This window comes from Mustelus asterias, chromosome 19 (genome assembly GCF_964213995.1).
Source record: "Mustelus asterias chromosome 19, sMusAst1.hap1.1, whole genome shotgun sequence".
Taxonomy (NCBI): Eukaryota; Metazoa; Chordata; class Chondrichthyes; order Carcharhiniformes; family Triakidae; genus Mustelus; species Mustelus asterias.
In genome coordinates, this window is record NC_135819.1 from 60067017 (window position 1) to 60624154 (window position 557138).

General features: G+C 41.9%; 3 protein-coding genes, 1 long non-coding RNA gene, 1 other non-coding gene and 1 pseudogene across 20 annotated transcripts; 3 read left to right on the forward strand and 3 right to left on the reverse strand.

Moving 5' to 3' along the window:
• Positions 1–1481: 1481 nt before the first annotated feature.
• On the reverse strand, positions 1482–109868 carry orc5 (origin recognition complex, subunit 5). Of its 4 annotated transcripts, none has more exons than XM_078234727.1 (15): positions 109755–109868; positions 102710–102858; positions 99410–99502; positions 91665–91868; positions 87072–87146; positions 76252–76363; positions 73742–73872; positions 67215–67263; positions 65131–65221; positions 60248–60300; positions 58490–58602; positions 55425–55472; positions 50169–50279; positions 9190–9302; positions 1482–2079 (listed from the first exon to the last, which is right to left on the reverse strand). In XM_078234727.1, exons 2-15 carry the CDS (start codon positions 102818–102820, stop codon positions 2034–2036), a joined length of 1350 nt encoding a protein of 449 aa, XP_078090853.1. In that variant the 5' UTR covers positions 102821–102858; positions 109755–109868; the 3' UTR covers positions 1482–2033. The 4 variants fall into 4 exon arrangements, with proteins under 4 accessions (XP_078090853.1, XP_078090855.1, XP_078090857.1 ...); XM_078234729.1 differs by having other exon boundaries at positions 109804–109856; XM_078234731.1 differs by having other exon boundaries at positions 109714–109829.
• On the reverse strand, positions 103925–116439 carry LOC144507496 (protein LZIC pseudogene; annotated as a pseudogene).
• An 11679-nt stretch (positions 116440–128118) lies between these two features.
• lhfpl3 (LHFPL tetraspan subfamily member 3) lies at positions 128119–405318 on the forward strand. The gene is made up of 4 exons (XM_078235654.1): positions 128119–128521; positions 338369–338605; positions 403547–403573; positions 405171–405318. The coding sequence occupies exons 1-3, from the start codon at positions 128119–128121 to the stop codon at positions 403561–403563; spliced, it is 657 nt and encodes a 218-aa protein (XP_078091780.1). The 3' UTR covers positions 403564–403573; positions 405171–405318.
• On the forward strand, positions 202293–202492 carry LOC144508158 (U2 spliceosomal RNA). Its single transcript, XR_013500237.1, has one exon. It is a non-coding gene; the product is annotated as a U2 spliceosomal RNA (small nuclear RNA).
• An 18807-nt stretch (positions 405319–424125) lies between the features above and the next one.
• LOC144507989 (uncharacterized) lies at positions 424126–435909 on the reverse strand. Its single transcript, XR_013500186.1, has 3 exons — positions 435792–435909; positions 429420–431312; positions 424126–427156 (listed from the first exon to the last, which is right to left on the reverse strand). It is a non-coding gene; the product is annotated as an uncharacterized LOC144507989 (long non-coding RNA).
• A 41-nt stretch (positions 435910–435950) lies between these two features.
• On the forward strand, positions 435951–551531 carry kmt2e (lysine (K)-specific methyltransferase 2E). Of its 13 annotated transcripts, XR_013500187.1 has the most exons (29): positions 435983–436286; positions 459662–459846; positions 475418–475622; positions 480031–480145; positions 483118–483347; positions 484459–484539; positions 484632–484690; positions 494949–495017; positions 496646–496818; positions 507866–507904; positions 509527–509766; positions 511167–511297; positions 512576–512693; positions 513075–513184; positions 516191–516455; positions 516608–516706; positions 520056–520217; positions 526209–526577; positions 526988–527233; positions 527915–528068; positions 530373–530626; positions 532131–532187; positions 534388–534951; positions 535162–535487; positions 545014–545102; positions 546142–546285; positions 546825–546909; positions 547740–547840; positions 548034–548066. XR_013500187.1 is itself a non-coding variant. In XM_078235655.1 (28 exons), the coding sequence occupies exons 3-28, from the start codon at positions 475546–475548 to the stop codon at positions 549870–549872; spliced, it is 6111 nt and encodes a 2036-aa protein (XP_078091781.1). In that variant the 5' UTR covers positions 435983–436286; positions 459662–459846; positions 475418–475545; the 3' UTR covers positions 549873–551531. The 13 variants fall into 13 exon arrangements, 12 of the variants coding, with proteins under 12 accessions (XP_078091786.1, XP_078091793.1, XP_078091787.1 ...); XM_078235655.1 differs by lacking the exon at positions 546825–546909 and having other exon boundaries at positions 548034–551531; XM_078235657.1 differs by lacking the exon at positions 546825–546909 and having other exon boundaries at positions 496646–496755; positions 548034–551531.
• The last annotated feature ends 5607 nt before the right edge of the window (positions 551532–557138 follow it).

Genomic DNA, 557138 nt, shown 5'->3' on the forward strand with positions numbered 1-557138 from the left:
CCTTACAAACTCTGCCCCATCCACGCCCCTAGCACTAAGTAAGTCTCAGTCAATATAGGGGAAAAGTTAAAATTTTCCACCAAAACAGCCCTGTTACTTTTACACCATGCCAAAATCTGCCTACATATCAGTTCCACTATCTCCCGCTGGCAGTTGGGTAGCCGATAGTAAACCCCTAACATTGTGACTACATTCTTCCTATTCCTGAGCTCTACCCATTTTACCTCAGTGTATGAGCCCTCCGAGGTGTGCTCCCACAGTTTGGCTGTGATATTCTCCTTAACCAGTAGTGCAACTCCCACCCCTTTTACATCCCCCTCTATCCCGCCTGAAACATCTGTATCTTGGAATGTTAAGCTGCCAATCCTGTCCTTCCCTTAACTAATCTCTGTAATGGCAACATCATCATAGTTCCTAGTACTAATCCAAGCTCTAGGTTCATCTGCCTTATCTGTTACATTTCTCACATTGAAACAAATGCACTTTAGGCACCAGATCCTCTTTGATTAGCAACCACACCCTGCCGGCTCTTTCTCTGAATCTTACTGGCCCTACTCTCTGCTTCCCCTTCAGCTAATTCACCTTTGCTTTGGCTCCCACCCCCCTGCCAAACTAGCTTAAATCCTCCCGTGTGACACTAGCAAACCTCCCAGCCAGAATATTTATGCCCTTCCAGTTTAGATGCAACCCGTCCTTCTTGTACAGGTCCCACCTGCCCCAGAAGAGGCCCCAATGGTCCAGATATCTGAAACCCTCCCTCCTACACCAGCTGTTTAGCTACATGTTGAGCTGCCCTATCTTCCTATTCCTAACCTCGCCAGCACATGGCACAGGAAGTAATCCTGAGATTACAACCCTAGAGGTCCTGCTTTTTAACTTTCTACCTAACTCCCCAAACTGCTGCTGCAGGACCTCTTCACTTTTCCTACCTATGTCGTTAGTACCAATATGTACCACGACCTCTGGCTGTTCACCCTCTCCCTTCAGAATGCTTTCTGCCTGTTCAGAGACATCTTGGACCCTAGCACCAGGGAGGCAACATACCATCCTGGAGTCTCTTTCACGTCCACAGAAGCGCCCATCTGCAGCCCTCACCATAGAGTCCCCTATAACTATTGCTCTAGTGCTCTTTATCTCTCCCTACTTAACAGAGCCAGCCATGGTGCTACTGCTTTGGTTGCTGCTGCTGTTATCCCCTGATAGGCCATACCCCCCCCCCCAAATGGCATCTCGTGGGCTTTTTGTATAAACAGACAGCATATACCCAAGCAATTTTCCCACACTGTTGGGTAGATGCCAGTGCTGTAGCTGTACTGGAAAAGCTTGGCCAGGGGTGCACCTAGTTCTGGAGCACAAGCACAGCTGGGAAGTTGTCAGCATGCACAGACATTGCTGTATCTTCAATATGTATTTAAATTACTGAAACACAGGCATGAATTAGTTTTACTATCTCCTAAAGGTGAAAAAACATACTCCTGGATGGATATTTCTCTTCAAATGTTTAATAAGATGAACAACAATAGAACACAATTATTGCATTGTATTTATTTCTATAAACTAAAAATAGAAGATTTTTTTACAAAATGAATAATTACCACAAAATTCCTCGGAGGAGCTATATTACAGCAGTCAACTCAAAAAAAGACCCATCGCAAATAAACGGCTGCCACACCACATTTTGAGAAAAGGATACTTCACAAAGGAAAATAATTGCAAGTAAATACATTTCAGGTAGCGTTTGTGCGAATATAATGTTATAATGTTGGAACAGATTGTGCTGAATTCCTGCTGCTAATAATTAACACTTAGCTCCAAAATACTGAAGAGTCCCTGGTAAATAGTTCATTGTAAAGATCCATTCTGACCAATCATGATATTTTCATCATATCCCATACTGTGCTAACACCTGCTTGGACAAATCCAATGCAGTCAAAATGCCTCTACCACTTATCAACAGAGTAGATAGAGCAGTATGAATTGGTGCAAAAGCATTGATCAAAGTTTGCAGTATCCATATGGTTGTGCATCTGGTCTCACAAGAAATCATACAGGTATCGCACTATGTCAAAATTCACAGTCCTAGAAGGAAGAAAAATGAAACAATAGGTTATTAATCACCGCACTGGGTTTGACCAGTTAATATTGTAATGAATTTAAATCTTACCTACATTAGAAATTAATCTTGTGCATGCTATAAACCTACCTGTTATTACTTGGTCCAGTTACATTGCACCTTCTTTGTAGTCTTAACATTGGATGCATACTACTTGTTGGTCATATATATTATTGGTTTTGTATGAAGTAAAAGGAAGTACTTAGAATTAAATATTTTAACCAGAGCCTAATTTTCATGTCCCTGGTAAACATCCTACACAGAAAGACGCATTGAAATTGGCTACCTGCCAGCATTCAGGTCAAGTGTACAACTGATGCTCTGGTGATGAAGGGGTATCACAATTGAAAATCAGGGGAGTGCCGAGGTTGAATCCAGGGGCAAGAGGCCTAAATTTCCCTGTCTGGCCTGAAGAAGTACGTAGTTTGTACAAAGAATAGGCTGCCTCTGGTATATTCCTTTGCAGGTTCAGCATTTTGATAAACTGTGTTATCCAACTATCAACACATGCCACTCGATATTTCTGTCATTTATGCCTATTGGTGGCCACAAAGATGTGGTCTGTTCAAAACATTTCAGAATTCAGCAAGGCTGTTGCTTGCATCTATATGATCTGTAACACTGCGATGGGTAATTCAGTTTGCCGCATCCAGAACCACTGTCTTGCTAGTCAGCTATAAGGCATGTTCATCCTTGTCCACCTTAGTTAGAAAAATTCTCAAATTGCTGACAGCAGTGTGGTGCACTCTGATCTCTTGTTTTGTGGGTGATGGTCCATTCATAGAAAGTCATTTTACAATGAAACATTTTAATGGCTACAGTTGTGTGTTTTTTTTTATTGACCGTTCATCTGACTGTTCCCTTGCCCACACCCACCCCCCTACCACCACCTGGATTATTTGCAAGACAAAAATAGAAAATGCTGGAGAAACTCAGCAGGTGTGACAGTATCTGTGAAGAAACAATAGAGCCAATGTTTCGAGTCAGGATGTTTCAGATTCCAGCATCCGCAGCCCTTTATCATGTTTGTAAGATACTTCCATATGGAGAAGTCCCATCCACATTGAGAGCAAAGCATAGAACTGTAACAATAATTGTAAATATTATCTGTGAGATAACAGATCTTTGGTTAATTGTAAGAAATGTACTAGTTTGACGCATATACTGACTATCCTGGGAAATAATGTTTTAAAATGTTTCTCCTCTTGAGGTGATGGTAGTGGTTCACTGAAAAATAGAGGTCGAATGAATGAAGAAAAATGTAACCCTTTATTTCAATCACTAAATTACTTTAAAGAACTGTTCAAATGGAAGTTGCTTGCTTAAATATTTCCTCAAGAGTTAATATCTCATCGTTCAGAACCCTCCAAGTACCTTAACTAAAGCAGTTCAATTTGAAATTCAATTACAAGGATAGACAGAACCACATTTATTTTTTCAAGTGATAAAACAAGAAATTTAGCATATCTCTTCATGCCATGACTACCTAATGAGACTTAGCAGTAATATTATTACAGAAAATTTGAACTAAGCTCATAATTGGGTATTATGTAAATGTAATTTGCATTCCATCTGTTTGCAAGACAAGTCCAAGCAAATATTTAGAAGTTCTCTTGAGGCATGATCTGTACCTGGTATCAGCCAACCAGCTTCCTACTTAGTGCTGAAATCTTTCACAAATTGGCATACACTATGCTTCCAAACATCAACAGGCTAGATTTAACGGTCAGTGGTGAACTAATGCCACCTACCGTACATTACACTTTCCCACAGACATTGCATGAAATTTGCACTGGAACTTGTGATGAGAGTCATTTCAGCACAACATCCTCTACAAGAGATTTATGACCTGTGAGAACAGAGCAAGCAACTATCTCCTTAAAGAAATATTTTATTTAGCACCCAGATTCTGAACTAGGAAGTGTAAATTAAAATATTTAATTCAATGTCAAATCCTGCACAGAAAACAAAACAGAGGAAAAAGAACAATGGTATTAAGAGATAAAAAAGAAGAATTTTTAAAAAACCAATTGTTATTTTTTTTAAATCTCTAACAATAATTAAACTCTGAAGGGAAGAGTCACCACAATCATAGTTCATTATTTCAGTACCAGAGAGGTTGCTTAGTAAGAATTAAGACTTCTCATGCCATTAAAAAAATATGTAGACAAGTCCTATCATCATCTACCTATTTAGAATTTATCTATCGCCTGCGTGCAGCAACATCACACTATTCCAGGCATCTCAATGCAGAATTTCTCAGCAAGCTACTACTATAAGGCAGTTTCTAGAGAAACCTGGTAAGTTAAAAAGCAACTTCCGGTATAGTTGTAGAATGTTACTCTCCAATTTATACTTTAGTAGCAATGAGTGCCAATAGTCTAACTGCTATTTTTATTGCAAAATCCAGGTTGAAGTTCCTATTCATACATTGAAATTCTTCCTTAAATTTTGGAAAACTCCCAGAGGATTGGAAAACTACCAACGTAACACAGGGCGGCACAGTAGCACAGCTGCTTCACAGCTCCAGGGACCTGGGTTCGATTCCCGGCTTGGGTAACTGTCTGTGTGGAGTTTGCACATTCTCCTCGTGTCAGCGTGGGTTTCCTCTGGGTGCTCCGGTTTCCTCCCACAGTCCAAAGATGTGCGGGTTAGGTTGATTGGCCATGCTAAAATTGCCCCTTAGTGTCCTGAGATGCGTAGGTTAGAGGGATTAGTGGGTAAAATATGTAGGGATATGGGGGTAGAGCCTGGATGGGATTGTGGTCGGTGCAGACTCGATGGGCCGAATGGCCTCTTTCTGTACTGTAGGGTTTCTATGGTTCTTCTATGGTTATTCAAAAAGGCAGACAAAAAACAGGTAGCTATAGGCCAGCTAATATAACATCTGTCATTGGGAAAATGTTAAGAGTCCATTATAAAGGATATGAAAGCAGAACTTTTAGAAATATATGATATAATCAAGCAGAATCAGCATGGATTCATGGAGAGGAAACCATACCTGACAAATTTATTAGAATTGTTTGAAGTGGTAATGAGCAGGATAGATAAAGGGGAATAGTAGATGTAACATACTTGGATTTCTGAAAAACATTTGATAAGTTACTGCACAAAAGGCTACTTAATAAGATAAGAGTCTATGGTGCAGGAGGTTGTATATTAGCATGCAACAGAGGATTGGCTAACTGATAGAAGATAGAGAGCTGGGATAAGAGAGGCATTTTCAGGATGGCAACCTGTACCTAGTGGAGTGCTACACAGACTATTGCTGGGGCTAGAATTATGTATAATATATATTAATGACTTGGACTAGGGAAGTGAATGTACTATTGCCAAATTTGCGGATGACACAAAAATTGGTGGGAAGGTAAGTGGTAAGGATGACACAAAAAGTATTTATAGGGATATAGACAGGTTAGATGAGGGGCAAAAAAACTTGGCAGATATAATATAATGTAGGAAAATGTGAAGTAATGCACTTTGGTAGGAAAATTAAAGGAGCTAAATATTATTTAAATGGATAAAAACTGCAGAAAACTACAGCAGAAAGGGTTTTGAGGGTCCTCATGCATAAATCACAAAAGTTAGCATGCAAGTTCAGCAGGTAATTAGAGTAGGCAAATGGAATGTTAGCCTTTATTTCAAAGGGAATGGAGTTTAAAATTGGCACTAGTTAGACCACACCTGGAACACCGTGAACAGTTTTGGTCCCCTTATCTAAGGAAAGATATACTGGGATTGGAGGCAGTCCAGAGAAGGTTCATTAGGTTGATTCCAGGTATGGAGGGATTTTCTTATGAGGAGAAGTTAAATAGTTTGGGCCTGTACTTTTTGGAGTTTCAAAGGATGAGAGATGACCTTATTGGGATATATAGGGTAGTCAAGGGCTTGACAGAGTAGAAGCTGAGAGGTTTTTTTCTTCTTGTGGAAGAGTCTAGGACCAACGTAATATCTCAGAGTAAGGGGTTTCTTCTCTCAGAGGGCAGCGAATCTGTGGAATTCTTTATTACAGAAAGCTGTAGAGGCTGGATCATTAAGTATGTTTAAGACTGAAAAATACAAATTTTTAATCAGTAGGGAATCAAGGGTTATGGGGATATGGCAGGAAAGTTGAGGATTATCATATCAGTCATGATCTCATTGAATAGCGGGGCAACCTTGATGAGCCAAATGGCCTACTCCTGCATCGTATGGCCCTGATTTGATTTAATTTATTATTGTCACATGTATTAGCATACAGTGAAAAGTATTGTTTCTTGCGCACTATACAGACAAAACATACCGTTCGTCGAGAAGGAAACGAGAGAGTGCAGAATGTAGTGTTACAGTCATAGCTAGGGTGTAGAGAAAGATCAACTTAATGCAAGGTAGATCCATTCAAAAGTCTGACAGCAGCAGGGAAGAAGCTGTTCTTGAGTCGGTTGGTATGTGACCTCAGACTTTTGTATCTTTTTCCCAAAGGAAAAACGGGCTGTCCAGCTCAAGGACTAAACTCTCATAATCACGTGACTGATCTCAGTTATATGCTAAAGAGTTCTCAGAAATATTATTTCAAATCAGCCACAATAATTAGTTTTCCAATTCCATCAGATATTTTAAGCTGCAGAATTAAAAGGCAAACCAATTGCAGTGAGACCTGAAATCGCTTTAACCAGAGTATTACATTTCTCCTGAATCTTTTAAGCTAAATACAGAATTTCTATTTATTACATAATACTGACCAGATGTGCTATAAATTTTCACTGTATTAAGTTCTGGTGCTATATGAACTTAAATTCTAATTGAGTTCATTTAAGACTTTAACCAGACATTTTGAGAAGTAACTCAGGAAATGCTAAATAACTTTAATTTAAAGATTGCAGGGCAGGACTTCACTAGCAGATGACGGCACATGCTTTCCAGCTCAGCCTTGAGCACAGGTTGACACTTGGTCTCTGCTCTCTCCCCATAACTTCTGCTGCTCTGTGGTCAGTAGGTTCTTTGACAAACTTACTCCGCAACTTGCTCAGTGAAAGCTGCTGCTCATTAACTCTTTCCAAGCTACAACCCACAACTTGATCAATTCTGTTATTGCATTCTGAGTGGCCTAAATGAGGCAAGGCTAATTCCTATTTGGTTTCAGGGATGCATGATCAATTTGTTATTGGCTTCTCGAGGGCGATGGCCATCTATTGATTGCATTTCCCATTGTCCCCGACTGGCCCCCCCAAGGCTTACTTGGTCCTTTACTTGGTCCAATTACTTGTGGGACCATCCTTCTCATTAAAATTTGTTTCTGTTACTTCTTTTAATGATAATGTTTATGATATCTTCATTGCCCATTTGTTCAGGATAGGGCAAACATGCAGTCATACCCTCATGACAGGCACTTTGAGCTCATCATCTCAGACTTTGTATAATTGGTATTAAATCAGACGAATGATTGTTTTTAGAGGTCATTTTGCTGGGTGATGTCTTTCCCTTTGCGATCACTTGGAATGCATTAGTTTACTTTTAAAACAAGGGATTGATAAATTGCTTATAACCTTAAAACTAATAAAGAAGTTTACAAAGTGGGTAGTACTTATAATTTGAATAGGGTATGCATAGAATATAGGTGAGAATGGTTTCAATGTCTGCTTTTATTTGAGTTAGACAGCATGTGATGTCTGGGAATATGGATTCATTGGTCCAGATGTTTAACTGATCTATAGGTACCAGTATGTCCTGCAGAACTTCATTAAAGGTGTTTATCAATGTGTTTTTGTGAGAGAACTGCTTTGCCATAATATGCTTTTGTTGTATATGTCAGTGCTTGGCATAAATCAATTAAAATAAAAAATAGTTTTAGAAAACTTAAAGTTACATAAATTACACAAAGTTTATATAAAATACATTTAAATTAATGCTTGAAACTGATTGGTGTGCTAAATATAACAACACATTCAACTAACACATTAAAATGTTAAAGAACTATGGAGTAACAAAAGCTAATTATAGAACTTAATTCTAAATTTACTAAATCAGAGATAATTACTATGAAAGAAAGTGACTTATTTTAAACAACACAAGTTAAACTGCACTAATTTAATGTACAAGACTGAATGTTTTAACACTAGTTTTTCTTTGCAGAATAGGTCTTTAAATTACAGGATGAAGCTGATAATTCTAATTGCTAGGGAGGTGGCTGGTTTCACATAAGTACTTTTGGGGCGGCACGGTAGCACAGTGGTTAGCACTGCTGCTTCACAGCTCCAGGGACCTGGGTTCGATTCCCGGCTTGGGTCACTGTCTGTGTGGAGTTTGCACATTCTCCTCGTGTCTGCGTGGGTTTCCTCCGGGTGCTCCGGTTTCCTCCCACTGTCCAAAGATGTGCGGGTTAGGTTGATTGGCCATGCTAAAAATTGCCCCTTAGTGTACTGGGATGCGTGGATTAGCGGGTAAAATATGTAGGGATATGGGGGTAGGGCCTGGGTGGGATTGTGGTCGGTGCAGACTCGATGGGCCGAATGGCCTCTTTCTGTGCTGTAGGGTTTCTTCTATGGTTTCTATGAACCTTGATGTCTTGCATCTTAAGGGCTATATGTTTTTCTCCCTTGTCATGTTTGACTATGCTGCTCAGACAATGAAATGAGCTAATGTCCCAGAATTCAGCATAAAATCATATTGGGTTGGCATACAGATTATTTGACTAATGTCCATAACTAAACACAAACTAATTGTAAATAATCAAAGTTAAACTTACTTACACTGTGAATATTGAACACAAATATTAGGCAGATGTATTGTACCAAAATGCCTTGCACCCTCCCTCCCATTATACTCTACATAAACTGAAATATTATCTAAAGCATCTAACAAACATATTTTTAATATTTCATCAGAATACAGCCAGCAGCTTAAAGATTGAGCATCATTTTTAAAGTTTATGAGGCGAGATAAAATCAAATATCTAATGGCAGATAATCATCAAAACTAACATATAGAATATACTCATCATACCTAGAGCCTCCACCGTGCAAAAGGATAACCTGATAATTTCATTCATATACCTCAGTTCAAATGTTTACAATTCAGCAGAAGACATGGTCATGTACCTGGCAATTGCTCTGATGAAATCAAGACTTGCTGTGCATTTATATTTTGGCCCATCCAGTTGATCATCATGACCAACATGGGTTAATAGTTGAAGTGCCACCAGCGAAGTGATCTGAAGATGCAAATAACAATAAGGATAGTTTCAAATAACAATAAGGATAGTTTTTTAACCGCATTCCATATTATTCTATAAATATTAGTTAAGTTGATAAACAAAAAGAAGCTTACAAAAGCTTAGACTATGCAATTAAAATATTTAGCAATTTTTCAGAACAATTAGTTCAACTAACACATTAAAATGTTAAAGAACTATGGAGTAACAAAAGCTAATTATAGAACTTAATTCTAAATTTACTAAATCAGAGATAATTACTATGAAAGAAAGTGACTTATTTTATCATCATGACCAACATGGGTTAATTGTTGAAGTGCCACCAGTTTTTTAACAAAGGATGTTTTTCAGAATGGAGATCTGTACCTAGTGGTTTTCAGTGCTGGGACCTCTGTTGTGAGGTGCGAGTGAGCATGCACCTACAAGCGCGAGTGCACCTGTGAGCATAAGCACGTGTGCACCTGTGAACGAGAGCACGCGAGTGAGAGGGTGCATGAGTGAGATTGTGTGTGAGCAAGGGTGTGTGTGAGTGTGAGTGTGTGTGTGTGTGGGAGTGAGTGTGTGTGCATGAGAGCAATGAGTGAGTGAGTATGCGAGTGAGAGCAAGCGAGTGTGTGCACGAGCAAGTGTGTGAGCATGAATGTGCATGACTGAGAGAATGTGTGAGAGAGAGGGAAAGAGAGAGCCTGGCTCACTCTCACATAACAACATACACTAACTCACACGGGGGCGGGGGGGACAGGATTGGAAACAGGAATTCCTGTGGCAATCTGATTTAGGTTGGCAAGATTTAGTGTTCCGATTTTCCCAGCCGCAAGCCAATGACATTGAACATCAGGATCCCTATTTGAATGTAGTTAAATGTAATTATCAGGCCTTTGTGCCTGATAGCTCCCCCCCCCCTCCTTCAATCTCTGTTGCGTTGGGGGGTGGAAGTTTGTTCTATTTTTACTTTTTTGTATTAGCACACCCTTTTTCTCCGATCTCTGAGCCTGCCTCACCAGCGTGATGTCGTCAGATCTGGCCCAGTGCCTAACAATATGGTAATTCTGGTGGTATCCATGTTGTTTTTCCCACATGCTGTCACTATTTGAAAAATAGAAAATTCTGTCCTGTGGGTGTGGGTGAAGGCGAGTGAATATGTATTCTGAGACTGAGCCAGTAAAACATAAATTGACCCTCACGCTCCATTGGTCATCTTTATTACACATAATTTAAATTATCAATTTAAATTGCTTTATTTTTGCTCAGCAAGGTGTTTATTTTCTTCAGACCACAATATTTTATTGAAATTCATATTTAATGTAGCACCAAATCTTATCTTTCGAAATTTGTTCATTAGCTTGAGTGAGGAAAAAATTGAAATGTGAGCCCCACACAAAAATATTGGGCAAGCCCACCTCAGATGCATTGTTTTCTTCTGCAACGGTTTCCAACTAAAGGTAGTGTACTCATTTCGATCCTAGTCACTGATAACTGCACTGTTGTCCTCTTGGTAATTGCCAAGCATTTAGAGTAATCACACCATCCCAAGCAGCTTGCAAATTTTTATCCTGGAGTCATATTTTGGTATTTCTTTCAGGTTCTGCAGCCATTGTGCTTCATTCAATCTTTAAAAAGGTTGAAAAAGAGGCAGAGACTATTTGCAACCACATTTTGAATAGCAATTTTTGACTCCCATGCAACCATTTACATTTAAGTGGTCAGTTCCTCTTACAAACTTCCCAAGAGCACTCTGTAACCTGTTGTCTCAAGCAACTTCTGTATTACCCCCATTTGGTGATCTCCCAGTGGTCCACAATATGGTCTGGGAGTTCATCCAAGTATTTAATTAAGGCCAATCACTGAAACTCCCAGAAGATTGGCCCACTTCCAAATGAGCAAATGTTATGTTCGCTGATCTGTTTTAGTCCCTTTTTAAAAAAATGTATTTTGCCAAATATACTTTACAATGGAAGTAATCCAAAGACCCATTTGCTAGTTCAAAGTACTGAAAGTTATTTATTCCAACCTTGAGTTCGCTTCTGGGAGGGCAGCAGAAATGCACAGAGCAACTATATTCCCTCTGTTGGCATTCCTGCCTCAGTGAAAGGAAACCTCCATCCATGTTCATGAAAGGAATAGTGGGTCAATGAGGTTACAAACTTGGATCATTAGCTACCACTTCACTCCTCTCCCTGGCCAACTCTGAAGCTGAACCTAACCACTGACAGTCTTGGCGTTGTATACGACCCCCGCACGTGCTTCCTACCACACATCTACTCCATTATTAAAACTGCCTACTTCCAACTCAGTAACATAGCCCAACTCTGCACTTGCTTCAGCTCATCTGCAGCTGAAACCTTTATACCAATGTTGACCTAGCCAGTCTACCATCTTCTACCCTACATAAACATGAATTCTCCAAGACTTTGCTGCCTGTATCCAAATTTCCATCAAGCCTCCTCATTCACTCGTTCCAGTGCTCGGTGTACTAAACCGGGATCTAGTCCAGCAACACAGATTTTAAAAATCTCATTTACCATTTCAAATCCCTCCATGGCCTCACCCCTCCTATCTTTGAAACCATCTCCAGCTTTACTATCCTCCTACATTTTGTATTCATCCAATTCTGGTGTCTGGCGTGTCCCCCAGATTTAATTTCTCCACCATTGACAGCTATGTCTTTAGTTGCCTAGGCATCCCAAGCTCTGGAATTCCCTTCCTGAACCCCTCTACTTCTCTCTCCTCCCTTTGAGATGCTACTGAACATCTACCTTTTATTTGTCTTAATATCTCCTTGCGTGGCTCAAAGACAAATTTTGTTTATGTACCTGTAAAGCATAGATACGTTACTCCATTAAAAGTGCTATATACATGCAAATAGCTATAGTGTGGTTGACGATGTGCGTATGTATGCAAAAACCTCTGTCCTCGTTCGCGGCTGTCTCTGGTGCTGCTGAAAATCACAGAGTTTTGGCTGGAACGCCAAATTCTCCATTATCACTTGCAGACGGGTGGGCACAGACAGGATCACAGAATCCCGCCTATAGACTTTCAAAGGATATAGACAATCTTGTTTACAAATTTGAAGTATGTGGGACTAAAGGGTCAATGGCAGTGGGGACATGAAATCAACTCAGGGACAAAAGCAGAGTCGTAGTGAATGGTTGCTTTAAAGATTTAAAGTAATCATAAATGTGGTTTTCTCTGGGATCAGTATTAGGACCACTGCTCTTTTTAATATATATTAGTGACTTGGGCTTGGATAAACTGAATAATTTGAAAGTTTTCAGATGATGTTAAACTCAAATGTGGTAAATAATGAAGAAGACAGCAAAGACAGTCTGACTGGTAAAATTTGCAGACATATGGCAAATTGAATTTTACATACTGAAATGCCAAGTAATGCATTTTGAGGGAACAATGAGTACAGAAAATATAAGCCAATCAACGCACCCTTAAAAGGGGTGCTGGAACAGATAGCATGGGGCGCATACACACACATTTGTGAAACGGCAGGAGAAGTTGAGAAGACTGTAAAAAGCATGCAAGATTCTTGGCCTCTTTAGTATAGGAATAATGTAAAAAAAGAATAGAACCAAAGCAAAATACTGCACATACTGGAAATACTCAGCAGGTCTGGCAGCACAAGAGGAACAGAGTTAACATTTTAGGTTGTCGACCTTTCAACAGAGCGACTGGACTATTCCCTGCGATAAACTTTTAGGAAAGATGTTAAGGCCTTAGTCAGGGTGTTGAAGGAGATTTACGAAAATGGTAGCAAGTGTGAAGGACTTCAATTATCATAGAAACCCTACAGTACAGAAAAGAGGCCATTCGGCCCATTGAGTCTGCACCGACCACAAACCCACCCAGGTCCTCCCCCCATATCCCTACATATTTACCCACTAATCCCTCTAACATACACATCGCGCGACACTCAGGGCAATTTCTTTTTAGCACGGCCAATCAACCGAACCCGCACATCTTTGGACTGTGGGAGGAAACTGGAGCACCCGGAGGAAACCCACGCAGACACGAGAAGACAGACTCCTCACAGACAGTGTCCCAAGCCGGGAATCGAACCCAGGTCCCTGGAGCTGTGAAGCAGCAGTGCTAACCACTGTGCTACCGTGCAGTTATGTGGAAAGACTAGAGGACTTGGGGCTTATTCTTCCTACAGCAGGGAAGGTTAAGAGGAGATTTGATCAAAGTGTTTAAAATCATGGAATCATTTGATGGAATTTATAAGGAGAAACTGTTTTCAGTGGCAGATGTCCAATAACCAGAGGACACAGATTTAAGATAATTGGCAAGCGGTGGCGACATGTGGAAATGTTTGTTTTAGGAGCAAGTTGCAATGATTTGAAATGCGCTGCCTGAAGGGTGCTTGAAGCAGACCCAATAGTAACTTTGAAAAAGAATTGGAATAAATCTTTAAAGGTAAAACTTTACAAGGCTATGTGAAAGGTTCAGTGGTTGGATAACTCCAAACAATGACCGGCACAGGCCCAACAGACAAAATGGCCCCCTTCTGCACTGTATCATTATGATTTTAAAGACCAAAAGATGAAACAAAAGATCTTAAATGTAAAATGCATCTGTTTACCAGTTAAGACTGCAGGACAGCACGGTAGCACAGTGGTTAGCACTGCTGCCTCACAGTGCCAGGGACCTGGGTTCAATTCCTGCCTCAGGTAACTGTCTGTCTGAAGTTTGCACATTTTCCCCGTGTCTCCGTGGGTTTTCTCCAGGTACGCCGGTTTCCTCCCACACTCCAAAGATGTGCAGGTTCGGCAGATTGTGTGCCGGGGGATTAGCAGTGTAAATACATGGGGTTACGGAGATAGGGCCTGGGTGGGATTGTGGTCAGTGCAGACTCGATGGGCCAAATGGCCTCCTTCTGCACAATAGGGATTCTATGTTGCACCATTTAAAAGTCGCATCCTTATTTATCCATTGCATTTTTCTAGTGTTTATTGAAGTGTATTAATCGGGTTAACTGAACACATTTTCCAGATGGTCCCCATTTGAAAATATAGCAGCGTTAAAAAATTTAAAAATAAATGTTTCAACAGAGATTTTATCACTACCATCCTCAACGGAAGGTAGAGAAACCTTCCTTTACAATACTTAGATCAAGAGCACAAAACATCGAGCACTACAAACACTACGTTCTCATAACTATTTGAAATGCCTGCAATTGAACACCAAGAAAGAAAACTCTTGACAGTTATCAGCAGACCCCAAAGTACAGAGCATTCTTTCAAGTCTACATTCCAACATGTTTCCACAGTAGCAAATTTTAAGAGTTAATTTATTTAAAAAGAAATATGTTAGGATTGCTGTGATGCAATACTCTGACTCACTAAATGACAAGATACAAGATTTGTATAACAGAAGAATAAACTGCAATGTTTTAAGTATGAAATAAAAATAAAAATACAGGGAATAAAAGAAACTTGCATTTATATAGCATCTTTCATGACCACAGGGTGTCCCAAAGCGCATTAACCAATTAATCACTTCTGAAGCGTAGTCAATGTGGTGATGTAGACAAACATGGCAGTTAAATTTGCAGGTAGCAAGGTCGCACAAACAGCAGTGAGATAGTGGCCAGATCATGTTTTCTTATAGTCATTAGTTAAGAGATAAACAGTAGCCACCCCTTTTAGTGCAAGAGAGAAGATATGTTGACTTTCCACCTTGGTGGAATACCTTGGTAAATCTTTGGCTGTCATCCCTTGCCACAAAGCACTAGGGTTTGCCTTGAAGCAAGCTTGCTCCAGGGTAATGAGGAGTTGCGTACATTGGGAAAATGAAAGTGACTCGGGCCCATATTGAGGTCAGGACCAGTGTCATGCAATGTGTCACACCCAGCACCCGGTAAAAGGGGAACATGTGAAAATTGTCTTCTTCATTTCAGAATTCTGTCAGCCACAAATTCTATTGTCAAATGGCAATAGTGTGCCAATTCACAAATGGAAATATTACCAAACATGATGGTGACATTTAATTAAGGAAATTTGTCGCATAGATAGGGTGCTTTGAACATACTGCAATTGCTGCCTTTCTCTCCCTCTGGTTTCGTTGGTCAAATTGAAAGGTCTAAGACACTTGGTTAAGGTTGAACAGTGACATATACTCTCACACATTTATGAAAATTAGGTCATATAATTTTCTTAACTAAAATTCTGCTCTTCCCTTTATGTGGATCTGGTATTTCTGCTCAATCATTATTACTTGAGTTGGGCCTCAACAGCGAGCGTCAATAGGCTATTCTGGCATGGAAAATCACAGCCTAGCCAATGATAGCACTTTCACTGCTGTTCTGGCTGAAATTACTCAGAATAGAACATGGGCCCTTCTTGGGTCCATCAGGGGAAATCCATAAATGTCTCCATAAATCCAGAGTCTCATACCCTTTATATAAGCCTCTAATAATTCGTAAGCTATTTCACTCAAGTCTGATTGTAAAATAATAAAACTGCTTTAATTAAAAAAGGGCTAATGAGGTCTCTAAACATAGAGGTTTATCATGCAACAAACCCACACTGCAGAGATTCTGATGTGTGTTCAAGTGTTGAAACAATTGAAATAACTTTCCAAAAATCATATTCAGAAATCACTATGAATCATCATCTTAACAAAAACAGATATAACCTATCTCAACTAAATCACTGTGCTTAAAATTAGGTGAATGATGATCACAGATAGATCGCAAATTACAAATGGAGACAATTTCACTCATGCGTGCCCAACTGTTGAATTAAGTATTTTTCTTTTAAATCTGCACTTTATATATCATTGCAATCCACTAGCTTCATAGAATCATAGAGTAGAATCACAGAATCTCTACTGTGCAGAAGGAGGCCATTCGGCCCATCGAGCCTGCACTGATAACAATCCCATCCAAGCCCTATCCTCTAGCTAAGGGACAACCAAGCCTGCACACCTTTGGACATGTAAGGTCGCTTTGGCTCCTTTTATAGTTCCTAGCCCTTCTTGGAAAACTTCCAGGTATTTGTGCAGGACTTCACTCAAGCAGCCATTTTCTAACTGGGAATTGTATACCTAATCCAGATGGATTTCTCTCAACCTGTTTTGCTCTATTAGGCTCGGGCCCAGCCCCCCACTATCATTAATGGTAACCGAACCAGTAGCGTTTCGTAAGAGACAGGACCAAAGGTTATACCCACAATTCTCAGGTTTCCCTGTATAAGTTCTCAGTTTTGCCAAAGTCTTGATTAAAGTTAAAGGTTGTAGTCCGGTGTGAATTTTACTGAACACTGATTGTCCAACCGTCGAAACAGCTGCACCTGTATCGATCTCCATTAATACTGAATGTCTATTTAACCATACGGTTATCTTAATTGGACATTTCTATGCAGTTTAATTGTTCCACATCAGATGTAGGTGGACCTTCCAGTGTGTGCACTCTCCTGGACATAGGCCTACATGTTGTTTGCCTAAATTTAGGACTTGAAGGTTTGCTTTGCTGTTCCGACTCCACATACCAGCAACAATTACAATGCCTTGCGGGTGGGATTTTGAAGGGACTGTTGACTGTCCCTTGGCTTTGCTTTGGGGTTGTACTGCAGGCAGACATGGATTTACCTGTATCCGGAGGCTATGTAATCACCTGAACTCAAGTGGTGGTCCCCAAACATGGTTTATATTAATATTTTAGAGGAAACATACAACAGATTTGTGAGCGAAGTAAAATGGAATAAAAAGGGAAGTAGCAACATGGATACAACATTGGGTGGGGAAGAGTGAGTAGTAGTTTGGAAGGTTTGTAGTGGAATTTCCCAAAGGTCAATGTTGGGACCCTTGGTTTTCCTGATATACATTAAATGACTTAGACCTTGGTGTACAGGTTACACTTTCAATATTTGCAGATGATACGGAATTTAAAAGCATTATGAACTGTGAGGAGGATAGTGTAGCACTGCCAAAAGACAGGTGGCAGATGACATATAATGCAGAGAAATGTGAAGTGATTGATTTTGGCAGGAAGAATACGCAGAGACAATATCAAATAAAGGATATAACTTCAAAACGGGGCAGAACAGAGGGGCCTGGATGTATATGTACATATCATTGAAGGTGGCAGAAAAGATTGAGAGCATGGTTAACAAAACATATATTAGTCTTAACTAATAAGAGAAAATGCAAGAGCAAGGAGATCATGTTGAACTTGTATAAGACACTAGGTCAGCCTCAGCTGGGTTGCTGAACACAGTTCTGGACATCGCACCTTAGGAAGGATATGAAGGTATTGGAGAGAGTGCAAAAAAGATTCAGGAAAATGGTTTCAGGGATGAGTAACTCTAGTTATGAAGATAGATTGGAGAAGTTGGGGCTGTCTTCCTGATCTGATAGAGGTATTAAAAGTCATAAAGGATCTGGGCAGAGTAGATAGGGAGAAATCGTTCCCATTCGTGAAATGATTGAGAATGAGGGGGCATAGACTAAAAGTAATTGGCAAAAGAAGCAAAAACGATAAGGAAAAATACTTTTCCATGCAGGAAGTGATTAAGTTCTGAAATGCACTGTCTTAGAGTGCAGTGGAAGCAGATTCAATCAAGGCATTTAAAAGAGAATCTGAAAAGAAAATGTGTGCATGGATATGCGGGAGGGTGAGAGCGCCCGGGAGGGAGGGAAGAGTGCCATGAGGGGGGCGGAGAGGAGGGGCGGGGGGGCGGAGAGGGGGGCGGAGGGACGGGGGAGGGGGGCGGTGGGACGGGGGAGGGGGGCGGAGGGACGGGGGAGGGGGGCGGAGGGACGGGGGAGGGGGGCGGAGGGACGGGGGAGGGGGGCGGAGGGACGGGGGAGGGGGGCGGAGGGACGGGGGAGGGGGGCGGAGGGACGGGGAGGGGGGCAGAGGGACGGGGAGGGGGGCGGAGGGACGGGGAGGGGGGGCGGAGGGACGGGGGAGGGGGGGCGGAGGGACGGGGGCGGAGGGACGGGGGAGGGGGGCGGAGGGACGGGGGAGGGGGGCGGAGGGACGGGGGAGGGGGGCGGAGGGACGGGGGAGGGGGGCGGAGGGACGGGGGAGGGGGGCGGAGGGACGGGGGAGGGGGGCGGAGGGAGGCGGAGGGACGGGGGAGGGGGGCGGAGGGACGGGGGAGGGGGGCGGAGGGACGGGGAGGGGGGCGGAGGAGGAGGGACGGGGAGGGGGTCGGAGGGACGGGGGAGGGGGGCGGAGGGACGGGGGAGGGGGGCGGAGGGACGGGGGAGGGGGGCGGAGGGACGGGGGAGGGGGGCGGAGGGACGGGGGAGGGGGGCGGAGGGACGGGGGAGGGGGGCGGAGGGAGGCGGAGGGACGGGGGAGGGGGGCGGAGGGACGGGGGAGGGGGGCGGAGGGACGGGGAGGGGGGCGGAGGAGGAGGGACGGGGAGGGGGTCGGAGGGACGGGGGAGGGGGGGCGGAGGGACGGGGGAGGGGGCGGAGGGACGGGGGAGCGCGGGAGGGACGGGGGAGCGCGGGAGGGACGGGGGAGCGCGGGAGGGACGGGGGAGCGCGGGAGGGACGGGGGAGCGCGGGAGGGACGGGGGAGCGCGGGAGGGACGGGGGAGCGCGGGAGGGACGGGGGAGCGCGGGAGGGACGGGGGAGCGCGGGAGGGACGGGGGAGCGCGGGAGGGACGGGGGAGCGCGGGAGGGACGGGGGAGCGCGGGAGGGACGGGGGAGCGCGGGAGGGACGGGGGAGCGCGGGAGGGACGGGGGAGCGCGGGAGGGACGGGGGAGCGCGGGAGGGACGGGGGAGCGCGGGAGGGACGGGGGAGCGCGGGAGGGACGGGGGAGCGCGGGAGGGACGGGGGAGCGCGGGAGGGACGGGGGAGCGCGGGAGGGACGGGGGAGCGCGGGAGGGACGGGGGAGCGCGGGAGGGACGGGGGAGCGCGGGAGGGACGGGGGAGCGCGGGAGGGACGGGGGAGCGCGGGAGGGACGGGGGAGCGCGGGAGGGAGGGGGAGCGCGGGAGGGAGGGATGGGTGAGCGCGGGAGGGACGGGGGAGCGCGGGAGGGAGGCGGAGCGCGGGAGGGAGGCGGAGCGCGGGAGGGAGGCGGAGCGCGGGAGGGAGGCGGAGCGCGGGAGGGAGGCGGAGCGCGGGAGGGAGGCGGAGCGCGGGAGGGAGGCGGAGCGCGGGAGGGAGGCGGAGCGCGGGAGGGAGGCAGAGAGAGAGAACACGGGTGGGAGGGAGAGAGAGAGAGAGAGCACTTGATATATGTATGTGCGTGGAGGTAGCTGTGAAACACTCTTGGCCCAGAGCAGAGGGCTATTAGAAACCAAGGGTGTTTCTGTTTTGAAGCTACGAAGCAGGAATGCAGTGTGGTCCAGGCTCGAGATGGAGAGTCAACAATTGTGAGGTATTGAAGGAGAGTTGGCAGGTCACTCATCCAGATACTAGTGAAAGAACTAAAATCCAAAGTGAATTCCCCCAAAACTGTGGCATACTTTGGTTTGGTCTCAAAAGTGAATTTGTGGAGTTTGCACATTCTCCTCGTGTCTGCGTGGGTTTCCTCCGGGTGCTCCGGTTTCCTCCCACAGTCCAAAGATGTGCGGGTTAGGTCGATTGGCCAGGTTAAAAAAATTGCCCCTTAGAATCCTAAAATGCGTAGGTTAGAGGGATTAGCGGGTAAATATGTGGGGGTAGGGCCTGGGTGGGATTGTGGTCGGTGCAGACTCGATGGGCCGAATGGCCTCCTTCTGCACTGTAGGGTTTCTATGATTTCTATGAATTAACTTTCAAGATTGTGTAAACTATAGGGAAACTCTTGGAATGCCAGTAAAAGTTGAAAGGGGTTAAAAGATCAATAATTACTTTTTGTTCAGATTTGAGTCTAAAGTATAAGTATTTACAAATTTAGTGCTTGCAACGATTAAGTCATGTACAGTGAAGTTTTGATTAAAACGCAATCTTGTGGATTAATTCTTCCAGTTAATAATTTCCAGTTTTAATTCCTCTTTAAATATAATGGTCTTTACTGGAAATATAACAATATAAATCCAAAACATTTCTATTGAATTTGGAATTTTGAAAGCAGTATGTATATTCCTAAAATTTAAATCTAAAAACATGAATTAGGAAATGGAATGCATGATTAAGTTGTTTTCTTTTTCTTTGGGCTGTTCATTTTATCACTGAGGTATTAAGTTAAATGGTATTTTCATCATGTTCCTGTATACTTTGAAGACATCCATATGATGGTTAAAGGAAAACTTTTTTTCAGTGTCTTTTTGAAGACTCAGTGCCGTTTACCCAGGGATTATCCACACTCTCCCAATTCTGCATTTGATCATAATTCACAAGCACAACGTGCCTGGCTATTGCACAGTGCCCTGACGATCAGGTTATTAAAGGGCTGCCAAAAAGTTAATAATCAGATTATGCTAAACCTTAAATCTATGACAATCCAGTTGGATGAGGATTGGTAAGTGATGGAGGAAAGTACAAGAGCGGATACTCAAAAATTACAGCAAAGACATTATGCTTAAAGGAAGCCATTTTACCTCTAATTATAATTAAAACGAAAGCCTGTAATGCTGAATCTTGCTGACTGCAGCATGTGACATTTCCAGAAGTGCACACATGCTTTAATAACCATAAATCTCCGTTAAAGATATATACTTTGACCATAATTGAAAATGTGATGTTTCAACAAAATAACTGCACCAACCAGTTAAGCTATCATCCTTCAAGTCATTCCTCTATCTGGCATTTGAATGAGAATACAGGCGCAGTTGGATTCCCTACTTAACACATCCTTTGAAAATACAGAGCTCTCCCTCAATACAATTCCTGTCTTGAGTAACAAATGAAAATAACATTACACTAACAGCAGAGTACAGTATATAATATTCACTAAGGAATAGCACTGGAGTAAAGGGACCACCGTACATGGCATACCTAAATCAGAGAGGGAATTATTTCCTATTTCTGTAACTCAGAACAGAAAACTAAAAACAAATTGTAGTTTTGTCAATAACCCACAACTCAAAAAACATGACACAAAATCTGCTTTCTCTTTAGAAGTCCCAAATGCTTTCTCTGAATAAGCTGTGATTGTTTAGTATTATTGATAGAGTATGAATGATAGGCACTATTAGTGGTACCATTTTAGATGTAAAGTTTCGATAAAAAGATAGTTGAAGCTACAGCAAAATATTTAAATACCAGGTCGCAACCAATTCTCTCAAACTAACCAATTATGGTCTGCTCCTACATGCTGTGGGTAAACTCAAATTGGCATCAATTGTTTCTGAAGATTACAGTAGCATCAATGGTACATAAAGTATTGTTGATTAACTGCTGCTTAACTACAGGAACGAGACAGTAAAAACATGTACTTGAATTTTGGCAACCAAATGAAAATAGTACCATATGAAAAAAATCTGTTGTACAACAATGTAGACTGTGGAAGTATTGAGAACCTGCAAGCAGTTCACAATTTTTTTTAAAAATGCCTTTTCACTGATTGCACTGTACATTAAATTGTACTTAGTTTGATTTTCTTGTAAATTTATTTGATCACACTGTTTCATAGTGTAAATCAAAAGTGGCTGTGAAAAAGGAACAAACTTAAATTTCGATTCCAAATGTTCTCAATAAATCTGGTAAATTTCTGCTTCAACAATTTGTAAGACACTCCACATCTTAGAGAGGTGCATTTTATCAGCCAAATGTTACATAGCATCTACTGCATACACATAAAAATTGACAGCATGGGGCAAAGAAATGCAAATCCTAACCAGCATTTTCAACTCATCATGAGGACTAAAATGTTATAATAAATTTGCCACATTTTAGGTATATTTTATCAAATCGCTGCAGCAAAAGGAATCAGTAGGAGTCTTCGTACAAATGCAAGGAACAATATTTTGTAGCTTCTGCTGTGAAGACGCATACAAATTATGTATCAGAAATAGAGGTTCACCTAGGGATTAATAAAAGTGTGAGGAAATTAAGGTAATTAATAACAGATAAAAGGTACTGGAGAAACTCAAAGGACTAACACCCAACAAATTCCAAGGACCTGATGGCCTACATCCAAGGATACTAGAGATAGCTGCAGAGTTAGTGGATGTGTCGACCATGATTATGAGTGGAGTTTGCACATTCTCCCCGTGTCTGCGTGGGTTTCCGAGTGCTCTGGTTTCTTCACACAGTCCAAAGATGTGTGGGTTAAGTTGATTGGCCATGCTCAATTTCTCCCAAGTGTCAGGGAGATTAACTGGGTAAATACGTGATATTGCGTGAATGGGGCTTGGGTGGAATTGTTCTTGGAGGAGCAATTCCCAACCCTCAAATATGAATGAGTTTGGGGTAGATGCAAAGTAAAATTTTAAAATCTCAAACCTGATTGTTTACCGTTCTAAAGGAAAAAAAGCTCTCCACTGACTGGAGTCGTACCTTATGCAGAGGAAGATAGGTTATATTGTTGGAGTCCAATAGTCTCATCTAGGACATTGCTGCAGGAGTTCCGCAGTACAATATCTTAGGTCCTAAGATGTTATGGCTCCGACAAAGACAGATAACTTTTTAAAGATATTTGAATTCCAGTGACTGACTAAAAAGATCTGTTTTTAACAACAACTTATACTCTAAACCACAGAGAAGATCCCCAATGTGACTTCTAACATGACCAACAATCCCATGCCATGGTTATATTTTACTTCGTCACTTCAGTGGAGACTTTATTATCCTGGAATCAGTCGAAAGCAGTTCTCTACTCCCAATGCCTTACTTTTTTCCTTTCCTAGTCAGGGCACCTCTAATCCTAGCACATCCCTGGTGAGTATTACCCTGGAAATTCTTGCAGTATGACCTGTCCCGAGAAATTCAGGGATATCTTAAGAAACCTGCAACCCAATATTACAGTAGCTTTCGACTGACATTTTCTTCCTAACGGTCACTTCCATGACGTCAATTGCATGGTATCCAAGTAGAAATGCTAATTAGCAATCCTCTAGAGCTCATGGAAGACAGTTGGCAGTATAACCATTTATAAAATCTGATATTCCTAATGCTCCATGAGAGACATGGAAACTAATAGTCTACTCAGTTAACGCAGAAGCTCTTGCCATTTTCTACAGGTGTGAATATCTTGCACCCGCCTCCAAATTAATCAACTTGGGCCTCTCTTTAACATTTAACAACCAAATCACTCAAACTTGTAGATGGGCAGAATCCAGAATCATTTCACCATTTTACCTCAGCAACGGTGCCAAAACATAACAATCTTATAAATGTCGTATTTGTAACAGAGGTCTCAAGTGGAGATGTTCGTTGATGACTGCACAGTGTACAGCAGGATCTGAACAACATTCAGACTTGTGTGATAAGTGCAATTAACATTTGCACCACAAGTGCCAGGGAATGTCCATTTCCAACAAGAGAATCTAAACATCTGTATTTGACATTCAATGGCATTGCCATCGACAAATCCCTCAACATCAACAGTCTGAGGGTTACCACTGACCAGAAACTGAACTGGACCATCCTTATACTGTGGCTACAAAGTAGGTCAGAGACTGGGAATTCTACAGGGAGTAATTCACCTCCTGACTCCCCACAGCCAGTCCACCATCAACAAGTGTGTAAACTTCATTTGGCTGGATGAATGCAGTTCTAACAACACTCAGGAAACTCAACACCATCCAAGTCAAAGCAGCCCTTTGATCGACAATCCCCTCACCACCAACATCACCACCACCACCAACCTCTACCACCAGCACATAGTGGCAGCAGGGTGTGTACCAGCTGCAAGACAAACTGCAACTCACCAATGCTCCTTCAACAACATTTCCCAAACCCGCAACTTCTATCATCTAGAACCAGGGTCGCAGATGCGAACGAATGCCACCATCTGCAACTTCAAGCCACCACTTGCAATTTCCCCTCCAAGTCACGCATCATCCTGATTTGGAACTATATCACTGTCCCTTCACTGTTGCTGGATCAAAATCTTGGAATGCTCTCCCTCATAGAATTGTAGATCCACTGACACCATTTTGACTGTGACAGTTCAAGAAGGTGGCTCACCAATAAGGAAGTAGAAAATTTGAATAGGAAGACAAGTTAGGAAAATAAAACATGGAGATTCAAAGGAGGAAGAAATTGCCAAACTAAGGGATTTAGATCGAGCAGGTGAACAAGGAATCAGATGTATTACTGGGTATATCATGGACTAAGTATCAGAAGGAAAATGGAGGGTGACATTTAAAAAGTATTTAATCTTCAGCAGGGTTGGTATGGATCTCCAAAGTTAGCTGCTCCAACTGCCTTTTGACCATGTGTCTGAAGAGATACGTGCATCTTGCCTCCTTTCTCTCTCTACAATTAAGACCTTCACCATAGCATCTGAAAACCTTGGTGTCTGTTCCCTCATATTCTGTCATTTTTGACCATCCCCCAAGTCAAATTCATTAAGTTTGTGTATCTTCTGCTGTTGCATCCAGCCAATGAATGTGTGGTTAATGCTGGTTGCACACACAAATCATTAAGCACAACCAGCATGAAGTACTTCAATTGACGGGCATCAGCTAATTGTGTATTGTTATCCCCATGCCTGTTTTCAGGGCTCTCCAATTTAATGCTCAGAGAATTTTAAAGTCATGTTAATCATTGGCCCTAGTTATATTACAATTGGAATGTCTCCAATGTATTTGAACTGACACTTAATTCACAGCATCAACTCTTATTTCTGGTGGGATGCTTGCATATTTTGCAACATTAGCGAACATTTTTGATGGCCAACTAGGCAATTACATAAAAATCTACATGCAGCAGATATTTCAGGTCCTTAAAATACTCAAACTGACTATGAAAACAGTTTTTAATAAAACAAATCAATGCTGCTTTGAACATTTTCAGGTCTAAAATCAGATGCAATAAACGGAAACATCTTGTAAATTTATAATTCAGATAGATCTGCTCGTTAAATAAACCAGCTACAGATCTGATTCAGTAGCATATACTCTGAAAGTCTATGAACCATAAGACTTATGCTTGCTGTGGGATCTGCAAATAAGTAGGAAAATCTTGTTTTGTACACTGGTAAAAAGACCATAACTAATGATCAGGAAATGACAGATTTTTCTTGCAGCATCACATTTCTATAACTCTCTTTGTTTGGCATATTTCTTTCAAAGACATCTGAACATCTCAGTACATTTTAAAAAAATATTATCTCTCTTCGAGGACCCCACGCATCCCGAACATATTCCACTTTCTTCCATCAGGAAAAAGATACTGAAGTCTGAGAACACGTACCAACAGACTCAAGAACAGTTTCTTCCCTGCTGCCATCAGACTTTTGAATGGACCTATCATATATTAAGTTAATCTTTCTCAGCACCCTATCTGTAAGTGCAACACTATATTCTGCACCCTCTCCTTTCCTCCTCCCCTATGTACTCAAAGTATGGTATGTTTTGTCTTTATAGCACACAAGAAACAATACTTTTCACTGTATCCCAATACATGTGGCAATAATAAATCAATTCAAAAAAACTCAAATCCATTCTTAAAAAGCACTTGACTATTTGATCCTGTCAAACTGTTGCCTCATTTTTCCTTCCCTTTCTCAACAGCATACTCAAATATACCACTAGCATCCAATTCTCTGCCCATTTGAATCCCTTTGGAGCTTCCACCAGTCGGCGGATTAAAAATCACCTTGATCAAATTTAGCAAGGACTAGGTGGCTGCAAATGTGATGTATTAATCCTCTTGATCTTGCCATGGCTTTCAGTGAAGTTGATCACTATCTTCCTAAGCAGTCTTCTCTATGTTTACTTCTCTACTGTGATTTCATCCATATTTGTCCCATCATAGTTAACACAGTCTTGAATAGTTTCTTCTCAGTTCCAGAATGTTCTAATGCTCCATTACTAGTCCACTTCTTGGATTGATTTATTTGCTATCTCAGGCAAGGAAGAAAGGTTTCATGTGTGCACTGATGGTATCTAACCTCATGAATCCTCCACTGCCTTGATGTCATGGCTGCAGAGTTATGTAACAATAAATGAAGAATTAAACAGGGTTTTCTGCATCTCAACACTTACAACACTAAAGCCATTTTATTTCTTACTGGAAGCTTTGCGCCTTAGGTACCATTTCAAACCCTCTGAATTTCTACGTTCAATCCTAAACTGAGTTTCAAACCAGACACCTGATCCATGACTAAGGTTTTCTTATGCCAAATTTGGTGTCTGAAGTTCACACTACATAAAGTACAGCTTGCATCAGAAATCTAATGAATCCTAAATCCTGCATACCGCCCACTACTGTCACCTCCATTGATTCTCATCCCCAATTTGTAACATGTTGGTCTAATGTAGTCTGGCTATTAATGAAATTATTAGATTTTGATTTAATGTCACATGTACCGAGATACAATAAAAGTATTGTTTTGCATGCTATCCATACAAATCATACCATACATAAGTACATCAGGGTAATAGAACAGAGTGCAGAATGTAGTGTTACAGCTACAGAGAAGGTGCAGAGAAGATCAGTTCAGTATCCGAGAGGTCCGTTCAAAAGTCTGATAACAGCGGGAAAGAAGCTGTCTGTTGGTACGTGTATTCAAACCTTTGTACCTTTTGCCCGACAGAAGAGGATGTAGAAGACAGTGTAAGCTGGGCGGGAAGGGTCTTTGGTTATGTTGGCTGCTTTCCCGAGGCAGCGAGAAGTATAGACGGAGTCAATGGATGGAAGGCTGGTTTGCCTGATGGACTGGGCTGTGTTCATAACTCTCTGTAATTTCTTCCTGCCTTGGGCATCCAGATAGGATGCTTTCTATGGTGCATCTATAAAAGTTGCTAAGAGTCACTGTAGACATGCTGAATTTCCTAAGTCTTCTGAGGAAGTAAAGGCATTGCTGTAATTTCTTGGCACAGTGATTAGCACTGCTGCCTCACAGCGTCAGGGAACCGGGTTCGATTCCTGGTCACTGTCTGTGCGGAGTCTGCACGTTCTCCCCTTGTCTGCGTGGGTTTCCTCCGGGTGCTCCGGTTTCCTCCCACAGTCTGAAGGACGTGCTGGTTAGGTGCATTGGCCATTCTAAATTCTCAGTGTACCCGAACAGGCGTCGGAGTGTGGTGACTAGGGGATTTCCCACAATAACTTCACTGCAGTGCTAATGTAAATCTACTTGTGACACTAATAAATAAACTTAAACTTAGCGTATTACCATTAAAAGGCTCATATTATTTTAAAGGCAGTTCAAGGACAAGATTTATTTGTCAATACAGACTGATCCAAAGCATTTCCTTTGAAGTAAAGCTATTTTTGGAGTGGTGTGTGAGAGGTAAATCTGCCACTTGGCCATGTGAGGTACTTTGGAAGAGCGTGTTCTTCCACAATTGGCTTTCAGACATATCTTACATCTCTTGAAATGCTCTGAATTTTGTTGAGTTCTAGTATACGCAACAAGTTCAACAAAAGAGGAAGTCTCGTGCACAAGACAGCTCATCAGGTTCATCTGAAAATCTACAAGAAAATATCTGACAAATAAAAAACTTTGCTGTGCAGCATGCTGCTACTTTAAATCTTTTACAGTATGCAAAATATTATCCACTAGTAGGAATGCATTAATTTTCATAAAGGCTTGGTTTCTCCTAAACATAGACAAAATCAGCCGAAGCACAAGTGTCCACTTAGGCTACAAGTTTGGAATAAGTCTGAGACAACATCTGCACCTTTGCCCCACAGGACTCTGAAACAGATGGTCTGCTTTTCCACAGATCATTGACCATGCATAGCCAGTGCCCAATTCTGCTGGCATATTAGGGACGAGCTTCAGGTTGATTACCTATTCTTTCAGCCAAATATTGAGAAATGTAATGCACTAAACTCGTCAAAAGATGTGCTCAGGAGAAATTATATATTTATCCTTTCCCTTCTTAACTAGATTTCCAGATGGTTATTTGAAACCTCCAAATGAGAAAGCAAACATATGTTCACTGGGGCTGCCATGGAATAGTGGGTTCTTAGATACCAGATTATATACAAGAGATTTAGGACAGAGAGTTGGAAAAACTTATTTTTAACATAAAAGAGGATTGTGAAACTGTGGAATGCAATGCTGGAATTAGTGATTAAAGCAGAGATCATATCAACTTTAAAATAGTTTGAATAGCTGGTTGAAAAAAAAGGGGGTTAAGAGAACTGGGCAGGCACATTTGGGCGACCGGTGGATAAACATGCAGCAAATGCTTCCATGCTGTAATTTCTATCTACTTAATTTTAAGCTCTGCATCGTTAGATAGCTTACAATGCATTTTTATGTAAGATTATGGCAAAAAGAATAAATGTTGATAAAAATTTAACTTAAAGTTGAGATCCACTTTTAAAGCAATTAGTCTTGTGGAAATTGCATATATCGGGTTTTACTGAATTGCATGTCTGTACCTATGGAAGGATTTAGATTTAGACTAATCATTCCAGATGGTACATTCTTTGTCACCAGAAAGCTGGATCTTTTCCCAGCTAAGAGAATTTATAAATTATAATGTTTTATATTTGGAAGAGTCTTTCATACAAGTTAACAAGCTCATTTTTTGTCGAAAGCAAACCAGAAACAAAAAAGTTTCCTTAAGCCAGGGAACAGTTTCAAGTAAAAATGCACGATGGATTTGATGGTCTTGGATAAAAGACAAATAGTTTTAAAAAGTGTCCAACAGAATAAATGTAAAAATATCAGATCTTTTGGATATTGAGTGACATGCAAGACAATGTCTTGATCATAGCTGGTTTCCAGATTTGACTGCAATCAAATCTACCTTTGAAGTCACACTTGACAATTAGAGAGCTGTAACATAATGGTGCCTCCAAGTCAGAAGAAAGGAAATTGATACAGCTTCAAGGAGGCATTTTGCAAAATTGCTCAAGATCTTGGAATTCATTAAATTTATAACGCTCAAACTATATCTATATATTTTTTTAGTGAGTGCAGCTGAAGTGGAGGAAAAGTAGAAGAAAGAAACTTCTCTTCAGTTGGCCTCCTTTACAATAAAACAATGCCCAAAGAATTTGCAGCGCACCTTCTTGTCAATTCACCTGAATGTAGCTGGTATTTGGAAGCAGCCAACAATAATAACAATCTCAATACACATTAAACTAGTAATCTCTCAACTGATGTTGGCAATGTTTTTTTTAAAAATGGGGAAAGATAGGAAAAAAATAAAAATCTTAGTAATTTAATTTTTCTTCACAACTATTCACAGAATCATACAGTGCAGAAGAGGCTCTTCGGCCCATTGAGTCTGCACCGAGGTATGAAACGCCCTGTCCAGCCCACCTAATCCCACTTGCCAGCACTTGGCCCATAGCCTTGAATGTTATGGCGTACCAAGTACTCATCCAGGTACTTATTAAAGAATGTGAGGCATTCCTGTCTCCACCACCCTCCCAGGCAGCGCAGTCCAGACTGTCACCACCCTCTGAGTAAAAAAGATTTTCCTCTAATCCCCCCTAATCCTCCCACCCCTCACTTTTAACTTGTGTCCCCCTGTAACTGACCCTTCAACTAAGGGGAACAGCTGCTCCCTATCCACCCTGTCCATGCCCCTCATAACCTTGTACACCTCAATCAGGTCACCCCTCAATCTTCTCTGCTCCAGAGAAAACAACCCAAGCCAATCCAACCTCTCTTCATAACTTAAATGCAACTTAAAGGTAACATCCTGGTGAATCTCCTCTGCACCCCCTCCAGTGCGTTCACACCCTTCCTATAATGTGGTGACCAGAACTGCACTCAGTACTCCAGCTGTGGCTTCACCAAAGTTCTATGCAACTCTATCATGACCTCTCTGCTTTTGTAATCTATACCCTGATTGATGAAGGCGAGTGTGCCATATGCCTTTTTCACCACCCTATTAACCTCCATTTCCGCCTTCAGAGATCTATGAACAAACACGCCAAAGTCCCTTTGTTCTTCGGAACTTCCCAGTATACTTTCTTGTCAAATTACCCCTTCCAAAGTGCATCACCTCACAGGGTTAAATTCCATCTGCCACTTATCCACCCATTTGACCATCTCGTCTATATCTTCCTGTAACCCAAGACACTCAACCTTACTGTCAACCACCCGGCCAATCTTTGTGTCATCAGCAAACTTACTGACCCTACCTCCCACAGTCATCTATGTCATTTATACAAATGATGAACAATAGGGGGCCAGCACGATCCCTGCGGTACGCCACTGGTTACTGGCTTCCAGTCACTAAAGCAGCCGTCTGTCACCACCCTCCGTCTCCTACCGCTAAGCCAATTATGAATCCACCTTGTCAGATCACCCTGTATCCCATGTGCATTTGCCTTCTTAATAAGTCTCCCACGTGGGACTTTGTCAAAGGCTTTGCTGAAATCCATGTAAATTACATCAACCGCACTACCCTCATCCACATACTTCATTACATGCTCAAAAAATTCAATCAAATTTGTTAGGCATGACCTCCCTCTGACAAAACCATGCTGATTATCCCTGATCAAACCTTGCCTCTCCAAATGGAGATAGATTTTCTCCTTCAGAATCTTCTCCAGTAGTTACCCAACCACAGATGTGAGACTCACTGGCCTGTAGTTCCCTGGTTTGGCTCTACAACCTTTCTTAAATAGTGGGACCACATTAGCTATTCTCCAGTCCTCTGGCATCTCCCCGATGGCCAGGGAGGAATTAAAAATTTGGGTCAGAGCCCCTGCAATTTCCTCCCTTGCCTCCCACAATTCATCCGGACCTGGAGATTTGTCCACTTTTAAGCCCACCAATTCCTTGTCACTCCCTCTGATAATTTTCTCTAGATCCTCACAGTCTCTCTCCACGAGTTCCATAACTACCTCCTCATTTTCATGGAAGAAGACAGATGTGAAATATTCATTGAATACCCTACCAATGTCCTCTGCCTCCACCCACAGATTTCCCCCTTGGTCCCTATAGGGCCCTACTCTTTTCCTGGTTATCCTCTTCCCATTGATATATTTAAAGAATAGTTTAGGATTTTCCCTACTTTTAACAGCCAGAGCTTTTTCATATTCCTTCTTTGCTCTCCTAATTGATTTCTTAAGCTCCATCCCGCACTCTCTGTACTCCACTAATACCTCCGCAGACTTACGCCTCTATACTTGTTAAAAGCCTCTCTTTTCCTTCTCATTGTATCCTGAATGTCTCTGGTCATCCATGGTTCTCTGAGTTTGTTACACCTTCCTATTACCCTAGAGGGAACATGTGGGGCCTGTACGCTCCCCATTTCACCCCCACTGCTCTTTTGTAGATTTCCCCACAAGTAACTTGTTCCAGTCTACCTTGGCCAGATCCTGCCTAATTTTGTTAATATCTACTCTCCCCTGATCCAAAATCTTTTACTGCAACTTGTCAATTTCTTTGTCCATAACAAATTTGAATTGAACCATGTTGTGGTCGCTATCACCAAAATGCTCCACTGTAAGGAGAGATTGAATAAACTGGGATTTTCTCCCTGGAAAGATGGCGGCTGAGGGACAACCCGATAGAAGTTTATAAAATTGAGAGGTATAGATAGGGTGAACAGTTGGAAGCTTTTTCCCAGGGCAGAAATGACAATTATAAGAGGGCACAATTATAGGGGGGGGGGGGGGGAGGTTCAGTGGAGATGTGTGGGGGAAGCTTTTCTTTTTACACAGGGGTGGTGGGGGCCCGGAATGGATTGTCAAGTGAGGTGGTTGAGGCAGTTGTTAGCCACATTTAAGACTCATCTTGATAGGCATATGAACAAACGGGGAATAGAGGGATATAAGTGGTTGGTCTAGATAGGACAACGTGATCGGCACAGGCTTGAAGGGCCAAAAGGCCTGTTCCAGTGCTGTAATGTTCTTTGTTCTATTGCCACTACTATTCCAGTAGTGCATCTAAAACAATTTCCATCCAGTTTCCAAGAACATAAGAGGGAAGTGGAAATGTGTATCATGCACTATGCCCAATTATCAAATTTTATTTCAATAAATTAGAAGTTAATCAGTATTAGCCATCATAATCTCAATCTGCTAACCTTACTGTCAGACTATGTTCAACATCTCAAAATAAACTATCAAAAAAGGTTCATTTCTACAGATTTTGATCAACAAAATAATTTAACTTCTATATGTAAACTGCATTCTAAACAAGAAATTAATCTTTTTAATCCCTTACTCCAGTGATTATAGTGATATTTCTGCATTAACAATCAACAGTAAGTTGTGTGCAACACTCTGGTGTCAACAGATTTCAAACTTTGTTAGGAACAAAAGGTCTTTATTGATAAAAAGAAACTAACTACAGGACTTGCAGCTCTAGGTTGTTCAGTGCAGTGCTCCAGTCCTTACATGTCTATTACATTGGTCGCTCGATGATTTTGACCGAGAAGCCTCCACCCTCTGGGGTGATCACACACTCTCAGTTTCCATTGGTCCATCAAGTCAGGTGACTCATTTCTGTTGTACTGTCTTAAAGAGACTGATATCACATACACAACAGTAACAGAGCCATATTTTTATCTATTCAACCTAGTTAAACATGGAAGGGAAGAGAGAGCAGGGGGAGAGGTGGAGTGAAGAGGTCAGTTCCCAAATAAATGTTAATGCAAATCTGGGAGTGAATTTTACCATCCTGCCTGCCATGGGAATTGGAGTGGACGAGGAGCGCACCATGGAAGGTCCGTTGACCTCGGGCGGGATTTTCCGGTTTCGGGGCGAGCGAGGCAGGAAAATCCAATCCCAACAGTTCAGATAAAGTAGTAAAACCATTCTTAATAATTGTCTGGAAGATACTTTTATGGATCACATGGGCTCTGGTGGTTTAAAAATGCGGTTCACTAACTCCTTCTCAAGGGTAATTAAAGATGGGCAATTGTCCAACTGACTTTGTTGAACAGGTGCAAGATGCTTGCTACTAGCTGAGGAGATAGACTGCAAGGTGGATAAGCGACTGGCCATGGCACCACTGTGACGGATCCCATTCAAGAGGTACAGCAAAAAGGATAGTGATAGAAGGCAATATAGCCCGGAGTATAGTGTTCTCTGTAACTGAGGCAGGAAGTTCTGAAAGTTGCATTGCCTGCCTGGTGCCAGGATTAAGGACAACTGCTCACGGCTGGAAAGAAATTTGGAATGGGAAGTGTAGGATCCAGTTGTCGTGGTTCATGTGAGAACCAATGACAAAATTAATGAGCTAACAGCGCAAATAGAGACAAAGATATGATTTGGTGGTGATTACTGAGACATGGTGACAAGGAGACCAGGTCTCAGAATGGAATATCCAAGGTAACTCAGTATTTTGGCAGGATATAAAGAAAGGAAAAAGAGGTGGTGTAGCTTTGCTAATGAAGGAAGGGATCAGTCTGCAGTGACAGATAACATAAGCACTGAAGATCAAGATGTGGAATCAGCTTGGGGAGAAATAAGTAGCAGCAAAGGAAGTAAGTCCCTGGTGGGAGTAATCTATAGGTCCCCAAAAGGTTCCACAGTATTTAACATCTGTTTTTGGGAAATTGTCAGAATCCATTATTAAGGTATTAATAACAAGACATTTAGAAAGTCAAAACACAATCCATTAGAGTCAGCATTGTTTTGTGAAGGATTAATCATGTTTGACTAATTTGCTAGAGATGTTCAAAGATGTAACAAGCCAAGTGGAGAATGGTGATATTGCATATCTGGACTTCAGGAAGGCTGCCGCACAGAGGGTTAATACACAAGGGAAGATCACATGGGGTTAGGGGTCATATATTAGCTTGGATAGAAGACTGGCTAATTGACAGAAGGGAGAGAGTCGGGACAAATGGGTCTTTTTCTGGTTGTTAAAATGCAACTGGAGAGGTGCCGCAGGGCTTGGTCCTCAGCCCCAATTATTCATGGATAGTTACAAATAAGGAAAGCAAATGGAATTTTGGCATTTATAGCTAAAGGAATAGAATATAAAATGAAGGAAGTGATTCTGCAACTATAGTGATTGGTGAGACTGCAGTCAGAATGCTGTGTATAGTTTTAGCCTTCCTACAGTTGTACAGAGTTTTGGTGAGTTGGCAACTAGTCTAGTATGTGCAGTTTTGGTCTCTGCATTTAAAAAAATATATACTTGAATTTAAGGCGGTGCAGCGAGTGTTCACTAAATTGGTTCCTAGAATGAGGGGGTTGTCCGAAGAAGAGAGCCTGAGTAAATTGGATTTGTATTCGCTGGAGGTAGAAGAATGAAAGGCAATATCATTGAAACCCACAAAATTCTGAAGAGGCTTGATAGAGGGTAGATGCTGAGAGATTGTTTCTATTGGTCAGGGAATCTAAAACACAGGGGCACCGTCTCAGGATAAACATAAGAACATAAGAAATAAGAGCAGGAGTAGGCCATCTAGCCCCTCGAGCCTGCCCCGCCATTCAATAAGATCATGGCTGATCTGAAGTGAATCAGTTCCACTTACCCGCCTGCTCCCCATAACCCTTAATTTCCCTACCGATCAGAAATCCATCTATCCGTGACTTAAACATATTCAACGAGGTAGCCTCCACCACTTCAGTGGGCAGAGAATTCCAGAGATTCACCACCCTCTGAAAGTTCCTCCTCAACTCTGTCCTAAACTGACCCCCCTTTATTTTGAGGCTGTGCCCTCTAGTTCTGGTTTCCTTTCTAAGTGGAAAGAATCTCTCCACTTCTACCCTATCCAGCCCCTTCATTATCTTATATGCCTCTATAAGATCACCCCTCAGCCTTCTAAACTCCAACGAGTACAAACCTAATCTGCTCAATCTCTCCTCATAATCTACACCCCTCATCTCCGGTATCAACCTGGTGAACCTTCTCTGCACTCCCTCCAAGGCCAATATATCCTTTCGCAAGTAAGGGGACCAAAACTGCACACAGTACTCCAGCTGCGGCCTCACCAATGCCTTGTACAGATGCAGCAAGACTTCTCTGCTTTTATATTCTATCCCACTCGCGATAAATGCCAACATCCCATTTGCCTTCTTGATCACCTGTTGTACTTGCAGACTACGTTTTTGCGACTCATGCACAAGGACCCCCCGGTCCCTTTGCACAGTAGCATGTTGTAATTTTTTTCCATTTAAATAATAATCCAATTTGCTATTATTTCTTCCAAAGTGAATAACCTCACATTTGCCAACGTTATACTCCATCTGCCTGATCCTCGCCCACTCACTCAGCCTATTCAAATCTCTCTGCAGACCTTCCGCTGACTCCACGCAATTCACTTTCCCACTTATCTTCAGGTCGTCAGCAAACTTTGTTACCCTACACTCAGTCCCCTCCTCCAGATCATCTATGTAAATAGTAAACAGTTGAGGCCCCAGTACCGATCCCTGCAGCACGCCACTAGTCACCATCTGCCAACCAGAAAAGCACCCATTTATTCCAACTCTGCTTCCTGTTGGATAGCCAATCCCCAATCCACGCTAACACCCTACCCCCAACTCCGTGTGCCCTAATCGTCTGCAGCAACCTTTTGTGAGGCACCTTATCGAATGCCTTTTGGAAATCCAAAAACACCACATCTACCGGTTCCTCTCCGTCAACCGCACTAGTCACATCTTCATAAAAATCTAGTAAGTTCGTCAAACATGACTTTCCTCTCATGAATCCATGCTGCGTCTGCTTGATCGAACCATTCTTATCCAGATGGCCCACTATTTCTTCTTTAATGATGGATTCCAGCATTTTCCCAACTACAGACATTAAGCTAACCGGTCTGTAGTTACCCGCCTTTTGTCTACTTCCTTTTTTAAATATCGGCTCAACAGTAGCCGTTTTCCAATCAGCCGGCACTACCCCAGAGTCCAGTGAATTTTGATAAATAACCACTCACACATCCGCTATTACCTCTGACATTTCTTTCAGTACCCTGGGATGCATTCCATCCGGGCCCGGGGACTTGTCCACCTTCAGTCCCGTTAGTCTACCAAGCACTGCCTCTCTAGTAACAATAATTGTATTGAGTACCTCTCCTCCTACCAACACTCGATCGTTAATATTCAGTAAACTATGTGTGTCTTCCACCATGAAGACCGACACAAAAAACCTATTTAAAGTCTCAGCCATTTCCTCATTTTCCACTATTATTCATAGATTCATAGAAACCCTACAGTGCAGAAGGAGGCCATTCGGCCCATCGAGTCTGCACCAACCACAATCCCACCTAGGCCCTACCCCCATATATTTATCCGCTAATCTACATAACCTACATATTAAATCCCCCCTCTCGTCCTCCAAGGGTCCAACATTCACTCCAGCCACTCTATTCCTTTTTATATATTTGTAAAAACTTTTACTATTATTTTTTATGTTTAGAGCTAGTTTAGTTTCATAATCTATCTTTCCTTTCTTTATCGCTTTCTTAGTCATTCTTTGTTGTTTTTTAAAGCTTTCCCAATCTTCTAAGTCTCCACTATTTTTGGCCACTCTGTACACATCGGTTTTTAATTTAATACTCTCCTTTATTTCCTTCGTTATCCATGGCTGGCTATCCCTTTTCTTACAGTCCTTCTTTATCACCGGAATATATTTTTGCTGAGTACTGAAAAAGATCTCCTTAAAAATCCTCCATTGTTCCTCAGCTGTTCTACCTACCAGTCTGCTCTCCCAGTCCACCCTAGCCAATTCAGCCCTCATCCTATCGTACTCCCCTATGTTCAAGCAGAGGGCATTGGTTTGGGACCCTACTTTCTCCCCCTCCATCTGCACCAGAAATTCGACCATATTGTGATCACTCGACCCAAGAGGGTCCTTCACAAGAAGATCCTTAATTCTACCTGTCTCGTTACACATTACCAGATCTAAGATAACTCGTTCCCTCGTAGGTTCTGTAACATACTGTTCAAGGAAACTATCCCGACAGCATTCTAAGAACTCTTCCTCCATCCCACCACGTCCAACTTGAGTCAGCCAATCAATATGCAGGTTAAAATCCCCCATGATTATTGCCGTTCCGTTTTTGCACGCATCCATTATTTGTTTGTTTATAGCCCTCCCCACCTCAACATTATTATTTGGGGGCCTATAGACCACGCCTACTAGTGTCTTTCTCCCCCCTACTATTCCTTATCTCCACCCATAATGATTCCACGTTTTGCTCCTTAGAGCCTATGTCATCCCTCACTACTACCCTGATATTATACTTTATTAACAGAGCTACCCCACCACCTTTTCCATCCTGTCTATCCTTTCAAAATGCCTGATACCCCTGGATATTCATTTCTCAGTCCTGGTCACCCTGTAACCACGTTTCTGTAATGGCCACTAGATCATACCCATTTGTGCTGATTTGTGCCATCAACTCATTTACTTTGTTCCGAATGCTTCATGCATTCAGGCAAAGTGTCCTTATTCCAGCTTTCATCTGGACCCAAATTGTTGAAATGTTATTAACCTCCTCCCTCTTACACTGTCTATAACCCTTCTCTGTTTGCGAGCTAACTTCCTCGCTCCCAGTCACCTCGTTTCGATCCCCTCCCCCCAAACTATCTAGTTTAAATTCTCCCCATTAGCCTTAGCCAACCTTCCCGCCAGGACATTGGTCCCCCTGGGATTCAAGTGCCACCCGTTTTTTGTGTACAGGTCACACCTGCCCCTGAAGAGGTCCCAATGGTCGAGGAACCTGAATCCCTGCCCTCTGCACCAGTCCCTCAGCCACACATTCATCCTCCACCTCACTCCATTTCTGTCCTCACCTTCCCGTGGCACAGGCAGCAATCCTGAGATTACTACCCTTGCTTTCCTTCTTCTCAGCTGTCTTCCTAATTCCCTATACTCTCTTTTCATGACCCCCTTCCCCCTTCCTACCCACATCAGCGATAAAGGGCCGCTCATTTCGGACTGACATGGGGAAAAGTTTCTTCCCTCAAATAGTTGTGCATCTTTGGAATTCTCTATCCCAGAGGGGTGTGGATGCTTCTTCATTCTTGATTCTGGTCTCAGGGAATTAAGGCATATGGAGGATGGACGGAAAAATGGAGTTGAAGCCCTAGATCAGCCATGATCGCAGTGAACGGCAGAGCAGGCCTGATGGACTGTGTGAACTACTCCTGCTCTTATTTTTAAAGTTCTTATGGGCAATATATGCTGGTCTAGCCAGTGACACAAACATCGAGTGAATGAATAAATAAAAAACTGTGGAACACTAATTCTTGAACACTATTATTCAGGGTGATGCTTGCATTCTCGAGACTACAGGCGCAATAGTACAGATAATAATTTAGTATGTTACATTGAGTCTGTCATCGCGACCATCAAATTCAGGCAATTGTCTACATTCTCACTGAGCCTTACTGTAGTCTTGGAAGTTAATTCATATTATGCATTTTAATGAGATCCCCTCCCATTCTTCTAAATTCCAGTGAAAACAAGCCCAGTCAACCCATCTCTTCTCATACAACAATCCTGCCATCCCAGGAATCAGTCTGGTAAACCTTTGCTGCACTCCCTCTATGGCAAGTATATAATTTCAGAGCTAAGGAGACCAAAACTGCACACAAATCCACAGGTGTGGTCTCACCAAAGCCTTGTATAGCTATGGTAAGATGTCCTTGCGGCTGTATTCAAGCCCTCTTGCAATTAAAACCAACATACCATTTGCCTTCCTAACTGCTTGCTGTACCTGCATGCTTTCTTTCAGTGATTGGTGTACTAAGGAGGTCCCTTTGTACATCAACATTTCCCAATCTACCACCATTTAAACAATACTCGGCCATTCTGTTTCTCCATCCGAAGTGGATAACTTCACATTTATCCACATTTTACTGCATCTTCCATATATTTGCCCCCTTCACTCATCTTGAAGTTTCTTACCAACCTCCTCACCACTTACATTCCCACCAAGTTTGTGTCATCAGCAAACTTGAAAAATTACTTTTGTTTTCCTCAGGGCAAGGTTTCAATGGGTAAGTTACTTTTTAAAAACAAATTAAGTTGTGATGTGTGTTTATTTTTCTTGTCCCTTCTTTCTTGCTGAGGCACACGTCAACTTCCATTCCAAGTGGTCCCATAGATTTGAGGTAATTAGAAAATTGGCAGTGACAACATTAGAAAAAACATTTTCACACAGCGAGTGAAGATCTGGAATTCATTGCCTGAGAATGTGGTGAAGGCAGTTCAATCAAGGAATTCAAGAGGGAGTCGGATTATTATCAGAAAATAAAGAGTGTGCTGGGCTACAGGGAGTAGGCAGACTATCTGAGAGCCAGTACAGGCGCGACAAACTGAATGGCTGCCCTTCGGTGCTATAACCATCCTGTGATTAACTATTTTAAGCACATTTCTAACCCACTTTTATAGGGATGTTTTTTTACCATCAGATTCTAGCTGACTCCAAAGATTTACACTACTAAAACTGCCTTTCCTATACTACTGAGACTCATAAACCCAGGAAAAGTGAATTCTGTCTCCAGGAGGAAACCAATTTAGAACGACAACATGTTAAAAGCCAGTTCCTGGAAGCTGACACAAAAGTCACAATAAATGGGCTTTAAAGAGCGAGTTACAAAAACAAAACTTGGAGAAGTTGGGTGCCACATTGTGGTGTGAAGGAATATGACATGTCTTGTAACATGAATAAGGACAAATGTGAAAATTCACACTGAATAGAGAATGAATCTGAAAATTCACACTGATGATTATTAATGCTGCAAGCTGAAAGTGAACATACAGCACAAGAAACCAGTACATGTCACGGCATTAAGGCAGTATTGCAGCACAAAGAGCTGGTAGAAGTAGGAAGCAGTGATCAAGGAGATCAGATTTTACATTACTACACAAAGACATCTCCATGAATATTACATTTCAAAATGCAATCTAACTCAAAATATTGACTTAATGTTTACTGAAGAAACTGTGATCTATTGGGACACCGAATTGACTGATCTACATCAGATCATTCACATACAATAGACAAAGCTGATCTTCTGCACAAATTCACCAACAATAAGTAGAAAATCTAGTCGTGTTTATCTTCACATCCTGTAACCAGTAACTACACTACAGCTTCCACAAGGCATTCAACACCCATCACAATGCTTGTGCAGAGAGCGCAAATGTACTGAGGTTGATTGAGGGAAAAACAAGCAACTAGATTGAAGGTCCCACAACACAGCCCCTTGCTTTGGTCCTGCTTCTTCCCTCTCTGACATTGCAGCAAACACAATCCTTACACTTTACCATCCTCTCCCTTTGTCAATCTCAGCTTGTCTCCCTAGCCCACATTCCTGAGTTTATGTTTAATCTGATCTTGCCTTTGTTCCTAACCACAAGATTTATAAACATTCTGCCTTTGAGTGACAGATTGGATCAAATTATAAGGTTTCACTTCCTCTTTTCTAACCTTAATGTTTACAAAGCACTTGAGATGCCCCTCCCTCGGAGTCCAAGGCACCAGGTCAGAGCATTACTGCCAGGGTAAGGCTGGCACTTTCAAGGGGTGGGACCTGAAGAGGCGGGCCTGAGGGGATCTATCTCAGAGAATCTCCCTCGTGTGTGTGTGTGCGCGGGGGCCGGTCACCCTCAGAGTCTGTGTGGCTATGTGGTGATGGTGGGTGATCTGTTCTTTCAGTGGTGGTTGGGGACTGTCTCTCAGCTCTGAGTTTGGGGTGCCCTCTGATCTCTGTAAAACAGGGCATGTTTTGCACCATGCATAAATTTAAATGCTAAAGGTGGGCAAGTCTCACCTGACAGGCGCTGCCAACGCCAGCAGGAATCACTCCGGTTTTCCTACTGGCGGGAGAACTTAAGGGTACAGTCGAGTGAATCCCAGCCATTGTATTTTAAATAAGTAGGTGCTGTCAATTTAATTATCCACATTTAGATACATTTTTAAACCGAAGAGGAGTTAAAAATACACAAATATTACAGGCCAGTGAGCCTCACTCTGTGTTGGGTAAATTGTTGGAAGGTATTTTGAGAGACAGGATCTACAGGCATTTAGAGATGCAAGGACTGATTAGGGACAGTCAGCATGGCTTTGTGAGTGGAAAATCAAGTCTCACAAATTTAATTGAGTTTCTTGAAGGGGTAACCAAGAAGGAAGATGAGGGCAGTGCAGTTGATGTTGTCTACATGGACTTTAGCAAGGCCTTTGATAAGGAACCGCATGGTAGGTTGTTGCATAAAGTTAAATCTCACGGGATCCAGGGTGAGATATCTAAATGGATACAAAATTGGCTTCTTGACAGAAGCCAGAGGGTGGTTGTAGAGAGTTGTTTTTCAAACTGGAGGCCTGTGACCAGCGGTGTGCCTCAGGGATCAGTGCTGGGCCCACTGTTATTTGTCATTTATATTGATGATTTGGATGAGAGTATAGGGGGCATGGTTAGTAAGTTTACAGATGAAATCAAGATTGGTGGCATAGTGGACAGTGAAGAAAGTTATCTCCAATTGCAACGGGATCTTGATCAATTGGGCCAGTGGGCTGACGAATGGCAGATGGAGTTTAATTTAGACAAATGCGAGGTGATGCATTTTGGTAGTTTGAACCAGGACAGGACTTACTCAGTTAATGGTAGGGAGTTGGGGAGAGTTACAGAACAAAGAGATCTAGGGGTACATGTTCATAGCTCCTTGAAAGTGGAGTCACAGGTGGACAGAGTGGTGAAGAAGGCATTCGGCATGCTTGGTTTCATCGGTCAGAGCATTGAATACAGGAGTTGAGAGGTCTCGTTGAAGTTGTACAGGCCACACTTGGAATACTGTGTGCAATTCTGGTCACCCTATTATAGAAAGGATATTATTAAACTAGAAAGAGTGCAGAAAAGATTTACTAGGATGCTACCAGGGCTTGATGGTTTGAGTTATAAGGAGAGGCTGAATAGACTGGGACTTTTTTCTCTGGAGCGTAGGAGGCTGAGGGGTGACCTTATAAAGGTCTATAAAATAATGAGGGGCATAGACAAGGTAGATAGTCAATATCTTTTCCCAAAGGTAGGGGAGTCTAAAACTAGAGGGCATAGGTTTAAGGTGAGAGGGGAGAGATACAAAAGTGTCCAGAGGAGCAGTTTTTTCACACAGAGGGTGGTGAGTGTCTGGAACAAGCTGCCAGAGGTAGTAGTAGAGGCGGGTACAATTTTATCTTTTAAAAAGCATTTAGATAGTTACATGGGTAAGATGGGTATAGAGGGATATGGGCCAAATGCGGGCAATTGGGATTATTTTAGGGGTTTTTAAAAAAAGGGCTGCATGGACAAGTTGGGCCGAAGGACTTGTTTCCATGCTGTAAACCTCTATGACTCTATTCATTGTTAGTGCTTAATATACAAAATATTGTTGTTTCTTACTTTTCATATTACAACATTATTCCAGTAAAGTTTACACAAACAACATAGAACATAGAACAGTACAGCACAGAACAGGCCCTTCGGCCCACGATGTTGTGCCGAGCTTTATCTGAAACCAAGATCAAGCTATCCCACTCCCTATCATCCTGGTGTGCTCCATGTGCCTATCCAATAACCGCTTAAATGTTTCTAAAGTGTCTGACTCCACTATCACTGCAGGCAGTCCATTCCACACCCCAACCACTCTCTGCGTAAAGAACCTACCTCTGATATCCGTCCTGTATCTCCCACCACGAACCCTATAGTTATGCCCCCTTGTAATAGCTCCATCCACCCGAGGAAATAGTCTTTGAACGTTCACTCTATCTATCCCCTTCATCATTTTATACACCTCTATTAAGTCTCCCCTCAGCCTCCTCCGCTCCAGAGAGAACAGCCCTAGCTCCCTCAACCTTTCCTCATATGACCTACCCTCCAAACCAGGCAGCATCCTGGTAAATCTCCTCTGCACTCTTTCCAGCGCTTCCACATCCTTCTTATAGTGTGGTGACCAGAACTGCACACAATATTCCAAATGTGGTCTCACCAAGGTCCTGTACAGTTGCAGCATAACCCCACGGCTCTTAAACTCCAACCCCCTGTTAATAAAAGCTAACACACTATAGGCCTTCTTCACAGCTCTATCCACTTGACTGGCAACCTTTAGAGATCTGTGGATATGGACCCCAAGATCTCTCTGTTCCTCCACAGTCTTCAGAACCCTACCTTTGACCCTGTAATCCACATTTAAATTTGTCCTACCAAAATGAATCACCTCACATTTATCAGGGTTAAACTCCATTTGCCATTTTTCAGCCCAGCTTTGCATCCTATCTATGTCTCTTTGCAGCCTACAACAGCCCTCCACCTCATCCACTACTCCACCAATCTTGGTGTCATCAGCAAATTTACTGATCCACCCTTCAGCCCCATCCTCTAAGTCATTAATAAAAATCACAAAGAGCAGAGGACCAAGCACTGATCCCTGCGGCACACCGCTAGCAACCTGCCTCCAATCCAAAAATTTTCCATCGACCACCACCCTCTGTCTTCGGTCAGACAGCCAGTTACCTATCCAATCGGCCAACTTTCCCTCTATCCCACACCTCCTCACTTTCATCATAAGCCGACCATGGGGGACCTTATCAAACGCCTTACTAAAATCCATGTATATGACATCAACTGCCCTACCTTCATCAACACACTTAGTTACCTCAATAAGACTTTGCTGATGTTTCCATCACAGTAAATTTATTGCAATTTGAACTAGGCTGAACTTATTTTAACCTCTATTCCTTGTTCACATTGTATTTATGTCAAAAGGTTATAAACTTTAAATTTAAAAAAACTGGAATAGCAATAATGGTGCATCATCGTGACTAATGTAAAGTTGCTGGAGTTGGTCAAATGTCACTAATGTGAAACTGTTCACTACCGAAGGAGGAAAAAGAGAATGAAAAGCAAATACAGATGACTAAGATCAACAGAATAAAAATTGGCAGAGACTCTCCCTGGTCTGCATGGCTCAACTATTAAATGGAATGCCACTCTGGACCAAAGGGAGACCTGAGTAGAGAAGGAATTGAAGGAAATCATTGTTCCATGGTTTTCAGGTTTTAAACTATTGATTGCTTCTTTAGGAAAGCACGAGAAAAATATAGAAGAGGAATAAACAAAGCATTTTCAAGTTGGCAGACTGTAAGTGGTGAAATGCCACAAGAATCAGTGCTGGGGCCTCAGCTAATTACAACTTATACAGTGACAAAGACACTGAGAATAACATGTCCACATTTGCTGACAATACAAAACTAGGTGGTAATGTTGGTGATGTGAAAGACACAGAGGCTGCAAAGAGATACATACAGGTTAAGTGAGTAAGTAACAAGGTGGCAGACGGAATATAATAAGTTTATTCACTTTGGTGCTAAGAATAACAAAGCAGTTTTTAAAAAAAAATGTGTAAACTTTTAAATGCCGTTGAAGGAAATTTTGTAATTCTTTTAGGAGTATTTCCAAGACTTGCGTCATAGAATCAGGATGTGGAGATGCCGGCGTTGGGCTGGGGTAAACACAGTAAGAAGTCTCACAACACCAAGTTAAAGTCCAACAGGTTTATTTGGTAGCAAAAGCCACTAGCTTTCGGAGCGCTGCTCCTTCGTCAGGTGAGTGGGAGTTCTGTTCACAAACAGGGCAATATAAAGACACAAACTCAATTTACAAAATAATGGTTGAAATGCGAGTCTTTACAGGTAATCAAGTCTTAAAGGTACAGACAATGTGAGTGGAGAGAGGGTTAAGCACAGGTTAAAGAGATGCGTATTGTCTCCAGACAGGACAGTTAGTGAGATTTTGCAAGCCCAGGCAAGTCGTGGAGCTTCAGTGTGACATGAACCCAAGATCCCGGTTGAGGCCGTCCTCATGTGTGCGGAACTTGACTATCGGTCTCTGCTCAGCGACTCTGCATTGTCGTGTGTCGTGAAGGCCGCCTTGGAGAACGCTTACCCGAAGATCAGAGGCCAAATGCCCATGACCGCTGAAGTGTTCCCCAACAGGAAGAGAACGCTCTTGCCTGGTGATTGTCGAGCGGTGTTCATTCATCCGTTGTTGTAGTGTCTCCCCAATGTACCATGCCTCGGGACATCCTTTCCTGCAGTGTATCAGGTAGACAACGTTGGCCGAGTTGCAAGAGTATGTACCGTGTACCTGGTGGATGGTGTTCTCACGTGAGATGATGGCATCCGTGTCGATGATCCGGCACGTCTTGCAGAGGTAACCTGTGCTTAATGCTCTCTCCACTCACATTGTCTGTACCTTTAAGACTTGATTACTGTAAAGACTCGCATTCCAACCATTATTTTGTAAATTGAGTTTGTGTCTTTATATGCCCTGTTTGTGAACAGAATTCCCACTTACCTGGCGAAGGAGCAGCGCTCCGAAAGCTAGTGGCTTTTGCTACCAAATAAACCTGTTGGCCTTTAACCTGGTGTTGTGAGACTTCATAGAATCAGTGCAGTAAAGGAGTAGGCCATTTGGTCCATCGAGTTCCTGCCAGATGTACTTGTAAGAGGAACAGAAAGTTAAGCATGCAGGTGTAGCAAGCAATTAGCAAGGTAAATGACACATTGGATTTTATTCCAAGGAAATTGGAATACACGAATAAATAAATCTTATTGCAATATATACTGTAATTGTATAGAGCTTTGGTGAGATCACACCTGGAATACTCCATACAGTTTTCATCTCCAGATCTAAAGAAGTAATTGCTTGCCTTGAAGGCAGCACTGTGAAAGTTTGTTTGATTAGTTCCTGGGGTGAGAGGCTGGGTAAATTGGGTCTATAGTCTCTGGAGTTTAGAAATATGAGGTTATCGCATTGAAACATACAAGATTCTGAAAGGGCTTGACAGGATAGACAGAGAGATAGATTTTCCATGGCTAGGGGCTCTTTTTAAAAAAATTAATTCATGGGTTGTGAGCGTTGCTGGCACAGTCAGAATTTATTTACTGCCATCCCTAAACCACAGCCTCAGGCTAAAGGGTAGACCATTTTGGACTGAGATGAGGAGAAATTTCTTCACTCAGAAGATTGTGAATCTTTGGAATTCTCTACCCGAAAGGATTGTAAATGGTCAATTGTTGAGTACATTAAAGAGATTTGTGATCTCTCAGGGATCAAGAAATATGGGTGGCGTGTAGGAAAGTGGAGCTTGAGGCGGGAGATATGATCATTCTGAATGGTGAAGCAGGCTCAAAGTGACCAAATGATCTATTACTACTACTATTACTTACATTCTTCCATCACCAGTGTTTTAAAGTTCTTTACTTGAAGAGCTTCTGTCATCACAGACTTTTCATTTGAGGTCCTGCCAACCTCTCCTGCTCAGTGGGTTTTCAAATGTTAAAATTCTCCTCCTTCACTGTAACTACAAACAGAGGAGCTGGGGAGGGGAGCAGAGATAAGGAAGAAGAGCATCAACACCTCCAACCCAGGCACTTCTGCTGGGCTTTCTGGTGTATAATATATGGCAGGTACCTTTGATGGCAGGTTAACAAGGGAGCTACTAACTGATTTTGGAAAATGTTCTAGGGTCAGCCGTACAGGCTCCCAGTGGCACAATTCCAAAGTAATTGCCTGGATTGCTGGCCCATAAATTTCCTTTCCACATGTCATTTGGAGACGATTGGGTGAGGGGTGGGGGGTGGTAGAGAAGGATTCACTCTCAGAAGGTGGGATTGGTGGAGTGGGGTCAAAATCTCATGAGATTTGAAAAGCGTGGTTCATTCCGGTGTTAATGCGCCTTCTGATTTTCGTTGGCCTTTGCCAGTGATGTAATCAGGTTCAAGGCAATAATGGGTGAGATCCTGATTTTAATAAATTTCCATATAATTTAGTAGTCCCTTGCCAAATTATCCCCCCTCACTGAATATTCATACCTTGTTGACGTGACGTGAGCCAAGTTCTTGACAGGTTTGAAAACGTAAACCTGTCGAGGGGATCCCTCTGGGCGTGCAAAGTATAACTCTCAGGGGAGGGGGACATGGCCAGGCAAGGCCCTGGTAACTCCCCCCACCACCGCCACAGAGGTAACTTCTGGGGCATCCTTTCAAAATGACGTCCTGATCTCTGTGCAGCTTGCTTTGTCGGTTCTAAGAGTCCCCAACCTGCCAGAATGACCTGCAAACTTTAGCTGTTAAAGTGTGACTATTCCGAGAGCAAACAGGCCAGTGGAGCTGGAGAGCTCCCCACTGGTTTTCTCACCAGAAATGACACTTTGACAAATTCTGGTAAGATTACCCCCTTACTTTGCAAATCTTAGCACAATGCTGCCACCCAGTGTTAAATTTATTTAATGCACCAGTATAAAATAGTTATCATCATCAAAAATAACCAACTCTAGTCCCAAATTTTGTCTACTTCCCTATTTCAAACAGCTTAAAGAATTCATGATTTTAAAGAAAAGAAAGTTGCTCGTAAAAACAGCTTATTTTCTATTCTTGAAAGAATGGACCAACAGCCATTTCATTGAGTGTTCGGGAAGTTATCACTCTCAGCTGAGACCTTCCACTCCTGTTGATTGCCCAGGAATGATTTCCAGAGTAAAGGGCTTTGTATTAAGGTAGTTCCACCGCTTGAAGGAAAGCCATTATTCCAGAAAAATATAATTTGTAATGCCAACTATGCTATCTGTTTTTGCCCAAAACCTAAAGTTTCCTAAAGATTCTGGTTTCTGCCAACCTATTTTTCTGGATTGGGATAGCAGTGGTGGTGGTAGTGAGTGCTTTTCGTTAATAGTCGTCATCTCATTCATTGTGGCTCTGCGGTAAGCGAAGATCAGGGTACCCTTCAGAGTGAGGAGTTTGCTGACTTTTCCTGGAATCCTTTTCCAAGGAGCCAGAAATTAACGCGTCTAATCTCTCAAGTTCCATTGCGGCCTTTCCCACCAGTGGTCACAAAGTGTTAAAAACACAAGAGTTTGGAAGAAAAAGTGAAAGGCAAGAGGGAAAGCAATAATGGCAGGGGCGCAAAGAAATATGCACATGGATGCACACAATAAAGGATACTATGAAAAAAGACTTCAATTTTTTTTTAAAAAAGATATATAATTTACAAATAAAGTTAAAACAGGTTAATAGATACCAGAAAACCAAGAGGGGAGACAGGGATGTTTTAATTTTAAATGTTTACAGTAATAAAGCAATTTCTGATGTCCGAAATGTTTTATTACTGTAATATTAGGTATTGTTTTTGTGACAGTACATTGGCTGAGAACATAAAAACTGATGTGGAGATGCCGGCGTTGGACTGGGGTAAACACAGTAAGAAGTTTAACAACACCAGGTTAAAGTCCAACAGGTTTATTTGGTAGCAAAAGCCACAGAAGCTTTCGGAGCTGCAAGCCCCTTCTTCAGGTGAGTGGGAATTCTGTTCACAAACAGAGCATATAAAGACACAAACTCAATTTACATGAATAATGGTTGGAATGCGAATACTTACAACTAATCAAGTCTTTAAGAAACTGTTTCTTAAAGACTTGATTAGTTATAAGTATTCGCATTCCAACCATTATTCATGTAAATTGAGTTTGTGTCTTTATATGCTCTGTTTGTGAACAGAATTCCCACTCACCTGAAGAAGGGGCTTGCAGCTCCGAAAGCTTGTGTGGCTTTTGCTACCAAATAAACCTGTTGGACTTTAACCTGGTGTTGTTAAACTTCTTACAACATAAAAACTGGCAGCCAAGGGGGACCTGGAATTCAGAATTGCTAGCAGTCTAAATGTTAGTGTGGTGCAATTACTTTGAAATCGTGATCCTACTGTGTCTACATCACTGAACATTCATTTCTTCTTTTACCAAAGGACACTGTGCTTGAAAACGTTTTCAATTAAAGTACTCCTCCCTTTATTGAGTACATGTACCCATGGCTTCCAATTAGTCTCTATAAACAAAGTTAATAAAAACATATGCATTCAATGGCAAAAGCTAGCAACTTGTCCATTAAGTTTATTTTATCTTATTTTAAACAATTTAGCAAAAATGTGGACAGGAACTTGGGAGTAATCAGGTGCATAAATTTATCAAAACATCGGGTTTCCTGCCATATGTACAATTAAGGACTACCCTTTTTAATCTTAAATACATTAGTTCACCATTTGCAACTTCTGAAGCATAAAAAGATAATTGGGCCCAAATCTCTGCTCAGATTGCCACGCCGCTCCAAGTTTCCTACCTTCAAATCCGGGCGATTTTTTCCTGCCCCGCCCTTCCAGCTTAGGCTGAGCAAGGGCCATGTGGGGGTAGCATGCTCCTGAGGTCATCTGTCAAAGCTGAGGCTATGTCACTCCCTTTTTACAGCAACTTGCTGCCGTAAATTAGGTAAGTTTAAAGGTCCAGGAAGCATCCAAAGTTAGCAATTTAAATCGTACTTTTGGATGATTCCGATTGCAGGGCAATTGCCCAACTTCCCTGGCAATCCTTACCTGCGGACTTCTGTGGGGGTGGGGCAAAGAATTCCTCAATGCATCTTTGTGGTACCCCCCAGTTGAAACTCCTGGAAGCTTGGAAGTTACAGGAATATGTTTCCATTTGTTATAGTGATGCAAGTGTCTATTATTGATACATTTTGGAACATTGAATCCAGAAGACTGCCTCTATTTGTCATACACCAATTCCATTAATATGCACCAACAACTTCAATGTAAACGAGTACACTATATTGGCATAACCACTCTATAGATCGCATAGCTAATTAAAGTTACGAGAGAAAGAATCTGCAATGTAAGCACTGCTTCAACAGATTCAACAGATATAGAGCATGGAATTGTGCAGACCACAAAAAAGTTTGTCAGATTAAAAACAATAGATGTATTGCAATACTAAGTTTTCACACCATTAGCATTACATACTTTGAAAGTCAGCATTCTCTGTGTTTTAAAGGATTGTGACCAATTCATTTCTGATTCCTGGAGTTGGGCAACCTTTTCATCTCTGAAATAGCAACCTTTTCAAGCTTTTCCCCAATGAACCAGTTAACATTGATATATTCCAAACTCACCTGAGAGAAAATATTTTCAGTGGGAATCACTCTACTGTCGACAATGCTGTAGAAAATTGCCAACAATCTATCCAGTGGGAATGGTTTGGGGCCAAGGAGGTGATTACTGGTCTGTAAAAGACAAGGTTAATTAGACTGATCTGTCTTAGTAATAGTGCATCAAGGGACATTATATGCTGGCAAGCCAATTAAGTGAACAACCACTCGTTTGTGTAATTCATTTTCTTAAACTGTTGTGCATCATGTTTTCAAAAAAATAGCTGCCATTAATTAATGAGAATGATGTTGCAATAATTGAGAACAGTAACTGAAGGTCTGCAGTCAACAGTGACAACACGATATGACAACAAAACATCAATGTTCCTCTACACTGATTTCTTAAAACACCCTAAAAATGTGGCAATGAAAACCCATGCAGGAAAGGAAAGGACAAAGCTCAGAAGATCCCTATTTTCCAGAGACTGGACCCATCTTTCCCATTGTAATTGATCATTTAAATCTTTGGACATCATGTCTATTTACAATACTACACTAATCACCAAATGTTGTAGACCATTTTTATTTTCTCTTCTCAGCTCTGACACATCGCCATAAAGGCTAGCTGTTAAGCTTAGCTTTACACTGTGCATTTTTAGATTTTCATTTATCCCAGACTGTTTTAAAAAAATCTTCCTCAGGACAACTCTCACCAAGTACCTTACCTGCTCCTTGACTAATGTGAAATTCCTAACACTTATGGCTCAATTCTGTCGTGAACTTGGGACAAAATAGAGACCCTGAGAGTGCACTTACCAGCAAAACAACCAGCAGTTATATTCCCAGAGAAAACCTCCAAATAGCTTGTTGCCATTGGCAGTTTCCAATGTTGCTGACCCAATCACAGGGCCGGCAGCTCTGAAGCCTCAACGTTTTCACCAGAAATGGGCGCTGCCGAGGTAGATCAAGTTTGGAGAGGGTGTCACAACATGGGCCCACTCTTATAGAGGCAAGTTTCAAATTTAGAGAGGCAAAGCAGGCATGTCCCTCATATGTGAAGGTGATTCATTCTCAGGCCATTTTATTAATAATTGAGCAAAACATGCATGCAAACTAAATACACACCAATTAAAAATGCATAATAATAAGTTAAGCATGAACAGTTCTCACCAGGTTGGTGCGACACCCCAAATAATTTCCAATAACAAACCTGCACGCTGACAATTTTATCCACCATTTCCTGAATGAAGCAGAAAAACTGGTAACTGAAAATTTTAAGAGTGAATTTTCTTCTACTTGGCGACCAGTTAGCTCTCAACATTTTCAGGTTTTCAGCAGTGTAAACTGAGTAAGAGCTTCCAACGCTCCTAGGTATTTTGCAGAAAGCATACAAAAAACCAGGCTTATTTGGTAATTTTATGACCCATCTGGTCTTACTCCAAGTATATGAACACAAATCATGCTATGCATCTTTTGTCATCACTCACATCATTTATCATAGAATCCATTGTATAAACCTCACATTCTGCAGCGCAAATAATTTCTGCTTAGGAAACAACCAAATATATCACAATGAAGTATGATTTATTAGCAGAGTTAAGGTGACATCTACAAACATAATATTATACCAGAAAACACCCACCACAAGTGCAGCTATCTTTCAAACTCTGAACACGCTAGACTTTGTTTAAACATTTTAGTACCAACAAAGTTAGAAAATACGATACTCAGAAACTGTTGTGCGATGCAAAAGGCGGCCCAATATTTTGATAATCAGGACTTTCAGCTGCTGTAACTTATGGGATCAGCGAATAAACATGCAGTTGGGAGTTATGCTTTGGGCGGGCTGTAAAATACTGGGATGGAGGCATGGAGAGCAGATGGAGAAGAGAGGGGGGAAAAAAACATCTAGAAGAGAAGCAACGATCTGTTGCATAGCGTGTGGATACATACACACACTGCCATTAGCATTTATATCAGAATATATAATGTAGCACCGTCTGTCGGTCCCTCCCCAAGAAAAAGCACAAAGCTACATAATGTATCCAACACTGTGCTAATGCTGGAAGGATACTGGAAGAGAACAAGATCAGGCTCAGCAATGACAGCATATAAAGCTATAATACAGGCAAATCAATGGCTGGTTGCAGATGTTGTAGAACTGTACATCATTAGATAAATGATTTCAGCAGAAAAGTAGTAAAAATAAAACAGAATTCTGATCTATGATGAAGCGGCTGCTTCTTACTGAGAAGCTAGTGATCGTACAAATATAGGGCAGGATTTTTCTCCCTCTCTGCTGCATTTGGTGGTGGCGGGAGGCAGCACACCATTCACTGGCGGCAGGATCTTATGGTCCTGCCTTTGTTAATAGAGTTTCCTACTGAATGTACCCATCGCTGCCGGGAATCCCATGGCAGGTGCTTCAATGGAGGAACCGTAATCCTGTCGGTGTGAACAGCAGTAAGATTTCGGCGATAATGTAACATTTAAAAAAAAACAGATTTTATTGATTTTGCGTGTGAAAGTTTCAGAAGCAACCATGTTAATTTGGTTGATATTGTGCGTATCAGTGAAGAGCAAGTTGTGGATACTGTAAATAGTTGCTCACACTAATAGAGAAGGACAAGATGGAGCTGAGGCACTACAGTTAGAGGTGCAACAATCTTAAGTGTTCCTCCTAAATTTCAAAGACCTGCGCAGGAGTAAAATAGATAGAATGTATGGTCATCACTTGTCTGATTATGGAATAATGAAGGAAATGTGCAATTTATGATTGTAGAAAGAAAAACGAAGATACACATGTAAAGATGCACTGAATAGGAACATTCACCGGCTCTGATGTTGGCTACTCATGCCCGCGGAACAGGAATAGTAACATGGAAACTATCTTACAATGGTTAAGTACTTTTATTATTTGTGATGTTAAGATTTTTAAAATGTTATTCTTTCATGGGATGTGGGCATTGTTGGCAAGGTCAGCATTTGTTGTCCATCTCTAATTGCCCATGAAAAGGTGGTGAGACACCTTCTTGAACAATTGCAGTCCATTCCAGAGGGTTGTGAGACTTAGAACTCTCTGCCTCAGAAGGCTATGGAAGAAGGGTCATTAAATATTTTGAAGGCAGAAGTAGATAGCTTCCCTAACAAGAGTCTAAGGTTATTGAGGATAGATGGGAACGTGGAACTCAAAACACAAGCAGATCAGCCATGATCTTATTGAATGGCGAAGCAGGCTCAAGGGCCCAAATGTATGTCCATCTGGTGCAGGTAACTCCACTGCTGTTAGGGAGGATTTTGATCCTGAGAGGTAATGGCAATATAGTTCTAAGTCAGGATGGTGTGTGGCTTGGAGGGGAACTTGCAAGTGGTGGCACTCCCACATGTCTGCTTGTCCTAGTCCTTCTGGGTGGTAGATGTCACGGGTTTGGAATGTGCTATTGAAGGAGCCTTGATGAGTTGCTGCAGTGCATCTCGTAGGTGGTACACTCTGTTGTCATTGTGTATTGCTGGTGGAGGGAGTGACTATCTAAGGTGGTGGATGGGGTGTCAATCTAGTGGGTTGTTTTGCCCTGTTTGGTGTTAAGTTTCTTCCGTGATGTTAGAGCTGGATTCATCCAGACAAGTGGAGACTATTCCATTACACTTTTGAACTGTACCCTGTACATTGTGGGGAGTCAAGAAACATAGAAGATAGGAGCAGGAGAAGGCCATTTGGCCCTTCGAGCTTGCTCCACCATTCATTAGGTTATGATTGATTGTCCAACTCAATAACCTAATCCTGCTTTTATAGAAACATAGAAGATAGGAGCAGGGTAAGAAGCGAGTTATTCTCTGCAGAATTTCCAGACTCTGACTTGCTCTTGTAGTCATAATATTTATATGGCTGGTCCAGTTCAGTTTATAATTTTTTTCAATGTTTTGGGAACTAAATCCATTATGGAAATCCTTTTAATTTGACAAGCATGGAACACTTCAGTAACCTATACTTAACACTTAAAAGTTGATAATTTAAATCAAATTCCAGCCCCGTTAACCACTCATGCGCAACCTAAAAATTGTGTGGTCAAAAATACAAAGCAACCAAAAAGAAAATTGATTGGTTTGAATTTTGGCTGCATAGAAGAAAAAAATTAACTACAAACATATCAGGACATATGGGGCATTGAAAAATGTTTGATCTAACCAGTCTCAATTGTGCCTGGCTATACAATATTCCAATGCACATTGCAGCAATAGCATTCAAGCAGTTTGCTTGAAGTTCAATAAACTAAAACAGCATAGTTTTCAGGTTTACACTGGAGACACAGATGCACAGATACAAATTCAGCCAAGAAATCACTGAAGTGTTGTGAAACAGAAAATGAAAGAAAAACTTATCAGGTCTGGCAGAATCTGCATAGAGGGAAACAGGGTTAACGTTTTGAGTCTGTGTGACTCTTCTTCAGAACTCTGAGTCTACATGACCCTCTATCAGAGCTGACAGCAAAGAGAATCAGCAGAGATTTATACTATGAGGGTGGTGGTGGTGGTGGTGATGATGGGGGAGGGTGGAATGGGACAACGGGAATGTAAATGAGGATACAGAAGGCTGAGAAGGTGCTAAAAGTAATCAGAATGCATGAATGGTAGAACAGAGGTACAGATTGGTAAAGGACTGCCTGAGGAATGTGACAGTTGCCCTGAAGGGGGGGAGAGGGGGCAAGAAGGAAAGTTGGAATGGAAAGTGGAAAAATGGAAGTGAGAAAGAAGGACGATAAAATGGATAAATGAGATGAATCAAAATGAAATAAAATAAATTCGACCTCAAAAATATCATGATACCCTGAAGGGGACAAGTCACTATGAAATGGGAAGAGAGGAAAACAGCTCCTTACCACAAGCACTGAAAAGAATGGCAATGAAACATTAACCAAAAAGCAAAGTATGGAAGATTCCAACTATCCCTTTAACTCAACTGCCGACAAAATATCCTGTTGGTAAAACTTAACTAAATAAAACTATGCTAAGATCCAACAAATTTTCTTGCAGTGATCATAAAACAACTCTATCAGTATAATAACTAATAAAAGAGAAACATCTCGCAGTTTCATCATGGAAGAACTGATTAGCTTTCCTGAAAATGAAGCATGCTTTCTGAGTAATGTTATGAAATTTGAAATAAACCACATCAGATTATAAATTCCAGCACCTCTAAAACTGGTCATTTGAGTAATGAATGCTGCAGCACAGATATTGATCGAATCCAATTTAAATTCAACACTGAATATCAATAATCACCTTTTCATGTTTCTTCAAAAATGAGGTTTTCTTAATTTTCCCATGATGCTGGAAATGAAGCAAAGGAGAAAGAAAAGTTAAAACATTGTATTGATCTATTTGAAGCAATTATTTATTGTAAATGAATTACTATTCAAGTACAGGCAACCTTGAAATGTGGGTAATTGCAGCAACAAATTTGCTCACCAGGTCCTGCTAATATTAACTGGATAAATTGCCATTCAGTCTGTTGTTTGAAAGATATCTTCCCTGGCGAACATAGGCTGTCAGAAAAAAACTGACTGAGTGCTGGAAGATTATATGCCAAGCTTGGCCCAAAAGACCAGTGTGGTACACTCCTATTTTCACACTTTTATGACATTTAGAATTTTTGGGGGAAAACTCTGCCCATGATGTTGGTTAGGAGTTCAGTATAGTCCAGGAAAGCTTGCATGCTTATTGATATCTACAGTAAAAGGGATGATTTGCTGTTTCTCAAATTACAAATCTATTTTACACACGAACCTATGTTTGTGATTATAACTGCTTTGGAGTAAATTCAAAATAATTAATTCAACAGCTACCCTCAGGCTAAAGAAAATATCCAATTAAAACAAAAGATTTCATTCCTAAGTATTAGTTGCCCACCAATACAAATTTTCTCAAGTAAACTAAATGGTTACCCATACATACTACATCATCCTTCACAAACAAAAATGTACTACTTTGATCTGAAGCACCAATAAAATAATTTGTGTAAGCCAAAATATTAAGGTGTCAGGCTTGGCAATGGAATGATTCTCACCTTTAAGTCAGATTTAGAATCACAGAATCCCTACAGTGCAGAAAGAGGCCACCCAGTCCATCAAACCCACATCACAACAATAATCCCACCCAGATTCTATCCCTCATGTATTTACCCTGCTAATCCCCCTGACACCAAGGTCACTTTAGCACGGCCAATCAACCTAACCTAGACATCTTTGGAGCGAGAGAGGAAACTGGAGGAAAATCATGAAGGCATGGGGAGAATGTGTAAACTCCACAAAGACAGTCACCCGAGGCCGGAATTGAACTCAGGTTCCTGGCACTGTGAGGCAGCTATGCTAACTACTGTCCGTCCTGGTGGGTGCAAATTCCACTCTCTTTCATAAACACAATCTAGGCTGATGAGAGAGATATCTGATACAACAACAGAAAATGCTGGAAAATCTCAGCAGGTCTGACAGCTTCTGTGGGGAGAGAATAGAGCCAACGTTTTTAGTCTACATGACCCTTTATCAGAGCTGAGAGCAAAGAGAATCAGCAGAGATTTATACTATGAAGGTAGTAGTGGTGGTGGTGATGATGGGGGAGAGTAGAATGGGACAACGGGAGGGTAGAATGGGACAACGGGAATGTAAATGAGGATACAGAAGGCTGAGAAGGTGCTAAAAGTAATTAGAATGCGTGAATGGTAGAATAGAGGTACAGATTGGTAAAGGACTGCCTGAGGAATGTGGCAGTTGCCCTGAAGGGGGGAGGGGGCAAGAAGGAAAGTTGGAATGGAAAGTGGAAAAATGGAAGTGAGAAAGAAGGACGATAAAATGGATGTGAGATGAAACAAAATGAAATAAAATAAATGGAAGTTGGGGGTGAAGGTGGAGGGAAGAGTTCATGCTGTGAAGTTGTTGAACTCAATGTTCAGTCAGGAAGGCTGTGAAGTGCCCAATCGGAAGATGAGGTGCTGTTCCTCCAGTTTGCGTTGGGGTTCGCTAGAACATTGAAAAGGCCAAGGACGGACATGTGGGCAAGAGAGCAGGGTGGTGTGTTGAAATGGCAAGCGACAGGAGATTTGGGTCCTGCTTGCAGACGGACAGAAGGTGTTCAGTAAAGTCACCCAGTCTGCATTTGGTCTGTCCGATGTAGAGTAAACCGCATTGGGAGCAGCAAATGAAATAGACCAGATTGAAAGAGGTGCATGTGAAGTACTGCTTCACCTGAAAGGGGTATTTAGGACCTGGGACGATGAGCAGGGAGGAGGTAAAGGGGCAGGTGTTGCACCTTCCACGATTACATGGGAAGGTGCCATGGGCAAGGATATCGGCAGCGCTATTTTGGAAAGTGGCATCATTAGAACAGATGCGGCGGAGGCAAAGGAACTGAGAGAATGGGATGGAATCCTTACAGGATGTGGGTGTGGAGAGCTGTAGTCAATGTGGCTGTGGGAGTCGGTGGGCTTGCATTGGATACTGGTGGACAGTTTATCACCAGAAATTGAGACAGAGAGGTCAAGGAGGTCCACTAAACTGTCCACTAGTATCCATTACAAGCCCATCGATTCCCACAACTGCCTTGACGATAGTTCTTCACACCTCACATCCTGTAAGGACACCACCCCATTCTCTCAGTTCGTTTGCCTCCATCGCATCTGTTCTGATGATACCATTTCCAAAATAGCACTGCCGATATGTCTTCCTTCTTTGTCCATCATGGTTTTCCATGTTATTATTCTGGTTCATTAGATTAGTCACTGGGATAGCAGGATTGTTATATGAGGAGACATTGGAGAGACTGGGTTTGTATTCCCTGGAGTTTCGAAGCATGAAAGGTGACCTAATTGAAACTTGCACATATCCGACAGGGTGTGACTGGGTGGATGGAGATATTTCCTCTGGCTGGTGAGTCTAAAACCAAGGGACATAATCTCAGGATAAGGGCTAGAGCATTTAAGGCTGAGATGAGGAGGAATTTCTTCATTGAATCTTTGGAATGCTCTACACCAGAGACCTGTGGAGACTTAATCATGGAGCATATTCAAAGTGATATGGAGATAGCATGGGAAAGTGGTATTCAGGTAGAAGATCAGTCATGATCTAATTGAATGGTGGAGCAAGCTCGACAGGGTGAATCGACTAGTCCTGTTCTGTTCCTATGTTCTCATGGTCCAATGCTCCATTATACATAGGACTTCTGATGAAAGATCACAGGCCTGAAACAGATGCTGCCAGACCTGCTGACTGTTTCAAACACTTTTTCTCTATTTACTCTATTCCATTCATATCAATTAAGGGTTAAAATTAAGAAAATCAATTGAATTACTGTACCTTCAAGAAAAACCTTTTGTCTGTTCTAGCAGGATTATAGGAGGCGAGGTAAGCAGCAATCAGCAGGAATTTTGAGTAATACGGAAGTTCAACATGTGCGTGGGCAGAAAGTCCTGAGCATTCGAACAAAAAAAAATTAAATGTCTGCAAAGTTATCAAAATTTAGACCATGAGGAAGGAGAATTCTATGGATACAGATTGACTTTGCTGAAGTATATTTGTAATAGTGAATTTCAAGGTGAACTGTTAGGCACAAATCAATTTATTTGGCAGTTGTTTTTTTAATCTAAAATTTCTCTCCATTTTTGGATATTTCATTCCAGGGAAGTACTGGCTTCCCAGACCCTTTTCTCCAGAATCTGGAAATCTCATGTACAATTACTTTGACCACTCTGATAGAACAGTTTGACATTTCATTGATTTGTTGCATTAATTTGAAAGTAAGTTTCAATATGGTAAGGGAATGATGTTAATCAGTAGGCACAAATTTAAAATAAACAGAAACTTCAAATGGAGGCCTTTGAAGCATAGATATTAAGATGATTATTTAGCAGGACCTTTTCCCTCTTAGTTAATGAAAAGCACAATCGAACTGAAATAACAATTCACCAACCCAAATGATCCATACCACAAGTTTACAGGACCTAATGAAGTTAACATGTCACTTCACTATATTACAACTGCAGTGAAGTTGATTTCCATTTCCCCATGCCCAGAAGCTGCATTTGGCTGATTGCCAAACCGTGTTGAAATTTCTGATTTTCACATAAGGTGTTTTCATCATTTAAATTTCCTATCATACTGCTACATCTGAAAACACAATTTTACAATGACAGCAATTAATAATTTCTCTCATTCTTGTTGCTGTTTTATGTTTCAAGCATTCACTCTGCATAGCTCAAAGCTTCTCATTCAATCTGTTTAGCTCCACGTTTGTTGTTTAAGCAACTATGATATGCAGGAAGATGCAAGGTAGCATACAGAGTTTAAGGTGTAAAAATAAGGCTGTCAAGAGATGCTGCAAAATATACAATTGAAAACGAAGGCCAAGCTAAGAAGGCAGACAAGCAGTGGTGAGTCTGTGGCCGTGATTAAACAATGAGTTGACGTTCAGGGTGGAATGGGAGAAAGCAGGCATAACATAGATGGTGGTGAAGGAGTTAGGATGGGCCCTGGGATAACTGTGTGAGGAACAGGGTATGGAACCATAAGTGTATGAACATTTGGTGGAATTCCGTTTTGGTGTTTGATAGCAGCTAGCTTCAGGGCAGTTAAGGGAGCAGGAGGGCCCAAGAAAAAAGCCATTAGGTATAAAGCAATGGGCTGGAACTTCAAGCATACTAGTGAGAAACATTCATGAGCATATAAGTCAATGCACCGAAAATGATTTCAGGTGGGAAGGAATTCTCCACAGTCCAGTCTGTTTCAACTTGTCATTCTTGTTTCCTTGTCTCTTGTAGTTCCTGCCTCTAAGTGTCTGCTCAATCATGACTACATAACTTTGTAATTCTTTTGTCTGTTAGAATCGCATAAGAATATGGCGCAAAGTGGCAACATGCCGAAATGCTAATTATAATGAGGGTGGATCAACAATGCATAGTATCCTGCAATCCCTAAAACTAAAATAGTTAGGATTATAAATTTTAATTTATTTCATTTAATGTTGCAATCCACACTCATCTACAAAAATTCACAATCTGATCAGCAGCAACTAAAGTACAAAGATTCTTCTGGTCAACTAAACCAGGATTGGTTCACCTTTCACATGCCCATCTTCTTCTTCATCTTGCTGCAGCCTCTCCCACTGAGAGCTGAAACATAAGAATGTAATTCGCAAAATAATATTTCTGTGTACAAAATCAATTAAGTTTATAGTTTTATATTCTCTTAAAGAGCATCATATTTTAAAACAAAAGTTTTACTTTAATCTCAAAACAATGAAACAAATAGGCTAACTTTTTCAATGAATGGACTATTCCCCCTTTAAATAAACCATTTTACTCACATAAAGATAACTGGATGAAGTAAATCTTAGACTATTTTGCAGCATTTTTTCAAAACACCACATTCACAAAGTTCAAACAGAACAAAACCTCAAATAAGTGCAAATGGCACAAGTTGATTGGGTTTTACTAATAAGAGTTTGGTGATTAGCACTCTGTATTTGGTACCAAAGTTATCCCAAGTACTTCACTCCAATGTGTTTTCATTGGCTGGCAACAATAAATTAAAACATCTATTTGAATAGAACTTACTGCTCTGAGGAGAATAAATAAGCAGTTTGATTTACACAAATGAAATGCTATTTTTCAGTATTTTATATCAAAGTTTGGCCGAGTGGTTAACAGTGAGGTTGAGTGTCTTGGGCTTCAGGAAGATATAGATGGGATGATCAAATGGGTAGAATAGTGGCAGATAGAATTTAACCCTGAAATGTATGAGGTGATACACTTTGGAAGGAGTAATTTGACAAGGAACAATATTCAATGAACTGCATGGCACTAGGAAGTTCTGAGGAACAAAGGGAGCTTGGCGTGTTTGTTCATAGATCTCTGAAGGCGGAAGGGCATGTTATTGGGGTGGTGAAAAAGGCATATGAGACACTTGCCTTATCAATCAAGGCAAAGCAAGAAGATCATGTTGGAGTTATATAGAACGTTGGTGAGGTCATCGCCAACTGTCTAGAACTGCAGTTCTGGTCACCATATTATAGGAAGATGTGGTTGCACTGGAGGGGTTGTAGAGGAGATTCACCAGGATGCTGTTGGGATGAAACATTTAAGTTAAGAGAGGTTGGATAGCCTGGGTTGTGTGTGTTGGAGCAGGGAAGGCTGAGCTGCGACCTGATCGAGGTGTACAAGATTATGAGGGGCATGGACAGAGTGCATAGGGAGCAGCTTTTCCCCTTAATTGAAGGGTCAGTCACGAGGGGACACAAGTTCAAGGTGAGGGGCAGAAGTTAAGGAAGAATGTGAGGAAAATCTTTTTTTACCCAGAACATGGTGACGGTCTGGAATGCGCTGCCTGGAGGGTGGTAGAGATGGGCTGCCTCACATCCTTTAAAAAGTACCTGTATAACACTCGGCATGTCATAATATTCAAGACCATGGGCCAAGTGTGAGTAAATGGGATTAGGCAGGTAGGTCAGATGTTTCTCAGGCGTCAGTGCAGACCTGAAGGGCCGAAGGGCTTCTTCTGCACTGCGCGGTATTGTGATTTCGTGAAGCAATCCACATAATACAAACATGTTTTTCTCACAAGAACAAACATTGCTCAGATCAATGAGACACCTGAAGTCTTGACAATTCATTTTCAATATAGTCTTAATAACGTGGCCTCCAAACCATAACCATGTTTCATAGTTCAACAAATTGTGAAAATTCAGCCCATTATGGCAAGGCAAATAAGGCCTCTTTACAACTGAACTACCTTTGCGGTTATGGTGTTAAGGTGGGGGATCAGGCCTGGGTAGGCTGCTCTTACAGAGAGTTGGTACAGACTTGATGAGCCACTTCTGCACTGTGGAGACTCCACAAGTAAAGCCATGGTGATTGATCCCTACTATTTACTAAAATTTTACATCATATTTGCTCAGTTAGTTTAACATTTCTAAATATGATTCAGAAGATGTCAAATTCAAGTCACATATCAAGAGTGTCACCTCAATCTAGAGGTGACTCTCCACTAGCACTCGCCAGCTGCATGATCAGAGACACCATCTTTTGGGGTTAGACATTAAACTAAAGGCACCTTTGGCAACTTCCAATGGTCTAGATGGACATAAAGATCACAGAAGCTGTGCACAGGATGTCTCCCATGTCTAAGCCAACATTGTTTATTCAACTAATATTGTGAAAAAACATTTTTTTCCATCTGCGTTACTGCCATAATGGCATTGGGCTGTGTGCAAGGTACTGTCTTATTTGTTTACTTAAGAAGTTTGTTTTGTAATTTGAAATGCTCTGAAATATTATTGAAGACTACATAATCCTATTTAAATGCAAGCCTTCTCTTTATATTGTGAGGAACTAAGATCATACCCTGTACATTTTTCTTAAATATATATTATATATAGATATATATGAGGAGTGGGGGAGGGGGGTGTATTTCCACTCCTGTTTTTAACGGAGTATCCAACAGGAGTCACAAAACAGCTTTTCCGACCTGACACAACACACAGAAGAAAAATCAAAAAATCTTGCCCATGATCATTGCTATTTCTAAAAGGTTTAAAACTGAATAAAGATCTTTATAATGAAGCTGTGTTGGTTTGTGACCTCGAAACAAAGGAAGCCACTTGGCATTTTTAGGAAAACCCACAGCTCACTATCTCTGAGGAGTCATGAGCAACGCTTGTGGACTGTACAACCCAACTTCAAAGAGCTATACAAAGGCCATCTGCATTCAATAACCCGGGCTGGTCAGCAGGAGGTGAATGGTCTGCTAGAACAGGCCCTCAACCTTCCTTTCAATTCCGGATGTTTAGCAATTATTGGAATCCAGAAGATGGATACACATCCTTTGTCAAAGATGGTGGTGAGGTAGAAGTCACGTGACATGGGTTTCAGACTTGGAAAACAAGTAATATTGCTTTACTGAACTGAAAAGCTCAACCTGCTGTTCAACTTCTGACTAGCAGTCGGCACCAAAGGACCCCTACCTTGCCCCATCTATCCTACTTCTGCTGGAAGCTCTGTACAATTGCCTACGAGACTGATTCATCTCTGTGTATCTGTCTCATCTTGTGAACTCCACACCGCCAGAAAAAACAATTCCTTAACATCTGTTTTCAGCCCACTGACCTCCATAAAAGAATACTTTGCTTCTGGACTTTGGAATCCATGTGAAACAATATTTATTTACTCTGTGGTCTTTGTACTATAAATATGTATTTTCTCTATCCATCTCTTTACTATCTGAATGCGAGAAGGATGTTGCAAATCCTTTTGTGCGTGCAAATAAACTAACCCTTTGAATTCATCCCATCTCAAGTTTGTTGTCAGATTATTCATAGAAAATTGGATTACACCAAACAGAGGTGTTGGGAAATAAGCCGCGGCTTATAAAGAGAGAAACAAATAAAAACACCTTTTTGTTTATAGACAGGTAGTGAGAGAAGAAATTAGTGCTGTTTAAATTAACTCTCCCTCCTGTCTGTAGCAACATCTTGTACAACTTGTAAGTTCAGAAAATTTAGCCATGCTTAAATAAGTAAATGATGGTCTCACTGTAAAGAAATACATTTCACATTTATGGGATGCATTTATTGACCATCATTAATTGCTCCTGAGAAGATATTAATGAGTTTCTTGGACCTCTGCAGTCCATGTTAGGTAGGTACCTTCAGGATTTTGACCCAGCAGCAATGAAGAAATAGTAATTCCAATTCGGAATGGTGTGAGACTTGGAAAATAACTTGTAACTGCTGCTTCAGTTAGTCAACATGGCAGGCGTCGCAGATTTGGAAGGTGCTATTGAAAACGCCTTGGCGAGCTGCTGCAGTGCATCTTATGGATGGTATATACAGTAGCTATGTGTGTCAGTGGTGGAGAGTGATTAAGATGGCAGATGGGGCACCAATCATGGAATATATCTTCATATTTCCACAGATAGTTTTTACTGCAACCCATTCCTCAGTCTCATCAAATGTCCACCATAATCTGTGGAAAATAAAAGTAATGGGATTTCTGTCTGAAATTTAAAACAAAAATCTGTTCTTACAGAATATTAGAATAAATGTAAATCGTGAGGGTGGCACAGTGGTTAGCAGTGCTGCCTCACAGTGCCAGGGACCTTGGTTCAATTCCACCCTTCTGGAATTTGCACATTCTCCCACTGGGTTTCCTCGGCGTGCTCCGATTTCCTCCCACAATTCAAAGGTGTGCAGGTTAGGTGGATTGGCCATGCTAAATTACTTCTTAGGGTCCCAAGATGTGTAGGTTAGATGGATGAGCCATAGTTACAGGGTTAGAGCAGGGGAGAGGGCCTGGGTAATATACTCTGCCAGAGAGTCAGTGCAAACCCGATGGGTCAAATGGCCTCTTCTGCACTGTAGGGATTCTATTCTAGCAATACTCCAGAAATGGAACGAGTATTGAATTGGAACATGTTCAGCACCTCACATTCTGTAAAGAAATCAAAATAAGTGTTCAAGGTTTATGGGGTACAATAAGCTGGGGGATTTAACACGTGGGACAAGATCCTTCCTAGGGCTCTCTGCCTGCAATATCTTACAATCCAGAAAGAGCCTACTGGTGTTAAAGCTATTACATTCAGTGCAAACTAATGGCCTCACAGAAGAAAACTTAATTAAGGAAACTAGAACTATATATATGCGTGTGACAACATGAGCCCAGGTCTGTGACTGGGAGACAAATTCTTTTGTACTTTGATGCTACCAGATTAACAGAAGTTGAGTGACCTTTTTAAATCAACATTAGAGTCAGGAGCATTCTGCTCCGAGCAAGGTCTCAGGTATTTCCTGCCTGAGAAAAATAATTAATTAGAACAACGCTGCTTATATATTCAAGAGCCACAACTTTTGACTCTGGCAATATTATGGGATGCTCATGCTCACTTCTCCAATTTTAGATGGCAATATATAATGAAGTGGCTGTATTTTTTATTTATCAGATAATTACCTTGATATTTCTCGTAGATAAACTGTTTGCATTGCTTTTTTCAAGTGTGGTTCAATGTTTTTCCACAGCCGATGAGCATCCTCTTCTTTGGCTTGAAGAAAAACATTATTTGAATTGTTGTACCTGCATTTTCTTTTTGTTCTCTATATCATGCTAATTGTATTCCCCAATGTCAGCAATATTCCAATGACATTCAAGCAAAACAAAAAGTCAAAAGTAAGAAATTTAAACATGCATTTTCATTCCTTCGACGTCCACATACAAATAGATTATACCAAAACTGCAAACAAAGCTCTGTTTAAGCAGAATTTCAAACATGGTAAAAGCAAATTGCTTTTCAGGTTGAAATGTTAAACTGAAGACAACAGAACATGCCATATAGCTGCTTTGCTGTCATGCTGAGATACTACGTACACATGCAATGCTGAAGTATTTACCTGAAAGCCACAAACTTGGTGAAGTAAATTACTTAAGGGCTGCTCTTATAAATACACCAGAAAGCAACTCAACTTAACTTATGTGTCTTATGCTATCCTTTTTCAAAGTTTTTTTAATAGATGAAATCCTGACCTCAAAATCCCACATGAGTAGAGCAGTAAAATAGGCTCTAGATTTAGTACATTTGGTATCCTTGAAGTGATGATGTCAAAAATTTCCATGTCTGGCTTTGTGATTCAAAATCCAGTCTCCGGTAAAAGAGGATTTAAAGATAGAATAAGGGGCATTTTTACAAATAATGAAGTTAGCTCATAGTGAGCAGAACTTGATAATATAACAAAACTCTTTTATATTTATGTGGCGGTCAAATGATGACAATATACAATTAAGCAAATTCAGTGGATGTGGTGTATCTGGATTTCCAGAAGGCATTTGACAAGGTGCCGTACCAAAGATTGCTACATAAGATAAAGGTGCACGGTGTTACGGGTAATGTATTAGCATGGATAGAGGATTGGTTAACTAACAGAAAGCAAAGAGTGGGGGTAAATGGGTGTTTTTCTGGTTGGCGATCAGTGATTAGTGGTGTGCCTCAGGGATCAGTGTTGGGACCGCAATTGTTTACGATTTACATAGATGATTTGGAGTTGGGGACCAAGTGTAATGTGTCAAAATTCGCAGATGACTGGCAGAGCAAAGTGTGCAGAGAATGCTGAAAGTCTGCAAAGGGATATAGATAGTCTAAGTGAGTGGGCAAGGGTCTGGCAGATGGAGTACAATGTTGGTAAATGTGAGGTCATCCATTTTGGTAGGAATAACAGCAAAATGGACTATTATTTGAATGGTAAAAAATTGCAGCATGCTGCTGTGCAGAGGGACCTGGGTGTCCTTGTGCAGGAATCTCAGGGAGTTGGTTTGTAGATGCAGCAGGTAATTAGGAAGGCAAAAGGAATGTTGACCTTCATTGCTAGAGGGATGGAGTTTAAAAACAGCACGGTTATATTGCAGCTGTATAAGATGCCGGTGAGGCCACACCTGGAGTACTGTGTACAGTTTTGGTCTCCTTACTTGAGAAAGGATATACTGGCACTGGAGGGGGTGCAGAGGAGATTCACTAGTTTGATTCCGGAGTTGAGAGGGTTGGCTTATGAGGAGAGACTGAGTAGACTGGGGGTATGCTCATTGGAATTCAGAGAATGAGGGGAGATCTTATAGAAACATATAAGATTATGAAGAGAATAGAGAAGATAGAAGCAGGAAAGTTGTTTCCACTGGCAGGTGAAACTAGAACTCGGGGACACAGCCTCAAAATAAGGGGAAACAGGTTTAGGACTGAGTTGAGGAGGAACCTCCTCACACAAAGGGTTGTGAATTTTTGGAATTCCCTGCCCAGTGAGCAGTTGAGGCTACCTCATTGAATGTTTTTAAGGTCGGGATAGATAAATTTTTGAACAGTAAAGGAATTAAGGGTTATGGTGAGCGGGCAGGTAAGTGGAGCTGAGTCCACGAAAAGATCAGCCATGATCTTATTGAATGGCGGAGCAGGCTCGAGGGGCCAGATGGCCTACTCCTGCTCCTCGTTCTTATGTTCTTATTAATGCAATAATTTAAAAACAGAAATTACATCCCCTTTCTCTAAGGCTTACCATCTCCTCTTTGTACTGGCTCACAAAACTTTGGAAAATTTAGTGCTGCCTGAAAAAGAACAAATGAGCACTTCAGTAAAAGTATTAGTTCAATTCATTGCCACTAATTGTTAAATCAAATCTCATTGCCTGTAAGTGAGCAAAAGTAGACATTTTAGTTTTAAATGAATCACATTCAGACGGTGTTAACTCAGTCTCTCCAATTCACTGTTAAATTAACAATGTCCAAGTGATCGGAGGAGGACTGGTATGAGAAAAGTAAACATTTCGCAACAGTGCAGTAAAGGTTGCTCTAAGTTTTGAGAATGAGACACACTGTTGCGGGAGAGCATTGGAGCCGCACGGTGGCACAGTGGTTAGCACTGCTGCCTCAGTGCCAGGGACCCAGGCTCGATTCCGGCCTTGGGTGCCTGTCCTTGTGGAGTTGGCACATTCTCCCCACGTGTGAGGGTTTCCTCTGGGTGCTCTGGCTTCCTCCCACAGCCCAAAGATGTGCGGGTGAGGTCGATTGGCCATGCTAAATTGCCACTTAAATGTCAGGGGGATTAGCAGGGTAAACACATGGGGTGACAGGAATGGGGCCTGGGTGGGATTGCTGTCGGTGCAGGCTCGATGGGCCGAATGGCCTCCTTCTGCACTGCAGGATTCAATTCACAATGTTCAGGTTCTATTGGCCGAATAACCTCTTTCTGCTGTTGGGATTCTATGGTGCCAAAATGCACAAAAAAATTGATACATTTCTTCTGGGACTGCTTGATGTTAACAATTAGGTGCGTCACTTTTTAAAAATGGATAATATTCCACTCCCCAGCATGAACAATCAATCCTGATAAATTGAAAGCAACCTTAAAATGAATAATTTAATCACACTGGCGGTTCAGTTAAACATACCAATGCTGAAAACATCAAGACAATACATAAATGAATAAGTGATTCACATTTTAAGAGTACTAAAAGATTATATTCAATCTTAAACCAGTCTAAAGGCAGACACTAAGGAGTTTTAAATATAGCCACTAAATATGACCAACTTAGTCCAATTGTGGATGTCATTTTTGGACTACTGCACCTCAGACACTGCCTGCAACTACATTCCACTGAGATAACTTTATAGTTCTGACAAAAGGTAATGGGTCTTTTCTTGTGTTGATCATAGATCATGGAATCCAACAGTGCAGGAGGCGGCTAATCGGCCCATCGAGTCTGCACCGACCACAATCCCACCCAGGCCCTATCCCCATACATTTACCTTAGCTAGTCCCCCTGACACTAAATCCACCTAACCCGCACATCTTTGGACTGTGGGAGGAAACCGGAGCAGCTGGAGGAAACCCACACAGACACGGTGACCCAAGCCAGGATCTGCTCCCTCTTATTTTGAGGCTATGCCCCCTAGTTCTAGTTTCACACAGACAGTGACCCAAGCTGGGAATCGAACCCAGGTCCCTGGTGCTGTGTGGCAGCAGTGCTAACCACTGTGCCACCGTGCCACCCAAATGTTAATGGAATATTGTCAGGAATCAGAACCATTTTCAGGTCCCAACCCTGCATCAGTCTGCCATGTGTGCTTTGCTGACCTTATTGGGAAGCAGCTTCCTCATCAGTCGTCTCGAATTAAGGACAGCTTGCGGGTTACAGAAAGCCTCCAACTTTGGACAGCTAGCAGGTCCAATGGGAGTATGTGTATAATTTCAAAATTAGAGGTCCCAAGCCAGGAGGGTCATCAGACTAAAGGGAAACTGTACTGAGAGATTCATCTGGGCAGCAGGGGCAGCCTTTCATACCTGTCATCATTGAGGCATGGAGACTGTGGCTTCATTGGCCACTGTCCTACATCCAGGAGGCCATGTCCATGGGTCTGCTTGACTCCACACTCAGCAGGAATCTGCTCCAATAACAGTACGATTCTGATGGACACTGCCCACCTCCTGGTTATTGCCTTAATTGATCATGACTTCTCGCTGCTGCTATGTGGGCAGTAATTCCTGATATTCATCTGCCTCCAACCCGACAAGATTACTGAGAGGTGGAATGTGTCAGGGCACCGACCTGATGCCCTTATTACAGGGAAGGCGATGGCTTAGTGGTATTATCGCTAGACTATTAATCTAGAAACTCTACAAATGTGCTGGGGACCCCAGGTTCGAATCCTGCCATGGCAGATGGTGGAATTTGAATTCAATATTAAAATAATCTGGAATTAAGAATCTACTGGTGATCGTGAAACCATTGTCGATTGTCAGAAAAACCCATCTGGTTCACTAATGTCCTTTAGGGAAGGAAATCTGCCATCCTTACCTGGTCTGGGCTACATGTGACTCCAGAGCCACAGCAATGTGGTTGACTCTCAACTGCCCTTGGGCAACTAGGGATGGGCAATAAATGCTGGCAAGCCAGTGACGCCCATGTCCCCCAAATGAATAAAAGAAAAATTCCAATATTGCTCCCAACTGCCTTTAAACTAACCACCTCTGCAGGGGTTTCACTGATGCTGCCTAATTTGCTTTCCAGCATTTTCTATTTTTATTTCAGGTTTAATAAGAACATAAAAACATATGAACTAGGAGCAGGAGTAGGCCATCTGGCCTCTCGAGCCTGCCCAGCCATTCAATAAGATTATGGGTGATCTTTTTGTGGACTCAGCTCCACTTACTCACCTGCTCACCATAACTCTTAATTCCTTTACTGTTCAAACATCTATCCATCTTTGCCTTAAGATCATTCAACGAGGTAGCCTCAACTCCTTCACTGGGCAGGGAGTTCCACAGATTCACAACCCTTTAGGTGAACAAGTTCCTCCTCAACTAAATCTGCTCCCCTTAATTTTGAGGCTATGCCCCCTAGTTTTGGTTTCACACACCAGTGGAAACAACTTCCCTGCCTCTATCTTATCTATTCCCTTCATAATTTTATATGTTTCTATAAGATCCCCCCCTTCATTCTTCTAAATCTCAATGAGTATAGTCCCAGACTACTCAGTCTCTCCTCATAAGCCAACTCCAGAATCAACCTTGTAAATCTCCTCTACCCCCTCCAGTGCCAGTATATCCTTTCTCAACTAAGACCAAAACTTACACAGTACTCCAGGTGTGGCCTCGCCAGCACCTTATACAACTGCAACATAACCTCCCTGTTTTAAACTCTATCCTTCTAACAATGAAGGACAAAATTCCATTTGCCTTCTTAATTACCTGCTGCACCTGCAAACCAACCTTTTGCAATTCACGCACAAGGACACCCAGGTCTCTGCACAGCGTCATGCTGCAATTTTGTACCAGTTAAATAATAGTCCATTTTGCTGTTATTCATACCAAAATGGATGACGTCACATTTACCAACATTGTACTCCATCTGCTAAACACTTGTCCACTCACTTAAACTATCAATATCCCTTTGCACACTTTGTGTCCTCTGCACACTTTGCTCTACCATTTATCTTAGTGTCATCTGCAAACTTTGACACTATATTTGTTACCCAACTCCAAATCATCTATGTAAATTGTAAACAAATGCGGTTCCAACACTGATCCCTGAGACACACCACTAGTCACTGATCGCCAAGCAGAAAAACACCCATTTACCCCCTCTTTGCTTTCTGTTAGTTAACCAATCCTCTATCCATGCTATCCATCCCCGTAACACCGTGCAGCTTTATTTTATGCAGCAGCCTTTTGTGCGGCACCTTGTCGAAAGCCTTCTGGAAATCCAGATACACCACATCCACTGGTTCCCCATTATCTCTCGCACTCATAATGTCCTCAAAGAATTCCAGTAAATTAGTTAAACATGACCTGTCTTTCATGAACCCATGCTGCGTCTTCCCAATGGGATAATTTCTATCCAGATGTCTCGCTATTTCATCCTTGATGATAGATTCAAATGTTTTCCCCACTACAGAAGTTAACCTAACCGGCCTATAGTTACCCGCCTTTGTCTACCTCCTTTTTTAAATAGAGGTGCCACATTTGCTGTTCCAATCTGCCGGAACTGCCCCAGAATCCAGCAAATTTCTTCAGCATTTTGCTTTCGGTTTGAAAAAATATAACGTCACTCCATTAAAACATTACTGCGGTATTCCTGGCACTTCAGGCATTCCTAGCATTTCCAGCAAAATCTACTTGCCATTATTATTGAAAAGATTTAAATGAAAATAAATGTATGTGACCTTGCATGGGATATGATACAAAGATCACTGGAATACAAAACACCTAATCTAAACACTAATGGAACCTCGGGCAATAGATTACATTTACCTGCCTTTGTCATCAAGATGAAATAAACTGTTCTGGCATAACTTTGATTTAGCATTCAGAAGCCTGCCAGACCCTTGTGCCAGTGATGAAGGTGGTAAACACTGTGAGACATAACCCATTAATATCAAACTCCTCTCTGCTTTTAATGCCAGAGTGCTTAATGTTTGCTGACACCATCTTTCGATTTCTGCCACGTTTTATTTCAGAGATGAATAATGCCCTGAATGCTGTAATCTTTGCATATTCCTGTGCTTTCAAATAGATGTCTCCTTTTACATGCATACCTACCTTCTGCATGCCATGAATTTTTTTTTTACAGCTGATGAAGTATCAGCTAAATGATGAGTACAACCAGAGTGATTTAAGTTTCAAATTCTGTAGTTACCCAGATGTTTTTTTAAAAATTCATTTGTAGGACATGGGTGTCACTGGCTGGCCAGCATTTATTGCCCATCCCTAGTTGTCCTTGGAGGGTAGTTGAGAGTCAACCACATTGCAGTGGCTCTGGAGTCACATGTAGACCAGACCAGGTAAGGACGGCAGATTTCCTTCCCTAAAGGACATTAGTGAACCAGATGCGTTTTTCCGACAATCAACAATTGTTTCACGATATTCAGTAGATTCTTAATTCCAGGTATTTTTATTGGATTCAAATTCCACCATCTGTCATGGCGGGATTCGAACCTGGGTCCCCAGAACATTAGCTGAGTTTCTAGATTAACAGCCGAACGATATACCACTGGATATCACCTCCCCACCTCCTTGTTATTGCCTTAATTGATTTTGACTTTGTTAGAATAGGCTTTAATCCGTCTAACATTTCCGAGGTAGCTATCCAGGTAAGTAGTCAGAACTGTCGAAAGTGAGGGTCCGAGAGAACAAGGAAATTGTCCTTCTGAAGCTCAAACTTCACGGGCAATTTCCATGGAGTCTTTGTATTGGAACTTCAGAGGGGCCCCACAACATATGTTGGGAGGTACATTCGGTCCCCGACTATCCAGAGACTGGAAGATCTGGGCTAATTTATGAAGATTTTCTTTGGCATTCCAATGTCAACATTTATCTGCAACAACGAACTGTCATAACATTGAGACCGCCCTTATTCACTTGCACAAGTACAGTACCTCTACTTCAAGCCCACATTTACTTTGCACTACAGTGTTTAGAAAATAATGTCATCTGCAGACCCAAAATTAAGTTTATTTTTACTTCCTGTCATTTCCTGAACTGCTGCCACACAGCAATTCCAGGTCATTCAAGCATCCGGTCCCATGAATTTGCTTTTAATAACCTTTGGCATCCAGTTGTTCCACTTGGTTCCCCACTTTTTGGTCTTATGTCCCATTCACCAGATAGCTGCTTATTTCAAAATCACAGCTCCACTCTTTCCCCTCAGCCTCTTCCCAACTCTATACTTCAACTCCTTGCACCTTACCCTCTGCTTGTGGATGAACACTTGTGGAAAAAAATCATTAGTCCCAGTCCCACAATAATGTCAGTGTTTCAGTCTTTAATACTGTCCCCAATCTGATGTTCTGTCCATAGTCCGAACCCTAGCCTAAATAATCCTCCAACAGAACACAATCCTCTATAACACAGTACTGGCTGCTTGCCCAACCAGAATCATTACTCATACAGGGAGCAAATTATGGAGTTATCTGTAGCAGGAAGAATCCAAACCTCCAGTGACTGGCTGACTATTCCAAGATTCTAATACTAAGCCAGACTTTAGTCAATTACCAAATGCTCACAAGAGCATACCCCCTTCACAGACAACCTCAGCACCATGGCAATGAGGATGTGCAGCACGGTGGCACAGTGGTTAGCACTGCCAGGGACCCCGGTTCAATTCCTGGCTTCAGCACTGTCTGTGTGGAGTTTGCACGTTCTCCCTGTATCTGCGTGGGTTTCCTCCGGGTGCTCTGGTTTCCTCCCACAAGTCTGAAAGACATGCTGGTTAGGTGCATCAGCCATGCTAAATTCTCCCTCATTGTACCCGAACAGGCACTGGACTGTGGCGACGAGGGGATTTTCACAGTTACTTCATTGCAGTGTTAATGTAAGCCTATTTGTGACAATAAATAAACTTAAAAACATTTAAAGAAAACAGAGGGAAAGGTACCACACCCACCAAAAGGTACCACTTACAGCAACACTGTCAGACATTTGACTCTCATAATGCACTTAACATTACATCCAGAAACACAAGGGAGGACGGGGAAGGAGGAGAAAGGGGGAACACAAGCACCTTCACATAACACATTAAAAACTTACTAAATGTCGCAGCTCTTTTAAATCTCGACAGACCGTGTAGAAAACTCCAAGTAGAATGTTAATATAAGAGGCATAAAACTCGGCAGAGAATTCTGGAGGATGATCACTTGAAAGAATTTTTTGGAGGTCGGCTGAAGTTAAAAATAAGTATTTTCAGTAATAATTGTCATTACATATATTAATTTACTTCATGTGTTATTCTCTATAATCCCTCGTTCATAAGGTCAATAGTGGGGATGTTCACTGATCGTTGCACAATGTTCAGCACTCTGTGACTCTTTAGATTCTGATGCAATTTGTGCCCATATGCAGCAAGACCAGACAGCATCCAGGCTTGAGCTGAGAAGTGCCAAGTAACATTCACTTCACACAGGTGCCACACAATGAGCATCTCCAACAAACGAGAATTCAACCATGCTGAATCCCACCCCCCACCGACAGATCAGCATACTGGGAGTTATCATTGACCAGAAACTAAAATGCACCAGCCATATAAACACTGCGGCTACAAGAGCAGATCAGAGACTGGGAATTCTGCAGAGAGTAACTCACCACTTGAGCCCCCAAAACCTGTCCAACATCTTCAAAGCACAAGTCAGGAGTGTGATGGAATACTTGCTTGAATGAGTTCAGTTCAGACAACACTCAAGATGCTCCACACCATCCAGGGTAAAGCAGTCCACTTGATTGAGACATTATTCACAACCTGCAACATCCAATCCCTCCACCACTGAGGTACAGTGGCAGCAGCGTGTACTATCTACAAGGTGCACTGCAGCAACTCACCAAGGCGCCTTCGACAGCACCTTCGAAATACATGACCTCTACCATCTAGAACAGCGGTCTCCAAACTCCAATCCGGAAGTGGCCCGCTGCGAGCAGGATGTGGCCCGCGGGCCGTAGTTTGGAGACCCCTGATCTAGAAGGACAAGCCCAGCAGATGCATGGGAACACCAGGACCTGCAAGTTCACCTCCAAGTCGCATATCATTCTGACTCAGAAGTATATCACCGTTCCTCCAGTATTGCTGGGTTAAAATCTTGGAACTCCCTTTTTAACAGCAGTGTGGGTATAACTACGCCACATTGACTGCAGCGATTCAAGAAAGCAGCTCACTCAAAGGCAATTAAAAATGGGCAATAAAATTACTGGCCTAGCCAGCGATGCCCAAATCCCGTGAAATAATAAAAAGAATATCGGTCATTTACCTAGATCACTGTTCTGCTTGTTATTTTGGACGTGTTACCAAAAGTTTCAGCTGGAGACTGATGGTGTTCTTGTCAAAAGGCACAGGGAGAAACCAAACAATGAGGCCAATAACACATATACAGAAATATGCAGACATCACAAGATGTAAAACAGGCCATATTCACCCTCCCCATGAATGAAGACTTAATCACATTTACCATCTTGCTCCCATTACTTCAAAAAGGTACAACTGCCCAAAAGCATTTGCAGCACATTAAGTTTCTGGTTCTAATGAACCTCTCTATTAGTCTGTAAATGGATGAACTTTGGGAATCATCTGCCACAACCTGCATAATTGGCAATCCCTCATTGCTCAAAAAGGCACTAAAAACCCTTTGAAACCTACAGTTACTGGTCCAAGTTCCATGGTTGTATGCCATTTCTGAAGCACTGTTACATTACTTATTCAAGGTATTTTGAAGACAAGACATCTCATCTGTTTGGAGGGATGCTGGTGTTAAAAATACAACTTCTACCCATTCACTCATCACCTTTTATTGCGTGGACCAAAATAACTGCTGCTATTCAGTTAAGGCTAAGAACAGAAGAAATTCTAAAAAAAACAGCCCGACTCAAAAACGTCCATTTTGGGGAAAAATATCCCCAATATCGAATTTCAATTCATTGAACTGCAGTGATTGAAAACAAACAATTTAACTTTGATTCACACAATAAAGTTTGTAAATATGCATCATGTGCGTGAGCTGTAGCTCAGTTGGTCATGTTCTCAAGCCCATAGCTTTCTGACATTGATGCAGATCCCACTCCAGAGACTTCCGTAGAAAAATCTAGGCTAAGACTCCAGTACCACACCGAGGGAGTACTACACTGTTAGAGGTGCCATCTTTCAGGTGACACCTTAACCCAAAGCTCAATCTGCCTTTTCAGGGGGAAATAAAAGTTCCCATGGTACTATGAAGTGATCCCCAGTGTCCTGGCCAATATTTATCCCTCAGATAAAGGAAATATATTGTGGGTGCTGGAATCTGAAACAAAACAGAAAATGCTGGAGAAACTCAGCAGGTCTGACAGCATCTGTTATATACCTATAATATTATATTTATCCCTCAATCAAAAATCACAAAAAGAACTGATAATCTGGTCATTAACATTGGAGAGTTTGCTATGTACCAACTGCCATGTTTCCAACATACTTCAAAAGTATGCCACTATGCTTTATAAGTGCAAGTCTTTTTTAAAAACGTTTTCTATAGTGTTATTGTATATTACTAATCAAAGAATGAAAACTAGTGTTCTTTTACCTTTACTGTAGTCAGGAAAATGCAAGATCAAAGGCTCAAAGCAGCCTGTATTTGGTCGAAATTTTTCCCAAACAATCTCACTGAGGAAGATAACAGTTGCATTTACTTCAGCCTGTGAGTGAGGCAAAATGAACACTATTAAAATACATTTAGTTAAACATTCTAGTCATTGCACAACTTATTCCTAAACAGGAAGGAACATGGAAGGAGCAGGAAGGAACAGGAAGAAAGCATTTTTATCCCATTTTGTCTCAGTATGTCAGATTTTTAATATTAATTTTATCAACTTGCAATTGTTACAAAAAGGTGTCACAAACTGCTAGTTGCTTGACTATAGGCAATCTGTCGGGCTACAATGATGTAGTCTGACTCTCAGGAAAGAAAACTGTGAGCTAAGGAGACCTTTGCTGATTCTAGATAAGCACGCTACAAGGGCCTGAGGAGTATTTAAACTGATCTGCAGCTTTATCCATATTGCAAGAAGTAATTCCATGGGATACATGTGGTTCCTCATATTTTTGATCGCCAGAGCATCCTAGAAGGGAGAGATGCCCTACTTTAACATGTTCATACCAGTGTCACAATTGAAGTGCTCTTTTTAAAAAGTGTCATCTAAAAGAGCACATTTTGAAGAAAAAAATCATTAGTTTCCTTTGTCATAAAATCATGTGACATACAGTAATTAAACCGAATGGAACAAACAAGTTAAACTCTATTTGAAATGGATATTAACATTACTAGCAGCAACTGGATTGGAAATAGTCTCATCTCATCTAACTTCACACTTATTGTTTCACTATGGAGTTTCTCCTTGACCTACCCAGAATTAATACAGTGCAACAGAAATCCCTAAATAGTATGGGAGTGGTATATATTTAAAGACTCTACCCTAAGCCCCTTCCTTTTAGACATCTTATCCACCTTGTCATCTCTTTGATCTTTCCATGTTGCAGACCTACTGTGGGTGAGACGGCAAACAAACGGTTTACTCTCATCCACCACTATAATGAAGTTTCACAAATTAAATTTGTAAAAAAACTAAAAATTGCAGATGCTGAAAATTGGAAATAATAAGACAGTGCTAGAAACACACAACAGGTCAGCCCGCATATGGAATCTACAGATAACTTCTCTTGCAGACTTTTCAGAACTGGAAGAGATTGCAGATCAATACTTCAAGGAACGAAGAGTGGAGTGGAAAGAGTTACAAAAACAAACTAAATGCAAGGAACAAAATTAGCTGCGAAGTACTAAATTATAAAACGGGAGATACATGAATGGCTGAAATAATGGTTGGAATGCTCCAGCTATTCACGTCCCGCCACCGCCGCCAGAGGACTGAGAATTTTGGTGCTCAGCCAAATCTCCATTCACTGCAGCAGGACAGGAGAATCCCGCTGGTGTGAATGGCCGGAGAATCCCGCCCATTAGCTGTGAGTGATAAAGAGGCACAATAAACGAAATTAAAACCACTTAAAGACACAAAACTTATAAATAGTTGGGACGGGGGGGGGGGGGGGGGGGGGTGATGAGTGCAGGTAGAAATGGAAGTACAGAAAAAATGGTCCAAGAGCCAAGGAATTCTGATTTTTCCTGGCACTTGTAGAAGCATAGCTTTGGTGCAAACTACAAAATATAGATATGCAAACTGCAAATTAACTTTTACTACCCAAATTCTGATATTCACTTAAAGTAATCGCCCAATGGCAACATTGAGCTGGTTTCTGGTCTAAAATCTATACAGTCCAATCCAAGTGACAGTGTGACATATTGGAATCATTTATATCTACTACTTCAAGTGTTTTCTGAGTCAATAGGTAGATGTAACAGGTTTACATCCTGCTATACTGACACATACTAAACACTCTCATTCACTCAGAAATCCAATGTAACTCTATACACACACAACACTTAGATAGTGGTGCTCTGAGCTTCAGGGAAAGCCCGAGCACGCAATTATGTCCAAAACGTAGAAAGCCTCATTCAAATACACTCAACTTGTACCAGCAGGTTAACAATTACATCTTATATTTATATAACACCATTATTGTAGCAAAGCATTTCAGGGTGATTGACAAGAGGGTTATCAAACAAAATTTGACACTTAGCTGCCCAAAGAGATACTGATCTGGTGACTGAACAAAAGCATGGTGAAAGAAGTCAGTTTTAAGGAGCACTTTTAAAGGTGGAGAGCTTTAAGAAGAATTCTACAGCTTTAGACAATGGCAGCTGAAGACGAGATTATGAACGGAGTAGCGAAGAAAATTGTTGATATCCAAGAGGCCAGAACTGGAAATGTGTTGCGATCTTGGAGGGCTGGAGGAGGTTTCAGAGTGAGTCATAGAGGGATTTAAAAACAAGAATGGAAATTTTAAATTTGATTCATATTGGACCAGCAGCTAATACAGGTCATCGAAAGCAGGGGTAATGGATGTACAAACCAGATACAAATTAAGGAGTACACTTTTGGGATATGCTTATGTTTATAGAATTTCACTTACTGAAAATGGATAATTGGCTATCCTGTTAAAAAGACAATCTGTACACAATACTCCAAAGTACATATATTTGCATTTTGAAAAAGAATGCAGCATAATCCAAGTGTGAAGAGTGGAAACAAGTTCCTCTTAAGTAACAATTTTGAAACTCTTCAAATGAAAGTTTTACTGAAAAATTCAAAGATTTATCTTAAATCCATAAAACCATATGGTATTATCCAATACTTTCATGCTGAGGTTCAAGCCACTGCATTCTAAAAAAAATCTTCAGATGTTATGGTAAATTTCTATTTTTTTTAAGTCATATTGTTTTGGGATGGATGGAAAATTCATCCTTTTGGACTATGTAATCTATCAAGTTTTTAAAAAGGCACTGACGGCTCACTATACAGCGTACATAGATTAGTATTCCACTTTCACCATACATACTGGCTGATAACTGCAAACAGAAATAAGAGAGGCCATATATCATAATTGCACAAAGGTACCATCAATGTCCACTGAAATGAAAAATATTCAGCCATTGTTCAAAAGTCATTAAATATTAGATTTAATTGACATAAGTGATAAACACTACTTCTGAATGTTGAGTAATCTTATCAAGATATTTCTCCAGTGATTTGAAGAGCCTAACCATTAGCACAAAGGACAGTTGTGAGGTCCTAAATAACAGAATGTGCGATGCTGCATTTACTCACTTTAATGGAAAACTGACAGCCCGATTACTGGGATCATTGACAACAGTTGGATGTATATGACACTCAGGATCAGGTACCGATTAAGTATAGAATTAAGCAATTTATCAATGCTGAGCTGTACATTTCTTATACACCTGCAGCATAAGTACTAGCCTTTTGTTATCACTCTGAATTTCAAGAGCTGAATTTGAGAAACAAACTTCAAAAGGAAAAAAGTTCCTTTTTTAAAAGGAAAAAACATTGTCAGGATATTTTTATATTTTAATAAAAAGCATTTTAAAACAAAGGACATTGTACTTAGTTATTACAGATATAGGTAGGGCATTACCTTGAATTGTCTGGAATAAATTCACATCTCAATATTGGTGAGCCAAATGCTTGACCATTCACAAAAAATGCTTTCTTCCTACGACTTGTTGCTCCACCTGTGACCTTGGTCCTCTTCACATAATTTAATCATTTTTCTATACTATTAATATACTAGATCACTTCTTGCATGTCTCCTTTTGTGGTTGAAAGTCCAAATTTCCTCAATTTTTTCCTCATAGTCCAGACCTTTGACACAGGAACCAGCCAGGTAATTTTGCAATGCACACCTCCAATGCATAAACGTCTCCCTTGTTTCTCAAACGACAATACCAGACAGTCCATACAGTATGGTCTGATTAGAGCACTGCACAGCTTGATCATGATGTCTTCACATGTATTTCATTGTTTAGATTATTTAATTCAATGCTTTGTTGATAATCTTATGTTCAACTAATACGGAGTAACAAAATCTCAATAAAAATTGAAATTGAGACACACCAATTTCAACATAATCCATGGAGTTCTCATCCACTTTACTGCATGCAGTTTCTCACTTCTCTGCATGAAAATTCACAAGACATTGATCTATTTACATGTTTTATCCAACTTCGTAGAATGATATAGCGCAGGAAAAGGCCATTTGGACCATTGCGCCTGGGGCAGGGGTTTGACAAAACCATCCAATTAGTCCCTCCTGCATATTCCTTCCCCATGGCCCAGTAAACATTTTCCCTTCAATGATTGGCAAAAGAAGCAACAGTAACATGAGGAAAAGTTACTTTCGCAGTGAGTCATTAGGGCCTGGAACGCACTGTCTGAGTGTGTGATGGAGGAAAATTCAATCATAGCTTTCAGAAGAGACTCGGATCATTATCCGAAGAGCAAAAACTAAAATGGCTACGGGGAAAGGCAGGGGAGTGGCACTAGGTGCACAGTTCTTGCAGAGAGCTGGCATAGCCAAATGGCCACCTTCTGTGCTGTAACCATTTATGCTTCCAATAATTTACCCAGTTCTCTTTTGAAAGTTACTAAATCTGTTTCCAGTATCCTTTCAGGCAGTGCAATCTGGCTTTCACAGAAACAATTTCTTCTTACTTACTCCATCAAAACCCTTCATGATTCTGAACACGGTTATCTAATCTCCCCATAACCCCTCTGTTCGAAAGAGAATAACCAAGGTTTCTCTAGTCTCCCCACATTTTGAAGTCTTTCATCCCAAATATAATTCTAGTAAATCTGCTCTACACTATCTCTAAAGTCTTCACATGTTTAATGTTTGGCACACAGAATTGGCCATAATACTCCAGCTGAGGTTTAACAAGTGAATTATAAAGGCTTAGCAGTGAACTTACTTTTGAACTCTTCTGTATTTATAAAGCCAACAATCTTGCATGCCTTTTAAGCATTCTTCTCAACACACCCTTCTAGCTTCAAAAGACATATGTGGGTATACAAGATCTCTGTTCCTGCATCTGCTTTAAAATAATCCCAATTAGGGCATATTGCCTTTTCATTCTTCCTACCAAAATGAACCAGTTCAGACATAGCTACATTATTTGTAACTGCTATGCCCATTTCACCAATCTATGTTCTCCTTAAGTTCATTCCTATCATCCACATTGTTTGCTACATTTCCACACTTCGTGTCAACTGTAAATGCAAGTAATCTCTAAATAATATATTCAGGATCATTGAACACCTGATAACTGACTCCAGTTAGTGCAGAAGATTTAATACAAAGTATAATACCAAGATACCAGGATGCCCATTTCTCTCATCCTTTTGATTTTTTAAATTCAGTTGTGGGACATGGGCATCACTGGCTGGCCAACATTTATTGCCCATCCCTAGTTGCATGATGGTAGTTGCGGGTCAACCACATTGCTGTGGCTCTGGAGTTACATTTAGACTAGGTAAGGATAGCAGATTTCCTTTCCTAAAGGACATTAGTGAATCAGATGGGTTTTTCTGACAATCAACAATGGTTTCATGATCATCAGTAGATGCTTAATTCTAGATAATGTTTTTAAAATTGAATTCAAATTCCACCATCTGCTGTAGTGGGATTCGAACCCAGGTTCCTAGAACATTAGCTGAGCTTCTGGATTAATAGTCTAACGATAATACCACTAGGCCATTCCCTACCATAATGTGTAGCTCAATTTTAAAAATCTTAATAGCATGTGCATGGGACAGATAGTATCAAGTAAATATAATAAATTGCATCTTTCTTTGTTAGTAGTTTCTCCTCAGTGTCATAACTCCCACAAGCAAGTTTGGTATAATGCTGTTCTACAGTTGCCCAGGAGTGCAAGCCTCCTAGTGGGAAGTCATTCATAAGATCCCTGTGAGGTACTTTCCTACAGCAGCTTGGCCAAGATCAAGAACTCACTGTGTAGATAAGAGCATTGATTTTGAAAATGAAGAACTGATATGATCCATTTAAAGCTCTAAACGGCTATTGCATCAAGTGAACTCATTTTCAAAAACCAGATATCATGAGTATTTACTAAACTTGTTAAAATTCAATTAAGTTCTAAATTATAGACAGACCACAACATAAGGAAACATAGATGGTACTTTTAACATCATAAATTATTCCAAGGTGCTTCACAGAAGCATTATTGAATGTTTGACACCCAAGTCACTTGAGGAAATATTAGGACAGATAACCAACCACTAGCTTCATCATAGACAGGTTTAAGTTTTGTATTAAAAGATAGAGAAGTGGGGGCCAAATTGGACAACTTCCTGAACCTTCCCTCAAAGGGATTGCTGTGCACGATTAGCCCACGCTCAGCTTATAAGGCAGACAAAACACTATCATTGTGACGCCTGGTAAGTAGCATTTGAGTGCACTGTTCATCGACTGAGGACATCAGTAGGTGGGCTCAAAATTGTAATTTCCTATCACTTCTTAAAGTTAACCTACATCTCTTTAAGATGGAGATGGAGATGAAGATTTAAGATTCCAGCTGGAGGTAATGTAGGGAATCAAACCAGAAATTAATTTGACCTAGGAAGCAGAGAAGAATGGCACAACATGGGGAGAGGATGAACTCTTAAGCAGCTATGAAGGTTTTGGAAGATTTGGAAGTAAAGATATCCTGTATCTGACAAGGGACAGACAGCTCTTCAGAACGGTAAAAAGGCATTGGGAGCAGTTAGCCATGGAGGTCAATGCCATGAGTCTAGCCCCTTGGGATGCAGTGGTGCAAGAAGTTGAATGACTTTACATACATCAAGTGCCATATCCAACCAACAGTGCCAATAGCCTCAACGACTCAATCCACCATTCCCCCATATTGTTCACCTACCTAACAATCTCTATCAGTCAGGATTTCATATCTAATAGCTATATGTTCCACAGCGCCACACACAGTTAGCATGCCTGCAAACCTTAGTAGTGCCAGTTATCCAATCCATAGCAGCCACATCCAAATAGATTCCATGCCACTCATTGATGGCTTCATCAATGCCACCCAAGGGTGGCACGGTGGTGCAGTGGTTAGCACTGCTGCTTACAGGTCCAGGGACCCGAGTTCGATTCCAGCCTTGGGTGACTGTCTGCGTGGAGTTTGCACGTTCTCCCAATATCTGCGTGGGTTTCCTCCAGGTGCTTCGGTTTCCTCCCACAGTCCAAAGATGTGCAGGTTAGGTTGATTGGCCATGCTAAATTGCTGCTTAATGTCAGGTGGCTAGCAGCGTAAATACATGAGGTTGAGGAGATCGGGCCTGGGTGGGATTGTTCTCAGTGTAGACTCGATGGGCTGAATGGCCTCCTTCTACACTGTAGGGATTCTGTGATTCAATTCTTCTATGAATGTTGTCAAGGCCTTGCTGCATGTGGATTTGGACTGCTTCATTATGGAGGAGTTACAAATAGGACTGAACATTCCGCAATCATCAGCGAATATCCTCACTTCTGACCCTATGATAGAGGTAGGTCATCAATGAAGCAGGTAAAAGATGGTTGAGCACTGCCCTGAGGAACTCCTGTAGCAATCGCCTGGAACTAAGATAATGTGGTTGTTTAAGACCAAACCATCTTCTTTTGCACTAGGTTATCATTCCAACCATTGGTGAGTTTCTCCAGTTCCCATCACTTTCAATTTTGCTTGGGTTAGTTGATGCCAGTTGGACAAATGCTGCCTTGACTTCAAAGCAATGCTGCTGATTGTCCATTGCATTTCATAGATGTCCATTTCTGAACTTAGATCTGTTGAGTGTTGTAGTGTAGAACATGTTGTAGGGTGTCCACAGAGTGATAGTGGAATTGGTTTCCGCAAGGACTGTGCAGAGGCCACTCAGCCCAATACCATCCGGAATAGGTGCATCAGGGACAGGTAGATTGGCGTTTTCACCTTATGCTGGCTATAACCACCTGTTGCAGGCCCAGTCTAGCTGCTTTATTCTTCAGGGCTCGGCTAGATCTATCAGTGGCACTGCCACCAAGCCACTTGGTAATGGTCACTGAAGTTTGACAAGTCTATGAGGCATTTTTCACTTTGACACAAGTCCTCAGTTGTTAGTATGAAGGAATTTGCTGGATTGACTGCAATGGGTATGTTCTAGTGCCTAGGTCGATGCTCGGTAGTACGTTCAGTTATATTCTTATTTGACTTTTTCACAAAATAAAAACCACAGGATTGTTACAGCACGGGAGGCCATTCGGTCCATCATATCTGCACCAGCTCTCCAAAAGAGCAATTCACCTAGTATCATACCCCCCACCTTCTCCCTATAACTCTACTTCCGTTTCAGATAATAGTCTAATTCGCTTTTGAATGCTTTGACTGAGCCTGCCTCTATCACATTCTCAGGCAGTGCACCCAGACCTTAACCACTCACTGCATGAAAAAGTTTATTCTCATGTCAACTTTGTTTCTTTTGCCAATTATTTTAAATCTGTGCCCTTACTCTCGATCCTTTTGAGCGGGAATAGTTTCTCCCTAATGTGACATTAGTGTACCTTTAAGAATTGTTTTTAAAATTATATTCTCTGCAGCTCTCATAGCTTCAGTTTTTTTTCATTATGGCACCAGCTGGCTGCTAGAAGTCCTTTCATCGCTACTGCAATGGCTTAATTGGGGTTTTGTTTATTTTTATTCTGGGATTTTTTATGACCTTGCATTGTGAGGGGGAAGATTGATTGACAAGTCAAAGGAGGTGGTTCCTCCCCAAGGAAAAAAAAAATCTAAGGATTCATTTTCAGTTTTAGTTTAGAAGGGGGTGGACATCAAGCTAGAAAGCAATGTTCTTCTCTCTCTCTCTCCCCCTGGTTTTGGAAATTCTGCTGTTAACTGGAAGCAAGGTTCTTGCCTTCCTGGAGTGGAAAATCTGCTGGTGGTGTTTGGGTTGCCTCGAGCCTCTCTCTCTCTCTCTGTCCCTGGTGTTTTGGGAAGCTATTCTGACTCCAAGTCTGTCTGTGTGTGCCTCTATATCATTCAACTAAAGTACTAAATTCCAGTAACACGTCAGCATTAGTATTTGCTATGTTAACCTGTGGCAAAGGTTTTGTTTATGGGATTTGTTTCGTTGGAACAGTGTTTAGCTGTTAAGGTTGATACTAAATCATGATTGTTTTTTCTTGTTTGTAATTGGTAAAAGGTATTGCTAATTTTCTTTCCATACATGTTAATTGTATTCTTAAATAAACTTTGTTCCATAAAAGCTCCCTAGTGGGTCATTTGAATCATACCTGAAGTGAAACATCTCACGCTCACCCTAGCCAAATTCAAAGTGCAAAACTTATGTTCCAGGCAGACTTCATAAAACACTTTGGAGTTTCTGACCTGAATTATAAACTACCCACCCTGTCCAGATCCCTAATGATTTTGAATACTTCTTATAAAATCTATTCTCAGACTCTCCTCTCTTCTCCAAGGAAACCACTCCCAAATTCTCCAATCTATCTTCATAACTGAAATTCCTATCCCTGGAACCATGCTCGTAAATCTTTTCTGCACTGAAATGCCTTCACATCTTTCTTAAAGTGCAGCCCCCAAACTGGACACAATACTACAGCTGAGGCTGAACTTGTGTCTTATACAATGGCAACATAGGCTCTTTGTTTTTGTACACGATGCCCCCATTAATAAAGCCAAGGATACTGTCTGCTTTGAGAACTGTTCTCTCAACCTTTCCTACCAACTTTAATGACTTATGTACATCTACACACAGGTCTCTCTATTCTTTCAGCCCCACTACAGTTGTACCTTTTACTACAAGTGACCACACTTATGGACCCAACCATGATAGTGTCTGATGATTGATATCTCAGCTTCCATTTCAAAACAAGCATCATCCAACCAACATTCTAGTGTTGGAATGAGAGTTCAGTCCCCTGCCATCATGACTCTGGAAATCGGAATGTAAAGGGACTTTAGGGAGATCACAGCACTCTTGCAATGTGTTCTTGAACAGATCTTCTCCCTGAAGACCCTCTGTAGTTAAAGGACAAATGCTGTGAGCCTTTGCCCTTCTCCTCCTTCGTTTTGTTGACATTGAAGGAGAGATTATTGTTGCCGCACCAGTTCACCAGATTCTCTATCTCATTCCTCTACTCTGTCTTGTCATTGTTTGAGATCCGACCCACTACGGTGGTGTCGTCAGCAAACTTGAAAATCGAATTGGAGAGCTTATGTAGAGACCAAACAATGGCTCCAATAGACTTTAATATAATCTAATCAATCGTGGTGGATTCAATGCTATAAACATAACTTCCTATGATAAATATCCTGCTTTCCATTCCTCAAAAGTAATTAAGTAAATTTCCAGAATCTCTAGCAATCCTCTCTAATGAGTTTCAGCACCGCAGCAATTATTCTCCAAAACTGCAGTAACTCTGAAGCAATTATTCTTCATGGCAGTTGCTGTTTCATGGTCCCAAGCTGCACAAATCTTGTCATACTCGAACAAATAGGACATGGATATAAATATGTAGCATGTTGAGGTATACTGTTTAGAAAAGTGCCAAAGGTGCCAGAATTTGCAAGGAAGAGGAATTTATAGTCACCATGATAGCACCTCATTAATGGATGTATGTCAACTGCACAATTCTCTTCTGGGTCACAGCCGACTACTGTTACGAAGATATCCGCTCACAATGCAGGGGAACGTACTTGGCTCAGCAGCAAAATTAGCAACCTTCCATCTAACATTGCCAGTTCAAAACAGTCCCTTTTTAAAACTGTGTCATTAGTTTTACTAGCTGCATTTTAAGACTTTGAAATAATACCGTAAGAAATTAAAAATAGTACAATGGTGCTTCTTTCAGGATGTTACAATCACCATGAAGTGGCTAGCTACATACCAATTCTTGGAACCGCAGAAATCCTGGCAGCAGGTTTGCATCCATTTCCCTTAACTGTTCTGCTTTATCCAACACCTTGAATTAAGATATTTAATTATTTCATGTAGCACTTACAAAAGACAATTTCCCATGTCAATAATAATCCCCTATATGCATCTTCCACTCTGCCATTTTATTCCTAAGAATGGAATTTTCAAATCATTGTATAAAAATGCATAACTCTTTCTATTGCCAAGCTAAAAATATTTGTAACAGTAACTAACAGGACAGAGCTACTGATTTGTCACCAAACATTCTCATGCAACCAGATATCATTTGAGAAAGCAAATAGGCTTCTCATCAGAATTGCTAGTATGGAAAGAATCAAGTTAGATTACATTAGCTTTGACTATTTAGTTTTGAGCCCTACCTCCACTGATAGATGTTGAGGCTACAGAGAGCATGTAAAAGAACACGATATTTGTTATACCTAGAACTATGTCCTTTAATTACTCGTTACAGTTAGTGATATTTAGTTTGAAAAAAGTGTAGGTTCAGCGGGGGTTTACAAGGTTGACTTGTAGGTATGAATGTTACTTGAAATGGATAGAAACAATTAGAACTAAGGGACATGCCTACAAAATATGTAGGCAAATAATCGGGTTTGTTCCAAAGGAAAGAAATGCTTCCTAGGATCTGTTAACAGAAAAGGAGGCAAGATATTTAGTCATGTAAGAATTGGCCAAAGTTCCTGTAGGAGAAGGATACTGAGATGCAAGTTTGTTCAGTGACAAGTCATGGTAACTATGTCGTCCTGAAATGCGATTATTTCCTGGAGTTTTTGGAAAACTCTCTCCCCCCACCCTGGATTTTTTTCTTACAATGGCTAGATTTCCCCACCCGCCCGAATCTCTTCTGCTGCTTCTCCGAAGAGTTAATAATGATTGTTGATTGTCTTTTTTCTTCTGCCATATGTCAAATCACTCTTGGAATATGTAATTCAATATGTGACATAGAATCATAAAAACCCTAGTGCAGAAAGGCCTTTCGGCCCATTGAACCTACACTGACAACCCACCTAGGCCCTATCCTCATAGCCCCACATATTTACCCTGCTAATCCCCCTGACACTAAGGAGCAATTTACCATGGCCACTCAACCTAACTTTGGACTGTGGGAGGAAACCAGACACCCGGAGGAAATCCACACAGACACGGGGAGAACGTGCCAACTCCATACAGACCATGACCTGAGGCCAGAATTGAACCCAGGTCCCTGGCACTGAGGCAGCAGTACTAACCACTGTGCTACCGTGCTGCCCCAAATGAAAGCAAAGGATGCCCAAAAGGATCCGTTGCTGAAGACAGTGAATATGCATCTCCTGAAATGATTCAGTAATTAGCTTAGTCATATCAGGAAAGTATAGATGTTTCAGTAAGTGTAGGGAAGCTGGTAAAAGAGGTGGAGGAGTAGCATTGTTAATCAAGGATAGTTTAACGGCTGCAGAAAGGCACTTCGAGGGGGATCTGCCCACTGAGGTAACATGGGCTGAGGTTAGAAATAGGAAAGGAGCAGTCACGTTGTTAGGAGTTTACTATAGGCCCCCAAATAGTAATAGAGATGTGGAGGAAGAAATTGCTAAGCAGATTATGGATATGTGTGGGGGTCACAGGGTAGTTGTCATGGGGGACTTTAACTTTCCAAATATTGATTGGAACCTTTGTAGGTCAAATAGTTCGGATGGGGCAGTTTTTGTGCAGTGTGTCCAGGAGGGTTTCCTGACACAATATGTGGATAGGCCGACAAGAGGTGAGGCCACATTAGATTTGGTACTGGGAAATGAACCGGGCCAAGTGTTAGATTTGGTTGTGGGAGAGCACTTTGGAGATAGTGACCACAATTCAGTGTCTTTTGTTATTGCAATGGAGAGGGATAGGGCCGTACGGCAGGGCAAGGTTTACAATTGGGGGAGAGGTAATTATGATGCGATTAGGCAAGAATTAGGGGGCATAAGTTGGGAACAGAAACTGTCAGGGAAAGGCACTAATGAAAAGTGGAACTTTTTCAAGGAACAAATACTGGGTGTCCTTAATAGGTATGTCCCTGTCAGGCAGGGAGGAAATGGCAGAGTGAGGGAACCATGGTTCACAAAAGAGGTGGAATGTCTTGTGAAAAGGAAGAGGGAAGCTTATGTAGGGATGAGGAAACATGGCTCGATTGAGGGTTACAAGTTAGCAAGGAACGAGCTGAAAAAAGGGCTTAGGAGAGCTAGGAGGGGACATGAGAAGTCCTTGGCGTGTCGGATCAAGGAAAATCCCAAGGCTTTTTACTCTCATGTGAGGAATAAAAGAATGACCAGGGTGAGGTTAGGGCCGGTCAAGGACAGTAGTGGGAACTTGTGTATGGAGTCAGTAGAGATAGGCGAGGTGATGAATGAATACTTTTCTTCAGTGTTCACCAAGGAGAGGGGCCATGTTTTTGAGGAAGAGAAGGTGTTACAGGCTAATAGGCTGGAGGAAATAGATGTTCAGAGGGAGGATGTCCTGGCAGTTTTGAATAAACTGAAGGTCGATAAGTCCCCTGGGCCTGATGAAATATATCCTAGGATTCTTTGGGAGGCAAGGGATGAGATTGCAGAGCCTTTGGCTTTGATCTTTGGGTCCTCGCTGTCCACGGGAATGGTGCCAGAGGACTGGAGAATGGCGAATGTTGTTCCTCTGTTTAAGAAAGGGAATAGAAATGACCCTGGTAGTTATAGACCGGTTAGTCTTACTTCGGTGGTTGGTAAATTAATGGAAAAGGTCCTTAGGGATGGGATTTACGACCATTTAGAAAGATGCGGATTAATCCGGGATAGTCAGCACGGATTCGTGAAGGGCAAGTCGTGCCTCACAAATTTGATTGAATTTTTTGAGGAGGTAACTAAGTGTGTTGATGAAGGTAGGGCAGTTGATGTCATATACATGGATTTTAGTAAGGCGTTTGATAAGGTCCCCCATGGTTGGCTTATGATGAAAGTGAGGAGGTGTGGGATAGAGGGAAAGTTGGCCGATTGGATAGGTAACTGGCTGTCTGATCGAAGACAGAGGGTGGTGGTGGATGGAAAATTTTCGGATTGGAGGCAGGTTGCTAGCGGAGTGCCACAGGGATCAGTGCTTGGTCCTCTGCTCTTTGTGATTTTTATTAATGACTTAGAGGAGGGGGCTGAAGGGTGGATCAGTAAATTTGCTGATGACACCAAGATTGGTGGAGTAGTGGATGAGGTGGAGGGCTGTTGTAGGCTGCAAAGAGACATAGATAGGATGCAAAGCTGGGCTGAAAAATGGCAAATGGAGTTTAACCCTGATAAATGTGAGGTGATTCATTTTGGTAGGACTAATTTAAATGTGGATTACAGGGTCAAAGGTAGGGTTCTGAAGACTGTGGAGGAACAGAGAGATCTTGGGGTCCATATCCACAGACCTCTAAAGGTTGCCACTCAAGTGGATAGAGCTGTGAAGAAGGCCTATAGTGTGTTAGCTTTTATTAACAGGGGGTTGGAGTTTAAGTGCTGTGGGGTTATGCTGCAACTGTACAGGACCTTGGTGAGACCACATTTGGAATATTGTGTGCAGTTCTCGTCACCTCACTATAAGAAGGATGTGGAAGCGCTGGAAAGAGTGCAGAGGAGATTTACCAGGGTGCTGCCTGGTTTGGAGGGTAGGTCTTATGAGGAAAGGTTGAGGGAGCTAGGGCTGTTCTCTCTGGAGCGGAGGAGGCTGAGGGGAGACTTAATAGAGGTTTATAAAATGATGAAGGGGATAGAGTGAACGTTCAAAGACTATTTCCTCGGGTGGATGGAGCTATTACAGGGGGGCATAACTATAGGGTTCGTGGTGGGAGATATAGGAAGGATATCGGAGGTAGGTTCTTTACGCAGAGAGTGGTTGGGGTGTGCAATGGACTGCCTGCAGTGATCGTGGAGTCAGACACTTTAGGAACATTTAAGCGGTTATTGGATAGGCACATGGAGCACACCAGGATGATAGGGAGTGGGATAGCTTGATCTTGGTTTCAGATAAAGCTCGGCACAACATCGTGGGCCGAAGGGCCTGTTCTGTGCTGTACTGTTCTATGTTCTATGAAAGTTCCCAGTTAGTTTCTGGAACTATACTGAGTTAACTCTCTTGGATATAGCAGTAGTTCCTTCATTGGCTTCAGCAAGAGTAATTAGGAGGGAAGTAAAGTACAAAGAAAAGGCTTTTACTCATCATTAGTATTTCATAACCCTTCTCATAATTAAATGTGTGGACATTGAGTGCAAGAAAATTTGAACCTGGATGCAATGAACTCCATGATATAAATCACCCGCTGCACAAGGAGTGTACAGAGACCAAGTTGGTAGAGGGGGGAAATGGGTGGAATAGTGACACTTGATTTTTCATGAGATTAGTTATCATTCACAACCAAACCAACCACAGAACAGTACAGTGCAAAAGCAGGCTATTTAATCCAATGTGCCCATGCCAGTTCCCTGGTACAGTTGTTCAGTTAATCCTATTCCATTAATCTTTCCCCACAAACCCTAGATGCTAATTTCCAAAAGGGTCTGTAATTTCATAATCATTTACTTACAATGTTGATGGTTTGATTGTGCAAATTCTTCTCATGGACCACTTGTTTAAACAATAGAACAAACTCATTGAGTGTGTTACATTGCAAATATGAAGAATATTCATTCTCAGGGGACAGCGAATGACCGTGCAGTTGATTAAGTATTTGTTCAAAAAGCATCCTTGAAGAAAAACATTCCACACAGTTCACAATTACATGAGGAAGCTGCAAAGAGACAAAAATTGTATATTAACCACAATACTAGCAGAACATATAAAACTGCACGTACTCATAACGTATTATCATGAGCAGAATGTACCATGCTTCAGCTACCAATGGACTAACAATACTGCTTTCAACACTTAGTGCTAGATTTCTCTATACATGCATTTGCAAGTTCAACCTGTTGTCCTAACTTAGTTTCCCGAGTCAGGGGTCATTATGAGACCAAGGCATTCAGTAGGTAAGCAATCTGAGCAAAAAGGAAGGGAAAGGGCCCTTTCCTCCATTTACAATATTTGGGTCCACTGTTAATTCAAGTCTAACACCAGCTTTCAACTGGCAGTCCCAAGGAGTGAATGTAGGCGAAGTTGGCATCATCCTCCCCATTCTACCACCCCACTCTCCCACCTCCACTGGCTTTAACAATGCAGTGGCCAGCAGCAATTCTGGGCAACGTACTCTCTGTTGGTTGGGATAGAGAGCATGATGAGCCTTGCTATTCAATTTATCCACTGTCACGCCTATTTAGGGGCAGAATGGCGAAGAAAATTCCAGACTTTTGTGTATAATGCTTAGTGACCTGTCCTTGATTTCCAGAAGTAAAAAAATCTGCAGCTCAACCAAATAATCATTAAAAAATCATTTTCTTGTGAAATCTTTTAGAATACATTTGTTGATTGATGGGGGTAGGGCAGTGGATGTAGATGATTGATGAGGGTAGGGCAGTGGATGTAGATGATTGATGAGGGTAGGGCAGTGGATGTTGTCTACATGGACTTCAGTAAGGCCTTTGACAAGGTCCCTCATGGCAGACTGGTGCAGAAGGTGAAGTCGCATGGGATCAGAGGTGAGCTGGCAAGGTGGATACAAAACTGGCTCAGTCAAAGAAGACAGAGAGTAGCAGTGGAAGTGTGCATTTCTGAATGGAGGGCTGTGACAAGTGGTGTTCCTCAGGGATCAGTGCTGGGACCTTTGCTGTTTGTAATATATATAAATGATTTGGAGGAAAATGTAACTGGACTGATTAGTAGGTTTGCGGACGACACAAAGGTTGGTGGATTTGCGGATAGCGATGAGGACCATCAGAGGATACAGCAGGATATAGATCAGTTGGAGACTTGGGCGGAGAGATGGCAGATGGAGTTTAATTCGGACAAGTGTGAGGTGATGCATTTTGGAAGGTCTAATACAGATAGGAAATATACAGTAAATGGCAGAACCCTTAGGAGCATTGATAGGCAAAGGGATCTGGGTGTACAGGTACACAGGTCACCGAAAGTGGCAATGCAGGTGGAGAAGGTAGTCAAGAAGGCATACGGCACGCTAGCCTTCATCGGCCGGGGTATTGAGTTTAAAAATTGGCAAGTCGTGTTGACGCTTTATAGAACCTTAGTGAGGCTGCATTTGGAATATAGTGTTCAATTCTGGTCGCCACACTACCAGAAGGATGTGGAGGCTTTGGAGAGGATACAGAAAAGATTTATCAGGATGTTGCCTGGTATGGACGGCATTAGCTATGAGGAGAGGTTGGAGAAACTTGGTTTGTTCTCACTGGAGCGACAGAGGTTGAGGGGAGACCTGATAGATGTCTACAAGATTATGAGAGGCATGGACAGAGTGGATAGTCAGAAGCTTTTTCCCAGGGTGGAAGAGTCAATTACTAGGGGGCATAGGTTTAAGGTGCAAGGGGCAAGTTTTAAAGGAGATGTACGAGGCAGATTTTTTTTTTTTACACAGAGAGTGGTGGGTGCCTGGAACTCGTTGCCGGGGGAGGTAGTAGAAGTGGATACGGTAGTGACTTTTAAGGGGCGTCTTGACAAGTACATGAATGAGATGGGAATAGAGGGATATGGTCCCCAGAAGCGTAGGGGGTTTTAGTTAAGTCCGGCAGCATGGTCGGTGCAGGCTTGGAGGGCCGAAGGGCCTGTTCCTGTGCTGTAATTTTCTTTGTTAAAACCAGTAAGCAATTTCAATATAATACTAAAGGCAAAAAACATTTTCATTTAAAAATAAACTTCTTCATTAATCTATATTGGTGCTCATCTTCAAATGCTCATTCCTTTCAAATGGAATCAGTTAATTTAAAAGATTTATTTGCTCATGTTCTTCATGCAAGTGATTGCCACTATTGCAAAAAAAAACTTACAACAAAACAGCTAAGGTGAGAAAGTCTGAACAGACTATTCCTCATTACAGCTCCAGGCTAACAGCAAAAACATACACCTTTTAATAGAAACCCTGCAGTGCAGAAGGAGGCCATTCGGCCCATCGAGTCTGCACCGACCACAATCCCACCCAAGCCCTACCCCCACATATTTACCCGCTAATCCCTGTAACCTATGCATCAGGACTCTAAGGGGCAATTTTTAACCGGGCCAATCAACCTAACCCGCACATCTTTGGACTTTAAATACAATTTCTTAATTTTCTTTGTTTCCTTTGTGCAAAGAGAACAAAATTGTGAGGCAAGTATTATTGTGGTGATATAAACAGGGCCTAGTTTTAAGGCTGATAAAATTGGACATCCTAAATTAAAGAATTGAGCATTTTGAAATCAAACACAGTCACACCGCAGGCAGGCCAATTGTACAATACACAAATGTGTCTGGGCCTGACCCATCAACCACCCATCAAAGGTCGTTACACTCTACTTGAGACTTAGCAGGAGATCATGGCACCTCATTGAAATGCATCGGTCTATTGTTAGAAGCCCAGATTGGGCCAGACTTTCTGTCACCAAGAGATCCTGTAGAAACCTTACCTGATAACAAGTTTAACAACATGGAGATGGACACCTGGGGGGCGGACCCTGGTGTCCTGTCAGGCAGACATCAAGAAACCCACTGGGTATTGGAACCCCCTCCTGGGACCTCATTGGCCAGAAGCCAGAGATGTTTCTAGAAAGGCAAGCAGGCTGGGGATAAAGGGACACACTCAGAGGCACACAGGAGCGAAGACTCGACAGGGGAGACGGCCGTGTCCATTCGGAAGACTGACCAGAGAAGGAAGGAAGGAAGAAGCGGCCATCGAGACTCACCTTCGTGACGACAGACCAGAGGGACTCAGAGAATCGGGCTTGCAGTTTAACCAAGCCATCTTTACGGGTAGTATACTTGAATCTGGGGTATCCTCTTGTTTTATGTGGGTAATTTAAGGGTTAATAGCGTTATTTAATAAACTTGTTGAACTTTTACTTGTGTTTGTCCTTTGTCCACCTTGCAAATAAGGGCACCGGGGTAAAACCTTGGAGTAAGTAAACTGGTTGAAAGTATCTGAGAATTAACAGGTATAACATTATCTTAGAGCATCAATATCACTAATACCTTCCATACTAAGTAGATGTCTTTAACAGGAAACTGATCAGTTTCACTACAATATACATCATGCTTTATTAAATGAAAGTGGATATAAATTAATATTTCTATCTTGTAACAATTAAGACATGAATAATCATATCTCAAAAGCTGATGAAGAATGAATTCAAATTTTGAAACCAAACATTTTGCAAAGAATTAACATCCCTAATTATCTTTACTCGAATAAAATTTGGTAGAACTTATTTTATTTATGCTGTTTGCTGCCATTCACTTGCCTAATTGGTTGACAGATTTAAACCAAATAGTGGATCTCCCTAGTCAAGGGGCATGCAATCACTTGCCTATTTTATATAAACTTGGTTGAAGTTTTGTTATCTCCATCTTGTTTCTTGTTCTAGCTTTTTAATTCCAGGTGGTAGGTGGCCGTATCATTAAGGAGCTAGCTGCCAATGGCCTCAATTTTCTATGAAGGGTGCTGGTTCCAGGAGACTTCTGGGTTACTGTTGTGTAGAAGGATCATGAAAGCCCTCTAATTTAAACAGTCAACATGGCTTTCAAAAATAAAGAAACAGGGTCTAGGGAATCAGCTGACCATTGCACTTCATTGTGTCAGCTGTGGCTCAGTAGGTTCTCACCTCAGAATATTTTGGGTTGAAGTTTCGCTCAGGACTAAAGTATGAAGACCAAAGCTAATGCTCCAGTGCGGCAGTAAGGGAGTTACTACTGTCGAAGGTAGAGCCTTTCGGATTAGATGCTTAAACCAAGGGCCAATCTGCACACTCAATCATCATAGAATTATAGAATCCCTATACTGTAGAAAGAGGCCATTTGGCCCATCAAGTCTGCACTGACCACAATCCCACCCAGGCCTTATCACCATAACCCAATGTATTTACCCTGCTAATTCCCCTGACACTCTGGGCAATTCAGCATGGCCAATCAACCTAACCTGCACATCTTCGGAGTGGATGTAAAACATCCCATGGCACTATTCTGAAGAACTGCAACAAATCTACTACCGGTGTCCTAACCAATATTTATCCCTCAATCATCACCACCAAAAGATTATCTGTTAATTATCATACTGCTGTTCTAGGAGCTTGCTTGAACAAATTACTTGCCATGTTTACTACATTTCAACAGCATCTATACTTCAAAAGTATTTAATTGGCTGTAAAGCACTTTGTGATGTCCCGTAGACAAGAGAGGAGCTAATAAGTCAAAGTCTTTATTTCTCCTATCATTCAGGATCTCAGTCTGGCACGGATTGCTTCACCTCTTATTCATTTCATGACCCAATGAACCAAACAGACATCACAATTCTGATTCCCCACTGACCACAACATCCATCAAGGTCCCAAGTTGCACTGGCCACTCACTGCATGCTATTCAAATAGCAGCACCTAAACTTCCACTAGCTTCCTCGTTGGTGTGACATGGTATTTAACACATTTGCATGATTTTGTGACTCATAACAATTAAAACTAACTAAAGTATTTAATTTTAAACAAAAACTCCCCCCACCTTTTATAACAAAATAGAAGGGAGATATATGGGACAAGTCTATTCCAATCACATAACATCTATACCTGCTCAGATGAAAACAGAGGAGATGCCGTAGCTTCTCCGCTCCGGGGAAGTACTGGACGACGAAGGGTACTCTGTCCACCGTGTCCCGTGTTTGTCTTCTGAGGAGGTCGGTGCGGTTTTTCGCTGTGGCGCATCGGAACTGTTGATCGATGAGTCGAGCGCCATATCCTGTTCTTATGAGGGCACCTTTCAGCGTCTGGAGGTGTCTGTTGCGATCCTCCTCATCCGAGCAGATCCTGTGTATTCAGAGGGCTTGTCCGTAGGGGATGGCTTCTTTAACGTGTTTAGGGTGGAAGCTGGAGAAGTGGAGCACTGATGAAGACAAACATCACGCCAAGGCCATCCCCACACCCCCACTTCTTGCCTTCAACCAACTGCGCAACCTCAAACAGACCATTGTCCACAGCAAACTACCCAGCCTTCAGGAGAACAGCGACCACGACACCACACAACCCTGCCACAGCAACCTCTGCAAGACGTGCCGGATCATCGACACGGATGCCATCATCTCATGTGAGAACACCATCTACCAGGTACACGGTACCTACTCTTGCAACTCGGCCAACGTTGTCTACCTGATACGCTGCAGGAAAGGATGTCCCGAGGCATGGTACATTGGGGAAACCATGCAGACGCTATGACAACGGATGAATGAACATCGCTCAACAATCACCAGGCAAGACTGTTCTCTTCCTGTGGGGGAGCACTTCAGCAGTCACGGGCATTCAGCCTCTGATCTTCAGGTAAGCGTTCTCCAAGGCGGCCTTCACGACACACGACAACGCAGAGTCGCTGAGCAGAAACTGATAGCCAAGTTCCGCACACATGAGGACGGCCTAAACCGGGATGTTGGATTTATGTCACACTATCAGTAACCCCCACAGCTTGCCTCCTGGACTTGCAGGCTGTCCTGTCTGGAGACAATACACAACTCTTTAACCTGTGCTTAACGCTCCCTCCACCCACATTGTCTGTATCTTTAAGATCTGGTTGGCTGTAGGGATTCGCATTCTAATCAGTATTCTGTAACTTGATTTTGTGTCTGTGCCCTGTTTGAGAGCACATTTCCACTCCATCTGACGAAGGAGCAGCGCTCCGAAAGCTAATGGTATTTGCTACCAAATAAACCTGTTGGACTTTAACCTGGTGTTGTTAAAACTCTTACTGTGTTCAGCCCAGTCCAACGCCGGCATCTCCACATTATAACTCAGATGAAAGGCAGACAACACTGCATGGAGTTTATTTTGTTCTTCATTGTACCACTGGCCAACGGGCACAATTGGAATTTTGCCTTTTGCTGTGGATTTGTGGTTAATTAACTAAAACTAGCAGAATACAAATCTTTTGGGGATTAAATGCTTAAATTATTAAACTTTAAATTATTAATTATACACTTCTCCCCATGGGGTATTCCTTCAAAGCCTGCTTAAAATAAATTCCAGTTTTCTGACAGCTGGATTGATGGTACTGTACCTGTGGACAGAATTTTACGGCCGTTCACACTGGCGGGATTGTCTGCCGACAGCGCACCCCTGCCGTAGGTTTCCCAGCAGCAAAGGGAAACCCTGTTGACAACAGCAGGACAAGATCCTGCCATCAGCCAATGGCGGGCCAACTCCACTGCTGTGAAACGTGTGGCGGACTGCATGAAAAATCCCACCCAAGTGTCAAAATGACCAATGGTCAGATCTCTCCGGGAAAGCAGCAACTTCAGTTTCCTGAACTTCTTGAAAACTGTAGCCATATCAAAAATTCCTCATAGTGATTCCCATTATGAGAAAACGCATTGCTTCCTGATCTTAGAATCAGAGTACAAAACTGACTTGACATTTTACAGTGAAATTCTAAATTCACATCAACATCCTAGTTGATACGATGGTGCTCATTTTCCAAATATCTCACATTAACGTTTCTGTATCAGATCAATTAAAATTAATTTTGTGACTTCAATAATTACGAAGTCAAAAATAGTAATCAATAGTAATCCAGCATCAGAACTCCACGCTGAAATGGTGGCAAAGCCTGCAAATTTAAAAAATTTAAATGCAAAGCAAGTTATAAAGAAATATCAAGCAAGCATGCACCATTGAAGACAAGCTAATATCATTGAATTATTCAGTTTAGTAGTTAATTTGTGCAGGGTACACAATCATTCCTTATTTTCTGGAAAACACATTTTGAACTTACAATAAATGTCACTTTTAACCTCAACAACTCAATAAATCCCACACATTCCAAAGACTTAATGCTGCTTTGGACAGACAGGCTTTCCGTCAGTCTCTTGCACCACTTGATAGAATACAAAGGAAATCTGAAAAGTGATCCTTCTATCATTTTCAAGTTCCAATCTTTCTCTAGCCAGTGCAACCTTTCATACCTCCATTTACTTTCTCATTGCTCCCAAGCTCAAATTACATAACTTTGTGCAATGGGACTTCATCAAATGGCCTGATATTTAACTGAGTTTTGAGGACCGGGACAATTTTCAAAAGTTATTTTCCATGTCATTAGCATTAAATAATTACAAGTTGATAGAAATCCACAACATCAGTGAGGCATGTCAACATTTTAAGGTTCCCATGTTACTGCACTCAGTAATAATCCTGTTTAACAAATGGAATTCTCTTTTAATCTTACCTTCAATGTCTTCAACAGTGTTTGCACCACATAGGTTTTCCCTGTGGCAGTATGTCCATACACAAAAACAGATGGGTAACTGTAATGATGAGGCTGGAAAGACAAGAAATATTGCCAAAATTATTAAAATAACAGAGGTATACTTTCCTCAAATTATCTCAAAGTGTTAGAAAATCTGCTTTAGCTCTCATTTTCACATGAACATTGGACTGATTAATATGGAATACTTTTAAAAATATAGAGAAATATTTTAGCAAATTTACATTGCAGGTTAAGAAAGAGTGTCTACCAGAAAATAAAATCAGTTAGGATCACAGTTCAACTGATCTAAAATGAAGGCTGCAACACTTCAGGCCAAAAGCAGCATGAAATGTTCCAAATTACAATGAACTACAAAAACAATATAGATTTGGGGAGGGATTGAGATTTTACTATTGGGTTAAAAGAACAGCATGAGGAAATAAAATTTAGAAAATAAAACCTTACATTTATACAGCACCTTTCATGACCTTGGGTGGTCCCAAAGCACTTTATAGCCAACATTGTATTTTCTGACGTATAATCACCATTATACAGTAGGAAATGCAGCAGCTAGTTTGCATACAGCAAGGTTATACAAACACCCAACATAACAAAAACACCCAGTGACAAAAACACCATCCATTTTAAAGTGTTTATTCACTGGGCAAAATACTCAAAAAATAAAAATGGAATTAACAGAGGAATTAAAAGATTAAGACAGCAATCTGCATTTTCACTAATTGCATCAATTACATCACATCAATCTTCAGACCGCAGGGTCTCATCAGAGGACACATTTTCCAATGTGAATCTCCTACAACAGCACTCAAGAAACTAAAAAGAATAAAAATATTTAGGCAAACTGAATAAGAAAAAGTTATAATATGAAAAAAATAAAGGTGAGGAGAGTTGCTACAAATAGAGAAGTTCTTACAATTGGAAGGTTTTAAGGATGGTTATGTTTTAAATGGGAGAGATTCATGTGATCTACAAGTTCTGCCTGACAACAAACCTGTGTGGTTTGGTTGCCATAGGGACCATTGTGACCAGGTCATGTTTTAATCCACATGCCAGGTTTAATACCTGGTAAACAAAGGTAAAAGCAGATGTTCGGGAGAGACAGACAGACAGAGAGAGAGGTGACCACGACAGCTACCGGGCAGAATACTGGGTTCTCTAGTCAAACAGAAGGAACTGACAGGAATTTAAGAATTCCAAAAGATTGGTCCTGGCATGACTGGGGGAAAAGAACCATCAGGGTGAACTGTGCTGCTGCAGGTCAAATCAGCAATTCTCAGAAGAATGAAGGGGATGGTTTTTGATGGTCACTGGGAATTACATTTCAGCAAAACAGGGGAAAACAAGCCCATTTGAAGCTGAGACCGATTTTAGACTGTTTCCTGAAAATACTCAGAGCACTCTCCACAGAATTGCAATGTGCAGCATGAGATTATCGGTTGCGTTAAGACAATAATAAGGCTTATCATTTCTGCAGTTTACTTAGTAGGAAACAATACCAAGTTTAAGACTTTGACTGTAAAAAAAAATGAAGTTTGAAATCTTATCCAATTCCTTTCGGTCAGCCATTGGAATTTTAAGTATCTTTTTCTTTTAAAGATGTCAGTCGCAATGATGATCGTAACAGATAAAAAAGCTATCTTAAACAAGATATCTAAAAAAAAGTTGTTAAATCATTAAATAACTTGAAGTTTAAGTCTTTAAACACAATAGAATGCTATATAAAATTACCCCAAACTTCAATTACATTCAGGTAAGAAGCCAATCTTCTGTAAAAGTCGACCCCATGACTTATGTCCTAAATGAAGTAATTTTTTTCACACCACATGGAAAAGTGTTTTTTGAGCATCAAACCGCATTGCGATTATTGATTGATTATTGATTTCTCTGGTTCCTAAATTTAAAATGTACATGCAGAAATCCTAGATTTTTACATGCCAATTCTAGCAGCAATCTCCCAGCAATCCACAAGACTAATGTATACCACATGATCTGTTAGGATAACTTCAAGAAAGAGTAACAAGTACACACCTTAATTTAAACTGGAGAAAAAAGTGGCAGAATGCTTTAATGAGCATCAACAAAATGGTCACATTATCACCTACAAGAGCCCTCTGACTCTACAGGTTTAGACAAGCGAAGAGAGATAGTGGGCGGGATTTTACGGCCTCGCTCGGGCAAGATCGTAAAATCCTGCCCAAGGCCAACGGAGATTTCCATTTTGGGAACCTCGCCCGCCCCGATTCCGGGGCAGGCGAGGTGGTAGAGTTTCGACCAGTAATTCAGAATTCAGGGCCAGTGTCAGGTAGTGCACAAAATTCAAGAAAGGGCTTGATTTAGCACTTCTTCAGAAAATGAACATTCCACAGCATCTGCCACCTCAACTCAATGATAAAACCATAATGTTCCATTATTTTGTCAGATCAAGAAAATAATGCATATTGATTGACTTGCATTGGAAATATGGTTAAAACACCAATGAACTTCTACACGCCAGCAAACAAGAAAGTTACCAAGACTGGTGAAAATAAACACCCTTGTTAAAATGACTAACCACAAGATGATGTAGTTCACCGTGGTTCCATCACATTGGCCAGATGGCACAAAATTAATAGTGATATTCAAGTACAAAGCTCGCTCCAAAGAAAAACTTCAGAAAGACATTGTTGCCCGTGTTCAGAAAGGCTGGATGAAAGAGCTTGCAAAAAATGGTTCAAAGAAGTGTGGAATTTGAGGCTAGGAAGACTACACAAAGAAAATATCATCTGGGACAGGTTCAAGTCTACTTTGTTAGCAACATAGTTGATCTTGTGAGATCAACCGACACCAACATGGAAGTTATTCTCACAAATGTTATTCAGCTTTTCGGATATGTGTATAAACTTCTCAAGGGCGGTAATCAAAAAGGTGAGGAACACTTGGATGTTGGAAGGTGAAAAAATATTGAACAAAGGTGGAAATATGCAAGTTACCACACAATATTGTGCCAATGGGTCATAGATGTGTGGAATGAACTTGACTGCAATATTATCATATCGTTCTAAAACATGGAACAAGTGCTCTCAATGGTTCCGAGGGTGATTATTTGTTTAACGATCATTGCTCTTTAGTGTTGTTCATTTTTACCTTATTCCATTGCCCAAATCACACATGCATGTCAATCTTATGAAAACATTACCAGTGTAATAGTCAACACCATGACTTTTGGTCTAAAAATTTGGTTTCAAAAATTCAACGAATTCTTTTTAAAGTAAAAATTACCTCTCCCAGTATTGACAGCAGTGTAAACATCTGAGTGTCCCGACAAATCAGTTTTTCTTTCAGGAACAGGATTCTGTCTTCTGGATATTTCCCATAATCAGGAAGGGACATCTTTACACACAAATATGCAACAAAGTTCTCCTGCAGGACTAAAAAATAAAAGCCAAGTGTGAAATTTGATTATCTTATGATACACATTTTGTATATTTATCAACTAACCTTAGTAGTGAATAATCTTTTGAAAACAGTGCTATCTTGTTCACAAACACAACACATATTCTAAATAATTTCCAAGGCTTATCAATTAAAGGAAATAGACCTATCACATTTGCAACACATGGACAATGAAACCTCCATTATCTAGCATAATGAAAGGCATCGCTTACTGGATGTTAAAAAATGACACTGCAGGGTGAGGTAGGAAAAACAGACTCTCCAAGTTTTGGTCTTATACATACAGCGCAGAAAGACCTCAACCAACAGTAATGAAGACAAACATAATACCAATGGCATAAGTAACTTGAATATTTCTTTTAGGCTACGATACCTAGTCAGGAGATTGGTATCTATGTCCTGCAAATGTCGTGCTGCCTAATTTCACATAGCATCATTTAATTTCTAGGTTTTTTTAATCTGCAGCCCAGTTACTCATTGCTTCATAATTACAACTATTTGCATTCATAATTACCAATCTTTTTTGGCAAACCGAGTAAGCTAACTCAAATTAACGAGGCATAGAAAAACAACCTAAGGTGCTCCCTAATGAAGCATAATCAGTAAAAATAAATTAATACCCTGTCAGAGATGAGGAGGGCTGCCTGGAAGATAAGTTGGGAGGTTTTAAGATGTACGCCAAAAAGGGCTGCAGTTTAAAGGAAGGATTTCCAGAGCTGAGGACTGAAAGCAATCCACCAATACTTGCTGAGGGAAGAGGCTGCACAAGAGTCCATATTGGAAAGGACACATATGGTGGAGCAAGGGCACTTTTTCCTTACATGAAAACAAGGATTTTATTTATAAAGAAAGATTCAAAGTTCTAGTGTTTAAAGTTTAATACCTACAGAAAGATTTGGAAACATTATGCATACAAAGAACATATTTACAAGTTCTATTCTGATTTTACATTTTGTTCAGGTTTAAACAAAAAACAAGCAAGACATTAAAATGTAAACAAATCTGGGATGGTCTGCAGAAAATGGGATTGTAAATCACTCCTCACTTGTTTGTGATTTCCACTCTAGAACTGGCAAGGGCCAGGGCTTTATCTTCTGTCCTAAGGCCTCAGGAAACCTTCTCAAATTGACTGAGTGCGCCACTCACATTTGTCGAGAGAAAAGCTTCTTCTTCTGGTGTAAGCTTTTCTTCCAGCTCAACCTTCTGCTGCGTGTTGACATCCCTGGGCTGTTTCCCTACTATTACATCTATCTCCATCTCTGCCAGTCTAGTCTGCAGCTGTTCAAGCTGCTTCTTCGCAAACATTTGGATAACCTGCGGAATTTTAAAGGCCTGACTAATAGTTGCTTAGACTGCAAGCTGCATGCCACTGAATTCATCAACTAAAGTCATATTGCCAGATATGATGTTCTTCCGTGACTCATTGAATTCAGTCAGCTGTTCCAATGTTTCCTGTTTTGTATCTTCATATTCTTCTGGCTTATGGTCCTCTCTGCAGATGTCAAAATCCTGCTGCATCAATTTGTCCATCTGCTCCGCTAATTTTGCTTGTTTCACTTTTCCCTCAGTGCAATCTTTATTCTCACCGCACTGGGCATTAAGGTCTTCAAACACAAGGATCAGACTTTTAAACTGGAAGCACAGGCAGCTAATTTAAGTCAATCATGGGTGATTGGAGCCCAGCAGTGTTCAGACAGCAGAATTTGGGATGAGCTGATGTTTTTGGAGGGTACAGGCAAAGGCATGGATAACATGTGAATAGTCAAATCTGACGGCATGCAATGGTCTGAGGCAGGCACATTTCAGGTGAAAGTAATATGTCTTTGTGTTGGAGAGGATACAGTCGAAAGCTTGGCCAAACACACTTCAACAATATATGATTACTGGGGAATAGGATAGAATTGGTGGTGAGGGTACAAAGTTTGTGGCAGAAGTTGAAGGCAGTGGTCTTCCCAAAGCTTAACTGGAAGAAACTGAAGATGTCAGATAAGTAATCTGACAACACAGTGGCACTGGATGGGTCAAGAGAAATGATGCAGCTATACAGCTAGGTGTCATTAGGTTACATTTGGCACTTGACAATGCTAATTTATTTGAGGGGACCAAGGGGTAAGATATGGATGAAGAAGAGGAGAGATTCACAGATAGATTACTGGGGGACTCCTGAGGCAATAACTGATGCAAACAATTAAGTTATAAACGTGTATTTATTTAACCTAACAATATAACAAACTTGAAAAAAATGCAACTGTTAGCTACCTGGTTCTGTGATTGAACAGGTCACATTTATGTTGCAACATGGTCATTTAAGAGCAGAATTCAGAACACTAGTATGCAACACTGAAACCGATGCATTTCATGATTTATTGGGTATGCAACTAGCCATCAAGAAAGGTAAATATACAAACATTTAATTTTATTTTGGGTGGAACTTTCCCAAAAATGGCAAAGAGTCAGGCTCTGACTGAAAACCAGTGTGTTGACAGGCAGGTTTTCTCTCCAGGTTTTATGACACTTTGCCATCTTAAAGCAAGGATGCATATTTTGCATTGTCATTGTGAGGGGCAGTGCCTAACAAGGCACTCCAATCTCATTAAAGAGCCCCTCTGCCCCCATTGGGATTTCATATAGCCCTCGTACCCAAAAGACCAAACCCCTGGCACTGCCATGAAGCAGTGCTCTACCATGTTGACTACTCAGGGGCTACACTGGCCTTCACACCCCCAGTGTGGTCATCACGACTGGTTTCCATTTTTGGAAACTAGTTGTGATTCCAACCAGTGTGACATTACTCCGGTGGTGGAGTGGCATATGGCAAACCCAGAAACAATTGCGTAAAGCCATTTTTGAACATTTAAATATGTGTTAATCCATGATATCACGGGCAGGAAAGATCCCACAAGAGATTCCGGCCATAATGAGATTTGCGTCCACTGCAAACAGGGCCGGAAAATCAAGTAACGTAAAAGTCTATTTATTAGTCACAAGTAAGGCTTACATTAACACTGCAATGAAGTTACTGTGAAATTCCCCTAGTTGCCACAGACCAGTGTCTGTTTGGGTAAATGTACTTGATGCACCATTGATTATGCAAAGACTCGTTGTTGCGAAATAACAGGCTTTTATTAACAAAGAACTGGAGCACTCCCGAACCGATAGCTAATCCGAACTGAGGCAAAAGGGGCGGAGAGCAGCCACCTTTATACCCCAAGAAGGGCGGAGCCCCGGATTGAGGCAGCAGGGGCGTGTCCAGGCATATCACATAAACTACCACATAAACAGACAACTACAGTGGTTCCCCACATTCACCCGTTTAAAAAAAAGTTTGGCGGGGGCGAGGTGGTGGAACGACAGTCACAGAGTTACACGTTCAGTCTCTCCGGGGGCTTGATCTGCCGCTGCGACCGCCGCAGTGTCGGCCATGGTGCCGGTTCAGGAGTCTGCGGTGATGAGTCAGACGCCAGTCCATAACCGGTGAAGCCGTCCGTAGCACCTTCAGACTGCAGGGTGTGTGGAGGCTGCTCCTGGGGCTCAGGTGTGCCGTACACGGGGGCTAAATGAGTGTGCGGCGACCCTGGTGCATCATGGACAACGTTGGGAGCAGGGGGTGAGGGGCTGTGGGACGTAGTACCTGCAGGGGCCAGATCGCGAATGGAGACCGTGTCCTCCCGCCCGTCGTGATAGGCCACATAGGCGTATTGGGGGTTGGCGTGGAGGAGTCGGACCGTTTCGACCAGGGGGTCCGATTTATGGGCCCGCACGTGCTGCATGTATCGGTTGATGGTCTGACTGTAGTCAATAATCATTCAATGTTTCTCCCCAGTCTTAACAACCACCACTTTTGGGCTCTCCAGGGACTGGTACTGGCCTCAATGATCCCCTCCCCCAGGAGGCGTCACACCTCGGACTTGATAAACGCTCTATCTTCAGCGCTGTACCATCTGCATTTGGTGGCAATGGGCTTGCAGTCGGAGGTGAGATGTTCAATGAGCGAGGGAGGGGCGACTTTAAGGGTCGAGAGACCACAGGTGGTGCGTGGTGGCTGGTCAATAGCTGTGGATTTTGGACGGAGATTGGGGGAAAAGGCCCACTATACACCATGGTGACGCTCCCAAGGTGACACATGAAATCTAGCCCCAGTAGTACGGCAGCGCAGAGCTGTGGCAGCACGAGGAGCCTGCACTTCTCGTACACCGTGCCCCGTACAGTCAGAGTTGCTACACAGTAGCCGAGGACATTCACCGACCGGGACGTCGAAGCCATGGAGATTGATTGCTGCATTGGCAGTACTGGCAGTGCGTAGCGCCTCACCGTGTTAGGGTGGATAAAACTCTCCGTACTCCCACTGTCAAATAAACAGTTAGCAGTGTGGCCGTTTACCTTGATGTCCATCATAGACCAGGCGAGTTGGTGAGGCCTGGACTGGTCCAACGCGACTGAGGCCACCGTCGGATTAGGCAATGCGGTGGACGGTTCCCAAAATGGCGGCCCCCATGATTCGGCTGACGTCACCCAAGATAGCGGCTCCCGTGGGTCGCACGTGGCTGATGGCGTCCAAGATGGCAGCCTCCGTGGGTCGCACGCGGCCGATGGCATCCAAAATGGCGGCTCCTGGGGATCGCACACGGCCGATGGCGTCGAAGACAGTGCCTTCTGCGGATCGCATGCAGCGCTGCTGGGCCTGGGGGCTGATTTTGCCCTGCAAACTTTCAGGTAATGACCCTTCTTACCGCAGCCAGAGCAGATTGCGTCTTCTGCCGGGCAGCGTCGTCATGGATGCTTCTCCAGGCCGCAGAAGTAGCACCTCGGGCCTCTGGAGACTGCCGCAGTGGTCAGTTCGGCGTCGGGATGGGGCGTAGCGTAGGTTTTACGGCCCTCCCGGGTACAGAGATGGCTGCGGTCGCGGTGTCCACGGTGCGCCCTCGTGGTCGGGGGTGTAGGCCTCGAGGTTCCGGAAAGCCACCTCCAGCGAGCCAGCAAGCTCCACAGTTTTCTTCAGGTCCAGCCCACCTTGTTCCAGCAGACGCTGCCGGATATAGGTCGACCTGATGCCTGTGACAAAGGCATCTCTGATTAGGTTGTCGGCGTTTTGGGCGGCTGAAACGGCCTTGCAGTTGCAGGCTCTGCCGAGTGCACACAGTTTGCGCAGGAATTGTTCAGTCAATTCCCCGGGCTGCTGTCTGCAGTGGCCAGCAGATGTCTGGCGTAGACCTCATTCGGCTGCCGGTTGTACTGGCTCTTGAGGAGATCGATTGCCTCCTGGTAAGTTTCCACATCTCAGATCATCGCGAAGACGTGAGCGCTGACGCGGGCGTGGAGCACGTGTAGTTTGTCGGTGTCGGTTACGACGACGGCGGAGGAGGAGGCGATGAAGGTCTCAAAACAGCGCAGCCAGTGATCAAAAGAGTTTGAGGCCCCAACAGCCTGCGGATCCAAGTCCAATTTGTCAGGTTTCAGGAGTTGCTCCATCCCAAAATTTTTGTTAATAAAATTGATGCACCATTGATTACGCAAAGACTCGTTGTTGCGAAATAACAGGCTTTTACTAACAAAGAACTGGAGCACTCCCGAATCGATAGCTAATCCGAACTGAGGCAAAAGGGGCGGAGAGCAGCCACCTTTATACCCCGAGAAGGGCGGAGCCCCAGATTGAGGCAGCAGGGGCGTGTCCAGGCATATCACATGAACAGACAACTACAGTGGTTCACCACAGTACCTAACCAGCACATCTTTCAGAATGTGGCAGGAAACCAGAGCACCCGGAAGAAACCCACACAGACACGGGGAGAACGTGCAAACTCCACAGATAGTGACCCAAGGCAGGAATCGAACCTGGCGCTGTGAAGCAGCAGTGCTAATCACTGTGCTACCGTGCCACCCCTCCCTTTATCTGTCAAAATTTCCATTGAAATGTAAATCACAACACGGCTCATGCTACATCATCTGTTCATTTGATGGATCAAATTACTATTTTCATTTGAGCAAAAGCAAAATACTATAGATGCCATAAATCTGAAATAAAAATGGAAAATGATGGAAATATTCAGCAAGGTCTGCTGCATCTGTGGAGAAAGGAAAAGGGTTAACATTTCAAGTCTCTGACCTTTCATCAGGACATGAAAAAAGTTAGAAATGTAATAGGTTTTGGACAAGTGAAAGAGGAAGGGTGGGATAGGGTGGCGAGCAGGAGAGACACAATGGGAAACAGAATGGAACAAAGGTGACCAACGTGGAGTGGACGAGTTGAAATTCTGTAGAGAGAAAAGCAAAAGTTCTTCAAGGTAGGCATTCCTGGAAGAACATCAAGTTTTCTCAAATCACGAGGAAAGATCACAGATCTGAAATATCAAATGTTTCTCTCTCCACAAATGCTGCAGGCCTACTGAGTATTTTTAATGTTTTGTTTTAATTATAGTTTTTTAAAAATCCACAATTTAATACGTCTTTGCACCTAAGTCATTATATTTGAGACACATCTATCCACCTAAAAACAATTCCCAAATGTGTGCAAACTGAAGTGAAGTCTTTATTTTTAAAGACTCCGCCTATTGAATCCATGGAAGGTACCAAAAAGTGCTTTGCTTAGTTTAAAAGATTGAACAGGCGACACACATCGGTGATGCCATCAGTCATAAAAGCCACTAACTTGGCTTCGCTTGCTTGTTCTCCTCACCTGCGCAAGGCGTTTATAGTTTAAAATGCTGTCGTTAAAATAAAAACACCTGGGAGTTTAAAGCCAACCCAATTAGTTCGAAATCAATCGCGCTCTTTTCAAATCCTAGAAAAATAAGGTTCCCTGTTCCTGAACCTGGTCGCCCAGCTTCACTCACTCGCAGTGAAAATGGCGCCAGCTCCACCGCATTTTGTTTACCGTTTCTCTATCCGCTGCACCCCGGCCGCTGGGATCCGTTAACACACACCTTCTCCCTTTCGGGTCCGCTGGGCCGTTCGCGCGCCAAATCCTCCATCGGTGAACTCCGACCCCAGGCGAGGAACCTCGTGCGCGGTGCACGGCGGGACTTGTAGTTGACAGATTGAGCAACTGCCTTGGTGACAAGAAAATGATGGAAATATTCAGCAGGTCTGGCAGTCCCTGCGGGAGAGGACCAGATTTAACCTTTCAGGTCAATGACCTTTCATCCTAACTGGGAGAAATTAGACATGTTTTGAGCAAGGGGTGGGTTTAAGAACAGGGGCAAAAGGAAGGTTTCTGATAGAGTGGAAGCCAAGTGAGATTAATGATGGAAGAGCTATACACAGGACTTCCTTGAGACAATTTTTAGAAACGTCAAAATTAATCGGTTTTAAATACAGTTTGACTTCTTACGATGTTTTTGTGGTGAACCATAGTTGGTTACCACTGTGAGTACTGAACCATAGATGGTCAGCACTATGGGTACTTGTAGATATGTTACTGTTGTCACTGTTGGGGTTAGGGTTGGGGGTATTCTACCTGTTGATATTGTTCTGTGGTACACTCCAGTTGGCTCCGCCTACCTGGAGGAGTATAAAGGTCACTGCACTGCCTGGTGACCCTTTAGTCTGGGATTGTATTGTATATAGTATGCTCCATTCTTGTTAGTAATAAAGCCTTTATTTCCCGGGTACGATCCAGCCTCCCGAGTGATTTAATCGCGCATCAATTTTATTACTAACAAAATTTTGGTAAAAAAAAACCATGGAGCAAATGTTGAAACCCGATCGGCTTACTTTAGATCCACGTGCGGTGGGAGCGTCGAACACTTTCGACCATTGGTTAAAGTGTTTTCAAGACTACATCGATGCCTCAACAGCCATTCAAAACGACGCCGATAGGCTGCGGGTCCTCCACGCAAGGGTAAGCGACACTGTATACTCATCAATCCGCGATGCCCAAGACTACAAAGGGGCCATTGAACTACTTAAGAAACTGTACAACAAACCGCCAAACGAGATCCATGCTCGACACCTTCTAGCCACTCGACGGCGGCAGCCCAGCGAAACGACAGGACAGTACCTGCGCGAACTTCAGCAGCTAGCCAGAGCCTGCAACTGCAAGCCAGTGTCGGTGGCCCAGTATACGAACAACTTGATCCGAGATGCGTTCGTGGCGGGAATCGGCTCATCGTATATTCGCCTGCGGCTGCTAGAGCAAGGTAACCTAGACCTCGCTAAAACGGTGGAATTGGCTGACACGATGGAAACGGCCTCCAGAAGTCTAGAAACTTACCCCACCGACCACGTGGGAACATCGTGGCAAGTACAGCCACCGACTCAACTCTACCCAGCGGCTCCGAAAAACTGCACGATTGTGCTTTCAACCTCGGACCTGACGACGGCGGCAGCTCCAGGAGGCCCACAGTGCTATTTCTGTGGATTGGCGAAACACCCTCGGCAGCGATGTCCAGCTAGAACGGTATTTTGCTCCGCGTGTGGGAAGAAAGGGCATTATGCCAAAGTCTGCAGGGCCAAACCACCCTCCAAGCATAGCAGCGCGGCGTGTGATTCTCCAGAGCCTGTCTCCTTGTCTCCAACTTCTTCGAGGGCTTCCACCACGTGCGATTCCAGAGCGCCGCCATTCCTGACGACGAAGACGCAAGACACGTGCGACCTGCAGGGGCCACCACTTTTAGTGCCACCGACCACGTGCGATCCATGGGCGCAGCCATTTTGGTCGGCACCGACCGCAGACGACCAGCAGGGGTCATCATCATCAACCATCTCAGCTGCCTGCAGTTGCACTCAAGACCCAACGGTGGCGTCAATCATCCTGGACCAGGCCAAGCCTCACAGACTCAACAAGTCCATGATGGGCATAGAGGTAAATGGACACCTAATTCATTGTTTGTTTGACAGCGGGAGCACGGAGAGTTTCATTCACCCTGACACCGTGAAATGGTGCGGTCTCCGAGTACGGACTGTCAGACAGACAATTTCGATGGCGTCGAGGTCCCGGTCTGTTACCGTGCTAGGGAGCTGCGTGGTCAACCTAACGGTGCGGGGCACAGTTTATGAGAACTTCAGGCTCCTCCTGTTACCGCACCTTTGCGCTCCGATACTCCTGGGACTAGACTTTATGGTCCACCTGAGGAATGTAACCCTGCAGTACGATGGGCCACTCCCTCCACTTTCAGTGGGAGCACAGCAGCCTCCAAATTGCCCAGCGCGCTCCACGTGTAGCCTCTCGACACTCAGAATCACCCCAACATCCTTATTCGAGAATCTCGTGCCAGGCTGCAAGCCCATCGCAACTAAGAGCAGGCGTTACAGCGCTGAGGATCGGATCTTTATTCGATCTGAAGTTCAGCGGCTCCTCAGGGAAGGGATCATTCAACCTAGCACTAGTCCATGGAGAGCGCAAGTCGTGGTGGTTAAAACTGGAGACAAACCCCGATGGTCCTAGACTATAGTCAAACCATTAATAGATATACGCAGCTGGATGCGTATCCTCTCCCGCGCATATCTGACATGGTCAACCAGATTGCACAGTACCCGGGTGTTCTCCACCATTGACTTGAAGTCAGCTTACCACCAGCTCCCCATTCGCCCAGAGGACCGAAAATATACGGCCTTTGAGGCGGATGGTCGTCTTTACCACTTTTTAAGGGTTCCCTTTGGCGTCACGAATGGGGTCTCGGTCTTTCAGCGTGCAATGGACCGAATGGTGGACCAGAACGGGCTGCGGGCTACCTTCCCGTACCTGGATAACGTCACTATCTGCGGCCATGACCAGCAGGACCACGATGCCAATCTCCTTAGATTTTTACGCACTGCGTCTCGCCTGAATCTGACCTACAACAGGGAGAAGTGTGTATTTAGCAAGCGCCACCTAGCAATTCTCGGATACGTGGTGGAAAACGGGGTCCTTGGCCCTGATCCAGACCGTATGCGTCAGACGCAGACGCCCTGTCGCGTGGAACATGTGCAAGTGTGCAGGAGGATCGATTACAGGCCCTCCACAATGATCTCTGCCATCCGGGGATCACTTGGCTCTTCCATTTCGTAAAGGCCCAGAATCTACCCTACTCAGTGGATGATGTCAGGTCCATAACCCGAAGCTGCCAGGTATGTGCTGAATGCAAACCGCACTTCTACCGACCTGACAGGGCACACCTCATTAAGGCCACTCGCCCTTTTGAAAGACTGAATGTGGACTTCAAGGGCCCCCTCCCTTCGACAGATCGGAACGTGTACTTCCTCAACGTGATTGACGAGTACTCACGATTCCCTTTTGCCATTCCCTGTTCAGATATGACCGCTGCCACGGTTATCAAAGCATTACGGGATCTTTTCACCCTGTTTGGTTACCCCAGCTATATCCACAGTGATAGGGGCTCGTCATTTATGAGTGACGACTTGAGACAATACCTGCTCTCAAAAGGGATTGCCTCAAGTAGAACTACGAGTTACAACCCCAGGGGTAACGGGCAGGTTGAAAGAGAAAATGCTACAGTCTGGAAGGCTGTCTTACTGGCGTTGAGGTCTAAGGGTCTTCCAGTCTCCCGTTGGCAAGAGGTACTTTCTGATGCGCTCCATTTCATCCGGTCCCTCCTGTGTACGGCAACCAATGCTACTCCACATGAGAGGATGTTTTCCTTCCCTAGGAAGTCTTCCTCTGGGACCTCATTGCCGTCTTGGTTGATGTACTCAGGACCTGTCCTCCTGCGGCGGCATGTTAGGACCTGCAAGTTCGACCCTTTGGTTGAACAGGTCCATCTCCTCCACGCCAACCCTCAATATGCCTATGTGGCATATCCTGACGGGCGAGAGGACACGGTCTCTATTAGAGATCTGGGGCCTGCAGGGGACTTGGAAACCCCAGTCACTCCCACACCCCTAGTTAGGGACCCCTTGACCTTTATCTCCCCTCCTGACACGGCGCGGGCAGTATCGGAACCACCACTTAATCCTCTTACTCCCGTGTACAGCTTGCCTGAGTCCAGGAGATTGTCGCCACCTCGAGACGTGCTCGAGTCCAGCAGATTGTCGCCACCTCGTGGTCCACCTGTCCGTGAGGAATTGGAGGAGTCACTGGACAACGCCTTGGAGAGAAGGTCACCACGGTCACCAGAACCGGCGTTACCGCCAGTGTTGAGGAGGTCGCAGAGACGGTGCGGTCCTCCAATACGACTGAACTTGTGAATATATGAACAGTTGTTCTGTTTTTTTTGTCCCGCCGGCCTTTGTTTTAAAGGAGGGGTGAATGTGGTGAACCATAGTTGGTTACCACTATGAGCACTGAACCATAGATGGTCAGCACTATGGGTACTTGTAGATATGTTACTGTTGTCACTGTTGGGGTTAGGGTTGGGGGTGTTCTACCTGTTGATATTGTTCTGTGGTACACTCCAGTTGGCTCCACCTACCTGGAGGAGTATAAAGGTCACTGCACTGCCTGGTGACCCTTTAGCCTGGGATTGTATTGTATATAGTATGCTCCATTCCTGTTAGTAATAAAAGCCTTTATTTCCCGGGTACGATCCAGCCTCCCGAGTGATTTAATCGCGCATCAGTTTTCCATTGAAAAACTACTCTTTAATGTTATTCTTCCTTTTGCTATCCTTCTTAGGCAATATCTTGGGGTGGAAGATGACTTATTTCCATTCCAATTTTGTGGATTCTGAAATGGCTGGGTAAGTCCAATGTATGATCTACAAATTCTGACACATATGGGGCAGGTTGTGGAGGGTCAAGATTTGTGTGCTCTGATGCTTCAACTTTGTCTCTGCTTGTTCTCAAGAAAGTCTCTCAATGATTTGATTTGATTTATTATTGTCACATGTATTAGCATACAGAGAAAAGTATTGTTTCTTGCGCGCTATACAGACAAAACATACCGTTCATAGAGAAGGAAACGAGAGAGTGCAGAATGTAGTGTTACAGTCATAGCTAGGGTGTAGAGAAAAATCAACTTAATGCAAGGTAAGTAAAGCATTGTTAGGGAGTTTAAAAGAGTTAGAACAAAGTTTTAGAAGCATAGAACGAGAGTAAAAGATAAAATTAGAAGGTATGCTGGGCACAGCTTGCAAGAAGTCGCCTTGCTCCGGCGCCATCTTGGTGTCTTCTGGGATGCACCATCTTAATTTTGGTCGGTCACAAACCCAAGGATTTCGATACGTTGGCAGTGATGTTCAGCTGCTTTGAGGATATCACTAAAGCCTTTTTTGTGTCCTGAGGGACTCCTGTCATAATCGAGTTCCGAGTAGAACAATGCTTCGGGAGTCTGGGTGTCAGACATATGAATGACATGTTCTGCCCAACACAGCTGGTTTTGAGTGATTAGTGTCTCAAAACTGGACATGTTGGCTTGGGAAAGGATACTATGATTGGACCTTTCTTGTCACTGGATTTGGAGACTCTTACAAAGGCACCTCTGATTCTACTTCTTCAGTGCTTTGAGGTGCCTGCTGTGGTTATCCAAAGAAACACAAAGATCACTACTGTCTGGTAAAGCATCACCTTGGTCACAGGTTCGAGATTCTACTTTGCAAATACTCTTTCCTCAATCAGCCAAAGCCTGAGCTGGAATGTTGGAGGCAATAATGGTTTCATTGCCTATGTTTGCATTTGTCAAAAGAAGATTCCCAAGAAGTGAAAAAGGTCTACATTTTCCAGGATCTCAGTGTTGATCTTAATCAATGGCGGGGGGAGGGGAGCTGTGGGAGTTGGATGGAAGAAGACCTTAGTTTTTGTGGGTGTTTAGCGTTAGAATATTTAGTATTAAAATGTTAAAGTTACAACTTCAGTCTGTTGCAACATTTTAGCTTATTAGAACCTGTCTTAGCTACATCCAACAAATGGTTCAGCATGATCAGTTAGCACAAACGCACTCCATGCAAATTTACATTATCCCGACTTTGCATCGGTACTGGATGTGTTTGCAGTGTACAAGGCCGAATGCATTTTTGTATATAAAACAAAACTTGAGGTATACAACCAAAATCTGAAATAAATCCTGTATTTTAATGACTGTAATTCAGTCTATGGGATTAGAGGTGCACAAATGGTTATCAACACCCAGTACCCCAAATCAAACATTGCCCCAAAGTGAACACTTACACATTTTTTCGTTACAAGTCAGCATCCATATAAAAGGAAAATAAAAACTTGCATTTACATAATGCCTTTCATGACCTCAAAATTCCCAAATCATCTTCCAGCTAATTAATTATTTTGCAGTATCATAACTATAGCAATGTAAGAAGCCCGATTTCGCACAGCAATGTCTCACAAACAGCAATGAAACATATGATCAGGTATTTTGGGTTTTTGTTGTTGGTTGAGAATATTAAAGTAAATACCAGTGCCAAAAGTTCCTGTACCAATCTCAAACACCAATATTTTCCTTTAATTTGGGAGAAAATGTTTTTTCATTTACCTTTTTTCATCACCTTTGTAACTTTTATTTTTGCATTAATTTTTATTTTCACATTGATTTTTATTTCCAGTTTCACCAACTTAAAGTTTTCTTTGGAAATTGCAATAATTGCTGTAATAGCAGATTTTTGCCACTGAATGGCACTGTAATAAGCTTCTATGTAATGCAGCAGAGTATGTTGAGTTCCTAGTATTTCCATAACTCCGTACTGTGCTTACAGTACCACTGCAAAACAAAATAATCTTTCCCTTTGGGTTACTGTGGAAGATTTCTGATGTTTTGGACTAAGATAAGAAATAACAAATCTGGCACCTTAATGGAATTCTTTACTGTTGTTTTTTTTTAGTTATCATCATCAAAATTGCTTTATGTGTTCTGATTAGATCCGAAGTGGAATTGTTTATTCAACAGGCATTTTGACAAGCATTTTAGTTTTGACCTGAAATTATGACTTAATACGCATGTTAAATGATTGACCCTTAAGCATTGTGGATGTGCCAACACCACATGGATTGTAGCGGTTCAAGGTGGCAGGTTATTACACTCACCTTCTCAAGGGGAATTGGGCTATAAATGTTGGACTTGCCAGTAAAGCTCACATCAAAAAAACATTTTTTAAAAAACCTAGGACACATATCTGCCAGATGCAATCAGATAGTGCACTGCTACCTATTCCATTCCCTTTTTTCTCCTCATGCTTCATAACCTCTATTTCCATTTTCTCCTTATTCTGAAATACTCCCCTCTATGTCATTTTTACTAGGTCAATTCTGGTTGCTGGCTGCCAGGCAGCATCCACAGTTTAATAAGATCATTAAATCGATCTGTGCTGGTAAGTTTTTCTCCTTTGCGCAGAATGAAGCTGCAGGTCACGGTGGTATAGCTTTCAACTCTGATGAAGAGCAATGCTTTCCAATTTTCCTCAATGCATTTGTTTTTCATTATTTATAATCCGCACCACATCAAAAAGCAGGAACGTTAATAATTGTATGACGCATTGTAATATGTGACAATAATCTTTTTATGATTATACACATAATAGGAATGGGTGAGCTCCTAGACAATTACTGAATCAAGAATTCAAATTAACAACATAAATTTTGAATGTGAGGCTGAGTTTATAACACGGTTGAAATTTTAGCAATTTCTTAAATTAACCTTACTTTATGAAACCTGAAAATGGTAACATCAGACAGCAAAGGTTGGACACGCAGCAGCTAGATCACTATGTCACCAGAGAATGCAGAGATACCCTTACTCAATTGTAAGGGTGTCTCTGCAAGGAACTGAATGCAACCACAAATGTTACAGGACATCAACCTGTTAACAGAGCATGTTCTGTTCACAAACAGAGTATGCTCTGTTTGTGAACAGAATTCCCACTCACCTGAAGAAGGGGCTTGGAGCTCCGAAAGCTTGTGTGGCTTTTGCTACCAAATAAACCTGTTGGACTTTAACCTGGTGTTGTTAAACTTCTTACTGTGTTTACCCCAGTCCAACGCCGGCATCTCCACATCATGCCCTCTAAAAGACAGTCTGAGTTCTAAGAAAAAACCATGCTGCAGTGATTCAATGACAATATAGGGATCCACATTTATTGGATCTTATTTGGATAAGTAGTGGAAGAGGAGAGGGCAACAAAAGGTCCTGGTGTCAGTGTTTCTTTATTGTTTAAGTGTATTTGGGGTGGCCTCCCTTTAAAGTAAAGATGTAGAAATAAAAGATTCTGCATCCTTCCAATTGGTTAGTAGACAGTCTGGGGTAATCTTTTTTGAGATGACAAGCTTTTGTTTTGTAGCCATCTTTCTATTAATGCATGAGTTTTCCTTCATCTGTTCAAGCAGATTCAGAAAGCTCCTTAACATGATAGTTAATAAAATACTGAGCCAGCTTGTTAGGCTCTACAGTCAGTTGCAGGAGAAGCAGGTATCCGTTAAGAATTCAAGATCAGAGCAAGTTGAGAGTGAAGCCAGTTCAGATATCATTGCTTTGACCCCATTATGAATGGGTTCATCAATGCAACATTCTGAAAACTAACGCAGGAAAGAAAAAAATGACACCATGTGGCTCATGAGAATTCAGTCATAAACGTTGATGTTTGATAATACACGGTCTTGAGCTATTAGGCTATCAGCTATCTAAGGAATTTCCTTGGTAACCTTACCAAGTTGTAGCATCAGATTCTGGTCACTGCTACAGTTATGTTCAGTGCCTGTGAGTGCTGACATACATAAACAGACCAATCATGATCTTATTGAATGGCTCGAGGGGCCAAATGGCCTATTTCTGCTCCTGGTTTGTATGTTTGTATGTACATTGGTACATGGATTTGCCGGCATAACCTTTGCTACTTGATTTCAATAATTATGTCCACAACTGATTTTCCATTCAACTGTTAGATAACTCTGGTTACCTTTACATCTATCAAAAATGAAAATACCCTAAGTTGCAATTTGCAACCAATAAATCTTGTTTCATGCTTGACTTATGGTTTGACTTCTTGGTGATTTGGCAAGAAATAGTTTATTCACTCATTCAATAGCTTGGGGGTAAGACAATTATGATTTAAATTGGGTTAAATGTATGAGTTCAGCAAGCCGCATTGAGGCATCGTTTATCTCTACATCTAGCTAGAACATAAAACCCCAAACGGTTTCTTGGCAAATTAAAGAAATGAATTTGATTCCTCAGTACATTTTTGCCCTCACTGTATCTACCTTTATACTTCGCTGCATAAATGCAAAACTATTTTTGCACAATTAAGTGGTATAACTACAGGCGTAACTGAAGACAACTCTGATAAAGAAAGATGTCTCATGAAATTAAGCATAGCAGTTAACAAGGGCACAAAATACATGGAAATTTGTGCCAGGGTGTTTGTTAATAGACAAACTAGAGCCCTTTGTTGCTAAATACCGGCTCAAAGACTGGTTTAATGTGTAATAATATAATATTGCATTGAACCCATTTAGTGTAACAAGAGTGTTTGGTGATCTGTCGTTATTCATTCCAACTTTGATTCCATCTCGTAGGGACTTGCTATTTCATCCTAAAATGATTCAAGACTTGATAGTTAACATTAGATGAACCTGGAGAACAGACATTTCCTACCTAAGAACACAAGAAATTGCAGCAGGAAACGGGTATTCAGCCCATCAAGCCCATGACCAATATGATCATCATTCATCTTCTACCTCAAAGCCACTCTCAGTTTCAGTAGGATCACTTCTGATCCTTCTAAACTTTAAGAAATATAGGCCTTTTCAATTTCTCTCCGTAGTACAATCCCTTTAGCCTAGAGATCAATCTATCTATTGCACTCCCTCTAATGCAAATATAATATTTCCTTAAATATGAAACCAGAACTGTATATAGTATCTCTAGTGTGATACTCCAGTACTCCACTGAAAACCCAGGAGCTATGTTGTTACTGACTCCATGAAAAATCTTAGCCCGAAAGAACTCTTTGAACTATAGATGGTACATATTTCAGTAGCTTATCTTTTTTTTTACCTATTGGGACTTACTTTACTGGAACCTATTTTCTACTGACGAGCAGGCCGTCAACACTATTTCCAGGCATTTATTTTTTGCTGCTAAGTTTGCTATCCAGTAGGAGAACATGGTAATGTAGTATTTCTGCTAAGACTGACCTAATTGGTGCTAAAACAGCTAATGCTCAATTTGTAAATGTTACAAATTCACAGATAAGCTTCTTCGAGATTCTCCTTGCCCCACACCTTCAATCTCATTGCTTCAGTAGGTAGGAGGCCCTGTGTGCACGTCTGCTGCAGAATACTTCTCTGCTTCATGGTCCAGCAGCTGCCACACAAAGATTGTGGACATTGAGCTAAATGGCACCATGAGGACACTGTCAGTGATGCCCACATCCACTCCATCTGAGTGGCTCCCAGTGTCATTTCACATTGCTCCATAGGCCAACCACTGCAATGCCATCATGCTCCATGATGGAAAAAATGATGAACAGCACAGACCTTCCCATTCATAAAATCTTGAAAACTCATCTGTAAATAATTATTTTTTTCTATAAGTTAAAACTGGAATGGTTGGCAAACGGGGCATGTACATTGGGCTGCCCACATTTTTATCTTAGCCAACAGCATTATGCAGGGGACTTATCCAACTTTTTTTTACTTCGTTAAGTGTCTGATTATTAGCTTAACACATGGCTCTTTATCACATGACAATCTTACTGGCTTCTCAGTTGTGGTTTAACTGGGATTGGTCTGGTTACAGAGCTTGTAATGAGGAAAGGAGCACAATCTGTTAGTATGCTACAAATAATAGTAAAATTCATTATTTAAAAAAATTCATTTATGGAATATGGGCGTCGCTGACGAGGCCAGCATTTATTGCCCATCCCTAATTGCCCTTGAGAGATGGTGGTGAGCTGCCTTCTTGAACTGCTGCAGTCCAATTGATGTAGGTACAACCAACAGTGCTGTTAGGGAGTAAATTCCAGGATTTTGACCCAGGAACAGTCATATATTTCCAAGTCAGGAATGGCTCGAAGAGGAACTTCAAGATGGTGATCTTTCCATGTGTCTTCTGCCTTTGTCTTTCTAGATGGTAGTGGTCACGGGTTTAAAGGGAGCCATGGTCAGTTCCTGCAGTATATCTTGTAGATGGTACACACTGCTGCCATGGGTGCTGATGTTGGATGGGATGCCAATCAAGCACGCTGCTTTGTTTTGGATGATGTTGAGCTTTTTCAGTGTTTTTAGAGCTGCACCCATCCAAGTAAGTGGAAAGTATTCCACCCCACTCCTGACTTGTGCCTTGTAGATGGTGGACAGGTGAATTACTTGCCACAGGATTCCTAGTCTCTGACCTGGTCTTCTAGCCACAGTATTTATATAGTTGGTGCAGTTGGGCGGCACGGTAGCACAGTGGTTAGCACTGCTGCTTCACAGCTCCAGGGACCTGGGTTCGATTCCCGGCTTGGGTCACTGCCTGTGTGGAGTTTGCACATTCTCCTCGCGTCTGCGTGGGTTTCCTCTGGGTGCTCCGGTTTCCTCACAGTCCAAAGATGTGCGGGTTAGGTTGATTGGCCATGCTAAAATTGCCCCTTAGTGTCCTGAGATGCATAGGTTAGAGGGATTAGTGGGTAAAATATGTAGGGATATGGGGGTAGGGCCTGGGTGGGATTGTGGTCGGTGCAGACTCGATGGGCCGAATGGCCTCTTTCTGTACTGGAGGGATTCTATGATTCTGTGAGTTGGTGCAGTTCAATTTCTCGTCAGTGGTAACCCCCAGGATTTGATAGTAGGGGATCCAACAATGGTAATGCCATTGAATGTCAAAGGGAGATGATTAGATTCACTCTTATTGGAGATATTCATTGTCTGGCATTTGTGTGGTGCGAATGTTCCCCACCATTTGTCAGCCTGGATATTGACCAGGTCTTGCTGCATTTGGACATGGATTGCTTCAGAATCTGAGGAGTTGACGATGTTGTTAAACATTGTACAATCATCAGTGAACATCCCCACATCTGACCTTATGATGGAAGGAAGGCCATTGATGAAGCAGCTGAAGGTAGTTAGGCTCAGAACACTACATTTCATGTTTTCCATTCTTATACCATGACTGTGACGTCTTGACCTTGACTATTCCTGGTATATCCCTTATTCCACCTTCACCACTCCTTGCAGCACTAAGCCATCTCTGAACTATAAACTAATAAAAATTCTTTAGAACGACTTAAATTCATTATATTTTGCAAAAAATTAGCTTTATCTTGTGAGCACTCCAGCAAACTAAAAAGCTTATTTTTAGATCTGAGATTAAAGAAATTGTCGAGCTACAAATTATCTGACAGGGGCCTTAAAGGCCTTTATCTTGCAATCACGAATGGTAGTACAACTCTTTGAAGAAGCAGGATGAATGGCTGCTAGGGGACCAAGTGTATCCCTTGCGCCATGGTTATTGATACTAGCCTGCAACTGCTTTTCCAACATGGAAAGAGATATTTTGAGACACGTACCACCACTTGAATTCTCACAGAACATATTGTCAACTTGTAGTTTCTAATGTCTGGCCATAATGGACAGTTCTGACAGGATCCTAGAAAGAATTAAGGATCATTTGCATAATGTTATCATTAGAAGAGGGAACCTATGCAACCACAAAGACTGGAGACTACACATCATTCAGAGAGATTAAACTTCATAGAATCATAGAATCCCTACAGTACAGAAGGAGGCCATACGGCCCATTGAGTCTGTACCGATCACAATCCCACCCAGGCTCTATTCCATAACCCCGCACATTTATCCAGCTAATCCCCCTGACACAAGGGTCAATTTAGCATGGCCAATCAAACTAACCTAGTTAGGTAATGCAAGATAAAGAAGCAGTGGCTTGGATTGATGCATGGTCAGGTAGATTATTGTGACAAGCATTGATTGACCAGATTTTAATTAAAAGCAGCCCTGTAGGCCGAACATTAACAGCATTTTTGTACTCCACTTGTTCTGTGCCAGCGTTTTGGGTCAAATCCTCCATTCATGACCAACACAATACTAACCATGTGTTTCTCTGGGCAACATATCACTAGCAAACATTCTGAAGAAGGGACAATTGATCAGTATTTCTAATCCACATATGTGTCCCTGCTGTGATGTTTGCATCCTCAGGGTTTTTCTTGTTGGAAGCGTTATTTGTGTTATTTAATTCCTGGACTGCTTTTTTGAAGTGTTACTTCAGTTGGAAGATCAAGTGCTTCTGATCCTCAGTGGGAATCCATGACTCATCTACAAGTCTGATAGGTGTTTATGTGATGAAGATGCTTCATGCTCCTCCCCTGGTGTCAGTTTCCTCTGGCAAAATCTGTACACATAAAGAAGGGGAATTGTTAGGATGGGTTATGCAGCCAACGGTTATGCATACAACAACAATTTGTATTTATATAGCATCTTTAACATAGTAAAGTATCCCTGGGCACATCACAGGAACATATCAAACAAAATTTGACACTGAGTCACAAAAAGTGATGTTGGAGATGTTGACAAAAGGTCAAAGAGGAACGTCTGAAAGGAAGAAAGAGAGGAAGAGAGGCTGAGATATTTATGGAGGGAATTCCAGTGCTTAGAGCCTTGGCATCAGTCTTTGAATTATTAAAATTAGGGCTGCACAAGAGGCCAAAATTGGTGAAGTGCAAGATGGAAAATTAGACTTTAGACGTGGAAAAATAAAAATAAGAATATAAAAGTAATAAAAGTGGATGAATAAGATGAAAAAAGAAATTAAATAAACTGAATAGAGATAGAGGAGAGGTGGAGGAGTGAGTTCGTGCTCTAGTTTTTGAACTGATGTTCAGTCCAGAAGGCCTAATCGGAAGATGAGGTGCTGTTCCTCCAGTTTGCATTGGCGCTTCACTGGAACATTGCAAAAGGCCAAGGACGAACATATGGACAGGAGAGCAGAGTGGTGTGTTGAAATGACAAGCAACAGGAAGGTCTGGGTCCTGCTTGCGGACAGACCGAAGGTGTTCTGCAAAGTGGTCACCCACTTCTTCAGGGTTGGAATTCTTGGAATAGAAATGACATTGAGTTAAACCCTAAGTTTGGACGCTCCGAGTAAACCACATTGGGAGCAGCAAATGCAATAAACCAGATTAAAGGAGGTGCACATGAAGCGCTACTTCACATAAAAAGAATGTTTGGGCCCTGGGATGGTGAGCAGGAGGAGGTGAAGGGGCAGGTGTTGCACCTTCTACGATTGCATGGAAGATGTCATTGGCAGTGAGTGAGGTGTTGGGTGTTATGGAGGAATGGACCAGGGTGTCCCAGTGGTATTGGGCCATGTGGAATGCTGACATGGGAGCGAGGAGAAGGTGTGATGAGTGGTGGCATCATGCTGGAGTTGGAAGTACAGTAAGGAGTCTAACAACACCAGGTTAAAGTCCAACAGGTTTATTTGGTAGCAAACGCCACTATTTGCTACCAAATAAACCTGTTGGACTTTAACTTGGTGTTGTTAGACTCCTTGCTGTGTTTACCCCACTCAAACGCCGGCATCTCCACATCAGGAGTTGGAAGTGGCAGAGGATGATCCTTTGAATGCAGAGGCTGGTGGGGTGAAAAGTGAGGACAAGGGGGACCCCATCCAGGTTCTGGGAGGGGGAGAGGGGGTGAGAGCAGTGGCCTGGGAGATGGGTCAGACACATTTGAGAGCCCTGTCAACCACAGTGAGTTGTAAACCACGATTCAAGAAAAAGGAAGATATATCAGTAGCGCTATTTTGGAAAGTGGCATCATCAGAATAGATGCAGCTGAGGCAAAGGAACTAAGAGAATGGGATGGAGTCCTTACAGGATGTGGGGTGTGAAGAGCTGTAACCAAAGTAGCTGTGGGAGTCGGTGGACTTGCAATGGATACTGGTGGACGGTCTATCACCAGAAATGGAGACAGAGAGGTCAAGGAAGGGAAGAGAAGTGTCAGAGATAAACCATGTGAAGGCAATGGAGGGTTGGAAATTGGAAACAAAATTGATACATTTTCCAGGTCCAGATATGAGCATGAAGCGGCATTGAAATATTCAAAAATGTACCAATGAAAATGTTGTAGAAGAGGGGTGAAGTAGGACTTAATTCCTCCACATACCCCATAAAGAGACAGGCATAATTGGGACCCATGTGGGTACCCATAGTCACACCTTTTATTTGGAAAAAGTGAGATGAGTAAAAGAGAAATTGCTAAGTGAGCAAACAAGTTCAGCCAGACAGAGGAGAATGGTGGTGGACGGGAATTGTTCAGGCCTCTCTTCGAGGAAGAAGTGAAGATCTCTCTGGCCATCCTGGTGGGGAATGGTTGTGTCGAAGGATTGGACATCCATGGCGAGGAGGAGTTGGTTTGAGGCCAAGGAACTGGAAGTTGTTGATATGGTTAGGGCATCAGAGGAATTGCAGATGTAGGTGGGAAGGGACTGCACAAGAGGAGAGAGAATGGAGTCAAGATAGGAAGAAATGAGTTCAGTGCAGCAGGAACAGGCTGACGTGCTGGGCCTACCAGGGCAGTCCTGTTTGTGGATTTTGGGAAGGAGGTAGAAGTGGGCTGTCCATGGTTGGGAGACTATGAGGTTGGAAGCTGTGGAGGGAAGATCTCTGGAGGAGATGAGATAAGTGACAGTCCTGGAAAAGTGGGTTGATGTTCAGTGGTGGGGTCATAGTCTGCGGGAGGTAGGAGGAAGCGTCCGTGAGTTGGCGCTCAGCCTCTGCAAGGTAGAGTTCAGGTTGTCAGACAACAGCACCGCCTTGTCGGTGGGTTTGATGACAAAGTCAGGGTTGGACCTGAGAGAGCGAAGTGCAGCAAGTTCAGAAGGAGACAGGTTAGATGAATGAAAGTAGCAGAGAAATGGAGACGGCCGATGTCACGCCGACAGTCCTCAATCAAAAGATCAAAAGCAGGTAAGAGGGCAGAGGGAGGGGTCCAGATGGAAGGAGAATGCTCGATGTCGGTGAAAGTATCTGCTGAAGGGGGAAGGATTCCTGCCCAAATAAGTGAGCACGGCGACAAAGGCCATAGAAGAAGAGTTCAGCATCATGCCAAGCCCAAAATTCATTGAGGTGAGGACGTAAGTGTGCAATGTCCTTTGCTGAGTACAGCATGTTCAGCCTCAGAGAGGGGAAGGTCAGAGGGAATGGTGAATACCCGGCAAGGACTGGGATTAGGAGGGTTGGGATCAAAGAGACTGGGAGAAGGGTCTTGGATTTGTGTTGATATCGATGAGTTTTTGGAACTTGCGTTCCTTAACATTTGAAAGGAAGAGAAAAAGTTTCTTGTTAAGGTGTTGCATGAGATGAAGAATGAAACGAAACTGGGGATGAGGACAGCTTTAAGATAGAATTAGTTGATGTGGCTGGAGAGAGAGATCAAGTGTGTGCATATAGCGGCGCATGGCATTGAACGTGGATCACAGGATGCGGCAAGAACAGCAGTCCGAGGAACGTTGTATGTCCTGGAGATACCTGTACACCTGGGTGGATTCGAAAGATGAGGGATGGAACTTCAGTTGGAATCCATGTGCAGTAAGTCGGAGACAGTCGCTGAGGTAGGCAATATGTCTCTGAAAGCAAGTTTTCATAAACAAAGACCAGGATGGAATTGGAAAGCAATGAGGGTGGACAGGGTAAAAGAGACAAACAGAAATTCTATCGGAGAGAAGAGCAGTACTTCTTCGGGGTAGGCATTCTTGGAATAGAAATGACAGTGAGTTAAACCCTAAAATAAAAGCAAATTACTGCAGATACTGGAATCTGAAACAAAAATAGAAAATGCTGGAAAATCTCAGCAAGTCTGATTGTTTAACTTGGGGAAAATATGGGCTAGTGACCACAGAGGTGAATTAGGACAAAGACAAGCATGGAATTTTAAAGATCCATGTTGAAGATGCTTTATAAATGCAAGTTGTTGATGAGGCAGTTGCATTTATCGTTATTATACATATCATTATATTGGAATCCCTACAACTATTTGAAAGTATTACTTCCAGAGTTGACTATTTCAGTGCTCTCTTGGTTGATCTCATATTTTTCACCCTCCTTTACCTTTGAGCTTATCAAAAGTTCTCATGCTCATAATCTAACTTGCACCAAGTTTGATTCATCCATCACCCTGTGCTTGTCAACATACATTGGCTACGAGTCAGCCTTGCCTCTCACTGTCTCTATGGCCTCATCTGGTCTTACAACTTCTACATATTTTTCTAATTCTAGCCCCTTCTGCACCTCAGATTTTCTTTGGTTCATCTTTGGCAGCCACACCTTCAACTGCGTAAGCCTTAGAATTTCCTCCTTATACCACTCTCCCTCTCCACCCCACTCTCCACTTTCAATCATTCTTTAAAATTTAGTTCTTTTGACTAAACTTTTGGTCACCTGTCCCAATATCGGGCACGGTGCCAGATTTTGCAGGATACATTGTTAAACTCCCAAGGCGCTTCACCAGAATGTTATCAAATAACACCCCTGTGAATAGCCTTGGGACATTGTTTTTAACTATGTTAAAGGTGCTATATAAATGCAAATTGTTGTCGTCTTCTAGTGAAATGCAGTGGTGTGGCTTCTTGAAGCAGCTGATTAAGAATATGTTATGCAGATACTAAGGCGCCTGTTAGTGCCTATATACATGGCAATGAGCCCCAGTCGGGAAAGGTATAAATATATTCTGCATATTCAGAAAACTGTTAATGAATAAATTAGCATTTAGAACTGAATTGGATAGGAGAAACATGATTCAAGATCCCGATCCCTCTGGGTAACTGTTCATTTTTTTTCAAGTGTATTTGTATATATCCATTTGCAGTGACTTACAACGATCGTATTATTTTAGCTTGGCAATAACTACATGTCCCAACATACAGTGCGCTTGGCAATTCGTGCTTGTGGGCTGCGCTGTGTTCGAGGTACCATCTCAGACCGTCCTTGGTGGAAGGGGCTTTGCAGCTCGCAAACCAGTCACTGCTCTGCCATCCTTGAATAATTCTTCAGCACCAGAGGCTGGACTCAGGAGCCGCCAGCGTGAGCTATGCGTCGCTGATTCACGCACTTTGCACAGAGACCGTACCTTGTGGGAGGGGAAGAAAATCCTCCTGATGAAAAGAGGCAAGAGTCACAGCTCGGAATCCGAACTCCAGAAATAAAGGAATAATGTCAATTTGGGAACACGATCAGGCGATCTCTTTATTTGTTTTTTGCATCAGAAGGTAACCTTTTTTTGGGGAGGGGAGACTGAAGATCATTCCTGGCGAGTTGGCTGACTGTTTATCGCAAGGTCCAGTGTGACCCAGAAAATCAAACATCTTCTGGCACCAGAAAGTATTTTTGGCGGATCGGGTAAGGTTTGCAACACCGGCGATGTTGCCAGCTCAGGAGGCAGCCAAAATCTATCACACCAATTACGTGAGGAACTCAAGAGCGATCGGTGTACTCTGGGCTATTTTCACCATTTGTTTTGCTATAGTGAATGTGGTGTGCTTCATCCAGCCCTACTGGATCGGGGATGGGGTGGACACCCCCCAAGCCGGCTACTTCGGGCTCTTCCATTACTGCATCGGCAACGGGCTCTCCCGGGAGTTGACCTGTCGCGGCAGCTTCACCGACTTCTCCAGCATTGCGTCCGGGGCGTTCAAAGCCGCCTCTTTCTTCATCGCGATGTCCATGGCGCTCATCATGGGCTGCATCGCCTGCTTCGTCCTCTTCTTCTTCTGTAACACGGCTACCGTCTACAAAATCTGCGGCTGGGTGCAACTTACATCTGGTGAGTCAACAGGGAGAGGAATCAGCACTTGTTCTCTCTCTCCATTTCCCCACTGCCCACTCCTCGAAAAAAATACAGCTTTCCACTCAATGCATTTATTAAGACCAACTTTTTCCAGGAACTGCGAGTTTCTAGATGGATAAGAGAACGATTCTCTCCAAGTCCATGAATGTCTGATAGGTTCGAATTAATCTCAGCAGGTCTTTCTTTTGACTGGGTGGTCAAAGTTTGATGGTATCTGATTGAAAGATAGGTGGGGAGAGAGAGGAAAGTGATATCAGGCTGTGCATCTTGAACACAAGGACACGTTTTAAAAGTGTTGCTGTTAATAGCCAAGGGGCTCATTTCAGGGATCACAATAATATATCCTTTTTTTTTACTGATAGCTGTCAAACATATTTATCTGTGTGACTCTGAAATAAAGCTGCGTTTGATATGGCTAGTGTACATCTGGTCAGTCTCGGTTCTGCGTCTCCATCACCTTGTTAACCATCCATCATGCATCGCTGAAGCAACCAGTTAGAGACTGTCGAAAGGCTTTTTTTCCCCCGCATCATTCATTTTGGGTTACTGTGCGTTAGCAACAGAAATAATGGAACTCCTTTCTGTGATAATGTAGCTGGCAGATTGAACAGTTTTGATCAATTGAGTAATTGCTCATTTTTAATCTTTTGAATCAAATTTGGACGATTTCATATGACTCTTGTGTCGTGAGAATCCACGGATGACAGACTTTCTCTGACAGCTAATTTCTTTATACATCTAAAGTTCCGGTAGCTTTAAAAACGCGGGTTCCGTGTACCGACATGTGGTGGCTTTTAAGCAGCTAAGTAACCCGACTACGAGTCGGTTACAAGTCAAGCCAGCCCAGGACAAATCTACCAATGTGTTGGAGCGAGAAGTGGCTCAAACTCAAACCACAATTTTCAACCCTTTCACCATTACTTTTTAAACATGGGTTCGTATCACCTAAATATAAACATCTAAAGTCACATAACCCTAAGGGAAAGCCAAAATGTATTTGCATGGCAGTTATTGTTACTTTCAATGGGACAATTGATATTTTAATTAGATTGTGTTTCATTTCACTTGTGTCAGATATTAAAAATAAATGATCCACTTTCAGACTTCATTTAATTTACACCTTTTCCTGTAATGGGAGTGCAGTCTAGCACATGGATAAACACGACCTGCTGCTGCTCCAACACTTAACTCAAGTGGTGGGTCTTGTGAAATAAAAACAGAAAATGCTGGGAATATTCAGCAGGCCTGCCGGCTCATCAATCATGAGGGAAACACAAGAGTTTATATTTCAGGCCCATTACTTCTTGGTCGCGCGTTAGTAGATGTGAGGAAAGGCCATTGACCTGGAAAGTTTGTTTCTCTCGCCACCAATGCTGCCAAGTCTAGTAAGCATTTGCATCATTTTCCATTTTTATTTCAGATTTCCAGCATCCACAGTATTTTACTTTTGATATTGGTGACCCTTGTCTGTTGACTTAAGGATAGATAGTAAGTCTGCACTTAGTCCCTGATCCCAAGTGCACAAAGAGATGCTGTAGTCTGGAATTTACACAAACACTTTAACATGCGGGAGAATACAGAGGCTCAGCTCAAATGTTTTGAGAAAAGTATTAATTAATAGGTAGGAACAATTACTGTGTTACGAGGTCTCCATTATGGGATTGTGGCTGGTTCATGGTGGTGTCTCTGTAATAGTAAAAGTTAAAACAGTGGAGATAAAAATATTGCAGAGAAAGCATGCATCGTTAATAATTTAATACTAAGTTACAAAAGTTCTGGGATGAATACTGATCTAATCAAAATCTACCATTATTAAATGTAGAGTATTAGCATATTTATTATCATAACATATTATTTAGCATGAGTGCATATATAATAGCTTTAATTTATTCCAATACTTTCTCGAGTATCCCAGAATATTTGATGAATCTTGATTTAGCTATCTTATGTACGATCATCAGCATTCTGGTGGCATAGGAACAGGCCCTTCGGCCCTCCAAGCCTGTACCGATCATGCTGCCCGACTTAACTAAAACCCCCTACCCTTCCGGGGACCATATCCCTCTATTCCCATCCTATTCATGTATTTGTCAAGAAGCCCTTAAAAGTCACTACAGTGTCCGCTTCCACTACCTCCCCCGGCAGCGAGTTCCAGGCACCCACCACTCTGTAAAAAATCTGCCTCGTACATCTCCTTTAAACCTTGCCCCTCACACCTTAAACCTATGCCCCTAGTAATTGACTCTTCCACCCTGGGAAAAAGCTTCTTACTATCCACTCTGTCCATTCCTCTCATAATCTTGTAGAATTCTATCAGGTCGCCCCTCAACCTCTGTCGTTCCAGTGAGAACAAACCAAGTTTCTCCAACCTCTCCTCATAGCTAATACCCTCCATACCAGGCAACATCCTGGTAAATCTTTTCTGTATCCTCTCCAAAGCCTCCACATCCTTCTGGTTGTGTGGCGACCAGAATTGAACACTATATTCCAAGTGTGGCCTAACTAAGCTTCTATAAAGCTGCAACATGACTTGCCAATTTTTAAACTCAATGTCCCAGCCGATGAAGGCAAGCATGCCGTATGCCTTCTTGACTACTTTCTCCACCTGCATTGCCACTTTCAGTGACGTGTGTACCTGTACACCCAGATCCCTTTGCCTATCAATACTCTTAAGGGTTCTGCCATTTACTGTATATTTCCTATCTGTATTAGACCTTCCAAAATGCATTACCTCACACTTGTCCGGATTAAACTCCATCTGCCATCTCTCTGCCCAAGTCTCCAACCAATCTATATCCTGCTGTATCCTCTGATGGTCCTCATCGCTATCCGCAAATCCACCAACCTTTGTGTTGTCCGCAAACTTACTAATCAAACCAATTACATTTTCCTCCAAATCATTTATATATATTACAAACTGCAAAGGTCCCAGCACTGATCCCTGAGGAGCGCCACTTATCACTGCCCTCCATTCAGAACTGCACCCTTCCACTGCTACTCTCTGTCTTCTTTGACTGAGTAAGAAGTTTAACAACACCAGGTTAAAGTCCAACAGGTTTATTTGGTAGCAAAAGCCACACAAGCTTTCGAGGCTCTGAGCCCCTTCTTCAGGTGAGTGGGAATTCTGTTCACAAACAGAACTTATAAAGACACAGACTCAATTTACATGAATAATGGTTGGAATGCGAATACTTACAACTAATCCAGTCTTTAAGAAACAAAACAATGGGAGTGGAGAGAGCATCAAGACAGGCTAAAAAGATGTGTATTGTCTCCAGACAAGTCCCCAGGGCCTGATGGGATATACCCCAGAATACTGAGAGAGGCAAGGGAGGAAATTGCTGGGGTCTTGAGAGAAATCTTTGTATCCTCACTGGCTACAGGGGAGATCCCAGAAGATTGGAGAATAGCCAATGTTGTTCCTTTGTTTAAGAAGGATAGCAAGAATAATCCAGGTAATTACAGGCCGGTGAGACAAGACTTGTCTGGAGACAATACACATCTTTTTAGCCTGTCTTGATGCTCTCTCCACTCCCATTGTTTTGTTTCTTAAAGACTGGATTAGTTGTAAGTATTCGCATTCCAACCATTATTCATGTAAATTGAGTCTGTGTCTTTATAAGTTCTGTTTGTGAACAGAATTCCCACTCACCTGAAGAAGGGGCTCAGAGCCTCGAAAGCTTGTGTGGCTTTTGCTACCAAATAAACCTGTTGGACTTTAACCTGGTGTTGTTAAACTTCTTACTGTGTTTACCCCAGTCCAACGCCGGCATCTCCACTTCTTTGACTGAGCCAGTTTTGTATCCACTTTGCTAGCTCACTTCTGATCTCATGCGACTTCACCTTCTGCACCAGTCTGCCATGACGGACCTTGTCAAAGGCCTTACTGAAGTCCATGTAGACAACATCCACTGCCCTACCTTCATCAATCATCTTCGTCACTTCCTCGAAAAACTCGATCAAGTTAGTAAGACACGACCTCCCCTTCACAAAACCATGTTGCCTCTCACTAATACATCCAGTTATTTCCAAGTGGAAATAAATCCTGTCTCGAAGAATCCTCTCCAATAATTTCCCTACCACTGATGTAAGACTCACCGGCCTGTAATTACCTGGATTATTCTTGCTATCCTTCTTAAACAAAGGAACAACATTGGCTATTCTCCAATCTTCTGGGATCTCCCCTGTAGCCAGTGAGGATACAAAGATTTCTCTCAAGACCCCAGCAATTTCCTCCCTTGCCTCTCTCAGTATTCTGGGGTATATCCCATCAGGCCCTGGGGACTTGTCTACCTTAATGTTTCTCAAGAACCCTTCTCATTTTTGATCTCAACATGAATCAAACTATCTCCACACCCTTTCCCAGACTCATCATCCACCCAGTCCTTCGCTTTGGTGAACACTGACGCAAAATACTCATTTAATACCTCGCCCATTTCCTCTGGCTCCACGCATAGATTCCCTTTCTTGTCCTTGAGTGGGCCAACCCTCTCCCTGGCTACACTCTTGCTCTTTATATATGTATAAAAAGCCTTGGGATTTTCCTTAATCCTGCTGGCCAATGCTTTTTCCTGATCTCTTTAGCCCTCCTTACTCCTTGCTTAAGTTTCTTTCTACTTTCTTGTATTCCACACTTGCTTTGTGTGTTCCCTGCCTCCTAGCTTTGACAAATGCTTCCTCTGTGGAATAAAAATTAAAGTACAATATACACGCTATTGTAGGTCATTTCTGTGTTTGCTACCTTTGGGGATGCTAGTTTTTAACCTAATTTGATCTTCAAACTTTTGTCTCATTCTAATTTTGTCATTAATTTTACCTACACAAAATAGTTACATTTAGAATAGGTACCCTACCAGAAAAAATATGAGGATTACATAGCAAAACAAATGAAAAGCAAGGATCAATTCCCCTAGTTTCTGTGTCACTTGACTTGAAATGGCATTGTTTTGTGGATACATACTGAAAATGCAACCAGAATAATGTGGAGTAATGTAGTCAGTTTGCTTCATCTACATATTATCTACATGCAGTATTATCTTACATATAGGAAGAATCATATGAATGAGACTATAGTTGAATCCCTCCATTTCAACCGTGCTGTCTGCTTTGGTTGATCCTCCTTATAGAATGCAGATGACTTATGTTAAATATCTAAAGAGATTGAAGATGGCAGCTGGGTCAGGCTATTACAGAAGAGAATGAGAACACTTTAGCAGCATTCAGTAACTAATAGGAAAATCTTTTCAAATAATACCTTGCTGAAAGTTAAAATTGAGTTGCCATTTCGAATTTAAAGCAAGGCAATACAATTATTTTAATATTTGCCATTTGAAATTTGGTAATGACAGATTATTTTATTGCTTAATATGAACTTTACACTCTTTGAAACTCAAATATTTAAATAAATTATCTATTTAGGTAAAAATAGAAGGCATTGGGCTTAGATAGGGGAGATTTGATAGAGGTGTATAAGATTTTGATGGGTATAGATAGAGTGAATGCAAGCAGGCTTTTTCCGCTGAGGCTAGGGGAGAAAAAAACCAGAGGGCATGGGTTAAGGGTGAAAGGAGAAAAGTTTAAAGGGAATATTAGGGGGGGCTTCTTCACGCAGAGAGTGGTGGGAGTGTGGAATGAGCTGCCAGATAAAGTGGTAAACTTTTAACATTTAAGAAAAACTTGGACGGGTTCATGGGTGAGAGGGGTGTGGAGGGATATGGTCCAAGTGCAGGACTAGGCATAAAATGGTTCGGCACAGACAAGAAGGGCCAAAAGGCCTGTTTCTGAGCTGTAATTTTCTATGGTTCTATGTCTAGGATTTTTAGAACATTCAATTGGCTGACAGCTTGCAAGCTACCATATAGGTCCTTCCATCAAGCTGAAGGCAGATGTCCTTCATATAGCTTACATATAAAATTACAGGAGTGGGATGATATCTGCTGAAAGAGTATATGAATACTCATCCATACATCTGGGATTTTTGGCAGTTGGAGGACAGGCTTGTGCCTTCAAGACTCATCAATAGCCAGGCTCATTAGTTAAACCACCTGAAATGCCATGTACGATTATGAACCAGTCTGGCTCTGACATCAGATTGCCAGGTCTGTCACAGTGTGAGTTCTTGAGTGGGTGTTCAAGATCTCAAAAATGTCAGTCACTTAATTTATAGGAGTAAGTTCATCTGTGATTGCTTCCTTCATTCTTAGAACTCCCTTGCAGATGACCCTGAAGGTACTACTTATTCCATTGCGTTCTGCGTTTGATCTAAATCATTCATACATGACTGCATAGAGGTGCACTATTAACTGCTGCAGGCTATTCATGGCAACCTGAAATGATAGCATAAAAGTCTTCAGCTCTTCTATTAACTGTTGCCTGAAGGTCGGCCTTATAGCAAACAAATAATCAGTTAGCAGATGTACAACACAAAGTTTAACAGATTAATGAAATAAACACATGGACTTGTATGAACCTATTGCTGGCTGATACGACAGGCTGGGTTGAAAGTAGCAGTGATGATTGGCTTCAGCTATGTGGGAGATACCTTGAAGGTTGTTCCAATGTGGATCATTTGTCATCCAGCTGGAATTCCCAGCACCACTGGCTTCCTCTCAGTTTACTGTATTCAAGACTTTAGAACGAATAATATAATTAGGTTTAAGGGATAATAATATATATTGCTGGAGAAAGAGGAAATGGAGGTCTATGACAATCACAATATGATTGAGTTTAAGTGTTGGCATATGATGAAGACAAGAGTGAAGACAACAAAGTCTTCCAGCTTAAGTAGACTGAATTTTGAGAAGAAAAATAAGAGAGCCAGCCTGTAATGCAAAGTTAAAGATGAATATTTTAATGGCTAAATTACTGAGTTTACTAAGTGACCAAATTCGCCTGGTAAAGAGTAGAAGAAGCAGGAAACTGACTTCAGCAACAAATGACCTTATGTGGCAAATAAAGGAGTAAAAATTAGATTTTCTCCAATGTAAATTTGCAGGTAGATTATAGTACAAAGACTAATATAATGATAAAATGGAGGAATTAGTAAATTGGTCCGTGGTGGAAAATATAGAAACAGTATAAGGTGGGGATCAGTTCAAGCAGCATTAATTTTCCTCTTATTGCCTATCCATAAACAGAAGGGGCAGAATTTTGCCATCCCGCCCACCACGCGAATTGTAGCGGGCAGGGGCAACCATGCAAGGGTCCATTGACCTCGGGCGGGAATATCCGGTCTTGGGGCGAGTGTGGCCGAAAATCCCGCCCAAGGTGTTTTTGTTTTAAACAACGTGCAGTGGCATATCTTTTCCCAACTGCTTGGCTTTTACGTGGTCCATTTTTACTAATAATCCACAGCAAACAAGAGCAAGGATTAACTCAGATGGATAGTTTATTTCACACATTCAGAGTTTGCTAAAAGAGCATCCCACTCTGCATTCTCATAGTAAAGGGAGGATAGAGAAAAGGAGGTTTATAGTACAAGGATCACAGAAAAATTGAATATTGGTTCATGTGAGTTCCAGAATCCCAAAGGCAGAGTCCAGTGAGGAATTCTTTCATGAAATCTTTCAATTTTTGCTGGCTGGAGACCAGTGTTGTAAGATTTGATTTTCAAGTGATGTTCATGTCACAAGATGAAGTAGGCACGCAGAGATTGAGTTGATTCTGTCGGAAATGGTACAAAATCCTCCAGCAGAGTCAGATTAGATGGGCTGGTTATCCTGTATGGACAGAGCCAGCTTCTTTGTGGCTTTCTGGGTAAAACAGCAAGCTGGGTGTGCAGCTCAGAAAGGTAATAAACTGCTCAAAAGGCCAGAGTCTACGGTCATGTCACTTCAAAAAGGAATGTTTATCCAACATCTAGAATTGGATTTGTTTTCAGGACTCATGATGTCTCGGCCATTTTGGGTTGAAAGGGGTGCAATTTGTGTTGAGGGTCTGGCATTTAGAAAGTTATTGCCTCGGTAGACCCACTGACCACCCCCTCCCCCCGCCCCAGCAAGTTTGGCTTAATAAATGGAAATAGGCTTCCTGTAGCTTCCTTTGAAATTGGGCTGACCAGTTGGGCTGACGTAGGCATAACAAGGTGTGACATTCCTGAAATTGAGAGGATAAATCTTTATTTCAGGAGACTTTCGGGGGATAACTCCCAGATAGAAAGTAAACCAGCTTAATTTGTCTTTGTTCAGCAGAAAAGTCCAGTTTGAAAATAAGAAAATAAGGATAAAGTTTTAAAATATATAACAACAGTAAAGTCACCATAGTTCCAAATAACCACAGGCTGCTCTCTCCTTTGATGGGGAGAGCTGACTGGTGGTGATTTAACCTGAAGATCACCGTACCTCAGATGAGAATGAGAAGACTGGGCCTTCATGAATAACCTCAGCCAGTATGGGAATTGAACCCGCACTGTTGGCATCACTCTGTCTAACGATGCAGCTATCCATCCAAATGAGCTAACTAACTCCCTATATACAGTATTGAGATTCAGTTCCATGTCGGTGGAACCCATGTAAGATTGTGGGAAATATAAAGTCACAATTTTAAACATGACGAATATTTGAATTCGGGTCTGCCTCCCATGGGGGTGGGGAGGGGGGGTGTTATGGGATCTGGCGGGTGGGAGATCAGGGCGCTTTGGGATGGGAGTGGGGGTGGGGGCTGACCCGGGAATGGTCGTGGGGACTGCAATCTGACCATGGGTGGGGTGGGGGCTGGACAGCAGGCGTCGCGGGCTGACCAGCAATTAAGCTGGCCAGAAAACTGCAGGCTGACAGTTCAGCGCAGAGGCCTGGAACTGTCAGACTCTGGCATGAATAGGCCCAACCCCCAAACTTTTAATGATATTCAGAATTGTGACCTCTGCATTGCACAGAGTGTGGGAGATTCAATGGTGAACTCCCACTGGAAAAACAATTGTGATTTACACCAGTTTTCCCGCGAATTCAGCACTTCGAAATTTTTTGGGAGAATCGCCCCCGGGAGTGAAAACCCACCCAAAAACAGATCAGGAATTCTCCAGTTTTCATGCTAGCTGGACACTTAGAAAAAATCTCAAACAATTCCGCCCACTGTCTTAGCTGGGGGCAGAAATTCACTATGACAACTTGTCACAGCATAAGTGAGGGAAGTGTCAAGAGGGAGCTAAATTTATAAATGTTGCTCCCTTCACTGGAAGTCAGTTTAACCACAGCTTTCAGGGAACCAGCCTTTCAAGTTTTAAATGCATCCAGAACAATTAACATCGCTTCATTCAAGGCTGCCCAACTTTCCCAGGCATCTAAATAAAAACATTCTGAGCCTCTGGTTAAGGATATGACCAAGCATTTTGATAAATATCACATTTGGGATTTGTCCACGAGATTACAAGGTGTAGAATAGCCAAGAACCTTCTTTAGTGAGCAGAAATTGGCTCAAATCAGCAGAAGCCAAATGATGCTGCACCATAATGGAAGAGTGAGATTGGTGTCTCAGAGGTCAATTAACCAATTTTTCTGATAAAAACTGAAGGATAAACAATAGCATTTTTAAAAACTTTGACACCAGACAAATGGACTGTAATGGACTTCTAACCTTGTACATTCTTATGGTGAGAAAATGAGCTTGTGGTTGGCCAGAAGAGGCATGAATCTTGGACCTATCAGTTCTTTAGTATTCCTGAAATTTCCAATGCATTCTGTGTTCTTAATAAGAATAGCTTTATCAGTGTAATATTAAACGATTGCTGTAATAAAATAAGTACTGGAAATAGATAGCATTTTTCAAAAGATTAATGTTTGGATGTAAACCCTCATCCAAACAATGTTCACAAAGGAACCATACCGAATCAGTACCATTTTAGATGCTGGCTCACCTGTATATTTCCACCATTTTCTGTTTTTTATGTCAAACTTCCAGCATTTGTCAGGAGTATAAAGAGTCTGCCATACATCAGTTTCATTTAAGACAAGATCAAAAGCTGCTTCAGAGGATGCCTCGTCCCTATAAGTTGCCCTGAATCTGTGTACTTCTTTGAGTCTATCCCCAACATAGCAAAGTGTCTTTGCAACCTGCTTAAGCAGCAAAATATTCTACAACATAAATAATCATGCTATTTAAAATGTATATTGTAATTCATTCTCCCAGAGTTTCTGTCATAAAATGCAAGTTAGGCTTCCTCTGCTTTTAGAAAGGTTTACACTAAAAATAAACCAACTACCTCTTTCCATAATAACCAGTGCTGGAGGTGTGAGAAGTATTAAATACAGTTGTACGAGACCAATTAGGTCTATGCAACCACATGAATGAAATGTGCTTTCTGATACCTAAAAAAGGGGAACAGGATTTTAAAAAATCCTTTTCTCACAAGAAAACCAAGTGGAGAAATTGCTGTACAATCTGCTAGTTTTATTTGGTCTCACACACTGTTGTTATTATAGAGTGTGAAGATTGACTCCCACTTAAAGATCATCTGTTTAAAATATTAATACTGCTGTGACCCCATAGCTTGGACAATTTGTCAAATTACTTGCTTACAAGCACTTGGAAGAGCTCAGGCAGAAAGCCTTTGGCTGCAGTCTGCAGTTGGAGTAGATTACTCAAAGAGTTGGCATCTACCGAAATAGGCCATTAAATAGAACAGATACAACAATGACATACCTGTGGTTTATGATGGCTGTAGTGGTAAGTGTTTACAGATAAGATTGCATTGTTTATCGAATTCATTATTCAATCAGAACAATTTTATGCAGTATGAATGCTCATAAGTAGAGCATTTAAGACTGGCTCATCATCCTGGATTGTGAGGGTTATATTTTAGGAATGAAACATTTGTATGTTACTTGTTTTAAACAAAAAGTACTTCTTTTTGTTTCCAGAGTATTATGTTCTTGCTTATAAAAACTTTCTTTTTTTAATGGGATATCAGAAAAAGGGAATCAAGCAGAATATTTTGCTGAAAAATACTTGAGGAATAAATTGCCAGAGAAGGCAATTGAAGCATAGAATATAAATGAGTTCAAGAGACAGAAAGATTTCTGAAGAGAGCAGAGCTGGAAGGGTTTTGTGAGAAAGTATGTAGGTAGAGATGAGATCTATCAAAATTGGAGAGTCTGGTTCAGTCAGAAGGCATTTTTGGATTTATGATGAATGTTAATATTTATGCTCTGGCGCTTTTATGTCTGAGGAAAAAGAAGTGTTTGCTATAACATGAAAGTGCTTAAAAGAGGAACAGAAGTTTCTTTGAAGCGGCAAAAATAAAAGACTGAACTTTGCACTTCGAATTTTGAAGCCAGGAGTAATTTTCATCTTTGTCAGAAATTGAATCTTGGACCCTGTATGCAACAAGACTTAACAGAGAGCTCATTGCACAACCACATCCTCTTATTTCCCATTTTTCTCTTTTCATTTAGACATACATGATTTACTAGAGAAAGATCTGTTTCAGAACTTGAAAATTAAATATCCAGTTTGTTTCCAGTATAAAATTGAAATAGTGTTAGATATGGGTATCAGAAAAGAATTGTAATCTTCCAATAAGGTTTTCACAACAGATCAAAGATTAATGTTTTATCTTAGTCCTATTTCTCTAACATTTAACATAAAACAGATTTGTGGAAGCATCAATTATTGTCATTGTTCAAATCAACATTTACATTATTGGTTTATCCAATGTATTAAAAGTTGTGTGAATATACATTCCTTTTCTCTGTTAGGTGCATGGCATCATAGCTAACTACTTCGCCTTGACATTCAAGGATGTTACTATTGAATTCCCCACTATCAATATCTGGGCTGTTAATTCCAATATTTGTATGTTGAGGAAAGAATGAGCCTGAATCTGTACTTTAAGAGAGGTTTATTTCCAAGCTTGCAGAGTAAAGACAGACTCTCCCAATTCCTCACATTAGGATGTGGTGGTGTCCTTCGACATTTAACACAAATGTCACATTCAGCTGTAACTCAATCAGGGTGTTGTTTTCTTTATCAACTATTCCAGCATCGCACAACGGAGCTTTCAATTTTTGTGATGCTGGATATGCAAATTGTCTGCGTAACCTCCACATAATACTTCTCTTGTCCACAAATCTTTTATCCCCTGAAATAAACAGTCCAGCTTGGACTCTCTGACAAGTAATGTCTGGCTTTCTCAATGGCAGCCATGATGTGGAGATGCCGGCATTGGACTGGGGTAAGCACGGTAAGAAGTCTCACAACACCAGGTTAAAGTCCAACAGGTTTATTTGGTAGCATAAGCTTTTGGAGTGTTGCTCCTTCTTCAGGTGAGTGAAGAGCTACCATACAGGAGAAGGAGCAACACTCCGAAAGCTTGTGCTACCAAATAAACCTGTTGGACTTTAACCTGATGTTGTGAGACTTCTTTCTCAATAGCAGGCAGTAATATTCTAATCAGATAAAATGCAGATCTATGGTTTTCCCGAATACAATTGCTTTGTCATTCTCCATGTCTAATTTCATTTGTGTTTTTTTTATCAAAGATTTTCTCCACAATGAAGGTATCTCATTAGGGACTACAGTGATGAAGAGACTGATCCCAGTTATCTTGCATGGGAGACTATTTTTTTTGAAGATGTTAGCATGTTGACATCTCTAAACCTAAAGTTGGTGGAGTTTCCATACTCCCTAAACTTCCACCAATCAACCTCATTGAAGAAGATTAAGCCAATTCACCCTACATGCTATGGAAGTGCAACTGCTATCCAGCACTACACAGTTGAATGAATCAGCAACCAAAATACTCATCACTGGATTCAAGCTACCAGTGACCAACACAGTTCCTTCATTGCAGTCAGCATCATCATTTAGCGTTGAAATTGCCTGTTTCGTGCATGACTTTAAAACATGATTCTTTTACTGAAGGCAGTTCATTTCATAATGATATTTAGAATCACATTGATTAATCTTTCCCTGTGCATTTCTTGGGTTCAGGCACCTACAGTCGCAATTGCAGATCTGTTTTTTGCCTTGATTCTCAAATGGCTAACAGTGGGTCCGTCTTCAGACTGCCTATCAACAATCCCTTCTTTGTACTAAAATCTGCGTCTAATATTTTGGGGGATCTTTGGTAACCATGGAGTCTTCTATTCTTCACTTTAGAGGATCGTCTATATTTGATAGGAAGGTAGCTGCAAATGACGGTTTCCCCAAAACGTTTTTAGGGCAGTAGCCATTTGATCTAGGAGCGAGTCTTTGCTATGAAATTGGAGCCTCGTCAAAACCAAAAGTCCAGCGATATGAGTCATTCTTGCACAGTCCAGTAATTTGAAAGTCAGTACACACTCTAGGATTTCAAGATTAAACATTTTCAGTCTCTTATGCCACTTAAAGCTCATAATATAATCCTCTATGGATTGATCATCTGTTTTCTTGAATAGATCAAACATTGACCATACTTCATCGGCTTCAAACAAATGATCATTTTTGTTAAACTTGTTCAAAAACTGTAACAGAAGGATTACTCCATCTTAGGTGTTCAAGTCATCCCATCCAATCCTGAAAATACTTTACTCCCAATTTTACTTTTTGCTGGTAATGACAAAGCTAAGGCCATACCTTGCTTCCTCTGGGGTAATGAGGTAGTCTATGTCCACATTTCAACTTCATTTTCCGTCGCTGATATGGTTCCGCCTCTCTGGGAAAAAAAAGTGGATCATCAACGTCTGAGATTTTGCATTTTTCTTTGCCATTTTGTAACTGAGATTGTCAGGAATAATGTGCATCTCTTTTCATTCAGAGTTAGAGACAAAAAACTTCTTATTCAACAATCAACAAGTATATTTTACTTTTGAAAAAAAAGGGTGGCATGGTGGCAGTGATTAGCACTGCTGCCTCACAGTGCTAGGGACCCGGGTTCGATTTTGACCTTGGGTGACTGTCTATGTGGGGTTTGGACGTTCTCCCCTGTGTCTGCGCGGGTATCCTCTGGGTGCTCCGGTTTCCTCCCACATTCCAAAGATGTGAGGGTTAGACCATGCTAAATTGCCCCTTAGTGTCAGGGGAATTAACAGGATAAATACCTGGAGTTATGGGGATAGGGCCTGGGTGGGATTGTTGTCAGTGCAGGCTTGATGGGCCAAATGGTCTTCTTCTGCACTATAGGGATTTTATGAATCAATCACCAAAGCTTAATGTTCATCCTCTGCTGCCATGTTAATTCCAATAATGTATATTGAGGAAAGAATGAGTCTGAAGCCAACCTTAGGATTCTCCCAATTTGTCGCAACATGCAGTGTGAGTACTTTTTTATACTCTTATAATGAAGCCCTAATACTTCTGCAATTGGGGACAATGGCTCTTGATCACCAAAGTAAGCATGTACTGTGCTACAGCACAATATTAACATGGATGTCAATATTGACCCAAAAACTTAATTCGATCAGCCATACAAATACTGTGGTTGTAAGACTCATGTCAGAGGTTGGGATTTGTGGTGAGTGATTCACCTCTTGGCTCTCCAAAGCCATTACAGCATCTACAAGTCAGGAATGTGATGAAATACCTTTCACTTGCTTGAATGAGTTCAACTGCAACAACACTCAAGAAGCTTGAAATCTTCCACGACAAAACAGCCCACTTCATTGGCACCCCATCCATCCCTCCACATTCATTCCCTCACTACTGGGCACATGTGACAGCAGTGTGTACCAGGGGCTGCAGCAACTCACCAAATCTTCTTTGACAGCACCTTCCTCTTACAACCACTATAACCTAAAAGAATAAGGGCAGCAGATGCATAAGATATTGTGACCACAGTGAGTCATAATATCTTGCTAAAACTCTGTCTCTCTCTCACAAGGGATTTCACTTCCACATTTTTGAAGATTAAGCCTCTGAATTTCCATCAAAGTTACCCCAACATGGACTGCCTCAACTTCCAATGGTTCAATCTCCTCTCCTGAGATTGTGTTTCACGGATTTCACAAAGCTGCAACCCCACATCTAATTAGCAGCAAAGTTCCAACTCTTTCACAGATGACTAGCTTCACTAAGCTGGCAATACCATTGCGTTTCTCCAAGCTACAGACTCCTGGCTGCATCAAGCTATATTGGCTCCCAGGGCCTCAGTGATGCCTAACTGCCTCCAGCACTGAATCAATGAAATTCTGTTGCGTTCTCAATTATTCTGAGCCCTAAATGCACCAAAAAACTGCAGGGTTTCTGTGATCTGAAAACCACATGAGGTTCAGACCGCAACCCTCAGCTGCACTGAATGGCTCCCAGGGCTTTTCTAAAGTCTGCTTAGAGCCTGCTAACAGCAGCACCCTTTTGGTATGACCTCTTTAGCAGCTACAGATCACTTAGACAAATTGAAACTGGGGAACCTATTTAAGCTCTACCCATCTCCATGATGACACAGCCTTTCAGAGTTCACTAATGCTTTTAAACTAATTTAAGTGTTCACTGAATGCTTTTAAACTGACTTAGCTCTAACTCCAAGAAACAGCTCTCTGGACTGCACTTCTTCACAAGCAGTGTAGTCATCACTTCTCCTAGTAATAGACTCAAATCTGCTTTAAATGCATTTATCCCATTTTCTACTGTTAAACTTTAATCTTCCCAGAACTAAACATTACCTCTAAAATATTCACATGAAGCATGATCGAGATATTTGTAACAACTGTGGGAATAACTTCACTACACGGACTGTGATGGTTTAAGGAGGCAGTTCACCACCACCTTATCAAGGGCAGTTCATTTTTCCTGCCACTGACACTCACATCCCATGAATGAAGACACTGTGTTGTCAATCTTTGAAGTACTATATTCTGCTACTCAATTACTCTACAAATGGAAGAATCAAGTCCTGGTTTTGTGAGTGCAAATGTACCCTGTTTCCTGACCATTCTGCCACAAATTCTTTATCTGCAAATTTCTGAAATTGATCATTTAATTCAAAGACTGGTTTTTGTAAAAGCATTTTCAGATATCTGCTTTTAATCTTTCATGTGTCCAAATCCTTAGTTTTGTGAACTGTTTATCCTTTTCTCAAAGCAGGTAAAATAATGCAATATTCTGATTAGTCTTACTAAGCAGCTTATGGATGGAATTTTGAACAAAGAATACCTAATGCTTAAATTTAGTCAATATAGAAGAACAATCTATATACAAAAAATGCTGGGTATTTGCTTGATCTGAGATACAATGAAAGAAAGTTACTTTAATCGATAAGAGTTTCTTGCAAAATGTTCTTGATGATTGAAGCCTTCATTTAACACTGAAAGCAAGGAGACAGAACAATTTGACCTCCTGATCAATAGATACAATTTGTTCTCCAATCAGGTTTCTTACCCCCAACCTTAAAAGAGCAAACATTACTTCACCAGTGAGAATTTTCCATTTCCCAGAGCAGCAATCCTGTGGCTCCTATAATCAAAGTGCCAGTTCATGACCAAATTACAGAACCAGGTTCAGACTGAACAAATAATGTCTCATGTGATTTTCTGATTAATCACAGGAGATCTCAAACAGCAAGGCCGACTATTCAAAGACTGTGCAGGGTAAAGCTCATTTCACTTAAGGCCCCGATGGTTTGTGGAAAGACTTTTCATTCATTCGGTCTTGGTGGAATTGAAATTCGGGTTTCAGAAGTTAGAAAATGCAGCTAACCCACTATATCATACTGCTCCTTTGACATTAAGCTTAAGAGAAATTTAATAGGATGATAATTAACTCAAATGAAGATAGGTTTATTTTGAATGCATGTGCTTTACCTGCACAATTTTACAGCAGTAGTATACAATAATAGCTTGTGATTCCACTTTGAAACACATTTTATTCTTTAGCTGAGGGACACACTTTTAGTGCCCTGTGTTGAAAAAGCAACATTTGCCTTTTTTAAAATATGAACTGCGCCATATTTATAGGACGTTACACTTCAAAGTAGAAAGGCTAAATGTGATTATTAACACGGGTGATGTTTTGTGTTCAGATAATGAAAGTCCCAGGTTCAAAGTCCCAGGTGTCTCTGCTGAGTCACCAAGTTTTTTGGGGGTGAAGTTAATTGACTCAGCAGCCCTCCTGGATAAGACAGGAGGAGATTAGGTAACTTACTGCTCTTGTTTGTTATTCGGTGATGCACACTGGAGGTACTCACGTCTAGACATTGGCTGTGGCAGAAACTGGCTTGAATGGAGTGCCACTTATTGAGAAATGGTTTGTCAGTTATTATTATCAAGGCTCACAAGTGAAGCATGGCTAATTGGTTAAAGTACCAGAAGATAATTAGTTCCAGAGATGGAACTGTTCCTCAAAGGTGTGCTAACACACTCCGAACAGTATGGTAAGGGAGACAGGAATATTATTAATACCAGTTGCCCTCCCATGATGTTGCTTAAAGAAATTACAAACAGTAGTTATGAATATAAATGTGTATATTTAAGCAGAACCTTTCAGATACATTGAACACTCACAAATACACTTGTTTTAAAAAAAAGCAACATTGCAAATCAGTTTTTTTAAATAATTGAGTTCTTTAGCCTGAATTTTATGGTAATAATGATGATGAAACTGCTGCAGTCGTCATCATTACTCTGAAACTGACAGCAATTTCTGGAGTCTGTTCATTTGCAGTAAAATGCAGAAATCCAAAAGTTTCTGCCAATGATTGTACACTCCTGCAGAGGATGCGCTGGTGACCTCCTCACAATGCAATCAAATAGAAATAATTGAATTGTTGAGAATTTCCATTATTTCATTATTAATCTCATTGGAAAAGTCCTTCAAAAAGTTACAACCATACTCACTTTTAAAGAGTAATTTTATATTTGTTTAATACAAAATGTTTCCATTATATTAAAACTTATTTTAAAAATATCTTTTCAAAGTTTTCAGCTTTACATTAATCCCATGTGTATATCCTAATTATTTATTCTGCTATCTGTAATGTTTAATTCAAAGTGAAGGGATTCAGTGATTTTAATTCTTAGTTTGCTGTCTGTGAGAATCCTTTAATGTGATTGGCTGCTTGATGCCAGCAGTGCTGCTGAATGCCTGGAAATCCCAAGATTTGGCACCAGATTCAAACTGGCACCAGGAAAGGGAGAATCCATGCGTCAGAAATGGCTAGATCTTTGTGGGCAGCTTTCTTTGAGGTTAGTGGTGGCCCCATTGCTTCATCACTGACTGCAAAAGTCCAGCCCTTTCTTTATGAAACTGCTTTCTAAAAATGGGGGACATTGAGCCAACTTTATATCTTAGGTAAAGGACTGCTTCTTCCTTGTTGATATTGATACTATTCCAATGCAGAAATAGCAGGTGAGAGGAAGATAATTATTTAAATTTGTACCTGGATTGGATGCAATATTTATTTCCCAGGAACACTTGCTGTGTTCTTTCTGAGGAGCTCCTGCAACAGCTTTCTGAATCCTTTCAGTGGATATGTGCATCACAAGTTTTGTTTCTGCTTCAATTCCTGAAGGCAGGATGTGAATGTACAGATCATCACTTTTATCCATAGAGAATAGGTGGCAAAAACAACCATGTCAGCATCTTGACCAAAGCAAAATCCATCAGTAAACTACTCCTGTCAAAGCTATAGCAGTGTCAGGCTGCAGCTTTAGACACATTCTTATCTTTTTATTTCCTGCTGAGTGTTCAATATTATGTCAACAAGTCAGGCACCATTTCTCTTTTGTGATACAGTTAAACAATACTTTTGAAAATTCAAAAAGACCCTTATCTGAAATCCCCTGCCTAGCAATTGTAATTATTTAATTTGAAGAAATATTACTTAAATTCTGAATGTTTTAATCATTCTGAATTCTAATGCTGCATTGCAGACAATGGACATATTACACTGTTCCAACAATGGATGTTGTTAGTTTACTTTTAAATGAAATATTGTAATATTTTTCAAGTAGTGCACTCGTCCTGAACCATATCACAAGGGAGTTCTGTTTGGATATTAAAGGTGAACTTGAGGCTTCATTCAGCTTCTAATTTTATGTTCTGCTCTCACCAGTTTATTTATTCAGAGTGAATATTGACACCTCTGTGTCAGCCAATGAGCTGGAGTTGGGGTGGGACTTGTAGTTTTTATTTACGAAGTCTCTGAACTCACGATCATAATTACAGTTGTGTCACCTGAGTAAAACAGGAGAATTTCTCCAGCTAAATGCAATGCATCTATATAGTGCCTTTTCATAGTAAAATGTCCCAGGAAGCTTCACAGAGCATTAGCAAACAGAATTTGACCGGAAATATTAGAACAAAGACGTAGGTTTAAGGAACATCTTAAAGGAGAAGGGAGAGTAGAGAGGTTTAGGGGAAATTACAGAGCTTAGAGACTGGGTAGCTAATGACATGGAGCAATTAAAATCGGCAAAACGCAAAAGGCCAGAATTGCAGGTGTGCGGAGATCTCATAGGGTTGGAGGAGATTCGAACAATAGAAAGGGACAATGGCGAAATTTCAAAACAAGGATGACAATTTAAAATCGAGGTATTGCCAGACTGGGAGTCAGTGTAGGCCAGAGAGCATGATTGATGCATGATGCAAATTGAAGTTATTTTTCATTCTTTCAGGAGATGTGAGTGTTGCTGCAAGGCCAGGAATTGTTGCTCATCCCTAATTGCCCTTGAGAAATGAATCCCAGTTAATCACAGTAGGGTGATCTCCTGGCCTCATTAATGGAGTATTTACCCAATCATTTCCATTTCGGCTGGGAACCAGCTCCGAGGGCTAGTTCCAGGATCCAAGACACCTACACCAATTTTCAATGGTTCAGCCAACTAAAGACCAGGGGAGCTCGTCATCCAATCAGGAATAGTGGGTGGGCTCCCGATGCTGGAGGCCAGTGGGAGGACCTCCAGTACTCTGTGATTGACAGCCCCACCAGCTGAGGTAGGAGCTGCTGATGTGTGGAAGGCAGGTACAATTATTTTGTTTCTTAAAATGCCACAGCTGCTTGGGCCATAGTCATGGAGGAGCGCACCCCCTCCAAGGGGTTGGCCAACAGCTGCAACCCATCAGCCGTAATGGCTCACGGGTGGAATTCCCTCATGTGAACCATTGTGCCCGCCTCCTCTCCCTTCCTGCCCTGAACCCTCTACGTTGGTATTGGCCTGGATATGGTTCAGGCCACTGCTGGCATTGCTGACTGTAAATCCCATTTGATGTGGGGACAGGATCTATACAGGCCCCTTAGTCAAAAGTAATTGATCTAAATTGGCTACTCGCTACTTGCTGGCTGGCAGCTGATTCAACACCAGCCTTTTTCAAAATGGCTTGGGATCGAGATTGTAGTGGACAACTAGCACGGAGGCTGGCAGCACCAAATTGTGGGCCCGCCCACCTCTGACCCCAACCTAAATGTGTTTTAAAAATCCAGGTCATGAATTCACAATATACAGTTGTATTTATTGTGAATCATTATTTGGATGCTGTTGAATTTATTGAATGTTCTTGATTTCACCTGGCTATTCTTTCCAACTTTGTGGCCACATTTTTTGCAATTCTACTTATCTCTGCTGGTTTGTTTTTGATTTTGCTGTCTTCAGACTCTAAGCAAAATACTGACTTTGGGTCATTGTTTACGATGCTCTGTAGGCTTCTGAAATTGTGGTGCAAAGGTTGAGATCAAACTGATTTTTCTATTTCTGCCTCCTCTCTAATGAACTATCAGCCTTCTTTAGGATAGTCTACTAGTACTGCATTCATAAGACCATAAAACATAGGAACAGAAGTGGACCATTTGGCCCATCGAGTCTACTCCGCCATTCAATGAGACCATGACTGATGTGATGTGATAATCTTCAATTTCATTTTCCCGCCTTATCCCCATAACTGTTGATTCCCTTACTGATTAAAAACCTATTTCAGCCTTGAATATACTTAATGACCCAGCGTCTACAGTAAAGAATTCAACAGATTCACTACATTGAGAGAAGAAATTCCTCCTCATTTCTGTCTTAAATGGGAAGCCCCTTATTTTTTAAACTGTGCACCCTAGTCCTAGATTTCTCACGAGACAAAACATCCTCCCGGCATCTCAGATCATCAGAGATTAACTCTGATAATTGTTAGCAGTATAAGCAGATTCTCTTAATGACATTCTTTCCTACTTGGCTAATGATTTATGGCTAATCTGAGAAACCCAAGAAGAGAGTAGCCTCTAAAACAAACCTTAATTACTGTGTATTTGCTGAAATTACATGGGTGCCGACTACAACCACGGGGAACTGACAAAAACTGTTTCATCCACACCAAAGGAGTACAGTTTGCCATCTTGAAAAGTGATGTAGACATTTTATACCATGTGATGGGTGCCTAACCTAGAACTAATTGCTTTTTACTGAGACACTAGAGTAGTTATAGTGAAACAAAATGGCCCATCTCTTGAAGGATTTGACCCACTTTGTTAGATGAGCACTGAATAGTGGAGCTCTCGTAATTATTGTTAAAATTTAACCTAACCTGAATAATTAATCCATGTTTGCCAAGAATGCATCCCCCTTTTGCTACCAAGTAGATTAGTACAAAGCAGTGTTGCATAGAAATAATCATTTACTGTGCAGAAGAAAAACACAACATTTGTTATCTTTGTCTTGTTTAAAGGTTCACTAGCACAGTAGCAGCTTTTTATATTCTGCGTTGTGAATGGCCTTGATGAATAGTAGCGATACTGAAATTTCTGAAGAATTGCTTGGGAATTGGACAGACACATGCCAAATGGCATTCACTGTACAGAAATGCAAAATGCTTCACCTGAGCACAAAAAAATCCAGGGAGAGACTATTACTTTAATGGAAAGAAAATAATGTCCATGGGAAATGAAAGAGATCTGGGGGCCCTGATTGACAATAAATTGAAGCAATCACAGCAATACTTGGAGGCTGTGAGTAAAGCAAATTAGATGTTGGGCTGTATTAGATGGTCAGTATTGAACTGAAGTAGTGAGGCAATCTTCTGCCACTTTTAAGTCAGTGGTGTGACTGAACTTGGAATACTGTGTTCAGTTCTGGTTATGATAGTACCAAAAGGATATCGCAGCTATTGAAAAAATACTGGATGTTTGAGGATCTGGAGAGATAGAGTGTATTATTTCCTTGTTTTTCTTTAGAATTAAAAATACTTGTAATTGTTTGAAATCCTTAATTCGAGGGTGTTGGCTATGAGAGGTTGAATAAATTAGGATTATTTTCACTGGAAAGACGGAGGCTGAAGATGGATGTGATAGAGGTTTACAAAATTATGAGAGGCATAGACAGGGTGGATAGTCAGAGGCTTTTTCCAAAGGTGAAAGTGTCAATTACAAGGGGGCACAGGCTCAAGGTGAGAGGGGGAAAGTTTAAGGCCGATGTGCGGGGGAAGGTTTTTCACACGGAGTGGTGGGTGCTTGGAATGCACTGCCAGAGGAGGTAGTGGAAGCAGGCACACTAGCAATATTTAAGAGGTATCTGAATCGGCAGGGAATAGAGGGACACGGACTGAGTAAGGGCAGAAGGTTTTTTTTTAGTTTAGTTAGGGCATCATGATCTGCACGGGCTTGGAGGGTCAAAGGGCCTGTTCCTGTGCTGTACTTTGTTCAATAATTCCACAGTCTCGGAAGCTCCTTTTAAACAACACCTCATAGCACTCATCTTTTTTTTCCTGTTTGCTTGTGTATTTTTTTTATTATTTTATTGCAATAGTACATCGTATTTTGAAGGTTTATAATTTATTTTTCAAAAAATCTATTAGCTGCAGTCAAATATGAGTAAATTTGGTTTGTGGGTATGCAATAATATTACGTTTCTTTCCACCGCTACATTAATGAATGATCAATTATTTAAATGTAAACAACGTAAAAACTAACAAAATATTAGATGGATTTGAAGTTGAACTTCAGTCTCCATTGTCAAAGAACAAAGAAGAACAAAGAACAATACAGCACAGGAACAGGCCCTTCAGCCCTCCAAGCCTGCACCGATCATGTGTTCCTAACTAGACTATCCGTTTGTATCGCCCTATTCCCAGTCTGTTCATGTGAACCATAAATCATGTATCCCTCTATTCATGAATCATGTATCCCTCTCTTCCCAGTCTGTTCATGTTCATTTGAACCTTCTTTACCATCCTTTAGATGGTGACATCAGTGATGCGCCTCCATCAGTATAAGTACCTCCTGAATTCTCTTCTCCTATTTAAGTTCACCTTTCGTGCAGGTAGCTGTCAAAGAACAAAGAAAATTATAGCACAGGAACAGGCCCTTCGGCCCTCCAAGCCTGCATCGACCATGCTGCCCGAATGAACTAAAACCCCCTACCCTTCCGGGGACCATATCCATCCATTCCCATCCTATTTATGTATTTGTCCAGACGCCTCTTAAAAGTCACTATCATATCTGCTTCCACAACCTCCCCCAGTAGCGAGTTCCAGGCACCCACTACCCTCTGTGTAAAAAAACTTGCCTCGTACATCTCCTTTAAACATTGCCCCTTGCACCTTAAACCTATGGCCCCTCGTAATTGACTCTTCCACCCTGAGAAAAAGCTTCCGACTATCCACTCTGTCCATGTCCCTCATAATCTTGTAGACTTCTATTAGGTCGCCCCTCAACCTCCGTCGTTCCAGTGAGAACAAACCATGTTTCTCCAACCTCTTCTCATAGCTAATGCCCTCCATGCCAGGCAACATCCTGGTAAATCTTTTCTGTACCCTCTCCAAAACCTCCACATTCTTCTGGTTGTGTGGTGACCAGAATTGAACACTATATTCCAAGTGTGGCCTAACTAAGGTTCTATAAAGCTGCAACATGACTTGCCAATTTTTAAACTCAGTGCCCCGGCCGATAAAAACAAGCATGCCGCATGCCTTCTTGACTACCTTCTCCACCTGCATTGCCACTTTCAGTGATCTGTGTACCTGTACACCCAGATCCCTCTGTCTATTAATACTCTTAAGGGTTCTGCCATTTATTGTATATTTCCAATCTGTATTAGACCTTCCAAAATGCATTACCTCACATTTGTCGCTGGACTAGCTCACTTAATTCTCACATCCCTTGATCTCAATGGATAAATCTGCTTACGTCTGGTTGGCATACCTATATAATCTTAGCTTAGGCAGAGATACACTTTGATTTTCCAGAGATACCCTTCAATATGTACAACTAGAGCTAAACTAAGAGCAAAGGATTGAAGACTGAGAACTCAGCCTGAACATTAGTATCAAAAACAGAGCGTAATTTTCACTTTAACTGCCTATGTGGTAATCTATATGAACTGACTACATGTCCATTGTAAACCCACCTGATTTTCATCACATTGAAATCAACAGAATAAAATTGGCCATTTCCTCAAGTTGGATGATCCATTCTGCCAGACTACTGCCCAAGAGCTAAAGATTAAAATCTTAAAAATTCTAATTTCCAAAGAACCCTTTTCGAATCTATTGAACAAATGCGTTTGAAGGATTTAACCCTTCTAATGCCAAACACATTATCAGACCTTCTATGTACCTTGATGACTTCTCAATGAATGAAGCACAGGCACCTAAATACGCTAGATCAGTAATTAACACCCCACCTTCCATTCTTTGCTAACATGCAAGACATATGCCTTTCTTAAAGAACCATCTCCGGGCCTGTGGTCTCGAAAAGTTGTCTTCTGTCCCTATTCATGAATGTTTTGTTTATATAACCCCTCACCATTAAGTTACTTCTTTCCTCTCCTCACATACAGTCTGATTACTAACTTTATTTTGAAAACACATGTAAGACAATTCCTATGAAATTTCCTATAGTGCTGAAAGCATTTACTTTCTCCATTCTACCACAAAGTAAGCCCTTCCTGCTTTTGGCCTGCAATTAATTTACTTTCTGGACCTTTTCTGGCCATTTTTGTGCTGCTCCCAACAGGTTTTACCTGACAGGGATGCCATCACTGCTCTCTCACTCAGATTAAAATGGCAGAGGAGGCCAAGATTTTTACATATGCGCTAACAGATGTCCATTGTGTATTTTAAGCCAAAGAAAATACTAGTCTTGTACAGACAGGAGCAATACAATATAATGCAGTGTTGATAAAGTGTAGATTTGTGCCTTTTTGATGTTATGTCATGCTACTATTCTGCATTGAGTCAGATCAGAAAGGTCAATACTGGAACAACAGGCATTTTGGCTGCAGAACTAAGTGTGATACACAAATTTGCATTCAACAGTGTATGGCATACACTTGACACACACATTTGGGGTGATCTTACCAAAAAAAGTCTTAAGTGTTAAATGAGCATGACAACGAGAGAAATTTGCGCTGTCTTTTTGGGCGACTTAAAAATTGAATCCCCCCCACCATCCACGCACAGGCAGGCCAGCCGCTCGTCGGTTGCTCAGCGGTTTTTCCCCCCCCAACACTATTTGTTGTTACAGAGTGCACAGCAGTGTTCCTCCCACCCCCGATCGCTGATGCAGAGTGTGCAAGATGCCCATCCCCACCACCACCAATTGCTGTTGCAGAGTGCAGAATGGTTCCCCACCCGAATGGCCCTGCCCCCCTCAGGCCCTGCATCCCGCAGACCCTGTCCCCTTGGCAGTGCTAGGGTGCCCAGTGGGTAGTGCCTAAGAGGCACCTTCCCTGCCCCCTGGAGGGGCCCCAGTGGCCTCTGGTCCACTGCCGAGGCCATCACGTCTCCCCTCGTTGTTGAGGAGCATACGTGATCCTCACTGGAGAGAACCTTCATTGCTGAGGCCATAGCGGCAAGTGAGCCCAGATGATTGCGATCGAGTTTACTTGTAATATTTAAATGCTATTTAACATAACATTTAAATATTCCAAGCAGCCTCAAAAAAACGGATATCCAGTGCTGGTAAGATCATGAGAGGTGAGAAATCGGGTGTGAATCCAATCCCTTGGCTCTCTTGTGATCTTATCGGCTTGCCCCGCACATCGGCCGGCGGGGCGAGAAGGTAAGGTCGCGGCCATTACCTTTTGTAAGCATTATTGTGTCTATAGAGTAACTACAGGACAAAGTAATGTCCAACTACAGATCTTCTTTGTCTTGATTTTGCTGATTCCATTTCGGATGCATCTTCCTCATTTTCTCCTAAATTCTCCCTCTAATTCTGTTCCACTATTTATAAACTTAAAAATTGCCCAAAAATTTCAAACAGCCTTATCAATTTGTCCTTCCACCTTCAAAGATTTGCCTGTGGAATCCCCCTGTCTCTTTGTTCCTCCATCTCCTTTAAAATTGTAGCACTTAGTTTATATTCGTTCTCCATAGTCTTCTTTTCAAAATGCATCACTTCACATCTCATTTGTTAAGAACCCTACTGATGTTAAATGCGAGGCTTTTCCAAAACCCAGAAAGGTAACTTGGAACACCGGTTTTTCGTGGTGTATATTTTCAACTTGGTATATTATGAGAAAAGATATGCCAACCAGCTGGAATATTTAATTTGCTATTTAACATAATATTTAGCATGGACAAAAGTTCAGCCGTTTTGTGATCAATCAATAAAGAATAATTATTAATATACTACAATAGTACACTTAACTACTCTGATGACTATACATACATGAAGAATTGCCTTCTCAACCTTGCCCCTCGCCTGAGGTGTGGTGATCCTCAGGTTAAATCATCACAAGTCAGCTCTCTTCCTCAAAGGGGAGAGCAGCCTATGGTCATCTGGGACTGTGGTGACTTTACTTTTACACACAGTATGACATGAAGTTACCCTTTGATTTCCAACTACCTATGTTTCCTGATCTGAGACGCTCCTTGTTCCCAAACAACATCCAATATTATATAACTCTATGAGCTAAATCTAGCAGATAGTTACTATGCATAGGTTATTTGTCCACGTTTGGGGAAAACTATCCGTTTCAGCGAAGGCATAAACTTCTCAGTTCAAATTTTTGATTTTAACCAGCCATCCTTTTAGCAATAACTTGTTTCCAGGAGAACCTGCTTTCTGCAGCTGCTTCAACTGTGTCCCTTTCTCCAATTATCTTGCTATGGGTATATCATTCTTTACTTTTGATGTTACCCACACTGTGGACCTGTCTTTTAGCATATAAGTGCCAATTCCCATATCTCTCCACTTTGAAGTCACCTCATCTACACCTCATCCCATTGTTTTCCCCGAGTCACATAGTAAACACTTGCTTTTCTCACTAGTATGCTAATTCACATGTCAAAACACCCTTCAGTTGCCCTAATCAATCCCTGTTTTTATTTTATCCCAATTTCATTTTTTAATCTTAATTTTCCCAGTTCTTAACATATTTCATTAAATTCCATCTGCAATGTGTCTGTGCATTTCCCCTGCCTGTCTCTGTCTTCTTGAAGTCTGTGGCTATGCTCCTCACTGTTTACGACATTTATTAGTACTACAAGGTTTTAATGGCAGATTTCTTCAGTATGCCTATATTTCTGTATTATGAACTTATGGATAGTATACAACATTTTTATTTTGTCTTTAATCTTCCTATCTTTATTTTCAAATCACTCCATCACTTTACCTCTCCCTGTCACTGTGATCACCCTTATGACAACCCTCCAAAATTTCTGCGTTCTTCCAACTCTGGCCTCTTGCACATTCCCAATTTCCATTGTTCAACTATTGGAGACCATGCCTTCAATTGCCTTGACCCTAAGCTCTGCAATTTTCTCCCTAAATTTTTACTCTCTCTACTTGTCTCTCCATTACGATGCACCTTCAAACCTACCTCTTTGTCCAAGCATTTGGTCATCTGTCTTAATATTCCTGATATGTCTTGGTATCCAATTTCATTTGACAACATTCCTGCGAAGTGCCTTGGGATGTTTTACCATTTTAAAGGTGCCATATAAATGCATGTTATTGTTGTAGTTAGTTATAATATGAAACTTAGTTCATGGTGTCACATGGGATCCCTGCTATACACTATATATAGATAGATATATATATATAATTATATATATATATACATATCAATGATTTAGATGAGGGAACTAAATGTAATATTTCCAAATTTACAGATGACAAAGCTGGATGGGAGGGTGAGCTGTGAGGAGGATGTAGAGATCCTTCAATGTGATTTGGATAAGTTGAGTAAGTGGGCAAATGATTGGCAGATGCAGTATTATTTGGATAAATGTGAGGTTATCCACTTTGGTAGCAAAAACAGAAAGGCAGATTACTATCTGAATGGCCATAAATTAGGAGAGGGGAATGTGCAATGAGACCTGGGTGTCCTCGTACACCAGTCACTGAAGGTAAGCATGCAGGTAGTAAAAAAAGGCAAATGGTATGTTGGGGAGAGGATTCGAGTACAGAAGCAGGGATGTCTTGATGCAATTATACAGCGCCTTGGTGAAGCCAAACCTGGAATATTTTGTGCAGTTTTGGTCCCCTTATCTGAGGAAGAATGTTCTTGCTCTGAAGGGAGTGCAGAGAAGGTTTACCAGACTGATTCCTAGGATGGCAGGACTGACATATGAGGAGAGATTGAGTCGGTTAGAATTGTATTCGCTGGAGTTCAGAAGAATGAAGAGGGATCTCATAGAAACCTATAAAATTCTAACAGGACTAGACAGGGTAGATACAAGAAGGATGTTCCTGATGGTGGGGGTGTCCAGGACCAGGGGTCACTGTCTGAGGATACAGGGTAGATGATTTAGGACAGAGATGAGGAGAAATGTTTTCACCCAGAGAGTGATCAGCCTATAGAATTTGCTAACACAGAAAGTAGTTGAGGTGAAAACATTGAATGTTTTTAAGAAGCAGTTAAATATAGCACTTGAGGCGAAGGGGATCAAAGGATATATGAGGTAGGTGGGATCAGGCTTTTGGGTTGAGTGATCAGCCATGATCATAATGAATGGCAGAGAGGCTCGAAGGGCCAAATGGCCTCCTGCTGCTCCTATTTTCTATGTTTCTACGCCAGCTCTTATACTACTGAGTCACCTGGCAATCAAATTTCTAATTCAATACACTTGTGAAAATAAATCTTTAAGTCTATTCTTAAATGTTTATTATTTTGTTGTGGTCTACTTCCTTCTTTAGATTTGTCCAGAATACTTCATTTTACCAACCTTTTCACATAACAAAGTAAGAATATAGCTATAATTATTTTTACCATGGGATTAAATATTGACAGAAGTGTACTGCATTGTGAAAATGCTGCAAAGGTTCTTCTTAATAACCTTATTACATGCACAGTCAACTGTGACATTATTCCCTACTTAAAAGAATAGTACTGGAGTAAGTATGTGCTTTGCAAAAGCTTTAAAGGGAAAAAAACAGTAATTACAAAATACAGTAGCTGTGGTAAAATGGATGAGCAATTATATTTAGAAGATGCAATTTATTTCAATTTCCATATAAATGCCAATGGGAAAGAGTTTTCAAGCAATCCTTTTGAGACTATTTCATTGAGCATGTTCAAATTGTGTGTTCTCAAATGGAATTGAGTAACTTATAAAGTATTGGGTAAATGAAAACATTGCATTGTACAGAAATCCTTGAAATGTTACTTCTTAACCGCGTACATGACTTTTAATACAATTTTAATGTATTGTTTGCTTGAAAAGGCAATTAAGGCTGATGCATGCTATTTGCTTGCCCCAGTAATTCATATCTAGTTAATAATAAAGTATTCTTTCATCATTAATTTTGTTTGAAAAAGGAAAATTGGATTTGCTCAATACAGATTTACTGAACTATGTAAAGCAGCAAGTTTAGAATTTTCGTACTTTCAATTTACAAACAAAAGAATGACTAATGGTTATCCGGCCAACTGTCTGTAAATCAATAAATCATGATTTGGCCCTTTTTCAAAAGTGAATTGTAATTACTCCATCAGCTAGCTAACAACCTTTACATATAGAGACATCTTAATGCACGGAAGAGACATCCAGGAATTGAGAAGTGGGAACAAACTTCATTCAGATTGATTAATAAACCAATAACATTGAAAGGTCCAAAACAGGGCATTGTGGTAGCAGCATATGTTGGATTGTGTGAATAGCACAAATATACTTTTTAAACATATTTATTTATTGGGGTGTGAGTGTCACTGGTGAAGCCAGCATTTATTGCTCATTCAATCTGCCCTTCAGCAGGTGCTGGCAAGCTGCCTTGCTTAGCCACTGCAATCCATGTGGTGTAACTACCTGTGGTGGGTTACTACCTGAGCCACGAGCTAATTGGCACAGGGTCAATAAGATTAAGGAGGTAAATGCGTGGCTCAAAGATTGGTATGGGAGGAATTGGTTTGAATTCATGGGACATTGGCACTAGTTTTGGGGAAGAGGGGACCTGTTCCGATGGGACGGTCTTCATTTGAATCGTGCTGAGACCAGAGTCCTGGCGAATCGTATATCTAGGGCTGTAGATAGGGCTTTGAACTAAATAGCCGGAGGTGGATTCAGTTGTATGGAGAATTAGAAAATCAAAGTTAAAGGAGAGGGTAGAAGAGAAGGTTAATGGAGCTGAGGGCTTAGGAGAGGTTAGTAAAGTTCCCAGACCACGCAACAGAACAGAGAGTATGGCAGGAATCTAACCTCAGGCAAAGCAAAAAAGGTGACAAACATGAGAAGGGAGGTGGTCAATGCAGGACTGAGGGTGTTGCACCTAAATGTGCACAATATACGGAACAAGGTAAATGAGCTTGTTGCGCACATTGAAATTGGCCAGTACGATGTTGTGGGCATCACAGAGATGTGGCTGCAAGGAGATCAGGGCTGGGAACTAAATATCCAAGGATATGTATCCTATTGGAAGGGCAGGCAGATGGGCAAAGGGGGCAGGGTTGCATTGTTAGTAAGGAATGAAGTTAAATCGATAGCAAGTGATATAGGATCAGAAGGCATAGAATCTCTGTGCGTAGAGTTGAGGAATCGCAAAGATAAAAAGACCTTGATGGGAGTTATGTACAGACCCTCTAGCGGTAGTCAGGATGTGGGGCAGAAAATAAATCAAGAGGTAGGAAAGGCATATAAAAAAGGCAATATTACAATGATCATGGGGAACTTCAATATGCTGGTGGACTGGGAAAATCAGATTTTTGGTTTGATTTGATTTATTATTATCACATGTATACAGTGAAAATTATTGTTTCTTGTGTGCTATACAGACAAAACATACCATTCATAGAGAAGGAAACGAGAGAGTTCAGAATGTAGTGTTACAGTCATAGCTAGGGTATAGAGAAAGATCAATTTAGTGTGACATTCAGAAGTCTGACAGCAGTGAAGAAGCTGTTCTTGAGTCGGTTGGTACGTGACCTCAGACTTTTATATCTTTTTCCCGAAGGAAGAAGGTGGAAGAGAGAATGTCCGGGGTGCGTGGGGTCCTTAATTATGCTGGCTGCTTTGCCGAGGCAGCAGGAAGTATAGTGGATCCCAAGAAAAGGAATTTATGGAACGTCTAAGAGACGGTTTTTTGGAGCAGCTTGTGACAGAGCCTACTAGGGAACAGGCAATTCTGGATTTAGTGATGTGTAATGAGGCAGACTTGATTAGGGAACTTAAGGTGAAGGAATCCTTCAGGAGCAGTGACCACAATATGACAGAATTTACCCTGCAGTTTGAGAGGGAGAAGCTGGAATCAGATGTAACGGTATTATAATTAAATGAAGGTAACTACAAAGACATGAGGGAGGAGCTGGCCAGAGTTGATTGGAAAGGGAGCCGAGCAGGGAAGACAGTGGAAGAGCAATGGCAAGAGTTTTTGAGAGTTATTCGGGAGGCACAACAGAAATTCATTCCAAGGAGGAGGAAACATGCTAAGGGGAGGATGAGGCATTCATGGCTGACGAGGAAAGTCAAGGACAGCATAAAAGCAAAAGAAAAAGCATACAAAGTGGCAAGAATTAGCGGGAAGCCAGAAGGTTGGGAAGCCTTTAAAAGCGAGCAGAGGACAACCAAAAAAGCAAGAATGAAATATGAGTGTAAGCTAGCTAGTAATATAAAAGATATGAAGAGTTTCTTCAATATATAAAAGGTAAAAGAGGCAAAAATAGCCATTGGACCACTGGAAAATGAGGCTGGAGAAGTAATAATAGGAAACAAAACAATGGCAGAGGAAATAAATAGTTACTTTGCATCAGTTTCACGGTGGATGACACCAGTGGGATGCCAGAGCACCAGGAGAGTCAGGGGGCACAGGTGAGTGTAGTGGCCATCAGTAAGGAGAAGGTTCTGGGGAAACTGAAAAGTCTGAAGGTGGATAAATCACCTGGACCGGATGGACTACACCCCGGGGTTCTAAAAGAGATAGCTGAGGAAATTGTGGAGGCATTGGTGGTGATCTTTCAGGAATCACAGGAGGTAGGGAGGGTACCAAAGTAGCTAATGTAACACTGCTGTTTAAGGAGGGGGGAGGCAGCATTGGGGAAATTATAGGCCGGTTAGCCTGACTTCGGTCATTGACAAGACTTTAGAGTCCATTATTAAAGATGAGATCGCAGAGTACTTGGAAGTGCATTATAAAGTAGGACTGAGTCAGCACGGCTTTGTCAAGGGAAGGTCATGTCTGACAAATCTGTTAGAGTTCTTTGAGGAGGTAACAAGGAAGTTAGATAAAGGAGAGCCAGTGGATGTGATTTATTTAGATTTCCAGAGGCCTTTGACAAGATGCCACATAAGAGACTGTTAAATAAGTTAAGTGCCCATGGTGTTAAGGTTAAGATGCTGGCATGGATAGAGGATTGGCTGACTGGCAGAAGGCAGAGAGTGGGGATAAAAGGGTCTTTTTCAGGATGGCAGCCGGTGACTAGTGGGGTCAGTGCTGGGAACTAAGCAGGGGTCAGTGCTGGGACCACAACTTTTTACAAAATACATTAACGATTTGGAGGAAGGAACTGAAGACACTGTTGCTAAGTTTGCAGATGATACAAAGATATGTAGAGGGACAGGTAGTATTGAGGAAGCAGGGGGGCTGCAGAAGGACTTGGACAGGTTAGGAGAGTGGGCAAAGAAGTGGCAGATGGAATACAATGTGGAAAAGTGTGAGGTTATGCACTTTGGAAAGAGGAATGGAGGCATAGTCCATTTTCTAAATGGGAAAATGCTTAGGAAATCAGAAACACAAAGGGACTTGGGGGTCCTTGTTCAAGATTCTCTTAAGGTTAACGTGCAGGTTCAGTCGGCAAATTAGGAAGGTAAATTCAATGTTGGCGTTCATGTCAAGACGGCTAGAATACAAGAGCAGGGATGTACTTCTGAGGCTGTATAAGGCTCTGGTCAGACCCCATTTGGAGTACTGTGAACAGGTTTGGGCCCCATATCTAAGGAAGGATGTGCTGGCCTTGGAAAGGATCCAGAGGAAGTTCACAAGAATGATCCCTGGAATGAAGAATGAAGAGCTTGTCGTATGAGGAACGGCTGAAGACTCTGGGTCTGTACTCTTTGGAGTTTAGAAGAATGAGGGGGGATCTTATTGAAACTTGCAGGATACTGTGAGGCCTGGCTAGAGTGGACGTGGAGAGGATGTTTCAGCTAGTAGGAAAAACTAGAACCAGAGGGCACAACTTCAGGCTAAAGGGACAATCATTTAAAACAGAGATGAGGAGGAATTTCTTCAGCCAGAGAGTGGTGAAACTGTGGAACTCTTTGCCGCAGAAGGCTGTGGAGGCCAGGTCATTGAGTGTCTTTAAGACAGAGAAAGATAGGTTCTTGATTAATAAGGGGATCAGGGGTTATGGGGAAAAGGCAGGAGAATGGAAATGAGAAAAATATCAGCCATGATTCAATGGCGGAGCGGACACGATTTGCCAAGTGGCCTAATTCTGCTCCTATGTCTTATGGTCTTAACTAAACTCAACTATTAAGGAGGAAATTCCTGGATTATTGGCCAGCAAGTGAAGTTCTGACACTTTGGACCTGATTCTCCCAAAAAAATTCGAAGTGCTGAATTGGCGAGAAAATCACGATTGTTATTTCAGTGGGAGTTCAGACTCGAATCTTCCACACTCTGTACAATACAGACGTCACAATCGTGAATCTCATTAAAAACTCGGGGGGCAGGGCCTATTCACACCAGAGTCTGACAGTTCTGGAACTCTGCGCATGCACAGTGGCCCTGATCTGTCAGCCTCCCGTTTGCTGGCCAGTTCGATCACTGGCCAGCCCGGGATACTCACACTGCTGCCCCTCCAACCATGGCCCGTTCACGGCCCCCACAAGCATTCCCAGGCCCTACCTGACCCCCTTGCCATCACGGAGCGCCCCAATCTCCAGCCCCCACCCCAGCAGTAACGATCACCCCCCCCCCACCCAGCAGACCCCTCCCCCTCTATGGGAGGTAGAGTGGCAGTGGGACCCCGCATGATCAAACCCTTGGCCCCACCCCCAATAGGCCACACCCCCAATAGGCCCCACCCCTTGGCCCAATCCACAATGGGCCCCATCCACAATGGGCCCACCCCCTTGTCCCCTAGGCCCCGCCCCTTTGGCAGTGCATGATGCCCAGTGGGCAGTGCCAAGGTGTTCCCTGGGAATGGGCACTTTGCCCCTTGAGCAGTGTGAGGGAGCACAGGCTGGCATTGACAGGGTGCCCATGCCCAAGGGGCACCAACCCCTGCCACCCAACCCTCCAGGGGTCCCCCACTGTCCCTCCTTCACTCTGGCAGGGTCTCCCGCTAATTCCCACAAGTGGGGAGCCATTCTTAACCCTACCGGAGTGAAATACTGCTGGCCGTGCCGGGCCCAATAATGAGATTTAAAGTACATGAAAAACAGATTTAAATGACTTACCTCTCCTCCCACCGGTTTCCAGCGCGGTCCCAACTGCAGCTTTGGGAGACACGCATGCGTCAGGAATGCATGCGCGAATCGCGTAAAATGGCCGACATGCGATTCTCCCATCCCAACGCCCCAAAAACGTGCGCGTCGGGATGGGAGAATTGGGCCCTTTATTTCCAAGTAGAATGGTGTGTAATGTGGAGGATAACTTGCAGGTGGTGCTGTTTCCATGCAACTGCTGTCCTTGTTCTGGAAACAAACATTTCTATAGCCACTTGAAGCAGTCAATCAAGCTGCTCACTTAACAGGCACCCCACTGTGATAGTGTTAGATTCTAAAATCAGTTATGAAGCACAAATCCTATAATGATAACCCTCAGGCTTATGTCAGAGTGTCAACAAACTAAATTTAAAGCCCAAAGTTAAATCTTTGACAACACTGATGGTTCCAAAGAGTTTTGATAATTCCAATGAGTTTTAACAACTCTTTGACAGCTCCGATGTGTTTATGCACTTTTTAAACACATTCACGTCTACTTTTAACAACCTCAAAGGGTACTTATCTACCTCAAGGGTGCTTTACCTCCACCATACAGCACCTGACCTCTCCCAAAGATGTTCTGGGACCATATCCAAAGGGGTACTTTACCTCTCCAAAAGGAAGAGTGGCTATCCAAACAAATCCACAAAGGTGAGACCTGCTCACACTGGATCGAATCTGCACATTGTTATAAAGCAGAGGTTGATTCCCCTCTCTGAGAACTAACACTGAAACACCCCAAGAGGAGTACATGGCCCTATAATCTTTAAAAAATGTGCGTGAAGTGGTACAACCTGCTCTTCAGCAACTTCTAGTGGTTAAATAAAAATTAATTCCTTACATTCCCGAATAAAACAAGATCCTAATGGTACGCTGTTCCAATAAATACAATTCCCACTCATTAACAAAATAGAATTTAGTCATTCTCTAAATTACAACCAAGTTTGTGTCTTCTGGAATAGTCTGGGTCTTCTCTGTTGACTCTTCTGTCTGGAACTTCTTTCTTCTTTGGTACCTTTGCTATCTCGATGGTGCTCTCTCTAAGACATAAATGAAGCTATGAGAGTCAGCAACTCTCTCTCTCTCTAGAGAGAGAGAGAGAGTTGAGAGCTGTTAGCTGTGGCAGTTGCTCTGCTCTTTGTCCCACTGCTCCCTTCTTTTATACTTGTGATGACATACCAATATTTCCCACAATAGGAATGGCCCTAGGTTGTCAAAACCATCAGATTTAAATTTAATAGTTTTTTATATTTATATCTTTATATTTATAGTTTAATAGGTTTTTAAATTTAATAGGTTTTTGGTATCTAAGTGCCTGAAATTGAATGGCTAAATTCAAAAACCTGTTGTCTTAGTAAAACCGCTGCTTGGCTTTTCGATACAAATGTTTCAGTTTGGGCTCTTTGTGTACTTGCATTTTAAATTTCTAAGTACGGAAAAAGCACCACCTTTTTAAAGGGGCCATGCAATGTTTCCCGCCCCCCCTAGCATTTTACAATCACTAAATTCTAACATCCTACCTCCCAATTTACAATTACTCTACCCAACTCCGCAACAACATCAAGAGTAGCATTTTATGTTAACCGGGCGGGTGCCCACCTAATCCCAAATACATAACACCATTACAGGTGAGTCTCACCTAATGAAGGAGCAGCACTCCAAAAGCTCGTGATTCCAAATAAACCTGTTGGATTTTAACCTGGTCTTCTGAGAATTCTTACTGTCTCCAAATAATGTTTGACACCCTGAACATCTCTCAACAGGCAACAATGAAGCGGGCACCAATGCAGCACACGGTGAGAAAATTAATATGAAACTAATCAAAGCAAATCCCTCCAGATCATTAACATAGTTCTTTAAGTGAAATGAAAACAATAGCACCCAGTATGTGGACCCCTGATTGTGACTAGTGTGTTTCGAGCTTTCATTTGATGGTGCTATGTCTAGGTGCGACCAGACCCCCCCTCCCCCCAGGGGGCAGGTTGATGGTCTCGTTGCTCAGTTGACACAGATGTCCTTGCCAGTCTTCCTCTGGAGATCTCTCACAATTGTTGGGGCTTCTTTTCTCCTGCAAGTCAGTGCAGAGCTCTATTGAGTGCTGAAATTTCCACCTTCAACACCATACAATGCTGCCTCTCAACTCGGCACATTCCCAAGACGGCTGAAAATGTTACCACTCCTTTGAACACCTGAACCTTTGATGGACTAAAGGTTGCTAATTCACCTTTCCGGCGTTGAAACGCATCGGCATATGTGTGCTCTGAGGCTTATTGAAACCTGCATACTCTTTAGTGCCCCATTCTGACCAATGCCAACTTAGTACTCATCTGTGCCAAGCGCAGAAGTTCATTGAATCCTTTCCAGCATGGGATCCAGGTTCATCAAACAAGGTCACAGCTGCTGACCTCTGCTACCACCTTGGTCTAGGCTTTCTTAGTGAGGTGGGTGGCCTCCTCTTTCCTTCTCTTGGAACCAGGACATCCCTCCTTTCTGTCACTGCTCACCAGGGTTCTGAAGCAAGCTGGCCACTGGCGCTCTCCTCCTGTCTGCTATGGCCACTGTGCAGCCACAGATCCATCAGTGGCCTGTGGATACCGCTTTTAAAGTTCATGGCTGGCCGCCATTGGACATGGCGATTGTTGCGCCCAGCCCCACTCACCCAAAGCAGACATGATTGCACACGCAATATCATGAGTTTTATTGGAGTCAGGCGAAGTTGGGATTCCTGGCCACTTCCGGTTCCATCTGCCGATCATGCATGCCAAGCGTGAAATCCTACCTCATGTTTCAGGCGCCTATCTTACCAAAATCACATGAGCGGAGACATTGAAGAGGTTGGGTAATAATTGAAAAACATGAACATGTTCTGATCAGAAAGGTTAGCCTTATTCTCCAAAGGACTTGATAATATTACTTTGATCTTTATTCTACTGACCCCACAACATATCATGGTTTTGACAAGAGGTTTTACATGACATCTGTGTAAACTTCTGATTGATATTTAAATCAAAGATTATTGGCTAGAAATTATTTTGCCCCCCTTGGCATTGGGGGTCATGATTCATATTATACTCACGCTTATTCAGACGAGATGGGTAAGATATAAAATTGGTCTACCCACTTCATCTGCATGACTTTAGCAGCATTTAGGCTCTGCTGCTTGTATTCTCTTCTCACTGAGCCCTGCACTCAGCATGAGGAACTTGCAGCTTTGTTTGCCAATTATGTGGCACAGGCCAGCTGTTTTTTCTTAAAAGTAGGCTGCTTCTTAACAGAAAGGTGGTAAAAAAAATTGCTGTAATGGACATTCTTACCAAGTGAACACAAGGGCATGCAGACTGATGCATATGTGCTGGAGGCATTAGTGCTACAGGTGAGCAGGAGGAAAGATGTGGGCGGCCAGGAAACTCTCAAGCCATACCCTGCAGAAGGGAGTGGGAGCTTGTAGCCAAGAAGGAAAACTCCCGGGGCTGAATTTCTACTTTGAACATGGGAAACAGGAACTGAAACTGTTTCCAGATCCTGAACCCCCATGAAATAGTCATGTTGGGATTTTGACTGGGGTGTCCTCTTATCTGACATGGAGACGGGTTCCCTGTCCAATTAAGGTTGATGGGTGGGCTGTCAAAACTGGAGAAACCTTTCATCTTCATGGGAGCATCTGACTGCAGTAAAGATCAACATGAAGATGTCATCGCACAGCTTTTTAAAAACTGCAATTAAAAAATAGAAAAAACAAATCTTTTTGATTTGATTTATTATTGTCACTTGCATTAGTATACAGTGAAAAGTATTGTTTCTTGCGCACTATACAGACAAAGCATACCATTCATAGCGAAGGAAAAGAGATGTAGTATGTAGAATGCAGAATGTAGTGTTACAGTCATAGCTAGGGTACAGAGAAAGATCAAAAGTCTGACGGCAGCAGGGAAGAAGTTGTTCTTGAGTCGGTTGGTATGTGACCCCAGACTTTTGTATTTTTTTCCCGACAGAAGCAGGTGGAAAAGAGCATGTCCGGGGTGCGTGAGGTCCTTGATTATGCTGGCTGCTTTTCCGAAGCAACGGGAAATGTAGACAGAGTCAATGGATGGGAGGATGGTTTGCGAGATGGACTGGGCTTCATTCACAACATTTTGTAGCTTCTTGAAGTCTTGGGCAGAGCAGGAGCCATACCAAGCTGTGATACAACCAGAAAGGATGCTTTCTATGGTGCATCTGTAAAAGTTGATGAGAGTCGTAGCGGACAGCGAGGAAGGATCAGGACAATCAGCCACCGCTATGGGGTGTAGAAATCCATGCACACGGCAGTTTTTGACTGCACTTGCACCCAGAAATGCAGGAAGGGCTTGTGGGCCTGCCCCGAGAGCCGGGTTTCTGGCCTGCTGCTGGTGTCCGCCTCCAGGTCATTGGTCCTCCCTTGGAGTAATAATTCTTGTTCACCAGTTAAGGGAAAAACAATAACATGCAAAGGCTATATGGAGACTTGCAGCCTCATGGTTGCGGCCAGCTGCGGAGAAGGTTCCAGAACCAACCCAACCTCATCAGGATGGTCGCCCACCTGCTCCTCAATTCATTCCCTTGGTCATGTGACCCTTACTCTACAGGTGGATCCTTAAAGGGACAATCACCATGTTGCTCCCCCTCTAAGTCCTTTTATACAAATGACAATGTTCAATTTACACAGTCAAAGATAATTAAACCTTTAGTGGATAAATGTTGTCAGTTATAAATGAAGTCTTTCAGGAGTATCCAAATTCTTGTGGAGCTGCACAATTCCTCTGTCTGGGGCGCTTCCACAGGATTTCTGTCAGCCAAAACTACAAAGGCAGGTGCCTCTTCGGGCACGGGCAATTCAGTTCTATCTGTTTCCATTGAGATGCTGCTTGTGCCTGCCACAGGACAACCAGATACTTCAGTACTTGTTTGGTCAATAACATTCCTAGATGGCAATATAGCTCCTCATGGCAATACTGGCTGCTGGGCGACTCACACTCTCTCAGATGGCCTACATGTTTCTGGACGATCCTTCCTTCTATGTTCACTTGATAAGACAGGGATCCAGTTTTGCATATAATGACTCCAGGTATCCAACTAGATCCACTTCCAAAATTCCTCACACACACGTCTTCATCCACTGAAAATGACCACATTGACTTACTTCATGTAAGTCAATGCAGGCGGCACGGTGACACAGTGGTTACCACTGCTGTCTCACATCTCCAGGGACCTGGGTTCAATTCCCAGCTTGGGTCACTGTCTGTGTGGAGTTTGCACATTCTTCTCGTGTCTGAAGGTTCCCTCCGGCTGCTCTAGTTTCCTCCCACAGTCCGAAGATGTGCAGGTTAGGTTGATTGACCATGGCAAAGTGCTTACTGTACAAATACTGATGGAATTTCTTGACAGCAAAATCTATTCATAATCTTTCTTTCTCAATTTGTGAGGAGCTTTTTTCAGCTTCTGAGAGGGTTCTCGAGACATACCCGATGGCCTTCCAGATCTGTCATCCACCTCATGGAACAACACCGCACTAACACCATATCGAGAGGCATCCCAGGTTAACACCAATTTCTTAGATGGGTCAAAATGTACTAACAAGTCCAAAGATTGCAGCAATTCCTTAACACTGTTAAAAGCTTCTTTCTGGGGTGTCTTTAGCAGCATCTGCAAGGGAGCCAATAACATTGACAAACTTGGTAAAGAAAATGCCCATAGTAATTCACCATTCCTAAAAATGACTAGAGCTCATATGTGTTTTTGTGGGCCATTACCACTTTTATGGCTCTGATCTTGTCTTCCATGGGGTGTAATCCTTGTGCATCTACACAGTATCCCAGGTAGGCCAATTGGGTGGCTTGAAAAATACATTTATTCTTCTTGAGGTGAATTCCAGCCTCTTGAAATCTCTTTGGCATCTCCTCTAAGTTAGCTAAGTACTCAGTTTCTGTCAATCAAGTTATAAGAACATCATCAAGGTATACAATAACTCGTGGCAGCCCATGCAACAGACTTTCCATTGTCCTCTGAAACATAACAACATTGATGACACATCAAAGGGCAGGCACATATACTGGAACAAATCTTTGTGTGTGTTTATTGTGACATAACCTCAGGAAGCGTCATCCAATACAAGTTGCTGATATGCAGGACTCGTATTTAGTTTTGCATAAGATTGACCTCTAGCCTGCTTTGCATACAGGTCTTCAATCTTCAGAATTGGATATTTATCCAACTTGGTAGCCTGATTAACTGTTTACTTGTAGTTCCCACTAATGTAGATGGTCTTGTCTGGCTTTAACATGGGGACTCTGGATGCTGCCCCTTCCACGAATTGAACCGGCTGAATAATGCCCAGTTCTTCCAATCTCTTTAATTCAATATCCACCTTTTCTCGTAAGGCATTTGCCCTAAAAGACTGAAGGGTCACCTCTGGATTAACATAGATCTTCCCCTGCAGGCCTTTTATCTTGCCTAATTCATCACTGAAGATGCTCTCATATTTCTTCATCAGTTTGAGTAGTCCTCCTTCCCGCACTTGGAAAATCTTGATCCAGTTAAATTTGATTTCCTGAAGCCAATCGTGGCCCAGAAGGCTTTATCCTTCGCCTGACTATTATTACTGGGAGATAGGCAGACTGTTGCCTATAGCTTACAGGTACAGTTGTCGTGCCCATTACTTTTATGGTTTCTCCTATGTAAGTTGTTAACTGCTGTTGGACTCTTTAAATTCAATGGCTGGGCTCCTTCTCTCAAGTACCAAAACATGTGTTGATCTATCACAGTAGTAGATGCCCCAATGTCTACTTCCACTTGAGAGACTTTCCATTTACTAGGGAGATTACAATAATGGGGTTATCTTGCCCACTTTCACATTAAACAGGAAGTGAACATCTAAATTATTGGTGCTAGTTTCTTCCACATTATATACTTGTGACTCTACTAAACTGGGTAGACTTGACTTACTTTTACACCAGTGCCATAAATGGCCCTTCCGGTGACAGAAAAAACATTTAGCCTCTTTATATTTGCATGATTTAGAAGAGTGGTTACCCCCACAAGGTTAACATTCTGCATCAATCTTTGCTGATTGATTTCCTCGTCTAAATTTTCTTGTTTTATTTGTGGCTGAATTTGCTTCCTGCTGCACTACTACACCTTTGTTTTTGGCAGAGGTAGAAGGAAGCAGAACTGAGCTAGTGGGAGACAAGAACACCGGCATCTGCTGAGCCATAGGAAGAAAATGGTTCTCAGCAACATTGTGCTGGCTGCCAAGCGGCCCAGAGTATGCAACTTATCTGAGAACATAGAGGATGGTGGCATTTTCCAGTCTGATGCCCTTACCTCCCAGCTCATCCTCATTCTGCTATCTGAGAAGCTACTAATGGCATGACTATAGACCTCATGCTTTGCATCCTAACCCCTTTCCCTCAAAATCAACCTTCTCCTCCTGAGTTCCTGCTTTCAGATCCAAGAAATGTTGCTTGCCCAGCCATTGGATCCTTGAAGGAAAAGGGCAACAGCATAGCACCGATGAAGAGGCCCATCAGTTAATCTGAATCTTGCAGCCACCAGCTGAGACACTTATCTTGGAGGTTGGCTTTGGGTTTGGATCAGCACATGGTGAGTTTTGGGCACTGGTGAACTGCAAACTGGCCAGAGTGAAAGGATGGTTCATTTACCAGCTCAACAGAAATTCTGCAGCACAGTGTTCAGATGAGGACCTAAATGGGGCGGCGTGGAGGAGACCACTGAATGGGGTGCATACCAAAATTCTGGTTGCAGTGGCGGTACTATCAGACAGCCCCCTATCACTGTTAAGGAGCATGGAAGAACTCAGCTTGGCAGAGGGCATGGCGTAGAGATTTTCCTCACTGTAGCCTCTGCTCTATCTTCCTGCCATGCTGTTGATCCAGGCAGGAGTGTTCTCTTCCTGTTGGGGAACACTTCAGCAATCATGGGCATTCAGCCTCTGATCTTCGGGTAAGCGTTCTCCAAGGTGGCCTTCACAACACACGACAACGCAGAATTGCTGAGCAGAAACAGATAGCCAAGTTCCGCATACATGAGGACGGCCTCAACCGGGATCTTGGGTTCATGTCACACCATGACTTGCCTGGGCTTGCAAAATCTCACTAACTGTCCTGGCTGGAGACAATACACATCTCTTTAACCTGTGCTTAACCCTCTCTCCACTCACATTGTCTGTACCTTTAAGACTTGATTAACTGTAAAGACTTGCATTCCAACCATTATTTTGTAAATTGAGTTTGTGTCTTTATAGGCCCTGTTTGTGAACAGAACTCCCACTGCCTGATGAAGGAGCAGCGCTCCGAAAGCTTGTGGCTTGTGCTACCAAATAAACCTGTTGGACTTTAACCTGGTGTTGTGAGACTTCTTACTGTGCTGATCTAAAGACAGAGTCACTGCTTCCCCCTATCTACAGCAACCTTTATGTGAACAGGTCACCTATTCTTCTGCCTCATGGGGATGGATGTGGCCAGTCTCTGGGAAATGCACCAAAAATTGGTGATTTAATCCCCTTTCTTAACTCTCTTATTGCTGCTCAGTTCCCATTCTTTATTTGTGAAGCACCTTGAGACATTCGACTATGTTAAAGATGCTTTATAAGTAAACGGTGTTGTTTATGTGGTTGTTTGCCTGTGGAGGAGAGAAAGAATGAGGGAAGCCGTAAGTGGCTTCACCTTCCCTTAATCTGTGCTTCTATCTGCAAGAATATTCGTGAAGGCTACCTTCAAGAGAATCAAAGACTTGTGATTATTAAGTTCAACATAAGTTCAGATCAGCTTCCAGTGTATATGTTCTTATTGTGTAATTAATATAGTCTTGAAAGTGTATAGAAAAGTGCCCAACCTGCAGCCATCTGTAACTACCCATGCAACATGCATCTATATTGTGTTAAGATGATTTAAAGTGTGAAGCTCTTTGAAGCTGTCAGCGTGTGCTAATGCTTTTAGTTGTAAGTCGCAGTATGAATGTTCCCAGAACCAGCAGGTAGGATGCACAACCTGGATCCTGATTGCTTTCTCCTACCAGGCATACTGCTCTGCCGACCTCTGGGAGAAGGTGCTCTGAAGTACCGAACAGAGTGACTCTCCTTGAACCTGACTCAGGCAGTGCTATCACCAGATTGTCAAACATGAATTAGAGACTTTGGATGCTGTGAAACTCTATCAGCTGCCGATGGACTTTGTTTGCTGCCTCAACATTTGATTTGCCATTTACAAGTTTTTATTAACTACATCTCTGTTCCACTAATTGTTATCACACATGACCATTTGAAGATAATTCTAACCTCCAATCCATATAGCCCTGATGACGTGCCAGATTTCCTTCATTTTTCCATTCAGCATGCTCTCTGCAATAGGGCCAATCCAGGCCAGGAGCTAAAGTCAAGGAATCAGAAATGTTCTCTGTGCCATATATCAGTGAAGAAGGAGGAAAGTATTGAAGAGGAAGGGGAATAAGAATATTCTTCAGATTAGCTACCGGGTCTTAATTACACAGAGCAGCAGTTGATGCATGTGGCATATTGTGCCAGAGATGCCCTCATTGACCTGTGCTACATGCTCATTGAATACAATCACCGTCCCTAATTGCTAAAGTCTCACCAATTACAGTCAAGGTTACAGATGTAATCAACTTTAATGTCTGGTATTTTCCTGTCAACAAGAATGGATTTTGTAGTGTAGCTCATTATAACAACATTTTTATACCATCATTGGATTTTGTAATGTCCTTGGAGTGGTAGACTGCATGCAGATGAAAATCAAGGCCCAAGACAATTAGGCAGCCTACATTATCTAAAATAGATGCTTTTCTCAATATCCAGGTTGTCAGCACTGCAAAATCTGTTATCTTGCAGACAGTTGCTAATGCTTCGACCCAAATCGTGACACCGTTTTTTGGAATAATTTGATCTTGTGAATTTCTTTTCAATAAGGGGACTGAGTGAATCATTGAATTTTTGGAGCCTGCAGCTGTGGTCTGAAATCAAGGCTTGCGACACCTCCTCATCACCTCAAAGCCACAAAAGTTCTTCATGCATAAAGAAGTTTAAATCATGCTCCACAAAATATAATTGAAAAAAACTTTGGCAACTTTAAACAAAGACTCAGTTGTTCAAAATACTCTCGAGGTACCTTCACAACATATTTATTGTGTGTTTCCTGGTTTCACAGTCTCACCGTGTAGCAGGGCAGAAAAATCAAAGTCTCTGAGGAAAGGATGTACTTTTGATGTAAACTTGGAATTTCAGCAACTACAGATAAGAGGTGATGCCCTGGAAACAACAAGGGAAACTGAGGTCTTCCATGAATTTTTCAATTGAAAATAGAACATAAAACATAGAAAAAAATACAGCACAAACAGGCCCTTCGCCCCACAAGTTGCGCCGGTCATGTTCCTACCTACTTAGGCTTATATATAGACTTGCCTATAACCTTCAATCCTATTAAGTCCCATGTACTCATCCAGAAGTCTCTTAAAAGACCCTATTGAGTTTGCCTCCACCACCACTGACGGCAGCCGATTCCACTCACCCACCACCCTCTGAGTGAAAAACTTAACCCTGACATCTCCTCTGTACCTACTCCCCAGCACCTTAAACCTGTGTCCTCTCGTAGCAGCCATCTCAGCCCTGAGAAAAAGCCTCCGAGAATCCACCCGATCTATACCTCTCAACATCTTGTACACCTCTATCAGGTCACCTCTCATCCTTCGTCTCTCCAAGGAGAAAAGACCGAGCTCCCTCAACCTATCCTCAGAAGGCATGCCAACCAATCCAGGCAACATCCTTGTAAATCTTCTCTGCACCCTTTCAATCATTTCCACATCCCTCCTGTAATGAGGCGACCAGAACTGAGCACAGTACTCCCAAGTGGGGTCTGACGAGGGTCTTATAAAGCTGCATCATTATCTCCCGACTCCTAAACTCAATCCCTCGATTGATGAAGGCCAGGACACCATACGCCTTCTTAACCACCTCCTCTACCTGTGAGGCCGATTTAAGAGTCCAATGGACCCGGACCCCAAGGTCCTTCTGATCCTCTACACTGCTAAAAGTCTTACCCTTGATATTATACTCCTTCATCCCATTTGACCTGCCAAAATGGACCTCTACACATTTATCTGGGTTGAAGTCCATCTGCCACTTCTCCGCCCAGTCTTGCATCCTATCTATGTCACGCTGCAGCTTCTGACATCCCTCCAACCTATCCACAACACCACCAACCTTCGTGTCGTTGGCAACTTACCAACCCATCCCTCCACTTCCTCATCCAGGTCATTTATGAAAATGACAAACAGCAAGGGTCCCAGAACAGATCCGTGGGGCACTCCACTGGTGACCGACCTCCATTCAGAAAAAGACCCATCTACAACCACTCTCTGCCTTCTGCAGGCAAGCCAGTTCTGGATCCACAAGGCAACAGCCCCTTGGATCCCATGCCCTCTCACTTTCTCGAGAAGTCTTGCATGGGGGACCTTATCGAACGCCTTGCTGAAGCCCATGTAAACCACATCTACCGCTTTTCCTTCGTCAATGTGTTTAGTCACATTTTCAAAGAACTCCACCAGGCTCGTAAGGCACGATTTGCCTTTGACAAAGCCGTGCTGACTACTTTTGAGCATACTAAACTTCTCTAAATGTTCATAAATCCTGTCCCTCAGGATATTCTCCATCAACTTACCAACCACTGAGGTTAGACTCACCGGTCGGTAATTTCCTGGGCTATCCCTATTCCCTTTCTTGAATATAGGAACCAGATCCGCAATCCTCCGGAATCTCTCCCATCTCCATTGATGACGCAAAGATCATCGCCAGAGGCTCTGCAATCTCTTCCCTTGCCTCCCACAGTAACCTGGGGTACATCCCGGCGACTTATCTATCTTGATGCTATTCAAAATTTCCAACACATCCTCTTTCTTAATGTCCACATACTCAATCTTTTCAGTCCGCCTCAATCCTGTAGTACAACCACCCAGGTCTTTTTCCACCATGAATACTGAGGTAAAATATTCATTAAGCACCTCTGCTATTTCTTCCGGTTCTGTACAGACTTTCTCACCTTCACATTTTATAGGTCCTATTCCTTCACATCTCATCCTTTTACTCTTCACATATTTATAGAATGCCTTAGGGTTCTCCTTAATCTTACCTGCCAAGGCCTTCTTGTGACCCCTTCTAGCTCTCCTAATTTCTTTCTTAAGTCCCTTCCTACAAGCCGTATACTCATCTAGATCCCTATCATCGCCTAGCTCTCTGAACCTTTTGTACGCTCTCCTTTTCTTTTTGACTAGGTTCAGCGCAGCTTTCGTGCACCACGGTTCCCGTAACCTACCAAAACCTCCCTGTCTCATCGGAACATTGTCATGCAGAACTCCAGACAAACATTCCTTGAAAATCTGCCACCTTACTTCGGTACTTTTCCTCGAGAATGCCTCCTTCCAATTTACGCCTCTAATCTCCTGCCTGATGGTTTCATATTTCCCCTTACTCCAGATAAACACTTTCCTAGCTTGCCTGATCCTATCTCTTTCTAATGCTAGCGTAAAGGAGATAGAGTTATGATCACTATCCCCAAGATGCTCCCCCACTGAGAGATCCGACACCTGTCCAGGCTCATTAGCCAGTACCAGATCAGATCAGCGAGTGCTGATTCAGGGTGGGGAATTATTTAACAGCCAGCAATGGATGAGAAGATTTATATGGAGCCAGAAGAAACATTCTCCTCCATGAACTAAATTCAGTACCGATGAATGGTGTGTGCATAGCAGACGTTCTATCCATTAGTATTTGAGGATTGACATCTTGCTGTAGGTGCAGATCCTGTTGGACTCTCAAACTGTTATTCATGAAAGAGCTGGTTATTTGCTCTTCAAAAAGGAAAGATGCATTGGCATTGATTACAGCTCTAACTTGTTGACTGTAACTTAGTTTTAATTAGTAATCTAGAGACACATTTCACTGCCTATTTGTAGATAATGTTTGGAGCTGATGGGCAAGTATTCATCCTCCATACACATTGCATTATGATGGTCTATGATAAATTGTTGCTACCAAATGGAATGTGCAGGAAATACACTAGAAAAGAACAATTTTTAATCCCTTCTGGACTGATTCTATCTTTATAGCTTAACACAATGTAACTTTAGTTTCTTGCTGTGTCTTGCTGCTTCTTTATAATACTTCAGTTGTGTTGCCAGAGTTCTTCCTCTCGAGGCTATGTATTGCTCAAACTTAAGCTATACAAAGGTTCATGAAACGCAGTGTACTGAATTTTAAGACATTACTTTATTTAACCAAACGAGTAGGAGAAGGATATGAAGAAGCCCAGCAGCCCGATATCACTCTGCTAATCAAAGCCCTCGCAAAGACAATTATACAGTTACAAAACCATTTCTCCCACCTTCTCGGTTGGCATAATCCAATAAACATTAATACAAATCAGTCAATAAACATCCTATCATTAACTCCAGCCAATAACAATACACATCATGACCTAATGGAATCTCATTTGTTATAAATGACAGACATTGCCCTCTTCCTGTTGTCTCGTAAAATGAGACGCTGAACATGAAACAGGAGGATGAATTGAACCCATGTGACTCTTGTCCAACCCTGAGAAATCTCTTATGTCTACTCGCCACCTGCGTTATCAACTCAAAGTTGTATGACTCTATTCATAAGTTGGCATTGATAGCCATCTTGTTCCCGATCACTGTTGATAACGTAACTGCTCTTCAGTGGAACTATTGTTTCTTGAATACCTCTCCCACCAGGGTCTGCGATATTTTGTCATTGACTGAATTTTCACAGAAATCCCAAAATAGACTTCATACCTTTCATAAATTCAAGATATGTGTTTTAAAATGAAAAATACTTGTTAATCATACAGAGCTGGCTTTTATAGCAACAGCCCTGTCTTGCGTTCCCATAGTCCAAGATCATTCACTCTTAAGTCAGGATTGTGTTAGTGTTCCTTAACCTATGGTTATGTGTTTGTTAGCCTAGTCTAGCCCCCTACATCAACTTGCAAATAAATTGCATAATCATTTTAGCTCATCCACGTCATCACGACAATATGGTATGAACCACATTTCCCAAGAAAACAGAACATGGTGGATAATCCATCCAATTTCTGGTGGCCAATATCACACAATAAAAGGATGGTCATTAAGATGACCATATCGGCATTGAGATGACCATAGCCTTACAGTTAAAAATTTGGGTTAAAACTAAATTATAACACCAAGCATCAGAACTCTTTTCAGCATTCTGTTTATTGGCTGCAGTTTCCAACTGGGTAGTATTAATCAGTGAGAATTTTAGATGTCAGTGGAAATATTGTTTCCTTAATTTACCATGTGGGAATGTGAAAAATAATGTATTTATGGGACAACAATTTTTTAAAAGTGTACAAGATGAAGGATATTAAACTTAACAAAAGCTATGAAAATGCCTATAAAGATGAATTTATGATCATAAATGTGTTGCAGCCTTTCAGCTTAGTTATTTTGCTTTCCATTCCATGGCTTCATTTAAGAGTGGCTGAATGGCCCACTGTAAGTTCACTCATTGCATAATTAACAGCAAATCAAATCAATTTTATCTTCTCATAAAACATTTGTAATAACTCCACGGAGGCGTAGATCCCGTCAACAAGGTTTCTTTATTTACAAGAAAATATTGTACAACAGAGCTCTCACTCTCGGTTGCTTCCTGCTTCAGCAGGCAGAGAGACTGACACACCTGCTTTAAATAGGGAACACGAGGCTCCCTGATTAGACCATCAATTAGGACTCATCAGAGACATCATTTGTTATAAGACTCATCAGGGAGTTCACACTCTAGCAGGCCAACCTCATTAGCGTGACTGAAGTCATCACAACATTCTTGATTAGTTTATTGTATCCTTCAAGTACGGAATAATAACTGATTCATTATGAGCTAAAAAAAACTTACATCTGTATACTGCTTTATTATTTCTCATAAATACCTACAATACAATTTCTGAAATACTGTAACTATAGTTATTTAGGAAAATGTACGAACATATAATTTGGAACAAGAATAGGCCATTTGGCCCCTCGAGCCCGTTCTGCCATTTGGTATGATCATGGCTGATCTGAATGTGGCCTCAACTCTATTTCCTGTCCACCTCCCATAACCTCCCTTGTCAATCAAGAATCTGTCTAACTCAGCCTTGAATATATTCAATCATCTGCTGCTCTCCGAGGAAGCAAATTCCACAGACTAACGATTCTCATGCTCTTCAAAAATTCTCCTCTATCTTAAATGGGTGACCCCTTGCTTTTATACTGTGTCTTCTAGTTCTAGTTTCATCCCTAAATGGAATCATCCTTACAGCATTCACCATGTCAAGTCCCCTCAGAACCTTATATTACTCAATAAGATCACCTCTCATGTGGTTGCCATTTTGGTCACAAGAAGATCGGTAAGCTGAATGACCAGTTTATCAGTTGTTTGGATGTTATTTAAATATGAACTTTGGTGAGGGGAATGGAAGAACCCTTGTTTTCTTTGGACTTACACCATGGGCAGTATATTTTGGATGCTGGGGTTCTTGCCCATCACTCAAATTGTCAGCATCCAATTCATGGTCCCCACAAGAGAAGCAAATAAGATCCAAGCTGAGCATTGCACCCCAGCTTGGGCTTGATTCAACACTTGATCTTAGCCAAAAAGTCGAGGTGATGCAGCATTGTTTGTACAACTGCAGTCTATCCAAAGGATGTGTCATTTGTTCACAATGTAATGTAACCTCCTGGAAACCAGAAATAAAAGATACGCATTTATCTCAGCCTTGTGACTTTAATTACAGATAGGTGGAGTGACCCTCATGATCCTCACCCTTAGCCAATGAAAAGAGTTAATTTGGTTTATTTCCTAATTAGGGAATCAGAGATAGAATTAAGGCTTAAAGTTGAAAACTCACAGCCTTCTTTGGCACAGCCCCAACATTGCTTCAGTGGTGTAATTTTTCTGTTCAACATCACTTCACTGTGCCGTGAGCACTCATGTAACCTAGGCCTGAAGGGCTAAGAAATTTCCATGCTGTCTTCACTGCTTTTAGTTACGTAGGTATAAAATCTTGCTTCATTAATTCTACTCGATCCACAAATACTGGTCATTCATACCTTGTTAGCTGAGAACTCCAATGTTATAAATTCAGAGGCTAGATATTTTAATTAAAAGTGTTTTAATACCTCAAAACCCCTTGTTCCCCACCCAACCTCCCCATTCCTGTTAAAATTGAGGCTGGGTGGGAAAGGATCCTTAAGTGGTCATCACTTGTCCACTTAAGGGCCTCAATTGTTGCAAAGGTGAGCAGGCTGGCCTAGGATTCCCTTGTCCTCCGCAGACAGGTGAGGACGGGCAGGAAGGAAGGTCATCTAGGGAATTATATAGCCTCTCCCCTCCACCTGCAGATCCACCACTGGGGAACCATGGAATTCTGTGACGTGTATTTTTAACACCTTGTGAACAAAGGGAAGAAACTTTGTCTCAGACAGTATTTCTGACAAGGCTGCACTCACTCCATACTCAGAATTCAAAGTGCTTCAATTCCAATTGCTTTCATTTGGTCCCCTGGGCAAAGCCAGCATTTATGCAACCTCCTTTGATGAAACAAAATTTCTTAGGCAACCTTATCAATATTTCATGCATATGTAGAGTTGTTAATGGTAAACATGTCAGAAATAAAGTGAATCATACTCCAGGTAGAAATGACCAATTTGTAGATCAGCCTCAAGAACTCCAAATTGACAGGTTATTCTGTGCTACAGGACTAATGCTACTAATTAAATAGGGAAATAAAATCAATTTGATTTTTTAAATGGATGAAAACACAGACATCTGTATTTTACCCAGAGATGTTTTTAAACGTTGAAAAATTTTATTGAAAGAACTGGAAAAGTTTGGTAATATTTGCTGCATTTGGAAGTACAGGAAATGTGAATGTGAAGCCTATAGCATAGGCTTAGCTCGATTTACACAATAGTTCTGTAGATAAGCACACAATGATTCTGCATGTTATTTGTTTATTTTTAAATTATGAATGATTGGATGCTAGCTAGGATCATTGTGTTTCTCCTGATTGTAATTCAACATACTCTGGTAGAAGTGGGGGTGAGGGATGGAGTTAATCACCTCCCTCCCCCCAAACAGGCGCATTTAGTTTCCAAGTCACCTACTTCATGTTTAAATGGAGGTGACCATTCAGCTCGCTGGAAGAGGGTTGGTTTTTCCAATATTTTAATGAGGCTGCACGTTTTCATTCTAACAGTGGTTTTATTTTTATACGTAGTCGGCCAAGTTTCCCAGAACTTTGGAAACTCAACAATTGTAAACAGCTGAGAAAGGCTGAATTTATTTGCTGAGGTTAAAGCCGTAGCCCAACCCCTCCCAACTTCCTTCCTTCCTCCAAACAAATAACCAGTAGCAGTCCAATATTAATGTAATTCCAAACAAATACCTTGATTTAATTCAGGGGATGATCTTACCAAACAAAATTCTATGTGACGGGCATGAAAATGGGAGAGAATCGTGCCCATTTTCTGGGCGAGTTCCCAGATACAATCGTACAGCACTTAGAAAAAAAAGAGGCCAAATGTGATTTTCACCAGCAGAGTGAGTAGGCAGAGCCTATTTATGCCAGGAAGCCAGCTATTGAGTTCCAGGGGCACCACAGCGCAGGCAACCTGCGCATCCCCCCTCCCTTGGCCGATTGCTGCCACCAATTCCTCTCCCCTTGGCCAATCATCATCATCATCATTTCTCAAGAACAGGAAACTTGAGAAACTCGGCATCACCACCAGCAGCAACCAAGCCTCCCCCGGTACCACAGTAGAAAACAGTACCACTGCAGGGAAGTCCATTGTCAACTTGTCCGACTACACACTTCAACCAGATGAAATCAAAGTTCTCAGCCGAGGGCTTAATTTTTGCCCCACCACCAAAATAGACCCCATCAGTCTCGCAGCAGACACAGAGGAATTCATCAGGCGAATGAGGCTGAGGGAGTTCTTCCACAAACCCCAAGAGGCCAACAACGAACACAATGAGACAGCCAATGAACCGGAACAGCCGACAGAGAGATCTGCAGTGCATCCGAAGAGGAAAGAGTCGAATTGGACTCCTCCGGAAGGCCGCTGCCCTCGACTTGACATGTATGCCCAAGCCGTCAGGAGGTGCGTCAACACCAAATTCATCAGCCGCACTCACAAGACAGCCCCGAACATCACCCAAGCACAACGTAACGCCATCCACGCTCTCAAGACCAACCGCAACATTGTCATCAAACCAGCAGACAAAGGAGGGGCCATCGTCATACTGAACAGAACGGATTACTGCAAAGAAGTGTACCGACAACTCAACAACGAGGAACACTACAGACAGTTACCTGCAGATCCGACCAAAGAACACACCCGTCAACTCAACACTCTGATCAAGACCTTTGATCTGGACCTTCAGAACACCCTCCGTGCTCTCATCCCACGTACTCCCCACGTTGGAGATCTCTACTGCCTCCCGAAGATACACAAGGCAAACACACCCGGCCGTCCCATCGTATCGGGCAATGGGACCCTGTGCGAGAACCTCTCCGGCTATGTCGAGGGCATCCTGAAACCCATTGTACAAAGAACCCCCAGCTTTTGTCGCGACACGACGGACTTCCTACAGAAACTCGGCACACATGGAGCAGTTGAACCAGGAGCGCTCCTCGTCACAATGGATGTCTCAGCACTCTACACCAGCATCCCCCATGACGATGGCATTGCTGCAACGGCCTCAGTGCTCAGCGCCAACAACTGCCAGTTTCCAGATGCAATTTTACATCTCATCCGCTTCATCCTGGACCACAATATCTTCACCTTCAACAACCAGTTCTTCATCCAGACACACGGAACAGCCATGGGGACCAAATTTGCACCTCAATATGCCAACATCTTCATGCACAGGTTCGAACAAGACTTCTTCACCGCACGGGACCTTCAACCGATGCTATACACTAGATACATCGATGACATTTTCTTCCTTTGGACTCATGGTGAACAATCACTGAAACAACTCTATGATGACATCAACAAGTTCCATCCCACCATCAGGCTCACCATAGACTACTCTCCGGAATCGGTTGCATTCTTGGGCACGCGCATCTCCATTAAGGACGGTCACCTCAGCACCTCACTGTACCGCAAGCCCACGGATAACCTCACGATGCTCCACTTCTCCAGCTTCCACCCTAAACACGTTAAAGAAGCCATCCCCTACGGACAAGCCCTCCGTATACACAGGATCTGCTCGGATGAGGAGGATCGCCACAGACACCTCCAGACGCTGAAAGATGCCCTCATAAGAACAGGATATGGCGCTCGACTCATTGATCAACAGTTCCAACGCGCCACAGCGAAAAACCGCACCGACCTCCTCAGAAGACAAACACGGGACACAGTGGACAGAGTACCCTTCGTTGTCCAGTACTTCCCCGGAGCGGAGAAGCTACGGCATCTCCTCCGGAGCCTTCAACATGTCATTGATGAAGATGAACATCTCGCCAAGGCCATCCCCACACCCCCACTTCTTGCCTTCAAACAACCGCACAACCTCAAACAGACCATTGTCCGCAGCAAACTACCCAGCCTTCAGGAGAACAGTGACCAAGACACCACACAACCCTGCCACAGCAACCTCTGCAAGACGTGCCGGATCATCGACACAGATGCCATCATCTCACGTGAGAACACCATCCACCAGGTACACGGTACATACTCTTGCAACTCGGCCAACGTTGTCTACCTGATACGCTGCAAGAAAGGATGTCCCGAGGCATGGTACATTGGGGAAACTATGCAGACGCTGCGACAACGGATGAATGAACACCGCTCGACAATCATCAGGCAAGACTGTTCTCTTCCTGTTGGGGAGCACTTCAGCGGTCACGGGCATTCGGCCTCTGATATTCGGGTAAGTGTTCTCCAAGGCGGCCTTCGCGACACACGCCAGCGCAGAGTCGCTGAGCAGAAACTGATAGCCAAGTTCCGCACACACAAGGACGGCCTCAACCGGGATATTGGGTTTATGTCACACTATTTGTAACTCCCACAGTTGCGTGGACCTGCAGAGTTTCACTGGCTGTCTTGTCTGGAGACAATACACATCTTTTTAGCCTGTCTTGATGCTCTCTCCACTCCCATTGTTTTGTTTCTTAAAGACTGGATTAGTTGTAAGTATTCGCATTCCAACCATTATTCATGTAAATTGAGTCTGTGTCTTTATAAGTTCTGTTTGTGAACAGAATTCCCACTCACCTGAAGAAGGGGCTTAGAGCCTCGAAAGCTTGTGTGGCTTTTGCTACCAAATAAACCTGTTGGACTTTAACCTGGTGTTGTTGAACTTCTTACGGTGGGAAGCACACATGATGCTCGCTGGTGAGGACCTCCACCGGCGAGCAGGTAAGTTTTAGTGAGTCCAGACAATTGCGTCCAGGACTCACGAATCACATTTAAATAATCTTATGATCATTTAAATCAGCCTTCGCCCTTCCTGGATTAGGATGAGGACTGCCATTGGTGGGTTGAAAAATCCCACCCATTTTCTTTGTTTTACTGGTCAAATAGAACATCTGAAAAAAACATTGAAAAACTATGGAAATGCACAAATGTAGACCAGTTGGGCCATATAGCTTGTTTCTGTGCTATCAATATTAAGTAAATCTTGCTGCAATTATGGTGACTAGAATTGTACACAGTACTCAAATGGTGAGCATACCAGTAACCTTAACAAATGCATTAAACACTTACCACTTACTGTGATTTAAAATTGATTTTTGCAGTGATACTTCCAAGAACCAGTTAACTTTCCTTACTACAATGACTTGGCTATTATTTTTGTTGAGTTAACAATCGTTTCTATTCCTGTGTTGCGTCCTGTCTCCTGGAGCTCTTTATTTCCATTCTTTTTCATCCCCTAAGTCTCATTATTTTGCATTTGGATACTCTAATTGCCATTTGCCAATCATTTGGCCATCTACAAAATCTGTTCTCATGCCTTTGTACCTGGCTTTCCTTCTTCCATATTATTTGTGCTGTGATGCAATTTGGCATCATTTGCAAATTTGAAAAGGTGCTACTGTCTGTTTGGAACCTCAAGGTACTTTAGAGCACCTGCAACACCAGAAACCATGTGTAGGTTTCTTTGCCACAAAGGATTTAGATGGGAGCTGGAAGGAAAAGAGGTAGTGGGTTTCTCATGCCCCAGAAAGAAGAGTGAAAAAACCTCTCTGTAAAGACTCCGAATTGTCTAAGAGAACTTGCCCCTTTAAGAGTTCAGCGCCACACCCAGATCTGGTTCCTCGGGTAGAGCCCACATTTACTACTCCATAGGCTACTGCACCAGTTTCATCCCACACAGGCATAATCTGCTTTGCTGCTAACTCAATGGCATCCACAGGTCAACATCCTTGCCATGTTGTTGCAACTCCCTAGTCTGCAGTTTCAAATAGGCAAGCTAACACATCCATTCATAGTTTTTATAATTCTGCTCGTAAATATTAACCTTAAGTAACAATTAAACTAATTTAAATAATTCCTTCTTCATGATATGTGTCATTAACAATACTTAGTGCTGCCATCTGGCTGAAAAATTCATGTTTAAATCTCAGAATTAAGCTCAAAGCATCCCTCCAAACCTGAATGATAATATATTTCTTCCTGAACTTTCTGCTCTTATATTACCATAGGTCTTTTACTGCTGATTATTGCTGAACTGTCTAGGGGATTCACATTTCTATGATAACTACCTATCTTTCAAACATTTAGAATACAATGCAAAATGAATCAGTGGCACTAATTATCACAACTGGTTTACTTGCCACTCAGGTAACCACTAAATTTGATAGTTTGCATTATTTTTCCTGGCAAAGTTCATCTTCATCCTGATTGATGAAGTTCAAAAGTTGATGCCTTATATTGTTTTGATGTTTTACAGAGAATGAGCAAACAAATTTCAGTTACCTACACTGCTACTGACAATGATTTCTTGAGTGCTTGGGGTGCTAGTGCTCAGTACTTTTTCAAAGCACTTCTTCAGTGGGTCATGCCCAGTAAAAGCATGAACATATTATAAGTTCCAAACTATATTTCATGAAGTGAATACCAAAGCTGTTAAGCTGGCTGCAGTATACCATGTAACATTTGGCATTTGAACTGTAGACAAGGACTGCAGCCAATACCTGATTAAATATGGACTAAAACTTAGAGACAGGTTGTCTGTGTGTTTCACCAAGGACATTGAAACTCAATCAGTGTTAGATGAATGTGAAAGGCTCCCATTAACCTTTCATTGTATTGGCTTGGCCTCTCCTCCAAAACATAAAGATCTTGGTTGTCTCAAACTCTAAAAATGTGAAAAGCCACAACACATACTAACATACTACCTTATTTGGAAAAGAACTTTGGACTTGTGACAGGTCACATGGGTAATACAGCAATGTTTGTTGCCTGCTTTTAAATCAGCTCTAGAGATAGAGACCAGCAGAAAGCCACCACCAAACCATCAAAAAGTCAACTAAGCAGCCAATATAATAAACAGCAATACTTGAAAGTCGGGAAAGGGTTCTCTCCAACGTGTTCTGACTTCATGTTCACCCAGAATCAACCTCCTGGCCATTCAACTATACAAAACCTCACCAGCTGACTGAAAATCCCCTGCTTTTTTTTAAATACTTTTCCAATTCAATCAAATCAAATCCAATTCAGAGTCTCAACAAGTTGAGACATTTCCGATCCAGGCTGACAAGACAGGGCGGGTGACTAAGCCACCCTGTCCTGGGCCCGATCTACATGAGCCAAGCTGATTGGAGAAGGGGGAGGTTCCTCCTCCAAGACTTGGGCTCATTTGCATCTTAGCCAAAAGGCCGAGATGCCGCTTTTAAAAATTGCTTCATATGAAACATATGAAGCCTCAGCGTAACCTAATGACCTCAACCAAGTGCAGCATCCTCTCCATGCTACACTTGATCTTAGCGGTTTTCGAAACCTACACTCCAGCCAAAGCACCATGTTATCTAAGCAACTATAGGCCTGCTATGAAAGAGACTGAAAGAATCCCATGTTATAACTATTGTTTTTCTCTTCATCTGTATCTAAACTTTGTGTGAGTGTTAGTGTGTGAGGCATTGAATTTTTAAACCTCTGAGGTAAGTGTGGAATAATAAATAACCTTACAAAAAAGCTTGCTGCCGGAATTATTTAAATTGGGACTATTACTTTGAGGGTGAGAAAACACTTCACAAACAAATGCCTTGATTTCATTCACAGATAATAGTAAAACAGACAAAATCCATCCATGACACATGTTGAACTGAAAAAGAGGGACGGGTTACAAAGAGCAAGTTCTGGTATTTTAATTAATTCATTTACAGGATGTGGGTGTCAATGGCTAGGCCAGCATTTATTGCCCATCCCTAGTTGCCCTTCAGAAGGGTATTAGTCACAACACAAATCTTGAATTTGTAGGTACTGATTGTTTGTGAGAGTGGCTTTATGAAGTAAATTTTCTGAATTCATCAGAGTGCATACACAAAGTGTGCGTACTGCATCCGCCAATTTGTTGAGCCACTTCATTGGGCTGGTGTAGTGATAGCTATTGAATGCCCCAGGGAGGCACAGGGCTCCAACAGAAAACCTCTTTCGAAATTTTCCAAATGCACAAAATATGTAGTTTTAATATCTTTAGAAGGTACAAAGTTTTATTTCCCCCAATACTAATTTGCTTAGTGTCGTGAAAACCCAACATGGCAACTAACCTGTGCATCCCCGACATTTTCTGTATATTGCTTTTGGCAATTGAAACACTTTTCAGAGTACTTGGGGTGTTTCCTTTGGTAGTTCATTTGCTTCTTGCATGCTAAACATATTCCAGAGTCTCTCCATCAACACATATGGGAGGTAGAAAATTTGGTTGACTGGGTGATTGGTTGATATATGAGCTTCATTTTGGTAACATTCAAGGACAGGCAAAATTATATTCATTATTGAAGGATTGAGAATGGCTTACAAATACAGTAAAGAGCGGACAATGATATTACGATAAAAGCAAAATATTTCAGATACTAGAATCTGAAACAAAAACAGAAAATGCTGGAAAACCTCAGCAGGTCTGACCGCATCTGTGGAGAGAGAATAGAACCAACGTTTTGAGTCTGGATGACTCTGGCATAGGGTCATCCAGACTCGAAACGTTGGCTCTATCTCTCTCCACAGATGCTGTCAGACCTGCTGAGATTTTCCAGCAGTTTCTGGTTTTTGTGACAATGATATTACAGTCACCTGCCAACTGTAGATTGTGAATATCTATGGAAATCAGTTTAATTTGGGCACAAAGGCCACTGAGGTTACAGTGTTTTCCATTTGGGTGATCTTTAATACTGAAACCAGGGGCAATTGACCTTTGCTGAGGTGAATAGCCATTGTCCAGTGGATTGTAAATAGTATGAGGGCTATCAGACAGCCTTGCTTGAAGCCAGTCTGTATTTTTAAGGTATTTATTTTAGATCTCCCATTCAAGACGGTTGCAATCGTATCCTCATGAAGCCATTGCAGGATTGTATTAAAGTCTCTTGGACGTTTAGATCTTTGGAGCACGATCCACAGAGACCTTACAATTTACAGAGTCAAATACTTTGCTTCTTGATATTTCAGGTGACTGCTGAAATACCCAGTTTACATGGCTTATTTGCAACCAAAACTAGAGCTATGCAAAGTAACAAAGTAAATATAGCATTAAGTGGCATTTGAGTCCAGCATAGTAGCAAATAAGAGAAAGAGTAAGAGTGTCACGTTACGAACAGCAAGTGGAAACCGCACACCCCTAAGAATTCTCGTAAGGTCACAGATGTCTGAGATTATTTAGATTCTTACGATCGTCAAGATCAAAGCATCTTAAAATTTTTCATTTTTAATAATGAAGTTCTTTTATTCACTCCTGAAAAGAATTTGGGAGAGATTTTGTTGCATGTTTGGCTTTGATCCTGCAACTCTAGTCCTGGTATTTGATAATAGGACCTGAGGCTGCAGAAAAACAGGGTTTTTTTGCGCCTGCTGAAGGGTTTGGAGCAAATATTGTTTTGTTAGAACTAGGCTTGATTTGTTTTCCAGCTTTCTCCTCAGCAATTCTGAAGTATCCCCTATAGGTATTGGCAGTCATCTCAGATCGTGTCCCAGGTGGCCATTTTGGGGTGCGAGTGAGCATCACTTAACTTTACGACCATGTAGAAAACTTGCACAGGAATTTTCTTGATTGCTGTCCTAAATTTGGTTGCTTGGTGAAACCTCTAACAAAATGGTGAACATAAATAAAAATGGCCATCTTTCAGGATTCCTTCCAAGCTACATTGGCTCCTGTATCATTACATCTCATTCTTGTTTCCAAATTCCTCCATGGCTTTGTCACTCATTATCTCTGTAATTTTCTCCAGCTCCATAATCCTCTGAGATAACTGTGCTCCTCCCAGTACTCTTAATTTTAATCACTTCATCTTTGATGGCTGTGCCTTCAATTACCTAGGCCTTAAGCACTAGAATTCTACCACTAGATTCCACCTCACTTTCCTCCTTTGACAGTCCTTAAAACCTACCCTTTTAGGCAAGCTTTTAGGCATCTGCCATAATATGTCCTTACGTGGCTTGGTGTCAGATATTATCCCTTCATGCTCCTGTGAAGCGATTTGGGATATTTTACTATGTTCATGGCACTATGTAAATACAGTCACCTTCCCTATCCTTCTCCTCCACAACAGGGAAATCACAGGATCATAATCTAGAGTGGCAATCTTAATCACTCGCTCACCCAAGCCACTAAGGGCATTTTAGCATATCAACCAGTAGCCTAGCTGAGAAAACTTAACTCGATCAAAACGATGAAAGCTAGATCTTTCTTGGCCTATATGACATAGAACTAAACTGACTGATGCATTTGCATACCATCAGGAGTGCTCGAAAGAATATTTAATTAAGATAAATTAACACATAGGTTAGCCCCCATTGACATTATCCAGAAGCATTGGTGTAACCTTCAAATTTGTATGTCTGTCTGCAGCACCCAGCTTATCCATTCACCACCATTCTCTATGTTGAGAGAAACTACAGATCATCAAGGGAAAACTGAAGAATTGTCTCTGCATTCTCTTACCTTGCAATTACACTGTAAAATGTTTTTAAACTATTGTTTTAGTTAATTTGAATATTGTTATAATAGGGATATTATAAAGTGGGGGGAAATTTCAAAGCTTTCATGACACTGGTGTGAGATAGATTTCACCTCTTATATTATTTTATGCATTGAAAAACCCTATGAGAGAGAAAGAAAGAGGAAAAACAATAATAGTGTGCACCACAGCATCACAGTAAGATGCATTTACAATGCTCACAAATGCCAAGAGACTTCAGTGCATTTGTCAGAGCATGTTCTGAGTGTGTGTAAGATAATCCTTTTTTGCAGTTTTCTGTTCCCTGCTCAGCAACCTCTGTCCGTTCTACATCCTTTCTGGGCAATTGTGCATCCTTTACTTTTCTATCAACCAGCAGTGGCAGCAGCGTCAATCACGACAGTTCTCTCCTCACTCCCTCTGTCTCTAACTAATTACAAAAGCCTTCTTAAATCCTCTCTTTTGGACCATGCATTTTTATCACCTTTCTCACTCTTCAAACTTCACAGTGTCATTTCTGACAACCCCCATCCAATTGTTTGTTAAATACTTTTGGGCAGTTCTGCTTAACTATGGAAGTGGATGTTATATGTTTTGGTGATGTCTACAACAGTGTGTTTCCTGTAAAGGTTTTTCTTTTTGCCCTTGTGGTTGGTACAGTTAACTCTCATTTTAAACCTCAGAGAAGAATTTGTTTTGGATCCAAGTCCAGCAGTGCCTGTAATCATTATATATGCATCTTATGCTGAAGGAATCATTAAAATATTTAAATCTAGAAATAGACTGCCATGAATGCGACTACAGTACAACGGAATTAAAAATCGAAATGACTCAGATATTCACTCCTGGGTCAGGGGCAGAGAGATGGGAGAATTCCTGCCTCTGCAAACCTAGCCTCTAAAAATGTGTTTGAACATTTGATTTTTGGTTCAATGGAGAGTGGGCTAGAATAGGAATTGGGACAGGCAATCCTGGATGTGATGAGGGGCCAAAGGCAGGCCTGTGGTGCTGGGAACTTTGGTGCAGGCCTTCCGAAAGGATGTTTTGACCATCAATGCTGAAGCCCCTGCGCCTTGGAAGGGACATTGTTGCCCTGTCAGGTGAGTGTCCATACTATAAATGTTGTCCAACTGTTAGCTAACCCTGGAATGGATGTCCATTATGGGTTTTCCCTCAGGGAGAAATGTCATTGTTGCTGCCTGATCAAAGTGAATTCTATTGAACCACTGAAAACATGGAGTGGATTCACAAGACCCAATCATGGAGTTGGCATCATCTTGCCACCATTATCTGGTACAGATATTATGCAGTTAGCTGCTAAGACTCAGTGAGTGGATGAATGATGAACAGTGCCATGTTCATTATCCCATCCATTTGCCCTCTTGTAACCCATCTAACAGGATGTGCCCACACTGTTGACCCTTGATCAAGATGCAGTTTTGGCGCTGATACGACCTGACCAGTTTTGAGCCTTGTTTGAACATTGGTAATCCTACTTCTATATAGAAACAGCATGGTTAGACATGAACGGAAGAAAGGAAAAAGTTGAAAAGCAAAACTCAGACAAGATAAAATGAGTGGATCATTCACAAAGTTTGGTGGTCATGGATTAATGTTGCAACATTTTTGACCTTGTTAATATTTCAATCATGAATTATAGCTACTAACACCTGTATTTCACTCAGACCATGAATGGGGACCTGTACATTCGATTGAAGAAAAGGTCTGCATGACCTTTTCTGGTTACAGAGGGTTTTATATTGATCTGAAATAACCTCCCCATCAGTGCAAAGGTTTACACTTGGATGAAATGTTCATCTGGTGTTGCTTTACACTGTATCACCTGTACACCTTGACATCATTTACCTCTTCATGCATTCTTGTTCCAAATGATAGGGTTAATTTACTTCTTTCAGCTTTATTATGTCATAGTTTTTTGCCCAGTAGATACTGTAGTTGTCCATTGCATGTTCTTGTTACATTATCTTGAAAACGTTTCCTGTGATAGTGACAGATTTGTTTCAATGTCAGCATTTAACAAAATGAAACATGGTTTGATAAGTAGTGCAGTACCCAAGCATGATCTGAAAGCACTTGCATTGAAGATCTAACTTTTAGATACTGTCTTTAGTTATTCAGAAAAATAAACCTCTGATTTATATTAAACTGTTTCTCAGTAACTCCACAACAATTTTTCAGATTCACAGGTTTTAATGGTAAGGCACCCTTTCTGTAATATTGCCAATAAGCAAGTAAGGCATACAATTTGTAACAATTAACACACAAGAAAGATGCTTTTTTTAATGTAATTTATGTGCTAGCACATAATAACGTTCTAAACTTTATCTAAGACAGGATCCATGGCTGAACAAAAAGCAGTAACTTTAAGATTTAAACTTAAGACTTGAATTTCTATTGGGTTCACTTGTTCTATTGTAACTGCGTGAGATTTTGATCGAACCTCTTTGCCCTTGGAGAGATGGTAATTAATGATCTTTCCCCAATAGTCCTGCTGATCTCCTACTGGAGGCTGTGGAAATGGTAGGCAATGTTAAATAGCAGCTCTGTCCCTTCGAACAGAACTTCATCTTCAATCTTGGAAAATCTCAGCAGGTCTGGCAGCATCTGTAAGGAGAGAAAAGACCTGATGTTTCGAGTCCAGGTGACCCTTTGTCAGTTTTAACAAAGAGCCGTCTGGACTTGAAATGTCAGTTCTTTTCTCTCCTTACAGATGCTGCCAGACCTGCTGAGATTTTCCACCATTTTTTTCTTTTGGTTTCAGATTCCAGCATTTGCAGTAATTTGCTTTTATTCATCTTCAATTTTGCTTGGAGTCTGCCATCAGGCTCATCAGTTGGCAAATAGATAGATATTAATTGTTAATATCTCCAAATTGCATAATTTTATATGAAATGACATTGGAGCAAAAGGACATTCATAAGTACGCATGATATATGGTTACATCATGTGTAAAGTGTTGAAAACCCTACAAACATTGCAACAAATACCCAAGCCCATTTGCATTAAAATCAATGCAGTTTGAAGTGGTTCAGCAAGTTCCCCGATAGACCAGTTTTCAGCCCTGTTTTGAGCCGACTGCTTAATCTCATGCAAAGCAGCATATTGACCTTTATATGAATGATCGAAAAGAATAAAAAGGAGTTCAAGATTAAAACTGAAGCCAGGATAGATGAAACACGTCCTTACAAAGAACAGACCTGTAGATTTTTCTTGTCTTTTTGACTTTGCTAAATTCACTGCCACAAGCCCTAACCTCAATCATCCGGACCTTTGTACTGATCAATACTCTATTATTGTACTTCTGCCCCTGTGGCTTCTCTATATCTACTCGCAGAGTTTCAAACTGAACACACATTCTGACAGGTTGCAAACACCGCTTCAAAAAATACATTTCTGCCAACGTTAAGAATAACTGCATAAAAGATGAGATTATGATCTGTAAAATGACACCTTTGCTGTAATGTGTTGTAAACATATTTTACTGAGTGTTTGAATGTTACTCACCTCAGCTAAATATTTGTGTTTAATTTTTCACAGAGGTTATTCTCTGAAAATATTAGCAAACCAGTGGAGGAACTAGTTTAAAGGAATCTTCATTTAGTCACAATTGTAATATAAAATATCAAATGGGATTTATACACTTGAGAGAGTAGATTTATACAATATAAACTGTAAGTCCTATTTTGAAGAAAAGCCATTGTTGATTTAAAGCACCCTGAACACATGACAAAAGTAGCATCCTATGAAGCATCAGAAATGACCAAGTCCCACCTTCTCCAAAGTTTACAATTTTTCAGTAATGCTGAATAGGTTCTTATGTGGTCCCATTCTAAATGTATCAAAGAACAATGCTGCAAAACTTTACCAAAACTGTTGTATCACTGAACTTGTAGCATTAAGATGCTGCATCATTGTTAGAGAGGAAGTAGAATTTCAGAAAACAACTCAGCATGTTCTGATATTGAGCGGAAGGATTTCATGGTCAGCCATGTGATGGAAAAAAATGGGAGCCTCTACCATCACTATTCATAGCCCCTGGGCTATAACATGCATGTAAGAGTGTGCGGGCGGGATCTTGTACCATGCTCAACGTCCGCATGTTTGCCGGCAGGGGCTCAAGAAATCCGGAAGTCGCTGATCTAACCAGCAGATTGTGACTTCCAATTTTTGCCGCCCTTTGCCGGTGACATAATCAGGTTCACGCCCATCTGATTTAAATACATTTTAATGGATTTAAATAATGTGATGTCACGTCGGCACGGTTTACAACAAGTTTACTCAGCCGTGAACCTGTCGTGGGGATACCCCTGGGGGCATAAAGGTGAGTATAGCTCCTGTGGGAGAGCAATATGGCCAGGCATTGCCCCCAGCATAGGTTGGCACTGCCAGGTTGGCACCATGCCAATCTGGCAGTGCCAACCTGTGCTCAGGGGCAGTGCCAGGGGCAAACCCCAGTGGGAGCCTCATGGTGGGGGATGCAGACTTCATTTGTATGTGGCTGGGAGCAGACATGGGAGCTGAGGATGCCAGCAAAGGCTGTATAGGTAGGGATCTTGAGAAGGGGTCTGATGTTCGGGAGGGGGGGTGTTGCTAGCATTGACTGTTGTTTGGGTGGTTGGGAGGGGTGCAGCCAGTTCTGATGGGGGAGAAGTGCTGGCTGTGATGAGTGGAGAAGTGCTGGCTCCAAGGGGGGGGAGAAATGCTGGCTCTGCTGGGGTGGGGGGAGAAGTGCTGGTTCTGATGGGGAGGGAAGTGCTGGTTCTGATGGGGGGGAGAAGTGCTGGTTCTGATGGGGGGGGAGAAGTGCTGGCTCTGATGGGGGGGGGAGAAGTGCTGGCTCTGATGGGGGAAGAAGTCCTGGCTCTGATGGGGGGAGAAGTGCTGGTTCCGAGGGGGGAGAAGTGCTGGCTCTGCTGGGATGGGGGGAGAAGTGCTGGCTCTGATGGGGGGAGAAGTGCTAGCTCTGATGGGGGGAGAAGTGCTGGCTCTGATGGGGGGAGAAGTGCTGGCTCTGATGGGGGGAGAAGTGCTGGCTCTGATGGGGGGAGAAGTGCTGGCTCTGATGGGGGGAGAAGTGCTGGCTCTGATGGGGGGAGAAGTGCTGATTCTAGAGAGGGAGAGAGACCAGTTCCAGCTCTGTTTGGAGGGTGGGATGCGGTGCTGAATACCGGTTCTGATCAGGGGGAGATGGGGCGGGGTGGGGTGGCCTGAGACCTCCCCGGTGGGCTGGGGAGGTGGAAGATCATTCATGTTCAGATCAGGGCATCCTTTAAACCTGACGCCCCAATCTCAGTGCAGCTGGGTTTTGCCGGGGTGCCATCCCACTGCGTGACAGCATGAAACTGGCCCAGTTTTTTTTGGACAGAGTGTGGTAAGATCTGGAAAGAAAACCGATTTGTTTCTCTGAAACATGTTGTTTTTCTCACTGGAGCCAACACTGCCAAATTCTGGTGGATCGCCACCTTTTTTTTTCACAGCAACCCAGACTCCTTGGGAGTTGGTTGGGTCAGTTGGCTAGATGGCCTGTGTGGATCAGATTAGTGTCAGCATGGGGTTCCAACTCCATTCCAGTTGCCGTGGATTGAGGACCTGCCTCCTTGCCCTACTCGTGGTGAGGGTCTTAGTGCTGTAGGTTAGACCTGCCTTCAGGCAGAGGACTCAAAAAGAAGTTAATAGAGTAGTGGAATACAACTAAATATAGGAGAACATTAATAAACTTGTAGAATGGGCATATAATTGGCAAATTAACTTAATTATAGTAGAGTATACTGTTGTGGGAAGAATAAGCAGTTTACATACTCCTAGAAACATATGTCTAAATGAGGTTAGATGAACAGAGGGATCTAGGGTACACATATACAGATATAAAAAGTAATGACAAAGTTTAATAAGGTCATAAAAAACAAATAAAACACTGTGGTCCCTTTCCAGAGCAATAAATCTGAAAAGTGGGGAAATTGTATTAAACTTGTATAGTAGCATAGTTAGACCACAGTTGGAGTAATGAGCTATCTTGCCTCCATATTACAAAGAAGATATTAGAGGCAGTGAACAAGGTGCAAAAAAGATTTACTGTGATTGTTAGAGTGGCCACAAAGGACACGGGGCATCATTAATAGATTGCCTCATGGGCTTAATGGAAATGAGTTTCCTCCCTATTGAGCGAGCGGGGGCTCGCCCAATGAGAGACGAGTGGCAGGAGTTTCAAACCTGTACTCGCAGCCTGGACCTGTACAGTGGAGGTCCAGAGCACAGGCCGTCTTTTGTTGTCAGCCATTGACATGGTCTTTGTTTTAATTTTAAAAGTATTGTGCCGGTGGAGTAGTCTTGGGGAGATTATTACAGTAATAACTGAACTGAGAAGTGTTACAGACAAGGAAGGAGAAATAAACTTAAATCTCCTATTCCCTTATCTTACTGTTTGCAATCAGTGTGGTTTTTGTGGAAGGATAAATGTGTGTGTTTCTAAGTCGCCTTTAGCATGTGGTCAATTTAAAGAACCAGCAGCAGATGTTTGTGGGTTTAAGTGAAGATTATTTATTCACATATTCACCCCAAAAATCTGAACACTGTATCAGTCACATGCCACACAATCAAGAGAATACAATTAAAGAAGACACTACTCTTTGTGTTAAACTGAAAGAATAGTTGATGGTTCACATATTTGGCTTGTTGTGGGAGATCAGTGATTGCAGGCCCAATAAACTCTTGAACTGTAGTCCAGATGGGTTTAAGTAGCTGAAGTCAGATTGTTGCAGGATTTCTTCGAAGAGGTGAATGTTCAGCTGGCTGCAAGCTGGGCCCTTGCAGTTTTCGTTTCAGGAGATCAAATTTCTTTACAGATGGACTTGGAGTTTTGGAAACACAAAATAAAATAGCAAATAACAGTCTGCCATTTATTTCTTGGGATACAGAAGCAGGGTTTCTTCAATTTATTAAATTCCTAAGCAAATATGAAGTAAGGAAAGGGCAAATCACTGGAAGGGCCATCAGTTGAATTCTTTGTTTTGTTGATGAGGAAATGTGATTGAATCCATCAGTAACATTAATAACTAATACAATAAGGCGGAGAATTAAAGTGTTAACAGTGGAGTTCCATGTAGATAGTCAATCCTTTGAGAGCTGGTTCATAATGTAATAGATTTTGGAACAGCCCATTTAAAACAATTTTGGCCTCAACTCGAGCATTGAACAAAGAACAAAGAACAGTACAGCACAGGAAACAGGCCCTTCGGCCCTCCAAGCCTGTGCCGCTCCTTGGTCCAACTAGACCAATCGTTTGTATCCCTCCATTCCCAGGCTGCTCATGTGACTATCCAGGTAAGTCTTAAACGATGTCAGCGTGCCTGCCTCCACCACCCTACTTTGCAGCGTATTCCAGGCCCCCACCACCCTCTGTGTAAAAAAACGTCCCTCTGATGTCTGAGTTATACCTCGCCCCTCTCAGCTTGAGCCCGTGACCCCTCGTGATCGTCACCTCCGACCTGGGAAAAAGCTTCCCACTGTTCACCCTATCTATACCCTTCATAATCTTGTATACCTCTATTAGATCTCCCCTCATTCTCCGTCTTTCCAAGGAGAACAACCCCAGTCTACCCAATCTCTCCTCATAGCTAAGACCCTCCATACCAGGCAACATCCTGGTAAACCTTCTCTGCACTCTCTCCATTGGGCTGGATTTAATGCAGCCTGTTGCCGCAGGAACCATGGAGGTCAAACCCACTTAATGGCCAGTCTCCTGTCAGTGACAAAACTTCCTCCAAATAAAGCAGAGGGCAGTGGTGGAAGGGGCTGACAAAGATTTCCTGATGCCAACTGCAGGATGTCAAGTAAGCTCATTGATTACTCCTGAACCCACCACAGTTTAGTATTGGCCTGGGGATTAAATGGGGATTGCATGGTTTTCCAGTGCCCTTGGAAGAACACCCAGCAAGCACTGTTGGATGTGCCAGGGTGGGTGGGGGATCCCTCATTGCCCGAAACTCTGTGCTTGATCAAGGAACCCAGCATCAGCAGGGGCATGACCACTGAAAGCCATCCACTTGCCCTTGCCTCCACCTCCTGTGACCACATCCCTCCCTCACTCACTTTTAACCTGGGCTCCCATGATGATCCTGGACCTCTGCATTTCCACTAGTGCTGGTGGCATGAATTGGGAGTGACCCCACCCACCCAGAGACCTCCAGTGTTGGGGAAGGCCCATCGGTGGCCACTTGTGTGCCTAAAGGTGCCTTGATTCTATTCGGCCTCCTCCATGGAACTGGCAGGGCTTCCCCTCCAGGGTTTCCCCTGCAGGGCTTCCCCGACCAGTTCTCCGACCAGTGAGCGAAACATCCATTGGTCTGACAAAATCCTGGCCATTGTGTTCAATGTTGGACAGATTATGTGAAGGTTTTAGGGCAGATGCAGAAAGGATTAATGGGAATGGTTCCAGGGATGAAGGACATCAATTTGTAGATAGACTGGAGAAAGTAGGGTTGCTCCTTCGTGAGAAAAGAAGGTTAAAAGGAGATTAGACAGAGGGAAACAGCCCCCGAAAGCAAAAGGGTCAAGACCAAGAGGACACAGCTTCAAAGCTGTTGGCAAAAGAATCAAAGCAACATGAGGAAAAATATGTTTACACAGTGAATGGTTACAATCTGGAATGCAATCTGGAATGAATGCAATCTGGAATGCATTTAATCATGGCTTTCAAATGGGCATTGGATAAGCATCTGAAGAGAAAATAATTGGAAGGGCTATTGGGATAGGGCAGTGTAGTGGGACTAGCTAATTGTTCCTGGAGAGAATCAGCATTGGCTCGAGGGGCTGAATGGCCTCTTTGCTGTAGCCATTCTATAATTCCATAATTGTCAGGCTCAAAGCTGGATGAACAAGACTATGCTGAGAAGGAAACGTTTCTGTGCAGCATAAAAAGAGGTCACAAGAGACAACACAACCTCATTAAAAGCAAGTGCAGTGTACAATATTTGTTGCCAAACCTATCTATTGCAATGGAGCTGATTTAATTGAAATAAGCCGTTTTATTCACTGAATTACTGTTGTTGACAAGAAACAGAGCACCGCAAATGAAACAAGCAAGGTTTGGTGTGAGCAATTCAGGACTACAATACAGTTCAACAGCTCCAATAAATTTCTTCATAAGTGCAGATGCGATTAACTTAACATCTCTGGGAGGCCATTGACTTGCTACCTTGTCTGTGCTTTCTATTTATAAGATTTTTGTTATAACTCAAATGTTTATTCCAGCTTACTTTCCCCTTGATGACAATAAAAAGCTTTCTGTGCAATTACCATCTTCCACCATTTCAATATTAAATTGCACGGCTGAATAAATTCTTACCCATCTGTGCCTACAGCCATAGCAATCAATAAAGCTCAATTAAACTTTGCAGTGACGTGGTTTGAAACCATCTTCCCTGTTGTTTGGTGGCACTAAGAAAGCTGGATGGTGCACAATTTAGGACAATTTAGGTCTATCGTTAATTGAGCTTCTGCCGTACATGATTATGTTTTTTTACATGATTGTGTTTTAATTCAGTTGCAACAAAATTTGAAAAAAATAGAATCTGGATCTTATTATTGAATTAATGAGATAGTAAGTACTTTTTCATGAGGTTTCTGCAGATGGTATCTTAATTTTTTTATCACTTAATAATCCAAAGTTCTAATGATAGATGTGAAGAATAAGCAGGATAATGAACCTGTGCACGATATGTAATTATTAACACTGAGTAGAATACAGTTCAGCAACTACATTAAATGAGTCATTTATGGCCCAGAAGGAGGCCATTTGGCCCATTGAGTCGATGCCAGCTCTCCCTGGAACAATACAGTCAGTCCAATTCCCCTTAAAAATTACAATATGTATTATAAAAACTATTCCTTTTAAAATAAGAACATAAGAACTAGGAGCAGGAGTAGGCCATCTGGCCCCTCGAGCCTGCTCCGCCATTCAATAAGATCATGGCTGATCTTTGCGTGGGCTCAGCTCCACTTACCCGCCCGCTTACCATAACCCTTAATTCTTTTACTGTTCAAAAATTTATCTATCCTTGCCTTAAAAACATTCAATGAGGTAGCCTCAACTGCTTCACTGGGCAGGGAATTCCACAGATTCACAACCGTTTGTGTGAAGAAGTTCCTCCCCAACTCAGTCCTAAATCTGCTCCCCCTTATTTTGAGGCCATGCCCCCTAGTTCTAGTTTCACCTGCCAATGGAAACAACTTCCCTGCTTCTATCTTATCTATTCCTTTCATAATCTTGTATGTTTCTGTAAGATCTCCCCTCATTCTTCTGAATTCCAATGTGTATAGCCCCAATCTACTCAGTCTCTCCTCATAAGCCAACACTCTCAACTTCAGAATCAACCTAGTGAATCTCCTCTGCACCCCCTCCAGTGCCAGTATATCCTTTGGATGCTGATGGTGGCTGCCAAGAGCGTCAGATGACCTTTTCCAAATTCAACAAGCTTCCAGAGAATTCTCAATTGAAATATAAGAACATAAGAAATAGGAGCAGGAGTAGGCCGTCTAGCCCCTCGAGCCTGTCCCGCCATTCAATAAGATCATGGCTGATCTGAAGTGGATCAGTTCCACTTACCCGCCTGATCCCTAAAACCCCTAATTCCCTTACTGATCAGGAATCCATCTATCCATGATTTAAACATATTCAACGAGGTAGCTTCCACCACTTCAGTGGGCAGAGAATTCCAGAGATTCACCACCCTCTGAGAGAAGAAGTTCCTCCTCAACTCTGTCCTAAACTGACCCCCCTTTATTTTGAGGCTGTGCCCTCTAGTTCTAGCTTCCTTTCTAAGTGGAAAGAATCTCTCCGCCTCTACCCTATCCAGCCCCTTCATTATCTTATAGGTCTCTATAAGATCCCCCCTCAGCCTTTTAAATTCCAACGAGTACAAACCCAATCTGCTCAGTCTCTCCTCATAATCAACACCCCTCATCTCTGGTATCAACCTGGTGAACCTTCTCTGCACTCCCTCCAAGGCCAATATATCTTCCGCAAATAAGGGGACCAATACTGCACACAGTATTCCAGCTGCGGCCTCACCAATGCCCTGTACAGATGCAGCAAGACATCTCTGCTTTTATATTCTATCCCCCTTGCGATATAGGCCAACATCCCATTTGCCTTCTTGATCACCTGTTGCACCTGCAGACTGGGTTTTTGCGTCTCATGCACAAGGACCCCCAGGTCCCTTTGCACAGTAGCATGTTGTAATTTTTTTCCATTTAGATAATAATCCAATTTGCTATTATTTCCTCCAAAGTGAATAACCTCACATTTGTCAACGTTATACTCCATCTGCCAGATCCTCGCCCACTCACTCAGCCTGTCCAAATCTCTCTGCAGACCTTCTACGCCCTCCACACGATTCACTTTTCCATTTAGACCCCCACTTGGACCCCCACTCCAAATATAATGAGTGGGGGTCTCCCACTTGAATAGACATGGATAAACAGCACTCCCCTGTGGAACTTCACACCTGTTATTGTCAAAGCTAACTCTAAAACAGAGACCCTATGATTCCAGGTTTGTGATCAGTCATCCACAAGTATGAAAGACCACCATTTACCTTCTGTTGAATATCAATGGCCTTTAACCATGTGACGGAAACTAATTCTGTACCACCGAAAGACCATCATTAGCCTTCTATTGTGTATGGACATTAATCATGTGATTAAAACTGTTCTATGATATTTAAAACTTATTATTCCAAAACCCAGAAGAGCCCTGAGCAGTCTACAAACCAACATCAACAATATCACAGTTGCAGGGGAAGGCTGTGCTAACTCACCTTTCAAGAACTGTGAGGCATGAAGATCTTTTAAAAATCCTCCCCCAGCCCTTTTCAGAAAAGCTCTGAGTTCACCTGTAAAGAAATTGGACCCCTGTTTACATCAGCCACCAGTGTCGGTCTAGATGATACGCTGAGCAGTGTTCCCATCAAAGAAATCCTGCAGTTAATCTGGATCTGACCCCAGCCATCTGAATTTAGCTCCTCTCATCACTGGACTCTCAAAGACACGTGAACTATTAATTAGTCTGCTTGATTTTAATACTTGGAGAAGTGCATTACCTTCTTTAATTGTGAATTAAATTTCTTGGGTGTGTGACATGTGATTTACAGAGGATAGGATGTGTGTGTGATTAAACAATCCTCCGTGTTTAAATCCATGAAAATCTGCTGCTGGTGCCTTTCAAATCGACCACATACTATTGGGATTTTCGGAGCACGCACATTACCCTTTTCAAAAATAAGCCACACAAAATACAGGCAGAAGGGAAGAGGAATTGGGAATTCCAGTGATCTCTCTCTCTTGTCTGTAACACCTCACTCTAACCCCGTTGTCCTGCAAGTTTATTTCCTTTAAGTAACTGCCCAATTTCCTTTTGTTAGGATATCGTGATAATTGTGATAAAATTAACAAATCCAATAATTTAGAATGTGCTCTGGTGGTTGTTGTTAAAAAACAAACTATTTTAAAATGGAAATTGTGGAAAGACATACAGGCTGAGTTGATGGAACTCATGTCTTTGATACGCTGTAAACAGATGTTTACCTAAAGCAGGTTGGTAACAATGGGAGATGGAATGTCAAGAGTTAAAGTAAGGATGGTAAAAGTTCAAAAGGGAAGATGGGGTGAATTTCACACTTGCATTCCAAAAAGGTGAATTCATTTAATCAAGGTAATTAAGAGTAACCTCTGAGAAGGTTAGTTCAAATAAGGGAAGATCAAAAGAAAAACAGTATATCAGAGATATGTTCACCCTATGCATCACTTCTCGGCCTTTTGGCTAAGATCAAGTGTAGTATGGATCGCCTGCACTTGGTTGAGGTCATTAGGTTACGCTGAGGCTTCATATGTTTCATATGAAGCAATTTTTAAAAGCGGCATCTCGGCCTTTTGGCTAAGATGCAAATGAGCTCAAGTCTTGGAGGAGGATCCCCCCCCTTCTCCAATCAGCTTGACTCATGTAGATCAGGCCCAGGACAGGGTGGTTTTGGTCTCCCGTCCTGTCTTGTCAGCCTGGATCTGAAATGTCTCAACTTGTTGAGACTCTGAATTGGATTTGATTTGATTGAATTGGAAAAGTATTTTAAAAAAAGAGTTGAGATTGCAGCCCCAGCAGCAAACAGTGTCCATTCCCAGCAAGTACGACTGGAGAAATCCTGTTTGGGTTTGTCTCTATCCTAGGTCAGAAGCAACCCAAAAATAGGTGCCCAAAGTGGTAACTATTGCTGGTTATGGCTTATAGTTTTAACACCTGTGGGATGTGGTTTAGCTCTGAGGCTAGGAAAATAGAGGGATTTGGAACTGGGTCAGTTTAAAGATATTGCGTACAACCCTTATAAGTAGTTAAATACATTTTTAATTGACTTTCTTGTGTGTTTTATTGTTTAATAAACATCTATTTTGTTTAAAATCATCACAAAAATGTCTGGTACATTCTCCACTGGTCTTCACATCTTTCCTCACATCATCGCAAATTGCAAAATACAGTTAAAAGCAGACATTCCAAGTTTCCTGTCAGAGATTTGGACTACCCTAGCGTTTAACGTCAGCTGTGCTCTTAACACTTCTGAAATTGTTGATCATCTCTGCTTCTACCACCCTTGCAGGCAGGAAGTTCCAGATCATTAGTGAGTTAACAGAAGGATATTTGTAATAACAGAATAGGAGAGGTAGTCTGCTACCTTGTTTTTTATACCCATCCTGTATTATACGCTTCTTGCAATTTTTATGATGCACAAAAGTGGGTAAAAATTTGAACATTGTTATTCTAGGAGAATAAGAACTGAGATTCATGCCACAAATAATTTAAGTCAGAGCGTAGTGTTGAAGGGAATGCTGTACAATCTTGTATGTGAGTTGTTTGCACCGGCTTTTCGAATGAGCATTATGACTCAGGAGAATGGCACTAAGACATAATGCTCATTCTGAGAGCCGGTGCAGACATGACAGACCAAATGGTCTCCTTCTGCATCGTAACAATTCTGTGCAGTTATACTGCACACAATTATATGAGAATAATTCAATGCTGCAAAAAGAGAAAAGTTTAGTAAAAGATGGAGGAGGTGATAGGTTATAACCAGTTATGGAGAACAAATGATTTCTGTGACGGATTAAATCGTGGAGTTGGCCCGGTATCTGTATTTGGATGTAACATTCAGTTTGACAAGTGAGATGTGTTGACAAATTCTAAAATGTAAAACCAGGAGTCAAAATTCTGATTTTTCAGAAGTTTATATTTCAGTATTTTTCATGTTGATGTTGGTAATGCCACTAAATATAAAGGGAAGACAACTAGTCTCCTGTTGGAGACGATCATTGCCTGACATTTGTGTGGCACCACTTACCAGCCCGAGTCTGGATGTTGTCTCGGTCATGTTGTAGGCAGGACTGGACTGCTTCCTTATCTGAGGAGCTGCGAATGGTACAGAACACTGAGCAATCATCAGCGGACATTCCCACTTTTGACCTTATGTTGGAGAAAAGGTCATTGATAAAGCAATTAACCAATGCCATTTTGAATGAGCAAGTAGTGCTTCTGCAAGACCAGACTGGGAAACTGCTGAAGATATTGAGTTAAAATTGCAGTTGGATCTCAATGACATCATCTGCACTCAGCATGAATTTGTAAAGGATGGCCCAACTGATTTTTGGGTGAACATTCTTTCTACCTGCTCGGTTGGAAATTAGGATGGTCACCTCCTAATGGCTCCAGGGTGGTAAAAAACTTGGGTGATTTTAATTGCTTACCCACCTGGATTTTGCAAGGCAGGTATGGTTAAATTCTTGGTCTTTTTGACAGAAAAACATAGATATTCTTGGCCTGATTCATATCCTAATAGTCATTAGCAGATATTGAATGGAAGTGGGCTGTTTGCATCAAAATCTTCCGAGTCAGGTCATTAGCTGAGCTTGAAATGTTGATTTGGATGGGTGTGCTATGATTAGCTTCTCCATTAGATGTCACTGCTTGAGTTTCCTTTTTCTTCATTTTTGCCCATATCCCTTTTGTTCTTTGCCACTGCAAAAGGTGCTAATGTGTTAAAATTCCATTTGATGTCCACCATTATTTTTCTCTTTTGAGACATTTCCCCCTTTATAGTTAAACCGTTAAATTTTACTTGCACACAATTTTCCGCTCTATCACCATTCCTTCCCTGAATATGCTATGTAGTTTAGTGGATCCAGGTGTCCTTGCAGCCACTTTCATAGACCCTGAAAAGCAGTTCCCATGCACATTGCCAGGAAGCTTTGACATTGAAATGGTTGATGGCATCTTGGCAGGTGCAGCTATTGAGGATGCAGTGACTGTTATTGAACAAGGACATGACCTTTTCTGGGCAGTGCCACTGAAATCACAACATACATGATTGAGATCAGGAGTGGACTGGCTGTCTGGGAAATTGGGAGATCTTCTGAGTGTCCCCATGAATGGCCTATTATGCTGAATTATTAGAGAAGCCAAAAGAATCCAATGCTAATTTGGAGAAACCACACTGCCTTTGATTGAGCTGTTCCCCAGCAAGTGGCCAGCCAGTTTGAGTGTTACCACTGATTATATTATCCTAGCTTTCTTTGTGAGTAAGAACCTTCATACATTCAAAACATTGTCCATTCTCACTTGTCTACAGGTTGAGGTGTGTGGGCGGCAGTGCATGAGCAAAGAGTATCCCTCAAATGGTGTGACCTGTCTGATATTCCTCCATCATGGACTTTTCCTATAGAAGAATTGTCATTGTTGCTGCCTTATCAAAGTGTACTCTAGTGAATCACTGAAAACATGGAGTGGATTCATAAGACACAGCCATGGAGATGGCATCATCTTGCCACCACTACCTGGTACAGATGTAATGCGGTCATGTAGTTAGCTGCCAAGACACAGTGGGTAGATGAATGATGAATTGTGCCATGCTTATTACCCCATTCTCTTGACCTCTTGCCCCCAACTATCAGGATACACCCACACTGTTGACCTTTGACTGGGTCCCTCTCAGCTGCCAACTGTCAGAGTTTAACAGTGTGACTAAGGGTGGAAACTAGGAGGATCATCAGTGGCCACAGAGTACAACACACTAACCTGGAGATGTACACCATTGTCTTTAACCATGTTCACGTTGCCCTTATGACACAACCTCATTGTTGCACTCCCTCTCATGCCAACATTCTCTTGTGCCCAGCAAAATTACAATATGCCCTCCATAATTACCTCCCTCAATAGTGGGGTCCTTAATTATGCTGGCTGCTTTGCCAGTGTAGACAGAGTCAATGAATGGGAGGCTGGTTTGTGTGATGGATTGGGCAACATTCACGACCTTTTGTAGTTCCTTACGGTTTTGGGCAGAGCAGGAGCCATACCAAGCTGTGATACAACCAGAAAGAATGCTTTCTATGGTGCATCTGTAAAAGTTGGTGAGAAGCGTAGCTGACATGCTAAATTTCCTTAGTCTTCTGAGAAAGTAGGGCGTTGGCGTGGTTTCTTAACTATAGTGTCGGCATGGCGGGACCAGGACAGGTCGTTGGTGATCTGGACACCTATAAACTTGAAGCTCTTGGGGCATAGTATCTAGACATTCAGCAGCACATGTGCAGACATCTGGCCAAGTTTTGAGGCAGTGGGAGTTGTAGGCGTGCGTATGGAGGAATCCATCACCATTTTAAGCTCCACATTTTCCCAGGGCTTCAACTGCATGAGCTCTGCCCATGAGAGATTGGCCAATGCCATGGAAAGACACATGCAGCAACATTTGGAATGGCCAGAGGAGCAGCGTATCTGCCAGGAAAGGGTGCAAGCCTCCCTCAATAGTCTGGATCAGTCTGCTCAGAGTATGAGTGCTGACACCCATGGAATACATAGGAGCCGCGTACTTTTAACGGGTCAGTTATACTGTTGGCTTAGCGATTGCTAAAATAAATGACCATTGTGAGCCAGCAGCCAGCCCCATCAATCCCATCTGAAGGCCAACCCACTGCTGTGCAAGTCACTGAGGCAGGTGAAGGTATGTAGAACTCCTCCAACTCTCCAGCCCTTCCACCAGAGCCCTTGTCTGCTCTATGTGTACCAGAGACTATGGTTGCCCATGCAGAGATGCAGAGGCCGGAGCCTGAGGGATGTCCCCAACCAGTCCTTGCATGACAAGGTAGACCATCACGCTTCTCATTGCCTTTTAGATAGAGTAGTGAGCAACCTGCCTCCAAATCCTCCAAGGCAACTTTGTGGGAGTGTGTGAGAGCAAAGGGCAGGGTCTCATCTTGAGCATTAATAGGCACAGTGCAGTTATACTTTTCACACTGTATAATGTACATTTGAGCATTTCTTGAATATACTTACCTACATTTGTACATGACTCTGTGTTTGTATACTGGAGAGCTCAAGAAGAATGGTAAATTATGATGGTGGTTTTTACCAATAACAATGAGGGCAGCCTGTTGAGATCCAAGTCGACTTGCTGTCAACAGGAGCAAAGTTTTCACCTGATCTGTGATGCTTTGGAGGGCTTCTTCTTTTTCTGTTGTATCGCGTAAGATTCCAGAGGTCAAAAGCTTAAACGTTAAGATGCTCCTTGTATCTTTCATTTTCCATCCAAGCTTGACTTTAAGGGAGGCTCAATGATCAGACTCCATGAAAAGGTGCTGGGCGGCAATGCATCTCAAGAATTAGTGCTGGATGCAAGGCACTCATCAAAGTAAAAATCTGCTCTGTAGTGTTACACATTGGCCTAGTTATAGACAACACAGCTCAAGAGACCAAGAGGGGACGGAGTGTAGGGTAACGAAGTTTGCAGACGACACAAAGATAAGTGGAAAAGTGAATCGTGTGGAGGACGGAGAAGATCTGCAGAGAGATTTGGACAGGCTGAGTGAGTGGGCGAGGATATGGCAAATGGAGTATAACGTTGAGAAATGCGAGGTTATACACTTTGGAGGAAATAATAACAAATGGGATTACTATCTCAATGGAAACAAATTAAAACATGCTACCGTGCAAAGGGACCTGGGGGTCCTTGTGCATGAGACGCAAAAGCCCAGTCTGCAGGTACAACAGGTGATCAAGAAGGCAAATGGGATGTTGGCCTATATCGCGAGGGGGATAGAATATAAAAGCAGGGATGTCTTGATGCACCTGTACAGGGCATTGGTGAGGCCGCAGCTGGAATACTGTGTGCAGTATTGGTCCCCTTATATGAGGAAGGATATATTGGCATTGGAGGGAGTGCAGAGAAGGTTCACCAGGTTGATACCGGAGATGAGGGGTTTGGATTATGAGGAGAGGCTGAGGAGATTGGGTTTGTACTCGTTGGAGTTTAGAAGGATGAGGGGGGATCTTATGGAGACTTATAAGATAATGCGGGGGCTGGATAGGGTGGAGGCGGAGAGATTCTTTCCACTTAGTAAGGAAGTTAAAACTAGAGGACACAGCCTCAAAATAAAGGGGGGTCGGTTTAAGACAGAGTTGAGGAGGAACTTCTTCTCCCAGAGGGTGGTGAATCTCTGGAATTCTCTGCCCACTGAGGTGGTGGAGGCTACCTCGCTGAATATGTTTAAAGCGCGGATGGATGGATTCCTGATCGGTAAGGGAATTAAGGGTTATGGGGATCAGGCGGGTAAGTGGTACTGATCCACATCAGATCAGCCATGATCTTATTGAATGGCGGGGCAGGCTCGAGGGGCTAGATGGCCTACTCCTGCTCCTATTTCTTATGTTCTTATGTTTTTGTTCTTATGTATCATGCTGGTAATATTGGTTGTCTGCTGTGCCTACTACTTTGTTACTCCCACCCTGGCAAAAATGGGAAATGCCGTGTTTGTGGGCAGTTCCGCTATTTTCAATACGACGGAGAGGCTTTCTGTCATGGAGAAAATCTGGGCCCCAATTTCTTCTCGCCGCCATGGGATATTCCCAGAAGCAGGAGTACCAGTTGCTCAGCTGCCTGATGACTGGAGGCAGATGGTCAATTATTTCAATTAACTGGTCAATTAACAACCACTTTACAGCTCCACCAGCATTTTACTGGTGCATGGGGAGACCATAAGGTACATTGAGGTGATTTTGCAATGGCTTCTAGGGTGTGGGTGGGAGGACCTTCCTTTCGATGTTTTCATGGTCCACAAAGGGAAGCTCCCAGTGTCAATGGACACTCCTACAGGATGGTTGTCTCCTCCAATTGCCAGACCTGTCTGCCTGGCCTGAGCACATTACTGAAACTTCTTAACTACCCTTCAAGGACACCACCATCTTTCAATATTGGTGACAGGGGTTGCTTCCTTCCGGTAGAATTCTGGCTGATGTCTTGTACATTAGGACAGCAGGAAATAACGAGTAGGATGCATACAACCCACCTTCCAGAGCAGACCCGCTCTGATGAAGGGTCATCTAGACTCGAAACGTTGGTTCTATTCTCTCCCTACAGATGCTGTCAGACTTGCTGAGATATTCCAGCATTTTCTGTTTTTGTTTCAGATTCCAGCATCCGCAGTATTTGCTTTTATCATTGTTTAATCACAGTCTTATTCATAAATCTGTTGGTAAATTTCTGCTGACTATTTTATTGAATCAGTGTCCTTCTACAATATATCATTAATTTTCTTTCATGGCAGTTGCAAATATGTGTGTAATTTATCCTTTTTGCCAGTTCTATTTTTGTTGTTTTAATATTTCCAAAGACTGTACCGTATAATTGCATTAAAATGAAAACTGTGCTTTCGTCAAGCCCTCATGAAAAAGCACAACCTTTGTAGAGATTCTCCAGTAACCTTGATGTTTGGTGGTAAATTACATCTCAAAATAGCATCCTACTCACTCTTGAGAAATAGCGTATTAATCAGAGCATATCTGTCTCTTTGAGATACGTATTACTAGTACTGTGTGTTTGTCATAATGCTTAACTATGGCTAGACCTACAGGACAAATCCCTTGATAGAATGAAAAGGTAATTGAATCCCCATACAAACTACTTGAGTTTGTATTACTCTTTGATAGTGCAGTGATTTAAAAAAAAATTCATTTGTGGGACATGGGCGTCGCTAGCTAGTCAGCATTTATTGCCCATCTCTAGTTGCCCTTGTTCAGAGGGCAGTTGAGAGTCAACCACTTTGCTGTGGCTCGGGAATCACAGGTAGGTCAGACCAGGTAAGGACAACAGATTTCCTTCCCTAAAGTACATTAGTGAACCAGATGGGTTTTTCCGACAATCGACAATAATTTCATGGTTATCAGTAGATTCTTAATTCCAGATATTTTTTATTAAATTCAAATTCCATTATCTGCCGTGGCGGGATTCGAATCCAGTCCCCAGAACATTAGCTGAGTTTCTTGATTAATAATCTAGCGATAGTACCACTAGGCCATCGCCTCCCCTCATATCTGTATAATTACAGATCTGTACTAAGTTTCGATTTCCAAAATATCAGTTGTTAATTTAGTTACACATTCTATACAAAACCATTCAAAGAACTCAATTTTTAAAGAAAATTAGAAAGAATTGCAATTATTTAGCACTTTTCATTCCCACTGGACATGTCAAAGTGCTTCACAAACAATGAAGTACTTTTGTAAGCAGCCAATTTTTCCCCCAACAATCTCCCACAAATAGCAATGTGATAATTGACCAGATAATCTGTCTCAGTGATGATGGGCCTTAATGAAAGTGGATTGGTTGTACCCAATATCAGCTCAGTCGCATAGCTACAAGGAACAGATATGGATAGGTGCATACAGCAGTTTCACTGCAGCAGAAACTTATGCACAAGTGAATAATATATTTGAAGTTTTGAACTTCCGAACAATAGAAGGGTTCTGACATAATTCATGCTGAAGTATTATGTTCAAATTTAAGGGACATCACAAAGGTTTAAATCTAGTTTACAACTGGAGCTGGAAGGGTCTGAGGGAAGAGACTTGTCATCAAACTAGATGGACCAGCTAGTAGAATATTGCCTGCTCTCTTATCATGATGCTGGAAGTAGAGGGAGATTGGAGGTAGTTAAATCTTTCCTTTGAACCATCCAGACCCATGTTGAGAGAATGCAATTCATTTTGAAATGGCATAAGGCATCGTTCCAAAATGGATAGGGGACTGGTTGCTGGATCATTCAGAAGATCTCCTGAACTTCCTATCCATGGACATAACAATGTTCTCTCAATGTTCAAGATTGCAAGATAAGCTATGGTGAGAAAGGCAGGGGCCAGGTCCCTAATGAAAGTCGACCAGGTTCCCAGGAAACTTTGGTCTGATTCAGTGGCAAGGCTGACCAAAGGAATGTGTTACTTAATCTCGTAACTGGAACAATGTGACATTGTTTTCTTATGTTTCCTGTTTGCAAACGGAGTCTGAAGTAAGGTGAAATTTGTTGTTGATATCACTCTGCACACGGGCAGTAAAATTGTTCAGTGAAGACCTCAATGCACTAAAGAATTAATCAGTTCACTTATCAGAACATTAGAGGAGCACACATTTGGCATGTTCTGAGGATCAGCCATGGTCTAACTGAATGGTGGAACTGACTCAGGGGATCAATGACCTGTTCCTTTTTTCCTATGATCATGATTCCTGGTCCAGTGTTAAATCCCCAAGTCATGCTAGCGCACGACTTCATGCTATCATGCTATCTCACTAGTCACACTATTGCATGACGAGTGAACTTGCTCACAACCTGTGGGAGAGAGACTACAGCCAGAGTGAGATTCAGCCAGAGTGAGGGTATTGGAAATTTGGAGCTGAGTGGGTAACTACTGGTAAGTGTTTCTCTTTTTCTCTTTAAATTCAGTAGTCTAAAGATCAATAAGCAACTGACCCAGTTAGCTAAGTGGCAGTTATCTGTCAATCAACTGAAGCCTGATTAGGGCGTCAATAGGTGCGAACACTTAGGAATTTTAATCGATGTGTGCTCTGGTGTGTACAGCTCGACTTAGATGTATTTAAGTCAGTGGTTTTAGCAAGTGCACGATGAGTGAGGGTATCAGGAATTTGGAGCAGTGTGGGAATTCAGTGCTGAGGGGAAAGAGGTGCTCACCTTTGGGAGGAATGGAGAGGTGGACCTGTGAGGGAGACTCGAGGGCAAGAGTGAAGTAGAAAGAAATCTAACCTTGACGTCACAGCCAGCAGGTAAGTGGTTGGCTGGTGACTGGTAAGTAGTTTTTCTTTTTTCTCTTTTTTTTCTCTTGGCATTACAGTTGTTGTTGTTAAATTAACTTAAGTGTTAAGTCATGGCAGGAGATCCCAGACCTGTGTCATGCTCCTCTTGTGTGATGTGGGAATTCAGGGACCCTTCCAGTGTCCCTGGCTCCTTCACATGCAGGCAGTGTGTCCAACTGCAGCTCCTGTTAGACCGCTTGGTGGCTTATGGATCCACTTTGGAGCATCCACGATGCTGAGGAAGTTGTGGATAGCACATTCAGTGAGTTGGTCACACCGCAGATAAATATTACTGAGGGTGATAGGAATGAGTGACCACCAGACAGAGGACGATTAGGGAGGCAGTGTGGGGTCCCCTGCGGTCATTTCCCTCCAAAACAGATGTAGCATTTTGGATGCTGTTGGGGGCGATGGTTCACCAGGGGAAGAAGGCGGCAGCCAGGTTCATGGTATCGTGGCTGGCTCTGCTGCGCAGGAGGGCAGGAAAAAGAGTGACAGAGCTATAGTGATTGGGGATTCAATTATAAGGAAAATAGACAGGCATTTCTGCCGACGCAAATGAGACTTCAGGATGGTATAGAACATAGAACAGTACAGCACAGAACAGGCCCTTCGGCCCTCGATGTTGTGCCGAGCTTTATCTGAAACCAAGATCAAGCTATCCCACTCCCTATCATCCTGATGTGCTCCATGTGCCTATCCAATAACCGCTTAAATGTTCCTAAAGTGTCTGACTCCACTATCACTGCAGGCAGTCCATTCCACACCCCAACCACTCTCTGCGTAAAGAACCTACCTCTGATATCCTTCCTGTATCTCCCACCACGAATCCTATAGTTATGCCCCCTTGTAGTAGCTCCATCCACCTGAGGAAATAGTCTTTGAACATTCACTCTATCTATCCCCTTCATGATTTTATAAACCTATATTAAGTCTCCCCTCAGCCTCCTCCGCTCCAGAGAGAAGAGCCCTAGCTCCCTCAGCCTTTCCTCATAAGACCTACCCTCCAAACCAGGCAGCATCCTGGTAAATCTCCTCTGCACTCTTTCCAGCGCTTCCACATCCTTCTTATAGTGAGGTGACCAGAACTGCACACAATATTCCAAATGTGGTCTCACCAAGGTCCTGTACAGTTGCAGCATAACCCCACGGCTCTTAAACTCCAACCCCCTGTTAATAAAAGCTAACACACTATAGGCCTTCTTTACAGCTCTATCCACTTGAGTGGCAACCTTTAGAGATCTGTGGATATGAACCCCAAGATCTCTCTGTTCCTCCACAGTCTTCAGAACCCTACCTTTGACCCTGTAATCCACATTTAAATTAGTCCTACCAAAATGAATCACCTCACATTTATCAGGGTTAAACTCCATTTGCCATTTTTCAGCCCAGCTTTGCATCCTATCCATGTCTCTTTGCAGCCTACAACAGCCCTCCACCTCATCCACTACTCCACCAATCTTGGTGTCATCAGCAAATTTACTGATCCACCCTTCAGCCCCCTCCTCTAAGTCATTAATAAAAATCACAAAGAGCAGAGGACCAAGCACTGATCCCTGCGGCACTCCGCTAGCAACCTGCCTCCAATCCGAAAATTTTCCATCCACCACCACCCTCTGTCTTCGATCAGACAGCCAGTTATCTATCCAATCGGCCAACTTTCCCTCTATCCCACACCTCCTCACTTTCATCATAAGCCGACCATGGGGGACCTTATCAAACGCCTTACTAAAATCCATGTATATGACATCAACTGCCCTACCTTCAACAACACACTTAGTTACCTCCTCAAAAAATTCTATCAAATTTGTGAGGCACGACTTGCCCTTCACGAATCCGTGCTGAATATCCCAGATTAATCCGCATCTTTCTAAATGGTCGTAAATCCCATCTCTAAGGACCTTTTCCATCAATTTACCAACCACCGAAGTAAGACTAACCGGTCTATAATTACCAGGGTCATTTCTATTCCCTTTCTTAAACAGAGGAACAACATTCGCCACTCTCCAGTCCTCTGGCACCATCCCTGTGGACAGCGAGAACCCAAAGATCAAAGCCAAAGGCTCTGCAATCTCATCCCTTGCCTCCCAAAGAATCCTAGGATATATTTAATCAGGCCCAGGGGACTTATCGACCTTCAGTTTATTCAAAACTGCCAGGACATCCTCCCTCCGAACATCTATTTCCTCCAGCCTATTAGCCTGTAACACCTTCTCTTCCTCAAAAACATGGCCCCTCTCCTTGGTGAACACTGAAGAAAAGTATTCATTCATCGCCTCGCCTATCTCTACTGACTCCATACACAAGTTCCCACTACTGTCCTTGACCGGCCCTAACCTCACCCTGGTCATTCTTTTATTCCTCACATAAGAGTAAAAAACCTTGGGGTTTTCCTTGATCCGACCCGCCAAGGACTTCTCATGTCCCCTCCTAGCTCTCCTAAGCCCCTTTTTCAGCTCATTCCTTGCTAACTTGTAACCCTCAATCGAGCCATCTGAACCTTGTTTCCTCATCCCTACATAAGCTTCCCTCTTCCTTTTCACAAGACATTCCACCTCTTTCGTGAGCCATGGTTCCCTCACTCGGCCATTTCCTCCCTGCCTGACAGGGACATACCTATCAAGGACATCCAGTACTTGTTCCTTGAAAAAGTTCCACTTTTCATGAGTTCCTTTCCCTATCAGTTTCTGTTCCCAACTTATGCCCCCTAATTCTTGCCTAATCGCATCAAAATTACCTCTCCCCCAATTGTAAACCTTGTCCTGCCGTACGGCCCTATCCCTCTCCATTGCAATAACAAAAGACACCGAATTGTGGTCACTATCTCCAAAGTGCTCTCCCACAACCAAATCTAACACTTGGCCCGGTTCATTTCCCAGTACCAAATCCAATGTGGCCTCACCTCTTGTCGGCCTATCCACATATTATGTCAGGAAACCCTCCTGCACACACTGCACAAAAACTGCCCCATCCGAACTATTTGACCTACAAAGGTTCCAATCAATATTTGGAAAGTTAAAGTCCCCCATGACAACTACCCTGTGACCCCCACACATATCCATAATCTGCTTAGCAATTTCTTCCTCCACATCTCTATTACTATTTGGGGGCCTATAGTAAACTCCTAACAACGTGACCGCTCCTTTCCTATTTCTAACCTCAGCCCATATTACCTCAGTGTGCAGATCCCCCTCGAAGTGCCTTTCCGCAGCCGTTAAACTATCCTTGATTAACAATGCCACTCCTCCACCTCTTTTACCAGCTTCCCTACACTTAGTGAAACATTTATACCCCGGAACGTCCAACAACCATTCCTGTCCTTGTTCTACCCACGTCTCCGTAATGGCCACAACATCGTAGTCCCAAGTACCAATCCACGCCCCAAGTTCATCTACCTTGTTCCGGATGCTCCTTGCATTGAAGTAGACACACTTCAACCCATCTTCCTGTCTACCGGTACCCACCCTTGACCCTGATGCCTTCCCCAATACCTCACCACCCTCAACACTGACTTCTGGACTACAACTCCTTTTCCCACTCCCCTGACAAATTAGTTTAAACCCCTCTGAAGAGCCGCAACAAATTTCCCTCCTAGGATATTGGTGCCCCTCTGGTTCAGGTGCACCCCGTCCTGTTTGTACAGGTCCCACCTTCCCCAGAATGTGTTCCAATTATCCACGTATGTTGCCTCCCTTCAGGATGGTATGTTGCCTCCCTATAACATATGATAAGGGATAGGATCTACAAATATTTGGATAGACAGGGACTTATTAGGGAGAGTCAACATGGCTTTGTGCGTGGTAGGTCATGTTTGACTAATCTATTGGAGTTTTTCGAGGAGGTTACCAGGAAAGTGGATGAAGGGAAGGCGGTGGATGTTGTCTACCTGGATTTCAGCAAGGCCTTTGACAAGGTCCCTCATGGGAGGTTAGTTAGGAAGGTTCAGTCGCTAGGTATACATGGGGAGGTAGTAAATTGGATAAGACACTGGCTCAATGGAAGAAGCCAGAGAGTGGTTGTGGAGGATTGCTTCTCTGAGTGGAGGCCTGTGACTAGTGGTGTGCCGCAGGGATCGGTGTTGGGTCCATTGTTGTTTGTCATCTATATCAATGATCTGGATGATAATGTGGTAAATTGGATCAGCAAGTTTGCTGATGATACGAAGATTGGAGGTGTAGTGGACAGTGAGGAAGGTTTTCAAAGCTTGCAGAGGGATTTGGACCAACTAGAAAAATGGGCTGAAAAATGGCAAATGGAATTTAACGCAGACAAGTGTGAGATATTGCACTTTGGAAGGACAAACCACAGAAGAACGTACAGGGTAAATGGTAGGACTCTGAAGAGTGCAGTTGAACAGAGGGATCTGGGAATACAGGTACAGAATTCCCTAAAAGTGACGTCACAGGTGGATAGGGTCGTAAAGAGTGTCTTTGGTACATTGGCCTTTATAAATCGGAGTATCGAGTATAAAAGTTGGAGTGTTATGGTAAGGTTATATAAGGCATTGGTGAGGCCGAATTTGGAGTATTGTGTACAGTTTTGGTCACCTAGTTACAGGAAGGATGTAAATAAGATTGAAAGAGTGCAGAGAAGGTTCACAAGGATGTTGCCGGGACTTGAGAAGCTGAGTTACAGAGAGAGATTGAATAGGTTGGGACTTTATTCCCTGGAGCATAGAAGATTGAGGGGAGATTTGATAGAGGTGTATAAGATTTTGATGGGTATAGATAGAGTGAATGCAAGCAGGCTTTTTCCGCTGAGGCTAGGGGAGAAAAAAACTAGAGGGCATGGGTTAAGGGTGAAAGGAGAAAAGTTTAAAGGGAATATTCTTCACGCAGAGAGTGGTGGGAGTGTGGAATGAGCTGCCGGATAAAGTGGTAAATGCGGGGTCACTTTTAACATTTAAGAAAAACTTGGACGGGTTCATGGATGAGAGGGGTGTGGAGGGATATGGTCCAAGTGCAGGTCAGTGGGACTAGGCATAAAATGGTTCGGCACAGACAAGAAGGGCCAAAAGGCCTGTTTCCGAGCTGTAATTTTCTATGGTTCTATGGTTCTAACAATATAGGTTAAAAAAAATTGGATGACATCCTACAAGCAGAATTTAGGGAATTAGGGGTTAAACGAAAAAGTAGGACCTCAAAGGCAGTAATTTCAGGATTGCTACCAGTGCCACGTGCTAGTCAGAGTAGGAATGTCAGGATAGCTAAGATGAATACATGGCTTGAGGGAAGGATTCAAATTCTTGGGACATTGGAACCAGTTCTGGGGAGCTGGGACCAGTACAAATCGGACGGTCTGCACCTGGGCAGGACTGGAACCAATGTCCTGGGGGAGTGTTTGCTGGTGTTATTGCGGAGGGTTTAAACTTAAACGGCAGGGGGATGGGAACTAATGCAGGAAGTCAGAGGGAAGTAAAGTGGGGACAGAAACAAAAAGCAGTACGGGGAAAAGTGGAAGGCAGAGAAACCAAAGACAAAAATCAAAAAGGGCCACCGTACATCATAATTCTAAGAGGACAATGAATGCTTAAAAAAAAGCCTGAAGGCTCTGTGTCTCAATGCGAGGAGCATTTGTAATATAGTGGATTAATTACTGCGCAAACAGTCATTAACAAATGTGATATAATTGAGATCACAAAGACCTGGCTCCAGGGTGACCAAGGATGGGAACTCAACATCCAGGGGTATTCAATATTCAGGAAAGATAGGCAGAAAGGAAAGGAGGGTATGGTAGTGTTGCTGGCTAAAGAGGAGATCAATGCAATAGTAAGGAAGGACTTAAGCCTGCACGATATGGAATCTGTATGGGTGGGGCTGCGGAACACCAAAGGACAAAAAATGCTAACGGGAGTTGTGTACAGATTACCAAACAGTAGTAGTGAAATTGTGGATGGCTCAAGCAGGAAATTAGAGATGCGTGCAGTAAGGGTACAGCAGTTATTATGGGTGACTTCAATCTGCATATTGATTGGGCTCACCAAATTGGTAGCAATATGTTGGAGGAGGATTTCCTGGAATGTATAAGGGATGGTTTTCTCGACCAATATGTCAAGGAATCAACTAGAGAACAGGCCATCCTAGACTGGGTATGGTGTATTGAGAGAGGATTAATTTGCAACCTTGTGGTGTGAGATCTTTTGGGGAAGAGTGACCATAATATGGTAGAATTCTTTATTAAATGGAGAGGGACATAGTTAAGTCTGAGACTAGGGTCCTTAACTTAAGGAAGGCTAACCTTGATGGTATGAGATGTGCATTGGCTAGGATAAGCTGGCAAAGGATACTGAAGCAGTTTACAATGGATAAGCAATGGCAGACATTTAAAGAACACATGGATGAACTTCAACAACTGTACATCCCTGTGTGGCATAAGAGTAAATCGGGGAAGGTGGCTCAACCATAGCTAACAAGGGAAATCAGGGATAGTGTTAAAGCCAAAGAGGAGGCATATAAATTGGTCAGAAAAAGCAGCAAATCTGAGGATCAGATAAATTTAAAATCCAGCAGAAGAGGACAAAGAGTTTAATTCAGATGGGGAAAGTAGAATACGAGAGTAAGCTTGCAGGAAACATAAAAACTGACTGCAAAAACATCTGTAGATATGTGAAGAGAGAAAGCCTGTGAAGACAAATGTAGGTCCCTTACAGTCAGAATCAGGTGAATTCATAATGGGCAACAAAGAGATGGCAGACCAGCTGAACAAATACTTTGGATCTATCTTCACTAAGGAGGACACAAATAACCTTCCAGAAATACTAGGGGACATAGGGTCCAGCATGAAGGAGGAACTGAAGGAAATCCTTATTAATCAGGAAAATTGCTGGGATTAAAACTTGTTAGGTCCCCTGGGCATGATGCTCTGCATGCCAGAGTACTTAAGGAAGTGGCCCTAGAAATAGTGGATGCATTGGTGATCATTTTCCAGCATTCTATAGACTCTGGAAGAGTTCCAGTGGATTGGAGGGTAGCTAATGTAACCCCACTTTTTAAAAAAGGAGGGAGAGAGAAAACGGGATGTTGAAAGACCGGTTAGCTTGCCGTCAGTGGTGGGGAAAAGGCTGGAGTCAATTATTGAGGATGTAATAACTGAGCATTTGGAAAGCAGTGGCAAGATCGGTCCATGTTAGCATGGATTCACTAAAGGGAAAACGTGCTTGACAAATCTTCTGGAATTATTTGAGGATGTGACCAGTAGAGAGGACAAGGGTGAACCAGTGGATGTTATGTATCTGGACTTTCAAAAGGCTTTTGACAAGGTCCCACACAAGAGATTGGTGAACAAAATTAACGCTCATGGTATTGGGGGTAATGTATTGACATGGATAGAGAACTGGATTGCAGACAGGAAGCAGAGAGTGGGAATAAATGGGTCCTTTTCAGAGTGGCAGGTAGTGACTAGTGGGGTACTGCAAGGTTCAGTGCTGGGACCCCAGCTATTCACAATGTACATTAATGATTTGGATGAAGGAATTGAATACAATATCTCCAAATTTGCAGACACACTAAGTTGAGTGGTAGTGTGTGCTGTGCGGAGGATGCCAAGAGGCTACAGGGTGACTTGGACAGGTTGGCTGAGTGGGCAAATGCTTGGCAAATGCAGTACAATGTGGATAAATGTGAGGTTATCCACTTTGGTGGCAAAAACAGGAAGGAAGGTTATTATTTGAATGGTGGCAGTTTAGGAAAAGGGGAAGTACAACGGGACCTGGGTGTCATGGTGGAACAGTCGCTGAAGGTTGGCATGCAGGTACAGCAGGCGGTGAGGAAAACTAATGGCATGCTAGCGTTTATAGCAAAAGGATTTGAGTATAGGAGTGAGGATGTCTTGCTGCAGTTATACGGGGTCTTGGTGAGGCCACACCTTGAGTATTGTGTGCAGTTTTGGTCTCCTAGTCTGAGGAAGGACATTCTTGCTATTGAGGGAGTCCAATGAAGGTTCACCAGACTGATTCCCGGAATGGCAGGACTGACATATGAAAAGAGACCATGAACTGGGCTTGTACTCACTGGAATTTAGAAGAATGAGACGGGATCTCATAGAAACATATAAAATCCTGATGGGACTGGATAGCCTAGTTGCAGGAAGAATGTTCTCGATGTTGGGGAAGCTCAGAACTAGGGGTCACAGTCTAAGAATAAGGGGTAAGCCATTCAGGACTGAGATAAGGAAGAACTTCTTCACTCAGAGACTTGTGAACTTATGGGATTCTCTACCATCGAAAGCTGTTGAGGCCAATTCGTTAGATATGTTCAAGAGGGAGCTGGATGTGGCCCTTGTGGCTAAAGGGATTAAGGGGTATGGAGAGAAAGCAGGAGTGGGATACTGAAAGTACATGATCAGATTGAATGATAGCGCAGGCTTGAAGGGCCGAATGGCCTACTCCTAAACTATTTTCTATGTTTCTGTGTGTCTAGACTCTGGATAGTGCGAGTAAACACCTGATTGGGAGTGATGTGGGTCTACTTATGGAAGAGACCAATGACATCTAATCCTAGATTTGAAATCTGAAGTAATTGGAACAATTAAATGAAACTCATAAAAATACTGAAAACTTCAATAAGCACCTACGTAGTATTTACAGCAGGCCATTCAGCCCATCAGGCCCATGCTGATGTTTATAGTACATATCAACTACCTACCAACATTTTTCATCTAATCCCATTAACACATTCTTCTATTCCTTTCTGTGTGTTTGTCTAAGCCCATTTGCAACAGGTGAGCCCAGAAGATTTCTCATACAGCCTTACCTGTATTATTGGTTCTCGCCTTCAAAACACTCCAAAGAAGGAGATTTCTATTCAGAAATCCATTCATAGAATCATAGAGTCTTGTCGTACAGAAGGAGGCCATTCAGTCCGTGCTGTCTCTTTGGAAGAGCTATCCAATTAGTTCCATTTTTAAGTAAGGCATCATCTATTTGAATTGGGTCCTTTCATCACTGGTGTTTCCTGCTTATAGGGAAGTGAATAAAGTTAATATAAAAGCAAAATACTGCGGAAGCTGGAATCTGAAACAAAACCAGAACTGATGAAGGGTCATCCAGAATTGAAATGTTGGCTCTATTCTCTTTCCACAGATGCTGTCAGACCTGCTGAGATTTTCCAGCATTTTCTGTCAATAAACTTAATATTTGAAGTGAAAAATGGGAGAGGTATTATAGGCGAGCTGCTGATTTGCTATCATCCGTTCTATCCTATTGCAAAGTCAAAGTCTACCTCAGTACAACAGGATGATTCTATTGACAACTGAAAAGCACACAAAGCTAGTAGACTACCTAAAAATGAAGAAAAATTAGAGAAGATTGTGGAATTAAGTAAATCCTCTTTGGGTTAAATAGATTCTAGACAGAGACCGAACGCTGTTTCAGTTTGAATCACTCCAGCCTCTCAGGGATTACATATCATGTCATGATTGGGAAATGGAGATTGGTCCAGAGAATCCAATAAGGAAGAGTTTAAATTTAAAGGATAGGAAGCATTCAGACTTTTCACATGGTGGCAATCAGATTAATGGTTAAAATCCTACTTAATTCTAAATATAATTACAACCCTTTAATAGAATTAACTTTCACCCATTAGAATAATATATATATTTATATAAAACCAAAATACCCAACAGGTTAAAGTGGCAACATCTGATAAAGCTCAAAATTTTCAATATAGTATTTGACTAAGCTCCATGAAATCAACTTTTTTGGCATTATTCGTTGATTTAATGTAATATAAAGGTGCGATTTGGTCATGTTAAACTCTCAAAATGATTCTGCATTGAACAATTCTTCTATAAAACCACAGGAAAATGAATTTTACTGAAAAAATATTAATTGCCCTAATCCTCTGTGTTACTTGATTTAAATCTGCAGGATTGTATGTCTTGCTGAAGTTAGCTAGTCTTAGCCAGGGCAGGAATTGGTCCCTACAATTCTTTTAGGTACCCTGATTTTGGAAAGCTCAGCAATGATTTCCCTCCTCAGTGGAAAAACTTACCAACAATCAACTGACTAGGCTTGGAGACAGAGAATGATGAGTTAGATTTCAGGGTTCATGGCACGATACATCTGCACAACGTACTGGTATAAATCTTTCAGAATGACATGAATACAGCACAGGCTTCATACTTGCTACTTAGACAGCAAATGTGTTTGGATACCTAAACTTTGGCTCAAAAATTCAGATATGTGCTTTGTTGGGCACATTTCTTTGACATAAATGGTGAGATCTGAGGCTCTCCAGATATTTGGGCCTAGGTCATATGAATTGGAAGCAGAAGTAGGCCACTTGACCCTTCGAGCCTACTCCGCCATTCAATAAGATCATGGCTGATCTGATTTTAACCTCAACTCCACATTCCTACCTACCCTGATAACCTTTCACCCCACTCTTATCAAGAATCTATTCAGTTCTGCCTTAAAAATAGCCAATGACTCTGCTTCCACCACCTTTTGAGGAAAAGGGTTCCAAAGACTCATGACTCTGAGAAAAAAATTCTCCTCATCCCTGTCCTAAGTGGGTGACCCCTTTATTTAAACAGTGGCCCCTACTATTAGAATCTCCAGCAAGAGGAAGCATCCTCTCCACATCGACCCTGTCAAGACCTCTCAGGATCTTAGTGTGGAGAGTGTTATATGGGTTCTTGTGGTTCCTTATTTTATCCATAGGCAGCACATTTTTACTAAATGTTAGAAAATTGCAGTACAGAGGATCGTGCTGTATAAGAAGCAATTAACAAACTCCACATTATCAGAGAGTATGAGGAGCCACTGCATTGTATTCTCCACAATTTGACCACTCGGGAGGCAACTGCAGCCAGTTTGAGACACAGGAATAATATAGTGTTAGAAAAGTGCAAAATATATATGGCACTACCACTGTACTAAATGGGATAGATTTCAAACTGATATAACAACATAAAAATGGGCACCCTATGTGATGCTGTGGGCCATCAGCATCAGCAGAATTGTATTCAGCCAATTGTATTCAACCAGTGTCAGGGTGGTGAAGCAAGAGCACAGGACCACTTATGCCAAATAGGGTAAGCCACATGCAATAAACAGAGCTAAATGATCCCAACCCAACAGATCAGATCTAAGTTCTCCAGTCCTGTTACATCCGGTCATCAATGTTGGTGGACAATTAGACAACTCAGAAGGGATGTTACTGCCATAGAAGGGAGTGCAACAAAGGGCTAGATGGGATGCTCTTTCAGAGAGTTGGTGCAGACTCAATGGGCTGAGTGACCTCTTTCTGCACTGTAGAAAGTCTAAGGAAAGCAGGAACAAGAATTTGAAATTGACATGATGGAGGAGGGTTGGGGAAGGGATGGTACATATGAACAATGAAGAGAATAAGGATGATGGGGATTTAAGGTCTAATGCAGATAAGGACTGTAGCACAAATTAAATTTGCTTGGACATTTTTTTAAAAGTCTTCTGGCACAGTCAGTAGCATCTCTGCATCTGAGCCAGAAGCCTCAGGTTCAAGTCCCACACCAGGACTTGATGGCCTTATAATTTGGCTAAATAGGTTCAGTATCAACTTGTAAATCCTTTCAACATACACCAATGGCAGACAGTAAGAGCAGGAGAGAATCTTAGTCAGCCACGTGACAGAGACTACAACATGCATATAAAAGTGCATGTCATCATAGCAACTCTGATTCCTTGAGGGCTGGTTGACTTAGTTGGCGGGATGGCCGGTGTGGATTAGATTGATGCCAATAGCACCGGATTGAATTCCCATTCCTGCTGAGGTGGATTTGGGACCTGCCTCCTCATCCTACCTGTGGTGGGAATGGTGGTGCTGTGGATTGGACCTGCCTTTGGGCAGAGAGAAAAACAATACGCTGTACCAAGAGAAAGCAATAGGCCATAAAAACCATTCCCATGCACCAGAATTGCTACCTTTTTGTGAGAAACTAAATGGTGTCAGAAGTACTATTAGAATTGTCAACATTAAGCAAATATGTCTTGGATTGTGAGATGATTAAAGGGGAAATTATACATTGGTTATATTGTGCATTCACTCTCTATGTTCAGAGGTAGATCTTTTCCTTTCTGATTTGAAGATAATCTGCTGGTCAATCAATCATTTTTGTCCAGGCAACATGCCCAGTCTTCTTATGGAAATGGCTTCTGCTGCAGATTACTATTTGTCTTCCTTATAGAATACACCTCTGCCAGCATTTTATGTCTGTTGTTTTATTTGTTCATATGTGTCTGCTTCTAAGTTAGCTGCACAAATTCAGAAATGATCACAATCTACTATTTGAAGCCCAAGCAGGCTCAGAATGTATTCCTACACAACACACACACCACCAAACAGACTGAGTACATACACGCACACAACTCACACACTGCCAAGCAGGCTCAGTACATGATGGAGGAGTGGACCCAGGGACATCCTAGTCCACTTTTCCATCATACCCACCTCCTGCCCACAGCACCTTCCCATGCAATTGTAGAAGGTGCAACACCTGCCCCTTTACCTCCTCCCTGCTCACCGTCACAGGTCCTCAATACCCCTTTCAGGTGAAGCAGTGCTTCACATGCACTTTCTTCAATCTGGTCTATTGTATTCGCAGCTCCCAATGCGGTTTACTCTACATGGGAGAGACCAAACGTAGACTGGGTGAACCTTCAGTTCTTCCGCAAGCAGGACCCAGACCTTCCTGTTGCTTGCCACTTCAACACACCACCCTGCTCTCCTGTCTACATGTCTGTCCTTGGCCTTGTGCAATGTTCTAGCGAACCCCAACGCAAACTGGAGAAACAGCACCTGATCTTCCGATTGGGCACTTTACAGCCTTCCGGACTGAACATTGAGTTCAACAACTTCAGAGCATGAACTCTCTCCTCCACCTTCACCCCATTTCCATTTTATTTTATTTCATTTTATTTCATCTCATGAATTGTCATCCTCCAATTTATCATCCTTCTCTCTCACTTCCATTTTTCTGCTTCTCCATTCCTGCTCTCCTTTCCCTTCCCACCCTCACCCTCCATGGCAGGCCATGAGGGAGAAAAGGGAGATCGCCTTCCTGGAGGAGGCCACCTTATTGTGCAGCAGGGGAACTTCTCTGTTCAGTGCGTTTCACTCAACCTCCTGTTCCTCCTTCTCTATGTTCTGCACCTCCCCTGATGAAATGTCTCCTTCCAGAAGCTTGTTATCCTCAAGGTCCATCTCTGTCTGGAGAATCATGTAACGGAGCGTACAGGAGACCACAATGATCAAAACCCTTGCAGGAAGGTATTGGTGGGCCCTATCCAACCAGTCAGGGAACCGGAATTGCATCTTCAGAAGCCTAGTGGCCCCTGCTCGCTGCTCTCATTGACCAGGTGGAACTGGCTGCATTACATCAGAGCCTATGTCTGGAGTTCCTGTAGAAACCTCAGGAGCCAGCTCTTCAAGGATATCTTTGTCCCTGAGGATCCAATATATACCTTGAGGATTGGAGTGAAGATCTCAGGCAGCCTGGACTGGTGGAGGATGAGGGAGCCTTGACAGCTGCTGAGAAACACACATGGTGAAAGCCCTTCTTTTGGTAGCAGACCATTTGAATGTTGAGGGAGTGGAAGCCCTTGTTGATGGATGTCACTGGCCCATTGCCTCGTGCCTTGATGGCCACTTGGGTACAATATATGATACCCTGCACCTGGAGGAATTTAGCAATGGAGTCTGAACCCAGCGCCCTCTGTCCCTGCAAAGCCTTGTCATTTGTCAAGTGAATGTGCTGTCCAGCTCTGGTTAAGAGGGAAGCATTGGCCAGCAAGATGCAATATAGTGTTCAGCCATTTGCGAGATGCCCCCAAGATCAGCAACTGATCTTGGAAGGAACCAGGTGAAAAGGTTCAAGGCCACATTGACTTTGATGGCTACAGGCAGAGCATGGTGAGCAGTGCCATGAGGTGTGAGGTTTTGGTGATGAAGGCACAGATGTCTGTGACCAACTGCCTGGAAAGTGACAGTCCCCTGAGGCACTGGGTTTCAGTCATCTCCAGGTGGATGTCCTATTTTGATTGCGAGCTTTGTCCCCTGCCCTTTTATCCCCGTGATGCCAAGGAGGGTGGGTGATGACCTCATTCAATACCAGATTGCTGTGCAACCCTCCTGTGCAGTGCCAAGTTCACCCTCTCATCAAGGGTTGAGTCCCACTTTGCCATGCTGTCCCATTTATGGGGCGGAGGTGATGCGCTGGGCAGCCTTGACTGGCTCCAGACTGTGTACCTGCTCCTCTCTACTGTTTAATAACAGACAGCTTCTGAAATGTGTGCATGCCTTGAAATATTCCAACTTTTCCCTGCAGCAACCTCCTAATGAAGTTTTTAACTAGCTTAATTGGTCTCAATTTAGAGGAGAGCAGAATTCCCATCCCGCCTTTGTGATTATTATTGGTGCCAGAATCAGTGACACACACTCTGGCACCAGTGTTTTTGGGGCACTCCCACCTCGGTTCCCGCCTTTGGGGGCCCCAAAGATTCTGCCCACAATTTCTGGCTCGAGGGAAGCAAGACAAAATAACAGAAAAGGCAATCGCCAGTAAAGAATAAGAGCAAAGGTCCTAGAAATGCAGTATTATATAATTTGCTGCTTATAATCCCTCTGACAAATACATTTTTGAACTAACTACTTTTAGGAGTTCATCGATATCTGATATAGGAAATGCAAAATGACAGTATTAGGAAGAAGATTGCTGTATTTCAGTGGCCCTAATGACCTGTGAAAATCAACCATGGTATGAGGGTTCTTCCATGCAGAGTTTAGTAGAAAATCCATTTTCAGACATATCCACCACTGAAAGAACTCCACAGCACAATACCCAAAGCCAATACCCTGCATGCGAGTTCCTATAAACTATAAATTATTATGAATTTTATTGAATGACACATCTCTTCAGTAAGTGAAGGGGAAACATGTTTCCACTTTAAAAAAAATATAAATAGCTCTGTCACCAAATTTTGTTTGACTTTTGCAGTCTCTAAATCAGGTTTGATAAGAAAAATACTCTTTTAGGGCTGGATTTTGCGATTGAAATGAATAGTTATTTATGTAGAAATCAAATAGTGACTTCCGTGATCCCATATGTGCAGCTGTGCAATGGAATCAAGTAGTTGCTGGCAGAGATGCTTGGCTCCTCTAAAACCTGTCCAATAATGGCATCTCATCAAGATATTCATCATTCAAACGGATTGCACAGCATGAAGTTCCTGTTACCTCATTGATACAAACTAAACCTGCCAGAAAAAGTTAGGGCTTATGAATTGCAGTGTAAGTATCCTTTTGGTAGCTTGGTAAGTCTTAATTACTGCCAAATGACCTCTGCAGCACTGAAAATTAACTTTTATAATTTCTAAGTAGAATCCCATCCTTTCAGATTTTAATTTTTGGAGATATAAGAAGTAAAATTTATATATTTATATTTACTTTTTCTTTCTGTATCTTATCTCCCTTTCTTAATCCAATCTTTCTTTCACTCTTTTTCACTTTCTGTTCCTAATTTTGCATTGAATTCAATATTCTGACTCATACTTTTTGGTTCAGACTCTGCTGCTTGTTAACATTCTTCAAACTGATCAGTTAAGGTTTGCCTTGTTCACAGATTGCAGTGCTCTGGAGAGGGTGCTGCACTTTTTGGATAGTGGCTAATAGTATCTTCTAACTGTTCATTTGCTACTGACTGCGAAATTGCTGCAATGTACTTGGATGACAACGTAGCTGTTCTCTGTGAATTTGACATCAGTGGGTCAACAAAGGATCGATCATCTGTAGGTTGATCTCAAGAAGGTAATTAAAGACTTGCTGCTGAAATGCACAAGTTTCCCTGTATAGATTCTATTATGTCAATTTAACAGATGGCAGATTTGATTTCAGCTACACTGCGATTTGAGCAGTGCACCTTTCTTATCAGATCAGAAAGTCTTTAAGGTTGACTGCTGATCACTAAACTGTGAGTGGGAATATCTCTCAAGCTTGAAAGGAATATAAATTAGTCCATCCACTTGCAAAATCCACACTCTGGCCAGCAAGGTGAGATTGCACAATGACAGCTAATCCATCAACATGTTGGTTCACAGCTCCCTACATAAAACCACCACTTCTGCTCCCCGCCCCCAGTTCCATCCCCCACCAGCCCCACAGACACACAAATGCTTTTCTGTTGGACTCATTCATAGATTACTGTAGCTATGATTATGACTCCAGAACTTGACAAAACTATTGTTCAATAAATCTCATTTATCTGAATCCTTTTTGTGTCCCCCAAATTGATTAAATTTTATAGAAAAGAATATATCAAATCACACATAAGCCAGCTTTGGTGTTCCCATATTATTAGTTGTATATTTGTTTTTTGAATTGTACAATCAAATTTCATAACACTGGACCCTTTTACTTAACATTGATGTTGTTAATGGTATTATGCATAATGAGTGTAATTTGTAATATAAATAGATATACTGTATAATTTATTAAAATAAAGACTAATTAAAATGAATAAAACACAATTTCTGAAGTTCTGATTTTCCATGCTGAATTGAAGAATTAATTGGTATATTACTGTTGTAAAAAGCAGATGAGCAACAATAAAATACTTACTATTAAGCAGAGCGAAAAGAAGTGTAGGATGAGGTTATGAACCCAGAGGCAATGTGCTACATGAGCAAATAATGTGATAACCTTTTCATGATGCACTGACATTTTTTAGAAACTTTATTTGTTTCTTAAAGCTACAAAGCCAATGCGCAGAGTGGACAGAGCAATTCCTTAACCCATCTCCTTGCTTGCTCAAAAAAACAGTTCAAATTCAAATTGAATCCAATTCATGGTCCCTACAGAGAAACATGCAAGATCCAAGCTGACAAGAAAAGGCTTTACACCTGATCTTAGGCTCGATCTGATGCTTGATCTTAGCCAAAAGTCTGAGAAACACTGACATTTTTACTTTGCACTGTGAATTATGCTGTGTCTGTATCAAGAAAAAGGAAAATCTCTCCTTATATGAAAGCAAGAGTAGACTTAAAATAAAGGAGCATGAAACAGGAAAAGGTGGAGACCAGATGTTGATCGAAGATTGAAAGAAATGAAAGACAGGTTTGTAGTTATATAACATCATATTGTATACCTCAGAAACAAGTCAATGTGCTTCTCATTAAATTAATACCTTAGTTTTCCTTATCATCTTTGCAGCCCAAAGTGCAGGTGAAGTTCGACAACCATTTTGTGCAAAGCAAAAGGTAATGCAAAAGAAAGCCGCTTGATTCATTTGGGTGGTGCGGTTTGTGGGAAAATTCCTTGAATAGAGCAATTAGATGTTTTATTGTCCGCCTGAATGATTAGGGCCACGACTCTCCCATCCTGCAGCGCTAATGTTTTAACAAATTGGACCAGGAGATTCTCATGTTTCCCGATTCGCAGGGTTCACGTGCGCGTTCATGTCCCACGAACGTCTCCCAGTGCTGGATTTCGGGCGGTGTCAGATCCACGCCAGAAATTAGCAGGGAGGCGCAAGGACCATTTAAATGGTCATTTGCATATAATTTAAATGTGATTAGCAGGCTTGAAACTGAAGTGTCCGGGTCCGCTATCATTTCTGCCCCCCTGCCAGAGTGCTTCACTTCAGCGGGATTTAGAGTAGCTTCCCACTAATGGGGAACTAGCTCCCCCTGCTAGAGTGAAGGGGGTGCAATTAGGGCCTGCTAGAGGGCCCCCGGTACTGCCCAAGGGGCAAAGTGCCAATGCCCATGGGGCACTTGGCACTGCCCATGGACCATGGGGCAATGCCAAGGGGACAGGGCAAATGGAGGCAGCACCTGATGGGGCGGGGCTTCGGAGGCGATCGGTGGGGGTGGGGGAGTCCCGCTGCCACTCTGCATAGGGATCAATGGGGGAAGGAGGGAGGGCAGGGATCAGGTGGGCATGGGGGGGGGGGGCAGTCAGCTTGCTGGGGGGGTTGGCACGGTGGGGGGGTGGAGGTTGGGACTGCGGGGATGGTCAGGACTGTAGGGGTGGGAATCGGGGGGGGGGGCTGGAGATCGGGGCGGGCCAGGAGGTGGGGGGTTCAGGGCTGCCCGGGAATGGTTGGGGAGGCCAGCGATCGGGCTGTGGGGGGGAGGGGGTGGAGAGCCGGCATTGCGGGGGTCGCGGGGCTGGCCAGCGATTTTGAGCTGGCCAGCAATCGGGAAGCAATCAATGCGGGGCCACTGCGCATGCACTGATCTCAGCACTGACAGATCGGCGCATGTACAGTAGCACGCTGATTTCAACCTTTCCAGTGGTGAAAGGCCATGCACCCTAGTTTTTAATGATATTCATGCTGGTGGCCTCTACAGTGCACAGAGTGTGGGAGATTCTTCTCTGAACTCCCACTGAAAAAACCAGTGTGATTTACCCCAGTTTTCACACGAATTCAGCACCTAGAATTGTTTGGGGAGAATTCCGCCCTAGGAGTTACAGACATGCAAATTTGGTTTTACATCTGACCTAAAGGACAGGACCCAGTGCCGGATTTAGGCACAAGCTAAACAAGCTACAGCTCAGGGCCTCACAATCCGCAGGGGCCTCACAAAATTTCAGAAGGTTTACAATGAAGAGAACATTTAAGAGCGGATACCAGAAAAGAAAAAGAAAGCACCAGCTTGAAGAGCAAGTCAAAAATTACCAAAAGTTGACAGTTACTTTACTCCAGAAACAGATAAGGATCCACAAACCCAAGGTGATCAGCAAAGTCCAAAACAACCACAGCCTAGTGCCTCTGCTACTGAGACAGCAGAGTCTGGAATCTCAGCTGAGGAAAACACTGGAAGTGATGCAAATGTGAGCGTTGCAAATGTGGAAGTGATGCAACTGTGGCGACCCAAGGTCCTGTTTTGGTACGCACCTTTGTGAGACCTTTTGGTGTAACTTTTTAACAAGGGGCCTCCAAGCTTTATATAGCTTAGGGCCTTGCCAAGTCTAAATCCGGCACTGACAGGACCTCTGGCAACTTCTCTTCTCCAGCGCTAGTATGCCAAGGGTTGGAATGGAACTTGAATCCACACTATTGCTGCTTAAAGGACTAGAGAATCACCAACTCAGCCAAACTGACCCAAAATGACACAAAGCATATGATATTGTGATTACATCAGTTCCTAGTGTGAGTCTAGGAATAGATGCAATAATTAACTGGGTGGAATACAAGGATACAATCATACTGCATAATAACAACATGCAAAGCTAAGCACCAATGGTAATGAATACCTCAGAACTTCCTGCATTGACAGGTGATGATGATATAATCAAAGAGGAATTTGAAATTAAAGAACAGGCTATAGTTGAGATTAATGTTAGGTTTACAGTGGAATAGAGGAAGAATGCAACAGAAATTTAACAACTTTAGGAAAAAGGATATTACATGTCCTTGGTACTGAAGGAAAAGTTTTCTACAAAGGTGGGAGACGGGGGGGCGATTCTCCCATCCGGCTGCACTGTATTTTTTTAGCGCAGTGGGCCAGGAGAGTCGTGCGGGGGTTGATGCATGGAGTTCCCATGAGTGTTCGTGCCCTGCTAGTGTCTCCCAGTGCTGGATTTCCGGCGCGGTCTGTTTCACTCAGGAAATAACAGGGAGTCAGGGCTGGCATTTAAATATAATTTAAATGCTTTTAGCAGGCCCAGGACTGAATTCTCCGGGCTTGCTAGCCTCTCCCACCCTGCTAGAGTGATTCACTCCAGCGGGGTTTAGAGCAGCTCCCCACTTTTGGAGAGCTAGCGGCAATCCTACTGAGAAGATCTTTGGATGGCTAGTATGGACAATGTATACATGTCACATTAGGGCAGCAGGAATACTTCTTTTAGATTTAGGATGAAAGTATCTTAGTAAGCCTGAAAATGGGCTATCTATTGGCAGTAAGAGAAGTAACTTAGAATAGCATCAAGTTAATGGGAACATTTGTTTAAACTCAGAATGCAACTCTTGGACACACTAGTATTATACATTTAAAATTCCTCTTAAATGTCACTTTTGTTAATGCTGTTATATTGTTACAAACTTTATTTGCAGCAATGACTTCCTCAGTTTGGCTTGGATTTAGTTCAGTGGCGACTTCACTAATGATCAGTCAGGTGGTTACAAATTCATGGTCATGAAACCACTGGCACTAGCCAGCATCTTGCTGTTGATTTTATCTCATTGAAGTATACAGCATTTTTACAGGGCTTGACTGGGTAGACGCAGAAAGGATGCTTCTCTTGACTGGGCATAACAGCGGCTGGAATTTTACCATCCCACCCACCATGGAATCAGAGCGGGTGAGGGGCGGACAATGGAAACGTCTGTTGAACTCGAGCGGGATTTTGCGGTTTCAGGACAAGCGAGGCCGTAACATCCTGCCTAATGTATCAGCAATTACATCCTTTGGCAATTACATTGTTAAGTCAATGCATTGTTAAAGATGTGATGAGCATCGGCACACCTATAAAATGGACACAGCTGCAGTTGGGGTGAAAGGGAATAGAAAGGGTGTGTCTTGTTGTTGAGTTGTTTGGAGAATAAACCTGCTTAAGACAAGCTTCAGACTTATTCTTTCACTGTATACAATTATTGAGAATTAACATGGTAGCAGAGGATGAACATTAAGTCTTGGTGATTGGTTGTTGTAGAATAAGGTTTTGTCTCCATCCTCTGAAAGAAAAGAAGGATAGTACTACTAACAAATTTAAGTTACAGAATGGCAGAAGTATGATGCAAAATATCAGGCTTTGATTATTCATCAATTTTCTCGGAGGTGGAACCAAATGATGAGCGGAAAACTGAAGTTGAAATGTGGACACAGGTTACTTCATTATCCAAAGCGAAGCAAGGTATGGATCTGGCAAAAAGTAAAATTAGGAGTGAATTGTTATCGGAATGGAAATATTACTATGTAAAGGGAAAAGTGAGAAAAGTTTGCCCATAGAGTGCTATGTTGATAACTGATTGCTGTGGGACAATGTCCATTCAGCAAAGTGTCCTAGCTAGCACAAAAGAAATGTTGGAATGAAGGGAGATCTCTAAGATACAGTGGGTTGACACAAGTCACCAATCATCAAACTGTTTTATGAAAATAAATGCCTGTTCCAAGAAATTGCAAAATATATTGGAAGAGGGTGTTTTGTGTTATAACAACAAATGGAAAACTTTTCTTTTGCTTTGTCATGATGTGTGTGTGTATATATAGATATACATGTGGCGAAAGGGAATATGTGATCTATAATATTAAAGCGTGCTACTTTGTTTCCATTTGTTTGAAAAAATATTTTCTTGAATTTCTTTTAAAGATTTAACTTGATAGAAAGAAAAGGTAATCTGTCAGTGTATCAGCAGTTGCATCCTTTGGCCATTATGTTGTTGAGCCAATTGCATTGTTGAAGACAGGTGAAGAGCATTTGCTGGTGAAAACCCTTGTCTAGTGAACAGGAGATCCTGAATTTGAATCTCAGCGGTGTCTCTGCATGTTCCTTCAATATTTGTAACCGATGTTCGGTAATGGTGCCAATAACACCAAGATCTCAGGTTCGATCCCTGCACCAGCCAGTGTCTTTCTCGAGCAGCAGCCCTTTTCTTGGACTTCAAATATTGTTAGGCCCCAGAACTTTTTTGTCATTCTAAAGGTGGAGCTATGTTGGTTCCATGGTGTAATGGTGAGCACCCTGGGACTTTGAATCCAGCGATCTGACTTTGGATGCTGGAACCTTGCTTTCTTTAACCAAAATATTAGTTGGACACAGCTGGAACAGTTGAGCTGAAAGAGATCAGAGTGTTGTCTTTGCTGAGGTGTTTGGTGAATAAACCTGCTGAAGGTTTAAGCTTCCGACTTATTTTTTCAACATACGCAATTATTGGGAATTAATAGGGGGTGGGGTGCGGGAGTAGTTTCTCTAGAATCAGGGACACAGTCTCAGACTAAGAGGTAGGTCATTTGGGACTGAGAGGAGGAGAAATTTCTTCACTCAAATGGTGGTGAATCTTTAGAATTCTCTACCTCAGAGGGTTGGGGAGGCTCAATCACTGAATGTATTCAAGACAGCAATTGATGCACTTCTAGATATTAAAGATGTCAAGGGATATGGAGATAGTTTGGGGAAAATGGCTTTGGAGTAGAAGATCTAGTTGAATGACGAAGCAACCTTGAGGGACCGAATGTCTACACATGCTTCTATTCCCTATGCTCAGTTTAGTGAGACCAGGAAACAACTATTAGGAGTGATGTTTCTGTAAGTCCAGATGCCCAAAACCAGCTGGACTTTGTTCATCCACCAACAAATGATCAATAATGTTCTGATGTTTCAAATAAAACAAAAAGTAAAACCAGATTAAATCAAATATCCAATATTTCAGCATTCTGATCTACAAAGTTGAAACTGATCAGTTCTCACTTCAGGCCAGAGTAAGCTGCAATAATTCTACATGAAAATATTAAAATTGGACCACAGTAAAAATCAATCTTCAGCATTATTGCCCAGAGAAGTAACTATAAACAAGGGAATATGTCTATAGTAGAGTAGAGAATTATAGGAGAAAAGCAAAGGATAAGAGAGCTTTATAGAAAGAGGGAAAGAGTTGTCACATCTCCATGTTTATAGTCACTTCGCTGGGCAATAATGCTGAAGATTGATTTTTACTGTGGTCCAATTTTAATATTTTCATGTAGAATTATTGCAGCTTACTCTGGCCTGAAGTGAGAATTGATCAGTTTCAACTTTGTGGATCAGAATGCTGAAATATTGGATATTTGATTTTATAATTAAGGATGTGAATTATAGATCCCAGTTGTGACATTCTGGTAATAATTCTAATTTTAATGCTTGAAACCCTAGTTTCTGCCAGTGAAATTACAGTAATGCAGATAAATAAATCATGATTGTCAAAAGGCCATGGCACCACTGCAGCATTATTAAAGTGGCTAAATTATTTTGCTGCAAACAGTTTGATTCTATTTTTAAAGAAAGCTGTACGTAACTATCAAATATTAGGAGTTCATTAAAATGCTAAGAATTACTCAAAGTAAAATAAATAATGCAACATTATAATAATGAGCAGTTGTATGTTGGTTACCTGACCAGGTTTCTGAGTAAAATAAATTAGGAGCTGCAAGTCCTTCAAATGATTTCAATAATGAGGACGTACAGTAGTCATTGGTTGACTCCATCTATTGTGAGACTTGAGAATGGAGTCAACTTTACAACTTCCCAAATTTGGGATCTCCTGAAGCTGAATGTGAAATTACATGAAATTTCCGCTATTAATTTAAACATTGCACTGCTTCAATAGTTCCCATAAACTTATGAAATATAAACCAAAGAAAAGTGACAGTCGAGGACAGAAGAACACATTCGCACAGACAGAGTAATGAATGGCGGGTTCAATAATCTCTGGCAACAGCACCTGCATCATCAAGCTACACAATCACAAATCATTGGTCCAAGCTGCTAAACGGGAAAGCATGTATCGTAAATCTTTATAAGTTATTTGCCACCACTTCTTCCCTTGCAACCCAATTCTATAATAACCCATATCACAGATCATGATGAAGAGGATTGTTAATCTAGTTAAGTGCATGTTTCTTTTGGATAAAATTTAAGTGATTACAAACACTGGACAATACATTTTCTTAAACCTTTAACATGATGACTTCACTTGCATAGCTTTTAAAGTTTATTTATCAATGTCACAAGTAGGCTTACATTAACACAGCAATGAAGTTACTGTAAAAATACTCCTGTTCAGGTACATTGAGCGAGAATTTAGCATGGCCAATGCACCTAACCAGCATCTCTTTCGGAGGAAACTGGAGCACTTGGAGGAAACCCACGCAGACATGGGGAGAACGTGCAGACTCCATACAGACAGTGACCCCAGCCGGGAATTGCACCCGAGTCCCTGGCACCGGGAGGCAGCAATGCTAACAACTGTGTCACCGTGCTGCCCTTGTTTTCAAGATGCCAGCTATTTTTTTCTTTAATTGATCAACACAAATTCATTCCATCACAATCTATAATGGACTCCTGCTCCCTTCACACACCTGCCAAACCCCCAATTTAAGAAAAAAACAACCTGGGAGAAGATTATAGACACTTTATCCAAGTGCAGGCAAGAAGATAATCTCCCCTCTCTGGAAGGAGTAAAGGTCATGAATGAGTGAATGAAACTGGACAATTAGTCCAATTCCCAGTGAGCACGAGTCTGCACTACAAAACTACTGCCAGGTCAGCGTACCTGAGAGAGAAAAAAGAAAGATAGTGCAACCAGAAAATGACGCACTGGCTCAGTAGAGATTCTTTTTTGTTTAGCAGAGCTCTGCACTGCATCTGACCAGAAAGAATGCTTGGGATTTATAAAAAATAAAATTAGTCTTCCACTTCAGGAGCAAACACACCAATAAAAGAAATAAACTCATATTTTAAAACTGGTGATATTATTGTAAGAGCAAAACTGTATTTTTCTTCTTCACAGGCAGCTTATCAAGGCTGGCAGTTGATCTCCATGATTAATGCTACTTTAAAAATGACCATCAAGCTTATTACTTTAACTCCACTCCTCAATTATTTCCAGTTAAATTTTTGGTAAAGTTTTCTGCTTATCGAGGTTAGGATTGTTGGTGTTGAAGATTAGGATGCCTGGTTCGAGTATAAGATAGCCAGCCGCAAAGTGGAGCAACTTCAATTCTGCCTCTAGAATGGCCCCCAGCCCCTTCCTCAGAAGAGGATGCATCAATGCAAACATTTCTTCTTCACACATTTAACCATCCTTGGCCAGTTTAGTTGCAATTTCTGGACAGTTTGCACCTCGATGGGCTGATGAATGTGACAATTGGTATAAAATGATGTTTCACCCTATTTAAACTCCCATTACTCTGAGCTACATTTGATAGTCAGGCCTCACGGATGGAAGGATATCTTGTTAATCCACAGTATCATCTCTGCCTAGCCTCTTGCTCACCCTATTTTTCATGTGTTTACTGTTTCTCAGCTGTTTTCATGTCTCAGTTCAGGGCCTCTTGCTCCATTATTTCGACCGGCTGACATAAATTGGCCTTTGAGGAACTGCAGGGAAGTGATAGTGCTGCAGACTTAATGATAAAAGAATCATGGCAGTTGCTAGGAAAGCAGACGCAGAGCTGCATGATGTACTATTGGTGAGTGCAAGCCCACTGTACATAAATAGAGGGAAGCAGTGTGATCACGGTTGCCGAACCTCCAGGATTGCCCTGTGGAGTCCCTTAGGAATTGGAAGATTAACTTCGAGGACATTATTTGGAGAACCTCAGGAGAAAAATTAGAGGAAAATTAAAAAAATTGACTGCTCTTTGATCACTTGTTTATTATTTATATTGATGTTGGTTATATAATAGAAAAGGCTGTTTGACTGACAATCAAGAACCATCTAATTGGGCAGCAAAGAGTATCTTCACTTTCCAATTGAAAAATGGGATTATGCCTTGAGAATGAACATACTGGTTGACGAGGACGGGGGGTTCAGGGGGGAGCGGTTTGGTTGGTGCAAGGGCAGTTGAAGGGTGAAATTCTTGTCATGAAACTAGACTGAACAGTCTTTTGAGAACGTGATGATGCAGCTACAAAAGAGGTCACGTAGTGGGAGTGTGGGCAGAACACAATTACTATATATAGCTCTTTAGCTCAGGAATGGATACAAAAGAATGGTCTAGTTTGGACCAGGGAGCGGCACGGGCTTGGAGGGCCGAAGGGCCTGTTCCTGTGCTGCATTGTTCTTTGTTCTTTGAATAAACTACCTTTGTTGGAAGTGCTTATTGTCGGTGATTTGGGGAACCCACAACTTTCTGCAGAGACCTCCATGGATACATACCTGAGCTGACAAACCTTGAAGGAACCCACAAGTGATAGGGGAGAAGCCAAAGATCATAGAAATCATAGAAACCCTACAGTGCAGAAGGAGGCCATTCGGCCCGTCGAGTCTGCACCGACCACAATCCCACCCAGGCCCCACCCCCATATCCCTACATATTTACCCACTAATCCCTCTAACATACACATCTCAGGACAGTAAGGGGCAATTTTTTAGCATGGCCAATCAACCTAATCCGCACATCTTTGGACAGATGCTCAAGATGCTAAAGATGCGCAAGTCCTGCAATCTGTGAAAACCCCAGGGCCTATTTTGTTGATTCCAGTTGTCCAGAGGAAAGGCAATAAAATTGTGAACGGAAAGCAGCCACCAGCTTCATGCAGACCTGAACTGCAGACTAACTTGATACTGATATTGTCTGTGTCAGCCCTGATAGAGGTGGAGGGAAGGGAGTTGAGGACTGTACTGAGCTTGACTGCAGCAGGAAGTGCTGTGCTACCTGTGGCAGCTGGTTTCCCGTTGCAGGATGAGTCATAACCATTTGAGAAAAGTGAAGCCTCCTTTTGAGCTGCTCCTCAGGAACAATAAGTATATTCTTCTGGGTCTATACACTGCGTTCGGAGGGAGATTCCTGCGAGCACACCTTCTATTTGGTTTCCCTGCAGATACAGGTTAGTTTGCCCTTTCCTCCTGTTACTACTGCAGCTGCTCCTCCACCTCTTGGCAGAATGCTTATGAATAAAAAACATATTGTCTTCACGAGTGTTCAGAACTATTCGAATTCATTAGAGTTTTGAATATAAAAATTAAATGTGATCTATTGAGGTATCAAAGAAGTTCTATAGAAACAGAGAAACTGTTTCCTCTGATGGGAGACTCCAGAACAAGGCCACTCAAGGCTTATGTTACGAACTAATACTTCACACAAAAAATCTTTGAGGCTTTGTTAATTGAAACTTGCAAAAATACGATTTAAAATTTTTAAACAAAATTTTAGCCAGATAAGGGTATTAAGGAAATGGAAGCCAAGCTGGGTAAATGAAGTTGAGGTACAGATCAGACCTGATCTTATTGAATTGCAGAATGGGCTCAAGCAGCTGATTGAACTGTCCCCCCTCTTCCACAGCTATGTTTGCAGCCGGGAGAGAGGGCAAGCGATGACCACTGGCACAACTGGGGCCTTCTGTGAGTGGTGGGTGCCACGGGGGCTGGAGTGCAACGTTTTACTTTGATTTAACTGGAAAGGTTCCTTTAAGTCAATTTGTTTAATGGATAAAGAGAAACTACTTTCTGCAGCTAGCTAGCGAGCACTGCCAAAGCTGGAGTGCTTCATCGGTCCCCCCAAAACATACTTTGATTTAGTTAGGTTTTGGTTATGTTACCTTGGGGGCTATCACTTCAATTTGATTTCCTTGAGTATAAAACGAGAATAGGATCCAGGCAGCCGGTGGTCGAAAGGAGTATCCGGCCCGACTCTCTGCACCTCTTCCGTGGCTATGTTCACGGCCAGGTACCTTTGGAGATGGAGCACACGATGTCCGCCAGCATGATTGAGGTCTTCTGTGACCAGTGGACACTACGAGGACTAGAGTGACTCTTCACTCCACTAAATGACATTCTGATTTAATTTGGTAAAGGTTCCTTTAATTATTTTCCTTAGTTACAGCTTAGTTACTTAGTTACAACTTAGTTACGGGCTGTCATTTGGTTTGTTGATTTAACTGACTTTTTAGTATAAAGAGAGTCCGAGGTTGAGGCAGCGGCTGGTCAAGCGGGTCATTCAGCCCAACTGCATGACCCTCTTCTGCGGCTATGTTCACAACCGGTTGCCCTTGCAGAGGGAGCATGCTGTGTCCACTGGTACTCTCAAAGTTTCCTGCAGCCAGTGGACACCATGAAGGCTTGAATAAATCACTGGCCCCCAAAGCAACACTCTGCTTTAGTTTGTTATGTTTCCTTTAAATCCTTCTCCTTTCATTGCAGTGCCCCTTTAAGGGGCTGACAATTCAATTAATTAGTTTCATGGGTGAAACTACTGTTGAATATCTGGTTTGTGGGGAGTGGGGGAGGGTGATGGGAGCCCTGGAGATAGTGCTCACTAGTGACATGCTTAATGTATTAAAATGAACTTTCTGCGGTCCCGTGGCATGTTTCACACCACTCCACCGCTGAGGGGCCAATAATATCAGAACTCGGAAACTCACCAACGTTAATCGTGCTCTCTGGACTTTGAGCACTTGCTGCCATTTCCACAGATGGAGAATGTGGGCTCAAAACCGCCTCAGTGTCTAAACATTTACACAACTCATCCACATAGTTGCAATTCTATGACTAATGTTAATTTTTCAAAGGGATTGGCTTGCTGGAGAGAATATCAGCTTTTAACACTATTTGACATGTGAGAAAATACATGTGGATTAAACTTCAAAGGTGGCACCACGGATAAGGTCTCCAGTCACCAGTAGAAATCTGAAAATCACAGGGGCAATGCCTATTACTTTCCATTTGTTATCCTTAATCAAATAATTACTGGACTATTGAAATTAAATTTCATGAAATATTGCTATTGGATTGCAGCACAATCATCACATTTAATATTTACATAAGGAATCACTGGTTTGATTTCCAATGACAATAACCTTTACTGCAAAGCTAGCACTTTTTATGAAACACAGCATTCAACTTGCAGTGAGGTGCAGAGGGCAATGTAACCTTGCATTTTGTGCCTGAAGGTGGAAATATTCTGACATTTTCACAGTGAATAGCTTTTGCAGGCTGCTATATAGCTTCAAACCTACAAACCTAATGCATTCAGCGATAAGCTCAAAATGCTGTAGCAAATATGAAAGGAGGCTACAAATGAGCAAATCAATTAATCATAATCTATACTCCAAGCTCCATGTAGCAGTGTCACGGAGTAAATAAGAAAGCAGCCTAATGATGCCATGCAAATTAGCCCTGCATCCGATTCTGCATAATTGTAATACTTGAAGATGATGGACTATGCACCTAAATGAAACAGGAAAAACCGCACATTTGATTGTTTATGCATAACATAATAAAGCCATCTTGGTTTTATTTGAAAGTCTGTGCTGACTGACTACATCAGCAGGTTGTTCTGCACTTTACAACCTCCAGAAATTCCAATGAAGGTTTCAGCTCATTCGCATTCATAGGACATATGAGCACAATACACTGCAGACATAGCCACAGTATGAAATTGTGGCAATGGTAGCATAGCAGTTATGGCCTGGAGTAATAATCAGGAGACAGGAGTTTAAAATCTCCACCATGGCAGCAGCTGTGGAATTTAAATTCAGTTAGTTAAATACATTTGGAAGAAAAAGCTGTTATCCATAATGGTGACCATGAAACTACCAGTTTGTTGTCACTATCCATATGGTTCACCAATCCCCTTTTGGGAAGGAAATCTGTCATCCTTACCCAATCTGGCTTATATGTGACTCCAAACCCACAGCAATGTGGCTGACTCTTAAATCGCCCTCTGAAATTCCCAAGCAATTGACTTAGTTGGATCAAACCACTGCAAAACAATATATAAAATGGATTGACCAACTGGGATTAACCTAGTCTCATGACATCTGGTCAAATGTGGGCCAATGTATCAGTACTCCTCCAGATTGTACATCACTTGGAAGAAGCACTGAGGGTAGCAAGAGCACAGAATGACGTTCCTCTCCCTGAATACAATGTCCATCATTGAAAGTGGCCCAGTAGCATTAACGGACATATCTGCCAGGCTGGGCTTGTAGCAGGTGATGAGAGAACCTAAACGAGGGAATAACCTACTTGACCTCCCTAATCTACTTCTCACAATGCATCTGCTCATAACAGCATTGATCGGAATTACCACCACACAGTTCTTGTGGTGGCAAAATTCTGTCTTCACTCTGAGGACACTGTCCATCCTGTTGTGTGGCATTACCACCATGTTAAATAGCATAGATTCAGAACTGATCAAGCTGGGCATCTGTGAGGCTATCAGCAGCAGCAAAATTGCACTCCACCACAATCTGTAACCTCCTGGCCTGGCATATCCCTCGCTCTGCTATTACCATGAAGGCTGGGGATCAACTCTGCGTCAATGAAGACCGTTGTAGAACATGCCAGAAACAACACCAGGAGCATCAAAAAATGAGGCGCAAACCTGGTGAAGCTACAACACAGGATTGCAAACATGCTAAACAGAGGCAGCAGCAAGCTATAGTCAGGGTTCTGCAATTCCACAACCAAACAGATTAGATAAAAGCTCTGCAGTTCTGCCACATTGAATGTTGAATGGAGAGGGAGATGGGTGAGGAGAGAAGGCTATATGAATGTTCCCATCATCAGTGATGGCTGGGGCAGCAGCTGAGTATTAAAGACAAAGTTGAAATATTCTGGGTCAAAATTCTGGAACTCTCCCTAACAGCACTGTGGGTGTACCTACAGCATGTGCACTGCAGCGGTTCAGGAAGGCAGCCCACAACCACCTTCAAGGACAATTAGGGATGGGCAATAAACACTGGCCTAGCCAGTGATACCCACATGCCATAAATTAATTTTAAAAATTATAAACAATTTTCAGCCAGAAGTGCCAAGTGGCTGAACCATCTCGGTCTTTTCGGAGGTCTCCACTATAATATTATGATGTATTAATGTAACATTTGTGCCTCTGCTAATTCATCATTTCAGTGTTCCTTACTTATTCAAATATATGTTTAACCTTTGATTAGTGAGTAAGTCTTGCACTGTCACTCACCATGCATGGAATTTTATGGCCTTTTGAAAATATTCTTCCATTGGGATGGTCTGTAATCCCACCACCTGTGAAATCTTCTGAGAGGCGACCAATCAAGAGTCCCTCTCCGGGAATCCATCCAATTAGGAACAATAGCTGAGCTTCTCGGGAGAGGACAAATGTGGGTTGGCAGCCCCATTGGGAAAGGTGGGCACGGATGTAGGAGGAGACAACAAAAGAGCCCACCTTAAGATGGAGATCGCTCTGAAGATGTAAAAATATTTTTAAATGGTGGCTGCAGATACTAGACCATCATTGCTGAGAAGAAACTCTCCACAAGATGGCAGTTGGCCACAACTGTGGCCTTCCTGCAAGGAGCTGTAGAGAGGAAATATCGGAGGTTTCACTGGCCCCCTGGCCCCTACCAACAGGGGGGAAATTCAAGATCGCGGGTGGCAAGGAGGTGGGGCCACTAGCTAATCAGTGTTGACAGATCATGAAATGATAGGAAAAGTATTGGAAAAAATGATGAAGGACAGAATTAATCTCCGCTTGGAGGGCAAGGATTAATCAAGGATGATCAGCATGGCTTTGTCAGGGGGAGATCATGTCTAAAACAAATTTGATGAATTTTTTGAGGAGGTGATTATGTGTGTAGGTGAGGGCAGTGCAGCTGATGTAATCTACATGAACTTCAGTCAGGTCCCGCGTGGGAGACTGATTAAGAAGGTAAGAGCCAATGGGATCCAGGACAATTTGGCAAGTTAGATCCAAAATTGACTTAGTGACAGGAGGCAGAAGGTAATGTCACTGGAAGCCTGTGTCTACTGGTGTACCGCACGGATCTGTGCTGGGGTCCCTTGCTGTTTGTAGTGTACATTAATGATCTAGATGTGAATGTGGAGGAGTATGATCAGTAAGTTTGCAGATGACATAAAAATTGCTGGTGTGGTAAATAGTGAGGAGAAAAGCCTTTGGTTACAGGATGATGAAGATAAGCTTGTCAGATGGGCAGAATAATGGCATATAGAATTTAACCCTGAAAAGTGTGAAGTGATGCATTTTGGGGAGACTAACAAGGCATTGTAAAGACACAATGAACGATAAGAAACTAGGAAATACAGAGGACCAGAGGGAGCTTGGGGTGCATGTCCATCAATCTCTGAAGGCAGCAGGACAGGTAACTAAGGTGGTTAAGAAGGCATATGGGATACTTGCCTTTATTAGCCGAGGTATAGAATATAAGAGCAGGGAGGTTATGATGGAGCTGTATAAAATGCTTGTTAGGCCACAGCTAGAGTACTGTGTTAAATGCTGAGCACCTCAGTATAGGAAGGATATGATTACATTACAAAGAGTGCGGAGAAGGTTCACCAGGATGTTGCCTGGGCTGGAGCATTTCAGCTATGAAGAGAGGCTGGATAGGCTAGGGTTGTTTTCCTTAGTGCAGAGAAGGCTAAGGTGGGATCTTTATTGAGGTGTACAAAATTATGTGATATATAGATAGGAAGAAACGTTTTCCCTTAGTAGAGGGCTCAATAAACAGAGTTAATAAACATTTAGAAGTTCCTTGATGCCTTGTTTCCAGTGGTCTCTGATAAACACACCCTGGGACCGTTGCTGATGATACTTTATGGTGACTGCAGTAAACTTGCTGAATAGCAAAGTTCCCTGATGTATCTGCTAGCGGCGGGAAAGTGAAAGCCATCAAGAATAAAGCAGTGAGAGAATAACTGCAGCAAAGAATTTGAAAGAAAAGTACCAATGGAATCTCAAGACAGTCGGCTAAAGAAACAAACAAGTCATGCAAAATGACATAAACACCAGTGGGACAGAAGATCACGCCGGCAGCCAATGACAAACACATCACGGGGGTGAGGGGTGTCAGAAGATCCTGGCCTACATGTCTGTTCCCAACCTAATTTCCTCCAAGTCGAGCAACTGGTCTAGTCACTCTACCAAACCAGGGAGGCTGTACCTGAACCAAGTCCCCTATTGCAGCAACAACTGCAACGCAACACCAGGTTTTGCATTGCAGTGTCTATTACTGCAAATGGCCTGCAACCCTCAATTCCTACACTTCCAGGATAATCCAGCCTGCAAGAGGTGACATTAGCATTATTGCTGTGCACTGCTTGAATTTGCCAAATCACAGAAGTCCCCCTTGAAAAGCACAACTAACTTTATCAGCTTTTTACTGGATGCCATTACACAAATAGGGCTCCAGGCATTGCCAGAATTGCATACTTCCAAAAGGACCAGAATGTCGTTGATTGCACATACATTGCCTGCATGTTCCATATGAATACCCAGACTATTAATGATCTGATAAGGCTACCCTTCCTTGAATGTTCAACTGGGGTGCAAGCACAAGCAGGTCGGGCACATCTGTGTCCAGTTTCCTGTTGGAAATCCTGATGCATTTATCCTGCACCAGTTCTTCATCTCCATTCGCCCTATCAGGTATCTGTGGGATTGTCAACTGTGATTTAGGGCGGGATTTTACAGCTTCGCTCATCCCAAAACCTTAAAATCTCACCCGAGGTCAACGGACCTTCCCATTGTCTGCCTCTCGCCCACTCTGATTCCTGTGGCGATAGATTCCTGGGGTGATAACCCACTCTCGTCCCAATTCCGACGTAAATATATTCATGGGGTTTTCATCACGTGACTCCCCCACCCGATGCTCCAGCTATGAGTTGGCCAACACATCCATCCTTGTGACACAATGTCATCACCAATTGGAAAGCAAGAAGATTCAATGACTTAAGTGGATGATGCTTGTCTGTCAATCAAACATCACTTTTCCCCCATTTTCAATATTTTTATAGAAAATGACAAAAATGAACAACCTTTGTAATGTCCTGAATTGTCTCCAGGATTGCACACAGCGATGTCCTGGAGATTGATCTTCAACTCCTGGACATTCCAGGCCAATCCTGGAAGGTTGACAGCTCTAAGTGTCAGGCTGGCTGCTTTGGGATAAAAGTGCTCCCTAACCTCATAGCTCAGGACTCTTGTCGGAAAGCCAAGCACTGACACTCGGTACTGCAATCAGTACCACACCACAAACAGAGCTCTAATAGAATAAATTATTGCCATTCCAAAGCAGTGGTTCAAATATCTGGATAGATCTGTGGGTTTCTGTCGGTACGTTTCTGAGAAGATCTCTGGGTTCATTGTGCTATGCTGCATGTTCTACAACTTGACCCAGGAAAGGGTACAATCCTTGAAATCACCTCAGGAGGAAGAAATGAAAGTGCAAGATAACTAAGAAGATGGCTAGGAAGCCGAGGATTGATCAGACAATCAGAACTTAAAGGTGGAGGAAGTCTACAGCAGCGAATATTCCCCCCCCTCCAAACCCTTCAATCTACCAGTAGTCCATCCTGCCATCACACTCAATCCTTACATCCAACTGATAAATGCTCTCCACATTCAACACCACTGTAATGAGACTGCGTTAATTCCAACATTCGTTACTGTAATCAGAATTTTTTTTAAAAACTGAGATTAAACAATGTTGGTCCCCCCCCCACCCCTCAGATTTCATCAGGAACACAAAACGTATTTATTAACAAGAGAAAACGGTACAGAGGTAGGCAGTGCTCCCAGTCCACCGGCTGGCCTGGTCCCTGCATGTCTACTACACATCGTTTGGATGTCTTCTGCCCAAGTGTGGGCTCCAGCCCCTGGGGTGATAACCCACTCTCGTCCCAATTGGTCCAGCAAGCCAGGTGATCCTCGTCTGCTGTGTTGTCCTTCATAGAAATCATAGAAACCCTACAGTGCAGAAGGAGGCCATTCGGCCCATCGAGTCTGCACCGACCACAATCCCACCCAGGCCCTACCCCACATATTTACCCACTAATCCCTCTAACCTACGCATCTCAGGGCTCTAAGGGGCAATTTTTTTAAACCTGGCCAATCAACTTAACCCGCACATCTTTGGACTGTGGGAGGAAACCGGAGCACCCGGAGGAAACCCACGCAGACATGAGGAGAATGTGCAAACTCCACACAGACAGTGACCCGAGCAGGGAATCGAACCCAGGACCCTGGAGCTGTGAAGCAGCAGTGCTAACCACTGTGCTACCGTTCCTTAAAGAAACAATCACCACAAACAAGAAATTTCATAAACAAAAAAGCTGCTTTATGGGTAAGTTTGCTCAGGTTCTTGAAAATCTTAACTTATATCTAATGATTCCTTTCAAAAACAGCTCTTTATTTACCGAAAAGACCATGTTGCCCTAGGTGCATGTATTTAGAGGATGGATCGAGTTTTCAAAAAAAAAACTTGTGTTACAAACCTCATTTCAAATAGTAAGTCCTCAGCTTAGTAGAAAAGTTCATGGCTGAAAAAGCCAGCTAGAATGGTCGGATGGGTTCTTTCTTTCCTCTTTTAAATTGGTTGAGGGTATCAAGGGATTAGGAGGATAGAAGGTAATGAAGTTGAGGTACAGATCAGCCATGTTCTAATTGAATGGTGGAGCAGGCTCAGGGAATGAATAGCCTACTCATGTTCCTAGATTAACAGCCCGGTTTAGATTGATTTAATATGTTCTAAGGACGAAAAACTAGTTTTGTGCAGGTTTTCAACTTCAATTAGATGAGCTGGATAATCTTACATCATATCTAGCCTCTGATCACTTCTGAACCCTGTGGAACCCTCAATACCTGTGAAAAGGTTTTATTGTACAAATTACTTTCTGTAAAAATAAATAATCCCTTCCTTTAGCCCTAAAGCAGTCTCGCAGCCTACCTGGCAGAATGCTACAGGCAGCAATGTACTCACGCAGACCATTTTGACTCAGGATCACCATTTAAAACCTATGTACCCTATGGGCCTGTATCAAACAAACCTTAAATGGAAAGTTCCAAGAGCTAGCCTTCATAAATGATCCACTGTCGCTCTGCATCAGGATTCAGTCCTCCCCATTTTTCTTGTTGCTTGGAATAATTCATACCAAAATGCTTTTCTTTATGGCTCCTGGAAATGTGCATGCTTGAAAGATTCATGTCAACCAAATTGAAGTATTGCTTTGTACCTTTTTGCAGTATAGATCTGACACCAACAATGTCAAAAGTAACAGCGCTTAAAAGTGAAGATAGTAATTAGGAGAAGGATGGTTTCAATATGAGTCACATCAATGGACTATGATATGTGAGATTGTTCTGTAAATCACCTCAGAGCAGTTAAAGCATGACTGGGAGTGTTAACATTCCCTGAAAATAAGTGTCATTCGTAAATGTAATATTCCTGAAAGCTAGACTAATGCTATTTGCTTCTTACAGTAATATTAACTGAGGCTACTTAACCAGGACTAGTTCCTTAGGATTTTAAGGTGCATTTTCATGGAGCCCTTGGGGACAATGTTACAGAAACAGAATATTTTGGGGGTGTTACAGGGCTGTCACACTGTTTTTTTGTTGTAGTTAAAACTATTGTTCCCCTCAAGTAGCCAGATGAAGTCACGGAGTGGTTTAAGATGATTTATTACTGTAGCTCCAGGACTCTGACAGAATCTTCAAGGTCAGCCAGAGTGCAGAATTCAGAAATACACAAGCAATTATAGTTTCAAATTTGATTACAAGTAATTAGGATATACCAATAAAAGTATAGGAGGTATCTCTATCCACTCACTGTTATTGATTAAGTTTACATCATGCATACATAAGGGAATAGTGTCCAATTATATCTTGTGCATTTTATATCATCAAGCAAATGATAGCCATATCTCTCTAACCAATGGGATTTCAACCTCCCTTTCCATTGTTCCTGGGGGGCAAACATGAGCTGCAGTTGCGCTTGGTTCAACTAAATGGCCCTTGACTCTTATCTGGGTCTGCTTTAATCAAGACCTGTGGTTTTCGCATCGTTTTCCCTGTGTGACTGAGAGACAGCTTGCAGCTTATGTGATTTTTAAACTTGTGTGAGTATTAGCCCTTTCAGGGGGCAATATTTAATCGGTGTCCGCCAGTTTCTCATTGAAAATGATATTTCTGTATGAATTGCAGCTACTGCCTGGAGATCACAATCTCCATGGGTACTGCAACCTAAGTGAACCAACTAGTTAGGATTTATTTGGTTTGCTAAATTGGCACCTATACTGGCTATCTAAACTGAGCCAGTTTATTTAAGGTATGTTCTAAATTTGTGTCTATTAGATTGTCAGCCCTGTTGCAATTGCTTATTGGTATTTTCCAAATTTACAGATGTATATATTTTTACTCCGATTTCGTGACATAATTCTTAACAACATTCCCAGAAAGGCTTTTGTTAAAATAGTGTCATTACATTTTAAAACAATCTCATTCACGATTTATTCTTATTACAATTGAGCTCTTGACTGTCTCAATGTGTAAATTTTGCTCTAAGTTTGAGTATGAACATGAATCAGTTTGTTTCCAATGTTCCCTGTATTCTTCTGCATTGCTGACTGCTTTCCAATAGCAAGAGTTTTAACAACACCAGGTTAAAGTCCAACAGGTTTATTTGGTAGCAAATACCATTAGCTTTCGGAGCGCTGCTCCTTCGTCAGCCAGATGAAATCGAAGTTCTCAGCCGAGGGCTCAACTTTTGCCCCACTACCAAAATAGACCCCATCAGTCTCGCAGTAGACACAGAGGAATTCATCAGGTGAATGAGGCTGTGGGAGTTCTTCCATCAACCCCAAGAGGCCAAAAGCGAACACAATGAGACAGCCAATGAACTGGAACAGCCGACAGAGAGATCCGCAGTACAACCGAAGAGGAAAGAGTCGAATTGGACTCCTCCGGAAGGCCGCTGCCCTCGACTTGACACGTATGCCCAAGCCATCAGGAGGTGCATCAATACCAAATTCATCAGCCACACTCACAAGACAGCACCGAACATCACCCAAGCACAACGCAACACTATCCACGCTCTCAAGACCAACCGCAACATTGTCATCAAACCAGCAGACAAAGGAGGGGCCATTGTCATACTGAACAGAACAGATTACTGCAAAGAAGTGTACCGACAACTGGACAATGAGGAACACTACAGACAGTTACCCACAGATCCAACCAAAGAACACACCCGTCAACTCAACACTCTGATCAAGACCTTTGATCCGGACCTTCAGAACACCCTCCGTGCTCTCATCCCAGTACTCCCGGCGTTGGAGATCTCTACTGCCTCCCGAAGATACACAAGGCAAACACACCCGGCCGTCCCATCGTATCGGGCAATGGGACCCTGTGCGAGAACCTCTCCGGCTATGTCGAGGGCATCTTGAAACCCATTGTACAAAGAACCCCCAGCTTTTGTCGCGACACTACGGACTTCTTACAGAAACTCAACGCACATGGAGCAGTTGAACCAGGAGCACTCCTCGTCACAATGGATGTCTCGGCACTCTACACCAGCATCCCCCACGATGATGGCATTGCTGCAACGGCCTCAGTACTCAACGCCGTCAACTGCCAGTTTCCAGATGCAATTTTACAACTCATCCGCTTCATCCTGGACCACAATGTCTTCACCTTCAACAACCAGTTCTTCATCCAGACACATGGAACAGCCATAAGGACCAAATTCGCACCTCAATCTGCCAACATCTTCATGCACAGGTTCGAACAAGACTTCTTCACTGCACAGGACCTTCAACCGATGCTATACACTAAATACATCGATGATATTTTCTTCCTTTGGAGTCATGGTGAGCAATCACTGAAACAACTATATGATGACATCAACAAGTACCATCCCACCATCAGACTCACCATGGACTACTCTCCAGAATCGGTTGCATTCTTGGACACACGCATCTCCATTAAGGACGGTCACCTCAGCTCCTCACTGTACCGCAAGCCCACGGATAACCTCACGATGCTCCACTTCTCCAGCTTCCACCCTAAACACATTAAAGAAGCCTTCCCCTGCGGACAAGCCCTCCGTATACACAGGATCTGCTCGGATGAGGAGGATTGCAACAGACACCTCCAGACACTGAAAGATGCCCTCATAAGAACAGGATATGCCGCTCGACTCATCGATCAACATTTCCGACGCGCCACAATGAAAAACCGCACCGACCTCCTCAGAAGACAAACACGGGACACGGTGGACAGAGTAGCCTTCGTCGTCCAGTACTTCCCCGGAGCGGAGAAGCTACGGCATCTCCTCCGGAGCCTTCAACATGTCATTGATGAAGACGAACATCTCGCCAAGGCCATCCCCACACCCCCACTTCTTGCCTTCAAACAACCGCGCAACCTCAAACAGACCATTGTGCGCAGCAAACTACCCAGTCTTCAGGAGAACAGTGACCACGACACCACACAACCCTGCCACAGCAACCTCTGCAAGACGTGCCGAATCATCAACATGGATGCCATCATCTCACGTGAGAACACCATCTACCAGGTACACAGTACCTACTCTTGCAACTCGGCCAACGTTGTCTACCTGATACGCTACAGGAAAGGATGTCCCGAGGCATTGTACATTGGGGAAACTATGCAGACGCTGCGACAATGGATGAATGAACACCGCTCGACAATCACCAGGCAAGACTTCTCTTCCTGTGGGGGAGCACTTCAGCAGTCACGGGCATTCAGCCTCTGATATTCAGGTAAGCGTTCTCCAAGGCGGCCTTCATGACACACGACAGCGCAGAGTCGCTGAGCAGAAACTGATAGCCAAGTTCCGCACACATGAGGACGGCCTAAACCGGGATGTTGGATTTATGTCACATTATCAGTAACCCCCACAGCTTGCCTCCTGGACTTACGGGCTATCCTGTCTGGAGTCAATACACATCTCTTTAACCTGTGCTTAATGCTCCCTCCACCCACGTTGTCTGTATCTTTAAGATCTGGTTGGCTGTAGGGATTCGCATTCTAATCAGTATTCTGTAACTTGATTTTGTGTCTGTGCCCTGTTTGAGAGCACATTTCCACTCCATCTGACGAAGGAGCAGCGCTCCGAAAGCTAATGGTATTTGCCACCAAATAAACCTGTTGGACTTTAACCTGGTGTTGTTAAAACTCTTACTGTGTTCACCCCAGTCCAACGCCGGCATCTCCACATCATGACTTCCAATAGCAACCCATAGATTTTAATAAATACTGAGATGTTCACATCATAATGATAATTATTGCAGCAAGGTTTCTGTTCTGCCAAATTCAGACAAAAAATTGTTTCATTTGAAGTTGGACTGGATGGCACGGCAGCACAGTGGTTAGCACTGCTGCTTCACAGCGCCAGGGACCCAGGTTCGATTCCCATCTTGGGTGTCTGTCTGTCTGCATGTTCTCCCCATTTCTGCATGGGTTTCCTCAGGGTGCTCTAGTTTCCTCCCACAGTCCGAAAGACGTGCTGGTTAGGTGCATTGGCCGTGCTAAATTCTCCCTCAGTGTACCCGAACAGACGCCAGAGTGTGACGACTAGGGGATTTTCAGTAACTTCATTGCAGTGTTAATGTAAGCCTACTTATGATAATAATAAATAAACTTAAACTTAAAGATATAACTTCATCCTCATCATGGTTGGGTAGCTTTTTTGGAATTCTTTTAAGAAACATTGCAATGGGTAATGTCCTTTTTTTTAAATGAGTTCTGAAAGGTTACCTTTATTGCAATAAAACCTCACTTATGCAATGGACAATAATTGTGTGCCACCATTTTCCAAACTTCAGCGGAGCTAATGTTTTAATTTTACAGCAGGGGAGACGTTTGGAATCAGCACTTTTAAGGGCTCCATCACGAATGGCACAATGGAGCCCAGTTGGCAGTTAAAGTAATGCTATATTTAATAGATTTTTCACTGTTAATTCTCTTCAGGTTTCCTAGTTCTACCATAGGCAGAGTTAGTATATTGTGATTCTATTTCCATTATAATGGATAGGTTCATAAATGAGCCATACATTTCTTTTATCAATAAAGCAGTGTGTTAAAATGCTTGTCTGGGGTAAACTGGTCTGTTTTTTTGTTATTATTAATAAGAGGTTTTGCAGAAAATGAGAGCTTGGTTCGAATGTTTTTGGGGTTAAATATTGTTTTGTAAAAACCTTTTAGAGGAATGTAATTCTTTTAATATGACTGCACAGGCAGAATTGGTGGAGAACACAGAATAAAAGCAGGGACAGAAGCAAACTGGAGAAATATAATAGGAGCCTCCTCAGCAACTCTCAGAGCAGACCCCGACATCAATTTTGTCATGAAGATAGTGTGGAGTCATGATTACAGATGAGTAAAAGATACATAAAGTTACTAATCAGTGCTTCTATCTCTGCTACGTGTGAACAGCATATAAACAGATTCTATTTCACATAACACTGAGTCAGGTAATGAAAGCTTTCACTAACAGAAACATCTGAAGTTCCTAAAATGGGCATGTAATTAGATAAGTAGCCAATCATGGAATTATATCCCAAAACAAGTCAGCGTCAGAATAAGATAGGGAAGGGAAAACATTGGAACACAAAAGTGCAAATTCACTTGATAGATCATAGCATTGACAGGAGATACAGCAGGAAATTTCAGATCCAATATCTCTCCGACTATTATCACTAGAGTCTTCTGCTGGATTCTTCCATTACACTTGTGATTTTCTTTGTGTCCCCTTGTTACGATTGTTGTGCAAACCAAATCTGAAAGGGAAACTTGGCAAGCTTATCACAACTTTTTGTATTTTGACCATGTGAAGATGTGCGTACTTAAGTCAGAAGCCACAAATTCCAATAACACATTGGGGGTTTCAAATATCAAATTAAAACATTTATTAACAACAGAAAATTTAAACACACAAATTCACACTTACACAGTTAAAATTAGTCTTTTCCCCAAAAAGATTTCCTACTTGGTTAGATTCACACAATAAACACCCCTGTAGGCAACAATCCCTTATGTTTAACTTTAAAAATTCCAGTAATATTAGAACATAGAAAAAATACAGCACAAACAGGCCCTTCGGCCCACAAGTTGCGCCGGTCATGTCCCTACCTACCTAGGCTTATATATAGGCTTACCTATAACCCTCAATCCTATTAAGTCCCATGTACTCATCCAGAAGTCTCTTAAAACACCCTATCGAGTTTGCCTCCACCACCACTGACGGCAGCCAATTCCACTCACCCACCACCCTCTGAGTGAAAAACTTACCCCTGACATCTCTGCTGTACCTACTCCCCAGCACCTTAAACCTGTGTCCTCTCGTAGCAGCCATTTCAGCCCTGGGAAAAAGCCTCCGAGAATCCACCCGATCTATACCTCTCAACATCTTATACACCTCTATCAGGTCACCTCGCATCCTTCGTCTCTCCAAGGAGAAAAGACCGAGCTCCCTCAACCTATCCTCATAAGGCATGCCAACCAATCCAGGCAACATCCTTGTAAATCTTCTCTGCACCCTTTCAATCATTTCCAAATCCCTCCTGTAATGGGGCAACCAGAACTGAGCACAGTACTCCAAGTGGGTCTGACGAGGGTCTTATAAAGCTGCATCATTATCTCCCGTTATCTCCTGCATCATTATCTAAATATTACTGCAAGGCAAACCCAATGTTGCTGTGGGGAAGAGATGTCATAGGACCTCTCCCTCTTCCACTCTGCTGTGGAAATTCACAAAACTTTTAAACAAAACCCTGCTTTCTGAAAAGCAGATATTTTTTGGATCGGATGAAAGCTGCTTCAATTTTCCTCCTCCGATCTCTTTCAGCACAGAGCAGCATATGAGGAAGTCTCACATGACCACATCCCACACAGCCTCTACTGTCTCCATTTTCGGAAAAAAATTAATGACATTACCTTATTTACTTTTGACCTTTTTGAAGTTGTAAACGCCTTTGTACTTTGAAGTTAAACAACTAAGCACAACAACCCTTTATCTCCTAATAAATGCAAATTCTGACCCATGGCTTAGTTACTTGTAGAAAATTCAACGTGGCCATTTTTACTTCAAGTGCCTGCCTTTCACACCCCCACTGCTTTGATGTCCTAAACCCTGCTTTTACACAGGTAATACTTTTGAGGGGCTGGCTTGTTTTCAATTACCAATGCTCACATAGCCAACAGAAACCCTTGCTGAGTTTTCAGTGTCTCAGTTTCAGATTTTCACACTCACAAGGAAGAAAATTAGAGCAAGAAAAAAAGTTTAAGAAATAATGGCCATGATTCTCCCATCACAACCCGCAACTTTTCTGCGGGTTGCGGTGGGAAATGCGCATCACCGGCCTTGTACCGGGATTTGCGCATGCGCCGGGAACAATGCATATGCATCTCCCAGTGCCGGTGAACAGTCGCTGGTCAGACCACGCTGGAAACAGACGGGAAGGCAGGTAAGTAATTTGAATCTTTTTAAAATGTATTTTAAATATGTTTAGCAGGTCATTATCAGGAACTCCAAAAAATATCTGCTTTTCAGAAAGCAGGGTTTTGTTTAAAAGTTTTGTGAATTTCCACAGCAGAGTGGAAGAGGGAGAGGTCCTATGACATCTCTTCCCCACAGCAACATTGGGTTTGCCTTGCAGTAATATTTAGATAATGATGCAGGAGATAACGGGAGATAACGGTTCGATTCCCGGCTTGGGTCACTGTCTGTGTGGAGTTTGCACATTCTCCTCGTGTCTGCATGGGTTTCCTCCGGGTGCTCCGGTTTCCTCCCACAGTCCAAAGATGTGCGGGTTAGGTTGATTGGCCATGCTAAAATTGCCCTTTAGTGTCCTGAGATGTGTAGGTTAGAGGGATTAGCGGATAAATGTGTAGGGATATGGGGGTAGGGCCTGGGTGGGATTGTGGTCGGTGCAGACTCGATGGGCCGAATGGCCTGTTTCTGCACTGTAGGGTTTCTATGATTCTATGAACTTTCAGGTCCTGATTGAATCTCCCACCCCACCAAGAGTACTTCATTCCGATGGGGTTTACACTAGCTCCCCACGTTCAGGGAACTAGCAGGAGACCCTGCCAGAATGAAGGGGAGGCAATTGGGGCCCCCCAGGGGGTTGGGCAGCGGGGGGGTGGTGCACCCTCGGCATGGGCACCCTGGCACTGCCCAAGGGGCACAATGCCCATTCCCAGGGGGCATCTTGACATTGCCCATTGGACATCGGGCAGTGCCAAGGGGGCAGGGCCTACTGTAGCAGGGCCTAGGGGTGATCGGTGGGGGTCGGAGATCCAGCTGCCACTCTTGCAGACAGAATCGGTCTGGGATGGAGGGAGGGCAGCGATTGGGGCTGGCTGAGAGGGGGTGGTCTGCTGGGAGGGCTGCCTCCGGGGAGGGGGGTCTGCCGGGGTAAGGGGGGGTGGGGGTTATTGCCACTGCAGGGGGGCTGGAGGGCTGTCCATCGGGGCGCTCCAGGGCGGGGGGCTCAGGGCTGGCCCAGGAATTGTTGTGGGGCCTGCAATCGGGGGGGGCATGGAGGGGCAGCACTGCAGGAGTCCCGGGCTGGCCAGCAAATGGGGTCTGCCAGATCGGGACCACTGCGCATGCGCAGTTCCAGAACTGTCGGACTCTGGTGCAAATAGCGCCCCCCCCCGGGATTTTAATGATATTCATGACTGGGACCTCTGCAGTGCACAGAGTGGGGAGATTCAGGTGAGAAGCTGAACTGACAAAACAGTCGGGATTTAGAACAGTTTTCCCACTAATTCAGCACTTTTGGGAGAAGCGCGGCCAACTTTTCCAATGGGGCCATAGGATGGTTCATGACAGTTCAGTGAGTTGAGCTACACTTCTGGGAAAGTTCCATACACTTGTGGCTCTCACTCACTGGGTGGAACTTCCCATGTCTCCTGCAGCGTTTTTTGTGGCAATGGAGTCAGCTCATGCACACTGGGTGGGATTTTCCTGTGGCATGTTTTGTGGCAGAGGAGCCAGCCCACCACTGGCCAGTGACGGGATCTTCCAGTCTTGCTGCTATAAATGGGGTTTCCTTTTGTTTGCACCCTCTGTTACCGAGGAACCCATGATGGGGAATCGCTGTCGGTAGGACCACAAGGTCCCACCAGCAGGCGAGAAAATCCAGCCAACTGACTATCCTTTGTTCCAATCTTTACCTCTTTTTTGTTTCAATGAGAAATTAAACTTTCAATAAAGTTCCCTGACATTTCAGTGGGAAAATAGCACTCTGTGATCAAGCATCGAAGCAGAAAGATTAGAAAACTCCTGTGTTACTCTGGACAGAGTGGGCTGTGAGCTGAATGAGAATGGAGTTCCCTTGGAAAAGCAGGGGTCAGTGTTTACATGAGGTATATGAAAAATTAAGATTTTACTGGCCAAAGGTTAGGGTTTGCACAAGATTGACTATTACTTGAGTATATACAGGATTTATTTTCCGCACCGTCAGTGAACCAAAAATGACAGCATTAAAGAATAGCAATATTTCAAACCTTTAAAAGCAGGGAATATCTATAACCATTTTATACAGCTACTCGGACAAATGTGACATTTCTTACAGTTCTTCAAGATCAGCTTTTAGCTCATAATGTGCAAATCAATCCATGTGGCAGGAGCTGAACTATTGTTTTAATTGAAAGGGCACATTGGAATACCACGTCACTCATTCCCTCTAATGTTCAATTGTTCAGTTAAACATTTATGCTTCTTATGACTGGAAGGTCATTACTTTAAATTGAATAAAATAATTATGGAACAACCTGTTGTTCCAGTTTATGATGTAATTGCAGATTATGAAACATAAACTGGGCGGCACGGTAGCACAGTGGTTAGCACTGCTGCTTCACAGCTCCAGGGTCCCAGGTTCGATTCCCAGCTCGGGTCACTGTCTGTGTGGAGTTTGCACATTCTCCTCGTGTCTGCGTGGGTTTCCTCCGGGTGCTCCGGTTTCCTCCCACAGTCCAAAGATGTGCAAGTTAGGTTGATTGGCCAGGTTAAAAATTGCCCCTTAGAGTCCAGAGATGTGTAGGTTAGAGGGATTAGCAGGTAAAATATGTGGGGGTAGGGCCTGGGTGGGATTGTGGTCGGTGCAGACTCGATGGGCCGAATGGCCTCCTTCTGCACTGTAGGGTTTCTATGAAACTGAAAAGTGCAAATGATGCACTGTGCTATATTCAAAACTAAACTTCATTTCAGATAATAATTGCCTTTATCAGCTGTGTTTACCAGGGCACCAGTTATATAAAAAAATGGTTTTCCAAGGCACACCATAAAGGTATAAATAGATAAAAATGAGTGCAGAGATACAAAAGGAAATTCGAGGGGGTGGTCAAATTCTTGTTTCAAAAGAATTGAGATTGATTCACAACTTGAGTAGGAAAGGAGGTGGAAGTGTTCAGGTAAGACATTGTAGAATGTACAGTTTTCAGCTGATGGAGCAAAGGAAGAGGGGGAATGTACAAGAGGGCAAAGTCAGAGCAATTGGGAGAGGGACTTATTTGTCTGTCTTAGTTTAATCTTTGGCTTAATCTGTTCTGGTGTAGCTCTAATTTCAGTTTACAACAACGTTTCTATGGTACTGGTGTTAATATTGTCAATATGTATACATCCAATTGTAGTAACTTAAGCCTAACTGTTTTTGCACGAGCGTAAACACGTTTCCGATTATTCAACACTACTATCCGTTATTTGAATCCCTTTAATGTATCCCTATTCCTCTCTTTATACACTGAAACACTGTAATAACTTGGGGAGTACCTGACTTTCCAATATCAGTCAGTTATGGGTGCAAGGTAACTTCCCTCATACTGATGCATCCTATTGCTAATACCTTCCAATCCCACTGATTTTGTTGAATATATCAGGCATGTTTAAAGTGTAGAGAAATTAATGCTGCCCTGATCATGAATACATTGGAGATCTTACATAATGCACGCTTAAAAATATGAACCATAGAAGTAGAAACGTTGGACATTCTTTCAGAACCTAAGGACCAGTACGGTAATCAATTTTTATGTCTGAGGGCTAAGTGAGCTTGGGTGCAGGCAAGAATTCTGTGGGCCTCAAAATCTCATTTACAAAGCTCTATTTTTAGAAGTTGTTCAGATTTTCAGTTGGTAAACTCATTTTAACCCAGAATCTGTTTAATTTAAATTCCCTTTATATATTCTGTTCAGGTGATAGCAAATCTACTGGTATCACTTAGCACTCAAAGGTAGAATTCACAATGCATAAGTCAGCATCCAATTTACTGGTTGACTGGCAAAGGGTTGTGTTTGTATAGATACAAATCCTGAAGTGATTGCTGCTCACTGCCTAGCACTGGTTGTTTATCCAATAAATAATTTCAGCTTTCATCTCTTGTCCTGAGTGTTTTACTGATGAGACTTTGGAGTTCAAGTTTATTTTCCTACAGTACAAAAGGATTGCACATATCTGCACCAATGAAATGACCCTTAGGACAGACCTAAAATATTTACCGAGGAAGTCACTCACTTTGAAAATATATTTATCTGTACCCTCAATATTCTTCCTAAAGATACCTCACTCCTGCTCACTCCTAATAGCCCACCTACAGTATGAACCTGCTGCTGACCTCCTGTAAATGTACAAAGTTGCTTTCAACTTTCAGGAGGCTTGCCTGTGGGACTGGTCTCGAGATGTTGAAACCAGAGACTGGAGTTCTGCCTTCAATGCCGGACTCGGACAGGACCTGATATCACAGGCAGCATAAAAACTCCCCTGGCCTCACACTTTACAGATGGTGATGGTGTTTCACCCATACGGAATTTGCTCAGCAGTTCAAGGAATTGGCAGAACCAAATAATAGTTTTAAACTTTTATCAATCTAATTGTATGTGCACAAGGCCCTGCTACTTGCACAACTATATTTTGAGTTTTAATCCTTCTCGTAGACAGTCCCTCGGAATCAAGGATCGCTTGCTTCCACTCTAGTTCGATGGGTTCTGGAATCCATTGCACATTGTGCAGACTCTACCACATATGGGGTAGGCTCTGCTTAAAGTATTTGGTAGATGAGGTGTATGGAGGTTTGTGTGCTCTCTTTGTCTTGACTTTGCCTCTGCACATTCGCAATAAAATCTCTCAGTGTGTTAGGTGCCTTTCCAGTTAAGCCTTCTCCATTCTGGTTGGTCACAAACCAGGGACTCCCCTGAGTTTGTGGGTACATTTGATCACTTTGTGGATGTTTTGAGGACATCCCTAAAGCATTTCTGCTGTCCTCCTGGGAGTCCCCTGTTTTGACAGAGTCCTGAATAGAGAAGATGCTTCCGGAATCTGGTGTCCATGAACTATGTGCCCCTTCAAACATTTAGCAACCTTTTTTTTTGGCCCCTTATTCCACCTATCCTCTCATCCACATTTTGAATGTAGGTTTAATGTGGGGTGGTGGGAAGGAGGTTGCATGGGTGCCAAAAACCATTTCTAGTGTAAGATGTGGAAGGTTTGATTATTAATAAAATTATTTATTTTTGCAAAATATGCTTCATTCATAAAATATCTTAGCACAGTATAAAACATTTCAAAATGGCCAATGCAGAAAGTACAATGATATTCAAATTTTTTACATCGATCACGTTGCATAAAATAACAAAATACTGGAATGGTACACCCCAGCCAGAATCCTGAGAATGATAGGCAATTACCAGAGTACTGCTGTGTTTAACATATTTTGGTCTATATAAGTCATTGGTGTTTCATCCAAATATTCAAATCAAGTATTCGGAATCTACTTTTGCAGGATGTTGTCCTGGTGTTAATAGGCTTCACTTAATTAGACTGCAACGGAAGACAAGAAGTATCTTTACAAACTAACTGATTAGCAAACTAACAGTCATCTCCATCTGTGCGTGGGCTTAAGGGTGACTTATAATTACAAGCTCTTTATGTAAGGGCTATAATAAACATCTTATCTCAAATGCTACACATTTGTGGAAGTGCCTATTTGGATCCCTTCACTTTAAGCACAGCCTGCCCCACATGTGGCACTTGTATTTAAATGTAAATGCATACGGGTTTGCTGGCCGATTATTTTATAAAATAACTAACCCCCCCACTAAATAATTTGCATTATTTAGTTGTTAATACCTTATGAACTGCAATGACATGTTTCAAGGCAAATTTTAGTGTCAGCGTAATTAAAGGTACCCTAGTAACAGGATCAAGAAAAAGAATTGTAGGATTGATTCATTGCAGAGCTACAAAGAAACTTTATTCAGTGATGGGGTCCGGGCCGCAACGTAAAAGGCAAAAGAACTGATTGAATTTATGCCAAATTAATTTTTATAAACATGCAACTATATCTTATAGTCAGGCAACTCCACTCCATAGCTGTGCCACTGTAAGGCCTCCCACAGTCTGGGAGGCCTTACAGTCCTTCAGATAAATAGCAGCTGAGAATTGAGGGAATGTTTTTATTCCATGGAGAATTTTCAGAGATAGACCAATAATTCATGAATGCTCAGTGTTTTATTCAAACAGACTCCATGTTTTGGACAAATGCTGGAACCAGCTTGTAAATCCTCTGTGGTTAATCCCATTTTGGATTCCATTGGAGGGGATTACCACATCAAAGAAAAACTGTCATCAGATATGACATCGTTTATTTTATCACCTGAAAGAATGATAAACATCCCTCCACTTCACTTTATGGCGTGTCCTTTCACCAATTTTAATGGAACATCCTTAGATTACCTTATACTATAGTGGCATTTCCATTTCCCATGTCAATTTCTGCAATAGGAGTTGAATTGAAATTGACAACTCTCTTGCTGGTCAAAAGAAGAAACGCAGAACACACTACATTCAGATGGACCCAAGTCACGTTTCATGGCCACGTAGAGTAATCTAGATGTTTAATTTACGAATGAGATGACAGAGAAAATTTCCTTACTTCTAGATTATCTGTGATGGTAATCTGTCCATTTGAGTAGTCAGTTAGACTCTCTGCATGTTCAGTGTGGCTCTATCACCTTCTACCTATATGTTCAGAAGACAACCTTAGATTGCACTCTTTCCTTTACATTCTGCTCTGTGCCACATGGGTTATACTATTTTACAAAAGATAACACAGTAAATTACATAGCATAACACTCTTTTAAGTATAAGGACAGCAGCCTTCATTAAATGTGTTTCTGTGAGAGGCTTTTATTGAACTGATCTTAAGATGTCTGCTTCCAGAGGCAGACTCATAGCTCGGTCACATACAAGGAAAACCGGAGGTATGAATCAGACTGGTTACATTTCAAAACCCAAACATTCCTCCCACCCACTTTCATATTGCACTACAAGATACAAATAAACATAAGCTCCATTCATTTGCAATTGAATTTCACATTCAAAGTCCTTCATTGACATAAGACCACAATTTGTACCGTTAAAGTGCCTCATGCCTGGGTCAGGCAGGCAGCGTGAACAATTAAAGGTCACATGACCCAACTTGCAAACAAACTGGAATTCTGAGGTCTCATTGCCATTTTAAAAGTACATAATGAGTGATCATAAGTTGAATTTCTCCCACAATTTGTCTCTGTGTATCCGAGTCACAAACCTCTACAAACTATAAAACAATGAGAAATCCTTTTAAATGAACGTGTACCCAACTATATTTGTATATAAGGTGTACAGATAGATGCAATAAAATAATATGTGCTCAAGTAGGCGCTATTAGCAGCACATAACACATTGCAGGCAAGGTTTCCCGGAAATTATCTTCTGAATGGCTGGGAGTAGGCTCTCTCAGCGCTTTCTCCCACTCCGATTGAGGGAATGATCAGAGGGATTTAAATCCTCGTAAAAATAACACAAATAAAAATGTGAAAATGGCTGTTGTGAAGAAGGTGGTCTGGGATTATTGTTTATAATTTGTACAATCTCACTAATGCCAAAAGATATTTTAAATGATAATCAGTAAATATGTATGCAAAATGTCACAACTAAACAAGACAATTATACGAAACATTGTGGCACTTTACTCATTTCTAATTGCTGGCTTAAGCTGAAGTGTCTGTGAGATGCTCATTGAAAGACAACAGTTCACATCAAGGGTAGTTCCTAACTAACAGAATGGGGCAAGTGTCTGATCAATTAAAAGCATAAGATAATTAGGCTGAGCTGATTACCTTTTCCTTTTAAGTAAAATAAAAAACACATTTGCAAAATGTTTGTAAGAAAGTCAGAGGTCAGCATTAACGCCAGAAATAATGATTTTCTCACATCAAGCCTAAAGATAGCCCACTGATTGGACAAAGGAATAAGGCATAGAATTCCAGAATGCACACAAGAAGAAGACGGAATACCATAGATATGATCAAAGCAAACTTTGTTTAAAAATCTGAATATAACATAGTTGGTGCAACCTTTTTTGCAAATAGTTTTCCTGTTCACTCTTATCATTGACTGCATATACTAAAGGTTTTTAGGCCATTTCTGTTAGTTCATTCTTACTGATTAAGAAAAAAGCTTTAATCTAGCAAAGAAATCATCTGTAAGTAATACTGTTACCACTGGGAATGTTTGCAGCATATAAAGTTTGCAGAGATATTTCTTTATTTTATTATTTTCGTAAAATATACTTCATTATTAATTAACAGCACACCAAGGACACTTGGGGGGTAAATAAAAATTGTAACTGTAAGCCTTTTATTAATAAGTAAACATTTCTACAGTACTGCAATACTACACCAAGCTGCAATGTGACGAATAACTCCAGGGCCTTTCTGCTGCCTTGTAGCAATTGCAATAATTGTGTAGCATTGCAGTGAGGGGCTTATGTCGTATGTAAAAATAATCGTCCCGCAGTCTCAGAATAAAATGTGAAGTATAGAACAACTGCAGTGCCTCAGTTTTAATGCTGAGTGCATCATCAGGTGTTATCTGCTTGGATACACAAAGCAGTACAATATGTTGTATATACAACATGCAGCCACATCCTAATATCAGCATTCCACGATTAGGTAGGTGTTACAACAAGATTGCATTATAAAAATTTAAAGACATACTAAAATATCAATTACTACTTGTGGTAACGTGCCTTTTAAGGGGCAATCCTTTGCAGGCCAGGTGATCGGGCCCTATGGAGAGGCTGTATGGGAAGTCGGGCTAACCTGGAGTGTGGACGCACATCCTGGGAGGAGGAGGGCCTTCAGTTGGAGCCAGGGAGGAGAAGAGAGTAGACCCATGCAAGAATTCTTTGTCAGACACTTAAATTGTATATATAAGTTATTATTAGCTAATGAACCCTTTGTTGTTGGAGCCGCATTGAGTCGCCTCCCTCTATTACACTGGCAATGAGAAAAACTCAGCCATCGGGAGATCGCAGTGTGCATTTAGAGGGGGAGACAGGTACAGATGCCCTTCAAATGACTAATTGGAAGATAGAGTCATTTGACCCAGAAGTTGAGAACTGACGACAATATATATCGAAAGGGTGCATTATTTATTCAGTATCACTGCAGGCGATACTACTGTCTATGGCCCACAAACTTACAGACTGGTGAGGAGCCTAATGCCCTGATGCCCCGGACATAAATGTGGAATTTTCCCATCCCACCCACCACAAGAATTGTAGCGGGTGGGACATGAACCATTCAAAGGTTCGTTGACCTAGGGCAGGATTTTCCGGTCTTAGGGTGAGTGTGTCTGGAAAATCCTGCCCTTAGTCTTTTGATCAAATAGTGGGATTGGTCAAAGACCATTTTAACCCCTGGACATCCATCATCGTGTTGAGATATAAATTCCATTCAACTGTGAGGGAACGAGGGGAGATGGTCTTTGGGTTTGTGGCCAGACTACAGTATTTAGCCGAGCACTGCAAATTCGGCCCAGCTTTGGAGGAGATATTAAGAGACCATTTGGTCTGCGCCAATCAAAAGTCTCACAATATAAAAAAGCCGTTGGCTGAGACTAAAATGTTTGGAAAAAGGCCATAGAGATGACCAGGCAACTGAATGTGCCAAACAAGGTGCAAGTCAATTACAAGGCGTGCCCAATGAGGTGAACTGTTTGTGGCAGGACCGGCTGCTGTGAGGAACAGTCTGAGTGAGGGTGCAGCCGAGTCCGAGAGAGGTAGAGCAACACAGGGATGGAAATATGTTTTCGGTTTGAGGGAGAGCACTCCCAGGAAACATGTTGGTGTAAAAATTATTTGTATTTTCGCTACAAGCAGTAAGGTAATTTGCAGACTTGGTGCAGAGTAAAACAAACAGGACAGAACACAGAACACAAAATGACAGTTAAGACAACACTGTTGAAACAACTGGCTGAGGAATCCAACAAGGGATCCAAAGCTTATATTTCAAACCAGTCCAACTCAACAAGGTGCCACCTATCGAGATAGTGCTGATGGTCAACAGCAGATCTCTAAAGATAGAAGTTGATGCTGAAGCCGTGGCCACAGCCATAAGTGAACAAGCATTCGGACACCTCCAGAAAGATCTGCAATCCTTGAGGTGGACTCATTTAGAAGCCATTTCATCTACCAATACGGAGAGAAACTGAAGAAAGTAGGTTAATGTTGGTGCCATTCATCATTGACAGCAAAATCCGGCCAATAAATCTATGCAATGTTTCATAGCATTTGAACAATGTTGCACCTAATATTTTAATTATGTTTAAGTAGTCACATGGTAGGATATCAGTTTTCTTCAACTAACCTTGGATTATATACATGATTGTGCATCGACGTGCTGCTTGAAAAGAAATCCTGTTCTATTCAAGTGATTTTATCAACAGCAACCTGTGATGACTGATATTATTGAAGAATCTGGCTGAGAGAGTTAGTGAGCTGGAGAGTGCGAGACAGACAACTTAACAAATGGTTCTATAGTTTCAACTGTGCATGTTAATTTAAATTCTTCATACTGTCAGGATCAATTATCCATTCAAACAGATTTCCCCAATTAATGTCATTTGCTGTAGATTACCAATTATAACAGTGATTATAGAATCATAGAGTCCCTTCATTGCAGAATGAGGTGATTCAGCCCACCAAGTCTGCACCGTCAACAATCCCACCCAGGCCCTATCCCATGACCCCGCATATTTACCTCGCTAATCCCGCTAACCTACACATCCGGGACACTAAGGGGCAATTTAGCATGGCCAATCAACCTAACCCACATATCTTTGGACCGTGGGAGAGCATCCAGCGGAAATCCATGCTAACACGGGGATAATGTGCAAACTCCACACAGACAGTGACTCAAGCCGGGAATTGAATCTAGGAACCTGGCGTTGTCAGGCAGCAGTGCTTATCACTGTGCCACTGAGCCGCCCTAACGTCATCAAAATTCACCATGATACGCAGGGGATACCTTAAGGCATATTCCACATGGTGTCCATAAATGTTTTCTGCCCAAGAAGCATGGCAACCTGTATGGCAGGTTCTTAATCCATGGTTTGAATATACCTCCTTGATTGCTTTCTGCACAATGTGATAATCCAGCCATTGTCCATAAAAGGATAATTTTAATGCCAGTTGGGATAGGAGATTGAGATTCACTATTGACTAATATATGAATCTGAATGAAATTCTAAAAATAATCATAAAACCTGGAAACTTTACAGATCTCTAATATAATCTGCATATCTGTAATCTTCTTTAAGAGGCAGTTTTATCAAAGTTGCGCTTGTTCACAAATCAAAGAGTAATAAGGAGGTATGATTATGTTTCTTGTCATTTTATCTCTGTTTATGAGTAAATTTATGTATAAACGGTGAATCTTGGTAACATCGTTGTTATAATTGATGATCTATAATAAATGATGTTAATTAGGGGAAATCTGCTCGAATGAATAATTGATCCTGGCAATTGTTTGTTCTACTTACTGCGAAAGCATCACCAGTTACGTGGACTGAACTCCGAGCCATCCTGTTGAGAATGGCCCTAAGCCAAGAGTGCTAACGTATCAATCTTTATCAAAACAGTATTGAAAGGAATGGGGAGTGATCCTGTTGGCCCTTCTCAAATTATCCTATTCTGCTTGTTAGCATAATAATAGATCTGATTTTAACTTAACTTGCCCAGTGGCTCCTTCAAATAGCCATATTAATTTCTGCGATTCCTACAGTATGGTGACCATCTGTCCTAGGCATGCAGGGGTCCTAACTAAGTCTCAAACAATTATGTCATCAGCGCCAAAAAGCAATTTTAACTCCTAGGATTGACATACACAAATGAACTGAGGCTGACAGCAATAAGTGTCAAACCAGAAGAGACCTCGTTGCTAAGTTGCTTCTTCACATTTTTGAAGATTCCTCACATCCTGAGAAGAAGTAAGAAAGAGTTCTCCTCCTGGCCCAGCAAGGAACCTTGGGCCTCTTCTGCCCAGGCTGCTATTTGGAAAGATATTTCAATATTCTACCTCAAAATAAACATCTCTAGATATTTAAGCTGGATTTGAAAACTATTGGTGATGTAAATAAAATAATAGCGCATTCTCCAAACTTGGCTTGAATAGGAACCACATTTTTTTTTTAAAAACAAGCTTTTAAAGTTTAGAACAAATCTTCCTCTTATTTCACTTGGTCTAAAGGATGTATAGAGGAAACACTGGTCCACAAAGGAGCCTGCTCAATTTTACATTAGTTAATGGAAATGGGCAAAATGTGAGTTTACAGTCTGTACTGCCCAATATTTCAGTAAGTGCTCAGCCCAAGTGCAAGCGCAGTAAAAAAAAAAATGCCACCAATACTTTTGTTATTTACTTGTTACAGACATTAAAACATTTTCACCAGGTTGATACCAGAGATGAGGGGTGTAGATTATAAGGAGAGACTGGGCAGATTGGGTTTGTTTTCGTTGGAATTTAGAAGGCTGAGGGGGGGATCTTATAGAGACCTATAAGATAATGAAGGGACTGGATAGGGTAGAGATGAAGAGATTCTTTCCACTTAGAAAGGAAACTAGAACTAGAGGGCACAGCCTCAAAATAAAGGGGGGTCAGTTTAGGACAGAGTTGAGGAGGAACTTCTTCTCTCAGAGGGTGGTGAATCTCTGGAATTCTCTGCCCACTGAAGTGGTGGAGGCTACCTCGTTGAATATGTTTAAATCACGGATAGATGGATTCCTGATCGGTAAGGGAATTAGGGGTTATAGGGATCAGGCGGGTAAGTGGAACTGATCCACTTCAGATCAGCCATGATCTTATTGAACGGCGGGGCAGGCTAGAGGGGCTAGATGGCCTACTCCTGCTCCTATTTCTTATGTTCTTATGTTTTTATTTGTTGCCTCTTTCAGCTTTTGCTTTGCTGTGGTTAGTATGCCAGGACTGTGCTAAATAATTGGACATTTTATAACAAGTCTGGTTAATCACTAAGCTTATACGAAGTTCAACAAATTGATTGTGCACACAGCCCGATGTGTTTAGGGACTGACACAATGCTTTATCTTTTAGTTAATTTGTCACCTATGCTAGTGTTGGAGTTGCCTAGCAACAGAGCAATGGCTGTGGGAACCACACAATCTCTTGCACTGTTTTTTACTTTCTAAGAAAAAAATATCTGTGAAGAAATGCTGGCCATCGCTTTCAAATAACTTTAAGATATTAATGGGAAAAACAATGAACTAAATTTTACCTTTAAGTACAAGCTGATATGCAGGAAGACTGACAAAATGCAGGAAGGGAGCGGGTGACAGTGGATGGTGCTGCCATGCCATTTTGTCAGCAGTGGGAAAGTTGGCCGATGGGTCAACCACCTGGAGCCCCGTTGAGGCATTTTGGGTGACCAACTATGCGCCTCTTCTACCTCCACAGGTATTTTAGCAGCTACAGGTGGGGTCGTGTTGGGTGCTGCCTCTGTCATATGGTTGAGCAACTAAAGCAGCTCCAATATTTCTGAGTAAATCCTAAACCTTTCTATTTGAGTGAGCGATGTTGAGTGCCTCTATAGCTTCATGTCACTTTTGTCGCCGAGCCATACCCAGAGATTCCAAGAGTTTGGTGGCAACATTTGGGTCCCCTAGAAGCTTTGTATTGTTGGAGTTCCTCGATGGGGTGGAGATGACAACTTCCCCCTGTCCACTCTGTTTAACCAATCTCATCATTTTGCCACATGCAGTCGAGCTAATATGCACTCGTAACAGCATACAAAGTGGAACCCATTCACTATAGAAATGTCATTTCACGCCAGGATCTATTTTTACACTAACTAATTAATGTGAGTTGTTAAATTAGAAAAAAGTACAAATGGCTCTAGATTAAATAAATTCAGTCATCCTAGTCCTCTGAGAGTATTAAAACCTCATTTTAGAGTGATTTGTAGTTCAATCAATAAGACTTTAAAACATCAAAAAATAGCGATAGTTTAGTTGATTGAGTTACATTTAACCATATGCAAAATATTTAGTAGGTTTATGATAGAAACAATGGGCGATTTCTGCCATCTGAGACTAAGGCCCGAGGTGCAGACGGGGAGCGTTTCAGTGCAGAAGGACACAACTTGGCCCATCGAGCCTACACTAACAATTCCACCCAGGCCCTATCCCCGTAAACCCAGATATTTACCCTGCTATTCTCCCTGATACCAAGGGTCAATTTACCATGGCCAATCAACCTAACCTACACATCTTTGGAGTGTGGGAGGAAACCGGAGCACCCAGAGGAAACCCATGCAGAGACGGGGAGAATGTGCACACAGACAGTAAACCGAGGCCAGAATTGAACCCTGATCCCTGGTGTTGTAAGGCAGCAGTGCTAACTACAGTGCCACCGCGACACCCCAGGCTAGGGTTGGAAGATGGTCCTCCTGGAAAAGAAGATGGGACTCCAGGGACATGCTTAGGCTAGAAGGTCGACTTCCTTGATGACATTAAAGCTGGTAGATCCACCTCATATATGCTACCCCTACCCAGTGCTGTGGTGTTGCAGGGTCTAGGGTGCCTGCCAGCATCCATCCCAAACTCTGGGGGCAGCCCTATACATTCTTCAGCTAAGTTCTGCATGCCACGTTGTCCCAGACATGTTCTGGACCGGTGTGTTTTCTCACTGGCACCAGGGAGAATCTGGTGTAGGGGTGCAATTCGAGTCGGACCTTCAACAGCATTCCATTGCTGGGATGGAAATCAGTTTCAAGCTGGCCTCCAGCAGATTCCCCAATACACCATAGTGGATACCAGTGGTAGATGTTAGGAATGGGTTAACTGAAACCTTGCACTTTAGACCTAATTTGTATGTTAATTGCTTAATAGTACTCACTAGAATATATAAAGGGGTTACAGGTGGCACTGTGTGTGTGTGTGTGCACGTGCGCATTTGTAAAAGAGAATAAAGTGAGTTTGTGAAGAAGCTGGACTTGCATCATCTTTTATTACTGGACTGCAACTGAGAGGCTTAACAGGAAATCTATGCTGGTGGGAAATCAATATATCGACCCCAGCCGAATGCCACCCCCACCCGTCAGGGAAACTGCTGGTCGGGGCATGGGAGAATTCTGCCCAATGACTATGTTGCTAAGTTATCAATGAAAGGTACTCCATTTCCTTCGGGCCAAAATAGTTATCAACAAAATAGAGATTCTGATGTCCGAGCACTGCCTGAACATTTAATGTTAAAGAATAATTTGTTGGTGTTTTCTTTGTATCAATCAAATGTGTTGGTCAAATTGTTACCCACAATGCTCTGCTTTTTTGTTATAAGACTGCATGATTGCAGAGTAACATATCTAAATTGAAGATAAAAACTAACATGACCAAAAAAAATCTAACTGCCAAATGAGCATGAAAACAGGAGAAAATCGCACCTTTTTTGGGGCGATGTAAAAGTCGAATCTTACCACACTCTGGCAAAATGTTTTGACAAGCTTGAAATTTGCCAGTGGAGGAAATTGGTTAGATCGAAATTGCCCGAAAGCCGGCTGATAGCAGTGGAGTGCGCAATTGCACCATTGCCTCTGCTGCTACAGCAGGCCTTCGTGGTCCATGACCCAGCCCCGGCTGCCACGGGATTCCACAGCCGATCACAATCCCCCACCGTGCTAGGAACGATTGCCATCCAACCCCCCACTGGCCCGGAATGATCGCAACTCCCCTCCTCCCTCCCCCCACTGATCATTACTGCAGAGTGCACAGCGGCCCCCTCCCTCACCGATCGCGATTGCAGAGTGGCAGCAGTCCCCCCTACACCCCCACCAATCACTGTTGCAGAGTTGCGCAGTGGTTCCCCCCCGAATGGTCTGTTCCCGATCTGGCTCTTCCCCCTTGACAATGCCTGGTGCCTGATGGAGACTGCCAGGGTGCCAGGTGGGCAGTGCAAGTGTGCCAGGCTGGCACTATCCAAGGGGCACCCCCCCACCCCAGACCTCCAGGAGGGCCCTTACTGGCCTCTGGTTCTACTGGGGAAGCCATCATGTCTGATCCCCGTTGATGGGAAACCATACATAATCCTCACCAGAGAGAACCTTCCCTTGCGAGGTCACAGAGGCAAGTGAGCCCAGACGATTTAAATTTAAATATTATAATCAGCCTCGCACCCCGCAGGGCGTGATGGTAAGATCAACCCCATTGATTTGTTTTTAAAAAAACAAAGTAGCAGGACTCTTTATCAATGAGAAACTACTGTGTTATGAAAACAATCAATCAATCTCGAATGACCAGTTAGGCGTACCAATGAATCACTTAAATATTTTTGAAAATGTTTCCATCTGACATTTTCCCCTTTGGTTTTCCAACGAAAGCTCAAAATTAAGTGTTGAAACGTATTAAAACAGAAATCTGCAAATTTCACAATTGAATGATCAAATTTACCAGGAAGCCTGGAGGGTGATTTTCTGACCTTCCTGCGCCTGGCGCAGATTGTGCCGAACCTGGAAAATAGTGTGCAGGCCTGAAAATTGGTTCTGCGTTGTTGACCCGCCTTTTCGGAACCAACTTGATGAACATAATTGAATTAATTAGTTGGTGATTGGTCCAACAGTCATCGGCCCCTGTCATTGCTCTGGTGGTGTGGACATATTTGCAATTCCTGGGATGGATGATGGTGTATTCTGTCAGGTGCCAGTGCTTGGACCATGGGTGCGGCCATGACATTTTATACTAGTTCTTCTAACAACAGGGTATTAGTGATGATAAGTCCATTTTCTGAAATGAGAAGAATGCTGTTGGAGTTGACATTTCCAATTCCTACCCTGCCAATAGTTTCATTCCAGAGATTGGAATCTCTTTCAACACTGGAATTGAAGTCTCCAAGGTGACCAAGCCTGTCCACCGTCAGAATCCCACAGAGAATTTGGTCAGTTTTGGCATACAAACCTTCCTTGGTTACATTGTTGGTGTCCAGAGTTCGGGCATATACACTAATCACGGTGGCATTTTGGTTCCTGGCCAGTTTGAGATGAAGAGTCCAAAGGTACTCATTTCTTCCAAGAGGGAACTCATGAAGCTGGATCACAAGTTCATTCTTGATGGCAAATCCAACTACATGAACTCTGCATCTGATTTCTGTTTCCAGAAGAAAGTATAGCTGCCTTGGGAGCCCCTTGAGCTGCCCCTCTCCAGCTCACTGGGTCTTTCTCAGAACAGTGATATCAATGCCTTATCATCGGAGTTCTCAGGTGACAGATGCAATACTCTGGGTGTTCTCTCATGGGTGTGTCCATGGGGGTCTTAATGTTCCAAGTACTAAACTTTACTACTTCTATCTTTGGTGTTTCTACTACAGATGGTAATCCGTCTGGACTGGCTATCCAGTTGGGAGAGGTGAGGCAGTCTATGTTCAGGGCATCTTTTTGAGCCTTCTCCGCAGTAAGGGATGAGCAGAGTGAATCCTAAAGAGGGCTTCTCAGTCGCAGTTACGGCTGCTGAAAGTGCCTTGTTTGAGTGCTCGACGACCATCTTGTAATTGCGACCTCAGACAAAACAATCCTCATGTCACCATCTGCTGGCCTGAGAAAGGCTTGAGAGATGTGGTTGCACAGAAAGACATTTGCGCATGACATCTTTCAGCGTGGAGAAACTGCTGCACACCAGTTTCCACATGTGTCTTGGCAGAACAAATCCATGATACAATGGCAAAGACGCCAAGATGATTGGAGATTTTGTTTTGCTGCAGCCTTCACCTGCCAGAACAGCTGTTGAGATAATCCTGATGGCACATCTTCCTCTGCCTGTTCTGCCATTGAGGACTTGTTTGCCAGAGTCCTGTTTGCTGAATATTCCTAGGGTTCCTAAAGTGGCTGAGAGCATGAAGAATCCCACTGTGTTTCACCCTGTTTTGATTGACCTTTTCTTACTCATTGCCCAGGTTTTGCAATGAGAATGAGGAGGTGGACTTTGGAACAGAAAATTATATTCGAGGAGATGTGAATGGCAGGATACTTGGCATTTGAATGCAAAGTAAAAGAAATAAGAGAGGAAAAAGAGATAAAGAAACATGAAACAAAATAGGTCAGAGGTTAAGATTTAAAATTGCTGAGCTCTGTACTGAGTTCAGACATCTGTAAAGTGCGTAATTGAAAGCTGAGATACTACTTCGCGAGATTGTGTTGAGCTTCATTGGAACACTCTGGCAGGCCAAGGACAGAAAGGTCAGGGTCACCAAATTCATGCGAGTTCAACAGTAAACACATACATAGCTGTTCTCTTCTGCAATACATACAAAGATCGCTTTACTATAAATGTGGTATTTCTTTATTGCAGGAGTAAGCTGAACATTTTTTTAAACATTTACTTTCCAAGGACTAATCAAAAAAATAATTTACTTCCAAGTCTCTGGGGAAATCTGTTCCAAAGTTATTTCATCAGAATTGAACTCACGCCTCCTCCATTTCTGCATCCCAGCAATCAACACCCGCCCCCCCCACACCTGACTCCACCACCCTTCAATCATTGACTAACACTGAACAATACTGAGCAATGTCAGGTTAGTTTTTTTTCTAATGAGGAAACACATTTTGAACAATAGAATTCATTTTGTGGAGACACACTATTCGGAATTGGTGTTACAGAATTGATTGATGATGAATGTTACTGGGCAGTTCCATGCATTGCACAGAGGTGTCCTACCCCTCTGCCGTGAGTGACATGCCATCGTTCACATGGCCACTTCACAGTTGAGGTCACACACCTTTTATGTCAGACATGACAGCCATAAATATATGTTCTGTACTGCTACAGGTGTAATCGCTACGGACGCCCAAAACTTTAAAAATGTCAGCTGAAACACTTTGCATACTTGGCGCTGCAGGCCCCACATATCAATGGGCTGATATACCACAACCACAGGAGGTACCACTCCATCAATGTGCAGGTGGGTGTGTCGCCATGCCCAGAACATTCTGTAGGTGAATTCCTCCTACTCTGGCACCAGAGACAACACATTCATCCTGTGCCTCTTTGAAGAACCAGATGCTGGGTGACGATGAATACCCGCCCTGTACCTGGCTCATGACTCTCTTTTGCCACTGACCACATGTGGACGGTTTGCCTACAAAGAGACCTATGTTGCCATCAGGAACGTTGTAGAATAAATTATTAGATTCCAAAAACAATAGTTCCACTGTCTGGACCACTCAGAGAGTTGGTTGGAATGTGGAGCGTGTCTCCTAGCTCGTGATGGTCTGCTACATCCTTCACAATATTGCTGTCATGAGGGTGTAGCTTTGCCACTGGTCCTTCAGAGCTGGGGCAGCTTGAGGGAAGGAAAGGGAGGGGAAGTAATGAAATAGGAGCAGGAGTAGAGTATATGGCCTATCAAGCTTTCTCTGCAATTCAATACAATCATGGCTTCAACTCCATTTTCCCATCTGCTCCCTATAACCCTTGATTCCTTGACAGACCAAAAATCTAAGTGTAAAGTTCAGAGTATAGATTCTGTGCCTTAAAGAAATGCATTTGTATTATGTCGTTTGTGCAAGATTTTTTTTAGTAGGCCATCCTAAGTATCGATGTCATTGTGTCTGTACATGGCAGCATAATTGATCTTAATTGCTACAATATTTGTTTTAATCTGGACTACTGCAGTATTATTACTTTAGTGTTTTCCCCTCGGGGTTTTCAGAGTGGGGCTTGATTGGCAAGTAAGGTCATGTGACTGGGCGGGCTAGGCTCACAGTGAGAAATCCAGTTTCATCGCTGTTTGGGAGCTGTCGAGAAAAGAAATAGCTGTTCCTCTCTTTGAAGTTCTGCTGCTTGAAGATGGATTTCTCTTTGGAGTTCTGCTGCTTTAAGGTAGATATGTCTGTGTAAACAGCTGTATGGGAGTCGAAGACAGGTGCCTTACTATAACTGTCCAGAGAGGTTTAAAGGGCTGGAAATCTAGCATCCACATGAGCAAATCTGTTTTCTGGTGCTAATTAGTTCTGAAGTAGGATTTATGTCTGGGATATTGCTTAAATTGAAACAATAGAGTTGGATAGCTGTTAAGAATTACATTTGGCCATGTTTAAGTATTTCCAATTGGTAAGAGTTATGCTAATTATTTTGTTATGTTAACTGTGTTGTTCTTAAATGAAGTTTGTTTTAATAAATGCTTCCTAATGGGTCATACCTGGAGCGAAATACCACATGTTCACCAGAATGCCAAAATCAAAAAAAGTTAGTGTCCAGGCTAACTTCATGATATACCTTGGAGTTTCTGATCTGCTTCCTAACATCAGCCTTTAATATATTCAATGATGGAGCACCCACAACCCTCTAGTGTAGAGTATTTCATAGATTCGCAACCCTTTGAGTGAAGAAATACCTCCTTATCTCAGTCCTAAATGATAGTCCCCTAGTCCTGAGACTCTGCTTCTGTGTTCTGGATTCCCCAGTCAGGGGGAGCAAGCTCCTAGTGCCTGCCCTGTCAATCCCCTTCAGAAGGAATCCAGGACTTCTTTGCTCTAGATGAGCTGTCCGTGAACAGCTGCTCTAGTTCTATGAGATCTCATGCACACCTTTGTTTCTCCACCTTTCAATCCTTGTGCTATGTACCTTCACAAAGTCCTCATAGCAAAAATCCAGAAATAGAAGCCACCATCGAAAAACTATTCTATAACTTTAGCCAACAACACTTCCCACAATACATGCCAAACAGAACTGTTCACCACTGTGCATTCCTTTAGTGCCTATCTTTCAGGTGACTTTGCGTAGTGCTCCTACCCAGTGCTACTCCAGTGGCTGCAGTATGTCAACTTTCAGTGGGAGAGACTGCAAATGGCTTTGCAGGACAGTCTCAAGCATTGAGGCATGAGGGTTTGGTTTTTGGACAGCACAATCTCATCATGGGTGGCAGTTATCTGAGCTGGCTGGCTGAGAGGTATCAGCAAGGGCCCGGTATTGCTGGGAGAATGAATGTTGATATCCTGAGAGAGGACAGCTGCTTCATGTACTACAGAGCCACTGCAATTCCCTTGGGGCTGTGCCTTAGCAATCCTAATAATCTGCTGGAACATATTTCGGGACTGCTGTGAGAGCATGCATACCCACTTTGAGCACTGAAATTTGCTGCCATGATACCAGCAATCTAAGCATGCATAACACCAAGCTGGGCTTGCAAGATAACTGATATGGCTCTCACCACCTTGGGCTGAGCTTCCACTGCAGCACTCAGACATTGGGTGGCTTCTGCCTGTGTTGCAATGGAAGCTGGGGCATCAGTCACCAGATGTTGCAGCATGGCTGAGTCCATTGTGCTGCCAAGGAATTGACCACTCATTGTACAATGACAAGGATGAACTCCAAGGTCCATGCACGTCCCTGCGACTAGTTGGAGCGAGACATCTCCATGCTCCGTGATAGGGGCAAGATGCTGTGTGGTAGGCCTTCCACTGGAACAAGCATCTCCATATACATTGTCCATCAGCTTACTCTTCATCAAAGTCCTCATTTAAATTGTCTGCAGCAGAACTGTGATCTTGTCCTCTGGAAGCTGGCACACACATTATCTCCAGGCTTTGTTGCAGATTACCTGTGCCCAGAGACTAGCCAGATGCTGATTGTAACACTGTTATTCCTCCCTCATCTTTTGACTGTCAATACATTACCATTCCATGTCTCCACCAGTATTTTAAAAAAATACATTCATGAAATATGGGCATCGCTGGTTAGACCAGCATTTATTGCCCATCCCTTAGTTGCCCTTTAGAAGGTGGTGATGAGTTGCCCTCTTGAGCCACTGCAGTGCATGTGGTGTAGGTACACCCACAGTGCTGTTAGAGAGAGAACTCCAGGATTTTGACCCAGTGACAGTGAAGGAACGGTGATATATTTTCAAGTCAGGATGGTGAGTGACTTGGAAGGGAACTTTCAGGTGGTGATGTTTCCATGCATATGCTGCCCTTGTCCTAGATGGTAGTGGTTGTGGGTTTGCTGAAGGAACCTTGGTGAGTTCTTACAGTGCATCTTATAGATGATACACACGGCTGCCGCAGTTTGCTGGTGGTGGAGGGATTGAATGTTTGTGGAAGGGGTTGCAATTGAGCAGGCTGCCTTGTCCTGGATAGTATCAAGCTTCTTGAGTTGTTACAGCTGTACTGATCTTGGCAAGTGGAAGGTATTCCATTGCACTCCTGATTTGTGCCTTGTAGATGGTGGACAGGCTTTGGGGAGTCGGGAGGTAAGTTGCTGGCCGCAAAATTCCCAGCCTCTGACCTGTTGTTGGAGCCACCATATTTATATGCCTAGTCCAGTTCAGTTTCTGATCAGTGGTAACCCCCAAGAAGCTGATATTGCAGGCTATTTAATTAGAAACATCACATTCATCTTGGAGTCCACATAAAAAAGCACCTCTCAGCAAGAGCCACAGGATAATGATTAGCAGGCAAAGCACAATGCTGATTTTGGTGGCCCTTGCATTGTAATGCTTAGGGACAAATTACACACTGTCCTTACCAAATGGGCCATCGATTGAGTGCTGGAGTTATTTCAGATTGCCATCCAAAACCTGAGACTCGATTTCTGTCTGGTGATAATTTTCAGTAATTATATTTTGATATACATAGTGAACCCTGCATGATGGTTTTATTCAATGTTGTTGATGTCTGTTGGCGGCATCATCTCTGGAGAATCGGTGATTGTGATGCAGCAACTATATTTTTTCATGATGCAATTTGCTGTGAATTCTATGGTCAAATTGATTAAAAGCTGTCATCGCAGCCAACCAAGCTGTTTTCCATGCTTTCTGTAGGCTGTCCTTTCAAAAATGCCAGCGTTTTGTTTGTAATAACATTGATCTGTTACATGCTGGTTTGATTCTCCCTGTGATGTTTGCAAAAATTCACACTTTGCAAATGTGATAATTAAGGTATCAGCGTCCTGTGAATACATTTTCAGATGCATTAGACCAATGGCAAAAGCTGCAGTTTCCCTCAGGACAGAACAGCAGAGAATCTAAATTGACATGATTCAAAGCCACGTGTGAGGAGCTTTTCTTGTCTTGCTCATTAACACTTAGTAAGATGCATATTCTCAGAAGAAGCTGATAAAAATCGCTCCAGCCTGTTATTTATAAGATTTTAACACTTTGCATTAAATTGCAGTAATGCTAATTTACCTTTCATTTGATCAAGCAGCTGCCACCTATTGTCCAATGGTGTACAGTGAGTGACAACACTTGATTCATTGTAATGCTGCAGAACCCTAAAAAAACATGTTGGGGTTTGCAATCTGGTTTATTTCACCAAGGGCATCATTTAATTTCAATACATTTGTAACATATCACTGTAACCGACACTGTTCCAAGTTTCACCTTGACATATGACATAGACATGCCACCAAGAATGACTTTGTGAGTATAGCCTCTGACCCATTGCAAATGGTCTATATTTATGACACAGAAGCAAAAGAAAATAATTTAAGATAATGTGAAAATAAGAAAGGGGGATAGGCTATTTGACAATCAAGTACCAACCCTGCATACGGAAGTACAATTTCTAATAGTCAAAACATACTCAAACTCCATTCAGTCTCCCAAAGGATTGGTTATACTCCTAAAATGATAAAGCTTTCTGAAATTTTTCCCAATCCTTGGGGTAATGAAGCAAAACTAGAGAATATTAATCTTACAACTCACATGTATTCATACTCATTCATCATTCCGGTAGCACAGGAACTATCATGGTCCATAGAGTGTTTGATCATCTGTGCCTATTTCATCCTGTTCTTGAACATTAATTCAACTCTCTTAAAGCATTCAATCATCACAAAATTAATTGCTTTTGCAGATGGTATATTCCACCTCTTCACTAATACGGTGAATTGTTTTTTTTCCAATCTTTCGTCTCATTTTAAGTTTGCAAGTCGTTTGCTATTTGACCTATTTCTGCACAAGCAACATGCTTGCATCTTAAACCATCTCAGCATTTTAAAGATTTAAACCATATCTCCCCTCTGATTTGTTTTCTTCATTAATACAAGTTGAGTTCAACAATTCTCCAAAAGCAGTGTGCTCAATTAGAATTTTTGTTGCACCAAACGCTTCATTGTAGTTACTTTCCTTTGCTTTTTTTAAATGATTAGAATGAAGAGATTAACCATATTTGTAGACATTATCTCTGTCCATTGGCCAGCTGATTGAAGGTCTCTGAATGAAGATCGCTAGGATAATGGATTGATGAAGCATTCATTGCCATGAAGAATTACGTAGCTGGTATAGCAAGCAGTGGATATTAAGTGACTCAAACCCTTCTCTCTTGATATAGTTGTTTGGATGTTTGTATGGAGCTGTTATTACTGTATGGGTCCCACTTATGTGTCCCTGCAACTGAGGAAATCAAACCAGTCGGTAAAACTGCGAGCATTCTTTGCTCTGGTGGGGCAGTAGGAATACAACTACAACACCACCTTCCTGAAAAGAACATCTATCACTGACCTGGTCTGGGTATCTCACTTCAGGATTCATTAGCTTCTATAATGCTGAATTAGCTCAACCCTCATTCCCATTTCATGAATGATTCTCATGATTATACTAATGCTTCAATATCTTCAATCATTTAAACTTGACACTAGTATTTTCCTGGTTTAACTTCCAGAGGTGTTATGCTCCTCAAGTACAAAAGATTATAAAAAATAAGATTTACTTGAATTGCTTCATCGTACAACAGTAATGAATTCTAAAATCTGCTCCTCCATCCAGCAGAAGCTGTACAATTGGCAAGCTACCTTCATAGTATCTGAAAAGTGGCAGTCCTGAAAGGAAACTGAGTGGCAAAGAAAGGCCCACCCACTCATTGGCAGCAGTGCAGGCAGTCACCATCTGCACACAAGAGAACCTGGCAGACCTCTTTTTGCGAGGAATGTTTTGCAGATAGTTGTCTTCCTGTCCCATTACTGTCAGGGTGCTAGGTAGTGATTTGGAGGAATATTGCCCCCCCCCCCGATAATTTAATATAACCACATGCAGGTAATTTTGAAACCTAGGTCATCAAGTGCTGATTGTGTGTCAGGATTTAGCAGAAAGATTGTGACCTGTGGAAGAGTTGTGAAGAGCGATGAGGCAGAGTAATCTAGATCTCTGCACTCCACCAGTGCAAGCATTTTGAGTATTCCTGATTTTAATCACTCCACCATTGGCCTTTAGCTGCCTGGGTGCTAAGCTCTGGAATGTCCTCCCATTATCTCTGCCCCCCCTCTTCCTTGCTTTGCTCCTTTTAAGATGCTCCTTGAAAGCTACCTCTTTGATCAAGCATCTGACCCAATGTATGGGACTTTTGGCCTCGCTCGTCCTGCGGCTTGGTCAAATTTTGTTCCCGCAATGCTCCTGTGATATTTTGCTACATCAAAGGTGCTACCTGATTACAAAAAGTGTTATTGAAGGGAAGAAACTGCGGCTGTATGCAAAAGAAGGACATTGTTGGAAGTTGGGTGACTGGCTGTGCAATTTGCACGTTCTCTTGTGTCTGTGTGGGTTTCCTCCAGATGCTCTGGTTTCTTCCCACAGTCCAAAGTTATGTGGGTTAGACTGATTAGCCTTGTTAAATTGTCCCATAGTGTCAGGGATTAGCAGGGTAGATATGTGGAATTACGGGGATAGGGCCTGGGTGGGATTGTTGTCGGTGGAGGTTCAGTGGGCCGAATGGCCTCCTCCTGCATTGTCAGGATTCTACGATTCTATGAAAATGCACAGAGAGTGACATAGGATAAATTAAATGCATCACATTAAGGATGAGTGTAAGCAGTAGGTGTAAGAAAGTGTCCTGTTGTGGTGAAGTTAGACACTTGTGCAGCAATGAAAAGAAGGATTGGTATTGATTAGGGTAAATGCGATGATGAGAGGCTGCATTCAGACTGAGAGATGTCAAGGAAAGTATTGGGAAGGCCATTATAGTTTTTGCTGGCATAGACAGATCCTAAGAATAATCTTGCTGGCACTGACTTGTGCAGTCGTATCTTTCACCATTCTTTCTGAATCATTTGTAAATTATCCTTGAAATTTCCTTTATCAATTTCTCTTGTTCCTGAAAGAATTGCAGTAAATTTAGGCATGATGTGGAGTTGCCGGCGTTGGAATGGGGTAGGCACAGTAAGTAGTCTCACAACACCAGGTTCTCACCTGATGAAGGGGCAATGCTCCGAAAGCTCTTGCTACCAAATAAACCTGGTGTTGTGAGACTACTTACAGTAAATTTAGGAGATGTGAACTATTGTTTCTTTCTTCCTGCTGTTATAGCTCTTTGCTTTGAATGATCATTAGCATCCCATAAAATGTTCTCAAGTACATTCATTGACCTGGCCTCACCAACTCTTCAATATGGATCCAGATTAGCTTTTTATTTGAGTTTCAGACTTCAGCCACAACTGATATTTGGTCATATTGAAAATAGCAAGCTGATGATACAATGAACGAATCAGTTCTGATCCCTAAGGAAATCTGTATCATTTTCTGTATCATTTGCATATTTATCTGTTGTACATTTTCATCATTTTCTGTACTATCTCACTTCCAAAGAATCCAGTCTGTTGTTGTTGATAACAGTGATAAATCTGTCAATTTTCTAATCTTTATGTTTGCCCACATCAGAATTAGTGCTGGAGGCTTCATGATGAGCGCTTGGTGTTTCTTTTGGCTTAAAGTTTTGGAGAGCATGGGATGCTATTTGCATATGACACCTAGTACATTTACACTATTATCATTGACACTGCTCAGTCAATGTGACTGGAGAGCGTTTCATTTTGTAGTCTGGATAACACATAGTCAGCAAAGTATAAATCTGGTTAGGTTTTACATCGCAAACAGGGAAGGGTCAATCCCAAATGGCAATGCCTAAGTTATCAGGTGGAATTTCTGACCTTGCTACAGTTACCAGAAACCCCAGTCTTCATAATAAATAGCATTTATAGACAATTAGCAGAATTTCTGTATCCTATCAGTTATCTAACTTATTTTGCAGATATTGACGATAATTCAAGCTTCTGTTTTTCTCTATGTAGTTGGTAATAGGGTTTTAGCTCCAAAACTGCTTGTCTGTCTCTTGATCTGCTGGTAATCTGGTAGTTAATTAAATGTTATGGAAACGCTTAAGAGCAGGAACATAGAAAGGGCAGGAACGTAAAAGGGGTAGGAAGTTAAGCCGATGGATAAGTGGGTGCTAGGCTGCAGTAAATTAAATATTTTTATTGTGCTGTCCCTACTCTGAATAGCATGTGGAAACACAGAGTCAGAGTCTTACCATTCTGAGAACAAGATCCAGCTTTTAGATAGACCATTTAGAGAACAAAATACCGGTGCACAGTTAGTCCTGTGTCACTGTTGTATATGTTACATGCTGATAATTCCATCTCTAATTCCCCCATTATTTCCCTCATCAATGCCAGCAGAAAGTTAATTTGATGCATCTGCAGATCAAAGACTATTTTAAAAAATTGCAGCCTTATCATCAAAAGAATGGCTTAAATAATTAGATTTCAAACCTTGAACTAATATGCTTAGGCACCAATAACCTCGATAGTGGTATTGATTTCCTGTTTATGGCCAAGGTGTCTGTCTTGTACATTGTATGTTACAGTGTGGTAATGCAGTAGTGCCCTTTATAATCGTGGATGCTTTTGAATGCATTTATGGTGCTGCTGCATATAATGACCAGAGCAGTTCTTTCTCCATTTCCAGGGCAGTGCTGAGAGAGTGTTACTCACTCTTTATCAATATCTGATTAAAGAGTGATTGATGCTGACTATGGATGCCCGAAATGAATTTCTCACCCTGATGAACACAAACATAAATAACAATGTAATTTAACACTGAAAATATTTGTTGCTATGACTCAAACACTGTATCACAGTAGAAGGAGTGTATATCGGTTCAATTCATTTACAGGATGTGAGCGTCACTAGCTTGGCATTTACGGCCCATTCCTGATTGCCCTTGAGAAGATGGGTGTTCAGCTGCCTTCTTAAACTGCTGAAGCCCATATGGTGAGGGTACACCCACAGTGCTGTTAGGGAGGGAGTTCCAGAATTTGACCCAGTGACAGTAAAGGAAGAGCAACATATTTCCAAGTCAGGTTGGTGATGGGGATCTGTGGTGGTGGTGCTCCAGTTAGCTGCTCTTGTCCTTTAAAGGGCATTTTGATAAGGAGAATTTTTACAAAAATGTAGGCATATGGTATGAAAGAAAATATAGACTGAGCATTCAAGTCTTTTTCAATCTGAATCCAGTTTTGTACTGAACAGTTATAGATGACTTGGACTTAGGTATATGAAGCACAGTATTTAAATACGCTGACAACACAAAAGTAGGAAATTTGGCTGACAGCACATAGAACTACAGATAATTTGCAAAAGGCAAATACAGGTTTGCTTGAAACTTCCATAGTTCTCAGCTGTTAATAAATCAATTATATGTTCAAAATGTGCCATTGCAATCATATAGCCTGTGTCAAAATATTTGAGGCCTTTTATGTCAACGTTCATAATAGAAAAACTCTATCTTTGGATGTTAACATTTTATAACACCAAAATAATAACATTTACCTGTCACATTGTAATTTCAGCAGCCCCCCCCCCCCAACCAAATTAATGGGTCAGCCCCGTTTAATTTGGGATTGCGAGTAGGCTGTGTAACTGGAAGGACAAATCTGAGCACGTGGGGCTGTGGGCACTGGCTGGCCCATCAGATGTGGTGGGTGTCGGTGGGAAACTGCAACGGTGCTTTAAGATGGAGACACACTCTCAAAGCTCCTAAAATTGTTAAAAGTGTAGCCACAGCTGCTGAACCAGCAGTGTGGAGGGCAATCTCCTCTACAGGATGTCCTCCCACCAGGCTGCATTTTGACAATCACCGCACCCCTGGGATAGGGAGATTTATAGGAAGTGTCGCTGGTGCCCTGCCGTGCTGCTGGGATTCCACCTCAGGAGAGCTGGCAGGCCTCCCACATGATGGAGGTTCCGCTCCAATGGCGGGAAGACCCCATCTCCATCAGAAAATGGACCCTTGCTCACTTCATGTGGGCTGCTAAATTGTGGGCGGCACAGTAGCACAGTGGGGCGGCACGGTAGCACAGTGGTTAGCACTGCTGCTTCACAGCTCCAGGGTCCTGGGTTCGATTCTCGGCTCGGGTCACTGTCTGTGTGGAGTTTGCACATTCTCCTCGTGTCTGCGTGGGTTTCCTCCGGGTGCTCCGGTTTCCTCCCACAGTCCAAAGATGTGCGGGTTAGGTTGATTGGCCAGGTTAAAAATTGCCCCTTAGAATCCTAAGATGCGTAGGTTAGAGGGATTAGTGGGTAAATATGTGGGGGTGGGGCCTGGGTGGGATTGTGGTCGGTGCAGACTCGATGGGCCGGATGGCCTCCTTCTGCACTGTAGGGTTTCTATGATTTCTATGATTTCCCCAGGAAGTTCCCCAGGAGGCAGGAATGCATTGCAGAGTCATTCCAATGCATCCCCCAACCCACCTGCAATGAGCCAGGAAAACTCAGCCCATGGCTTTCTTGAGGGCAAGACGTGTCTAATTAATCTAATTAATTTTTTTGAAGAGGTCACTAATACAAAACTAAACCATGTCCACAGATTTTATCTACGTGCATTTTAAGAGGCATTTGAATAAATTGCACATGCAAGATTATTGGTGAAAATGAGAGTGCAGGGACTGAGTTATAATTGGGAGGTTGGGGAAAGAGAGTGCGGATAAAAGTTATGCACTCCAATTGATAGGACATTATTAATGTTCTGCAGGGATCTACTCTGGAACTTCAAATTTCCACCATATTTATTAGTAACTAGAATGAAGGAATAGAATGTTGTATATGCAAGTTTGCAGATGACACCAGGTAAAAAGGTTGTGACATTATTGTGCCTTTAAGAAGTGTATTTTTAATCATGTTTCTCTGCAGTTCTTTTAAGAGGGCATTTTGTGCTTGTTGCCTACCTGTCTGAGTTGATGTCCTTTTATTGTTGTTAGAGTCATGTAATAGGCTTTTTGTTTCGTTTTAATCTGGGCCTACTGCGATGTCCTGGAGTTTTAAGAGTTTTAAAACCCTTTTGAATTGTTGGGGGGGGAGAATGATTGACAGGTCAGATGGGACAGTTTTTTTTCACACAGGAGTTTTCTATTTTCAGTTTTGGCTGCTGGCTAGTTAGAAGGTGTTTGGACTGCAGGCTGGATGTATTGTGTTTCTCTCTCTGCCTGGTATTAGAAATTCTACAGGCTAGTTGGAAGCAGTCTTTCTTTTCTGGAATGAAAATTTTGCTGTTGGTGGTTTGCTAGCTAGAGGCAAGCAGTGGCTCCATCTCTACCTCAAGGTGGGCTGGAAGCTCCAGGGCTGGGAAGTCAGAGTTTCAATTCTCTATCGAAAGGACTAATTCACAGCAGGTGTTGCAGAGCTAGAAAATCCAGCATCACATGAGCATTCTTATTTTCTGTGCTAAACCTGGGATGGGTGTCTGTTTGTAAGAAGGTTTGTTTAGTTGGAACAGTATTTGGTGCTGTTAAGGTATATACAATGTCATGGTTGTTTTTTTGCCTTGTTTGTAATCGGTAAAAGTTATTGCTAATTCTCTTATTATATGTTAACTGTAGGCTCCCTAGTGGGTCATTTGAATCATACCTGGAGTGAATACATCTTTTGCTTACGCATGCCGAAATTCAAAGTGCAAAACTTATGTTCTAAGCTGACTCCATAAAACACCTTGGAGTTTCTGTCCTGAATTGTAACACGGTGCATTTTGGAGCCAGAAATTAAAAAGGGGCTTGGACAGATTCAGTGAGTGTGCAAAACCAGTGCAGAGTTCAATGTGATCAAGTGTGAAGTCAACCACTTTGAATATAAGAAAGATAAAGGGGAATATTTTCCTAACAGTAAGAAATTAGGAATTGAGGCGGAGCAGTGGTTTGGGAGCTTAGGTACTCACATCATTTAAAGCTGCCCTTCCGGGGGGGTGGATTGGGTGATCGAGGCTGCTGGGGCGGTGAGCGGGGGGATGGGGGTCAAGGCTGGCCCGGACATGTTTGCGGGGCCAGCGATCGGGCCGTGGGGGGGATCGGAGGGGCAGCGATGAAGGGTTGAGGGATTGCAGGGCTGGCCAATGATCGAGCTGGCCAGTGATTGGGAGGCCGGCAGTGCAGGGCTGCTGCGCATGTGCCAATCTCGGCACTGACAGATCCGCGCATGTGCAGTGGCCCGCTCAGCATTATATTGCCAGCCTCTCCAGCGGGAATAGGCCCTGTCCCCTGAATTTTTGCGTGGTTCACGCTAGTGCACTCTGCAATTCAAAGTGCGGGAGATTCATTTTGAAACTCCTGCTGAAAAAAACCAGCGGAATTCCAGTTTTTAGGTGAATTTGACACTTCTTTTGGGAGAATCACTCCCGTAGTATAGATACCAGAATGATACTGAGTCTCAAGAGTTAAATTATGAGCGTAGGTTATATAAACATCACTGGTATTCCCTTTTAATAGGAGATTGATTGGTGATCTACTTGAAGTATTTAACATGTTTAAAAGATTCGATAGAGGAATCGCAGGGAAATTATTTCCTCTGTTCGGGGGCATCAGGAACAAGGGGAACATAATCTTAAAATTAGAACCAGGAGATTTGGGAGGGAAGTTTGTAGTAGTGATAATCTTGAACTGCCTTAAAAGCTGTGGATGCAGCAACAGTTGGGGATTGCAAGACTGAGGTGGGTGGATTTTTGGTAGACAAGGGGATCAAAGAATCTTCCTCCTCCAGGTTCCTTGCCCTAAGAGGGTGATGGTGACCATGGACTTCCATTGGGTTGTTCCATGATTATGTTTGGCAACATACTACAGTGGCTTGCAATTTCCTTCTGCAGTATGGCTGACCAAGAAACTCTCCACTTTTAGTTCCCACCGTCAGATGTATTGGAAGGATTTACTGGCTGATAATCACCCTGTTTGGCCGCATTATGAATATATCTTCCATGGACATCATGTTCCAGAGTACGACTTGAATCTGGAGTCCTTTGCCTAAAGGTATGGACACTACCACTATGTGACCCAACCTCCCAATCAAGCAATATGCCATTAAAATGAGTAAATGAAGTGGAAGTACAAATCAACCATGATCTAATTGAATGATGGAACAGATTTGAGGGGGTGTATGGCATGAGAAATTCACAAAATATATTTGAAGCATGATCTTAGCTCTGTCCTTAGTGTTAAATGTATTTTTGAATATATACAGGACAACATTTACATAATGGGAATGGTTGCTGGTGTGATGAAAAGGGAAAGACAGGCTTATGGCTGGTGATTAATTATATCCCGCAGTTAAAGTGTACAAGCCTTTGTAAGATTCCTTTGGATGCTGGAATATTACAATAGATGAACCATGTGGGATTTGGTATCAGTCAGACCAGCAAAAATGTTTCTCATCTCCGTTTGTGAGAGGAAGGATTTAGATTGGGAAGGGCAGAGCACTTAAGCTTTTAACCAAACACACTGGCTTCCTAATAGAGGAAATCAAAGCAAGAATACAGTTAGAATTGTATGATAGAACAGCAATTACAGAGATTTGGCTGCATCCTGAGCAAGAATAGCTTAAATAAAAGATTTAGGATTTTTAGAAAGGGGTGTGAAAACAAGAAAGATGGAGGGAGAGTTGGGATAACAAAATATATCATCGTGTTAGTAGAAAGGAAAAATTTAAATAGGTGACATTGTGTTTTCGAGTGCTGTTGCCGAGGTGCAGTAAGTCAATGAGAAATAGGAGAAGCCAAGGTTAGATCCCTGAGGTAACGGTGTGGGAATGGGAAGTGAATCCATCTGGCTATGACTGACTGGTTAGATAAGAATAGAATCTAACCCAGCTTGACAATGAAGGAAAGGCATTTGAAGAAGGATGGTAGCTGTGTCAAATGGGAAGAATGAGGAGAGATAGTTTATCATGGACACAGTGGCTCAGTGGTATTGTCACTAGACTAGAAATACAGAGACTCAGGGTCATGCCCTGGGTACCCGGGTTTGAATCCCACCACGGCAGATTGTAGAATTTAAATTCAACTGGAATTAAAAGTCTAATGATGACCATGAAACCTGAAACCATGTTGATTGTCATAAACACCCAACTGGTTCACTAATGTACTTTAAGAAATTTGCCTTCCTTACCTGGTCTGGCCTACGTTTGACTCCAGAGTCACATAAATGGGGTTGAATCTTGTGTGTCCTCTGAAATGGCCTAGTAGTTTTCAATCACTACAAAGGAAACAAAAAGGAATTAAATTGGATGAACCACCTGACATCGATCTTGGCCACGGTAAACCTAATCCTGTTGACCCTGCAAAGTTCTTGTTAACATCATGCCAAAACTGAGAGAGCTGTTTCACAGACTAGTTAAGCAACAGCCTGACATAGCCATACTCACAGAATCATACCTGACAGATAATGTCCCAGACACCACCATTAGCATTCCTAGGTGTGTCCTGTCTTAAGGGAAGGACAGATCCAACAGAGATGGCGGCACAGTGGTATATAGTCGGGAGGGAGTTCATAGAATCATAGAAATCCTACAGTACAGAAAGAGGCCATTCAGCCCATCGAGTGTGCACCAACCACAATCCCACCCAGGCCCTACCCCCATATCCCTACATATTTTACCCGCTAATCCCTCTAATCTACACATCCCAGGACACTAAGGGGCAATTTTAGCATAGCCAATCAACCTAACCCGCACATCTTTGGACTGTGGGAGGAAACTGGAGCACCCGGAGGAAACCCACGCAGACACGAGGAGAATGTGCAAACTCCACACAGACAGTGACCCAAGCCGGGAATCGAACCCAGGTCCCTGGAGCTGTGAAGCAGCAGTGCTAACCACTGTGCGACCATGCCGCCCAGTTGCCCTGGAAGTTCTCAACATTGACTCTGGACCCCATGAAGTCTCATGGCAAAGAAACGTCCTGCTGATTACCATCTGGAGGAAGCACTGAGGGTGGCATGGGCACAGAATGTACTCTGAATGGGGGACTTCAATGTCCTCACCAGGAGTGACTCTGTAGTACCACCACAGATTGAGCTGGTAGGATCCTAAAAAACATAGTTGCTAGACTGTGACAGCGGTAGGTAGTGAGGGACAAACATACTCGATTACATCCTCACCAACCTGCCTCTGCAGATGCGCCTGACTTTGACAGTATCGGCAAGAGTGACCACTGCACAGTCCTTGTGGAGACAAAGTCCCATCTTCACATTGGGGATACCCTCCATTGTGTTGTGTGGGATAGACTTCAAATAGATCCAGCAATCAAGACTGGGCATTCTTGAGGCACTGTGGGCCTTCAGCAGCAGCATCATACTCAACCACAATCTGTGACATCATGGCCTGCCATATCCCCCATTCTGCCATTACCATCAAGCCAGGGATTAACCATGGTTCAATGAAGAGTGCAGGATGGCATGCCAGGAGCAGCACTAGCTATACCCAAAAATGAGGTGGCAACCTAGTGAAGCTACAACACAGGAGTACTTGTGTGCCAAAGAACATAAGCAGCAAGTAATAGAACTGCTAAGCAATTCCACAACCAATGAATGAGATCCAAGTTCTGCAGTCCTGCTATTTCCTGCCGTGAATGTTGGTGGACAATCAAACAACTCAGTGAAGGAGGAGGCTCCACAAATATCTCCATCCTCAAAGATAGAGGAACTAGCACATCAGTGCAAAAGATAAGACTGAAGCATTATTAACAATCTTCAGGGAGAAGTGCCGAGTAGATTATCCATTCCAGCCTCCTCCGGATGTCCCCAGCATCTCAGATGTCAATCTTCAGCCAATTCGATTCATTCAACACTGGATAATGCAAAGGCTATGGGCCCTGACAGTATTGCGGCAATAGTATTGTAGACGTGTGCTCCAGAATATGCCATGCCCCTAGCCAAGCTGTTCCACTACAGCTACAATGCTGGCATCTACCCAAAATTGCCCAGGTGTAACTGTACGCAGGAAACAGAACAAACCCAACCGAGCTAATTACCGCCCCATTAGTTTACCCTTGATGATCAGTAAAGTGATGAAAGGAGTCATCCACAGCACCATCAAGTGGCATTTACCAATAATCCTCAGCTTGGATTCCGCCAGGGTCACTCAGCTCCTGACCTCATTACAACCTTGGTTCAAACATGGACAAAATAGCTGATCGTCAGAGATGAGGTGAGCATTTGATCCAGTGTGGCATTAAGAAGCCTTAGCAAAACAGAAGTCATTATGAATCAGGGGTAAAACCCTCTACTGGTTGGAGTCAGACCTAGGTTGTGATAGTTGGAGGTCAATCATCTCGGCTCCAGGACCGCACTGCAGGAATTCCTCTGGGTAGTCCTCTGGCCAACTATCTTCAGCTGCTCCATCAATGATCTTTCTATTATGAAGTCAGAAGTGGGGATATTCGCTGATGACTGCACTCACTCTCTTTCTCTCTCAGTCCCTCTCTTTCTCTCTCAGTCCCTCTCTTTCTCTTTCAGTCCCTCTCTTTCTCTCTCCGTCCCTCTCTCTCTCTCTCTCTGTCCCTCTCTCTCTCTCTGTCCCTCTCTCTCTCCCCGTCCCTCTCTCTCTCTCCCTTCCCGTCCCTCCCTCTCTCTCTCCCTTCCCGTCCCTCTCTCTCCCCGTCCCTCTCTCTCTCCCTCCCCGTCCCTCTCTCTCTCCCTCCCCGTCCCTCTCTCTCTCCCTCCCCGTCCCTCTCTCTCTCCCTCCCCGTCCCTCTCTCTCTCCCTCCCCGTCCCTCTCTCTCTCCCTCCCCGTCCCTCTCTCTCTCCCTCCCCGTCCCTCTCTCTCTCCCTCCCCGTCCCTCTCTCTCTCCCCGCCCTCTCTCTCTCCCTCCCCGTCCCTCTCTCTCTCCCTCCCCGTCCCTCTCTCTCTCCCTCCCCGTCCCTCTCTCTCTCTCTCCCCGTCCCTCTCTCTCCCTCCCCGTCCCTCTCTCTCTCTCCGTCCCCGTCCCTCTCTCTCTCCCTCCCCGTCCCTCTCTCTCTCCCTCCCCGTCCCTCTCTCTCTCCCTCCCCGTCCCTCTCTCTCTCCCTCCCCGTCCCTCTCTCTCTCCCTCCCCGTCCCTCTCTCTCTCCCTCCCCGTCCCTCTCTCTCTCCCCGCCCTCTCTCTCTCCCTCCCCGTCCCTCTCTCTCTCCCTCCCCGTCCCTCTCTCTCTCCCTCCCCGTCCCTCTCTCTCTCTCTCCCCGTCCCTCTCTCTCCCTCCCCGTCCCTCTCTCTCTCTCCCCCCCCGTCCCTCTCTCTCTCCCTCCCCGTCCCTCTCTCTCTCTCTCCCCGTCCCTCTCTCCCTCCCTCTCCCCGTCCCTCTCTCCCTCTCCCCGTCCCTCTCTCCCTCTCCCCGTCCCTCTCTCTCTCCCTCTCCCCATCCCCCTCTCTCTCCCCGTCCCTCTCTCTTTCCCTCTCCCCATCCCTATCTCTCTCCCCGTCCCTCTCTCTCTCCGCATCCCTCTCTCTCTCTCTCTCTCCCCGTCCCTCCCTCGCTCTCTTCCCGTCCCTCCCTCCCTCTCTCTCCCCATCCCTCTCTCTCTCTCTCCCCGTCCCTCCCTCCCTCTCTCTCTCTCCGTCCCTCTCGCTCTCTCTCTCCGTCCCTCTCTCTCTCCGTCCTTGTTTGGCACCATTCGTGACTCCTCCAATACTGAAGCAGTCCATGTCCAAATGCAGAAAGACCTGGACAATATCCAATCTTGGACAGGGACAAGTCACAAGTAACATTCACGCCACAGAAATGCCTGGCAATGACCAACACCAACAAGAAAGGATCAATCCATCACCCCTTGCCATTCAATAGCATTACCATTGCTGAATCCCCCCACTGCCAACATCCTGAGGTTACCCTTGACTAGAAACTGAATTGAACTAGCCATAGAAATACTGTGGGTACCAGAACAGGATAAATGCAAGGAATCCTGTCGCAAGGATCTCACCTCCTGACTTCCCAAAGCCTGTCCAATATCTACAAGGCACAAGTCAGGAGTGTAATGCAATACTCTCCTTTTGCCTGGATATGTGCAGTTCCAACAACACTCAAGGGGCTCGACACCATTCAGGACAAAGCAGACTGCTTGATCGCTACTCCTTCCACAAACACACACTCCTTTTACCACCAATGAATAATGGCAGCCATGTGTACCATCTACAAGATGCACTGCAGGAACTCACCAAGATTTCTTAGGCATCACCTTCCAAACCCATGACCAGTATCATTTAGAAGGACAGGAGCAGAAGGTACCTGGGAGCACCACCACCTGAAGGTTTCCCTCCAAGTCACTCACCAGCCGGACTTGGAAATATGTCGCTAGATCAGTTCCCTCTCTAACAGCACTTTGGGTGTACCTCCGCCCCAGGGACTTCAGCGGTTCAAGAAGGCAGCTCACCATCACCTTCTGAAAGGCATTAAATGCTGGCCTAGCCTGCAACGTCCACATCCTGTAAATGAATTTTTAAAAATTCCTGGAGAGTTGGCATCATTTCCATGTTTATTTAATTGTCATGATGTGGAGATGCCGGCGTTGGACTGGGGTGAACACAGTAAGAGTTTTAATAACACCAGGTTAAAGTCCAACAGGTTTATTTGGTAGCAAATACCATTAGCTTTCGGAGCACTGCTCCTTCGTCAGATGGAGTGGAAAGCTCCATTTCCACTCCATCTGACGAAGGAGCAGCGCTCCGAAAGCTAATGGTATGTGCTACCAAATAAACCTGTTGGACTTTAACCTGGTGTTGTTAAAACTCTTACTGTATTTAGTTGTCGTGAGACTTTTCAACAGTAAAGGAACTAACTCAGAAAAAGTCTGTGGAAAAATGCAAGGCAGAAATAGCTCTGAATATTTCAGCTCGTGTAACATCTGTCCTATTATCTTTTATCTTTCTCACCTCTCTGAAGGAAAGCTAGTGAGGAAACTCCCTTGAGGCTTTTCCATTCAGATTGTTATTTAATTGAAATTTTAGCCTGAGTGTGAATTTCTTGTATCCTTCACCATCCTGAGGGGACTTCATTCAATTACCTTTCCTTCAGAACACATATTGGTTCTTCACCGTAGAGTGTGACCAGCACCACACACAGTCCTAAAGGAATGAATATTAATATAATTAGTCATGAATTATAAATACCTGTAGGATGATTAGATCTTAGAGACATCTCTGGCTTGATACAAGTTCTAGTAGTGGAGGCTGCAGAATTATTTTGTATTTGATGTAAACATTATTGGATCCAAACATACAGACACGGTGCATCAGAACAAAATAACATGAAATAAAGATTCATGAATGATACAAAAGTAAGTAAAATAGAAACCTGTTTCTAAGAGCAGTATTTAAACCGCTGACAATGACTGTTATGGTAATAGCCCCAGGATCAAAGCCATTTTTTTTAAACTTTGGGCTTGTATTTGGCTGCTTTTCTCTGTCGATTTTTATCAGCAGTTTTTCATCTCCTGAGGCCCACCACGTAACAAACAAAAGTTAAGTACTGAGACAGCTGAGGTACGGAATAGCTGGAATATCAAAGAAAGCTTACTCACCCTGTTTAATGAAGGTGATGCTTTGAGCCAATGTAGAGTTCCTGTACTCTCCAGCCGCAGCGGGTCATTCACAATCCTAAGGGGCCGAATGGACAGATTGGTTGTAAATCTGAAAGAACTCATAAATTTGCTGGCCATCAAAACCAGAACGTCTAAATTATATTTTTCCCCACTCTATCATGCACTCGTACCTAAAATTCCCAGCTGGGTTGATGTAATAGCATTATTGCTTGTTTTAGTGGCAGCCCATGAGTTTCCAATTGCAGTAACAAAGTCGCCTCACCTGGGAAAGGAAAGCATTGGGCTGAGAAGAAGAAAGAGGCTTTGAAAAGATAAGGTGTGAAAAGAAACTGCCTGGAAAATTAATTTCACAGGGGAATGTAAAAAGAAAACCTCTGAATTACTTCAGTGATATTGAAATATTAGGTAGAAAATGTTATTAACTTTGTTAGGGTGCTTCAGTTTCACCGCTGCAGTCCAGAGTGTTTCATTTATATTCTGTTAAGATAAGTTAATTATTTGTAAGATAATAAAATAGCATCTTAAAACTCGATGGCCCCACTATCTAATTTTGAAGTACTTCCTGAATTAGCTCATACTTGGGGAAAAATCAATTTTCAATTACATTGAATTACCAAAGTGTAGCAAGGTAAGCTGCCTCTAATATTTTCAAATGATTTGCTTATTAAGTACAACATCAGCTTGGATACTTTCCAATGTGTAGGTGATGCACAATAAAGCTTTGGCAATTCTCAGTCATTTGGTTAAAATAAATATTTACAAGGAAAGCAGCAGTGGTATGGTGTCATTATCTGCATTATCTTACATAGAACATAGAACAGTACAGCACAGAACAGGCCCTTCGGCCCACGATGTTGTGCCGAGCTTTATCTGAAACCAAGATCAAGCTATCCCACTCCCTATCATCCTGGTGTGCTCCATGTGCCTATCCAATAACCGCTTAAATGTTCCTAAAGTGTCTGACTCCACTATCACTGCAGGCAGTCCATTCCACACCCCAACCACTCTCTGCGTAAAGAACCTACCTCTGATATCCTTCCTGTATCTCCCACCACGGACCCTATAGTTATGCCCCCTTGTAATAGCTCCATCCACCCGAGGAAATAGTCTTTGAACGTTCACTCTATCTATCCCCTTCATCATTTTATAAACCTCTATTAAGTCTCCCCTCAGCCTCCTCCGCTCCAGAGAGAACAGCTCTAGCTCCCTCAACCTTTCCTCATAAGACCTACCCTCCAAGCCAGGCAGCATCCTGGTAAATCTCCTCTGCACTCTTTCCAGCGCTTCTACATCCTTCTTATAGTGAGGTGACCAGAACCGCACACAATATTCCAACTGTGGTCTCACCAAGGTCCTGTACAGTTGCAGCATAACCCCACGGCTCTTAAACTCCAACCCCCTGTTAATAAAAGCTAACACACTATAGGCCTTCTTCACAGCTCTATCCACTTGAGTGGCAACCTTTAGAGATCTGTGGATATGGACCCCAAGATCTCTCTGTTCCTCCACAGTCTTCAGAACCCTACCTTTGACCCTGTAATCCACATTTAAATTAGTCCTACCAAAATGAATCACCTCACATTTATCAGGGTTAAACTCCATTTGCCATTTTTCAGCCCAGCTTTGCGTCCTATCTATGTCTCTTTGCAGCCTACAACAGCCCTCCACCTCATCCACTACTCCACCAATCTTGGTGTCATCAGCAAATTTACTGATCCACCCTTCAGCCCCCTCCTCTAAGTCATTAATAAAAATCACAAAGAGCAGAGGACCAAGCACTGATCCCTGTGGCACTCCGCTAGCAACCTGCCTCCAATCCGAAAATTTTCCATCCACCACCACCCTCTGTCTTCGATCAGACAGCCAGTTACCTATCCAATCGGCCAACTTTCCCTCTATCCCACACCTCCTCACTTTCATCATAAGGCGACCATGGGGGACCTTATCAAACGCCTTACTAAAATCCATGTATATGACATCAACTGCCCTACCTTCATCAACACACTTAGTTACCTCCTCAAAAAATTCTATCAAATTTGTGAGGCACGACTTGCCCTTCATGAATCCGTGCTGACTATCCCGGATTAATCCGCATCTTTCTAAATGGTTGTAAATCCCATCCCTAAGGACCTTTTCCATCAATTTACCAACCACCGAAGTAATCTTATTTGTTTTATTCTTTCATGGGATGTGTGTCACTGGTAAAGTTAGCATTTGTTGCCCAACCATGATTGCCCTTGAGAAGGTGATGATGAAGTGCCTTCCTGAACCACTGATGCCATGCGCTGTAGGTACACCCACAGTGCTGTTGGGGAAGAAGTTCCAAAATTTTGGCCCAGCGACGGTAAAGGACTGGTGATATAGTTCCAAGTCAAAATGGTGAGTGAGTTGGAGGGAAATTTTCGGGTGGTGATGTTCCCATTCCCAAGAGGCAGAGCCTGCGATACAGCCTGAGAACCGAAAGCAACAGGACGGGAGAGTACTAAGAGAATTAGCAAAAAGGGGGGGAATGGTACTTACCGTGTGGAGAAGATAAACGGAGTCCACAAATCTCAACCTCTTGCTGGTGCTACAAATCGGTACTGGGTCACATCATTATTGAATAGACAGCTGGTAAAGATGGAGGTGAACACTATTTATAAAGAAAAGCTCTTGACGTACCTTTCTCAAACTCTTGAAGATCATATTAAAAACTTACACTGGAGAAGTGGTTCCATTGAGGGGCTGAATTGATGTAACAGTACAATTGAATGGACAGACTGCAGATTTGTTCTTGTACGTAGTCAAAGGAAATTATCCAGCTGAATGGGAAGGCCAGTCACCTTTTCATGCTGTCAGTCAACTTGTGGGAGAGACGAGGACTATGGTATCCGGGCTGCAGCAGCTGCCAGTTTCAGAGTGATTGCTGACGCTGTGCCTTCTTGGAGAAACCATCTCACTTCCCACCTAAACCATGCAAGCAGACCTGATATTGCAGCCGCATAGGTGTGAGCACCTGGCGTGATCCTAATCCTGGAGTATGAGCTCTGTTCTCTGAAAGCAGCAATGTTAGCACACCTAGAGCCAACTTGTCCAAACCACTTGCATGAATAAAGAGAGCATCTCAGTTGCTGTTCTTGTTTGATATAACATTGTTGTTTAACCTTCAGGGAGCAGCCAGTAGGATGCAAACACAGTTCTACTTCTGTGTAATTTGGATGAATTTTTTTACTATAATTTTCCTTTGAGTCCAACATAAAAATAAGACCATGAAACCAGCAGTCTTTAAATAGATTGACCCCACTGGATGAGATCCAAAGAGAAAACATCCAGGCTGACATCACCTCCAATACATCAACTTGGAGAGAAAGGGAAGTTACTTGGTGCTTCAGGGAATAGAAAATATGAATGCTTGACAAATAAAAAACTAGACTCCAGAAGTTCTTTATATTTACTAGGAATAATTAAAAGCATTGGAAAAAATCAAAGACAAATAGCCAATTGGTCCGTCAACATTCTTCCCAATAATATCTGTCCCCTTATTTTAGTATTCAATCATATTTTGAATGTTCTTCGTGCTTTTTATTTATTTTTCAGCTGTACTGATTAATCCAAATGTTTATCCCTGATTATTGATGAATAGGTTAGTTCTACTGCATTTACATTTAATTTTCTTTAATTTATATTGTGCCTTCCAGGATGTAATGACTCGGAGATACCCTTACATTAGCATCTATAATAACATTTTTAAATATAATTTGCCATACTCTGCCTCATTTATTTTGCAATGGATTTGCTCTTAGGACAGCAGATTGGTTGAACGCATAGTTTGCTAACATAACGATAGGCAACAAGCTTAAAAGTGATTTATGGTGTGAATTAGTTTGAAATACTGCAACTGTTTGCACTGAAGCACAGAAAGTTAAGAGAAGATTACTAGATTTTAAAATTATGAAGAGTGTTAATGGAGTGAATGGGGGGGGGGGTGGAAAACTATTCCTTCTAGTTGGGAAGTCAATTATGAGTGGCCATCAATTTTTGATTGTCATTAATGGAAGGAAGAGAGATGTCAGGGGAATTTCCATTATGCAGGGGGTTGCAAGAGCATGGAATGATGCTCGATTGTGAGTAACTGAGGCAGAGTCCATTACATAATTAAGGGAACAGTGAATGAGTATGTGAATGATGATGTAGGACAATGAAGATCATGGATTTCACTTTGGATTACCGTAACAAAAAGCACGCCAGGTGCTCACACCTACGCAGCTGCAATATCAGGTCTGCTTGCATGGTTTAGGTGGGGAGTGGGATGGTTTCCCCGAGAAGGCACAGTGTCAGCAATCACTTTGAAACTGGCAGCTGCTGCAGCCGGATACCATGGTCCTAGTCACTCCCACAAGTTGACTGACAGCATGAAAAGGTGACTGGCCTTGTGATTATCTGTTGAGATTTGTGGGCTCCATTTATTTTCTCCATGTGGTAAGTACTATCCCCCATTTTTGCTAATTCTCCTAGTACCTGATGGGCTGAATGACCTCCTTTTCTGTGAATTTCAATGGTTCTCTGAAGTAATGCTGTAGAATGGCATTCATAAGGACTGATCTTACCAGAATTTGTCCAAGTGTAGGTTCCAGTGAGAAAAATGAAGTGAACCCTACCGGCATAATTTCTGACTTAATTTTGAGCCTCATTGACAAAAGCTTTTATGGCCATGAGAATCATGCTGCACCCACAGTGGCCTCCCTCTGATTTGCCCCCCATGGCTCAACTTAACTGTGCCAATCGATGGGGAGCTACATTTAAACAGCTCTCCAGCCCTTGTTCCACAGCTCCTGCAGGGGATGGCAGCCTGGAAGGTTGCACCGCGATTCTCAGAGGGAGCCCTGACCAGACTTCTCAGTGGAGTGCTACACAAACGGGATGCACTCTACCCCCGCTCCAGGAAAAGGCCTCACACCAAGGTCACCACCTCCACCTGGATGAAATGGTGAGTGCAAGCTCGCTGTAAAAGAGGATGGGGTAGCAGGAGCACAAGAAGATGAACGATCTTCTTTGCTCAGCCAGGGTAAGTGAGATTCATGCTGTCTTTTTCTGGGACCTCCTCACAGCTCCACCTTCATCTCTCATCCAGCCACTTCAGACTTTGCCAACACCTGTAAGGAGGCCCTCCTCCCCTGTCCCCCAATCACCATGTTGTCCCCTACTCGCTGCCATGCTCCACCCACTCAAGACCAACGCCTGCCACACCTCATCTCCATCTTAAATGTCAACACTGCCGCGTACACTCTCCCTATGTGTGTTATTGCAGGACAAAATAAACCACAACAAGCATGAGCAAGCAAGCCCAACTGGAGTTATGCTGGAGTTCAGAACCCTAATGCCATTTGAGCAGAGAGCCTTCGAGCTGGCCGAGCAGCGACACCCCTCCAACCCCCTACACTGATGAAGGCAGCACTGCAATACCCGTGCTACCCGAAAGCAGGCCAGGGCCCTCAAGGTGCAGGCTCCCAGGGGACACCCGCCAAGGTCACCACAGGCAACAGGGCATGGAAGTCAGCAACAACAAAAACAGAAAATGCCGGAAAATCTCAGCAGGTCTGGCGGCATCTATGGAGAGAGAATAGAGTCAACGTCTCGAGTCTGGTTGACCTTTCGTCAGAGCTAAGAGCAAAGAAAATCAGATGAGATGTATACTATGAAGGGAGGGGGTGCTGCTGTAATTGGACAAAGGAAATGTAAATGAGAACGAAAAAGGCTGAGAAAGGTGCTAAACGTGTCCATTAAGTGATCAGAATGTGTGAATGGCAGAACAGAGGTACAGATTATTAAGGGACTGCCTGGGTAATGTGGCAGTTGCCCTGAAGAGGGGGCGGGGGGGTGTGGGATTGGTGGGTGGTTGTGTTGGGGGCAAGAAATTAACTCATTGAGTTGTGCAGTTTGCTGCAACATCAGCTTTTCGGCGAAAATGATTCAGTGGCAGTGAGAGCTACTATGGAAACAAATGTGGAGCCAATCAAAATGCATTACTCATTGAGATATGCACTTTGCTGCAATTTCAGCTTTTGGGCAATAAAAACTCAATGGTTGTGAGTGTCATTGTCCACCTTCTTCCGTCGGGAAAAAGATACAAAAGTCTGAGGTCACGTACCAACTGACTCAAGAACAGCTTCTTCCCTGCTGCTGTCGGACTTTTGAAAGAACTTACCTTGCATTAAGTTGATCTTTCTCTACACCCTAGCTATGACTGTAACACTACATTCTGCACTCTCTCGTTTCTTTCTCTATGAACGGTATGCTTTGTCTGAATAGCACGCAAGAAACAATCCTTTTCACTGTATACTAATACACGTGACAATAATAAATCAAATCAAGGAAGTGAGGAGTAAGTCAAAATGCTTTTTCGTTGAGATATGCACTTTGCTGCTACATCAGTTTTTGGCAAAAACTATATTTGTCTTTGCTACTGGTCAATCCCAATCAATAGAAAGCCCAAATCAAGAGGCTCAATGATTCTCCTGAATCATGAACAGTGAGCGATGAGGAGTCCTAACAGAGCCCTGACCCTAATCACTCCATGCAGCTGTAACTTGCACCCAAATGTTTCCCAATGTTGTGGCTGCCTCCCATCTAGTTTGCACACTGGCCCTGCCGAGTGCTCACCTCCGATATCCCCCACAGAGGTGACGGCACCAGGGTCATGCGTATGTAGACCTCTTGTAAATGAAGTGATGTCATGCTGGCACCAGCTAAATATTCAGTGTGGCCTCAATATCTGGCGTGAGTGTTCGTTAATGATATGCTGATGTATAACAGGTTCCAGCCCTTCCCCGATGTGTTCTCTATTACTCTGCTGGCGAGGTTCGTTCAAAATCAGAAAACGCGACATTGCCAGCGAGAGTCACGTTTTTCTGAACTCTCCGCATTTTGAACCTGCTTCACCATTCCCAAGGATGGAGAGAATGGGCTCAAGATCCACCCATTCTCTCCGTCTTTAATCAATAAATTAATGTAGCCTGAAACTGGTAACGACTCTGCCAGTGGAAATACATTTTCAGTTTCAAAGTAACTGCCATTGTTGTTTGTGTCTGTCGAAGTTCAACATTTAGTTTGGTAGAATAATAGCAAATACTCTGTGTGTGCATGAACTGGCTTTACTGAGGATCCTTATCATTGTATTAATGGAATTGACAGGGTTTGGACAAGGTAGAAATGGTGAGCTTTCCTTAAACAAGCTAATCTAATTATATATTTCTACAGAGTACGACTATTGTGTGGACTATCAACTTGTTTGTAAAAGAATCACAGTTTTTGATAACATTCTATATTTCTGCTGTTTTTAGTTGAGATGTGTTTGAGACGCTTTAATGCCAAGTGAAACCCAAAGAGGTCACACCATGTACATTCCAGCAGTTAGTATTAATAATCAGTAAGAGTACAATAGTCTCTCCAGGTGGGAGGCAATTGGTTAGATACATCTGAGAGCATAAAATTCAGCTGTCTGTTCCTGGTAGCAATGTTATTGTTCACATTCATTTTCTTTTCATGGTTGTCTTTTATTGTTGTGGGTCCAAGCTTAGGTTGTCCTTGGTTAGGATCAATAGAAACGACTCAAAGCAAGGTTGTCAGTAAACTTAATCTTTTATTAAACATCTTTCTCACTAGATACAGGAGAAGGCTTAGCGCGAGGCTTCTCACAGAACCATCCTCAGCAGGCTCTGTTGTCATGTGATCTTACACCACTGATGATGTAGACTGCCTTTTCACATATTTAACATTAACCCTTTACAATACATCTTCCCTCCAGTCTTTGCTTTGATCCTCGATAACCATTGTCGTGGGTTCACCAATCTCCCCAACCTTGTTCTCGGTCCTCTTGGAGGAAGTATGGGCTTCAAGTTCGTATAGTCTCTTTCAAACTCAGTAGAGTAGCCTCTGAATCATCAGGCTTGCTGTACAGGTCGTCTTCCTGATCTTCTGGATAACTGGTCCATTCCATGGAAGGTTATCTTATTGTAGATATGAGTGCACTTCTGTTGCTTCTCACTCTTCTATTTCAATCTCCACAAGATAAGATTGTGAATGAGGTGTTTTTTTCCAAAAGCTAGCCTTCACAATTTTGGTCACGAATCTATACTGACACCCCTCCCTGGAGTTCTGGTAAGTTATGTACTCGATGGGATTGATTTACATGATACTCATCATCCTCTCACTTCCTTCTCCCTCAGGTACCATGCCCTAAGAGGACATTGGTGGCCATGGACTTGCATTGAATTCGACTGTTTTCCATTGCCTATTCCCTTACCCTCCCTATATCTGATTCTTTGAGGCACAGCAGAAGCATGTCCGAAAGAGTATAAAGTTGAGTCCACAGTCACCTTTGCCCTAGAAGTTTGCATGGAACAAAACTATTCTGGAGCAGTATGGAATGCTAGCTCAACAGTGGCAAGTTGCTATTGTAATTTTGTCAAAGCCTTAACATCCTCATCCTTCTTTTGGCCCCCACTTGCAGATATTTAGGTGAACTAGTCATGTGGACAAATCCATAGGCTTTTGTGAGCTGCTTAAAAATATCCATTGGCAAACTGTGGAACCTTGTCTGAAAGCCAGCATCAGACTGCTGAGGGGCAAGTACTCGTTGACATGCACCGATCGGCAGCTCAGACAACCCCTCCGACATCGCTGGCCCCGAAGCCATCCCCACCATCTGGCTCCAACCTCGCCCACCCCGATCGCTGGCCCCAACCCACTGCCCTCCCTGATGGCCAGACCCAGCCTCTGAGTGCCAGCCCCCACCCCATCTCCTGGTCTGGCTTTGCCCCATCTGACCCTGCCCCCTTCAGGTCCCACCCCCTTGGCACTGCTAATGTGCCAGCCTGCAGTGCCAGGGTACCAGGCTGGCAGTGCCAGACTAGCACTGCCCTAGGGCTCGCCCCCGGCCCTGATCTCTTGGGGTGCTTCAATGGCTTATAGTCTACCAGTGAGGCCCTCACGCACGGTCCCTGTTGCTGGGGATCATATGTGATCCCCACTAGTGTGGAGCTCCATCGGCTGGGTCAGAAACATTAGGCAGTCCAGACATTTGCATCCCGGGTCGGGGAGAGAGGGGAAGAAAAATAAATAAAATAAAAAGGGTGGCACGGTGGCACAGTGGTTAGCACTGCTGTCTCACAGCGCCAGGGACCTGGGTTCAATTCCAGCCTCGGGTCACTGTCTGTGTAGAGTTTGCACATTCTCCCCATGTCTGCATGGGTTTCCTCTGGGTGCTCCGGTTTCCTCCCACAGTACAAAGATATGCAAATTAGGTTGATTGGCTATGCTAAATTGCCCCTTAGTGTCAGGGGAATTAGCAGGGGAAATATGAGGGGTTGCAGGGATAGGACCTCTTTGGGATTGTCAACGGTGGAGGCTCGATGGGCCAAGTGGCCTCCTTCTGTACTGTAGGGATTCTATGATTCTATTCTATGAGAAAGAGATGCAAATAAATATTTTCATATTGTAATCAGCCTCGTGCTGTTCCCCAGCATGAGGCTGATTATGTGGAAAAAAAATAGCCCGGGAGGATTGCGACTGTCCGGATCCCGGTCGCGATTCCCACTTTTGACCACCCGCTGACATTTTCTGGTCTGCTGCGCTACTCGAACAGCGTAGCGGACCGGGAAAATTTCACTCTACGTCCTGGAGAACCCCTGCACTGATATCCTGGGGTTGAGATGTTTGGCCTCCTACGACCCCAATCATCTTTATTTATGTTGAATGTGATTCCAATCAGTGAAAAATTTTCCTGTTGATTCCCATTGTAGGGAATGTACATAGAGTATTGTGAAAACGTAAATATACAATGAAACAGCTCAACCAGTGATGCTTGGACACAATTGGGTGAATTCTTTGTGTCTGCTGCTAGTAATGGTAGATCCCTTGGGTCTCTTTCCCTGTGTTCTTTTGATTAAATGTCTAACAACACAACATGAATCATCTTTTAGCCATAAGCTCATGGGCCTTTCAAATCTAATTTGAAATTTTTGATTTTTTTTTCTAATGCGTGTCGATCTCCAAATCTGACCAATACCGAGGCTGTCATGTCATGTTAGAACTGAGTGACAGGTGGCATTTAAGTAGTGGCATCAAGCAGGAGTTAGATAAATGTGAACTTCTCTCAGCTGGTGCAGGGAGAGCTCCATATAATCCCATCCTCATTAGATCTGCAGGCCCAGTGCAGATACTCGGTGATGTAACACAATGCAGTGCAATAGATACCATGGCTGGAATTTTACTGCCTCGCCCGCCCCAGAGAGGGGGGGGGGGGGGAGGGGGGGGTGCGAGGCTCACAGAACGGCATTCTCTGTTGGCCTTGGGCGGGATCTTACGAGCCTCGGGCGGGCGAGGTGGTGAAATTCTGGCATATGTCACTCAAATAAGTGCAAATAAAACGGAGATTCCACAGTAAGGAGTGTTAATGTTGTTTGCTAAATTTTGACAATGCAAGCTCTTGTCTATGTGGGACATTGATGCAGAATTATCCTTAAACAGCTGACCAAACCAGCAAGAAAGCAGTCATGATATTTTTGGTGTGAATTAATTAAGCATTTTAGAATACAGTTGACCAGGAAGCCCAAATGGCTCAGTGCTTGCTGTGAATATTGGAGCTGATTTCTTGCACTCCAGCAGAGATACCATCGGCGCAAAGTCCATAATTGTCCATTCCTGGGTCTGAAAATCACGATTTCCTACAATGCCTCCAGGATTTGTCATGTGTCTCCAGGAATTGAATAGCTATCTCCAGGGCAGAGATCTGCGCCTTGCTGGAGAAAAATCATTTGGATATTAAAATGATTGTTTATGTTTGTCATCTTCTTCGAACATTTCTCTCTCCCCATTTTCAATAATTTTTGGATCTGGTAAAAATAGGCTGTTTGGCTAACAGACTAGCATCATTCAGTGGGATCTTTTTGCTTTTCAAATGGCGTAGAATAGCAATGCGTCACAAGAATAGAAGTGTTCGTGTGGGAGGAGAGTCATATATGAAACCTCCAGGAATATATTTAATCACGGTTGGCAATCCTATATAGGTTTGGGATCATGGAATTAGCAGGGCTATAGAACAGTAAGGTTTCTGCATTTGTCTGTGCTCAATCATGACAGTGAGATAGAAATTTTGTCAGCATCTGCCAGCTATGGAGAGGAACACTAACAAGACTTCACCACTTCTGATTCCTTTCCAGTGACCCCACTGAATGTGCAAGGAGGTCAGGTGATACAGGGTCATGGTGGGATAATAGACTAACATCTGAAAAATCGACACTTGAGCTGTCTTGTCAGAGTTGAGGTAAATATGGCAGCAGTTAACCAATTGTGCTGTTTCAGGGACCAGTTGGAAAAAAATGACAGTGCCAGAGGGATCCTCCCGACTTTGGAAGGGAAGATCAAGGGGCTCTCAACACTTCCTCTAAATCACAACCCAGTCCTGTAGAGGGTCCTCCCTCCACAATGATGGCCTGCCAGCTGTGGCCATTCACCAGTTTTAAATTTGTTAAGGTTTCAGTGAACACTTCCATCTTGAGGTGCGCTTACAGGAGCCTGTCTGCTTCAGCAACACCCATCACGTCCACTGAAGCTGCCAGCTGTGCATGGGTTTGGCCCGCCTGATTGGGCTTCCCGCCTTGTGAACCCACCCACTGGCTGTCCTTACTTGATGTGGAGATGCCGGCGTTGTGGTATTTGCTACCAAATAAACCTGTTGGACTTTAACCTGGTGTTGTGAGACTTCTTACTGTCCTTACTTGGCCATCTCAAGTAAGTTTACGACATCCTCCATCCATCCAGCACCATTGGGGCGTGGACCCGCTTTTGGTTCTGACAGCAGAAAAGTTTCAAAGGTGGTAAGATTCCAACGTTTCTTCATGTTTGGTGAAAATATGCTCAAGTAGGAGGAGTTCTGAGGAAATTCCTGACAAATGTGCCTCAATGTTCAGTGAAGCGTTTTTCTACTGAGGAGTAAATAATCAAGAAAGGAATGAAAGGAATGAATGTGTGCACATTGGGATCATACTGCTCTGCATTCGAACAACTGTTGCAAATTTGGTTCTGTGAGCTTCCATTGTGTCAGTCATTCTCAAGAGGTCTGAGCATCTTAGTTGTATGGGATTTGACTTGGACTACCCAATGGCTATCTGTATAATGGCATTCCAGTGATGTAACCTTTGTGATCTGAATCGGGTATTTGTGTAATTTTCAGGTGTTTTCCTTTAATTTTGGTGAAGGTGGGCTGAGTAAATGATGAAGCCAGACATTGTTTCACCGCTTTATTTCACATCGAGTGAGAATATAGAACAATGAGTGAAATCAGACTCAGTCCATTCAACTTGACTTTGCTAATAAATATAACATAACGAACATTTGATGCTCCCTATCATACTTGACTCATACTGAATAACTTCTATTTTCCTACTCCAACCTACTCACATCCTTTGCTGTCTGACTGGCTTGCTGAAATCCTTACTGATCTCCGTACTGACCTCTGCACCAACCTCTGTTTATCTCTGTGTTCACGGCCAGAAAGGGATCGATGATTTTCCAATCAAAAGGGTGTGAGCTGTTTATTGATGACCAGATACGATTGTCAATCCTTCCGTATTGTCCTGGAGTCTAGCAATCTGAAAGGAAAATCATTGACTAGTAATGTTTTTTTTAAAATGCACATTTTGTGAATTGAAAATTTTTAGTAATTTGTTATAAAACATAGAAGATGGGGGGGAGAACGGTTTGTTTGCCTGGGTGGGGAAGCCAAAACATGACATTTCTAGGAATATATCCAAATAGCAATCCTATTCCCAAGACAAGCTAACTTATTACTTATTGTTAAAATTCTGTTACAACAACACAACTACTTTTTTATAAAGGTGCGTTTTTAAAATGTTAAACTGAAAAGCACACATTCTAATTTAAAATACATGTAAATAGAGTTTTCTCATGGCTAATAAAACAAATAACCAGAATGTGACTTCATATTACCTGCTTTTAGACATGCCCACAATATAGAATTTCTGTTTGTTTTAACAAGTAAATTGGTTGCAGTGAACTGCTTTTGGGCAATTGATGCTATCAGTCCATACAATAAAAGTGTGAAGGACTAAAAGTTGTACTGAAAATGAATTTTAGTGCATTTAAGTGCTTTTCTCTGCTTTTTTTTTTGCTGCTTGTGTTTGCCCCATGTGACTCATGCTGTGCATGTTCCATTTTTCTAATTGTTTCTCTAGCTGAGGAAATTGTGCTGGTGATTGGCTGCAGTCCATTGGCAAGCTAGGTAACTGTATCAACAACTAACCCTGATTATAATAGAATCAAACTTCCTTTGCTGGAGTCCCTGTGGACTCATTTGTTTTTAAAGGTTATGCTTATAGGAACTGGTGCATGGCTAACTGATAGCGTAGAATTCCATTGGGGCAAGTTCGAATTAACTACTTTTGTGTTCCTTTGTACATGCGGCAGTCAGCAGGTATCTGCTCACAATGCTCACCGATCTGGTGGAAGCGTACAAATTGTGTGAAGTCTCGGAATTCAACCCCTTTAGCATCCTCAAATGAGTTGAAACCAGCCCTCACTCCATTTGGTAAAGAGGTAGTCTGGCCTTGCCAAAGAATATTTTTCAATCTGAGATCTTCCATTAGTTCAGTTAAAACTTGGTTAATGGCAATTAAACAGCTGTTGTGAAACACAATGGTGGACTCCTTTCAGGTCCATTTTAGATTAAACATAGAATCCTTACAGTGCAAAAGGAGGCCATTCAGCCCATTAAATCTGCACCAACTCTTACCCAGATTTACCCTGTAACCCCACATATTTATCCCACTAATCCTCCTAATCTATATATTTTGGGACACTAAGGGGCAATTTAGCATGGCCAATCAATCTAACCTGCACATCTTTGGACTGTGGGAGGAAACCGGAGCACCCCAGAGGAAACCCACACAAACACAGGCAGTCACCCCCAAGGCCAGAATTGAACCCGGGTCCCTGGCACTGTGAAGCAACAGTGCTAACTCACTGTGCCACCGTACTCACTGGAACTGGTTGGATCTGCATTCCGCCAGTCTTACAGTGATGTTTTTGTACAGGGAGGGGCAAATGGAAGAATGGCAGTATCGCATCCAGTTCTGTGCACCACACTTTTGGAAGGATTTGAAGGCATTAGAGAGAGATTTCGGAAAAGATTCACAAGAATGTAGATTGGAGAATTTGGGATTGTTTTCCTTGAAGAAGAGAAGGTTGAGAGAAGGTTTGATAGAGGTGTTCAAAATCATGAGGACCTTGTCAGCGTAGATAAGGAAAAACTGTTCCCATTGTTGGGGGGATTGTAAATGAGAGGGCACGGATTTAAAATAATTGGCAAAAAAAACATTGGTGACATGAGGAAAACCTTTTTTGATGCAGCAAATGGTTAGGATCTGGAATGATTACCTGAGAGCGAGATGGAGGCAGGTTTAAGTGAGGCATTCAAGAGGGAATTGGATTATTATTTGAAAAGGAAAAAAGTGAAGGGCTACAAGGAGAGGGCAGAGGAGTGGCACTGGGTAAATTGCACCTTTGGAGAGCCAGCACAAAAATGACAGACTGAATAGCCTCCTGTGCTGCATTCATTCCATGATTCTGTGAAGAAGCGCACCTAAAATAGCTCCATCCTAAATTCCCCCTCTCCCCATCACCCAGCTTGTGTGATATCCACGCTAAAATCGGCTATAATTTCCAGGTGTAGAAGGGTGTTAATTGAGACGGGGTGATTTGGGTCATTGAAATTCCTTCATACTGAATGTTCTCCTTGCCAGTGTGAGATGGATAATGTAACTTGCAGAAGCCTGCTATTTTTACTTCTCTATTTCTTGTTACATCCTTGCAAACATTTCCATGTGTGAGTACAACACTTTTGACAATGTTGACACTTGTCTCTCTCCATATGTGTCCTGTGTTGCAACTCTACATTACTATTCTTTCCTTATCATTAAGATTTGTTTTTGCAATTGTAAAACTCTATCTCCTACCAGCTCTGCAGAATGGCTTGCCTGGAGTTCACATTGTCTATGATGGATTGCTATACTTATTATCTCCATGCCTGGACTCATTCTCTCACCGTCATGCTGTTTCTCTTTGATGCAATTCAGAATCAAATTAAGAACTCAAAGGTACAGTGGGGCTTTTCCAAACCTATAGCTCAGCCATTGTTGCCCAAATGCTCTTGCTCCACAGCTGGAGTGCACCACGTTTTATCAACTATTCTGGTTAAGTATCTATTTGGAACCTCTGTTTTGAACCTGTGTTTTAGGCTTAAATTCATAGGCACATTATGATCGGTTTGAGGTTTTTTTCCTCACGAGAAAAATATTTCAGAATTGTGCCGGCAGTGAATAATGATGAAAATCTGCATAAATTATTATTTTAACAAAAGTGGGAAAATGGTAAGCAGTTTGACATAAAATTTGCTTCATATAATAAATGCCTCCCTTCATTTTCAACTCTTCCTAAGCATCAAGACTCAATACAATGGATTTCTGGACAATTTATTTGCCCTAATTCCCATGAATTACTCCCATTTGTAATTATATTGCAGTGACCAACTTGGTACTGCTCTACTGATTGTTTCCCCTTCATTATAATGCCCCAACTGAGCACATAAAAATATATTTGTTGTTTTGGTATCATCACTTTGTTAATCCCTCTGCCACCTTTTCATGTTTCAAGCTTCCTTGCCAGTGAGCATATGAACCCACTTTCAAAAACAATTGGACTAATGGCAGCTGGTACATTAAACAGCTGGACAGAGCTGGTTATGGCTGTAGAGGCGGGAACAATGGGCCAAAAATGTGGCCACGTCCATGCCAGTACTATTCTGGCACTCTGCCTACGAGCTCAGCTTATCTGAATACATTTCTGTTCCAGTGGGTGGGTTGCTCGTAACACACTGAGATCATTGAGGCAGAGGCCCAGCTTGGTGGCAGTCAGGCCTCAAATCTTGAGGGTCAGCAGCACAACCAGCGAAAGGCTGCTGGCTGTTCATGAGAGCTGACAATTTCATCAGCCAGCGGATGAGTAAGGAGATGATAGGGAAGCAGGTGTGGGTGCTGGGGGTGCAGCAAAAGGAGGGATAGGGAACCGTGTAAGAAGGAGAGAAAAAATGTTAGTTTTTATTACAATCCTCCCCTTTAATATGTTTCCATTGCGAGGCAGATCACAATGTAGGATTTTTTCAGACCTTGTGGATGCAGCAGCACTGGTTATCCATGTACGATGTGCTGGGTGTTTTAAATGCATTGCAGGCCTCAAGCCTCAGGCCTGCATGCCAGTTCTCCAGGGGTGGGCAGTTTTTCTGCCTAGTCCATTGGATGCCCACCACATTATCAGGCCCAGTGTATTTGATATATGGCAGTCACCTATATCCCCATGTTTTATTGAACACATGATTTTTGTTTTTTATATTTCAATTTTCTGCACAATTCCACACACAGTAACTCCTGCTGAGATATGGCTCTGTCAGCACCAGCAGCCTTCCTGCAACTTGCCCGATGGCCATTTCTCATGGTAGGGTTTCTCAGATGTCTCAGTCGGCTGCTTGGCAGAGTGAAGGTATTTTGCATTCTTTCAAATTCTCACAGGAATGAGAACCCAGGCTGATTCTATATGTTTAGCCTCGTATCATTTTTAGGAGTAGGAACAATCCATTAGTCTCAACAAACCTGCCTGTCTCAGCTTAATTTTAACCCTGTATAGATACCTCAGGACACTAATACCCAACCACACTGCTTCCAAGACTTCTGGCTAGGTCGTCCATGAACAGATCTAGGATTTTCCTTTTGCAAAACTTGAGCTTTGACAAAGGGTCATCTGGACTTGAAATGTCAGTTCTTTTCTCTCCTTACAAATGCTGCCAGACCTGCTGAGATTTTCCAGCATTTTTTCTTTTGGTTTCAGATTCCAGCATCCGCAGTAATTTGCTTTTATCTAGGATTTTCCTATTCTGTGTGTGTGGTGAACCATCGTTGGTTCCCACTAGATAGTACTGAGCCAGGGTCTGGCCAGTACTACGAGTATGTATATATGTTGCTGTTGGGGTTAGGGATGGGTTGTTCTACTGGTTGCTGTTGGGGTTAGGGTTGGGCTGTTACACCTGTATTATAGTTATTATGGTACATCCCAGTCGGGCTCTGCCTCCTGGGAGAGGTATAAAGGTCACTGCTCTGTCTGGGACCCCTCAGTCTGGGATCGTGTACTATACATGGTAGCTTAGTTGTAACAGTAAATAAAAGCCTTTATTTCCTTCAGCATCTCAAGCCTCATGTGTGATAACGCGCATCAGTGTGGCCCAGCGTAATGCTACAAGGTCCATTAAGTCAACAAATTAAATGAACCACATCTATAAAGAGGCACTGCATTGTTCACCAAATCTCCCAAGAATCTTTTAGAATATAGTAGAACTCTTATAAATACAGAGGAGCCTGCTTCCTTCTACCTCTGTTTGTTTCTTGTCCTGATCTGACTCCAGTCTTATCCTTGCTTCAATATTTTTTCAATCTTTGCTTCGGTTCATTAAGTTTGGAATGTAACTTTTGCTGAGTTTTGCAAAAGAAAATTTACTTCTATGCTGTACTTTAGTCCTCTTCAATTACCCTGTGGATGACAGCCAAAGCTTACTTAGAATGTCAAGGCACATTATTGTCTGAGTCTTGGCACATGAAATAGGGGAAACTTAGTGCTAAATGTAAACTATAGGTCTGCTGTTCTTCGCAGTCTAAAGTTGTGATATTTTAGCTACAAATTTTTGAATTAATACAACAACCTGCATTTATGTAGCACTTTTAAGGTAGTAAAACATTCCAAGGTGCTTCACAGAAGTGTTATTAGACAAAATTTGACACCAAGCGATGTGAGAGATGAGGACAAGTGATTGAAATTTTGGTCAAGGTGACGGCCCATTCTCAGAGACAATGGCTGGGATTACCCCCCCCCCCCCCCCCCCCCAAACCCCACCCATGGTGGGTTTTTTTGTGGTGGCAGAGGTGGCTCGCCATTGGCCGCTGGTGGGATCTTCCAGTTCCACCAAAGTCAATGGCCGCCATTGCACTGCCGGGGAAACTGCTGTGGGGGGGTTGCTTTTGGCGGGACTAGAAGATGCTGCAGGCATAAAGGACTGGAAAATCCAGGCCCAAATCCTGGAGCAACAGGGCAACAGTGCAGCCATTTAGGTCAATTTGGAGATGGCAGGAGTGCAGATGGACAAGAGGTAGAACAAACATGAACAAGCCAGGCAGGATATGTGAGTGTCCAAGGAGAAATACCATCTCCAACTAGAACAATTCACAAGTGGACATAGCTGAAAGCAAGAATGAATTTTTTGTGGGAATTATTCTAATTGAGTGCAGAATGTTGATCCTCAAGATTTGTTATTGTTGCATTCATTTTATTTGTATCCTTTAATATGGGACCAACAATGTCAATTTCCATTCCTCTGACTCTTTAAAGGCTGTTGAGCTGATTCTCAACTGGAAGACAAATACAACATGATTTCCCCACCTTGCTGCAGCTGGTGATCAGTAGAACAAGCTGGGAAAATACTGTGTGAAGCCCAAAAATTCAATTTGTGCCTGGCACGAAACTGTTTCCGATCTTCCCAGCCCCTTGCAAGTGGCGCGAACCACTGGGCGTGAAACGTATTAGCATGAGATTGACTGGATTTCAATATCATTAGAAAGTTCCCCCTTCCCGGATGCCTCCCACCTTTCCGGCAAGACGACATGCCAGCGCGAATCATAACTGGTCTGCACTAGCACAGACCTGGTGAGTTGGTCATGCGAGGGTCTCAAAGGCCATCAAAGCCCCGGAATAGTCGGGGGCATGGCTGGACAGTGCTCGTCGGGCAATGCCCACCTTATGGTGCTCACCAGACACCCTGGCAGTACTCACCAGATACCTCAGAAGCGGATATAAGGCACCGCCGAAGTGCCGGGGGATAGGGTCTGGGTGCGGGCACTGATGGGGTTTGCTATGCAGAGGGTCATGATAGTGGCGCGACATGTCGGGGGTCACAATAGAGGCGCGACATGTCAGGGGTCATAATGGGAGTGGGACATGTTGGGGGTCATGATGGGAGCGGGGCATGTCAGGGGTCAGCAAAAGGACCCAGTGGGAGGGCCCTAATGCTCCGATGCAGGCGACCTATGTCAGGGAGGGGAGAGAACATGCTGCTGATGAAGGGTGTGAGGGGGGTCTCCCAGTGTGTGCTGTGTGTTCAGGATGCCCTTGCAAAATGTCGGCCGAGCGCTCTGAAGCCGGTTTTACCGACATGCGCAGGCTCTGCAACCACCGCCATAATGGCGCCAAGTTCCCAACTCTCCAAAAAAGTGACTGAGCGTCAAAAGATTGCGATGCAGAGCGCACATGAGAGACCGGCGTGATTCACCCCATGTTTCCCGCCGGTGTGGCACTTCGAACTTTTTTGGGAAAATTCCGCCCACGATATTTTATATAAAATTCTTCAATATCACCTACATTGTTTCTCTTTATTTCTAGAAAGTGGTGTTGTCAAGGCAATGAAAACCTCCAGAAGGTCTCAAGTCTTCAACACTACCACGACAAGCCGAGAATTCACTTTTAGTGAATCATTGATAATTTGCTTTGTGCTTTGATCCAAAATGTCTGTGTTTACATTTATTATTTCATCTTTAAAACACAAGTATTTCCTTGGCACAAAAACAGAAAATGCTGGGAAATCTCTGCAGGTCTAACAGCATCTATGGAGAGAGAATAGAGCTCATAGAGTCTGGTCATCCTGGCTCGAAACATTGGCTCTATTTCTCTCCACAGATGCTGCCAGACCTGCTGAGATTTTCCAGCATTTTGTCTTTTTGTTTCAGATTCCCGCCTCCGCAGTTATTTGCTTTTATCTTAGTATCTCCTTTGTATCTCTTCAGTACTCTTGCAGAAGTGGTTTATTTATCACAAAGAAATTCTACTTGTTTTTCAAACTTACTGCTGATTTGTTGTAACACAAAGATGCTTTATCACGCTGTTGAAGGGAAAAGCTGAAAACATATCAGAGTATGATTGAACCAGGCTACTGAGAAGTATATTGGGCTCTTAAAAGGTCCAATTTTTAGCAACTTTTAGTCCCTGGCTGGACAACAGATTAATGAGTGTTCAAGCATTCATGAAATAAACTGCTGCCTGTAGTGAAAGGAAAAATGATCCTGGAAAAATGCAAATAGCCTAAGCCAGTTTATCTTTTATTTTCCAGTATAATTTCTTATTGATGTAATATTGGCCGAGATATTAATAGATGACTTAATATAATTTTGTATTGTTCATCAAAAATAAGCAGGAACACTAACTACTTACCAACAATATAAATAGTTGGGGCCTATAATAAATTATGTTTCAAATTTTTACTTCTGTGTATGTCTTATTGGATATTGTATACAACTACCTGTACAGGCTGAATTATGTATTTTATTGCAGCATTTTCAAAAACCATCCTCACCAGGACTTCATTGTCTTCCTTCAGAGTTTGACCTTCAATAGCTGATAGAGAAAATTCCATAAACGTTTCATTACACTGCAGCATGCAGAGATGGAAACAGATTTTGATGCTTATTTTTTAGAAGTAACCAAATCTGGGGTGGAATTTCCCCCCCCCCCCAAAAAAAAATTAAAGCCAAAATTTTTTGGCCATTCACGCCGGCAGGATTCTCTGGTCCCGCTCCAGTGATCGGAGATTTGGTTAAGCACCGAATTCTCCGTCCTCGCTTGCGGGTGGCGGGGCGTGAACGACTGAAAGATTCCACCCTAAGTGTCACCATGATGAGAATACCAGGGCGATCTGCTCGGTCTGCCAGGTGTGGTCCAGACTGAAATTGTCCTGCACTCAGGAGGTGATCTTACCGACGAGTCATGCCGGTCGATTAGTGTGGTGAGCTGGTAAGATTGCGCCAGAGGCGAAAAACTGGGTTTGCGCCCAGTTCCTCGCTTCTTGCGATATTACCTGCTCTGTTCTGCCTGTGTAATCATTTGATTATGTTAATGTCACAAGTAAGCTTACACTGTAGTGAAGTTACTGTGAAAATCCCCTATTCGCCACACTCCGGCGCCTGTTCGGGTACACTGAAGGAGAATTTAGCATGTCCAATGCACCTAACCAGCACATCTTTTGGATTGTGGGAAGAAACCGGAGCACCTGGAGTAAACCCATGCAGACATAGGGAGAATGTGCAGATGCCACACAGTCAGTGATCCAAGCCGGGAATCGAACCTGTATCCCTGATGTTGTGAGGCAGCAGTTCTAACCATTGTGCCACTGTGCATGATTTAATCTTAATATTATTAATGTGCCCAGGACAAAATTGTCCGGGCTCATTTCCTTAACAGTCTCACTGGTGGATGTCCTCACCGGTGAGGATCATGTATGATCCCTCACCAACAGGGACCTGGTGTGATAGCCCCGCTGGTGGGACCAGGGGTCATTCTGGCCCCCTGTGTGCTCTGGGGCAGGGGCTGGCGCCCTGGTGCCCCACCGGACACTTCGGCATCAGGGGAGGGACAAGGCCTGAAGGGTTTGGGGCCTGAGGGGGTCAGGGCCTGAAGGGGCGGCTGGGCCTGGGGAGCTCCAGAAGGTCCTTCATTGGTGATTGCTTGGGGGGGGGGGTTTGAACGGGGGCAATGACCTGCTAGGGGTGATCGGGGTGGCAATTGGCTGGAAGGGTCAGGGCCGCGATCGGGGTGGTGATTGCAGGGGGTTGTGTTCGGGGATGGGGGGTGATTGAAGGAGTGATCTGAGGGGTGGGGTGCGATGTCCAAGGGGGGGGGGGGCATGGTGGAGTGACGGATTCCCGGGGGCGATTTGGCCTTCGCGCCCCGCCGGCTATAGCGCCCTCTAACAGTCTTCAGCCGGCTTCCTGGCCTCAATAGACTTCGTCCACTCCCCTACTGGTGAGAATCACACTTTGCCTCATTTATTTTCTAAGTACCATAAGATAGCATCTGAGAACTTGCCCAAAAAATGGTGCAATTCTGTTTTCACCCTCGTTCGACATTTAGAATTTATTTGGTAAGATCGCCCCCTCAGTCATTTTTGGGAGATCAGTGAGTTGCGTGCTTGTTCTGGGAGGTCTGGGCCAGAAGCCTGGCTACCAAGCCTCAGGCGCCATTTTGGAAGGTTGCCCCAATCTTTCAGTGCGTTGGGAGACCCCTTCCCTCCCCGCATGGCTATTGAGCCTGTCCCCCTCATCGGTGGCATGTTTCCCCACTCCTTCCCTGACACATCATCTGGATCTCCCTCATGACCCCCGACATGCCCTCCCATCATGACCCCTGACATGCCCCCTTTCATGCTCCACCCCTGCACAACACCCCCTCTCCCCCCCCCCCCTCCCCACGTGAACACCTGTCATAAACCAACCCCCCATCTGAGCCCGCACTAAGGCCCCACCCCTTTGGCAGTGCCCCAGCACACAAGCAGTGCTCGACTGGCACTGCTCAGCCATGTCCCTGGCCTCCCGGGGGCTTCAATGGCCTCTGAGACCCCCACCATGGCCACCGTGCCTGTGCTCTGCTGGTGAAGGCCAGTAGTGATTCTCACCGATCTGGCGCCGCATCCAAAGGTCAGTAGCTGGCAGAATCCAACATCAAACAGGCTATGCCTACTTAAATGCTTTTAAGTATGTTAATTTGCCGTGCGCCCTTACAGGGATGATCCGGTTTGCGCCATTAGAAAGGAACCAGGACAATTGCAAACAGTTCAGCGCCAGGCGTGAAACTTATTTTTAGACCTGCGGACTATATTCTTGGCGCGATCTGCGCCATGCGCGGCAAGGTCGGAAAATCACCCCCTCCCCCCCGATCTCCATCATGCCATTGTAGAAGAGCCCCCTCATACACCTCCCAGTGGCCAATTGTGGAGATGTATGGTAGCTGCAGGGATCTGGTTACCTCAGTGAGACTTTTTCAAAGTTAAATTTTGATCTTTTTAATGTTAACAAAGGGCCAAGCAAAGAGTATCTTTCTCCCAAGCTCCCATATCCATTCCCCTTAATATCTTGCAAACTGTGATCAAATCACCTCGTAACCTTCTAAATTTCAGGAAATATAACCCTAATTTGGATCTTTGTGATTTAACTCTACTTGGAGTCCTGGTAAATTCATTCTGGTAAATCTGTGCTGCACTCTCCCCCAAGGAGAATACATCCTAAGGTGTGGTGCCCAGAACTGTTCACAGTGCTCCAGGTGTGATCTCATTTATATCGATGAAGCATGATTTCTACCCACTTGTATACTGTTCCTTTAGATACAAAAGGCAGCCCTCCATTAATATTTTTGACTTATCTTGAACAGGTACAGAAAATACTTTGATTTGTGCACCTTGATTCCCCAAGTCTCTTTAGACGTCTGCTCTTTTTAGCTTTTTGCCATTTTGGTCCAAAGTGGATGACCTTACATTTGCCTCCATTTAAATCAATTTGTCCATTTGTTTAATCCATCAAATGTCTGTGCTGTTTACAATTCCCCTCACCTTTGTACCATCAGCAACTATGGATATTTGACATTCATTCATCCAAGTTATTAATGAAAACGGCGAATAGTTGAGGCCTCCACATAGATCCCTGTGGGACACCATTAGTCCTGCCAATTACAGTAGGTCATAGAGTCATAGAGGTTTACAGCATGGAAACAGGCCCTTTGGCCCAACCTGTCCATGCCACCCTTTTTTTTAAACCCCTAAGCTAATCCCAATTGCCTGCATTTGGCCCATATCCCTCTATACCCATCTTATCCATGCAACTATCTAAATGCTTTTTAAAAGACAAAATTGTACCCGCCTCTACTACTACCTCTGGCAGCTTGTTCCGGACACTCACCACCCTCTGTGTGAAAAAATTGCCCCTCTGGACACTTTTGTATCTCTCCCCTCTCACCTTAAACCTATGCCCTCTAGTTTTAGACTCCCCTACCTTTGGGAAAAGATATTGACTATCTACCTTATCTATGCCCCTCATTATTTTATAGACCTCTATAAGGTCACCCCTCAGCCTCCTATGCTCCAGAGAAAAAAGTCCCAGTCTATTCAGCCTCTCCTTATAACTCAAACCATCAAGTCCCGGTAGCATCCTAGTAAATGTTTTCTGCACTCTTTCTAGTTGAATAATATCCTTTCTATAATAGGGTGAGCAGAACTGCACACAGTATTCCAAGTGTGGCCTTACCAATGTCTTGTACAACTTCAACAAGACGTCCTAACTCCTGTATTCAATGTTCTGACCGATGAAACCAAGCATGCTGAATGCCTTCTTCACCACTCTGTCCACCTGTGACTCCACTTTCAAAGAGCTATGAACATGTACCCCTAGATCTCTTTGTTCTGTAACTCTCCCCAACGCCCTACCATTAACTGAGTAATTCCTGCCCTGGCTCAATCTACCAAAATGCATCACCTCGCATTTGTCTAAACTCCATCTGCCATTCATCAGCCCACTGGCCCAATTGATCAAGATCCCATTGCAATCGGAGATAACTTTCTTCACTGTCCACTATGACACTAATCTTGGTGTCATCTGCAAACTTACTAACCATATATTCTCATCCAAATCATTAATATAAATGACATAACAGTGGACCCAGCACTGATTCCTGAGGCACACTGCGTCACAGACCTCCAGTTTGAAAAACAACCCTCTACAACCACCCTCTGGCTTCTGTCAAGAAGTGGAGATGCCGGCATTGGACTGGGGTGAACACAGTAAGAGTTTTAACAACACCAGGTTAAAGTCCAACAGGTTTATTTGGTAGAGTCGCTGAGCAGAAACTGATAGCCAAGTTCCGCACCCATGAGGACGGCCTAAACCGGGATGTTGGATTTATGTCACATTATCAGTAACCCCCACAGCTTGCCTCCTGGACTTGCGGGCTGTCCTGTCTGGAGACAATACACATCTCTTTAACCTGTGCTTAATGCTCCCTCCACCCACATTGTCTGTATCTTTAAGATCTGGTTGGCTGTAGGGATTCGCATTCTAATCAGTATTCTGTAACTTGATTTTGTGTCTCTGTGCCCTGTTTGAGAGCACATTTCCACTCCATCTGACGAAGGAGCAGCGCTCCGAAAGCTAATGGTATTTGCTACCAAATAAACCTGTTGGACTTTAACCTGGTGTTGTTAAAACTCTTATTCTGTCAAGAAGCCAATTTTGTATCCATTTAGATACCTCACCGAATCCCGTGAGATTTAACCTTATGCAACAACCTACCATTCAGTACCTTGTCAAAGGCCTTGCTAAAATCCATGTAGACAACATCAACTGCACTGTCCTCATCTACCTTCTTAGTTACCCCTTCAAGAAACTCAATCAAATTTGTGAGACATGATTTTTCACTCACAAAGCCATGCTGACTGTCCCTAATCAGTCCTTGCATCTCTAAATGCCTGTAGATCCTGTCTCTCAAAATACCTTCCAACAACTTACCCACCACAGATGTGAGGCTCACTGGCCTGTAGTTCCCAGGCTTTTCCCTGCAGCCTTTTTTAAACAAAGGCACAACATTTGCCACTCTCCAATCTTCAGGCACCTTACCCGTGACTATCGATGATTCAAATATCTCGGTTAGGGGACCAACAATTTTCTCCCTAGCCTCCCACAATGTCCTGGGATACACTTCATCAGGTCCTGGGCATTTATCTACCTTGATGCGCTTTAAGACTTCCAGCACCTGCTTCTCTGTAATATGTACACTCCTCAAGACATCACTATTTATTTCCCCAAGTTCCCTAACATCCATGCTTTTCTCAATAGTAAATACTGATTAGAAATATTCATTTAGGATCTCACCCATCTCTTGTGGATCCGTACACAGATGACCTTGTTGATCCTTAAGAGGCCCTACTCTCTCCCTTGTTACTCTTTTGCCCTTTATGTATTTGTAGAAGCTCTTTGGATTCTCCTTTGCCTTATCTGTCAAAACAATCTCGTGTCCCCTTTTTGTCCTCCTGATTTCTCTCTTAACTCTACTCCTACACCCCCTATACTTTTCAAGGGATTCACTTGACCCCAGCTGCCTATGCATGTCATGTGCCTCTTTCTTCTTATTGACCAGGGCCTCAATATACCGAGTCATCCAGGGTTCCCTACTTCTGCCAGCCTTGCCCTTCACTCTAAGGGGAACGTGGTTACCTGAACCCTGATTAACACACTTTTGAAAGCCTGCTACTTACCAGACATCCCTTTGCCTTCCCACAGACTCCTCCAATTAACTTTTGAAAGTTCCTGCCTGATACCATCAAAATTGGCCTTGCCCCAATTTAGAATTTTAACTTTTGGGCCGGATCTATCATTCTCCATAGTTATCTTAAAACTAATAGAATTATGGTCACTGGTCCCAAAGTGATCCCTCACTAACACTTCTGTCACCTGCCCTTCCTTATTTTCCAAGAGGAGGTCAAGTTTTGTCCCCTCTCTAGTCGGGCCATCCACATACTGAATGAGAAATTCCTCCGAATACACTCAACAAATTTCTCTCCAACCAACCCTCTAATACTATGGCTGTCCCAGTCAATGTTGGGAAAGTTAAAATCTCCGACTATTATCACCCTATTTTTCTTGGAGCTATCTGTAATCTCCTTATATATTTGCTCCTCAATTTCCCACTATTTGGGGGCCTATAGTACAACCCTATCAAGGTGACTTCCCCCTTCTTATTTCTCAGTTCTACCCATATAGACTCAGTGGCCGAACCCTCAGATATATCCCCTCTCAGTACGGCCGTGATACTTTCCCTAATCAAAAGTGCAACTTCCCCTCCTCTCTTACCTCCTGTTCTATCTTTCCTATAGCATCTGTACCCTGGAACATTGAGCTGCCAGTCCTGTCCCTCCCTTAGCCATGTTTCAGTAATTGCTATAATATCCTAGTCCCACGTACTCATCCATGCCCTGAGTTCATCTGCCTTGCCCGTCAGGCCTCTTGCATTGAAATAAATGCAGTTTAATCTGGACTTCCCTTGCTCTCTGTCTTGCATTTGCCTGATCTGTCTGGTACTAGGATGACTGACACTGCCTTTACTACTTAATGTGCTCTCTTTAACTTCTGTGCTGTCCTCAAACGTCTCTTCTGTCTCCCTACTGCTTTGGATCCCACCCCCCTGCCAAACTAGTTTAAACTCTCCCGAGTGGCTCGAACAAATTTCCCCACCAGGATGTTAGTCCCCCTCCAGTTCAGGTGTAACCCGTCCCTTTTGAACAGGTCAGCTCTTCCCCAGAAAAGATCCCAATGATCCAAAAATCTAAATCCCTGCCCCCTGCACCAGCTCTCAAGCCACAAATTCATCTGCCTAATCTTCCTATTCCTACTCTCACTAGTACATGGCACCGGTAGTAGTCCTGAAATTACTACCTTCGAGGTCCTGCACTTTAGTCTTCTGCCTAACTCTCTATATTCACACTTCAGGACCTTATCCCTTTTCCTACCTATGCCGTTGGTACCCCTACTCTCTCTCCTTCCACTAAACCAATTTCCTCATCAGGTCTATAATTTGCCTTCAATTCCACAAGCTTGTCCTTTAGTCACCTCTTCAAAAAAAACAATTATTTTCGTCAGGCATGGCTTATCTTTTTCAAGTCCATGCCAGATTGGCTGAAAATTTCCAAGTGTTCAGTCATCCTGACCTTAACTTAGATTCTAGTAATTTCCTGACAACAGATTTTAGGCTAACTGGTCCTTAAATCCCAGGCTTCCCTCTTCTTACCATTCTCTTTATTTATTGGCTGAAGGATGTAATTACAGCATAACAACTTTACATAGGCTGCTTTCATTATACATGTGGACATTGGATTATAATGGAAAACTTTGGCAGTAAATTGCAGGTAGATATAATTGTTACAATATGTTAATCATTGACTCATGTTGTTGTCCATTATTGCATCCATTTTATAACAGAGGATGCCAATGTTTGCATGCTGTGTTGTGCAATAATGTTTTTTAAAAATTGATAAATGAGTTTGATAACATGCTGACAGATCGTCTGTTTTCCACTTTGACATTAATATTGGTATAAATACTTCAGTACGTTCTGCAAGAGGGAGAGGCAGTGATGTTTTCATGATGTTAATCTCTCTTGATATCCTGCAGTATTGGTGTCAGCAAGATAATTAATCAAATTATTATAATCTCCCAATTTGCTACCTTTTGAAGCAAATAGAATTTGATGAATGTCAGAAAAGGGCCAGATACGTTAACAACGGGCAAAAGAAGGAAAGTCTTGAAATACTGACTTTTGAAATGATTGATGATTAGAGGTGTATACTGCTTGAAGCTAATGGAGATTTGCATTTGGAACACGTTGCTATCTTCCACCTGTTGGCAGCATCAGGTGTGGCAAAAAATTCAATGTAATGCAGAGTTCCAAATAAGAAGTCTCAATCCACCATCTCCAAAGAATATCCCTGTCAAATCAATCTAATAGTTTTATCAGTTGGCCCCTATTGCTGTGACTTCTCTGAACAAGATTGCCAAATCAGTGTCAGTTGTGTTTGAATTTTCAAAGGCATTTTGTTTTATTGATTGATGCAGCCTGGGAATAGGACTGTGGGGAGAGAATCCTCTTTCAGCTTGGACCCTTCCTGGCTGTCAGAGAGCGGAGCATCCACTGTGTCTTAGCTGGATTAGTCTCCATACCCAGAGATCTTCTTTAATGCACTGTGCCATTGCTTTATTTACTTCCACACTTGGTAGACTTTGCTTCGGCTGTGTTTTTTCCACTATGCAAACATGCCTTTTCCATTGAAGAGTCCTTACCAGGGCATGCCCAACAACTGCCCCAATCACTGTCCACAAATCTTGAAGAGGAATCCTTCAACAGGCTTAGGGATGTTAATTTGCATTTTTAAGGAGCTGAACATCTTTTTCAGGCATCTGTCTGCCCACAGATGTAACAGTGGGACCAATGTTTTTGTAGATTGGCTGAAGGTTGTCTCACAGTTAGTTGGTGTGTTTTGCCTCAGGTTTATTCCCAAAACACAGGCACAACTCACATCAATTTCTAATCTTTTCTCATTGAACTGTCAAAATGGCACGGTGGTTAGCACTGCTGCCTCAAAGCGCCAGGGACCTGGATTCAATTCCAGCCTCGGGTCACTATCTGTGTGGAGTTTGCACATTCTCCCTGTGATGCATGGGTTTCCTCCGGGTGTTCCGGGCTCCTCCCACAGTCCAAAGATGTGCGGGTTATGTTGATTGGCCATGGTAAATTGACCTTAGTGTCAGGGAGATTAGCAGGGTAAACATATGGGGTTACGGGAATTGGGTTGGGTGGGATTGTGGTTGGTGCAGACTCGATGGGCCGAATGGCCTCCTTCTGCACTGTAGGGATTCTATGATTCTATAAATTTTGCTAGCTGCTCTTTTTTGTGTACAAATCACACACAATATAAGTGATTGTAATCATAGCATTTATGGCAATTGAAAGATTCAAATACATCAGCACATTTGAATTGCTTCTATATGTTTGTATGGGAGGGGGATGTTGTAAGCATCATTAGTTTTTTTCAAAGTATTTTTGTATCCTAGCTATTTGTTAAATCCTTTACCAATGTGGACATCGCTAGCTGGGCCAGCATTTATTGCCCATCCCTAATTGTCCTTCAGAAGGTGGTGGTGAGCTGCCTTCTTGAATTGCTGCAGTCCCTGAAGTGTAGGTGCATCCACAGTGCTATTAGGAATTGAGTGCCAGGATTTTGACCCAGCGACAGTGAAGGAACGGTGGTACATTTCCAAGTCAGAATGGTGAGTGACTTAGAGAGGAACTTCCGTGTGGTGATGTTCCCACGTATCTGCTGTTCTTGACCTGGTAGTCGTGGGTATGGAAGATGCTGCCTAAGGAACTTTGGTAAGCTCCTGTAGTGCCTCTTGTAGATGGTACACATTGCAGCCACTGCTCGTCAGTGGTAGAGGGATTGAATGCTTGTGGAAGGGCTAGCAATCAAGCGTCCCAGATAATGATGATGAGCTTTTTGAGTGTTGTTTGAGCTGTGTGATCCAGGCAAGTAGAGAGTATTCTGTCACACTCCTGACTTGTGCCGTGTAGATGGTGGACAGGCTTGAAGTTTGATATCCTTTTCAATTATCTGTTATTCAAAAAAAAAAATTCCTTTAGCTTCTAAAATAAAACTCTTAAACAAAATGATCACATTCAGGTCCCATCTGCAGCTTTGATTTATTTATTTTTGTGAATTAACACTGGAAAAATAAATTGTGACCTTTTCTGCTCTTTAATACGTTCGGTAAGTAGTCTCACAACAACACCGGGTTAAAGTCCAACAGGTTTATTTGCTAGCATGAGCTTTTGGAACACCGCTCCATCATCAGGTGACTCACCTGATGAAGGAGCAGCACTCTGAAAGCTCGTGCTACCAAATAAACCTGTTGGACTTTAACCTGATGTTGTGAGAATACTTACTGTGCCTACTCCAGTCCAACGCTGGCAACTCCACATCATCTTTAATACGTTGTTATTGCAGCAACTCTTTCTAGGAAGATACCAGAACATTTGTAGGCAGTCATTATTTCATATTTAGCTTGTTTCATCGCTTGTATGCATAAACAATTAATTTTATCTGTCTTAGTTACTAATTAAAGTTCTCTTCTACCTATACCTTGGCTAGAATTTGAATTTACATTGATGTAATTATACTGTCTTCAATGTGTTTCTTTCAGGGCTCCATTTTAGTGACCGAGTATTGTAGTTACAGTTTGTTCATTTAGCTAAAGCCTCACAAAGAACTGTGGCAGTTATACCACCTTTTAAATTATAATTCTAAATTCAATGATACAGAATGTATAATTATTCAATAACTACTGAAAAAGTTCAATGCCTTCATCATGAATATTGATTTTTATAAAGAAAAATTGCTTTTATAAAACACATTTTCAGGACTAAAATGGATAGCTTTTTATTAGTGCAACAGGTGATTTAAGCACACTGACTGCATATAGGTTATAAAACCGGGATTCTTTATTCCACTGGCTTCAAGTCTTTATAAACGTTTGGCTGTTCACGCCAGTGGGATACTCTGGTCCTGCTGCTGTGAATAGAGATTTGGCTGAGCGCCAAATTCCCCGTCCTCATCTGCAGCGGCAACGGGGTGTGAACGGCCGGATGATTCCCTTAACTTGGAGGAATGTATATTCATGATCCACACTCCATATCCAGGAGACCATCGGGATATCAAATCCTGATGTTTAGCCAGTCATGTAGCAGAGTTCAATTGGTGCAGCTCCCACTGCTAATTTCCCATGACCATGTGAATCAGATTACCTTGTCTCCCAGACGCGAGGGGGATCTTCCTCTCCTCGGGGCCTCTTGGACTCAGTAATACTGCTCAGGTAGTCCCACTAACTACATGCCCATTCCAGTTCCACTTCCTGGTTCTCTAGGCACCATCAAGGCTTTGATGTGTCCTATTTGTGGCCTTGGCTCTTACCACACTGCAACTCAAGTCCTGGCCTTCTGCTCCCAGGGTGACAAACCATCTCTTATTTAATAGGATTGTCCTGAGGGGCCACTGTCTCATATCCCTGGTTGAATGCCACCGGTATTTCCTGTAATTCGGATCTTTGAATCTCACGCGCACACAGTACCAGCTGTCCCCCTGTTTGCATGTTCTGACAATTCTGCCAGTCTGCAACTCTGCTGTCACAGTTCTGAGAACACCAACACCTATGTTCACCCATCCTCCCCTCTCGTTTAAGCGGCTCTGGAATACAGCACCAACCCCCCCCCCCCCCCCCCCCTCCCACACACACACACACACAACAGAGATCTAATGTACCCCCATCCCAGAGTTTCCATTAATTCTCATCACCCTGCCAGCTCCTTGCTGCGTTCCTCATCTAATTAAACTGCGTCTGCTTCAGATACAGGCCCCTCTGCAGTGTCATGTGCAGCATGATAATGCACAACACTATCTGCTGCATATTGCAAAGCTTGACCGTTGATATCTTTGCTCTGGCTTCAATTTTATCTGTAATGCTTGGATGTGGTGTAGATTTACCTTCAGTGGGTAGTTCTTGCCCCCAGCAACCATCCTGACATATTCTTCGCAGGGATGTCAGTGCTGAAACACATGAAATGTTTAAGTATTAAAATCCCCTAATCGGATACAATTTGACAATGGTCAGCTTGCAGCTTAGTGATTTTTTTTTTAGGCTGCCCGAAATGTATATTAACTGCATCAGTGTGACAATTGCTGATTAGTATCTGGTACAGTTCTGTGCTATCGAATCACATCCATTCTGAACTGGGTTCTGATTACAGGTTCTTTCACTGATAAAGTATTCAGTCTGGTGAAGTGAGATATTTATTCTGTCAGTCTCAGCTCCATTTCGTTTCCATTTACCTGTCAGCAGTCATTCACTGCTTCTGCAGAGATCATTAGAAACATTTTGTCACCGAGGTACCTGCTGCTTTTCGAAGTACAGGGAAATGTAGTTTCAAATCTGTGCTCCTCAATGGGCTGCCAGATGATAATCACAAAAAAACCTCTGTTGTGTTTGATTAGGTGACTGAGCAATGGCGTCCCTGATTGTGGTAATGACCCAGGCCCATTTTCTTAGCCTTTTAAGCTAGAAGATTAGACTGAGGTTTTGCTATTTTCGAACATGCAGCCTTTATCTCCACCCCCCCCTCCCCCCCAAGTAATTAGAATGATTAGCAATTGATTGTTTATTCTGAAGCACCTCATATTTATTTTCTTTAAAATTGACTATTTTCTGCCTTATCAAAGTGGCCTGTGACGCTATCCCGGGGTTTCCAAAATATCTGCATTCTCAAAATTGGTAGCTGATCCTTTTTACAAGGTGCTAAAAATTAATCTAATTGGATGTTCATCTCAGAAACCAGATCTTCATTGTTTATAAGTCAGTTCCATTTAGATCCAAATTCTGCAACGCCTGTGAAAGTTTAGCTATTAGTTGTCATTGCCGAGCTGTTACAGTGGGAATTCACTGGACCCCCCCCCCCCCCACCTATGTTTCCTGCAAGCTAACACTCTTTAAAAACAGGTCCTGAAATTTAAACAACAGAAACTTTCATTTGTACAGCGCCTTTTAATGGAGTTTAAAAAGGCCCAAGGCACTTGACAGAAGCATAACCAGACAAGTACTGACACTTAGTATAAAGAACAGGAAAATCTATCATTCAAAGGCTGCTCAATGCTGCGTTAGCTCATCCCAACTGGAATAACAATGGAATGTAATTGCTTTCTCTCTTGGTCTAGTGAGGGAGAAATTCAAAGTGAAAAGTCAATTACCGGGAGTACGTTTCAATCCATTCACCAAATGAAAAATAGCAAATTCTGTAGGGGATAAAATTGTGATTCTACACAAGTACTAAAGTCTCGAGCAATATTACCTAACCTATGCCAACTTTGTCTTCATAGTCATAATGGGAAAAGTCGGATTGGATTGTGTCCGTCTGAGGAAGCCCAGAACATTGGGTATTAGAGTTGATAAAAAGTTGATTTCCCTCTCTGGGAACCCTACAGAACCAATTATTGTTGAAGCTTGTTTCATGGTTGAAATTAATTAGACTGTCACGTGTTTCTAGTGATACGTGGCCTGAAGGCTAAGCTACTCTGTTACTAAGGAGCATGTGCATATGCTTTTCAAGAGGAATAATGGGGAAGATTGGATATTTAAGCATTGAGAACATGAATGTAGTTAGATAATTTTGTAATCAGTACAAACAATGAAAATCTTGTGATCTTTTAGCTTTTCTTGAGAATCTCGTTAAAATTGTCTTGTGTATGTGACCTTTGGACCATTGCTATGTCTTGTAATAAATTATAGTCTTCAGGTTCAGTAGTTACAGCACTGGATTTTCCCACCAAATGATTGCAGATTCAAGATAAGGCGCAATCTTATTCATCTATGCAACACATCTGCTTATTGGATTACACAGTTGGTGGCAGTAGTGGAGATATCTGCAGCTGGAACTCTCTCGCAGGTGAATGGGATTGTATGAAGCAACAAACAGAAAACGCACATTTGAAAAGAAAAAAATATCTTAAATAGACTTAAAGACAATTAAAGTGAGTTAAATGCATTGATACTTAATAATGTAAGCAGTAGGTATATAGGGTGACGTGCTTAGCCATATGGATCAGAAAGAGGCAATGTTTGACATTAGGTTTACATTGAGTTATGAATGGCCTCTATTCAGCACCTTTTCAGACCAGAACGACCAAGCGAACCTACCAAAATAACGAGTGCAAGCAAACCTTTATCCTATAATTATGGCATTCATTCCATGCACTTCATCATCACAACACATGTAGTGTCATTGTTGGTGCAGCATGGGGAGGGGAGAGAATAGTTAACAATGTAGAGTTCTGGTTTTACAATGCATTCAACCCAGATTTGAAAAACAATTCTCTCATGTTGTTCAAGCATGAGCCAGTTGAGTTACAAAATGATTCCATTGGTTGACGAGTAAAGATTTGATACAATAACACCCTTTTCCCCTATAGTATAAATTGTTGTGATACTTTCAAATTTGGCATTTTTGCATTTGTCCTGATAAGTGCAGAACAAAAACTGTATATCATTTTTAAATATGTACAATACTGGTAAATAATTTCAAGACTAAGGGGAAGCAATGGCGAAGTGGTATCGTCACTGAACTAGTAATCCAGAGATTCGTGGTAATGCTTTGAGGACCAGGTTTGAATTCCACCATGGCTGATGGTAAATTTGAATTAAATAAAAATCTGCAATAAAAGTCTAACAATGACCTTGAAACCATTGTTAACTGTGTTAAAAACCCATTTGGTTCACTCATGTACTTTTGGAGAAGGGAATCAGCCATCCTTACTGGTTTGGTCTACATGTGATTCCAGATCCACAGCAATGTGGTTGACTCTTAACTGCCATTTGAAATGGCCTAACAAGCCACTTACTTCAAGGGCAATTAGGGATGGGCAATAAATGCTGGCCCAGCCAGCGACACCCACATCCAGTGAATGAATAAAAAAAAGTGAATGGCTTAAATTTTAACATTCAAAACATTCTGGCTTGGTGTTTGTGAAACTCCCAAGAAATGGAACAGAGAGCTAGTTCAAAAGGCTGTAACAACTGAATCAGAACATCTATAGGGATCTATTAGTGTAGTTACTGTCAATGTTCAGCAGGAAGACAATATTGAAAATTGTGCCTTGGCTGAGTAATGGCACAACAGGGATGCATAATACTTCAACTATGGTTTTCTGTTTCAAATCAATATTCATGATTCTCTAAAACTACAGCTTTGTTCCTGCTGCATACCTTGTTCGCCATATCTTTTACATCATTCCTACAACCGGTCAATTGTTTTGACATACTTTTCTCTTTAGTACACCTTCTGTGCTTTCAAATAAGTGAAGTGTTTGAATTGTAGAACCTTATCTATTAGCTATGGTTTAGTTTTGGCCTTATTAATTAGGTGAAAGTAATTTAAGAATTCCTTTTTAGATCATTACTAGAAATGGTTTCTGCCTATAATTTATGTGTTGGAGTAGGAAGTATTGAATTTGCTAAAGATATGTTTTTAAGCTGTAGTCTTTTCTGTCAGGTTGGAGGATTTTGGCAGTTCTTATTCAACAGAAGCGGCACGTAGCACAGTGGTTAGCACTGCTGCTTCACAGCTCCAGGAACCTGGGTTCGATTCCCGGCTTGGGTTACTGTCTGTGTGGAGTTTGCACATTCTCCTCGTGTCTGCGTGGGTTTCCTCCGGGTGCTCCGGTTTCCTCCCACAGTCCAAAGATGTACGGGTTAGGTTGATTGGCCAGGTTAAAAATTGCCCCTCAGAGTCCTGAGATGCATAGGTTAGAGGGATTAGCGGGTAAAAATATGTGGGGGTAGGGCCTGGGTGGGATTGTGGTCAGTGCAGACTCGATGGGCCGAATGGCCTCCTTCTGCACTGTAGGGTTTCTGTGATTTCTGAGAAGCCATGATATGGAGATACTGGGGTGGGCACAGTAAGAAGTCTCACAACACCAGGGTGCTCCACTCACCTGATGAAAGAGCAGCGCTCCAAAAGCTCGTGATTCCAAATAAACCTATTGGACTTTAACCTGGTGTTGTGAGACTTCTTATTGTCCGCATTCAACAGAGTTTTTCTCCAAAGCTGACTATTTATTTGGATGTGAGGGGTATAGGAAGGATGGAAACTGATTTATCATATCCTTTAAAAAAATTTTTGTAAAGTCTGGCTGATGCCATCAGTTACTTCAAGGGACTTGGTTCACATTCTTATCTAGAGCAAAATCCTGAAGATCCTGATAGAGTGGTTTCTCAGAGGCTTTTACCCAGGGCTGAAATGGTTGCCACAAGAGGTCACAGGTTTAGGGTGCTGGGGAGTAGGTACAGAGGAGATGTTAGGGGTAAGTTTTTCACTCAGAGGGTGGTGGGTGCGTGGAATCGGCTGCCGGTAGTGGTGGTGGAGGCGGATTCGATAGGGTCTTTTAAGAAGAGACTTTTGGATAAGTTCATGGAAGTTAGTAAGATAGAGGGTTATAGGTAAGCCTAGTAGGTAGGGACATGTTCGGCGCAACTTGTGGGCCGAAGGGCCTGTTTGTGCTGTAGCTTTCCTATGTTCTATGTTCTATCCTGGGGAGACATGATTGAGGTGTATAATCAAGGATCCCACGCACCCTGGACATACTCTATTCCACACGCTTCTATCGGAAAAAAGATACAAAAGTCTGAGGTCACGTACCAACCGACTCAAGAACAGCTTCTTCCCTGCTGCCATCAGACTTTTGAATGGACCTACCATATATACACCCTAGCTATGACTGCCACACTATATTCTGCACCCTCTCCTTTCTTTCTCCCCCATGTACTCTATGAACCATATTATTTGTCTGTATAGCGCGCAAGAAACAATACTTTTCACTGTATCCCAATAAATGTGACAATAATAAATAAAAGTAAATCAAATCAAAAGTATAAGGTTATGAGGGGTATGGATAGGGTGAGCAGGGAGTAGCTATTCCCCTTGGTTGAGGGGTCAATCATGATGGGACATAGTTTTAGGGTAAAGGGCAGGAGATTCAGAGAGCATTTGAGAAAAAACTTTTTTTCACTCAGACTGTTGTAGGAATCTGGAATGTGCTACCTGGGAAGTTAGTGGAGGCTGCAAACCTTACAACTTTTAAAAAGATATTTGGATCAGTACTTGAAATATCATAACATTCAAGATTATGGGACAAGTGCAGGAAAATGGGATTAGCACACCTTTATTGTCAGTGCAGTTATTGTCAGTGCAGACTCGATGGGCTGAAGGGTCTTTTCTGCGCTCTATGACTGTCTGAAGAGGACTGATAACCTGGCAAGGATGGCCCAATAGTTCCTTTTATGAACTGAAGAGTTGTGCAGCTTGCTTTACTGTGAGGCCTCCTCTGCTGTGTCAGATCAGCATTGAGCTGTTCCTGCCTTCCAGGCCTCTTTTAGGGTGGCTCATTTAATATGACCTTACAGATGGAATACACCAGCTCCAATCATACTACTGACTCCATTGTCACAAATGAGGACTCGGTCAGCATCAGGGCAACTGTCAGCAAATCAGACATTTATGTGAAAGATTATTTGTGTCTGGTTATGCTCAATTGAGTCAGTCGGTAAGTTTCTGTTAGAAAAGTTGAGGGTGTTAATGATAGGTGTTTGCATTGGTGCATGCGTTCCATCCATTAATGGGAACCTGGGAAAATCAGCAACCTGCCAAACTGACTGAATTTCCCAGCTCTGCTAAAACTTGTGTGAGTTACCTGTATTTGTGGCCAGTATTTATAACCCTTGGGTAATATTACAGACATCCTGTGGCTTCGCGGTTAATAAGTTCAATGCAGTTGCCATTTTCACAGACATAGGCAGATTACCTTGGTTATGGATCTTAATGTAGCCATATTGTCCATATGGTGAAGTTATCTCTTCTAATGCAGGGCTCCTCATTAAGGTATTCATAGGATCTGTATAGCCTCTAATACATTTTTCAGAAGAGATAATATCTTATATGCCCATGCCTCTTCAAAAGCTTCAAAATATTTAGTAAAAGCAGAAAATGATGAAAATTCTCAACAGATCTGGCAGCATCTGTGACGAGAAACAGAGTTAGACCACGATCTTACAACCTCATCCCGCCTGACCTTCGGTGAGGCAAAGTGCTAAGATCGGGTGGGAGGCGAAAAATCAGGTTCATGCCTGGTTGTTCACCTCCCCTGATCAGAAAAGGTTTGAAGCTGAATAAAATATTTAATGATGTGCTTTGCATGTCATTAATGAGTCCCGGATGCTATTGTCCGGGCTCTCATAGCTCCACCACCTCATGAAACTCGCCCGTTTTCTCATTCGTTCGGCACTTAAGAATTTTTTTGTAAATTTCCACCCAAAATGTTTCAGGTTGACTCTTTATCAGAATCTTTTCTGTCTCTCCAGTTATTGCTCTTGAAAATTTCTTTGGGCTGTAGGCTCTAATGTAAAGCACTTCCATCAGTGCCACCTCTTTTATTTCTTCCTAAATCACACTGTGCAATAGAACATAGATCATGCTATTTGGGGATTTCAATGCTGCTGCTGCTGATTTTAATGTGTTCATATCTTCTTGGCAATATCAGCGAGCAGACAGGGGAAAGCCTGAAGTTGCATTGAGAATGTCACCCATAGCTAATCCAGAGTAGAAACCCAGGGTGGCACAGTGGTTAGCACTGCTATCTCACAGCGCCAGGAACCCGGGTTTAATTCCGGCCTCTGGTCACTGTCTGTGTGGAGTTTGCACATTCTCCCCGTGTCTGTGGATTTCCACCGGGTGCTCCGGTTTCCTCCCACAGACCACAGATGTGCAGGTTAGGTTTATTGGCCATACTAAATTGACTCTAGTGTCAGGGAATTAGCAGGGTAAATATGTGGGGTTGTGGGAATAAAGCTTGGGTGGGATTGTGGTCGGTGCAGACTCAATGGTCTCCTTCTGCATTGTAGAGATTCTATGATTCTATGAGAAATGGTCACATCCAGGACCTACCACAGGATTGCCAGTACACTCAATGATCAAAACCCAGCAAAAACATTGAGAAAAGTCAAGCTCTGTTAAAATAGGCTAAATGCCCTTCTCACACAGGGCAAGGCACCTCTTAACGGCTAACTGATTAACAGAGATCTGAGCGAAGCCCCCTGACATCACAACTAAAAATGTTGCATGACTTGGAGACCTCTAAAGATGAAATAAAGAAACATCTTATGAAAGTAAAAAAAACATGATAATGTAGAAGTATAATTTGACTATTCCTAATTTCAACACTGCAAAACGTTAAACTAGTTGATACCAATCTAACGGCTCACTGCATGTTATTTTTGTTGGTGAGCTATTATAGCCTGAAATGGCCGCAACTGTCAGTGATAAATGTTGATCGATGGAAATATTATTTCATTTCAAGCTTCGCTAAAATGAAGGGTGGTTTGAGAAATATTGTGATTTAGAATGAATATGAAAAAGTAGAGGGTATCTCACCAGCGACAGAGGTATGACAATTGATATGAAGGATTGATGATACAGCAAGTGATCTGATTATCTTGTACAGAAATGAAAGAATGTAGGGGGTTCACTATCACTGGTGAGATAATCTGTTTACTGTGTGTCAGGAGCCTAAGTGAACATGTCCATGAAATCTGGAACATTTTCTAATGCTACTGACAACTAAAATATGTTGTTCCACGTGTGCGATTTACATAAAGAACAGCAGAAGGTCTTATGTTTATATAGCATCTCTCACAAGCTTAGGATGTCCAAAAGTGCTTTGTAATCAATGAAACACACTTTGAAACATAGTCACTGCTGTAATGTAGGAAATGTATCAACCAATTTGCATAAACAAAATCCCACAAACAACTATGTGATAATGGCCAAATAATCGGTTTTTGTGATAGTGATTGAGGGATATATATTGGCCTGGACACCAGGGAAAACACCCTTGCTCTTCTTCAAAATAGTGCCATAGGTTCTTCACCCCCCATGTTAGAAAGAAGGCAGGGGCATGGTTTAACATCTCATCTGAAAGATGGCTCTTCCGAAAGGAGTGCAGCACTCCCTCAGTTCTGCACTGTAACGTCTGCCTAGATTTCTCTTCCCTCAAGGCTCTGGAGTGGGATTTGAACTCACAACATTGTTTCTCAGAAGCAAGAGGGCTGCCAACTGAACCACAGCTGACGTACACATATCAAATAGTTCTCATTTGGAAAATATCAGTTTCATGAGCTTGGCCAAATAAACGCACTTGAGATGCAGCTGTAACATTCCTACTCTTTTTTATAGAGTGTGGTAGGCTGGCTCATCATTAACAGTTAGATTTGCTGGATGGAAAAATATGGTTTTGAAGCTATGAATAAACTGAAGTGAGTCTTTAAAGGTTATAAATTTCATGTCCCAGTTAAAGCATTTCATTTGTATTTCATGTAAGCTATCATAGAAAATTTATGAAACCAGATTTAAGAGAATCTTCAAATGATTTAACATGGACGTGATGGACCGAATAGTCTCCTTCTGTGTTGTAACCATTCTATAACAGTTAGTACAGTAATTGGTAAATGATCTGGAAAATCGTTGATCTGGACTTTGCTTTAATGATCAGCTTCTGCGCCTTTGCAGTTAAATTTACCCAAAGAGTGATAAGAAGGTGGAACTCGTTGCCAAGTGGTGTGCTTGAAGCAAATAGTCCAGATGCATTTAAGGGGAAGCTAGATAAACATACAAGAGAGAAAGGATCAGAAGATTACAATGATAGATTTAGATGGAGAAAGCTGGGAGGAGGATCAAGTGGAGCATTAACACCCACATGGATTGGTTGGGCTGAAAGGCCTGTTTCTGTGCTTTATATCCTATGTAAATTAAAAAATTGTTATCAATGCTTCCCTGCTTCTCCACAGATGTTGATGTCCTCACGGATGGCCATCTGTCACTGAATTGATGAGAACTTCCATTTTACGTTACAATTTTGCTGTTAGAAACCCCTGAAAAAGTTACGTTCACTGTAAAATTAAATTAAAAGTGAAGGAAATCTGTGCCTTTTACTTATTGGTTTGCTGTCTGTGAAAATTCTTCAATGTGATTAGCTGTTTATCCTGTTTGATGGCATCACTTTTCCTGGACATCCCTTGACTTGGGGTCAGATTCAAATTAACATTGGAAAAAATGAAATTCACGGCACAGAGATCATTAAATCTTTGTGGGTGGCTTTCTCTGAGGTTAGAAGTGAGCATCATTCCTTCATCGCTGTGTATAGAATCTGAGCCATCGTGTCGTTACTGTAGGATGCCTGATAAAATATAGATATCATGAAAATGTGTTTATTTATTTCAGTATACCTGAGATGCACCTAACAAATAATTGTTTCATTTCTCACTGAGAGAACTTGTGCATTGGGCTCACGTAACCCTGAAAACATAAATGTTTAATGCAAAAATAATGGGGCACACTTGCACAATAACTTTACTCCCCATAAAACCTGGCAGAAAAAGATACATAGGTTTTGAGGACAATAACATCAAAGAAACATTAGGTTTGAATTTCCTCTTAATCTTTAACACTGTTCCCAAGTTGTAACTACTAGACCCCTATTTAGTTCATTAACATAACGCCACTCTGATACAAAAGCCTTTGAATACAGACTTTCGAACAGGCAAAAATGTACACTCATAAAATGTGAAAACTGCATGACACATTCATTCACTCTTGGTCCCTAAAATTTATTTCCGATGTTTGGTGATTTTTGTTTTTAACTTTCTCACTGAGACCTGTAATGTGTTTTATGCATCTCTTAATGCTTTATAATGGCCTCAGAATCTCTAATATTAAAATCCTCGACTTAATTCAATTTGACTTTATGGGCGGAATTTTGAGGCGAGCTGGTAACATTGCGTGAGAGCCGAGAAATCAGGATCACGCCCAATTTCTCAGCTCTCACGATCTTACCAGAACCGGATTTCCGGTGAGGTCAGCCTCTCGCTGAAAATGGGTGAGAGACTGAATAATTTATTCAAATTTATTTTAATCTTCATTTACATGGTATAAGCGAGCCCGGCATTGAATTGTCTGGGCTCACGCCTTTATCGCCTCACTGGGAGTGGGCATTATTCTGCCCACTGGGTAATGCCTGAAGGGATGGCCCGATTGGGGAGGGGGCAGTGCCCATTGCCACTCTGCAGGCAATCAGATCGGGGGGAGGGGGGCTGCTGCAAACTCTGCCTGAGATTGGACTGGGAGGTGGGGGGGGGGGGGGGGTGGAGGGGGTCCCACTCTGCATCATAATCATTGTGAGGGGGGCATGATCAGTCTGGGTGGTGGGGGCTGCGTTTCGGGTGGTGTGGGCCTCACGATCGGCCAGGGACCCCCACGATTGGGGGTGGGGGGGGAGAGTTTGTTGAGGCTGCCTGCAGCAACATGGGCCTGACAGCTCTCTCTGTCTCTGTCAGATTTCTGCTGCTGCTATTGCAGATGTGCAGAATCAGAGATCTGCGCATGTGTAATAGCTGCCTCTGCAGTTGCTACTGGACTTGTGTAGACACAGAGGCTAGCTGATGAATTAAGACCAGCCCACTGCCTGCAGCAGCCAGAAACAGTCCAGACCATTTTTCCATGGACTATGCGCACAAGATTGGGCATGAAAACTCACCCAAAAAACAAATCTGCACCTCTCCCATTTTCATGCTAGCTGGACACTTAAGAGCAGAATTCTATGAGAATGATTCTATATAATTTTTAAAAAAATTGTATGGATAATGTAAAAGAATAGTAAGAATAAAAGAAAATGACCTCATGACTGAGATCTGACTTTAATTAACTATGTATGAAAAACAATCCCAATACACTGAAATAATCAGAATCCCATCCTGAGTGCATATCCTCATCCATACATCAAATTCATGTGAAAAATTCTCATAGAGAAGGGCCCAAACACACTCAGGAATCGATTTGCCCTGTATCTGAGAGTTTGTAACCTTTTCTCTGAATGCAACCAGGAGTAATACTGAAACAAGGGGACGATTCTCATTGTGTTCCTTTTACCTGATATGGAGGGGCTTAGTTACGAGGAGAGATTGGGTAAACTGGGGTTGTTCTCCCTGGAAAGACGGAGGATGAGGGGAGACTTAATAGAGGTGTATAAAATTATGAAAGGCATAGATAGGGTGAACGGTGGGAAGCTTTTCCCCAGGTCGGTGGTGACGTTCACGAGGGGTCATAGGTTCAAGGTGAAGGGGGGAGGTTTAACACAGATATCAAAAGGACATATTTTACACAGAGGGTGGTGGGGGCCTGGAATGCGCTGCCAGGCAAGGTGGTGGAGGCGGACACACTGGGAATGTTTAAGACTTATCTAGATAGCCACATGAACGGAGTGGGAATGGAGGGATACAAAAGAATGGTCTAGTTTGGACCAGGGAGCGGCGTGGGCTTGGAGGGCCGAAGGGCCTGTTCCTGTGCTGTATTGTTCTTTGTTCTTTGTGTTTGACACTCTTTTGTCAAAATTCTTCAACAACGTACTTCATCTAGAAAGATCTGCTCATCAAATACTGCCCCCTGCCTGGTTCATTGGTCTCTATACCCTTAAATTCTCTGCTTTCTTAAAACAACAGTGTCAGGCAAACCATAGCCATCAAGAAGAGTTTCATGATTGTAAGATTTACTCCAAAAGATTTTTTAAACTTTGAGCTAGTATAATTTTGTATATCACTTGGCCACCACACCTCTACACTGTTCCGTCCAATTCAACGTATCATCTACTTTGACACCTAGACATTTGTAGTTAGTAACTATTACAATGTCCACATCATGAATCGTCACAGGAACAATATCATTAATTGGCCTTTTTTCTAACATCTATAACTAGTTCTTTTGTCTTGTTTTTGTACAATTTAAGAGAATTGTTAAAGCACCATTTTACCAATGCCTCCACCAAATCCCTATTTACTTCCTTATTCCTGATGAAATCCACAAGTCATATATCATCAGCAAACTTCAAGATCATGGTGTCTTTAAACTCTGACAATCATTTATACAGAGGATGAAAAGTAAAAGTGACAACACACAACCCTGAGGAGACCCAGAATTGCATTTACTTAATCATACAGTGGTGATTAAAGCACATAAATGATGGTTTGAAATGAATTCTCAGGATATTGAAAATTGAGAGAGCAAAAAGACACCACTCGGGCCCCCAAAAGGTTATGCTGAATTTACGCTTGTTTTACACCAGTTTTAATGCTCAGGTGTATGCAAATGAGATCTATGGGAAAGTTGCCAATGATGTGGAGATGCCCTCGGACTTGCCAGAGAAATGGTGTGCACGGCCTGAGGAACGGGTGCCCCACGCGGCGTCCGCAGACCACCGCCCCGTTCCACGGGTCCGTCAAGTGCCACTACCGTAACGCACACGGGCGCCTCGGCCTCACACGGAGGAGAGTCCAAACGGAAAGTTCTGCCAACCGACTCGCTCGGTGTCCGCCCGTGTAAATTGAGTCTGTGTCTTATAAGTTCTGTTTGTGAACAGAATTCCCACTCACCTGAAGAAGGGGCTCAGAGCCTCGAAAGCTTGTGTGGCTTTTGCTACCAAATAAACCTGTTGGACTTTAACCTGGTGTTGTTAAACTTCTTACAAAGTTGCCAATGACAAGATCTGCATAGACTTTGGTGATCCTCCAGTGTTAATCTGGGCCTATACTGAAACTCTACCTTTAACCACATTTCTCTTTGACGTGAGTTCTTGACATTGATAAAGACGTAGTTATTCCCTCACTTTGGCATTTACTGTCATCCATCACGTTCCATTTTATTTCTTATGGTAAAGCAAATTATCTACAAAACCACGAATCCTGAAACAAATGTCAATATGACGGACAGGTCAAAGTACAAGGGCACAGACATGTAAAGTTCAGTGAGGGGTGGGTGGGTGAGGGGTGGGGATTGAGCTTTGCACCCCAAAGTTGAGTAATTTTATTACTGAGAAGTTTACATTAAATTTTATGAAGGAACCATGAATTAATTAGACCTGACCTTTGGAAAATATGTACTAACACTAAATCGGTACATTATATCCACCTCTGGAGGCCAATGGTATGGGGTGGTGTTATCACTGCGTAGCAAAGATCGTCCAAAATTCAAATATCCCAAAGTGGAATTAAGAAGGTGGAACATAGTCAATATAAGTAAACTAAATTTAATTCAAAGTAAACCAATCAGGAATTTGTATCGGATTGATATCTGCATCCATTGTGTGGTCATCGCATTCTAAAGTTTGTGTTTCATAAGTGGCCAGCTTTGTGGTATGTGTTTTTTTGTCACTTTTTGATTTCTTTTTTCAGCTGCCTGCTTGATCCTTGGCTGCATGATCTTCCCAGACGGTTGGGATTCAGATGAAGTAAAGCGCATGTGTGGTGAAAAGACAGACAAGTACACACTTGGTGCCTGCTCTGTCCGCTGGGCCTACATTCTGGCTATTATTGGAATCCTTGACGCACTCATCCTTTCGTTTCTGGCATTTGTCCTAGGCAACAGGCAAGATGGCTTACTGCCAGAGGACTTCAAAGTGGATACCAAAGGTATGATTTCTTTTCACAGTCATATTAAACCACTGAGAATTATGAAGATAATTTTATTCAGTTGACCTGAATAAATATTTAAAGCATGATTTATATCCTCATGAAAGTAAATCTAAACCTAGACCACAAATACCCATTTGCTCAGTTCTGAAAATTAATTGATCCATTACTGAAAATATCTAAATGTTTTGTTTTTAAAATCCAAAATATATATCCATGAATTTTATTGCCACAATTAATATTAACAGCAAAAAAATTATAGTTCAGAGATTTGAACATCCGAGCATTAGATTTTAATAATGAACTGATAATGCAAGCCAATTGCATTAATTATAACATGTATTTCCGCACTTTCAGATTTCTTCAAAAGGAAGTTTTGTTGTTATTTTGATGTCTTTTTGGAAGAAGAATTTGATTTCTTAACTAATCTAGGTCAAACCCGTTTGGTTGCGCAATGCAATTGCAATGTTCCTTAAGATGTCGTTCTCCTACGACAATCACTGATTTATGAGGAATGTACCAGTTTCTGTTCTAATCCATTGACAAAGTATTCCTGTCATCTGGACTGACCTGTTTGGAATCGATACTAAATGTTCCGAATGTCAGGTTTCATTTGTATGAGAGGTGCCTGCAAGTTGACTAAGAAATGTGAAAACTCAACCATCTGAAAGTGTGGACCCAGTAGGTTTTCAAGTCTGTATATTTATGCAACATTTTGATTGCAGATGAAAGCTGCCAAAATGGTATAAACATCTATCGTGGAAGTGTGAAGTATGTAGTAAACGTGATGAATATTCAGGTCCTTCTTAGGAAAGTAATAAATGGAAATACAGACTAAGGATAGAATGGTAAAACAGACTTGTAATAATGGTAGAACTTCTTTCTTCGAAAAGTACTTTTTTTTTTCCAGATCATAAAATTCTTAAAACTGAGGAAAGACCGTTCAGCCCATCTATTCAATTCAGTGCCATTTCTATTACCTACTTTAAGATGGATACTAACCTATTCATTTAACCTTCTGAGGCGAGGTTTTGCAAATTGTTTTATTTGCTATTGATGGAAAAACTTTGGAATGCAAATCTACCCTTGCATCCTATCTCCTAAACCATTTTAAACAAAAAAGCTATCTTTCTTATTATTATTAATTGTGTAGAGCCTGTGGTCCACAACAATATTCAGTAAGGGTTAGCATTTTGCTTTCCTTCAGTTACAATCAAATTCACCTCTCCCAAGGTGAGCTTCTATAACTAATTAATTACCTAAAGTGTACCTGCATTCAGCCTTCTAAGCCTGAGGGTTAAGGAGATGTACTATAACCAATCACCTATTTTAATTAAATTCCATCTCTGTCTGGATGGATGTCCAGTTCATATATAAAGACCATACAATAAACCAAATTGTTTGTTCTTCAACTCAATAATGATTCAAGGGCTCCTACAATATTTTGATCACATACCTTTTTCACAGAAAGCATAGCAATTAAAACTTATACTATTCCTGAGTAATACAGAAAAACACATTTGTACTATTCCCAAATTAGTTATTATCGAAGAGGATTTTTTTCTCTATTAAGGAGTGTGGTTATTTTAGTCCTTATTTAATTGCTGAAATATTAGGAGCATTTTAAGTCCAGGAACTGAAATTCTGTATTGTTGACATGAAAATATGAGCAAAAGCTCGTAGATAATTTGAGATGAAAATCTGAACATTACTTTTGAAAACTAGTGCAGATAATGTTAAGTCACGCCTTTCTCCCCCTCTTTTTGGCCTTAGGAGAAGAATAATGTTCAATAAATTAAAAATTTGTTTAATACTTCACCCATTAAACAGCAGTTTAGTTGTCAGCTTTTGATAGGTCTTAGGGTAAATTTTCTGGTCAATAACACAAGATTTTGGGGTGTAATGTGGGCATTATTGATCGTTTGAGTGTGGTTACAATAGGTCTAGGAGGCCAGTTTGTGGGTAAGACCAAAATGAAGTTATGATGTTGTGCATCAGTTATGATGATTACATCAGTTCAGCACAATTTCCAGTATGTCCACACAGTCCTTTTGTCCTGAGATGCAAGGGACTGAGATGTGTACATTGTGAATTTTAGAGGTCCACAAGAAGATTGTTAGGCCACTTTAGGTTTTCTGGAATCCTGGTGGCAGTTGTGCCACCGTCTCTTTTTGTACAACAGATCCAATATTGCTACAATGGTTTTCCCGATGGAAATTCTCCTGCGTTTTGAAGGAACAAGATGGTGAAGTCAGGCTGCACCAGAAACTTTTTGCACCCACCTGATCTATTTGACACCAGAGCCTTTGGACAGAGGTGCACAAACCTCTATTAGTCATAGAAACAGTGCCTGCAGTGACTACAATTCATGAAATATTCTGTGATGTCTGAACTAAAACCCAGCTCTGTCATAGGAACGACATTGCTGGTCGCTGCTGAAATCACAACTACCCTTATTTTTGGTGCTTTGGGGTAGTTTTAGGTTTCCCATTGGTAACTTCACCAACAGCCATTCAGTTAGATGTGTTAAGCAAGTAACCTATGTAAAACAATTCCATTTATCTTCTCCACAGAGAGCCAGGAAAGACTGCAGTTCTATAGAATGGCAGGTTTCTGAATGTCCATGGGGTTATAGATTGTAAACACAGTAAGAAGTTTAACAACACCAGGTTAAAGTCCAACAGGTTTATTTGGTAGCAAAAGCCACTAGCTTTCAGAGCCTTAAGCTCCTTCTTCAGGTGAGTGGGAATTCTGTTCACAAACAGGGCATATAAAGACACAAACTCAATTTACAGAATAATGGTTGGGATGCGAATACTTACAGCTAATCAAATCTTAAAGGTACAAACAATGTGAGAGGAGAGAGCATTAAGACAGGTTAAAGAGATGTGTATTGTTTCCAGACAGGACAGCCAGTGAGCCTCTGCAGGTCCAGGCAAGCTGTGGGGGTTACAAATAGTGTGACATGAACCCAATATCCCGGTTGAAGCCATCCTCATGTGTGCGGAATTTGGCTATCACTTTCTGCTCAGCAACTCTGCGCCGTCGTGTGTCGTGAAGGCCGCCTTGGGGAACGCTTACCCTAATATCAGAGGCCGAATGCCCGTGACCACTGAAGTGCTCCCCAACAGGAAGAGAACAGTCTTGCCTGGTGATTGTCGAGTGGTGTTCATTCATCCATTGTCGCAGCGTCTGCATGGTTTCCCCAATGTACCATGCCTCGGGACATCCTTTCCTGCAGCGTATCAGGTAGACAACGTTGGCCGAGTTGCAAGAGTATGTACTGTGTACCTGGTGGATGGTGTTCTCACGTGAGATGATGGCATCTGCGTCGATGATCCGGCACGTCTTGCAGAGGTTGCTGTGGCAGGGTTTTGTGGTGTTGTGGTCACTGTTCTCCTGAAGGCTGGGTAGTTTGCTGCGGACAATGGTCTGTTTGAGGTTGTGCAGTTGTTTGAAGGCAACAAGTGGGGGTGTGGGGATGGCCTTGGCGAGATGTTCGTCTTCGTCAATGACATGTTGAAGGCTCCGGAGGAGATGCCATAGCTTCTCCGCTCCGGGGAAGTACTGGACGACGAAGGATACTCTGTCCACCGTGTCCTGTGTTTGTCTTCTGAGGAGGTCGGTGCGGTTTTTCGCTGTGGCCCGTCGGAACTGTCGATCGATGAGTCGAGTATCCTGTTCTTATGAGGGCATCTTTCAGTGTCTGGAGGTGTCTGTTGCGATCCTCCTCATCCGAGCAGATCCTGTGTATACGGAGGGCTTGTCCGTAGGGGAAGGCTTCTTTAATGTGTTTAGGGTGGAAGCTGGAGAAGTGGAGCATCGTGAGGTTATCCGTGGGCTTGCGGTATAGTGAGGTGCTGAGGTGACCATCCTTAATGGAGAGTAGTCCATGGTGAGTCTGATGGTGGGATGGAACTTGTTGATGTCATCATATAGTTATTTCAGTGATTGTTCACCATGAGTCCAAAGGAAGAAAATGTTATCGATGTATCTAGTGTATAGCATCGGTTGAAGGTCCTGTGCAATGAAGAAGTCTTGTTCGAACCTGTGCATGAAGATGTTGGCATATTGAGGTGCGAATTTGGTCCCCGTGGCCGTTCCGTGTGTCTGGATGAAAAACTGGTTGTTGAAGGTGAAGACATTGTGGTCCAGGATGAAGCGGATGAGTTGTAAAATTGCATCTGGAAACTGGCAGTTGTCGGCGCTGAGCACTGAGGCCGTTGCAGCAATGCCATCATCGTGGGGGATGCTGGTGTAGAGTGCCGAGACATCCATTGTGACGAGGAGTGCTCCTGGTTCAACTGCTCCATGTGTGCCGAGTTTCTGTAGGAAGTCCGTAGTGTCGTGACAAAAGCTGGGGGTTCTTTGTACAATGGGTTTCAGGATGCCCTTGACATTGCCGGAGAGGTTCTCGCACAGGGTCCCATTGCCCAATACAATGGGACGGCCGGGTGTGTTTGCCTTGTGTATCATCGGGAGGCTTCAGGAGATTGTAAGCCATACATGCTCTCTTATACACTGCCATTATTTACGTAAATAAGAGAGGATTTCATTCTCTCGGTGTTGAACACATTTGAAATCTAGTCTAGTTTATGCAAATTAACGCTTGCTTGTCAGGCACACATTGTAATGCTGTAATTTTAAGGAATCATATTTCACATATGAGACCAACTCTCAGGGTAGCTTATTAGAATTTGAGGCTCTCTAGAGCCATACATAACAGCTGTTTGGTAGCCCAGGATACCAGCGAAGCAGAATTATAATGATTTGCTGAATTCACAAGAATTATCAATGAGCCTATGTGATGAAAGTGTGCAAATAATATGTGCATATATATTTATATATATATAAAATGCACACAGTGTTTTTATGTTTCAGGAAAATATTTTCAAGTTCAGCTTTCTTCTACATGTAATCAGTCTGGAAGGAATATAGCTCCAATGCCGGGGAAACAAGATAATTACTAACTTCAACCTTGCAAATGGTTATATTATGTTAAGTAGGGTTAATGGACTTTTGTTTACTTCAAGTTTCCCTGAGATTTCAGATTAGAGTGATTGATAGGGTCATATGATGTTGTGGTTTATGTGCAGTCCTGAATCTGTGGCAGAAAAAGAAACAGGTTTTTGCAGAAAAGGAGTAGGAGTTTGGCTGTTCTGGTTGAAGTTAAGAGTTTTGCAGGCTTCTGAAAGCTCATTATCTCTCTGAAAACTCCACGGTTGTATACGCTCATCATAAGTATATTTGTGATTGCTAACTATATTTAAAGTGGGTTTTAAGTCTGTAAGAAGAATGTTATTTATTTGGAACTAAAATGCTGATAAGTTAGAAATGAGTTGTTTCTTTTCATGTTTTAAGATTGTTCAACTGTTAAGAATGAAGCTGTTTCATTTTGTTGGGAGCTATAGTATCATAGAATCCCTACAGTGCAGAAGAGGCCATTCAACCCAACTCTCTGACAGATTATTTTACCAATACCTTATCCCTGTAACCCCACACATTTTCCCATGGCTAATCCATCTAACCTACACATCTTGGGACACTAAGGGGCAATTTACCATGGCCAATCCACCTAACTTGCACATCTTTGGACTTAATATACTTAAACTATGCTATGAATGAAGCTTGCTTTGATAAAAGATTCCTAAGTTGTCAATGGAACTACTCTTGGAGCGAATTATCTTTCCCTCATATGCCAAAATAGAAAAATTGTTGGGGTCTAGTTTGGCTTCATAATATACTTTAGGGTTCTGGTATGGGACCCTAATACATATCAATGCATGTTGAAACAGAGCTTCAGGAACTTGGTTTGAACTGGGCATGTCCTCCAAGTAAGGTTTCAAGGGTTATTCTTATTTGCTGCACTCGAGACATCTTTGCTCTGCAATAAGTTATCTTCAAGGAAGTCCTGGAGGAGAAAGGACCACAAGAGCATAAAATGGGCAGCCAGGAGAAGCATGCAGGGGCTGCAAATCAGAATCCAATGGCATTGCTGGAATAATTCTGCAAACTGTCTGCAGAAGATCTGTTAGCTTGGAAATGTGACCACTGTGTTAACAGTCTTGTCTACAGTTTCCCATGTCCTTAAAAATGTACCTTATTCTACACTGCATTAAATCACATTCATGCCCTCCACTAAAGTAGGCCCACAAACTATTAAGAATGCTCAGTGCACTGATTTCATATAACCAAGATTTTATTTTCAGATATAAAAATTTACACAGAAATCACAAAACGGAAACAAGCCAGTTTGTTTAGAAGCCCTTAAGTAAAGTAAAGTTTATTTATTAGTCACAAATAGTGATGCGCGACAATCAAGCACGTGGAACAAGGCTTCAGTATTGAAGGCTTTTATTGTCTAACAATGGAACTACTAACACGAATACACCAGTTCAGACTGAAGGGGTCCTGCCGGAGCAGAGGGTCTTATACCTCGCCACCGGAGGCGGGGCCCCACCGGGATGTGCCATGATAACACTTATAACAGGTAAACACCCTAACCCAACAACATTGTACAACCCCCACAGTGACAACACCCTAGCCCAACAGTAACATAATAACAACCCCCAGTGGTGAACCAACGATGGTTCACCACAAATAGGCTTACATTAACACTGCAATGAAGTTAAAGTGAAATTCCCCTAGTCGCCATACTCCGGCACCTGTTCGGGTAAATGCACCTAACCAGCACATCTTTCAACCTGTGGGAGGAAACCGGAGCACCCAGAGGAAATCCACGCAGACATGGGGAGAACATGCAAACTCCTCACAGACAGTGAACCAAGCCAGGAATCGAACCCGGGTCCCTGACGCTGAGGCAGCAGTGCTAACCAATGTGCCGCCCATGGTGGTGCTTAACCTCCACATGGCAGTTTAGTTCCTGGACCCAGCTCCTGGATTGTGCTCTTTACTGTTTATTTTTAAATAGTTCCAAGATTTACAGTTATACTGTGTATGACTACAAAGACTTCTACAGACCTACTGAACTGTAGTCAACACCCTACAACACGGCAGTAGCTTGTGAAAATACCCAAAACCTCTCAAAAAAATAAAACCTCACTGATGCAACTGGAAACAAATTGCTAGAAGATAGATAAAATTTAACAAAGTGTTCTGACCTGAGAATAAACTCTAGAAGTTTCTTTGGTCAGAACATTGAATACAGGAGTTCGGATGTTTTGTATAAGTTGTACAAGATATTAGTAGGGCCACACTTGGAATACTGTGTACAGTTCTGGTCATCCTATTATAGAAAGGATATTATTAAACTACAAAGAGTGCAGAAAAGATTTACTAGAACGCTACCGAGACTTGATAAAAGCAAATTACTACGGATGCTGGAATTTGAAACCAAAAAAGAAAATGCTGGAAAATCTCAGCAGGTCTGGCAGCATCTGTAAGGAGAGAAAAGAGCTGAGATTGCGAGTTCAGATGACCCTTTGTCAAAGCTAAAAACTTTGGCAAAGGGTCATCTGGACTCAAAACGTCAGCTCTTTTCTCTCCTTACAGGTGCTGCCAGACCTGCTGAGATTTTCCAACATTTTCTCATTTGCGACCGAGATTGATGGTTTGAATTATAAGGAGAGGCTGGATAGACTAGGACTTTTTTCCCTGGAGCACAGGAGGCTTAGTGGTGACCTTATAGAGGTCTATAGATAAGGTAGCTAGTCAACATCTTTTCCCGAATGTAGGGGAGTCTAAAACTAGAGGGCATAGGTTTAAGGTGAGACAGGAGAAATACAAAAGGGTCCAGAAGGCAAATTTTTTCACTCAGAGGGTGGTGAGTATCTGGAACAAGCTGCCAGAGGTAGTAGAGGTGGGTACAATTTTGTCTTTTAAAAGAACATTTAGACAATTACATGGGTATAGAGGGATCTGGGCCAAATGCGGGCAATTGGGACTAGCTTAGTGGTAAAAACTGGGCAGTATGGACATGTTGGGTCAAAGGGTCTGTTTCCATGCTGTAAACCTCTATGACTCTATCTAAGCTGAGGCGCAAAGGAAAAATCTCCAGGAAAAAAGCTCTAAAGAAAGGCTTGGAAGCTAAAGGCAGGAATTTAAAATTCCTTACTGCAGCAGAAGACTCTCATTTAGAAGTCCAGCGTCACATTTCAGAGCACAGAGTCAGCAGACCTAACAAGAGTGAGCCGAATCTTTTAAAATTACAGGCTACAACAAGTCCTTAGAAATCTTTAAAAATTTCAGAGTCAGAAGTCCAGTTCGAAAAGAGCCATCTCTAAAAACCCAATCCCCTAGACAGTGCCCAAGCTCACTCCACAAGTATATATTTGAATAATTAATTGAATACTCTAGGAGAGTAACTATTTAAAACCCAGCTAAAGGCAAGCAAAAGCAGGGATTCAATGAATTCACAACTTAAAAACAAAAAGCTGAGAGAGCGAACTCTGCAGGCAGCTGTTCCAGGCAGTCATTGTTGAAATTTATATTTTCAAGCTGACTGCAATCGCCGTTGTAGTGGAGCCGGCCAAAACTGGCAAGTGCGGGAAATCCCTTTGTCAGCAACAGGTCCACAGCTGGCACCATGGCACTCGATGGCTGAGCTCGATTGAAGGAAGGAAAAAGTTTTAACACTGAAGGCAGAGCTTAGTAATTGCCTTCCAAAATATTTTACCTGATTTTTAAAATCCACTCGATGGCCCAGGCCTCTTGTTTTAAAGGTATTCTGCAGAAAGAATACATTTTTTAATGTTTTAGTCAGCGCAATGGGAGCTTCCAAAACCTGACCAGAATGGGAAGACAATGAGCAGAAAAATTCAGTGGTTCACATGATCTAACTTTAAAAGAAAAATTTAAGGAGGTGCTCACCTGTTATGAAAACAGCCATGAACAATTTCAACTTATCCAAGGGCCAAACGCAATGGGAATAGAATAGAATTTCTAAACTACCAGAGTACATCAGGTAGAGGTAGGAAGTCAGCAAAAGTCCAGATTAATACCTTTTCATAATGGTTTAATGAACTAATGAAAGAAGGAATCCCTAATGCAAGGCATTGATTGAAGCCTTAACCAACTTAGATTAAATATTCAAAGCCTTTGATGAATATTTTATTCTTCAGGTTGTGGAGGGCACAGAGCTTTAAAAGAGTGATAGAAAACCCCCAGTAAAGCTATTCAAGGGAAAAAAAGACATTACTTGAGAAACACAAAACATTATTCAAACTGCAACAGCAGGTTGTGTTCACTAAAATGAACTTACTTCAGAAAGTAAATCAAACAAAATGGTTTAATAAAGAACCTTCATTACTCCAACACTTGAGGACACACCCTGGACCATACAAGTTCCCCCCATTCCCAAACTGCTTCTTATTCATACTGGGTCAGCTGACCACCACATCATTTTGTCATTGGTTACATTGTCTACTAGGTCAGCTGGTCAGCTGACCCTCACAGCATGTTACCATTGGTTACATTATAACAGATCCGATGTTATCATTGGTTACATTCTAACAGGTTGCAGTGCAGAGCAACCAGCTGACTGTGAATGAAGGAAAGCTATCTGATGAAGTTCAAAATACACCAACCTGCAAAAGCAAATTGAAGCAGGTGTTTGGAAAATGCAACTAGAAGTTCAGCCAAACACAATAGCAGGCAGGAGATGCACTCAAATAAGTTGTGGCTCTGAATGATTATTTGAGGAATCAATATGTGTCCCTGGGAATATAAGAGTTAAAACGGAGGTCAAATATTACTTCAAAAAAGCTGTGTTAGAACTGTCAGCAGTCACAAAGCAGTGCACTGAAGCACAGAGTGAGAAGGCAAGAGCCTAACAGGAAAATAAACATTTGAAACAACAGCTAATTGTCCTTCATGATCAAATTCAAAAACAATACATAATCCTTTAGCAGCGTAAAGAGTTAAAAAGTAGAATGAATAGCAGAATGAAGGGACAGAAAAACAAACTTAAGATTCTCTAAGGGGGCGATTTTACCATTGGTTTTCTAAGTGCTGGGTGGGTGTGAACCTGGGAGAGTTTCAGATCCATCTTTTGGGTGTGTTTTCAGGCCCCCCGCCCTCCCCATTATGCACTCTGCCTGCAAAGATTTGAGCAAGTCTGCTGCTTGCTGCAGAAACCTGGGGGTGGGGCTTAATGCCCCCGAAATCCTGCAGAGGAAGGCAGTGCGCATGTGCAGGCCTCTGATGCTACACATGTACATTAACAGTAGCAGGCATCTAACAGGAAAGAGAGAGCTGTCAAGCCCTGCTAGTGCAGGCTGCCTGAAGCAGCTTGCCCCCCCCCACCCTCGGCCCGAGACACAGCCCCCGCTAGCCACCCCTTGCTGCCCAGACCAATCACAGACCCGCTGCCCTCCCCCCACTGATCCCTGCAGAATGGCAGCGGGCTCCTCATTAGCCCCTCCCCCCATTGGCCCCTCGCCCTGGCCCTGCCCGGTGGGCATTGCCCAGGGGCCAGGGTGGCACTGTCAGTCTGACACTGCCCAAAGGGCACAATCCCATGCCCTCGGCCTCGCCCAGGGGGCCTCAGTGGCCTCTGGTTCCACCAGCGAGGCCAAATCAACTGCTCCCTGTTCATGCGGAGCATGTCCATTCCTCGCCGGCGAGAACCTTTCCCAGCAAGGTCATAAAGGGGGTCGGACCCTGACGATTGAGCGCTGGGATTCCTAAGCAGATGTAAAACTGCATTAAAATAAATTTACATGCATTAACCTGCCTTTCGCCCATTTCCGGTGAGAGGCTGACCGTGCTGGAAATCCGGCGCTCGGAAAATGGCGCCAGTCGTGAAAACCAGCGCCAATCACGCTAAGCGCTTTATGTCCCACTGCGTCCACCCAAAAATGAGCACCACGCAATGGTAAAATCGCCCCCTAAGTTACAAGGAATCTCAAGATGAAGTAATTACACTTTGCAATGAAAAGGAAAACCTACTGCAGGATCTTCAAGCTACATGGATCCCTCAGGTCAAAGTGTGTTCCTCTGGAAAATTATGAAGTGAAGCAGATTTAATTTAATGTCACTCCGAAGGAACTGAAGAACCAGTTGGCAGAGAAGACTCAGGAATGTTCAATATTCTTGGAGGAAGCCTGGAGTAGAAGAAAGAGACCACAGAGCTAAGGAATAAAACTTAGGAAAACATTATTTCCAAAGAGATATATGAAGAGATGAAAATTAAGAACCTAGAATGGTGGGTGCAAATAGAACTTCTCACAAAAGAGCATGAAGAGTCTCAGAATCATTGGCAGTAAGCAGTTACAGAACGTGAGCTTGAAGGATAGTGCAGAGGGATTGTGCTCTGCTAAAGGAGAGTTTATTGGAGTAGAGAACAGTTTTCACATACGAAAGATGAGTCTGTAAAGGAAAAACCGGTGAGAACACTGGAATGTCACACAGAAAGTGGAAGACTTGAAAAAGGACTGGAAATGGTTAAGTGCTAAACTTGTAGAAGCACATTCAACAAAAATAGATCTTCAATTAAAATTTGATGAACTTCAAGCATCAAGAGTGTCCAGTAGGCATCGTGCAAAATGCCTGGAACAGAAGAATTGCTGATGCTTCAGAACAGTTGCCTGAAAGCAGAACTAACAACCAAAACTGATGGCCCAATTTGATCAGCATGAAGGTTGAGATGCACAATATGAAATAACAAATCCAGACTTTGAAAGTGCATGTGAGAAGTTCTAGGAAACAGATTGATAATATAACGAATGAATTGAAAGAGTCCAAGGAGAAGTCAGTGACCGTGGAAGAAACATTCCAAACAGAATGGCCTGCTGAAGTTGTCACACTTTTATAGAAGAGTTCCTCACATAACCTTGAAACAGAGTCGTTGCTGAGCTGAATGAAAAGATTAATAAACTCGAAAAACAACCGGGAAAGAAGAAATCACTTAAATTTAGGTAAAATTGTGAAACAAGTAGGAATGAGGATTCCAGGATTGAAATGTAAACATTGTGACGACCCACACAGTGACAGAAAGAGCAAAATAAGCAATAAGGAGATGAGCACAATATTTGTCCAACAAGTCAGAGTAGCAGCCACAGACAGCACAACAGCTGAACTGACCAAATATGGTTCAACATAAAAAAATGGAAAGGAAAAGATCAGACATACCCAGAGCCCAGAACAACCTCATAATCTATAAGAAGAACCAGCAGCGACAGAGCCTTCTACTCCTCACATAGTGGTATGAATAAGGTATGGCAGGGTGTTAATGTCTCCTGACCGCCTAAACCTTTGAATTTAATGACGGGTAGTGATAATGTAGTATAGCAGTAACAATATAAAACTCAAGGTAAACTACAATCGTTTATACTACCTCCCCGTAAGTCTTTATCCAATGCATTCTCAGCGTCTGGCATGTGTATAGGGCTAATCATAGAATCCCTACAGTGCAGAAGGAGGCCATTGGGCCCATCGAGTCTACACCGACCACAATCCCACTCAGGCCCTACTCCTGTAACCCCACATATTTACCCTGCTAATCCCCTGACACTAGCGTCAATTTAGCATCACCAATCAACCTAACCCACACATCTTTGGACTGTGGGAGGAAACCGGAGCACCCGGAGGAAACCCACGCAGACACGGGGAAAACGTGCAAACTCCACCCAGACAGTGACCCAAACCAGGAATTGAACCTGGGACCTTGGTGCTGTGAGGCAGCAGTGCGAACCACTGTGCCATCGTGCTGCCCCAACCACTGTGCCACTGTGGAACTGAGTACTGTACCATCCCACAGTGGTGTAAGAGAGGCACATGACCTGCATCGGGAATTGGTTACGTGTTGGACTAAGCCATTTGTACCAGCAAGCATGGACACAGCTTATACATTTTACATATAGATGTAAATAATTCTAAGAGTCAATAAAGAATTATAGTTAACCTCACTATGACTATAAAAACCTCTTCAGACCTACCAGACTGTTACTGATAGCTTACAACAACCCCTGTAGCCTAGTAACCTGATCATAACTTATTGTAAAAATGTTGGCCGAAATTCTCACCCTGGCAATGCAACCCCATCCGTGGGTTTCCTGCCAGCGTGGGGTGACGTCAATGGAAATTTCCATTTTCAGCAGGGGGACCAGAGAATTCCGTTGCTGGCAAACAACACGCCACCTCCCGCTGGCAGGAAACACGTGGCTGGAAGGCTGGAGAATCTCGTCTGTTGATTTTGTTTCAGCTTCAATCAAGAACTCACATTGTGGATTCTACTGCCTCTCAATCTTCTTTCTAAAGCATCCTGTGCTCTGTCTTCAATTTTAAAAAATGTGACACCGTTCTGTCTCGGAAGACAATGGTTTGTGCCGTAGTGGTAAACTCTGGTGTGACTCAGGAGCTCCACTCTGGCATCACAGTCTCTGCCCAATTTGCTGCAGAGAAGGTGCACCATTCACTGACCTGTTTTCTCTGTGTCCTCTTCCCAGTTAGCTGAGATTTTCATTTCTGCTCACCTTTCTAACGCCCTTCCTTCCTAACGCCTTCAGAGATCAATGTCATTGTCTATCATCTTCATATCTCACTTGCAGGAGCTGAGTTACGGACGCCTAGGAGGTTGTGACCCAGTAGTCAATTCACTGTACAGAAAGCCTTTCCATGTACTGCTGTCATCCATCCAATGAATGTGGCAGTACCAGCGCTGACATTATTGGCTTAGCAATGAATGCATGCTGATTACATTAGCATGCTCCAGGACCTCTGAATTGATGCCTTTGTCCTGCCAAGTGATGCCAAGGATGTGTCTGAGACAGCAAAGGTGGAAACTGTTTAGTGTTTCTCCTGCCTAGCCCATATTGTCCAGCTCTCGTCACTGCAGAGGAGAGCACTGAGGACGTAGCCTTGGTAGACTCGCAGATCCTCGCACTCAGTCAGGTTGCTGTTGTTTCACACACTCTGACTAAGCTTAGATGTAACAGCTATAGCTTTTGCCATGCGTGTGTTGATTTCAGCATCAAGTGACAGATTGCTGGTGATTGTGGGACCTAGATATGTAAAACTAACCACAAACTCCAGCGTCACATTGTCAGTGCTGATAGGTAACAATATGGCAACATCCTTGATCATGACATTTGTCCTCCTGATGTTGGCGGTTAAACCAAACTCTTTACAGGTGTGAGAGAATCTATCCATTTGCTGCTGCAGATGTTCCTCAGTACGCAATGTTAGTGCGGCGGAGTCAGCAAAGAGGAGTTATTTGAGGACTTGGTGCACCTTTGTTTTGGATCTCAGGTGAGCATGGCTGTATAGTTTTCTATCAGCTCTGGTGTGGAAGTAGACAGTCTCTTGAGCTGACCTGAAGGCATAAGCTTAAATAGACTATCTCTGTTCACATGCTCGAATGTCTTGGTGAGATCAATGAAGGTAATATATAGTCTTTTATTCAGAGCATTTCTCTTGCAACTGTAGGACTGAGAAGATCATGTCAATGTCACGGGCGGCATGGGGACACAGTGGTTAGCACTGCTGTCTTATAGCGCCAGAGATCAGGTTTAATTCCTGCCTTAGGTGACTGTAGAGACGGGGAGAATGTGCAAACTCTGTCCAGTCAGTACACTTCAGAGAAGACCCTCTAACAAAATTCCACTAAAAGCTGGAACCTGATGTATTAGGTTCCAGACTATTTTCCGGACCTATGTTAAAGTCCAACTGGATTTATGAGACCGACACATTTTCAATACAGCATCTCGTGGCTTGTCCCTGTTTTCCAGCTAGCTCTATGAGATTAATGTTTATTATAGACAGCTGCATGTTCATAACCTGCGTATCGACCCAATGTCAGTGAATCTAAATCAAACCTACAATATATTTGTATCAAAACTGATTATTCTGCTGTAGCTGAAATAAAATTTCTGTGCTTTATTAAATTGTTTCTCGAGATCTGGATCTCTGGTATTTGAATTCATTGAGCTGGAACATTGTCGGACTGTGGCAATCGAGCAGCTATTCATTTCGCTTTCTTGTCTTATCTTAAAAATATTCATTGATTTAAGCAGAACAACCCAATTAAGTTAACTTATACACAAATCCTTAAAAACTTGGTGACTGTCGACTAAGAGTGTAAAACCTGGAGGAATATCTTATTAATTGCTATTCGCAGTGAATTTAATGACATCCAGTGGATTAGGTCTATTGAGATGCTGTCTGATCAAAACATCATCATCATAAATTGGAAGCCAGGTTTCTGGGATTGGTTATCATTCAACAGAGAGAACTGGAAGCGACAGTGCCTGTATTATATGACATCAATATACCTTTCCCCAGAGTGATGGGCACCATATGTGAGCTGTGGGATGCTTAATTTGTAAAATGAGAAGCAGAGCTCCCTGGGTAGCAAACTCGGCCTACTGCCTTGGAGCGACAGTGCTTCAAGCATGTGCGCCAATATCCAATGAATCTATGTGTTATTTAAGAGCAATATTGCATTTTTAAAGAACACAATGCCAAGGTGGTTATTCTACGGAGAAGTAGAAAATGGTTGAAGATTTATTGTGGCTTTTTGTTGGTTAGCTAAACAATCAAACCAAACATAATAAATAGAAAGAGTTAAAGAGAGACTCAATTTAATTTTTTAAGGAACCAACATGAATACCCATGGCCCATCATCAGGACAACAGCAAGATAAAGTGTCACAGAAAAAATTGGCATCAATATTTTTGTCCTTTTTTTCAATCAAGGAATGAAATTCAGCACCTGGTCAACCCAGCCAGACAGCTACCGAGCCATTATTTGTGATATAAATTGAAGTCCCCCAGCCCCCATCCTGTATCCTTTCTTCCTCGTCCAAGTGATGTTAAACATCGTCCAAGTGGTGTCAAGCCAATTCATCACCTGAGTGAGGGCAGTGAGTGGCAGCCAGCAGGAAGTTTCCTTCCCCGTCTTTGGTTGAATAAAATTTTCTCAGGATTCAGATTCAATGTTAAAGACTCCCAGAGCCATTCCCTCCTGAGTGTAAAATAATGTGCCACCATCTCTGGTTTTATTCCTATTCGCTTTGGTATAGTTGAGTCTTACTAGACCATTTGAGAGGGCAGTTAAGAATCAGCCTCTGTGGATCTGGAGTCTCCTGTAGCTCAGTCTGGAGAAAGATGGCAGATTCCATTCCCTCAGGGACAGTAGTAAGATGGATTTTTTTTTTATACAACAAACCAGTAATTTCACAGGTGAAATTTAAATTCTTCAGTTGCCTTGGTGGGATTTGAACTTGCATCTTCCGGTTATTAGTCCATGTCTGGATTACTATTTCAATAACAATTGCTGTGCGACTGTATCCTTCCCAGAAACTGATGATTTGATGTAGTTTGTGTCCCCAGGTCAGTTCTACGCATAATAGAAAGAAAATGTATATTAATTTTAATTCAGACAACTACTCCTTAAAAGAAGACTATTCAAAGGTTGTAGAGGTTTGCAATGTATTGTGGTTGGTCTGAAATAATTATTTTGCTGGATTCACACTGTTTCTTGCAATGTCTCGAAGGGAAAACAGCTATCCTGCAGGTTTCATGTTAACAGTGTGTAGTTTATCATCCTTTCCAAGACAGCTGGAAGAGTCTCTGACTCAGTGATTGATACCAAAGCAGAGATAAAGAAACTTAGTATAGCAGAGGTACAAAGCTCTGAAAGTGAAGTGTCGTGGTAAACTACAACAGTCCTCTTGTCATTTCCTCAGTTGATGGCACTGCATTTACATTTTTTCGTACACCAATTTTTACATTCCAGTGAAGATAAATGCAGGAAATCTGGCTGCAAGTTTCCATCGGCAAGATTATTTTAGAAACAACTTCAAACAGATTGGTGTCATTTCTATGCAAAAGTAATTGAGAAAGTTTCAGGTCAGTGTTGTCAGTTAGCTGACTCTGAACATAGCTGTAGGTACTGTTATATATTGCTCCATTATAAAGAAACTTTACAATATCTGAGACCTGATATTCTGATGTAGTTTTCTGATATTTAAATGCTTGATGCATTTATCTAAAGTTCCTACCTCTGCTGTTAATGAGACTTTAATGTAGTTATTTTAAATTGGTTTAGAGTCCAATGTGACTTCTTTGGAACAGTTTTATATTGGACTCAAAACATTAACACTGTTTCTCTCTCCACAGATCCTGCCAGGTCAGCTGAGTTGTTCCAGCACTTGTTGAGAATATTATTATACTAAATGTACATTCTCAATGTTCAGCAGTTTTCCCAGGTTATGTACTAGAGAAAATACACGTTACAATGTGTAATATGCCACATGTGATATAATACTATGAGCCGGATTTTCCAGCCCCCCTCCCCCATGGGGGGGTTTCTGGTGCAGGAGGCTCACTATTGGCTGCGGTGGGATCTTTTGGTCCCACCAAAGTCAATTGCCATTTGCGTAGCTTGCTGCCACACCTCTGGGGAACTCGCCATGGCAGGACTGGGAGATCCCACGAGGGGAGGGGTCGGAACAGCCATCCCTATATGTTTCTGTAATGGTTACTCGAGGATTCAGTGACTAGTGGTGTGCCTCAGGGTTCAGTGTTGGGACTGCAATTGTTTACGATTTACATAGATGATTTGGAGTTGGGAACCAAGCATAGTGTGTCAAAATTCGCAAATGACACTAAGATGAGTGGCAGAGGAAAGTGTGTAAGGGATACTGAAAGTCTACAAAGGGATATAGATAGTCTAAGTGAGTGGGCGAGGGTCTGGCAGATGGAGTACAATGTTGGTAAATATGAGGTCATCCATTTTGGTAGGAATGACACCAAAATGGACTATTATTTAAATGGTAAAAAATTGCAGCACGCTGCTGTTCAGAGGGACCTGGGTGTCCTTGTGCATGAATCACAAAAAGTTGGTTTGCAGGTGCAGCAGGTAATTAAGGAGGCAAATGGAATTTTGTCCTTCATTGGCAGAGGGATGGAATTTAAAACAGGGAGGTTATGTTGCAGCTGTATAAAGTGCTGGTGAGGCCACACCTGGAGTACTGTGTACAGTTTTGATCCCCTTACTTGAGAAAGGATATACTGGCACTGGAAGGGGTGCAGAGGAAATCCACTAGGTTGATTCCGGAGTTGAGAGGGTTGGCTTATGAGGAGAGACTGAGTAGACTGGGACTATACTTGTTGGAATTTCAGAAGAGGAAGGGGAGATCTTATAGAACCATATAAGATTATGAAGGGAATAGATAAGAGAGAAGCAGGGAAGTTGTTTCCACTGGCGGGTGGAACTAGAACTAGGGGGCATGGCCTCAAAATAAGGAGAAGTAGATTTAGGACTGAGTTGAGGAGGAACTTCTTCACCTAAAGGGTTGTGAATCTGTGGCCCAGTGAAGCAGTTGAGGCTACCTCATTGAATGTTTTTAAGGCAAGGATAGATACATTTTTGAACAGTAAAGGATTTAAGGGTTATGGTGAGCGGACGGGTAAGTGGAGCTGACTGCACAAAAAGCTCAGCCATGATCTTATTGAATGGAGGAGCAGGTTCGAGGGGCCAGATGGCCTATTCCTGCTCCTAGTTCTTATGCTCTTATTTTACATATAATTTACACAATTGATAATCATTGTGATAGAGTGGACTAGATTAAATTGTAAAGTAAAGTTTATTTATTAGTCACAAGTAAGGCTTTCATTAACACTGCAATGAAGTTACTGTGAAATTCCCCTAGTTGCCACACTCCGGCGCCTGTTTGGGTCAATGCTCCTAACCAGCATGTCTTTCAGACTGCGGGAGGAAACTGGAGCACCCGGAGGAAACCCACGCAGACATGGGGAGAATGTGCAAACTCCACACAGGCAATGACCCAAGATGAGAATCGAACCCGAATCCCTGGCGTTGTGAGGCTGCAGTGCTAACCACTGTGCCACCGTGCCGCACACATGTGTTCTTACTGCTTCACAGTTTTGGAATAGTCATACAGATATACAAATTTGTAAAACTGTCACATAAACAGAATGAGAAATATAATACAAATCTTTGGTAAAGACTGCAATGTAAATTCATGGAAGTCTATATGTATGTGAGTATATGTTTTTTTTCATTCTTAATGGGATGTGGGCTTCATTGACTGGGCCACCATTTATTGCCCATCCTTGAGGGGACCTTTAAGAGTCAACCACATTGCTGTGGCTCTGGAGTCACATGTAGGCCAGACCAGGTAAGGACGGCAGATTTCCTTCCCTAAAGGACATAAGTGAACTAGATAGGTTTTTATGATAATCAACAATGATTTCATGGTCATCATTAGACTTTTAATTCCAGATCTTTATTCAAATTTCACCATCAGCCAGGATTCAAACCTGGGTCCCCTGAGTATTATCCTGGTCTCGGGATTACTAGTCCAGCGACAATACCACTATGCCACTGTCTTCCCTAAATGTAGAAAAATATCATTAGATCTAGACCTTTTATTCCCACCACTGAAGCCTATTTATATATATTCTTTAATGAATAGTTGATTCCAATTTTTGCCCACCTCCACCACCACCACCAAATGTTGCCGCTCTAGGTGACTGCCTAATTTTCTTAGTGGTTGCACCAATCCTCATGACAGATCCATTTAACATTTAGTTAAAGCTAGTTTAAAAATGAGCAAAATTAAAGCTTGATTAGTCAGTGAAATGCTAGAATCAAAGGCTGAGGTATCTATTCGCAGTCACTGGTGACATTGTACGCATATCTCTTGTTTCATTTGCCTCTCTAACAATCACCACACTTCAAAGCAATTAATTGTAGGTGAAATATTTTTAGATGTTTGAGAGAGAAATCTAAAGCCACGATCCTCCCATTGAGAACAGGGAAGGTTTGTGTTGGACTGCCATTTGACACCCTGCTCGATTTTTATAGTAAACAGAAATTACAAATGCTTACCAGTATTCGGTTCAAATCATCCATTTTTGACCCAAGAAGAATATAAATTTAAGGCAAAAAACAAGGTTAAACATGGTACACATCCATAAATCTACAGTATATTAACTATGGGGCACATACTCACATCTGTTTTAATATGGTCCACATATATAAATCTATTGTACATTATGTTTGATGTATATCCATAAATCATCTGTACACTAAAAATTGTGTAGTTCCATAAATCGACTGTATATCTGGAAGTGCAGTTCATACTCGATTGTGTTTGTAACGACCCCGTAGAGACCGTTAATGTTTCAAGAGAAATCTGAACACCCAAGGATCAACTGGAAGAAATTGCACTATACAAACATGTAGATTAGCAGCAGGAGTGGGTCATTTGGGGAGGTGATGGCCTCGTGGTATTATCACTAGACTATTAATCCAGAAACTCAGCTAATGTTCTGGAGATCCGGGTTCGAATTATTGAATTTGAATTCAATAAAAAAAAATCTGGAATTAAAAATCGACTGATGACCATGAAACCATTGTCGACTGTCGGAAAAACCCATCTGGTTCACTAATGTCCTTCAGGGAAGGAAATCTGCCTACATGTAACTCCAGAGCCACAGCAATGTGGTTGACTTTCAACTGTCCTCCAAGGGCAACTAGGGATGGAAAATAAATGCTGACCAGCCAGTGATGCCCATGTCCCATGAATGAATAAAAAATAAATTGGCCCCTCATGCCTGCTTCGCCATTCTATAAGATCATGGCTGATCTGATATGGCCTCAACTCCACATTCTGCCTACCCCGGATAACCTTTGACTTCCTTGTTCGTCAAGAATCTGTCTACATTAAAAATATTCACAGATCCTGCCTCCACCACTCTCCAGGGAAGAGAGTTCCAAAGACTGGCAACTCTTTGAGAGAAAAAAATTCTTCTCATCTCTGTCAGAAATGGAAGATCCCTTATTTTTAAACTTGGTCCCCTAGTCTAGTCTCTACGACAAAGGGAAAAATCCTTTCAGCATCCACCCTGTAAAATCCCCTTAGGATCTTATATGTTTCAATAAGATCACCTCTCATTTTTCTAAACTCCAATAATAGCTAGTTCATCCTTCCTTCATAAGATAAATCCCACATCCTAGGTCAAGTCATGAAACCACAAGATTTCATGTTTTCGAACAAAAGCTTTACTGTGTACAAAAAATAAACAAACAAAGCATGACTAACTTAACGCCTATTCTCAAGGTTTAAGACTTAATGGAGTAAAGTAGAAGTAAAGTTTATTTATTAGTCACAAGTACGGTTTACATTAACACTGCGATGAAGTTACTGTGAAATTCCCCTCGTCGCCACAGTCCGGCATCTGTTCGGGTCAATGCACCTAACCAGCACATCTTTCAGAATGTGGGAGGAAATCGGAGCACCCGGGGGAAACCCATGCAGACACGGGGAGAACGTGCAAACTCCACACAGACAGTGACCAAAGCTGGGAATCGAACCCGGGCCCCTGGCACTGTGAAGCAGCAATGCTAACCACTGTGCTATTGTGCTGCCCCCACTATGCGTAAGACTGCTTCATTAGCTTTTGCCTTTTCTCCAGAAACCTGCAACTGTGGGCTTCTTAGCTCATGACTAAACTTCACTCAGAGTTCTTGTGCTGCAACACCCCTAGTTTCTAATAGCTTTATTCTCTTGGTCCCCGGCTGCTTCACGCTTCCTGGCAGACATTATTAGTTCTCTTTGCCTGATTCAAAGTTGAACTGCTTGATTTCACCGAGAGTTAACGTAGATTTCTTCTTCTAGCTCAAACCTGGCAAATCTTTCAACCTCTTTTCAAACTCTGGGGCGAACTTTCCCGTTCTGCCTGCCATGGGAATTGTAGCAGGCAAGGGGCGGACCATGGAAAGGTCCGTTGACCTCAGGCAGGATTTTCCGGTTTCAGGGCGAGCGAGGCCGGAAAATCCCACCCTCTGTCTCCAAACTGAACTCAAGCTCCCGCCTGCATTCCAAATGATGGATAATAAAGTTAATATTTTCTCTGTTTAAGGTGCAGGTCTCACTAACATTTATTTCTTTGCTTCCTCAACTTGGTGAGCTGCAATAGTCTGTTCCCAAACTGAACTGCTGACTGCCTGCTTCTGTGAGTACATGAACATTTTTCATCTGGGGACTACATTAATAATTGAAGCCTTTTATGAAGATAATGATAGATACCCTAGATATCCAGAGATGGACCATTCGTCGTTTAAATATTCTCACTTCCACCTCTAAGACATAGGTTACCTTTTATCTGTAATTACCCAAAATCTGTTTACCAGTTCCTCAACCAAGTGTTTCCATTATCACCATTTAACACTTTAATTCCCAAACTAAAAGTTATATTCCTAAAACTAAAGTTAAAGCTCTAAAACACACAAATGATGGAATCAGATATTTGCAATATGTTGAACATTTATCTGTCAGACTTCTAACCAAATCCCCTCTATCATTTAATTCATTTTGTTAACCAGTTGGAGTTGGAATGGATATAATAAGATTCCACTGAAAACTGACAATATCTGGTGGGGGGTTTGGTTAATCATATTGAAATATATTTAAATTAATGTAAATGAGGGGCTGTGAAAATAGGAAGTTGCCGGCGAGATCCGCAACTTCCGGGTTTCGCTGCATCTTGAGCCCACTCCGGCAATCTCACGAACAGTGAGAATGGGCTCAAGATCCTGCCCTGGCTTATTTCCAATCTAATTTTTCCTGGATAACTATTCAAGTAAGTCCCATAGACCTGTCAGATGAATCCTATTTAAACTCAGAGTTGAGAATTTTTGCAGAGGGTCCTAAGGTTCAGGGGAATTTTCTGTCAGAAGTTAAAACTTCACAAGCAATCCCTTCGGACCTCAATGAGTTGGGACTTCCATATGAACACACAAATTAGGAGCAGGGAGCAGGAGTAGGCCACTCGGCCCCTCACGCCTGCTTTGTCATTCAGTAAAATAATGGCTGATCTGATTGTGACCACAAATAAACATTCTGCCCACTCTTGATGACCTTTTATCCCCTTATCAAGAATCTATCTAACTCTACCTTAAAAAAATATTCAGAGATTCTGCTTCCACCGCCTTTTGAGGAAAACAGTTCCAAAGACTCTCAACCCTCCAAAAGAAAATGTTTCTCCTCCTCTCTCTCTCTTAAATGGGTGACCACTTATTTTTAAACAGTGAACCCTAGTTCTAGATCATCCCACAAGAGAAAACACCCTCTCCGCATCCACCCTGTCAAGATCCCTGAGGATCTTGTATGTTATAATCAATAAGAAGACCAAAAATGTACACAGTACTTCAGATGTGCTCTCACCAAAGCCCTTTATAACTGAAGCATAACTTCCATGCTTTTGTGTTCAATTCCTCTGCAATAAATAATAACATTCTATTAGCTTCCCTAATCACTTATATCTGCAGATTAATCTTTTGCGATTCATGCACCAGGATGCCCAGATACCTCTGCATCTCAGAGCTCTGCAATCTCTCACAATTTAGACAATATGCTTTTTCATATTCCCTCCCAAAATGGACAATTTCACATTTTCCCAGATTATACTCCATTTGCCAGCTCTTTGCCCACTCACCTAACCTATCCATATCCTTTATAGCCTTCTTATATGTTCTCTTTATGACTTACTTTCCTATCTTTGTATCATCAGCAAATTTAGCAACGATACCTTTGGTCCCTTCACCAAGTCATTTATGTAAATTGTAAACGGTTGAGGCCCCAGCACTAATTCCTGTGGCACACCACTCGTTATATCGTGCCAACCAGCAAATGACCCATTTATGCCTACTCTCTGTATCCCATTAACTAGTCAGTCTTCTATCTATGTCGATATGTTACCCCCTACACCGTGTGCTTTTATTTTCTGCAATATCCTTTGATGTGGCACCTTATCAAATGCCTTCTGGAAATCTAAATGCAGTACATCCACTGGTTCCCCTTTATCCACAGCACATGTTACTTCAGAACTGTAAAAAATTGGTTAAACATGATTTCCCTTTCGCAAAACCATGTTGATTCTGCCTGATTACCTTGAATTTATCTAAGTACCCTGCTATAATATCTTTAATAATAACTTCTAACATTTTCCTTTTGATAGCTGTTAAGCTAACTGGCCTGTGCTTTCCTGCTTTCTGTCTCCCTTTTTGAATAAAGGAGTTATATTCACTATTTTCCGATCAAATGGAACTTTCCCCAAATTTAGGGAATTTTGAAAAATTAAAAGTATTGCATCAATCATCACATTAGCTACTTGGGATGTAGTCCATCAGTCCACAGCTCCAACAATTTGCTCAGTACCACTTCCCTGGTGATTGTAATGTTCTTGAGTTCCTCTGTCCCTTCCATTTCCTGATTTGCAGCTATTTCCTACTTGTAGAATGTCACTTGTACCTTGTATAGTGATTCGAAATACCTGTTCAATCCATCTTCTGTCTTGTTATTTTCCATTATTAATTCCCCGGACTCACTTTCTATGGGACCAAAGCTCACTTTCCACAGGGTCCCGATATGAATCTTGGGTTATACACCTGTTCTCCCACAATCCGAGGACTGGAATATCTGGGGCTATGTTTCATCCAAGGAAGGACTTGGACAAGAGGGTGTTTACTGCCACTCTTAGATTGGTAATTTAATATCTGTGATAGCCCAATTCACCTATCAACTGAAAATAAGGAAATATACTATTTTTGAATGATATCCATCTGATTTTAATCAGAAATTGCAATTTTCTAGGTTGGGAGGGGGGTGGTAAAGAATATTGGAAAATACCAGCTTTTATTAAAGAAACATCTGCAGAGGACCACCGTAAACATCTACCTGCTGTTTATAGAAATGTGTATTTGTGAACCTACCGCGTGTGTGAAAAGTGATGGATTTTTGCTCCTTAGAAGAGTGGAATTCAGAGTAGCATACACATCCAGTTTTATCTTTTCCACCTTGGTACTGAGGTAAATGGAGGGCACATAAGGTTAAAAGAACAACAAGATTGAAATCCAATAAAAGTTGTGCTTTTGTTTGTACTGACAAGGTGGAAGATTTAGGGAATGGAATATTTTCTCAATTCAGCCGCCTGGATTGTTGTGAAAGGATTTATATAAATGCAAGTTCATTTATTGGGCCCAATGTAACAGCAGTAAATTATTCCCAATTTGGTAAATATGTCAACGGAAGTTTTCAGTGCTCTATCCAATTGCTAGCAATCTCAGAAGAACGCATTTAGCTGTACCATTGTGACGTGTTCTCCGACAGTCATCGCTGTGGGATCTCTCTCTACCAGCTTTAATTTAGGCATATCTGTAGTCACGATCAGTAGGATTGTTTGGAAACCGACTGTACAAATTTTGTTTTCGCTCAATGAAAACAAATTGTTTAGAATTTGTTCTCATCTTGAAATGGATGATCGAAGCTAAGAGGAAGCAAAACATTTTGAAGTGTGTTTATTATTACAGCAGGACAGAGAGCTTGTCAGACACAAAAGGCTGAAACTAAATTTAACATCACAAAAACAGGCAAGAATTGGAGGAAAAATAGGAAAATCAAATTAAAGTTAGATTATGTTTGCTAATTTACTAAAACTTTGAAATAATTTTATTGTAATTCCCTGTTTCAGTAATAAAGCTGTGCTTGACAGTATTTATTACTATAATATTAGTGCCGTTTTCAGTGTCAAGTGTGTGAGCTGAACACCAAGGCAACCAACTAGTCCAGTAAAAAATACTCTTTACGATGGTGGGATCCTTGTTTATAACTTGCGGCTCCATCACTGGTAGCTTTAGATTAACGAGGGAAGGTTTGCTTCACAAATGGACAGTCATGGAGCTGGACTGACAAGTAGCTGCACAGTAAAGATGGTTGACATAGGGCTGGATTTTATGCCTTCCCCATTAGCTGTAGTTTCAGCAGGTGAGTCACCTTCCTGCCCACCCCTGACCTGGTTACCCAGCCTGCATATTATGAGGAAGTTGCCCACGAGGCTGCACGCCCTTGGGCCATTGAGGCCCTTAACTGCCCAAATAATTAAGGGCTTCAATTAACTTCCATTGCCTTAAAATGTTGGGCAGTGGCAGGAGGGCCAATATGCAGAGACTGCTTTTGCACAAGCTTCTTTGAAAAGGTGGGAATTAAGGGAGGACACCCCTTTTGCACATCGGGACCACTCCCAAAGATGTTCCTCCATTCCCCCATCAGATGTCAAACTCCCTCCACCCCAACCCCTTCATCCCTCACCACCTGCCCTTCAAAACACAAACCCCCACCTTCTCCGTAGGCTGATCCATCCCCGGTTAAACCCCAGGACCTGCCTCTCCCATTGACTGTCATTCTTCTTCCTGCAACTCCTTACGTGCTGGCAGCACACGCTACTGAGCTCTGGTGCTGCCAGGACTGCTAAAGCTGTTGGCCAGCTTCCTGTCCACAGAGGGTTGGATGCCTGATCTTGAACCTGTTTATTCGGCCTCCCTGTATGTTGATGCTGCGGGGCAAGTTTTTTAAAAATTGGTTCATTCGAGACAGACGATCGTTCCACCCCACTCCCCCGCCCCCCCCCCCCATTCCCCACTGTTTCCACCCTGTAAAAGGCAATCCATGGTGTTTGGGACAAGATGCTAGATCCTTGTCATCCTTTTCTTCACCATCATCACAGAGCCACATGTGCATCAATAGCTGTATAATTATAGGCTCCATCAGTAACAAAGCCTCACATCAGTGCGCATTCTATTTTTATTACTGTGACTTCCAAAGTGTATGCAATCAGCTTACTCTTTTTTTAACACTCTGCTTCCCTGGGCCTAAACATTCCCAGCACCTACTTTTGTGCTTCTTTGAGGTTGTCATTTGAGCATCAGGATTGTAGGAGGTGGTTGGCTCCTCGTTCCACAACAGGCTCGACAAACTGAAGTGGTATCTCTGCCTGTACCTCTGGAGATTGTTCCTGGACAGTTTGCTTTCACTCCCACATTCCACTGGTGAGGTGCTCCTGAGGAGAAAAGTCAGTGGTCTAATATGTATTGCTGTCCAGAGAGACAGTCATATCATATGACTGAGACTCATGTGTAGTCTAATCCTCATTATCCTTTTCCTTTCTTGCTTTCTGCCAGAAGGCTGGCTGTTTCTCTTCTTCATCACTGTCTATCACTTTCTATTTCCCCGATTGCTATGGTGGATTTGCAGAAAATGTCAGAAATAAGAATGGACAAACATTATCCCTTTAGAATTACGGAGACCAGGAAGCGGGTGGGGCAGCATAGTGGCAGAGTGGTTAGCACAGCTGCCTCAGCACTAGGGACCCGGGTTCAACTCCGGCTTTGGGTGACTGTGTGGAGATTGCACATTCTCCCCGTGTCTGTGTGGGTTTCTTCTGGGTGCTCCAATTTCTTTCCACAGTCCAAAGATGAGCAGGGTTAGGTGGATTGGCTGTGCTAAATTGCCCCTTAGTGTTCAAGATGTGCAGGTTAGGTGGATTGGTCATGATCAATGCACGGGTTATGGGATTAGGATGGAAGATTTCTAAGATTGGACCTGGGTACGGTGCTGTCTTCTGCACTGTAGGGATTCTATGATTTATGACACCACAGGGATATCAAGATGGTTGTTCAGTCATGAGCCTGGTGCTTCATGTTGCCACTTGTGTCATCTACTACCATGCACTTACTGTGTGATGCGCGTTATCACACACGAGGCTTGAGGTGCTCAAGGAAATAAAGGCTTTTATTTACTATTACAACGAAGCTACCATGTATAGTACACGATCCCAGACTGAGGGGTCCCAGACAGAGCAGTGACCTTTATACCTCTCCCAGGAGGCGGAGCCTGACTGGGATGTACCATAATAACTATAATACAGGTGTAACAGCCCAACCCTAACCCCAACAGCAACAAGTAGAACAACCCATCCCTAACCCCAACAGCAACATATATACATACTCGTAGTACTGGCCAGACCCTGGCTCAGTACTACCTAGTGGGAACCAACGATGGTTCACCACACTGTGCCCTCCCATTGAGCTTCATGGTCTCCTGCCCACAAAGGGGGAGGAGTTATAGGGTGGGGATGGCCTCTATGGTGACCTAGTTTTGCATAATTTGCCTTGAAAGGAGACTGCACTGCAGTTCTCATGCACTTTAGTTACTCTCACTCCTTTTATTTGGAATTTGTACTGATGCCGACCACAATGGATGTGTGAATGAGCTGACTCGAGAAACTTTGATGCAAATATCTTTATAGGCCACCAGCAAATGCACATCTCCTTTAATTGACAATTCACTGCACAGAAGTCCAGGGCCTTGGAGAATCACTGTTATTGAAAAGAATGGAGTTCTAGTGAAAAATAATTTTAAATTCAACATTCCAATTGTTGAAACTAAATATGCAACATCAGCTCAAGTGCCTACACACAAATTTCATTAATTTTTTTAACCATGTTGATGAGATTTGGAAGAATTTTTAACAGCCAAGCAACAGAACACTTGAATGACTGAGGAGCAGATGGCAAGAGGAGAAACAGACTTAAAAGCCATGTTACACGAGTAGAAATAACGGTTGTACTTGGCCATATGTCTCAGCATTGATAACACCAGTTGTACTGTGTGGAAAATCTGGAGAGTAACATGAAGGTTGAGAAGAATCTGTAAATTGGCACTGCAAAGGACCAAGCACAGAACAAAAGAAGCTGGAACGTAGATACACACATGGAGAGGGAGAGGGGATCTTGAGTGTTGCAAATGGGGAAGAGTAAGAAAAAGTGCATCACCAAACTAAAGAATGAACTAGAAAAGATAACTAGCAAAAAAACTGGAAGGCTGCAATACTGGCATGCAAATGTGCTAATGGCTTATTGATGTACAAGTTCAGTTTGCATGCGTCTTGCACAATTGTGGTCGTAACTTTATTTAAAGGTAAAGTCACCATAGTGCCAGAAGACCATAGGCTGCTCTCCCCTTTGAGGGGAGGGGGGGTTGGTGAAAGCTGACTGGTGGTGATTTTAACCTGAGGGTCTTCATCAATAACCTGAACCAGTACGGGAATTGAACCTGCGCTGTTGGCACCACTCTGCATCACAAATCAGTCATCCAGCCAAATGACTCCCCATTCTGGTTGACTAAAATATGCTGAAGTAAATCCAGCACAAATTACTGGTTGACGTTAAAAGGAACTATAAGGAAGTAGAAAAATGTTATACTGAGTCAAAGGTTGCAGACAGTGGCTAACTCCTTCTGAGATTCAGGTAGGATGCACTTTCAGAGTAATAAAGAGGAACTCTGCAGCTTCTCAGCCTTTTGGCTAAGATCAAGCATAAGATCAAGGGTGAGATCAGGTGTAATGCCTATTGTTAGCTTGGATCTAGTATGTCTCTTGTGGGACAATGAATTGGATTCAATTTGAATCTGAATTAGTTTTTGGAGCAAGCAAGGAGATGGATTAGGGGTTCCCCACGTTCACTCTGCACATTGGCTTTGTAACTCTGACAAATAGATTTTTAAAAAAATGTGTAATGCAGTCCGTTCAGAAATGTTTTGTAATCATAGAATTCCTACAGTGCAGAATGAGGCCATTCGGTCCATCAAATCTGCACCAACTCTCTGACAGAGTATCTTACCCAAACTCAACTCCCTCCCCACCCTATCCCCCATAACCCCACACATGTTTAGATATTTTATGAATAAAGTATATTTTTGCAAAAGAAATGTGGAATGCAGTGGTGGTGTTATATTCCATGGGCTCGTTTTCATTACCCATCAGCATCTGCTGATTTGGCCCGTTGTACTTTCATTTCTCGGATGAGAGTTTGAATTTCAGCTTGAACTGATGCATTGATACTACTCTTTGAGCCAGGCAAAGTTCAATGTAAAATTAGCTTGGGCAGCTTTAATTCTGTTCCTGGTTGTTCTAAGTCTATAAAATAGTACAAGACAAAACACTGCATTGAAGTTTGTCAAAGAGATCATGATGATTATTGTGAGAAATGGAAAAATCTACACGTGTGAACAGAGGATGGAGATTCAGACATAGTTCTGGGATAGAATAGAGAAAGTTTTCCCAGGCTATAATCAAAGCAAAATGCTGCAGATGCTGGAAATCTGAAATAAAAACAGAGAATGCAGGAAATACTCAGCAGATCTGGCAGCAACTGTGGAGAGAGAAGTTAATGTTTCACGTCTGTACAATTCTTCCTCAGAGTCATAAAGAGTCATATGGATTTGAAACATCATGGGCACGATCTTACCTGCTGTTCGCGCCACTTTCTCACTGCAGCAAGGTCAGTGAATTTGGCAGTCAGTCAAATCTCCGTTCATTGTAGCAAGATGGGAAAATCTCACTGGCATGAACGAGGATAAGATTCCGGCCCAACTCTCTTTCCCATGCCTTGTCTGGTATAGAATCATAGAATCCCTACAGGACAGATCAAGCCAAAATGATGCTTCTGCCTGCCTGCCAGTTACTGCTTTAAGAACATAAGAAACAGGAGCAGGAGTAGGCCATCTAGCCCCTCGAGCCTGCCCCGCCATTCAATAAGATCATGGCTGATCTGAAGTGGATCAGTTCCACTTACCCGCCTGATCCCTAAACCCCTAATTCCCTTACCGATCAGGAATCCATCTATCCGTGATTTAAACATATTCAACGAGGTAGCCTCTGCCACTTCAGTGGGCAGAGAATTCCAGAGATTCACCACCCTCTGAGAGAAGAAGTTCCTCCTCAACTCTGTCCTAAATTGACCTCCCCTTTCTGCCAGTTCCGATTGAGAAACTGACCAGAGGATATAGATGAGGCCCAGGAGTTGTATCTTTGGTTTTTACTGAAATTTCTGGGAAGGGGCCCAGAAATCACTGGGCCCCTTCCCAGCTGGTTCCTGGCAAAAGTTAAAATCAAGCTTATGATTCCATGATCTAAAATACACATACAGTACAGGTGAACATTGCCAAACACAATAATACAAGAATACATAGTTTTATGTGTGTGTGTATATACATAACACTAACTGCTATTCATGGTGCATTCTGACAGAAGTCAGACATTTTCATTCATTTGAATTATTTGGAAATGTGATACAGAAATGCCACAGGAATCTTTAGTTGGTGAATCTGAAAGGCTAGAATAAATGTTACAAGCATTGGTTATTTGAGTTTATGGGAACATCACTGTGGTGTGATATTCATGACAAAGTTAGGGCCTCTGGTGTACAAAAAGCATCAAACAACCATAGTCGTGGTACATTATGGAATGCTAAGCAGATCTGAGACAATTTCCCCAGAAATCCAATGAATAATAAATACAAAGTGCTTTGTTGCATAGCATCTACGTGAAACCTAGAGGAGCATTAAGTAGAAGACAGGCTTGGAATACATAAAACATGAACAATTCATACATAGTGTAACACCTCAGCTTTTAAGCTACTGTGCGCTTTTGTTAAATGATCATTTTTATTCCAAACATGGACGTGGCAATGCATAGTTTTAATTTCAAAACCACCAGGCATCTAATTACCATCCTATCACAGAAGCTATGAAATTTGTGTCTCAATGCAGATTTCTGGCTTCTGTTGCTTTGCTGTTCATCTGAAAATTAATCTTAAGTATCATTATCAATACATTGAGGAGAAAAAAAGGTCAGAAGTATGAAATGCTTGATCAACGTGTAATTAAAATGTCCATCAGTGAATGTGGTTCAATCTCATTTTACAAATTACTTATTAAATTTCAATAGAAACAGCATTTGGAATTAACGGAAACCATTCTGCCAGTGCAGCCTGCAGCAAGTGGCGTATAAACTGAATATATTAGTCTCAGCTGAGTTAAATTTTCAGCTTAAAAAGTGTAGAATCAATTGATAAACAAAAAATGGTCCTTCTGATGGTACAGTGCGTTTATTCAGTAAACAACTGACCCATGCAAAGTACAAAATTTCAATTACTAATCGATGATAATGTTGGCCTCTGTGCTTCTGGTTTGAGAATAGGAAAATTGCAATTGTGAATATCAATTGCTATTTTGGCAAAAGTGGGAGGAGATGCAGGTAGAGCATGAAACACAGACAGAGACCAGTTGGGCTGAATGGTTGGTTTCTGTGATGTACGTTTTGCGTCAGGCAAAAGTGCAGAACTTGAAGCTCACAATGTTTTTGATGCAGATATCAAAGATAAAACAAATGAGGATGCACTGCGAACTACTGCAGGGGTCAAGGAGCAGCCAGAAACAAGGAGCTGCCACCACTTTCATCTCCATGACAGACCTGTGCAAGAAAAAGTTGAACAAGCTGACCAGGGCAGCCATGGTGAAAGAACTACCACCTTCCCCATTTTCACTTTGGCACATAGAAACTAGAAGCAGGAGTAGGCCATTCGGCCCTTCGCACCTGCTGCTCCATTCATTTTGATCATGGCTGATCATTGAATTCAATTTCCTGATTCCCCCTCCCACTCTTTCCCCCCATGTCCCTTGATCCCTTTAGCCTCTAATATAGAAACCATGGGACTTTGCCCACTGAGCATCCTCACAACATAAACGAGTCATCTTGCAGAATTGAATTTGCAGTGGGAGTTCTCAGGGATGTGGCTGAGGGAGGGGATGTGGGGGTGAACACTGTCAGCTGTGTGCAGAGGTAAACATTGTCAGGAGCGGATGTGAACATTATCGGGAGACGATATGAGCATTGTCAGAAGGAGGTATGATGGGTTTGAACATTGTCAGGGTTACGGTGAGGATGAGTTCAATGGCTCTTTAAAACTTATATCTGGAACCTATGTTTGGAACTCCTTCTGCAAGCCTTTCTTGCATATAAATATTGTAGCTCCAACCTCTAACGTGGCAGTGTCCTTGTGGCTCTTGTCCTTCCTGTTATATCAGTTGTCTCCCGGCACCTGGAAGATATTATTCACCTTCATATTAACTTCACTGATTATAAAACGAGAAGACAAAAAAATGATGAATGCTCAAAATCTGAGATTTAATCAGTAGAGAGAAAAGAGTGGGTTATCTTTTGAGTATGTTCCCAATATCGGTCTGAAGGTTAATAAAGTCTACAGCATTGAGGTGTGACTGACCTGCTGTTATGGCAAGCATTTTGTGCTGTTAATCTTACTCCAGGAGGAAATGACACACACGGCCCAAATGAGGCAGGATATTCATAACACCTAGTAGGATTTCAGTGCTTGCAGGAGATTATTCAGCTTGGATGGACCCAAGTGGAGGAGGAAGATGCAAATAGGAAACCCAGCAACCAAGAGTCAAAATCCCTGATCCCGTCCATCCTCCAATGCAGTCAGTACGTTTAACATCCAAGGAAAGACTTGTGTCTGCCCCCATTATCCCTCAGTCAAATCATCTCAGCTGGGACTAAAGGTCCAGGTCTTCCTGATCAGTGGTGATGCCATGGTTATTGTCGATAATTGGGATTAAAACAATATGGCCTTACCTTTTCACTCCTTCCAGTTGGAACTTCCTGTCTCAGAATGAGGAGGCCTCATTGGAAGGTTCCAACAAGCTGGTGAGGAGAAGGAGTGGTGAGACCACACTCCATTCTGATATCAACAGCTCAGGTAACTTTACGTAAGGTCAGCATGATTGCCATGTTACGGTATTTAATTGCCATTATGAGTTTGGGTGGGGGTGGGAACATATGGGAGTGAGCATTGCTGGAAGGGTATGTGAGGAGGTGGTGAAGCATGTTTGGGGATGCGGGAGGTACACATTATCAGGAGGGGTGAGAATTGTTGGGAGAGGGGTGAGGGGAATATGCAGGGTGAGCATTGTTGGGATGCAGGGGGTGAATGGTATCAGGGATGTGAGAAGATGAGCATTGTTTGGGGGTTGTGGGCTGGGGGAGCAGTGTTGGGCATGCACGGATGAGCAGTGTCGGGAGGGGAGGCCTGGAATATGAGCATTGTCAGGAGGGGTATGAGGGGAGGGTGAGCAGTGTTGAGGGGGTAGGCATTTCTGGTATAGCTCTCACTGTTAGTTATTGTCCTATTCTTGAGATTAGCAATCAGTGAAGAATGGAGCAGATACCTGGGTAAGTTTGGACATCAAATCCAAATCTCTGACACGGGGAGGTGGTAGCTCAGTACTATTTTCACTGGACTAGTAACCCAGAGACCCAGGGTACTGCCCTGCGACCTGGGTTCAAATACCACCATGGCAGATTGCAGAATTTAAATGCAATAAAATTTCTGGAATTAAAAATGAAATGATGACTATTAAATCATTGTCGATTGTCATTAAAAAACCCATCTGGTTCACTTTAGGAAGGAAATCTGTCATCCTTACCTATTCTGGCCTACATGTGACTCCAGATCCACAGCAATATTTATCCAACCGCGACAAAGAAAACAAAAGTAATCAGACCGAAGCATCGGAAGCAACAATGGCAAACCCAGTGCAGTTGACCCTGCAAAGTCCTCCTTACTAACAACTACGGCTTGGGCCAAATTATTTTAAATTCATTTATGGGACATGATCGTCGCTGGCTGGCCAGCATTTATTGCCCATCCATAGTTGCCCTTGAACTGAATGGCTTACTAGGCCATTTTCAGAGGGCAGTTGAGAGTCAACCACATTATGGTGGGTCTGGAATCACATCTAGGGCAGACCAGGTAGGGATTTCCTTTCCTAAATGGCATTAGTGAACCTGATGGGTTTTTCCGACAATGGTTTCATGCTCATCGGGGGTAGATTCTTAATTCCAGATGTTTTTTATTGAATTCAAAATCTACCATCTGCCGTGGCGGGATTCGAACCCGGGTCCCCAGAATAATAGCTGAGTTTCTGGATTAATAGTCTACCGATAATACCACTAGGCTATCACCTCCCCCTAATTGGAAGAGCTGTCTCACAGATTAGTCAAGTAACAGCCTGATATTGTCAGACTCACAGAATCCTAACTTATAGATAATGTCCCAGACACCACCATTTCCATTCCTGGGTATGTCCTTTGTCACTAGCAGGACAGACCCAGCAGAGGTGGCGGCACAATGGTATACAGTCAGGAGGGAGTGCCCTGGGAGTCCTCAATATCAACTCTGGGCACCATAACGTCTCATGGCATTAGGTCAGACAGGGGTAAGGAAACCTCCTGCTGATTACCACACACCGTTCCCCCCCCAGCTGATGAATCCATACTCTTCCACGACGAACACCATTTGGAGGAAGCACTGAGGGTAACAAGGGCACACCCTTGGGTGGGGGACTTCAATATCCATCACTGAGTAGTTCAGTAGTACGATGTCCTAGGTACTACGCCACGTCCTAAAGGACATAGCTGCTGGACTGGGACTGTGGCAGGTGGTAAGGGAACCAACAAGAGGGATAAACATACTTGACTTCATCCTCACCAACCTGCCTGTCACAGATGCAACTGTCCATGACAGTCCATGTCAAAATATAGCAAGACCTGGACAATATCCAGGCTTGGGCTGACAGGTGGCAAGACACAAATGTGCCAGATAAGTGCTAGGCAATGACCATCTCCAACAAGAGTGGATCTAACCATCACCCCATGACATTCAATGGCATTACCATCACTGAATGCCCCATTATCAACATCCTGGGGGGTTACCATTGACCAGTCAATTATTGCAATTAGGGATGGCAATAAATGCTGACGCAGCCAGCGATATCCACATTCCATGACTGAATAAAAATTTTTTTTAATAAACTAAGCTGAACTAGTCATATAAATACTGTGGCTACAAGAATAGGTCAAAGGCTAGGAATCCTGCTGCGAGCAACACATAGGAGCAGGAGGAGGCCATTTGGCCCTTCGAGCCTGCTCCGCCATTCATTAAGATCATGGCTGATCATCCACCTCAATAGCCTAATCCTGCTTTTTCCCCATAACCTTTGATCCCATTTGCCCCAAATGCTATATCCAGCCACCTCTTGAATGCTTTCAATATTTTGGCATCAACTACTTCCTGTGGTAATGAATTCCACAGACTCACCACTCTTTGGGTGAAGAAATGTCTCCTCACCTCTGTCCTAAATGGTCTACCCTGAATCCTCAGATTATGACCCCTGGTTCTGGACTCCCCCATCATCGGGAACATCCTTCCTGCATTCATCCTGTCTAGACCTGTTAGAATTTTATAAGTCTCTATGAGATCCCCCCTCATTCATCTGAACTCCAGCAAAAACAATCCTAACCTAGTCAATCTCTCCTCATACATCAGTCCCGCCATCCCTGGAATCAGCCTGGTAAACTTTCGCTGCACTCCCTCGAGAGCAAGAACATCCTTCCTCAGAAAAGGAGACCAAACTGCACACAATACTCTAGGTGTGGCCTCACCAAAGCCCTGTATAATTGCAACAACACATTCCTGCTCCTGTAGTCGAAACCTCTCGCAATGAAGGCCAACAAGCCATTTGCCTTCTTTACTGCCTGTTGCACCTGCATGCTTATCTTCAGTGACTGATGCACAAGGACATCCAGGTCCCGCTGCACACTCCTCTCTCCCAATTTACAGCCATTCAGGTAGTAATCTGCCTTCTTGTTTTTGCTTCCAAACTCACCACCTGACTCCCTGTAATAACTTGAAGGCGACTTGTTGTGGCTTGACGTTATAAAGGTTTATTACCAACAATAAGTAGATATGTACAAACAAGTGTCTGACAGAAGTAAGTAAGCAATTATTCTCCTCTCCTCCCTGACTTCAACTGAGGATCCACCCAGTCACCCAATTGCTCAGCTTCCTGCGCTGCCACTCCATAGAATCATACAGTGCCGAAGAGGCCCTTCGGCCCATCGAGTCTACACTGACACACGAGGGTCCATTGGGCACATGGCTTTTGGGTATGGCCCCCTTAAAGGGGCCACGGTACCAAACTCCCCAAAGCCTGTCTACCATCTACAAGGCACAAGTCGGGAGTGTAATGGAATACTTTCCACTTGCCTGGAGTGGAAAACTCCCAACAACACTCAAGAAACTCAACATCATCCAGGACAAAGCAACTCGCTTGATTGCTATCTCTTCCACAAACATTCACTCCCTCCACCACCAACAAACAGTGTGTACTATCTACAAGATGCACTGCTGGAACTCACCAAAGTTCCGAGGCAACAACTTCCAAACCCACAACCACTACCATCTAGAAGGACAAGGGCAGCCGATACCAGGGAACACCACCATCTGGAGATTCCCCTCTAAGTCACTGACCTTCCTTCATTCCTATATTTCCAAGTCAGGATGTGAGTGATTTGGAGGGGAACCTCCAGGTGGTGGTGTTCCTAGGTATCTGTTGCCCTTAACTGTCACTGGGTCAAAATCTTAGAATTCCCTCCCTAACAGCACTGTGGGTGTACCTACACCCCAGGGACTGCAGCAGTTCAAGAAGGCAGCTCACCAACACCTTTTCGACGGCCACTAGGGATGGCAATAAATGCCGTTCTCGCCAATGACACTCATATCCTGTAAATGGATTTTTTAAAAAGCTTGCTACTTTAAACTTCCTGGGTATATACCACACATCTGCATGGCTCTGGACCTCCACTGGGTCCTGGCACGTGGGCCCTCAATATTTGCCACCATTGCCATTGGAAAAACCAGGTCAATGTTAAGGGCACTATAGTTAGCTTCAACGTCCTCGGGGAAAATTAAGAGAGAAAATGAGCAAGGGTGTAACAGCTACCATGTTCAGCTCTTTACATGATTTGTGGAGTTTTCCAACATTTTAACAGCTTCTTGATAATTCAAGTGTACATAGGTACTGAAATTCCACACTAGCTTTCACAGGATTTATACTGGTGAGTTTGATTTGGATCTTCACGCACACATTTTTTTTCTTTTGGGAATAACGGGGAATTGTTGGAAGGATAAGCAGGCCAAGTATCAACCTGTTGAACTGCTTCATGAATGTTCCTTCCGTGGCCAATAAGTCCTGGAATGGACTTGAACCCAGAGCTTCTGGCTCAGAGGTATTACCTAATGAGCCACAAGATGGCCTATTTGTACTGGTGATTGATGAATTGCACTGAAACATCTTTTCTGCTCAGAAGAGGTGAATCAAAGCTTCTGCTTAAGATACTTCCAATCGGCTTAATCATCTCCCAGACTCTTTGACAAGCAATAAATTTATAGGGGCGGGGAGAGAACTCTTAATGGTAATGAAGGAATAACAATGTGAAGTGCCTGAGTTTTCATGATCTGGATTAAATTATCTGTCAGTTTAAAGGTTGATAAGGCCACTAAAATAAATCACAACACAAAGGAATATATTAGCTCTGACATTCTACATGGTGGGGTCTGCTGAATTTGAACTAATGAGGCATGAGTTGCCTCCATCAATTACCTAAAGGGTGTGCATTTTCTAGACTTTCATGGGTAGTCTCATTCACAAACCAGTTGAAGAATTGATTGATGCGACCCCTGTGTAAAATGGGAGTATTGTGCTAGGGGTGCTCGAATATTAGAGTGCAGTCTTTAGAAAAGCAATTTTGGCTCAAGTTTGCAACTGCTGACTTCGGGAGCAGCAGGGAAGCAGCTCAGTGTTTAGATCGCCCAGTTTCCTGTCAGCGAGCCGCACTGTTAGGGTTGCCAGCCTTTCAGGATTGGCCCATTAATCTCCTGGACACCCCTGCAACCAACCCAAGAGGGTTTAAAAGGAAATGGCTAAATTCACCTCTGTGAAAATTACATGTTTTGAGTACTTCAAGTTTTTATTCCTTATTATACAGCTCAGGGGATATCTGAAACATTCGCAGCTTAAGTTAGGACTGGTTCATATCCTACTGTAGTCCCATCACGGCTACCTCTTATATACAAAATATGAGGCCACTGGGTCTCAGCTTTCACAGAAAAAAAAAGGAATTGTACAATGTGATCGCGACAATTATAAAAATCCTGAATTGAAATGTGGGTAATAAAAAAAAGAATGCAATATTCTGCTGCCTTGAAGCAATGGCTGTAATTCAGGACTATCTTTCAGCAAGCAATACATTGTTTTTCAGCTGTCAGCTTCTTTGAAATTGCTGGTACTTTTCCCAGTAGTTTTGTAGGTTGGCTGTGTACTTCAAAGAGCATATAGGCAAGGAGAGGAGTGTCGGCTAAGTGGTCGTGCACAAGATGCAGCACATAGAGGATCCTTCCTTGGATCCAGCCACGGTGTGACAAACGGCATCACCGCAGTCTCAAGGGGTGCTTACATTTAAGTGTGGAGGTAGCCACCTCTTCAGACACTGCCCTTGCAGATTATATCTAAAAGAAGTACAACCATTGAATATAGGAAAGTGTGTTCAGACATAGTGATGGGAAGAGCCTTATATGAATATAAACTTGGTATTCAGAACCAAGTGAATATTGATATTTCATTGGGCCTGCTGTGCCAGGAAGCTTACGTTTTTGAGGAATTACAAAGTTGGTAGTGAGACATGAAGACATTGTTTTTCACATGAGGATAGGAGTAGCCCTAAAGACAGCATAGGCTTTGGAATTTGTAGTCTGCGTGCTGCTAATCCGTTGAGAATATTTAACCAATAATCAGTTACATAGCTCCCCGGCAATTAGAAAGATAGTGTCCTCTGGGCTCATGATCCTGCTAATACTGAGACAAAGATGTCTGTACCTCTATCCAGTTGGGCTGTCCTTCTCCAGGAAGTCTATTTCCATTCGGAGTGAAATTACTGCTCTTTTGAAACCATTGTCAATTGTTGTAAAAACCGACCTGGTTCACTAATGTCCTTTAGGGAAGGAAATCTGCCATCCTTACTAGGTCTGTCCTACATGTGACTCTGAAATGGAGGGCAGTTAGGGATGGGCAATAAATGCTGGCCCAGCCAGCAATGCCCACACCCAGTAAATTAATTTTAAAAAGATTTAAATAAAAGTTCTCCTCTGCACTGGGCATTCCAAAAATATGCAGGTGACATTCTAAAGGTAGTTTCCTGTGTTTAGGGATGGCATGGTGACACAGTAGTTAGCACTGCTGCCTCACAGTGCCAGGGACCTGGGTTTGATTCCAGCCTTGGATGTCTATCTGTGCAGAGTTTGCACGTTCTCCCCTTGTCCGGGTGCTCTGGTTTTGTCCTACAGTTCAAAGATGTGCAGTTTAGGTGGATTGTCCATGCTAAATTGCCCCTTATTGTCCCAAAATGTGGAGGTTAGGGGATTAGCGGGGTAAGTACGTGGGGTTATGGGGATACGTTGCGGAGGGGGCCTGAGTGAGATATTCTGTCAGAGAGTTGGTGCAGGCTCAATGGGCCATATGGGATGATTCTTTTAACCAATGCATAATTTCAGACACAGAATATCATCCATCACTTGAAAGCAAATTCCCCCGTCTTATTAATATCCCTTTTCTGCTTCCTTTGGTTATATAAAGAATTAACTTCCATTGACAGCAAGCTTGTAGGATAAATCTTCTTGATACTACTGCTTTCTGGTTTTCCTACAGATAAAAATTGGAGCTAACTTCGTCATTGCAGCACTTCAGTATTTTCAGAAGAAAAAATCCATCCCATGTCTTCTCTATAAAACTTAACACCAAAGTAATCAATCCCAGTGAACAGTTACACCATACAATGATTCTGCTGACAGCAAACTGAGTTCATTTCACTTTCAACTGGATAAAATGTCAGCCTCCTGCATTTTATGAAGAATTATTCTGAAATAGTGAAGATTCATTAGACATGAAATCTTTGAAATATATACAATGCAATTTAGCTGTAGCAAAACGAATGAATTTTCTTAAACGGAGGTACAACAGTTTTTTTCCATGAAGCACGCTGCCAGAATCCATTGGAGAAACAGATACCATTCAATATTGCACATTGATTTTATGACGCACAAGATACTGGTTACAAAATGAGTCCCCACGCAGGCCCCACCATTATATTTGGAGAAAGGAGAGAAAATCTAGTGCTAGGGAGCTTCATCCAAAAAGTTACTCCACTGGTAACTTCTTGACACCTGGAAAAAGTGACAGGAAGGAAAGGAAAATTATAGACCATGTTATTGATATCACCACTTTACACATACAGATTCCTGCTTACAGACTATCAGGAAGCCCCGGTGAAAGGCTAGCTTAATATCCCTTGATGGGAAAAGCTAACTTAGTACAGGAGAAACTGGAGGATATTTTTAATGAAGAGGTCAGGATAGTGCAGGATCCGAGTGTTCCATTTCACTGTGCCATAGCATACAAGCTCGTGTATTGCACAGTCAATGCCAGACCATCGTTAACAAGTGCTGGTTGGAAGTTGGTGCTCTGTTAGATGTGTAGGGAGGGATTAATGATTACTCTCCTTCACTTCTTATTGTTCAGCTGCATGTATCCTTGCTGGTGGTCAGTGAATGTGCTCTCATTTGCCCTCCAACCAGGAAATAATGGGTCATACAGTTCGATTAAAAGGCAAATCCCTTTTTTAATAAGGCAAGGAGCAAAATTAAATTGAGTGAGAAAATTTAAAATATATTATTAGCAAATGTGCTCAATTAAAAGGAAGAATTTGTTTTTTTTTCAGCGACTTTTGTCTTCGGTGGTGGCACAAGGAAGGCAAGGGAACTAAATATTAGGTGCTGCTATAGTGAGTGCCAATGTTTTGAAATATTAGCTCTGTTCTCTCTCCACAGATGCTGTCAGACCTGCTGAGATTTTCCAGCATTTTCTGTTTTTACTCACAACTTCAATTGTTTTCTCAATGCCTGAGGGCAATCTTTCTCCTTTTTCCTGAAATATCAGCCATATCTTTGTAATGTAACAGAAGTTTAAAGATTAACAAGATAGCAATTCAGAACAATGGATTGATTCTCACGGGCACTTTAGAAAACAAAAGCACAAATCCAGCAGCTCACATTCTGTGTGTTCTTTAATGAACGAATACAGCCTTTTAAAATTAGATGGGAACAAAAATAAAAGTCTTTTTAAAGCCTACATAAAACAATCCTGTCAATCAGGATTAAATAAATAAACTATGGTAAATACTCTTCTACATCCATGGATCAGACAATTCTAAGGATAACCACTTCTCCTGGCAACCATTGACTCTGAGAATTAGAGGTATAGTGTAAGGGTATCTGGTAAATCAAGGGTTAAAGTGGGACTGGAAACAGTACTGCCCACAATGTGACGCAAAGAGTCACATGACCAGAGTCCAGACAGAGTTATGGACTGGATAGAGATCTGTGCAGAAGCCAGCATGGAGTTATCTCCCAACTTGGTATATACCCTGTATTTATGGACATCGTTATGTGCTTTCAATAAACACTTCCGGGGGACTTTTCCCATCGAGCCCACCATGCAAAGACCCATTGACCTCAGGCTGGATTTTCCGGTTTTGGGGTGAGCACGGCCAAAATATTCCGCACTTAATGTTTAACCAGACAAAGCTCAGAAGCTCTTCACAAGACCTACTGAATATACAACATACAACTGGAGTTGCAGTTCTACAAGCAAAGAATAGTTGAGAGAAATGCAAAAGATTTATTGAGTTGGAGTTGGGAGTGTGAGAAGCAGGCAGGCAGTTCTGAGGTGTAATAGACCTGGTATATGGCCTTGAGCACTTGTGGTTGTAAACTGTTCTTTAAGTTGCAGAGAAAATTTCACAGCACCATAGAAACATAAAATAATTTCTTCAGACCATGTTTGCAGCTACAAAGTTGGCCCATTAAGTTTGAAACTTTTGCTGAGAAATTCGACTTGCACGCAAAACAAGTACAAAGTTATAGCTGAGTGAATAGTCCCACCTGGTGATCCATGCAGGCCTGAACCTAACTTGGCTTCATCCCTCATTTAAATTCCATCAACAATACCAACAAGACTGCAAGAAACTACAAAGTGTTGTAAATATAGCCCAGTCCATAATGCAAATCAGCCTCCCATCCATTGACTCTGTCTACATTTCCCGCTGCCTCCAGAAAGTAGCTAGGATAATCAAGAGCCCTGTGATAACCCCCAGGACTTGCAAGGAGAATCACTGATTGATCTCCCTGTAGGACTTGTTGAATACAAGTTCCCTGGGAATTGGTAATTAATTCACCAGGTGGAGCTCGTATATCGAGCCCTGTATAAAGCAGGCCCCCGAGTGGGTCCATTGTTGTATTGTCCGGGTTGGGACCTGTTTGTATTCACCACAGGCTTGTGGTTTTGTTTTCCTTTATTTTGTGCAACAAAGTGCCGTTCCTTTACAGCTGAATCCTGGATTATTATAGACCTCATGCACCCCAGATATACTCTCTTCCATCGAGAAAAAGATACAAGTCTGAAAACGTGTACCAACGGACTCAAGAACAGTTTCTTCCCTGCTATTACCAGGCTTTTGAATGGTCCTATCATAAATTAGGCTGATTTTTCTCTTCACCCTACCTGTAACTGCAACACTATATTCTGCACCCTCTCCTTTCCTTTTCCCCTATGTACTTCATGAATGGCATGTATTGCCTGTATAGCGCGCAAAAAAACACTTTTCACTGTATCCCAAAGCATGTGACAATAGTAAACCAAATGAAATCCCCTTGATTGAAAGTAGACCTGATTACCTTCAGATACTTCCCTAATTGCCCTTGAGAAGGTGGTGGTAAGCTGCCTTCTTGAACCACTGCAGCCCATGTGGCGTAGCTACACCCACAGGACGTTGACTCAGCAACAGTGAAGGAATAGCGATATATTTCCAAGTCAGGATGGTGTGCGGCTTGGAGGGGCCTTCCAGCTGGTGATGTTCCCAGCTATCTGCTGTCCTTGTCCTTCTAGATGGTAGTGGTCATGGGTTTGGAATGTGCTGTCTGAGGAGCCTTGATGAGTTTCTGCCGTGCATCTTGTCGATAGTACACACTGCTGCCTCTGTGTGTTGATATTGAGGGAGTGAATATTTGCAGATGGGATGCCAAGCAAGCTGCCTGCTTTTACTGGATGGTGTCAAGCCTTTTGAGTGTTGTTGGAGCTGTACTCATCCAGGCAAGTGGAAAATGTTCCATCATACCCCTGACTCATGCTTTGTAGATTGTGGACAGGCTTTGGGGTGTCAGGAGGTCAGTGACTTGCTGCAGAATTCCTAGCCTTTGACTTGCTCTTGTAGTCACAATATTTCTATGGCTAGTCCAGTTGAGTTTTTGATCAATAGTAACCCTCAGGACTATAAAATGGAGCTAATTCTAGAAATACTGCCAACAGTCCAGTCACCAAACATCAGCTGGAATTTTCTGACCATTCACACCAGCGGGATTTTCCCATCCTGCTGCAGTGAATGGAGATTTGGCTTGCTGCCACATTCTCCGTCTTTGCTGCAGCAGAAGTGTGGCGTGAACGGGCGGCAAGATTGCACCTATCATCTTAACCTGAAAGAGAACAGCTATATTCAGGTCTGTGGTTGAGGCCTTTCCCAGTAGTTTCTTTGCATAGGCCTGTGTTTTCCAGATGTTCCATCCGTCACCTTGCACACTGCTGACCCACCCCCTCTGGAACATCCGTTTCTATTCCCCCTGTCTCTGTATTTAACCTGGTTCCATTTTTTTTGCTGTTACCTGACAACCCCCTTCCCATTTTGGGTGGAAAGTTGATCAGTAGTAAGCTACTGAAGAATGGCCATTAAAATAACCTCGGCTTCCCACTGCTGCGTCTGGCTGGGCCAGCCCTTCGCTCAGCTGCTTTCCCTACTGGAAATTAAACTTCCCATTCATGATTGAGCAACAAAACCTCTGATGCCTTTGAAGGAACGTAGCATGGCAAAACCTTGTATGAATTGGTTGCGGAGGTTTTAGTGAGAAAACAGATGCATCGAGCTTTCACTGCATCAGAATAAATGATGAAACATCTTGTGGTCAGAAGCTCTGTAGATCTAATTTGGGCTTCCAGAATCAAAAAAGTTTAAAGTTTATTTATTGTCACAAGTAGGCTTACATTAACACTGCAATGAAGCTACTGTGAAATTCCCCTAGTCGCCACACTCCGGCGCCTGTTCAGGTACATTGAGGGAGAATTTAGCATGGCCAATGCACCTAACCAGCATGTCTTTCGGACTGTGGGAGGAAACCGGAGCACCTGGAGGAAACCCACGCAGACACGGGGAGAATGTGCAGACTCCGCACAGACTAGTGACCCAAGCCGGGAATCGAACCCGGGTCCCTGGCGCTGTGAGGCAGCAGAACCACTGTACCATCATGCCACCTGTTGTCCTCCTGTTGAGATACCTGGTCTGATACTACCAACAGGTGAACTCTATCTCCTAGAAAGAATCAACAAAGTACAAGACTCACAAATGAGGATTGTCACAAAGTAACACCAGCCGTGGTGATGCAGGTTTTCAAAACCAGCCTGGATCTTAAAAAATAAGAATACATGTTTGGGCTTTGAGGTTATAAAGCAACTTTGAAGAAATCCTAACAGCACTGTGGGTTACCTACACCACATGGCCTGCAGTGGTTCAAGACAGAGATTTAGCACCACCTTCTCAAGGGCAATTTGGGATGAAGGTAGCAGAGCCTGGTCTCCAGTCATCTTGGACCCCCTTGCCACCTGACCAAGGCTTACTCTGTCAAGCCCGTATGGTAGCTGGAGTACAATGGCCACCCCACTTTAAAATAACTCACACATGGGCATCTTCCACTCCTTAATATGGAGCTTGGGACCTTGAATGTCAGGACCCTCATGGACAACCCTAACAGCGACAGACCAGAGCCATGTACTGCTTTGGTTGCCTGGGTGCTCAGTCTTCTTGATATTGACATTGCCACTCTAAGCGAGACCTGGTGAGCAGGGGAAGGGCAGCTCAAGGAACCAGGTGGCGGTTACATCTTCTGGAAAGGTAAACCAGAAGAAGATGGCCACCTCCACGGGTTTGGCTTCACCATTAAAAATAAATTAGTTGGCCGTCTCAGAGACTCCCCTTGCAGGATAAATGAATGCCTCATGACCCCTCAGCTCACCCTAGCCCAGAACCAGTGCACTATAGTCCTCAGCATAAACGCCCCAACACTGGAAGCTAAAGACCAGTCCAAAGAGGTATTGTACTCCTGCCTCAAATGATCCTTAGCCCAAGTCTCAATGGGCGACAAGCCGATCCTCCTTGGCGATTTCAATGCCAGAGTTGGAAAGGACACAGACCTCTGGGGAGGTAAAATTGACAGAGAGGGGTTTGGGAGATCCAACATCAATGGTACCCTGTTTCTGACAAAATGCCTAGAACATAGCCTTGTCATGACCAGCGCCTTTTTCTGTTGGAGATGCAAATACCAGGCTTCAGGGCAACACCCTCCCTCCGAACACTGGTATCTGCTCAACTACATCATTGTCCGACCAAGGGACCAGAAAGACATGCGTATCACCCATGCCATGACAGGAGCTGATGACTGCTGGATGGTCCACTGTCTAATCCACTCTGTGATCAACATCAGTGTAATCCCAAAGCAGCAACAGAAACAATTTGGCAGGAAAATCAATGCTGAGGCACTCAAAGAACCTGATAAGACAGCACTATTCAGCCAGCGCCTCACTCCAACCTCACAACTCCTGGTCACCCAGAGATCCCCAGAATGCAGCACGTTGTATGCCCTCAAGGCCTCCATAGTTAGCACTTATGTAGAAACGCTTATTCAACCAGGAGACATCAAGACTGGTTGAATAAAAATGACCAGGAGACCCAGGAGCTGATAAGCCACAAGCGCACAAGGCTTTTCTGAACCTGAAACAGCAGTCCAACTCGAGCAAGAAAGCAGCACTTCAGATAGCTGATGGCTGAGTTCCAGCAAAATCCCACACCCTGAAGAACAGATGGTGGATGGAAAAAGCGCAGGAGATCCAGCAGTTAGCCAACCAAGTCATGACAGGCAAGGTTTCTCTACCATAGTCAAAACCACCTATGGCCCAAGAACCCAGCTACAGGGAAGGTTATCACAAGAGTAGGGTTGCAATGGTGTAGTGACATTGTAAGTGGATTAATAATTGCAAGACCCAGGATAATGCTCTGGCGACCTGGGTTCAAATCCCATTATAGCAGATGGTGAAATTTGAATTCAATTAAAATCTGGAATGAAAAGTCTAATGATGCCCTGGAAACCATTGTTGATTGTTGTAAAGACCCATCTGGTTCACTAATGTTCTTTAGGGAAGGAAATCAGCCATCATCACCAGGTCTGGCCTACATGTGACTCCAGAGCCACAGCAACATGATTGATTCTTAACTGCCCTCTGAAATGGCCTCGTAAGCCACTCAGTTCAAGGGTAATATGCTGGCCCAGTCAGCAATGCCCACATCCCATGAATGAATGTTTAAAAATCTCTTGCGGTTGACAATGTCTAAGGCCTTTGTGAGGTCAAAGAAGGCCATGCACAAGGGTTGCCATTGTTCCCTGCATTTTTCTTGTATTTGCCATGCGGTAAAGATCATGTCTATTGTACCCCTCAGTGGGTGGAATCTGCATTTGGACCCTGGGAGGAGTTATTCAGCCCCAGGGAGAAGGTGATTAAAGAGAACTCTTGCAAGATTATGGAGTGTCCTCCTCCAGTTAGACTGCCCCCAAAGGTTTGTTACCATCCTCCATCTGCTCCACATAACTTGCAAGCCATGGTCCTGACCAACGGATTCACCACCGATCCAATTCTGGTATATGGACCGGGGTCAGCAAAGCTGTGTCATCACACCAACACTCTTCTCAATCTTTCTTGCTGCATGCTCCATCTCTCCCTCAGCAAGCTAAAGTACAGAACAAATGGGAATCTGTTCAACCTCCGCAACCTGCAGGTCAGATCCAAGGTCACCCCATCCTCTGTCACTGACCTACAATGTGCAAATAATTCTTGCAGCTGCGCACACTTGGAGGCAGAGCTCCAAGCCATTGTCAACACCTTCACCAAGGCATACGAGACCATGGACTTTATACTAAACATTCATAAGACAAAGGTCCTCTACCAACCTGTCCCCATCACACTGTCCCCTGCCCCCGGTTATCCAAATCCATGGTGAGGCCTTGGACAACATGGACCACTTTCCATACCTTGGGAGTCTGCTGACAACAAGGGCAGACATCGACATCGAGGGTCAGCACTGCCTTCAATGTGCCAGCACAGCCTTGGGTCACCTGAGGAAGAGTGTGTTTGAAGACCAGGACCTCAGACCTGGCACCAAGCTCATGGGCTAAGGAGCAGTAGTGATATCTGCTCTCCTATGGCTCAGAGATGTGGACTACGTACAGCAGGCACTTCAAAATCCTCAATGCTGCCTCCACAAAATCCTGCAAATCCATTGGCAGGATAGGCACATCAATGTCAGTATTCTCATTCAGGCCGACATCCCCAGTATCGAAGCATTGACTTTGCTTGATCAGCTCTGCTCGGTGGGCCACATTGTCTACATGCCTGACACGAGACTCCCGAAACAAGTCCGCTGCTTGGAGCTCTAACATGGCAGGCAAGCCCTAGGAGGGCAGAGGAAACACTTCAGGGAAACCCTCAAAGCCTCCTTGGAAAAATGCAACATCCCCACCGATACTCTGGGAATCCCTGGCCCAAAGACCACCCAAAGTGGAGGAAAAGCATCCAGGAAAGAGCTGACCTCACGTTTCATTGCTGAGAGAAAGCTGAAGCCAAGCTTTGACAGCGAAAGGAGCACGTGGCAACCTGGGCACCCCACCCACCCACCTACCCATCCACTCCAACCACAGTCTGCCCCATGTGTGGCAGAGACAGTAGGTCTTGCATTTGACACCTGAGAGCTCATTTTTAACATGGAAGTGAGTCATCTTTGACTCAGAGAAGGCGGCGAAGAAAGGGTGAGCAATAATTCCTGCCCCAGCTAGCGGCACCCACATGCAATGAAAGAATCTTTTTAAAAAGTCACAACTTAGCAAACTTACAAATTTTGGGTTGATGGAAAGAGTCTCTTTACCATCTTATAATCAGTTTATAATTTATGGCAACATATTTTGATGTATTTTGTAATTAAATTACTAAACCATGGAGCAAGTTACGTGTTTAAAAGGGCAAATATTAATGAGGATACCAGAAAGAACACTTGGGTTAAATTTCTCTGTCTATTCAAACTCAACTTAAACGGGGATAATGATGAGCTCACTTTATGAATCTGTAATCTTTACAGCACATTAGTTTTACCTGTCTCTGCATTTTTTCTGATGTAAATTAAGATTGGTCATATTGTCAACCCGTATGGATAGGTTGAGTAGTTCGACCCATCAGCAGCCAAAATCAAGATTTGATGGCCTTTGTCTCTTCAAATTGCCATTGGGGGCAGTGGAGCAGGAAAATGCATCTTGTTTACTGTACAACATTGCCATCACGGTTGTGAAGAGTGGCAGCTCTGTGATGTAAACATAGAGGAAGATATTGATCTTCTGTCTGTGCAGACAGTCTAGATATATTTCAAATTCTTCAATAAACTGAATGCACAATCCGACACATTTCCATAACAGATGGATGTGTTCCTAACACTGTTAACAGCTTTCATTTTATTTAATGCTCGTTTGAATAAGTGCGTATTGAAATCTGCTCAAGATGACCGTATATGGGTTGATGATCTTTGGAACCAACTAGCTTTTCAGAATGACCATTTGAAAGTATATATTTGTATAATTTGTACATTTTCCTGTAAAGTGTTTTTCTACGTTTAACTGGATTATGTCATCATTTAATTTCACACTGCGTCCAAAGTGCAAACTTAAATTAATTAAGGATGAAGCCATTAGATGGTGTCCTCTAAAAATGCTGGAATCAGTAGTCGCACCTATATTAATTCTTATTAATGAGTTTGATTGAAGATTTGACCTTTTAAACAAAGTGCAGATAGTCAAGATGAGGAATTGGTGAGAATGCTGGTTACAACCAACTGTGGAATCAAACTGGCTGCTTGATTTTACATTTTCCACTGAAATTTCTCAGTGGCCTCATAGAAGTCGACTGCTGTCTGCTTGCCATGTGCTTCCCTGACATGTCCACTGGGATTCTACCAAAACAATTCTAAGTCCCCAAAGTGCGGGAAAATGGGAGTAACTCCCGCCAGTTTTTTTAAAGTGTACATACCAGAGGGAATCTCCGAAACTCTGAGCGCTGCAGAGTGCCTCAGTGGGATTCACTCTGGAAAGTAGGGGGCAGGGCCTATTCCTGCCCGAGAGGCTGGCAGTGTAGTGCTGAGCGGGCCACTGTGCATGTACCAATCTGTCAGCGCAGGGATCGGCGCAGCGGCCCTCCAATGCCAGCCTCCTGATTGCTGGCCAGCCGTGCAGCCCTCCAATCACTGATTCTCCCAGCCCCCTGATTGCTACATGAACAGCGCAGCGGGCTGGGAGAATCGCCCCCATCATTTCTGTCTGCAGCTCCGAATTGAACACGCTTCATGCCACAAGTTTGTGGTAAAAGATATTTATTCTATGTCGAAATATTCTGGTCAGCCACTCAATTAGAAAAAAGGTATTAGTCTTCTCATCTTAAAAATGCAAATATTGAATAAACTAATTTCCTCTTTGATGCATAGTGAAACCGATACATGAGAAGGTGAAATGATTTGTTTCAGCTAGGGTTCCTGGTCACAAAGTATGTGTTTACCTGTCCCAGCAATGGACAGGAGAAGTGCGGCCCACTGTATCACAAAGAATTGTCAGCACAAAAGGCAGAGAAAGTTGACAAGTAGTTTTTGTGCCTGTCTTCACACATGGAAGAGATTACAAAACAACTCTCAAATACTAAGGAACTAAGGGAGGTCCAGGAGGCCCGCGATCGGTGGGTGGGGGTGCTCTGCAAGGCCAGCGATCGGTGGGTGGGGGTGCTCTGCAAGGCCAGCAATCGGTGGGTGGGGGGCTGGAGGCCGGCAATGTGGGGGCCACTGTGCAAGCGCTGATCACCAAGCTGACAGATTGCGTATGCGCAGGAGCCCACTCAGTGCTATGCTGCTGGCCTCTCAGGCGGGAATAGACCCCGGCCCCAGATTTTCAGAGTGAATCCTGTTAGTGCACTCTGTGATGCACAGAGTGTTGGAGATTTGCTTGCACGCTGAAAAAATCAGCGGGAGTCATTCCCATTTTCCCGCAAATTGGGGACTTAGAATTTTTTGGGAGAATCCCGGCCCTCGTATGACTCCATTGTGTAATTTGGTTAACAGATATTTAAAGTCAATGGGAATCATAGGGAGAACTCTCCATTGATGGCATCATACCTAGCACAAAGCAAGTTTGTTGTACTTGCTGGCAGCCAATCATCTCAAAGCCAGGACATCATTGCAAGGATTCCTCAGGGCACTGTTGTAGCCACTTTCAACTGCATTAATAACCTTCCATCCATTCCAAGATCACAAGAGGGGCGGCACGGTAGCACAGTGGTTAGCACTGCTGCTTCACAGCTCCAGGGTCCCGGGTTCGATTCCCGGCTCGGGTCACTGTCTGTGTGGAGTTTGCACATTCTCCTCGTGTCTGCGTGGGTTTCCTCCGGGTGCTCCGGTTTCCTCCCACAGTCCAAAGATGTGTGGGTTAGGTTGATTGGCCAGGATAAAAATTGCCCCTTAGAGTCCTGAGATGCGTAGGTTAGAGGGTTTAACAGGTAAATATGTGGGGGTAGGTCCTGGGTGGGATTGTGGTCGGTGCAGACTCGATGGGCCGAATGGCCTCCTTCTGCACTGTAGGGTTTCTATGATTCTAAGAGGGAATTTTTGTGCAGCAAGAATAGAATAGTATTCAAGTTTAAGCTGAAAGGTGGCAAGGTGCGTCATACAAGTGTCAGGCAGTCGCCAGCTCCAACAAGAGAGAATCTAACCATCTCCTCTTGGTATTCAACAGCATTACCATTAGTTAATTCCTAACAACAACATTCTGGTGTTACCATTGACCAGAAACTTAACAGTACTGGCTACATGAATACAGCTACTTGTCAGAGACTGGGAATTCTGTGGTGAGTAACTCTCCTCCTGGTTCCCCAAAGCCTTTCCACCATCTATAAGCTACAAGATCGGAGTGTGATGGAATACTATCTACTTGCCTGGGTGAGTGCAGAGCCATTTGAGGTGTTCGAGCATCCAAGACAAAGCAACACGTTTGATTGGCACCCCACCCACCATCTTAAAAAAATATTCCCTCCAACACTGGCATGCAGCGGCAGCCGTGAGTACCATCTACAAACTGCTCTGCAGAAACTCACCAAGCCTCCTACAACCACACATTCCAAATCCACAACCTCTACGACCACCTGCGGGTTCCCTTGCTAAGTCCCACACATCCTGACGAGGAAATATACCACTGTTCCTTCACTGTCACTGGCTCAAAGTCCTGGAACTCCCTCCCCAGAGGCACTGTGGGTGTACCTACACCACAGGGACAGCAGCAGTTCAAGGCAAGCAGCACACCATCATCTTCTCAAAGGCATATTAGGGATGAGTAATAAATGATGGCCTTGTCATTGATTTCTACCCAATAAGCAATCTTACCGGCCATTCACACCACGCTCCCACTATAGTGAGGTCGGAGAATTTGGCAGCCAGCCAAATCATCGTTCACTGCAGCGGGATGGGAAAATCCCATCGGCATGAACGGTGATAAGATTCTGGCCATGATCTTTGGTTAAGATCTACACCAAGGATTAATTCTTACCTCTACCTAAGAAAATAAGAAGTTGCTGCATCCATGATTGAGCAGTTAATGATGAACTGAGCCAGACAAACTCAATGTCCTAGCATCAATCTCAATGGCCAGAATTCTCCCAAACAAATTTGATGTGTCGAATTCGCGTGAAAACTGGAAAAGAATCATGCTGTTTTTTTCAGTGGGAGTTCAGAGAAGAATCTCCCACACTCTGTGCACTGCAGAGGCCACCAGCATGAATATCATTAAAAACTACGGGGCGGGGCCAATCCCCACTGTAGAGGCCAGCAACATAGTGCTGAGCGGGCCACTGCGCATGCACTGATCTGTCAGTGCCGAGATCAATGCATGCGCAGTGGGGCTGCACTGATGGCCTCCCGATTGTTGGCTAGCTCGATCACTGGCCAGCCCCGCGACCCTGTCAACGCCAGCTCTCCGCTCCCCCACGGCTCGATCACTGGCCCCTGACCATCCCCGGGCCCAGACCCGACCAGCCCGGATATCCAATGTTCCCCTCCCTTCCCCCCAAATCCTGGCCTCTCTCCTTCCCCCACCGTTCCTGTCTGCACAATGAGAATGTGGCCCCGCTCCCAAATGCCCCGCCTTCTCGGCACTGCCCCATGCTCAATGGGCAGTGCCAAGGTGCCCCCTGGCCATTGGCACTTTGCTCCTTGGGCAGTGTCAAGGGGCACAGGCTGGCACTGCCAGGATGCCAATGCCCAGGGGGCACCCCCGGCACCCGACCCTCTGGGGGGAACCCCTATTGCCCCCCCCTCCCTTCACTCTAGCAGGGTCAGGCCACTAGTTCACTGAAAGTGGAGAGCGACTGTAAACCCCACTGGAGTGAAATACACCTGGCCGGCAGGGGGGTGGTGGGGGGGAGGGGGGGGGGGGGGGGGGGGGGCGGGCGGAAGAGGTTAGCGGCCTGGACACTTCATCTCGGTCTGCTAATTGTATTTAAATTACATCTAAAATAATACTTAAAAATTATTTCCTGAAAAGATTTCCGGCGTGGAGCAGATGCTGCTGGAAATCCAGCGCTGGGAGACGCTACTCGGGCGGGAACGCATGCACGGATCCCACACATCGCCCGCCGTGAGATTCTCCCAGCCCACTGCGTTAATTTTTTAATTGTAAAAATTAATGCAGCGGGATGGGAGAATCACAGAATGTGTGCAGAAGTTACCTGAAGCAATTGCAGCTGTCAGAGGAATTACAGTTGACCTCAGTGCTCCTGGGAACAAAGAAAAAATCATGCATTATACAGCAGTATTACACAATAACACAAATCAAAATGGATCAGCATATGATTTGCATGGGATAGCGGGATGAAAATAACACTTAGTTATCCCAGCTATTGTGGCTGTGCAGCTTTAAGATTTTCACATTGTTCCCGAGCACGTAACTGCAGTGCAGCTGTAATGAAATTTAAATCAGTAATCCCTTTCACCTTGGCCTCAATCCTGCAGGCTCACCTTCCGGATTATCTGCTCATAAAGTAAACCCTCTTGCTGCTGCAACTATGCTGCTTTTGTAGTCACTGAACCTCATCTTTCTCCACATTTATAATGGAGCTTGCGTTTTCACTCTGGACAAACTGATCTTTGCAGCCATCTGCTGGTGTATAAGCGTCTGCTCTGACAGGAAATTGCGCAGCACTGAGTCTTGAAGCGCTGTATAAGAAACAGGAGTAGATTACAAGGCCTGTCGAGCCTACTCCACTATTCAATATGATCAATCAAAGCTGCAGCTGTTCAATACTAATGTTCTTTTTGCTTGTAGCAAAACAGTTAAAAGATATGAGTATTGATCTGTGTCTCATATCCATCTTGTGGTTACAGGGGCTGGTACATTAGATTTCTGCTCTCGTAATGCTTTTAATGTGCTCCTTATACCGGACTAGATCTTCCAGATAAATTAATTCTTTAAATATTTCATACCTGTTTTCTTCTGAAAAATATGCCTCAAACATTTTCTGTATTTTTCTTAGACCCGCAACAGTATGTGGGGAGGTTGGGCGACACGATGTCACAGTGGCTAGCACTGCTGCCTCACAGCGCCAGGGACCCGGGTTTGATTCCCGACTTGGGTCACTGTCTGTATGGAGTTTGCACATTCTTCACGTGTCTGCATGGGTTTCCTCCGGATGCTCCGGTTTCCTCCCACACTCCAAAGATGTGCGGGTTAGGTGGCTTGGCCATGCTAAAATTGCCCCTTAGTGTCAGGGGATTAGCTGGGGTAAATGCATGGGATTATAGGGATGGGGTCTGGGTGGGATTGTGGTCAGTGCAGCTCGATGGGCTGAATGGCCACCTCCTGCGCTGTAGGATTCTATGATTCTATAAGTTACCCAAGTTTATTTCATATTGTGGTGCTTTTACTTCTGTCAATTGTCACAAGATTTTCCATACACAGATCTAAAGCACAGGAATTTTTATGTTATCAGTTCTCAGCATTTGAGGATTTTTATTTCTTTCCTCTTTCTCAGATCTCCCCAGACCACAAGAAGATAGTGGGATGATTTGCTCCCAGCTCCCTGCCAGCCACTAGGAGATGCAGCCTAGCCATCAAGGGGTAACTCTCTCTCTGATTTTCCCTTTCTCCCTGCAGAGTATCACCTGGCCTCCACGTGGAGACGCAATTAAACAGATTGGGTCTGTACTCGTTGGAGTTTAGAAGGATGAGGGGTGATCTTATAGAGACATATAAGATAATGAAGGGGCTGGATAGGGTAGAGGTGGAGAGATTCTTTCCACTTAGAAGGGAAACCAGAACTAGAGGGCACAGCCTCAAAATAAGGGGGGGCCGGTTCAGAACAGAGTTGAGGGGGAACTTCTTCTCTCAGAGGGTAGTGAATCTCTGGAATTCTCTGCCCATTGAAGTGGTGGAGGCTTCTTCGTTGAATATGTTTAAATCACGGGTAGATAGTTTTCTGATCGATAAGGGAATTAGGGGTTATGGGGAGCAGGCGGGTAAGTGGAACTGATTCGCTTCAGATCAGCCATGATCTTGTTGAATGGCGGGGCAGGCTCGAAGGGCCAGATGGCCTACTCCTGCTCCTATTTCTTATGTTCTTATGTTCTTATTCATGTGTCACAGGTCATACAGGGAATTTGGTGTAGGACAATGTGAATAGCCACCAGGGCTCCCCAGAGGGTCAGGTGCGGGGAGGGTATCCCCTGGGCATTGGCACCTTGGCAGTGCTGCCTGTGCCCCCTGGCAATGCCCAAGGAGGCACCTTGGCACTGCCCAACGGGCATGGGCAGTGTCAAGGGGACAGGGCCTCGGGAGGCAGGGCCTGGTCAGCCAATCGGTGGGGGTGGGGGGCCCCGTTGCCACTCTGCAGACAGGATCGATGGGGGAAGGAGGGTGGCCAGCGATCGGGGCAGGCTAGGAGGTGTGGGGGGGGTCAGGACTGCCGGGGTGAGGAATCGGGGCAGGGGTGGCTTGAGATTGGAGCGGGCTGGGGGGGGGGGGGGGGAGGGGGGGTGCGCTGGCCTGGGAATGGCCAGGGGGGCAGCAATCAAACCGTGGGGGAACAGAGGGCTGGCGATGCGGGGGTCGCAGGACTGGCCAGCACTCGGGAGGCCAGCAGTGCGGGGCCACTGTGCATGTGCCGATCTCGGCGCTGACAGTTAAGTGCATGCGCAATGGCCCGCTCAGCGCTATGCTGCCGGCCTCTCCAGCGGGAATAGGCCTCGCCCACTGATTTTTTATGATATACAGGCTGGTGACCTCTGCAGTGCACAGAGTGTGGGAGATTCTTCTCTAAACTCCCACTGAGAAAAACAGTGTGAATTACTCCAGTTTTCACATAAATTCGACACTTAGAATTTTTTTGGGAGAATTCCGGCCAACACTTCTGTTCACGAAAGGAGGGAGACAGAAAGCAATAACCCATGGACCAATTAGCCTAACGTCTGTCATTGGGGAAAATGCTGGAATCCAGAGGGAGTAGTAGGACATTTAGAAACTTATAATACTATTAGGCAGTCAACATGGTTTTGTGATAGAGAAATCATGTTTGACAAATTTATTAGAATCCATTGATGAAATAACAAGCAGGGTGGATAAAGGAGGATCAATAGAGTTAGTGCATTTGGATTACCAAAAGGCATTTGATAACGTGCCATATAAAAGGTTACCACACAAGATAAAAACCATACGGCATGGATAGAGGACTGGCTTACTAAAAGGAAACAGAATTGGGATAAGTGGGTCATTTTCAGGATGGCAACTAGTGGAATCCCACAGGGATTAGTGCTGGGCCTTACCTATATGATCTACATTAATGACCTGGATGAGGGGACCGACTGTATTGTAGCCAAATTTTCTGTGATATAAAGATAGGTAGGAAAGCAAATTGTGAGGAGGATACAAAGCCTATGGATAGTTTAAAGGCAAACAATTCGGCAGATGGAGTATAATGTGAGAAAATGTGAGCTTGTCTGCTTTGGCAGGAAGAATAGAAAAACAGAATATTATTTAGAGAGGAACTGCAGAATGCTGCAGTACAGAGGGATCTGGCTGTCCTTGCACATTAATCACAAGAAGTGAACATGCAGGTACAGTGAGTAATTAAGGCAAAATGAAACAAGAATAGAGTAGGGGCGGCATGGTGACACAGTGACGAACACTGCAGCCTCACAGCACCAGGGACCCGGGTTAGATTCCAGCCTTGGGTGACTGTGTGGAGTTTGCACGTTCTCCCCGTATCTGCGTGGGTTTCCTCCGGGTGCTCCAGTTTCCTCCCATAGTCCCAAAGATTAGGTGGATTGGCCATGCTAAATTGCCCCATCGTGTCCAAAGATGTGTGGGTTAGGGGGATTAGCGGAGTACATTTGTAGGGTGACAGGGATAGGGCCTGGATAAGATGCTCTGTCGGAGAGTTGGTGCAGACTTGATGGGCCAAATGGCCTTTTTCTGCACTGTAGGGATTCTGTGACACTGGAAAAGCTCAGCAGGTCTGAAAGTATTTATCAGGAGAGAAAGTTAATGTTTTGAGTCATTGACCCTTTGTCAGAACTGAAAGGAGGGAGAATGTGTTTGGACAAAAGAACCTGCAACAAAAAGCAGCAACTTTAAGAACAAACAACAGATGACCTGGTGTGAGAGGGAGAGGGGGTTTGCATTGAATCAATACATGTATGGAATATTTTAAATAGAGAGAAGAAAGGGGGGGCTTAAGATGGAGGAGAAAGGTCATAATCTAAAGTCCCGAGGGCTGCAATGTGCCCCACTGGAGGATGAGATGCTGCTCCTTCAGTTTACGCCAGCCTTCACTGGAGCTTGCAGCAGGCTGAATGTTGGCCTGTTTTGCAAGAGGAGGTGTGGAGTATAAAAGTAGGGAATTCTTACTACAGCTATACAGCACACTGGTGAGAACACACCTATTGTATTTTGTGCTGTTTTAGTTTCCTAATTTAAGGGATATACTTGCATTGGAAGGAGTTTAGGGAAGGTTCACCAGGCTGATTCCTGGGATTGTCATGAGGTTGAGCAGGTTGAGCCTATACTCACTGGAATGAGGTGTCATCTTTTTGAAACATCGAAGATTCTGGGGGAGGGGGCTTGAGAGGGTAGAGGTTGAGAGGATGCTCCCCCTTCTGGGCAAATCTCGGCCTTTTGGCTAAGATGCAAATGAGATCAAGCCTTGGGGGTGGAGACGTCTGCCTACTCCAATCAGCTTGGCTCATGTAGATCAGGCCCAAGACAGGGTAAAGGGTCGCATACAATTGGACTTGATTTGATTGAATTGGAAAAGTATTTTTAAAAATCTCGGCCTTTTGGCTAAGATCAAGTGTAGTTATGCGGATGCTGCAATTGGTTGAGGTCATTGGGTTGCATTTAAGCTTCATTTTCATATGAAGCTATTTTTAAAAGCGGCATCTCGGCCTTTTGGCTAAGATGCAAATAAGATCAAGCCTTGGAGGAAGAAACCCCTGCCTACTCCCATCAGCTTGGCTCATGTAGATCAGGCCCACGACAGGGTAAAGGGTCGCATACCCTCTCTTGTCAGCTTGGATTGGAAATGTCTCAACTTGTTGAGACTCTGAATTGGACTTGATTTGATTGAATTGGCAAAGTATTTTTAAAAATCTAGAACAAGAGGACACAGTTTAAAAATGAGAGATCTCACATTTAAGATGCAGATGAGGAGGAATTTCTTTTCCCAGAGGGTTCTTTAGGTTTGGGAAACCCTTCCACAGAGAGCATTGACAGCTGGGTCTCTGAATATATTTGAAGCTAAAATTCAAGACTGAATTAGGCAGATTTTGATTGGCAAATGAGTGGAGGATTAAGGTGTACAGGCCGGAAAATGGAGTGAAGGCCATAATCAGATCAGCCAGGACCTTATTGAATCACAGAGCAGGCTTGAGGAGTCGAATGGCCTACATCTGCTCCTATTTGTTATGTTCTTATGTTAATACATCAAATTCCAATTGCATTTTATACATAGATATTTATGTCTTGGAGCCTGAAATTTCCAGTAAGAAGCTTTAATGCTGTCACAGTATTTTCTCCTTGTAAAGTAAGTGAATGAAGCCCAAGTGTCTATGTCTAGTACAATGGGTCCTTTTCCAATTTATTTCCATTGCGAGTTATCAGCAATCTGTAATCAGGGTACCTTGATGAATCTCCAGAATGCAGCAAGACCGTCAAATCTCATTACAGCCCACTAGGTAAGCTGCAGATTTTGAATGATGCATTCCGATATCGATTAATTTGTCGGATTTGATGATATTCTTCACTTGTAAAATTGTCAGAATTTTTGTTTTGTTCCACAGTGGAAACTAAAAAAAAACCACAGATTTATTACCAAGAACACAGCACCGCCTCTGCACAGAATGTGAATGATTGTGTTTGTTCATTCTGTTTAACTCCCCTAAACCATATCATAATTTCTTTAAATGAGACTCCTGGGAGATAGATAGCAAATATGATTCCTGTCCCATCTCTACATTGTACTTCATGTAGATTCTACATCCCACTGCTGCTGAAGATGCAAATCGGGAAGAAAAAAAAAGTACTTTCTGAATTTGTAACATTGCTGTTTACAATAAAAGCAAAATACTGTGGATGCTGGAGATCTGAAATAAAAAGAGAAAGTGCTGGAAAACCTCAGCAGGTCTGGCAGCATCCCGTCCCAAAGAAGGGTGGTATTGGACTCTCTTCTCTCTCCACAGATGCTGCCAGACCTGTGGAGGTTTTTTTTTTAAGCACTTTGTGTTTTCATTGTTGTTTTCAAGCTCTGTTCGTGTGAGCTGTGAAATGCTTCCATCTGCACACATTCTTCCTAAAATTACTTTTTCATTTCTCATTCAGTTCACAAAAGCAGGTTTTTCTGGCAAGGTACAGGCTTAAAACTATCTGTGCAAAATCACAGGAAAGGTTGGAACAATGGAGGCCCGTATAATCCATGGAAAGGCATGGTGGCAGCGTGGTTAGCACTGTTGCCTCACAGCGCCGGGGAGCCGGGTTCGATTCTGGCCTTGGGTGACTGTCTGTGTGGAGCTTGCATGTTTTCCCCGTGTCTGCCCTGGGTTTCCCGGCCGGTTTCCTCCCGTGGTCCAAAGATGTGCAGATTAGGTAAACTGGTCATGACAAACTGCCTCTTAGTTTCCCAAGATGTGTAGGTTTGATGGATTCGGCATGGTAATTGTGTAGGGTTACAGGGATAGAGCAGGGTGGTGGGCCTGGGTAAGATACTCTGTCAGAGATGGGCTGCACTGAAGGGAATCTATGATCCCACTTGATCTCATGCTCTAAGTAAAAAAAAAGCTCCTGTCTCACTATTCCAGCACCAAGCTGTCGGTTAAATAAATTCAGTGTCCTCCTCACAACCACGGCTCCAGTTGTTGATCATCGTCTATACAAAGATGTCTTTCCTGATGCTTGTCTGAACTGCATCATCCTGAACCTGTATTCCCTTTGTCCTTTGCCCTGGTTTATTTTCACTATCCTGTTTAAGTATCTCTCTGAAAGGTCTTCACTGAAGACATCTCTTTTCAAGATCAGGAAGCATAGCTGGATGGGATGCAAGATATGATGTTTCATGATAAGTTCACTATGACTTCTATAGTTTTCCTTTTACATTTATGTGATGTTTGGGAATTACAATGACAAATAGAAACAGCTTGCACTCCTATATTGAATAAAGGGAGCTCTGTACTTAAAAGAGAGACTTCTCATTAATAACTGCGAGACCTGCTTGTGGACTCTGCCAACACAAAATTGCTTTTCTGACTGTAAGTTGCCTTTATATGATCCATATTTGTTCACTCATAAGTGATAGATAACTTCTGCTGTCAGTCAGTGAGGCAGTTTCCCCATTCGGTACTTCCCTCCACTTACAAACTTATAGCAGATTTCATATCCTCAGATTGCAGAAAACATTTCACACCAAATTGACTTGTTATTGTCGTGTAGGCAGATGTAGCAGCCGGTTTGTACACTGTGACGTTCGTTGTAGGATAAATAATTGACTAGGAGCCCAGCAGAAATTTTCTTTACACCTGAGCCTCAGTTTAACATCACATGGAAAAGACATGATTTTTCTAACTTGCCGAAGACTATTGGCAGCGAGATAAGAAAATTAAGGTTTGTAGGAATCTTGACTGTGAGTAAGCTGACTTCTCAGTGTACTCCTACAGGCCAGTAATGTACATGTGGCAACTGGGAAAACCCCAGTCACAATCTCATTATACACAGTTGCTTTAAGTGTCGCATTTGCTACTTCAGGGTAACTGGGTACATGCGAAATTTGCACATTTGCCGTTATCCACTATTGCCAAATGAAATAGGGCAGGCTCGGTAGCAAGAGAACTGGCTAATATTTACAGGGTAACTTCTGAATATAAATGGAGTCATGGAATTCTTTGACTCTCCCTGCTTTTTCTGTGAACAAAGATATTTCTTCTTCCAGGATTGCAGTGGTTTTCAAAGCTATACAATTTATCCCTTTACTTCTGTTGAAAGTCTTGCATCTTGCAGGTAAAATATGTAGGGATATGGGGGTAGGGCCTGGGTGGGAGTGTGGTTGGTGCAGACTCGATGGGCCGAATGGCCTCTTTCTGCACTGTAGGGTTCTATGAATTCTATGAATCTTGATGATTTATGTGATGATTCTCCACCTCTTTTATCATGTTAGCTGTTTCTGTCTAATAGGTAGGTTTTTAAAATTAGTAACTGGTCTCGATCACAGGTAAAGTGAACTTCACCGGTGCACAGAATCACAGGGACATAGAATGTACAAAACAGTCCAAATGGTCAGTGCAAGTGTTTAGACTCTGCTCGGTCTTCCTCCGATTCCTATTGTTTTTGTTCAAGAACAAGTATTGTAATACTTGTACAAGCATTAATAAACAACACAATCTCCTAAAGTGCTTCACAGCCCTGTGAAGGTTGCTTCACTGTGGGTTGCTGTTGTAAAGGGGGGAAATGTGGCAGCTAATTTCTGCACATGTAGGTTTCACCAATCATATTCTTCGTTGTTTGTGTTAGAAGCAACAATCTTTGCCTGTTTAAATTAAAATTCAAACCATCTTCTCACCAATTAGTTTAACTTCTGAAATCAACTCAGATTATTTCCCAAACTGAACTTCATTTTCATCGCCTCATGTATGCCTCCAGCAGCATTTTCCAATTTATTTTCTGATTCTGTTCAGACTCAAAGTTATAGCTCAGTTAATACAGGCAAAAGCAGAATCACAATGTAATTCCTGTTTAAACAGAGGACCCTCATTGGCAACATGTTAAAATGGAAACCATACTCTGGTTGTCTTTATTTTGTTGCATGTGTAATATGGTCATGAATGACTGATTCAGATTCCTGTGGTTAAATAGAATCTGAAATTAGAGTTTACTTAAATTTCTCTCTGCACAATTATTGGATTCCATGGTTACTAAAATCATTTCACTTTTTCTCATTGCTTGTACTTTTAACAGGACTTTTACTTTAAAGGACGATTATAAAATGGAAGACTCTGCCACCTTATGGCGATTATCTCAAACTACACTTCAATTGAAATCCGTTTTGCGCTTCAGAAAACTTGTATATAACATCTTTCATGACCACCCTACAACCCAAAGCCCTTTATAGCCAATGAAATACTTTTAAAGTTTAGTTACTGTTGTAGGGAAAAGTCGGACCTGAGGTCGGGAAACTGGTTTATTAATAGGTATGTCCTTGGACAAAAGCAATAGGAATGGGAGGACACGCGTGTGGAGCATTAACACTGGCATTGGAAAGAAAGAAAGCAAAATACTGTGGAAACTGGGAATCTGAAATTAAAAACCTGCTGAGTATTTCCAGCATTTTTTGTCCCAAAGTAATTCACAGCCGATTAAGTACTTTTAAAATATAGTCATCGTTGTCATGTAAGCCAATCTGCACACAGGAACTTTCTATGTAAAAGTGCTCGGGCTAAATGCATTCAATAGAAAATAAAATGCAGGTTCACGTCCACAATTCAAATACTAATTGAATTGTTTTAGCGGGGATGGAAAGCGGGGTAGCAGAGGGCAAGTCACTTTGGATTACTTTCCTAGACCTCCCAACAGTTTGTGAGCAAAGGAAAATGGCAGAGGCTGGCATCTACCAGGTTTAAACCGACTGGCTGGATTGTAAACTGAGCAACCCATTCAGAAACTATTGTAATTCACAATGTAACAAGTTGAGCTTGGTAATACATAATACAGGTCTAATAGAGACCACCACAACGCACAAACATACAAAAGTAGTCAATTTTTGGAATTAACTCCTTAGACCAGTACATTTCACGGAATGGTGTCCACTTGCCCATTGTTGCTGTTCTGGAATGACAATTTTCTTTTGCGATAAGCACTCCTGAACCATGTGGTACTATTCTTCACAACCGCTTTCTGCACAGTGCACCCATGACTATGCTTTGCTAAATACTAGCCCCATTCATTTCCGGTATGACTGAGACCTCTCTGCTTACTGTTGTCCTTTTTGTGTCTGTAGCCAGCTGTAAAACATTGGGAATCTTCACGTGTGTAACAAATCCAACATGTCAGATCTCTCATATGGCAGCGACTGATGTTAATGTTTGAATATTGTAATATTCCAGCCTTTGTGATTGTTACATCTTGCTGTTTCATTTTCATGAGTTAAGTGGGGCGAGAGAGAGGCTAGCACCTTGTAAAAGGGCTGTGCTTTTATGTTGGAGCTTTTACTCTTTACATTGTTGTTACATAGGACTTCAGCGATTTAGACTGAATTCTCAAGTCACTCTGCTGTTCGCATATTGGGACAAATCTTCTGGACTTTAAACATTTTCCACAGTTGGAATTTTTTTTGGCGGGGGGCCCAAACCGGGGTGGATGCAGCAGCGCACCTCTCAGCGCAGGGTTGGCCAATGTGTGCAGTGAGAGCTGCTGGTGCGAGAGGGAGGCGGAAGGGCTGCTGGTGTGAGACAGGCCTGGACAAAATGGGAGGGGTGCAATGGCTGGAAGCAACGGCAACCAAGTCAGCGTCAGCACTCAGGCTCCAGGAGGTTGGAAGGAAAGTGGAAGGCCTTTGTGCGCGGAGGATTTCAGGTTTGCCAATTTGCATCCTGAGGCAGATTGAATGTGTTTATCATGGCACTTCCTGGTATCGCATGCCAAGTGGGTAAAATTTCACTCGCACTGGAAAAGATGCGCCTCTGAGATCCTGAGAAGATCCCCTCTCCCCTCCCCTCCCCCCAATTGTGTTGATAAGGTGATTACATAGCAACGGTTGCCATGTCCCAAGATTCTTGTCCTTAATCATTTTGCCAAGTAAATAATCTAGGGGCTCTCTCTCTCTTTAAAACGAACCTTTAAAGTAAAGCTGGTTTAAAGGTATTAAATGCACAAGACAACAGGGCAAGCAATTGTGAGATAGATTTCCGACAGGCTATCTTAAGCTCGCATTGAATAGTGAAACATCATTTGACATTCCCTATTCATTTAAACTCTGCAGGGGTTATTACCAAGTTAGACTAAGGGAACTCTTGTGTTTGGGGAGCGGTAGTGGCCAGTTCTGTCAAAAAGCTGCTGCTGAGATCAAGCCTTTTTTTTTAGAAAAAGTGATACAAAGAGCAAGGGGAAGTGCAGCTTTTGGATAAAGAGTCTGCAAAATTAAACTAATGGGAGCGGCTAGTGTTACTGAACCGGGAAAGTGCCTAAAAGCAGATTGGAATTCGCAAGTGCTTGCTAATCGATGCTAGCATTTTCCAGTCGGAATAATGGTAAAGTGAGGTGTGAAGTCTCATTTCTTCAGATTCTAATTGTGGCTGGAGATTTTTTAAGATCTTTTCCTTTCTCTCTTTTTTAAACCCATCTTTATTTCCCTCTCTATTTTGCTTGTTGTATATGATTTTACGTTGAATTAAATATTCTAACTTGCACTTCCTGGTTTAGTCGCTGTGTGCTTCAGTCTGATTGGTTCAAGATCTTGACATAATCCAAGATCTCCTGTAGAGGCTGCTGCAAAATGTTTGCGGATGTATCACGCAGGGTAGTTGTAAGCGTAATGAACATGAACACAAAATAAAAGCCAACACAATTGTGGCTTGAAAATAATTAATCTTTTTATATCTTCTTGTTTTACAGATGATGGAAATGCTTAACGTAGATGAGGTATGTATCTTATAAGTATGATTCTTCATGTTGGAGGAGCATGGCATAGCCTTTTGCATGTTATCCTTTTGTTTGCTAACAGTCTAACGACAACACCAAAACATAATATGTCGATGGTTAATCTGGAAGATATTACTTGCCAGTGCAAAGATGTCTTCTCACTATTTATGTACAGCACAAGCAAAATCAGCAGTTTGCTGAGTAAAGAACAGTACAGGAACAGGCTCTTTGGCTCACAAAGCCTGCACCGATACACAGTTTCTATCCCTCTGTTTGCCTCCCATTCATGTGTCTATCAAGATATACCTTGAATGTTGCTAACGTGCCTGCTTCCACTACCTCCACCACTGGCAGTGCGTTCCAGGCACCCACAATCCTGTGTGAAAAACTTTGCCCGCACGTGTCCCCTAAACTTGCCATCTTAAACCTGTGCCCTCTGCAGTCGACCCTTCCACCCTGGGAAAAAGCCTCCGACTATGCCTCTCAATTTGGTAGACTTCTCAGGTCGCTCTCAGCCTCCCTCTTTTCAGTGAAAACAATCCAAGTTTATCTAACCTCCAGGCCAGGCAACATCCTGGTAAACCTTCTTTGCACCCTCTCCAAAGCATTTACAACCTTCTAGTAGTGTGACGACCAGAACGGCACACAATATTTCAAATGTGGCCTAACCAAAGTTTTATACAGCTGTAACATAACTTGCCAACTTTTATACTCGATGCTGCGGCCGATAAAGGCAAACATACCGAATGCCTTCTTGACCACCTTATCCACTTGTGTTGCCACTTTCCGGGATCTGTGAACTTGTACGCCCAGATCCCTCTGTATGTCCTAAGGGTTGTGCAATTTACTACAAAATTCGCACCTGAATTTAATCTTCCAAAATGCAGCATCTTGCATTTGTCTGGATTAAACTCTATCTGCCATTTCTCTGCCCAAGTCTGCAATCTATCTGTATCCTCTTGTATCCATTGACAATCCGTCACTATCTGCAACTCTGCCAATTTTTGTATCATCCACAAACTTACTAATCAGACCATCTACATTTTCCTCCTGATTATTTATACATATATTACAGAGTTCCCAGCACTGATCCCTGTGGAACACCATTAATTACTGATCTCCATTCTGAAAAATACCCTTCCACTGGCACACCCCAGATCCCATGAGACTTTACCTTTTTTACCAGCTTGCCATGAAGGACCTTGTCAAATGCCTTACTAAAGTCCATGTAGACAACATCCACTGCCTTTCCCTCATCAATCATTCTTGTCACCTCAAAAAACTCAAATTGGTGAGACATGGCCTTCCCCGCACAAAACCATGCTGCCTATCACTAGTCCATTCACTTCTAAATGTGAATAACTCCTGTCTCTCAGAATCTTCTCCAACAGCTTCCCCACCAGTGATGTCCGTCTCACCAGCCTGTAATTACCTGGATTATCTTTGTTTCCCTTCTTAAACAAAGGAACAACATTGGCCATTCTCCAATCCTCTGGAACCTTGTCTGTGGCCAAAGAGGGTACAAAGATATCTGTTAACAATAATTTGTTCTATCAGTGAAACTGCTAATGACAAATGATTGGCATCATGTTTGCAGTATCGAGGAAGTGCTACACTATCAGAGGTGCCATCTTTCAGATTCAGATCAGAAACCGAAGATCCATTCACTCTGAGGTGGACGTAAAAGTGTTGAAGAGAAGCGGTCGCTGGTGTCCTGGCCAATGTTTTTCACTCAATCAGCATCACAAAAACAGATTATCTGGTCATTATCATACTGCTGTTTGCTGGGGACATATTGGTGCCAAATTTCCAACAATGGTGATTTCATTTCAATAGAACTTAGTTGGTTGTAAAGTGCTTTGGGACATCCTAAGGTAGTGATAGATTTATGTAAATCAATTCTTTGTTTACTCATTTGCCAATGCATGGCACACAATCTTTTAACTGAATTTATGATGTACCATTTTTAATTGGCATCTCCTTGACAAGGATAATTCACATACCCAAAAGATTTGCCAAACATTTTAAGATACTTATAGAGGCTCTTGGAGACATTTGGTCAGTGGACTTTTGGATACTGGTATCTTTCCCATGGCTGAGTAGGGTGGAATCTGTACACTCACAGAAGTGCCTGTCATTTTCCATACGTACCTCTATGTTTTAATGTGTAGACTGTAAAACTGCTTTAAGTAGCAGTTGTGCAGTGCTGCCTGAGGCTTTGCTGCTGTGGGAGTTCATCCTGTTTACGTTCTGGGGCAGATTCTGTAGCTGCAGACCAAGATAAAAGCAACTGCATACAGGAAGTTTCTCAGTGATGGTTCCTGATATTGTTCTTCGCCAATGAGTAGAGAAGGATAGTGAATTAAAAAAAGAACATTGCAAGGTGGCCAAAAAAAAATGATTGCCACTGGAGGCAGAGATCATCTTTACATTGGTACCCGAGATTTTCTTGATTTTGGAGTTAGAAGATCTTGAGGATTATTGCGGTGAGGGGAGAAACAGGCTGGATGCTGTGCCAAAAAAATAAGCCCATTTGAATGTCTGGTTTTAGCATGCAATGTTGGTCCTAATAGCTATAATTTGAACTTGCATGGAGAAACACAAGCTTCTGGGTTTAGCACTGAAACTCTGTTTAGATGCAATTTTTATGGAGTGGTACGTGTGGGCTCCTTGCACTGTGGGAGAAATTTTACTTCCACTAAAGTTATGGATTGTGCTGGCTGACACAGCAGCACATTTCAGGATGGCTCAGGAACTAGAGGAACAGATGCTCACATTCTTGTAAATAATCTTAGAGATTCTGGTGGAAGTTTCAGAGCAGGAGTGGGTGAGGTATTCATCTCACCTTCCTGCAACAGCTGATGCTGCACTATCTGGCCGTACTCCAGTGGTTTCTTCTGGTGATATTAAGGTGTCTAATAGAGTAGCACAACACTTAATGCTTTAAGTACAATCCTCAAAGAATTTCCAGAGTAACTAAGAGTGTTGGTGAAATCGTAAGAAAGCATCCCAGAATTGTGTTTCAGAAGTTCTGTTCAAATCTCTACCAGCAAGCAAACTATAATATAGACAGTTGTTTGGTAGTACAGAACTTGAATATTACTGAAAAGAGAGACAAGTTGCCAAAGCTTTTCATCAGGACAAACAAGAATGCCAAATTATAAACAATCTCAATTTCTAGTACAGGAGAAAAGGGTGGTGAGTGATTGACAAGTCAACTGATTATCAGAGTCTTTGCCATGGAGAAAGCAACAGGGAACTATAGGTTCTGCAAGCTCCCTGGTAATTTAAAAAACAACAGGCTTCATCATACTGTCTTTGTTTGCAGATAATCGGTTTGTGTATGAACATGTCACTTCTAGCAAGCGTAAACCTTAGAAGTGCAACTGATTTTTAAATTGGTTGTTAGTGTAGATATTAGTACAGTCAGGATGTCTTTATTTTAAATAAAAGGTGATACTTTAAGTTGTGCTCCAAAATCCTTTGCGAGGACATTAAGATAAGTGCAATCTTAATGAGCAGTGGTAGGTAACTTAATTGGCAATCACCTGTTTAACAGTTCTCTAGGTGGCGGTCCCTAGTGCAAGTCCTTTAACAAGACACCATTGTACTAAACACAGGTTAGACTGGTGTTTCAGATTAAGAACCCATTTGAGGCTTTTAGCACCTAGTGTACAACAAAAATCAGCTCCTTGCATTTATATAGAACTTTTAATGACCTGAGCATCCCAAAGTGCTTCACAGCTAAGGAAGTACTGTTATGTCAATAAATATCACAGACATGTATCAAAATCCTATAAACAACAGCAAGATAGAGGAATTTTTGAAAGCTGAAGAGGATAAATGCTGACAAGGATGCCTCCCTTCAAATTATTGCAAAAGATCTTTTGGATCTGCTAGAGATGGAAAAAAGGATTTGATGTTTAACCCAATTGTGTTCAAGCTCCTGGAAAGCCTCTAAGTCAGTGTAGATTTTTTTCTAATATATTCATTCATGGGATATGGGCATTCATGAGATGACTAGGCCATTTATTGCCCATTCCTAATTGCCCTTGGCGGTGAGTTTCTTTTTTGAACTGCTGCATCCACCATGCTGTTAGGGAATTCCAGGATTTTGACCCAGAACTTGATGGAACGGTGATATGGTGTGTGACAATTGGAAGGTGGTGATGTTCCCATGCATCTGCTGCCCTTGCAGGTTTTGGAATGCTGCTAAAGGGCGGGGGGGGGGGTTGGTGAATTGCTGCTGTGAATCATGTAGATGGTACACATTGCTGCCACTGTATATGTGGTGAAGGGTGTGAATGTTTAATGCTTGCTACCCCTCAGTCAAGATTGGTAATGACAGTATGATAATAAACAATAATTCTCCTTCTCAAAAGTTCTTTATCAGATGTTTGCCAATGCAGAAAATCTCAGCAATGTAGTATATATTGACTGTATAGAAACACAGTAGCCAACATCCATTAAACATACTTGATATGGGACATGATACATAATTATCCAGAATATCACTGTTGGGGGTTCAGAGCACAATGAATTAAAGTAATTTGTAATTAAATAATGAATTGTTGGAAAAAAGACAAATGTGACATCACAGGAAACTGGTTAGTGGATTGGCCACTAAGTGCTCAGTGTAAGGGACAGTGTGTGAAAAACTAACATTTGGAACTAGGAAAAGTTAGGGCCTACATGGCAAGGTAATCCAAAATAGAATATAAGTAAAGACAAGACATGGCAGGGCCACTGTATCAAGTGGAATGCTTGTCCTGTAATAAATACAAAGTCACAGACACTACTGGTGACCTACACGATCCTACATGCAGGAAGTGCTGCCAGCGGTAGAAACTTCGAGATTTGGGGTTTCCAAGCTTAAGCAACACCTGGAGTAACCATGACACATTAGTGAGGCTTAGAGCTATGTTGAGAGAGAATTTTGCAATGCAGCTTAAGGGCCTGGAGGCAGAGAGGAAATGGGTGACCACTAGGCAGGTAGTGCAGGTGTCCCCAGGATCCTGCCCGGAAATCTATTTTGGAAGCTGGTGAGAGCACTGGTTCCTCAGAGTGCAGTCAAAGCAGCTCAGCAGTGCAGGAAGGAGGAAGAAGGGAAGAGCAATAGTGATAGGGGATTAATTAGGGGAACAAACAGGCGTTTCTGAGGCCTCAGATGTGGCTCCAGGATGGTATGTTGTCTCACTGGTGCCAGGATCAAGCATATCACGGAGTGGCTGCAGAGCATTCTGTTGGGAGTCGGGGGGGGAAACAGCCAGAGGTTGTGGTCCACATTGGTATCAGCGACTTAGGTAGGAAGGGAATTTAGGGAGCAAAACAGAAAATTAGCAAGCAGGACTTTAAAAGGTATTAATGCTGGATTACTCCCATTACAGGTGAATGAGAGTACAGAAATAGGAGGATAAGGCAGATGAAGGAGTGGCTGGAAAGATGGTGCAGGAACGAGGGCTTTAGGTTCCTGGTACAGGCTGTGGGGAAGCTGGCACTTATACAAGCTTGATGGGTTACAACTGAACAGAGCTGGGACAAAGTTCCTTACAGGGCGTTTTGATAGTGTTTTGGGAGGTACTTTAAACTAATTTGAAGCATATGGGAACCAAGAGAAAATATTAGAGGGGAATATCAGGATGCACAAAATACTGGGTGGGATAGAATCACTACAGTGCAGAAGGCCATTCGGCCCATTGAGCCTGCACTGACAGCAATCCCACCCAGGCTCTATCCTTGTAATCCCACGTATTTACCTTGCTAGCCCCCCCTGACACTAAGGGCAATTTTTCATGGCCAATCAACCTAACCCGCACATCTTTGGACTATGGGAAGAAACCAGAGCGTCCAGAAACCCACGCATATTTGGAGAACATGGAGTTTGCAAACTCCAGTCACCCAAGGCCAGAATTGAACCCGGGTCTCTGGCGCTGTGAAGCAGCTAACCACTGTGCCACCCATATAGAAAATAGTAATTTAAAAAGTGAAGTCAGAGTAAGGGAGAAAGTAATTATGAGTATCTATGTAAATTCATGAAGAATAGCAAAAAGGCACAGATTGCATTGTGGAAATATGATATTGTGACAATAACAAGAGACCTGGCTCAAGGAAAGGCAAGACTCGGTGTTAAATATTCCTGGGTACAAGATGTTCAGAAAAGATAAAAGAGGGAGGGGTATTGGTTAGGGAGAACATTGCAGTACTGGAGAAAGAGGATTCAAGGACATAATCAATTTGGCTTAAGCTCAGCAACATAGAGTGCAATTACATTACTTGGTGTAGTCTACAGACTACGAGCTACTGAGAAGAATAAATCTGCAGGGAAATGACACAGATGCAAACATTATAGAGCAGCTTTAATCGACTTAGCCCAGCCCCCCCTCATGATTTTGAACATCTTTATCAAATCTCCTTTCAGCCGTCTTCTCTCCAATCTGTAGACTGGGACCAAGGTGTAGTTAAAGAAGGCATTCAAAACAGTGCCACCCAACAGACTTGTGAGAGAAGTTATAGTTTATGGATTAAGAGGGGCAGTAGCAACATGGATACAAATTTGGTTGAATGATAGGAAGCAGAGTCTATGATTAGCGGCTATTTTTCAGGCTGGAGGAAAGTTTGTAGTGGTGTTTCCCAGCAATTGATTTTGGGACCCTTGCTTTTCCTGGCATACATTAATGATCCAGATCTTGGTGTGCAGGGGACAGTTTCAAAATTTGCATATGATACAAGACTTGTAAGTATTGAAAACTGCAACGAGGACAGCATAGTACGTCAAAAGGACACGGACAAGTTGGTGGAGTGGACAGATGAAGTTCAATATGGAGAAACATGAGGTAATACATTTTTGCCAGGAAGAACATGGGGAGACAATACAAAAAGGGGTATTATAAAAAGGGTGCAGGAGCTGTAAGAGGAATTAGTATTCAGCCGAACACAGCAAACAGACTTGCGAAAAACAATATGCAGTTATGCTGGATAAGAATGGTTCGATTAAGCAGACGCAGCATGGATTCATGAGGGGAAAGTTGTGCTTGGTGAACTTGTTGGATTTTTATGAAGATGTGACTAGTGCGGTTGACGGAGGGGAACCGGTGGATGCGGTGTTTTTGGATTTCCAAAAGGCGTTTGATAAGGTGCCTCACAAAAGGTTGCTGAAGATGATTGGGTCACACAGAGTTGGGGGTAGGGTGTTAGCGTGGATTGGGGATTGGCTATCCGACAGGAAGCAGACAGTTGGAATAAATGGGTGCTTTTCTGGTTGGCAGATGCTAACTAGTGGCGTGCCACAGGGATCGGTACTGGGGCCTCAACTACTTACCATTTATATAGACGATCTGGAGCAGGGGACTGAGTGTAGGGTAACAAAGTTTGCAGACGACACAAAGATAAGTGGAAAGTGAATCGTGTGGAGGGCGTAGAAGGTCTGCAGAGAGATTTGGACAGGCTGAGTGAGTGGGCGAGGATCTGGCAGATGGAGTATAATGTTAACAAATGCGAGGTTATTCACTTTGGAAGAAATAATAGCAAATTGGATTATCTAAATGGAAAAAAATTACAACATGCTACTGTGCAAAGGGACCTAGGGGTCCTTGTGCATGAGATGCAAAAACCCAGTCTGCAGATGCAACAGGTGATCAAGGCGGCAAATGGGATGTTGGCCAATATCGCAAGGGGGATAGAATATAAAAGCAGAGCTGTCTTGCTGCATCTGTACAGGGCATTGGTGAGGCCGCAGCTGGAATATTGTGTGCAGTATTGGTCCCCTTATTTGCGGAAGGATATATTGGCCTTGGAGGGAGCGCAGAGAAGGTTCACCAGGTTGATACCAGAGATGAGGGGTGTTGATTATGAGGAGAGACTGAGCAGATTGGGTTTGTACTCATTGGAATTTAGAAGGCTGAGGGGGGATCTTAGGGAGACCTATAAGATAATGAAGGGGCTGGATAGGGTAGAGGTGGAGAGATTCTTTCCACTTAGAAAGGAAGCTAGAACTAGAGGGCACAGCCTCAAAATAAAGGGGGGTCAGTTTAGGACAGAGTCGAGGAGGAACTTCTCTCAGAGGTGAATCGCTGGAATTCTCTGCCTACTGAAGTGGTGGAAGCTACCTCGTTGAATATGTTTAAATCACGGATAGATGGATTCCTGATCGGTAAGGGAATTAGGGGTTATAGGGATCAGGCGGGTAACTGGAACTGATCCACTTCAGATCAGCCATGATCTTATTGAATGAATGGCAGGGCAGGCTCGAGGGGCTAGATGGCCTACTCCTGATCCTATTTCGTATGTTCTTAAAAGACAATTTATTGAACACCCATTGGGAGAGATAGAGGATTCTAGCCCCTCTCTGACATTACATCACATGGGCACAGCAGATATACATTTCTGAAGATTTGATCTTCCTGCCCCACCTGTCATCCAAACTGGATGGCCCAATTACATTAATATACTTGTTACCCCAGCCAATAGCATTGTACCTTCTAGCTAAATTAATTCACTGGTCAACCGAACCCATAGACTTTTTCCCCCCCTTGTCTAGTAACTTTACCAATGCAAATCTGGTAGGTTCCAGGGTTGCCCCTAACACCAGTAGTACTGAACAATAAGGGAGCCATTTTCCCTGTCCCCTTTAGCAGTAGAGGCTACAGAGTTATTCATTTCAAAAACCTTGGTACTACAGCTGCCTAGCCTGCCTCTGATAATAGAGCATGCTACTCTATACTTTATTCCAAATGAATGTAGTCTGTCCCATTATGCCAAGGGGACAGACTACATTCATTTGTTGGCCAAAGCTTACAATAGTTTAAATCTATATTTGTTCAAAAATGATTATATGTGCTTATACAGATAATATTTTCATGGCATATGAGGCACATTGTGTTACCTTTATATATATATATATGGCACACCGTGGTCCCTATTTTAAACCAATCTACTTTGTTTTAATGTCAGAAAACAGGGATTTCCATATCCCCCGCTACAGGAGCAGAGGGACCTGGGTATATACATACATAGATGATTAAAGGTGACAGGACAGGTGGATAAAGCAAATTAATAAAGCATATCGTATTTTGGGTTTTTTTTATTAGGGGTATAGAGTCAAGAGCCAGGAGGTTATACTGAACTTATACAAGACACTAATTAGACCTCAACTGGAATATTGTGTACAGTTCTGGATGCCACAACATAGCAAGGATGTGAATGCATTGGACTGTGCAAAAAAAAGTTTACAAGAATGGTTCTAGGGATGAGAAACTTCAGGTATGAAGATAGTTTGGAGAGAAGATAAAAGCAAATTACTGCGGATGCTGGAATCTGAAACCAAAAAGAGAAAACGCTGAAAAATGTCAGCAGGTCTGGCAGCATCTATAATGAGAAAAGAGCTGAGGTTGCGAGTCCAGATGACCCTTTGTCAAAGCTAAAAGGCATAGAAAGTGGGAGATATAGTGAGGGAATGGAAGATGAGTCATAGCTATATAAACCAAGGGAAAAGACTGCTAATAGCTGTTCCACAGAGAGAATAAAGGGTGTGAATGGCCAAACGGCAGAGAAGCTGTAACAGATGAAGATGTTGGGGGAGGTGGGGGGAAAGATGGGACAGAAGTAGAATGGAGAGAAGAGGAAACGGGGGTGAAGGTAAGGGAAGGGGGATGAAGGAGGGGGGAAAAGAGTGGGGGGGGGGGAAAGAGTGGGGAGGGGGGGAAAAGAGAAAAAAGACAGACAAGAAATAAAGGTAGAGAACAGTAAAAAATTAAAATAGAATGAAAACAAAGGGGGCCGAGGTGGGGTAGAGCTAATCATCTGAAGTTGTTGAATTCGATGTTGAGACTGGAAGGTTGTAAAGTGCCTAGCCGAATAATGAGATGCTCTTCCTCCAGTTTGCGTCGAGCTTCACTGCAACATTGTAGCAAGCCAAGGACAGTAGGCCTGGGAGCAGGATAGTGTTAAAATGGCAAGCAACCAGAAGGTCAGGGTCCTGATTATGCACAGACCGAAGGTGCTCAGTAAAGCAAAGCACCTTCGGTCTGTGCGCAATCAGGACCCTGACCTTTTGGTCAGTGAAGCTCCAGCTAGCTTGGAGAGGTTGGGACTGTTCTTTTTGGAGAGAAGGCCAAGAGGAAATTTGACAAAGATGTTCAAAATCATGAGCAGGCTGGACACAATACATGGGGAGAACTGTTCCCGTTGTAAAAGGATCAGGAATAATAGTAAAATAGTATTATTTAAACGGTGAAAAATTACAACATGCTACTGTGCAGAGGGACCTGGGAATCCTTGTGCATGAATCACAAAAACTCAGTTTGCAGGTGCAGCAGGTAATCAAGGCAGCAAATGGAATGTTGGCCTTTATCGCGAGAGGGATGGAGTATAAAAGCAGAGAGGTCATGCTGCAACTGTACAGGGTACTGGTGAGGCCGCACCTAGAGTACTGTGTACAATTGTGCTCCCCTTATTTAAGAAAGGATATATTAGCTTTGGAGTGGGTACAGAGAAGGTTCACCAGGTTGATTCCGGAGATGAGGGGATTAGCTTATGAGGAGAGATTGAGTAGACTGGGCCTGTACTCATTGGAGTTTAGAAGGTCGAGGGGAGATCTTATAGAGACATATAAGATAATGAAGGGGCTCGACAGGGTAGAAGCAGCGAGGTTATTTCCACTTACAATGGAAACAAGAACTAGGGGGCATAGCCTCAAAATACGGGGGAGTCAATTTAGAACAGAGTTGAGGAGGAACTTCTTCTCCCAGAGGGTAGTGAATCTTTGGAATTCTCTGCCCAATGAAGCAGTAGAGGCTACCTCGTTAAATGTGTTTAAGTCACAGATAGATTTTTAATCATTAAGGGAATTAAGGGTTATGGGGAGCAGGCGGGTAAGTGGAACTGAACCCACTATCAGATCAGCTATGATCTTATTGAATAGCGGAGCAGGCTTGAGGGGCTAGATGGCCTACTTCTGCTCCTATTTCTTGTTATGAGAGTGCACAGAAGTGATTTGCAAAAGCAAATGTGATGTGAAAAATAACATTTTCAAATGAGGGGTTGGGGTCTGGGGTCTGGAATGCTCCACCTGCAAGTGTGGTGGAGGCTGGTTCAATTGAGGCATTTAAAAGGGCAATAGATTGCGTAAATAAAAACAACATGCAGGGGAAATCAGGAAAAGGCAGGGGAATGGCACAAAGCCTTAATCTCATTTGGAGAGCTGGGTGCAGACATGGATCAATTGGCCTCCTTTATGCCATAACAATTGTGGTATAAATGCTTTGATAATATAAACTTAACTTTTCCACATGCATCAGATTGAGTTTATTAATTTCATGTTACATTTTACGAACAATGAACTCTGACAACCAAGTTTGAATGATAAGCCTTTAAGTTGAGGTATTTGACTACAAAAGATTAACATCCCTTTGGTTAAACCTCCCATAGTTAGATGAACTAATTTCTATATGGAAATGGCCTGCATGTCTTTTTAAACTTTTCATCCAATTTACTTTCTTACCACTAACTCATGCTGGGATGTGGCACAATGATTGATGGCGGTCCTGTGCCTCAAAAGTTAATTCAATGAATTGACACCAAGAGTGAGAAGCCTGTTAACAGTGGGTGAAAATCCCAGCTATTAATTCTTGCAAGAGGGCTATAACGGAATTTGCACCGGCGAGATCTCGGTCTGAGATTTCCCCAATCCGCCCCCTCTGGAGCAATGAAATCGGGTTCACACCCAGAAAGGGCAAACCTGATTTGCATGGAATTTAAACACAATTATATACCTTAACACAATAGCATCCAGCACTGTGGGATTCTCCCCTGGTGACATGTCATGCCAGCACGATTCCCTACAGGTTTTTGATAACGAGAAGCAGTTGAGATGACCACGCTAGGGGTGTGGAAGTGCCAGGAGGCCCTGGGTGTTAAGGCCAATGCTGGGCATTGCCCTCCCCCCAGTCTATTATTTTTGTAGATTGGGACCCTGATCTCTGTGGAGCCAGCCTTGCCAGCTTTATCAGGCCCTGTCCTGTCAGAGTGACAGCGCAAACTGTGTCAGAAGATTTGGTGAGAAAATCCGGCTGTGTTTGAGAGAAACATGCCTGTTTTCAGTCAGAACCTGACAACCTTTTTTTAAAAAATTGCACACTAAAAACACATCAGAAAATGCTCATTGCACATAATACTTTTATTTGCATATAACTTGATCCCATCTGACATGCAATGCAATTAGTATTTCTTTTATTACTTGGTATTATAATCAGTTCATACCATATACATTTTATAACTTTATTCCAATAAATCCTACACTAAAAGAGATGATGGTTGATTAAAACAAACGGGTAGAACAGCTTGGTCTTGCCTACCTGAGAAAAGCAAACAGTGGAGATGAAGCATTACCAAATAACTTCCATTCAGGGTTAGATGGGTTTAAACAGCATTTTGAAATTCCATTGTTAGAACACATGACATTAGGAATCAGGTGTGTTCTACTTCATATACTAAAGACTGAAAAAATAAAACTGCAGGCCATGAGGAATCAGGTGCCGATTTCTACTTCATAGAATAAAGACTGAAAAAAAAAGCTGCAGGTATGCTTTTTCCCACAATTTTTCATTTTTGTGTATTCAACATACCTTAAAAAGATGCGTTATGTGGATCCCTGAATCCAATAACAATTACAAGTTGCACGATCAACTGACAAGTGTATATCTTAACTGAATTCAATGTATTGTTCACATATATTGATCAATCTTTGTTTTTCTTATGCTAGCCAATGGAGGTACTTTTAAGGTAACTGCTCATTTTATCCATACCAAATTAAAAAGCTCTACTGGAGATTTGTGAGCTCTTCCTGTAAAATGACAAACTACTGTATGAAGAACAAGATATGAACTGTGAATTTGCAAGAGTACCATCAACCTCTATGTACCACAGGAAGTCACATTTGCGTTCCATTGAGTTATACAGAGTCCCAAGCAAGATGCTTTTTGTAGAGAAACTTTGTTCCAGAAGAAGAGAATGCATTTCCAGCTTCCTGAAGTTGCTTCTCGTAGATAAACAGCCAAGCTGTACTGTGAACATTTTGTAACAAGTGTACAGCAACAAATACAGGAGCTGAAAGCTTGAAATACAGATTTTTTGCTCTCCTTTGCAGTGATTGTAATATGTATTCATAATGAATATAAACTGGATTTTGTATAGTTGTAACAGCATCTACATTTGTCACAAGATTAATTTTATGGTGTCATTATGTAAGCTATTGACTAAATGTCTTAAGATGTACATATTAGAACAAACAGATGGCAAGTTAGAGACAATTGCATATCATAGCTCATTTGTCATTCACGATCAATATTTCTGGAACTATCTTGAACTGGCATTGATGTTTTTTTTTTAAATGTCTATTTATTCTTCAATGTTTTTCTAAAATGTACCAACTTACTTGAAGAGGTCAGCCTACTTCAATAGATTGTAATCATAATTCTGATATGTTACCAGAACTGTGATGCAGGGCCATTTGACAAATAACGCATACTACAATTTGCACAACTAGTAAAGATTAAAATAGCTGTTTGTTCAAGTAAGTTATTCATTATATTGTAATATGTATTAATTTAGGTGTATTTTGACAGTTTGGAAATTCGTGAAGCTTCCATTAGTACAATACATATTTCGCAATGATCCAGACATTTTTGAAACATTTCTAGGATTAAACACTGGAGTTTTCTTGATGTCAGCTATGTTAATCATAATCCAACCCCACCGAAACCTCATATAACCTATGTGAAAATTTTCAGTATGAGGTTCAACCCCTAATAAACAGCACAACACAGATGTATAAAATGGAATTGTGTTAATACAGGCTATATCTTAGTAAAGAACAAACATCTGAAGAAAAAACCCCATTACTTGTGTCCAGTACTGTAAATATATTCCAACTTCTTCCACATTCAAGTTGTAAAGATCTGTGTTCAAAAGTCAAAGTTGAGCTTGGTTGTTCCAACAGAAAACTCATCCACATTATTCAATACAGAAATTGTATTAAGTGAGCAAGTTAAAAACAACGTGGACTACATCAGAGAATTATGGTGTAAGTTAGTTTAACAGGAAGGAACTGTATACTCAAGATTAGAATTAAAATATATAATAGAGAGGAAATAATGCACAATGCACAAATATCACACGCAGCTCAATACTTGAACTTATAACCATATTGCAACTTGTTTTGGTTGGCTGATAGTTAACTCTGTTTACAAAATGTAGCAGTATAATAGGTGGTGTGTCAGTAGACAAGGAGGCAAAATGGGGGGTAGCAATGCAAGGGGGGAACCCACATTGTGCCACCTGATAAATTCACAATATTACCATTAAAGAGAAACTTGCCAACCTGGCCATGTGATTGTAAGCAAAATGCAAGAGGACAACAAAAAGTATGTGAATGGAAGAAAGTGATTTTTGATCATTCTCCCACTGTTGTTCAGCAATACAGAATGTTGTACCTCTATGAAAGTGCACAATGCGGCACTGAAGTTTTCAAAAGGATCAATACATTTGTTGCATACTTCAACCATGAGCTTTAGACCATAACTCAAGACTTTGCCTTTCAAGAGCTGCATTCACAACCAACCTTTTGTGCCCTTTTAAAATCTGCTTCAAAATAGAGCTTTTGAGTGTATGCTGTTTACCTGTGCAGTGGCAGAGATAGAAAATGCTGCTGTTTTGTGCCTGTGATGTGTTATGTGCCAAAATGTTTATGCATTACTGTTACATCCTGTATAATTATAATCAGTTTTCTGCCAGCTTTTTGTTTAAAGAAATGCCTAGAAGCTATGCCTAATTTTCTACTAGTGCTGAACATTAATCATATATCCACTGAATAAGCAGATGCCTACTTGAGATGTGGCAAATAATCAAACTTACCATTAGTTTTACTAAAGCACAGATTTATCCAATATAGTTTAAATCAGTGATATTCAAACTTGTGTTGTAGCCTAACAAATATTGATACATTTCCTTGACCAGACCTCTTGTAAAACTTATGAAAGGATTTGAAAACATAATACAGCAGCCTAAAATATTGTACAAAACATCAGTACTTTGTACTTACTAATTGTTTGTAAAATCTAAACTTTCATGTTGTCTTTCATCCTGCCTGTTCTCTCATTCTAACACCTGTTAATTGTGTTCCCACTCAGCTCTACCAAGTACCTTGCGGGCATCTGCTTCCTTAGAAGGGCTTGTGTACACATTTCAAAACAAATGGCCAAATCAAAAATGTCAAAAGCTTTTTAGTTGAGACAGTGAAGAAACTTCCAAAACCAGGGATGGGTTGGTGACGGTATGGTCAATATTCAAATCCTCCTTAAATAGCACTGAAATATAAACTTCCAACCATACAGTGACCAGTTTTTAAAAAAAAATATTTCAAGTAGGAGGTCCATTTTTGTTTGCATACTGATTTAGCAATAGGTCAGGTGAACAGTTCCTACAGCAGAACACGGAGCAGTTTCCCCCCCCCCCCCGCAATTGATTTAGTAACGCCAAAGAGAGCAAATGTTACCCGGAGACATTTTTGTCACGTGTTTGGTTACTGAATTTAAAGTATCACATCCCACTAGGTAGATTCCTTTAATAGAAAGGCTGATAAATTAGAGGCCTTTGAAAGTTGTGCATGCTTCTGAAAAGCAGAAAGTATCTCCTGCTAAATTAAATCATGTGTACTGTGCACTATACTGTTCTTTGCTAAATGTCTGTTTTTCAAATTTTCTGCTGTAAGTAAAGTAACCTTGTGAATGAAATCCTGGCTTCCCTATTGCTTTATAACTTGCCATTTTACAGCATTTCACTTTTTTTGCCGGGGTGAAGGGGTTGGAGGAAGAGGAGGAAAAGGTGATGATAGTACAAGATTGTTTCTTGTTCCTCCCTCTTGAGGCTTAAAGAACTGGAAGCAGATGATTTAGAGACTTGAGGCTGCCAAGTAACAAGATTTCAAGTATTCTCTCTCTCCATATACTGGAGAAATAAATGAACTGAAAAAGTTCAGTCTGATGGCCAGCAATGTCCATTTTTAAATCTTTCCTCCACTTCTGATAGCAGTTAATCATTGAAAGTTGTGTGGTACTCAAGTACCATATCCAATTCCTCAGTCTAGAAAAAAAATTGGGCCTGAAGGAATCACAGCCACAATGAATTCAATCCTCAGTTCACATATATACTTTTCAAACAATAGTAAATTTTCTCTTCCCCACCTAGCACGTGTTGTGATTCAGTTGCAAGCAGAATTTCCAACCTCATACATCCTCCGCAAAAATCAATCATACCTACCATGTCCATCTGCAGTTGAAAACATTTACACCCTCTGGTACTAGACATTCAATCACACTCTTGGCCAGTTTTCCATCTTTCACCCTTTAAAACTACAAGTTGACCCAAAATTACTGCCCATTCCATCTCACCATGTCAAATTTGAAAATATCTTTCAAATACTAGTCCCTCCAATTCCCCCTCTCTCAAAACTCAAATTCACATCCCGCCTCAGCCTGTCTCCTCGTATATCATCCTCTTTCTCCCCCCACCCCGTTAAACAGGTGTACTTTTGTCATCTAGGCCGCAAACCCTGAATTTCACTCCCTAAACCTTTCCTCAGCCTGATTACTCCTGACTCTATTTAAGTCATCCCCCTCAATTGATCCTTCTTTGACATGCCGCTCAGTTTTCTTTATGCTTCCAAAGTGTTTTGCATGCAAGTGTTTTGCAAGGAACCATAGCCAAGTGAATCCTATCCTCAGCTCAAGTACATTTCAAACAGCAGTTGCTACTTTTCTCCCCATCTAGAACAGATTCATATGCTCCTAATCAACCCCAAACAAAATTTCCAACCTTATCTTTGCAAAAATGATTCTGTATCCAACATGCTGTTTCTCTGCGTTAAAACACTATGTAAATTATACTTGCAGTACTTGCTAAACAGGTGTGCTGGTTTGGAGGTCAAATATTTGCACACAAAACATCTCTGGGAAGGTTGAAGTTAGTAAGTTAGAGATAGACATTTGAAATTAGTGCAATTTCCTTATTTTCATATACTTTATGTAAACTTTCCTTGGGTGTTTAGAATGTATGTCTTCAGTCAATGGAAAACATCGGTTTCAAAGCCAAATATCACTGATTCAACATAACATTTACTAAATTAATGAGTTTGTATTAAATTCTTGTAATAGAGGCACAGTAACTTGAGGGAAAAGTGTGTATAGTAAACCTATTGTTGTTAATGTGATATGGTCTTCCACCTGTCCACTATCAATGGATAACTAATTTGAGCTAAAACTTTACACCATATTAACAAAAATCAAACCGAAAGGACGGAATTCAGAGTGCCTAAACTTCAAAATGCATTCAGCCATAGTAGAAGTAGTGGCTTAACTCTTTTGCTGAGCTTAATAATTTAAAATAAAAATGACTAAACAGAATTTTCTAGCCAAGATAAAACAAATGAATCTTTAATTTAACCTTAAAAACAAAAATTTTAAAGTTCATTGGGTGACAATGAGATACTGAGGATGTAAGTAGTAAAAACGGCTTTTGGTGTGCAAGAATTGACAATGCTAGTTTAATTTTTATTAAACATTGAAAAGCAACATTGCTAGACACGTGATTTTAACAGTAATGCCGTTAACATGTTGCTACTTTACTTGTACATTTCCTGGATTCAGAATTTTCAGCTCCACAAGGGTCCAAAAAATGAAAAGACTGAGCACTAATGCGTACAATAAACTAGCATAAATTTGGAGTCTTGCCATTTCTAATGGATCACACTAATGGGAATGAACCCAAAACATTCCCCAATTTTCAATATTGCATTGTGTGGATTGCATTTCTGGATCAAAATGAGACTACTCAATTTTGATAAAATGTGAAGATCGCTGCTTCCAACTCATTTTCCTCAGGTTACAGAAACTAATTTTATTGAATATTAGGTCACTGACAAAGCTTAAACCAAGAAAATGTGACTTCAGCATCAACTTACTGAGATTTCTAGTTATGTATTTTAAACAGTATTTTTGTAGGATTAAACTTAACTAAAATCGGTTTGCTGCTGTGTTGGCAACATGCCTCTATAAGACCCAAGGACCACGTGAAAAGAATATATTTCACTCCCAAGACAGGTGGTTTGTTACAGCACTAGATTTGCAGGCCAAATACAACAATTTTGATTTTAAATGTCTCAGTAATAAAAATGCAGGTTTGTATGGCTTTGACCCAGAGGCAATTGTCCTAGCAAGTGACTGCAAATATCCCAGAAATAAAACTCAATTCACTTGGCGTAACAGGATTGACAATTGGTAATCACATGGTGCGGTGGAGACAAAAATCTGTTGTAAATTTGAATTTGACTCAATTTTGTTGCACTGAATACCTTTAGACCTACATAACCAGAGGTAGAAATGGACTTCATGACAGCACTTCACATTCCAGTCAAGATTTCCTCCACATTAAATTCTCACTGATGAGAACCATAGTATATTAATGCAGTCTATTTTACAAAATTCATAGCAAAACAAGAGTAAAATTGGTCTTTTGATTTTGATAGGCCAAAACAGAATAATCCAAAAGTACTAGATGAATTAACTTAGAATGGTCAACTGCTTAAAAGTCATTAAGTTACAGGATCAAATGAAAGGCTGAACAATTGATGTCCATTTAAAAATAAATGGCTCAGAAGCATGAAGTTGAGAATGACCCTTTTCCCTATCTACAGGTGACGATAAGATCTTTATTAAATAGTCCATTCAACATATTTGAATGTACAAAGAATATATGCACCAATTCAAAATTTTTTATACAAGGCAGTCCATGCCCAAGGAATATAAAACAGAAATTGAGCCTACAATAAAATTTAACCAATATAAAAGGATTATAGATTAGAAGTTGTATACTTTCAAAGCTTTTACGAGGCCACATAAAATGCATGGCTTTAAGAACACAGGGTAAATCTGTTCAAAGGCATATTCTAGATGCAAAGCAATTTTGAAGCGTTGGGCAATTTGAACTAGAGACTAGGGGATTTTCACAGTAACTTCATTGCAACGTTAATGTAAGCCTACCTGTGACTAATAAATCTTTAACTAACTGCAGTCAGAATTAGACAAACTTTCATTATGGAATACTCAAAACAAGACTGAGTATTAAGCTTGTTTACTTATATTAACAATTAGACTTTCATGAAAATAAATAAATGTTTGGCAAACTTATTCAGTTTTCTCTGCTGGTTATATTAGCTAATGCATCTTTCTGTTTCCTCTGGTAGACCATCACAATTGCACAGCCTAAAATAAGAGAGCCGATTGCCCTATAGATCATGGCTGAAAGAGAAGGTGAAGAACTAAAACCAAGTAGCAAAAAATATGCTTAAGAATGAATATGAAAACACCAAATTGAAGAAAACTGGTGGCCTTTCAGCTGTATAGAACTAGTAGCTATGAAGGTCTAAGTGAGGTCTATGCAACTGCTGGTATTGTATTTGCCTCAAAAATCCAAAAGCCAATGATTGTGTGACCTGCATGCAACTTTAAGTCTGCCAGATAGTTATTTTTTTTAAAAATACGGTTGCAGTTTCTATTTTACTAGGGCATTTGCTACAGCTATTTGCAAAGTAGAAAAGTAACAAAAGGTCTAATCAAACTATGCCCAATTATGCATTAAAACAGCAAATCACAGATTGTATTTCCAGCAGGTGGTGCTCATGTATTCAACTCATTAAGTGTTACACCCAGGCACTTTAATTCTTGAGTTTTATCAAAAATAATATGCCAACGGTTAGCAATGTACTGTCATGGCAGTTCCTCTTGGTCAATTATTCAGTTGTTAATATCCACCGGATGTTTGTTTGAGGTTGCAAATGTTTTTTGACATTTTATTGATATTAAAATTAATCTCACATGATACTTGCAGGAAAATTTTATTTACATGCATAAAAGTTATTTGATTAAATGTGTTTGTATGTTAACATGATTTTTCCACAGCCAAGTTTCAGTTATTAGCAAGGGGTTTTCCACTAATGAATGTTTTGCTGGAACAGAATACTTCAAATCACTAGTGTACACTAAGAAGTGACTTTGCAATGCTCCTTAGAAATGATGAGGATGCAAGTTGCCAAAAAGAGGCATGGAGTTTTAACTTTGGTACTGATCAATTAATTAGGCCATTGAATGCAGCCAGGCAGAAAGCATCCCTGATATATAGACTCAGTTATTTACACAATGGATTAGGCTCCCCTAAGTTACCATAGTGAATAAATGATGGAAAACTTGCTCAACACATCACCTGGACCAACGACTTTTGCAACCTGCTTGTAGTGTCTTAACTGCACATTACTAGCATAGACCTTGTGCTTATTTTAAAAGGTCAGGTCCAGGGGTAAGATGCCCATGAAGTACTATTTTGCAAACTTTCAAATCCTATCCCTGCTTTCAACATAAGCGGATGGCAAGTAGTCACGATGTTTACCAAAAAATTTCTTGTAATTAAGTCACAAAAAATCTCAACATACATACACATTTGTACATAAATATTTGAAAAACTTCTCGGTGACAGAAGATGAATTCATTTTAACAAGAATTATCCCGTTTTGGACAGGTACATCGATAGGAAAGGTTTAGAGGGATATGGGCCAAATGAAGGTCAGTTTAGGAAATCTGGTCAGCATGGACGAGTTGGGCCGAAGGGCCTGTTTCTATACTGCATATCTCTATGACAAATGATTCAAAGGTCAGGTCAGTTGCCAGATATTTGAAAGAGATACCAAAGATTGTTGGAAGAATGGAGTATCCAAACAACTAATTTTTTTAAGGAATTTTGAGATTCATTTGATGACCATTAAGACAAGAAAATGGACAATACAAGTTTTATTTAAAAACTTCATAATAAATTTTATTTCATCATTACATTGAGAACTCACTTCAAATAAAATTTTGCATTTGTGATCAAATTTATTACAAGTAAAAACTGCAACATAAGGTAACAAGTACAATACACCCAGAAGCAAAAAGATCTTGCAGAAAATGCTTCTGGCTCTGTGGTACTACTATTTTCCACAATCCAGAACTTTGGATAGGAGCTCATTTGTTGGGAGTTTATGGCTTTGTTTCACCAAATAAAGCTACTCTTCAAAATGTAATTTAAAGTCAAATAATCATCGGTACGCTATGCACATTAATTAGGAATGATGCAATTCTATAGCCTTTCAAATGTGCTTCAATTGTTTCTGAAGGTAAAGACCAGTTTTTTCAAAGTGTAAATGTACTTTGCAAGTATAAAGTTAAACTAGTAGCTCCTTGCTGTAATCAATTTGTTTGCAGATGTATGTCAAATTCAGTGCAGAAGAGATATGCCTTAGCATATTTCCTGATGTAGCTTTTTAAACCAGCGAGGGAATTAAGTATACATTAAAATGCAACATGAATTGTCAGCGAAAGGCAAATTTTGCAGATTCAAAAAACAAGGCCCAAGAATGATTATCTGGACAAAAGAATGTGAACTGCAAGACCTGGATCTTAAAAAAAGCTAAATCACAGGATTGTTACAGCACAGAGGCACCTAACAGGCCCATTATGTCTACAGCAGCTCGCCATAAGAGGAATTTATCTGGTGCCACTCCCCTGCTTTCTCCCTATGGCCCTGCACTTTCTGCCTTTTCAGATAACAACCCAATTCCCTCTTGATTACCTCAATTGAACCTGCCTCCACCACAATCTCAGGCAGTATATCCCAGATCCTAATAACTCACTACATGAAAAAGCTTTTCCTCATCACCATTACTTATTTTGCCAGTTACATTCTTGTTTTTGATCCTTCTAACAACAGCAAGTTTTTCCCAATCTACTCTGTCCAAACCCCTTATGATTTTGAATACTTCTATCATATCTCCTCTCAACTTTCCTTTCTTCAAGTAAAATGGTCCTGATCTCTACAATCTATGTAACTGAGGCTCTCCATCCCTGGGACCATGCATAGAAATCATAGAAACCCTACAGTACAGAAAGAGGCCATTCGGCCCATCGAGTCTACACTGACCACAATCCCACCCAGGCCCTATCCCCATATCCCTACATATTTTACCCACTAATCCCTCTAATCTACGCATCCCAGGACACTAAGGGGCAATTTTAGCATGGCCAATCAACCTAACCCGCACATCTTTTGGATGAATTCATTGTCATGAATCTTTTCTACGCTTCAATGCCGTCACATTTTTCCTGAAGTGTGACACCCAGAACTGGATTCAATACTCCAGCTGAATCAGAACCAGCGTTTGATATAAGCTTTTATATTCTATGTCTTTATAAATAAAGCATAGAATGCTATATTAAACACTCTTCCAACCTGTTCTGCCACATTCAATGAGTTATGTAATATATACACACATCTAGGTCTCTCTGCTCTAGCACCCCCTTTAGAATTGTACCTTTTAATTCATATCGTCTTTCTGCATTCTTCCTACCAAAATGACTTCACATTTCTCTGCCTTAAATTTAATCTGCCACTGCACCATGTGTCCTTTTAATTTTTACACTATCGTCCCCACAGTTCACAATGCTTACAAGTTTCATGTCATCCATCATCCACACATTTTGAAATTGTACCCTGTATACCAAGGTCTAGGTCATTAAACAGTTCCAACACCAATCCCAGGCAAACTCCACTACCATCCTTCCTCCAGTCAAAAAAACTTGAAGTCAGAAGGACGGGACGGGTGGCCTTACAAGAGGAAAATTATGCTACATTGGGGAGAGGGGGTGCAAATAAAAAGTGTGGAATACCAAAAACTTGACACGACAGGTTGTGTTCCCTCAGTGCATTAATTTGTCTTCCAGTGACACAAAGCAATGCAAGACAGAAGTGTGTTCACAGGAGACTGAAATAAACTAAGATTCAAATGAAAGTTTAAAATTATGCAAATAAACATTGGATTATTTTGCTTCTGGATAACTGCCTTAAATTTTAATTTTTAACCAAAATATAGTACAGGAACATGGGGTTTTCGGAATACAACATCACACCACAGACATCCAGTACAAAATCTCAAAAAGGTTAGTTAAATCAATCTAGTGAATAGTGTGCCTTCAAACATTATGTACGAGGAATATCATGTTCAATGCAGTCATAAATTGGATGACTTGCTTTCAACAGAACTCAATTTTGTACAATTTTTGGCTTAAACTTGCTAAATATGCATGCAACATGGATGGTGATGCAGAAAGGGGCATGCGGATACCAGGCTATTCCTGAATGAGACAGATTGAGTGAGGAGTTGGTACAGGTGGGAATTTGGCGCACAGGGAAAAGGGGTGTTCTTTTTTCAGCCTCCAGTAGTTGTTGAGTTTCCTTCCTTGACTTCCAGCTAAGTGAGTGAAACTTTCTAATACTTCAGCTGTGTAAATTATTTATGCTGGACAGAAATAGCAGGGATGGTGTTCCATGACTGCAGCATGTGAGAATCCATGGAATGCACTGCAATCCCAACCATATCTGCAGCAAGTGTCTGCAACCATCTGTGACTTCAGCTCTTGAGTTGCTGGGATCGAGTCAGAGTTGTGTACACTGCAGGGAATCAAGGAAGGGAAAAGTTATCTGTACACTTTGCTCCAGGAGATAGTTGCACCCCTCATGTTAGGCACAGCCTTAAGAGTTCATCAGTAGTCAGGGACAGGAGTTGTGATGGAGCAGGTGGGAAAAGAGAAAACAGCATGTAGTGATGGAGAAGCCTCAGTCCCTGACTCTATCCAACTGGTATGAGGTGCTTGCTACCTGTATGGATGAGGAGGACGACTTCCAAGATGAATTAGCAGACTGACCAGGGCACTATGGTGAAGGATGCCATTCAAATGAGGGGGCAACAAAGAGGAATGTAGTTGTGATGATACAGTATAGTCAGTGGGGTAGCTATCATTCTCTGCAGTTGAGGACATGAATCTAGATGGCTGTATTCCCGGCCAGGTTTAGATATCTGCTCAAACTGGGAGGAACTTGCAGTGGAATGGAGAGGATCCCGTGATCATGGTCAATGTAGGTACTAGCAACATGGGTAAAAATAGGAAAGTGATTCGGCGCAGACCTCATGAAGAGCTAGGCACTAAATTAAAAAGCAGGATCTCAAAAGATAATTGCTGGATTACCCAAGCCATATGAAAATTGGCATTTAGCAAATATTAGCAAGATTGGTCTGGGAAAAATAGCTTTTGGTTCATGTGGCACTGGCACCAGTACTGGGGTAAATGGGAGCTGTACTATTGGGACAACAGTGTTGGGGCTAATGTTCTGATGGATTGTGTAACTAGAGAAGCAGAGATAGCTTTAAATTAACTAGATGGGGATGGGAATCCTGTAGAAGAATGAGTAAATTAAAGTGAAATAATAAGGCAATAGAGCAAGGTAGCAATCAAGCTAATGATAATCAAGATAGGGCCAAATTTTACATAAAACAGTAAAAAAATTAAGGGCTCTTTATGTAAATGCTCACAGAACTCGCAATAAAACAATGCTCAAATAGAAATTCATATGCATCAGATGATAACCATTACAGAGACATGGCTACAAGGAAACCAAAGTTGGAATGTGTGACATTTAGGAAGGACAGGAAGCTTGGAATAGGTGGTAGAGTGGCCCTGTTAATTGAGGGCATTAGTACTGTAGTAAGAATTGACAATAGTTTTGAAGATTGCGATGTAGAATCAGTTTGGGTGGAAGAAACAATCAGCAAGGGGCAGAAAACATTTGATTGGTGTTTATAGGCCAAACAGCAGTGGTAATGTAAATCACAATATAAATCAGGAAATTAAAGGTATGTAATGAGGCTAATTCAGTAATCATGGGGGATTTTAATCACATATACACTGGATACTAATGTTGTGGAGGACAAATTCTTGGAATGTATGCAAGATGGTTTCTGGAGCAGTATGTTGAAGGGCCAACTAGGGAATGGGCTATTTTAGCTCTAGAATTGTGCACTGAAAAGGGGCTAATTAATAATCATGTTGTAAAGGATCCTTTAGGAAAGAGTGACCATGAGGGAGGGTCTTAAATCTAAATAAAGGGAAACAATGAAAATACAAGCGACAAATTGGCTATGGCAGACTGGGAAACTATGTTAAAAGGTATGACAGCAGACAGACAATAGCTAATATTTAATACATAGTGCATTAAAAATTCCTTTAATGCACAAAAACCCAGCAAGGAAAGTGTTCCCACCATGGCTACAGAAAGAAATCAAAGATTGCATTAAATCAAAGGAAGAGGCTTATAAAGTTGCCAAACAGGTAAGCCCGAGAATTGGGAGCATTTTAGAATTTTGCAGAGGGCCAAGAAAAGGACTAAAAGGGAAAATAGAATCAGAGTAAACTAGCGAGAAACAAAGGACTGCAAAAACTTCTATAGGAATGGTAAAAAGGAAAAAAACCCAAAAACAAATGTAGGTTCACTACAAGCAGAGTCAGATGAATTCACAACAGGGAATAAGGAAATGACAGAAATTAAACAAACTGAGTCTCCGTCTTGAAGGAGGAACATACTGAAACCTCAAAAATAATGGGTGAATCAAGGGACTAGTGTAAAGAGGTATACTGCAAGATATTAGTACAAGGTACTAGAGAAATAACTGGGACTTAAGTAGATAAATTCCCTTGACTTGGTCTACATCCCAGTGTTCATAGAATCCCCAGTGTAGGAGGCGGCCAATTCAGCCATCGAGTCTGCACTGACTCTCGCAGAGCATTCTAACCCGGCCCTATCCCCAGGTATTTACCCCACTAATCCCCCTAACCCACACATCCTGGGACACCGAGGGGCAATTGGCCAATCAACTTACCTGCACGTGTTTAGATAGTGGGAGGAAACGGAAACACCCGGAGGAAACCGACACAGACACTGAGAATGTGCAAACTCCACAGACAGTCATCCAGAGCCCGAATTGAACCTGGGTCCCTGATGCTTTGAGGCAGCAGTGCTAACCACTGTGCCACCACTGAAAGAGGTGCCTGTAGAAATAGTAGATACGCTGGTGGTCATCTTCCAAAATTCTAAAGACTGTGGAATAGTTCCTGCAGATTGGAGTGACAAATGTAACCCATTATTTGAGAGGGGGAGAGAAAAACAGGAAACTACATAGCCTGGCATCAATAGAGAAGATGCTAGAATCTACAGTAAAGGATGCAATAACAGGAGACATAAAAATGGTAGGATTGGGCAGAGTCAACATGGGTTCATCAAAGGGAAATCATGTTCGTGACAAACCTGTTTGGAGTTTTTTTGAGGATGTAACTAGCAGAATAGGTAAGAGGGTACTGGTGGATGTGGTATATTTAGATTTTCAGAAAGCTTTGAATAAGGTTCCACAGAGGATGTTAGTAAGCAAAATTAGAGCACATGGGATTGGTGGAAATATACTGACATGGACTGAGAATGTTAACAGACAGAAAATAAAGATTAGGAATAAATGGGTATTTTCAGTTTGGCAGATTGTGACTTGTGGGATACTGCAAGGATCAGTGCTTGGATCAATGATTTGGATGTGGGGATTAAATGTAATATTTCCTAGTTTGCAAATGATAAAACTAGGTAGAAACATCAGTTGTGAGGAGGATGCAAAGATTTTTCAATGGGATTTGGAGAGGCTAAGCAAGTGGACAAAAATTGAGCAGATGGAATTCAATGTGGAGAGAAACATGGTTATCCATTTTGGCAAGTAAAAAAAAGAGTATTTATTAAATGGAGAGGGGCTGGGATGTGTTAAACCTGGGTACCCATGTTCATGAGTCTCCAAAAGCTAACATGGAGGTACCGTGGCTGCTTTTTGTAGCATTTGAGAATAAAATACATTTTCAACCAATTGGTAATCCAAAAATATGCAGGTTAGGTGGACTGGCTATGCTAAATTGTCCCTTCGTGTTGGGGGATTAGCAGGGCAAATACATGGGTCTGGAGCCTGGGTTGGATTGTTGTTGGTGCAGGTTTGATGAACTGAATGGCCTCTTCTACTGTAGGGATTCTATGTATCGCAAATAATTAAGGTGGCAAATGCTGTGTTGGCCTTTACTACAGGAGGATTTGAGTATACAAGTAAATATGTCCTACTGAAATTATATGGAGCCTTGAGACCACACCTGGAGCAGCGTCTGCAGTATTGGTCTCATTACCCAAGGAAAGATATACTTGCCATAGAGCGTGTGCAATGAAGATTCACTAAATTAATTCCTGGGATTAAGGGATAGTCCTATGAAGAAAGGCTGAATAGACTGGGGCCTTTAATCTGGAGTTTAGAAGAATGAGAGGTGATCACATTCAAACATATGATTCAGGACAGACGTTTCCCTTGGCTGGGAGGTCTAAACCAGAGGACACAAACTCAGAATAAGGGCCAGGCCATTTAGGAGGAATTTCTTCACTCAAGAGGATGGTAAATCTTTGGAATTGTCCACACCAAAAGATTGTGAAAGCTCAGAGTATGTTCGAGACAGATTGATAGTAAAGACATCAAGCGATATAGGGATAATGCAGACATTGAAATAGAAGATCAGCCATGACCTCACTGAATGCCGGAGCAGGCTCCTATTTTTTTTAAAAACTCATTAATGGGAGGTGGGTATCATTGGCTAAACGAGCCGTTATTGCCAATCCCTAAATTCTCGAGAAGATGGTGGTGAGCTGCCTTCTTGAATCACTGCAGTCCGTGGTATAGGTACATCCACAGTGCACTTGTGTTCTGAAATGGTAGAGCACATTATACTTGAACTATAAAAGACATGAAATTCATTGGACTCAAGTACCAACTTCATAAATAAAAGCTAAACTAGAATAGTTAAGGGGCTAGTCTATTAAGCAAATATATCACCATGACGACAATATTTTGAGCACAATTCAGTCTAAAATACCTGATTTTTGAATATTTAAAACAGGCATGCAATCCCATACATTGTGATGTGATAAAGCTCTACAGTTACAAGGTAATTATGGAGAAAGCCATTTTATTTATCCATTAAGAGATCTTAACACCGCACCCAACCCCCCAACCATTGCAGCAGCTGACTATTTTCTAAATGAATCTAAGGTTTTTGTCTCCACTATTTATCTGTTCCAAGATTACCCATCTTCGCTTTGAGCCACGTTTAATATTCCAGGTTCATATCCTTCAAATCTTATGCAACTTACAAGTCACCTCAATGCCTCCTATACAGACTAAAAAGTCCATGTTCATTCAGTTCCTCATATGGTGATCAGTCTTGTGGTTTCTACGTACTACTCCAGTGTTTGAATGTTTTCCTCCTTCCTTGGACACCAAAGCTGGACATAGTATTCTACGTACTGTCTGGTTAAGTATTACACAGGTTGCTCATTACTTTTTTGACTTGTTTTCCGCTTTAGAATTGCATTCGACGTACATCAATTTCTACGGCCTAATTCATTGCCATTTCAGGAACTCTCTGCAGGGGGTTCCTTGGGGCAGCAGCATTCTAGGCCCAACTGTCGTCAGCTGTTTCAATGCATTAATGACCAATGGTCATAAGTGGGTTATCTAATTGTTGCAGTGCTCATTCCCACAAGCAACACCTGTGCAACATGGTGACATGTGCATTAGGCAATGAATAGTTCCATCAAGAACCTGACCATCTTTCTTTTGACTGGTACCAACATGATCTGGATCCCTCACCATTTTGGAGGGGAGGGGGCACAACTGCCTAGAAACAGAACAGGATGAGTCACAAGGACAGCACAGTGGTACTGCTGCCTCAACGCCAGGGGCACGGGTTCAATTCTGGCCTTGGGTGTCTGTGTGGAACTTGCACATTCTCCCTGTGGTCTGCATGAGTTTCCTCTGGTGCTCCGGTTTCCTCCCACACTCCAAAGATGAGAGAGTTAGGTTGATTGGCTATGCTAAATTGACCCTTAGTGTTAGGGAGAATAGCAGGGTAAATGTGGGGTTACAGCGATAGGGCCTGGGTGGGATTGTTGTCAGTGCAGGCGCAATGAGCCAAATGGCCTCCTTCTGCACGGTGGGGATTTTGTGAAATACCATGACAAGAAGGACAGCTCAAAAGTTGAGTATTCTGCAGCAAGTGGCTTGCCTGTCTTCCCACCAAAACCCTTCTACCATCTAAAGGGGCATGCCATGAATGTCATTAATTTGCTCACTTCTACACTGCAGTTGCCTAGCTGTTCAATTCCAACAACATTCAAACTCACCACTAGCCAGGATAAAGCAATCTGCTTTATCAGCACACTTGCCATTGGCATAAACATCCATAATTGGCTGCAGGATGCACTGCCAACTTATCATGGCTTCTTCAGCAGAACATCACAACCTTCAACTTGGATGGAAATATTTATCACCTTCAAGTCATACCATCCTGAATTGGGACATGTAAATCACTATTTTTCTGGTGGTGATGGAGAACTGGAAATTCCCTACATTTACAGCCTTGTGGGGGGAGCACTTCAAGGTGATGGTGTGAAAGTAGGAGATACGATCAGTACTTTTGCAGATGACAATGTGGCAAATAGTGAGGAGGAAAGCTGATATCGAAGGGCAGAACAGGAGCAAATGGAATTTAACAATGAAACATGTGAGGTGATGTGGGGAAGTACACAATGAAAGGCATCATAAAGAGGACCAAAGGGACCTTGGGGTGCATGTCCATAGATCCCGGAAGGTGGCAGGACAGGTATTGGGGATACTTGCCTTTGCTAGATGAGGCATAGAAGAGGAGCAGGGAGGTTATGATGGAGCTGTACAAAACGCTCTTTTTGGCAGAGTCACATGAGCAGCCTGGGAATGGAGGGATACAAACGATTGGTCTAGTTGGACCAAGGAGCGGCACAGACTTGGAGGGCCGAAGGGCCTGTTTCCTGTGCTGTACTGTTCTTTGTTCTTCAGAGAGAGGAGAGAAAACAATGACCTGATTGAGGTGTACAAAATTATGGAGGGACATGTAGGAAAGAATTTTTCCCCTTAATACAGGGGAAATAACCAGAGGACATAGATTTAAGGTAAGGGGCAGGAAATTAAGAGGGGATTTGAGGAAAAATGTTTTCGCCCACAGGATAGTAGAAATATGGAACCCAACAAGGGTGGGAGGCAGTAGCACACAAGGCTACGGACTAAGTGCTGGAAAATAATAGGTGCTTAATGGCTGATGTAGACACAATGGCCTGGAGGTCCTCTTAGTGTTGTAAAGCTCTGACTATGGCAGTTGGAAATAAACAAATGCTAACCATGCCAACACCACCCAAAGTAGTATACAAGTGTCAGTCTCGCTTTTATTTCTTTGGGTAAAAGCACTTTATTACCTACATTAAAATTTATCTCCATTGTTTTGGAGGCACGGTAGCACAGTGGTTAGCACTGCTGCTTCACAGCTCCAGGGTCCCGGGTTCGATTCCCGGCTCGGGTCACTGTCTGTGTGGAGTTTGCACATTCTCCTCGTGTCTGCGTGGGTTTCCTCCGGGTGCTCCGGTTTCCTCCCACAGTCCAAAGATGTGCAGGTTAGGTTGATTGGCCAGGTTAAAAATTGCCCCTTAGAGTCTTGAGATGCGTAGGTTAGAGGGATTAGCGGGTAAATATGTGGGGGTAGGGCCTGGGTGGGATTGTGGTCGGTGCAGACTCGATGGGCCGAATGGCCTCCTTCTGCACTGTAGGGTTTCTATGATTTCGCCAACCTGATCCTAGAGATGCACTTCATTTTCCAAAGACTCTCAGTTTGACATCTATAACTTTGAGCACCTTTATGAATCCTGATATTTACAAGCTCAAAACAGTAATGGCCCCAAGCACAGATGTGAGACAACCAACTCAGTACCCCTCTCTGCTCTGAGATTTTATACTTTACTTTCTATTCAACAGTTCAACTATTCCAAGGGTTTAACCCACTTTCCTGCAGCTTTGTTCAATTACTAGCTTTTCACATGGAACTTAAAATCCAGTCACTTTTCTGTTTAGTTCTTTTAATTAAAATTGCAAAAATTAAATCAAGAGACAACTCGGCAATGCTTGACCCAAAAAATCACAAGCAAATTGACTTTCAGCTGACTGATACACAAATTACTTTTCCAAGTATGTGACTTGCATAGAAATTACAATGCATAAACCACTCATTTAGTCCAACGATTTGACAGTGTTGACCTTTTGGAAAACCTATACTTATCAGTCTTGAAAACTTGGAGATTGCACATTTTACCAAGAGTATGCTGCAAAGCATAGTAAGTGTAATTCACCACATGCTGGACGTATGGTTCATGTACAAGAGGATTTTAGACTAAAACCACAACGTTCAAAGTTTATTAGATACGAATAATTCACACGCAATTGAGACAATGATCAGTGAACTACACAGTAGCCAATTAAAATCTTGGACAGTATTTTAAAACCCATGCACATTTTCAGTGCGCTCGCAATAAAAAGGGACGAATCGAGGAAAAAATATAAGTTGGCAGGTCGCATAAAATCGATGCAACGAATACAAAGCATGTGCAACATTAATACACATAATTTAAACAAAATTATATTTCCTGTCAATAAACGTTACCCCAATACAAGAAATGTCATGGAAACTGCTTGGACGTCAGCCACCCCCAGTAACTTCCTTATACAGCAGAGGAATGTGCCGACCACGTGACCTGTAACTCGAGAATAGTCAACCTGCGACAAACAAGATAGCCCAGCCGCCGCCATCTTGTTTTGACGCATCTTTAAAAAAGACGACTTTAAAAAACAAACGCTGTTATAATTTCCAGTTAACGTCTCGCTCAGCGGTGAGGCTAGTTTAAAAACAACCAGCGCAACAGACAATCCTCCCCCTCCCCCCATGTCCACAAATCAAGTTTACCAGGCAGGCGTTCCTTACTGCACATCACACAACCCTCTCCCTATAATGGCGTCTACATTAACAACTTCCTAAAAGCCAATTGATTCCGTGGGCTTGGCTCCACCTGCCTGCAGCAAGATAGCGTCATTAACAGCCAATCTGCGCGGGCAGGGAACCACACCGCATCCAATGGTTAGTCGAGATGGACGTCACTCACAGAGACACATCAAAACACCAAGACAATGTTCGTCTTTTCCGACTGAAACGTGCGCCATTTTATAGCATCTTATCTCCACAAAAATACACCTCACATTACCTCAAAAAAATTTTTAAACCGTCAAAATACTCGCGAATTAGGTTAAAACTAATACACTATCTTTCACCTCTAACCAAAAAGAAGCGCCACTTTACGTTAACCATAGTTGATATTTTCTTCAACCCGCTCACACCGCAGCCAAAAACGAACTGCCAATGCTTAGTGAAGTCCTTCACGGATTTCTCTGTACGCATGCGTGCTAAGCTCCCCGCCCTTGTCCACTACCCCGTCAGCCCCGTAGATCGACGTTCCGTAGCCGCCATTTTCCAAAGAAGGGGAGTAAATGGTACACAGAATAGCAACAGATTCCACAGAGACTGTTCAAAAAGCTAAAGAAATCTCCTCAGCGTGGGATTAAATATTTTGTAACGGTTAACCTGCTCTTTTGTTTTGCTGAGGGGAGACTATCGAGTTTAAAATTATAGAGCTAGTGCTGTGGGGGGTGATCAAAATACATAGGGCTATTTGTATATTTACGTTGTGGTGGAGATTATATTGCATTGTTTTGGTTTGGCAAAACGAGTTAAACGGAGTCTTTCTGTCGGCTCGGTGGACTCTTCAGGTAAGATGGTGTTACATGGCATCTGTCAAAAGTATTTTGTGAGGAAATGTACAATTGAACGAAAATAATGCGTTGATTCCCTCCCCCTCTCCTCCCCTCTTTTGCGACCGAGGTGGTAGGTTTGGTTACGGACTGACAACGCGAAATATGGCGGGTTTAGTGAACCGTTTTTTTTAATTTGGGGGATTACAGTCCATAATAACACTTTCTCGTTTTGGGTGTCCGTGTAATTCATTTATCAGTATGTATGAATGTTTTAAAATACAATGATGTCAAATTTTGAATCCCAGTATTCTTCAACTTTTGGTCTTACTTGGACTTTTATAAATAAACATTTCCGTTTTACTCCATTTTAGTTCTCAAAGTGAAAAGAAACGTGCCTGCGATATATTCTCTGGTTAGCACGTACTGTCATCTCTCTGATTATGATAGAATACCTAGCAACGGGTAATGTTTAGATATATAATGTGACGTTAATGCTTAAGTATCTCTTAAATTTTAGCCCTCTGTCCCAAAGATTCTTCAGTATTTATATACACATTTTAGTTGGTCAATAATTTTTAAATGTAGCTCGACTTTTGTCAATGCGAATTACGTAAAATAATTACGTTTAAAAGCTTTGTACCACAGATAACGTACTTCGAATTCGAGAGGGGACGGTGGACCACTGCAAACGTGGAACCAAAACATCTTGAGGGAGGGTGGACTTGTTTATCTTCGGAATTTATTGGGATTGGAAACTTTTCCTTGTATAACTGATTTTAATTCATATACATAGTTTCCAAGTAGACATTTTAAGTTCTGAATAGGTCCCACACATCATTCCTTTTTTTGAGCGGTGGACAAGGGGAGATTTTTAAAATTTAAGTTAAGGAAGCATGCTAAAATAAAGAATATATTACTTTCCAGCTTCCCGTGTGATTTACTGAAAATTATATTCATGACAAGTGACGAGACTGGTCATTTAAAGAAAAATCGATTTGATTTTCGTTTCTTCAATTCTTTAAACAGTTTATGTTCAAAAAATAGGTAAATTTTGTAAATCGTCACGAAAAGTGCGTGGGGAAATTGGCTGTTACAAGCGTATATCTTTAAAGTATGTGAAGCTACTCTTTTGTCCTTTGCTCTGTCAGGAAAAATGGCGGACATTTGGTATTATAGTAAATCTAATCCACTTGGGTTCTCCACACCCCATGCGGCGCTCGTTTCGTCTACCTCAAGTTATTACAGTATTGGAAGCCGATCGCAAATGTTAAAAAAACAATCTTTTAGGTTCATTATATATATATCACCTTAGATTAGCATTCATTTCCAGAATACATATCAATCTTTTAAAGAAAATTATTAAGATTTTGAGAAATATATTCCATAATTCCAATCGGAATCTGAATTCTACGTTTGCTGATATGAATTGTAGGTCTACCATACATTCTGATTAGTCTTGGCTATTTTATTAAAGATGAATGTTCATTGGTTACTTGAATGCTGAAAGCAAGGTGGCCTAATGTTTACAGGTACTGGAGTGGCCTAATACGTTGAAATAATATCACAGGAAATTGCATTATCCAGTTCTATTGTAATATAATATTTGATGATTAGGAACTCTTGTGTATGGCTGATGGTTATGTTGATTTCCTGCATGGGTAAATAAGTAATGGGACCAAAATCATCATTTACCAGCAGAAGAGTTAATGCTTTTGATCATGAAAGCACTAAGACAGGCTCTGCTATTTGCACCACGACATATGCTTGTTGATATTTTCTGTGAATTGTTTTGCAGTTTTATTTATATCTTTAGTTTTATTTTAATGCAAGTTTATATCTAACAGGCCAAAACTTACAAGCTATGAAGATGTCACAGGGTCACATCATCATAAGTTATTGTGGTCTAACAGTTTTGTACTTTTATTTCTGGAGATGGAAATATTACTTCTGGTTTGGAGTACTGTAAAATAAACACTTTTCATTATTATATTGTAGATGCCAAAGTATAACTAAAATTGCCATAGCATGATTAGATTTTGGACCACACATTACTATGGGTTGTAGGCCAGTTGACACCCAAAATAGTAAACCTATTTCATGATCATCTTAGATGGAACATAAATAATGTAAATTCCATACAATCAGGAAAGTTCTAAATGCTGTAAATATTAACATATATCTGTCATATTGTGTAAATGAAGTGTTTAATACTAGTTAAGAATTGCAACTCAAATTTTTACATATAAATATACATATAGGTATATAATATGACTTTTTGGCTAATTAAATGGCTGTTATTGTAGTTCAGTCAGCTTCTTGTGCCTGTCAAAATCTCCAAATGCATACAATGCTTTTTCAACTGATTGAATTGGTGTTTCTAAAATCCTACCTCCTGTAGTGAGTTTGTTAATCATGATCAGATGTGGGTGATGCTGACAAGTCCAGGGTTTATTTCCCATCCCTATTGTCCTTGAGAAGGTGGAGGTGGTGGGATGCCTACTTGAACTGCTCTTACCTTGGAGTGAAGCTGCTCCCACAGTGCTGTAAGGGAGAGAGTTCCAGGACTTTGCTCCAGTAAGCTTTGAAGGAACCGTGACATATCAGAATTGTGTGTGACTTAGAAGGGAGATTGGAGGTAGGAAAGCTTGGAAATACTGTTTTACGCATGCCTGCTGTCCTGTTGTAGGTATTTGAGATCACAATTTGGGGGATGTTGTCAGCGAAACCTTGGCAAGTTGGTGCAGTGCATCTTGTATTTGGTATACACTTTGCAGCCACAGTGCACCAATGGTGGAGGAAGTAAATGTTTAAGGTGTCAAGTTTCTTGTGTTGTGCAAGCCATGTTCAACCAAGCACACAACCCTGACTTGTGCCTTGCCCTTTTTATTATCTGTTTTATTACTATAATAAAATCAATGTGACACAAGTAGGCACTGCTGGATCTGTTTAATGCAAGAGTTTGTACCATTAACTATCTAAAGATTTGGCTATAGGAAGGGGTGGTGGTGAGCTAGATGCCCTGGTCACTGAACAGCAATTGGTGAGAGCTCTGGCTGATTTTCCTTCTTGTTGATCTGTGGTGTAAATGTCAATTGTAGCATTCTAACTATAACATCATAAATACAGTGGCTACAATGGCTGGGAATTCTGCAACGTGTAACCTGCCTCCTGATATTCTAAAGCCTGTCCACCATCTACAAGGCAAAGTCCAGGAGTGTGATGCAATACTCTCCACTTGCCTAGATTATTGCGGTTTCAATAACACCTCAGCCTAACACCATCCAAGAAAACATGGTCCGTTTGGTTGGCAACTGACTTTAAACATGCACTCCCTCCACCACAGTTGTACAATGGTAGTATTGTGAACCTTATAGGAGACACACTACGACAACTCACCAAGGAATCTTTGGTATCACCTTCCAGCTGTGACCTCCACCACTTACTAGAACAAGGACTGCAGATGCATGGGCACACTACCACCTGCAACTTCCCCTCCAAGTCGCACACCATCTTGACTTGGGAATATATTGCCATTCCTTCAGCATCACAGAGTTGAAATCCTGGAACGCGCTAAAAACATTATATGTATTCCTACAATGTATGGACTGCTGCGGTCGAACATTAGCTCACCACCACCTTCTCGAGCAGTTGGACATGGGCAACAAATGCCCACATCAAATCAACCAATTAAGAAAAGCTGCAGCTCTGATTGGAAGCCAGTAGCTGATTGACCCTGGCCTATCCTGATGGTTGTGGCTCAGTATCACACCCAAGGTTGCTATTACTTATCTGGTCAAATGGGAAACCCACTGTGAGCGTTGCCTGTTTTCAATTAATATTGACATTTGCTTGAGTGGGGTATCCCCTGGAGTATGTTGTGAGTTGGATTTTCTTTTTGCTTATTCTTCAGTTCCAATTTTCTTTTGCATTACAAATTGCTGTAAGTGCAAATTGAAAGTGAGATCAATGGGCATGTTTGAATTTGGAGGACGACTGGACCAAAAGCCTTTCTCTTTAACCAATGAAATTTAAGAATCGAGAAACAGTATGACACAAGGTGAATTTGGGTCAAATTAATTGCTGAATGATAAATAAAGAGAGGGAAAGAAAGGGGGAGTAAGAGAGAGGTTGAATAATATTGCAAGAACATAAATCTTTTCATTAAAGGGGTTCTCAAGTCGTCATGAATAAGCAGTCCTAACTTTGTCTGCTGAGTTTAATTTGCATTTACAGTGCAAATCCAACAACTTCTTGAAATTCATTGAGATTGATGGCAAGCTCTCATTTTTGCAATACTAACAAGGAGCAGTATAAATTGTCAAGCACCTCGTGTCATTTTCTTTTGCTTGTCACAAATGATCTTCCAAAGAAATTTAAGACCATTTGAATTCCTTGTATTTATACTGGAATAATAAACAAAATCTTTATTTGTTTGAGAGTCTTTTCAAGCCTGTTTTCAAAAGTTGAGTTTTCATAAATCTGATTTTCTTGATTTTAAATGTTTCTGTTTCTTTAATCTCAGTCTTTTATAATTGTCACTGATATGAGCTATTCATTTTTGCATAAAATATACAAGCAAATTCCCTGTGCCTTTTGACAAGGGGAATTAAGGGCAAGTGAGTCTTCAGGAGTTGGGGATAGGTCTAAGTAGACTTGGACATCTAAAAGTCATATCTTATGCTTATTTTATTAAATCCTTTGGTTTAATATTTGTATTTAAATAGTGTACAGCAATTTAGGAAGCAGAGAAGATTTGATTGGAGCATGGGGTTTGCAATACAAGCTAAGGAGTGGGACATGTAAAACAGTATTGCTACTGATGGGAGGGTGTCAATATGGTTAACACATGGCAGTTTACATTATAAACGAGAGTTTGGGAATTTATACTGGAAAGAACTGACAGGAACTGTGTGCAAATATCAGATTTTAAAATATGCATAGGTAGTTTTCCCTCAGTTATCTAGATGCATATGATAACTAAGTTCAGCCAGATAAATATACCATAAGACCATAAGACATAGGAGCGGAAGTAAGGCCATTCGGCCCATCGAGTCCACTCCACCATTCAATCATGGTTGATTTCAACTCCATTTACCCGCTCTCTCCCCATAGCCCTTAATTCCTCGAGAAATCAAGAATTTATCAATTTCTGTCTTGAAGACGCTCAACGTCTCGGCCTCCACAGCCCTCTGTGGCAATGAATTCCACAGACCCACCACTCTCTGGCTGAAGAAATTTCTCCTCATCTCTGTTCTAAAGTGACTCCCTTTTATTCTAAGGCTGTGCCCCCGCGTCCTAGTCTCCCCTGTTAATGGAAACAACTTCCCTACGTCCATCCTATCTAAGCCGTTCATTATCTTGTAAGTTTCTATCAGATCTCCCCTCAACCTCCTAAACTCCAATGAATATAATCCCACGATCCTCAGACGTTCATCGTATGTCAGGCCTACCATTCCTGGGATCATCCGTGTGAATCTCCGCTGGACCCGCTCCAGTGCCAGTATGTCCTTCCTGAGGTGTGGGGCCCAAAATTGCTCACAGTACTCCAAATGGGGCCTAACCAGTGCTTTATAAAGCCTCAGAAGTACATCCCTGCTTTTGTATTCCAAGCCTCTTGAGATAAATGACAACATTACATTTGCTTTCTTAATTACGGACTCAACCTGCAAGTTTACCTTTAGAGAATCCTGGACTAGGACTCCCAAGTCCCTTTGCACTTTAGCATTATGAATTTTGTCACCGTTTAGAAAATAGTCCATGCCTCTATTCTTTTTTCCAAAGTGTACGACCTCGCACTTGCCCACGTTGAATTTCATCAGCCACTTCTTGGACCACTCTCCTAAACTGTCTAAATCTTTCTGCAGCCTCCCCACCTCCTCAATACTACCTGCCCCTCCACCTATCTTTGTATCATCGGCAAACTTGGCCAGAATGCTCCCAGTCCCGTCATCTAGATCGTTAATATATAAAGAGAACAGCTGTGGCCCCAACACTGAACCCTGCGGGACACCACTTGTCACCGGTTGCCATTCTGAGAAAGAACCTTTTATCCCAACTCTCTGCCTTCTGTCTGACAGCCAATCGTCAATCCATGTTAGTACCTTGCCTCGAATACCATGGGCCCTTATTTTACTCAGCAGTCTCCCGTGAGGCACCTTGTCAAAGGCCTTTTGGAAGTCAAGATAGATAACATCCATTGGCTCTCCTTGGTCTAACCTATTTGTTATCTCTTCAAAGAACTCTAACAGGTTTGTCAGGCACGACCTCCCCTTACTAAATCCATGCTGACTTGTCTTAATCCGACCCTGCACTTCCAAGAATTTAGAAATCTCATCCTTAACGATGGATTCTAGAATTTTGCCAACAACTGAGGTTAGGCTAATTGGCCTATAATTTTCCATCTTTTTTCTTGTTCCCTTCTTGAACAGTGGGGTTACAACAGCGATTTTCCAATCCTCTGGGACTTTCCCTGACTCCAGTGACTTTTGAAAGATCATAACTAACGCCTCCACTATTTCTTCAGCTATCTCCTTTAGAACTCTAGGATGTAGCCCATCTGGGCCCGGAGATTTATCAATTTTCAGACCTTTTAGTTTCTCTAGCACTTTCTCCTTTGTGATGGCAACCATATTCAACTCTGCCCCCTGACTTTCCTGAATTGTTGGGATATTACTCATGTCTTCTACTGTGAAGACTGACGCAAAGTACTTATTAAGTTCCTCAGCTATTTCCTTGTCTCCCATCACTAGATTACCAGTGTCATTTTGGAGCGGCCCAATGTCTACTTTTGCCTCCCGTTTGTTTTTAATGTATTTAAAGAAACTTTTACTATCATTCCTAATGTTACTGGCTAGCCTACCTTCATATTTGATCCTCTCCTTCCTTATTTCTCTCTTTGTTATCCTCTGTTTGTTTTTATAGCCTTCCCAATCTTCTGACTTCCCACTACTCTTTGCCACAAATATACTCAAAATAGTTATTACATTCATGGATTTTAGATGTCTAGGTGCAAGGAAAATAAATGGTTTAATAAAATAAACATATTAACTTGATAAAACACGTAGCATATGCATTCAAATGAATTCATTTTTACTTATGCTGCAAATACTAAGAGTTTATTGTACGATGTGACCAAACAACTATTGAATTTTTAACTGGAGTTGTGTAGGTGATGCATTTCCATCATCATGAATGTTTAGATAAACAACACTTATCAGCCTCCTTTAGTTCTGGAAGTTATGTTGTTCTTGGAAACGCTGATTCTGATAGAATGAATTTTGCAAGTCAGGGTTTGTCACTTGTGGTGAGAATACAAAAAATAAAAGTTGTATGCTACACACACTAGAATATATAGTCCATACATAATAGCCAATGTTCATTATTGATATTACAGCAGCACTATCAGGTAATATTTTAATTCCAGTGTTGTAAGAGACTACATACATGTTAAGTAGGATGTATGACACGCAAACATACAACCCAACTAACTAGTCCATGCCAACATTTATGCTCCACTTGAACTTGCTTGCACTGTTCCTCACCTGATTCTATCATTGAAACTTTCTATTTGCTTCACGCTGAAATGCTTCTCTAAGTGCATCTATACAATTCACTTCAACCACTACCTGTGGTAGCAAGTTCTGCATTCACCATTCTTTGGGGAAAGAAGTTTCTTCTGTATTCCCTGTGGGATCTCTTGGTGACTTTCTTATATTGATGGTCTTTCTAGTTGGATGCTTCCCTACAAGTAGAAACAACGTTTCTGCATCCCCACTCCATCCTTTCATAATTTGAAATTCCTCTGTCAGGTCAACCCTCAGCCTTTTTTCAAAAGAAAGTATAGTATTGGATACTATTCTCAGATATTGAAATCTATGAAGATTATGGATATAAGGTTGTGAATCACTGCACAATAATTCACCTGAGTCTTTTGGTTATCTTCTAAACCACAAGAACAAATTGAGCTGTTACATTGCTCACCGAAATTACTCTATTGGAATTCTGTGTTGTGGATCCAAACCACCAAAATTGCCAGCGTTGGTCAGAACCATCACATTTATTGCAATTAAATACCAGTACCTTTGCTAGATACCTTTGCTCTGGCTGATTTGAATCCCGTTCCAAGTAACACTATTGTCTAGAATTCTGCACTTTATATGCAGAAGTTCAAATAATTAATGAGCTGTTGAAGCAGAGTTTGGGTCCATAACAGGTCATGACCAGTGAAGAGAAAAGACCAGTTGCGATCTTGAACATGCAATCTTAATGCATATATGTCTGGTGAAATATATATATATTATAGTGTCACAACTTGTCTTTTCTCTTTGTAAATGCTACCTGACCTGCAATGTATTTCCAGTTCTGCTTTTTAAGGCCAGTAATATCTATGGTCTAACGTATGGGAACCCAGCATTAGTTCTCCAGGTGTTTGTATTTTTACCAGTCATCTGCTCATCTGTACTCATTAGTTTTCTCAGGCAATGTTGTGTTATCTTATGTGGTATGTCTGTACTCCTGCTTCTAGTTTCTAATTTTCTATTGTGTTAATTTATTGTGGTTGTTCAGATTTTTGTTAACTTTGAGCATGTGACAGAGGAAGTGGGTTAAAGAAAGACATGCAGAACTGGCAGGTTGTATACAACAATTTTCTGTAATTTTGACATAAAATAGTGATGGTAATAGTTCTATAATTTGATAAATGTTACTATTTGAACATAATCTATACTGACGTTCAGTACTATGCTGAAGGAGTACTGCATTGTTGGTAATGTCATCCTTTGAGACATTAACATGAGTTCTTTCCGAGGTAAAAGGTCCTGTGACACTATTCAAAGAAGGGCAGGGTGATGTAGTGTCTCTGCCAAAAACAGGTCAACTGGTTATTCATCACATTTTTTATTACTTTCTGCTTTGCAAGAAGTGGTTACCATCCTGCCTGTATAACGATTTTCAGCAGTTTGTTGCATGTGATTTGTGGAATGTTTCTTAGAAGTGATGTATTTTTGGCAAAGTACAGATGGATCGATTTCCACTGATCCCTCACACCCCCATTTGTCCATTTCTCTCCAATATATTTTCCTGAATTCACCTGTCCAATCTAATTTTCAGTGTTGATAAGTATCTGCCTCCATGCTATCAAAGTGAATTGCATATCCTTACAACTTTCTGTGTAAAACAAGACTCTCCTGCTCTGTGTTTTAAATGGCTTTAAATTTAATATTCTACCCATGATTCCTTGTTCTTTACCTTTCAGTTATTGGAAACAATATTCTACTTCTCTTGCACTGCCCCATCCTTTTCATTATTTAAAGTACATCTGTTATTCAGTACACCCTGTCTTGTAGCCTCTTGATGCAGCATCAAGCAAAGGGGTAGGTTGGAGGTGCAATTGTTCCATCATTTCTGAGTAAGCAGGATGGTTTTTTGCAGCAATATCTGCTCGAGCCACCAAGGGGACGTGCCATTATTAGATTTAATAATTAGTAAGGAGCCAGATTTAGTTACCCAAATGGTGAGTGAACATTTATCTTAAACAATGGTAATATAATTGAGTTCAAGTAGTGATTCGGCTACTGTGATTTGGGTAAGACTGACTTCAGTGAGATGTTACAGAGATCATCCACATTGAACAGGACAAATCAGTTAGGAGATAAAATGACAGAAGATTAACGGGAGGGAATAAAAAATAAGTTAACGTGATACAGAATGAGTTTATATCCCTAAGAGATAAGAGCTCTGCTTTCCACAAAGACAGCCATAACTAATGAGATACGAGACAACAAAAGTGCATAAAAATCACACATCCTGGCGAAGAGGAAAGATACAAAGGGTGACAAAGCAGAACTATTAAAAAAAATATGAAAAATCTTTTTTTCTTCATTCATGGGATATGGGCATTGCCAGCTAGGCCAGCAATTATTTTCCATCCCTATTGGATCAGCAAGTTTGCTGATGATACAAAGATTGGAGGTGTAGTGGACAGTGAGGAAGGTTTTCAAAGCTTGCAGAGGCATTTGGACCAACTAGAAAAATGGGCTGAAAAATGGCAAATGGAATTTAACGCAGACAAATGTGAGATATTGCACTTTGGAAGGACAAACCAAAGTAGAACATACAGGGTAAATGGTAGGACTCTGAAGAGTGCAGTTGAACAGAGGGATCTGGGAATAGAGGTACAGAATTCCCTAAAAGTGACGTCACAGGTGGATAGGGTCGTAAAGAGTGCCTTTGGTACATTGGCCTTTATAAATCGGAGTATCGAGTATAAAAGTTGGAGTGTTATGGTAAGGTTATATAAGGCATTGGTGAGGCCGAATTTGGAGTATTGTGTACAGTTTTGGTCACCTAGTTACAGGAAGGATGTAAATAAGGTTGAAAGAGTGCAGAGAAGGTTCACAAGGATGTTGCCGGGACTTGAGAAGCTGAGTTACAGAGAGAGATTGAATAGGTTGGGACTTTATTCCCTGGAGCGTAGAAGATTGAGGGGAGATTTGATAGAGGTGTATAAGATTTTGATGGGTATAGATAGAGTGAATGCAAGCAGGCTTTTTCCGCTGAGGCCAGGGGAGTAAAAAACCAGAGGGCATGGGTTAAGGGTGAAAGGAGAAAAATTTAAAGGGAATATTAGAGGGGGCTTCTTCACGCAGAGAGTGGTGGGAGTGTGGAATGAGCTGCCGGATAAAGTGGTCAATGCGGGGTCACTTTTAACATTTAAGAAAAACTTGGACGGGTCCATGGATGAGAGGGGTGTAGAGGGATGTGGTCCAAGTGCAGGTCAGTGGGACTAGGCAAAAAATGGTTTGGCACAGACAAGAAGGGCCAAAAGGCCTGTTTCTGAGCTGTAATTTTCTATGGTTCTACTCGCCCTTGAGAATGTGGAGGTGAGCAGCCGCCATGACCCGCTGCAGTCCATGCGTGGTAGGGACACCCACAATACTGTTCGGAAGGGAGTTCCAGGATTTTGACCCTGTAACATTGAAGGGAAGGTGATGCAGCTTCAAGTCAGAGTGGTGTGTGACTTGGAGATTAACTTGCAGGTGATGTTCCCATGCATCTGCTGCTTTTGTCCTCCTAGGTGGTAGGAAGGTGCTCTCCTAGGAGACTTGATGAGTTGCTCCAGTGAACCTTGTAAATGTTATTAATGAAGGGAGTGAATATTTAAGGTGGTGGATGAGCTGCCAATCAAGCAGGCTGTTTTGTCCTGGATAGTGGTGTTGGAGCTACACTCATCCAGGCGAGTGGAGAACTTGCAAGGATGCTAAAATCAAGGCACCATTATTACAGTTATATTAGGAACAAGAGGGGTGATCAGTAGTAGTGTGGGTCCATCAAACTAATAAGTGTTGCCAATAAAAACAAGGAAATGGCAGATGTTGTGAAGAGGATGCAAGGGGACTTGGATAGGCTAAGTCAGTGGGCAAGAACATGCCAGATAAAATATAACGTAAATAAGTTATTAATTTTGGTAGGAAAAACAGAAAGGCAGAGTATATCTTAAATGGTGAGAGGTTGGGATGTCCAAAGGGACTTGGTTGTCTTTGTTTATGAGTCACTAAAAGCTAGCATGCAGGTGCAGCAAGCAATTAGGAAGGCAAATTGTATGTTGGTCCTCATTGCAACAGGGTTTGAGTAGAAGAGTAAAAATGTCTTGCTGAAGTTGCAAAGAGCCTTTCTGAGACTGCACCTGGAGTATTGTGTACAGTTTTGGACTCCTTATCGAAGGAAGGACATACATGTCATAGAGAGAGTACAATGGAGGTTCAGCAGACTAATCCCTGGGATGGCAAGTTTGTCTTTAGAGGACAGATTGAGGAAACTGGGCCTATATTCTCTAGAGTTTTGAAGGATGAGAGGTTATCTCATTCAAGTTTAGAAAATTCTTAAATGGTATGACAGGGTAGTTGTGAATCGGATGTTTCCCCTGGCTGGTGAGTCGAGAACCAAGCAACACAATTTTAGAATAAGGCCATTTAAGACCGATGAGGAGGAAGGTGAATCTTTGGAACCTTATGCCCCAGATGGCTGTAAAAGCTCAACCACAGAGCCTGCTCAAGACAGAAATTTATAGATCTCTGGAAACTAATGGCATCAAGGCATATGGGGATAGTGGGGAAAAATATCATAAAGGTAAATGATCTGTTTGAATAGCGAAGCAGACTTAATGGGCCGAATAGGCTACTCCTGTTCCTATATGTTGAGTAATTACTTTGCACAAGTATTTAGTGAGGGAAGTAGTCAGCATGCCAGATCTCCCAAGGAAACCAATACCGAATCAGAGATTTGATTCAGGAACCATTTCTTTAGATTAGAAAGCTACACATGGTACTTTGCTATTTAAGGAAAGTGTGAGGGAAGCCAGGGAGTTATAGAACAGTTAGCCTAACATCTGTTGTTGGGAAATTGCTAGTAAGGGTAGGATGACTGAGCACCTTAAAAATGTTACCCTGATCAGAAAGAGCCAGCGTGGATTTGTCAAGAGTAGATCAAAACTGACGAGTGAGATTGCATTCTTTGAAAAGTACTTACAGACTTTGAGAAGGCATTTCTTAAAGTCCTTCAGAACAGATTGTTGGCTAAAGTTGAAGCCCACGGAACTGAAGACAAATTATTCACCTTGTTAGGAAATTGGCTAAATAGAATGATTTGTATTGATTTCAACTAAGAACGCCTTGCAAAAGATGTATGCCTAGTCCATCACCCAAACCAGCCTCCCATCCATTGACTCTGTCTACACTTCCCGCTGCCTCGGAAAAGCAGCCAGCATAATCAAGGACCCCACGCACCCCGGACCTACTTTCTTCTGTCAGGAAAAAGATACAAAAGTCTGGGGTCACATACCAACTGACTCAAGAACACCTTCTTCCCTGCTGCCACCAGGGACCTACCTCGCATTAAGTTGATCTTTCTCTACACCCTAGCTATGACTGTAACACTATATTCTGCACCCTCTCCTTTACATCTCTATGTATGGTATGCTTTGTCTGTACAGCGCGCAAGGAACAATACTTTTCACTGTATACTAATACATGTGGCAATAATAAAATCGAAGAAATAGAAAGTCACATATTCAAATTTACCAATGATACAAAGATAGGCAGGATTGTAAGCAGTGTATTAAAGCAAAATACTGTGGATACTGGAATATGAAACAAAACTAGAAAATGCTGGAAAAGTCAGCAGGCCTGATAGCATCTGTGGAGAGAGAATAGAGCCAACATTTCGAGTCAGGAGAAGGGTCACCCTGACTCGAAATGTTGGCTCTATTCTCTCTCCACGGATGCTGTCAGACCTGCATGATTTTCCAGCACTTTCTGTTTTTGTAAGCAGTGTAGTTGGAAGCATACGGGGTTGGAAGCATACAATTGCATGGATTAAATGAATGGGCAAAGATGTGGCAAATTGTTTTCAATGTAGGCAAATCGGAGATGATCTACCTTTAACCTAAAAGGACTGAACAGGGGGGGATACTTTTTAAATTGTTAAAAACTAGAAACCATGGATGAGCAAAGGGACCGAGGGACCAGATACATAAATCATTAAGAATTTCATGAACAGGTATGGAAAATAATCAAAAAGGCTAATGGAGTCCTGGCCATTTAGAAAACTGGAGTACAAGGGAATACAAGTCTGCTTCACTGTGTGGGCATCACACCTCAGAAAGGATAAATTGGCCTTTAAGGGAATGTAGATAACATTTTCCACAATGCTAACTGGGCTTCAAGGATTAAGTTAGGAGCAACTTAGAAGGTTACGCGGTCATCTGATTGATATTGTATGAACATACAAGTTATGAGCGGAAGTAGGCCCTGTTGAGCCAAGGGGAATAGATGAGGTAGATAGAGATGAGCTATTCCTGCTGGTTGTGGAGTCTAGGACTGAGGGCATAGTCTATAAATGAAAACCAATCTTGAGGAGTGAAATATGTTCGACACACCGAAGGGTGTAACAGTTTATAACACTCCACTACACGTAACATTTGATTCTAGATTAATTGGCAATTTAAAATTGAGATAAATAGATTTTCATTATTCATATGTATTAAGAGATATGGACAAAAGTGGATATCTGGAGTTAGGTCACCGATCGGCCAACATCTCCTTGAATGATGGAATAGGCTCAAGGTGCTTAATGTCCTACTCTTCCTATGTCATATGTACACTAATGCTTTCCCTTGAATCCAATTTTCCTGTATTGGTGTCTATCTTGGTTTGAGTGCAAACCCCTTTAAATAAATAGCTGTTAATAGTGTTTTGTGAATATGTTTGTCACATCAGGAATAGTTAGGGGACTTATGTCCCAGAACAAAAAATCTGTATTTTAAAATGAAGCAGGTTAAGTTATAGCAAGATATGGCTGATAACATTATTTTCCAGATGAATATCTTTGATCCTTGTTACTGGGATATTGTTAACATAAATTTACTCTATATATTTGACTATTTGGTTGTATAGTTGCCTTTTGTATTAATATTTGATGTACAGTAAATATTCTATGCTGTTGTTGTTGAACCAGATCTAGAGTTGCATGTTCTAAGATCTAATATCAAGATATTTAGACAATATATATATTGGTCTACAACTTCTTGTTTGTTGCAGGTAATTATTTTCTTAACCCACATTTTAAAAATGAATAATAAAATATTTATAAATAAACTTTGGATATAGGTAACAGATCAAACTGATCATTGATGGTTGAAAATGTGATTTAGTCAAATAATATACCATTAAATTTTTCCAAGTAAATATTTTACATTAAATATAGTGAAGACTAGTGTAGCATTATTTGTTTGGCTATTATGTCACAAAGTCAGAGAATGAGCATTTGATTTATTCCACTTGCTTTAGTTTTCAATCTCAAGTGATTAGGGTTGAGTGTGGTAGGGAAGGAATAAATGGTTTGACTGTCCATTGAGTAATTCTCATGCATCTCCTGGAATCGAGGCATTTGCGATAATATGGAAGTAGGTTGACAGCTTGTCGGAAGGTGTTTTTGTAATAAAGCCCTTTAAAAGATGTGATTTCCAGAAGTATGCATTTGAATTATAATTATATATTTAATTGTAGGTGTTGAGAGAATTTTTTGGCCTAAGTTTATCTTTTAATGTGATGTATGCAGGAAATTTGATACTGGGTTATGCAGCATGTTCTTTCAACTCTCAGCTCAATTAAAATCTGGTTGCGATTGATGGGATATTGTCTCTCATTGCAATCCAGCTCCATAAACAGTGTTGCATACAGAACTTCTCATTGTTTTTGTGTTGATTAACAACCTTCCACAGGGACCAATGTGATTGGACTATGATGTTTCTGGGAAGCTTTACCCTGTATCTGATCTAAACCACCTATGACCTGGGAGTACTGGGTTCCCTGAAATCTGGGTGATTTAAAAAAAACTTTAGTAACTATTAGCTAATATATTAGTAGTAATAAGCAAGTGTTTATGCTTTACACAAGCCTCTTCACACCTTCATTTTATCCCACCAACACATCCTATTCCTTTCTCCACCACCTATGTATCTAGCTTCTACATAAATGTATTTATGCTGTTCTCCTCAACCATCTTGTTGCAAGGTCCACATTCTTACTATTGAGCCAAAAAACCTCTTTCAGAAGTTGTATATAGTAACTTTAACATAGGAAATATCTCAAGGCATATCACAAAAACATAATCAGTCAAAAAATGGATGTTCAGCCAAAGAAGGAAATCTCAAGGGGTAAAGAAGGAATTATTAGGAAGGATGAATGCAATTTTGATAAGAGATGGATTTTAAGATGGGATGTTATGGAGTGGTAGACCACTTCTAGAGTGTCTAGACATTTAATGGGGTGGAGAGGACAGGTACATACATCAACAGTCACTATCAACACCCTGGAGATTGCCAGGGACCAGGAACTGAACTGGAACAGCCATAGATACTGTGGCTACAAGAGCAGGTCAGAGGCTGGGAATTCTGTGGAGAGTAACTCACCTCCCCAAAATCTGCTACCATCTACAAGGCCTACAACAGGAGCGTGATGAAATACTCGCTACTTGCCTGGATGAGTTCAGCTCCAACATCATTCAGGACACATCCATATGCCTGATTGGCACCCTATCCACCACCTTCGACATTCAGTTCTTCCACCGCTGGCACACAGTGACAGCAATGTGTACCATCTACAAGATGCACTGCAACAACTCACCAAGGCTTCTTTGACAGCACTTTCGAAACCCTTGACCTCTACCACCCTTGCTAGGAACACCTCCACGTGCAAATTCCCCTCCAAGCCACACCACCCTGACTTGGAACTATGTCACCTTTCCTTCGCTGTCACTGGGTCAAAATCTGGAAGTCCCTTTCTAACAGCATTGTGGGCATACCTGCGCAACAGAACTGCAGTGGTTCAAGAAGATGGCTTACCACCACCTTTACAAGGGAATTAGGGATGGGCTTAGCCAGCGATACCCATATCACATGAACAAATAAATGGTATCTATGATTTGTAGTTTGTTGTTGATGCCTTGCAACTCACTGTCAGATGCAGTTAGCACCACCAAAGTGTCTTCAACCAGTGTTTGCTTTGGCCGTGGTCAAAAACAAGGAGCTGAGTGATTATGGACTCTTGCCTGTGCCTGTACTGAATTAGTGAAGCAATTTCAGTTTGTCTAATGTTTTGAAACCTTCCGAGTTAGAAATCATAGGAACCCTACAGTACAGAAAGAGGCCATTTGGCCCATCGAGTCTGCACCGACCACAATCCCACCCAGGCTCTACCCCCATATCCCTACATATTTACCCACTAATCCCTCTAACCTCCGCATCTCAGGACACTAAGGGCAATTTTTAGCATGGCCAATCAACCTAACCCGCACATCTTTGGACTGTGGGAGGAAACCGGAGCACCCGGAGGAAACCCACGCAGACACGAGGAGAATGTGCAAACTCCACACAGTGACCCGAGCCGGGAATCGAACCCGGGACCCTGGAGCTGTGAAGCAGCAGTGCTAACCACTGTGCTACCGTGCCTCCAAAACAATGGAGATAAATTTTAATGTAGGTAATAAAGTGCTTTTACCCAAAGAAATAAAAGCGAGACTGACACTTGTATACTACTTTGGGTGGTGTTGGCATGGTTAGCATTTACAGGTAGATTGCCTATGTTCAATAAAATTGAAGATGAATTGTAATATTAAATCTTGAAGTGATTAGAAGATCGTGCATGTGTGCTGGTGTAGCTGTGTGATCGTGCATGTGTGCTGGTGTACCTGTGTGATCGTGCATGCGTGCTCGTGTAGCTGTGTGATCGTGCATGCGTGCTAGTGTAGCTGTGTGATCGTGCATGTGTGCTGGTGTAACTGTGATCGTGCATGTGTGCTGGTGTAGTAGTGTGATCGTGCATGTGTGCTAGTGTAGCTGTGTGACCGTGCATGCGTGCTAGTGTAACTGTGTGATCGTGCATGCGTGCTAGTGTAACTGTGTGATCGTGCATGTGTGCTAGTGTAACTGTGATCGTGTGCTAGTGTAACTGTGATCGTGCATGTGTGCTAGTGTAACTGTGATCGTGCATGTGTGCTGGTGTAGTAGTGTGATCGTGCATGTGTGCTAGTGTTGCTGTGTGATCGTGCATGTGTGCTAGTGTAACTGATCGTGCATGTGTGCTGGTGTAGCTGTGTGATCGTGCATGTGTGCTAGTGTAACTGTGATTGTGCATGTGTGCTGGTGTAGCTGTGTGATCGTGCTTGTGTGCTAGTGTAACTGATCGTGCATGTGTGCTGGTGTTGCTGTGTGATCGTGCTGGTGTTGCTGTGTGATCGTGTAGCTGTGTGATCGTGCATGTGTGCTGGTGTAGCTGTGTGATCGTGCATGTGTGCTGGTGTAGTAGTGTGATCCATAATGATGGATGCTTCTGATGCTAGGTTATATTAGAGTAACTCTGATGAATGAGATTCTGTTTGCCTTTCCTGCCAAGGAGGATGGTCACTAAAGAAGCTGATGAGTACATATTGATGTTTCTATAGGCAGAGAGTAGTTACAGAACATGATGAACACTAAAACTGACCAGTCTGGTCACACTCATAAAAGTTGGAGGTGCAGATCTCACTAACATCTGCTTGCCTTTTTGCAAATGAATTAAGAAGAGATATGTGATCACGTGGTTACGTATTGATTGTGTTCCACCATCTTTTCTCCTAATCAGCTATTTTGACATCTTTGCGGCTGAAGGAGTGTGTAGGACAGTTTGTTGACCCATGTGGGTATTATAGACATCCAGATCCATTGTTGTGTACTAGGTTTATTTGCCATCTACTGCTTAATCCAAGCTCCTGTCAGATGCTTTCCAAAGAGGTCTGCCAACTACAAGACTGATTTCCTTCTCTAGGTGCTGGATGATGAGGCTGAGCTTCTTACTTTTTTTACTGTGCCCCTTTCTTACCACAAATATAACTGAGACTTAGGTCTGCAATTTCTTGGTTTTCTTCGTTTTGCATGTCAATGTACTCTGGACTGAGATTTATAACTCAGTTCAATCGGTAAAGGAAGATTGAATTAAGTACAGGCATGCATACATACAGAAAATTACCTGTGAGAATTCAGTTTCCAATTTTACTTCACTAATTCAAATGTTTTCTAAAATAGGGCATTTTATACAAACAATCAGCTTTCTATACTGAATGGAATGAACTTAATGTGCAGAAATTCTGAAGTGTACAAAATATTTTTGTGGTTTTGGACAACAAGGCAGTTTTTATTAAATATTTTTATGATGCCTGAAGGTTGACAAACATTGCAGAGTTCTCCTTTGGAAAAGGCGGTGGTCTGATGGGAGTTGAATATTAATTTTTGCTTTTGTAGACCTGGTAATTTAGGCTATTCAGATTGGAGACCTCATGAGATCTGCTGCTTTCAGAATGTTTACTCCCATTCACATCTTAAAACTTCTGTCTAAAAGATCTTGAGAAACTGATTTTAGACAGAAAGACCTATTCTTTGTGGCACCCCAATCTTAGACAAGATCTTCTGTGTGGCTTGATTTAATGAGCATTCTGCATTATCCATTGATCTCTGATGGAATTCTTCATTTTATGATAGATTTGAAACTTACCACCAGCATTCGTGTCTATTTTTGTTTTTAATCAGGGGGAGGCGATTGTGTTGTGGGAGCCTCAATGGACTAGTAATGCAGAGACCCAAATAATGCTCTGGAGACATGGGTTCAAATTCCACCACAGTAGTTTGTGGGATTTATTTAATAAAATCTGGGATTGAAAGTTAGTGTCAGTAATGATAACTGTGAAACTATCATCAATTGTTGTAAAAACCCAGCAATGCAGTGGCACAGTGGTTAGCATTGCTGCTACAGCACTAGCTATAGCACTGCAGCATTAGGGACCCAGGTTCAATTTCGGCCTTGGGTAATTTTGTGTGGAGTTTGTATGTTCTCCCCGTGTCTATGTGGGTTTCTTCCGAGTGCACTGGTTTCCTCCCATAGTCCAAAGATGTGCAGGTTAGGTTGATTGGCCATGCTAAATTGTCACTTAGTGTCCCAAAATATATAGGTTAGTGGGGGGAATACGTGGGGTTACGGGATAAGCCTGGCTAAGAGTCGGTGTGCATTCGATGGGCCAAATGGTCTCATTCTGCACTGTAGGGATTTTATGATTCACTAATGTCTTTTAGGGAAGGAAATCTTCTGTCGTTAACCTGGTTTGGCCTACCTATGACCCAGACCTAGACTCTTAACTACCCCCTGAAATGGTCTAGCAAGCTACTCAGTTCAAGGGCAATTAGGGATGGACCACAAATACTGACCTAGGCAGCGACATCCACATTCCATAAAATAATAAAGCACAAAGGAACTTCAGTACAAAATCCAGGAGCTATATTGGGTACTATGGGAAAGAATTACACCCAACAATATTTTTACTTCGCACTATGGATGCCCTGGATATAGATGCTTTCTCTTTCGCAATATCGCTGTTCCTTTCTCATTCACTCTGTCTGTCTCTCTCTGCCTACATATGTCCACTTTATTACCTGTATCTATCTTTCAACATTTTTTGAACTCTTCCTCCTTTTGGTTAGTTTGTCCTCCTTCCATCTCATTCAGATGTCTTCCACTTTCTGTAATTCCACCTTGCATGCTTCTTTGATTTGCAATAGGGCATGCAACAAGATAGAAATCTTTTATTCTTTGGTCTGATGAGGAAGATGCCAAAACATGAGAGAAATCAGGGGCTAGGAAGGCAGGTAATCGGAGAGAGCACTTGGCACTCCCCCGACCTCTAATCTTAGACTTGTGCCTGACAGATTTTAGTAGGCCGCAAAAGCAGACCTACTCTATGGTCCTCAGAACCACTCACGCTCAAAGATAATATGTGTGTGTTAACAGAATTTGAGGAATAGCTCCTTTAGGTCGTGCTACGTTAGCAACCATTTCTGCTGGCTCCTGGGTCAAATGATTGACTTTGGTTTTTTAATATTTTCAAATAAGATACATGAGGTATAAAGGACAGGTAGTGAGTGCAGGGATGATCGTTTTAAATATACTGCTGGTGAATCCCAAGTTCAAGTCTCATTCCAAAGGCTTGGCACTTATATGCAGTATTGAAGGAGTGCCACACTGGAGGTGCTTTTTTCCTTGGATCAGACATTAAACTGAGGCTCCTTCTACCTTCTTGGTGGACATAAAAGATTTAATTTTCAGGAAGAGCAGGTGGGTTCTCTCTATCCTGGCCAACATTTATTCTTCAATTGGAATCACGAAAACAGATCATCTGGTATTTATCAAATTGCAGTTTTTGTGAAAATAGGATGTCATGTTTGCAAGCATACCAACCAACAGTGACTACTGTTCAAAAGGTTCTTAATTGACTGGGATTTAGGACATCCTGAGGTTGTGAAAAGCACTATAATTTCAAGTTTGTTCACTCTTAACTGGTCACTTAAGCAAAAAGACACAGAAGTAGTTAAGTTTCCCAGTTGCAGTCCAATAATAAAAGGTGATGCAAGTCCAGCTTCTTCACAAATTCACTTTAGTCACCTTTACAACTCCACATACACACACACACCCCCCAACACCCAGTGCCACCTTTAACCCCTTTATATATCCCAGTGAGTGCTATTAAACAATTAACATACAAATTAGGTCTAGAGTGGAAGGTTGCAGTTAACCCATTCCTAACAGTAGTGATTGTCAGAAACTCCAAACCAACTTGTAATGCTACTTTGAAAGCGATATTAAATAATCATAGATGACTTCCGACTAATCAACGGCAGTATTAGCAACAAAGTACCATCAGAATATGGAATTCTTATAGGCAACTTCAGGTGACATACTTTTAATTGGCTTATCCACAAATACAGGAATGAATTCCAAACCAATAAATTAATTTGAAGGCCTTCTCTTCAACATTTATTTTCATTTGTGAGACCTGGGGTGTCTCTGGCTGGCCAGCATTTATTGCCCATCCCTAGTTTCCCTTGTTTAGAAGGCATTTGAGAGTCAACCACATTGTTGTGGCTCTGGAGTCACATGTAGGCAAGACTGGATAAGGATGGCAGATTTCCTTCCCTAAAGGACATTAGTGAACTAGCTGGGTTTTTCCCAACATTCGACAATGGTGTCATGGTCATCAGTAGATTCTCAATTCCAGATTTTTTTTATTGAATTCAAACTCCTTATCTGCCATGGCGGGATTCGAATCCAGGTCCCCAGAACATTAGCTGAGTTTCTGGATCAAAATCTAGTGATAATACTACTAGGCCAGCACCTCCCCGAAACATAAATTTATTATAACAAGTACCTATATTTTTAAGACCTCAGTGTCTATCATGATGTAATCTGGAATAAGGGTACAGGAAATCTGGGAGATGGACTTAAAAGATTAATTAGCTACAGCAAAATAAAATAACAATATGAAAGGCAATAAACTGTATCTTTTCACGTAGTAGTTTGAGAAATGAGAGAGTGAAGTTAGTGCACCATGGTTTCACTCACATCATGCTTGGAGAAGCTTGAGGTCAGTTTAACTCAGTTGGCTGGACAGCTGGTTAGTGATGCAGAGAATTGTCAACAGCAGATTCAATTCCCATCCTGACTGAGGTTATTTATGAAGGCTTCGCCTTCTCAACCTTGCCCCTTGCCTGAGGTGTGGTGATTCTCTGGTTAAATCACCATCACTTAGCTCTCCCCCTCAAAGGAGAGAGCAGCCTATGGTCATCTGGGGCTATGGTGAATATGCATTTGCTTGGAGAATAATTTATTAGTTTTGTGAGGAACTGTGGAGGTACTGGTGACTTACCTAACCTTTATTGGACCTGTTCAACTATTTAGCAATAATGGGAAGCAATCTGAAGATGCTGTGAAATTCACCTGGATTGAAGTGGTGATAGACCCTACTTGCTGTTCTCTTAGAAACAAATAAGTTTCAGCAGTTTTTTTCTAGAATGAACATATACAAGAATAGAAAGGACCAGCGTAAAAGTTGATAAATAATAACTATTTAAAAAATTTGGGGAGCATTTTTCTGTTTCAGCAAATTTGAATGCAGGCGATTGTGATTTCAAAAAAAGAGTTCCTTTATGCTGCCAAGTATAATGTCTCAAGAATAAGTCAAATATGAACCTTGGAAAATGTTATGCTAATTTCATAAATCTGCATCAAAAATCCTACAACAGTATTTTTAAGAACCTAACATGCTGGCTTTTGATACCAAAATCTACGTATGCTGTGTATTGTTTATTTCGCTATGTATTGCAATTGGACTTTATCCTGCAAAAACAAAGAGATTTGTTAGGAACAAATGTGTGGGATTGGAATATGCCTTTTTATTGTGTACCTTTATCTCCTTTCTTAGTGGAATGGCCAATTTATGCTGAATTGTGGACAGTTCTGAGATGTGAATTGCATCAAGTAGGAACATCCAGCCAATGGCACATAAGTTATATAATGACTGGTGGAAAAAGGAAATTTCACATTTGTGTGGAGCAGTGTGCTCCCAAGTCTGGGAATTAGGCACACTTTGGAATAGGGTACAAATAACTTTGCTCTACGATTACCTATGCTGAACTTTGCCCAGGAAAAAGATATTGTGTCCAAACTGAAGACACATTTTATTGCTGCAAGTGTCTTTAAATATCGAACTCTGTAAAGTCAGACCAATCACTTCACCAAGGACCATTAAATTAGTAGAGATATTCATACCATTGGCCGGAGCTGGTGTTGATCCTAGGCCCCACTAGGGAAGGGGCAATGTATTAACTCCTTTTTTAAATATATTATGAACTTAAGATGGTTTTGTGGTAATAGTGCAATAAATTAATAATTTGTCTTATGACCTGTGTACAAGTTTATAAATTAACTTAGTGCAAATGCTATTTAGTTTTAATATATTTTGTGTTTTTTTTGCAGGCTTTGTGGATGCACTTAGATGTTTGCAATGAGCACTGTGGCTGGCATGCCCCAGTGTTTTGGATGCCAATGTATAGGACTCCGTAGAAGTCGATTTTATCAACAGCGAACGTCATGAGCATAGTGTTCCCAAAAGGGTTTGACACAACGGAGACCTCATATTTGGAAATGGCTGCAGGCTCAGAGTAAGCAATTTTATGGTTGATATATATATATATATTTTTATATTTGAGAATGCTACATTCCCTCTATAATTATTTAAAATAATATTAACCTAGTGTTTCTGGTTGACTGGCTTGTAGAAAATACATCTTGTTGTCCTGTGAAAAGCCAGTTAAGAAAGATTTTTTTGTCTTCAGTTTCTGCAACAAATGAATTTTAATTATTTAATGGGTATGTCCGTTTTTATGTCAAGAGATTTTCTGTGTTGCTGGTGACTCCTATCAGATGATCTCGTATTCACTGTGGTGGGAAGCCAATAAGGCTGAGCAGCCACAAAGTCTTTCTGCTTCTCATGGCCCTTGAGTTGTAAGAAAATTAGTTGTGAAACCATGGCCTCTTCTGGCCATCAATTTGTACCACTTTGGTTCTGCTGTCAGACTGCAGACAGTGTGGTCTCCCGCTGACATTTTGTTCAGATGACATTGCGGTGCTAATATTGTAATCAGGTCATGAGGGGAGTCTTGACCGTCTTGAAAGTCGGCGAAGATTGGATGGTGCCCTTAAGAAATGGAGTAACCTCAAGATGGCAAGTTGATACAGTCCGTTCAAATGCATCATTCTAGCTGGTATGGGGCATTAAAATTGAAGTCTTTATGTCTATGACTTAAAGTTTTGCCCAATGAACTATTGGTCAAATGGTCAAAAAGGGCTCTGACCAATCAATAAACTTGTCTTCTTTCCAGATATCTGCCAATTGAAATTCCCACTACTAATTTCAGCAACTATTCTTTGAAGCTTCATCAGGAGATCAATATTCCCTGATATTTAAACCATATTCATCAAATGTTCCATCAAGCATCAACTCCCTAGATCAACTAATTAGCACAATTGAGTCCTGGATGTGGTTAATAGCTGCAGAATTGCTCCAGTGCAATCACTTGTAAACTTATTGAGAATCACTTTCAGCACACATAGAATGTTTTTGGTGTTTAAGATGGTAAATTATGCTTCTCCACACCCTCAAGTAGAGAACATGGGAATATCAATGGATCTTTCTTTTATGGACTTGCAGAAAACATTTGATCAAGTGCCTCATAGCAAACTGTTAGCTAAAGTTGAGATTGATGGAATTGAAGCAAGTTACTGATCTGGTTAGGAAATTGACTAAGGAACAGGAGACAGAATAAGAATATTGGGCAGATTCTGATTGACAGAATGTGACTAGTGGTATCCCTTAAGGATTTCTATTGGAGTTTTGTCTATTTACCGTATTTATTAATGACTTGCATGAAGGGATAGAAAGCGACATATCCAAATTTGCAAACAACATATAGTCAGGATTGTAGGCAGTGTAGATGGAAGGGTAAAATAACAGCGACATTGTCATCATTCTTTAATCTATCAATGTGACAAATGGATTTCATTATAGGGCAAATGTGAAGGTATCCATTTTGGACCTAAATCACTACGTTCTACGTGGCTAGAAAAACTTAACTAATGAAAAGAGACCTCTGGGTCCAGATACATATTTGTCATACATACATAATCAAAAAGGCTAATGATTTGCTGGCCTTTATGTCTGAAGGACTAGAATGTAACGGGGCAGAAATCATGCTTCAACTGTACAAACCCCTGATCACACCTGAGTACCGTGAGCAGCTCTGGGCACTACACCTTAGGAAGAATGTACTGACCTGGGAGGACATGCACCAAGTAAAGCATTAATTTCTAGGTTGATATATAGATGTCATACTGTCTGGTGTACTGCAATTAGGAATACTACGATGCAGAAGAATTATACAATCACTTACTACAGATTTTATGATGGAAGAGTCCATTTTGTTTGTTTTCCCTCCTAAATTTTAAAATATGTTCTAATTTTTGTACTGCATTCTAAGTTAAAGTATGACACAAATTAGATGCAGAGTAAAATAAAATTTTGCCTGCCACCAAGTCAATTCCACCTTACAAAATTCAAGTTGTATTCGTATGATATGCACGAGTACCATGTGATAGGAGGTCAAATAGTTCAACCACATATTACTGGCAACAAAGGAAAGAAAAGATCAGTGTTGTTATACGTGTTTCCATTCCAATCATTTCCTAGTGCAGTAATCAAAAAATGTATAACCCTATAATTCCAAGCAGTATTTGTCCTCTTGTTATTGCATAAAGCTGATAGAAGAATTTGTGTTGCAATGGTTTCTTTATGACTTGGTGTTTCATGTGGGCTGGCTTTCCAGTTGTTTCATGATCATTTCAGGTTATCTGAAATGTAATCTTTTGTTTATAAATTTGATCAATCATGTGTGTCCCTTAAATATATTTTTGAATGATAGTGGTATTCCAAATGGGAAGCAATTTCCCCTGTCATGGGTGTACCGAAATTATAAAGCTGTTCTTTTCAAATGTGTGAGATACTGCCATATCTCACGCATGTAGGAAGCCTGTTATTCTGAAGTTGTTTACTATGAATAATTTGCCATCATTTTTTATGAAAATGTCTTGTGTCATAAGCCGATCTACACTAAAATGTAAATGGTTCCTTGAAATATAATATTGTGGAAACTGTTTGTCCTCCCTTATTTATCAAAATACATCATAATTTTCAACACTATTAAATCTTCCTTTAGCAACTCTGTTCTAAGGGGGAAAATTCCAATTTCCCAAGTAGTTGTGCACTTCCCTGATATTCTAGTGAATATTTTTAGTTAGTTTTAGTTTATCCAGTCATGCATTGGTGAACAGTTAAACAACTGACAGGAGGAGGAGGCACCACAAACATTCCCATCCTCAATGATGGTGGAACATAGCACAATATTGTGAAATACAAGGCTGAAACATTTGTAGCCATCTTCAGCCTGAACACTAAGTAGGTGATCCATCTCAGCCTCCTGAGCTCTCCAGCATTACAGTTGCCAGTTTTCAGGCAATTCGATTTGCTGCAGGTGATTTCAAGAAATGACTGTCATTGGATACAACAAAAGATTATGGGCCTTGATAACGTCCCAGCTGCATTACTGAACATTTGAGCTCCAGAACCAACCATACCCCAAGCCAAGCTGTTGTAGTATAGCTACAAATTGGCATCTACCTGATAATGCGGGCAATTGTCCAGGTGTGCCCAATCTACAAAATGGACAAACCTAATCCAGAAAATTGCCACTCCATCAGTTGGTTTCAGTCATCAACATAGTGATGGAAGGTGTAATTGATATCGAGCGACAGTTACTCAGCAATAATCTGCTCATCAGAATGCAATTTGTGGTCCTTCAGGACACTGTGCTCCTAATCTCATTCCAGTCTTGTTGCAGACATGGTCAATAAAGCTAAATTCCAGAGATAACGTGAGTGTGACTTCCCTTAGTATCGAGGCAGCTTTTGACCAAGTAGGGCAAATAGGAGTCTAGCAAAGCTGAACTCAATGGAAATACAATGGCGTACCAAGCACAAAGGAAAATGGTTGTAATTTTTGGAGGCCAATCATCTTGGGACGCTGCAGGAGTTCCTTTGGAGAAATATTCAAAGTCCAACCATCATCAGCTGCTTCATCAAACATATTCCCTCCATCATAAGGTCAGTAGAGGGAATTTTTTTGATCATGATTACAGTGTGTAATAGTCCACCCCTGTGTATAACAAGATCTGGACAACATGCAGGCCATGGCTGATAAGTGACGATTAACGTTAGTACCACTAAGTGCCAGGCAATGATCATCTCCACCAACACAGAATCTAACCATCTCTCCATGACATTCAACAGCATTACTATCAGTGAATCTCCCATCATCCATATCTCGTGCTTACAATTGACCAGAAACCTAACTGGACCACCAGTATAAATACTGTGGCTACACGGACAGGTCAGAGGCTGGGAATTTAGTGGCAAGTAACTCAGATCCTGATTCCCCAAAACCTGACCTGCATTTACAAGGCACAAGCCAGATGTATGATGGAATACTCCCTATTTGCCTGGATGCCATACGCCATCTTGACTTAGAACCATATCATCATTCCTTCACTGTTGCTGGGTCAAAAGTCTGGAACTCCCTTACTAATAGGATTGTGGATGTTCATATATCACATAGACTGCAATGGTTCAAGAAGGCAGCCAACTGCCACCTTCTCAAGTACAAATAGAGATGGGCAACAAATTCTGGCCTGGCCAGTGACATCCACAAGCAATCAAACAAGTTGATTGGTATTGTCACTGGACTAGTAATCCAGAGACCCAGGAAGACCCAGGGTAATGCTCTGGAGACCCGGGTTCGAATTCCACCCAGAAGATGGTCGAATTCTATTTTAAAAATCCGAAATTAAAAACCTAATGATGAAATTGTTGTCGATTGTCATAAAAACCCATCTGGTTCACCAATGTCTTTTAGGGAAAGAAGTTTGCGATCCTTACCTGGTCTGGCCTACATGTGATTTCAAACCCAAAACAATGTGGTTGACTCTCAAAAGGCCCCCTGAAATGGCTTAGCAAGCCACTCAGTAGTATCAAACCATTAAAAAAATCTCAAAGGAATGAAACTGGCTGGACCATCCAGCATTAACCTAGGCACTGGAAACAAGAAGGCAAACTCAGCCGTGTCGACCCTCCAAAGTCCATCTTATGTGAATACCACTAAATGGGGTAAACTTCAAACAGATGTAGCAACTCGCGATTGGGTAACCATGAAGTGCATGGGCCATCAGCAGCAGCAGAATTGTACTCAATCACCAGATGTAACCTCATTGCCAGGCATATCCTCCTCCCTCTTCCCCCAACTCTATCATTACCACCAACCCAGGTTATCAACCCTGGTTCAATAAAGTTTGCAGGAGGCCATGCCAGGTGCAGCATCAGGCATATCTAAAAATAAGGTATAAACCTGGTGGAGCTACAACACAGGACTACTTGTGTGCCAAACAGCATAAGCAGCAAATGATACAAAAACAGAAAATGCTGGAAAATCTCAGCAGGTCTGACAGCATCTGTGGGGAGAGAATAGAGACAGCATTTCGAGTCTAAATGACCCTCCGTCAGAGCTGGTCTGCCGGTCAGATGAAGGGTCATGTAAACTTGACGTTGGCTCTATTCTCTCCCCACAGATGCTATCAGACCTGCTGAGATTTTCCATCATTTTCTGTTCTGTTTCAGATTCCAGCATCCACAGTATTTTGCTTTTATCTTAGCAGCAAGTCATAGCTAAGCAACTCCACAGCCATTGGATCAGATCTAAATTTTGCAGTCCTATTGCATCCAGCGGTGAATGATGGTGAACAATTAAACAATTCACTGGAGGAGGAGGCTCCTCACATACTCCATTCTCAGTGATGGGTAACCTAGTACCTTCATGCAGAAAGATAAGGCTGAAGCCAGGAGTGTCAAATGGATGATCAATCTTGTCCTCTTCCGGAGGGCCCCAGCATCACAGATTTCAACCAATTTGATTCACTCCACTTGATATCAAGAAATAGCTGAAGGCACTGGAAACTGCAAATGGTAAGAGCCCTGAAAATATTCCAGCAATCATACTGACACTTGTGCTGCAGAACTCACCGCGTCCATCGCCAAACAATTCCAGTACAACTACAAAACTGGCATCTACCTATGTCAGTGTGGAAAATTGCCCTAGTCCTGTTATGTCCTGTACACAAATACAAGACAAACCCAACTGGCCAATTACTGCCCCTCAGTCCACTCTTGATTGTTAGTAAAGTGATAGAAGGGACCGTCGACAGTGCTATCAAGCAGCACTTGCTTAGCAATAACCTGCTCACTGATGCTCAGTTTGGGTTCTGCCAGGCCCACTCAGCTCCTGACCTCATACAGCCTTGGTTCAAATATGCACAAACGAGCTGAACTCCTGAAATGAGTGTGATTGCCCATGACATCAAGGCTGGACTGAGTGTGGTATCAAGAAGCCTTAGCAAAACTGGAGTCAATGGTAATTAAGGAGAAAATGTTCTGCTGGTTGGAGTCACACCTAGCACAATGGAAGATGGTTGTGGTTGTTGGAGGTCAGTCATCTCAGTCTCAGGAGTTCCTCAGGGTAGTGTCCTTGACTCAACCATCTTCAGCTGCTTCATCATTGACCTTCCTTCCATCATGAGGTCAGAAGTGGGGATGTTTGCTGATGATTGCACAACGTTCAGCACCATTCATGACTCCTCAAATACTGAAGCAGTCCATGTCCAAATGCAGCAAGACCTCATAGAAATCCTACAGTGCAGAAGGAGGCCATTCGGCCCATCGAGTCTGCACCGACCACAATCCCACCCAGGCCCTACCCCCACATATTTACCCGCTAATCCCTCTAACCTACACATCCCAGGACACTAAGGGGCAATTTTTAACCTGGCCAATCAACCTAACCCGCACATCTTTGGACTGTGGGAGGAAACCAGAGCACCCGGAGGAAACCCACGCAGACACGAGGAGAATGTGCAAACTCCACACACACAGTGACCCAAGTTGGGAATCGAACCCAGGTCTCTGGAGCTGTGAAGCAGCAGTGCTAACCACTGTGCTACCGTGCCGCCCACCTGGACAACATCCAGGCTTGGGCTGACAAATGGCAAGTAACACACAAGTGCCAGGCAATGACCATTTCTAACAAATAAGAATCTGACCATTGCCCCTTGACATTCAATGGGAGTACCATAGCTGAATCCTGCAGAGTCAACATCCTGGGGGTTACCATTGATCAGAAACTGATATGGGCTAGCCATTTAGCTACTGTGGCAGGTCAGAGGCTAGGAATCCGGCGGCGAGTCACTCACCTCCTGACTCCCTAAAGCCTGTCCACCATCTCCACGCCACAGGTCAGGAATGTGATAAAATACTCTTCCCTTGCCTGGATAAATGCAGTTCCAACAGCACTCAAGAAGGTTGACACCATCCAGGATAAAGCAGCCTGCTTGATTGGCACCCCATCCACAAACATTCACTCCCTCTACCACCATGTATAGGAGCAGCAGTGTGTATACCATTGACAAGATGCACTGCAGGAACTCACCAAGGCAACACCTATCAAACCCATGACCACTACCATCTAGATTGACAAGTGGAGCAGATACATGGGAACACCACCATCTGGAAGTTCCCTCCAAGCCACTCATCATCCTGACCTGGAAATATATCACCGTTGCTTCACTGTCACTGGATCAAAATCTTGGAACTCCATCCACAACAGCACTTGGGTGTGCCTACATCACAAGGGCTGCAGAAGTTCACAATGGCAGCTCACCATCACCTTCTCAAGGAGGCAATTAGAGATTGACAAATGCTGGCCTCGCCAGCGAAGCCCACATCTCTTGAATGAATAAACAAAATCAATAGTTTGTCAAAAGGAATCCATGTGTTGGCTGTTATTTATTTACCCAGTTTATCCCAGTGAAAATTAATTTTATCATAGATTGTGGAACTTTTGTCACCACTGACAATGTGTTGAGAAGCCTGTAATTACTGGGTTTATCTCCTCCCCATGTTTGAAAAGGGGTATAAATTTGCAATCTACATTACAACATTGCCTACACTTCTAAAGTATAGTGTTTTAAAAAGTCCAGTAGTTGTGAAAATTGCTAGTCTCCCCTTGCCCCCCTCCCCCCTCTTGTTCTTTCTCCCTCCTCTTTCTGTGTCTCACCTATCTGGTGTCTGCCATAATCTTACATGCATTCCATCTGAACCAAATACTTTTCCTAATTTGAACATTACCAACCTTTTAATGTTTCCTTAGTATCTATTTATTCCCACCAATTTCTCTACTATCACATCACAACATACTCTTATGAAGACAGTATCTCAGCAACATCCTCAGGGTTTCCACAAAAAGATTTTCTTTCTGTCCTGAATCACAGTCACCCTTTATTTGACTAAACTTTCACTCTAACGTTAGTGTTCCCTTTTATATCATCCCATGAATGTGTTCCCATACTCTTTTACTCATTTCCTATTTCAATTATCCTTTGCACTTTCTGTATTCTGCTTGATTACTGTATTATGAACCTGACTTTTCTCATAAGCCTCTATTTTTCTGTGTTGATACCTTAGCTCCTTGAATGACTGAAGACACTAGTTTTGGATGCTCTTTCTTTCCCCTGAGGGAAATGCTGAAACTAGTTCACATGGTATAGATTAGATTAAACCTGGAATTTCTCTGGCAATGAATTTACTCACTGAGATACCAAGGTTGTGCTTAGACAGCTCATGTTAAGGCTTTTTTGTTGGCCTCCTGATATCAAACAGTAGAAACATTATAAATGATCTTTCACCCCCTTGATTTTTCCACACTCTCCTCAGACTTGTACATTGTAATATTTATTGGACTGTGATTTCCAGGTGACATTTGGTGGGTAAGGGGTGAAGTTCTGGTCGGGAAACCGGGGTTCCCCAAAAGCTGTGGAGTTTTAACTTGACTGTGTGTATTTTCATTTTAAATGGGTTCCCTGTTGGCAGCCAGCCTGATTGACAGGCTTGGCACCTTTTTGAGTGGGCAATGCCCTGGAAAAGGGCACAGTCCAGGAACTGATAGATTACATCACATTTGTGATGTAATAGAGAGGAGGTGGATACACTATGGTCTAAAAGATTGGGGATGATCACGTGGGACCAGAAAGTGGTTGGTGCAAAGATGGGGATTTGGTGCTGTGGCCTGGAGTGCTCAGTGATCATGGGCACTAGGGTACTATTATTTGGAGTGGAAAACAGACTTGTGGGTTCAGGAGGAAGCTCTCCTGGCACAGAAGCAGGGCCAAAAAAGTACTTGCCTTTTCCTGCAATAGTCCTTACTCCTTTTAAATGCTGGATTTCCTGGGAGTTGACAAACCAGGCAGGCACTGTTAAAGAAAAAGAAATAACATTATAGGCACAAAGCCTTATTAAAATGAGTGATCCGTCTTTAGGTTGGCAGTATTTGTCCACTTACTGCCACCTCCATTAAAACTTAGTGAGTACGTTGGGTGAGGTCTTGAGATTTTTAAGTTTCAATCTCCCACCTGACCCAAACTCATCTATTCTTGGGTTAGAATTACCTCCAGTTTTCAAAACTGTATTGCTGATACTGACTATGGAGAAGTACTTTCAATGGCATTCTTGTGCGTTACTCCTGATATTTGCTGCTAAGATTACTTCTTAGTGAGGTGTAACACTGCAACTGTCATGCAGCTTTTTCGGGTTCATTGCAAATCCTGATGTTGAGAATTAAGTGACAAAGAGCGATCCATTGGTTTGGATGGGATTACAGCTTTGAATAGAAAATGGATGTTTTATCTCCTCTCATAATGTTCACCTTTTACATATAATAAATTTTAAATAAGTGTATGGGTAGATGGGTATGATCAAAATCAGCCTAAACACAAATGTATGCATAGATTTCTTTTGGAGAGTGACAATATTGTTTAAAAAGGTATTTTTAATATATTATTCAGCTGTTCAAGTGCTGTTGAAATAACCTGACTCTTGCAATTCAAATACTTCAATCCAACAACTGTTTTTCACATCCAGTCTTTTCAAGTTTACAGCTAACCCAGTATGATTCAGAAATTGAACACTTGTTGCTGTGTTAAAACAGAATTAACCTTAATATCCTCTTTTCAAAATAATTCATTCATTCTGTTGAACAATCTTTCTGTCTTAAAATTTGTAATTGAGAGATTGGAAACCGATGGAGCAGAAGTGAATGGTCAACATAACTTTTAGTCCGTGCATTGCAGCAAGATTACTGCTATTGTCTTCTCGATTGCTAGCTCTGACTGGGTGTCTGCTTCTATTGATTTGGTAAGAAACTTTCAGGTCGGAAGAAAATCACTGTAGTGCATGACATTAAGTTTTTAAAATTTATTTATTTGTATCACAAGTAGGCTTATATTAACATTGCAATGAAGTTGCTGTGAAAATAGGCGCCACGCTCCGGCGCCTATTCGGGTACACCTGAGGGAGAATTTAGCATAGCCAATGCACCTAACCAGCACGTCTTTCGGAATGTGGGAGGAAACTGGAGCACTCGGAGGAAACCCATGCAGAAACCCTTGCGGGGGGGGGAAACGTGCAGACTCTGCACAGACAGCGACCCAAGCTGGGAATCGAACCCGGGTCCCTGGCGCTGTGAGGGAGCAGTGCTATAACCACTTTGCCACGGTGCTGACATGTCAGCATAGAAAATAGCACTACTGTTCAATGACATCCACTAGGTAATTGATAAGGTCTTTGGATCTGATGTTGATTCTTTCTTGTGGATAATCATGGTGTTGCTGCTGAATAGACTGCTGCAGGTTAAGGGCATGGTTGAGCCAGGGGAGCTGCTGGCTTCTTCCACTGATCTTTAATAACAAAACTGATGTTTCTTGCATTGATAATGTGTCAAGAAATAGAATTTTTGAGAAAAGCTATGTTTCAATGTTGGATTATATTTGACTGAACATTTGGTACTTTGAAGTTTTGATCACTCCATTAAACCTGACTTTATAAGGGAGAATAGTAAGTTGCTAAAATCCATAGAAATATTTGGAAATCATGCAGTTTAGAGACTTGTAACTGATAAGCTGGTAAGATTTTACATTGCAACTTAATGAAACTTAAGCAACCAAAGAAAAATAAATGATCTCTATATGAGCTAACCACTTCCACACTGGAAGTGCTTAAGCTGCAGTGCAACTTTTTAAAAAACTTTGTGGACAGGATGTTATGCTTGTCTGAACTCTGAGGAGATCTTTGCAACAAAACAACTTAACATTTATATAATGTCTTTAATGCAGTAAAATGTTCTGAGGCAATTCACAAGAGCAATTCAAAGGATGTTGCCCATCCCTAATTATAGAGGGATCTAAGAATCAGCCACATTGCTATGAATCTGGAGTCACGTAGGCCAGACTAGATAAGAATGTCCTTCCCTAAAGGACATTAGTGAACAGAGATACAACAATTGACAACGTTTTCATGGTCATTATTAGATCTTTAATTCCAGTTTTTTTTAATTGAATTCAATTTTCACTTTCTGCAGTGGTGGGATTTGAACCTGATCTTGATCTGGGTCTCTGGACTCCCAGGTATATTCAGAAGGTGTGGTAGGTTTTAAGGAGCAACTTAAAGAAGAAGAGAGGTAGAAAGATTTAGGGAGGAAATTCAACAACATAGGATTACAGCAGCTAAAGACTGTCAGCTGGCACACCTATATGAGGTAGTGACTTCATGTTTGAGATCATTCCAATTAGACATACAGCCAAACTTCAAATGGTGCTTGGGAAGGGACAAAATGGTCAAGAATGCCAAATGCTGTTTTACCAATTTGTGATGTAATGGACAAGCCAGTCAATTCTTGGCCTAAGTAATTATTACATCAACTTGGACAGTGAATGGTGTGGATGCAGCTATTACCAATCACTTACTAGATGAATACAAGTATACATATGGACTGTGTATACATTTTCTTTGTAGACTGCCCTCAGGATAATTGAAGTGAATGATTAGGGCAACCAGAGTTAGTTGAAATAATTCTGCATCCTGTTTAACAATTAGCCAAATTGTAGTTAACATATTAGCAGTAAAATTGTCACAAGGAGCAACCCGATATGATTGGATTTTCTGTGGCAGTGCTCAGGGTGACTTGGAAGATCGTTTTTGTGTATTATGTAACCTATGATACTTTATCACTATTAATTTATAGTGATTGAATATGTGACATTGTTTTAATTACAAAATGTTATCAGCAGTTGAGTTCAAATATGTGATATCATCTACATTTTTGTTGAAATTGTAAATTAGTAAACATCATTATTTGTTTTACACGTCCTGAACTTTATAATCATACCTTAATTTCAAGACCTGGATATACAGGAAGGTGATAGGAAATATTTACAGAAAGGTAATTGTATAGAAGTAGTAGAAGATACTGGATTGGTACTGTTGGGAATTTGGTATTGGGCTATGGAAATATTAGGAGGTGGAACATGGAAAGAACGAATGGGACAATATTGGGAAGTGTGATCCTTGGGTATTGGAATTGTGTGAGACTGAGAGAGTACTTTGAAATCTGAGAGTAATGTGTTAGTGTGTGGAAGTGAGAAGGGGAAGCTGCTGGGTTGTGGCAAAAGTAAGTGATTTCTGGCAGTGGATGTATGGGGAGCTGGATTCTGAGATGTAGAATGGGTAAGATGGATGGTCACCATGCGTAGGTTGCCATTGAGAATAGTGGTTTAGCCACATTACCAACTGGGAATCCTCTTGAGGTTTTAAAGTGCTTTAAAACCTTATAAACCATTTCAGATTTAGAATTGATCCCGAGGTAACAGGAATGTAACAGCAGAGTCTTGGGAGCAGGCTGGAATGGGTAGTAGAAGGAAAAGACATGGGATAGAAGATGAAGTGCGAAGGACAGCTGTTTGGGAAAGATAGTGTAGAGAGTAAACCTAAGCTGCTTCTGCTCTCCATTCTTAATCTTGTTTAGTATGGTGATATTTAACTAGAAATTGAAATTTTGTTTAAATAATAGAGGCTTCTTAGCCAAGTTTGGTGTTGGTGAAATGCTTTTTGGAATCCTATAGTTCATGCCACTTGAGGAAATCCCAAGTAACATCTAACCAAGATGGGGGTGTGGATGGGTTGTGATGGCAGCTGAAGCTAATGGGTAGGAGAAGTCAGAATTGGTCCTCTGCTGGTGAACTCTGATGCGGTTTTTCTATTGGGCAAAAAAAGCTCGACATCCCTGACTTTAGTTTTAAAGAAGGACTTTGCTCAAGGGTAGAAAGTCTATTAAGTTTACAGTGAATTCTAAGCTCTTAACAGGATAAGAGAAGTCGTGATTCATGGTGACAGTCAGGAGTGTGTTCTTTATAACTTCTTAGATGCAGGGGCAACATGACAATGAGCAGTTGGTCTTCTGTGGATTTGCTTGTAAATTGGAGGATGTGGTGTCTCATGGTTATCTTACTGTTTTCACTGTGTCCTTCATATTCTACCTTTCTCCTTTTTTTGGCTCATTTTCTTATATCTGTGCCTCTGCTCTTACTCCACTTATCACTGTCTTTGTCAGTTGTAATTCCCCTCCCAACCAGCATGGCCATTATTATAAATTACTACTTCCCATTCTCTCCATCCTTATTCCTTTTGTCTGTCTGACATACTTGCAATTAACATTTTAAAGAATATAGTATTATAAAAGCAGTGGGGCCAGCCAGCAATGGCATTTGGTAGGAGCGGAGACTGGGCCAGAAGATCTTGGAATAGAGTACTGAAGTTGCAAGCAAAGTTCTAATTGCCAATTACATTTTGAAAAGCTCTCCATGCAGTGCTAGAGCTTAAAGAGTAAGAAAAGGTAGCAAGCCACATAGAGGAGGAGGACGGTGAAAGTTGGCAGGAACTATGAATGAGGGAAAGATGGCACTTGCTGGCTAGGAACCAATGAAAAAACAGCCAGCAAGATCGGAAAGATGGCTGGAGGTGGTCGGAATCAGGGACTGCAAGAAGAGAAAGTAATCTCGCCAAGATTAAGATGGAAATAAATTGTATTACATAAGATTTGGGAAATAAGATGACTTGGAGTGAGAGACACAACAACAACTTGTAGACCAACATAACTCAAACCAGAGCACCATCTTGTGGAAGCAGATCTACATTACAGCTTCATATGACAGCACTGCCTTGTTTCAAGAGTCCACAACTTTAGAATTATGGCTAAATGTTGACCTAAAAGCATTACTCAAGAATTATAACGTAGGAAGTAAAGGCAATATGAACAGGAAATGCATACTGTATGTGAAAGTTTTAATATATACCTAGATATCAGTTGATTGTATGTAGATATAAAATAAAGATCATAAGACTGTCAAACCCTTTTTAAAAGCTGAATTATGTTTAATCTCAGTTAATGTTTTTAATCTGTTAATCTTTTTAATTATGTATTTAATTGAAACAATTACTGTATCCAATTTCTTTTAAGTTTGCTTTCTGTATATTTTTGAATTGGAATAAAATCCTTTCAAATTCATGCAGTGTTGCTACAAACTCTAGTGCAAAGTGTTAAGAACTAATTGGAAAACGGATCACGTTTAAACAATGAAAAATAAATAACTGGCTTCGGTTAATTGAGGATATCCTTGGCTCAAAATGTTGAACTGAGCCATTAAGCAAAAAGGATATCTGAAATTCTGGTGTTTGCTGTTAGATACATCACAAATCAACAAGTTTAACATTTTTCAAAATTAACATTCAATCTTTGCATTCAGAAGCTGTGTAACCCAAACACCATAGGTTCCAGCCATCTTTATTGACTAGAAACATAGTCCTGAAGATCTACCATAAGATCTGTCCTGGGTTTCAGTTTTCTATAACTGGCAATTTTACTGCATGCATTCCTTTGTTACATTTTTTTCTTCATTGGTATGAACAGGAATTGGTGCCAAGCACAAAATGGTTCACTTCGAATGGAGTGAAAATTGCATGTTTATTTAGTGGTGCCACGAGCACAAAGAATGAAGTTCACTGTGTTAATCTTTAGACTGATGATCAGCATAATCTTATTCTGAATGTAGTATTTTCCATATAAATTACATGCTCACAAAGTTAAGCTATACCTGGAATGGGCAGGTTGTCTTGTAAAGAAAGTTTGGACAGGCTAGGCTTTTATCCACTGGAGTTGAGAATAGTAAGAAGTGACTTTATTGAAACATATAAGATACTGAGAGGTCTTGACAGTGTGGATGTGGAAAGAATATTTCCTCTTGTGGGAGAATCTAGAACAAGGGGTCACTTTAAAAATAAAGGGTCGCCCATTTATGATAGATGAGGAAAAACAAATTTCTCTGAGGATAGTGATCTTTGGAACTCTGCTTCCTCTGCATTTTGAGGAAAAGCATATTTTTAAGACAGAGTTAGTTAGATTCTTGATAAGCAAGCAGGTGAAAGGTTATTGGTGGTAGGTGGGGATGTGGAGTTGAGGTTGCAATCAGATTAACCATGATCTTATTGAATGATGGAGCAAGCTGAAGGGGCCAAGTGGCCTGTTCCTCCTAACTTGTATGTTCATACGTATACAATGTATTAAAAAGATCACAGAGACTGATTGTGATTAATTAATAATCACAATTTACTGACTTACCCTCAGAAATCACCCTTCTGATATAAACTTGCAAATAAATGTTTACATTAAAGACTTACTGTGGATTTAGATACCATTAAATATGTCCCTTGTTTCTAGATAAAGGAATCTCATTTTAAGCAATGCCATCTTTAAATGGTTGACAAGTAGAGCACGTTAGCTATCAGAACAAGTCATAATGGTAATTTTCTCCACAGTCAGGCAGACAAGAGGAAGCAAAGCATATGATCTTTATAATAAATACAATTTCATACAAATTCTGCGCAATCTTGGTTATTGTGAAAATAATCCACCATAGATTATGGAAATATAGATAAATGATTTGCACTGAAACTTGAAATGGTTTTAGCTGATTTCTGCACTAAACAAGAGTTTGTTGATTAAATGTATATTGAGCTATATTTACAGTATGTATACAATTTGATTACTGTTGATACAAACCAAACTTTGTTCTGTTCCCATTTCTCTCTTCTTTCTCTCCCTCCCCCCGCCCTTCTACTCTCATACCACTGGAATAGCATTTCTGCTGGAATTTGTTCAGTGTCTGTGTAATCTATAAGGCAGTGAAAGAGGAACCCTCGTGCAGCTACTGTAACCCAGATGACTCAATGACCGCAGTGCTCACTACATACCAAACAAGAAAGAAATGTATATTAAACCACATACCTTAAATGGGAAGGTCATCAATGTGTGTTGCAATTCAGCTTTCCAGTGTTGCACAAGGTGAGGCTTGTTACAATAGAAAGTTATTCCTTTTATACATTGACCACTACATGTCATTCAACCAAGAATTGGATCTGAAAACAGAAAAAAGATGATGGCTGTAGTTTACTTTTTGCAGTTCTTGAGAAGGGAGGAGGAGTCCAAGTTTTAAAAACATCAGGAAATAAGCTTATGAATTTGTTGGTGCTTACCAAGCTTTAAAGTTTTAGCTATCCTATGCATTCAAGCAATACTGAGCAACAGAATGGAATGTAGAAGTCCAAGTTTTAATTCCGAATTGTTTACCAGTTATGTGTTGAGTGCACATTTTTTTCAGTGAGTGCATTACTAGTAGGCACCAGTCTGCTGATAACTATGTTCTTAATTTTGGGAAAATTGCCACATTCATTTATGAAGCTTTTGTTAGTATGTTCTTACTAAGAAATCAGTATTGTGTTGCAATATTTGTTTCTTTCTCCAGCAGTTGAATAATTTTTACTTTGGGCGGAATCATTTAGCAGTGTAAAAGGATGTGAGCTCACTCACGTTCGTGGCCACAACGAGGTTATTGTGCTTTTTGGCAGTTGGATATATAAGCAAAACATGTGCTACAGTAATTTTCTGCTGCTTCCGTGTTGGTTGATTGCTTTTCTGCTGCTGATCTCTTGATTTAGACCGTCTCAAGTTCAAAATTCTTCATGGTTTTTGGGGCAAGTCTGACTATTATCTGTTCTTAACTCCATTTTTATAAATTAAAAAAAAAAATCTTCTCTGGTAGTTGCGTAAATTATAATGATTGATGTTCCTTTAGAGAACATGTAGCTAACAATAATTGTCAAACAACATGTGCGAATCGTTGAAGGAACAGTATCGGTGTTAAAACAATTACCTCATTGCTAAGTTTTATTTATTTGTACAGTAATTACACACTATCATGTTTGGAGTAAAATTGAATTTTATCATTCACATTAAGAATTTGTTTAACCAAATGTTCTTTAATTTTTTTTCTGTTAACTGATTCAATAATACCTAGAAGTTTTTAACTACTTGTTCATTTTAACAAGCACTTTCCTGTTAAATTATTAAAGAACAGAAATTTTCTGATATGATTAAAACTTTTCACCATCACCAAGCTTTGTTCACTGGCACAATTAAATGCTCCAATAAGATCTCTTGGAAACAATAATGAGAGTAAATTTCAGAATATATATACATTGCAGAATATATTAATACATTTCAGTATTATAGAAAAAGTGCATAATCACTTAATGGGTTGTTTAGTTGCATTATCCTAATGGTAGCATTGATTTTCAGAAGCAGGTTTGTAAAAATTCTCCTAATTGCTTGGTGAATTGTTGAGTAAAACAGACCATCACAATCCTAGGTTTGGCCTTTTGCCCTAAGTTGTTTCCTAGAATGGTATTAGGTGCACTGCCATTTGCCTCAGTGTTTCTAGTTTAGGGAGGGAACATACTTGTTAGTGTTCCTGTTCCTGATCTTGCTGATCATGATACTTCCAAGAAATATGCATAGGGTTAACAGTCTCCTGACATTCAATCAGGGCTCACAAAAAAATAACAGCTATTCAAGTAAGGACAGAGAGCTATGGCTTCTGTGGAATTGCATCTGAACAGGAAGTTGATACATTCAGAAGGAAATGAGAGAAGATTGGCAGTGATAAAATCCCCTAAACAGGCTATTTTAATTTCGTGATTTTTAATTCAGACAATTTAGTAAATGGAGTAACAGAATGTTTTGATCATCTTTTGTGTATGAAACTAAAATACTGTAAGTATGCAATATTAATTTTTAAAAAATGAAATTATCCAGTCATTTGTTTTCAGTGATTTTAATGAAACAGCATAGAGAATGTCAAACAGGAGGCCATTGAGCCCCTCGCACATATTCTGCCACTTAATTAGATCATGGCTGAACATTCAAAAACATTTATAATGCCATAAAATATTAAAGCAGATCTTGAAACACACACGATCAAAAGCTGATCCCTAAATGGACTGCACATTGGAAAGCTCAATTGTTTCATTCTCTATTGCATTCTGTCAATAGCACGATGATCCACAAAGTAGGGGAGAATTTCATCAGGTTATCTAGGTTTGTTGAATACTGTAACTATTTAGCTCAAAAAAAACTTGCATCAAGACACCTAGATTATCTGTTGACCACAGAATTGGATTCCATGCTTTTGGTGAGGATTGGTACTTACACCACCATTTTCTCTAGATCCAAATAGGTCTCTTTGTCCTTTCTGCTCCGATTAGAGGCAGCTTGTTTCCACATAGCAACATTAGTTTTCATGTCATTCAGCAATCTGGACTTCAAGACTTTCTTATGAACATTGAAAATGCATTCAAATTTTATTTAAACAGTCGCACCCAAGAACCCGTGCTGAAAAGGGTTCTCTCCGAGGATCAACCATTTTTATCTATGTGTGATCCCAGTTCATGTTGGCTGCAGATGCTGCATCCACTGATGAAATTAATTTATAGTGATGTCAGCATTTAGCAATAAATTCTGGTCTTAGGTACTTGAAAATAGTTCCAGTTATCAACAATCAATATGCATTTTCTGCTGGTCAAAGTGACGCAACCATTCATTGAAGAGAACTCTGGTCATCCACACAACATTGTTTGTTTGGCTAAAAGGCAAAATAATAATGACCCACCACAAAATATTGAGGGCTTTCAATTTTCGGTCTCTAATATCTTTTTTACCTAGTCATGCTGGTCCAAACCATAATATAATTTGCTGCTTAGCTTTTTTCGCCTAGGGCATTTTTGTTGATGAAAGCTAGCATTCGTCCTGAAAACAGCTTGTAGAAAATGTCAGTTTCATCAACATTAAAGATGTCTTCAAGCATATAATGAGTATGTTTCAGAATGTTATCATGCATCCACATTTTTGTGCCCATACTTTCTGTGACTCAATATCCCAACTAGGAATTATATCACCGTTCCTTCACTGTCACTGGATCAAAATCCTGGAACTCCCTCCCTAACTGCACCAAGGGTGTACTTGCACCTTAGGGACTGCAGTGATTCAAGAAAGCAGTTCATCACTACCTTCTTGAGGGCAACCAAGGATGAGTAATAAATGTTGGCCTAGCCAGCGATGAAAGGCATCCCATAAATTATTTTTTTTTAAAAACTTGTCTCCCTTTATGCAAACTTGAACTGATTGCATGGAAGTTTTGAAACAGCTGATCCACAGTGAAGAAAACATCATTTGTTCTGTATTCATTTGCCATTTCCAACAAACCAAGTGATGATAGCCTACAAAATTTAGCAGCAGAACTCTTTGCAAAAAAATGCAATCTTCACGCACTCCTCATCCCTTTGGGGAATCGTGGAACAATTCCTGAACTGATTATCAGCCTGTTGAATTGCGTCATGAACATTTTTTTTATTCATTCATGGGATGTGGCATTGCTGTCTAGCCCAGCATTTATTGCTGATCCCTAACTGCCTTTGTTCAGAGGACATGTAAGAGTCAACCACAATGCTGTGAGTCTGGAGTCAAATGTAAGCCAGACCAAGTAAAGACAGCAGATTTCCTTCCCTAAAGGAGATCAGTGAACCAGGTAAGTTTTTACAACAATCGTAAGATTGTTAAAAACATAAGACTTTTTAATCCCAGGTATTTTTTAATTCAAATTTCACCATCTGCTCTGATGGGATTCAAACCCGGGGTCCCAGGACATTGCCACGGGACTCTAGAATGTTAGACCAGTGACAATACCACTTTGCCACCACTTTCTGTAGCCACCAAGTCCTGATGGGGACTTGAACCTGGAGTTTCTGGCTCAGAGGCCAGACCACTACGCCACAAGATCTCCCATTTTTCTGCAATGAAATGAAGTATAGGCGTTATGTAATACCTTAAAGTAGGTGAAATAAAATCACTTTGTGTTATTTATCATCTATAATTATAAGTCAAGGATTTTTTTACTGGTCTGCACTTGAGTTTGTTATGCTGTCCTGAAAATAGTGTAGTAATTTCCTCTTTTTGTTTTGCCAAAACGTGTTTTGGCTTTGTCGGAAATGCCTGTATGTATATGTCTATACTTCTCATGCACGCAATTTGACTCAATATACCTCCATTTATTATGTAAAACAAGAATTAAATCATGCCTGTGCTGTATTCTGCTGGATTTTAAAATGCTCCTACCTTTCATTTTGTAACAGCGCCCCAATGGCAGTGAATGTTCCTGCAGCATTGTAATGCATCACAGAATAATAAAAGAAATGACTTTGAGATAAATAAATCTAATTCTAATAGAAATCTAGTTTATGTATGGGCTATTTATAATGGAGGTGTAACATGAACTAATTATTTGCATTTCAACAAATTATGTACCTAGCAATGTATCTAGAGCTTAGTGAATAATTCAATATATTTTCTCTCTTTCTAGACCAGAATCTGTAGAAGCAAGCCCTGTGGTAGTAGAGAAGTCAAACAGTTATCCGCACCAGTTATATACCAGCAGTTCTCATCATTCACACAGTTACATTGGTTTGCCTTATGCAGTAAGTTTTTGAATTAATAAAATGGCTACCTGTTTTGCTTAAGTTTTTTTTTAACAGGTCAGATCTGAATCACTACTTTAAAAAATATTAACTGCCACTGTACAAATTATATTGTTGTTTCGTAAAGCAGCATTATTGACTTTCTAACCAAATACTGCATCATTTCTCATGTAAAAAATCCAGTGTTTTTCTGTGCTTGTTATTATTACTTAGAAAGTGTTCATTTACTTCATAAATTGGTACATTCTGGCTTAATATCTATTATTGAAATACAACAAAGTGACTCTGCTTGATTTTTGTGACAGAATGGGCATTTGTTTTGCAATTCCACTCAGCCTTGTTAGCTTCAAAATTAATTTGCATTTAAATGCATTTACACCTGCCTTAACTGAATATTACTTCTGCCAATCTCAGAGTATAGTTATTTTCTACCAACACAGGAAGTGAGTTTCAACATAGACTGAATATGGCATTAGTATTTTTTTCAAAGTTGAATTGGAGGTTAATTGCACCGATGGTTAAAAATAAAAGTTATGCATTAAACATATTTTTCTTTCATTATAGATACTGCTAATAGTAGTATTTATAGTACCATATTTAGTTTTGGGTTGATAACACAATATTTGTGATTGTCAATAACTGTGTCAGTTTTGCAGGACAAATTTAAGTTCTGTGCTAGAAACTTAATTGTTAGAGAATGGGTTGTGTATTAGATTAGGGGTTCTGAAATTGGGGCCTGCGAACCCCGGGGCTCCAAGATGTCTGAGGTGCTGGAGGCCACCATGGGACAGACAAATGCCAGATTGAACGTGCATAGTTTAGAAATAATTATAGAATTCAAATGGGCCAATTAGAGCGAAACCCCTTGGGATCAATGGATGATGCTAGCCTGATTCTGAAGGGTGAGTGCGGTGTGCGAGGGGGGTGAATGCGTGAGCGATGCCTGCGAGAGTTTGAGAGCGAAAGGTGTGTGTGTCTGTGGGAGTAAGGGGTGGGTGAGTGTATGTGTCTGTGGGAAGGGTGATGTGTCTGTATTTGTGTGGGAGGGGTGAGTGTGTATGAGAGGGGCGGTACCTGTGGCACAGTGGTTAGCACTGTTGCCTCCCAGCTCCAGGGACCCGGGTTCAATTCCGGCCTTGGGTGACTACCTGTGTGTAGTTTGCACGCTCTCCCCATGTTTGCATGGGTTTCCTCTGGGTGCTCCTGTTTTTTTCCACAGTCCAAAGGTGTGCTGATTAGGTGGATTGGCCATGCTAAATTGCTCCTTAGTGTCCAGAAATTTGTAGGTTACGTAGATTGACCATTGTAAATGTGTGGGGTTACAGGGAAAGGGCAGCTGAAAGGGCCTGGGTAAGATACTCAAGAGAGTTGGTGCAGATCCGATGGGCTGAATGGCCTCCCTCTGCAGTGTAGCGATTCTGTGAAAGTAGGGTGTGAGACTGGGGTGTGCGTGTGTTCACTGTTAAGGGGACATGGGAGGGTGACTTGTCTTGTGGTTATGGTGACGGGTTCCTTTAGCTGGTGAATGTATTTATGACTGTGTGCCTCTTCCTAATTCTAATATATGCATAGATACAGCTAGAAAAGAGTGTGTACATTTGCTTTCTGTGTTTAAACCTATTTCGCGGCAAAAAAAAGGGTGTTGACACTGTGAGAATGCTTGGGATTTCCCAAAGCTCTTTGAAGCTCACTAGGGGTTGCTTGGCTCGTTATGTTTGAGGAACCCTGGATTAGCACAATGCCTTTTCAACTCTGCAACCATCTAGGTCTAAATCTATTACAGTCAGAGAGGTATACAGCACAGAAACAGGCTCGTTGGCCCAACTCATCCGTGCCAACCAGGTTTCCTAAACTGAACTAGCCCCATTTGCCTGCGTTTGGTGTATATCCCTCTAAACCTTTCCCATCTATGTACCTGTCCAGATGTATTTTAAATGCTGTGATTGTACCCGCCTCTACCATCTTGTCTGGCAACTCATTCCATATGTGCACCATCCTCTGTGTGAAAAAGTTGCCCTTCAAGTCCCTTTTAAATCTTTCCCTTCTCACCTTAAACCTATACCCTCTAGTTCTGGACTACCCTACCCTGGGGAAAAGACCTTGGCTATTCACCTTATCCATGCACCTCATGATTTTATAAACCTCTATAAGGTCACCCCTCGTCCTCCTACGCTCCAGGGAAAAAAGTCCCAGCCTAAACAGTCTGTCCTTATAATTCAAACCCTCCAGTCCCAGTAGAATCCTTGTAAATCTTTTTTGCACCCTTTCCAGTTTAATAACATCCTTCCTAAAGTAGAATGATCAGAATTGAATGCAGTTCTCCAAATGTGGCCATACCAATGTCTTGTACAGTTGGAACATAATATTCCAACTCCTGTACTCATTGCTCTGACTGATAAAGTTTGCCAAATGCCTCTTTCACCACCCTGTCCACCTGTCCACCTGTCAAGGACCTATGTACCTGCACCCCTAGGTCTCTCAGTTCAACAGCATTCCCCAGGGCCCTATCAGTAACTATGCAAGTCCTGCCCTGGTTTGTCTTACCAAAATGCAACAACTCGCATTTATCTGAGTTAAAATCCATCTGCCATATCTCGGCCCACTGGCCCAGTTGATCAATTATTATTGACTTAAACTATTCTAAGCTAATGAAATAAATATTTTAATTGATGATTTTAAGGATCTTTCTAATTGCACGGTAATTAACGGTCTTAGCTCAACCTATAAGAGTGATTCGTTTGAAATTCGAAATGACACACAAATACAGTTGGGGTTGCTATTCTAAGACTTGGTCCAAGATGTATTGATGGAGCAAAATCAAATGAATTTTGCTGTCTGGTTGGAAGTGCTTGATGCTAACACAGGGTTCATTCTTCAGCAGTAACATCCATTGAAAGTAAACAATTTACCAAATCAATTTGGAGGGAAAATAGCATTGTGTACATTGAAATCTCACTTTTCAACAATTATAGGACCATAATTATGGTGCTCGTCCTCCGCCAACACCCCCTGCTTCCCCTCCTCCAACAGTGGTGATAGGCAAAAATGAGGTGAGCATATTCACCACCGCTAATTTTGATGAGACTTCCAGTGCCACGACGATCAGCACTTCTGAGGATGGGAGCTACGGCACAGATGTTACCAGATGCATCTGTGGGTTCACCCATGATGATGGATACATGATCTGTTGTGACAAATGCAGGTAGGAATGCAACCTATTCACCTTGCCTTTCACCTATGTGTACATGACGGTATGATTTCATTTTTGAAAGTTTGTTAAAGGGATTCTCCAAAGGGGGGTTTATCCAATTTAGCCAAACAAGATTGGATCAGGTTCATGCTATATTGCAGACATCAAATGGGGCACCAATGAGGATGCCAACGTTCACCTCAAATAACCTTGGTTAAAGTGTGATAGATTGGCCAGGGTTACAGATCCTGATCACCATCTGGCCTCCCCTGTTAAAATTGCTGCACTAAGGACAGTTACAGCTTAGCTTTAACACTCCCAGCAGTTGAATAGTCTAGTGGTACATGTTCATACAGGAATAAAAGTCACTACGGTGAGGTGATGGACAGCATCTAGTAGCCAAGAAGCTATTTAATTGATGATGAGGGAAAATTGTTGAGAAAATTAAACACCCATCTGCTTCTTCTTGTTATTTTTATAAGGAATACATATCCTAAAATCTTAGATAAGTGACTTGCCCAAGGATTTCACACAGTATTTGGGGATATTCTAGTTTAAAACCTCTTTTGTTTTTTGTAAGTTCCTTGACCTTTATAACATTGTCTCTAGGATTTCTGTTCAAGATAAATGATAAATACCTCGTAAGCTTTTTAGATTGAGTTGAATTTAATTGTTTTCATTAATTTTGTCATGAGAATCCATGTAAACTTAATCTAACATTAGCCGATTTTTGTGATTTATGCAAGAGTAGTCCTCAGGAATAATTAGGGAAAATATGACATTGCAAAGAATGGTAAGTGGCTCTTTTAGCACCTTGGACTCTATCTAAACCCCTGAATTATTGGAGTAAATGACTTCAATTTTTCTTTTGTTAGGGAAAGGTGTTACATGGTTATGCTGTCTTTATCTCGAATATAATAAGTATTCAAAATGACCCCTGATTTTTTTAAAGTACAAATAAGTAGCAGTTAATAGCCAATTGGTTGCATTACAACTAAATAATCAAAGACAGAGGTAATGGTTTGGAATAAAATACTTACATGGGTAATTTACAAATTATGCCTGCAATTTCAGCAGTGACGTTTTCAACATGATCTGTTCCTTTCATTTTTACCTTTCTTAGTGTTTGGCAGCATATAGATTGCATGGGTATCGATAGACAGCACATTCCAGAAACTTACCTGTGCGATCGTTGTCAGCCTCGGTGAGTGTAGTATATTTCAATAAAAGACTTCTAAAATAATAGTACTACGTTAGTTCATAAATCTCATGACAACTGTAATGCTGTAATTCCAGGTGTTTGGATAGAGACAGAGCTGTGTTGCTACAAACAAAGAAAAGGGAAAATATGTCAGGTATGTGTGAATCTATTACAAAGAAAGATGCTTTAATAGGACTTTATTATTGAGAACCACTTGCACTCTGTTCAGAAAAAAAACATTAATCTAAGAGCTAGTTTCAACTTGAATCCCAAACAGCACAACTTGCAAATAGTGACATGCTTTTCTCTTGCTAACAAAGTGGTTTCGTTCCTGGACCTGATCTGGAACTGATCTGGATATGTGTTCAAATTGTAGCTGGGTAATTTGAATTTGTTAATTAAGTACACCTGACATTTTTTAAAAGGCTGATATCGGCAAAGGTGACCATGAAACTACTGAATTGTTGTAAAAACCCATTCAGTTCGATTATGCCATTCCTGCCTGAATTAGCCTATACTGCGACCTTCAACCCATAGCAATGTGGTTAACTCTTAGTCCACTTCAGTTAAGGGAGCAGTGATCAAGCAACACCCACATCCTGTAAAATAAAAATAAAAATCATGTGCGCCAACGTGCAAAATATATTTTACAATGTACAGTCATGACTTGTTTCTCCGCTGTGCATGATTTGGAACTAGAGACAAAGCCCTTATTTTCTGTTCAGGGTTCCAAATTGATATCCGATCAAGAAGTGAGGCCGGATCTGGACTGGTTTGGAAGTTTGCAGGAATTCGGACTTTGGATTTGGCACACTGTCACAAACAATGAATCCCACCAGCAAAAGCCTCTTCCTTCACCTGTACCCTTCAGAGAGTTTGTTGCATTAATTGGGCTAGATCTTGCTGAAAAACAACAGCGTGCTAATGATACATTTCGCAAGTAATGTCCAAATCAGGCAGGGGATTAAGAGATGAGCTGTGAGCTGCAAATTGCTAGAATTTACTGCACAGTTTATGATGCTGCACTATTTATTTTGCATAAATGACATTTCATCCTTAGTCCCTCTGTTATTTTTTAAAACTTGTTGCATTTGCCCATTAATTGCCCATTCAACTCATCACAGAAGGTTAGAGCTGGAGTTTAATATAATTTTTTTTAAGAATCTGATCAATTTTAATGCAATGCCAAAAAAATCTCTGGCCTATAAAGGGAGAAGTTTAAACTGTGCAATCTAATTCCTGCATATAGTAGAGATTTTAAAAATGTCAAATTTTATTTACTTTTTCCATCCCTTCATAATCCTGTCTCTCCTTTTTAAATTCTCTTTTTGTATCCGATTTCATTAATTCAGTCACCCTCTTTGTCTATCTTCTTGTTTCTTTCTCAGTTCATCAGTTTTGATGTTTAAGGAGATAAGTCAGTCTCTCCATTCTCTGAAGTTCAAGATTTCTCTTTAACTTCATCAAATTATTATCAGCTGATGCAAACAGCAGGGTACATACAAACATTTTTTTGAGCTGAATGGTGAAGAAAAATATCTATGTAGCAGCACATGACATGAGGTGACCCATTCCAGTAAGATCCGGCTATTGTAATTTTCCTTTTTCCTAGTGTGATCTCCCACCCATTCCCACTCAATTTCATTTTAATTTTTTCTACCATTTGAAACAGCTGCAAGTTCACTTGTTCAGTCTGAGAGTTTTCCTGAATAACCAGTGTTAATTTTATTTTGCATTTTTGTCAACTGTACTTTTGCTGTACTTCTGGTTTCCATCTACAAACAAGTAACTGCTTATCTAATTGATAAGGTACTCTACAATTCTAACTTTCTTGCAACATTGTGTAAGACATCTTTATTAGTTTGCTGCACCTTCCTTCGCTGCCTCAGATGAATTTGGAACATTTCCTGCAAGAGTGCCAAATATGGCAGTGCAGCAGGGATCCCCAACATATTTGCCCTCTTGAGTAAGCGGCAACTCTGTTGGCTCATTATATGAGCCAAATGTATGATGGCCGCATCCCCAAAGACTTGCTCTGTGGTGAGCTTTCTGTCAGCCGAGACCCATAGGTTATTCGTATCTGCGATACGAAGGTGCCTGCGAGTAAGTCTTCAAGTTGACTGGGATAGGAGTCGATACATGGAAAGCTCTCGCTGCTGGAGACAAGCAGTTGGGAGGGATGTGGAAAAAGCAGAGGACAAAATAAATTACCAGATGGTGAAAAAGAGAGCCTGCTGGAAGAAAAGGGCATCAGTTGACCTTAGAATCATAGAATTCCTACAGTGCAGAAGCACTAATGTTTTCCTGTCCTCAAGTAATATCTCCTCCCTTTCAACGACATTTTCAAAAATCCACTATCAATCTATGTCCTTCCAAACTACCTCCCCTATTTCCAACCTCCTTGCCTGTTCCTTCAAAGTCTTTGAACATTTTGTTATCTCCCATATCTTTGCTTATCTCTCTTTCAGCTTCATTTGTCTACTCAGGCTTCTGCTCCTCTCATGGCACCAGAACAGCCCTAAAAGTCACAAACACTCTGATTGCGGCCTCATCTTCCTTGACCTCTATGTAGTCCATAGTTGCCCATCCTATTCCAATTCCTCTTCACCATTGTTCAGCTTGATGGGACTACACTTGTTTGGTTCCTCTCTTATTTATACAATTTCAACCACTGGTTAAAATGCACAGACTTGTAGATCATCTTTCATTGATATGCTGATAGTGTGAAGCTCTAATAGAAATTTATGGATGTCAGTGCATTATTTAAAACAGGAGGGAGAAACTTGTTTTAACTACAAATCAGCCAATTTTACTTCAGTTGTGGGGACGGTCAAGGGGAGGTCATTTCTGACAAATCTGTTAGAGTTCTTTGAGCAGGTAACAAAGAAGTTAGTTAAAGGAGAGCCAGTGAACGTGATTTATTTAGATTTCCAGAAGGCCTTTGACAAGGTGCCGCATAGAAGACTGTTAAATAAATTAAGTGCCCATGGTGTTAAGAGTAAGATCCTGGCATGGATAGAGGATTGGTTGACTGGCAGAAGACAGAGAATGGGGATAAAGGGGTCTTTTTCAGGATGGCAGCTGGTGACTGGTGGTGTGCCTCAGGGTTCAGTGCTGGGACCACAACTTTTCACAATATACATTAATGATTTGGAGGAAGGAACTGAAGGCACTGTTGCTAAATTTGCAGATGATACAAAGATATGTAGAGGGACAGGTAGTATTGAGGAAGCCGGGGGGGGGGGCTGCAGAAGGACTTGGACAGGTTAGGAGAGTGGGCAAAGAAGTGGCAGATAGAATACAATGTGGAAAAGTGTGAGGTTATGCACTTTGGAAAGAGGAATGGAGGCATAGACTATTTTCTAAATGGGAAAATGCTTAGGAAATCAGAAACACAAAGGGACTTGGGAGTCATTGTTCAAGATTCTCTTAAGGTTAACGTGCAGGTTCAGTCGGCAGTTAGCAAGGCAAATACAATGTTAGCATTCATGTCAAGAGGGCCAGAATACAAGGGCAGGGATGTACTTCTGAGGCTGTACAAAGTTCTGGTCGGACCACATTTGGAGTATTGTGAATAGTTTTGGGCCCCATGCCTAAGGAAGGATGTGCTGGCCTTGGAAAGGGTCCAGAGGAGGTTCACAAGAATGATCCCTGGAATGAAGAATGAAGAGCTTGTCGTATGAGGAACGGTTGAGGACTCTGGGTCTGTACTCGTTGGAGTTTAGAAGGATGAGGGAGGATCTTATTGAAACTTACAGGATACTGCGAGGCCTGGATGGAGTGGGCATGGAGAGAATGTTTCCACTAGTAGGAAAAACTAGAACCAGAGGGCACAACCTCAGGCTAAAAGGACAATCCTATAAAACAGAGATGAGGAGGAATTTCTTCAGCCGGAGAATGGTGAATCTGTGGAACTCTGATGCAGAACGCTGTGGAGGCCAGGTCATTGAGTGTCTTTAAGACAGAGATAGATCGGTTCTTGATTAATAAGGGGATCAGGGGTTATAGGGAAAAGGCAGGAGAATAGGAATGAGAAAAAAATCAGCCATGATTGAATGGCAGAGCAGACTCGATAGGCTGAGTTGCCTACTTCTGCTCCTATGTCTTATGATCTAACAAGAGGGCACAACTCTCGAAGAGGAATAGACTGTTGAGTCACTTGGATCTTCCGCAGCATTCAGACTATATAATTGCTGACCCACACCTCTAAACAATTTTCTCCAATGTTTCTTCATTTCCCTTGATGCTCTTATCTAACAAATAGAGTGATAAATAGATTTTTACCAAAAAGCTCCGATAGTCTTACCATTTGTATCTTTTTGGGAAGAACGTTCTAGTTCTTACTACCATTTGTGTAAAAAAAAAGTGTTTCCTGAGTTCTGCTCCTGAGTGGCCTAATGTTGAGTTGAGTAACAGATTAGTCATGATCTAATTGAATGGTGGAACAGGCTCAAGGGGCTGTAATGTACTTGTGTTCCTATCTGACAACTGCACCGTGATTTTTCCACTGTCTTTGTGCCTTCAGTCTGCTTACCTGACATCCAGGTTTCAAGGTGTTGAAATTTTCCCCAGCTAGATATTGGGAAGACCAAGACCACCATTCCAGCCCTCTAAAATCCTGACTCTCACTACTGATTCTATCCCTGTTCCTGCCAATGTCTTGGCCTGAACTAGACTGCTCATACGTCAAAGTTGATGCAGAGCTAAGTTTCTGACCCCTATGACCTTTCCATTGCAAAGTCTGCCTATTTCACCTTCCATAACAATGCTTACTTTCCTCATTCTGCCACTAAAACTCTTGTCATCTCCAGTGTCAACTGTTGCAATTGCTGGCCTGATTGGCAGGTCGGCCTTTCTCTCCAACTCTGATGCTCCACATCAAGTTCCGCTCACCCACTATCCCGTACTCGCTGATCTACAGTGGCTTTAAACCCTTAATGCACTTAACATTCTTATACTTGTGTTTAAACTTCTCCATTGTCTTGCTCCACCATATCTCTTTAACCCCCTTCAACTCTATTCCTTGAATTCTCTCTTTCCTCAACTCTGGCTTCTTGTACGTCCTGCCTTCTTTCAGTTCCACATGTCTTAATTGGTTTTGCGTTTTCTGCTCAAAATTCTTCCTTCTCCTTGAAAGCACATCTTTAACCAAGCTTTTGGTCACCTTCCTAATATCCATAATTTTAGATCATGCCTTGGTGAAATACTTTGGTTTACTTTTCTTCATTAACGATACTATAAAAATGCAAGTTGTACAAATGGATTTGTATCTCAAATTAAGCTTTTTTATATAATTGAAAATATTGCTATGCCAAACTAGCAAAAAAGGTTTGCCATTTAATCAATAATTCTTAATGCTTATCTAATATCCTATTGGAGCATCAAAACTTTTAAAAACTAGTTCTTATTGGTTTTGTGTAATCTTCCAACCATGACATTTTTATAATGTGGTTTGCTTTCTGCATTGTTGAGATGTGTGTGGAGTAGGATCAGATCAAAGTTCTATTCTGTCCTCAACAACTATGTCATCAATGGATTAAAAAAATACACATATGGGATTTTGTTTTGCAGTGATGAATCCCTGCCATTGAATTTTGTTGTCTTCCCAAATTGCACAGCATTTACAGTAAATGTTGGGTTTGAACTTTCAAAAGAGTTTATAAATGCCTGCAATGAAATGTAATTTAGGATGGTTTCACTTGACTCTTCTCACATTAGTAATGAGACTGCAGATTGCATATTGTTCGCATACAAAATGAGTGAAACGTAATGGGGGCGGTTCTCCTGGCCTGCTGCGCTGCTCAAGTAGCGCAGCAGGCCGGGAGATATCTGGGGGCGGGGGGGGGGGGGGGGGGGGGGGGGGGGGGGGGGCGGGAAATCAGCGTGAGGCTGATTACCATATTGAAATTCACATTTCAATATCATTAGCGAGCCCGGGACAGTATCCTCCAGGCAATCCCCCCCCCCGCCCCCCCCCCAACGAGGTCAGGGGCAGCCCCCTTGGGTATTGCCAACTCGGCACTGGCACCTTGGCAGTGCCAACCTAGCAACGTGGTCAGTGCCAAAAGGGTGGGTCCTGAGGGGGCAGGGCCGATCAGTGGTGATGGGGGTATGGGGGACCCACTACACACTCTGCATTAAAAATCGGTGGGGGAGGGAGGGGGCAATCGGGACTGGACATAGTGGGGGAGTTCGAGCTGGACATGGGGAGAGGTGATCAGGGCTGGACATGGGGAGATGGTGGGGGGGGGTTGGGCTGGACATGGGGGGGTGGGGGGGGCAGGCAATAGTGCACATGCACCAATCTCCCCACTGACAGAACGGTGCATGCGCAGCGGCCCGCTAAGCGTGCTGATGCTGGCCTCTCCAGCAGGTTCAGGCTCTGCCCCCTCCCCCGAAAAACCTCTGTATCCCCACTCGTTGGGCACTTAGTTTTTTTGGGGAGAATCGCCCCCAATATCTCAAGTCCAGTAAGTGAAACCTATTCAAGATATCTTGGGTCATCTTTGGATAGTTGTATCACCAGAACACCAAAATTGTTCAATATTGGCTGTAGTCAAAATACATTGACACAATTTGTTCTTGGAGAAAGGAGATTCAGTTTGTAAAGCTGATACTTGCGTATTCATTGTTTTTTCTTCAATAACTTCCTGGTTCATACTGGAGGATTTTGCTAAACCTGGCAGACTTATTATTTTGCTTATCTCTATTGCTTTGATATGGTGATGGTACGGCAAGTCTTGCATATGAATTATCATTACAAACTGTAATTCATCAATTACTAAGGAATAGCAAACTGTCAGTTGTAACACATAATTAAGGTTTCACAGGACCAAACTTGATTTTCTTTAAAGTTTAAAATTTATTTATTAATGTCACAAGTAGGTTTACATTAACACTGCGATGAAATTACTGTGAAAATCCTCTAATCACCACACCCTGGCGCCTGTTCTGGTACACTGAGGGAGCATTTAGCATGGCCAATGCACCTAACCAGCACGTCTTTCGAACTGTGGGAGGAAACCAGAGCACGCAGAGGAAACCCACGCTGACATGGGGAGAACGTGCAGACTCCACACATACAGTGACCCAAGCCGGGAATTGAACCCAGGTCCCTGGCGCTTTGAGGCAGCAGTGCTATCTACTGTGCCATCGTGCTGCCTGTATACCCTCTGAGGCCTTGACATTCTTCCTAATATTTGAGGCTCAGAGTTGGGTAGAGATGGTTCAGTCAGCTTTGACTGGGAAACGTTTCAGCAGTGAAACAAGCTGTATAGTTGAATAGTTGGGTAAATTATGTGTATTGAGTGTTCCTTGAAATATAAAGACTGGGATTGTTATGCATTCCATTTTCTATTTGGTTTAACCCATTCGTTCAAATAAATCTTCTGAAATGTATAAATTTGCTACCTCTGTCAGGGTAGTCATTTGACATTTTTGCTCTGGTAAAGTGCTGAAGTAAACTGTTGATTGCTTGTCTCTTTCTTCACCCATCTCTTCCTCCTCCCCATCAGGCTGAACCAGATAGTGCATAACCTTTGCATCCTAATTGACCTAGACCTGAGCTTCCGACCCCTATATCCTCCCCATTGACCAGGATCTATTTAGAGTGAAAGTTGAGGTGTGCTTGACACAACCATTGATTTTTGTAGTTGCAAGCTGCTTGGCATGATCCCCTTTCCAATTGCAGGGTTGATATCTCTGGGAATCTTTGGATCACTACTGCCAGTTATAGAATCATACAACAGAATCCCTACAATCCAGAAGGAGACATTTGGCCCATTAAGTCTGTATCAACTCTCAGACCGAGTATTGTACCCGTGCTCTCTTCCCCCACCCTATTCCTGTAACTCCACATATTTACCATAGTTAATCCACCTAACCTACACATCTCTGGGTACTCAGGAACAATTTAACATGGCCAATCCACCTAACCTGCACATCCTTGAACTGTGGGAGGAAACCGGAGCACCCGGAGGAAACCCACACATACATAGGGAGAATGTGCAAACACCACACAGTCACCCAAGGCTGGAATTGCATCTGGGTCTTTGGAGCTGTGAGGAACAGTGCTAACCACTGTGCCACCGTGCTGCCCAAATCTTCATCACAAGAATAGTTGTCAGCTCCTTTGGGCAAGATGCTGATCTGGTGTCCAAATGAAAACTGTCAAATTAGAGTAGCTGATATTCCCTGTGTTATGAGTCATCTGACTAATTTATTGGCAGTGATGGAGCCTAGGTCCAGTCTGTATGATTACCGATGGCATGAACCTGATTGCAAATGGTGTAGCCAGTGAATTCTTTGTCTCTGTAAGTGAGGATATAGAATGAAATGAAGCTGATTTTCCCATTGTGAGGAGTATGTAAAATGTGCTGTTATGCAACAGTGGGAAACCCCTCTTAAATTGCATTGATCAATTTTCAAAAGCCTCATAAGATGAAGTTGGAAGTTATGGGAATAGATTGTCAGATCTTGGAATTGGACTTGAGGTGACACTGCCAGAGAGCATTATCTGAAAGTCAGGAGAAAATGTGCATTCCATGTGGGCCAAACTGGGATTCAAGGTATAGCTTTTTCAGAAGTTCAGTTTTGATTCAGTTCTGCATGTTGATGGATTCCTGCACAAGGCTGACCAAAACCGAAACCAGCTTCTTTGTTCTGAGTGAATATTATTCAGGATCTGGATTTATGATACTCAGAAGCATGTCATGTTGTAGAAAGAAATTTTGGAGGAAGAAATTATTTATATATTATCATAGGAATCCTGATTGAATGTAGATGAAAGCTTTTGTTGATGTTGGCTCTCCTGGAACTGTATGTTGGTATTCCATTTGTCTGTTCTTTCCCATTACTCTTAATTATTTAAGGTGCTTACCTAGTTCAAGATTAGATATTGAGAATGACTTATAACCTTTAGATTTAAAAAATTCCATAAGCTCCCCTTTTGTGTTATATTACTTATTGTGTTCTATGTTCCTTTGTTACTGATTCATAAGCAATTGGAATTTTCCAATACTTACTTTCAGCCCCTTTTATAATCTTGATTTCAACATTTTTTTATCCTTATTTTCAACTTGCTCTATGGCCTCGCCTTTCCCTCTGTCTCACCTCTTCCAGCCACATAGTCTTCTTAGATGTTTGAGATTACCTAGTTCTGATCTCTCAAATATCTCCAATTATAACAACTCTATCCCTGGTAGCCAGGCATCCAGTTTAAGTCCTAAGCTCTGGAATTCCCTCTGTAAAACCTCAGACTCTCTGCTTCACTTTCTTACTTTAAGATGCTACTTAAAACCTACCTTGTTGATAAAGCTTTTGGCCATAAGCCCTAATGTAACCTTATGGGGCTCACTATCCAATTTTGCTTTATAATGTTCTTGTAAAGCACCTTGGGTTAAAGGTGCCATAAAAAATATGTTATCCTGTAGTCCCTCTTTTAACGCTGTCTCTTTCAGTGAATACAGCCAGGTTTTTCAACACACTTGTAACTATAACCTATCATTCCTAACATCTCGAGCACAAACATAGTCAAGCAGCATTGTACCTTGTCTATCATTCTAAGAGCCTTTCTATGGTGAAGTATACAAAACTCATAATACTCTAGCCACCTCTAACCAATATACCACACAAGTTCATCATTAGCTCCTTCCTTGAATATTTAAAACCCTTCATATTAAACCTGGACTGTATTGTCCTTTTCAAACTTTTTTCTACCTGTAATACCATTCTTGAAGATATGTATATCTGGATCTATTTTGCAAAACATTTTCCTGTTTAGGACATAATTCTCCCTAACTTCCCTCAAGATATATTGTTTTCTATTTATCTACACTGAATTGTATTTACTACATTTCTACCCACTCCCTTAACTTATTTATTTCTTCGTATGGACTTCTGCATTCTCAGTTTGTCATGTACATCATTTGTCATTAACAGTGAAGTTCAATATCGCTTCCTCTGTGCCCATGTCCCTTATCATTTATGCAATTAAAGAAAGATCCTACCTCATCTGTGGAGTAGATACATCTTGCTAACGTGAGAAACATCCTACCCCCTATCTGCTTCCTGTCTTTTAGCCATCCCTCTATCCAGGCCTCCACTTTTATCTTTAATATCATGGTCCTTATCTTCACAGTACAACTTAAAGTTCTCTTTTTCAATTTTGTTTTTAAGTTCCGAAAACGTCATATTTACTGAGCTCCCTTTGTCCATATACTGAGTAATTTCTTTTAGAATGAAATAAATTTAGTCAAGCACGACATATCCCTTAAAATCCTATTTCAGCTATCCCTTTTCAATGTTCACTAATGTTATCCCTTATTATGGTCTCTAACAGTATACCTACAACTGATGTGAGGATAACTGGTCCATCATTATCTGGCTTATCCCTTTTCCCCTTTTTTGAACAGGAGTTAACATTCGCTACCCTCCAGTCCTTTGGTACAATTCCTGTTTCCAACGAATTTTGGAAAATTATGGTTAGTACATCTGCTATTTCATCACTTACTTCCCTCCGTATTCTGGGATCTAGACCATTTGGGCCTGGTGATTTTTTAATTTTAATTCCTATAATCCATCTATTCAAAAACTATTATAACTGATGATTTTCCACATTGTCCACTGGTACCCCTGTACTTCCTACAACCTCTTAATAATGAGTCAAAATGCTTTTTGAGTTTCTACTATTCTTCCATCCTTTTATATATTGTTGATGAATATTCTAAGTGAAGCAGATATAAAACAAAACTTTTTAAAGTGATAATCTGACACAGTTCCCTGCAGCATTGTGACTTCAACCCTAATTCTTAAAGTGTAGCATATAACTGTTTTGCCTGCTGGATCCCTGACAAAGCACTAAAGGCTTGCCTTGTAACCTAATTGTTTTAAGCGATAATGTTTTACCTTGCATATTTCTATCAAGTAATTGTTTTCTGTGTTGAACTTTTTGTTTTAATCTGATTTTACACAGTAGATATCAAATAAAGCCACATTATGAATAGTGAAATAGTTGTTATTTTTTCTTTTATTTAAACTTGCTCCCATTTGACATTGTGTCAGGTCAATAACATTTGTAACTTGTGTTACAATGACTGATCCAGAATTTTTTTCAGAAAAGTATAACCTCGATTATCCAGCATAATGGAGGCATCCCTTTTTTGCAACCCCACCACAAATAATGTCAACTGGTAGACGATTGAGACCCCAAATTTACTATATACTTGTTGATTGCTTTGTCTTAGTCTTCTCCAGTGATCTATATTATAGAAGAATCCCTACAGTGCAGGAGGGGGCCTTTCGGCCCGTCGAGTCTGCACCAACCACAATCCCACCCAGGCCCTATCCCCGTAACTCGACATATTTACCCTGCTAATCCCCTGACACTAGGGTCAATTTAGCTTGGCCAATCCACCTAATCCGCACATCTTTAGACTGTGGGAGCAAACCAGAGTACCCCGAGGAAACCAACGCAGACACAGGGAGAATGTGCAAACTCCACACAGATAGTGACCCGATGCCAGTGCTGACCACTATGCCACCATGCCACCCCTAAAAGGCAGAAGATAATATAATATACCGCAATACTAAATTGCCATTGCAACATTCAATTACTCCGCTGATCTGCTAACTCTCAGTTCTCTCCCAGCCTTGCTTGTGCCTTCATCAGATAGATCTAAAGCAGATCAATGACACTCTCAGATTCTCAGTATCAATGCTGAGCACTGATTCAACCGTCTGGTTGGTAACCTCCGGAGCAGTTAAATCACTCACTTTAAAATCCATACAGAACTTGTATAAATGTGCTCTTGTATGAAAAAACTGTGGGTTGACAGATCAGTTGATTAATCAGTTGTTGCAACAGTAAGTGCTCTGACACAAAAAAAGGTCTGTTTATATCCTTGACCTCTGGCCTCCCATCACCTGAGAACATTCTTACTGATACTGGACGATGCAAATAATTGACGTGTGGGTAATTGAGACTATTCTATATTGTATATATTTTTTAAAAGTCTGTCTCAACTCCTTATGCAAGTTATTAGGTGTTATTTATTTTAAAAACAGCGATATCAGTGTTGTAGAAGGTTTTGATTTTTTTTTTATTAAATAGATGGAGACACCAGTGCAACTGAAAGTGGTGATGAGGTACCTGTGGAACTATATACTGCCTTTCAGCAAACCCCTACAACTATCACGTTGACTGCCACAAGGGTAACAAAGGTAAATGAGAAAAAGCGAAAGAAAAGTGGAGAAAAGGAGCAGTTTGCTGCAAAATCTAGAAAGGCAAGTAGAATTTGTCTAATCACAATCTGCTTGTTTTGCTTGATGCCACAGCTAGAGTCCTGCGCTATTTGACTTGGAGGAAACATTTATAGAAGAGTTTGAGTTCAGCAGCTGATTCATTTTGTACTGGAAATCCTTAGTCATTGAAATACATTTTGCAGTGGCCATAAAAACCATAGAAGGAGATTATTGTATATTGCGAAGGTCTTGAATTCTATAAATTATTTTGTGTACTATTAACTGCGTTAACAAATACTAAGAATTTCAGCTTCCTTGGGCCAACTGCTGCATTAATATGGAAATATTTATTAAAATTGTTCACACATCAGAAGGGTAAAATTAAACTGGATATCAAAATTTAAGCTATGTTGCAAACAGTTGGTTTGTATTCCTTTTGAATTTAGAAGGTTGAGGGGTGGCCTAATTGAGATGTTTAAATGAGATAAAAATTCAATAATGTAGATACACAGAAGTCCTCTCTGATGAGGAAATCTAATCAATGGGGAACAATCTTAGAGTTAGGCCATTCAGGAATGAAAGCTGGAAGCATTTATTTCACAGGAAGGGTAGCGAACATATGAAATTATTTTCCTTAAAAGCTTGTGGAAGCTGAGTTATTTAAAATGCTCAAGGCTGAGATGAACAGATTTTTATCAGCTAACGGTATCAAAAGATTCAGATCAAAATTAGATAAATGGGAGTTGAGCTACAAATGCAACCATGATCTAATATTCTAATGTAAATTTCTCCTGCCCACATAGTTACTCATTTTCTCTGTTTTCCCCTTTCTCCCTCCTTTCAATTTTTATTAGATCTTCTTCAATTTTTTAATGTTAATATATGTCAGTTACTTTATTTGCTGAGTTACTCAGCTCCTTCTGTCAGTTTTGTAAGTGGGTGCAACTTTGAAATTATCATCCAGCTGAACGTCTACACCAAAGGCAATTTTATACAGGTGAACTAGTGTCAGGAAAACAAAGAAAGTGCCATTTCTGCAAAGTTAATATGAAACTCATCTATACACAGAAAGCGTTTTCTTTAAGATTAAATACCAATGCTTTGAATGCAGATGAAATCTTCTCCAATTCCTAAAATATAGTTATCTATAATGGAGTTTGTTGTCAGCTGTATTGGTTTATTTCAAGGTACATAACATGACCTTTATGTACCTAAAAGGAGGAATAGACCCCTCTAAATTTCAGAGATTTCTGACTGGTGCAGAATAGTTTCACAGTACCTTGAGCTTCTATGGAGAGTTTTAGAGGCTCCGAGTTCCACACTACCAGGATACTTAGTTTCAGCTGAGAATTTTGATGATACTCTGAATGGCATTGAAGGAGTAAGAGGTAAACTCTTCACATTCACTAAGTAATGTTAATGAGCCATTGCTAATTGGTAAAGTCTTCATGTAAGTATGTGTACAGTACTTTGACCACTAACTGGAAATTGCAGAAAGTGACGCTGTTGAAAGGGAAATAAGACCATTTTTTTCTTGTATACTTCACAGGATGCGAGCATCACTGGCCTGCCCAGCATCTGTTGCCCATCCATAATTGCCCTTTAGAAGGTAGTGGTGAGCTGCTGTATTGAACCACTGTAGACCATCCAGTTTCGATACACACACAATGCTGATATTTTGCTTTACAAATAGTGTCAAAAAGTGGTTTGTTTTCACCATTTTCCTTCCTCCCATAGTTTTACACTGGAATGCAAAGTGCCACATAAGTGATTTTCTGCTATTGCACTTTGGGTTTGTTTCTTTATTAGGTCAAGCATTTATTATGCTGGAAACATGAAAAAAACCTTTGGGTTTCCTTGCTGCAGAATCTGATAGGGCAACCAAATGAGTTTCTGTATTAAATTGCTTTCTGTTGCTGTACCTAATTATAGAGACTTGAGGTGGAAAATTTTCCGTTCCACCTGCTGCGGGAATTGTAGCAGCGGGACAGGACCATGCAAAGGTCCGTTGATCTCGAACAGGATTTTCCGGTCTTGGAGCAAGCATGGCCGGAGAATCCCACCATTGGTGTCATAGCACATACAAAGTCAATATTGGAATCATTAGATCTGCAGTTCTGTTATTTTTGGAAAATCATCATTTGAGATATAAAAGCCTTCTAATTAAAATCTCTTAAGATTCAGATTCTTAATTTTAACACCAAGCTCCTCAGTTGTGCCTGACCTAACAAGGTACGAAAAACTAGTATTTATGAATCAAGTACAATTCGTTAAGCTAGATTTTACATATATTTAACTAAAAGCAGTGAAGACAATGTTAAAAATTCTCAGCTCTCAAGTTCCTAGGATTCGTTGAGCATCGTCAGCACAGGCAATATATTTTCTTTCTTCTATCTCTGAAGTGATGTTGAACTATGTCCAGAAGAATCATACCCCAGAAACCACGTGCGAACAAAAACTCCAATTTTCCAACTTTTATCCTCTTATTATTCCAGAGTCCCTTATTTGGAAATAGTTCAGATTCACCTTTTCTACTGGGTGGGAGTTATGCCATCTTGTGTCACCCCACCTCTGTACCTAGAGTTAGTGTTGGTTACGGATGAATGTCCATCCCTGGGAGGCGGTTGAAAGAGGCCTTCAGTTTTCCAAGTGTTCAATGAAAGGTCCATTAAAGAAAGGTGCAAGGAACAGCATCTACTGTTGTACAAGGTCATTTTTGACAAAACCCTTTGACTCTCGTCAACTGTGAAGGCTTATGGAGTATCCTTCTCAAATTTGACTGCCCAAAAAAGTTTGTCACCAACCTCCGCCTAAACCATGATGACGTACATGTTGTGACCCTCATCAATGGAGCCGCCAAAAATCCTATCCCTGAAAACTGGAGTCAGATGAGGCAGTGTCATTGCACCTCTTCTCCATTTTCCTCATTGCAATACTGTACCTCATCATCAGCATATTACCCACAAATGTGGAGATAATCAACAGAATAGATGGGAAGCTGTTCAACCTACGCCGCCTTCAAACCAAAGCCACTCCCAACTTCAGTCATAGAGCTCCAGTATGCAGATGATGCTAGTTGTACATCCACTCAAACTGAATTCTAGATCATTGTCGGCACCTCTGAAGCATATGGATGTGTCTTGCTATTGCATGGTTGACATGAAGTAACCTTCCCTTCTTGACTGGGATTTACAAGGCCAATCTACTTCCCTTTCAGCCTATTTGAAGCTGACTGTCTTCATAATTTCCCATCTGTATTTCAGTTTACACCAAGTTTTTCTTTCCTTTCCCAGATCACAGAGAAAGCTCCCCTTTGTTTCCACTGGCATTCTTTTCCCTTCCATCACTCCTACTTCATGCTAGTCTGTGACTCCCTCTACCCTCGATTCAAACTAACTTTTCTTTCCAGTTTTCCACCAGTTCATGCCAGCACTATCTTCTCTGTAGACACAAGAAGTGAAATCTTACCCAGAAATGACAACAGTGTTGGTTCTGGCACGAAAAATGGAGTGTTACATGCCGCTAGCATGTTTTTGGTTCACATTTCAGTGGTATTAATTTTTATTCCCATGAATTTCACACCATTCCAGCGGTGCAACCCCTCTGTTTCATCCACTGCGTAATGACTTACTGCTGCAAGCATTGGAGAGCTCCATCTAAACTACTTCCCAGCACTTGTTCCACAATGACTGCAGGACATCTCCGCACCATGGTGCAGGGCATCCACTGCCTGGTGCAGGCACGGGTGGAAATTCACGAGTGTCAGTGCCAGAGAACTGCAGGGCTTCTGGATGTCACGCCAACTGCTCCTTCATCCCATGGAGGAACACAGGAACCCTCTGGGAAGAGGATTGGCAGGAGTTCAGCCTGGGGCCTTCCAGCCAGGGGAGCCTGAGGCACAGCGGCTCCGGTGAGCCTCCAGCCCGACAGAGGAGGGCGGCACTCCCAACAATCATGCTGCTCAAAGGCAGGCCTGGATCCTCAAGGTCCTCTCCCCCCCCCCCCCCCCCCCCCTCCTCCGCTGCCCACAGGGGACGCCCGTCAAAGTCATTTCGGGCAAAAGGGCGTGGAAGTCAGCAGGCCACCTCAAACGCAGCTGTGGACCCTGGGGAGACACTAAGACGTACTGGGAGGGTGAGAAAGAATACGAAACTGTCGGCACTTATTTGGGTCAGTGGGCATGGGGGAATATAGGCACTATTGCCGATAGGTCACCATTTTGCTCTACATGTTAGTCAATAAATTTCGCTCTTTACCCACAGAGCCAGCACCTTGTCTCTTCATGCCGCCAAGCTTGGGGGAACGACTGCGCTCGCCCAGCACTTCCTCCCTGTGGAGTATAAGAATGGTAGTGCTATGTCCCTCCCACCCTCCTGCCAGCACCCAATAAGGAAAGGCACTTCCTCAGCTGCGAACTCAGGAAGGAGAACATGGGAAGTGCTGCCTGCATACCAACCTTCACAACCCCTTTAAAGCAAGGTTAGCCCTGGCAAAAAGGGCATCTGCAAGTGATCCCTCCTGAACCCTCTCCCCGAAATGATGATTCTGGGTCCCCTGGCCCTGAGTTGAACCTATCCATGTCCCTCGAGTCCTCTCCTTTGGCCATCGAAGCCTCTCCGGTGTCCCCTAAGCAGTGCACACCACGAAGGGTGCTGGCTGCCTGAGCACTCACCTCCGAGACCCCCATCAGAGGTGAAGGTCCCAAATTCATGCTGAATATGAGTAGGGAAGTCTTGGAGAGAATGTACACTAATAATATGCTAATGTGTAAAATGAGCGTTCTGTGGTCCCATGGTGTTTCAGGTCACTCCACCAGTTTTGGCCTACTTTTAATGTTTGGAGGTTGCAGAACATGATTTTGAATCTACAACAATCAAGTGCTGTCCTTGTCATGTTATGCCTCTGGCTTCCCACTGAGCTGAGTGCCTACATAAAGTCTGAGAGTCTGCATAGCATTCTTCTAACAACGTAGCTTACCTAGAGATGTAAACAACAATTTGTTCTGAAACATTGTGGCTGTTAGCACCTGGCCTGGCAGTTTCAGGCCTGTCTGGTTTCAACGGGAAGTTGATTGTCCAAAGCCTGGCTGCATGAAAATTGTCAGTTCAGGCTCTGCAGTTTGCAAATTGCAGAGTCTGGCTGGGTTTAAACTTAGCTTCACACATTTCAAGTTTTTATCCACACTCATGAAAAAAAATCAATATTTCTGTAACAGGTGTCATGGGTCACCTGACCAGACAGTGGAGGAAAACAAGTTAAAAGCTATTTGCCAAAATCTGAGAGAAGTAATTTTATCTAGAGTCAGGAAGTGGGCCTGGGAGATGGAGATTGGAGGCATGGCATTGCCACTTATTGTCAGAAGAATTGAATATAAGTCCAGTGGTAAACATTCATACTTTACAGTTGAAAATAATGTTTATTTATTAATGTCACAAGTAGGCTTACAGTAACACTGTTTAATGAAGTTACTCTGATCATCCCATAGTCGCCACACTTCGGGTACACTGAAAGAGAATTTAGCATGGCCAATGCACCTAACCTAATCGGACTGTGGGAGGAAATCAGAGCACCCGGAGGAAACCCATGCAGACACGGGGAGAACGTGCAGACTACACAGACAGTAATGCAAGCCGGGGCTCAAACCCGGGTCCCTGGCGCTGTGAGGCAGCAGAGTTAACCACTGTGCTACCGTCAAATGCAAAATTGTGTGCAAAAGTTAAAGGTAACCAACAAGAAGGAAGGGCTGACACTGTTTTAGCTGCCTGCATTAACTTTAAGAGAAAATTCCGTACATACAGTGTAAGTATAGAATCATAGAAGAATCCCTACAATGCAGAAGAAGGCCATTTGGCCCATCGTGCCTGCACTGACCACAATCCCACCCAGGCCCTATCCCCGTAACCCCACATAGTTACCCTGCTAATCCCCCTGACACTAAGGGGCAATTTAACATGGCCAATCCACCTAACCCGCACATCTTTGGACTGTGGGAGGAAACCTATACAGACACTGGGAGAATGTGCAAACTCCAGAGACACAGTCACCCGAGGCCGGAATTGAACCTGGGTCCCTGGCGCTATGAGGCAGCAGTGCTAACCACTGTGCCACCGTGCCGAATATCGATCCCTTTCAGTGCAAACCTTTGCAGCCCTTTTTTTTTCACTAAAGTTTGGAGGTCTGGCATACATGTATTGGAACAACACAGTTTAGTATAGCTTCAAGGTTTTTGTTTGGAAGTTGTGAGCTATGCTTTGACTTCATAAGAAAGATTCCTCAAGATATTGACCTGCTGTCCAGAATGCACTTGGATGCTGCCAATCCTTTGTTATGATGTGTTTTGTTGCCTTCTACTGACCTAATTATTCCAATTGGTCGTACTGACCACAACGATGACTTGACTCTCCCTCTGCTGGAATATGGAATTGCCCCCATATTACAGTGAACCAATAAGTGGTAATCAAGGAAGTAAAACTCACAACATGTTGGGCAATGCTGATATAGATGTGTATTATTTATAAAAAGAATTTTTCTGCGCAAGCTTCCATCTCATTTTATGCAGGTCCTTTGCCTGGCTTCCCCAACATGCTGAATAGTTATTGTGCAGCATACTTCTCCATTGCCATCAGTGTTCCTCGAGCGAGCTGCAAAGGGATTTCAGGGATTAGTAGGATAACCCTACAGTTTCACATAATATAGCACTGATGAAGAAGCAGTTTTTAGAGTATTGAATTGTAGAGCCATTCTGGGTATTTTTTTAAATTTCAGTTGGGCCTTGATATTTAATTTAACTGCTATTTAGAGACAGTAAGCATCGAAACATTAAATTGAATTTACTGTGACTATCACATCAGAAGGATCTCAATAGAAAAGTCTGCATATATGCTGTCTGCCTGCAAGTAGAGTGTTGTAACACATTTGAAACAGAAATGTTGTATTTAGAAATGGAATACTGCACAAATCTTTAATTAAGGTTTCTTAAGACCTTTTTTAAAAAAACGTATACAAGATCTTTGGTTTTAGAAATAGAAACATAGAGGAGAAAAACAAGAAAGTTCTGCTAATAAATTGCTAGTTAAACCTCAGCTGACAGTATTGTCTCCAATTCTGGCATCAGATTTTAGGAAGGATGTCAAGACCTTACAGAGAATGTAGAGGAGATTTAATAGAATCATGCCCAGGAATGGAGGAATCCAGTTACGTGGAGAGACTGCAGAAACTGGGGTTGTTGTCCTTCAAACAGAGAAGGGAAAAGGGAGATTTAATAGCGGTGTTCCAAATGGGTTTTGAAAGAATAAATAAAGGTGAAATTGCTTCCAGTGACAGAGAGTACGTAACCGGGGAACAATATTTAAGATAATTTGCAAAAGAACCAAAGGGAGAATGAGGGGAAATTTGATTTTTTACACAGCAAGTTGTTATCATATGTATAAATAGAAGCTAGAAAGTAAATCAGAGCAGCTTTAGTTGTTGACCTACTTTTCTCTGCTGTGGGCCTCTGCTTATCTCCTCTTTGATCATGAGGCGGGGTGCAACTCTGTAACTACTTCCATAATTTGTGGTAATGATTGTAACTGCTTTAGTGTTCTGCTGAATATGTAGGTCCTCAGAATCTCATGGTTTGTGTTTTAATGCCTTTTAATACCTTCATTTGAATTTGGAAACTTAATTAGTATAAAATTACTTAGCGTAGCTTAGATCTTCCTGATTCCCACTATTTCAGTCTTTGCAGCCTCCCTGTCATTTTACTTTGGCTTGGCAAAGCATAATGTTTTTATTAGGTGTCACTGATTTTGCTGTTAAGTGGTGTATCGATGGTGATTCCATATGACATATAAAGATGTATTTTAAATGAGTTGCAGACATTAGTATTGTGATAAGTACATCTGGCTATCTATGTTACACATTTCTTAAAGGGAAACTTTAAGAAACTGTCAACCACAGTTGGCAAGACTTTTAGATATTACAGTAAGTGTTATTTACTGATGTGCAGGATATCTAAATTGCTAAATAGATGAACAGAATACTAAATGAAATAGGGAAATCCAGGGCTGGAGGAAGTGGTAACACTTGGGGCGGGATTTTACGGTCTCGCTCATCCTGAACCCATAAAATCTCGCCCGAAGTCAACGGACCTTCCCAAGGTCCGCCCCTTGCCCACTATGATTCCCGTGGTGGGCGGGGCAGTAAAATTCCGACCTTAGTGTCAGATGATTTCAACTCCTTTTTTTTGCTGAAAAAATACACTTTGTCAAAGCTTTTTATCTTGCACTCATCAGGACAATTGCAAGAATACCAATGTCGGGGAAAAGAACAACTTTATACAGTATGAGAAAATGCTACTTAGCTGGCAAGTGGACTCTGGTAGATATGCTGCAGAATAGAATGCACTAGTTAATAGTGAGAGTTAACTGCCAAGTATTGTTTGAAAATTTGAAAACCAATCTGCCTACTTTAAATTTTCAAATAATTCTTGGCAGTTAACTGTCAGCCCCATTAACTGGTGCATTCTCCATGGTAATGCTTCTACCAATCAGAGTCCACTTGCCAGCCAATCAGCACATGCTTTTCATACCGTATGAAGTTATTATTTCACCAGACATTGATATTCTTGCGATTGTCTTGATGAGTGCAAGACAAAAAACTTTGACAAAATGTATTTTTTCAGCACTAAAGTTCTGTATTACCAAACAATTAATCATATTTGTTGCTTGTAAATGGCATTTCAATTGAATATTATGTAATTAACAAACCAAGAAGTAAATCAAGGAGTTAATCTAAACATTTGTCAAAAGCTATTGTTCAAGTAATAATGCTTTTGAAAAGCAATTCACAAAGTAACAATCATGCGTCAAAGCAATAAATGAATATTTATTTATTCTGTGGGTTTATGTTTTATTTTGAACACAGCTTCTTTATTTTCTTGTAATTTTGCATCATGTCCATTGTTTGAGTTTGTTACCTATTTTTCATATTGATGATCTTACCTGTGTGGTAAACCAACCATCATAGGAAGATGCAAATTTAATTATAAATGAAGGCAAAGGAATTGGCACATGGAATTATTTTCCCAAATAAAACATAAAGTGCTGGAAAACTGCATCTGGAGAAGAGCCATGTTGGACTTGAAACTTTCACTCTATTTCTCTCTCCAGAGACGCTGCCAGACCTGCTGCGTTTTTCCAACAGTTCCTATTTTTTATATTCAGATCTCCAGCATCTGCAGTACCTTGCTTTGATTTTATATTTATTTTCCCTTTTTAACTTCATATGAATTGTTGCGTTTGTGTGACATTTATTCTGTACATTAAACTGTTTTGGCTGCTACAGTAAATATGTACAACACAAGGTGATCATATTAATTGGTATTTCTTAATATATGTAAAGTTGTCCACAGAGCAGGCATTTATTTTTCATTTGTCAGATTTTTAAAAATGATTTTTGCTGAGTTCTGCAGTATTGCTTTCTGCAGTTTGTTCTCTGTCCTTAAGATTTGAGGAAATAAGTTTATTTCAGTTGCTGGTAAAACTAAATAACCTCTTTAAGGATGTGTTCTATTTGGTATTCTTAATTAATGATTTGCCTTCATAATTTTAAGATTTAGTACTCTTCAAAGTGTGTTTAAAAGCAGGAAATGTAATTGAACAAATCAATTATTTCTATCTAGTTAGAAATTATACTTTTCACTGTAGGTACTCTTAAGTAATAAAGGACAAGAAAGAGGGAAGGGTAAATATTAAGTAAAAATTTAATGCTTAAAGATAAAAACAACTGGTAAGGTGATAAAATTAGAATATAAAAATGGTCGATGAAAAAGACAAAATAAAGAATGTTTTGCTTTTACAAAGCTGTTTACTCTCACGATCTTGGCAATTGCTTAGAATTTTGCTGAGATCATTGGAGGTGTGACATTTTGGATTAGCTTGCAAATTGAGGTCTCAAAACCACCCTCCGTGCAAAAATGGAAGACGAATGGCAGACTTTTACATGGTACAGTGGTGTTTCCAAATCTGTCCACCAATGTTTGTATGTGATATAAATTCAATGAATGAGAACCCTGCCCAAAAAAATGAAAAATTAGCAAATAAAAAGCATTTATGGGCATCCATGTACCAATGGTGTTCACAGGATGGCTTTACAAAATTTGCCAATTTTAACTTGAGTATCGCTGAAAAGAGACATTTTGTCTAAGCTTTACATCCTGCAATCATCAGGACAATCACAAGGATACCAATGTCAAGGGAAACAACAGTTTTATACTTAATGAGGAGAAAATGCTGATTGGTTTTGTTGCTAAAGCAGTTGCAATTTGTCTACATCTTCTTTCTGCCCTATATGTTAGAATATGTAGCTTCCACTGCACACAAATGTGCCACACATAAATGATAGCCTTTCGCTAGTTTATTCCTCAGGGCAATGCATTGACCAATGACTCAAGCTGCCTGGTTTAAATGTTCAAACAATGCTTGGCAGTTAACTATCAATCATTATTAACGCGTGCATTCTCCATGGCAATGTCTCTACCAATCTGCCAAGATAAAAAGTTTCAACAAAATGCCATTTTCAGCAATACTGAAGTTCTTTACTACCAAATGGCAATTTTAACTTAGTTGGGCACTCTCTCTCTCTTACGTATGTTCGCACCTTGTAGGGAAATAGTGGGGTAAGTTGTGGAAGGATTTCCAAGCTGATTATTAGCCCATTGAACCACGTTGAACGCCCTTTCCATGACCAGCAGGTTCTGGCATTGGACTCAAACCCAAAGCGTCTGATTCAGCAGTGGGGGCACAAGGCTCCTTCAGGCATGGCATTGAGCAAGCAAAAGTGAAGCATAAAACCAAAGGGAAGGAGAGACTATGAGATAGAATTGATTTCATCCCACTCTCTGCTAACTAACTGAGGAGAATAGTTGGAAGAGACTGTGAAGACATTGTAATGGCCCATTCCTCCTTTGCTGGAATTTTTGAAACTTAGAGAAGATCTAGTGGATATTTGCAAAACTAAAAATTAAACATCAAGGATTTCCAAGCAACTTACATATTCTAATACATTACTTCAGTTAAGTAAACAGATCAAATTTTGTATCTTTCAGCCTTTCCGGGAAGGATCTAGAAAATCTTCAAGAGTAAAGGTAAGAAGAATCTTGTGTATTGAGTATTATAAAAGAATGTGCAGCTCCATATGCACATGCAAGTGAACTAAAAGTAAATTATCCATTTCACATAAAGTATTAAATTGTAAACCTAACTGGACTATCTTTTCGAGCAATGTATTTGAAAAAGGATAATATTTTGCTATTCACAGCATCATTCATAAAAAGAGAAGGATTAAGAAGATAAAATGCTGGGGAGATAGTGGCATAGTGGTAATGTCACTGAACTAGTAATCCACATAAACAGGCTTGCACTCTGGGGACATGGGTTCAGATCTGGTGGAACTTGAATTCAATTAATAAATCAGAAATGTAAAGCTAACATCAATAATGGTGACCGTGAGAACTATCATGAATTGCTGTAAAAACCCATCTGCTTTACTAATGCCCGTTAGGAAGGTAAATCTGCCATCTTTACTTGGTCTGGCCTACAAGTGACTCCAGATTCATAGAGGTATGATTGACTTTTAACGCTTTCTGAAATTGCTAAGCAAGCCACTCAGTTCAAGGGCAATTAGGGATGGGGAACAATGCTGGCCTTGCCAGCGTTGCCCACATCCCATGAAAGAATGAGTGTAAAAGTGTTTTTTTTTTTCAGTTTTAAAAAGTGAACTGTCTTTTTAAAAAATTTATTACAACTTATATAGCTACTTATTTTACTTAATATCTGTCCTACAATGATCCAACTCAACTTCACCTACATTTAAAGTAGTTACTGATTGACTAACATTGAAAATACTTTTTTTTAGCTGAGTCAGAAGACTAAGCAAAATACTTTGGTCCAGTCACATGATTAGACTAACCAGATCAAATTATTAAATTAAAAGTGGGGTGACATTCAGAATTCTGAACTGGCCCAAGTGACAAAGAAGATACAAAAACAGAAAATGCTGGAAAATCTCAGCAGGCCTGACAGCATCTGTAGAGAGAGAATGGAGCCATGTTTCGAGTCTGGTGATCCTATGTCGGAGCTGAAGAAAGCTTTTTAAAAAAAATGTTTTCTTTGTCTTCAACTCCTGACTCGAAATGTTGGCTCTAATCTCTCTCCATGGATGCCGTCAGACCTGCTGAGAATTTCCAGCATTTTCTGTTTTTGTTCCAGATTCCAGCATCCGCAGTATTTTGCTTTTATATTTGACAAAAAAGATAACTCATCAGTGATGCAGACAGTACAGAGCTACTTAACTAAGTTCTCATTGGTGGCAATATATGACTTCATGACTTGTTTCTGTTTAGAGGTTTTGGATTATTAGTTTTGTAATGCTCATATTTGTATTTTTGGTGAAAATATATTTAGATTACTTCTGTTTGGAAATCCACCTCTTTCCTTCAAAATTATTGTGCCTATTTAGTTCAAGCTGTATATTACTCTGTGAAACTTGCATGAGAGGACATCATTAAAGTGGTGAATTCTTGCAAAATTTTAAATGCACGCAGTTCTCAAGTTTAAAACTTTTTTATTGTGAATTGATATCGTTGAAGCCATCATTTTATTGATATATTTGTGAGATTGGAGGAGGAGGGAGAGGAACAAGAACTGAAGCCCTATAATTTAAAGGAATTAAAATGCATTGATTGTGCTGATGCTTTCTTGTCCTTAGCAAAGTTCAGTATCAGAAGCCGATGTTGTTGATAACGCAAGTTTTATGTGGGAGAACAAAATCAAAACATGGATGGATCGCTATGAGGAAGCAGATGGGAATCAATATAGTGAGGATATCCAAAATATTCTCGAGGCACATCGGCTAGCATTAGAGATAACTGATGGACATGAGAAAATGGAAGTGGTCAGTAGATCAGACCTAAACACCAACCTTACAGCCTTTAAACCTCCAGTAGAGGTAAGGAATAGCCTTCACATGTAAAAGAATTGATTTTTTTCAGTCCAAGCAGCATTTATTTCCGCTTTCTTTTTTCCCTTCATTTTTAAAAAAATTCTCCATTTTCTTTCCATTCTTCCCCATTCATTTCAATCCCCCAACTCAAAGATGCAACAAACTGTCTCCCAGGTAGCCTTCCTTTTCCCCCATTCTTTCCCATCCACCCTGGATCTCCAAACAGCAGGTCAGCCAGTGCAGCTCAAATTACATACTCATTTCCATAACTCAGCCACTATGTAACCTTTAAGGTGCAGTCTCCCACTCTACAATTTGATCAAAATCAATCTGCTTGCTTAGCCATCAAAACTTGTCACCAGTGTGAAACAGTTATACTATAACCTCACAACTTGGCCATTCAAAGTGTGTTTTCTGGGCACTAGATGGCATCCACTATAATGAGCAGGATACATGCTTCTTACAAGTCAGGAATTCATCATTTATCATGTTGATAAAGGCCAAATAATTGGTGTGCAGCTCTCACACCTGGAGCAAATATTAGGCTCCATATTAGTATATGTAAATGACCTAACACTGGTTTGAGGCCTCCAATGCAAGATTGGGCTGGATGAACTCCGGAAAACTGGGTCTATAGGCAGTCCTCAAACCAGCAAGTTAAGTTTTGAAAGTATATCTAACTGAATGTTGAACCAGGAGAGGGAGATGCTTCTCCCAACTCGCACTCAAAGAAGTTTCTTTGATTTTCTCAAGAATTAACTGCTTCCTATTCTGGTAAGATCTGCAAATTACAACAGTGCTTTCCTTATAGATATATATCCAAATCATTGATACACATTGCGAATAAAATTGTCCCCAGAATTGAACACTGTGGGACATAATTTAGTTACTTTCAAGCACTCTTCCTGCGCTGATTTCTCTTAACTATTTTTTTGTTCCAGTGTGCTACTTCTCCACTTCTCTTAATCCTCCCATATGATCACCACAAAGTAGTACCTTGTCAATATTTGCTAAAGTCCCTGTTACACCACATCTGCAGCAATTCCCCCATTTATTAGGGTGAATTTTATGGAAACCAAAACTTCACACAGACAGTTACCCGAGGCCAGAATTGAACCCTGGAACTTTGAGGCAGCAGTGCTAACTACTGTGCTATCATGCTGCCCACACCAATTTTATATTTTTACCCTTCTTTATGTAGAGGGTAGTGAGAATGTTAAACTCACTGTCATATGGAATGATTGAAGCAAATATTAGGGAAGAGGTCATTATAGTGGGAGGGTACTCTTAAACACCAACATAGACAATTGCCAGTTTCTGTTCTATAAATCCTGTGTTTCTATAATTGTAGACATAAGCAACAATATGGTTGTATGGTATAAAGTTTACTTTTTTTTTGCTTTTAGAGCCAAGTGCAGAAAAATAAAAGAATATTGAAAGCTGCCAAAGATTTGCTTCCTGATACTTTTATTATTGAATATCGAGGAAAGTTCATGCTACGGGAACAGTTTGAAGCAAATGGGCATTTCTTCAAAAGGCAAGTTTTAAAAAAATTGAGTTCACTTATTTTTGTAACCTTAAATTCTAAAGCTTCTAGAAATTTCATAATTGTCTAGATTTGGCTATCTGCCTTTGATTTCAACTCTCCAAATCCTCTGGCTGAAGTTAATTCGTGAAGTAATATGTTTGAATTCTTCCCATTCAAGGGCATGAAAGGAGCCACAACTAATTGGCCTATTGAGCCTACTTCCTTCTCATAATCTGTGCAATCAACTTTATAATATTTTGTGCCTCATCCGTTTAATCTCCCAAAGCAATAATCTGTTAAGTAAACCTTGATCTCTAAAAAATAATTCAGCAAAGGTCAGAATATTTTTCCATGTTCTAGACCGTGACATTTTTTTGCACAGCTTCATACCATAGAACTTTAATGTATAGCTGGACATAAATTGAAAACATTTGCGTTTGAAAATATTCTGGGAGTGTGAGGGAATAATATCTATGAATAATGTATCCAAGAGGTTTATTTGTAAATGAGAAAAGGAGGAAACTTTCAATCTTTCATGTTGATCAGTTAAGGAGATATTTGGTTGCGTGTCCTGTTCAGTTGGGTCCCATTTTCCTTGCCAACTCACAGTTCCTGCAATATGCCACAATAACAATTTTAACATTTAAACCTGCCAGGACAAATGTAACCAAGGATAGATGCTATTAGATTCAAATTGTGGCTCAGGTCAAGTAAGTCAAAGATGATTTCATTTATTAAGGTAAAAGTGTTTCCATAAGAATGAAGAAAACCATTTCAAACATCGTCATTAATTTGATGATTTGCAGGACAGTACCCTTTCTGTTACATGGTCAAGCGCAGAAGTTAAGTTTAGTGTCTTGCATCAACAACAACTTGCATTTATGTAGCACTTTTAATGTAATAAATGTTTAAAGATGCTTTGCAAAAGCGTAATAAGACAAAAACTGATACTGAGCCAAAGAAGGAAATATTAGGATCAATGACCTAAAACTTGTTCAAAGAGGTAGGTTTTACAGAGGCGACAGATAGAGAAGTTTAGGGAGGAAATTCAGACCTTAGGGCCCAGACAGCTAAAAATGTGACTACCTACCTATTCTGAGACAAAGGAATTGAGGGATAACCAAAAAGGTTAGTACATGCCAAGATTGCAAAATAAATGAGAAAATACCTTTTTGTAGCTACTTATGGAAAGCGCTAATGAGAGAACTTGCTAAATTGTTGAAAGCAACAAACTTCCAGCAAAATTTCTAGCATTGTGTTACTTAAAATTTACTATTTTCCCTCTAGACCATATCCCTTTGTGTTATTTTATTCAAACTTTCGTGGATTGGAAATGTGTGTTGATGCAAGAACATTTGGAAATGAAGCACGATTCATCAGACGATCTTGTATACCAAATTCGGAGGTGAGTTGTTTCTTGATAAAACTTTTGTCATTAATTTGTGGTTGGATTTTGTAGTCAGTAGAGAACAAAATGTGCATGCTGTGATTTGGAGCTACTGGAATGACAAAACCATATCTATTTCTGATGAGTTTCCTGCATATCTATAATGTAAGTACAGCAAAGTCGTGCTATTTTGTCTATTTCACTGGCAAGACATTGGTATAGCGCAGCTACAGGAAGAACAGCAAAACCTGGACAGCAACTTCCTTTGCTAAGGCATGGTTGCCAGAAATCATTGTCTGATTTATACTTCAGTAATGGTAATACTGATGGCCTCATCATTATTTTTATTGCAAAACTCAGGCCAATTTATTTTTCTGTATTGATTTTTTGCAATTGTAGGTTCGACATGTTATTGAAGATGGTATGATTCACCTTCATATCTGCTCCATCAGAAGCATTCCAAAGGGAGCTGAAATTACCATTGGATTTGACTTTGATTATGGGAACTGGTAAGTATATGTTCTATAGTTTAGGTACTGCATACATATAGCTAAACTTTGCTATTAACTTGCAGAAGTATGAAGTAGTTTCCATCAGGTTCAATTTGGAAGTATTTTCTAACCCTAACTGCAGCAGCTTGAAAAATTAAACCAGACACACGACCTGCAGTGGTATCAATATGAGTACATCGCATTGCCAGTTTCTCTTTGCAAATTGTCTTGCATATTGCTTCTATGTCACCATTTAAAAGTATCATTAGCTGAAAATGGTATTCAACATATAATTTTGTAGAATATTAAGCAAGGTTTCCTACCAGTTAATTTTAAAAATATATTAAGTGTAAAGTTAGTGGCTGTTTGGGAGATAAAGACAATATGCTCTGATTGGTGGAATATAATAAGTGATGAACCCCAGAGATGTGTTTCTGAGCCTCAGTTTTTTACTATATATCTATATCAATGGCTTGGATGAAGAAATAGAGCAATGTACATCCAAGTTGTAAATAACGCAAAGCTAGCAGTTAGAGTAAGTCATACAAATGGGAGTAGAGCATTACCAAGGTACACAGACAGACTGAGTGAGTGACAAAACTGGCAGGTCGAGTTCAATGTGGAAAAATATGAGATAATCCACTTTGGATCAAAGAAGGATAAATCAGAATATTTTGTTAATAAGAGGCTATAAACTGGAGCAGCAATTAAATTTGGGTGTTAAGGTGTACAAACTATTAAGCATTACTAATTGCAATTTTACTGTGTGCAATTGCTAATCAAAAAGACTCATGGAATGTTGGTCTTCATCTCCAGGGGATTGGATTACAATGGAGGGTGTTAGTTGTAGTTAGTCAAAACCATCTAGAACACTGCATTCAGTTTTAAGCACTGTACCTCAAGAAGGATATGTTTGGCTTGGTCAGAGTCTGGCGCAGATCCATCAGAACTATATCAGGGCTTAAAGAACTAACCTATACGGGCCAGGTGCATAAACGTGGCTTATATTCCCTTACAAGGTAATTTATTTGAGCTGTTTAAAATGATAAATAAAATAGATAAACTGTTTCCTTTGCTACATGAATCAGAACAAGGGGTGCAAACTTAAAATTAAAGCTAGGCCTTTTAGGAGTCAAATCAAAAAACAATTTTTCACACAAAGAGTAGAGGTAACGGAATCCCACACTCGTCACCCCCAAAATGGTGTGGTACTGAGTAATTGAGATCTTCAAGTCTGGGATTGAATGTTTTTTAAATTAGGTCACGGCTATCAAGGTATAAGGAATAAAGGCAGTTAAATGGAGTTGAGCGTCATGTTAGCCATGATCTAACTGAATGCTAGAACAGCCCCGAAGACTGAAATGTCCACTCTTTATTCTATGGTAACAGTATCAAAAGCAAAATATCTACCCATTTCATTAGGAGAGCAGATTAAGGAACCTGAATGGGCAGAAATAAAGGGATAACACAATTACCATAGATGTTAACATATAAGCCGACTGTTGAATCCTCAAAATCACTCCAAAAATGAGATTGACTTATTTGCCGAGTATAAAAATGAATTGCTAGTGGTTGTGGATGCTTGTTATTTTGAAATGCCATTGGCATCTGATACAAAGAGTGAGTGTGTTCTAAACTGCCGCCCATCTTGGCTACTGTATTGCTTATTGCCTGCTTGTACCTTATAACTAAGTGCAAGGGATCCAGTAAGTAAAACTTGCATTTGTGGGGTGAAAAATTGAGACTGACTACTAATGCAAGTGCAGCATGTTGCAGCTGAAAGTGGGACCAGAAAATAAGTTATTTTAAACATTGGATCACCTTGTATGCCATGATTTATGGTAAAGAAGTCAGTAGTTCTTAGGAAAAAAAAGTACACTCAGTGGAAAGGATGAAAAATACTCCCAATTCATTACACCAATCTTTAACTTGTCTCACAGCAACTTCTCAAAAGAGCATTTGGAAATATTTGCTATTCAGCAAATGTGATAGCACCTCAAGTCATTGTCATAGCAACTTTTTCTTAATTTTCTTTGTGCCAGGAAAGAGAATGTTTGATTGGAACTATATGGTTCACATTGCAGAGAGATTGGAGAGATGTGTGAAAGATGCAGCACCTTTTGTTGGACAAATTGAATGGAAAAACCTCCTTTACATGTGTAGTTTCCCCTGAAACCAAGATCTTTTTATTTCTTCTTCACGTAAATCTATTGCTCTAGCATCCCTAAGTACTAAACCCCAAAAGTCACTAATTCTACTTACAATTTAGTTGCCCATGTGAGTATTGATATTACTGTCTAACCCATCTATGTCCCAATGCTGCTACCCATTTTGGTTGAAAATTGTGGATATAAATGGAAGGAGGAGGTTGTAAAAAAAAAGGAAAGGGTGGAAAAACACATTAAAAGTGAGAGAAAATAGTGTAAGGGAATAAGAAATAAAGGACAGACATAGAAGTAAAGCGGTGAGAAAACAAGTGTTGGGTGTAAAGGAAGTGAGAGAAAAAATGTCAGTGTAAATGAGAAGTGGGACACAGGTGAAGAAAGCGAAAAGCAATAGAGTCAGAAGGAGGTGTGAGAGCAAGGAACAGAGAACAGGATACAGAAGCAAAGGAGCCAAGACGGGCAGAAACAGACAGAATCCTAGAGGTTAATAGAATGAAGTGGGAGAGAAGGAGTCAAGGGACTGGCAGAAGTGGAAGAGGGAGACAGAAGCAAAGTTGATAATAGAGAGCCAGCAAAGAAAGCAAGAGAGAGACATTGAAACAAGGATGGTCAGAGAGAAAAGCTTCAGTGCACATTTGCAAGTAGCATTGACCAAAATGTAACCACATAGTTGTGCGATCAGAAGTTGGTTAAATCTCTTCCAGTTCTTCCCCAATCAACATGTTAGTTGCATTGTTGAAAGTTGCCACATAGATTTGATATTTGTTTGTGAATGATGGCCTCTGTTTTTAAATAGAACAGCTGAAAGTGCCTTCTTCTTAAGGCAGATGAGATTATGATCTTCTGTTCTTCCACACAGCAAATACAAAGTGGATTGTGCATGTCTAAAGGGCAATCCAGATTGTCCAGTTCTCAAACAAAACTTGGAACCAACTGAGAACATCAGCACTGGATATGAAACAAGAAGGAAAAAAGGAAAGAAGGAAAAGGACAGCTTGAAAGATAAGGATGCTCAAAATCAAAATGTATCTTCAGATACTGAAGGAACAGCCACCAAAACTAAAGGACTGGATAATAAACAGAGAAAATTGTCTCCTCTCAGGGTATCCCTGTCTAATAACCAGGTAAAATGTAGTAGCATTTGATATAAGAAGTAATCTTTACTTGACAGCCAGCTATATACCCCTGTAGCGACTGATCTAGCGAGAATATAGCTCTCCATCATCTGTAGAGAGAGTAGTGCAGATCGTGTAAAGCAGTCATTTCCATCTTGCAGGAGCCAGATATAATTGAGGAAATAGAAGAAAAACCTCCAGTTAGCAATGAAGTAGAGATGGAATCTGAGGAGCAGATTGCAGAGAGAAAAAGAAAGATGGTAAGTTGACAGGCAAATAGCTGCTTCATGCTATCACTAGACTTCAGGCACAGTGATAACAGCTTTAAACGAATGCTATTTATTGCTGCTTTAGACATTAGGTCTCCATTTGTATAGTTTTGTAAGTATTTTATATTTGCGTGATGAGTTCCCTCTTAAGAATCACTAGTCAGGTTTTAGTACCTAAAGATATTATATCTGTTTTTAGACCAATGCTGTAGTTTTTGCGTTAATGTAGTAATCCAGTTTGCCTCGCTATGCTGCTTCTTGTGAAAGCTTAAATTCTGTTTTTTATTTAGATGTCTTGATTTTTTTTTGAAATATGTGCTTTCAGTAATTATCATGTCAAGTTAATAGTTAACTGAAAAAGAGCAGTCAATCCTAATTGGCCAAGGATTTGGGCTCTTCAACAGCATTTGTCACATTGCCGAGAGAATGTGGTATTCATTCTATAATCCTCACCCACCTTCTCCATTCAATTTTTCCCTTTCCTCCTGCCTGGCTATCATAGTTGTCCATGTTTGTGACAACATAGCTCACTGTTGCTTCTTAACATTCCACTGAGGAAAAATAAGCAAATTCTTAATATGGTGAGAGTATTTCTTGATAGTGCATTGAAAAGAATATATTATCCAATGTAATGAGTTCCAAGTAGCACACTCCAGTATTCTTTAACTGGAGAGACGGGCAATTAATGTTGAATCCATTATGTTAAGTGGGAAGGATGAGAATGGAAACATTGGGTATTTTTACCCGATGGTGTTGTGGGTCTTCTGATATGGTGTCGTTTGACAAAGTCCCTCATGGTAGGTTGGTGCAAAAGGTTGGATCTCATGGGATAAAGGGGGAGGTGGCTAGATGGGTGGAGAACTGGCTTGGTCACAGAAGACAGAGGGTGGTAGTGGAAGGGTCTTTTTCCGGCTGGATGCCTGTGACTAGTGGTGTTCCGCAGGGCTCTGTATTGGAACCTCTGCTGTTCGTGATTTATATAAACGATCTGGAAGAAGGTGTAACTGGGGTGATCAGTAAGTTTGCGGACGACACGAAAATGGCTGGACTTGGAGATAGTGAGGAACATTGTCAGAGGCTACAGAAGGATATAGATAGGCTGGAAATTTGGGCAAAGAAATGGCAGATGGAGTTCAATCCAGATAAATGCGATGTGATGCATTTTGGTAGAACTAACGTAGGGGGGAGCTATACGATAAATGGCAGAACCATAAAGGGTGTAGATACGCAGAGGGACCTGGGTGTGCAAGTCCACAGATCCTTGAAGGTGACGTCACAGGTGGAGAAGGTAGTGAATAAGGCATATGGCATGCTTGCCTTTATAGGACGGGGCATAGAGTATAAAAGTTGGGGTCTGATGTTGCAGTTGTATAGAACGTTGGTTCGGCCGCATTTGGAATACTGCGCCCAGTTCTGGTCGCCACACTACCAGAAGGACATGGAGGCTTTAGAGAGAGTGCAGAGGAGGTTTACCAGGATGTTGCCTGGTATGGAAGGGCTTAGTTATGAGGAGAGATTGGGTAAACTGGGGTTGTTCTCACTGGAAAGACGGAGGATGAGGGGAGACCTAATAGAGGTGTATAAAATTATAAAAGGCATAGATAGGGTGAACGGTGGGAAGCTTTTTCCCAGATCGGTGGTGACGTTCACAAGGGATCATAGGTTCAAGGTGAGGGGGGGAGGTTTAACACGGATATCAGAAAGACGTATTTTACACAGAGGGTGGTGGAGGCCTGGAATGCGCTGCCGGGTAAGGTGGTGGAGGTGGACACACTGGGAACGTTTAAGACTTATCTAGATAGCCACATGAACGGAGTGGGAATGGAGGGATACAAAAGAATGGTCTAGTTTGGACCAGGGAGCGGTGCGGGCTTGGAGGGCCAAAGGGCCTGTTCCTGTGCTGTATTGTTCTTTGTTCTTTGTGTCCTCACTACAGGCACTGGTGTTGTAGAGCTGAAATGGTTTCTAACCCAACTGATACGATTATGTACAGTTGGAAAAACCTGGTCTTACGCAAGGAAATAAAGCTGAAAACTGTTCTAATAAACAACGAAAAGACTAAATATATGTTGAGTGGGGGCTTTTGGGGCTGTGAACATGCCAGTGATTGGAATAGTTGCTGTGCTTTTGTACCTGTGTAGCCCAATAAATATGGTTAGGAAGAGTGATTTGCTGTCATTTGATTACTTAATGTCTAATTATATCACTACCCTTGTTCTCAATTTTATTCTTCCTTGCAAATGCAGATTAAATATGTATAGATGTAAGATTTTGTAAATTAATTTTTTTGACATTTTTTTATTTATTTTAAACAATCATGCCCAATATAATAGTGATACACAAGTTTCGTACAAGGGCCTGCCCAAATTCAGATTACAGTTAATTGACAAACAATATTAAAACCTGAGGGGACATAGAATTTGAGTCCCAAAAGATGAACACTCAAAAGTGATTATGTCATCAAAGTGCCCCCAAAGCAGTACTTCAACACAAACTTTGATGGTAGAGTACAGTTTATTGCATCTGTTATATGTAGTTGGTATTAGCTAAAGTTACAGATATTACTTCCTGCGTCTTTCAAGATGTGACACTCTCATGGTTGAGGTGCGTAGAAAATTTGATAGTTGTCCTCATTATAGTTAATGTTGGTATACCACTTGTATTGCCACTAGCATGGAATAGTAATGGATGCAGTCTAGTTGCATGTGAATGTAAACTCCCCTGAAAAACCTTGAAAGTGGTTAGAAAACTTGTTTGAGTTATTTTGCAAGCGTAAACCATGTTAAAATTTTCCTCAAAAATCCCTCACGTGCATTTGATCTCACCTGTGAAACATGGGATAAAATAAGAATTGTTCGCAGCATGCCAGGGATGTATCTGCTACCATTTTCACGTGGTGAATGCGGATAGGTGGGACACTTTTTATGTATAATATACAAGCACAGAAACTTAATTAACATATTTAAATCAGGCTCCGACAACGCAATTGAGAGCCTGATTTAAAATTCACTGCTGCTATGCAAATTTCCCAGGAGTCAGGAAAGCTTACGGCATTTGTTTACAGTGCTTAGATTCCCCTTATAATTTAAGGCTCTTACTTATGTCACTCAAAAAAATCTGAACTGACTGCTTATTTATCTACTTTAATGTGAATTTGCGTTTATGAGCTATTGAGGATAATGCTTTATAAATGGCTTAAATTATATTCATAAAGCATTTTTATGAATCAAAAATATAAGAAATTGCAGTGACAGTAATATTTCAGCAAGCCATCTTAACTTGGTGTACTTTTACTGGAATATCTGAAGTTCATACTGCTTTACTACATCTATTTTAACAGACCAGAGAAGAACGGAAAATGGAAGCCATTATGCAAGCTTTTGCAAAGATGGAGAAGAGGGAGAAAAGAAGAGAACAGGCTTTAGAACGAATCAGCACAGCTAAGGATGTCAAAGTGGAGAGCAAAGATACACAAGCGGTTACTGTCACAGATTCCACACAAGTATGTATTACCATTATTTCCTCAAAGAAACTGAAGAAAACTTGATGAGGGAAATTTCCTTCCTGCAAATTCATGCTTGATTTGTCATCAAGCATCATCCCTTCTTCAAGACTGAGAATGATAGATTTCGAGATGTTAAAAACATCAAAGGATATGGGGATAATGTTGTTTCATTATCCCTTCTTTACATCAAGGGATATGAGGATAGTGCAGGAAAATGGTATTGGAAGTAGAAGATCAGCCATGACCTCCTTGAGTGGTAGAGTGGGCTCAAAGGGCTGAATGGCCTACTCCTGCTCCTATTTCTTATGTTCAGTATAATACGGTATTGGTGTGCATGAGCTAGAAAAACAGATGTTTACTCTTAAGCTTGTAACCTTTGGTGTCTGTATTGTCTTATCAAAAGTTGTTTCTATGTTAGTTATTTTTATAATTCTTGGAGACTAATCCAATTCTTATAATTCCTTAAAGATAATGGCGTGAGCATGATAATTTTGCGAGCCACTCCCTGGTGTGTTGTTTTCCTCCAACTTGTCGTTGGTCTATCAGTGATCGCCTTATTTTGAAATTTCTATTTCTTTAATTGCACCCTCTTTGCCCCTTCCCTGCCAGAAATGCAATTTCTCTGTGTGACAGTTGATTAGGCTTGTCCAGTCGGTAGTCCACAGAGCCACTGTTTAAAAATGCCCATAAAACAAGTAAGTAAAATTCAAGATTTTGCTGGGGGCAGCTCTTCCAATCACAGGCTGTTCCTTTCTCACATTTGCTGCTCATAGGCTATCTAGTGAGTCTTTCAGCAGCAAATAAGAGTGTGCTGAGGATGGTCGGGCCCAGGGCTGTAAAGGTGCAGCAGGGCCAGGGGCATATGGGAAACTGTATGGTTATGAGAGAGGGACTGAGTGAGAGTGTGGGTGTAAGAGAGGGAAGGAGGGAGAGAGTGCGTGGGTGCAAGAAAGGGAGGGAGTGAGTTCGTTGGCGTAAGGGAGGGAGAGAGTGTGCAGGTATAAAAGGGGGGGGGAGGGAGTATGTGGGTGAAAAAGAGGGACGGAGAGAGTGCCTAGGTATAAAAGAGGAGGGAGGGAGTGTTTGGGTGTAAGAGAGGGATGGAGAGAGTGCATAGGTGTAAAAAGGAGGGAGAGGGAGTGTGTGGGTGTAGTAGGATGGCGAGAGTGCATAGGTGTAAAAGGGAAGGAGTGTATGAGCGAGGGAGAGTGTGTATGGGTGTAAGAGAGGGAGAGAGAGTGTGGGTGAAGACGGAGGGAGTGAGTATGCAGGTGTGGGTGAAAGAGAGGAATTGAGAGGGTGCGTAGGTGTAAAAGAGGGAGGGATAGGGAGAGAGTTTTTGGGAGCAAAAGAGGGAGAGAGAAAGTGTATGGGTGTTGGGGGGAGAGAGAGTGTGGGTGTAAAAGAGGAAGGGAGACATAAAATGGCCCCCTGTGAGTGGGTGTTAGAGAGAGAGGGAGGTTGAGCGAGTGTATGTGTTGGAGAGAGTGGGTGAGTGAGTGAGGGGGAGAGAATGGATGAGTGCGTGTGTCAAATCCGTTGGCAAGTATTTTAATCTTTTAAGTTGTGGAGCTTAAAAGAAGGGTTAGAAAACACCCAGTAAATGTATGAAAAGGAAAAAGATATTATCCGAGCAAACCACACAAGAACTCCAAAGAGGTCAATAACTTTCCGGAAGTCTCAAAAAGCCTGACATGGTGTCTGAACTTTAACAGCTGGTGGTAGTGTGGAGCAAGCCGCTGACTGAATGAAGAACAGCTCTCTGATAAAATCTAAAATACAGAAACACTGCAAAAAGAAAATGAAGTAAGGTTGAGAAAGTGTTTGCATCAAAGCTCAATTGTAAGATTTGAAGTATAAAATTCAAGCTGAATACATGTCTTCAAAAATGCACAATAAATGGGAGTCATCAGTAAACCAAACTGCTTGAAACCTGAACAAACACATTTTTGAGGTGTCATAAAGATACCGGGGGAAATAGCAACTCTGGAATTCCATTGTTGATAAATCGGAGCGGGATTTGGGAAAACTCAACCATAAGTACAGCTAAACATAACATCTGGCGGAAAATGCACTCAGAGGTTGTAGTCCTGAAAGACTCTGAGGAACCAATACATGCCCCTGGGAAGCATAAGTTTAAAAAGTTGAATATTCAGAAAAGGCTGCATTGGAACTATCAGCAGTAAGAAAGTAATGCACTGAAATGCAGGGTGAGAAGGGTAGGGCTGAACAGGAAAGAATAAAGTTGAAAGACTAACTAACTGCCTTTCAGGATTAAATTCAAAAGCAGCATGAAGGAATAAAGACTACTTTGAACAGTAGAATGAAGGAACAGGAGAACAAGACACAGTAATTGCACTTTGCAAAGAGAATGAAAACCTGCTAAAAGACCGTCACAAGCTACAAGGATCCCTCAGGTCAAAGATTGTTTCTCTGGAAAATTACAATGTCACTTTGAAGAAACTGAAGAACCAGTTGGCAGAGAAGACTCAGGAATGTTCTATGTTCCAGGTGGAAGCCATGAGTTGAAGAAAGAGATCTCGGAGCTGAGAAAATGGTTGGACATTTGGAAGAAATATATGAAGAGATGAAAATCAAGAACCTAGAAGGGCAAATGCAATTACAACTTCTCACAAAAGAGCATGAAAAGTCTCGGAGTCAATTGGCTTTAAAGCAATTACAGATCGTGAGCTTGAAGGATAGTGCAGAGGAATTATGCTCTGCTAAAGAAGAATTGATTGGCAACTTTCACATACAAAAGATGAGTTTGTAAAGGAAAACGATAACTGATGAGAACACTGGAATGTTACTCACAGGAAGTAGAACACTTGAAAGAGGACTGGAAATGATTAAATGACTAACATGTAGAAGCACATTCAACAAAAATTGATTTTCAATAAAATTTGATAAACATCAAGCATTGGCATCAAGGAGTGAAAAGTTTCGAATCGAGAGCTTGCTCAGGCGAAACATGAACCGGGTTGGGAACAATGTTAACCAATGGCTGTTTCCGTGGCCGGGCCTGAGGGAGAGGAGTCTCTAGTAAGCATCATTCAAAATGCCTGGAACAGGAGAAAGAATTGCTGACGCGTCAGAACAGCTGCTTGAAAGCAGAACTAACAACTAAAGATGTTCAGGTTAGATGAATTGGCCATGCTAAACTGCCCCTTAGTGTCCCAAGATGTGTAAGTTAGGGGGATTAATGAGATAAATGCGTGTGGTAAAGGGAATGGAATGAGGGTGGGCCTGGATGTGATGCTCTGTCGGAGAGTCAGTGCAGACTCAATGGGCCGAATGTTGTCCTCCTGCACTGTAGCAATTCTATGATTAACTTCTTGAACTTCTGTCCAATCCGAAGAAAGTGAAGGTTGATATGCACAAGATAGAATAACAATCCAAACTTTGAAAGCTGATAAGAGAAGTTCTATGAAACATTCATAATATAACAAATTAATTGAAAGAGTCCAAGGAAAAGTCGGTGACCATGGAAGAAACATTCCAAACAGAATGGCCAGCTGAAGTTGCCACATTTTTATAGAAGAGTTTCTCAGTTAACTTTGAAACAGAGTTGTTGCTGAGCTAAATGAAAATTGTGAAACAAGTGTGAACTCACGCACTCATTGCAACGACCCACACAATGATAGAAAAAATGACAAGGGGACGCGCACAATGTTCGTCTATCCTGCAAAAATAAGTCGGCTAACTGTCACCGACCAGTGCAACTGCCGAACTAATCAAGTGTGATTCAACATAAAAGGATGAAATCATACCCCGGTTCCAGAACAATCTCCATACCTACTGAAATAATCAGCAGCAAAAGAGTACTATTCCTCCCAACAGTAATGCAAACTAAGATATGGAAGGGTTTTAAGGTCTCCAGACCACTTGAACTTTTTAATTCAAGGACTTGATGGGGGGAAATGGGATAGTGGTAATATAGTAATGGCCACGTAAATGTAGGATAGTAATAACAATGTAAGACATAAGGTAAAATCACTTAAAATACATTGGATAAGGACTTGGGGTAGGTGTAGTATATGGGTCTGGCACATATAAGGTTAATGTGGTACTGAGTACAGTACAACTCTCACACTCAGTGATGCAAGAGAGTAAATGACCTGCATTCAAGGTAAATCAAGTTTTGGACAGAGCTGTATGTAACAGCAAGCATGGAGACTGCTCCTAGTTTGTACCCTTTATTGTATATTTGTAAGTAGTTCTCAGAGCCAATATAGACTTACAGTTAACTCGCATATAATTATGAAGATTTCTTCAAACCTGCTGACTAACCAACACCCTACAACAAAGCTCAGATTCCACAATTATACAGAGTATAAATGTGAGAGAAGGGGGGTGGGGGGAGTGACAGGGATTCTAATGCATGGGATGAGCTTGAACAAATTTGCAAGGAAAAGGAAAGATGACTGTTATATGGATTACAAGCAGTTAGACATGGCTGAAATCATGCTGAGAGGTTCCCTTGACTCTTCTAGTGGCACTAACAATGTGTTCCGAAGCAGCCAAGGCATTCGTTCAAGAACAACACAGCAACCAATTATCTTTGGTTCACTTTCAGATACTGCAGATTGAATTTTTGTATCTCCAGACACACTACTGAAACCATCCAAAAACCTATAGGAGTAAGACTCTATCCTCCCTTTTTCTGCTCAAAAACCATTGAGAGACATGTCCTTTTAGAAACTGATTTCAAAGTGGGCAGCAGTGTTTCTGATAATAGACTTAAATAGTATGTTCACATTTGCTCCCTTTGCAAAGGATTTGCTCTTAAATTGCCTTGTCAAATATTCCATGTAGACTTGGATTTTTTTTCTGGAAGCGCTGGCAGTTGAGAGGAGATGTCTGCTAGAACAAGGCCTCTTGGTCAATATTTTTCTGGTGTCTCAAAACTTAAACAATTAAAGCTTGGAACTGTATCAGGATGACATGCCCTTATTGGAGTACTCAAGAGAAGCAATTCAGATGTAAATCTTTTGTTAAAATAGTGAACCAGAACTTGCAGGTAGAATTATTTATGTAGTAATGACTCATATTGTTAGTTGACCAGCAAATTCAGGGGATTAAGATAAAAGCAAAATACTGCTGTTGCTGGTAACCTAACATTAGGACAGAAATTGCTGGAAATATTTAGCAGGTCTGGCAACATTTGTGGAGCAAGAAACAGAGATAACATTGCAGGTCTGTCCTTTATCAGAACACTGGATTAAGAGATCAATTGTGAACCTTTAGAACTTCTGATTTGTGCCACTCTGCTGTTTGATTCACACAAGCAACATCTTGCCCTGAGCTTCCTTGTTTTAAAAAACTTTGATTTGCAATTAATTTTCCATTACACTCACGAATTTTCCATTGTACTCACCACTAAAGGTTAAGTCTAGTAATTGAATGTATAATACAATGCCAATCAACCTCTCAGAATGCAAACAATTTGAAGTGTTTAATCTCATTCCCATTCTCAAATCGCATGGTAGAGATTTTTAAAAGGTCAAGTGTCAATTTTTTAAAATCCATTTGCTTTTTCTTTGTTTATCTTTTCTCTGTTAATCGGTTTTTCTTCCCCTCTGTATTTTGAACCTGATTGGTCTCTAATTCATCTTCCTTCTCCTCTGCTTCTCTTGAAATCATCGGTTAAGGAGATACGTTGTTGGCCCTGTCATTAACTAAGGTCACAAACACTTGTTGCCCACACAACACTGTTTTCAGCTTGTACTTAAACATGTGAGGGTGCAAAGAAATTTGATCTGCAAATGGCAGAAAAAGTCTTAATTGATAGCATATGCTGCAGGATGTTTGTTGTTTCCTGCAAAATCCAGCCCAGCATTACCTCGAGTAATACTTAATAAAAGCAATGTGTACTTACTGGTTCTTTGCCTTACAGTTAAATTTCAGGAAAATTTACTCACTCAACTCAACCAGAGATGCGTGGTAAATTTAATTACTATATCATCAAGATGTTCATATTTCTTCCAGGAATCAGTAAAAGAAGAAGTTTTAAGCAAGCCAAATCCTGCCAGGGTAAACAGAGCAAAACAGAGGAAAAGCTTCTCCCGCAGTAGGACTCACATAGGACAGCAACGTCGGAGGCACAGAACTGTCAGTACCTGCTCCGATATTCCTCCATCTTCTCCAGAAGTCGATGTCTCCAGTAACCAACAGAATGAAGTTGAAAATTCTTTTCCTGAAACAATATCTCGGTCATGTGATGCTAATACGGAGGATGAGACTATCGAAGTGGAACCAACAGCAGCAGTAGAAACCACCACAGTAACAGAAGAATCAACAGGAACACCTTCACCAACTTTCAACAAAACAGCATCTAAGTATCCCAAAACAAAAAAGGTGTGCATCTATCTGATTGATGTATCTGTCTACCTCATTAAAATTTGTGTACTTCCGTTCCTTATCATCAAATGTTTGTAAAGTCTCCAGCATTGGTAATGTGATCACATAGTTCATGATTCATTGCTTAACCATTTGTTTCAATTAACATGCCAATTTTCATTTGTTTTTAACTGTATTTGCCTATTTTTATGAAAATCTACTTCCTATTTTTAACTGCCCGATTTACAAGGTAAAATTTAGTATCTCTTTGATTTTTCTGATATGTTTCGCTCCTGCATGGCCTGACTAGGAAAATGAGATGGAAAGCAAAAACAAAAGATTTAAATATAACATATGATGTGTATTTAAAATTACTATTGGATTACTAGTAAAATACATTAATAGTTTTAAAATTTGTTTTTCTTCAGCACTTGGTCAGTGAATGGTTGAATGAGAAGGCTGGTAAACCAACAGACAACCCTTTTGATAGACCTCTGCGGATAACAACTGACCCTGAGGTTTTAGCTACGCAGTTGAATTCATTACCTGGCCTTACACATAGTCCTCATATTTATACAACCCCTAAGCACTATATTCGTTTTTGCTCTCCATTCTTGTCTGAGAGAAGGAGACGGAAAGAACCTTTGGAACCAAAAGCTGGATCCTGCAAAAAGGTAATAAAACTTTATCTCCACTTTTCATGGTCATGTAAAATGTATTTTTAAGTAGAGATTTTATGAATTAATTTAATGTCATACATCACCCACCTAAAGGATGAATCACTTATTTATTGAACTAATGTTAAATTAGTATATCATCTTATAGCACTCTGCTGGTTGAATTTTCTTTGTTCTTTTAGTTTAGTCGGCAGCATGGTTGGTGCAGGCTTGGAGGGCCGAAGGGCCTGTTCCTGTGCTGTAATTTTCTTTGTTCTTTCTTTGTTCTTTGATTCACACAAGCAGCATCTTGTCCTGAGCTTCCTTGTTATTTTTAGAATTTTGATTTGCAATTAATTTTCCATTAAACTCACCACGAAAGGTTAAGTCTAGTAATTGAGTGTATAATGCAATGCCAATTAACCTCTTAGAATGCAAACAATTTGAATTATTTGCATTTGAACTATTTAATTATAATCAATAGCAACTGAACTTCAAGCCTAACTAAAGTGTTTTTGATGGATTAAATCCGCATCGTTTTACAAAGGCAAGCATTTTTATAAACTTTATAAACTTGGCGGCTACCTGAAAAGTAATAGGAACCCTGAGGAAGTGAGAATTTTAATGTTGGGTTTTACTTTTTCCCTTGTCTGTAATTATGCTGGTGATTAGCATCTAATTCCATGTTTGTTTATGAAGCGTTGGTTAAAGCAGGCCTTGGAGGATGAAACGTCTTCAACTGTTGCTGACGCCTTTGACTCCATGTCGTATGATGGCTCTCTGAGTCCAGCAATGAGTGGAGAAACTCACAGCCCAGGCACGACTGCACTCAGTGGGAATTGCTGTTTAACAGGTATTGAAGTGTACTAAAGTCATAATCTACTGAAACATTAGGAATTGTAACAAATGGATACTGTTCCTCATTTGCTCAACCTCCACATCTATGGAATCGTCACTCACCCTGCTTGCTCTTCCATGGCCATTTGGGATAGGTCCTTAAATATTTTTACATAAATCTCAGGTTACATATCTAAAAGCTCCCACCAAAGAGTGCCTTTAGTTTTTAGAAAATGGAGATCAGTTTTCCATTTGACTTTTAACCTTGGGGTAGTAGAACCTTGATGCTGTCTGAGCCCTTTGAGAATCTAAAAGATTTTCTATTGCAGTTTTTGGCCATGGGTTTACCAGTACCTAATTGTATTTTTTGTTCAAAATACCGTAAAACCATTCCACCATACCACAATTATAACAACTTACAGCAATCAACAAAGTCACGGAAAGATTCAGGTACTTTTTTATTAGGTTTTGACATATGGGGAGGGATAGAAATTAGAAATAAGAGTTGGCCTTTCAGCCCTTTGGGCCTGCTCCGCCATTCATCATGATCATGGCTAATGACCAAATTCAATACCCTGATCCTGCCTTCTCCCCATATTCCTATATCCCCAAAAGTTATATCTAATTTCTTCTTGAAATCAGACAATGTTTTGTCCTCATCTACTTTCTGTGGTAGTGAATTCCACACATTTACCACTCTCTGGGTGAAGAAATTTCTCCTCACCTCAGTTCTAAAAGGTTTATCCCTTATCCTCAAACTATGATCCCTAGTTCTGGACTCCCCCACCATTGGGAACATTCTTTCTGAATCTACCCTATTGAATGAACCCTGTTAGAATTTTGTAAGTTTCTGTGAGATCCCCTCTCACTCTTTACTCTCCAGTGAATATAATCCTAACCAGCTTAGCCTCTCCTCATATGGCAGACTTGCCATCCCAGGAATCAGCTGTACTCCCTTTAAAGCAAGGACATCCTTTCTCAGATAAGGACACCAAAACTGCAGGTGTGGCCTCACCAACACCCTATACAACTGCAGTAAAACATCCCTATTCCTATACTCAAATCCTCTCGCTATGAAGGTCAACATAACATTTACCTTCTTTACTGCTTCTGTAACTGCCCTCTTATTTTCAGGACTGATCCAAGAGGACACCAAGGTCTCGCTGAGTATCCACCTCGCTTAATTTACATCCATCCAAGAATAATCTGTCTTCAGATTATTGCTGCCAAAGTGGATAACCTCACATTTATCCATATTATACTGCATCAGCTATGCATATAGCTTAACGTTTTTAAATTTCTTATGTTTGATAGTTGATTTTAAATCATTTCAGTCCTACCTTGAGCATGTCAATCTCTTAATTCATACAAAAGCAAAAAACTACATGTGCTGGAAATCTGAAATAAAAACAGAAAATCACCCGTCAAGGCAAAAGCTATGGAGAGAGAAACTGTTAACATTTTGGGTTGATAACCTTTGTCAGAACTACAAAAAATCAGAGATGTTACATATTTTAAGCAAGTTCAGAGGCAGGAAAAACAGGGAGGTGAAGAAAGAGCAAAGGTGACAGATGAAGGGGCTGGAGAGATTAAATAGCAAAAGTGATGATGAGCAAAGCAAAGGGAGATGGTGATGGGATAAGAAACAAAAGATTACACCTAGAAGAGGTGTAAATTGGAATAGCTGAATCACCACCCCGGATGCTGTCTGAAAAATGAAGACACAAGTTCATTCAACTAAAATTGTTGAACTCAGTATTTAGTCCAGATGGTTGAACAATTATTGAAATATGTGTTTCTTCCCATTCTTACATTGAGCTTCATTGGAGTAGGAGGCAAGATCAGAATGGGAGTGGGAGGAGAGAATTCAAATGACAGGCAGCCGGAGCTTGGAGTCAAGCATATGGGCTCCATGGAAATGTTCTGCAAAATGGCCACTCCTTTGATCTCTCTAAAGTAGAGTACATCATGATCAGGAAATATAGTGCACCAAATTGAAAGATACAAGTAAATTGCTGTTTCACCAGGAAAGGTTGTATGGGAGAAGGTAAAAGGGCAGGTGTTGCATCTCCTACTCTTGCATGAGAAGGTGCTTTGTAAAGGAGAGAGGTTGTGGGGATGATTGCAGACATGTGGATGTGCACGTGGAGGGAGAGGGGTTCTGATTTAAACTATTGTTTATAGGTCTTAAACAAAATGTGTGCAGTTTGACGTTTTTTTTCATTTTTGAATTAATTGATCAAATATTTTGTTCTAATATTCACTCATTGTGGCTCCCAAATGGCTTTCTGTTGATCTCATCTTTCACCTTCCCTTACAGATTTAATTACCCCTTTAAAGAAGAGAAGATTACGCCATCTAACAGATTCTGGTTTACCTGAGCCCTCCACTCCAAACCCTTCTCCACAAACAACTCCCCCATTTGTTGATATCACTGCTTCAGATCCTTCCATGTGTAGTACTCCAACAAAGGGAAAAATAGAGGATGAATCTTGTAAAAATGGTTACAAACCTGTTTATTCACCTGTGACACCTGGAACACCCAATCTTCAAGGAAATTCCCTGCAATTTGAGGTAAGTTCATTTTTTAAATAAGAAAACAATGTAGGAACCATAATAAAACTGAGCCTGCTTTATTTTGTTCTAAGTTAATACTAGGCTAGGAACAATCAATACAATAACTTGTATCTTGCATGATTAAACATTTCCACATTTTAGACTTAAAACCCAAATTAGTGGATTCTCGTATAAAAGTGAAAATTAAAGAACAGACGATTTAATTTGTGCCAATTATTTGTCTAAAAACATTTTCTAGAAAGAATAGTAGTCTTCAATAATGCTTAGATAATGCATTATAAGGGCTTCTGGTTCGCTCAGTTAGTAAAATGGCTCGTGTGTGAATCAGAATAACAGCAGTAGCATAGATTTGATTCCTGTTCCGGCCAAGGTAGACCTAGCGCCTGCCTCCTTGTCCTATCCAAGAGTGGAAGGCAGTGGCAAACAACCACTCTCAAAAACAGCCTAGAAAACCACCAAGGATAAAGCAACAGCAGACAGTGAGCCAACAGCCTGGCTTAGGGCAGAGCACACATGATGGTGAAGGTGAAGAATTGAATGCATTATAACTATAACATTTTGTTTTCTCGGGATCCATGTTACCATCTTAAGGGTAATGGAAGGATTATCAGACTGGTTACCAACCTCTTGGAGGTCTTGTGGCGCAATGGGCAGCCTCTGAGTCCACCCAATACTCTCAAAGATAATTGGATAATGAATCATTTGAAACATTTAAGACTAAGATTTTCGTTAGGTCAGGGTATGAAGGATTATGATGGAACAAGGTGGAAGATGTAAATGAAGTTGAAGTACAGATCAGCCATGAGTAAATTTATTAGTGAACTAGAATCTAGATACAACGTGGTCCCCATGTTACTCATGGCCCAAGGAGGCGTTGAAATGGAGAAGAAAAATCATGTACCCTTCCAGCTTCCTGTCATCTCAATTGTAATGTAGTAATGTCAACTTTTTTATTGTTGACGTGTATCACTAAATATCGAAGGTAATGTAAAATGATTTTGCTGGGAAAATGAGAGACAGTAACAGGACGAATATCGTCGTTGAGATAAGGTCATGGGACCAAATTGCATAATTCTTCCCAATGGTATTTTGGGTTTATTCTACTGACATGTAAAACTCAAAGATCAAAGTCAACCTTAATAGGGAGATTTATTTATATTAATATTGCTATTTATTACAATAAAAGAGAAAGAAAGACGTACATTAATATAGCACTTTTCAGCTGATGATTCAAAGTGCCTTATGGCCAACAGACCACTTTCCAAGTGTAGTCACTGCTGTAATATAGGAAAAGTGGCAGCCAATTTGTGCATAGGAAGCTCCTACAACAGCAAGTGATAGTAATAAAAATAACTTGTTTTGAGATGTGTTAGAAGTTATTCAATGAACATCATTTGTTTTTTTTGATATAAAATATTATGAACTAATCAATCCAGTTCAGTTTTAAAATCTCCATTGTTTACCTTGAACCTTTTTCTTCTTTCCTTTGGCCTGTCCAAAGAACATCTCATCACCTGAAAGTTCCCCAGAGGTTAAGCGAAGAGCATACAATCATGAGGTAACTTTAATGTTAATTTTATTGCACTCTGGACGGACTGTAGATTTATTGGAATTCAGAATCGGCAGAAGTGTTCTTTCAGTCAATGTAACTTTTAAATGTTTAACATTTAACCGTGTGACTTGGGATTTGTGGAATTGTGGACATATTTAGCTTTTCAAAGATACATCTCCAGCTAATCTATAAGTCCTTGCTCTATTTTACATCTCAGTGCTCTCCCCTTGTCTTCAGTGGTTCTAAAGTTCCATAGCAGAAAAATATATTTGTTGTTTTAAATCAGTTATTTCAAAATAATTTATAAGTTGACAATAATCACTTACTTGCTGAATCTTTTGTGTAAGTTTACTGATTTCTTTATGAATTCTGTGCTGTAGTCTTTGTCAGTATTCTAGTTTCAGACTGCTGTTCGTTTTCTTATAGTTAAATCATGCATTGATACCGTATCATTTAAATTTCCCACTTTCTACTGGCAACCAGTAAAAGGTTTTTTCCCCCCCAGTATCAGAGGTACACCAAAATTGTTGTGTGGCTTTCCCATATCACAAGCTTCTTGTATTGTATGATCTGTTCAAGATTCTATAATTTGGTGGTTTGCTTCATAACCTTTCCTTGAGAGACAAGACATTGAGCCAGCAGCGGCTGAAGATCAGTCATTATCATAGGAAGAAAAGCTCCAAGAGGAAGAGAATCCAGGAGAAACTGAAGCGTGATAGTACAGCAAGCAGCAGCTCATGTCCTAATCTTTTTCTGAAAGCATTAGTCTTAGTGTCTTCACAGCACCTTTATATACTGATCCATCTTAACATTCCACATTGCAAGAAATTCTCAGAATTTGGCTGTTGTTTGCACGTATGCCATCTGCCATTGATGCCTGAATACCTCAATGTAGCCCCATCAAATAGACAAACTTGGACCTTTCTGCTGTTATAATTTTTAATGCCTTCACTGAATGCAGCTTGTCCATAATCCCAGATATGTCATTGCAGCTCCTAGATAAGCAGTTTGATATCTCTAACAAGTGCTGGTGCATGCCAAGGAATTAGACTTTATAGGCCGTGCCTCTGAAGTTTGCTTGCCGATCTTCCATTGCAGTTTTAGGACACAGCCTTGTCCCCTGATGAACCATGTGCAGGTCTTCTCTGTCCACTTGCTCTTGATCTTGAAATCCTATTCAGATCTTCTTGTGCACCCCTTTCCATCTCATTGTCTATCCCAACTGGGCTGCTGAACTCTGATCTGGTGCTTGGAAGAGAGAGAGAAGTGGCATTGTTTCTTCAGGACGGTTTTCCCCTCCAATGCTCCTGCTCCATCTTCCAAAACATAGAGAAGGGGAGAAAACCGAGCCACTAGCAACTAAATTGCTGAAACAGTCTGATCTAAAATCCAGGCAAGCTGACTGATTCTTTCTTAAAAAGGGTGCAAAGCTAAATTTGCAGCATTTTATAAGATCATAATTACCATTGCAATGCATGACCATACAAGATATATTCCAACTTTCTACACAATGCAGTTTAATACTTTGTCAGGGAAAGAAAATCAGTTTTTCATATTTCTGATTAATGTAAAAAGATTTAGAACATAGAAAAAATACAGCACAAACAGGCCCTTCGGTCCACAAGTTGCGCCGGTCATGTCCCTATTTACCTAGTCTTATATATAGGCTTACTTATAACCCTCAATCCTATTAAGTCCCATGTACTCATCCTGAAGTCTCTTAAAAGAGACTGTTCATTTGCCTGTTCATTTTTAGAAACATAAAATCCCTACAGTGTAGAAGGTCGTCATTCGGCCCATCGGGTTTGCACATACTCTCCGAAAGAGCATGTTACCCAGGCCCACTTCCTTGCCCTATCCCTGTAATCCTGCGCATTTACCATTGCTAATCCACCTAATCTACACATCCTTGGATACTGAGGGGCAATTTAGCATGGCCAATCCACCTAACATGCACAACTTTGGAGTATGGGAAGAAATCGGAGCACCTGGAGGAAACTCACTCAGACACGGGGAAAACATGTAAACTCCACATAGTTGCCCAAAGCCAGAATCAGCCTGGTGCTGTGAGGCAGCGGTGTTAACCACTGTGGCACCATGTCGCCCTTTTGACATGATGAATTATATATATACAGTTCCTTTAAGTATCATTGAATTTAGTAACATAAAATAAATTACCAATAACTTCATTCTTTTTTACTTGCAGACTTCTGACAGAGTACCCTCCCTCTTGGCACTGAATTCTTTAAGAAGCTCCAACCTAACAGAAATGGGACTACATGATGCAAAGACTATTGGAGATGTTAGCCCAAGGAGCAGGACAGATATTAGCCAGTGCATCAGTGGCATTGAATCTGTAGTAGAACTACAGACGGGACATGAAGTATGTGAACAGCATGCACGGCACAAAGATTTAGAATGCCCTATTCACCATGATCGGACTGACACAAACAGCCAATCAGAACCTATTTACAGTGGAATGGGCACTCTTTACTCTTCATGGATGAAGAGCCCGGAACGACCCAGCTTAAATTTCTCACCCTTGAATTCCAATCTTCGGGATTTGACACCTTCACATCAGTTGGAAGTAGGAGGTGGCTTCAGGGCAAGTGAGTCAAAAATGCTTCAAGAGGATAACAGACTATCATTTCCAGAAGGAGTTGGTTATTACTGCTCTGAGGATAGCATAATCAACTTTGGCAAGGGGATTAATGGGGATGGTATGACAGAGGGAAGCTGTACTCCACAAAATCCACCGCAGAAGAAGAAGGTAAGTGTTAATGATCAAAATTGACAGAATTGTTTTCGGGCTTCTAATACAAAATGCTCAGTATAAGAAAACCATACCGATTTACGATAAGATGTGGATCACACTTATTTGAAACTAAGAATGAAAGAAGAAATGTAATTTGTACCATAAAGTGGAGCAATGTTCAGTAATTGATGTGAAGTACACTCAATAGTTGGCTTTTTTTTTCAGGTGTCTTTATTGGAGTATCGTAAAAGGCAGCGGGAAGCAAGACAAAGTGGTTCCAAATCAGAAAGCATTTCTCCAGTTGCCACATCACCACATAGTGTTGTTGGTGTTGGTGGTGGTGTTGGTATCAGTGTGGCCAATAACAATGACAATGGCATCAGTAACAGCAGTGTAACTGCTAGTGGAGAACAAGGCGAAAGTACCGCTAGTCATTCATCATCTTTGCTTGCTACAGTGGAATCTGCAAATCCCATTGAAACTGGCAACAAATCTCCAATTAAGCAGACCCCATCAACAGAAAAAAAATTAGATGATGCAGATGTCCAATGGTAAGTCTATGCCCATTTCTTTTGGGAATAAAATATGCATGTTCTGTCTGGTATAAACATAACATGCTAATCACACACTGTATTTTCAATTTGAAGCATGACCTTTAAAAACAAAATAAGAATTTTTTTGAAAGTTTTTGAGTAGCATCAATCTAGTACCTTCAATTGGAAAATAACAATACAATTTGTAAATCAATTTTCTTATGTGTAAATATGTTCTGCAGTTGTTTATAATAACTTGCAATTACATAGCAGCTTTATGGGAAAGATTTAGGAAGGTACAAGAGCTCAACAAAGGAATTGCAAAAGGCAAACGGGCTTAATTTTTTGCCAACCTCAGTGAAATGGTGAGTGGACCAGAAAGTGAAAGCTGGGACTTTGGGCTGGAGGAGGTTGCAGAGGTAGGATGGTAGAAAGAAACAGGGCTGTAGTGTTGGTTGAGAGCCGGGACAAGAATTTTTAATTAAGTGTATTTTGAGGCATGAAACCAGTAAAGGTTGCTGAGGACATGGGTAATTAGTAAGTAGGACTTAGTACATGATAAAATGCACACAGAAGTGGTTTATGTGGATAGTTCTCATGATAAAACAAACGGCTTAATTGAACCCCAAACCACTACTTTCAACATTCACTCCTTCCAACACAGGCACATCCTAGCTGTAGTGCGTGCCATCTGCAAGATGCACTGTGCAAACTCGCCAAGGCTCCTTCAATGGCATCTTCCAAACCCGAAACTTCTATCATCCAGAAGAATAAGAGCAGCAGGCACATGGGAACACGTTACTCTCCAAGTTGGACACCATCCTGAGTTGGGATTATAACGTTGTTCCATTATTGTCGCTGGGACAAAATCCTGGATCACCCTCCCTCCTAGCAGTTTGGGTGTGCCTAAAACACAAGCACTGCAGTTCAAGGTGGCAGCTCATCATAATCTGCTTAAGGGCAATTAGGAATGAGCAATAAATACTGGCCTTCCAAATGACTCCCACATCCTATGAATGAATTTTTAAAAAGATTGGTGAGGAGGTGTTTGAGGTGTTTAATTTGAATGATCATTTGATGTAAACAGCAATATTTCTTAATTATTCTTTATCCTCTTCTCAACCATGGAGAAAGCCTGGCCATGAGGTAGGATCCGGGGGGAAAATTACAAATATCAATATCCTTAATTTTCAAATTGGTAGTATTTTAATCCTAACATTATTAGTACAATAAGTTATCAGAAAATATTGGTCTCTGGCTCCTTACGTCAGAGTAACAGGCACATTTTGTGCCATTTTTGTCTGCTTAGCCTTTCCATGCATACCGTGGTTCTGGAACTGATGATTTGTCTTTCCTTTTACTAATGTTACGCTCCCTGCAGAGACCAATAACTTGCAAAAACGAGATGAATTTCCCAAACAATCAACGGAAATAACTGAAGAACAAGATTTCATGTTTTAGACTTTTACCGTAACAATTTAAAATCAATATAAATCAGGCACTAGTTAACAAGCAACAATACATCAAACTAAAGCATTAACTGACCAATGCAATCGAGATATGCCTCACAACCCCTTTTGCTGTGCACCGACTGCACTACAAGCAGATGTGCAACATTACAAGAACAAGCTCTCCAGCATGCTCACATTTTGCTGCCCTGCTAAGTTGCAACTTCTAATGTCATTTGAAAGTTATTACCAGAAGCTCTGAGAAACACAAGTTTTAGTGAGGATCTGAAGGAAATTAGTATTTGTAGCGAAATGGTTTTGGGGAAATTAATGGGATTGAAGGCAGATAAATCTCCAGGGCCTGATGATCTTCACCCGAGTACTTAAGTAGTGGCCATAGAAATAGTAGATCCATTGGTGGTTATTTTCCAAAATTCTTTGGACTCTGGACTGGGTTCTACAGGTTGGAGGGTAGCTAATATAAGCCAGCTATTCAAAAAAAAGCGCAAAAACAGGGAACTATAGACCAGTGAGCCTAACATCGATAGTAGGGAAGTTGCTAGAGTCCATTGTCAAGGATTTTATATAGCACAGCATTTGAAAAGCAGTGATATAATCAGAGAAAGTCAGCATGGATTTATGAAAGGGAAATCATGCTTGACAATTCTATTGGAATCCTTTGAGAATGTAACCAGTAGAGTTGACCAGGAAGAACCATTAGATGTGGTTTATTTAGACCTTCAGAAGGCTTTTGACAAGGTCTCATAGCAGATTACTCTGTAAAGTTAAAGCGCATGGGATTGTGGGTAGTGTCTTGAGATGGTTAGAAAGCTGGTTAGTAGATAGGAAGCAGAGAGTTGGAATAAATGGGTCTTTTCCTGATTGGCAGGCAGTGACTAGTCGGGTACGGCAGGGAGCTGTGCTATGGTCCCAACTGTTCATATTACATATGAATGATGTGGACAAGGGAACTAAATGTATTCTCTCCCAAGTTGCAGATGATACAAAGTTGGGTGGGAGGGTGAGCTGTGAGGTGGATGCGGGAGATGCTTCAGCATGATTTGGACAGGCTGAATGAGTGGGCATACACATGGCAGATACAGCATAATGTAGATAAATGTGAAGTTATCCACTTTGGTAGCAAAAATAGGAAGGCAAATTGTTATTTGTGAACGGATTTAAATTCAGAGAGGTGGATACTCAGCAAGACCTTGGTGTGTCCGTGCATCAGTCGTTGAAAGTAAGCACGCAGGTACAGCAGGCAGGAAAGAAAGCAAGTAAGTGGTATGTTGGCCTTTATAGCAAGAGGATTTGAGTATAGGAATAGGGATGTTTTACTGCAATTGTATAGTCCGGCATTCGTAGCATTAATTGGAATTCTACCTACCCTTTTTATTTAAAAAAAAAGTTCAACTTTCTGTTTAACTATCTCTGCTGGTATTCTATCCCACAATTCCACCATGCTTCCTATTTTAAAAAAAACTTGCCTAAATTTCCTATACTCTCAGAATCATAGAATCTACGATACGGAGACAGGCCCTTCGGCCCAAACTGGTCCATGCCGACCAAAAGCTAACCCCATTTGACTGCATTTGGCCCATATCCTTCTAAACCTTTCCTATCCAAGTATCTGACAACATTTAAAAGACATTTGGACAATGTCCCTGCCTCAACCACTTCCTCCGGCAGCTCATTCCACATATGTACCACCCTCTGTGTAAAAAAAAAGTTGCTCCTCAGGTTCTCATTAATTCTTTCCCCTCTTAATTTAAACCTATGCCCTCTGGTTCTCGATTCCCCAACCCTGGGGAAAAGACAATGCATTCACCCTAACCGTGCCTCTCATAATCTTATGCACCTCTATAAGATCACTCCTCAGTCTCCTATGTTCCAAAGAAAAAAGTCCTGGCCCCTCCAAACTCTCAGTGCCTTGAATCCTGGCAACATCCTTGTAAATCTCTTCTGCACTCTCTGCAGTTTAATAACATCTTTCCTATAGCAAGGTGACCAAAACTGAACACAATACCCCAGGTGCGGCCTCACCAATATCCTGTAGAACTGCAACATAACTTCCCAATTTCTATACTTAATGCCCTGACTGATGAAGCATGCCAAAAGCCACCGTCACTGCCCTATCTACCTGTGACTGCACCTGAACTCCAAAGTCCCTAAGGTCCTACTATTCACCGTGAAAGTCCTACCTTGATTTGACTTTCTTCTGATCCCTTTAATTTAAATGGTGGATACGTTAAGATCTGGGGCAAACCTTCCCACATCCTCTCTTTTGCAGAGATTAATGTCCTAAGATAAATTATCTTTCTTCATAACTTCACCCCTGTAAATTCAGAATTAAGCTTCACCATCCTCTGAATTCACCCAATCGTTCTGCATCTTTCTTGTAATACAGAGACCAAAATTCAACCTAGTAACCAGGTACAACTTCAGCATTACAACGTTCATCTTATTGGTTACATGTTTAATTATATACTGCAACATTTAATTTGCTTTTATGCACACCCATGAACACTGAATCAGTGATTTCAATGACTTGTCCATCAAAATCTGGAAATATTTTTCCTTTTGTCTTATTCGTGCATGTTTTACAGTTTCTTGCTTCTTTATCACAAATTAGCACTTTGTACTTACCTGTGCCACCTCGGTCTATTAACATAGATATCATTGAACACTCTATTTAATTTATTCCCAGACAAAATGTAGACACCCTGGAATATATCCTGTCCTGTAAGCAGCTGTTCCAAGACTTAACGCTGGACTTCCACTGGCATTGGCAACATGTTTCAAGTGCGACGTGACCCCACCACCTATGCCCACTTCCACCCCCACCCCTCAGCTTTTTACCTTTGAACTGCACATCAATTCAGTCTAATACTTGTATTTTGTAAATCAGTCTATTACATTGGATGTCAGAGTGTTTTTTTTTATTCTTTCCGGGACATGGGTGATGGGTGTCACTGATTAAGCCAGCAATTTAATACCCATTTCTAATTGACCTTGGGAAGGTGGTGGAGAGCCACCTTCCTGAACCGCTGGAGTCCATGTGATATAGGTACACCCACAGTGCTAATTGAGAGTCGTTCCAGGATTTGACCCTGCGACAGTGAAGGAACAGCAATGTAGTTCCAAATCAGGGTGGTTTGTGGCTTGGAGGGGTACTTGCAGATGGTGGTGTTCCCATGCATCACCCTTGTCTTTCAAGATGGTTTAGAAGGTGCTGTTGAAAGAGCTTTTGTGAGTTGCTGCAATGCACCCTGTAAATGGTATGTGCTGCTGCCACTGTGCATCTGTGGTGGATGTTGAAGGTGGTGGATTGGGTGCCAAACAAGCGGGTTCTTTTGTCCTGGATGGTGTCGAGCTTGTTTGAGTGTTGTTGGAGCTGCACTCATCCAGGCAAATGGAGATTATTCCATCACACTCTTGACTTGTAGATGATGGACAGACTTTGGGGATTCAGGAGGTGAGTTACTTGCTGCAGAATACCGAGCCTCTGACCTGCTCTTGTAACTACAGTATTTGTATAGCTGGTCTAGCTCAGTTTCTGTTCAGTAGTTACCCTCAGGATGTTGATAATGGGAGATTCCGTGATGGTAGTGCCATTGAATGTCAAGGAGAGATTGTTAGATCCTCTCTTGTTGGAGATGGTCATTGCCTGTTGTGAATATTACTTACCACATCAGCCCAAACCTGAAAGTTGTCCAGGTCTTGTGCATATGAGCACAGACTGCTTCAATATCTGAGGAGGCACAAATGGTGCTAGATGTTGTGCACTCATCAGTGAACGTCCCCACCTGACCTTATGATGAAGGGAAGCAGCTGATTATGATTGGGCCTAGGACATTATTCTGAGGAACTCCTACAGTGATATACTGGAACTGAGATTATTGACCTCCAACAAGCACAATCATCTTCCTTAGTGCTAGGTATGACTCCCAACCAGTGAAGAGATTCCCCCCTTATTCTTATTGATTGCAGTTTTGCTAGAGCTCCTTGAACCACACTCTCAACTCACCTCTTGAGTTCAGCTTTTTTGTTCATGTTTGGAACATGTCTGTAATGAGACCAGGAGCTGAGTGGTCCTGGTGGAACCCAAACTGAGCAGGGTGTTTCTGAATATGTACTGCTTGAGAACACTGTTGGTGACCCCTTCCATCGTTGTAGAACGTGATTAGTCTGATGGTGTGGTAATTGGCCTTGTTGGACTTATCCTGCATTTTGTGGACAGGGCATACCTGGGCAATTTTCCACATTCCACATAAGTGCCCAGTAGATGCCAATGTTGTAGGTCTATTGGAATAGCTTGGCTAAGGGCGCAGTTGGTTCCAGAGCACAAGTCATGTTGCTGGAATGTTATCATGGCCCATAGCCTTGCAGTATCCAATGCCTTCAGCCATTTCTTGATATCACATGGTGTGAATCTAATTGGCCGAAGAATAGTATCTGTGGTGTTGGGGAGCTCAAGAATAGGCTACAATCCACTTGACATTTCTGATTGAAGATTGTTGCAAATGCTTCAGCCTTGTTTTTTGCATTGATGTGCAGGGCTCCCCCATCATTGAGGATGGGGATGTTTTTGGAGCATTCAGTTTGTTGTTTAGTTGTCCAACATCATAAGACCATAAGACATAGGAGCAGAATTAGGCCACTCAGCCCATCGAGTCTGCTCCACCATTCAATCATGTCTGATATTTTTCTCATCTCCATTCTCCTGCCTTTTCCCCATAACCCTGATCCCCTTATTAATGAAGAACCTATCTATCTCTGTCTTAAAGACACTCAATGACCCGGCCTCCACAGCCTTCTGCGGCAAAGAGTTCCACAGATTCACCATTCTCTGGCTGAAGAAATTCCTCCTCATCTCTGTTTTAAAGGATCATTCCCTGTAGCCTGAGGTTGTGCCCTCTAGTTCTAGTTTTTCCTACTAGTGGAAACATCCTGTCCATGTCCACTCTATCCAGGCCTCGCAGTATCCTGTAAGTTTCAATAAGATCCCCCTTCATTCTTCTAAACTCCCAACGAGTACAGACCCAGAATCCTCAACCATTCCTCATGCGACAGGCTCTTCATTCCAGGGAATCATTCGTGTGAACCTTCTCTGGATCCTTTCCAAGGCCAGCATATCCTTCCTTAGATATGGAGTCCACAACTGCTCACAATACTCCAAATGGGGTCTGACCAGAGCCTTATACAGCCTCAGAAGTACAACCCTGCCCTTGTATTCTAGCCCTCTCAACATAAATTCTAACATTGCATTTGCCTTCCTAAAACTGCCGACTGAACCTGCACGTTAACTTTAAGAGAATCTTGAACAATGACTCCCAAATCCCTTTGTGTTTCTGATTTCCTAAGCATTTTCCCATTTAGAAAATAGTCTATGCCTCCATTCTTCCTTCCAAAGTGCATAACCTCTCACTTTTCCACATTGTATTCTATCTGCCACTTCTTTGCCTACTTTCCTAACCTGTCCAAATCCTTCTGCAGCCCTCCTGCTTCCTCAATTCTACCTGTCCCTCGACATATCTTTGTATCATCTGCAAACTTAGCAACAGTGCCTTCAGTTCATTGGATGTGGCCGGACTACAAAGCTTAGATCTAATCCCTTGGTTGTGTGATCGCTTAGCTCTGTCCATTGAAAACAGCTCTTGGCATGCCTTCCTGCACTCTTCATTGAACCAGGCTAGATCCCCAGCTTGATGGTATATATTTAAGTGATTGCAGATTGCTTTTGGAACTGATCACAAAATTTGGTCGTGATGTCAGCAAAGGCTGCTGTTTTACTTTACAGGAAAATGTTCCGAGAATAAATCTGATGTTGTTAGTTTGAATCTATGCGTGCAAACCACATCTTTTTGTTTAAAACCCACAACCCCGAACATAGTTAGGACATTACAGATGGTAATGGTAGAGTGGGGGATATGCAAGGCCATGAGGTTACTGATTGTGGTTGTATGCAATTTTGTTGCTGATGGCCCAAAGCGCCTCACGGATGCCCAGTTTTGAGTTGCTAGATTTGTTTGAAATTGATCCCATTTAGCATGATGGCACCAAACAATGGAGGGTATCCTCAATGTAAAGGTGGGACTTCATCTCCGCAAGGACTGTGTTGTTGCCACTCCTATCAGCATTGTCGTAGACAGATACATCTGCGACAGGTAGATTGGTGAAGACATGGCCAAGTAGGATTTTCCCTCTTGTTGATTCCCTCATCACCTGCTGCAGACCATTCCAGCAGCTGTGTACTTTAGTACTTGGCCAGCTCAGTCAGTAATGGTGCTACCAAGCCACTCTTGACGATGGGTGTTAAAGTCCCCCACCTAGAGTACATTCTATGCCCTGACCACACTCCATGCTTACTCCAAGTGGAGGAGTACAGATTCATCAGCTGAGCGTGGCGGACACATTAGGTAGTAATCAGCAGGAGGTTTCCTTACTCATATTTGACCTGATGCAATGAAGTTCAGAGCCGATGCTGAGAATTCCCAGGGCAATCCCTTCCAACTGCATTCCACCGTGACACTACCTCTGCTGGGCTGTCTGATGGGTGGGACAAATTTGGCACGTACCCCAAATGTTGGCCTGGAGGACTTTGCAACATCGACAGGGCTGGGGTTGCTATTTTCACTTCTGGTGCTTAGGTCGATGCTGGGTGATCTGTCTGTTTTGTTCCTTTTTGTAGTCATCAAAGTGGTTTGATTCAACTGAGTGGCTTGCTCAGCCATTTCAGAGTCAACCACAGTGCTGTGGAGACACATATAGGTCAGACCAGGTAAAGAGAGCAGATTTCCTTCCCTAAAAGGAAGTAGTGAACCAGATGGATTGTTATGACAATTGACAATGATTTCATTTCACTATTACAAAGACAGCTTTTAAATTCCACCAGCTGCTGTGGTGGGATTCAAACCCATGTCCCCAAAGCATCAGCCTGGGCATCTGGATTGCTAGTCTGTTGGCATTACCATTAGGCCACCATCTCCTCTAAATTAAAATGTGGAATTTAATACCAAAGGTTGAGACCAATCACTTAAGTGCTCTAAATAAGTGAGTAGATGAGAGGAAAAGAAAGATACGCTGAGAGACTGAGATGTGATTGACTGAACGGTAGGTGACTCATATGGAATATACACACTAGTACAGACTGGTTTGGCCAAATATCCTGTTTCTGTGTTGTATATTTTATGTAATTCTAGAAGTTACTTGGGAACATTGTGAAAATCCTTAAGCCATCCAAGAAATGATAGCCTTTTCATAGTAAAATCCAAAATCTTTTTACGTGTGTCTGAAACCTAAAACATGGAAATATACTTAGAACCAACTTGCTGGATTAGCAACTAGGCATTTTGTTTGAGAAAGACTTCTGTACTCTAGTGCAGTATATGCCTGTATGCATACTAATTTATCTAATTGGGTAATGAGTTTCTGCTGAAGCTCATTTGCACATTGACAAACTCAAAATCTAGAATGAACCAATGCAATTGGACACCTTTAAAAAATATTTTTAGAAAAAAATGCCTCATAAGATATTTCTGGATATGTTTGAGTAATATAGCTAAAAATGGGTTTATCACAAAAAATATATATTTAACCAGTGTCAATTCTCCATCCCAAAGTAACCAGATTGTAAATTACTGAAAAACTATACAGAACCAATTGTTAATGGTGTACAGTCGTCAGTTTCTTAATTAAGTTAAAAAGAAATCAAAGCCATTTAAAACACACCTTTTCGCACCCAAGTACCAGCTTATTGTTTTTTCAAACCTCCTAATGGCCTGCAAACAAATGCAATTAGTAAAAACTCCCAATGCTGATTGATTCAGCCTGGGAGCATGACCAGTTTTATGTACCGGACTGCTTCCAGCTCAAAGTTTTTTAAACCAGCACAAAAACTGGATTTACACTTAAAACTTGCAGATACCATTATTTCTCTCAAATTATATCTTAAAAAAATAAGATCAACCTAGTGAAAACTCTACCCCATGCTGGAAAATGCTGTTAACTATTGTTTTATTGGCTAATAACCTTTAAAGCCTTTAGAATGCTGCATGGTACCAATTTCTTGATAACTTCCTAAATTTTATTTTAAGGACTGCTTCAACCTCAGTCGAGAAAGTAAGAGAAAGAAGCTATCAGAGAGCGTTGCTTTTGAGTGATCATAGAAAAGAAAAAGAAGGTGGTAAGTGTTACACATCTCTTCTTTAATTTGGACTGTATAGACATAAGGAAACTATTGGATTCTAATGTCAATTCAGAAACTTCCCAAGAATGTGATTTTTCCCTTGGCATACTACAACCTGTCATAAGAAAGGAATGGTCATACATAGATGCTAACTTGCCACTGCTAACTTGACAGCATGATTACAAACTTGACTGTAGTTGTTAATGCACTAATAGAGCAGGTTCAGGTGATTGGAATTAACAATCAGGGCTGCAACTGGAACTATCCAACCTGTCAGCGGTAAGGCTTTTGGTTGTTCAAGATTTTTAAGTGCCTAGTGTCATGGTGTAGGAAAGGCAGAGGTTGAGTTCTTTCTGCATAGCAATATTATGCTCAATTCCTAACCTTAGGTGTGGGACGTTGAATGTTATACAAAATGGTAGGGAAAGTTGAATTGATGTGTTACGCATTTTCTAGAGGCTGCACTAAGAGTGCACGTGCAGAGATTTGGAGGTGGTGTAATGTTTTCCCATCCTCCAGAAACATGTAAATGAGCTGGACAGAAACAATTGGAGAAAACTGAAGGCACGTGTCCTTCATTGGAAGATGAATACCTCAACAATTTTTAAGAATTGCCATGGAGCTCTCTCAATGCTGAATTTGAAGTTGCAAAGTCTGTGTGTTACTATACCATGTGTTTTAGACATTAAACAACTTATGGCACTTTTTAAAGTCAATTTAAAGAAAAGCATTTGGGACATTGGGTCCAATTGCTTGTCATTTGGATTAACTCATCAGATTGACCAGAATTGTCATTTTGTTGACAAATATATGATTCATATTATTGGTGCTATCCAAAAGAAATGATGAAGATATGGCCCATCTACAATAGTGTCCACGTATGTTTAGAGTGAAAGGACTTTATAATAATCAATAGTCAGTGACAGCTTTAATACTTATTTGAAAGTACATTTGAAAGGGTTTTTTTCTGTAAATTATTCAGTAAAATCAAGTCTATCATTTCTAATACTCTGTTATTGGGACTTCCCATCTGTAGGAATGATTTCACCCACACATAGTCCAACATCAACTCATTGGCCACAGTCTCATCTTCAAACTCCATCTTCATCCCACTGTTCAAAACCCATTCCACGTCTTCAGCTGAAGATCCCAGCCATCTCTCCCAGTGAACCTAACCTAGGTCAGTAGAGAAGACATTTCATAATCATTCCACCATTTTTGTGACCTGTAACTGTTATATACCAAAATTTCTATTGCTATACAAGACTGGAGTCCCCTTGTTGTTCCTCCATATTGCCTGCACTAATAATTGACTGTTTATGTGAATACAGTTGAAGAAATGAACTGGGTTCGTACCTGAAATGTAAAATTAATTTTAAAATTATACATCTTTGTACTTATAAATAAAATAATGTATGTGGCAAAATGTATATAATCTGCAATAAAAATGTGTGCACCTTGTGCTTGGAATTTCTCTTGTATTTTGGAATTTATATTACTACCTCTGCTTCAGTACAACTGCTAGGTGTGTGAATATTGTAGGACAAATGTCTAGTAGTTTGTGCAGTTCTGCTGGTATAAGTTTAAAGGAATACTCCACAGTAAGGCTGTATAATGGTCTTATAAAGGCAAAGATATGGGATGAAAGAGTTATTTGCCCTTCAAGTCTGCTCATTCCTCCAAGCAATGTACAAGTTAAACATCATGCATCTTCCCCAGTTTATGTCTTACCTCCTGAGGAGGTGTCTGAACACAAGTGTAACTTCAAGAAGAGAACTGTGAAACTTCTACCCGTCTTCTAAAGGTAATTGATCAAAACACTTGGATATCTGTCTAACGTTGAAATCTCCATTATTCAGCCTGAGCAATTTAGATCTTCATGTGGCTTTATCATGAATCCTAGTAGGAAAAATAATTAAGTATTCCTGACGAATATTGGAAATAAGTGACCAAGCACTGAGAGATATCATGCGTCAACTCTGCTAGCTCATCCAGTGCTGATCCAAGGGGAGAGATCTGGCTTTATATGAAACCATTAAAAATATTTCTTTAAGGAATATTCTGGTATAGTATACTATGACTGTAGAGTATTCCTTTAAAAGCACTGGCCACAACAGTCATTAGTTATGGCTCACAAAACATCCATGACTTTATATAGTTTGAAGGATATATTTGATGTAGAGAGGAATACTGTTTACTGTGAGTTTTGCCAGAACCTCATTTGTACATAGAAGTTACTGAAAATAAGTCGCAACTCAAAGCCCCACCTTAATGGAATTCAATATTCAACTGATGTTCAATTTTTTCTGAAGAATTAAGAGTTGCTTAAGTATGCTAATTCAACCAGATTTTTGTGTGTAGCTAATTTTAGTGAGATTTTTACCTGTAATCTTTGGGGGGAATGGTATAATGAACTGTGGTGATAACTGCTTAATGAGTTACTGCATGTTGGAGACAAACAACATGTCTTATTTATATTGCATAGCGTTATATATAATGTTTTATTAAGTGCCAGATTGGAAGAAGAAATGGCTGTTGTTTATAAATTTAGGGTAGCAACTTTGTGTTGCTTTTGATTGCATTTTCAGAATTGTTCTAAGAATGCATTGATTAATTTTCTTACTACTTCTGCAGAAATTTCAGACGCGGAAAACCCAGAACAAATTGCTGAAAAGGAGTGTCCATCTCCAGTGAGTTCTCAAAAGCATAATATAAGCCCTTCAAAATTAAACAAGGTAATTTGCTATTGTTTACTTTAGAATGTTATTGCATTATGTGTACTGCCATTTTAATACTGCATGCAATATAGTAACTTGTATAAAAATTATGACTCAGTATTCTTAATGGATAATGAAAAGCATTATACAGTTTATTTTTGCTGTGTTCAGTTTAAATGATATGTTCAAACTTTTTCTTTTAAATTAACAGCCAGCACAAATGCCTTCTCCATCGTCTCCTGCGTTTTCATCCCAGCCCCAGGTAAAGTTGCAGGTGAAGTCTCAGACCCTGCCACAATCTCATCCTTCCCAATTAGAAAGTACAAGTAATATAACAGAGACTTCTAATCAGAGTCAAACTAAATCTGAGACGCAGCAAAAATTGCATTTTCAGTTTGATTCCCAACCAATTTCAAAAGTTAATTTTAATGGCCAGTCTGGAAATCCACATTATTCACAGCATCCATGTCCATCACCGTCCCAGAGTTCGATAAAACCATCTAATTCTCAATCAGCTTCGCTTCCATTGAAGACTCAATGTCCAGTGCTCCCACCACATCCTGAGCATCCTCTTAAATCTCCAGCCCCTCATACGCCTGGACAGACCAACTATCTTTCATCAAGTTCTCAACCACAGCCTCAGATGCACTTACATTCACCAAAGTCTCAGTCACAGCAGCTGGGATCATCATACAGGACAATTCATTCGCAATCGCCTCAAGTGGGAACTGTACAGGCCACATCACACAGAGGATCTTTTTTAACCCCTGTTACTGTGGGGCAAGTGTACTATCAGGCAGCGCAGCCTGGGAATTTAGCACAACAGCAACAGACAAGTGCAACGTTTTATCCTTCATCGACGACACCATCAGGTCATCAGCCTAGTCTGAGTCAGTTCAACCAGCAACATTCAAGCAGCAGTGTGCCCCCACCACCTCCGCCGCCACCACCTCCGCCACCGCCACCACCTACTTATTATCAAAACCAGCAACCTTCTGGGAACTTTCAAAGTTTTAATCAGCCGAGAACAAATGTTCCCCAGCAGGGAACATTCGCTCCTGCACCAAGTCCAACCCAGACCCTGTCTGGAGCATGCTTGCTTCAACCTTCTCCTGGGTCCATTATACATCAAGGACCCCCAAAATCTCCAAGTCCTGCTTTATTGCACACTCCTGGGTCGTTACCAGCAGCAGCTGCCTCTGTACATCATGCATCTTCTACAGCGCAGTATCTGACACCTTCGAGTTCTGGTCTACATCACTCTTCCTCATCATCTGCAACACAACCCCCACCACCACCTCTGGTATCTCAGTCACCTGGATCAGGACCACATCTTGTGCCTCTCCCAGGCCCTCATCACCCTCCACCTCAAGGACAGGCCCCACATCCACCACCATTGCCACATGTAACTAGTCCAGTTCATCCCATACCACCAACCCAAGGGCCACTGTTACATGCTCAGCCTTCAGGACATCATCCACCACCACCGCCACCTCCTGGGCCAGCACCTGTTCATCCTCCTCCACCTTCTGCAACAGGACATCAATCTCTTTCAGCCTCTGGAACTACAACATCGCATCAAATTGCACTTAATTCAGCACACCCTCCTCCACCCCCTCCTCCTCCACCCCCTCCTCCTCCACCACCACCAGCTCCAGTTCTTGGATCAGGACATCATGTTGCTCCAGGACAAGGATCTCATCACCCAGCTCCTCAAGGACCACACCATCTTCCTTCAGGGGGCCATCAGCCTTTGAGTCACCATCCTTCACATCATGCTCCTCTAGGATCTCAGCTTCCGCCTGCAGGATCAGGATCTCACCATTCACTGCCAAGACAAGGCTCTCACCACCAGTCTCAAGGAGCAAATAGTATTGCATCGCTTGCAGGCCCAGGATTCCATCCACCATCTCCCAATGTGGTTCCACTTGCACATGCAGGTCAGGGACTTAAACAGATGCCTGCATTACCCCCACAAATTTCTGTTCCCAGACCACAATTGCCACCGTCTTTCCAGCAAAACAATTTTCACAGCTCAGGATGGCACTAAAATGGGGCTGTGCTGACCCATTTTGAACATTGTTCTGTAAAATACGATGTAAATATTTTACGTACTGTATCTTTTAAAGATACTTCTTAAGTCAGACATTGTAATAAACTTATCACCAGTGCTCATCTTTATTTGTCTTTCACACAACTTCTTAAAAAAAACATTTTACTCCTGTTGGAGCTGTATATATGTGTTTGTGAAGCCAGTGAGAAGAAAAACATTTTTCAGATTTTATTTTGTAAGTAGACATTCCAGCCATCCTAACTGACGTTGTAGTGCACAGGTTGGCTCAAAATTGTAATTTAGTATTTTATTGTTGCATTTAAAAATGCATTTATTGAATGTTTTGTATAAATTTTTTTATTCAAGTATGTTAAATATAACTGCACTTCCAAGGAGTGTTGGCACTCATGCAATTTACTTTTACTTTTTTTGTTCAATCCCTTTTCTGTAGTAAAACATTTTATTTTCCTTTGTATCCTATTAAACAATAGCAGAACAATGCAATATAGGTTTTGAAACAGTTGCGGTGTGAAACATGGTTCTTTTACTTGATTGGTTCTTGTAGAAAAGTAATTTAATGTATAGATTATTTCTAATTTCTTCTGGCAGATGTTATGTAAATAATTGTGCATTTACTTTTTTCCTTGCTTGTAAAACTTGCCAATGCTTCTATCCCATTTTTGAATACTGTTGTACATTCAAGTCCCTTTGCAAATATGTGTATGTTCTCTGTGAGCTTAGTATAAGAATTTTAATTTTTTAAGATACTGTCACACTGCAGCACTGGTTGGGCATTTTAATCCATGTTAATAAATCACAGTAAATTGCATTTTTTACAAATTATAAATACAGACTCCTAGGATTTTGTCTGGTAATATATATTTCTTAGTGTTTTTTAAAATAATTGTGCTTGAACAGTGATTATTGTGCAGGTGGAGGAGGAAAGAATGATTAGGTTGCAAGTGAGTCCAGCAGTGTTACGGTTTTGTGCTAACATGCGAAGTTAAAATTCCATGATTGCAGAAACAGCAAATCGATTCATATTTACGGTTATATTAGCTCATATTTGTTGGGCTCTGCGTCTCGTGCATATTTATTTATTCCTTTGATCTCATCACAAATGATCAAAATATAGACACGCACATACATACACACTATTTGTGAAGGTTGAAAAATTGAGACTATCTGCTGTGGAAAATGATCAGTTGGAGTGATGCCAATGAGAACATTGCAGGTTTATGTAAATACCATTTACCAGAAGTTCACTGGTTTTAAGTTTTGATTCTTCTTCCTAAACCGTGGCTCAGTATTATTGTGCCATAACCATGTGAGTAAAGATACTTGATTGATGAAGCATTTAAAAACTTTAAAATGTCCCTATTAACTAACATTGCCTTTAATGAACTGTTCTAATAATGATCTTTTTAAATGTTTTTCCTGTTGTGTTCCAAAACTATAAGGACAATTGATTTTCATTTCACAATTTATGAACATTGAAGCAAAGTTGTTCATCATCCATAAATAAATAATAGCTTTTACAAGGAGTGGAGAAGCATTGCCCAATGTAAAATCTTTTTCAGATCAAGTCTCGCAATACAGATTCTTGCCGCCCCTTGCAACTAAATAGTTATGTTGATTTATTAAATCGATAAAGCTAATGTTACCATTGTTTTCATCTATTTATTTATTTATTTTTCTCTTCTCATTGTTCTTCAGTTCATCTTTTGGTTTATCTTAAGATCACAGATTCCTACAGTGCAGAAGGAAGTCTTTAGGCCCATCAAGTCTGCACCGACTACAATCCCACCCAGGCCCCAATCCCCATAACCCCATGCATTTACCCTAGCTAGTCCCCCTGACACTAAGGGACAATTTAGCATGGCCGATCCACCTAACCCGCACATCTTTGGAGTGAGGGAGGAAACTGGAGCACCTGGAGGAACCCCACGCAGACACAGGGAGAACATGCAAACTCTACACAGACAGTGACCCAAGCTGGGCATTGAACCCGGGTCCCTGGTGCTGTGACGCAGCAGTGCTAACCACTGTGCCAACATGCTGCCCTAATATCTTCTGTTCAATCACCCTTCCTCACTTGACTTCCCTCACTCTCTTTTGCAAAGTTTCAATAAGTAAATCATTTTTCCCTATCCTGCTTAAGTTGCGTTTATGATTATTTAAAGTGATGCTGAATCTCCATTCCTGTAAGCACTGAGAAACTTTGGATTCTGCCTTCTACTAAGAAGTGTATCTTCAAGTAATTGCAACAAGTGGAGACTGGTCTTGGCATCACAGTATTTTGGTAAGGAAGAGTCAACTTTCATATGTTTACCAATGGTATCTACCTATCTTGGCAGTGCTTTTTGTATAAACCCTTACAACCTGCTAATTCAGCTTTGCTATCTCGACTTGTAACCAGCTAAACAATTGGGAAAGCCAAAGCTGAAGATTTCAGCCCTGCAGCCTTACTGTTGACACTTCTCACACCCCCACTGCCCCCCACCCCTATCCATTGAATCAGACTGATCTGAGCTTCTGTCCTTCCATCCTCTTTATCATGAAGACTGCTCACTTCCATGCATTTACAACTAGCACCTTCATTCATGCCATTGTCACAATCATACTCAAATAACACCAAAAATCTTCCGGCTGCCCTCCACTGCCCATATCCTAGCCTATCTCACCGAAGAGAGCTTTTGGTTTAACTAGGTCTTCTCTTATGTTAGGGTAATTTAATGACCTTGCCTCTTCACCTGCTGAATTATCCATTCCTCTGACACACAAATGTCTAATTTCCCTGGATTACGCCATACCTCATTGTGCTACAGTTCATGTCCATTTCAGCACTTTAGGTCCTGCTCTGAACCCATGTAATTCTTTACCAACACACTTTTAAAAGTAATTTAAGTTTTGTTTCTCCTATCTTCTGTGGCTCAATATTTTTTGTTCCTCTATGAACCAGCTTGGACTATTTTTTCTACAATAAAGATGCTATAATAAGTGCAAGTTGATGAATCCATTATCACAAGTAGCTGTTGAACTGAACCAATATTAATAGGGAACAAGATAAACAAAAACATTAATTGACAAAGCAAAATAAAATCAGAATAGATGGCGCTTGCTTGGGCAATCTTTTGTTCTGGAATTTCCCTGGTCCTCTGTCCTAAATAAAACTTACAAACTGTCCAAGAAATGAAAAATGCCACATGGATACAATGAAGGTGTACATCCAGTTTGTGATGCTTTTAGAGAGATGCTTTCACTAGAAGTTAAAAATTCCAGTAGGCAAGAGAAGTGAGAAATAGGCAATAACCTCCAGTCACTACTTTCTCTGTTAGTGCTGAAATCAAAATTTGAAATATTGGGTGGAATGTTCCCAAAACAATGAGAAAACCAGTGTGAGTGGACATGCCAGTGTGAATCAGATAGCAATTTTCCCACACTTAGACAATTTTGAGGAGCATGGTGAGCTGTGCACTAGGTCGGAGAGGGGCAGGGCCTAAACATGCCAGTAAGCCTGCCTCCATGGCAAGCAGGCACCATTTTTAACAGGCATCCTAATCTCAAATTGAAATTGAGGACCTGGCAGGTTGGCAGTGCCAGATGGGCAATGCCCCTGACCGCTGGCAGCTTCAGTGGTCTCTGTTCAAGTATGCTGATCTGCTTCTTGCCCTTACTGAACAGGAAGCAGATAATTCCTGGGAGGGAGGGGTGGGTGGGGTTGAAGATACTGACAAGGTTTGGTTAAACCACTCGCCCATCACTCCTTGGATGCAACGCAGCCGGAAAAATCACAGCCACTATTTCTTCAAATTCATCAGTATGGTTGTATTCTACATCATGTATGGTTTGTGGTAAGTAATGCAGCACAACTGCAGGGCAGGCTGGATGGACCAGTAAGTGTATCTTTACTTGTCTTTCATTTTCATGTGTTTAGAAGTGCAGACTGATCCTCCTTAACCCTTTGAAATTAGATATTTAATAATCTTAGAATGGTTGATTTTGTTTTAAGGTATTACAGGTCTAGATATGAAAATATCAAAGAATTACATGAATTTGAAAAAATGCTCTTATAACTTGAAGTATTAATATTGGTTATGATAGAATACTGCTACAGCAGCTTATCAATGGCCTAGGCTCAACCTTCAGCTGCTTCAGCAACAACCTTCCTGCTATCATAAGGTCAGAATGATGATTGTATGATATTCAGCAACATTCACAATTCCTCATACTGAAGCAATCCTTTTCTGTATGCACTAATAGCTATAGATCATTCAGACTTCGTCTGGATAAATAGCAAGTAACATTTGCACCACACAAATAGCAGGTGATGACCATCTTCCTTTCACATTCAATGGTATTGCTACCACAGAATCCAGCACCAGCCAGTGACCATAGAAATCTAATTAAACCAGCCATATAAATAGACTACCATAGCAGGTTAGAAGTTGGGATGTCTGCAGCAAGTAGCTCACCTTCTGCCTCCTCCAAGTGTGATGGAATATTCTTGCCGCACAAGTACAGCTTCAACAAGACAAGCTCGAAACCATTTAGGACAAAGCAGCCCACTTAGTTGGCACCCCGTACATCACCTGAACCATTCAATCCTTCCACCACCAGCATACAGTGGTGGTTGCATAGAACTATCTACAAGATTCCAAACCCTCAATCTCTACTACCTGGAAAAACACACCAGCTGCAAGCTACCCTCCAAATCACAACATCTTGCCTATCAGCCATACTGTTCCTTCACTGTTGCTGGGTGAAAATCCTGGAATTCCTTCCCTAACAGCACTGTGGGTATACTTATACCAAATGGAATGCAAGGCTGTTCAACCCAACATATTAGTTCACAACTCAACTCTTATTTACCCATTTGTTGCATATTCCTTGCTATCATTACCTCACACTCCTCTGTCTCAGCCTTAATTACAATTGGCCAGCAGTCTTCCTGCGCTTCCAGACCACTCCTAAGATTCTATTCTCTATTTCCTCACCTGAGGAAATAATTTCTGTTGAATGCCTCATCATTTAAAACATGTTGATTCGATCATACCTGAACTCCAGGGAAAACAAACCAAATTTATGCAATTTGCCTTCATAATTGACTAGTCTAAACACAGTCTTATTACATGCTCATTGTTGAAAACAGCATACCTTCTCTTCCATAGCTGATGAATCAGTACTCCATGTTGAACACCACTTGGAAGAAGTACAGAGGGTGGCAAGGGCATAGAATGTACTCTTGGGGGTCTTCAATGTTCTTCATTAAGAGTAGCTAAGGAGCATCACTATTGACTGAAATGGCTGAGTTCTGAAGAACATAACTGCCTGTGGCAGCTGGAAAGAGAACAGAGAGAAAAACTTACTTGACACTGTCCTCACTAATCTACATGTCACAGATGCATCTGTCCATGATAGTATTGGAACGAGTGACTATTGCACAGTCTTTGTGGAGACAAAGCCTGTTTTCACATTGAGGATTTCCTCTTTGATACGTCGCATTACCACCATGCAAAGTGGGATAGATTCAGAACAGATCTAACAGTTCAAAAACTGTACATCTGAGGTCTGTGCCATCAGCAGCATAACAGTATTCAACGCAATCTGTAATCCTATGACCTTTCATATCCCTCAGTCCACCATGAACAGCAAGAAAAGGGACCAATGAGTTCAATGAGGAGTGTAGGAGAGCATGCAAATAGCAGAATCAGTCATAAAAAAGTGGGGTGCCAATCTGGAGAAGCTACAGCATGACACAAAATGAGCTGAGCAATCCCATAACTAACGGATTAGATCAAAGCTCTGGACTATTGCCTTGCCTAGTGGTGAATGGTGATGGACTATTAATGAATGGAAGGAGGAGGCCCCACCGGGTTTGATTTTCAGCTTGGGTCACTGTCTGTGCACAGTCGACACGTTCTCCCCATGTCTGCATGGGTTTCCTCCGGTTTCCTCTCAGTCCAAAGATGTGCTGGTTAAGTGCATTGGCTATGCTAAATTGCTCCATAGTGTACCCGAACAGGCACCGGAGTGTGGTGACTAGGGGATTTTTATAGTAACTTCATTGTAGTGTTAATATAAGCCTACTTGTGACACTAATAAATCAACTTAAATCAATATTTGCATCCTCAATAACAGGAAGCCCAGCATATTAGTGGAAAAGATGGGGCATTTGCAACCATCTTCAGACAGAAGTGCTGAGTGGGAGATCCATCACAGCCTGTTCCTGAGGTTCCTACCATCACAGATATTAATCAGCCAATTTGATACACACCAGATGATATCAAGAAAACAACTGAAGACATCGGATACATCAAAGGCCCTGAAAACATCTCAGCTGTCGTGAAGATTTGTCTATAGCCACAACTGGTATTTACGAAACAATGTGGAAAATTGCTCATAAGCCCTATCCACAAAAAACAGGACAAATCCAATCTGTCCAAATATGCCCCTTCAATTTACTCTCAACCATCAGCAAAGTAATGGCAGATGTTGTCAACAATGTCAGCAACAACCTGTTCACTGATGTTCAGTTTGGGTTCAGCAAGGGCCATTCATTTCTGACCTCATTACAGTCTTGGTCCAAATGTTGACAAAAATGTGAAATTCCGGAAGGGAAGAGTGACCTTGACATCGAGGCAGCTTTTGACCGAGTGTGGCATCAAGGAGCCCTAGCAAAATCAAAGTCTCCATTGGTTGGAGTCATACCTAGAACAAAGGAAGATGGTTGTGGTTGTTGGAAGGCAACCAGTTCAGCTGTAGAACATTGTTACAGGGATTCCTCAGGGGAGTGATCTAGGTCCAGTTGTGCTCCATCAATGATCTTCCCTTCAACATACTGCCAAAAGTCAGGATGTTTGCTAACAGTTTCACAGTGTTCAGTACCATTCGCAACTCAAGAACAAAGAGGGACAGCTTGGTGGATAGGGTATTAGGATGTAGATAGGCTGGAAAATTGGGCGGGGATCCTGGATTCAATCCTGGACCGGGGAGCGGCGTGGGCTTGGAGGGCCGAAGGGCCTGTTCCTGTGCTGTTTTGTTCTTTGTTTGTTCTTTGTAGAGGGTTACCATTGATCAGAGGTTTAACTGGACCAACCATATAAGTATTATGGCTACAAAAGCAGGCGGGGACTCTTGACACTTCCGACTTCCAAAAGCCTGTCCACAAGGCACAATTCAGGGGTGAGATGGAATACTTCCACTTGCCTGAACAAGTGCAGTTCCAATAACACTCAAGATTCTAAACATCATCTAAGAGAA

What these genes read in the sequence shown, in the direction of transcription:
- orc5 (XM_078234727.1), bottom strand. Translation starts at nt 102,820, where the DNA reads ATGTCCCTTCCTGATTATGGGAAATATCCAGAAGACAGAATCCTGTTC. An exon ending in ACAATCAAACCATCAACATT is followed by an intron (nt 87,147 to 91,664) that starts GTAAGTAAATGA and finishes TCTTAATTCAAG; the next exon opens with GTGTTGGATAAAGCAGAACA. An exon ending in TTTTGAAGAAACATGAAAAG is followed by an intron (nt 50,280 to 55,424) that starts GTGATTATTGAT and finishes TGTCTTTTACAG; the next exon opens with ACCAGTAATCACCTCCTTGG.
- kmt2e (XM_078235655.1), top strand. Translation starts at nt 475,546, where the DNA reads ATGTATATTAAACCACATACCTTAAATGGGAAGGTCATCAATGTGTGT. An exon ending in GCTTTCCAGTGTTGCACAAG is followed by an intron (nt 475,623 to 480,030) that starts GTGAGGCTTGTT and finishes CTCTCTTTCTAG; the next exon opens with ACCAGAATCTGTAGAAGCAA. An exon ending in AATGGGCATTTCTTCAAAAG is followed by an intron (nt 511,298 to 512,575) that starts GCAAGTTTTAAA and finishes TTTTCCCTCTAG; the next exon opens with ACCATATCCCTTTGTGTTAT.
- lhfpl3 (XM_078235654.1), top strand. Translation starts at nt 128,119, where the DNA reads ATGTTGCCAGCTCAGGAGGCAGCCAAAATCTATCACACCAATTACGTG. An exon ending in CTGGGTGCAACTTACATCTG is followed by an intron (nt 128,522 to 338,368) that starts GTGAGTCAACAG and finishes TTCTTTTTTCAG; the next exon opens with CTGCCTGCTTGATCCTTGGC.